The 560,271-nt window shown below is 41.7% G+C and overlaps 3 protein-coding genes and 2 long non-coding RNA genes across 16 annotated transcripts; 1 reads left to right on the top strand and 4 right to left on the bottom strand.

Annotated features, from left to right (window-relative positions):
• The first annotated feature begins 86,050 nt into the window (after positions 1-86,050).
• PDE1A (phosphodiesterase 1A) lies at positions 86,051-376,751 on the top strand. 5 transcript variants are annotated; one of them, XM_025183938.2, is made up of 16 exons: positions 86,051-86,169; positions 269,619-269,732; positions 297,741-297,923; positions 299,427-299,493; positions 300,609-300,725; positions 306,137-306,277; positions 313,161-313,261; positions 316,874-316,999; positions 329,586-329,687; positions 329,801-329,921; positions 335,931-336,012; positions 338,326-338,446; positions 339,883-340,070; positions 355,250-355,519; positions 357,072-357,359; positions 360,388-360,893. In XM_025183938.2, the coding sequence occupies exons 1-16, from the start codon at positions 86,066-86,068 to the stop codon at positions 360,783-360,785; spliced, it is 2,523 nt and encodes an 840-aa protein (XP_025039723.2). In that variant the 5' UTR covers positions 86,051-86,065; the 3' UTR covers positions 360,786-360,893. The 5 variants fall into 5 exon arrangements, with proteins under 5 accessions (XP_025039723.2, XP_075789870.1, XP_014428354.1 ...); XM_014572867.3 differs by lacking the exon at positions 86,051-86,169 and adding an exon at positions 151,775-152,212 and having other exon boundaries at positions 360,388-360,892; XM_075933755.1 differs by lacking the exons at positions 355,250-355,519; positions 357,072-357,359; positions 360,388-360,893 and adding exons at positions 370,808-370,927; positions 371,293-376,751.
• Positions 122,555-151,773, bottom strand: LOC142830203 (uncharacterized). Its single transcript, XR_012905242.1, has 3 exons — positions 151,235-151,773; positions 128,036-128,167; positions 122,555-122,899 (listed from the first exon to the last, which is right to left on the bottom strand). It is a non-coding gene; the product is annotated as an uncharacterized LOC142830203 (long non-coding RNA).
• On the bottom strand, positions 334,209-391,460 carry LOC112545553 (uncharacterized). The gene is made up of 3 exons (XR_003089059.2): positions 391,126-391,460; positions 361,464-361,614; positions 334,209-337,225 (listed from the first exon to the last, which is right to left on the bottom strand). It is a non-coding gene; the product is annotated as an uncharacterized LOC112545553 (long non-coding RNA).
• A 573-nt stretch (positions 391,461-392,033) lies between these two features.
• PPP1R1C (protein phosphatase 1 regulatory inhibitor subunit 1C) lies at positions 392,034-474,052 on the bottom strand. Of its 5 annotated transcripts, none has more exons than XM_014572862.2 (6): positions 473,712-474,051; positions 470,732-470,792; positions 435,885-435,922; positions 434,753-434,813; positions 396,908-397,028; positions 392,034-392,649 (listed from the first exon to the last, which is right to left on the bottom strand). In XM_014572862.2, exons 1-5 carry the CDS (start codon positions 473,790-473,792, stop codon positions 396,922-396,924), a joined length of 348 nt encoding a protein of 115 aa, XP_014428348.1. In that variant the 5' UTR covers positions 473,793-474,051; the 3' UTR covers positions 392,034-392,649; positions 396,908-396,921. The 5 variants fall into 5 exon arrangements, with proteins under 5 accessions (XP_014428348.1, XP_006121758.1, XP_075789868.1 ...); XM_006121696.4 differs by lacking the exon at positions 396,908-397,028 and adding an exon at positions 402,699-402,848 and having other exon boundaries at positions 392,040-392,649; positions 473,712-474,052; XM_075933753.1 differs by lacking the exon at positions 396,908-397,028 and adding an exon at positions 402,699-402,797 and having other exon boundaries at positions 392,042-392,649.
• Positions 474,053-491,064: 17,012 nt separating this feature from the next.
• Positions 491,065-543,414, bottom strand: ITPRID2 (ITPR interacting domain containing 2). 4 transcript variants are annotated; one of them, XM_075933749.1, is made up of 19 exons: positions 543,279-543,414; positions 542,397-542,642; positions 541,962-542,007; positions 537,029-537,078; positions 535,067-535,123; positions 532,443-532,482; positions 532,072-532,170; positions 531,009-531,217; positions 527,905-528,617; positions 521,025-521,097; positions 511,117-511,205; positions 506,041-507,222; positions 503,929-504,006; positions 502,158-502,285; positions 500,944-501,094; positions 499,523-499,588; positions 498,360-498,773; positions 492,891-493,015; positions 491,065-492,295 (listed from the first exon to the last, which is right to left on the bottom strand). In XM_075933749.1, exons 2-18 carry the CDS (start codon positions 542,581-542,583, stop codon positions 492,905-492,907), a joined length of 3,693 nt encoding a protein of 1,230 aa, XP_075789864.1. In that variant the 5' UTR covers positions 542,584-542,642; positions 543,279-543,414; the 3' UTR covers positions 491,065-492,295; positions 492,891-492,904. The 4 variants fall into 4 exon arrangements, with proteins under 4 accessions (XP_075789864.1, XP_075789866.1, XP_075789867.1 ...); XM_075933751.1 differs by having other exon boundaries at positions 542,397-542,645; positions 543,279-543,411; XM_075933752.1 differs by lacking the exon at positions 543,279-543,414 and adding an exon at positions 542,746-542,929 and having other exon boundaries at positions 542,397-542,645.
• Between the last annotated feature and the right edge of the window lie 16,857 nt (positions 543,415-560,271).

Genomic DNA, 560,271 nt, shown 5'->3' with positions numbered 1-560,271 from the left:
AACTTCTATTGGCTGCAGCACTGCAGACTCAAGCCCCAATTAGTACAAGTCCTGTTTTGCCTTGGGGCAGAGAAGATGAGGCTGTATGAGAAGGGGTATGATCACACATTTATAAAATGTGAGCAATATATATTGCAGCAAGAGCAATCCATTCCTAAGTTTAGATTCAAGTTGTGTACACTATAAAATCTTTCTGATTGTATTTGGCCTGTGTAAGTAGAATTGGTATAGAGTGTTAAGAGTTCCTTTATATAATCCACTCATAACTGCACATGTTCTTGTAACATTTGCGCTGCCATAATTTCAGCCTATGTTATGAGAGATGAAACGAGATGTAAGATGGGAGTTTAAAATAAGTGGTCTGTGCAATTTTTTCCATTTTGCAGTGTGTACCAGAGGCGAGACTCTAGAGGGAGCTCTTGTCTCATCATTTCTCAGTGAATGGAGAAATAATTTCGCAAGGAAAATTAATCTAGCTGTATGAGTGAACTTACTGTCAAATCTATTGTAGATGTATTCACAATACAGGAGATGTTAGGACACCACAGGAGAGTTATCTGCAAATATAACCTGATAGGTTTCTTCATTTGTACAAGCAAAACTTGGCTCCTCATTACCTGTAGGATGTGAATATGAAGGAAAGTGAACTCAGTGAAGGAAATTTCAGTGCGATGATGACAATGTAAAAGTCACATTGTGACCCCACACCTGTGTGGAGCTGTCAGGGCACAAGTTGAGGGGTACCACTCTGCAGTAGGTGAGGGTAGTCAGGCACTCTCCCTGCACAGAGTAGATGCAGACAGAACAGCTCAAAGCTTTAGGGCATGGGTGGGGAACCTTTTTTGGGTTGGGAGGCCTGCTGACTCTCAGAAAAATCAATTGGAAGCCACACACAAGTGAGAAGCTCCTGACCTGAGAAGGACAAAGACACTCCCCACATTCCTCTGGCACACCAGAGCCTTGGGGGAGGGAGAAGGCAAGGAGATTTTGTGTGCTCCAGCCTTGTGGGTAGGTGGAAGAGGGGCTGGAGCTCCAGCACAGGCTCCCCAATGCTGAGTCTCGGGGGCTGGATCCAGGCAAGTGGCCCTGAGGCCTGCGGTTCCCCTCCCCTGCTTGAAGGGAAGCTTCTGTGTCATGCTCTTTATCATATGTGGTTCCTTGAACAAGCATGTGTAGCTGGGGATCTGCCATGTGCCAGTGGGCACATCAAAGAATAATGGTGTAGTGATGATAATCTGACTGTGTCTTTTCAACTATCTGGCATATGTCTATCTGAGCAATGGAGTTCAGACCTCAAATTATGCTACAGCAGTGATTGAGCAGTGGCTGTAGTGCTTGGTTATTTCTACTCATTTACCTTTTGGTTGCGGAGAATACTTTCTTGGTATTTTTGGAATCTGGATGGATCCTTTTCTGGAGCAGACAGGTTAAGTGACACGTTTAAAGCTATTAGTGAGATTTGATGTTGGGTAATAGGGGAATTAAAGCTTCTAATCTGAGCCTTTGGGCTCAGTTCCTTAGACAAACTGCCTTCGACGGCACTGGGATAAGAAATGGCTTCAGACTGCAGTACAGACAAGTGGAGATTAGTAGAAAAATCTGTTGTTTTGACAAATTCAGATGCAATATTTGTTCTTGGGGGGACTGATGGTTTCCATATTTAATGTAGTAATTCACAAGAGATTTAGTGCTGAAGGAATTTGTCACTTCACTGTGTTGTATGTCTAGTCTCCAGATTTATAATCTGTAGAGCTAAATCTGTCAAACTTGTTTACAATTACTCAATAGTAATTGCTTTTCTCTACAATAGATCCATTTTATTGTCTCTACTACACCTACAGAAGTGTCTCCTATTAGCACATTAATTTAATATTGGCAAATACTAGTTATATAGCATAATTAAACATCATTGGTATAAAATATTTCAAGTTTGTTTGTTCCAAGAAATTCCAATAAATCTCAAGGATTTTACTCAGTCCTGTTATCTGAGCTACATTTAGGTTTGCTTTCTAGGTAACTTACAAGGAAATTCATATTAGAATTTATTTCCCTTTTATGAAATGATTTTGCAATAGTCTGAAGTACAGGTGAGAATGACCAGAACTAATAGTTTCTAATGTAAGTACCTGTACATTATTATTCAGAAGATAAAAACAAATACAATAAAATCAAACCTCAATCATAGAAGTCTTCACTTAATATAATCGTTCTTTCAAATGGAATAACTATTAGCAGTAGTAGGCTGCCATCTTCCGTATAGACCACTATTAGAGGAGAGACAATTTTGTCAGTGGGTTTTACCAAAACTTAATGACAGCTGAGGAATGATCAGATGCTGGAATCTTGGATTCCATTCCACACTCTGGAAGGTAATGTAGTCTTCTGCCTGTTGCTCCAAGATTGATACCTTCAGCAATATCTGCACCAACTTATACCTGTCCAAATCCTGTCAGGGCCTCACCCTTAATTCCTTGTTCTACTCCTATTCTTTTTGCCTTCCCAGGCTATGTCTAGACTACAGGGTTTTTTCGAAAAAAGTGGCCTTTTTTCGAAAAAACTTCACCTGCGTCTAGACTGCCGTTGTGTTCTTTAGAAATTAAATTGAAAGAATGTGGTGGTTTTTTCGACGGCGGTAAACCTGCTTTTACGAGGAAGAACACCTTTTTTTGGAAAGAGCTCTTATGAAAAAAGGAATTCTTGAACGCAAACAGGGCTTTTTTGAAAGAGAGCATCCAGATTGCCTGGGTGCTGTCTTTCAAAAAAGCGGATTGCTTTTTCGAAAGTCTTGTGTCTGTCTAGATGATCTCTTTCGAAAGAGCTCTTTCCAAAAAGACTCGTAGTCTAGATGTACCCTTAGTCTCCACTCCTTATTTCCAATCTTATCCCATTTCCAATCTCATGGGCCACATGATCTTACTCTTTCCCCTCCAGGCTCTGAGTCCCCAACTCTCTCTAACTTTACTTACCCCCCAGTCCCAGTCTTCTTCCCCAGGAAGTCCTAATTACTCCTCTTCCTTTGCCAGCCATTACCAGATCCCCTTCCTCTCTGGTTCCTCATCCCAGTCTCTTTGCTTGAGGAAGAACTGGGACTGGCTGGGCAATGTCCCTATGGGCACTCCACTTTAGCTATAATCATACCTGTTGGATCTCTAATCAGAGACTTCTGGCAGTAATGCCAGTTCACTTGGCACATGTACCCTACACTTCCTTGTGCCCCACTCCAAGCCTATATAGGGCTGTGTGGGCCACCAACAGGGTGAGGACAAATGGAGCAATTGCCCCGAGGCCAGTGATTCATAAGGGCCCAGAGCTCCTGGCTGCCTCCACTGCTACTGCACGGTGCATTCCAAACAGCTCTTGAGGGCTGGGGAAGGTATGGCCCTCTCTGGGTGGCACTTAAGGGCTACATATATTCAGCCCTGCCCCTTTTTCCCAAGTCCTTCTGGGAGCCCAGAGCAGCCCCCCTGCCTCGTCCAGGGACCCGGCGAGGCTATCGGCTCCACTGTTCCTTAACTGGCTCGACCTGATATGCCTAATTTTTGAAGTCTTAGCCTAGTTTATCTGTTTTACTTCATCTTTTCTATAGCTATTTTATTTACCTTTTTATTTAGGGGGCTTTGTTTCAATTCCTTTCCCCCTTAGGGTCAGGGACCTTCCCCTGCTACATACTATTGCCTGGCTTTTTGGATGTGAAGCAATGTTTTTTCTTGCCGGGAGGACATCAAGGACAGTGACAGGTTTTCCCATTGTAGTTGCTGTTTGGGAGGATCTCATACTCCACAAAAGGGCTTGACTTGTGTCACTTTTAGGGGTGGGCCAAAAAAAGATGGTGAGCTACACCTGAAACTTACTGATGGAATGTTCCCTGCAACCAGCCTGAAGTCCAAGTCAGGAGGCCCTAGATATCAGTCATTGAATGAACCTCTGTGCTCTTCAACTGGGGCTACCTGAGGTAAATTCGGGGAGAAGACACAAGAGCACTTCTAGGTGCTTTTCCCCAAACATCACTGACAAAGCCAGAATTATATTAATTGGCCCAGAGAGAGATGATATCCTTACCTGTTTTACCTAGCCATCTCTCATGTGATCTGCCTCCTATACATTCCTTCTCTTTCTCAGGATGCTGGCTATGCAGATATTTCATCTCAAAGCTTCAGTTCTTGAGGGTTCACAAGACTAGAATTGACTCACTGTGAGGAGGTTCAATGAGTATTACTGAAGAGTAGGAGAGTCCAAAAGGTACTTGCCTCTGCATGTGGAAAAGATACAGCCTTGGTGCATCTAGAGAGGTGTTCCTCCTCTTTAATTTCTTCTCTTGATCATCCTTTATGACTTCCTTGAGCTAAAAAGAGAGAGGATTACCTGTGAGTTTATATCAGGGTCCACCTGGTGGTTACAACAGCCTTTCATTCAATGGTTTGGGTATTCTCAATCTTCACCCTTCCTACAACTGTAAGGTTCCCCCAATCCTCTCAGTACCCTCTTTCTCATTCATCTATGTGGGATTTGAATTTAGTACTTAAACGCGTTGAGACCTCCTTTTGAGCCAATGGCTTCATCTTTATTCATTAATTTATCTCTGAAAACAGCCACCAAAAAGGTGATCTCTGCTCATAAGGAAGTATAATTTGTGCTCAGTATTTTTAAGGACAAAGTTACCGTGTTGTATGAGTTTCATATCAGCTAGGCTATTGACCTTCCATTTCCTCCCTCCCTCAGCCTGGACCTATCAGTCCAGAGAAAGAAGGCAGTTTTGCAAATGTTAGGATGGCATTGGCCTTTTATTTAGACAGTACTAAGTCACTTAAGAAATCACCCAGACTGTTCATCACTATTGTAGGTAGATTCAAAGATGCTGCAATTTCCACCCAGAGATTCTCCAGTGAGACCTCCAGATGATGTCCTATTATGCTATAAATCTTCAGATATACAGTTTCCTTCTAGCATATTGGTCTTTTCCATATGCTCTCTATCTGCTTCTATGGCATTACCCAAGAATGTTCCTATTTTGGACATTTGAAGGGCTGCTCTTGGTCTACCTTCACAAACCATTATTCATTTTTCCAGTCTTCTAGATCTGATGCTTCCATTGGAAATGCTGTGTTGTCTGCAGTCTTTGACTTGGCTCCAAAGCACACCCCTCCAGCTGCAGGTTCTATTCAGTAGTCACTTGGGTTGGACAACTCCTAGGGACTCTACTTGAAGGAGAGGGAAAGGAGTTTCACCTTGTGATATAACTGGAGTTCTTTAGAGATGTTTCCATGTGGGTAAATCCACTTCCTCTCTGTTTCAGAGTTTTCATCTGGAGACTTCACAGTAGAGGAGAAACTGAGCATGATTTACCTGCACCGTCCTACATAGCCTGAGAATGAGAGGGCAGGGTGTATACAAGGGCTAACAGGCACTAATACCACAAATCTTCAATTAAAGAGATAAGGGGTGTTGAGTACATCTGAAGTGGAGCACCCATAGGACACACATCTCTAATTCCAGGTACTGCACAAGGTGAGTAAACACTTTTTTCCTCCACACCCCTGCTCCTTATTAGATCTCTCTCCTTGCCTCCTTCCCCATTTATTCCTATATCCATTCTCCTTGTCTAGCTGGTCCCACTTTCCCACTCCCTGGGTTCACAACTGATTGCAGTGTTCCTGCTCCCCAGAAGCTCACAGACTTGCAGTCCTCACTCATTTCCTTCACTGACTAACCACTCTCAGTTCACCCCTTTCCACCAACAGCTCCTAGTCTCCCCATCCTATTTCCAGTCAATGGTTATTGCTCCTCATCCAGTCCCAGTTTCACCATATTCCTTGTCCTTTCCCTCTCCCATGTACTGGCTATTGTCCTTCTGCATTCAAATCAGATAGCTTCCTCCCCTATGCTGCTTGGATACCAGCCATGAGCATCATTGAGAGCACAGGAGAGACAAGCTCTCCACTCTCAGTTCTGGTGTTTGGCTCCACCTTGATCCAGAGCCAGGGCTGGATTAAGACCTTTAGAGGCCCTAAGTGCTGAAAAGATTATGGTGCCCCCCTCATATGTAATTCAAAATAAAAACAATACTATACCATAAAATCTCATTTTTTTTTGGTGCCCCTGCTTTGCTGGTGCCCTAAGCACGTGCTTAGTCTGCCTATTGGGAATTCAGCCCTGTCCAGAACTGCAGGAAGCAGCAAATGAAAAGTGAATCTTTCTGTTTTTTCTCTCCTCTCCCTTATATTCTGTGGCTGGAGCATTCTCAGTCCCTCTGTGAGGATGGCAAATGCACAACCTAGTCAGTAGTAGGAGCATTGGTATGATGAAGCATGCTCAGTTGCTCTGCGGGGATAATACATGCTCCATCTGCTCAGCATCAGGAATTGAGAGGCAAATGCATGTTCAGTAAGGATGGAATCTGAGACTTTAGTTGCTATAAAAGCAAATTCATGTCTTTTGAGCATGTGTGAATTGCAGTTTTACAAAGGCCTGTAATTTAGCCATTTGGAACAGCAAGAGGCAGTGACAAAGGTCCTTAATTTTCAAATCTCTGCTCCAAAGCCTGGGAAATGCTTGAACATTTCAAAGAAAAGGTATCAAGAATTGTTTTGCCCACCTTAAATGTCTTCTCTAGTCTTGGTCTCAAAATGGCTGAACTATTTTGACAGTTAAAGACCCCCTGCAATAAGGGGTGCTACCAGCCCTGCCTGTTGGCTTACAGTATTTTTGCTATTTCAAGTTAAAGGCCTTCCTACTGGCTGAGTTTAAAGAAATTTTCATTCCCTACCATACAACTGTACAGTGTTTAGTTGCACTCCTTCTGCAATGTAGTTTCAGAAACAGAAATTCTTTGGTATTTTGAATGACTGACAAACCCACCATTAACACCTTGCACAGTGTAACTGCTGACTTCCATTTGACATAACAAAGATGATTGAATTATAGCCTTGGGCTGAATCAATACCTTTACAAAAGAAATGCCAGCCAGACTACTATTTTTGTTTAGGTGCAGAAAGGTGTGAAAGGAAAAAATTTATCTATGATGAAAGGATGAAACTTCTTGAAACTGCAGGCATATGATATTGGAGACAGAATTTAAAAAAAACAACACGTTTCAACTAAAAATTCTTAAATATTTTAAGCTGAGAGCAATTGTTCGAGAACTTACAGAAGTGAGTAAGGTTTTTAAGTTATCACTCCAAATAAATGTCTAAATATTTGTTTACATAGCCTATTGTTCCAGAAACTTTGTACTATATACATTTGTAATCTAGTTATGTGTGTTACGTTAAAATAACAGTTTCCACTACAGCACATAGAAGGTGTTTGGTGCCTGATACTTGCTTAGTGTAAATGACCTGATGAATGTGTGTATGTGCACCTCTTGGGGTGTGTGTGTCTTGAGTCTCCAGCCAGAAGTATTTGATTGTCACTCCACAATCCTGGCAGCTTTGCTCAATGGCCATTCCCAGCAGTGTCTCCCCCTGGCAAGAGCCAGTAGCCAGGGGTAGGGGAACTTGGGCCCGCCCTTCTCCACCAAGCTTCAATCCAGCGTCTGTGGGGACAATAATTCAAAGTAGTATGTGAGGAAAATTTCAATTGAAAGCATCACGTAGTTGAATGTTTAAGAATCAATTGCACTTCTCTAGCTAAGACGAGAAAAGCAAATCCACTCTGCTACTACTGTTAAATCTCCAGAAAGAATAAGTTGAGAGAAACACAGGAGTGGTAGTAGTACAGCCAGACAACCAAAGGAAGCTGATTTCATGTTTTAAATAGGGAAGTACAAATTGAGCAGACCATATGCCAGAGTGAAATATAGTTCATCTCATAATATAGTGGTGAAATTCTTATAGACTAAATGGAATGAGAAAGGGATCATATGAATTTATCTGAAGATAGAATGCATCGCTCAGATATCTTAGTGCTACTTTTGATTTAGAGCAGCAGGATCACTGGCAACTTTGTAAGTAAGAACTGTGTTAAAAATTGTCTCAGAAGTGGAAAGAATTGTTCTGGTCCACATTCCACTTGTAAGTTTCCTTACAGCTCTTTAAAACTTGTCCTTAACTCAATTTTTTATTTTTCTTCATTTAAATCACTGTTCAGGGGTGGTGTTGGGGATGAGGGGTTTAGACTATAGGCTTCCCCGGGGAGAGAGGACTACCTCAGCCCTCACCATCGGGGGGAGGGATAGGTCCAGGTTCGTCAGCCCTCCTGTGCTCCTCAGGCAGAGTGAGGAATGCAGCGAAAGCCTCCCTGTACTCCCTAAAGGGCACTTGGAGTGAGAGGCTTGGGGATAGGGCAGTCCTGGATTGGGAGGAGGCACGGTTATGGGATGCCGAACTTGAGACCTTTTCAAGGAACCTAGCATGAAATTCTGGTCCCATTTGAAGTCATTTAGAGTTTTGTCGTTACTTTAGTGTAGGTTGGATTCCATCTCTGATTTACAGAAAGTACTGAACTTTCTGAAAGCTCACCCATTATAAGGCTCTCAAGTCACATCCTAAGATGGTGACCCAGGATCAATAGTTTTTGAAAATCTTGGCCATTGTTCCTAAATAAATGAACTCGAAAACTGCTGCCAATGAATAAAAATAATGTGGTGATATAACAAAACTGTAGCTTGGATTACATCAGTTTTTTTCTTATGCTGATCAAGTGTTGAACCGTAAAATGCTTCATCCCTGGGCTATCATATCTTTGTATCTCCTTATAATACCGGTTGTTCTTGTGTTCCTGCCAATGTTATTCATAAAATCTACCTGAACTTCCCATACTCTTGTTAGACCGCTTCATTTTTTCTGGAGCATCATTAAGATTATGTTAATTATTTATACAGTGTTAAGAAAAAAACTTGACAAAATTGCACATCACTCATCTAGTTGTTGAATTGATAATTCCCTACTATAAGGTCATGTGGGTTTTTTGAGTCTGACCTTGAAATAATTATTGGAAATATTGCATATCCCAAGATGGTTAGGAGAAATATCAAGTAATTATCTCTAACAGTTAATGCCATTGCTTCTTCACATAATTCTGTCAGACTTCAAGTCCATCAATTATATTGCAAAAAGAAATGGGAGTCCTGTACTTATAATGAATATTCTACAATACTGATTAACAGTATGAATTATAATTACTTGATTAAATGTTTTATGCATTTGTTTAGGAAGGACAAATACAAAATTACATTTGTAGCATAGTTAAATTTGCCAATGTTTCCACTGAGACCCAGGCTACTGTAGTTTTGATTTCTTGGTTGATGGTATATATTTTACTAATATAGCTTTCAAACACCTCTCTCTCAAATGAGATTAATGCAGGTGCATTTATACAGAAAGAACTTTCTACAGCTCCAAGAGCTGGCTCTGCATTATATTATTTCAATGCTATTGGATAAATGCAAACTATATCAGGGCTTCCTAAGCCTGGGAACCAGAACATACATTTCTGTCCTGTTGTATGACTTTGCTTCAGTCTTCATGGCTGAGGATGTTAGAGATTCCCAACACTGAGCCATTCTTTTTAGGTGACAAATTTGAGGAATTGTCCCAGATTGAGGTGTCATTAGAGCAGGTTTTGCAACAAATTGATAAATTTAACAGTAACAAGTCATTGGGACCAGATGGCATTCACCCAAGAGTTCTGAAAGAACACAAATATGAAATTGTGGATCTATTAACTGATTTGTAACCTAACCTTTAAATCATCTTCTGTATCTAATGACTGGAAGATAGCTAACGTGACACCAATATTTTAAGAGAGCTCCAGAGGTGGTCCTGGTAATTACAGGCCAGTAAGTCTAAAGTCAGTACTGGGTAAATTAGTTGAAACTATAGTAAAGAATAAAATAAGACATGTAGATTAACATAATTTGTTGGAGGGAAGTCAACATGGTTTCTGTAAAGGGAAATAATGCCTTACTAATCTAGAGTTCATTGAGGGGGTCAACAAACATGTGGACAAGGGGGATCCAGTGGCAATAGTATACTTAGATTTCCAGAAAGCCTTTGACAAGGTCCCTCACCAAAGGTTCCTAAATAAAGTAAGTTGTCATGGGATAAGAGGGAAGGTCCTTTCATGGATTGATAACTGGTCAGAATGGAGAGAGGTAACTAGTGTCCTCCAAGGGTCTGTCCTGGGACCAGTCCTATTCAACCTGTTTATAAATGATCTGGAAAAAGGGGTAAACAGTGAGAGTGCAAAATTCACAGATGTTACCAAACTGCTCAAGATAGTTAAGACCAAAGCAGACTGTGAAGAGTTTCAAAAAGATCTCACTAAACTAAGAGATTGGGCAACAAAATGGCAAATGAAATTTAATGTTGATAAATGTAAAGTAATGCACATTGGAAAAAATAATCCCAGCATACATACAATATGATGGGAACTCATTTAGCTAGAACTACTTAAGAGATATCTTGGCATCATTGTGGATAGTTCGCATCCACTTAGTGTGCAGTGGCAGTCAAAAAAAGCAAACAGAATGTTAGGAATCATAAAAAAGGAATAGAGAAGACAGAGAATATCTTATTGCCTCTGTATAAAACCATGACACATCCACATCTTGAATACTGGGTACAGATGTGGTTGTCTCATCTCAAAAAGGATATATTTGGCATTGGCAAAGGTTCAGAAAAAGGCAACAATAATGATTAGGGATTTGGAATGGATGCCAAATGAAGAAAGATTAAAAAGACTGGGTCTTTTCATCTTAGAAAAGAAGAGACTAAGGGGGGATATGATAGAGGTCTATAAAATCATGACTGGTGTGGAAAAAGTGAATAGGGAAAAGTTATTTGCTTGTTCCCATAATATAAAAACTGGGGGTCACCAAAAGAAATTAATAGGTAGCATGTTTAAAACAAACAAAAGGAAGTTTTTCTCTATGCAGCACATAGTTAACTTGTGGAACTCCTTGCCAGAAGATGTTGTGAAGACTAGGGCTTTCATAGGGTTCAAAAAAGAGCTAGATAAATTCATGAAGGTTAGGTTCATTAATGGTGATAGCCAGGATGAGTAGGAATGGTGTCCTTAGCCTCTGTTTGTCTGGAAATGGAAGACAGAAGAGGGACTTGTTGATGATTACAGAAGATGATTACCTGTTGTGTTCCCTCCTTCTGGGGCGTATGACACCGGCTACTACCAGCAGACGAGATACTGGGCTAGATGGACCTTTGCTCTGACCCAATATGGACGTGCTTATGTTTTAGGCAAATAATTTCTGTGATTCATTCCTGTTGGTCTTTTAAAACTGTATTCCTTATGCATATAGGTAAAGTGCTGTAAAATCTATTAATTAAAACCGTAATGAATCAAATTCTAGTCCCATTGAAATATATGGGACTATCCAAGGTGAAGAAGGGTGTTATAATCTGGAGTATTAAGTACTTAAGCAACAGATTGCCATGTACTCTGCATTTTCTAGGCTCATCCTGCATAAGTGCTGGAATGAGGGATGCAGCGGGTATTGTACCCCCTAATTTGAAGTGGTTTCCATTATCTACAGGGTTTAGAGTGTTTGAGTCACTGTCTCAACATCCCCACTATATGATTTTTTTCCCCCCAGTATCTCTGTCATCCTGATTTTGATGAGCTCCTGTGTCCTTTAATCACTGTTGGCATTTTGTGTCATGAGAAAGTAGGATTTTGACATGCTATAGTAATGTTGCCACAAACAAAATTTTAAGTGCATCAGGTGTACTAATCCATCTACTGGTGAACATTTTTCTACCAAAACTTTTCCCCAGTAAAAAATTCAGACCCAGGCCAACCAAACATTTTATTAATTGGTGTCAAATGCACCAAATCAATGTGAGTTTAAAAAAAGATTCTGAAACTTAGTTTTCTTTTGGTATTTTTGAAATGAGATTTTTGGTGTTTATTCAAAATGGCTTTGTATTGAAATTTTCTTCAGTTTTATTGAATTATTTAAAAAAGTTATAGGCTCAAATCAAGCAAAGTATTTATTTTTATTTTTGGGTTGGATGAAATGTTTAGCATGACTACACAGCAATTTTTTAAATCAACTTTTGGTTCTAAAATTCTTTCAAATTTTCATTTTTTGGCCTTTCTCTAATAAAGTTGGTACAGCCATTGAACCAAACATCAGTTATTTGCATCAGTTAAATGCACAACAATATGGAAATACCTCATAACTTTAGAACAGGGCTACTCAACTTTGGAAGCCCTGGGGGCCACGATGATACTCACAGCATATGCAAATATATGCAAATTGATTTCCCAGAAACTCCGACACCCTGTACCTATGTGTTTCAGCCAGCCTGTCTGCTTGTGTCTTTCGTTGCTCATTCTGCCTGGGAGATGCCTTGCCATTGTGGAGAGTGTTCCCTGTGGAGGCCATGTTTAAATGATCCCACCCATGGACCATGTGTTGAGCTCCGTGTAAACCCAAACCACCCCGTGAGCCACGAAAAAAGGGTCACGGGCCGCGTGTTGAGTAGCCCTGCTTTAGAACAAACTTGCAAGATCACTTTAGCTACGTTCCAAAAGATCAACACTAGATGTCCCTCCCCCCCATATGTATAGTCCCACTAAAGTGACAGAATTCCAGTGCGTTGCATTCTCTAAGCACTGAATGACTACTGTGGTGAAAAGCAGCAGTGCTTAAATTGACTAAGATATGTGTTTGAGTACTCGGCAAACAAGTGTGATAGAAGCATATTTAAGAATATTTTTACAACCATAAAATGCACTGTAATAAATGACAATCTATCCTCACCCATCAGAGTAAAAAAAAAAAATCTGATATAAGGGCATAGCATTATCTGGATTTATAAGTTTTAATGATGTTCCCATTGAGAGAGAAAATATTGCTGTCTCTTTCGGAAGTCCTTTGTTTTTGTTTACAAAGTAGAACAGTGTAATTTAAGAGGTGAAAGAGGCAACTGGCATCGCAAATATTCAGTGAACGATTTGTTGGAGTCATCACTTCATCAGTGTATATGGCATGCAAAACTTTTTCTAGACAACTGTGTTCGTATGATCTGGGTAAAAGCAAAATTAGATTATTTAGCTATTATCTGCTTTCATTTTGCCATCCAAACAGGCAGACTGGACCTGAGATTTAAATATAAGTGTATCTGCATTAATCTCATTCAGAAAAACAAAGGTTTTTTTTTACTTGAAAAATTTGCCATTATTGCTGAATATTGTATGAAGTGGAGGGTGTGTGTGTGTGTGTGTGTGTGTGTGTGTGTGTGTGAAGTGATGGGTTATTGTCCCTTAAGTCTGGAAGGAGAAAGAGCCTCCCTGCTCCTTTCCTTTCTGTTTGCCGTGGGAGAAATCAGAAGGGGCTTTCTGCATGGAAGGGATAAGAGAAGCAAGGAGGTGAGGTTCTATATGGTGGGGAGAATGTAAAGGAGCTGGAAAGTGTTTTAGCCCCAGCACTTGTCTTGAACACCAGCCAACTTCAGCTGTAAAAGTGGAAAATAAATGTGTGGTATTATGAGGCATTATGCTATTGGAGATACAGGCAGTCCCCGGGTTACGTACAAGATAGGGACTATAGGTTTGTTCTTAAGCTGAATTTGTATGTAAGTCGGAACTGGCTCCAGATTCAGCTGCTGCCACTGAAACTGACCGGGGGCTGACTACAGGAAAGCGGGAGGCAGAGTTGCTCTTTCCCCAGCTTCCTGGAATCAGCCTGATCAGTTTCAACAGCTGCTGAATCTGGAGCCTGGGACAGAACAGCTGGGGCGCTGCCTGGTCGGCTCCCACAGGACCAACCCGGCAGCACCCCAGCTGCTCTACCCGAGGCGTCCCGCAACAAAAGCCTGGTCTGCTGGGGGGGGGAGGGGGCCCACTAGCTGCGCCCCCTCCCCCCCCAGCACACCAGGGAGACCCGAGCAAAGCCACACAGGCGGAGGGACCCCGCCGCCCGTGTGGCTTTGCTCCTTTGCCCCCGAGCAAAGCCGCACAGGCGGCGGGATGCCGCTTGGGCGGCTTTGCTCCTGTCCCCCTGGTCTGCTGGGGGGGAGGAGGGGTCCAGCGGCTTTGCTGGACCCCCCCAGCAGACCAGGGAGACCGGGAGAAGCTTTTCTCGCCCTGGAGGACACGGGTGGCGACTCGCCGCCCGTGAGCTCCGGGGCGAGAAAAGCCCCGTTCGTAAGTGCGGATCCGACGTAAGTTGGGGACTGCCTGTATTTGCATTCTACCTAGCTAAAAGGGCTCTGCAGTTTCAAATGGATCAAAAATCTTGTATTCCTGTCTTAAAAGGTTACAGAGTAACACTGTGTGGTACTTCAGAACTGTCATGTTCCACTTAAAAGGACGTCTTTGAGTGTACATGCTGTAGAGGTGCAGTATGTGTATGTGATTTGGATTTCTTTCAAAGGCAGGATGTTATAGTCTTACATTTATAGAATAATAACAGTGATTCCCATTTTTATATTTTATAATAAACATGCAAAACAACCACCATAGAAAGGTTCAATGAATTGAAATATAATAAATTCTGGGATCAAAATCCACTGTTATGAATATCATGTCGTGTATTGGAAGGATTTAATTAAACTCTTATGCACAGTTGAATATCTCTGAAATTTCATTTAACTTTCTATAAAGCATTTGCATTTGGGAGCAGTATAATCACAAGTCTTGTGGCATTTGAGAAAAGATTTGTATTTGCACAAATGGGAAGCTACCTTAATTACACTACTAGTGAATATTTATTCTGGTTTATGCAGTACAATTTGTGCAGTGATAAATGATCAAAGCACTAGGAAAGGAGGGTACGTTTACTCTTCAATACTGGTAAAAAATGAGAATAAAAAATAAAATACTTCTGCATGTTTCTGTTTAAAAAATAAATTTCTAGAAATCAGACAATTTTACATTTTGTAGGGGAACTGTGAACTATGAAGTTCTCCCATCTTTCAAACAATCTATGTTTCTTCCCTGCCCTCGCCCCCACAGACACCAAAAAAAGGCAAAGCTGTCATAGGATTCACATGCTAAAGTAAACAGTGTTTTTTCCATATTAAAGTTGCTGTTTAAATGCATAAGCTCCTTCTCCCCCACCATCTGCCTATAGTAGTAGATATATTTCAGCTTGCCTCTTTCTGCATGATGATCGAACACATCATGCGTGCAAGTATGTGGAAAATGTGACTACTGAAGAGATAAAGAAACTAAAGTGTTCCTATGTGAACAATGATGAATTTTAAAAAAATCCCTATTGTAGTCATGTGCATGAAATTAGAGAACATCAGATGCAGTAGTCTCTCAGATGAATCCTCAGCCACAGTAGTGCTCTGGAGAGAGATTCAGGAGTGTTTCCAGTTTAGAAATGCAATGCCAAAAAGGCAATGTAATTAAAATATGTAAACTGCAGACTTTTCAGTTTCTGTGCTCTTACATGCTGAGCGGAGGTTTTACATAGATCAGTTTTATGCTGTTTAATACCTGTGATTCATTCCATAGTATATTCACCAATTGCTTTTACATTTTCAATATGTTATAGCACTGACTGTGTAGCTACTATTTCAGTCTTTAAAGCAAGCATTCAATTTAATTAAGGGTGCACTATTTATACGTTGCACCCCTTTACAATTAAAATAGTATGACTTTTTGATTCAAGCAGATTTATATATTTTGTTAGAGTCCAAGGTACATTATTGAGCCAACAATTTGTATTTCTAACTACAGATAAAACGTGAGCGTTTTCAGTCCATCTCAATTGATGACTAAGCAGATATTGGCTTGATCTTGCAGTTATTCCATAGGCAATCTCCCCTTTCAAGTTAGTGCCCTAAATGGTTCTGTGTCTGCCTGGTGTTCAGTATCAACACATAACGGGGATGTCAGTTATAAACAACAAAATCACAGCTGCTTGTGTACAGGATCCTCCAATGATTTATCCCCATCTCCTTCCCAACCTTATTCTCCAGTTTGCCACATTGGCTCAGTTGTGATTTAACAGCCGTTGGGCCAAATTCAGAGCCGTTGTGTAAATAAGATTTCCTTATTCTCAACTGGCTTCTTCAGACTTAATTACATCCACTGGTTAATGTGAAAGGGAGTCTCCTTGTGTGCACTGGGATTTTGCCCTGATGGTAACAACTGATGTGACTACCGTCATGAAAGACTCCATGAATAGACAAGGGAAGCTATGATTTGCACCAGTCGATCTTATCATGGTTTCAAGTAAGGGTAAGCTCCACTCTTACAAATTGGAGCTTTTGGAATTTACACTTAAGAGCTGCAACTTATGTCAGTGGCTCGTTATCAATTACTGGAATCAGAAAAAACAAAGTGCAGTATTGTTTTCAGCTCTGATTCATCTTTGCTGCTTAATGTTTACACAAACCCCTCCTTTTCTTGCCCCCAAACTGTCAGCCTTTTAATGTTCTCCATAACGATCATGTTTTGTCCTGGCTGCTGTCTTGCATGGGATTGGGGAAAGGGGAAGGACTTTAACAGTCTGCCTTAATTGCCTTTTAGCTTTATTTGTGTCAAATTTAGTGTTACACAAAATAGATTAAAATCTGTCACAAAGCTTTTCTTCACAGAAGCATTTTGTGATTCCTTTGATATGAAATACTGAGTGTATAGGAATCTGTGAGTTCTGTTGTGTAGATACAGTGAAAAGTGTACAGAGTATTCATTGTAAATCTTGACTTCTTTAAAATCATTCTTTCAAAGACTGCATTAGTAGTAACTCAAGTTTTGTGACATCTGCTATTTATCCACCTACCTCCCACATATAAGTACAGTCTTCTAATGAAAAAAAATGCCCTATAAACTGATGTTTAATAATTTCAGCCATTTGCACTGCAAAAAGGATGTGTAATAACAATTGCATAGTATCCTTTTCATTTGTCCACTATGCTTTTATTCTCTTTTTTATCAAGACCCTGTAATCAGCATGAATACAGTAATTGTGTTAGCAATATTTCACGGTGTATCAAACATGTATCATTCTAAATTCTTTAGCTTTTAATCCTACTTCTGAATGAGGAATAATGGCCATTGACTTCAGTAGTAAAAGTGAACTCAAAATTGAAATTAATTAGCATTTGACACTAGTAATGCTTATTAGGAAAGCTAGTTTGGACCAATGCAGTAAACATGTACTTAAGCAATAAGCAGACTTCTGTTTTGCCATGTTGCTGCACAAAATCCCTCATCCTGTTAGGTGTTCATTTATATTGATATCATCCATGTTACCTAGTTAAAAACTGATTTCTCCCCCCCCCCCCCCCAACAAGATCTTTGCAAGGAAGGCAACATTTAAATGAGAGTCTCAAAACTTCAGCATTGATTAGCATTCTGTAGTGGAGGCAGCAATAGGAACATCTGCAGCAGTACATGTGCAATTGGCATCCATTTAGATAATCAAATATAAATGTGTGCATAGTCTTCATCTTATGCAAAAAATCAGGCAGGTTTCTGTTTCTTTGGAACCGTGACTGAGGTTTTTCGGAAGTTTGTCAAACCACGTATGTTTCTGCAAAACATTGTGTTCAGGGAATCCGCCTTTTCCAGCAAAACTTTTTTGAGCTGGTTGAGAGTTTTTCAGTTACACTAAAAAGCTCTTGACCTTGTCTAGAGAGTATCAATCATGGCAAATTGTTATAGTAGACTTTTGGGTCAAATGCTATAGTCCTTAATCAGTGGAAAAATAAAATCAATGAGTGCTTTAGACAGACCTCTAGCACAATGAAAGATTTGGCTCAAAGATAGCAGGATGAAATGTATTTTCACTTGTAATTTCCCTCACACCATATTTACTGCTAGGTTACATTCGTAGTCTGCAGAGTCGAAGGCTAATAGTGGCAGTTTGCAGCTTCTTAGCTATTTTTAGTGCTAATGCTATGATGACACATTAGGGTAAAAGTCTCATAGCCTGAAACAGAAGAAGAAATTCAGTTCTTTAACATTGACTAACAAACAAATGGAAAAAAAAACCCTAAACATTTTCATAGCTATGTCTCCTTGTGATGGGGGTATACATAGCCTGTACTGAACTAGGTGGAGTTAAAACCCTATGGGCAGAAGTTCTGCCCCTGCACCCAGATGGGGCATGCTCCAAATGCTAGAGTAGCATAAAAGGGAGTAGCTCAGCTCAATCTGAGGTGGCCATTGGAGGAGAAGGACCTCCAGCAGGAGCTGTGGAGCCATGCCAGATGGAGATCTAGATGACAGGAGCCAGGAACCACTGTTAGGGTATGTCTACACTACCCTGCTAGTTCGAACTAGCGGGGTAATGTAGGCATACCGCACTTGCAAATGAAGCCCGGGATTTGAATTTCCCGGGCTTCATTTGCATAAGCGGGGAGCCGCCATTTTTAAAACCCCGCTGGTTCGAACCCCGTGCAGCGCGGCTACACGGGGCACGAACTAGGTAGTTCGAACTAGCCTTCCTAGTTTGAACTACTGTTACTCCTCATTTCACGAGGAGTAACGGTAGTTCGAACTAGGAAGCCTAGTTCGAACTACCTAGTTCGTGCCCCGTGTAGCCGCGCTGCACGGGGTTCGAACCAGCGGGGTTTTAAAAATGGCGGCTCCCCGCTTATGCAAATGAAGCCCGGGAAATTCAAATCCCGGGCTTCATTTGCAAGTGCGGTATGCCTACATTACCCTCCTAGTTTGAACTAGGAGGGTAGTGTAGACATACGCCTAGCTACTAGCACTAGAGGCACCCCAGGGAGAAGCAGCTGCAGGGGAACCAGAGAACCCAGAAACCACATGGGATGTCACCCCACCAACACTGGTAAGAAGTGATCCAGAGAAGGTGCTGGAGTGGCATCTTCAACCCGGGTGAGCTTGGCGTATTTCAGCCAGATTTTCCACTGAGCGAGTGGTAGAGTGCTCTACCACTCACAGGGCCTGGTAGAGTAGGGTGGTCCCTGGTTCCCCTACCAGGGCTGTTGCCCCAACTCATTGACTCTGGCAGTTAAGCCCCGAGTTAAGGGCTCCCCCTTTTACTGACTCTGGTCATTAGACTGTGTTGCCCTGAGTTAAAGGCTAAACCTTATTGACTCTGTCCGTTAATCTGTACTGCCCTGAGATAAAAGCTACCTATTAACTTTAGCCATTAGTCTGTACTACCCTAGACCAAGGGTTGTTTCTCACAGATTAAAAGGGATTGCTGATGACCCAGCAGCTGACTGGGCAGCGTCCACTCCCCTGAGTACCATCACCCCAAGGGATGGGATGTGCATATGCCGTGACATGTGATGGAGAATGTGGGCAGCACCCAGGACCTGCTGGGAGGTCCAGATAGAGTGGGAAAGAGGAGCAGTGTTCCCTCTAAGGTGTGCACCTGCATGGGCACACACCAAGAATTTTTCTCCCACCCACCACCTCATCAGAGCCATGCAGTGGCTGCTCATCTGCTCTGGGGTGGGGCTGCACCTGGCCCTGGCACTGGCCTTAGCTTCAGCCCTTCCCCAGGACTGGAGCTGCAGGCTGCATGGTGGGCAGCTGCTCCTCCAGTGGCTCTGGCCAGGACCAGAGTTGTAGCTGCATGCTGGGCCGTCTGGGACCATGTGGTGGGGGAATCCTCACAGAGTGCTGTACAGGTGAAATGTAGCTACTTTGAAGGCACCTCTAAGACTGGAATTGGGGCCCCAGTTCCAGCTATGGCAGAGTGCCACATGGCCTATACGAGAGCTGGAAGTGCAAACAGGTAACTGACTTTTTCTTTAAAACATTTGTGTGCTTGGGGAAATGGGCATGGTATTAGCATGTACAACTGGCCAAGTTGCACTTGCAGGTATGAATGTTTATTCTTAATGCTAGTTGAACAGTGCAGCAATACTAAGCATACTCATGAACGGGGGGGCAGGGCGGGGTTGGAAAATGCTTCAAGGGGATAAGGCAGGGGCTGGTGTGGGAAGTATAGAATAAATTGATGTAAAGCAGGGTTGGGAGGAGCACAGGATTAATTAATTGGCATCTGTGTTTTTTGAAACCACCCACCGCACCCTGGAAGAGAAGCTGGAAACCCTAGTGAAAGCAGATAACACTTTGTGCACATTTAAAATCAATCTGTTCTTTTGTTACAAGAATTTGGCATGTGTCAGACAGGGAAAGTGAGACACTTAGAAATACAGAAACTAAAATCTGTGTAAGATGCAAGTTCTAAACATCTCTGTTTCTGGGATAATTTATTCAGTCACCTGACTTTGAAAATTTGGGCCACCCAGCAGGACAGCCTACCTCAACAGATAGCTGCACTACATAGCCAAGGGCCCACCAAGCCCCATTGCCTTGGGGACAGAGAAAGGAGACAGTGGACTAGGATTGCCCATTCGGCTAACTAAGATGGGGTACAGGGATGACCCTGAGGCATTTTTAGTTACTTTCAAGTGGGAGGCTATGGCCACTGGCACTCATCTACCAATGTAGTCTTACCTAATAGGACCAGCACAGACCGCATATCACATTCTGGACTCTTGAGATACACTGGAGTATCCACGGGTGAAGGTGGCCATTTTAGATAGGACCAGTATCAACCCAGAGACTTGCTGGCAGAGGCTGCAGAAAGAAGGATACTCTGCTGAAGCACAGCCAAAGGCTGTTGCCCAAAGAATCAGGGACCACTGCTGGAAGTGGCTGAACCCAGAAGGCTTAACTGGAGCAAAAGTCACAGAGATAATGGTTCTAGAGCAATTCACACATATACTCCCTCCAGGAGCCAAGGAGTGGATGCAACAACATCGGCCAACCACATTGACAACTGCGGTTAGCCTAATGGAGGATTACCTAGCAGTGGAAGAAACTGGAGCCCATCCTTGGTTGTCAGAGAGCCCAAGGAGATGAGAGTGTCTGGGGAGAGGGAAACCATGGAGGACAGACCCGTCAGGATCCCATGCACATGCTATACTCAGCAGGCTGAGATCCCCCAGGACAGAACACCAAAGAGCAGTGACCCAGAACATCATGGAGAGAGAAGTCCACTCAAGGATGATCCCTGATCTACAGGCCTCTGGGCTGTTGTTGGGAGCTTAAAGAGGTCATGAGAGACTGTAATTATTGTCCTGAGAAAAAGTGGCAACTGAGGGCTCCAAGAGGGAGGATGCTGGGGCTTCCCATAGAGAAGATCCCCTAGAAGGTCCCTCTAACCATCCAAGACAACAGTAGACCCAGACGAAAGCCTGCCAGAGGAAGATGTCCGGTAGAACTGTAAAGGGTTGTAGACTTCCTGCAGGAACAAAGGGAAGATCAAACTGTGAGCTGAGCATCGGAGCAGGCCAAGGTCCATGACCCAGAGGAAACAAAGGAGGCAAGATGCCCACAGGGGCCACACTTTGAGATATGGAAAGACTGACTATATTGAGTGGTGGCGGACCCCCAGAGACGAGAGGAGATGTACCAGTTACTGGTCCACTGGTGGCTACACCGAAGCCTACTAGATTTGGCACATGCCACTCCCTGGGCAGGACACCTAGGTAGGGAAAAGACCCTCCAGCGAGTTGCAAGCTGCTTCTTTTGGCCTGGCATACACCAGGAAGTCCAAGACTATTCTGCTTCATGCCCAGAATGTCAATGAGCAGGCCCTAAGGGCATACCTAAGCCCCTCCTCATACCTCTGCTGGTAGTAGGTGTAAAGTTTGAATGTTTTGGCATGGACCTGGTTGGGCCATTAAAGAAAGCAAGATAGGGAACCAATTCATCCTGGTAATAGTAGATTACATGACCCAGTATCCGGAGGCTGTGCCACTTCTGGTAGCAACCATGATGAACGTTGCAAAAAAGTTGGTGAACGTATTTGCTAGGGTGAGGATACTCAAATAAATTGTAACAGATAAGAGTACCAATGTCTCATCCAAGCTGAAAACAAAGTTGTTGGCTCATGCACATTTGAACCCTCCGGACATCAGTATATCACCCCTAGATGGACAGACTCGTAGAACAATTTAATGGCACCCTCAAATACGATGCTACATAAGTTCATAGATGACCCACGACACGCTCCTACCAGCCCTACTTGTCGATATAAGGGAAGTCCCAAAAGTCTTGATGGGGTTTTCTCCTTTCAAGCTTTTCTACGGGAGACAGCCTCTGGTGATACTTGACTTAAGGGAGGACTGGGAGACTCAGGAAACGCAGTATACACCATGATATGCCTTCACATTACCATTACATATTTCAACATCCTGATTTTAGGATGCTCAAGGTAGTCAGTTTCTTGGAGTGATCTTTAGTACAATAAATCAGAAATTGACCCGTTTTGGGGAAAATAGTGGAAAGTGTTTTAAATTGATACAGCAAATGTGTATGCTCATTTATTCTTTCTGGTCACAAACCTGACAAAGATTCTAGAAAACATTTAAGTAGAATTAGTTTTAAATGTACCAGGAAACTAATCCTACCTGTGTTTGTCAAGGCTGGTGAAAAGAAACCTGGAAGGACTACAAAATGATGGCATTAGGGAATTGACTGGATGGCTCTGCTTGCATTATAAAAATTTAACATCAGTATTCTGGTATTGCACCAAATTAACATTGATCAATAATGGTCCCAAGTGACAGTGACAATAGTCATTCCGAAAACATAAATCCTATTGAAAATACAGGCTGCATCTCGCATGAAACAAGTGTGGGGTTTTGATACTAACTTTCATGCTTATTGAGCAAGCAATGCCCTAGATGCCTTTTTTGTCCCTCTCCATCACACCCTTTTAGGACCAGTTTTATGTCTGTCTGTGTGGGCGGTGAATGAGGGATGTGTGCTGTGGTGAAAGCCCGTGTGTGTGTGTTGGCTGTGTTGTCGGGTGGTTGTGTTAATGTATGTGTGGGGGCATTGATTTGTTCGGCTGCAAGGTTTTGCAATTAGGGGAGTTGAGTTGTATAGTGGTAACTCAGTCTCTGGGGAACAGTGGCAGTTGAGTCCATTAATCTATGTCCTCTCCCTCAGCCTTGGCTTGTTACAACCAATGAAATTGAGGTAAGAAAATTAGCTGTAGAATAAGATTGGTAATTATTTGAGTTACCGCTGATATCGTACTGGTCAAGGCATGCCATAAATATTATTGTATTGCTGCAATGCATAACTCCCTCATTCTTCACAAATGCTAAAGCTTTTTATCAAGAATGGATTACTGTTTAGTTATTTACTTTTCAGTCAGAGAGAAATGGCAGGCAAAAAAGATATATTGGCATTGGAAAAGATTCAGAGAAGGGTAACAAAAACGATTAGGGGTTTCGAAGGGCTGCTATCTGAAGAGAGATTAAAAAAAACTTGGACTTTTCATCTTAGAAAAGAAGAGACTAAGGGGGGATATGATAGAGGTCTATAAAATCATGACTGGTGTGGAAAAAGTGAATAGGGAAAAGTTATTTGCTTGTTCCCATAATATAAAAACTAGGGGTCACCAAAAGAAATTAATATGTAACATGTTTAAAACAAACAAAAGGAAGTTTTTCTTCATGCAGCACATAGTTAACTTGTGGAACTCCTTGCCAGAGGATGTTGTGAAGACTAGGGCTTTCATAGGGTTCAAAAAAGAGCTAGATAAATTCATGAAGGTTAGGTTCATTAATGGTGATAGCCAGGATGGGTAAGAATGGTGTCCTTAGCCTCTGTTTCTCTGGAAATGGATGACAGAAGAGGGATCATGAGATGATTACCTGTTGTGTTCCCTCCTTCTGGGCATATGACACTGGCTATTATCGGCAGACGGGATACTGGGCTAGATGGACCTTTGGTCTGACCCTGTATGGCCATTCTTATATTTTTATGTGGCCTGGTCTTTAGATGGGGTGGGAACTAGAGGAAGGCAAGTGTAATCAAAGTTTTTATTTTGTGGGCTTTTGCTAGTTAAAGAAATAAAAACCAGATTGTAAATAATGAAATAAAAGTATGAAGGTTAAGTAAAGGTCTGATGTTGGAGAATTGAGTACAGGGAGGAGTGAGGACACTGTCGCTGGAACTTCTTCCCTGTTTTTGCAGAAGTTCCTCTGTAGGTTCACTATAGGGTCAGGAACCTTTATTGGATGGTTAGGGATGGGTGTTTGTGATGTCACCAAGTGGCTGGTACTAAGGGACCTATTACTACTTCTCTGTAAAGAAGATTTCCTTTATCTCAAGTGTAGAAGCCTGTAGTTTTGGAGCTGAAGAATAAGTTTTCTTATCCTGCCTTTCCAGGTGCATGTATGATTTATGGAACTATAATCTTAGACATGAGGATTTAATACAAATTTCCTTCACTAAATGTGCAAATGGGATTATGCCTTTAGCTCATCAAAAATAAACTTTTTTTTAATAATATGAAAGTTTGTGTTTTGATTCTCTTTGTACTGTCTGTGCAGCAGATGTAAATCCATGGTTTCTGTGTGTATAAAATCAGGGATTGTGAGGCTATGTCAAATATCTCAAGTAAATAATAACTTCATCTAAACAGATTTTCTTAGAGAATAAAGTTAGCATCTCTGGAAGCAGAATTACTTAGTATGCACACTGCCTGACCCATGTCACATAGTTGTATGAGAATGCATCTGAAAAGATCTAGTACAGTCAATAGCTAATATGTAATTAGTATCCTCATGAGAACAAATTTCTACATGGGTAAACTGAATGATAATGAAGCATGACAAACCATTTAATAGGAGCTGTTCTGGCTCATAGTCTCATAGGCGCAAATAACTATATCCCCAGTAAAAAAGTTGAATGTTTTAGTTAGCATAATCTTTTAAATAATCTTTTCTTAAGCAAATAAACATATTTAAATTCCCCCTTAACATAGTAACAAAAGTTGATCTGACCAGAGCCAAATAAACTAGAAAAAAGGAATGAAAGTGAGGCTGGTCTGATTTTATATCATAAATCTGATGAAATGGATAGTCCTACCAGATTACAAGGGAAAAGATCACCTGACCATTGAGCTGGCTCATCCAGTCCAAATGATTCTCTACTAATCCATCCTACTGTGTCAGAAACAAAGGTAGTCATATTCCTCTTTCTTCCATGACTGGGAATACAATGAACAATGGTAAGAAGAAATGAGTTTGAAACCAAAAATATAATGTTTGTGACGTTTAACTCATTATTATTGTTGAGGGGCTCAAGCATTAGAAATGGCTCTGAATGCTATAGATTTGTCTAGAATTTCAGGTACCTCCAAGAAGTCATCTAGTCTAGTCCAGTCCCCTTCATTCAAGCCAGGACTAAGCACCATTTAGACCATCCCTGATAAGAACATAAGAACGGCCGTACTGGGTCAGACCAAAGGTCCTTCTAGCCCAGTATCCTGTCTGCCGATAGTGCAGCAGGTGCCCCAGAGAGGGTGGACCAAAGACAATGATCAAGTGATTTGTCTCCTGCCATCTCTCTCCAGCCTCTGACAAACAGAGGCCAAGGACACCATTTTATCCCCTGGCTAATAGCCTTTTATAGACTTAACCGACATGAAATTATCTAGCTTCTCTTTAAACTCTATTATAGTCCTAGCCTTCACAGCCTCCTCTGGCAAGGAGTTCCACAGGTTGACTACACGCTGTGTGAAGAAGAACTTTCTTTTATTAGTTTAAACCTGTTACCCATTAATTTCATTTGGTGTCCTCTAGTTCTTCTACTTAGGGAACTAATAAATAACTTTTCTTTATCAGCCCTCTCCACACCACTCATGATTTTATATACCTCTATCATATCCCCCTCCCCCCAGTCTCCTCTTTTCTAAACTGAAAAGTCCCAGTCGCTTTAACCTCTCCTCATATGGGACCTGTTCCAAACCCCTAATCATTTTAGTTGCCCTTTTCTGAACCCCTTCCTAGGCCAACATATCTTTTTTGAGGTGAGGAGACCACATCTGTACACAGTATTCAAGATGTGGGCGTACCATAGTTTGTCTAACCTGTTCTTACAAATCTTCAGTGATGGAGATTTCACAACCTCCCTAGGCAATTCCAGTCCCTGATAGGAAGTTCCCGCCCTAATGTCCAACCTACGTCTGCGTTGGTGCAGTTAAAAACCACTGCTTCTTGTCCTATTCTCAGAGATTAAAAACAACAATTTACCTTTTTCCTTTTTGTAACAACCTTTCATGTATTGAAAACTCTTATGCCCCCACAGTCTTCTCTTCTCCAGACTAAACAAAGTAAGTCTTTCAGTTTTCCTTCATGGTCACGTTGTCTAGTCTTTGAGTCATTTTTGTTTCTCTTTCCTGGACCTCCTGAAGTTTGTCCATATCTTCTTGAACTTGACACAGGCCTTTTTTATTGTGGAGAGAGGAAGAATTACTTTTTGGTGTTGCTTACACCACTCTTGTTAACACATCCCAAAATGATTGCTTTTTTGCAATGTTACTATTGATTCATATTTAGCTTGCAATCCACTATAACCTTCAGATATCTTTCTGCCATTCTCCTTCCTATGCAGCCATTTCCCATTTTATATGTGGGTAACTGATTGTTCCTTCCTAAGTGGGGTATTTTACATTTGTCTGTATTGAATTTCATCCTGTTTACTTCAGATCATTTCTCCAGTTTGATCAGATCCCTTTGCATTTTAATCATATCCTCCAAAGCACTGGCACCCTTTCCCAGTTTTCTATCCTCTATTAACTCTAAAGTGTATTCTTTTTACAACATTTTCTAAATATGCCCCACAGGCCAGATACAGCCCACCAAACATTTGGATCTGGCCTGCCAATGTCCTGAGGTCGAGCAAGATCCTCAGGCAAGCTCCATGCCTGCCTTGTCCCCACACGGTGCTCAAAGCGGGGGAAGGGTCGCGTATATATCACTGTGTGATGCAAGACTCTTGAATGGGGGTCTTCATGGTCTGACTCCAACCCCTGCATAATCCTTGCAGCTGCCATTGGCCAGAAACCAAATGAAATCTGGCATCTCATCCTCTTGCCTCCTGTCTCCCAACTCCCTGCCCTAAGTCACAACCCCTGGTGCCCCAGTCACAACCTAAACCCTCTCTACCCCTCTCCTGCATTCCTAGTCATGACTCCTTTCCATGCAGTACATCCTGCACCTCTCTTATGTAAGAAATCCATTCCTGCATCCCAAACCTCTCCCAGACTCCACACTCCCTCCTGCACCCCCAAGCTCTTTTCTCAACACAATCGTAATTGTCCATGCCCTTAAATCAGTCCTTTTTGGAGGATAAGAGTGGCTGTGTAAAGGGGACTTAGGGTAAATAAGAACAGGCCCAATATTTATAGTCCAATAGTTAGTATAACTTTTTATATGTTTTAAAAACCAGAAATCCTTAATTCTGTATATGCAGTGGTATGTGTATTAGCGATCTAATTGATCCTCCATCCATGTGAAACGTGCATGGTCTATTAACAGCTATCTTTATAAAGAGGGCATTTTTCTGTTTTTGAAATCTATTATAGCTAGACACAGTCAAGATTCCTTGATTTCAACAGATGTCCAGACTACAGTGTATTTTATGTCAAGATGTATTATTCCATATTTTTATCTTTATACACTCCAAGCCTTAAGATATTATCAGCTTGTTCAGATTCTAGGTTTTATGCAAGGCTCAGATGTTTCTGGAGATAAAACAAAGACATTAAATGATTAAGCTTTGAATAATTCTTATGAGAACTGCAGGATGCAATAATAGACAGGAACAACAAACAGTAAAATAATACAAGTATATAATAAAAGTGTCAAATATTTGAATTGATAGTTAATAGCCACTTAATGGATGGTCCAAACATTGATAAACTATAAATATTTCCTAGAAAATCTTGATTATCAGTATTTTTTATTTAAAAATGTAATTTGCATTGCCACGTACTGGACATGTGCTATATATTTTAGCTCTTGGTAAATAATCATAATCACTCATCTTGTATTAAAAGGGAATTCCTTAAATGCTCAAAATTTCTATCCACATACTGATCATTTCTAATGATGGAACTGTAACATCCTCTAAAAGAAAATGTTTCTGTACTTTACTTTTTACCTTAGAAATACCAGGTGTTTTCACTTGGGGGCTCCTTGGATATACTAGAGAATTGAAGTGGGGTATTGCCATTCCAATATTTGTATTAGATTTATTCTTTTTTTTATTAGTGGAGAATTTAGGTGCCTAACTATTTTTTAAAAAGTGCTAACTATATGAATCCTCCGACTAATGCTATTTCTACATTGCATTTTTTCACATCAAGAATCCCAACATATTTCACAAACCCAATATATAGGAAGACAATTGACTTAAAACAAATTGCTCGACAGTGGTGAAGATAGATATTTATAGAGTAATGGTCACAAGCTGAGTCACACACAGCTCAGGGCAAAAGGAACAGAATCTGGTACTAACTACATTGCCCTGCCCTACTGTGATTGTAGCAAGGATACTGCAGGGATACAAGCCCCTATATTGGTTGCACATGATGGTGGGGGGACATCTTTGGATGGGGGTGTCCCTCTCTGGAAAATTTGTTCAGCATTTGTTGCTGAACGCATGCAGCACAAGTACAGGTTGGACCTCCCTGGTCTGGCACTCTGGGGTCCTGAGTGGTCCCAAAGGAGGGATTTTGTTGGACCAGGGGCTTTCCTGAGACTCCCCTCCTGTCAGCCCATCTGGTCAATGTGTTGCCTCCAGCCGGTGGTGGGGGCTTCACTCCTGGCTGCCACATCACTCTGGTCAGTGGAGCTCCCTGCCCCCAGCCAGTGGAGGCTTCCCTGCCCCCCAGCCACTGGCAGCTCTGCGTCCTCAGCCGGTGGGGACTTCCTGGCCAGTGGTAACTCTGTATCTCCAGCTGCAGGAGCTCCCTGCTCTGGCCAGCAGGGCCTTTGTGTCCCCACCGACAGAGCTCAGTTTTTGGCTGGCAGGGCTCCCCCCCAGTTCTGCTCTGGCTGCCAGTTGCTGGCTGGGCTTCCTGCCACCAGGCCACTGGCCCTTCAGGGTGCCTGCCAGCTGAGTTCCCAGCTGCTGACAACCTCTGCGTCTGGGACTCTTTGGTCTAGCAACATCCGTGGTCCTGCTGGACCGTGAATGATGCTGGACCAGAGAATCCTGGACCACAGAAGTTCAACCTGTAGGAGCAATGCACCCTAGGATTTGACCCCATTGCACTATGAATTAAGTCTTCTATGAGGCAGTAAATGGAGGCTTTCAGTCTATTTAAGAGTATAAATTGCCCAAAATGTGCATAGAAAAAATTAAGATAATATCAAATGAATGACAGACAATAGAAATTACTAAATCACTTACTGCCATCAGAATAGAACCGTACCATGCTAATGATGAATTCTCAAACAAGTCAAGACAAACAAATTGTTTCAGTTTGATTGTTTGGCTTGCTTAAAAGAGGGAATCCCATAATATTTTGTGATTTAGTCTCTGACCATGCCACTGACATAAATATAGAGTGCAGCAGTGGCAGGAGTTACTACGTGTTAAAACATTAGTTAAGTTTCTGTGCCTAAGAAATTGGCTGCCTTAATAGCAAAGTGTGTGTGTATTTTTTAAGATTGTGGCCTAAATTTATTTCAGAGGAGTAAAGCAAGCAGATATGGCCCAGAATAGCTAGAAGCAGAAACAATGTTGACAATGAAGAAATAAAATATAGTTGTTGATAAGCTAATAAAGGGCTACTTGGAAAAGTTGAAATTATATATATATAAAATAAATTGGCAAGGCAGGATGTTATGCATCTGAGAGAATTAGCTAATTTAGTGGACCCACCAGCCTCTGAAATTGAGAGCAACAGAGATACGGATACAAATTTTGTATTCACACAGTCTTAGATCTCATTCCCTTAGTACTCAGGAGTATTTCTCCTATCAGCATAGCAGAAGAGAGTCAAGCCCGTGGCATTTCTCCAGGCCATTTTCAGAGGCTGTTTGGGATAGAAAGTCTTAAAGCAGTTTACAGGTCTAATAATTTGTTGAATGAGTAAAGTTTATCACCGTGATGGAGGATTGCATTTCTTAAAAGTGCAGACCTAGTATTTCAAATACATGAATATACAGTGAATTTATTTAGATTAGCAGACAACATTGCCCATAGTTGCATTTTGTAGTGGGGTTCCAAAGAGTATAAGACTCCAAAGACTAGATTTACACAGTCAATGAGAACTGAGCTACCTGGAAACCTTAGTCCTGACAGCTTACACATTCTCCCCAGTTTATACTAGTTCAACAGTGCTCAGAGGTCAGATTCATCCCTATAACTTGCCCTGCCTGTACTGGCATGGGAAGTATAAGAGCAGGCTGGAAGTAGGGACTGGCCAGGATGTTGGATGCAGGAGTAAAGTTGGGGAGGAGGGGCTGGGTGGGAGTTTGGGTGCAGGAGTAGGTTGGAGGTGCGGGATCAGGTGATAGGGTGTAGCAACCAGAGGATTTACATGGCTCCATACCCCCTATTGCTCTCAGGCACCATCCCCTGCTGTTCCTATTGGCCATGATTACAGCCAATTGTAGTGGTGGGGGAAAAGCCACCAGGCAGGGCTTTTGCTGTCTTGCTGTTTCCCCAGCCAGGAGAAGGGGAAGAGGGAACGGCAGTGCATGGAACCGCTTTCTCCCTCAGTTAGGCAGAGTCTGTGGGTTGCATCCAGTCCTGGGCTTTCCTGACACTAGCTATGAGGCTTGGGGCTCCCCTTAACTCTAGCTGGATTCAGGAAAATGGGCTTTAGGTTCCCCACACCTGCTTTAAGACATAAGGAGATACAAGTATTGGTCCTTTCTGCTTTGGATCGTTATTGAGCAAAATCCATCATCAGCATGGACGCATCCTCTGGAATGGTGGCTGAAGCACGAAGGGACACAAGAATCTTTAGCACGCCTGGCACGTAATTTTTTGTGAGTCCAGCTACAACAGTGCCATGCAAATGCTTGTTCTCACTTTCATGTGATGTAAACAAATGGGCAACATTGTCTCTTATAAATTGCAGCCAAATTTGTCTGAGTGATTGGCTGAACAAGAAGTAGGACTGAGTGTAGTTTAGGCTTTAGAGTTTTACATTGTTTTGTTTTTATGCATTTTGTATATAGTTCTGCATTTGTAAGATCAACTTTTATTGCACTATAGCACTTGCAATAGGTGAACTGAAAAATACTATTTTCTTTGTTTTTTTACTGTGAAAGTATTTGTAATGTCAAATAAAGTGAGCACTGTACACTTTGTATTCTGTTATAATTGAAATATATTTAACATCCCAAAATGGCATAGTTTAACATCATAATTAATTGTGATCCTGCGATTAATCATGATTAATTTTAATCTCTTGACAGCCCTAGTTTATGGATATCCCCTGAAGAGTATTTTATCTTATTTCTCCTAATTTCAGTGCTACCTATATGATCCCCTCTCAAAGTTATTAAGCTAATCAGTAACTGCTTCTGTTCTCTTGTGAAAGGTGTCTTATAATAGAATAATTTCAGGTCCCCTATTGGATTGTATTTATGTTGTCCATATCCTGACTTTGAGTGATCTCAGTATTTTCCCCAAACATACATTACCACCAAGGTACTTAATCACACCATTACATTCTGCCATTGATTTTATTTCAGCTTCCTGTTGACTGCACATGGAATGACAGTAGGATCTGAATCAGCATAGATCAGTCAGCATAGATCAGCATAGATCAGTCAGTACATGTGAGTCTCAGAATACCCAATTTCCTACATGAGTGCAACCTGACACTTACAATATGTACTGCTTGCTGATTTTGTAAAAGGACCATTGTACTTCTAAACCATTCCTGTGTAGCTGGGGGTCAAGTCTGAAATTAATTAGATTTGTGCACTTGGCAGCTCTGTTATACATGGAATGAAATATGAACAGGTCCTAACATCTGGAAACAATGAAAAACCATAGAACTGATTATTCTCTCTCTTGCATTGAAAACATTGCAGCACTTATCACCAGAAAATTGGTTTGTTCTCTTTCTAATGTCTTTCTAATGTTCTGCTAGCTGAGCCAGTTCACAATATGAAGACAGCAGCAGCTGGGGATTTATTTTTAAGCTTTTAAATTTTAGTATTTTTTAAATTTCTACTTAATATATTTCACAGGTACTGCCTATGGCCATAGAATAACAATTCCTGCATGGGGCTTTTAAAAATCAAGAGATAGTCTATATTATTTTATATTGGTTGTGTGCGCTCTTGCTCATCTGTGTTATTCGTATTTTGCTACATATCTAATGGAGTTCCCAAACTCCCAATCTGACACCCATATATTCAGTATAGCCTGTCACTTGCTTTTTCAAAACACTAATAATACTGTGTGTGTGTGTATAGGCAGAAGGTAGTTCCACTCACATTCCTGAGCCCCCTGCCCCTATTTGGGTTCCCCCTTATTTCCTTTCCCTTCTGTTTTCCCCAAATAAAAAGTCATGTTGTTTTAACAAAGGTCTCTTCATTGCTTGAACTGCAGGGGTGGGGGATTAAAAGGAAACACAGGGAATGCAGGGGCAACTTATGGAGAGCCACGGGGAAGTTTCTAAAAACTGGCCTTTCATAAAAACTGTCCTTCAAGATGTCTGATTCACGCTGGCCCTTGCTATGCTCTTCTTATGGCACTAGTGTCCAGCTGCTCAAGCCCTCTAGCAGGTGCTCTGCCTTAGCCCCTCACCCTTCCAGCTAAGATTCCCCTTTGTTCTTGCACAGGTTATGGAACACACTACACGCTGTCACCACAAAGGGAATGTTCCATTCATTGAAGTTCAGGTGAGTCAGGAGACTTCTGAACCTCCCTTTTAAATGTCCAGAGGCAGATTCCACCACCATTCTGCACTTCCTCAGCCTATACTCCTCCTTGCTGGGATCCTGACTGCCCATATAGGGCTTCATGAGCCACAGGAGTAAGGGTCACCGAAGATCACAATTGGCATTTCCGTATCTCCGATGGTAATTTTCCAATCTTGGAAAAAAGTTCCAACATGCATCTTTCTGAAGAGGCAGGAGTTCCAAAAGATGCATGCGTCATGCACCATTTCCGACCTTCCCTTGTTGATGTCAGTGAAATGGCCGTTGTGATCCATGAGCGCCTGCAGCACTATGGCCCCACCGGAGTTAGGGAACCCCATCATGGCAAGGTCATGCACTATGGTATCCACTTTTCCCAGAGTCACAGTCCTCCATAGCAAAATGTTGTTAGCTATTTTTATGACAACATCCCCTATGGTAGGTTTCCCCACTCCGAACTGATTCCCAATTGACTAGTAGCTGTCTGGTGTTACAAGTTTCCATAGGGCTATTGCCACGTGCTTCCCCATGGACAGAGCAGGTCTGAGTTGGGTATTCTGGTGCCTTAGGGCAGGGGAAAGCCACTCACACAGTTCCGAGAAATGGCCTTGCACATTCAGAAGTTCTGCAGCCACTTCAGATTGTCACATGTCCACATCACAATGTGGTCTCACCAGTCAGAGCTAAGGATGTTAAGAGGTGGGTAATTGACTAATCATGTAGTCAATACAATTTGTATCAATTACATGTAATTGATACAAAAGCTAGGCAACAGTTATTACATTTAAAATGCAGAGCCGTAGCAGTCCCAGACCAGTGTGAACTGGGACTGCTTGGTCCCAGCTTGCACCAGGTTGAGCAGTCCCTGTTTGTGGCAGCCTGGGCTGGTTGCAGGCAAAGCCTGCTCCAGCAGCAGTCCCTGTCCATGGGGGCCAGGGCTGGCTGTGGACAGGGGCTGCTGCTAGAGCAGCGTCTGTCCAAGCCTGGGCCGGTGCGAACAGGGGCTATTTCATGGCAGCAACCCCTGTCTGGGTGGAGTATAACTCCCCAATGGGACTCCTCCACAGACTGGGGCTGCTGCTGGAGCAGTGTCTGCCCACAGAGAGCCTCAGCCCACCACAGGTAGAGGCAGCTTCGTGGCAGACTCCACTATCCCCGCCCCTCTGCTGCCGCTAATAGAAGCAGCAGCATGGTGTGGGGGTGGCACTGGGGAGACAATGCTGTGGGGAACGGCTTTTAAGATAGCTTCCCCCAGCTCTGGCTCCTGTTTCCACTCCCCTCTGAAAGAGGGGCAGTAAGGTGGGGGGAAGCGAGTAGTTGAGTACTCCCTAGTCTGAGCATGTCTCAGCAGCAGAACTGGCATTCCACTGTGTCCATAGGATTGACTGGTATCTGCACTGGCAGATTGTTACAGCAGCACCTCCATGCCATGCCGAGCTCCATCCTCATCCTCTTCCTGGGAGAGTGATATGCGTATGCAGTCGACGTACAGTGCCATTAGATGTACCATGACACAGATGAGCAAGAAATTGGTTTCCTGCAAACTGGGCTCCATGCTCGTGCTGCAATGGCATCTGCATGGGCAAGCAGGCCCAAAAAGGTATAACCTCACTGCCTCCCACTGATGTCTCACAAGGGGGGGAGGGACTAGACAAATGCATTCTGGGATGCTGGCAACATGAGCTCCTAACCACCTGCTGCAGAATTTTAGTCCTAGTGGGCACCGTGATCATAGCCCAGAATGCAAAACTGCCCATGGTGCATCGCTCTCTGAGTTGAAAGTAGGCTCCCTAATCAGACATTCGATTCTTCTCCGCAGAAGGAATCAGGTGGTAAGAAATTGACCATCTTAGCTGCGACCTTATCTCGTAGAGTAGTCGTGCCCTCAGAGATAGCTCATGAGCGAGTGTTTGCCTGTTTTGTGATTACAGTATTTTTCTCTGATAATTTCTATGGTATGTTAGCCTGCCTCCTACATCAACTCCTGAAAGGCAACTGACAGCATTTTTCTTCAAAGAAAGGAAATTTTAATGGGCTCTAACATAAATAGCTGGAACTAGCCATCTTGTGTGAAAAAAAACAGGATGTGAGTCATTATCAACAGTAGGAGACTGTAGATCCTCTGTAGCTCTACCTATCTCTTAAGGCCACATCAACAGTCGTTTAATCTGAGCAGGACACATTCATCCTAAATAACTACAGAAGTGTAAAATTTTCCAGAAAATATCCACTATTGTTAGTGTCCTTTAGTCAAATCCACTCCATGTTGTTAATGAAATTCTTGTTTCCTTTTCACTCATTTAGCTCCTGCTACCCTAAAGTGAAAGGGAAGAAACAGTGGTAGCATCAGGTGATAATTAACTGACTTGAGAGAAATAAAGACTTGAAAAAGTAACTGAAACCTGGATCTTTGAGGTGATTTTCCAAAGGCAACACTTTTGTGACTTATGCAATGCCTCTTAAAATGTCACGGTGGTACATAAAAGCTGAAAAGGGGTAATATTAGAGACATGAGTGTTAATAGCAAAGAAAAACTAATAATTCCTGAGATAACATGAATCTTTAAAAACAACTATTCCTTCCACTACATTTTTAGAGTACTTGAACTTCACTAGTTTTAAACATTTATTATGAATAATTTTTGTTATGGAGAATCACAGAACACTAGAACTGGGAGGGACATGGAGACATCATCAAGTCCAGTCCCTTGCCTTCATGCCAGGACCAAGCACAGTCTAGACCATCCCTGATAGATGTGTCTCTAACCTGCTCTTAAATATCTCCAGTGATGGAGATTCCACAACCTCCCTAGGCAATTTATTCCAGTGTTTAACTACCCTGACAGTTAGGAAGTTTTTCCTCATGTCTAACCTAAACCTCCCTTCCTGCAATTTAAGCCCATTGCTTCTTGTTCTTCTTGGCCTCTGAGGATTGGACAATTTACCCCCCTCCTCCATGTGATCAGGCCTGGCCTGTGGGCAAGGTGGTTGCCTTGGGCCCTGTGCATTCAGGGCTCTGTACATTCAGATCCCCACATTGCCCAGCTTTTGGCCCCACCCATCTGGCTACTCATTCGCGGTCCTGACTGGGAGGCACCCACAAGAGACAGGTCTGTTTTTCCATCTGCATTTTTAAAGTGTGTGTGTTTGCTCTTCTGCCTTGGCCTGACCCGTGCTGTCTTTCTGCCCCAGGCCAGCCACAGGTAGGCTATTTAACCCGCTCCACGCCCCTCCCCCGACTCTTGGTTTTGGTGCCGTTCTCATTAGGGGAAGTGTCTTGGGTCAGCACTTCAGCCCCTCCCTAGTCATGCAGCTCACCTGTGGCCCACTCTGGCTGGACATTAAACACTGAACTGGGTTGCAGCAACCTCCCGGCATGCTGCCTTGAGCCCTGCAAGCGTGCTGCCTTGAGCCCTGCAAACTCTTTGACCGGGCCTGTGTGTAACACCCTTTTAGATACCTGAAAACCACTATCATGTCCCCTCAGTCTTCTCTTTTCCAAACTAAACAAGCCCAATTCTTTCAGTCTTCCCTTATAGGTCACGTTCTTTAGATCTTTAATCATTCTTGTTGCTCTTCTCTGGACCTTCTCCAATTTATCCACATATTTCTTGAAATGTGGTACCCAGGACTGGACATAATACTCCAACTGAGGCCTGATCAGCACAGAGTAGAGCGGAAGAATAACTTCTTGTGTCTTGCTCATAACACTCCTATTTATGCATCCCAGAATTATATCTGCCTTTTTGCAACAGTGTCATACTGTTGATTCATGTTTAACTTGTAGTCCACTATGACCCCTAGATTACTTTCTGCAATACTCCTTCCTAGACAATCACTTCCCATTCTGTATGTGTGAAACCAATGTTCCTTCCTACGTGGAGTACTTTGCATTTGTCCTTATTAAACATCATCCTATTTACCTCTGGCCATTTCTCCAGTGTGTCCAGATTATTTTGAATTGTGACCTTATCCTCCAAAGCCCTTGCAACCCCTCCCAGCTTGGTATCATCTGCAACCTTAATAAGCATACCCTCTGTGCCATCATCTAAATCATTGATGAAGATATTGAACAGAACTAGTCCGAAAACAGACCCCTTGCAGAACCCCACTTGTCATGCCCTTCCAGCATGACTGTGAGCCATTAAAAACTACTCTCTGGGAATGGTTATCCAGCCAGTAATGCACCCATCTTATATTAGCCCCATTTAAGTTTCATTTCCCTCTGGATTAGTTTTGAAAGTTTGGCTGAGCAATTTCAAACAGGATTTATTGCATGTGTCTTTTCAATCTGTTTTACAAATCCAATCTGGCAATGCCACTTTTTGTTGCGGGTCTAGTAAAGCTGGAGTTGCATACCTTATGTTGAAATTCCCCCTGCAGTGTAGATTTGGCTCACCTAATCTGGGTTTCTCCTTTAGTCCTGTAGGTTAAATGGACAGGCAATATGAGATCCAGAGGCTTGTTATGGTAGATTTTTCTCTTTCACTGAAATGAGTTGGTGTGGTTTGTTTCACAAGAGAAGAGAGGCCTCTGGAGAGACCCGAATGAGGATAAGATGGATGTTTGCCCTCCTGTGTGCTTATTCTTGATGTAGAACTTTGCCAAGGCTACAAAGGAACTAATTCATGCTACTGTCAGCCCCATCCTGCTTTCATGAAAGTCCATGTGAATTTTGTTATTGTCTTCAATAGGCAGAGGATATATCCTCAAAAATAAAATCTGGAATTCCTGATGCCTAGTCCCATGCTCAGATCACTGAAACAGCGTTTGTTACCTAGTAAATATGGAACTGTGTCAGCCAACTAACCCATGATTACACAGTTTATCCAAATGTTGGCATTTAGTAGTTTTATTGTGTATAATTAATTGTGAAGCATTGAAAACACATAAATTCCAACAATTTTGGAGCTAGGAATAATATTATCTCCCAAATAAGTGGGTGGAGGAAACTCCATTGAATTCTAAGTGCTTTCCTCCCTACCTGCTACAGCAAAAGTAGATGATTCACCTGTGATTCAGTTTATTTTTTCCTGAGAGTTGTGAAAAGCAGAGCTCCACTGTATTTTTCAAACATTTTTATGAACAGTCACACAGTGGTGAACATAAACAAGAAAAAGAATTGGAGTTGACCTATATGGAAGCATGTATTACAGGTTGAACCTCTCTGGTCCATCAACATCTGTGGCATGGCATGAATTTAGTTAGCCACATGTCCACTTATCATGGGTGTAGCCAAATTTCCTATGGTTCCATAATGTTTGTTTATAGCCACTAGTCCTGGCTTTGTGTTCTGTGCTGTGACTTAGCTCTAATTTACCCCTAAATGTCTTATAAGAGCCCAATAAACAGGGAAAGAGTTGGCAATACTGCTAGAAAATATTGATGTTCTGTGACTTGGCAAATTACCTGGTTTGGCACCAGGCGGGTCCCAAGGGTGCTGGATTAGAGAGGTTCAACCTGTAGGACACTTCCAATATATATTGTATGTAAATCTGTAGCTTGGCTTCATTCCTGTGAAATAAATCAAGAGAAGATTCTAGAAATGTAAACTGGACTTCTGATTGATATCTACATGTGGTTTTAGTCACTGAACATTTGTTAAACGTAAAGTACAAGCAAGGTTTGTACTTTAAGCATTTGATATCCAGGGTCTTTTCCAAGTGAGAGAATTTTATGACTGGCAATACTTGATTTCTTCTTTTAAATTCTCACAGAGAAATTTATTGTTCAATGTTGATTTTAGAGTGTTTGATGACAGCATGGTGCCCCTGGGGAGTTGTCTGCCTAGTTCTAGACCAGCCATTGCATTGGAGAGTGCAATGTCTGGAGTCTCATGCCAAGCTGTTCATGGAGTTTCAGTGTCCATGGAATTGCAGAGTCCATTCTCACATGTGCTACCTCAGCAAGTTGGAGTAATTATTAGTGAATCTGGACCTCTGTCTGACTCACCTTTGCAACACCTAATGTTTAGGCAGCTTGGGAATCCTTGTGACCCACAAAGACTGAGTAAGGGACCTAGATAGATGCCTTTGAATGCAATCCCCCAGACCAGCATGCTTAGCAGGGAGCTGCCTATCGTAGCCCATAGGCGATGTGTCCCAAGCACCAGTCCCTCTCTGAGTTTAGTGCTTATGACTGGGCTGTAGGGAGGTACCTCACGCCGCTTGCAATCCACAGCTGGGAGTCCCACTCTTGCAGTCAGGCAGCTTAGGTCCATGCTATTTCTCGCCAAAAAAGTTTAGGATCCTGCCTAGCTTCACGTAAAATGGCTGAGGAGGCAGAGGCTCTTTTGTAGCCTATGGCCCACTGGTTGGAATACTCACCTAGGAAGTGAGGAAACCTGGTTCAGTCACTCCCCAGCAGGATGAGGGGAAGGCATGTGAACAGGGGTCCCCCACCTCTTAAATTAGTGCCCTCATCACTAGACTATCCAATACACTGGCATGGGTCTCCCTCACCCTCTCTTCTTGGAGTTCTTCCATTTATTTAACTAACTAGACTAAATTGTAATTGGAACAGAGTCATTCTTATTCTACAGTCTGGTAATAAGGGTGCTTGCCAAAGAGGTGGGGAGTTCTCTTCATCTCATGGGGAGGGAAAATTGAACCAGGTTCTCACATATCTGGGTGAATACCCCATTCACTGGGCTAAAAATTCTGAGGGAGGCCACTAGCTATTTTGTATGGTGTTAGCAATGCTCTACGCGTATCTTCTGGACCAGGACCCCTGGGGAAAATGGCTGGAGAACAGTGTCTTCTGGTTTGAAGATTGTGCTGGGGCTCGAGCATGAGAGAGGTGTCTGGATGCCTGCCTAAGGTATCAGTGCACGTGCTCGGAGGCAGAAGCTGAGGCAATGAATGAGTTAGGAAGCTACAAGGTTGGGCTGCAGCTGAGCAGAGGATATGGGACTGGCAGTGGTGCCTCAATATAGAGTTTAGATGCTTAAATACCTTTGTGGATTTGGCTTGGAATGTCTCCAGGAACGTCTATTGCCACAAAGCACTTCCTCATCTTTCTTTTCCTCTCATCACCTGCCCTATAATGTGGGCTGTGATTTAGCTGCCACTGTAGATTCCTTAATCCTACTACAGCAGTTCTAAAAGCGCTGTTTTAAAATAAGCTATTTCTCTGACCAAGTCTGATCTCCAGCTTTGTCTAATGGTCATGCCACATGGTGAGCTGGCCCTTTAAGAGAATTGGGGCTCAAGTGTGGGAGCAGAGTCACACGACGGGGTTAGGTGGCTAGAAACAATACTATCAGGGGATGTAAGGGTAGTCTGTGTCAGCCCAAGAGTTTGTGGAGTGAACTTGTTGGAAAGAAAGTATATTACATATACAAGCCTGCCTTGTAAGAAGCTGAAGTTTGTTAAAGGGCTAAGATTCACCTGAGGAGCAAGATTCTGCTGGGTGAGAAGCTGTAAGTTGAAGGTCTACACTGGACTGTGAACCTGGAGGTAAGAATACAAGGAGAGGGAAGCCCTCAGAGAAGGGGAAGACTTTTGAGCCTAGAGGACTGGCTAGATGGATACTGACCTTAAAAGACTAACTGAACTGGGAGAAGAGGACTGGAGTGTTTGTTTTTGATAATTAGCCTTACCTGGAAGAGGAGATGTATTGTGAAAACAGCTGAGGGTGGCTGATTTGATGTGAGCTGAAAGAGGAACTGAAGCCAGGGCAAGGCCTGAAACCATACTGGGTAAGACTTTCTATGGGCATCGTAAGTGGGAAGAAACGATATCTGCATTTTCTTACCTCCTGCCACTTCCATTTTTCAGAAAAATCTTTGTTTGACCACGGCTACCAATGACAGTGTACCAGCCTAAGCCTTGAAGGAAAGATCTGTATGCATTTCATGGGTTTTTTCCAAACCTTTTTCACCCTAGAAATAAAAAAACATTGCCACTTGATTAAAATGTCACTGCTCTTGGAAAAAAATTGACATGGAAATACACTTTTGTTGCAGCATACAGAGATTTAACTGTGCTCACATGAGTGTCTTGGCCAATTTTCAGTGCAGTATGTATCTTGAATCATATGAATGTACGTTGGACATCATGTCAGTCAATGAAACTCACAAACAGAAATGTTGCCAATGAAATATAGGGTAGGGAAGGGGTTATGCATTCATTTTTACTGATTGGTGATTTATTTCTTTTATCCAGTACTACATGTTTGTTAGTCCTTTGTATGAGAAGAGTCTCTTATGTAATGACTGTGAATGAATATTGTTGAATTTTCGACCAATTTTTCAACAGCTTAATGAATGAAGCCTTCAAAAGAGGCTTTCTGAAATATTTCAGTGATTTTTACAGCCTTTACAAAGCTCTTTAGATGCAAAGTTTTGAAGGCTTACATGTAGGAATAGATTGGGGAAGATGGCTATTTACTCTTACTTTTCAACATCACGTTTTCCTATAAATGGAACAGAATTTATGCAGCCTGCACCGCTTGGCCTGTTACCAAGTCTGCTATTGATTCTTGGAATCCATACTCCCTCAGTGTTGATCCTGGCCAGGGAACTATGGACACATCGGAGGTTTTATCTGATTTGCTGCAGATGGGACTGTAATTTCTTGGAGCTTGCACATGATAGGATGAACGGCATTGTTTACTTTCATTCCCTTCCCTGGTATTTCCAAGAAGTTTTATTCACTAAGGGCCTTCACACTAATTTAAAATTGTACTTAATCTTCTCTAGAGAAGATTATATCTCTTTCATGCACGTTGGTTTCTATGGACATGACCCAACAAAGCACTTAAGCATATGTGTAACTAGTACCACTTACTTCCATGAGACTACTAAGGTACTTTAAGCACTCTTGTAACTCAAGGCCTATGAAGTATTAGAAGCTGAGAGCAGTGGGAATGAAAAAAGCCATAGCACTGAAAAGTGTATTTGAATCAGTGTTTTATTTTCAAAATGGCGCCATCTTTGTCAAAACATTATTAGAAATAGAACTATAGCGGGGAAAACAACAGACAATTTAGGCAACAAGAAGGAAAGAAATGCAGATGCTTCTGTTGTGATGCAAAAAACTTTACTTCCCAGGCTCCTCACCCAGTAGTGGGAAGGGTATATATCTATATACTTTGGTCATTATGCTTTATTGCAATTTTTCAGAAATATAGCATGTAAACTGACAAAACAAGCAGATGAAGAAAACAACACAACTGATAACTAAGCTTGGAAGCTCTCTTTAAAGAGAAAAGTGAGTGGGTTTTTTGGCACTTTCAGATGCTTAAGTGTACCAGCTCTCTTCTCCCCCCCCCCCCCCCCGAGAATCGGTGTCTGGAACACACAACTCTTCTGGCGGGCAGGTTTTTTCCTGCATTGGAATGCCCCTAGAGCAGTGGCTCTCAACTTTTCCGGACTGCAGGTTGAACCACTCTAACCCGGACCAAGGGTGTTCCAAGACCAGAGACTACATCTAGACTACACAGTTTTTCCAGGATACTGGAGGTACAGCTGCTCCCCAAGTTACAACCACCTCCACTTACAACCATCCGCACTTACGACCAAAGCGGTCATAAATGCAGATCCCAGTTATGAACGGCGATCCATGCTTACAAACAGCGCGGTCGCCATGTAATTCTATGGGATCCGAGTTATGAATACTTCGAGTTACAGACCAATTGTTGGTCTGTAACTTGTTTGTAACTCGGAGAGCAGCTGTATTTCTGAAAAATTGTTCCACGTCCAGGGATCGCGTTTGCTCTTCCGCTTTTTTTGCGGAAGAGCAAATGTGCTCTTTCAGAAGCCCCTGTATTCCTTGTTCCACGAGGAATAAGGAGGCTTCCAAAAGAGGGTTTTCCCCCAACATTTGGCCTAGTCTAGACAAAAGAATCAGAAAAAGCTACACAAAATGCAGAGCGTATTTTATGTAGCTTTTTCTGAAAAAAAGTGGCAGTGTAGACCTAGCCAGAGAATCCTGGTGGAGGTCTGGAAGCTGGGTACCCTGCAGGGGGGCTGGATCCCAGTAGTGGGGCTGCCCTGCAGTGGCAAAACTGGGTGCCCAACATCTGCCCGGTGGGACGAGGAGGCAGCGGCAGGGCTGGGAGCTTGACAGCACGGCTGTCCAGCAGTGGGGCTGAGGGTCCAGGAGTAGGGCTGCCACCCAACGGTGCAAACAGAAGCCCGGCAGTCCTCTGCCACCCAGAAGAGCTGCCTGGAGGCACTGGAGGCAGCGGGGCTGGAATCCAGCAATGTGGCTGCTACTTGTGGCACAACTGAAACCTGGCTGCAGGGCTGCCACCCAGTAGCACAACTATGTGGTGGGACGGAGAGGTAGTGGGACTGCCCCATATGGCTGGGAGCCCTGTGCACAGAGGGGCTGCTGGGGGGGGAGGGGCGGAGATGTCCAGGAGGCTGGGAGCCAGGCCATGGCTGTGGGGGTGGGGAGACAGTGGCAGAAGGGGGCAGAAATGATCTCCCCTGGTACAGCAAAATCCTTCATTTGGGGCCAGTCAGGTGTGGTGAGTGCCGGACCAGGGAGGTGCAACTTGTACTGTATCTGTTGCAGGAGTCTGATTTGTCTTATGTACCCAAAGTTCATCTCACTGAAACTACTTGCTTACAAAATCAGACATAAAAAATCAAAAGGGTCACAGCACACAGTTACTGAAAGGCTTGCTTTCTTATTTTTACCATATAATCATAAAATAAATAAATTGGAATGTTAATACTGCGTTTATATTTCAGTGTAAACTACATAGAGCAGTGATTGTATGACATTTTAGTTTGTACTGGCTTCACTACTGTTTTCCATGTAGTCTGTTGTAAAATGAGATAAATATCTAGATGAATGAATATACCTCCAAGAAGACATTGGTGTACCCCCACGAGTGCATGTACCCCTGTCTGAGAACCACTGCACTAGAGCATAGTGCCCCACTGAAACAAGGTCTGACAAGCCTTTGCTGATTAAGTCTGTGCTTATAACCATCCTATTTATAAACTAATCTGTTTCTTCTTCTCAGTCACTGTGTATTGCAGTCCAATACTTGTAACCCCCAACAGCTCAGAAAGGAGTTTTGTGTAGTAAGTGCAAAGTGCTACATAACTGAACTCTCTGGGTTAATTTCTTTTCATAATTAAGCTATTCACCAATTTGAGGTTACAAATATAAAACACACGGTTGTCATAGTAATGAGGAAAGCAGTTCTGATCAACAAGAGGAAACCTTTCTAGCCTTGCGGTCGAGTGTAAATCAGGCTATAAGGTACCTGTCACAAAATGTCTGCTCTAGCCATTAGCAGAGTAGAATAGAAACATGCCAAGGTTGATGTAATCAATAAAACAATGTGTATGTATATGTAACCATGGCAACATGCAGTTGATAGATGAGATACAAACAGGAGAAAATGGCACAATCTAAGGTTAGCATTAAGTCAGGGAAGATTACGATCATTGTTTTCACCTACAAAGAATGAGTAGGAAAGGCAGCATTAAAGCGTTCATCCACATTCCACTACTGGTGTCTGCAAAGAAGCAAGAAAAAGGCTCCAACTGTATTTTTGTAAGGGACTATGCCAACTACTGGATCTTAAATCACAAATCTCAGCAAAAGACAAAAGAAAAGTTTCTAGACACCTTTATGCTTCACATTTTCAGCTCAGCTTCTATGTAAATTATAGGAGCTATGGGCACTTCTAACTCAAGGACTGACTTTAATCTGCCCTAAGAGCCATTCTGTGGACTAAAAAGAGCTAGTAAGCTACAGTACTTCAGCTATTCTCTTCTAACCACATGCCTTTTCCCAGAATGGCATAAAAGCTCTTGGCATAAGAGAAATTCCATGCAGCTCCATAAATTGCCAGATGAATGAGTCTCCCAATTTGCAGCTTCCAGAATTTGCATGTATAGTTCCAAAACCATCACTTTCACATGCATGTTAGGGTCAACTGTATTCAAGAATTAGCTGGTGCCTCAAAGAATTATGGTCATGAAGTCAAAGCAAAACGTCATTACTGTTCATAAAATACAGGCTGTCTAATGCTAAGGCTCTTTGCTATAAATCTGCAGTAGCTCAGATCCCATATATGGTTCAACTCCTTCCAAAAATTTGCACACCATACCAAAGCCTTGCTTGGCAAAGATGAAATTATACATAAAATAGTTATAACTTTAAAATTTCACGTGCCACATGAGTTGTGTTCCCACTATTGTCACTAAAGGACCTTGAGATGTGTTGTAACTTCTGCTTACATGCTACCAGTCTTGGAAATTACAGCTGCAAGCATGGAATCTGTTCATATTTTTCAGGCAGTAATAGTGCCATAAAATTCAACACACTAAAATAATAAAATAGGCTGATGCAGCTGCCACTAAACTCAAGAGAAGATTTACTATTGACTTGAGATTGGGTGAAGGAATGGCCACATTGTCTTGGAGTCCTTTCTGGAGGTCTCCAGCATGAAAATGATGTGAAAACCAAATGCCACATATGATGCCGGGAAAGGAAAGATGAGGGAGTTTGAGACTAGCTCTCTTCCTCTTACGAAAAGTTTGTGAATGGGAAAAAGTCTGTGAACCGCTGACCTATGAACTTCAATAATTCATACTTGATTTCAATGGAGAAAAAACTCCCAGAGAAGCTGGGGAACTTCATCACTTGCACACTGGACACCATCCTTCATTTGTCACCTAGTTTTCTTTACAGCATCAGCTGCCAAGTTCAAATACAGATGTAAAAAGATAGCCTGGAGATTCTCCAGAAATAAACTACACAAGGGATCCTCCTGAACTCTCTTTGAACTCCAAACAAAATGCAACTCCGCTATATAGCCTAAACATCGGTTTGGTTTGAGGAGAGTCATTACATGAATTTTCCATCGTCTCATTTGCAGTGTTAGAAGAAATCCTGTAAAGGAGCAGAACCAGAATCTTCCCAATATTTTGCTTCCTGTGGATTGATAATCAAGATAACGTCGTTATTGCTAGTGAGCATGCATGTATTAACCTCTAATAGAAGATCAATAAACACTCTATCTAGAGTTGCTAAAGGTTGGGATATATACACTGCAAGGCCTCGTCTAGCGCAGTATGATTTGTCAGGGATGTTTGTTCTATTAAGTGGAAAATCAGCTAAAAGTCTTTCCCCAGGTCTTTGGGATGCGTTCACTTTCTAGAATAGAACCTAAGCTTGAAAACAGAGGGAAATGTTGGCCTTTATCTGTGCTTTATATGCACTTTTTAAAAAGAAGTGTGAAGGGGAGAATGTGCCTGTTTAGGAAAATTGAAGGAATGTCACTAAACCCCCATTCCTAATAGTCACATCTGAATTCTACAGCTAGGGCAGGTGGGATGAATGCTGAGTAATTTAATTGCATGCAGTGTTGTAGCTGTCTCAGTCCCAAGATAACAGAAGGACAAAGTGGTTGAGGTCACTGGCAGAAGTAGGGTGACCATACATTCCATTTTGCTCAGGACACTTCCTTTTTAAAGCCCTGTCCCACCCATCCTGATTTTTTCCCCAAAAGGGGGCATTTGTCCCGTTTTCTATTGTCAACTGCTCAAGGGGACAAATGGCCACTTTTGTCAAAGGGGAGTGTGGAAGAACACATGATGGGTGAGCATTGCTGCCTGCTCCCCGTGGAGGGAGGCAGGGCATAGGTGATAGGTTGGGCTTGGGTGAACAGTGATGCCAGCCCCAGCATTGCACAGGAGCAAGCAGTGATGCCAGCCTGTGTAGGGAGGAGGGGCAGAGCTCAGGAAAGGTGCTCAGCTCAGCCCCACATGCAGGGGGTAGTGGAGGGAGGCAGGCTCCGATGAGCAGCTCAGGTCAACTGTGTGTGGTGGATGGGGTGAGGAGGAAAGGAGTAGTGGAGTTGGGGTTAGCCCTCCAAGTCATATTTTCCATTGGGGGAAATACAATGATCATACGCAGTGGACATTAACCAATAGCTAGAAAGAAGCTAGATTCAAGATGTTGAGAAGTGTGCTTCTTGATTTGTAGCATGTCTGCAGTTTTGGTTGAGAGAAACCTTATTTATACTTTGGGATTTTCTGAAATCTTTCTGCTTTGGAATCAATCATGACTGTTGGGTTCTTCCATAATGTGAATACTTGTTGCATTGACTGCACATTAGCTGGTGGTGTCCTAGCATTGTGTTTTCAGCGATAACTTAGAGGTTTAGCCTTCCTCTTAAAAGCATGTTAGAGAGTGCAGACTTTATGGTTTGTCCCTTTCTCAGGGTAATCTAACCTGGCATATAGTTTTTGTGTTGGCTGGATATGCTTGGATCAGTCTCCTACTGCCAGCTGCTCTTTGATAGAAAGTGATAGAAAGTTGAAGTGGCTTTCCACCCACCATCCCCAAATGAGAAAAGGCGTCTTTCTAGCTTCTTTACTTCCCTGCCTTATAAATGTTTTGCTCTTGTGTTTGACCTTTGAAAATAGCAACAAACTTGAGATTTCCCATATCTTTCCTTCCCCTTAATGCTCTTATCGGCTAGGAATAGTTCTTCTTAAACAGCCTATAATGCTCATTTAAAAAAAAATCCTTGCTATTCAACATTGATTCACTTAGCATCCCATTTTTAGGGAGAAGTAGGTGACAAATCTGTCTCCTAGTTGGCTGTCAGGTATGTAGCTGAGATCAATGTGATTTGGCCCAAGGAAGAATATCTGCCCACTTATCACCTGCAGGGCTACATGTGCCGCTGAAGATGAGATCTTCTTTCAGTGTTGCAGATTGAAAGAGATTATCACTGTTTTGAATGCAGTCAGTAGGCTTATTAGGACAGGGACATTTTTAAAAGGAAACTGGTACAGGCTGAACTTCTGCAGTCCAGAACACTCTGGTCTGGCAAAATCTGTGGTCTGGAAAGAGCACTGATATTGCTAGACTGAAGAATCACAGCACAGAGATTACCAGTGGCTGGGAGCAGAGCTGGCTGTTTGCGGCAGCGGAGCCTGCAGCTAGCTGGGCTGGGAAGCTGGAGTCCATAGGGAGGGGAAGGAAGAGAAGAGCACACAGCTGGTGGGGCTGCTGGAGTCTGTGGGTAGGGATCTGCTAAGCGTGCAGCCAGCAGAATGAGGAAGGGGAGCGGGAGCTTCAGAGCTCACATCTGGCCGGGCTATGCGTGCCTGCAGGGCCACCGCCGGAGCTCCTGGGGATGGCAGGGTTGCGAGCACCCACAGGGCTGCCTTCAGAGCTCCCGGGGCAGACAGGGCTGCTGGTGTCACCGGAGCTTGCAGGGCCGTGGAACTTGCAGGGCTGCCACAGGCAAGGGGTCAGGGAAGCAATGGCAGGTAGCTGGGGAGAGGAGCCCAGTGGAGAGGCTGGCACCTCCACCCCCTCCAGACCTTACCTAGTCCGGAAAACTCCCTTGTCCAGGATGGGTCCGATCCCGAGGGAGCCAGACCGGGGAAGTCCAATCTGTACTGGGAAGCCTAGGCAATGAAAACAGTACACCAGGGAATTAACTTGGTGTGGACAGTTAGTGGGCAGTCAGTTACAACTGATAGCCACAGTCTTAGTCTCTCTAAGGCTACAATGCCACTTTACTGAACTGCAACTTTCTTGGTCAGGAGTGTAAATCAGTATAAACCAGTCTGCAGTGCTGCGAGACGCACTCCCAATGCAAATAGATCCTGCCCTTTTGGAGGTGGTTTACCTGGAGTGCTAGGAGAGCTGCCTCCCAAAGTGACTGCCAAGGCCACACTGTCTCATTTAAGTGCCATAGTAGCTGGACGTTACATTTTCAAGTGCTGACAAACACAGCCTGCAGTTTGGATGCGAACTAAAAGGTACCTTTTCTGCATTAGCTCATCCTATTTGAAAGTGGACTCCGGGAATACAAAATGAACATTTTTTTTTTCATTTGTGCAGCAATGTCCACACAGAGCAGTATACCAGTGCACCCTGCTATTTACACCTCCCCAAAGTCCAGACCACACTCATCGGCATATGCAAGATAAAACAGATAAATTAAATAAATATAGCTCACAAGTTGGCCTTAAGATAAACCAGAAGAAGTCAGAAGTCATGACTCTGAACACTATAACACAAACCCCCATCAAGATCAATAACAACGATCTTCCCTTTACTGATAGATTTGTATATTTGGGTAGTATCATCACCCCAGATGGTGGAAGTAAGCAAGACATTCAGAATAGACTGAGTAAAGCACGAAATGCCTTTATCAGTATGAATAACATCTGGAAATCCTCAAAGTACAGCGTGCGCACTAAGCTGAAACTATACAACAGCTGTGTTCTTCCAGTGCTTCTCTATGGAGCAGAATGTTGGCGCATGATACAACGAGACCTTACTAAATTGTCTACATTCCATACCAAGAATCTTAGAAGAATAATCAGGATATTTTGGCCAAATAAAATTTCCAACGAAGATCTACTGTCTCAGTGTAAACAAGAAGACATGGCCACTATAATTATGAAAAGATGCTGGCGATGGATAGGTCATGTGTTACGAAGAGAGGACGGATCTATTACGAAAATTGCACTCCACTGGAAACCAGATGGCAAGAGAAAGAGAGGAAGACCAAAAACAACCTGGCGCCGAACGGTAGAACAAGAATTAAAAGACCATCATCACACTTGGGGAACAATAGGTGCTTTGGCCTGTGACCGACAGAAGTGGAAGGACTTTGTTGCTGCCCTATGCGCCATTGGCGTAACGGGCAGTAAGTAAGTAAGTAAAGTCCAGACGGCGAAGCTGTGTAGACAGGTCCTAAATTTAGGACAAAAATTTCCAAATTGCTCTAGCTGTACTAATTTCCACTTCCCAGTTTCTGAGAACGGTGTTGAAAAACAGCAGCTCCTGTTGTCTCAACTTGATTCATGATTCCCACCAGGCCTGAATCGGTTCATCCTGCAAAAACAAGCACTCAAACTCAGAGGTGATCTCTGGAAAATTTTAGCCACAGTAGTCTGAGACATCCCGAATCTGGTGCACCCCATTACATTTGTAGAATGTCTTTAGTTTTGTAACCCCATGCTCCAGATGGGTCACTGGCTGCTCTCATCTTACATGCAAAGACCAATGATATAAAGAAGCTGTACTTTCTTTCTTGTTTCAGTTTTATTTTTAGCGGTAGAACTGTCCCAACAATCAGTGTGGTATTGGCTCCCAGCCATTTCCTCTCAACAACAGTCAATTATCGCTCACTTTCATAGTGCCTTTACGTGCTGAATGAATGGTGTTGATGTTGAAGATTATAAACTGACCGCTTCTTAAAAGGTGTTCTTACGGTCTCTTTCCTCCCCCAACACCCACAAGCATGAATTGGGTTCATAATGTGAAGGACAAATGCAAGGACACTTTATTAACTCTCATAGCTGGTTGGTTCAAGCTTTAAAACACTGGTTTGAATATAATGCGCAAAGTGCCAAAATGACAGGCTGTGGGAAATGCTTAATTTTTCCACAGACCAAGCACAGCACTGACAGCAGCAGTGCAAGCTTGTCCATGCTGTTCTGACAACATGCTACAGTCCCCCGCCTGGAGGGACCACCCTCAGGAATGGTATTGTGAAATGCCAGTGTACACCTCCTTTAAGATCTTGGTTTAAGTTCTCAGGCCACCAGATTTGTCAAAGTTAAAATTGAGACTGGCCTGGATCAAACAGGGGAACCTGATGGCTGAATCCAGACACAGTTTAAGATTCTGTAATGTGATCTTCTGTTCACATAGCTAGAGCATTACTGTTGATTTTCCTCACACTTGGCACCTTAGACACTGTCTCACTAAAACATTTTTTTTTTATTTTCAATTTCTTAAAGGGAAAAAAGCCACCTGTCTATTTTATTCAGTCTTGTTCATGCCTCACTGTCATTTTTTAAAAATATCTTTTCCCCCCAAAGACAGCCTGTCTCCAGCATAATTTTCCCAATCAAATGCTTTTTTGGGGAGTCTAATTAGATGACTGCAACTAGCATGAACTATACAATAGGCTTAAACAACATCAGCAGCTGATACCGTAGTGTTGCCTAACAACTTGCAGAGCAAGTCTTCCATTTGTGCTTAGTTACCATAGTAATGTCTGCCCACTGGTCGTGGACCCATTTAGAGAGAAATTTAAATGAAAACAACTGTGAGTATAACACTACGGTTGAGATTTTGACCACAGAAACATTAGGAAATTCAGCTATTCCCAAAGCCACAGTTGTGAGGCTCACTTTGTCATATGAAATATCTTGGTTTTGGATATGTTTATTTTTTGTGGAACAATTACTTGCTGTCTTGTTCCTGCATGGGGTGTAGAAATAGATGGAAAGGGCCACAGTGGCTTTAAGAGACTTTTATGGTTCAAAGCTGCCTTTCAACCACCTGGATTTTGGGGCCTTTCAAGAGCCTACTAGCTTCCAGTGTAAGTTAAGGCAGCTCTGACTGACAGGGTGCTTCCTAAGCCCCCTGATGAGTGGTGAGAAGCAGCATTCTGTCCCGGTGGGGGGGGGGGGGGGGTTTGAGGGGGGATAATGCTAGCACCAGCAGTAAGCCAACAGAATAGTCCCTTACAGTGCATATGGGGTGGTCCCCCAGGCTCTTTGTTTCTTTATGATATTGGCGCAAAGTCAGATGAAAACTGAGGTGAAGGAGCAGTGAGGGATTTCTGCTAAGCTTTTAAGACCTAACACAGCTAGGGAAAAATAATTAAAAATGGGAAGTGCCCACTTGGAGTAATTGTACATTACAAAATAATAAGGAAGGGACTCTTTTAAAGTAAACTATACCTGATGGAAAGGTGAGCCACCTGATTGTACCACTGACCAAACAGTTATGAAACATGGATCTGAGACTGAGCAAAGCTTGTGAGTCTCTCCGCTACTCCTGTTAACTGCGAGTGTTTCAGAGACATTTTTCCCCCTCTTTTCATGCTATGAGTTTGTAGAGAAAAGAACATCTGCTGCCTCCATTAAAGGTATTTATGCCATTCATAGAACTGTCACTCTCCACAGAATGTATTGATGGGTCCCAGAGTAGAGTTCTATCCTGTTGTGGCCGTAACTAGGGAGGAGTCAATGGGCACTGTATATGTCATAACCTGGTCCCATCCAGCTCTCTGGAGGGGCACCATGGGATTCAGCTACTGAGCGTCTAAGTCTCTTGAGTCTGGGTAATGATCCTTTTTTGTTCCTAGTTCTGAGTCTCTCATATATACTCCCAAGTGCAGATTCTATGTCTGACTCCTTTGGTGATCAGTGGGAGCCTGCAGTTGGGTCAGCTGAATCAATAGTTTGTGACAACAGTAGTGAATCCAAATAGTGAAATTGCCTAATTAATGAAAGCTTGGATTTTCAAAAGGGACCTAATTTCAACTGAAGTTGGGCACCTAGCTCTTTTAGACGTCTTTCAACATTTCAGGCAATGTCTATGCCCAGAATGATCAGTTGACACAAGTTACATCCGTGCACAGCTGCCAACTTTTGTATATCATTCAGGCACATGCATACTTGGGTGCATGCATTTGCACTGTGTTTCCAGCCATGAGAGTTACCATCAATGCAAAATGTGCTGCTGTCTGGCTAAACGCCTTGGGAGACATTTTCTCAGAGCTTAAGCTTTGCTCAGATTTCTGGAAGTAGGGGTCAAGTTCCAATCATCCTGTAATTTTCATGCCATTAAAAAAATCACTTGGTCCCATGCTTTTCAGTCTCTGCCATCTGTCTGGCAGAAGCACAGTTGCCACACAGTTCAGTTCTCATGCAGATTGACAATACACAATGTATTGTTCTCCTATAGTTGCAGGGTGTGAAAGAGTGCTACTGTAAATGAGACTGCAATGTTTAAGACATACCTATCTACCTCATAGAGCTGGAAGGGACCTTGAGAGGTCATTGAGTCCAGTCCCCTGCCCTCATAGCATCACCCAGTACCATCCCTGACAGATTTGCCCCAGATCCCTAAATTACCCCCTCAAGGATTGAGTTCACAGCCCTGGGTTTAGCAGGCTAATGCTCAAGCCACTGAGCTATTCCTCTCCCTCCAAAGCTGGGGGAGATGTTTAATGCAATAATTATATGACAATGGAAAGGCCACATTCCTGGATGTTTGTGCTGAGCTCACTCAAACCTCCAGCACAGGAACACCAACATGAGAGAAGGGAAAGGTGATCATGCTTGGGAAGCTTGCAGTATTGGATTGCTATTGGTCAATGGGCAATCATTTCAAAGTTGGAAAATGCACAGTGTGGGCTCATGTAGACTTAACTTTGCAGTTTATTCTAGGCCTCAGTCTAAATTTTAAGTGGATGAGGTATAGAAAGCTCAGTGCCACATGTCCAAAGATTTCAAATCCTTTAATGTATGCGAAACCAACTAGGGTCTGAGTATTCATAGGCTAGGATGCAGCTGTCGGGCCCATAAATTCTAAAGCAGACAGTTATTAGCTCCTTTATTTTCTTCATAAGAAGAGAGCCATGGGGATTCTTGAGTCTTTTAATTTGGATGCGTGCTTCCAAAGATGGTTCACTTAATTTGAGGATGGAATAATGGCTCTTCTTTTCTGAAATGTGGGCTATTTGGTTGGTTAGGTTTTCTGGATTAAAATTCAATTTAGTTTAATGCTCAGATAAAATGATGCTTTAATTCAATCTCCATACAAGCTTTCCCATCCTTAAGTAGTAATTGTTTGCTTTGCTCATTGCATTAAGCAGTAGTAATATTATTTGATATCTGACCTTCTAGGCTTTTGTCTTTGAACCATAGTGTGAAAATCTCCATTTAGAAGGCAATGTTTATTGACAATGTCTTAATTGCTCCATCCCAATCCATCCCCAGCCATCCACTGTTAAATAGAATGGAAGTGATTCTATTGTGTAAACAGGAATAGGATGGAATATTAATTGAGTACTGGTGATGTATTTTCTTTGTAATTTACAGGCTATCACTCTGGTTAATAGCAAGACTTACCGTATCTATGGAGACCGTAGGGGGAAAAACTACTTCTGCATTTAAGGAATGTTCAAGGAAAGAAAATGCCTTGGTTGTCTGAAAAATCAGTGCTGATGTCTTGATTGGTGTCCTTGTGATGTTCTTGGTTGCCAAGAGGAAAACAAGAAACTAAAAGCAGAATTTGAACAAATTAAGGGAGAAAAGTGACCCACTTGATGTATTTTACATATGCACTATTAATGATAAAGTAGATTTTAATGGCCAAATCAAATATAAGTGAGCAAGGTACCATTTTTTTTTGCTAGACACTCAACTCAGAGCTAGTTGAGTTTATCCAATTTCCTTGTGTCTTGCATCCACAGGTTGCTCCTTCTTGTGCTTTAGCAGATCTTACGCGAATATAAACTATAAAGCCACAACATTTAGATCATGGTCCAGATTTTGGAGATTTTCAGATCAAGGGTTTATTTGTGGGTTGATCTTTATTTTTAATGAGCTGCATACAAGGATCCTGTTATGAGCTGTGTGAAACCTTGTTATGCGTTGAGTTCAAATGCCCATTGAGATTGGTGGATGTGAACATACCTCTTCACCTAAAACAGAAGACTATGTGAATCCCCACAGGAGTTTTGGACTGTGTGACTGGAGGGATTTTGTTGAGTGGTGTAAGCAAAGTGTCACCCTGGAGAGGTTCTGGGTTTAGGATGCTGACTGAAAAGATATTTGGGTTTGAAAGGGAAGAAACTATCCCTTTTGCTTTTTGGTTCCTACTGTGTTCAGAGATGCAGGACTTTGTACATTCCTTGCAATTAAACAAAATGGTATCAAAGAAAATACCCGACTCCATTGTCAATTTCTGCTCCAACTGGAACATTCCAGGGCCAAGGGAAAAGACCACCCCCTTCCAGAAAAAGTTTCTTTATTTTAATACAAAGCAAGACCCTCTATGGAAAAACAGTATTGCTCCTAAAACTTATCTATGCTTCACTGTAAAATCTCTGCCTAGAAACTTATCTACTCCCTTCTGCATGGGTTCCTGATGGAGACTTAAAGGAACAGTACATACATCCTCACCTTTCCCCTCTCTTGCTTTCATTTTCTGTGTAAACAAGCTTTGACCAGAAAAATACGTAACAGATGACAGGTTTGACAAGTCACTGACTTTGCCACTTACCCTTAGCTAATCAAATTCTACTTGTCAGAAGAGTTTTGTCCTTGTGATTTACCTGGGTTATCAAATCTCAAAGATATAGGTCCTGTTCAGTAGATTTAAAATTGCTTAAAAGGGCTATTTCTTTTTGGAGTGGTTTCTCTTGTATTCCCCTGAGTGTTATGTGCATATGTCCAGCGCCCAGAGCCGGAGTTGATGAAAGTGGTGCTTTTTGGTAGTCCCTGTGTATGCCCTGTGCCACCTCATAGTTTTGCCTGGGATGATGAAGGGCATGGCAGCCGCCCAGTGTCTCTGGTTCCTTTTCACCAATGCATGGTCCAAGTCAGAACTTCTACTCTCCTGCCACCATTGTGATGCATTTTCCAAAACTTTAGAAAAATATCCTTAGTACTGTCCATCGATTTAGTATTTTCTATATTTTTTTCCTTCTTTGTATCAGATTTAAGATTTGGGATGCTGCTGTGATGGTGATTCCTGCTGAACTCCCCTTTTCTCCCTCCCTTCAGTTCTCAGGCTTGTTTGTACTAGTTGGGGGAAGTCCATGTTGCATTCAGGTGCAATATCTGCCTCTCTTCTTGACAGAACTGGGCTCAGTCCACCTCCAGAAACAACTTATGGGAATGGCATTCGATCCTGAGTGGGGACCCTCCCCCCTTGCAGTTTGGTGCACATAGCACTATCATCAATGTTATATGGCAGTGGCCCCCAATGCGGTGCCCATGGGCACCATGATGCCCTCCAGGGCATTTATGTGCACCCGCCGAACAATCTGGGCAGCCCCGCCCCCGGGCCCATGCCACATGCGTGGTGCCGGCCCCGGGCGCAAGAGTCATGGGCGGCCTCTGCCCCGGGCACGCGGCACCTACCGGTGCCAGCCCATGGCGCATGGGCAGCCCCGCAACTGGGCACGTGGCACGTGCGCAGTACCAGCTCCAGGTGCGTGGCATGTGTGCGGCAGCGCTGCCCTCGGGCGCCTGGCAGCCCCAAAAGGTTGGGGACCACTGTTATAAAGCAAGTCAATTGGCTTTGGAACATGTTAAAGATGCTGACTTTCTTCTTGACTGAGCACCTTGAGCGGTCTCAATTCTCTTAGGTCTCAGGGTACAATTCCCATCAATGACACTAGCTGGTATGTAATATTTTACCTTGTTCAGTTTTATCAGGATGGTGTCTCCTGGTTTAAATTTGGGAGCTTTGGGTTGCATTTAAAAGAAGAACAAAGAATATCTGAGATACCTTTTGTACCCCAGAGTCTGTATGCTTATCTAACCTTCCTGAATCCTAAAATTTGGTTTATTCTGGCCTACCCTTGGTCTATACTGAGTTGGTTGGTGAAGAAGAGGGCAGTGATACAGAAATAGAGGGGAAGGGGCCATCTGGGAGTAACACAAAAAACAAGACTGGCCAAAATATTTGCCTCAGATTTTGGTCATAACACTTGTTAAAGGCCCATGTAATGAGTAAAACAAAGGTATTTTAAACCTACATGAGAGAAGCTGTTATCATTGCATTGATAGACTATGAATAATGCATTTATTTAAAGAAAAAGAAGCCAAGGATTTCTAGCACAACTGTACTGCAATAGCTGAACATGTGAACGTAATTGGATAACATAGCAGTTCAATGTTTAGATGAGTTTTCCATTGGTATTTATTGGTGATGGGTTTAGAAAAATATTTTTGCTGCAGCTGTCCACAGTACAGGATGATATAAGGTAAAATATAATCTTGCAGGTAAAATAGAATATAATCAGACACACTATACGTGACTAAAACCCTTCTGTAAATGTTTCATCAGGTGTGAGTAGTGAAATGCTCCAGCCTTATTTTTCTCTGAGGAAGAAGGGAAATAATTTTTGTAAATAGTTCCAGGAACAGCTAGTGTTTACATGAGTTTCAAATGGAAAATTTCCAGATCCTCTCTGTAAACCTTTATATAAAACCAAGCATAATGTATAGTTTAAAATTTGGAGTCATCCAAAATATGTGATCATTTGCATGTTCTAGAAAATGTTGGATTTGTGTCACAGAAGAAGTCCCTTGGAGAGACACAGATGGCGTACAAAAGGTCTAGATAGGTGTTTGGAAAAGCTTGGCAAGCAATCTGAAGGTAAAGTATCTTTAATTGATATCAAGTGTACTTTCATTATCATTCATTGTCATAAATCTGATAATGAAAATGTGCAAAAGACTTCAACTATGAAATGACACTGTAGCTCTGTTAGAAAGGGTGTATCTTCAAGCCTCCTGCTCTCCAGTTTTCTCCTCAGAACTATTAATGAATGGATGATGGAAAATAATTAGCTTTGGAGGATTTTATACAAAACGCGTGGAACTGACAAGACACATTTCATTTTCATATTGTGGCAGACGAAAGGCAGTGGGCTGTAGGAGTTTGGTGGAGGGCAGGTACACTGGGGCTCCGTCTAGATTGGCATGATTTTCTGGAAATGCTTTTAACAGAAAAGTTTTCCGTTAAAAGCATTTTCAGAACAGAGCGTCTAGATTGGCACGGACGCTTTTCCGCAAAAGCACTTTTTGCGGAATATGCGTATAGATTGGCATGGACGCTTTTCTGCAAAAAAGCCCCGATCGCCATTTTTATGATTGGGGCTTTTTTGCAGAAAACAAATCTGAGCTGTCTACACTGGCCCTTTTGCGCAAAAGGTTTGCACAAAAGGGACTTTTGCCTGAATGGGAGCAGAATAGTATTTCCGCAAGAAGCACTGATTCTTTCTTACAGTAGGAAGTCAGTGCTTTTGCGGAAATTCAAGCGGCCAGTGTAGACAGCTGGCAAGTTTTTCCGGAAAAACAGCTGATTTTCTGGAAAAACTGGCCTGTCTAGACACAGCCTGGTAGCTGAGTGTGTGGGTTTATGTTCCCTGAATAGATTACCAGAGACTGCTACTTAGCCATCAGGTCAGGTAGGCACCTGAAACTCATTGGTAGCCAGCCTGCAGTGCAGCCTAATAGAACACCTGCCACCAGTTAAGTCCTGCTGCTCCACTATAAAAGGCTTCCCCTATGGTAAGGTAGGGGAAAGAGAAGAGGGATTGACTGGAAAAGAGGAAGCACAGAGCAGAGGCAAAAATTACAGGCTGCAAGCAGGAGGAGTTTTTCTCCAAGATGTCAGGGAGGGAGTATTGAGGGAGCAGTTGGGGAAATGGCCCAGAGAGGGGCTGCAATTCAGTAGGGCTAAGGGCAAGAGTCCCACTAATGGCTGCCATACAGGGCTGTGGGATGGGACCCGAAATAAGTGGGTGGGACTGGGTTTCTCTCTCCTCCTCCCTCCCCCTCCAATCATCCCCCTGGCCAGTGGGCCACTAACAGGGGAAAAGGATCTTTGGACTGTGGAGGAGTTTTTCCCTCCAAACTAGTCACTGGCCTATGATGAAAATGGTACAAGAAACTATTCCATAATCAATATTTTTTGATACCTAACAAATTGCATTTACTTAGGTCCTAGGAAGAAGTGCATCTTAAAGGTGGAGATGAAAGCAACAGTATATCAGACAGATGGATTAGTCAGTTTGTGTCTGGCAACCACTATGTCAAATTTGCTGTAGCATACATTTTTTTTTGGACGTTGTCCATTTCACAAGCCAGCCTCAGCAATATGATTTTTCAAATATGATCCCCTGGGAACTTTAAAATAGCAGAGTTAATTCAAATAAAATCAGAGAATTCATTCTCTAAATATCACAATTCTGATTGAATATATTATCTCACCAGTTTGTATTAAGAGTTATTGGAATTAGAATATATTTAATACTTACAAAAATACTAAATGTACTGAAAAAGTTCTGAAGTCAACATTTGCAGTGCCCATATTTCAAGAAACACACACACGTTTAAAAAATTCAGTTACCTTCTGTCACCTATGGCTTTACTTTTATTGGGAAGGAATCTTGACTGTAATGGCTTCTTTGAAAGCTACACTATTTTCTCTTTTATATTCAGTCACATAATCCAAAGCCAATTATTGTAATGAGCAAGAGCTACAAATGGGAGTTTTGTGAAGGTATGTGGAAGCCAGATACATCTAATAAACATTCTTTAAATTAAAGTTAGGCTGATAACCTAGCTACACCTGTTCTCTCCCCCATCCCCAACAACAGGGGGCCGAAATAATGCAGATAGAAGTCTAGCAGCAGTGCGGGCAATAACCAGTTTATTGCATTACATTCAGCATGTATAATTACTTGTCTTGGGGGCAGGTGGCATGTGGGTGCAAGCATCTCATGTCCCTTGACACCAGAGTGGTTGAACGGGAGGAACTAAGGGGGATAGGAAGCTATACAGTGAGGCTTTCTGGAACACAGCAGAGCAGTTCCAACCCTAGTCATGCATGCTGATAAGGAGGATAGAAATCTTGGGGAAAGAGAACATTCAGCCAGACTGGAAGGTAATTATCCCATTTTCGGTCACCTAAATAAGCCCTATCTGGAAGTACAGTGGTGTCTCAGGAGCAGTCTACACAACAAGAAAAACCAGTGGCTGGCTTGTACCACTCAACTTGAACCTATTGGGTTTCTGGCTAAAAGGCTATTTAATTGCCGTGAAAGCTTCCGGGTTCAGGCTGGAGCCCAAGTTCTGGGACCCTCCCATCCTGCTTCTATTCAAATAATGGAAAAACACCCATTAACTTTAATGGAGTTAAATCAAGCCTTAAAAGAGCAGACTCCTTTTAAATGACTGCTTTTAGAATCCAATTTATCATCTCCATTGTACATCTGTTCTTTGCATCCTTCATGGGAATAGTTTATAGTGAGAACTGTCATGATGTTTGCCTGGGATATTATTGTTGTATTCTACCCAAAGCTCCCAATCAGATTCTGTCCTGGGGCTAGACAAACACAAGCGATGATATAGTTCCTGCCTCAAAGACCCCATTTCTGCAAACCACACCTGTATTACTTTACTTGTGATTAAACTTCTATCTGTTTGCAGGTTTGGAGTCCGTTTGTCTTTTTGTTAATTTACCTATTGTTTAAAGAAAAAATTCCCTGTTGTCTGTTTAACTGCCCATGTCTCCAAAGTCTAGATAACAGCTTTGTTGGAAAGGAGGCTTCCTTTGAGTTAACTTAGCTGAAGTATTGTTGAATGTGGACTATGGCTCAAGTCTCATGCAGTATTATGTTCATGGAGAAACATATGTAATGATATAGATTGGGAGTGGCATAAAAGGGGATGAACTGAAGGCGATGGGAAATTTGAAGTTTCAGCTGTCAAATAAATAATAAACTTCCAGTATTTAGGAGATTGTTGAACATTATCTTCCAGTAAGGAAACTCTCTCTAAGGCTACGTCTACACTGCAGGCTTCTTGCGCAAGAACTGTGCTTTTGTGCAAGATATGTGCTTTTGCGCAAGAGTGTCCATGGCAGTGTAGATGCTCTCTTGCGCAAGAAAGTTCTGATGGCCATATTAGCCATAGGGGTTTCTCGAGCAATAAAATCATGTTGCCACTCTGTCCGAACACACTTAAAAATATAAGCAACAAAATTGCACTATTCTTTCTCTAGATTCAGCATTTTACTTCTCACCAACAATTTCATGTGTTTGTGTTTTGCTGGATCAGGGCCAGAGAAATCATCTTCCTGCAGGATCAAATACTATATATAGTCATATAAAAATGCAAGTCTCTCCTTATCACTTAATTTTGAGTGATGAGATTTAATTTCTCTTAAATAACCAGCAGTTCTAGAGATGTATTGGTATTATTCATACCTGACATCTGTCCAGGACAGTTGTTGACTGAAATGCATGGCTTTGCTCATTATGGGTGTGTCTAGACACAAGTGGACTTTTGTCGACAAACTATACCTGCATCTACACTACCACCGAGTTCAGTCGACATAATGCCGACAGAACTCAGCAGTTTTGTCGATGGCGGTAAACCTCATTGTATGAGGAATAACACCTTTTGTTGACAGAGTTCTGTTGACAGAAGGCATTATTGCATCTACACTGTCCTTTGCATCTACACTTTCATGTCGACATAGTGGCTTTCTTTGTCGACAGAACTGGATGTAGTCTAGACGCTCTTTGTCGACAGAAGCTTTGTCGACAGTATCTGTCAACAAAAGCCTGTAGTCTAGATGTACCCTATAAGACCACCAATTGCTTTGACTGGCTATTTGTCTTCAAACTGAAATATTGGACTCTGTGGTAGTTCTTGTATTTTGAATCCTGGATACAGGGGATTGACTATGAGAATAATACTGTGAAGAATTTTATAAGTGTTATTGCTCTCAGAATAAGTGTCTTGTTTACCTGTTTTATTGACCTATTTTTTTATGTGAGCTCTTCAGTATGTCTAGAAAGATTGTGCTGCTTAATTTGGGTTGACCTGGATGGATTTTTTTCTTTTGACTAGATCTTTTTTGTTTGCATGCTTAACATTCTTGTTGCACAAACATTTCAAGTCTTTTTGTTTTTTATTTATTGTCAAAGAGCTTTTTGGAGCTGCTCTTTTCATTATGATATCTGACATTTTATTGATCACACAAAGTGACTCTAGAGCTGGATGAAAACTGCCAATACCTTTTTTTTGGGGTAGGAAATCTTGAAGAAAATTGTTTCCTGTGAGGATTGTCTGTTTAAATCACGAACGTGTTTTGGTTTCAAACCCCCTTAAAATTAAAAATGTGTTGCATGTTCAATGAAAAACTAGAATATTCTGATCAAATGTAAAAGCTTTCATGAAAATTTAATTATTAGTTGACAAACCATTTTTCATTACTTTTTTTGATAAAATACTTTTCACCATTTCTAAGTGAAATTCACCCTTGAACAGCTTTAGTTAAGGGTTGAAGTGGAATGTAAGCAGTGAATAGTCCTGTTTCACCCACAGCAACATGTCAAAGGTACATGTGGTCAGTCATCATTAGTTCTATCTTCTGCAGTTTCCACACGTATCTACATGTATTATTTATATATAATAAATTATTATTATATTATAGAATACTAGCACTGGAAGGGTCCTCAAGAGATCCTCGAGTCCAGTCCCCTACCCTCATGGCGGGACCAAGCACTGTTTAGATCATCCCTGAAAGATGTCTGTGTAACCTGTTATTACTATCTCCAATGATGGAGATTCCACAATCTCCCTAGGCAATTTATTCCAGTGCTTAGACATTCTGACAGTTAGGAAGTATTTCCTAATGTCCAAACTAAACTTCCCCTGCTGCAGCTTAAGCCCATTGCTTCTTGTCCTAATAGCCGAGGTTAAGGTGACTAATTAGTCTCCCTCCTCCTTGTAACACCCTTTTAGGTATTTTAAAGTTGCTATCTTGTGCCCTCTCAGGGTACGTCTACACAGCCGGGCTAACACTGAATTAAGCTATGTAACTTCAGCTACATCAATTGCGTAGCTTAAGTCAAAATAGTTTAACTTGTCTTTAAGCGCTGTCTACACAGCAGGAAGTCGAAGGGAGAACACTCTTTCCTCGACTTCCCTTAATCGTCATAAAATGGATTACAGGAGTCAGAGTAAGAGGTCCTCCAGCTCGACGTTATTTCAAAATAAAGGCATATAGCATAGACGTGCTCTTTGTTATTTCAGAATAACATCAGTTATTCAGAAATAATGCTGCTGTGTAGATGTACCCTCAGTCCTCTTTCCTGATCTAAATGAACCCATTTGTTTCAGTCTTTCCTCATAGGTCATATTTTCTAGACTTTTAATCATTTTTGTTGCTGTTCTGGTATGGTATACTATAACAAACCCTATTGGCTTACAGGTAGTCAATAAGCAGATCATCAGATGCTTTTGAAAGGACCCCAAATCTTTATTTTAATAAATAATAATAATTAAATAAAATCTAGCATTATTGTTGCTGGGTTTTTATTATTTTCTTTGGAGCCTGGACCTTAACTATATCTTGATCAAGAAATGTAGATCTTGACAAAAAATTGCCTATTCCTGATGTAGATTGATCCCAAACATCACATTTATAAAGAGACAAGTTAGGGAAAAGTATGTTTTCTTTCAGAGAGACAGGTTGATAATATAAATAGCCACATTACAGAATGGGTTAAATAAGGCATAGTTTCCTAACTCGTGCCCTATACTAGGCCTAACAGATGAACAAGCATGAATTAAATTACAGATGGATGTGAAGTTAAGCACAACTGCCTTGTTTAACTTGTCCATTTATGGCCTACCATTCTGTCTCTCTGCCTCTGGCTTTCCTTATGTAACAACAGAACTGTTAAAAATCTTGGATCTGCCAGAAAAAAAAATGTTTCGCAAACTTTGAAAAGGTGGGTATTTTGTCATTTTTAAAAATCCGGAAAAGAGTAACTTTTTAAATCAAATCAGTTTAACATCTGACATGGCTGGGATCTGCAATCTGAAAAATAGCTTAGAAGAAGCCTTTCTCGTGTTTATTTGCCTTCAGCAAAGACTATAATCTAGTTAAAATAATTCTGAACAGGCAGCTCAGGATTGCTTTTGAAGTTCAATGCGAGTTAGAAAGTTATTGATGTTAACTTTCCCAATCTCTTTATGAGGAAATATAAAACATGTTTTGTTTTTTTTTGTTTTTTTTTTTTTTTTTTACAAAAACTCATTAGTGCTTCTAGCAGAGGTCATGACTGAAGAAAAGAGCCCCTTCCCACTTCCTTTTGGCTTAAATTCAGAGAGAAAGGCCCGCAATACGGATGGATGGATGGATTGCTGATGATGTTTTCATTTGATAAGTTTGAGGTACATTCATGACAGAGGATGTTTATTTTGCTGCAATAAGTAACTTGTTTGATTTCTCAGAGTTATATTTGTTCAAAACAAAAACCTAGAAGCTTTGAGAATAAAATAGTGTTCAGGTTTATTCATATCCTTTGGTGGGGAGGAGGCAGGTGAGGAATGCTGCTGGATATTTTTTTTATTCCTTTGCGGATTTTCTATAATATCCATTCTTGATTGGAAGCATATTTCAATTACTTAGATGTGTTTGCAAGGAGCAATATAAACAACCCATTAGATATTTAATCAACAAGGTATTGGTATTGTTCTCTTCTTATCTCAATCACTTGTCCAGAAGGTCCTGGCCAGTTTGTCTCCTACTTGCTGCCTGATTGTTATTGATGCAGTTGTGATCAGCTTCTGTGCTTGGCTCCAGATCCACAAGTGTACTTAGGAATCTAAGGCTTTGTCTGCACTACACTGGCCATGTCACTAAAAATCAGGTAGCGTAAATGCTGTTTGTTGCCACTTTCACTGACAAAATACTCCCACCCCCATTGAGCGTGATTTGCCTTGTCAATGGGAAAGCACTTTCCTTGACAATGAGCCATTTATACTGCTACTTGACATGGAAAAACCTTTGTCTTTTGCAGGGGAAGGGGTTTATGTGCTGTGAATGACAAAAGGTTTGTTGCTCAATTGGCAGTGTAGAGGAAGCATAAGTAAACTAATTTTAGGCATCATTGGGATCTTCAAAGCCCTTACTTGGCTGCTGACCAGCCATGTAGATGCCTAAACTCATTGAGCTTGTACATTTTCATTCTAAAAGTTTCTAGGGGCCTAAATTTCTACTTCTAGGTGCATGAAGTTGACGTGTGCCCTCTAGGAGCCTAGACATCTATCTCCCACATAAGTCCTGGCATTATCCACAAATGATGAAAAGATGCATCCCTCCCCCCCCCCCCCACGCTAACTCCCCGTGTTGCTAGCGGGGCCTGATCTGGAAGGCATGCACAGAGGCTGCCTACTAGCTTGTGTCCCATTGAAAATCAGGACAAAGGAGAACAAGGTAGTGCCCAATACCTCACATCTTATGGTCCAGTGATTAAAGAACTCATGAGATGGGGAGTTGTACACATTGCATAATGGGTATGTGTGGGGGATGTGAGCAGGAGCTGTCTTGCCTCTCTGCCCTAGTCTACACTAGGATCTTATTCCAAATGCCCCCTCCCCAACTTTGAATTTATAAGCAGTGCCCATTATTTGGAAACAATGGGCCACAGAATTCAAACTGTGTACTCCTGCTTTTCAGGAGGAGTAATGCTAATTCTGAAATAATAATTTCGAAATAACGTTAGTATGGACGCTCCGGAGCCATTCATTTGAACGTATTGGCCTCTAGGAGGTGTCTTGCAGCTCCCCAGAGTGCTTCCTGGGACGCTAAGTCTGAGATCACAGCCACATTAATGGAACTTGCCTTGGACTAATTTCAATGCTTCCCCATAGTGAGGACGCGCTGGTTCGAATTTGTTAAATCAGAAATTCTTAAGTTGAATTTAGTACAGGTTGAACCTCCCACGTCTAGGACTCTCTGATCCAGCAACATTCCTGGTCCAGGAGGGCCACGGATGTTGCTGGACCAAAGAGCCCCGGAGAAGGTGGGAGCAACTCAGGGGAACCCACGGCATTAGCAAGGCCAGGTGACTGGGGAGTCCCAGCTGCAGCTGGGGAGCTTTGGGATATTCTGTTATGGAGCGCTGATGTTCTGAGGGGAGAGCCAAAGGAAAGATTGGGCGGACTGGCATCTGGGCTGGGGTAAAGGGGAGAATTTTATTGGGGATTACTTCTTTTTTCTCTTATTGAAGTTATTTCTTTATACTGCATTTGGCTATGGAATGATAAATTGAAAGGCACATAGAGCCTCAGGTACTTTTTTATAGATGAAAATAAAAGTAAATATGAAATAACCTTGCATTCATCCACATAAATGGCCTTTGCATGCAGGCATCCATTTAAAAGTGCCTGACTGCCTGAGGGAAATATAAATTGTCCTTGCGAATAATGGATTTTGCAAATAAGCGAGCTTGCAATTTTGGTGGCACCTCTCAAAATCTTATCTAAACTTGAATCAAATCTATTTTGAGATTGAAAAATCCTGAACAAAGTGTGATTTCACTTCATCTTTCTGGACAGAAATCTTACAAGAAAGTCTGCACTCATGACACTTCCAGCCAAATTTTGCAAATTCAGGCACTTTAGATATGCTGTGGACTATTTATCTCTTCCAGTTTCTATTGATATATAACCAGCTCCCATCTAATAATCCTGGTAGCTTTGTCCCAAATTCAAAAAACTTGCCTCCTGCGTCTGTGGTGGTGGCCAAAATATAACTCGGATCTCCGGTTTCCTAGCCCTGTGCTTTACTCACTAGACCATGCACACTCCTTAAATTAAAAAAAGTTTTTATAATTTCTGTGTCAGGAATTGCCAATGGTGCATATGACATTCATATATTTAATAGAATAAATTCTATTACAAGGGAATTTCAAGTCTATTCTTGCACTCATACTGAAGGGAATAGAGTACATTAATATTAAATTACATGAAGTGTCCCGGAATGTTATAGCAAGCCTCTTTAACGTGCATATTTATGTACATTAAACTTGAATTGTTCACAGAAACCCTGTTTAGTTAAGTTCATTTTTTATTATCTTCAGTAGATGCGTGAGTCAAATGGCTCTGAATCCAGGGAAGGCATAACTTTTACTAGGGCTTTATTGAAATTAAATTTAGAGTTTGAATCAATGCCCAGGAATGATGTCAGACATAACGGATTCAATTTGTTAAAGTCTTTTCACTTTAAATGCGTTTTTAAAAACAGAGCAGATAATTCTTCTAAGCCTTCCAATTTCTAATGCTTTCAGCTTTTCTTCAGGCTGAGTGAGCTGATATACTTTGGGTTATTGCACATTAGCTCTACTTGTTGTGTGTTTATTTATACATAGACTTATGATTGTGCAGGAATATGATGTATAACCTGGATATAATTTGTAGGTAGAGCTTTATGTCCTCTGTTACTATCATAGCTGCCTTTTTTATATTTTGGAGGGCGGAGGGGAAAGGCAGGGGTGCTGGAATAATTTGTATTGTGTGGGTGCTTAGCCACTGAACCAAACTGTAAACCCTGCTTGTAATGGAAACCACTTTAAGCCAGGGGATGCTGCAGGACCCTAGTTCTGGCACTTCAATACGTTCCATGATTCTTTAAAAGGCCAAAGATGGTATAGGATTTTCTAAACATTGAAGTATAAAGATAGTGTTCCCCACAGCACAATAGACAGGCGTTCATCTAATTCAGTGTCTTGATTTCTGTAGTAGCCCATATCAGAGATACCCAGCCGGTTCTCTTTTGTTGTAACAAGGGATCTTTTTCCCTTGCTCCATCTAGTAATCAGTTTAAGCTCTAAAGCATTAAATTACTAACTCTTCTTACTTTTGCCATATCTAATATTATATAGGTTGAACCTTTCTAGTCCGGCACTCTCTGGTCCAGCCATATCCGTGGTCTGATATGATTTAGTGAGCTGGATGTTCACTTATCTTGGGTGTGGCCAAGTTTCCTGTGGTCCCATAAAGTTTCTTCATAGCCCTCAGTCCTGGTTCTCAGTGTTCTGTGCTGTTATTTAGCTCTATTTTACCCCTAAATATCTTCCATGAACCCAGTAAGCAGTGACCGTGACTTCCTGTGGTTCAGTAAATTCTTTGGTTTGGCACCAGTCAGGTCCCAACGGTGCTGGATGAGAGAGGTTCAACCTGTAGCAGATGCCGTTACTTATAATCTAATCTTCTGAAGATTTTACTAAGCTAATTACCTCCATTCTATGTTGCCGTAATGAATTCCACAAATTAATGAGTTTTATACACCCAGAGGATACAATTGGAGTCATGGGTGGTGGGTGAATATAGGGCTGGGGGAGGCAAGTCCCAGCCCCATCCCTTCTGCCCAAGATCCCGACTCCATGGAAGCCAAGACCACCCTCTGCTGGAGGGGCAAGTGCCTCCCCAGTCCTGAGCACAGGGAGGGCGCACTGCCCAAGCCTCTCCAGCTTCAACACGGCTGAAGCCTGGGAGCCATGCTGAATCTGGGGGCAGAGTGTGGGCAGGACCACGCCTCCCAGTTTGGGAAAGCATTGCCTTCTCCCATCTCTTTTACCCACTGCCCATGTCTGGCGATTATGTGAAGCTTCATTGAATTCAAGAACCAAGTCATTTTTTAAGGACCTTAAGTAGATGACATGGTAAATAGGAAGTCTGGACACACAGCGGGGGGGTTTTTTTTTTGCTTGCTTCAGGATTAATGATTTTAGAGAAGGAAATAATTATAATAGGCCAGATTCTTTAGTGTGGTGCAACAGCTTTGCACCAGTGTGAGAAGCATATGGACTGTCGCACCTCTCCCTACTAGTGTAGTGTGTGAGCACAGAGAAAGGGGAATGTGATCAGTATATTTTTGCACTATATTATCCCTTTGCTGTCCCCTTATGGATGTTAGTTCACAAGGGGGTAATGACAAACAAGGCCTCAGATCAGGAAGTGCAACATCATCATTACCTCATCTGTGCATTCTTCTTTTCCTGCTCTCCAATGCTCAAACCCCATGATCTGAGCCACTGTCTTTTTGTCCATTTGGTGGACCCATGTGCTACTTACTGGTGCTAAAAAAAGATATTAAAAGTTTCCAACTGAGATTAATCTTTTCTCATCTATGAAGTGACTCATAAAGACTGCTTTGCTTTCTTCTTCTTTAGAAAAATGAAAGTTGTGTTGATTTTGTTTTTGAAGCCAGGTACAATAGGCTTCCTTTCTGTCATGTTCCACGTGTTCTATTTCCTTTCGTTTCTCAATCTTGTGACTTTGTACAGCGCTAGGCAGCACAATGGGAGAAATTGTTTTTCTTCATGTTATTTGTTTGATTCTCTTTTCCTCCAAGGCTGGATTCTGTTTTCTGGGCTCTGGCAGAAGCCGCTTGCCAACTCCCAGAAAAACAAGTCAAACACTAAATCTTTCCTACAGTGTAAAGCATCTTTCTGAATGTTTACACAAATGGAGTACAGCCTAAAATGTAACAGAAATTTTAAAGTACCAGCCATTTATCCAGATTCTCGTTCTGGATTTGTCCAGAACATGGCAAATGTTTTCAATTCCTCTGTGAGCCTCTCTCCACAAGAGACTACAAGTTACCTTTGTTACTTTTAAAAACTTTTGTTTTTCATCCCATCTTGCTATAAAAGCTCCATCTCTCTTTAAAGTACTCTGATGGCAACATGAAAGGAAAGCTGCCGATGATATGAGAGTAGGCTGCATTAAAAAAGATGCTATTACAAGTTATCAACACCTTGGGCGAAACTCATTTTGTATAGGAAGCATGCACAAGGCCTATGCACTTTCAAACTACTTAAAACAGGTAGGATCCAGAGACAGATCAACAAAACATTTTGGTTAATAATGTCAAAAAGGCTGCTGAGAGACCCAATAGAATCAACATAGACACATGGGACTTTTATCATCTTATTGTGGGTATAAGCACACTATTTCTAAATTATTAAATTGTTTTAGATAATTTACAAATATGTTAAATAATATGGGCCATATTAATAACATTTTAAGGTGTCTACTATAATTTAGGTTTGGAGAAACAGGAACATTTTAAACAGGATAAAAATAGATGGATTCTATTTTCATTTAAGAGGGTAAAAGTCAGTCTTCAATGGAACTTGATTAATGCTCATCTGGACTGAGTTGAATCTTAGTGGAAAATTATTCTCTCAAAATAAAACCTAAGCAAATGTAAATAATGAATCTAACTCTTGCACCATCCCAAAAGTTTCAATAAAACCGCATACTGGTTTGATCACATTAGTTGGAATCTACAGTACATGCTGATCTAGTAGAAATATGACAACTATGAAATGTCACATTGTCCTCTGGGCATCTTTCCATCACAACATAGTAAATAATTTTCTATCAGTGTTATAAAGTGCATTTTTTAAAGGACAGGTTATATAATATGAGACACTGACAACTGTTTTTCATTATTAATAATAAGAACATTGCAATTCTGTTGGTACATATATTGGCAATAATTTGGTTGGCTCACAAATATGCTCCTAAAATCTTGTTGATATGATCAAAGGAACATGACAATGTTTATGGTGTATGCAAATGTGATTTCTTTACCAGAAAAAACCCCAAATGATTAAAAATGAGAGCCATTTCCAGTCTTTTCCCCCTAATTTTAGTATTTAGACATTTATTAGTTTGCAGTAAATTGAACCATATCAGCATCAAATAGTATACTGAAATGTTGTCTGTATGAAAACATTGATAGTTCTGAGCACAAAGGCAAGTCACCAGTTACTCACCACCAAGTTGCTTCTTGCAACCTAGTTCAGAATATTAGTTTGACATGCAGCTTGATTGTCCATCCCAGGCCTGCCAATGGTGTTGGGGTGGGGGGAAGGGCAGTTGCTCCTGGCTGCCGCCTCTGCTTCTATCCATTAATTAAGCATGTCAATTAAATTAAGCTTGCAAAATCCCTTATTCTAAGTCCTTTTTTAATATTTTAAAATAAAATTTGCTTTTCTTAGGTTTACATTGTTGACAAAATTTACTCATTTCTTTTTATTTCCTTTTTAATTTTCCTTTTAGGAAGTCAGTGAATCCACTTGTATTCAAATAATAAATTGTGGAGAGAACCTTTGACATGGGTTACATTTTATTAGTTTGTCTCTAAAACTTGCCTAAGTTTCACTCTTATACTTTAGGTGAATTTACAACATGGTCCAATGATATTAAACATCTAACCAGATCTACTGAATTTTGCTCTTTCGTCCTTAATCTTTGTGCACTATGAACTGTTGAACTTGTTTTTTAATATGCTGCCAGTTTTTAGTATTAGTTTTAATATGCTACACTACAGCTTTCTTCCGGAAAAGCTTATGAAAATGAAGCACGGCGTGGAATATCGCCATGCTTTATTTTCATAATTAATTAGCAGCTGCTTTTGTGCAATAGGCTTTTGTGCAAAAAGGAGCTGTGTAGATGGCTCCTTTTTGCGCAAAAACTCCCTCTTGCGCAAGAGCCGTTCTTCCTGAAAAAATGAGTAAGAATGGCTCTTGTGCAAGAGGGGCTTTTTTTGTGCAAAAAGGAGCCGTCTACACAGGTCCTTTTTGCATAAAAGCCTTGCACAAAAATCAGTCCCTAATTAATTATGCAAATGAAGCATGGTGATATTCCACACCATGCTTCATTTGCATAAGCTTTTCTGGAAGAAGACTACAGTGAAGCCGTAGCCTTTGTCATCTTTAAGATGTTTAAAAACCAGATGCCAGAGTCCATGTGAGAGGAATGAAGATTTTAATACAGAATGTATTATAGGAAGGGTCTCTTAAACCTCAGGATACATACAATGATTTTGAGTCACATTACATTTTTTCATACTCCAGTCTTGAGTCACATAATGTACTTTTTTGCTATTCCATAAAACCAAAGGGGGTAACAATAAAAATGTGTTGATGTACAAAGACAACCTGAATTCACTGCTTAGCCTGCAGTATTTATTGACACATGATATAATGTTCTTATAGTGGCACCTGTCACCACAGTGTCTTGAGTACTGCCAAGGGAGAAAACTCTGTTAAATCTCAGAAGTCCAGTTGTCTGTCTTCTTTCTTGTCTTCCTTTCTTTTTTCTTCCTCTTCTTTGATGTTCTGAGTTGTCTGTGAAACACAAGTCCAGGAAGTGAGTTTTCCACTTTGTTTTGAAGGCTGAGAGATTTGTGACCATTCTTATCTCATCTTGTAAAGGCTGAGTTCCAAACTCTTGGTGCAGATGCCAAGAATGACCTATCTCCCCAACTCTGACAAGCTTTGCCTTTGAAGCTGACCCACATCATAGTTCTTGAGGAAGTAGCTTTCGGGGGAGATGGTTGTTGTGGAAAGAGGTGCTCTGATATCTTGGGTTGATTCCATGAAGGGCCTTAAAGGTTAACAATGAGCTTTTGAATTAATCTATGGGGAACCAGGGTCAGGAGCAGAGCAAAGGGTAATGTGAAGGGGTCAATTGGCTTGTGCATATGGCTCCAGTCTGGGAAACTGTTATTTTATTATACTGCTGTGATGCTGTTGTACCAAATAAAAGCAAGCAGGATCTTATGAGGGGGATAAGGCAAAAAGCCACATTTATTGTAAAGATAATAATAAAAAATAAAGAAAAGATAGAAGCAAACAACGTTGTTTAACTACTTATTCCTAACACTACTTAACCCTTATACACTTGTGTGTGTATATATATATATATATATATATATATAACCATTCATTCATACATCCATTCATTCAAGTTCTGTGTATAGTTACCAGCCTGGAAGTTGCTTGTGACAGGATACTGGCCAGGTACTCTGTACACAAGTGATGGTAGTGGGGAGCGAAGTCCTGATCAGATGCGCATCTGAAGCTCCTGGTAGGCTGGCAGCAGAACCTTGGACTCTGATTCCATAGTTTTTTAGTTCAGTTCTTATAGGAATTTCTTCCTATGCCAGTCTATGGAAATTGCTGTATCATGCTGATGTCTCCAGGGTAGCTGCCAGGTGCTCATCAGTGATCTCATCGGGTGGACCTCCAGTTTCTCCACTTGACACCTTTTGGTTGCACTGGCACCTGACGCCTTCTTCAGCCCTTTGTTGCTGTATTCTCAGGCTGGCACCTCTTAGAACCATTCACTCATCATCCAAGCACTCTCTCTCTCTTACATACATTCCTCAATGTTTCCCATACAATGTTTTTGTATAATAATAACATTACATATATCAGAGTTGTAGTTACAAAAAGTTTCTGGGTGGTATTGCTTAAAACATTCTCTGACTGCTAAGTAAAGTTAACAATGCCCTTAGACAATTACAGGGCTTGGCTCCCATAGCAGAGTTAGTGGCTTGACAATGCATTGTTACAATGTATCTCTGCAATGTCAATTTCAAGCAGCCCCTTGCACAAGCTTGAGTATGCCCTGGAGCGCAGGGGGGGGGGGGGGGGGGCTGTTTCTGGCTACATAGGATTATATTCTTAACAGTTAGGATTATATTTTTAACAGTTCTAAGTTACATGACCTAATATATTATATTCTAAAGGGACAATAATAATAATAAATCTAAACATTTAACAATCTTAACAAATAATAATAAGAAGAAGAATTAATAATAAATCTAAACACTAAGTTGTGGGGAACAAATTATGGGGAGTCACTTCCATTTGGAGGAATCATTTTCAATACATTAATATGTTATCCCTACAATGCCAAAACATACATTCTGGAAAGAGTAGCTGGCCTTCAAGAGGCTATCTGCTCCAGAAGACGGAAGATGTTTTGTAGGAAGCAGCAAAGTTGTTGCTCACCCCATCTGCTAAAGGAGAGAGAGAAGGAAACTAGATTCCTCCCCACATGCCTCCCAGACTAGGCGCCTCTCTTAGCACTGATACACACAAGAGGAGGCAAGTGCCTCAGGCTGAGGGCCAGGTAGTCACCGCAGCTGCCTGGGGTGGAGGAAGACTCTAGCTAATGTGCAGTTACTCCACTGATGGGCCAGGGCTACCCTCCATAGTGGCCTGCTGCTGCTGGAAGAGGAGCACATGCAGGTGCCACTGCACTTCTGGCACCCAGGGAAGGGTGTGGGGTCCAGCCACTATCACCACCACTGTTGCTGCTTCTCCTGTGGAATAGTATTTCCCTTGCTGATCTCCTCCTTGTAGTGGTCTTCTAGCTACTGGTCCCCAAGCTGATGGGCAAGGAAGAAGGGTCTAGTCCATTACTGTGCCTCCTAGCATGTAACTTCTCTTTTACCCACTCTATCACCTCAACAACTCTCCAGCCCAATAAGGGGTTGAGAGTTGTCTGGTCTATTGTCACAATCACATCTCCATCTGGTGAGCTGGGACAGGAAGGGCATATCCACCATTTTGTGGGTGGAGAGGAAAAAAGTTCTATGATTCCATGTGACGGGGTGTACTAGCCCCACATGGGGGAAGCTAGGCCTAACTAGGCTCACCTGGCTGAAGGAGTCCTACCCCCACAGCCCTGCTGGGCATACTCAGGAATGAAGGCTTGGAGAGAGGCTCAGTCTATGCTGGCTGCTGAGGAGGAAGGAGGCACTTCCTGAGTTTCTGGAGGTGAACCGCCAGTGGGACCAGACCTAGGTACCAGCCAGCGAGACACCAGAGACACAGCCGAGGATCTGAAGGAAGGACCCCAGAAGGAGTGCGGTGGAGACTAGTAGAGCTTGTATCCTGAAGAGCTCAGTATGTTGCAGTGGGATTCCCCTCTGAGCCAGCAGTGGCCATGCCACAGTTCATAGGGCCCTAGGCTGGGACCCAATGGAGTAGGGAGGGCCTGGGTCCTTCTACCCTTCCTCAATCCCCAAACCCTTGGGGCATGTGCCTGCTACTAAAGACTCTGGCTGCTAGGCCACATGGCCCCAGCTGAAGGGGCTTTTAGTATAGACTTTGTCTACTAGTCCACACTGCCCAGTGAGAGGGCATTTGTTAAAGATTCTAGCTGCTAGGCTCCACTGCCTCAGCAGAAGGGCATGAGTACAGAACCGCAGTTGAGTTTCAGGGAACATGGGGTTGAGCGTGGGCCCAAGAACCCCAAGGTATGCAACAGCTTCCCCTGGGAGGGGGATGAGTACATCACCCTGTTACACTCCACCAAACCCGTATTCCCTTGCATGGAGCATGGTTCTTTTGTCCGCTTCCTGCAAATCTTAGACTGTAGAAAGCTTCTAAGGTTTGCTTTCTGAGCACTGCACAAAGCATGCAAGAGCCATCATTGAATACTCCCTTTTGACAATTATCTATCATGCCAACTGAAGTCAGTGGCGTAACTCTGGGTTTGTATCAGTCTGAGAGCAGCATCTGGTCTATAGGGAACCATTAAAAATCAGTTGCTGTAAGGCACCTTGTTTCTGACAGGAGGCTCTCACTTGTTGCATAAAAAATGTCCTGTAAAGATTAAGAAAGGACCAGACTACTGGTGATTCTAGAAAACTGATTTGGCTAGATCCATAAAATTATCTGGGGCTGTGTCCAGCCTCAGGGTTTTTTTCAAAAAAAGTAGCCTTTTTTCGAAAAAACGTCATCTGCGTCTAGACTGCAGCCACGTTCTTTCAAAATTAAATCGAAAGAACGTGGCTTTTCTTTCAACGGCGGTAAACCTAATTTCACGAGGAAGAACGCCTTTTTTCGAAAGTGCTCTTTCGAAAAAAGGCATTCTTAAATGCAAACAGGGGTATTTCGAAAGAGAGCATCCAGACTGCCTGGGTGCTCTCTTTCGAAAAAGCGGCTTGCTTTTTTGAAAGTTCCGCTGGCAGTCTAGATGCTCTTTTTCGAAAGAGGCTTTTTCGAAAGTATCTTTTGAAAAAGCCTCTTTCGAAAGAGGTTTGCAGTCTAGACATAGCCTGGATACAGAGCTCTTTTGAGAAGAAACTTTAAAGTCTGTGGGAATATTAATTTTGTTACTATGCTCATTCGTTCTAGTACAATGCAATAATTTTTATCTTTTAATTAAACAGTTGTCAAAAGAGAGAAACCCACAAAGCGAATATGTAAGTTTTTATAACCTAACTCATTTATCTTTTTTATTGGCTCTTACACTCCTGGCTTCCCTGATGGCTTTCCAGCCAGTCACTGCTGAATAAACCTCTATTCCATATGTTCCAATTAGAGAGACAGTGATGTTTGGCCTTGCATGGATCATGAACCGACCCATCCGTTGGCATTGGTTGGAGGGCAGTCGGGCACCTAGCTGCCTTCTCTTGAAGCCTTCAGTTCTGGCTACCCATTTGCTCTCTCCCTATGGTACATGTGAAGGAGCAGGAGGAAGAAAAGGTCTCATTTGTGCTCAGCTTTTTAACACTAGGGACAGAACAGATTTGTCTGAGCTAAAATTCAGACCCAGAAATTGAGGTTCAGCTCAGCTGCTCAGGATTTACATACATGTATATTTTGGTCTTTGTCAGATTTTGCAAATACACATTACAACATTGGTGGAAAAATACTAGAACTTGGAGCTTGTGAGCTCAAAGTACATGGCTATGGATATCTGATAGGATTGCAAGACTTTTCAATTTCTCTTTTCCCCCTAGCTTTTGTAATCCTAGAAGGACTGTACATATTAGGTATGTAAGTGACTAATAGACTATCCGATAAGCAAATGCTTGAATAGTCGATCTCCCCCCCCACCTTGCTGCCTCTATCAAAGAGAGGCGGCAAGGTGGGGTGCAGGAACCTGTGCTGGGGGGAACTAGTTTCTGTGGGGGGCAGAGCTCTGTACAGGGCCAAGCTGCCACAAATGGGCTGGTGCACTCAGCACAAGCCAGGACTCTGCATTTTAAATGTAGGAAGAGCCCAGCGTCTTTTCCTACATTTAAAATGCAGAGCTGCAGCACAGGTGGCTCGTTACAAGCCAGGACTGCTTAGTCCCGGCTCGCATCACCTCCTGGAGCTACACCCTCCCCCCCACCGCTCTGCAGAGGCACTTCTTGACTAATTGCATAGTAGATACAAATTGTATCAACTATACAATTAGCCAGATAATCGTATTTTAACATCCTTAGTACATATAATTGCAGATATAATTGTTATTCACTACTTCCACATTAACCTGAAATAATGTTTAGGGCCAGATTTGTAGTAGTCTATTAAATATGTATAAGCCAGCCACTGTGCATGTAACTGCCATTACATTCTGCCACAACCAGCCATTTGATGTTAGTTACATTACCTGTTTCCTCTCATAGAATCATAGAACACTAGAACTGGAAGAGACCTCAAGAGATCATCAGGTCCAGTCCCCTGCCCTCATGGCAGTACAAAGCATGGTCTAGACCATCCATGACAGGTGTCTGTCTAACCTGCTCTTAAATATCTCTAGTGATGGACATTCCACAACCTCCCTAAGGCAATTTATTCCAGTGTTTAACCACCCTGACAGTTAGGAAGTTTTTTCTAATGTCCATCCTAAACCTCCCTTGCTGCAATTTAAGCCCATTGCTTCTTGTCCTATTCTCAGAGGACAACAAGAACAATTCCTCTCCCCCCATAACACTCCTTTAGATACTTGAAAACTGCTATCATGTCCCCTCTCAGTTTGGAAAAGAGAAGACTAAACAAGTCTAATTCCTTCAGCCTTGTCTCAGAGCTCATGTTTTCTAGACCTTCAATTATGTTTGTTGCTCTTTTCTGGACCTTCTCTAGTTTCTCCACATCTTTCTTGAAATGTGATGCCCAGAACTGGACACAGTACTCCAATGAGGCCTAATCAGCGCGAGTGGAAGTAAGACTTCTTGGCTGTATCTAGACTGCATCCCTTTTCCGTAAAAGGGATGCAAATTAGACACATCACCATTGCAAATGAAGCAGGGATTTAAATCCCCCCACTTCATTTGCATAAAAATGGCTGCCGCTTTTTTCCGTCTCGGCGTTTTGCCGGAAAAAAGCACCAGTCTAGACGCGGCTCTTTCGGAAAATAAAGCCTTTTCCGAAAGATTCCTTATTCCTTATTTTAAGAGGAATAAGGGATCTTTTGGAAAAGGCTTTATTTTCCGAAAGATCCGCGTCTAGACTGGCGCTTTTTTCCGGCAAAGCTCTGAGCCGGAAAAAAGCGGCAGCCATTTTTATGCAAATGAAGCGGGGGGGATTTAAATCCCCACTTCACTTGCAATTGCGATGTGTCTAATTTGCATCCCTTTTACGGAAAAGGGATGCAGTCTAGACACAGCCCTTGTGTCTTGCTCACAAAACTCTTGTTAATGCATCCCAGAATCATGTTTGCTTTTTTGTGCAACAGTGTCACACTGTTGACTCATATTTAGCTTGTGGCCTACTACGACCCCTACATTCCTTTCTGCGGTACTCCTTCCTAAGCAGTCGCTTCCCATTCTATATGTGTGAAACGGATTGTTCCTTCCTAAGTGGACTCCTTTGCATTTGTCCTTATTAAACTTCATCCTATTTACCTCAGATAAGTTCATGTTTTGCAAACATGACATGTTGATCCTAATTGTAAATTTTGCCCCATGTATTTATAGTTCTTGGGTTAAAGAGGTTATGACCACTCTGTTTCTCCTAAAAAATGCAAAACAAACCAACACACTCCCCCAAAACACACAACACATGGATAAAGACCTTGACTGGGTATGGAAGCACTTTTTGTACATCATTTTCAGTGCACCCATGTGATACCTTACATCATGCACAGCTGTACAAAACATGCTGGAAATGCCTTGGAGGTATGATAGGGAAGTCCCTGTTAGTTTATTCATTATTTGGGCTTGCTTCCTTGCTGTGTGCCTGCTTGAAGATTATATTGTGGTCACTTTAGGGTGTTGTGTACTGAGCATAATAGCCCATTAAGTGATGCTGTGAGCTTCCTATGCTTTAATACCTTGAATATCCCTTCCTACATAAAAGATTGAAGTCCAGGTAACTGTCTCTGAAATTCTTCCAGTTCCACATACAGGGCCAGTCGCCCAGGCAGAACGGCAGGGCCACGTTGTGCAGATGAGACAATAGTATTCAGAAGAAGAATTTAGATTTATTAGGAACAGAGAACATGCCTGGAAAGGAGAAGCCTACACAGGAAGGATGGGTTACACCTAACCCAAAACAGAAATGGATTGATGGCATGTCAAATTAAAAATGATCATAGAGGGGTTTTTAAATTAAATGTTGGTGGAAAGCCAACTGGTGCAGAGGAATGTAACATTCAGACAGGTGCATCTCTTAGGGGAGGATTTATTAAAGGAAGAATTCTAAAACTTAGTAAAGAGTAAATGAGAACATTGATTTAACAGGCATCATGGAAAGTTGGTGAAATGATTCTAATCAATGGGACACAGCAACAGTGGGGTCCATAATAACAGGAGTGACAGAGTACATCATGCTGGTGGGGAGTGGCACTATGAAAGAAAGCATACACTCAGCCATGCAGGTTGAATCTGTCTCAGCTGGAACTCTCTGGTCTGGCAACATGTTACTGGACCAGGAGTCCAATGGTAGGAGGGCTGGAGGCTGGGAGCCCACTTGTGCTTGTGGCGGGGGGGGGGGGGGGGGGGGGGAGGAGGAGGACATTGCAGACACATTAAATGAATTCTTTGCATTAGTCTTCACTGCAGTGGATGTGAGGGCCAGCGATCCCATTCCCAAAGCATTTTTTTAGGTGACAAATCTGAGCAAATGTCCCATCTTGAGGAGTCAATAAAGGAGGTTTTGGAACAAATTGATAAATTAAACAGTCACCAGACCAGGTGGTTCTCCCTCAGCTTCTGAAGAAACTCAAATATGAAATTGCTGAACTACTAACTGTGGTATGTAACCTATTGCTTAAATATGACTCTGTACCATGACTGACAGATGCTGGGTAATGTAATGCCAATTTTTATAAAAGGGATCCAGAGGTGACACTTTCATTTACAGGTCAGTAAGTATAACTTCAGTACCAGGCAAGTTGGTTGAAACAATAGGAAAGAACAGAATTCTAAGACATACAGGGGAACATATGTTTACTCTTCCCCCAACATGGCTTTGTAAGGGAAAATCTCATTAATCTATGAGAATCCTTTGAGGGGGTCAACAAACATAGCGAAAGGTAATCCAGTGGATACAGTGTACTTGAACTTTCAGAAAGCTCTTGACAGGATCTTTTACAAAGGCTCAATGGGCCAGTAATTGGTTAAAAGATAGGAAGCAAAGGGCAGAAATAAACTGTTAGTTTCTACAGTGGAAGGGAGAAGTTATATTAAGGCTGCATTAGTGGACACATTTTCTAATTTAATTTCCCTGTGTGATGGTGAAGGGATTTTTTCCCCTCTCTCTCTAATGGCATCTGTTCTATTATAGCCCTTTATAAATATCAAGGAGCTTTTTCTTGTTGCCATGGCCCTTGTGGAAATACTGTACAGCTAGAGGGAATATTTTCTTGTTTCCTTTGAGCAGTTCAAAGTGAATGTTGAAATAGCTTCATTAGAGAATTGTTAGCTGGAACAAAATTGTGTGCTCTGTGTCCATGTTTCACAACAGTCAACTGGCTATATCCTTACTCTCTTTTTAGTTTAGTGGGAGAAGCTGGCAGCCACTCTGTCAAACCCAGATTTCTTTATTCCTTTCACATATTCCTCCTCTGCATTTTCCCTATGCCATTATAGACTGAGAGCAAATAACTTGGCAATTCATTTGTTCACAGGTCTTATTGAAATGTCAGTCGTGTCTCTGGAATATTTAGATTGATGTGTGTTAACATACTTTATTAGTCAGAAGGGTCAGATCAGAGCAGAGAGGCCAACAACTTCTGTACTCACCCCCAGGCAAGATGTGACGGGGAGTTCCAGCTCCATGTTCCTCGAAGGGATGGAGCCTCAGGCAGAAAGGGGACAGGACCAAAGCAGCCAGCTCTCAGCACTGATTGGACTGCACCTCAGCTCTCAGAGCCATGCAGAGTGGCACTCCAGTGGTGATTTAAAGGGTCTGGGTCTCTGAGAGCAATTTCCCTCTTAATCCCCGCACCCCCATCAATGGGCTTGAGTCAGAGTATCAAATCCATACTGGCTATATGAAAACACCTAAGACAGTGCACAGAAGAGACTTTTATCAATTGATGCAGCCAGTTTGCGGAAGCTCAAAAGAGGCACACTGAAACCTGTAACGTTTATCCTTTCCCTGTGTATCCTCTCACCGAACACTACATTGTTTATAACTTTCTGCTCTGCAAATACTCCAAAGTATTAAGTATTAGGAGTAGTAATTTTGTTGCCAAACCATTTTACTGATGATGTTGCGCAAAAGTAGTATTTGCTTCTTTCCCCTGTACTTCCACAGCTACTGTACTAAGCATACATGCTTTTTAACCCCCAAATCTTTCAGATATGTGACCTCCCTCATTTCTTCATGTCCTGCTTGTTCTTGTGAACAGCTTGTGGTATCTGAATTGCCTTGGCCAGTGATCTCCACATCTATTGCTATTACCTTTTAATTTTTCTTCCTTGTCATCTTCTGCTTGTTTTGACCAAAGATGTGCTATTTTCTTCAATTAAATGTCTCAAAGGCCTAGTGGCGATTTATTTTTGGAGAGGAGGGAGAGAGGCAGACTGTTGCCAAGCACCATTCAATCCTTTCTTTTTTTCATTCACTCTGTTCTCATTTATCTCTTCTATCTAAAATCTTCAATCTTTTTTTCTCAAACTCACATTTTTCCCCATTTTCAGCATGTAGAAATCAGCATATCACAATATTGCTGGCATTTCCTCTAGGCTTGGCTAGTGTAACCTATCCCCATGCCCTTCCCAAATGGTCTGTAAAGTGCCAGAATCACATCAGCAACTAATTTCCATTGATTACAACGAGTTAAATGCCTAACCTGCATAGAAGCTTTCATGAATCCCACTAGACTGTTGCCAGCATCCTTAGATTCCTAAATACCCTTGTAAATCTGGCTCCAAGTGAAACTGAGACTAGTGAATCCTCAACACAAGTAGTGCATGAACAGGAGGTTCTTTTTTTCAATATTATATTAATAGTGCATACGGGTACCAGCAGGAAATCTATCAAACAGCCCACTGCTGTGAAAGAAAAGAAAATGCAAAGGCTAATAATTATTTTTAAAAAGACCAAAAATATATTTCCTTTTGATTCCCTTTTTCTAGGTCATCTGGTCTACCAGTCTTCTTGACAGTCTATATGAGTCCCGACTCTTTAGCTACTTAATTTAAACAGTGCCAGTTTACTGAGTGGGCCATCTGTGTAAATCTCTCATGTGGCTCTACCTTAGTGATGTTGCCAGTGGCAAAAATCTATTCTGTGGACAGTTAGCACAAATCCCAGATTATTATAACGTGGTTGGTTTGCCAGCACCAGTTTTACAGTTTAAATTAGGTCTAGGAACTTCAATAAGACTAGAAGCTCTTTCTCTCATCTCAACCATTCCTTACATCACTTCAGAGGAAACACATGTGGACAAGCCATGGATCTTGTTTGATGAAAGGCAAATCTGTAATTACAAAAAACCGGATGCAGGCAGAAGGAGAGAAGACTGCCTGACAAAAAGTTCACTGGAAGCCACGTACACAGCCAAAGACAGGATTGGGCTGATGGGGTCTTTCCATGCTTTGAAAGGAGAGTAGATTACGGCATACTGCAGGACATCTAAAACATGGCAGTAGACTTCACATACACATTTAGGATATATTTCCACTATCTGAGCTGTGAGTCCCCTGCTCGTGCACATGTATTTTCATTAGCTTAGTTACAGCAAGCACGAGTATAGATAGCATAGGTAGTGACAGCAGGTCATGGCTTACCTGTTTCAACTAAACCATGTCAGCAGTGCCATGATCCATGCTGCTATGGCCATGCTACTGCTTATACTCTTTCTAGCTCAATAATACCTAGCTCAGGTATATGCACAAGAAAGAGGACTCCCCTGAGAGCTACTTATGTATGTCTACACTAAAAACATTGCTGTGCAGCAGCCCTCTGTAGTGTTCACATTTACTACAGCAATGGAAGGGTACTTCTGTTGCTGTAGTAAATCTACCTTTTTTGAGAGGCCATAGCTAGGTCAATGAAATAATTCTTCCATCAACCTAACATATCAACAATGGGGCTTAGATCAGTTTAATTGCATTGAATGGAGTATGAAATTTTTCACAGGCATGAAGGATGTAATAAAGCTGACCTAACTTCATAGTGTAGACCAGCCCTAAGTTTAGGCATTTGGTTGTGCAACTACGTACTGTAAAAAGAAACAGGCTGCATTCACACAGCAGTGTATAGCTACATGTATCCGGGAAAGTCTCTGGTAGAGGGAGGTAGCTTCCACAGTTTCCTCATTGCAGTGAGAGCCTCGCTTACTTCAGCGCCTTCAAATTCCTCAATTAGTTTCTGGCTCTCCTGTAGTTCTGATGAGGAAAGTTAGCATTGTAAGATTTGAAAAGATGAGTGATAATGAGAATATGAGTTCTTCAGATCTCTTGTTACTTTCTCTTTCTCCACTGCTTTTGATCTACAGCACGGAACAAAATAGTGAATAATGTGGCATGGTTTGTTTCCTTTCAGGAGTGAAGGATTTAGCAAAAATAAATCTCTAATCCTCCTCATCAAAACCTGTGTTAGCCCTTATCCTATACCAGTGGCAAACTCTCTAATCCATGTAGTTGCAGGCTGCTCCCTGTTTTTAAAGTGTAATTTTTTGTGTAATTTTAAACTTTGATGATGATTCAGTGTTCATAGTACAAGGGTACTATTTTAACTGTATAGTAAGACACAGTGTTTGTCTCTTCTAAAGCCATCTTTCTATTTTTTTTAAATGAAAGATGTACTTTGAATCAGAGTGTGGGATGGGGGAAGAAGGGCATTCCATGTTACATTTCAACATCTGATTTAAGTGTTTGTTTGAGGATTAAGTGGCACAGGCCTTAGGTAGGGGAATAGAGCAGGGTGCAAAATAAATTTTCAAATCTCCACACTGAATCATTAGGGCTTTTCCTAATACCCAGAGATTTGATTTGAATGAATGGCTATCAGATTAACCAAGGAGTATAAAGCTAAACTTTAAAAAGATGCAGGCCAGGATGAAAAGATTGTTTTATTTTCTCTCTTGTGTCATGCTTACAGCTTGCTAGGTTTTAAAGCTCATTCTCCTTTTAAAAAAACAATAAACACACACAAGTAATCCTGAACAAGAACATTGGGAGGCCAGAGAAAAACATTTTTTACTTTAAATAAAAGACAACAACACTCATTTGTTCAGCTGTCATCCTCTTATGTAAATGCCTGTTACTAAAACAATTGCCCACTGGTTAGTATTTGGAACTACATTAGGCTAGATTTTGCCTAGAACACAGTCCACAGCAATGGTAAAGTGTTGCTGTGGTGATGTTGCTGGGTCCCGATGGGGTGGGGGACAAAAGAGGCAAGCTGTCCCAGGCCAGGTGATTTAAAAGGGCCAGGTGGGCTCCCAAATGCTGTCCCTGCTCCTATGGCAGTGGCTGGAGCCCTGGGCCCTTTACATCACTGCTGGAGTACTGGGCACTGCCGTGCAACACTTCTGGAGGTGGGGGAGGGGGTTGCAGGAAAGGGTGTTGGACGGAGGCTGGAGCTGCCCCCTATGGGAAGACTTTTAAATTTCTTTCACCACTGCACCTCCACCAATCAATCTTCTAGCCCCTGTTTTTGCTGTATCACTTCAGTCCTCAGAGAACCCCTTTGGCCACATGATTTAACTTCTTCCCCAGCCTTGCCATGTGTCCATGCTCTGTGGGGTGCTCTGATTGCTTCAGCCATCTGATTTCACAAAGGAGCTCAATTGCTTTTTTTATGTGCATCCTGAATGAAAGGTAGCTGTATGTCCACCAGCTTCAATGCAGTTTCCCAGTGCCTTGGTAGCTCATAACTTCAGCCCTACCTGAAGGGAACATAATACCGGAAGAAGCAAAATTCCCTCCTCTTCAGAATATCAAAAGTGATATTTTCCACCACTCTTTCTGTTCCTTTGGTGCGGAGGGGCGGCAGGGAGGGGAGGAGAACATCATAAACATGGTGCTATTGCCACTAGGAGCTGGCATAGTTTTCTGTCATAGAATAGCACTACAGGAACAGAGAAAGCCTCATGAGAAAAATAGAGCCTTAAAATTTCCCTTTGTCCTTGGAGGGGGTGTATGAATACATAATTATTTTCTTTGCATCGCTTCAGGTGTGGGGGAGTGAGTGGTAGGGGGCAGGGAAGAACTCACATTAGTGCTAGTGATTCATATGTTACTCCCCATGAGGGTATGAGTGCTATTTCTTTAAAACTACCAGAACACCATGCAGAAAACAGGACCGGGAGGTTTCTAGGCAGAAGTTCCTCAGTGCAGCAGCAAAAGAACAGTGTTACAGCTCATACTGCCTTCATGTAATAAAGTATGCTGTACAGTGACTGCTTCTGTGGTTCTTTGGTTTAGTCACACAACACCCTTCATTGTAAGCAAAACTTAGGGGAGGTGTGGATTACCCTCTGATGTTTAAAAAACTATTGAAATCTATGGTCCTAATTCCATTTTTTCTTATGCCTGTGTGAATCAGGAATATTTGTATTGAAATCAGTGTAATGATGCCTGTTTGAAACCAGTACAAGTGAGAAGTGAAACCTTAGACAGAGATGACATGCATCAACTAATGATCTGTCTGAAAGAAGTAATTGAGAGAAGGATCCAATATAGAATAGAGATTAATAAAACATAAAGGAGATATTTAAATACGCATATTTGAATGAAGAGGAAAGCATCCTAAAATTAGGGAACTTAGGAAGAAATGAAGGGGAGTGGATAGAGGAACTTCCGTGATAATGAATTATTGTGATGGTTCTTTTTCTTTTTCCTGGGCATTTTCACCCATCTCTGATAGACTCTTCAGCTGGATAATCTCACATCTTAGTTACTTCTAAATATACAAATGCTCTATTGTTGAAACTGATGCACAGACAACGTAGTGGTAGCTGGGACTATTTGCATCTCCCTCCAGAGATGTAGATCTTCATTGCTTCACAAACCAAGAAAGAAGATGCTGATGAAGTAAAGATCAAATTTTTGGAAAGCTCTGCTAAGCGCAGGTGAGCAGGCACTGAAAATATACCGTGCAGCACTAACCCCAGTTTTATCCGAACAGCAGCTTTGGCTGTGCAACTAACTGAACGCATAGGTCTGCACTTCAGAGACAGACCTGGCAATCTGCTGCAAAGCTGGCAGGCCACTTAGTTCTCATTCCTCTTGCTCTTAATTTTTTTCTGTCATGCGGAAGCAGTTCAACATCAGATTTTGACACACGCAAGCTATTGTCCCAAAGGATTCATTGAGCAGGCTGTCTTGCAGCTGCAGCATTTTCCACCAGTTAAATTGACAGTTGCCTACTGTGTGGAGTTGCTAGGAGAAGGTGAATAGTCATGATTACAGCATATTCCCTTAATAACAACCTGTAGAGCTCTCTCATTTCTCTTTGGAAGGGATTTATACATGTCTTAGAGTCCTGGCTTAATGTTTGTTCAGTTATGTTGTTAAGAGGCTGGTAGATATTTATTCATTAAAGACCAATTCAGGATCATCTAAAGAGACACAGCTCTGGCATTTAAACAAGCATTCGTTTTTTACAGTGGTGCAGCTGATACTGGCTTCTACCATCTGCTTTCCTATTGCAACCTGCTTCTCCGACCTGCACAGCAAACAAACAAAAAAAATTTTTTTTTCAGGACTGCTAAAGTCATTCACATTTATCCTGCATGACAATAAATTTGAATACATTTTAAGGAAGCTTTTGTGCTTCTGTGCATATCTATACACCAAATGAAATGCCTGGGTAAAGAGCTTGAGCAGTCAGTCAGGGAGTAGTATAGTAGCTGGCTCACATGTATGGAGTAGACTTGTGAGGTCAGAAGAGCTGTTTATACTGCTGTATGCTTAGGGGGAGAAAGGGAGTGAATTTGCCTATCAAAGTGAATAGCGATTCAGCCAGAAGCTTTCCTTAGCTTTGTAATTCTGAAATGTTTTGATAGATGAGAGCTGCTGCTGTATAACGTGTGGATCCTCTGACGTTTGTAGTGGACTAAGGAATGCTTTTACTTGCTGCTGAGCCTGACTATAACTGTATTGCTGTAGGACAATTACCATGGGGTCTAGAGCCACTGAAACAACCCAGGAACTGGAAAGCACCTCTTTAAAGTACCAAATAGGAGGACACGCTGAGAAAATGTGGCAACGGCTCAAAGGAATGTGAGTAGATCCTCTCCTTGTTTTTGTACTGTTTCCTGGAACGGATTTGTTTCTTTTGAATGTGACTAATCAATACAGAGAGAATTATTTTATAAGCAGTAATTAGTATTTAATATCAGAATGACTTGCCTTTGAAAATATATAGTAGATATTAGATTCAGTCACGTTAAGAAATATATGGACAGTAAAATAACTGTTGCCCAAATCCAAATGCATGTAACCTCTTGAACCAGACAACTCACTGCACTGTGACATTATTTTTCCTGTACTATCTTTAGAATCAGCATTTCTAGAGCTATATCGTAATTGTTAGAAATGGTTCCCTTTGGAGCTGGTACTTGTTCCCCTGGAAATGGTGGTCCATTTAGGTAAGTGTATAATTTCAGTACCTTAGACAGCTAGCTGTAATTTGCACTGCTTGGTTGTACAGGTGGAGCAGCTTGTGTTGAGAGGGTCTTTGGTATTCATAGGGATGCTGTATGCTCCCTGTCTTGCATAGCTTTCCTTTTTAAACACTCACCGGCTCATACAGTCACTAACGTAACATCTATAAGACACAGGCAATTTAAATGCTGGAGAATAAATGCATTAGCCAGTGTGTTCCTAAAGCCACAAAACTTCAATAGTGCATTTAGAATGACTATTTCTGTAAAGCTAACGTTACACTCAGATATATATGTTACTTAAATAACAGTTTCTCTCTCCAGTGCTTTGGGAGCAAGGGGCCAGCATTAGCCTTTGGACTGAGAAATCTGAAAGGCTATGCAACAGATGCTATCTAGTGTGTAAATAGCAGAAAGAACATTATTGATTTTAATTTAAAACCTATGGAACATTACAGCATTTAGAGGCTTAGTTGCACTAGAGTCGGAACAGGAAGGTATAAATTAACAGGTTTCCTATGACAGCCTGGTTTTCCTGTGCCTGCTATGGGGATTCATTCTGAGTGGGGGGAGGCATTTTTTTTTTTTTTACCACCTGCTTGTGTTCCTTCAGTGGGAGACAGCTTGAAGTTGTGGTCAGGGTGCTTTAGGAAACCAATTGGCAAAGACACTTGGGTACATGCACTGAATTCTTTGACCACTTTGTCTAACTCTGCATACTTTTGTGAAAAGGCTGGGCCCTGTGAACTCCAGCGAATGCACCAGTGGCAGAGGTGTATCAGCCATGTTTCATGCTGTAACCTCACCTGATGGAGTTTCTATCATTGGAGACCTCCTCCAAGTTTTATAGAGACTTCCATTTGCATAGACTCTAAGTTGGCTTAGTATTTGTAATGTTCTCTGCAATTCAGCCTCCTAGATTAAAACTTTTTTTCAACCATCTCCAGTTAGTAAATTGGGTCCATTTTATTATAACTACTCATTAATAAAGAATATCTTCACTCCATGCCACATATATAGGAAATAGAATTAATTCCTTTGAGAGTATGTAAATCAATGTATGGAGTTCGAATCTGTAAATCACAATATGCCCATATTGTAAATAGCAGCTACTCCATGAACATTGTTCTTACGATAGGACTTGTAAAGCCAAACCACCTATTTATTTCTTTTTGAAACTAAAACTTTTGACAGAGCCAGCCAAACACTTTTCTCAGCCTTTCCTGTGATTTCACTGTCAGATGGGGACCTTACAAAGAATATTGAATAAAGCAAGTTGACAATGTTAATTGTTTCAGGGGAGATCTTTAGAGACAATATTTATGCAAAGTAGGTAATGGTGAGAAACAAGTCTGATCTCAATGTGGAATCCAGGGCTCTGAAGAGGAATTGATAAATTATTTACTAATCAGCTAAGGGAGTTGATTTCTCAACGGGGAAGTACAAGACGGTATCTGTTAAGGGAAAAGAATATAACTCCAAAAATCAAATCCTATCCTCGGTTATTCAGGCATGGTTCTCATTGAGGGCGATGGGAGCTATTCTTGTGAGTCCAGAACAGAACTGTACCGCTGGCAATCACTATCCACTTTCATCAGTTTAAAACTATTGTTTCAATAAGGCTTTTGTTGTCATTTGTGAGGAGAGAAAGAGGATTTCTCTGGCCTGCAAATTGGTTCAAATTCATCTTTGGTTTCCATATGAGCTTTTTTTGTTGTATTTAATGTGGCCAATAATTAGCTCAGTTAGGTTGAATAGCTGCATGCTGCAACTGTATCAATGGCTGGTTGGGTTTTTTTGGTCAACATTTCAAATATAAGCATTATATATGTAGTTCTGCAGATTATTCCAAGATGAAACACCTTAGTTCAGTACAAAACCATTTCCCTTTATCAGTGGGTAGTCTTCTGCAAAACAATATTTTGGTTGTATTAGCAATGCTACTGTTTGATGAAATATTTAAAATGCAAGTCATCAGCCCAGAATAATTGGTTTGGGCACTGGGAATGTGGTGGGATAAAAGGAGCTTTCCTTCCAGGGAACGGAAGAGCTTTGCAGACTGCAGTTACCCTGTTGCCCTAATACACCTGATGTATGATGAAGCCATGGAGACTTAACAAGTTTGAAACCTTTTGTCCTAGGCCCCATCTCCATATGGTCCATGTGGCCCTGGAGTTACCAGGGAGCCGATCAGCAGGCTATGCAGAAAGTGTGCACTTCTGCCTTCCACTCCAAATCTAATTTCATTGCTTGCACATGGAAACGACGGGCAAGGGGCTGGCTTTCTGTGACAGTGGAAAAGAGGCCTAGGTTTGCCCCAGATGAACAATTGCATAATACTTGATGCTCAGTTAATCAGTGATGGAGTGTTTGCAATATCACCTTACTGGAATAGCAGCGTCTTAAGCTGAGTAGCTGTTCTTTGCGTGGAGATGCTTTTTCAAAGTACGAATTCCAAATATGTTGGTAATTCAGGGAGAAGACAAATCAAGCTGGTATCTGTTAGTAAAACAAATAATAAATGATAGCCACATTACTCCTTAAATAATACACTCCTTACACACACTGCACTTATAGTCATCACATCAGAAGCCCCTCACACTGCTGCTAGAGATCAGACGCCCCATCTGGACCACAATTTTGTACAATCATCATATAAAAAGCCCCAAAGCATATATCTTAGTGTTAGGAGCAATTTCCATTGTAAGCTCATACAGGAGAAAGGAATTTATTTGCCTTTCGTGTATGTTTATTTGGCCTCATTGCATTGTGCTAGAACTGATCAATCTGAAAGATTTTTGGGTAGAATTGGATTCAGGTTAGGGTTCATATCTAGCAAAACACTGTAAGGTTATAAACAGAAGAAAGAAGATAATCTGGAAGGTGGATGGATGTGATAAAAATACCTAGGTAGAGAGAATCTCATTGAGTGGCTATCTACATTACTGACAAATGGGATACAAAATTTCAATGTCAATCTAAGTTGCAGCTTCTTTTCTAATGTTAAAAAAATCCCTTTAAATGAAAATAAAAAATCTCATTAGGTAGTCTCAAGGCTTCATTAGAACTAAAGCTTAATGGAATTGAAGTAAAATTAAAGCTGTTACTTGTCAAATGTATTGTGTGACCCGACCAGGAAAAATATAGAAACTTTATAATAATTTATCTAGAATGATATACATTCCATTAATTCCATACAGACACTTACAAAGAGAGATTTTTTTTCCATTTTAAATCATGAACTTGTTCTTTTGATTTCTGAAGGTTAAAGTAAAATGTTGCCGTGTCTGCTGTTAAGGAAGACTTTTTATGTGGACAGTTTTGTAACCCAGTGTTTCTGAAAGTGTTTCACGGAATCACTCTCAGAAACACATTAACTGGCCATCCTGGTTTGTTTATTTACGGGCGCCAAGACCCCGGACCTCGCGGCTCCCATTGACTCCGTTACGTCCTTTGCAGCCAAAGGGAGCAGCGGGAAGTGGTGGCCTGGCTCAGAAAACACAACCCTATTAACGTACCATTTATTGATGCTTAATTGTATTACTTTGTACCCAATAAGGTAACTATTTGACCTCAATTTAAGGATTTTTTTTTCTTTTGATGTCAATGCTCATGTGGAATCCGTGAATCTTTTTTTTTAACTAGTAATGAAGCAAAGAATCCTAGACTTGTACAAATGTTTTTTACTGTATATTTTTTGTCACAAATACAATGTTAAATGGGAAAACGTCCCTTACATAAGCTTATCCTATATTTTTCAAACATTAGTCGTTTACTTCCTTAAAATATATAAATGTATTGGTTCTGCTACATACCATCTAACTCAAGTTATACATTATATCTCCTTGTCTTTCATGGGCTGAATCCTATCTTTTTAATAGAGAAACCATGCAAATGTCTAGGATGGAAATAGGGAACTTTATTGGACCAGATTCTTGGCTCAGGTAGATTGATGTAACTCCACTGAAGTCAAACTGTCCAAAAGAGTTGAAGTCTCTGATTAATATTAATGAGCTCTGCAGCTATTTGGTAGATTGCAATAATCTAGGTTGCCACTGTATTTTTCTATAGGGGACATTGTGCTAGGAAATCTAGTTTGTTTGCTTGCTAGATATTTTTCATTTTTTTAATGAAGTGTGATATAGAGGATCATTTTCAGATGTTAGATGAGTATGAGGTAACCTGTTCACCTCCCTCCCCCCTAATTAGTGCTAAAGTAGAGGATGGTACAGTACTCTATAGCAATAATTCTTGCTTTACAGCTTCTTCTGAAACAATCCATTTATACAGATCAGATAGATTTAGAGAAATGCAAATGATTAAGTTCTTAAATGTTTTTGGCATCCAATTGATCTTATCAGTAAAACAGACTTTGAAATTATTTTTATGAAGGAGAGGGTGCTAGGGGGAATCAAGGCCTAAGTAGCCCATGTCAGCCATGTAAACAACACCTGTGAGCATGTAGGTGCTGCAGGTGGAGGCTCCTTAGCCAATTAGGAAGGCAGCCACTGACTTGTACGATTGGAAGTTGTTTAGATAGGAAGGGGGATCCCCGGATGATGAGAGCTGTCTTTGGTGGGGAATGCCGGATGTAAGCTATTTGGGAACTTCCAGGAAGAAGTTCAGGCTCTTGTATGGGAGGAGCCCTGAGTTGGCTTTGAGGAGACTGGGGGAACCCAGAAGAAAGACTGAGAGCCAGTGGAAGAGAGACAGTTAGGGACCTCTCATGGTTATCTCAGAGAAGAAATCTGCTGGCTGCCTGGTGAGAATCCCAGCTGTTTGGAGCTGGCTGTGGCTGTAGAGCTGAACCACAGAAATAGTGCTAATTCCTGTGAGTCCCTGGAGCTAAGAGCCAGGCATTTAGGGAGGAAGTTGTGGGCCTGGTGTTCAATAAGGGATCAGGGAGCAAAAGAGACCCACAGGGAACAATGTAGGCTCCGTTAGGGGAGCCCTGAGACAGGGGATTCAAGAAACAGGTACTGAAAGAAAAGCCCAATAAGAGGGAACACCAGTTGCTGTTGCATTTGGACTCTCAGTGGGAAAAAGCTTGAGGAGGCCTGTGCTTTGCTAAGAGTGAGAAATACCTGTGAGCTAAGCCTAGGAGAAATGAAAGATCTCTTGTTTACATCATCTGGAATTTTGAGCACTTCAGAGATTGAACTTTAGTGATTTGGCTGGAGAGTGATCCAAAAAGTCCTGGCAAGAGGCATTCAGTCTGCAGGAAGCGCTGTAGCTCAGGGTGCAGTGAAATTGTGCACTGACAAAAAGGGGTGCTCAAAAAGGTGAGTGTACTCCTTAGCAGAAGCCTGATTCAGAATTACCAAAAATGCATGTATAATGATAGACTGTACTATAATATTCAAACTAGGTTTTAAGAATGGACTGAGAGTTACCCCTGCTCCTGTTCCGACTTTCATCTAGCCCCACCTATTGGTAAGATTAGCTCAGGTAGGAAGAAGACTATAAAGCTGACTGCACTATTTCAATTGCTTCTGTTGTTGCCATTCAGTGACGATCACCCACTGTCTAGGTCTGTGTCCAGGATTTAGCATCTAACGACACCTTTAGGAATTTTGGCCTGTAAACCAAATTATATAGTGTGTAAATGAAGTGGTTTGTCATCTACACTGCTGTGTGGTTATTGTGGTTGCCATTACAATTTTCATTCTTCCTGAACATAACCCTGTACAGAATACTCACTGGTACTCTATTGCGTAAGCATCTGAGTACACCACCGGGAAGCCAGAAAATTCTGAGGTTTAATCTGTACCCAGATACTGTCTTGCTGTAAGTATACAGCCTGTGGTGGCTAGCTTCCCAACTGGGCCAACAGACTTGGATGAGCGGTGCCTGTGGTAATGCTCTAAAAATAGGTGCATAGACAGTGATTTAAAATTGTGGCTTCTGCTCTGAAGTTGACTCAATTCCCTAGGCATCAGAGACCAAGCTACAACTTGAAAGCTCTGTCTACACAGCTGTTTACCAAGGGTCACACTCTAAACCCTGAGTCTGTTTCCACAGACTATGAAGACATGCCCTCTTTGGTCTTGGGAAAGATGCTATAAATGATTCTGTTTCCACCTTTGTGAAACAGACTAATACTCGACTTTTAAAGTTATAGCGTAAACCAGTCAGCTGTGATAAAATTCCTGAAAACACAGCACAACTTCCAGGAATATTTATTGCATTAGCTGATATGACAGAAAAGGCAACTTTACCTGGACTGTAAATATCAGCAAGATCAGAATAACCCAGGGGCAGAATAGTTAGTGGTAAAAGAAAGTAGCTGAATGTTCCTGTTTGGAATCTAGACTAAAAAATGGTTAAGGGGACATTTATATTTCCAGTCTTTAAAGGGATTTTTTTTAAAAAAAAAGCCTATTGATAAGAGTTCTTTGTCTTAGTAGTTCTTACGAGAGTTTAAGACGCATAAAATCCTACATCCTGGCTGCTCAAAAAAATGAAACAGGCAGACCTAGCAAAGCAATGGCATAATGTGTACCTGAACCGGCAAATCACAGCAAGTTGGTCTAATTCCAGATCTTTCAACTTTGCCAATATATCTGTTAAAATATTTCATACTGGAGACCAGAAAAATCAGGCTTCTGCTTCTGAAGTAATTTTCTGATAGGACTAATAGCTCTATATAAATGTCCTCTCAAAACACAAATGTCTCAACAAATGACCATCACACCCGGCCAGGAAGTGATATAAATAAAGGAACCAAAGACTCAAATGGGCTTTATCTTTGGTCTTATGTATAGAGCTGATTATACTCATTGTATTGAAGTGTTCATAAACATAATATGCAGCAATTGGCTGGACTCTTCCCAGTAGCTTGTTAGTGCTATCCCTTAAAAGAGATCAGTAGCAGCACTGGTTGAATATCATCCATCACATACATTTTGTGGCAAATTTGGTTGGTTGTTGAATGATTGTTTTCAGCAGTGGAAGTTTTCTTATTTCTAGTGAGACCTGTTGAGACAAGATAGAGTTTCAGGTGAAGCTTAGTAGTGACCATGCATGTTGTCTTTAGTGCAATGATCTTTAACCGGCATAGATCTCAAGGAGGATTTTCTGCCATGTAAGAATGCCTAATCCATTTTCTGTTGTTTGACATTGACTGCAGTTTCTTTGACCCAACCTATTTGCAGAGTTTTGATGCCCCCGGGAAAACATGTAACCTCTATAAATATTATTTTAACATTTAATTAATATGAATTTACCTGATATATAGTGTGTTTGGAGGCAGCTACGTTTGAATAGTTTGCTGCTGGAGTGATTTATGTCAGAAGACACTAAGAAACAAACTGCAATGCAGTATTTATTTATTTTTTGTTCTTTGTTCATACACAGTATTGAAATACTTCATGGTATGTGAGAATTCAAAGGAGGTGACACCATTATGCGTCTCACTGTTTCTTTCTGCAGAGCTAATTGAGGAATCAATACCAAACGCAACTTTTCCAGCACTATTGTGTATTGTTTCAAGTCTTTGTTTTGAATGGTTTGTTTCCTTAGTGACATGTTCTGTCACCTCTCTGATATTTTAAAATTGTTTTTATAAAAAAAGATTGATGACTGAATGACTCTTCTTCCTTCCTATTGTCCATGTATGTGAATTGGTTGAATTTCCTCACCCAGAATATTCTCAGCTGAGACTGTTGAGAGGCAGCCACCCAGATCTCTCAGTCACTGATCTCAGATGGATTTGTTCCTCCCGTTTTGAGAGTTTTGAATTCTTACACCTGTTAGCGGCATCAGTTCAGGTCTTCGTGCACAAATGACAATAAGTGCCACCCCTCTGAACACCATTAGACCTGTGTGGAAAGAGACATTCCCTTTCCATTGGCAACTCTGAAATTTCAGACAAGAAAATCATTCTGACGTGAGATGAAAAATCCACATTTTTAAATTTCCAAAAGAAATATTTATTGAAAAAATTAAAAAGACACATTATTTTGACATATTTAATATGTTTTTCGGGCTCCCCAGTGTGTCTTGGGCTCCAGAAGCCCGCTGGGAAGGGAGGGCATGGGGCTTGGGACTTAAGGCTTCCTGACTACTGTGGGTTGGGAGCTCTGTTCAGGGCAATCCATCTTCTGAGCTCCCCCAAAGTCAGGTAGTCTTGTAGTCCTACTCTGGGGATGAGGATGCTGCAGAGGCGAGTTATTTTCCTATAGAAAAATTGCCCGTGCAACCTGAGTTTTCTGTTACCTTTTGTCAGTCTCAGCAAATAGGCCAAGGGCTGAATGCTTCTCTTTCTCTTCATCTTTTGTTGAGACATTCGTGCTCCCTGGTACAATGAGAGGCCAGTCTCCAGGGCTGTCGAGTTGACCCATGTCTTAACTCAACAATGGTTAACTCTCAGAGAGATGGCAGTTGAGGCGACAAAGGTCTTGATCCTACACACTGTGACCTTTGTCCCTGACTCCATTGTCAGTGAGAGCAGGACCTCTCTCTCTGCTAAGCTTGATTCCAAACACTGCCAAATGCTCCCCACCGCCCACAGTTCTGCAGATATGCACCTCTGTTCTGACTTTCTAGCATCCCCCTTTTCATTTCACTCCTAAGCCTCTTTAGCAGACGCTATTCATGTATGTATTTTGAGCAAATATGGACTAGAATGAGCCAATTAACCTCGTGTACATAAGTGATTATTTTAGGGGGGGCTGTGTGCCTTAAGAACAAGTATTCTTTTTTCTACATAGTCCCTGATTTGAATACAAGAACAGTTAGGAGGCAGGCCTTGGACATACGATCTGGAGCAAGAGCAGTTACATGTGCTGCTTTAGACTGTCCCCTATCATATTGTTTGTGTTGCACTGAAATATGCTGAAGTAAGATTATTTAACTGCTGTCTCTGAGACCTTCATAGAAATAAGCTGGTCCTTTTATGAGCCCATCTCAGGAGGTAAAACTGTAAATAAAGTATATGGCAGGAAATAAATGGGAAATGTAACCTGGAGGAGGCTACGGTGCAACAAAGCAAGAGGAGTACATTAGGTTGCTCTTAATCAAAATGAATAATTGTTACCTTCAAAAGCTGCTTTCTGACTTACGGGCATTTAAAACTGTTTGGAATGTTTCATACTTAACCTTTTGTGCAACTTAAGTACCTACTTTATGGGTAGATCAATTGTACTGTTTGTGAGGAACAGTATGCCTTTGAATTCCATGCCCTTTCTAATGAATTCTAAACAGATTGATTTTAATATTAATTGCTCTTTCTAAAAATACCCTTTTGAAAAAAATCAGTTGGTTACATGCCACAATAAGCCTCTTTTATAAAATGAGCATTTAAACAGATCAGTGATAGGTGCTATTGATTCCCCATCCTACATTAGAAATTAATAAATAGTATTAGTTAAAAACAATTTGTTTTGAAACATTGTGCAATTAATATGAATTGCACAGTGAGAAGTGACTCTGTGTTCATTTGAACTCTGGAACTTGTCTGTTGTTGGCACTGTAGACAAATGAAAGGGCTAATATTGCATGAAAGGGTTAATATTTTGGGGCTGCATATGCTTCTCAACTTAATAATTAGCTTCCTGGCTTTGTAACACCTGTGAGCATTTCATACAATTAATTTGTTGTTGGGTGAGTAATGTCAGACAATTGTTAGCATAATAGATAGCAAAAGATTGATGATAAACTTAAAAACAGTTAATCAGAATTTAAATGTTTATAATGTCAAACAGAGCAGGACCAATAACACTGGGTTTGTACACCAACCTCCTCTCTCTCTCTGCCAATACAGATACTGTCTACTAATGTGTTACTTCTAGCTTTTATTATATCCTTTGGTATGGGTAGGGTAGAGCCCTACCAAATTTGCAGTCCATTTTAGTCAATTTCATAGTCATGGGATTTTAAAAATTCTTAAATGTCATGATAGCTAGGGTCAGGTCTACTTTGGGTGAGGAGCTGGACTCAATGACTTCTTGAGGTCTCTTCCAACCCTATGATTCTACGATTTCAGCTATTTAAATATGAAATTTCACAATGTTGTAATTGTAGGGGTCCCGCCCCCCTCCCCAAAAAAAGAGTTGTAGGAGAGGGAGGGGAGTTGCACAATGTTTCCTTTAATTTTTTCCATTCATGTGCAGAATATATTTTATGTGCACCAAAGCATGTGTGGATGTCTACCACCAATAGAAACACTTGCTGTGGGTGCTCTACTAATCAGCTGTGCAGCACCTGAATCTTGCTGGGGTGCCTGTCCAAGCACACAGCTTGCAGGGAACACTGGATTTGTGATACTGCTACCCTTACTTCTGTGGTGCTGCTGGCTGTAGCGCTACCTTCAGAGCTAGATGGTTGGAGAGTGGCAGCTGCTAGCTGGGAGGCCAGCTCTGAAGGCAGAGCCACTGTGAGCAGCCACGTAGAAGGAAGGATGGCATGTACTGCTACTAGTGGGGAACTGCCTTCAGAACAGCAGCCACTCTTTGGCTGCCCAGCTCTGAAGGCATGCAGAAGTAAGGGTGACAACACAATGACCCTCCATAACCCTGTGACTCACCTACAACTCCCTTTTGTGTCAGGACCTACAATTTGAGAAACATGAAATCTGTATTGTATAGGTAAAAGCACATAAAAGGCCAGATTTCATAGTCTGTGACAATTTTTTTTGCCATGAATTGAAAGCCATGGGGCATGAATGGGGATGCCTCTCCCCAGCACTGTGTATGGATTTTCATCCTCATTGTTACTACTTGGACAAAATTACATAAGGTGCAAAGTGTGGGAAAGAAAACATTAGGATCTGTGTTCCAATATTCTGCTAAAGAAAATCTTCATTTCTGAAAGCCAAGGAATTACAAGTTCCATTCTCTGTTGTTGTTTATCATGCTGGAGTATTGTATTACTTGTATGTGTCCTCTTTAGGACAGTGTACAATCAATGTTACATGAGTGTAGGAACCACAATCCATACCACAGCGGTGGGCAACCTGTGGCCCACATGCAGTTCATTGGTTTCTAAGAGTGGCCCATGTACAGGGTTGCCAGATTCCACTGGCGTCTCTTGGCATCATTTTCTTTCTACTGTTATTACTAAAGTGACACGTGTGAAGTGAGGTGTGTGCTGTTTGCACACAATATAGACCGTGAGAGCCATGCACCTCCTCTGCATGCAATCAAAGTGCTGCTACGATTCAATTGGCACACCCTGCAAATTCTAGGTATGCAAGTGCAGTTATCAAAACTAATCTATTCCACGAGACCGTCCTTAGTTTCAAGAATCTTACAGCCTAGGTTGCCCATTGATGCCCTAGACGTATTGGAGTAGAATTGTTAAAGAAGCCTTTTGACAGCTTTAGTCTCTGTTGGTGTGTATTTGACATGCTTTAGTTGATAAACATTGCCTCCAAAGATCAAATCAACACATATGAGTTACATGACTGACTGATGACTGCATGCCACCTCCTAGAAATCTCTGCAGAAGCTTTCTGGCATGGAATGATAACTCAGAATGTCTTTATCAGTGCAACACGAGCACTTCCCCTTTTTCTGTGTTAAGATGAAGATTCAAGAAGTTGCAGAGTTCTTATATCATGTTGGGACCCATTGTTGCTTATGGAACTTGATGCTTTATGCATTTTATTTTTTTTACCAAGAGCAGAACTGTATTCTCAAGATTTGGAGGTTTTCTTTACCATAGAAAATTGAAAATCAAAAAGAAAAGAAATTTCTTCAATCTGAGACCCAGCTTCAGTGAAGGAAACCTGGAAGGAAAAAGTGAAGTTTTAAAGGCTTGGCATAATATGATAATCCCCCTTAATGAGATGCAACTTTCCATCATCACATGTAGCATCTTCATTGCTGAAATAGACTGGAAATATACAGAATATAGGCTTATAACAATAGTGTAACACCCACAAGTGACAACAGATGTGATCTTTTGTAATGAAACATGTTTCCATTATTTGATAATGTTCAGCATCAAGAGGATCCTCTTGGCACAATAGTGTAATTTTTCTACATTATGCAGGATATATTAACTCCATCTTCAGTGGGTACCTATGCCCTGCTGAACCTGGCAGACTACCATGTGTGGGGCTGCTGCCAGTTTTATAAGTGGGCACGAGTACAGAAACAGCCACATGATGCATCACTTTTGAGAATTAGTAGATGAATCCCTCAAGATGCTGCCTGTGTAGAGCAATTATGTGTATTACCAAAAATGCTTCATGGCCTGGCTGTGTGTTCTGCTCAGTGGTTTTGCCAACTGCATTAATTTAATCCATTCAGTTACCCCATTTGCATGCACTCTAATATCTTTGCTCTTACCTTATGATGCTGTATATAGAAGCTGATGATGTCAAACGTCATGAGTGTGCACTTGAGAGATTGGATGGATTACCACAGTCCTGTGTTCTATTTATTGCTTCAGTGAACCATTATCTCCAGATGATACCTTTGCCAACATGAGAAAAAGCTATTTTAAATGAGTGAAACTAAACTATAAGGGTATGTCTACACTACAAAGTTCGAATTAACTTTGATAGGCGCTACACATACAAACAGCTAGTTCGAACTTAATTCGAACTAGTGGAGCGCTTAATTCGAACTAGGTAAACCTCATTCTACAAGGACTAACGCCTAGTTAGAATTAAGTAGTTCGAATTAAGGGCTGTGTAGCCACTTAATTCGAACTAGTGGGAGGCTAGCCCTCCCCAGCTTTCCCTTGTGGCCACTCTGGGCACCACCAGGGAAACTTGTCTGCCCCCCTCTTGGCCCCAGAGCCCTTAAAGGGGCACGGTCTGGCTACCGTGCCAGGTGCAAGCCTGCCCGTGCCAGGTGCAAGCCTGCCAGCATCCAACCAGCAGACCCTGCACCTGGCACGGCACGAACCAGCCACCCGCTGCCACCCAGCCCTCTGTCTCTTCCCGGGACCAAGCTGGCGGCTCACAGGAGCTTGCCCTGGGCCGCAAGAGGCAGACGCCGGCCCGCCTGGTCTAGTGCGGAGATCGTGGACCTCATCCACGGCCTCTACACTAGGCACAGGAAAGTGGCCGTCTAAGGCAGGATAGCTGTCAGCCAGGCCACCCAGGAGCAGGTTTGCATGAAAATCAAGGTGGTCCAGTGAGACCCCTGACCCTGAGCTTAGAACGGCCGTACTGGGTCAGACCAAAGGTCCATCTAGCCCAGTAGCCTGTCTGCTGACAGCGGCCAACACCAGCTACCCCAGAGGGGATGGACCGAAGACAATGACCAAGCCATTTGTCTTGTGCCATCCATCTCCAGCCTTCCACAAACCTTGGGCAGGGACACCACTCCTACCCCCTGGCTAATACCACTCCATGGACCCAGCCTCCATGTTATAGTTCTAGCCTTCACAGCCTCCTGCAGCAAGGAGTTCCACAGGTTGACTATTTGCTTTGTGAAGAAGAACTTTCTGTTATTAGTTTGAAGCCTGCTACCCATTCCTTTCCTTTGGTGTCCTCCTATTATGGGAACTAATGAAGAACTTTTCTGTATGCACCCTCTCCACCCCACTCGTGCTTTTATAGACCTCTATCATATCCCCCCTCCGTCTCCTCTTTTCTAAGCTGAAAAGTCCCAGTCTCTTTAGCCTCTCTTCATATGGGACCTGTTCCAAACTCCTCATCATTGAAGTTGCCCTCCCCTCTCCCACCCTCTCTCTTCCCCTCTCCCACCTCCTTTTCCCAGTCTCCCCCAGTTTTGTTCAATAAAGACAGATTCTATTTTTGAACACAATTGTCCTTTATTTTGTACATCAGGAAGGGAGGCTAGGGAGGGGTAAGTGGAAGGAGGTGAGGGAGGAATGGTGTACAAGCCCCCGATGGGGAGGACTGGGCTGGCTCTGCGGGCTTCTGGGGTGGAAGCTCTCCTGCAGCCCCCCAATTTCCCCCACTCCCCAGATGGCAGCCTGCGGCAAGTGCAGCCAGTCTGATGGCCGAGTGTTGTGATGTGCCCAGTGTGGGTACTCCGGGCAATCCAAGCCAGGACTGCTTAGCAAGTGGGGCATCCCTGAGTACTGTCTTTCTGGGGTGGGGGTCGGGTCCCTTTAAGCACAGCCCTCGGCTAGGTTGAGACAGCAGCTCCACGCTCTAAGTCCTAATCTGATGCCCTGCCAGCACTGCTTCTGGCCATCCTTAACCTCGGTTCAGGGTCCACTCAATGTGGACATGCTAGTTCGAATTAGCAAAACGCTAATTTGAACTAGTTTTTAGGTCTAGATGCACTAGTTCGAATTAGCTTAGTTCGAATTAACTAATTCGAATTAAGTTAGTTCGAATTAGTGCTGTAGTGAAGACATACCCTAATAGAGTAAAGGTCTAAAGGCATCACTGTGGTTGTTTAGTTTTGCATAATATAGGCTATCAAGCCACAGTTAATAACGTCTACATCAAGTTCATAATTTAAAAGCACTGATGTGGATTTGTTCTTGCACATAACCAGTGTAATTGAAGGTTGCAACAGCATAAAAGTGAGATTAGAACCAGAATTTACAAGTTTACTGTATGATAATATTTTATGAAAGCGCCAGAATTTGGTTTCATTTTATTAGTTAGTGGCTGTTATGATCATTTGGCCACATGGATTACATTTTAATTTTCCAGTTTCTGATGATGTTGATTCCATTCTTACTGATCATTTGGCTGCTCAGCTGATAGAAGAAGAGTGCAAGTGATTTCTTAGAGACTATCTGTTTTCAAAGAAGGGAAATAATTTCACCTTTCTGAGTTTCATTTGGCTGCAGGTAGAAATAACGCGGGAGCTCTACTGGCCTCAGTAAGAGTTTTCTGTGCTCATGTGTCATTTGGGATTATTGCGATTCCTTGGATTTGCATTTTAGGCTCTAGACTTGCCAGTGGATGAGTTGATAGGGACCCAGGCCCACATGGGAGTAATGTTTGCACTGTTTGCCATTCATTTATTTTGAGTAATAATAATTTATATTGACCTCACACTTTTTAGAAACCATGTGGATGTCAAAAAGACAATGTACTATGGTTAGAGGAAAATGTGCCAGGTAGTTCTGAAGCCCTGAAGTGGTATAATTATACTGTTAGGATGATTATAGATATGTAGGGCTGAAGGAACCTTTACGTTTTCAGGTCCAGCTCAGTCTGCCAAGGTATGACCAATGGTTGGATGTTATTTGGAATACATGGGCATCTGGTATAATAGGTGGGGGAAGGCACAACCTTCCCAAACTGCCAGCCTGGCCCCTGCCCACACTCCACCCTCAGAACGCCTAGCGTTGGCGGAGTGTTGTTGCCCCCAGTGCTTGCTCTACCTGCGCCCATGGCTGGGGAGGCTGGGGATGCGTTCCCTCCTCCCTCTCTGTGCATCCAGGGCTGGGGATGCTGCAGCCACCCTCCTCTCCTCCCTGTGGTGGTGGCGGGGCACATGTGATGCACTGCTCTGTCTCCCCATGGTGGATGGGGCAAGGAGACCACTTGGGTCCCATGGGACAGGGCCTCAGCAGAAGGGGTGAGGCTAGGAGTGGAGCTGGGGGCTTGCCTCCTCCGACCCTACCTTCACCAACAGCCCATGTAGGAACACTTTAGTTTTTTCTTCTGTCCACCAAATGCAGTTGAAATAATGACTCATAGTCAAAGATCACTATCTTTACATTTGCTCAGTGCCATGCTAGCTTAATTCAGAACTGTCTTATCAGAAGTTTTTTCCCCATATAAATGGAACAAGGCATTCTGGTACCACTCCCAGATTGTGACTCAGAAGCAGAAAGCAGCAGCTCAAAGTGTTTTTCTCTTCTGTTTCTTTCATAAAAGCATTTACTTCATGTAAAGATTGTGAACAATCGGAGAGAGGGTCTTAATTTAATCTGAAAAGAATTAAATCACACATTCAATGTTTGGAGAAAACATCCTTTACAGGTAAGACATCACAAAAATGTAATGTAATGAGTCTGTCTTCCTCATCCTCCTTTTTTTCCTGTAATAAACATGTTGCATCTGCTGTTTGTTTAGTCACTTCAACATGTGGAAATGTATTCCTGGTACAATTACAAGCACCTTTGACTGACAGAGCAGTAAACTGCTCTGCTGAAGCCAACCATACTGATCCCAGTCACCAATCTTCACTATGCATTCATGAGTATAAGGACTGGGGAATGTCTTGACTGTCTTTCTTTGGTAGCTAACGTACTTCTCACTTAATATAAATCTAACATACTGTGTTGTCACTGCCCGATTTTTTCCCCACAAAGCTCTTAATATTCCAATCGTATTACTAAGTATTCCAAGTGATGGCGCTTGCTCTTGCTCTTGCTCAGACAGGATATTCATTAAAAATGCTGGCTAGTGGTAGCTGTCCTGCTCTTACAAAGCTGCAAATACAATTATCATTTCTACACTGTGTTGCAGGGTACTAGACTGACTCTGTGCTGCAATCCTACTTTGGTGTAACTTTGGCCATCATCCTGTTCTTTTTAGTCTGGCCTCCTGCTCTAGCGTAGTTCACTATGGCAACATTGCTGTGCTATCTGTGATTGTAGCAGAGCAAGCTGCTTCTGAAACATTTAAATAGCTCTTTGTGTTCAAGCAGCGTGAACACTGCAGTGTTTCTGCCACTAATATCCATTGTCCATAGAGAGCAAGAGAGCACACGCACAAGTATCTGACCAGGAACAAGTACTTAATTTTCAATATTTGCACTGATTTGCATCAGAGGTTCTCAACTTTTTTTATTTCTAAGCTTCTGCCCCCGCTTCGCCCCCAACATGCTGTAAAAACTCCACAGCCCACTTGTGCCACAACAGCTGGCCTTCTGCATATAAAAGCCAGGGCCGGAATTAGGGGGTAGTAAGCAGGGCAATTGCCTTTGGTTGCCACAAAGCTCCATTGCTCAGGCTTCAGCTTCAGCCCTGGATGGTGGAACTTCAGCTTTCTACCCTGGGCCACGGTGAGTATAATGCTGGCCCTGGTTGCCCTTCCCAATCCTCCCCCAGACCACCCTGGATGACTGGTTGGAAATCAGTGGTTTCCATGGCTTTTGTAGTGATATCGTATAGGCAAAGCTGTTTCTCTAAACAGTTGACCTCTCGAAATATGAATGGCCTAGTTTTTGCTGGTTTACACCAGTTCCTGGATATTATCATAGGTACGTCTATGGAACAGGAAAAAATAGGACTTATAGGAATTTGGAACACAATATAAATTTAATTTATAGAAATACGGCTGATCTTTGAGATGTGGAGCACATGCTAAAATGAAAATGGTGGCATTTGTTTTAAACAAATTTAGATCAGCTAATTGGGAAAGAAAGCATCAGGTTGACTGAATAGATCTGTCAGTAGAGGTTGATACCAGTAGACATATGTCCAGTGATTCTTAGTGTAGAAGAAGATTGTGAAGATTTAGGGAACTAGAAATGTCAGAGTTAACCTCAGTATTCATTTTTTCAAAAGCTAGTTTCTAGCTTCTTTCACTGAATTGAACCTGGAACATTTAAATTAGTTACTTGACTGTTCAGTTTCATAGATGTTATCTTCCAAATACTACTGATTTAGTTTACTCCCAACACATCTACCTAGTCAGTCATGCCTACACATTTTTCAGTTTTTACAAAGGACTACAGAAGCATCCAAGACATCTGGTGTTGCTTGCATGTACTGCAGGCAAATCATGCTGCAGGTCAGCAACACACTTGTGCAGCTGAGCTGGCTGACCACAGAGGAGGAGTAACTCTTCAACACAAGATGCAATATGGTCCTAGTGGTCTCAGCACAAAGTTGACAGAATGGGATTCATGTGTCCAAATTCTCACTCTTATTTTGACCTAGGGGCCAATCATTTAATCTCTGTGGGCCTCAGCTTTTCTGCTGGTAAAATAGAAATGATAATGTTCACCTCCTACATTTCAGATGTGTTAATACTTCAAAATGCTGGAAAAGTACCATTATGCACAGATTTGCATACATTTATCTTGGAATAGTTTTCTAAGCATTTGGCAATTGCAAATGAAGCACCTGGACTCTGAGGTCTTGATCCTATTTCCATTGTATTCAGTGGGAATCTTTCTTCTGACTAACATAGGCAGTGGATTCAGCCTCGAGTGAAAACTGGATGGAATATCGGATCTGCTAAACAGTGCATCTTATTTCTATCTAGCAGCTGATATGAAGAGGATATAGAATTACTGGTGATGCAGCACCTGTTATTTCAGAGCACTTTAATCACAATAATTGACTGGATATTCGAATGTGTGCAGGATATTGGATGTGTACAATACAGATTGTATTACAATATGATATGAGTAACTAGCAATAGTGACTTCAGGCACTGGGCCTCTTGACTATTGAGATTTATTCGGAAAAACACACAGTAGTATAATAAACAACAAGAAAAGATTGGTTTTGACACAAAGAGGTTATAATGTAGACGTCATATAAAAAAATGTACCTACCAAAACATTTAGGAAGTGAGTGGGGTGTAGTAGTACAGGGGTTATAATGTGACCCTACAGTTATCCAGTAACATGTCCATATCTTGATGACTTCATATGGATTTGTAGTGATAGTACTTCCAAAAACCTAGTTTGACAGGAAACTTAAGAAGATCTTGGTGGGAGCAGTTGTTAATAATTTGCTGGATTGCTTCTGATCTGCATAATAATAGAATCATTATTCCATTTATTAGTCGGCACCGAACGCAGGGGGAAAAAAGATAAGATTAAACTACGCTAAATGTCTTTATCTCAATAAGCTTTGTAAATCTTGATACTTAACAGGAATCTATGTGACTGAAATTCAAGCCTTAAAATCCTATCTTCTGTAAAATGGTTTGAAAAATCTCTGTATACACGAAAAAAGAATCTCTAGCATGGACTGAGCATAATTGAGCTACAATATGCAATTGATGTTAATGCTTATGTAGGGTTTTAACCTTGATGCTGTGCTGAACAGATGTGGAGCTCACTTGAAGCACTTATTACAGTCTCCTCTCTTGTTCTGTGTATTAAAATCCAATCAACTAGACATACTTTCAAAACGTAATAGCAACGGCTTTAAGTAGATCCAAATTAGAAGGAAAAAAAAAAAAACAAGTGAGAGTAAAAGAGTTTCTTGGGCTCATGCTGTGTAAACTCTGTGGGGGCAGGATTCAGCCTTTCGTTCTTTTTTGTAGAGCGCCCATCACAAAGGGGTAATGGTTCTTGACTGGGGCTTCTAAGGCTACAGTATCAACAATGTTTCATAATAATCATCATCCAGTTTCCTTTCATTTTGAATTTAGTGTCCCATGATCTCCACTTGCTAAAGCTTCCAAAGGACAAGACTTTGCAGGGTCAAATTCTGCCCTCAGTTGCCATCCATGTAGCCTAAAAGGGAGAAGATTTTCTCAGGGTCCTCAAGGTGTAGAACAGCTGTAGAATAAAAGTGGGATTGTACATGCGGGTAGGTTCCTTCCATCTGACTCCCTATGGATACTCTGCTGCCTACTGGCCAGACAGAGGGAAATGGGAGCAGATTTAGCTCTTTGCCCATCATGATTATTAATTTGAACCTTTCCCCCTGTTGCTCCATTTTAGCTGAAACCGCCTCCCCCCCCCCATAGCTATATGCTACAGGAACTGCAATATTAGGATGCTATAGATCTGATCGATGTCCTGTTTTAGCATCAGATGGATATTTTCATCATCAGTGAGGCCAAATTGGTTGAGGCCCATTACGATTTTTTTTTGCTTTCCTCATAACATCAGGGACTCTCAGGTTAAATAGGAATAGGACTTACAAATGTAACATTCGAGAGACAAAGTGGGTGGCTGTTGGATCAGTTTCTGCTGATAAAAGAGCCAAAGCTTTCAGGCTTACACAGAGCTCTCCTTCAGGTCTGGGAAATATACTCAGAGTGTCATAGCTAAATAAAAGGTGGAACATAAAGTTTAGCATAACTAGCTAATGCATGTTTCAAGGGACAATGGAAGGTGAAGTGAGCCATTAACATATCTCCAGTGAGGGGCATAAATGGGAGGGAGAGGGTTAGTGAGTTACAGATTTGCTGTAGTAAGGCATAAATCCAGTGTGTCTGTTCATTTTATGATTTTTTTTTAATGTCTAGCAAAGTTATGAATGTAAGTTCCCAAGCTCCTCTTTTGAAAAGTGTTGTGTAGGTTTTCTTTGAGGACAAAGACTGAGAGATCAATAGACGTATGAGGGCTTTCTGTTCCAACTTGCATTTAGCTGTGACACTGAATACATTGTCCAGAACTGAGGAATACGTTGGTCTAATAAGATTACCTCACCCAACTTGTCTCTCTCAAATCTTGGGACCAACTTGGCTGCAGGCGTACTGCATACAAATTTCATATTAGAAATTTAAATATTTTGTTAGTTGCAACCTATGTCCACTATGGAAAGGGCTGCTGATTTGGGAAGGAGGAGCAAAGGGGACAGCTGCCCTGGGCCAGGTGATCTAAAAGGGCCCGGGACTCCCAGCCACCGACACCAGTACCTCATCAGCTCGAGCCCTGGGCCCTTTATATTGCCACAGGAGCCCTGAGTGGTGCATGCCCTGCAACCCTGCTGTTGCTGAAGAGCTGGCTGGAAGAGGCTAAGCCTTCAGCCCCACTCTTCTGCCTGAGGCCTTGCCCCTTCCAAGGGCCCCGGTGCCAGCTCCCTTCAGGGCCCGGCAAAGACTTTTTGTCAGCCCTGAGTATGGGTAAAAGGCCAGCAGGTACTGCAATCAGAAATCAAATACAAGAGATTTACTAGAGGTTTTTGAGCCTACAAGTGAAGGAGAGACATGAAATTGTCAGACTGAAACCTCCTGTGAAGCAAACTGCAGGTACCAAAAAGAGAAGCCCCATAATCCACAAAGGACCCACGTAACTGCCTAGTGGGTGGAGATGGGGAAAATTGTGCCCCTTCCTTGATAGTAAGTAGAATAAAGATGTGGTCAGCCTCTTGTATCTGTCACCCAGTCTTGCCCTCGTTCATTTCGGTGTCAAGCTTGCAGAAGTCTAACAAAGGCAGAATTTCCTACTTTTCTGATGTGTCCATCCCTGAGGTGCTTAAGCACTCTAACCACACTGCCTGTGACTGGACTACAGATACTGTTCATGAAGGAAATAACACTTTTCAAGAGCCCACACTTTAATACGGTCCATTTGGCAGGATTTGGGCAAGTGTGAAATTCTAACCAAAAGAAAGCTGGAAATGGAGAAGACTGAACTGGCTTAGTGCATTGGTCCAGCACAGGGAGCCTTTTAAAAAATATATATATAAACAGAGCAGGAAACGGTAAATGAAATATGTTGGGGAACAGGAGTTATCCATTATTTATGATCAGTGTCCAGGTGGATGAAGTTCCATAGTTCAAACTACCTGGTGTGGTACCATAAAGGTCTTCCTTCAAGTTTCTGGGCAGATGTAGTGTGCTTGGTGACAAATTACTATGCTGCTAGGTTAAGAGGAGGGATTATTTCCTGAAAATGAGTGGGACTACAGGCCGATCATAGGAATAGTGAGATTGGAGGAGTATTAATCGTCCCCTTGGGAAATTCTGTGGGTGGCTGTTGGAGGCAGATGAAAAATAATTTTGCTGCAATCAACATTTTCTCTAGAGAAGATAGTAGGAGTGATGAGAGTATTGATGAACTTTTGAGTCACAGGTTTTAGAAGGCATCTTCAGAAGCTATGTTTCAAAGTATTTGGGAAATGGTTCTCATATGTCAGCAAGAGGGAATGAGTCTAAATTAGTTTAGGGAGGAAGAATGAAGAGGTGTAGGAACAGGAGAGGGAAGAAAAGTTAGTTGAAAGTTTAGGGAAAATGAAGTTTCAAATTTGATTGTAGTCTAACAGTAGGTTTGGATGCAAGTGAGCCAGTTTGGCAGTACAAGGTGAGCTGAGAGAAGTCTGAGCTAATAGCAGGTAAGACCAGGAGTCAGTAATAGGATCAGCTGCTTGTGACACTTTTTTCTAGTGAATGCTTAACCGCCAACTATTGTAAAACAGGCTTTTGCTCTGCTGTGCAGCTTCAGAAACTCACTAGAGCCAGGCAGCTGCCACAACCTTCATTGGAGCAAATCTAATTCCAGAGCAGTTAATGGGAGTTCTTATAATATCTACAGTGAGATAGTCATGAAATGAAAGTTATATGGTGCTGTTTTTAAATGTCCTAGGGAGTTATTTTGTGGCAGGAGATAATTTTTCAGCCAGGCACTGATTCAACTGAAACAAGTTGTGAACGCCATTTCAGTTGATAGAGTTCCAGTGACTGAGACATTCTTATATTGCTGAACGGAAGAGGAACTTTGATGGTGTCATCATCCAAATAGCATCCAGAACTAAATAATGATAGGAAACTTGTAATTTACAGTAATAAAGCTTAAAGGAATGTAATAAAACAATTACAGGCTAAGACATCTTAATGGTAATGTAAAGAGACTGCATTAGAGGCACAAGTGACTTCTGACAGTAAATAAAATTAGTATGTATTTTGTGAAATAAAGATTGGATCCCTATTTGCATCTGTACTTTGTCTTTTAATCAAACTAATCTTGCTTCCACTAAAATTGGATTCATATTCTTATCCTACCATTGTGCCCACAGTGGAAGCAGGCATCCTGCTTATTGCATCAAGGCAGATGGTATTGGTTCTCATACTGACTAACAAGTTGAACTCTTATCTTCTTGGTGTTTATGGTGCATGCTAGACTTTTGGGGACAAACTGACTCTCCTCAACCACCACCTGAATGCTGGCTTTAGGGAAGTGAGGTGCACGGTGATGTTGTGTGACCAATCAAGTCTCCTCTTCAAAGGGGAAGAAATTGAAAGGATGTTATAATGGGCACAGTCTCTCAAACAGACATTCATAAACAGTGCAGGAAAATTCTGAATAGGAAAGAGATGCTCTGAGCACACAGCTTGGCAGTGGTTCAGAAGAATTTTCTTACAGCTCTAATGAGTACACTACCTGCACAAAGAGATACACATTACACTGCCGTCCCCCGTGGGAGTGCCTGGCAGAGTTGTGGCTGAGGGAACATTGAGGAGTTGGAAAGATTAAGCATACACTTAATCAGTAAGCTCCTCTAGCTTTTGGCAAGGGCTTAATTACTCCTTCCCACCTGGTTAGGGAGGCTAATGTCACCGTGGGTACCAACTTTGCACAGTGTTTGTGATCTGGGATCTGGGACAGGGATTGTCACTAGCCTTGCAATGTGTTAAGCAAGTGCTTTTTTGTCTTTTTGCCTCCTTATATTTTGCCCAGTTAGCAGGTCCTGCCCAGGCACCCTGCAAGGAGCTGCATGTAAATTACTGTTGATTCATTGAGACAGTTGCGGCTTGTTAACCTGGTCAAGGAAACAAAGACTTAAATAAGTCAGGGGTTCTCAAACTGGGGGTTGTTACTTCTTAGGGGGGTTGTGAGGTTATTACATGGGATTGTAAGCTGTCACCCTCCATCCCCAAACCCTACTTCTCTTGAGGGGAGGAGAGGGGGGTGTCACACTCAGTGACTTGCTGTGTGAAAGGGGTCACCAGCACAAAAGTCTGAGAACCTCTGGTCAAAATCCTGCAGAAAGAAACCCTGCAGCAAACAGATGTTGGAGGAAGGCCCAAATTGGAGCTCATGTACTCCATGGGAATAATTTACTTTTACCTTTTTAATAAAGCCGGGCCTCACAAACAGAGCCATTTTATGCGGGAGCTAGGTGGGAGCTCAATAAGCTTGCACACCCACCTTTTGTGGACCTGTGTGGATGTGAGATCATTACAGTCTTGCTCTGAATATTAACTTCTGTGTCTCTGAACAGCAATGGTTGCATGTGATAAGCTGTCAGTATGACTCTCTTCCAGATGAACATTCAAGTAGGCGTAAATGCCATGATAAGCATGCTGTTTTCATGTATCTTCAGAAAGTTATCTCCTCTTTTGAGCCTTATATAACTACACTTTACTTTTGGCTGATGAAATGAGAGTATTTAAAGTGTTCTGTATCCAGCTGCATTCAACATATGTTCAAGATTGGAAAAGGTTTCCCTTGAGCATAGTAAGTATTTTTTTGTCTTTGAAATTATCTACTAAACGTGAGCCTGCTACCATTTTTCTCCATTACTAGTCAAGTGAATTCAGAGGCTGTTAAGCAACCATAGAAAACTGAGGTTAAATGCACCAACAGCTATTGAACCTGTGATACAGTGGAAGAAAAACAATTTATGAGTTCTTTCATGTTATACAAGAAAAACAAAAGACAAGAATCATCCATTGGATGCTGTGACATTGCTCACTCAGTCTACCCAGAGTACATCTCAATGGCTGAACATATCTTGATACATATACCTTAGGACAGATAAGGCTTATAAATACATAATATTTATATTCACTTTTGTCTTTTTTCACACAAATTAAACTGTATTGATGGCTCCTAGCAGTAAACATCAGGAAACCTGAAAATATAAAAGCATAGTATAGCTGAAAATTATATCTCAAAAGTTAATATGCTTTAACATTGTGCCTATGGCAACTGGGAGTTGCTTGATTAACCTAAGGTACCGCATGTGTCTTAGTTTCCAGTGCCTTAAATTGTAACTTACTGTTTTCTTTGTAAAAAATATTTTAGAAACATGTGTGCATGTTAATTGTACAATTACTGCACCTGATATGTGGTTAATGAGCCAACCATATCATCTAAACTTTGTGTTTAGATACTTCTATAAATGGTTAGTCAACTAGATGTTGCTTTTTTCCAGTGTCTTGATGGGCTCTTTCTGTCTGTGTTTCGTTCTTGATACTAGTAATGTATGTTATGCTTTATACTTCTCTGTTTTATACCATGTTTGTTTTCCTCTTATGCTTTTTCAGCTGTGTACAGGAATGGAACAAGGTATATTAGATATTTGGTACCGCAAGAAATATCCATGCTTAGGAATTTGAATATTTCGTGGCTCTAGAGCAGTGTTTCTCAAAGTGGTCCACGGACCCACTCTCAGAGAGCTGCTATGGAGCTGCTCCAGTTTGTTTACTTACTGGCTCTGCAGCCACAGAGCTTCGTGGTGCCCATAGGCTGCGGTTCACTGTTTGCAGCCAAGGGGAGCCACAGGAGGCTGAAATGCAATCAGTATTTAACAACACTATGTAACAGTTTCGGATGCAAATAGAACAATATAATATTGGTTGATATTAAGTCAGGAGCATATAATAATTAAGTAGCTTTGTACAATAATCTGTTAAGTATTGATAAATTCAGAAAATGTTTATATTCTAATAAATCCTACAGTCCATTCATAACACTGATTAGGTAGCTAAGAAACCTGAAGATATGTAGTTACCCGTGTTGGGTTAAATTAAAGAAAGGCTTGCTGCTAGACTGCTAGACAGAAAATCTGGTGCATGAAATGCAGCAAATACACTTATGCAAGCAAGTGGGACCAGACGAAAACCCCATCAAACTAAAAACCTCTTGGACCTAAATCCTTCTTTGGATTTAATTATTTTAAATCAAAGTCTCTAAATGTGGTTTTATTGGTTCACTTACCAACAGCAACATGATTGTATGAGAATCTGTACTTCGAAGGGACAGGATGTGTCTGTCTAAGCTTTAAGTGAAGCCCTATGTGAAACTCCAACATAAATGCTGAGATTTTTTTTATGGGTGCCCTTTTCTGTGTAGGCACTTTTCCCACATTGCATTAAGACAGTAGAACTTAGGTAAATAACTCTCAGGTGGTTTAGAAAATCCCAAATAAAACCAATAGTGGAGAAGAAAGATAGATTCCCATCATTACAAATAAAAATTAAATTATAGACTGTCTCTTCAGCTGCTGGTTTAGTGCAGCTGATTTTAAGGAAGTCCACATCTAAAAGAATAAATGCAGGCCTTTGCTCTCTATATCTTCCTGTAACAGTAGTGCACGTGTTCCTCCTTCCTTGGTTCCTGAACTCTTCTTTGAGTTCCTGCAGTTCCTTTAGTTTATCCAGCTGAGCAGTTCACTGTACCTTTTCCAATTCTAATCTATGTTGGACAGGCATTTAACTTCTTTCTCTGAGCTGTCTTCCACTTCTTGTGAAATAATGAGGAGTCCAGCAGCACCTTAAAGACTAACATTTATCTGGGCATAAACTTTCATGGGCAAAAACCCACTTTGTCCCATAGGACTTCTTGTTGTTTTTATGGATACAGACTAACAGGGCTACACCTCTGATTCTTGTGCAATGACACTGATACTGTTTTCTATTCAAGAGAGTTAATATAATTGTTGGCGACTCCTTTTGATCACAACCACTGGCCTAATAAAAATACACTATAAGGGGTTAGGTAATGTCCGAATAAGTTATGGATAGACTCCAGCCCATTAAAATAAGCTCTGCAGGAGAGTATAGAATGGCTCATCACTTCCTAGCAAGCCTAATTATCAGTGCAATCATCATTCATTATCTATCTGCTCCTTGAAATGTGCTAAATATGACTCTAAATGCAGGAAAAAACACACTGGAAAACTAACGAGCACAGGTGTGCAATTAACACAGGAAACAGGCATGATTGTTTAAGTCTAAGGACTGGGAAGGGAAAAAAAACCCACTATTCCATGGAAGCTGTGTACTGTAAGGATTGAAAGAAGTAAGGTGATGAGAAGTAAAATAGTTTACTTAGACTTTATTGTAACCTATGTCACAAAATTTCCGTCATTTCCAGTCCCCATCTGCTTGTAGGTTTTTTTTCCCACCACTTGGAATGGTATCTCTGGACTCTGCCAAAATAAGGATTATATTCTACAAACCAAGCTGCAGGGTCTTTTACCTTGTTTTAGTTAATTAATTAGTAATTGGCTATAAATAAATGCGAACAGGTGTACTCTTTTAACCAGCTATGTCTACATCCTTTCTGTATTGTGACCCTTACAGGTGAACAATTAGACAGGTCAAATTCAGAGTTGGTGAAATGTAAATATATCCATTTCTCTAAAGGTAATTTACCTATATAGAAAGCTCTGCCACACATCACCACAGCACACCATTTGCAGTGAGGACTAGTAAAGGTGTGATATTCTATGCTCTTAGGGTGTGTCTAGACTACATGGCTCTGTCGACGGAGCCACGTAAATTAGTTTATTCGGCATAGTCAAAGAAGTGGGGATTTAAATAATCCCCGCTTCATCAAAATAAACATGGCCTCCGCGCTGTGCTGATGATCAGCTGATCCGGCACAGCAGGGCAGTCTAGATGCGGTGCTGTCAACAAGGGAAGCTTTTGTCGACTGCTCTGGTATGCCTCGTGAAACGAGATTTACCGGAGTGGGCAACAAAGACTTCCTTTGTCAACCGCGCTGTGTCTAGACACACCCTTATTGTTCAACACTTTTACAAAACTATGATAACTCTTGCACAAGTATGCCTCGTGAGGCATCATTTAAAAACTCATAATTCACTGATCATTATTGTCCTGGTAAAATGTGTGGCAAGACTGTATATAAAGTTCTAAGATTTTACTGTATGTAATTGCTGAGACATGCTTCAATATCAGAAAAACAAGCATGAACCAGTTCCTCAGAGACAAAAGGCACATTGAAGTCTCAGACAAATGTCAACAAAATCAGATAGATTATTACTTGATTATGCAGCTATTCTTAGTCAGGAAAAAGGGTGTGAGCACAACATTTATGAAGTGGCACTGGAACAGCTGGGGATTCCCATGTAAACAGACTAGCAGTTGCCTGAACCCCAGCTGGACATGACTCTCAGGGTATGTCTACCCTGCCACCCTAGTTCGAACTAGGGTGGCTAATGTAGGCATTCGAACTTGCAAATGATGCCCAGATTTAAATATCCCGGGCTTTATTTGCATGTTCCCGGGCACCGCCATTTTTAAATGCCCCGTAGTTCGAACTCCCTGTCCATGGCTACTCGCGGCATGGACTAGGTAGTTCAAATTAAAGCTCCTAACTCGAACTACCATTATTCCTCCTGCAAGTGAGGACATTATAGAAGAACTAGTTGTAGAGAACAACCTTAGTTTGAGTGTTCATGAGATAATTCAGTTTAAACTAAATCAAATAAATGAATACAGATCTGCAACAAACATCCTTGATTTCAAAAGAGCTAACGTTAAAAAATTAAGAGAATTAGGGTAGTGGACTGGAGTGAAGAACTCAAGGAGAACCAAGCAAACAGAATTAAAATAAATGATAAAAGGTTCTATAGACATATAAATAAGGAAACCAAGAAATAAGTGGGACCACTAAGCATGGAGGAGAGGGTGGAGATGAAAGGTTATTTAGGCATGGCCCAACACCAGAACAAATACTTTGCTTCAGTTTTTTATGAGGACAATGAAGAGGTTAGGGCTCGTAGCAGGGTAACTACTGGCAATGAGGATAGAGAAATAGAAATGATTACATTTTAGGCAACAGTCAAACTCAAACAACTTAATGGAACTAAAACAGCAGAAGTCCAGATAATCTCCATGCAAGGAACTGGCTTATGAAATTGTAAGTCCAATAGCAAGGATTTTTAATGAATCGGTGAACTCTGGGGTTATACCATATGACTAGAGAATTGCCAATATAGTTCCTATTTTTAAGGGGGGGGGAGGGAGAAATGATTTGGAAAACTACAGGCCTGTTAGTTTGACCTCAATTGTAGGCAAAGTCGTGGAACAAATTTTGAAAGATAAAGTAGTTAAGGAAATGGATGTGAATGGTAATTGGGATAACATTCACCATGGTTTTACAGAAGACAGATTGTGCCAGATCAACCTGGTCTCTTTCTTTGAGGAGATAACTGATTTTTGAAGACAAAAGGAAACAAGTAGATCCAATATATCTGGATTTCAGTAAGGCTGGTAAATATAAGACACACTTTTTCCAGTGTGGGACTGGGGATTTCCTGATGTCACTCTGCTGTGCAATTCCAGGAGGTGCTGGCTGAAGTGTTGTTGCAATATTGTTGGGAGTAATTTCCGAGCTGGAGGCTGTGTGTGAGCAGGCTGGAAATGGATGTTCTCACAATGTAAGAGGCACTCCAGGTTGGAGAACTCAGGGGAAACAGCTGTTTGTTGGTCCAGATTGTGTGTGGGAGGGAGGGATGGATGAATGGGGGACATGTGAGCAGAGGTTCAGCCCTTCTTGGGATTGAGGGGACAGACCAGTGGCCTAGCCCCATTAACACCTTCCATCTAACTTTTCTATGCTGCTGCTTTGGTTTGTTTTCGGATAAAACAAAACAGCATTCCAATACAGCCTGGAGCTTTAGAATGAATATTATATTGTCTCTAATAGCCAGATGATTCTGAGCTTAGGAAAAGCTTTTCTTTGACTTGTAATAGTTTTACACAGGGAAATTAAATAAGTGGATATTCTGCACATTTGCTTTTCACGTTAGACTCCTGAGTGTTTGTCCTTTGTAAACTTCAAAAATGGCATGAAATGATAAAGAAAATAGCCTTTCTAAAATACATTAATTATGCATTAGAGTAAATATATGAGTGGGAAGACTTTTGAATAGTTGCTATGTGCCTACATAATTTTGCAGAATGAAAGAATAGTCATGTCTTTGACTATTACTCGTGGCAACCTGTGAAAGGGTGGCTTTTGAAATTACAGCATTATTTCCGTTCTCATGCTCCATGCTGTAGGGCAAAGAGTCTTTTATTTTCCTGCATAGGTGGCTGTAACAAAAAAGGTGTTTTTATGGTATCAATTTAGATTATAATGCTGCTTATCTTGAAATGTTGCACCATGCTAACAAGAGAGTGCAACCTGTTTTGTCCATTTTCTAACGTTTGAACATTTTGATTCTAAATCACATTTACTGGGCTCACATGCTACTTAAACAAGTATATGGGAAAGAAGCAGAGAGGGGGAGAGAGAAGAGCCCATTGCAATAATAGGAAGATATATGAATTGGGCCCCACCAAATTAATGGCTGCGATGTCACAGACCATGAAATCTGGTCTCTCCTGTGAAATCTGGGGTTTTGTGGGGGGGTTTATCCTACACGATACAGATTTCTCAGGGGAACCAGTGTTTCTCAAACTGGGGTCCTTATCCAAAAGGGGGTTGTGTAGTGATCATGAAATTATTGTAGGGGAAACACAATATCACCACCCTTAATTCTGCACTGCTGCTTTCAGAGATGGTCATCTGGAAACTGGAGGCTGCTGGCTGAAGGCAGCAGTGCAGAAGTAAGGGCAGCAATACCATACCATTCCATCCTTACTTCTGTGCTGCTATTGGCAGTGGCAGTGCCTTCACTGCTGATCCTCAGCCAAACAGTCACCACTCTCTGGCCACCCAGCTCTGAAGGCAGCACAAAAGTTGCAATATTGAAACCTTCCTACAATAACCTTGTGATTTCCTCCCATCCCCGCAAAACTCCCTTTTTGGTCAGGAGGCTAGCAGTTACATCGTGAAATCTTAGATTTAAATATCCGAAATCATGAAATGTACTATTTTAAAAATCCCATGACTGTGAAATTTACCAAAATGGACTATGATTTTGGTAGGGCCCTAAACGTGAGTAAAGAGTGGGCAGAGCATTTACCAAAAATGCAGACATACAGTCCCAAATCTATCAAGTACCCCAAAATCAGCTCGAAGGTGAAATCTTGATTGTCAGAACACAATGGCAAAACTCCCATTGACTTCATTGATTTCCCCCGGGGTAAGTAGACGCAACTTCATCAAAATTGGAGTTACACCAGGCCTGGATTTGTTCTGAGTTTTAGGAAAACATTTTCAGGTACTTTTTCATGAACTCAAGTTTGGAAACTGTGGCTTTGATTAGTCCAATTCTCAATGGTCAGAAAAATATGCTCTTTCAGATCAAAATATTATATCCCTCCCAAGCCTATGAACTGTAATCTATTATGTTTTCACTAAACTGATGCGAATCTGCTCACCAACGGCATGTTTGGGTGTTGAGTTGTTCATTTAGGACCCAATTTCAAGTCCATCGAAATAAAAATGTTCACTCCAGTTGGCATGTGATCAAGACCTTAGAACCAGATTTCCCTAAATTTTGCTGTAATTTTATCTTAGCATGAATCTGAGAAGACAGCATGCATCTTTATCCTCCAGTATTCTGTGTAGCATAGAATGCAAATCAAGCAGAATATTATCTGGTTCGTGATAACCAGACACTTGCATTATAAGCAGTTACCAACATGTGATGTTACCCTATCCACTACCTCAGCCATTCTCAAGGTACTTTTCTATTTCAAAATCGTATTGTTTATAAGGGCATGAAATATTCTGAAACTATAGTTCATTAAGCCAGTATGGTTAAATACAGTGCCCTCCTGCTGGAGCAAGATCTTTCAGTTTCTCTTGCTAGTCTGTATATGCATTACAGTCTCAGAATAAACAGCTGGGATATCACAGATGGAGGTCTGCCAGCATAGTGGCAGAACTAAAACTTTACTTTGCCTACATAGCTCATGTAATATTCATCAAGACGTATTATGCAGACTCAAAATCTGTCAATGACATGAGCAATAAAGTGATAGGAACCACCCGCATCACTCGTGATGTTCTAGGATCAAAGTACCAGTAGGATGTTGCAGCAGCATGCCAAAAGGTGTGGGTTTTGGAGCAGAGCCAAAACTTTGAGGATAAAATAATGTCCTCCTAATGCCTCTTGTCCCTTGAAATGAAGTTCTCAAAGGTTTTGTTGAAGGACACTGACATATTTATGAAAGTGGCCATTGAAAAATGATAAGAGGTGCAGATGATAAAATCAATATGAGGCAAGTGAAACTGATAGCTAAGCAGAAGGGAAAAGAGGAGTATTCCAAGAATTTCACTGCAGAAGCAAAAAGCAAGCTCATACTTAAAGGGCAGCAGTCATCTATTACCCAAAAGCAGCACTGAAATGAAAAGGGAAATAGGCTTTTGAAACAAAAGATGCAGTTAAAAATAAGACCATCCTACTCTTCTAAAGTACTTTTAATCAGTAGATCTTCAAACACCTTACGAAGGAGTTCAGTATCACTATCCCCATTTTAAGAGATGTGGAAACTCAGAGACAGAGGTGAAGTGACTTGACAACAGGCTAGCCTCCCATGTCTCAGTTCAGTGTGATGTCCAGTTGACACTATTTCCAGTTTGAGGTGAGAAAAGTCAGGATAGCTAATCCTGTTAGCTTCCTGGAAAAGCAGCTTGTATTTGGTAGCAAAAGTGGGAGAAGTATCTAACTTCCACCACTGGTGCAGCTCAGGCATCCAAGTTTGGGTGTAATGTTAATAATAAAAGGTGGAATCGTTGTGAAGCTAAAATACAAGCACTTTCACATTCGGGTGAGAAGTATGTGTGTTAGTTACATTCAGGATGTCATCACTGTTCTTACTTGACCAGTCTTTCCAGATTGTGAGGCGGATGGTTTCCAAACACAGTTTCTCTAATGATGGTGAAAATGACTGTCCCATTTACACCAGTAACCAAATTGTATTTAATGCTGGTTTAGCTGGAACTGAAGAATGACTCCCTGCTGCTGATTTCTGGTAATATGTATATAGCTTTTCATCTTCTAATATCAAAGACCTTTACCGAGGAAGTTCAGTTATTATTTTCCCCATTTTTGAGGGGGAGGGGAATTAAGGCACAGGGGAGATGTGACTAGCCCAGTGTCACCCAGAAGGTCACTCGTAAATCACAGTTATATTGGTCTAGACAGACTTTTAGATGTGAAGATTTTTCTTTTTTTTCCTGCCAAACTGCTTGAAATGAGAGGACTGGATAACTATGTTTGGGTATGTCTACACTACAGCACTAATTCGAACTAACTTAATTCGAATTAGTTAATTCGAACTAAGATAATTCGAACTAGTGCATCTAGACCTAAAAACTAGTTCAAATTAGCGTTTTGCTAATTCGAACTAGCATGTCCCACATTGAGTGGACCCTGAACCGAGGTTAAGGATGGCCGGAAGCAGTGCCGGCAGGGCATCAGATTAGGACTTAGAGCTGTCTCAGGCTAGCCGAGGGCTATGCTTAAAGGGTCCCGACCCCCACCCCGGACAGACAGTTCTCAGGGGTGCCCCGCTTGCAAAGCAGTCCTGGCTTGGAGTGCCCGGACTACCCACACTAGGCACATCACAACACTTGGCCATCAGCCCGGCTGCACTTGCCGCAGGCTGCCATCTGGGGAGAGGGGGCAATTGGGGGGCTGCAGGAGAGCTTCCACCCCCAGAAGCCCGCAGAGCCAGCCCAGTCCTCCCCATAGGGGGCTCGTACCCCATTCCTCCCTCACCTCCTTCCACTTACCCTTCCCTAGCCCCCCTTCCTGATGTACAAAATAAAGGACAATTGTGTTCAAAAATAGAATCTGTCTTTATTGAACAAAACTGGGGGAGACTGGGAAAAGGAGGTGGGAGAGGGGAAGAGAGAGGCTGGGAGAGGGGAGGGCAACTACAATGATGAGGGGTTGGGAACAGGTCCCATATGAAGAGAGGCTAAAGAGACTGGGACTTTTCAGCTTAGAAAAGAGGAGACGGAGGGGGGACAGGATAGAGGTCTCTAAAAGCAGGAGTTGGGTGGAGAGGGTGCATACAGAAAAGTTCTTCATTAGTTCCCATAAAGAAGGACTAGAGGACACCAAAGGAAAGGAATGGGTAGCAGGCTTCAAACTAGGAAGAGAAAGTTGTTCTTCACAAAGCAAAGAGTCAACCTGTGGAACTCCTTGCTGCAGGAGGCTGTGAATGCTAGAACTGGAACAGAGTTTAAAGGGAAGTGAGATCAAGTCATGGAGGTTGGGTCCATGGAGTGGTATTAGCCAGGGGGTAGGAGTGGTGTCCCTGCCCAAGGTTTGTGGAAGGCTGGAGAGGGATGGCACGAGACAAATGGCTTGGTCACTGTCTTTGGTCCATCCCCTCCAGGGTCCCTAGGGTTGGCCGCTGTCGGCAGAAAGGCTACTGGGCTAGATGGACCTTTGGTCTGACCCAGGACGGCCATTGTAAGCTCAGGGCTCAGGGTCGGGGGTCTCACTGGACCCCCTTGATTTTCATGCACACCTGCTCCTGGGTGTCCAGGTTGGCAGCTCTCCTGCCCTAGCCGGCCACTTTCCTGTGCCTAGTGCGGAGATCGTGGACAAGGTCCACGATGTCCGCACTAGCCCAGGCGGGTGCCTGCCTCTTGCGGTCCCGGGCAAGCTCCCGGGAGCCGCCAGCCTGGTCCCAGGAAGAGGGGGAGGGCTGGGGGGCATCAGGTGGGTTGCTCGATCCGTGCCAGGTGCAGGGTCTGCTGGCTGGGTGCTGGCAGGCTTGCACCTGTCACGGGCACCGTAGCCAGCCCATGCCCCTTTAAGGCGTCCGGGGCCGGGAGGGGAGCAGACGAGTTTCCCTGGTGTTGACCAGAGTGGCCACCAGGGAAAGCTGGGGAGGGCTAGCCTTCCACTAGTTCGAATTAAGGGGCTACACACCCCTTAATTCGAACTAGCTAGTTCGAACTAGGCTTAATCCTCGTGGAATGAGGATTACCTAGTTCAAACTAAGCGCTCCGTTAGTTCGAATTAAATTCGAACTAATGGAGCGCTAGTGTAGCGCCTATGAAAGTTAGTTCGAACTAACGTCCGTTAGTTCAAACTAACTTTGTAGTGTAGACATACCCTTTGTGAGGATACCGCATGTCAAGAGTTCTGAGGGCAGTGATACATCCTGCTCCATGGTTATGGAAAACAGTTGAATAATTCTGGGTCACTAGTGGTGCAACATTCCTGTGCTGTGATTGGCAGAGGCTTTTCCATTTCAGTATACTTGACACACAGTCATTCTCTCTTAGGGCTATGTGAGGAACCAGACTAAACACACATTTTCCCCATGAGAGCTAGAACATCTCTAAGTGTGATATTAGTTCCTTCCCCATCTTTAGAAAATAAAGCATTTTTTAGAAAGAAAATTAGAGTTTCTAAAGACTATGATTCCTGTTGTTTTTAAATCTCTGCCTTATTACCAGAAGTAAAGTGATTTTCACTAGAATGTTTCGTATTCCTAATTTTCTGTTTTTCATAATTCATCTTTATTATATTTCTGTTGGGCTTACACCTTTCTCCATGGCTACTCTTTTTTAACATGGTATTTTTAGGGGGAGAAAAAACAGCCATAGTCAAGACGAGCTTGTACCTCTTTTACTTCTCCTTAAGTGATACATTTATGTGGAATGCTACACAGAATCATACAGTTTCAGTGGTACATACAGTCTCATTCTTTAAAACACTTCCGGGGGTGGTAAAAGACTAATATGTGAGTTCACATATCTAATCTGGTCTTTAATTATCCATTTCTCCACTGCATTGCTCTAAGTGTGAAAAATTCTGTAGTTAAATGACACTTTACAGACAAGCAGTGTGGGCACAGGCATTTGCTTATACAGAGTTCTCACAAGTCAGTGAGAAACCCAGTTTCTTAAATGTCCCAACTGCTTTGTGAGAGAGGCTGATAAGTGAGCAATTATATTTTTAGTACCTGTCATGTAGTCATTAATTATAAAATGATTATTTCATTTTACCCACTATTCAAATGCCTAAAGTTCATGTGATGAAGAAAGAACTTGCAGAAGAAAGACTCACATTCCAGACCAAATCAAAATCAATGTACCCTTAATTTCCCAAGACAATCTTTAAAATCTTGCAGATTTCATCTGATATATATTGTGGTGTTAGCTGAGAATGTTTAGAGCTGCCACTAGGGGATATGAAACAAGGGCATAAAAGTGGGTGTAAACAGGATATTTAGCCAGTCTTGTGTTCACCCCAGTTATGGTGCACTTGACCTCTGTAATCTCTACAACATTAAGGGTTACTTCAAACATTATAACTTTACATTATAACTTGTGTCCAAGAGTTTTAAACATGTTGCCTGAGGAGCTCACTGAGCTGTTAATGGTGCCCCCAAGAAGTCTTGGAACACTGGGATAGCTTCAAAGATGGGAAGAAAGCTGATTGTATGCCAGTTTTTAAAAAGGGTAAATGGGATGATCCAGATAATTATAGGACTGTCAGTCTGACATCCATCCCAGGCAAGATAATGGGGTGGCTGATCCAGGACTGATTAATAAAGAATTAAAGGAAAATAATATATAATTAATTCCAATTGACATAGTTTTATGGAAAATAAATCCTGTCATATTAACTTGAGGTAATTTAAAAATGATATCACAAGTTTGGTTAATAAAGGTAATAGTATTGCTATAATATACTTCAACTTCTTTGAGGCACTTAGCTTGGTACTATATTCTATATTTTTATTTAAAAAATTAGGAAGATTAAAGTGACACATCTTAAATGGATTAAAAAAAGGCTAACTTCTAGATCACAATGCAGTTGTAAACAGGTAAACATTATTGAGCAGATGTGTTCCTAGTGAAGTCCTACAGGGATTCATTCTTGGCCTTGTGCTCCTTGGTATTTTCATTAATGACCTGGGAGAAAACAAACATAAAAGCATCACTGATAAAGTTTGGAGGTTACCACAAAAATCAGGGTAGTGGTAGATACTGAAGAATACATGTGATTGATAGATCTTTCTAGTCTCCTTAGTAAGCTGGGCTCAGGCAAACAATATACATTTTAGTATGTCTAAATGTAATTGTATTCCTCTGGGAACAAAGAATGTAGGCTGTACTTATAGGAAGGGGGAATCTATCTTGGGAAACTGATCTGAAAAAGTCCAGAGTCTTAATGGATAGTCAGCTGATCATGAGTGCCCAGTGTGTTCTGTGGCCAAAAGGGCAAATGTGATCCTTGGATGAATAAACTGGAATCTCAAGTAGGAGTTGAAAAGTTGTACCTCTGTACCTCTTGTATTTGTACCTCTGTATTTGGCAATTAGGACAGCTGCTGGACTGCTACATCCTCAACAGCTCAAGAAGGATGTTGATAAATTGGAGATAGTTCAGTGAAGAGCTATGAGACTCATGAAAGGATTAGAAAACCTGTGTTGTAGGGTACATCTAGACTACATGCTTATTTCTAAGGAAGCTTTTTTGAAAGACTCTTTCAAAAAAGCTTCTTTTGAAAGAGATCATCCAGACAGACACAACTTTTCGAAAGAGAGCACCTAGACAATCTAGATGCTGTCTTTCGAAAAAGCCCTGTTTGTGGTCCAGAATTCCTTTTTTCGAAAGAGCTATTTTGAAAAAAGGTATTCTTCCTCATAAATGAGGTTTACCGCTGTTGAAAAAACTGCCATGTTCTTTCGATTTAATTTCGAAAGACCGCAGCGGCAGTCTATATTTTGTAAAAACCATGTAGTCTAGACATAGCCATAGTGATAGATTCAGGGAACTTTGTCTGTTTAGCTTAGCAAAGAGAAGGTTAATGGGTGACTTAATTACAGTCTGTAAATACCTACATGAAGAACAAGTATTATTTGTTCTAGTATTTTAGTATTTAATAATGGCCCATCAGTCTAGCAGGCAGACACATAGCACAAAGGCTAAAGGTGAAGCTGGACCAATTCAGACTGAAATATGGAGGATGCTTTAAATAATGAGTGGAATTAACTATTGGAACAATTTACCAAGGATTGTGGTGGTTTCACAATCACTTATAATTTTAAAATCAAGATTGGATGCTTTTCAGAAAGGCATGCTCTAGGAATTATTTTGGGGGAAATTATTTGGCCTATAGTTACACTGGAAGTCAGACTAGATTGTCCCAGTAGTCTCTTCTCACCACGGAATCCAGGCATCTGTGAAACTGTCAGTCTAACAGATGGGTTAATTTACTTGAACTTTATTAAACTTACACAGTAAAGTTCCAGCACTAAGCTTCAGGGATTTTGGGAAAGGGATAAGAAATTAGAGCTCTGTCTGTCGGCCTCCATGCTTAATTAATTATGCAATCTGAATCATTTACATAATCTACCTGTTTCTCCTCTACATTGATCTAAATGAACCTCTACAAAAACACACTGTAACATTAAAAATGCCTCAGGTTCAGCCTGACCATTATGCATATGGGAAGTGCATAATAATTCCCTTGTGTGGTCCGTGTAAGGACCAGTGGAAGTCTAGTCCCTGCTCCCTTCCTACTGGCCCGGGGCCACAATGTGCACCAAAGAGAACAATGAGGGCTGGGACCATGGTCCTTTAAGCAGAAACAGTGCAGGAACAGGCTGTAGTCACAGGAGTGGCCCTAGACCAGCTGCCAGCAACTGGCACCCTAGGAGAAATGCACGATCAATGCGTGATCGGCACCCCTGCCTCCAAAGCCCTCAAGGGCCATTTTTCTTGGTGCCCTGTATTGACGGGCCGCCACTGGTCCAGGGAATGCACTTGCTGGGTGCATTCTCCCTATGCAGTGGGGAGTATCTTGTAATTGGCATGAGTGACTGCTGCTCATGGGATCCATGGCTGTGCATGACAAGTGCTATCAAGCCCATTATTTGTAGTTCAAACCAGAGGACTGCTAGAGTCTTAGATGTTATGAGTGATGTACTGTGCACCCTTCCTATTATCTTCCTGAAATAACAACAAAGAAAGCCCACATTATTTAGGCTTTTGAATGTCTTCTACTTTAGTTATATTTCTTTAAAAAAAATGTGAAATCTTACTATTTCTTTCAGCTTCATATTTATTTTCTTATGCAGCTGCTCAGCAATGTTAACATAATGCTGCTCTAATTGGGTAGCTATAATTGCCAAAGTATAGTTTTATGGAAAGTCTTGTTTTTTGTTTTTAGACTCAACATACCAAAACACACCACACACATACAATGACATTAAAAGGGATCAATCCAATTTACTCTTAATCTGATCTAACTGTAGAAGATTTTCATTTCCCCAGTAATATGGTTTATTTTATTTTAAAATATTTTCCTGAGTTAGCTGGCATATTATTTCATTTCATGAGCCAAGAATGCATATTCATGTGGGTATAGTCTTGCCTTTTGGCCCCTAGGCTAACAGAGTCTGGATGTGATGCAGCAGTAAAATGTCCAACCCTTGTTTCCACTCACGGAAAATTCTCTAGCTTGTTCCCATTCATGGATCATATGGTTAACGTTTTGCATCTTTGGTTCAGGCTGGTCGCCATGTGCTCCCACCACTACTTTATCTACTTTACACCAAACTCCAGATCATTCAACTTCATCTCATGGTTGAAATAATTGCTAAACAGAAGTATTGTTCCTATTACAAATGGACCTGAACCAAAGCTTTGGATCTGAATACCAACAGATTCTGGATATGAAATTCCCAAACTTTGCAGATGAACCCCAAAGCCCAGACTCAAACATCCCTGGAAATTCAGATGTGGATAAAAACTTGACATTTTGGACCCTCTCTAACTGCAACTTTATTTGTAAGGGAATCTGGGGCAGGAAGAAACACGGCTGAATGAGATAAAATAATATGAATCCTCTGACATGCACTAAGCTTTGCAGCCAATCAGTTTTCTACCACACAATGGCTAGAAACAAGTCTTTGGTTGAAAGTAATATTCAGAGCAGGAGCTGCTATCATGGTCATTATCTACATTGGCAGTTTTAGGGAAATTTCTAATTGTAGTATGAGTAATAATGTCATAATGGAAGCACTAATGTAGAAAGCTCTAACATCTCTTAACCATTGAATCAACTAACCATGCTTCAGAGATGTTGCCTAACACTGAGAGCAGATACCATGCTAAATAGTGTGCTAAATCACATTGTGATGAAAACAAGGATTGGCTTACACTAATTTTCTGATCTTTGAGCTACACTGGTACTAATGACTGGCTACATGGTCCTGGCTATCTAATTTCTCTGTGCCTCATGTTTTCTATCTGTAAAAGAGTATACTACCTGCCTCAAGAAACCTTTAGAGGAGTATTTAAACTCTTTAGCTCCTTAGCTAAATGGCACTATACAGGTGCACCTTATTTTGGTATCTCTAAGTGAAAGCAAAGAAAGCCTTATGCTGAAAGTTCTACTAAGATCACAGAACATGCATCTTCCAGTAACTTCCTTGCAAGACTCAATCAAATCCTTTCGTCTGAAAGAATGGGGAATGGGTCATGCCTAACCTGAGCCCATGGGTGTACCTTCTCTATAAAGATGTTCTAGTTAGTTAAGGAGAGTGAACAATTTGCTACAAATAACTAGTGATGTCATTAAAGCAGAGTGAACAATTTGCTACAAATGACTAGTGATGTTAGCTGCTTCATTTGTCTGTCTTAAGAGTCAGACTGTCATCCCTTTAATCACAAAATTACACCCAATGACTTCAATAGGACTGGTCAAATGAGTAAGGGGCTTGCTCTCTGGCCTTGAATATCCATGAGCTGAGTGTGATTTCTTCAGAATTATTGTCAATTTTGAGTTTATTCAGCAAATTGCTTTGTGAATTAGTATGTGCACAAGGTGTTAATGGAGAAGGGATTAAATGAAAAGCTGATCGCAAATATCTGATGCTCAGTATTCCAAATTGGTGCTGAATCGGTTGATTGTGACCCGGCATGTAAATCAGACAGTATTGTTTCTCTTGCCATAATGCATACACACAACTTGTTCCAAGCACTCTGCTCCAAATGCTCATGCATATAAGTAAGAAGGGATAAGTTCAGGGCCAGCACAAATTCCTTTTTATATCTCAGCTAATGCTTTTGTAAATGTGCTTGTGATCACCCAGTCTTAGTTGTCATGGAACCATTTAGAAATGGTGCTGTATCTGGTTGGTAATGTGTTCGTTTATTTCACTGCTATTGCAAATCAGATTTGTTAAATACTGTGTTGGCAAAAGTAGAAATAAAACAATCCAACTTGTATCATCCTGACAATCAGTCAGTAATAGGAGAGGCACAAAATGCTTGACATTTCCCAAGGAACCTTGAGCAAAAAGTATCAGTTTATCATATATTCATTAGTACTTGTTGTTCATTGTTTGACAGGACTGAATGGATCCTGGACATGTGTTAATTTCATTTGTGGTTTGTATCACCAGGATGATGGTAGAGTACTTATAATGAATGTACATATTTCTGTGTTTAATGATTTCAGATACAAGATCATTAAAAATTCATTTCTTGGTTATTTACATCATTATTTTCAAATTAACATTTGAAATCACCAGATCCTATCTGCTTGAATTAAAGAAACTTAAATGTATTGTACATGGCAGTGGGTTGTAGAAACTACTCAGACCTCTCTCTCTAATATTATATACATTCTATCTTAAAACATTTTTAGAGAAATGAATCTGGTGACTGTTAAAGTGAGATGTTTAATGGACCAATTGTTTGTGCCAAGTGTATTATAGATAGAAGTAGAAAAGAAAACTAGTAACTTAAAATACATCTACCAAAGCTGCAGCTGATGCCAAAGTAACTCATGTAGAGGGGAAATATTCAATGGCAATTTTTGGTTTTGTTACAGTTTTTTTTAAAGTAATTTCATAGTATTTTAAATCTGTCTGATGAGGATTTGGGAAACACATGAGAGTTGGCATTCTTTTATCTCCAGACTAATGGTTCACATCTGACCTATGTCAAAATGAGTTCAATGGTTTATACTGTATAAATGTGTATTGTCAATTCTAATCTGCTGTCCAAAAGTGTCTACATCTCCTAATACAGTACCATCACAAGTGATGCTATGTGGCATCTTTGTCAGCTACAGCAGAGAGAGTGGAATTAAATAGACATGAAGCCTGATCCACCATTCAGTCTCCAGAAGATTATTCCTTCCCAGCTGGATATGAGTAGAGTTCTCTGAAAAATAGGGATAAATTATATTAATACAATTTTTCAAACTTGTTTCCTGTAGAGTGAGGGCATAGGTACTACTTAAAATCTGGCTTTTTGTACTTAATGAACTCCAGGACTGGGAAGTTCCTCAGGGTATGTCTACACTACAACATTAATTCGAACTAAGATAATTCGAACTAACGGATCCAGACTAAAAAACTAGTTCGAATTAGCGTTTTGCTAATTCGAACTAGCATGTCCACACGGAGTGGATCCTGAACTGGGGTTAAGGATGGCCGGAAGCAGTGCCGGCAGGGCATCAGAGGAGGACTTAGAGCGTGGAGATGCTGTCTCAGGCTAGCCGAGGGCTGTGCTTAAAGGGTCCCGACCCCCACCCTGGACAGACAGTTCTCAGGGGTGCTCCGCTTGCAAAGCAGTCCTGGCTTGGAGTGCCCGGACTACCCACACTAGGCACATCACAGCACTTGGCCATCAGCCTGGCTGCACTTGCCCCAGGCTGCCATCTGGGGAGAGGGGGCAATTGGGGGGCTGCAGGAGAGCTTCCACCCCCAGAAGCCCGCAGAGCCAGCCGAGTCCTCCCCATCGGGGCCTCGTGCCCCATTCCTCCCTCACTTCCTTCCACTTACCCTTCCCTAGCCCCTCTTCTTGATGTACAAAATAAAGATAACGTGTCTTCCAAAATGGAATCTGTCTTTATTGAACAAAACTGGGGGAGACTGGGAAAAGGAGGTGGGACAGGGGAAGAGAGATGCTGGGAGAGGGGAGGGCAACTAAAATGATGAGGGGTTGGGAACAGGTCCCATATGAAGAGAGGCTAAAGAGACTGGGACTTTTCAGCTTAGAAAAGAGGAGACGGAGGGGGGACAGGATAGAGGTCTCTAAAAGCAGGAGTTGGGTGGAGAGGGTACATACAGAAAAGTTCTTCATTAGTTCCCATAAAGAAGGACTAGAGGGCACCAAAGGAAAGGAATGGGTAGCAGGCTTCAAACTAGTAACAGAAAATTGTTCTTCACAAAGCAAAGAGTCAACCTGTGGAACTCCTTGCTGCAGGAGGCTGTGAAGGCTAGAACTGGAACAGAGTTTAAAGGGAAGTGAGATCAAGTCATGGAGGTTGGGTCCATGGAGTGGTATTAGCCAGGGGGTAGGAGTGGTGTCCCTGCCCAAGGTTTGTGGAAGGCTGGAGAGGGATGGCACGAGACAAATGGCTTGGTCACTGTCTTTGGTCCATCCCCTCTAGGGTCCCTAGGGTTGGCCGCTGTCGGCAGAAAGGCTACTGGGCTAGATGGACCTTTGGTCTGACCCAGGACGGCCATTGTAAGCTCAGGGCTCAGGGTCGGGGGTCTCAGTGGACCCCCTTGATTCTCTTGCACACCTGCTCCTGGGTGGCCAGGCTGGTAGCTCTCCTGCCCTAGCCGGCCACTTTCCTGTGCCTAGTGCGGAGATTGTTGATGAGGTCCATGATGTCCTCTCTAGCCCAGGCGGGTGCCCGCCTCTTGCGGTCCCGGGCAAGCTCCCGGGAGCCGCCAGCCTGGTCCCGGGAAGAGGGGGAGAGCTGGGGGGCATCAGGTGGGTGGCTCGATCCGTGCCAGGTGCAGGGTCTGCTGGCTGGGTGCTGGCAGGCTTGCACCTGGCACAGGCACCGTAGCCAGCCCGTGCCCCTTTAAGGCGTCCGGGGCCGGGAGGGGAGCAGACGAGTTTCCCTGGTGTTGGCCAGAGTGGCCACCAGGGAAACCTGGGGAGGGCTAGCCTCCCACTAGATCGAATTAAGGGGCTACACACCCCTTAATTCGAACTAGCTAGTTCGAACTAGGCTTAATCCTCGTGGAATGAGGATTACCTAGTTTGAACTAAGCGCTCCGTTAGTTCGAATTAAATTCAAACTAACGGAACGCTAGTGTAGTGCCTATGAAAGTTAGTTTGAACTAACGTCTGTTAGTTCGAACTAACTTTGTAGTGTAGACATACCCTCATTTTATAAAGCTCTCCCTGCAACACATATTCTGGTCCTATCTAGTAACTGTGGAGACAATCCTATAATCATCCCACACTTCCCTTGGTTTTATTAGAAAGATTAAAACTTCTATGTATATGCATCATTTTAAATAGTTAAATGATAAACCAAACTTCAAATTCCTTATAAATACTTATACTGGTATGTTCTCTTTTCTATTTAAATAGTCCTGGGAAATATTCTAAATATAAGCTCTTAGGGTATGTCTCTTAGGGTATGCCTAATTCGAACTAGGGTGGCTAATGTAGGCATTCGAAGTTGCAAATGAAGCCCAGGATTTAAATATCCCGGGCTTCATTTGCATCTTGTCGGGTGCCACCATTTTTAAATCTCCCTTAGTGTGGACTCTGTGCCCGTGGCTACACGCAGCATGGAGTAGGTAGTTCGAATTAGGCTCTCTAATTCGAACTACCGGTACACCTCGTTCCACTTAGGAGCCTAAGAGAGCTTCATTTGCAACTTCGAAGGCCTATATTAGCTACCCTAGTTCGAACTAGGGTGGCAGTGTAGACATACCCTTAGAGAGTGTCTGATCAGTCTTCCAGACGTTGTTCTCTCTGCTTTTGAGTTTGTGCATGGAGTTTCCTGTGGGCGGGGCTTGCATACTGACAGAATACCTCCAGTGATGAGAAATAATGAAAATGAACCAGATTTCTTCAGAAATCTCCTTTTAGAGTTTCTGGTGGTTAGGATAGAGACATTTCTGATGAGTTCCATATAGTTCTGAATGTCTGGGAGCTTTTGAGTCAAACTTTGTTCCTTGGTCTCAGTTCAGATAGCGCTTTTTTCCTGTGCCGAATGTTGAAAGTTTTATTATTACAGAATTTTGATTTCAGCATCCTGTTTTCTAAATTCCATCATCGGATATGGGATCCTCAGGAACTCCAAGTCTTGCAAATATTTACTTTAGTTTCTGGATGACCTGTGCTGATGAGCATAGCCAAGTCCAAAATATCTGAAGAAGTGATTGGCAATACTAATATACAAGTGTCCTTTCCAGAAAAACAAATCTGTGGCTACCATCTGCCAAGGTCTGTCAGTAGCTTTGCTGAGAGTAGTGGTTTTGGTGACTTCTTATATTGTATTTACTTATTTTTGTTACATAGCATGCAGCTTTCTACTAAGGTTTGAATTTGCCTATTCACACTGTGCCACCATATAGATAATTGTTGTGTTCATGCTGTACATTTGTTTGTATATTGGTGTCCTTTGTGGATCTTAGAAAGCATTTTAAGGATAAAAATGTGCCAGCCTTCCAGAAACAGCCCATAAGCTATGTGATGGTCATTTTGATTGGCCCTGCTGATGTGGTGGTAGGTCTATTGGAAATTGACTGTTTCAACCCCACCTTCTTTAGCAGAGTGAAGTTAGTTTTCTGGTAAGTCTCATCCTTTAGTTCATCTTTAATTTGCAGAAGCCCTTTGGAAGATGCAAGATTTGCTGCCAAGACATGATCAATGTGAACTTAAATATCTTTCTTTAAAGTTGATCCTCTTCTGTTGGTGGCTGCTTAATCAGGGTTTAGATAGCACTCATAGTAGTAGACACTTTCCCTCGGGTGTTCAGTCTTGAAAGAAAATCACATCAGCTGTAGTTGAAATCTTTGAATCCTAGGTTGAAGGTCAGCCAGTGGTTTAAAACTTAGTGATGGCACTAAGGGCTTGTGATTTGTTTCTATGTTTAAAATCTAAGCTGAACAGATACGCACAGGGGTTTCTGGGTGCCCAAATGACTGCTAATGCTGTCTTTTCCACTTGATCATTCCACAGTTCAGTGCTGTGAGGCTTCTGGATGTGAATGCAACTGGTCTCTTTGGGTATGTCTACACTACAAAGTTAGTTCGAACTAAGGGACGTTAGTTCGAACTAACTTTCCTAGGCGCTACACTAGCGCTCCGTTAGTTCGAACTTAATTTGAACTAACGGAGCGCTTAGTTCGAACTAGGTAAACCTCATTTTACGTAGACCCTTAATTCGAACTAGTGGGAGGCTAAGGCTGCCCAGGTTTCCCTGGTGGCCACTCTGGCCAACACCAGGGAAACTCTATTGCCCCCCTCCCAGCCCCGGAGCCCTTAAAGGGCCACGGGCTGGCTACACAGTTTGTGCCAGTTGCAAGGCTGCAAGCACCTGTGCCAGCAGACCCTGCACCTGCCACAGGATGAGCCAGCCACCCGAGGGCTCCCAGCCCTCCAGTGATCCCCAGGACCAGCCTGGCGACTCCCAGGAGCCTGCCCGGGGGTGCAAAAGGTGCAGAGCATGGCTTTGCTCGGGTGTCCCTGGTCTGCTGGGGGGGCCCAGCGGCTTTGCTGGACCCCCCCCCCCCCAGCAGACTGGGGAGACCAGGAGAAACTTTTCTCACCCCGGAGGACACGGGTGGCGACCCGCCGCCCGTGAGCTCCGGGGCGAGAAAAGCCCCGTTCGTAAGTGCAGATCCGACATAAGTCGGATCCGCATAAGTCGGGGACTGCCTGTATTAAAATTGGTTTTAAATCATCAACATTTTTCATATTCAGGTTGGACCTCCCTGGTCCGGTACCTGGACTGGTCCCAGACAAAGGAGTTTTCTAGACTAGGGGAGGTCTGGGAGATTGGGTGCCAGCCTCCCCACTGGGCTCCTCTCACCAGCCTCCCACTCCCTCAAAATGCAGCACCCCTGCAGGAGCTCCTGGCCCCACAAGCTGCGGCTCCGCCGCCCTCTGAGCTCAACCCCCCTCGCTAGCTTTCCTGCCCCCCAGCTACAGGCTCTAGTACCTTGTAGGCTCTGTTGCCACACTGGCCAGTTCCACTCCAAGCTGAGAGCAACGTCTGCTGGACCAAGATGTTGCTGGACCAGAAAGTCCTGGACTACAGGCCTGTGTCTACAGTGCACCCCTTTTCCGGAAAAGGGATGCAGATTAGACAAGTCGCAATTGCAAATGCAGCGGGGGATTTAAATATCCCCCGCTTCATTTGTATAAACATGTCTGCCGCTTCTTTCCGGCTTGGGGCTTTGCTGGAGAAAAGCGCCAGTCTAGACGGGATATTTGGGAAAATAAAGCCTTTTCCGGAAGGTCCCTTATTCCTGATTTTAAGAGGAATAAGGGACCTTTCGGAAAAGGCTTTATTTTCCGAAAGATCCCATCTAGACTGGCGCTTTTCTCCGGCAAAGCCCTGAGCCGGAAAAAAGCGGCAGCCATGTTTATACAAATGAAGCGGGGGATATTTAAATCCCCCGCTGCATTTGCAATTCCGACGTGTCTAATCTGCATCCCTTTTCTGGAAAAGGGTTGCAGTGTAGACACAGCCCAGAGGTTCAACCTGTATCAAAACTTGTTTTCTTCCTGAAAAATAGGGTTTTGGTAAATGAAGAATTTCCACTGTGATTTCGATAAAAATATTAAAGATTTGATTAATTATTTTAGTGCATAGTTATTAATTTTATGAAAAGTTAATTGATAGAATAATTGCCCAGAAAAAAGGTTGACCTGCATTAGGGCAAAGCATGTTGACTGGCCATGAGAGGAAGTTTGCACTGCTACTGTTTGTGGGGTACCTGTTTGCTTTCTAAGCTGAAGTCTCCATTCTCTGAGACTGTCAGTCTAACAAATTTTATGAGCACTAAATTCATACAAAAAATACAAGTATGACTAATAAAGCCAATTATATTGTACCCACATTAAAAGCGACAGGAGAAGAGAACAAGCATAATTAGCTTGCTTTATAGAGGGGTGCGGGTACAGCATGCTCTCTTCCAGAAGCCGTGAGATCTGCTCATGTTAAGTAATCCCATTGCAGCATGTGGTTAAAACAATGCAGCCATTGATTTTCTGAAATGTGATTCTGAAAATATGAATGAACAAAGATTTCCAAGAGGGGAAAAACAAGAGCAAGAAATCCAAGTGGAGAGCATGCAGGAAACAATGACTCATTCATTGTTTATAAACTGAAACATGTTTGGTATGTTTAACTTTCTCTGCTCAGGTCTTTTTTATTTTTCATTGCTTGCAAATGTTCAAACTGTCTCAAAAAGGGGAGAGTTCTAGGCTGCTTTTTGTGCACTGGTGCACTAAAAATGATTCACTGCACCAGGGAAGTATTGACCCTGGACAAAGTTTAGGAACTTATTCTAGGAACTTATTAGTGGTGAATGCATGCATGGTGAGCTGGAACCCTTTCATGAAAGAGCTTCCCTAGGGTCTCTAGGAAGGAGAACTACCAGCCTTTATTTTAAGGAAGATTCTAGATCTTTTTCTTGTGAGTTTAGCCTAAAAATATCCCTTCTTTCAGACCTTTCAGACTGAAGAGAAAAAGCAGGTAGGCTCCATTTCTGCAGCAGGAGACTGGGTAATTCTGAAGATCTCCCCTCCCGCTTCATTCACACCCGTGGTTTTTTTTTTTTTTGTCAGTCTCAATTACGTTGGGGGTACATTCCAAAAAATTCTCTTGCACCTTCCCTCTTATCCTCAAGACAGCTTTGTTCATGATCTGTTATATGGGGGGGAGGGGGGGAAGAGATGCAAGCCATTGGGACATAACTCACCCCAAAATGCTTGTTCTGCTGGTTTAAATGATTGTTCCTTTCTGAGGCTTGATCTGAGCTGCTTACTCAGACCACTGCTGCGTTGTAGGCACTCCCACCATTGATAGAGAAATGGCAGCCAATACCTGAGGGACTTTTCTTCTGTCCCTAGCAGTGCTTTTTGGAGTGTATTACATAGTCCTCCCTCATCCAGAAGCTGCTCCAGCACATGGAAGATCTGGAAATGAACTTTCTTGCATTGAGTGGGAGTGCTGCAGACAATGCAGACTTCCTTTTTTCTCTTTTAGAGGACTACAAGTTCTTCTACGTTTCTGCTTGGAATCTGAAGAAATGGTAGGGTGCCTAGAAACCCATTGCCTGTCTAGGAACCCCTACACCAGCCAGGCAAAGCCATCTCATCTTAGCTTCCTTTTTCTTATATGCCAACGGATACTTGCTTCTCACAAAAGCAGGCAGGGTGACTTGGGGCATGGCTTCAATACATGCTGTATCGATGAGCAGCAATTGATCCAGTAGAGGGTTGATTTATCACTTCTAGTATAGACATGATAAATCAACTGCCAAACACTCTTCTGTCAGTGCCAGAAGTCCACCAAAATGGGAAGAGTAAGCAGAGTTGATGGGAGAACATCAGCAGTCAACATACTATAGTGAAGACACCATGATAAGCATACCTAAGTAAGTCGATTTCAGCTATGTTATCCAGGTAATTGAAGTTTCATAACTTAGGTTGACAGCATCAGTAGTGTAGATGAGGCTGTGTGCACTTTAAATTAAAGAGGAGCCCTTTCTAAAGGATCCCCAAACCTACACAAAATGAGCCTGCTACTCATTCAACCACTCAATAGCAAGAAGAGTCACCTGGCAACACCACTGTCATCAGATGTTGCACAGTGCCCATCTGTCATCAGTGCTGGTACTGTGAAGAAAAACTGCCAGATAGAGATGCATTGAGGAGCACAAACACTGTGTCACAAAGGAGGAACCTGGAAAGACTATTGAATTAGGGGAGTACTGTAGAACTGCTAAGGAATTAGTTAGGATAGGTTCAGAATTTGAATTTTCTTAATAGATGGTTTGGGAAGGAATGATGTTTGTTTTATGCAGCTGTGTCCCCAAATTAGAACCATAGAATCATAGAAAACTAGAACTGGAAGGGCCCTAGAGATATCTTCAAGTCCAGTCCCCTGCCTTCATGGCAGGATCAAGCATGGTTATATCATCTCTGATAGCTGTCTATCTAATCTGCTCTTAAATATCTCCAGTGATGGAGATTCCACAACCTCCCTAGGCAATTTATTCTAGTGTTTAACCACCCTGACAGTTCGGAAGTTTTTCCGAATGTCCAACCTAAACCTCCCTTGCTGAAATTGAAGCCCATTACCTCTTGTCCTCTCATCAGAGGCCAGGGAGAACAATCCCCCCCTCCCCCGTTACACTCTTTTAGATACCTGAAAACTGCTATCATGTCCCCTCTGTCTTCTCTTTTCAAAACTAAACGAGTCCAGTTCCTTCAGACTGCTTTCATAGCTCGTGTTTTCTAGACCTTTAATAATTTTTGTTGCTCTTCTCTGGACCTTCTCCAATTTCTCCACATGTTTCTTGAAATGTGGAGCCCAGAACTGGACACAGTACTCCAATGAGGCCTAATCGGCACAGAGTAGAGCAGAAGTAAGACTTCTTGTGTCTTGCTCACAACACTCTTGTTAATGTGTCCCAGAATCATGTTTGCTTTTTTTGCATTTGTTCTTATTAAACTTGATCCTGTTTACCTCAGACCATTTCACTAGTTTCTCCAGATCATTTTGAATTATGACCCCTAACCTCCAAAGCAGTTGCAATGCCCTCCTAGCTTCATATCATCCGCAGACTTAAGAAGCGTACTCTCTATGCCAATATCTGAATCGTTGATGAAGTCATTGAACAGAACCGGTCTCAAAACAGACCCTTGTGGAATCCCACTTTTTATGCCCTTCCAGCATGACTGTGAATCATTAATAACTACTCTCTGAGAATGGTTATCCATCTAGTAATGCACCTACCGTATACTAGCCCCATCTAACTTGTATTTGCCTAGTTTATTGATAAGAAGGTCATGGAGATCATGTCAAATGCCTTACTAAAGTCTAGGTTTACAACATCTACCACTTTTATCCACAAGACTTGTTGTCCTATCAAAGAAAGCTATCAGATTGGTTTGACATAATTTGTTCTTTACAAATCCATGTTGGCTGTTATCTCTCACCTTTTTTTCTTTCAGATGTTTCCAGGTGAATTCCTTAATTACTTGCTCCATTAACTTTCCTGCCACAGAAGTTAAACTGACTGGTCTGTAGTTTCCTGGCTTGTTCTTATTTTCCTTTTTATAGATGGGCACTATATTTGCCTTTTTCCAGTCTTTTGGAATCTCTCCGGAATTCCATGATGTTTCAAAGATGATAGCTAAAGGCTCAGATACCTCCTCTATTAGCTCCTTGAGTGTACTAGGATATATTTCCTCAGGCTCTGGTAATTTAAAGACCTCTAACTTTTCTAAGTACGTTTTTTTTATTTTAACTTCTAAACCTACCCCTTTCCACTAGCATCCCTTCATCAGCAAACTTCTTGGTGAAGACTGAAACAAAGAAGTCATTAGGTTTAGGTTTAACGGAGACCCTTGTGAAGAATTTGGCAAGTTGAATATATTAACTGCATGCACTCCCTAGGGTATGTCTACATAACAGGCAGTTATTTCAAAATAATGTTGAAATACTGCTAAGCTGGAAGACTTCCCAGTCTGACTCCTGTAACCCTCATTGTACAAGGAGTAAGGGAAGTCGGAGGAAGAGTGTTCTGTTTCAAAGTAAGTGCTGTCTAGATGCTCCTAATTTCAAAATAAGCTATTTTGAAATAAGCTACACAATTGACGTAGGTCAATTTGTGTAGCTTATTTCAAATTAAGCTCTGCTGTGTAGAACACCCCAAGAGATCACAAGTTTGAGAAAAGAGATTTGGAAAGGTAAGCACTAAGACAAAATCACCAGCATTGCTTTCCTGCATGAATCATGATATTTAAAAGCAATTTTCATAATAATGGAAGGCTGTCTGAACACACTACATAAATATCATTTGGATTTGGAAGTTGCTGGGCTGTCTATCCCAGTCAGTAGTGTGAAGGGTATCATAAGTGGGTATAAATACATGCTACCAGAATGACATAAAGGGCCCTTAGTGTAACTAAGACCTAGGCCCACTGAAATTAAGAACACTTACTCAAATTTAGCCGAACAAACTAATGATTGCCAAAGCCTTATTTAATGCTGACAAAAATAGATCCAGTCTCTGCCTTCAAGAGCTTACAGACTAAAAGCCCTGATCCTACAGATGGTTAAGTGGTCTGCCTACATTCAGTCATTTGCAAGATCAAAGCTTAAAGGGACAAAATAAATATATTTGGAAACCAAGAGAGAATACTAGTTGTCACCCACAATTATTCCAAGATCACTTCTTGTTGGCAACATGACAGAAGTGGGCTCTAATGAGATTTGTTTGAATAAGACGTAGGAGGTGACTTGTTATTACAACAAAAGTGATAAATTATTTCAGATATAAAATGAAAGATGTAAAATCTGGGAACTAACTATATAGCCCATGTAAGAACTAAGATAGAGAAATATTTTTAAAATGTTTAGTGTATCATTTGTAGTAAGAGTACTTTTGAATAGAAAGGTACTTGTGGTCAAAAGGTTATGACAGAAGTACAGATTTCATAGTCATGCACAGGATTTATGTTAATTTATGATATTACATATCTGAAGGAGGGGAGGACCCTCTGTGTCATTTTACCACTATTAATAGGGTTGCAAACAGCAGGAATGGAAGCTTTCAAGATGTCTACAGATCAAGTGTTCTAAAAATTAATAGAAAGGAGCAAGGAGACAGTGCTCTGATATTTGTTTTTAGTGATGCTATTCCAGAGAGTGAAGGTCACTAGAAGGCTCATTTACCTTTGGAGTTTCTGCTGTTTTTCTTTTTTGGATTGCCATTCCTTGGTAGTGGAAGTGGAACCCAAGAACAAAGAGTTGCGAGAAAAAAAAAATACTAGCAGAAACCTTCAGCTCATCATCTGTTCTCTGGTAAAATGTGTGTGTGTACTTTTCCAGCTATCTCCCATGTTTGTCAACTAGACTCTGGAAATTTTGTGATTAAAAGCAGAACTTTTTAGTATCTGGATAAAATTCTCTCCTTTGCACAATGAAATTCAGATTAGTCCCAGATGAGTCACAAATACTTTTTTTTTTTTTACTTTGAGGCAGTGATTATTGGCTCCAAATGTGTTAGTCGCAGAATCAAGCAGTGGAATAAGAGCCTATAGCAAGTTATCTGAAGAGAAATTGTTTAAAATCTTAGACATATTTTGTGTGCTTTGAATTTTTTGTGTACCTCTAAATAGAAAGGATTATGCAATTTTTACACATATGCCACTATGATATAACTGAATATTTGAGGCATAACTTCCCTCTCAACTCTAAACACAGGTTAAAGGATTCAGCACACCAGCAGTAATCTAGGAATTTGATAATACAAAATGAATTTTGCCTCTTGATTTAGGTGTCTCAGCTGGGAACTCCTGCCAAGTAAAGTGAGAACTGATGTAAAAGAGGACTTTCAACTTTGTTTAAAAGTGAGACCCAGTAATTTGGTTTGGTGGTAGCATCACAGATCTCTGAATCTGAATCCTTTCTGCTCCAACAAACATTGCTTATATTAAAAACAGGGCTCCTCCATAGTTGTTTTCTGGGCTGATTTTTACATGTGCTGTATGTGATTCAGTCCCCAGAGTGGTTTTCCTTTTTCAGTCCTGCTCAATAGAGGAATCCCCCCTTTTGCGTATTCTTCCAGATGCCATGGCACATGCTCTGGCTTTATTCTTAATGTGGTCCCAATATTTCCATCTTCAGTTCTGAAAAAATGTGGGGATAAGCGGCTATTAAACTTTCTGATGCATTTTGGCATTTATTATACATTCATTCCGCTCTGTGGGTTTGTCTACACTGCAAAGTTAATTCAAAATAACAGCCATTATTTTTAATTAACTTTAATAGCATCTATACATGCAAACCGCTATTTCAAAATTAATTCAAAATAGCGGCACACTTAATTCGAATTTGGTAAACCTCATTCCACGAGGAATAATGACAAATCAAAATAGCTATTTCGAATTAAGTGCTGTGTAGACACTTAATTCGAAATAGGGGGCCTCCAGCCTTTCCCAGGGAGCCCTGCTGGCCACTCTGGGCACAACCAGGAAAACTCCTCTCCTCTCCTCTCCCCCAGCCCAGGGGCCCTTAAAGGGGTAGAGTCTGGCTACTTGGCACGTGGCCCCATCATGAGCCAGGCAGCCAGTGCCAGCCCGGTGTCCCCTGCCCAGTCCCCCAGCTCCCAAGGGCCAGCCAGGGGCCATAGAAAGAGTGCGCCCACCTGGACTGGTGCGGAGATCATGGACCTCACTGAGGTTTGGGGGGAGGCCCCCAATGTCCATGATCTTCTCATCAGGCAGAGGAATGCAGCCTTCTATGGCCGCATAGTGGCCACCATGGCCAGAAAGGGCCACAGGTGCACACAGAGCAGGAGCGCCTCAAAATAAAGGAGCTGCAGCAGGCATACGCCAGGGCCACCAGGGGTGGCACCATAGCAGGGGCTGACACCTGCCCCTACTTCCCCGCCCTCGAACACATCCTGGGGGTCGGTGCGGGCCGCGCCACCCTGAGGGGCAGTGAGCCGGGAACAGAGGGCCATGACCTAAATGCCACAGAGGGGCCAGCACAGAGGGTGCCACACCAGCGGGAACCCTAAGCTGTCCCAGCACCGGAATCAGCAGGGTTGTCAGGAGAGGCCACACGAGGTAAGTACCATCACTGTCTCCTACCCGGCGGTGGAGGGGGAAGGAGACCAGGGGCCGTGCGCATGGGCCATGCCTCCCACGGATCATGTAGCCACCTGTGCACATTCAGGCACATGCCATGCCACCCTTGGGCAGGTGGCTCCAGCTGTGTGCCACACAGGGGCTGTGGCCTGATAGCTACACACGTGTGTGAAGAGACCTGACACGCTCCTGACCCTGGGACAGGACCCAGCAGGACACCCTTCCTTCACATGCCCCCGCTACACAGAGGCAGGGGACATCTCCCCTCCACCTCTGCTGCACTATATACAGCACAGGGGCATGGGTGCAGTCCTGGGGCAGCTCCCACTCCCGGGGAGAGCCAGACATCCCAACGATGGCCTCTCTGCAAGTACGTCAGCTCTCACGGTGCAGGGCACGGTTGTCCTCAACTCACAGGGGGTGCTGGGCATCATCCACTGTGCCCCCAGGGAGAACTGACAACTCCTCTTCTTTCTCCACAGCCCGTGCAGGGCGCACCACCCCGGCCGGAACAGCCTCCAGCACCCAAGGGCTCCTCCGGACCACCAGCACATGGCAGGGGTACCAGGACCAGCACCTGGGGGCCCTGCAAGCCTTGCCCTGCACCATCCAGGGCCGGGTACGGCTCCGCCCAGGACTGTGCCATGTGCTCACACCTCCAGGCCCTGGTGCAGAGCGTGCTGCCCCATGCCGCCCCAGTGCCCGCTGTACCCCCAGCTATTATTCCTCCTCCCACTCCTGCCCCCCCTCCTACCTCTCCCTCCTCAACCTTCACACCCTCCTCCTCAATCTCCTCACCCCCAACCTCAACCTCTGCACCCTCTGCCCCATCCCCTGGCGGATGCCGAAGCCCCCTCCCCCATAGTGCTGGGAGGCAGTTGGCCCGGCAAGACCCTTATCCCTATGCTGAGCTTCCCCTCCCCCTTCTTCCCCTTGCTTCCCCCTTCCAGCTCTCTCCTCCCAGTTTTCCCCTTCCCTCTCCTGCCACCCTTCCCTGGTCTCCTCAGAGGTTCATCCCTCCCCCCGTTTTGTTCAATAAACCCAGTTTATATTTTTGAACATACGTGTCTTTTATTTGACATCAGGAAGGGGAGAGGGTAGGGAGGGGTCAGTGGGAAGACGTGAGAGAGGAATGGGGCATGAGCCCCCGGTGGGGAGGACTGTGGAGGCTCTTAGTGTTCCTTGGGGTGGACGCTCTCCTGCAGGGCCTCCTGGATCCTGACAGCCCCCTCTGGACCCCCCAGATGGCAGCCTGCAGCGAGTGCAGCCAGGCTGATGGCAACGACCCTATGGGATGAACCGGCATGCCCAGGGGCAGCTCTGGCTCCATGTAGCCGAGTGCTTTGCAGTCCCTCATCAAGGTAGACAAGGTAGCAGAGAACCCTTAGAACTGTCTGTCCGGGGTGGGGGTAGGGTCTCTCTAAGCAGGGAGCTCAGTTAGCCTCAGGCAGCAGCTCCACACACTAAGTCCTAACCTGATTCCCTGTCAGCACTGGTTCCAGCCAGCCTTAAATTCAGTTCAGGGTCCACTCAGTGTAGATGTGCTATTTTGAAATAGCAATACACTATTTTGAAATAAGTTTTCTGTGTAGATGCATTAATTTGAATTAGCTTAATTCGAATTAACTATTTTGAATTAAGTTAACTCTAATTAACACTGTAGTGTACCCTTACCTAGTGCTTTCCTGAGGTATTTGCTTTTGAAAGCCTGTTGGTGTCTAGATTTTTAGTGGATTTCCAGCTTTCACACATGAAGATGGAAAAACTATTTAAGTGAGATTTGCATTTAGTCTTTAAGATACAGATTTTTCAGTAACCAAATCTTGTCTACTGCCTTGCTAATTTATGACATTATTTTCTTATGGACATCTCCATTGGCTTGCAAGTGACTACCAGTGTATGTGAACTGACTCTCAATCCTTTGTTTTCTAATGTAATACTTGAGCTGGGAGTTCTAGGCATTCTTTTTTTCCATAACAAACTTTGTTTTTTCATAACTGGTGATTAGCCCAGTCTTTTTTGCAATGTTGGACAATCTTTTGGTCTTTGTTAGTACGTCACACATCAGTTCTGATCTGATCTGATCTGTTTTACTGTGTTTTTGCCAAATGCACGGTAGAATGCTTTGTACTGTGGTTACTCTAAAATGTGTGTTAGTACTTGTAGTTACTAAAATGTTCTAATTTACTAAAGGGAATTGTGTACATACTGAGGTAGCTGTCTAGTTACCTATGAACCCAAATTGTACAAATACTTAGCTAGTATGGTGCATAGCATCTTGATTTGGTCCTTCAAAAAAGAGCTGGAACAGCTCACAGCAGTAAACACTATGCCTATTATTGTCAGTAATAACAACTGGCTAGTTTTAAAAATGGTGACCACTGTAAAATGGGCAGAAATGATGTAGCATGAGTGCAGGACATGTTACTATTCTGTATGGTACCAATTTCTCCTCTTTAATTTTGCTGCCTTCTCGGTAGATCTATTAGCACTTGGCTGTTACTGAAAACATTTCTGTGCAATGTGGTCATTTTTTCCTCTCTCTCATTATTTGTTTAGTATGTGTCAATATTACCTCAGAAGGTAATTACCTCTTAAATTCTTTGTTTTTTTCAAGGATATTTTCTGACCCCTTAACAAGAAGACATCATCTTTACTCAGAAGTTATAACATTCAGTACGTAGACATCATTGTATGTTTGCATTTAGAAAACACATGGCAAAATAATTATAATGTATTCCAGTAAAGACTGAAATTCTGTCCACCGTGGCCAATGATAATATCGCATTGACTCAGAGCCAGAAATGCCAAGTTTTGTCTTGTGTAACCCAAACTATTTTAGCATCCTAAATCCCAAAGGAATTTTCTCCTTCTAGCTTGCCCTCCCCTCACCCACTTCTTCCTCTCCCTTTTCTTCATAACTAAAAATTTATACAATCCCAATTAAAATTGATAACATTCTAAAAAATAAAATAGTGCAATGAAAATGTCCTTCAAAAAAGTTATTTACACTGACATGGAACTTATTTCAATAGCCAATAGTCCATCTTCACTAGCAGGAGCCTAAATGGTGCATATTTTAGTGTTTTGGCTTAGAAACTGGGCATATTTGCAACTAACTCTAACTGGCTTTTGGCACTCAACATACACCATCTTTCAATGGTCCTGATTTAGCTTCTGTCTTTTGCTATCCCATCGTCAGACAAGAATAAAAGTCCTACAGGAAGTTGCAGGTGGGTTCCAAGGAAATGAATAGACTTAACAATAATGGATAGTGATAAAGTCTGTAGTTAGTTTGAAGGCAGACCTATATTAATTGGAAAAAAGGCTTGTCTGGTTAAAGATATCAAAAGATTTTTAGTGAACTTCACGCAGTTGAAAGAATCTATAGTATATCATGATATGAACCGGCAAGAAACTGTTGGGAGAAATTCTTATTCTTGCCTTTTTCTGGGTGAATGGGTGTGTGGCAATGGTTGTAAAGCTTAGATGCAGTCCAGCTTTGAAGTGTGTTGATTTGTAGTATCTGCTCTAATCCATGGCCTACAACTTGGTATTTTTTCCCTTAAGGATAAAGTTCTCAAAAGTGCTTCTTTCCCACAGAAAGAAAGTTAGTTAATAGGATCTAGGTTCTCTTCCTTTTTGGCTAGCTGGTACTAGATACAATAGAACATGGTTGTTTCTCACTTGCATTCTCTGCCTGAATAATATGAAATTTAGACATGCACTGATGTCTTTTACCAAGTGCAATTGCAGTCCGTTGGAGTCCTGCTTCTCCCTACACGTTGCAGTGCCTGTTAACACCAAGGCTATGTCTAGACTGCAAGCCTCTTTCGAAAGAGGCTTTTTCGAATGATACTTTCGAAAAAGCCTCTTTCGAAAAAGAGCGTCTAGACTGCAACCAGTACTTTCAAAAAAGCAACCCGCTTTTTCAAAAGAGAGCACCCAGGCAGTCTGGATACTCTCTTTCGAAAAAGCAGTTTGCATTACATTGTGCAAGATCGACATAGGAGTACTAATGTCGAAAGAAAAGCCGCGTTCTTTCAATTTAATTTCGAAAGAACACGGCTGTAGTCTAGATGCAGGAGAAGTTTTTTTGAAAAAAGGCTACTTTTTTTGAAAAAGCCCTGCAGTCTAGACACACCCCAAGTGGTTTGACTTGAGAAACATACAATATAGGGGTCTGGGACATTTTCAGTGCTTTTTCACTGTTAATTCAACTTTCTGCTCCAGTAGCCCTATCCAAGAGAGGCAAAGGTGGCTCAAAACTTGAATCTTTCATTTTTGCTATGAAATGGCATATTATAGATTTTGATTTAGCTTTTGTGTAAGTGCAGTTATCAAACTGATATACCACTTGGGGTCTATTTACAGTATTAGTATTAAAATATATCTAGCTTCCTGTCGGACCCACATTTGCATTTAACTGCATTATTTCTCTTTATCTGTGGATTTAAGGGAACACTTTAAAAGGACTACTGCACATTCTCAGAATTTCTCCCATCCATCGGGAAGGGTCATCCTTTCCCAGTTCATCCCAGGTAACTGGAGACCATCAAACATCATAATCATTTTCTCAGGCTGCTTTTGGACTTACAGGCTTCCTGGTAGTATAGTAATGTGGTTTCCTTGTGGAGTAAATTCTTAGCAGCTGTACACCTATGAAGTGACCAAAGAAGGGTCAGGCTAAGGCAGTAAACAGACTTTGTGTATGCACCTTTTCTAAAAAGAAATGACCCCCCCCAAAAAAAAAAATTACAGGCATTTCTTTCTCTACGCAATCAGTTGAATATATCTATTAGGAAAGATTGTTTGTATAATCATCTGGTGACTCTGCTTTTGGGTTCCAGTCATGCTCCAGGTCCCAGTCTCCCCTTTCCACCCAAAGATTCTTGCTTTTGGCATTTGGGGATCCCAGAGAGATTTCTTGTTATTCCCCTCACCTCCACCGTATGGCAGATGATGTCTTGCTGTTCCCCAAACAGCTCCACTAAGGGCATGATGGGGCAGCCTTGCAGAACATCAGGTCCCTTCTATACAAGATGGCAGCAGGGAGCTCATGAGGATGTAAAGGCCAATTTCACAGGTTTCCTCACCAAATAGTTACACCAATTTCTGTGGAGCTTTGCTTTAAATATTTATGCTTTTGCAAATCTGAAACAAATGAAAGAGAGGAGGGTCGTGAAATCCCATAAATCAAAGCTGCTGTGCTCCTGAAAGAAAGTCCTAGAATTAAATTTCCTACATGATGATTTTGATGTAAGCCTCTGTTCTGCATGTGTGTGTCTGAGTGAGAATTATGTAATTTGTACAATGAAAACAGTGAAAGGTGAGAGAGACAGCCAGATCTTTACCATATATACTGCAATAGTAATTAGTTTGTAAACTTTTCTTGCTAGAGCCTGGATGAGTAACACATTAGTCCAATACGACCTAATTGTGCAAGATCGAGGAGGTCATTAGGTTAAGTTTTAGAATGTCTTTTTCCATTTGCTAACATCAACACAAAGAAATAAACTGAGAATGTCCTACACATGTATGTGCTTAAAGTATGATAAGCTTAATATAAACATAGTAGAGCTGTTGGATGATAAAACATTATGATCTGTGGTATGATGAATCCTGTTGATGAAGATGGATAGCTATAATTTAACTCTGAAAACATTTATGGGCAGTGGTGTGGTATAGCAAATGTCATGCTGAGTATGTTGTACTTTGAGTAAAGCTTACCCAGGGTGTCCAGGACTAGTACATAGTCCCTCATGTCACTTAAACCTTAGAGTAGTTGTCTACTCTATGCCAGAGGACAACCAGCTGCATAACTATGCAAGGCCAGTGAGTTACAGGCTGGGAGTTGTCTGGGAATAGGCTAGCGGAAAGGCTTTGGATCCTAATGTTGCTCAGTGAAGAGGGAGAAACAATAACAGGAAACAGAAATGGCAGAGCTACTTAATGGTGCCTTTGTTTTGGTTAATGTCAAAAGATGGATGATGATAAGATGCTTAACATAGTGAATGCTAGTAGAAATGGGGTAGGTTTGGAAGTTAAAATAAAAAGGAACAAGTTAAAAATTATTTAGAAAAGTTAGATGTCTGCAAGTCACACAAGCCTGAAGAAATGCATCTTAGAATACTCAAGGAGCTAATAGAGGAGGTATCTATGCTATCATCTTTGAAACATCATGGAATTCTGGAGTGACTCCAGAAGACTGGAAAAAGGCAAATATAGTGCCCATCTATAAAAAGGAAAATAAGAACAAGCCAGGAAACTACAGACCAGTCAGTTTAACTTTTGTACCAGGAAAGATAATGGAGCAAGTAATTAAGGAATTCATCTGCAAACATCTGGAAGAAAATAAGGTGAGAGATAACAGCCAACAAATCATGTCAAACCAATCTGATAGCTTTCTTTGATAGGACAACAAGTCTTGTGGATAAAGCGGTAGATGTTGTATACCTAGACATTAGTAAGGCATTTGACACGGTCTCCATGACCTTCTTTTCAATAAACTAGGCAAATACAAGTTAGATGGAGCTAATATAAGATAGGTGCATAACTAGCTGGATAACCATTCTCAGACAGTAGTTATTAATGGTTCACAGTCATGCTGGAAGGGCATAAAAATGTGGTTCTGCAGGAGTCTGTTTTGGGACTGGTTCTGTTCAATATCTTCATAAACGATTTAGATATTGGCATAGAGAAAACACTTATTAAGGGTATATCTAGACTACATGGCTCCGTCGACGGAGCCATGTAGATGAGTTTACTAGACATATAGGAAAATGAAGCAGCAATTAAAATAATTGCATCAAGATGGCTGCTGCGCTGTGCTGATCAGCTGTTTGGTGGCACAGTGGGGCAGTCTGGATGCGCCACAGTTAACAAGAGAAGCCTTTGTCGACTGCTCCAGTAAACCTCATTTCATGAGGCATAATGGAGGGGTCGACAAAGGCTTTCCAAATAGCTGATCAGCACAGCGCAGTGGCCATTTTGATGTAACTGAAGCGGTGATTATTTAAATCACTGCTTCATTTTCCTATGTCTAGTAAACTCATCTACATGGCTCCGTCAATGGAGCCATGTAGTCTAGACATACCCTAAGTTGGCAGATGATACCAAGGTGGGAGGGGTTGCAAGAGCTTTGAAGGATAGGGTCATAATTCAGAATGATCTGGACAGACTAGAGAAAAGGTCTGAGGTAAACAGGATGAAGTTTAATGAGGACAAATGCAAAGTACTCCACTTAGGAAGGAACAACTAGTTCCACAGATACAGGGAAATTATTGTCTAGGGAGGAGTACTGCAGAAAGACCTCCAGGAATTATAGTGGATCACAAGTTCAACATGAGTCAACAGTGTGACACTGTTTCAAAAAAAAAAAAAAAAGTAAACATGATTCTGGGATGCATTAACAGGAGTGTTGTGAGCAAGACACGATAAGTCATTCTTGCGCTCTACTCTGCGTTGATTAGTACTCAATTGGAGTATTGCTGGAGCATTTCAAGAAACATGGAGAAATTGGAGAAAGTCCAGAGAAGAGCAACAAAAATGATTAACAGTCTAGAAAACATGACCTATGAGGGAAGACTGAAAGAATTGGGCTTGTTTATTTTAGACAAGAGAAGACTGAGAAGAGACATTATAAAAGTTTTCAAGTATCTAAAAGGGTATTACAAGCAGGAGGGCCTCTGAGGATAGGACAAGAAGCAATGGTCTTAAATTGAAACATAGGAGGTTTAATTTAGACATTAGAAAAACTTCCTAACTGTCAGGGTAGTTAAACATTGGAATAAATTGCCCAGGGAGGTTATGGGATCGCCATCACTGGAGATATTTAAGAGCAGGTTGGATAGACATCTATCAGGGATGATTTAGGCAGTGTTCGGTCCTGCATTGAGGGCAGGGAACTGGACTCGATGACCTCTCGAGGTCCCTTCCAGTCCCTTCTAGGATTCTATTTCTCTATGATTTTATGTAGCCCAGGGCCCTAAGCCCAGTGGAACTAGTGAGGAAAAGTTATTTTGGTTCATACGAAGCATTGAAAGGCAGGCCCATACTGTGACCTTTAGTTGGAAAATTGCATTTCATCTCTCTCGCTCCTCCATATTTCTTCCCACATAGAACTTGAATACTCAGGCTTTATGCAGGTGGAGTGAATTTCACTCTCTATGCACACAGCATATCCACCTACACATTTTGTTATAGGTCTTGCAAGGTACCAATGACGGAGTATTCTAAAAATATTTGCATTTACGTATTAATGACTGACTTCCTGAATTCGTTGATTAAACAAACTGTGTTGCAAAGTACTGAAGTGAAGGATGAGATGACATTATTTTAATAAGACTCATATTAATATTTTCTATTTCACATATGGGCTTTTTAAAAAGTATAGGAATCTATTATTTTTAATTAGTCCAGAAAACAGACGTAAAAAATCTAACTCAAATTATATCTATTGTTCTTATTGAGCCATATGGGAAAGCTTTTATCACCTTTATATTCCTATGGATGCTAAACAAAAGCTATGACACTCAATGGATTAAAGCCCAAAATGTCTTATTCAAATGTTGATAATTAGGCAGCTAAATCCAAATTTTTGCATCTAATTAAGTGGAAGCAAGTAGGCACGGGAGTTTAAAATCTAATGCAGAGAGCTGGTCGGAAAATATTTGGTTTTTGTCCCTCTGTGGAAAACTTACAATTTTCAGTAAAAAATCAAAAACTGAACATTTTTGACCAAAAGCTTTCAAATGAATACTGAAATATGCTATTTACAAATGTTATCAAGATGTTTCATTCTCCCCTATGAGTTTGGTTTCCAAGCAGGATTACATCTCCCATGATATACTACAGTTTCCTCTCTTGGGGTAGGTCTACACTAAGGGATAAGTTTGAATTAAGATCCATAACTCCAGCTCCGTCAATTACATAGCTGGAGTTGAAGTATCTTAAATTGCATTTTGGCACTGTCCACACAGCGGGAGGTCGACAGGAGCACACTCTCCTTTCAACTTCCCTTACACCTTGTGAGGAGCAGGAATACCGGTGCTGACGGGCGCATCCTCTCAGTTTGAATTACTGTGTCTTCACTAGACTCACTAATTCAAACCCTGGAAGATCCATAGCAGCAGCTTCAATCTTTTCTGTAGTGTAGACAAGCCCTTGGTGTGGCACTGGATTGTACAAAGGTAATCCCTATCTATGATGAATCATAGGAGATGAGATTCAGAGGTGTAGAAGAGAATAGCAACACGAGGCAGGTTGAACTACAACTTCCAGGAGCATCAGAGAGGCATTTCCAAATTGAAACTTTATTGGGTGTTGGATGATGTTGTTGTTGTTGTTACACCTCAGAAAGATTACCCATGGAAAGCAGACAATTCTTATGTCAATTCTTCTTTGTTTCATTTAAAAATGGTTTATTAAATAGTCTTGACAAATTTCAGTCAAGCCAAACAGATGGATGCAGGTGGGAGTTTGTTGAGTTTAGAAAAGGACCCTCTCACTGTTGTGACATTCTGTCCCAGTTCTTATCTCATCAAATTTCCTGCATGTGCATGTTCACAACAATGGCAGGAGAATCGCAAAAAGTGCAAGTTAATAGGAAAAAATAACCACCTGGAAAAGCTTTTCAGGTAAATGGGAAGATTCCTATGTTATTACTTCAAAATAGTATCAGTGAAGAAAAATCTTCATGGTCCTTTTCCAAAATGATTTGCTAAAACTTTGGGAGTACACAAAGTGTAATCTTCATGATGAAGACATACTCTTCTTTTCTTCTGGATTTAGCTGTAGAAGAACTGCATTATGGTAATGCATTAACTGCATTATGGTAAATGACTGGAGAGAACCTTCTGTACCATGTTAGATGGCTGCAAGACTGACTAAGATCTGAGGAGATAATCTTCAGTTTTCTCCGTAGAAGAGAAATTGGCTTCTTAAATTATTGAGCTAATGCCGAAACAAAAATCTTCATAGCGAGGGCATCAATTTCTGTAGTGTTCCCTGGCCAATCCATCCCCACAGTACTGTTCTGCTTTATAAACAAGAAATATCCGGTCTAAGAGGGGGTTTTCAAAGGCCCTACCTGCCGAAGTGGAAAGGCAGTGGGAAATAGGCACTTACCTGCCATGTGCTTCTTGGAAAATCGCGCTGCAAGAGGCTATTGAAGAACTGATTGCCAGGAAGTGATAGATGAGATTTCAAGAGAGTGTTTGAGATTTTACTAGGAGGCCTGCACAAGAGGCTGGGGAAGAAGAGAAAGAGAGAGCCAGAACTGTATTGTTCTGATACCATTGTCATGGGGCAGTATAAATATTTGCATAATATTTCTTGCTGATTATATGTATTGTTCTTTTATGAATATTTTGCAGAATTTATAACTTTTAATGTGCAAAGTATTTTTTTAACCTGAACACTTTAAAATCTAGGACACATCTCACCATGCTTTATCCTACAGTAGGGTTCTGTTGCTATATTTATGGCACCTTCCAGATTTAATTTTTTTTTGGGGGGGAGGGTGAATAATTCAAGCATGCTTGATAGCAATCTCAGGTTTTAAAAAAAAGAAAACTACAAAGGCTTTCTTTGTGGCCTTTCTACTATATCATTTACTCCGGTTTAACTGCATTACCTCCAGTTGAGTTCTTCCTGATGTATTCTCGTTTGATGTCAGTCAGCTCCTAGAATCATTTCATGTTCTGGAATCCCCTGAAGCCTTTTGGTACGAACAGCAGTTGGGCGTTAGTGGCATTGACTGAACTCAGTTGTCTTTCTTTTCCTCGCTCACATAAGGAAGGTCAGGTTTTGTGTAGTAATGGCTCCACCAGCTGCAAACACCATGCCCAGCTTCAGCCAACTGTAGGTTATTAGGTCACGAGTGCCAAAAATTATGAGTAGTGCTGCAATTTGCATAGTTATTATCCACTCATCATCCGGAGTGAATAAAAGCCAGATTGTAAAATAATTACAATCTCTTGAAGTGGAGCCAGCCCTAAAACCAGATCCATCAGTCTTCATTAATTTGTATACAGTTCTTTTAGAAGAGCAAACTTTCTGAAGGTACTCACATGGGAATGCTGAGGCAGCTGCATAACTTTTATTTTGAAGAAAAAGTTGAGCCTTGGAACAGCGTGTTAGAGAGAGAGAGAGAGAGAGAGAGAGAGAGACTGCATTTAAGACTTTGACTAGCATGTGTAAGAAGTGTTCTCATGGCTGGAATAATCTAACACATTTTTACCTGGGTAACACTTGGCAAAGTTTCACATTTTCTTTCCACAGTTGAAAGGAATCCAGTACAATTCCCTGCCTCGATCAACTTGACTCCAGTGCTTTTTTGCACAGCCTGCATGGTTTGGTAGTGCACAGACGTGACTGTCTTATGTGGCCTCTATGGCCCTTTTTTGCTCAACTGTCAGAGAGAGGGAGGGAGGCTTCCCCCAGCTCCAAAAATTCATTCTGTGTGCTCTCTGCAGCACAGTAGCTAAGAACAAGTTTCTAGATTACTCCCTGGGTTTTTTGGAGTTGTTTGCAGAAGGAAGTCATCCCCCCCACTTTAAATGGATGATTGTGTTACAATCAAGAAAAAGCATCTCCAAAGACCTATTTTTAGGTAAGTGATGCTCTTGTTTCTTTGAACTGAAATGTTACAGGCTTTCTCCCTACATGCTTTTTTATTAACTTAATAAATATACAGAAACAAAGAAACTAGCTCAATAGAATGAACCTCAAGTGTATCTTGGTGTGTCCCACTAAAACATTTGATACTTTAGTAACTTGGAATTGTTCTTTCAGCTTCTATAGAAACTTTGTGGATTTTTTTTCCTTGAGTTTCTTGAGGGATTTGCCTTGTGAAAGAGGTATGGCACTTGAAAAACTTTTTTTATTTACTAAAGCTCTGCAGTCTCTGTATGTTTTCTGAATTATTAAGCTCTTTAAATGAAGAACATCGTTCTTGTTTCATTTGGCTGATTTTAATGCTGAAAATGACACACTGTTCAAAATAAAGTATCTTGCTCAAAGGGACTTAAAGCCGAGTTCTACAGGTGATTAAATTATGCATTTTATAGCTATCTCAAAGGAATAATTATACACAGAAAAGAAGGGATAAAGATTAATGAAGCATAATTTGTTTTGTCTTTGGGTAGTCTTTTTGTTTGGAGATTTTTATTTGATATTTTTGATTTCTAGGATATTTAATCGGTGTAGGTTTGTCTGCTATCATTTACTCCTAAACCTCACATCTCTTCTCTCTGCACTTATCTAGTTTGAAAGATAGTGAACATTTTTCTACTGATATGAACAAGTATTCAGGACTGTAAAAAAACAAATAAAGTTACAATAGCTCATACTTGTGTTTATAACTAGTGACATCCTAAACACAGCTCTCAATCCTACTGGATAAAACATTATGACATCGATGGAGTATTGTAGCCACAGTGTTGATATGATAGCTAAATATAAGATTATAGATGGCATCATAGTAGGCACAGAGTTGTAATTTAACAGAGGGTCACTATTGATATAATAAACCATGCAAATACAGTAATTAGTAACTGAGCTTCAGAGGAACGTCAGACAAATACTCATCCTACAATTTTCTATTGTTGCTGTTTGTTTAAACACTGGAGGGAAGGAAAGGGATACTCTTTTGACTATGATACCAGCAGAAAATCAACATTCTAAGGCACTGAGAAAAATTAAAGAGCTGGAATATCATCTTTAAGATTGAATATCTTAAATTTTGTGGAGTCGCCCCACAACATTTATGAAACTAAAACCGAATATGCTGCATTTATTTTATGACAGACAACTGTTTTAATGTTAAAAGGTGTTGACTGAAGATTAAACAATGTTTTCTTAATGTGGCACCTTTCCATTCAGATTAATAGTTTCTGGCAAGTATATGTCTGTTCACACATCAATAATTATTTTAAAGATGCTCAGTAATTATCCAATAAGCTTTGACAAATGTCTAAAACACACATTCTTCACCCATTTTTGAAGCAATTATAGTGAGGGGTGAATGAGTATATACTTCTTGTTATGATCAGAGCATTTCTGTGATGACTTTTATTGCTACCAGAGCTTGAAGGTGATGTAGCTAAGTCAGAGCCATATAGTGTACTGTAGCTACTTATGGAATTTTTCCCAAAGTGTCTTCTGGGAGTCAATATTAAAGTGACAGAGTAAGAGAAGGTTCAGCATATCTACTCAGAACTGTTCCCACAGCTTTATTCTAAATGATGAGCAGCTAATTTCTACTGTTGGCAACTTCAGCATAGAAATAGAAAACCCTGACATGGATGGTACCCTAACTTTTCAGTCACATGTCCTGTGTACATACAACACAGTTTTTTCATATTCTACAGAAATGTCAGATTTTTTTTTCTCAGTCCAAACCAAACAGGAACAAAATCTTCTTGCACATAAAAATCATCATGAGCAGTATATAAAAATGTTAGCATATGACGTATTGAAGCTGTCTTGGTCCCAGGATAATATTGGTTCCAGGAAAGACAGGGTAATATCTTTTTATTAGACCAGCTTCTGTAGGTGAGACAGAAAAGCCATAGAGATCTAGCTCTTCTTCATGTCTGGCAAAGGTACTAAGAATGTCACCACCAAAATCAAGATTGAAGTGATAGTTTACTATAAGTAGTCCACACATATTCCAAGAGAGCATTCCGGCTGAAGTGGCCATTAACATTCCTGTAATCATAGTACAGAAAAGGGGGTTACTGGATTATTCTTAGATTGTAATAAGACATAAATTCAGCACCTTTATTAATGATTTTTAGTGTCTAGCAAAATTATAAATTTATTAAACTGTGGCATTTATTTTTGTTGTGTTTACTTTCCTCAAAATTTGGAGAGCATTTGTCTTGTGAAACAAAGTACATACAGAAGATTTTAAAACAAGTTCTTCTGTAAGAACAGATTATAGGGCTTTGTTAGGTACAAACTACAAATTTGGTAGCCTAATCATTGATTTAAAAAAAAAGAGAGAAATTTCCTTCTCAAAACATAAAGGAAATATTGACCTACCATTAATACAAAAACAAATGTTATTGGACATTTTCAATAAACATACAAATCACTACTTTGTTGAAAGCTAGAGTTGATCTTAACAAGTGAACAAAAAATATTTTATTAACTCAAAGTTGTATTCACAATGGATGTATGATTACATTAATGTTGAATAAATAAGGCTGGGGAAACTAGTTCCAGTAAAAATAAGAATAAAATTGAGAATTCCCCCTCCCCCACAAACAACCTTGGTCACTAGTTCCTTATGACAAATAACACTCTAAAGAGAGCAAAGGAGGGGAATTGTATCTTCCAGACGTCTTGACGTATCTTAAAGCCTACAAATAAATAGTAAACAGAATTCCAAATTCCAAGTTCATTTTCCCACACCTGATACCAAAATGAGAGAGAGAGGCTGGTCTTGTGGTCCATTTCTAGAAATGGCAAGTACTAAAATTATTTTATACATGTGCATGTGTGAGAGATCTTTAAAAATTCTGTCCAGCTTTCTAAACCAAAGACGTTCGTATAAATCTTCAAAATTTTGCACTTATCAAAACCAAGCGTCTAAATATTTTGAGATTCACCTGACCCTTAATATTAAAACAGTTTGATGAACAGAGCAAGGAAGTTAAATAACTAACTACTCATAACTTGGGTATGATTCATTTTATATACTAATATTCATCATAAAACTGGATTCATGACAAGCTGGTTGTGTTAGGGAGCTAACACTCTGACACAAGCAAGGCTACCTCACAGTGATGACAGATGGAAACAGAGAGATTCACAATCTTGGGTCTGTAGTCCTCCTCAGAGGCAACACAGGAGAGGCATGCAGGGTTATGTGCCCCTCCTCCATTTTGCTGCTTGACTGGTACAGAGCACGCCTCACAGATTGAGCATGTTCAGTAAAACTGCTAAAGCAGGCTGCCCTCATTCTTCCCCCAAGCATGCTCATATGGACCGAGCATGCTCAGTAGCACTGCTGAAGCCAGCTGCCCTCACTCTGACTCTTACTCCAGTATTGGCAAGTACAGGTTGTTTCTGGTCCACCCCTCCAGACATGTTCTGACTGCCCTCCTCCCCCTCACTATTTCACTTAGACCCACTGTCATTCAGTTGGATTACAATTTTTGGTATCTCCATGCTGTCTGAAATAAATAATACCAAAATTCTTTCAGGGAAGCCATGATCTTGTGAGAACAAAGAAGGTTGGGTGATAAATATGAATTTGCACTTGATATATAACACGTTAGATCTAGATCCAGATGAGGAAATTGAAACACAGAGATGTTCAGTGGCTTGCCCATGATCACAGGGGAAGCTGTTCCAGAGCTGGGTCTAGATCCCATATTTGCTGATACCATTTTAATACTGTAACTATAAAACCTGCTTTTCTCCATAGAAAGGTATCAGTGCTGCTGGACATTTACTCTGAACTGAATGGCCTTTCCCTACAAACATTTAGAATTTCACCCACCAGTACATAGGTGATACATTTTCCTACCAATATATCTGACCAAAAGGCAAAAGTGGGAATGAACCTACACAGAAGGCGTAGAAGTACACTTTGGATCAGTGTCCCAAAATTTGGCTGCTTATCTGAAACTGATAATTTTTGAGACTTGCTCTTCTTTCCTATGCACAAGTCTACAAAAACTCCTAGCTACTCTTTCCTGTAAACTTTTTATTAGTACTCATCTTCATCTCTCCAAATCCAGAATCCCATCTAATTTTAAAGACGTCATTGCAGAGTAGCCTCTCCATTAGATCATATCTCCTGCTGACCTTAAAATTCTTGTGCTCTGGAGGCTGCCTAATGGTCTGGGGACTTGAATTTTAGATGGTCAGGACCCAGGAGACAAGCTACCTACCAGGCAGTGCAACTGGGCAGGGGTGGGAAGTCTGTTAGAAAGCATTTCTCTGCTCCAGTACACCTCTTTTAGATAGGGTATGTCTACACTACCCCGCTAGTTCGAACTAGGAGGGTAATGTAGGCATACCGCACTTGCAAATGAAGCCCGGGATTTGAATTTCCCGGGCTTCATTTGCATAAGCGGGGGGCCGCCATTTTTAAATCCCCGCTGGTTCGAACCCCGTGTAGTGCGGCTACACGGGGCTCGAACGAGGTGTACCAGACTAGGTGTACCGTGGAATGAGGTGTACCGGTAGTTCGGACTAGGAATCCTAGTCCGAACTACCTAGTTCGAGCCCCGTGTAGCCGCGCTACACGGGGTTCGAACCAGCGGGGATTTAAAAATGGTGGCTCCCCGCTTATGCAAATGAAGCCCGGGAAATTCAAATCCCGGGCTTCATTTGCAAGTGCGGTATGCCTATATTACCCTCCTAGTTCGAACTAGCGGGGTAGTGTAGACATACCCATACAGATGAGCCTCAAACTTTCCAAAATTCTGTATCTGAGTGTCATTTCAGGGGAGGATAGCTTCCTTAACCATTGATGTATACGGTCAGGAAAGACCGTTATTTCTATGTGAAATTGATGTGGCTCCATCACTACTGTATCAGAGCAGTTCACAATCTCCAGTGTAGTTTATCTTCACACTCCACCTGAGGTGTGGAAAGATCCTAGTCTTTACTTTGTCCATCTGTGCCTCAGTTCCCTAAATGACTGGCCCAGGGTCATACGAGAAGCCTGCCCTGGAGCAGGGACTTAAACTCAGATCTCCCAAGCCCCAGGCTGGTGCCCAAACTGCGGGACCATGCTTCATATGTGAAATCTGTCTTCTACCTCTGTACTTGAGACACCAGCAAGCATGTTAGCTGCCTGTTCTTCTCTGTCACAGTCAAAGACAGGCCAAAACTGAAACTGTTTATCTCTTCCCCACACAGCACACAAAGAAGATCCCACCCCCCAAGAGTTGGTATTTTGGATGAAAGGTTGCTGACTCCAAACCATTTCTGCCTTTGCAAAGAGAGAATCCCACCTGCCAAATATTTTTTTAAACTGAAGAATATAATAGTTTTTTCACATATTAGACACTTTCATACCAGGATGTCAAAACACCTTGCAAGTATAAATTCTCATGGCATGTTAGGGAAGTAGGAAAGTATATATGAGGAAACTGAGGCAGGGGGGCTAATGGATTTGCAAAGATAATGCAAAGAATTAGTGTTAGAACATAGATCTCTGGAGTGCCATGCTTTGCTAAACTGTGTTCTTTCTCCAAATCCAAATCACCCTGTTTGCTTGCTTTTATTACAGTGGTCTTCTATCCACTAACAAGACTCTTCCTTCATCATTCATGTATAAGACAGAGGAACAGTCATTGTGTTGAATGGAATGCCATTAATGAACTGTTGACACATCTGGCATCTTATATTTCATCACCTACGCTGATAATTTACTTCTGTGTTAGAGAAGACGAAAGGAAGTCAGTTCAATAATTTTCCAGCTACATCCAAAATATTGCCCATGAAAAGACAAAGATTTCAGGGAAAATGACACTGAGGGGGACACAAAACAAAAAAAGAACTGATGTAGCTGGTTTGCAACTTAAATTTTGTAATTGCATGAGATTGGACAACACTTCAACAAGTTAGATTAAGAGTGCGCAGTGTGTACTTTTTGTAAAATCCTTTGATTCCGCACTCTTTGGTTCTCCTTCAATAATCCTAATGGTGCAAGGAAAGTTCCAGGATAAAAATGAATCCATCCTTAGCTTCTAGCAGCTTTTTAGAAATTGGTTGCGATATAGATGGTTTATCTGCATACATGCACCAGTACCTTTTGACATATGTCAATCTATGTTTTGATTATGGAATTGGCGGCATAATTATGCATGCACTTCATACTTTATGCAGATTATGCATGCACAATTCTACATTAGCACTGCATCCTTCTTGTGCAAATGAGGGAGAAAAAATGAGTAAGAACGGCTCTTGCACAAGAGGGTGTTTTTGTGCAAAAGCCTCTTGTGCAAAACCGGTCCATAATTAATTATGCAAATGAAGAATGGCAGTATGCTAATCTGTGCTTCATTTGCATAGGCTTTTGCACAAGAGGGATGTAGTGTACATGTAGCCAAAGTGAATGAAATTTAGAAGTTAAAATGGTAATATTCCAAAATAGATGAGTTTTATGCAAATTTATTTTTCATTTGTAAATAGTGATTCCTCATTAGAGACACTAAGTGGCTTGCCTTAAACTCAAAGGCACAGCCACATGAAGTAAACTTTAAGAAGGCCACCCCTTTGAAATTTATTCATGGTAAACATTTCATTTAACAGAGGCAACAAAGCTTTTCTTAAAACTCCCCTTACGATTATTCTCATCAAAGCCATTTTCTGAGGTGTTTACATTTAAAATCAGATTATGTACAATTGTGTCCTTGATTACCTGCTTTGTCAGCGAGAGAACCCTATTCTGTTGTATAAGGCAACAATATATCGTGGAATTTGACTGGACAGATCTCAACATCACCCCTCAGCTATCGTTTTCAAAAACACAGCATGTTTCCTCAACCAATCTAGCAATGTATGAACAAGGAAACCATTTTTAAACAATGATATACTGCTCTTAATGGTGTTAATAAACAGTGTTAGGATACGTCTACACTAGACTCCTAGATCGATCTAGGGAGGCTAATGAGGGCAACCAAAATTGCAAATCAAGCCCGGGATTTAAATATCCCGCGCTTGATTTGCATGTTCCTGGCCGGTCGCCATTTTAGAAATTGACTAGCCCGAAGTAACTGCCTGCGTCTACACGTGGCAGTGAAATGGGATTCCGATTTAAAGCCCCTAATTCAAATTAGATGGTAAACCTCATTGCAGGAAGAATACCAGCTAATTTGAATTAGAGCTTTATTCCGGAATCCTGTTTCACTGCTGCGTGTAGACGCGGGCATTTACTTCGGGCTAGTCAATTTCTAAAATGGTGACTGCCTGGGAACATGCAAATCAAGCGCGGGATATTTAAATCCCGGGCTTGATTTGCAATTCTGGTCGCCCTCATTAGCCTCCTTAGATCGAGCTAGGGGGCTAGTGTAGACGTACCCTTAGAGGAAAAGGTGGCAATTACATGTTATAAATAAATGTATGTAAATATCAACATAGCTCATAAACTGGTGCAAACTATATAGCTCCATTGATTTCCATGAAGCTATGCTAATTTGCATTAGCAGAGTATCCGACTTGGAGAGTCTTGTCCAAAATATTCCACTAGAGATGGCTACAGTCCCATTGGCATTAAAGAGGAGATTTTCAGAAGCCCAGATGGGAGTGAGGTGCCTAACCTGGGAGGTTGGGTGCTTAGCTGCTCTTTGGGTGTGCCTTTCAAAATCTCCCCAGATGGCTACTAGGCTGGTCAAGCACATGCTTTCCCCGTGCCCCCTCCCCCTGCAATGGAAACCCACATAGAAGCCAGCTCAAGCCATTTGCCATGTTTGTTGCTTGTATCACGGTGATGCTTATAGCTTATCTGCAAGCCAGGGCCCTGTTGTGCTCATCATCTCTCTTTGGACAGAGGAATTTTTTGAGAGAGTACCATGGACAGACAGCACATTGAAAGCAGGGACAAGGTAAAGAGGATCAGGCAGGGAACTGATTTTCCAACTACAGGGTTGGGTACACTGCTGTCTTCTATGTGGTTTCTGCAGATGGGATTATTTGATTGTAGTCTTGCTGTTTCTGTCGCCTCTGCTCAGAGAAAATAGAAATTGTGTACATAGTATAAAGAAATTAAGTGGATTAGGAGGTAGCCAGAGTCTCTAACTCCACTTCTGAAAAAACTTAGTCCAAATTCCCCAAAGCTGCTGTTTCTTGCTGAAAGAACAAGGGGACTCAATATCTAACAGGCTCATTATTTGACAGAATCCTGTCTAGGTATTTTTATGGGTAGTTCAAATCAGCTTCAAAAATTGGGTATCAATCCTCGATGTTGTCCCTGCATAGAAGCCAATCAACAGGGATTTTTACACCAGCAATGTGTAGGTGGGCAATTCCGCTAAGCTGTGTACACAGAGGTGACCAGTTCAGTCATAGCTTCCAGATTTCTGTACAGTGTTTGGATTTTAGAAAATATTTAGTGTTGCAATTTATAAGCCAATAAAGTAGCTTTGCTTTATTTCACTGAAACACTGTGTAATAAGCTGTAGAGACTGCATGCTTTCTTCCAGACCTTGTTTGTTGGCAAAGTCTTTCCTTATTTCCTGAAACAATATACTAAAATGTATTTTCTAGCAAAAAATAAGTGCCCTTTCAAGCCAGTAATGTAATGCCCTTACATGGCTCTTTGCTGTTTCTTGAAGGTCAAAATACGTAGGCGTTTTCTACACGCAAGCACACCCACCCATGTGGGAAAGCATGAATGCTCAATCTTATTTATTAAAATTGTTCTATTTGTGAGTCAAGATCTCTAGTCCCCATTGCTGCGGTTCAGAACAATACGTAAGCATGTGCTAAATAGGAACACTTTCCTGAATCAGGGCCTATTGTTTGTTTATTGTTTGTTATATGTATACTCAGATCATACACCTCTTTACTCCAAGGTCCATGAAAATGATGCCAAATTAGAGTCATATGACATAGCTGACAATAATAAGGAAGCAATTCCTTTATATATAGTGTCCTTATGTCATGTGATGTTCCCCATAATTAGGCTATAATACTGAAGTGAGCTGATGTCCAAATACCTTTCCTGTAAATGTTTGTGTGTGTGTGTGTGTGTGTGTGTGTGTGTGTGTGTGTGTGAATATCTATCTATCGATCGATCGATCTATCTATAAAATATCCTTCTCATGAAACACCTCTTTAGCTAACTTTCTTTCATCTTAGGGTAAATACATCAGTATCCTTCTATCCACTTAGAACATCATTTAAAGAACAGAGACAATTAAAATGGAATCATTTGCTGTTTAGGTAAACAGCACAGAAAAGGAAAAGATTGCAGTGGAATTCAGAGAGTGCTTGTAACAAATGAGTTATTTTTCCCCTTTGTTTAAACAGTCATCTCCAAATGTTTAAAAACTGTTATCCTCCTTCTCCTCACAGACATGCTACAGGGTGAACAGGTTCATATGGAATTATGTATTGTGACTGATATGGATGTACATTGTCTACCATTATCGCTTGTGATCAATTAGTTGCTACTTGTCTGTGAATGTAGCCCATTGACTTAATGAAGTGACTATTTATTCATTGGGGTCTAGAACCATCTTTCACACTGAGCCCAGAGCAAAGGGCCAAGCCTACATATACTGCTTCCAAAGAACCCCTGAGAATCACAATTTGTGTCCCTTGATCTCATGGGGAACTGTTTTACTACAGCCTTTCCTGGGGCACATCTCTTTCCTCAACCTGAACTGCTTCAGCAGTGCTGAGCAGTGTGTTGGATGGGGTGGAGCTTGAGGCTCATCCTACTCCCCTTTTCCTAGTGGCCATGTTCTACCCACTGCTTGCTTATAATGGGGAGTAGTGATATGAAGAAGACTGTGCAGGGAATAAGGGGAGGGGGACCCGCTTTTGCTCCTGGGCAGGTACAATGGAGTCACTGATGTCTGAGTCCAATATTATTGTTCAGGGAAGTATATAATACTGATCATTTTTAAAATGACGTTTCATTAAATGTTGACTTGAGAAAGCAGGAAGGTGAGGAGACTGACCTGAGAAGTCAGATGAGGTTGGAGGCAGGAGGCAAAGGGTTCTATGCGCAGGAGCAGCATGAAAAAGAGTGTGAAGGTGGGACTAGAAGAAGAATGTGGCAGGAGCAAAACGAAAGTCTGAGAGCCATATAGAGAGCAAAATGGGGATTAGAAGGAAAGGAAAGTTGAGATGTTGGTGATGTTGAGTGTAAAAGGCGAGGCTGAGTATACTGGTTATGTGAGAGCTTAGTGGGGAGAGATGGAAAAAATGGGTTTGAAAACAACACTGAGGTTGGGAGAGGAAGGAGAAAAGTGGAGTCATTGGCTGAGTGAAGCAAGACCCTGCATTGCTCTATTTGTCTTCCTGACATGGAGAATTGAAAACTGCACCCCATTAATTTTAAAACCTGAGGGAATATTTTAAGCACCAATTGGCAGAGTTCTAGAGATCTGGGTGAAAATCAGAAAACTAGAAGGGAGATATAGAAGGCACACAGCGACTTCCAGTATAAGAACCCATTTCATCTCTACCAGTTGTCCCACTAGAGTTGAAAATTTAAATGTTAATGCCCCAAATGGCTTATCTCTCAGCCAGTAAGACAATACACACTTTAACAAGTTACAGATTACACAATTTTAACTGTTTACAGATTTATATAAGTCTCTAAAATAGAGGGGAATGGCAGGTGGCACACAGGGAATATGTATAGTATGCCTTAGCAGTTAAAAATATGCTGTGCTCTCCCGCTTGAGAGTTGCCTAACATTTGTGGGGGTGGGCTGTCAGCAAGCAGAGAGAACTACTAGCATCCTGCCTGCTTCCCCAAAACTTGCTAGATGCTGGAGTGGAGAGAAAGAGAGGGCATTAGCTTTCTGTCCACCAATCGTGGCAGGTGGGAGACAGGTGCTTTGAAGGGGAAGAAGAGGAGACACTGGTATGGGGGACGTGAAAATGGAGAACCCAGAGCTCTTGGCTTGAGAGATGAGAAATGGGGATCCTTGTAGGAAGGGCATGTATGGGGAGAGTGGTGGGGGCATTGTAGGGAGTTCCTAAACTGGAGCAGGTTGTGGAAAATGGCACACAAAATCGTGTGTGTGTGTGTGTGTGTGTGTGTGTGTGTGTGTGTGTGTGTGTGTGTGTGAGAGAGAGAGAGAGAGAGAGATGGAGGAAGTCAAGGAGTCAGAGTGGATTCAATAGTCCGTGGGCTCCTTGTGGCACACAAAATCTTGTGTGTGTGTGTGTGTGTGTGTGTGTGTGTGTGTGTGTGTGTGAGAGAGAGAGAGAGATGGAGGAAGTCAAGGAGTCAGAGTGGATTCAATAGTCCGTGGGCTCCTTGTAGCAGTGTATTACCGGAACTTCTAGATAATGATGATGGACGAGGAAGGAAAATAGCTCTTTTTTGGATAAACTGAACTTGAAATGCTGGTGGGATACAAGGAACGAGATGTCAGAGAGAGCTGGAGATGTGAGGTTGGTCAATAGACAGAGATACGGAGTTGAGAGGTTGATTTGGCAGTGAGTAGCCCATAAAAGCCGAGGAGATTGGAGGAAGGGGGAAGAAGGATGAGATGGAAGACAAGGACAGAATTTTTGGAGTGAGGGAGAAGAGAGGCTGAGAATTCTCTAAATGAGAGAGGGAGGTGAACTGGTGTTTTGGAGGGAATAGCTGCTGATCCATATAACAGGATTTAGTAAGCTATGTGTTGTATTTGGTCTGTGGGTTTTCTCTGAGTGCTGTGTGGCAGGGCTTTTGGATCACTGAGCAGGCCAAGAGGGAGATCTTCTTAGATTGTGCCTCTGTGGAGACCCTGTGGCTGTGATCAATGTAACTTCATTGATTTCAAGTCCCGATTCTCACAAGTGTGAGACCAGAATCCAATTTTATAAGAACAGAAATGTGTTTTGATGCAGTGAAGAGGACCTAGAAATGTAGTCAGGGCAGGTTTAGTGGAAGGCGGTCCATAGAAGATCACAGTGACAGGGGGCAGAGGAAGTCCAGATAGTGAGGCTAGATAGCAAGCACAAGTATTTTGTAGGCAAAGGAAAGGAGAGAGGGCAGTAATTGAAGCAGATGGGGACAAGATGGTGCTATTTAGAAAACAGGATATAAGAGTATGTTTATACTGTACAGAGATAAATGCAAGGGCGGCTAAAGACATGTGAGGGAGGGAACATCATAAATTGCTTTATATCTTAAAACTATTTAGATATATTTACATATATAATGTTGTCCAAAATGATCGCATACAACTTCTTCATCGTACTAGTGTAAAGTTAAAAATAGATGTTCAGATATTTTAGTGAGGAAAAACTGATTTAAATAAAATGGTGTCTAAAATAGATTAGTGTACCATTACAGCACAGTGCATCTCCACATATAGCATTCTTTAAAGGCAGTACATTAATCATACATTTATTTCTTTGGGTGAGTATTCTGGTGCATGTCTGCAGTTTAGCACCATTGTATGGACTTCAGTGTATAAGGGAATGCAATATAAAATATTCTATAGACAGGTATCTTCAAGCTTTATGTTAGGACCGGCCTTTATTGCCCTTCTTTTTATCTTTACCCACACCCAAGAACTGATCTGATTTTAGTGCAGAGAGTAGACAGTGGAAGAAAAGCTGCTAAGTGAGACCAGAAGGGCATCCAGTGATTCACACTAGATTTGTTCGCGTCTTTAAAGATCATTTAAAATTGGAATGTGAGTTTAAAATTTGAAATTTAAAGAGACTTTCTGGGATCAGTTTATGCTTACCTACAATTTAAAAATAGACTTAAAACATGCCATTTCCTCAAGCATAATTAATATTTGAATACACACAAAATCAGCTTTTCCTAGACAGTTTTGCCTGTCATATCTTATCTGGATCAAATCAAGTTGTCAGGACCCAGTGACGATAGTTAATTAAAATATGAACTAGGTCTAGCATTATGAAACACAGACAGGACAAGTCACAAACAAGGAAAGAAGCCAGCCCTGATGGGGGAGGCAGTGGTTCAGACTGTGAGGATTGCTTACAAGAAATCCAGTTTATGTCTCAGTAGTAGGCAAAAAGTAGGCAAAGTACCAACAGTGCTGCTCATCTTTTTCTACTTCCTGCTGATTAGGCCTCATCTGGAGTCTTGTGTCCTGTTCTGGGTTCAGGAAAGATGTGGAGAAACACATTGGAGAAAGCCCAAAGATAAGGTGATCATAGCTCCCTATGCTGAATATCGGACATGTGGTAAAATGACTCTTATTGAAGCAAGTTCAATGGCAACCAATCAGAATATGCAGTAGAAATGTTCAAATTATTATCACATTGACTGACACCCTGTTAAAAGTAGTTGGATTCTTTTTATTTACCTTCTTCTGTGTGAGGCTGTAGTGGGACAGGTGATGCACACACTCCCCTGAATCTGTCACAGACGGTGGAGTGACCGACCAACCTGATCCTCCCTGTCAGGGGCTTTCCAGCCTACATACTCTGCAGGGCCCCCAGGGTGGATTCACATCTCTTGATATGGTGCTGCACCTTCCTGAAGCAATACCTGGTGGGCACGCACAGTCATGTGTCCCTCCCTGGGTTTCTGCCAGGGCAAACACAGAATGTAGCCCGCAGCAGCCTTTTGGCACTATGCAGGAGGGAAGGGTTGGGAGCTATTTCCAATGCAGGGGAGAGAAAGGAATGACCTGGCCCATGCCTTTGCAGAGCTCTTACCTCTTCCTCCACCCCTGGCTCCTGTGGCTGGAAGCAGCTTATTCCCTCCTAGACCACACTGGGGGAAGGGAGATTGGGAGAAGAGGAGAAAAGGGGGCAAAGCAAGGGCAGGGGCTTGGAGCGAAGTGAGGATGGGGTGGGAAGATGCAGGGTCTGGAGCTGTGGAGGATGGGACCAGAGGTGGGAAGAGGTGGGGTTCGCCCCAGGCTAGGGGCGGCACAGACTCCCCCATATCCCTTCCCACCAGTAACCACTAGGAGCAAGGTGAAGAGAGTATAAGCTCTTGCCCAGGGGGCTGCTATATAGCCTGCAGAGTTGGGACACAAACAGGTTGGAAAACATTCCCCCTACCCAACCATTTCAGAGTTCAGCTGGGGATCAGAGAGGCTTGCCTTTGCCAGCATTATGTGGGGCTCTGGCACATGCAAGGCTCAGCTTCTCCTGGCCAGCACATCAGGCCAGAGAGTCTTGGTCTTTCCTAGGGCACCAGCCTAGCCAGAGGCAGCAGAGAAAAGAAGGCACCTGCCAACCAGAAGATGTCAGTGAGTTGAGAGCTCTGACCAGAGGGAGCAGGACATGTCCCACCAGGGGGGATATGGAGGAGTAGTGGGGTTGGGGTGGTGGTGCAGAGGCAAAGCAGAGAGATGAAAGTGAGAGAGGGAGCTCACAAAGGGTAAATGGGTGGGCAGCAGAGAACACAGCTAGCTGCTGCCTGGCACCTGTGCACCCTCACCAACCTCTGCAGGGCACAGCCAGCACCATCCAGAAATAAGACAAGGGCCCAGGTCTTTCTGGTCGAGAGCTGGCATACAGTAGGGGCTGTACTGATGAACCTGCAGGGGGAGCAGCCAGCCTTGCATGCTGCAGCTTTGCCCTGTCACCAGCCTTGCATGGCCACCCCCATCGTCAGCTTCTGGTCCCTTCCACTCATCACAGACCTGGTGGGCAGCTGGCCGGCAGGGATACCACCAGCAGTGGGACACTCCAATTCTGGACAGCGGAGATAGAAAATATGAGATAATTTGCTCATTTTTAAGAAAAAAGTTGAGACACTTGCAATTTATTTGTCAGCTTGCATATGGACCTGTCACTTTAAAAAGGGGCTATCTGCTAACCATAAGAAAAGAGTAACAAAGCGAGACAAGGTCTAGAAAACTTGATCTATGAGGGGAGACTGAAAGAAGTGGGTTTGTTTAGTCTGAGAGGGGATTTGATGACAATTTTCAAGTATCTTAAAAGGCCGTTATGAGGAGGAGGGAGAAAAAAATATTCTTCTTAACTTCCGATGATAGCACAAGAAGCAATGGGCTTACATCATTGCAGCAAGGGAAGTTTAGGTTGGACATTAGGAAAAAAATTGTAACTGTCAGGGTGGTTAAGTACTGGAATAAATTGCGTAGGAAGGCTGTGGAATCTCCATTAATGGAGACTTAAGAGATGATCTAACTGGTGCTTTGCCCTGGCATGAGGGCAGGGGACTGGACTATATGACCTCTCAAGATCCCTTCCAGTCCTGTTGTTCTATTACTCTGTGATTCTATGCTTAGTTGTTTTTCAGGTAGGAAGAAGTAAATGAGGGATTAGGAGGGACAGAGCTTGCAAGAGGGACTGTGTGGTAGCTGGAGGCTGTCCTACATGATGCAAGTTCCTTCTCTTGTATTTTTGAATGACAGTCAGGATTGTAGGTGTTTTAAATGATAGGGGTCCTCTTGGGACCAAGGATTTCACAAGTCCCAAATGATCTCTTCTGGATGGCATCTGTCTCCTTAAATTCCTTTGGCATGCAAGGAAGGCCCACAGATCTCCAATCACACTGGACCCATTGTGAGCTAGGTACTGTATCTCTCCTGAGTAGGTTGCAAGATTTGGTCTTAATACTTTTGGGAATTCTATAGTATGTATCTCAGCAGTATGCAAGCAGGATACGTCTAGAATCCAGAAGTCAACAGTATGGATGTGCTTCATCCTCATCACTGGATTTCAAACACTTGTTTCAGTTTTCTGCCCCAGACTCAATGTTTCAGTGTACATTGTGTATATAAAATGTTTGGCTGAACCTTAAAGAAATCATCAGATAAGGTCATTAAATTCATTTGCAGACCAGGAGGGAGTAATAAAGAGAGAGCAAGCCAATGTTCTCTTTAGCACTGAATGCTATGGAAATCCTGAGCCGTCTCCTGAAATGCAGTTTAATTTTCCATTAAAGCAGCTTATGCTCACAAATGTACATTTTCATTCTGAAATATTTCTCCTTTTATGTACATTATAAAAGCTAATAATGGAAAAAATGACACAAGCTGTCTAGTCACCTAAGAATGGGAATCATATTAAATTCACTTTTTAAAAGCAAATGAAGATAGAAATAGAAAACTGCTGTTTAAAAGGAATTTAAATGCTTCTAAGCATTTTAATATGGATATGGTGCCTGGGAAGAAATACTGATTGTTACCAAGAAAATTTGTAGAGTCAGTAAAGAGACAAAGAAACCGATTGCAGAAAGCTTTTACACTGTTGTAACAATATGAACATATTTACTAAGTTATGCTCTTGAGTATAGTTTCTAATTCATCCAAAAGCTGTGAATTGAAATAATTTGATCATGATTGACAACTGTATATGGTAGGGCAAACATTTAATACCAGCTCTAGCTGGTGTGACCATTGTTATAGAAAAATTAATGAATATTAAAGAGGCATCTTTCTTCTTTTTTGTGACTGGAAATCAACATAGGTCTATAATTTTCTAAGTTAAGTTGCTCAGATGCAAAAGAAGTATTAAAGGAATAGAATCTCTAATTCATCGTTATGCCATAAATTTGATATATAAGTACACTTGGAATATCACCATTTGATTTAGCGTCCTGCTGTGGTAATCTTACTGAATTCAGAGATGGAGATCCTGAATTCCAGCATTTGTAGGAAGAGGTGAAAATCAAAAACAACAGGTTTTGAAGTTCCAGCCACTTAAATGTATAGTTTTTAACAAGATGCAAATGTAGCACATAGAAAAATATTTTCCATTACTTCATCATATACTTTTGAAATTTAGTGGACTATTCCAAGTAGAAGAGAGGAATTATGGGATACATGAGTGCAAAAAGGAACCGCAGTAATGAAAAAAATGAGCTGCTGATTGTAAAAGTAACATTCCTTCTAGAATAATTCTTGCAAAACATTGCCATGTGACTTCCACAGAATGGCTACTGAATACATCATTTTAAAAGGCAATTAGTAAAGTTATTCATTTTGTAGCTTGTAATACTATAACAAAGAAGTGTCTGACATTTAGTGTTATGAATTATTTGTACTATGCTAGCATCTAGAGGCTTCAGTCAGGATTGAAGCCTTACTGTGCTAAGCATAGTACAAATACAGAATAAAAAAAATACCTGATTCATATATCTTGCAATCAAGAAATCTTGATTGAAGGAAAGAAACTCGAGGCAGTGGTTATAGACAGCCTTTTTGATGCATTTGGAAGTGAAGGGAGAGTTGCTGGAAATAGAGGTGTTTTTAGAATGGTGAAAGTAATAGTGAACTTGTATTGTTGGGGGGTGAGGGGAAGTTGCTGAATGTGAGAAGTTGTGACAGTGAAGAAGGCAATGAGTTGTGGCCAGGGTGATCACGAGGTTGGAGGGGTTAGGTGGTTGTAGCGAGTTTACAGGGTGGAAGAGGAAAGCAGGTGAGAAGTTGCAGTGAGAAGAAAGAGTGGTGACTTGTGGAGAGGAGAGTTGGGAAACATGCAAAATCCTGCTCCTGGGAGAGGATTTTTGGAGGCAGTAAAAAAGAGTGAATAGGGTGCTGGGACTGTGGGATTGTATACAAAGGGAACAGAGAAGTAGTGCTGCTTGATGAGGTGGACGGCAGAACTGCTGCAAGAGGAAATCTGATTTGGTCATGAGTCTCCTTTTTCTCCCCAAAGGTGCTCAGAATGCTTTGCAGGCACAGAGAAAATGGTTGCTAGGGAGTCACCTAAAATTGGAGGCTTTGGGGGTAGACTTTGCTGTGAGAGAGAGAGGGGTCTAAGAGTTCAGCATGATTAGGAGTGTGGAATGAGTAGAGAGCTGAATCAAGTGCAGAGAAAGAATGGAAGAGGAGGCTGAGAGTGGCAGAGAAGTCATAGACATGGATTGATCACAAAGTGCTAGGTGGAAAAGACAGGCAGGCAGTGCCGCAGGACTGAGGAAACTCAATTATTGGGAGAATTTGGAATATTCAGTGAAGGCTAAGCCAAGAAATTGATCATTTTAGTATGCTGGAAAGTGAACTCAGAGTTTTGATGGTGAAAGTGAGCAGATGATGAGAGTGAAGAAGCAGGGAACTAAGTGATCAGATGGAATGTCACTTGAAACTGAAGTTGATGAGGATGTTCAGGGAATACTAGGAGTCAAAATCAGATGAGAAAGTGGGTGGGGAGGATAAGGAGGGCAGAAATGGTGCTTACTTGGATCAAGAGAGTTTGGTGCACTGTTGTTCAGAGGGGAAAAGAGCTAGAAGAAGAAAGTAGTATGAGCTGGAGAGGACAGGTCCACAGGTGAGGAGGTGGTGACAAAGAAAGATGCAGGGGTGGAAAGGATATGTATGGAGGGAAACCCAGGCAGAGGGAGTTTGGGAAGCTGGGTGAGAGTTTATGGAACTGAGGATCGGAGGAGTGCAGGAAAGCAGAGATCATGAGAATTGACAAAAGCAGGATAAGATTGGATGGGGAGAAATGGAGGTGACAAAAGTAGGTGAAAAGGAGAGGAAGGATGAAGAAATGATGGAGAAGAGAGGTTGTGAGCATTGTGGAAGTGAGCCAAGTGTGTTGGGTAAATGGACAAATTCATTAGAAGATGTTAATGTTTCTATAAGAATCCTGATACTTGGAGTATGTCTACACTACAGAGTTTTGTCGGGAAAATGGCCATTTTTCCAACAAAACTTGAGGAACGTCCATACTAAAATTGTGTTCTTCCAAAAGTAAATTAAAAGAACAGAGGGGTCTTTCTGGCATTGGTGATCCTCATTCTACAAGGAAGAAGCCTTTTTGCGAAAGAGCTCTTTTGCAAAAAGACGTGTGTGGACGGGGAAGAGGGAGTTCTTTTGGAAGAAGAGGAAAAAGCACAGGTGCCCTAGTGGCCACTCGATACATAGCAATCACAGATTACATGCGAGAGAGCGTACATTCAGACTGGAAGCTCTCTTTCGAAAAAGCAGATCATTTTTTGATGCATTTTTGCAGTGTGGATGCTCTCTTTCGGAAGACTTTTTTCAGAAGATCTCTTGCGAAAAAAAGCCTCACATGAAACCAACATCTATTTCTGAATGTATAGAAAATTTACCCAGATCCCCAGGGCAGGAACCTGGTAGTGTGTGGGGTGCAGGAGTCAAGACAGGGCCTTGGGGATGGGTGGGAGAGGGAGGTTGGGCAAGAGGCTGGGGTTTTTGAGAGTGTTAAGGGCATAAGAATGAAGGTTGGGGGTAAAGAGGCGTTCAGGGTGGGGTGGTATCATCCAGCATGGGCTTTTTCTGTCCCCCCCCCCATCCCTTCTGGCTCCCAGGGGTCTTTTTTCTCCCTCAGCCCCCTGGCTGCCAGAGGCCTTTTTTTCTCCTTCCCCCTCTGGGGCTGTGGCCAAGGGCCGAGAGGGAGGATGCTGATTTGAGACAAGGGGAGCTACTTACCCAGCACTGGCAGGCAAGATGGCAGAGCCCCAGCCTTGCTGGCCTCTCCCGTGGTGGCACAGCTGCTCCCAGTGCACACTCTGTAGTTCTCCCCTTAACGTTAGCTGCCTTCAGTAGCCACTCTCATATTGTGTCCCTCCAAACAGCAGCCCCTCCCTTTGCATGTTCTGGAAACCAGTCCTTTCCCTTGGGCTTCTGGATACACAATCAAACCCCGACCATGCTTCAAGTTATGATAAGAGGAAACTGCATACCAGATTTCATGGTCCTAGCTCTTACCATTTAGGAGGAGTTCTTGAACAAATGGACTCACAGACAGACGCTCTAATATATAGTGATAGAGGTGTAGCCATGTTAGTCTGGTGTAGCTGAAAAAAAAGACAGAACTATGTAGCACTTCAAAGACTAACAAGATGGTTTATTAGATGATGAGCTTTCATGGGCCAGACCTGAGAAAGTGGATCTGGCCCACGAAAGCTCATCACCTAATAAACCATCTTGTTAGTTTTTAAAGTGCTACATAGTTCTGTCTTTTGTTTCATCTCTAATATATAAATATAGATTAATTGCTTTATGTTATCTATAGGTACAGTAAGTTGCATAGTGACAGTAGTGAAGTACGTTTTGTACTAGTCATAATTCTTGTGACCTATTGTATGTGTTGTTGCCATTCTGACATTATATTATGAGTGAACTTTACCTTGATGGGTTGCTATTAAAAAGAAACTAGATTAGTAGTTTAGTCACTCTCTCACTGACCTTTATGGGTTTGGTAATTCCTCTGCATGTTTTTTGTCATGAGCCTCTGACTCTAAATTTACTCCAGGATAAATTGTGGCAGCTATACAAAGAACCAGCTTTAGCTTTCTGTCAGTTCCCAAGCAATTTAAAAATAAAACATTTCCCCAATCACCTGAGATTTTGGTTTTGCTTCCAAATCTGCAACACTGCCAAGATATAAGGATGAATTCTACCTTTCCCTTTATTTGAATTTTAAGGTTCTAAATATCGATGTTCAGCCTCTGCCAAACTGATAGGTGGTTGGTTTTACATAAACACAGCAGAGAAAGTCATTTGTACTTTTTGAGCCATTAATTCTGGGTTCCTGGTCAGACTGAAGGTGAAAAATATTGTGCTAAATAGTTGTTTCTTGAATGATTAACCCCCATGCTTTGGAAAACCTTGCCCGAAGCTGTGAATGTGTCAGACCTATATACACTGATGACCTCTAAAATGAAAACAAACCACATGTTTTTTTCAGAGCTTTTCTGTAATTTGACTCGTAGACACATTTTTACCCAAAGCAGTTAGAATGTAATGGCATTAAAAGGTAGCATATTACAGTTAGCCTGTATAGTTGGTGGTAGCTAATTACTGGCACTTGTTTAACCATTATTATGAACCAGAATTAATGTGTTTTTCAATGTTCTGTAAAGTGAAATTAGTGGCATGGCTCAAAAAACAGAACAAAACCCGATAACTCTATTTGTATAACTAAGTTGACTTAGGCACTACACAGCACTCTAAACTTGAAATAAGATATGCAATTTGTGCTACACAAATAGTGTATCTTATTTCAAATCTATTTGAAATCTACACAGCATCAAATTTTGAAAAAACACACTATTTCAAGACATCCCTTAACCCTCATGCAATGGCATGGTGAAATAGCATGCCCGTTATTTCAAAAAATATTTTGAAATAATGGGTGGCTTGTGTATCCCGAAATAGCCGTGCAATGTAGACATGTCCGAAGTAGCTAGTATTTTTCACCAGTTGGGGAGGGAGGGGGAAATAATCTACAAATTGATATTAATAGGTGCATTCAGATTTTAAATAATTTTAACAATGGCTAATGTAGGTGGAGAGATTGCCCTTCAAGGGCCTAAAATAAAAAAAATGTTATTGAACTCCTTTCTCCTTCCATGGCAGATGAAGGAAATTCACTTCCCTATCTTCTTGCAGAATGTAAGAAGGGCTTTAATGAGTCCATTGTCGAATGTACAACTAAACCAAATCAACAATTAAAAGAATTTCTGAAGGGTCCATGTTACTTAATTATATAGAGAAGCTTGAAACAGAGAATTTTTATTCTGATCCAGATGTTTAACAGTGCAAATATATGTAGTGGTTCCTTCCAGGGTTTAATTTGTGCCTATCTCTGTTGAATTGGCTGACTTTTTGGTGGTATTTAAATATTATCTTGCAAACAGATTAATGCAGTAGTAATGTGTGAGAACAAGACATTTTCCAGAAATTGATTCTAAACAAGTCAGCTTAGTTTCTTTTTGAAGCACAGCGAAATCTAAATGAGTGAACACACACACAAAAAAAAAAATTAATGGAGATTTGCCTATTTCCTAGAACTGGAAGGGACCTTGAAAGGTCATTGATTCCAGTCCCCTGCCTTTGCAGCAGGACCAAGTACCATTCCTGACAAATTTTTGCCCCAGATCCCTGAATGGCCACCACAAGAACTGAACTCACAACCCTGGGTTTAGCAGGCCAATGCTCAAACCACTGAGCTATCCCTCCCCCTACACACAACATGAACAATTAAAAAAAAATTGCAAAAACTTTATTTAAATAACCTGAGGTGGTGGTAACTCATGCTGAGAAGTATTAAAAATACATTATTTCTATCTTGACAGTGTTCCTATAAAGCACAACTATTCTTTTCATGAAAATGTGCTTTCTTTATTAGCATTCCTCTAGTGAATATTCATAGAATAAAGAATAAGTAGATGAACTACAATTACTAATCTTCACTATCCTGAGACTTTGTTTGGATCCTGAACAAATCAACTAAACTTCAACACAGATGTTCAAGGCTGTCATATGAGGCCTCCTTAGGAAACTGCCAACTGTATATTTGTTTAGGCATGCAAATTTATTTTTCAAGAAAGACTTATTTCAACATAGCCAAGGTGTAATTCTTTTTTCCTAGGGAGGTACCATTTGTTAGATTCACTATGAAGTAAAGGAATGATTCTACACATCCTCATTCCCATGAGGAGTCTGAATTTGTAATGTCATTTAAGTCTCACTGAGGTCAATGGAACCACTGTGTGCGTGAGTGATTATTAGTAGAAGACTACTAAAGGGGAGTAAGAACTTAGGGGCATTAAGGGAAGATGATCAGTCTCTGGTAGGTGAATGGGTCTATCTACAACTGATTTAGCAAGAGCATTTTAGTATTTTTTTATCTTAAGTCTGCTTCCAATTAAAAATAAACTTAAAATGTGTCGACTGCTCTTGCACTTATTCAATGGGGTCACATATAATCTGTCATTCATCACAAAATTGTTCTGCATAGTTTAGTCGTATTTCCAAACAGATATAATGCAGAAAAAGTTTTCACAAAAACAGTTATGATTTTGAATTTTATTCTTTAATGACAAGTATCTGAAACTTCAGATTTGAGGCCAGATTAATTTTTGAGATTAATATTTTGTTTATATTATTTTATTTGAAAGGTCTGCTGCATAACTTTGCATCACTGAGGATAAAGGTTCCAGCAAAAGTGAATAAGCATTCATTTCTCATTATTACTGTCCTATAAGAAAATGGATTGAGGAATAACATCTGTATATTACTTACAACACATGATCTGTATTTATGTATGGTAGTGTTTCAATCTGCCAAATGGATTGCAAATGCAAACTAAATCTTACAATGACCTGGTATGCTGGAATTCTTTAAAATGGAAAATGGCTTTGGACATTGTCACACTGCAAGTACAATAAGCAATTTGTATGCCATGTATTACATTCCAATTTGTAAAAGTCACTAGAGATTAGGATAGGTTCAGAGGGGTAGCTGTGTTAGTCTGCTTCAGCAAAAACAACAGGGAGTCCAGTTAGTCTTTAAAGTGTCAACTCCCTTCTCAGTAGTGTCAACGTACCCCTCCTGACTAGCCTAGTCAGGTTATCCTCTACAAATTTCATTCTCTTTCAACTGAGATGGAGGCAATCCAAATTGTACAGCTCTCTCTACCTACAGAAGTTGCACCAGTGCTCTTCAAAATCAAAACCTTACACCATTTACCTGGATAATGGTTTGCTTCCAGAATCATTTGCATTTTGTCTTTCTTTGCTTGCAGGACAGGAAGCTTCTCCAAGAAGATCACTTGAACATGTGTCTCCTTCAGCACCCTTTCTAGTTGTTGGAAGCCTGCTATAATCTGTGCTGCATCATGTGAAACAGTTTCCTTAGTACCAATATATTCCATCAATTATGAAATCTTTCCTAACTAAGAAACTCATTCAATTTTGTAGTCAGACCTTGTGTTTTGGCTTGGGAATGAAAGCACACCATCCTGTAGTCCAGGAGTTCTCAACCTTTTTCTTTGACCCCCCACCCCCACCCCACCCTGCAACATGCTGTAAAAACTCCATGGTACACTTGGGCCAAAATAACTGCCTTCTGCATTTAAAAGCTAGGGCCAGGATTTAGATGTACTCTCCAAAATCTGCTTGTGGCCACACAGAGGGCCTTAGACTCCTGACTAAGAACCACTGCTGTAGTCTACCTGGCCTGGAAGAATGTTCTTTCCATTCTTCTATCCACAGAATACCTAACAGAGATCACTTATCTCTGGATGGTTAGAGAAATCTTCATGGGTATACTTGATGACTGTGTATATTGGGCTGAGGAGCCATCCTCAGAAATATTACATATAGGTCTGTTCCATTTGACCAGCTAGATCTTAAGCAATATTTTCTGCAGTTGTCATGCTGAGAACTTCATAAAGATTGAACTTTTCTAGTGCTGTGGAATTTTTCTGGTCCTCTTTAATTTGGTCACAGCACGCCCATCCATTTCTGCCCCCAGCGGCATAGGATGCAACTAGTCCTTTCTTTTGATGGTCACAACCTATCAATTCTTCTCTCCAGTTTGTACATTCTTTGGTCACTAATTCTGAACTAAACTTTTCTACTTAGCTCTACCCCCTCATTAAGAGGGAGGGACTAACCACCCAAACTTCAAAATCTGGGACTGATCACATACCAAAAGGGCCCAGCCATGTAGTCTCCACAGACACACACTTAGGCTGTGTCTAGACTACATGCCTCTGTCGAGGGAGGCATGTAGATTAGACAGATAGGCAAAGGGAAATGAAGCGGCGATTTAAATAATCGGCTCAGCGCGCTAGTCTGGACGCTCCCCTGCTGACATCAGAGCCCTTTGTCGGCAGCCCTGTTATTCCTCGTGGGATGAGGTTTACCGGGGCTGCCAACAAAGGGCTTTGATGTCGGCAGGGGAGCGTCCAGACTAGCGCGCTGAGCTGACAAACAGCTGATCAGCTGTTTGTCGGCTCAGCGCGGCAGCCATGTAAATTTAAATGAAGCCCGATTATTTTAATCACGGCTTCATTTCCCTTTTTCGAATACACAAATCTATATGCCTCCGTCGACGGAGGCATGTAGTTTAGACGTGCCCTTACAGACCTGTCTCACTTGGCCTGTTCAGGGGCTCCAAACCTCATCCACATGGCCTTTGTGGAAAACAAACAGACCAAACCAAATATGAAATTCACCAAGTCCCTTTATCTCCAACCCACTGCTGTACCCTACAAAACAGCCCTTTGCTCTTGCTCACTTTCCAGATTTAAAGGTGTAATTTTAACTCTTGCCATGGATAACTGGGTATTATTTCTATTTTTTCTCTCTTGAACAACTACCCATAAAGTTGCATAGGGGACAGGCACATTGATGCCCCATGGCCTAGTGTAGGTTGACAGCTGGGACAGCAGCCAATATATTGCCCAGCTCAGGTGAAGGTGACGTGATGGTTAAAACCTCTCCTGTTGGACTATGCAGGCACTGCCAGATTTAAAGGCAAAAAATCCCTGCTGTGCTCTGACTTTATTCTCTGGCTCTCTGTACTGGTTGTGCTACTCCTGACACAGGACAGGAGTGAGGTGAGGGGTGGCTACCTGTGTGGCGAGTGGTATGCTGCTATGTTCAGTGAACTGTTTCAAAACCAGACATTGTCTTATGTGTGTTAATGAAATAACTAGCTGTTTTAACTATTAGGTACTGAGTCATAAAATCCTAGGAGTTAGCAAGAGACCTATTAGATCATCTAGGCCAGCACCCTGCAAATACAGGATTTTTCCATTACACATTTTTCTAGTGGCTTGCCCAATTGAGTTTTGAATGGCCTAACCAATGTGATTGACACTGAATCCTTCCTCAGCTGAAAATGTTCATTTCATAATTTCATTGTTACTGTTAGATCCTTTAAAAGTTCTTCCTCCTTGATGTTTACACTCTTCAGGGATCTGTCTTCGTAGTGCTATCCTCTTTTGTCATGATTGAAACTGGGCGCATTTAATTGCTTTTTTCCTGAGCCCTCTTTTGTTGCTTTTCTGGGAATTCCCTCCCATTCAAGGCCCTCGCCAGAATTTGGATAGCACAAAAGGTGCTTACAGCCTCATTTGAGTCACCTCCCCTTGTGCTGCACATTCTGTGTCAGACCTTCCTGGGTGAATGGCACAAAATCCAAGCTAGCATTTAGATCAATTGCCTCATATTTTGTTAATCAAGATCTCCTTTTCCTCTCTTTCAGGGTATGTCTAGACTACAGAGCTTTTCTGGGATACTGGAGGTATCCCAGAAAAGCTCTGCTGCATCCAAGGAATACATCTGCTTTTCTGAAAAAAATATCAGAAAGGTGGACGCGTTATGTTGGCATTCCTGTAAACCTCAGTTCTACGAGGAAGAGGGGATGTTCTGAAAGAGGGTTTTTTTTCTGACATTTGGCCCCATGTAGACGGGTCAAATGTTGGAAAAGCGTCTTTCGGAAGAAAAGCAGAAAAAGATACGCACATTGTGAACTGCAATGTGCGTATCTTTTCCCAACTTTTCTTTGTAGTGTAGACACAGCCTTAATCAGTCTCAGGGCCTGAGCCTTTTAATACATGCAAAATGGATTTATTAGTATGCACTACAAGCTCATAAGGTGCTGAATCAGACAAACTAGACCACTGTACAGTTCTACTCTTCAGTACTACATAAGGATTGCTCCTTCTGTTTCACATACTCCATGCTCAGTCATCAGGGAAAGATTAGGAAGACACAGAGGAAAGATGCAATTTAGGTTTTTCATAGCTGCTGTATTTAAATCTTAGAAATCAGCTTTCCCTGTTGTCAGTGTTGTGTTTTGGATGCTTGCCAATGGGGCTGCTATAAATATTGTAAACAAAATAAGACAGGAAATACTTTCTCCCTTTTTTCCTGGCCCACATGCACACAGTAGTAGCTGTTTCCACACTGTTTATCAGAGTTCAAAGCTTCCTGTTCACAAATCAGTCACTTCCAGCTCCTGGCTTGCAGTCATTTCAAGTCATGGGTTCCATCATACCGCTATGTTCCGTTTGTATAAAAACTGTTCATGCAACTTGTCAACTTTCATTACAGAAAAGCAGCATTTTTGTATGTAACAGTGTAAAACAGGGTAGCTTATTTTGCCTTTGCAGCATAGGGTGGAATTTTCAAAAGAACAAGGAGCTTAGGAGCACAAGTCCCATTGATATTTCTCTTCTCCCACCCTGCATTTGCCTTCCTAGGTCACTGATGCTTCTGCATGTTCTTTTCCCTCCTTCTCCCACTTGCTACTTTGTCCTACAGAATTCCATTCTGACAAATACTTTGAGTAAATAACTTTTCCTTATTGAGTATAGTTTCTACATTCTAGCTCAATGGGAAATTTCCAGCTTATTTCTTTGAATTTTCTAGGTGCAGTCTGGAAGGTCTTTTTAACACCAGCACTGTATGGGCTCAATCTTAGTTCAGTCACATTTAATAGGTTAGCTAAGATTTTATAGCTATCTTTTGCCATGGTATAGTGCCAAGAAGTGCTTTGAACTCGACTCTGTCACAGGTCATGGCAAAGGATAGTCCCAAACAACAAAATATTAATAAACCTGACTAACACTTGCCAATAGGGATGTTCAGCTTCCCTCCTCCAGTTCTCCACCCTCTCTGCTTCTGCACTTGGTGGCCAGGGTCTGGTTGATGAGCTACTTCTAGGGATAAGAATACCACAATCACAAGATGGGCCCATTTTCCTTTCCTGATACCAGTCTACCAATCGGCTTTATGTGGGAGTCCAAAGGTTTCCTTTACTTGAAGATAGTGATTCTTACTGATTGGTATACAGTAGTATAGGGCCTTCACAGAACTTAGGGATCATACTGACAAGTAGCCAAATGCCATTGGACCCCAGCTGTTTAAGTGTCTTTCATGGTCTAATTAGAATCCTAGACTAATGGTATGTTAAGTTCTGTAAGTGCACACAGCACTTCACAGAACATGGTTTAAGGACATCAAGGCAAGGATTTTCCATAGAAAGTGTCATTTAGACATTGAATATATAAGGGTTGATGTAGCAAAGCACTTAAATGTGTATTTAAGCATATGAGCAGCCCCATTAAAGTTAAGCATGTGCGTTCATGCTTTGCTGAATTAGGGCTTAAGAGACTAATATACCTTCTCTCAAATCACGCTGTATATTTATCATGTGTTGCGTGACCACAAGGATTGTTCCTCACAGCATTATGGCATACAGTTGTTAGGCAACTGTAGGTTTGTGATTTGTTCAGATTCATAATAAAGGTCTTGGCATAAATACAGTATAAGTACTACCGAAGAGGCTTGCCTAAAAGGCAGCCCACTTACAAAATCTGGATCTGACATACTCAGTAAGCATCTGACATACTCCATATATTTCCTTCATGAAACCAGGGTGGAAACATTGTGCAGTAAGTCAGTCAGTTCTATGGCATCTGAGTTTGAGCCTCTGCTTCATTGGGTTGTGGCTTGAATGTTTTGGTCCCCTTGGAATTGTTGATCAGATGACATTTGAGTTTCTCGCTCTGTTTGACATAGTCACTCGTATTATTTGGACATTGGATAGCAAGTCGATAAACAGAAGAGATCATTCTGTAGAAGCTGTCAGTGAAAAACCTTGAGACGAAAGCTTTCATTTGCATAAGCTATAAACCAAGCCCCCCCCCCACTCCGTTTTCAAGTGTAGTTTTCCTATGTATTTGAAAATAGTTTGCCATTTATTGGAGTCATTTCTTGATTCAATCTCTAAGTCTAGAGCCATCACTTAGCCTTGCACAGAGATTTGAATAAAGACGCTAATTATCTTACCCATTACAAAGAGAGCTTCCCCAAATATCACCTCTAATATCATTAGCTCACAGACATTTACCTCGTCCCCTTCCCCCCCTCCTTCCTGCTTCTGTTCTGAAATTTGATTTGTCCTTTTCATATGTGTTCACTTTTTTTTTAAATTGTATCCTTTGGTATATATGGTTGTGACAATTTTCTTCCACTATTTGATCTGAGGAAGTGGGTCTGGCCCACGAAAGCTCATCACCTATTAAACCATCTTGTTAGTCTTTAAAGTGCTACACAGTCCTGTTTTTTGTTTCAGCTGCACCAGACTAACACGGCTACATTTCTACCACTATTGCACAGAGATATGAGCCTTCAAAAATTATGTGCAGAATAACCTTCTGTGAACTGTTATATGTGGCAAAGCCCCATTCCATACCTTCAGTTTATCTGGTACATATAGGAGATTTCTAGTCTCCTTATCCATGTAGCCTCCAAAAGTTGCTGGCCATACCTCTGAAGTTTAATGATAACAATTAAAGTTGCCTATTCTGATTCATGATTTAACAGAACTATCCTAAAAGTTTGGAGACTACTCTGTGATACACAGTCTGTCAGCCTTTGCAGTACTAGCTTTTATATATAGTTAAACACTTGCTCGGTCATTGTTTACTTGCACATGAAGAATATAATTTTCAACCCCCTCCAGCCTCTGGGTAAGCAGAGTCTGCAGAAATCCTTTTGAAATGGAGGTTAGACTATTGAAATATCTGATGTCATGGCATGATGTCAACTGAGAGAGTAAAACCATCATGCAGCATGCGGGATGCACGTGAACATTTTCATCTTTTTTCAAAACCAAAGGCAGATCCTCATTCCATAATCACAGATATTAGCAATGTAGGAACTACTGAGCAAGAAATGCTTTTGTCAAAAAGATTACAATGACTGTTCCTTGCATCCTAACACTAAGGAATAATTCTGTGCAGGCTCAAACTCTGAACTACTCAGACAGATCAATTCTCTTCCAAGAAATACCATCTGAGAAATCAAAACTAAGGTGTGACAGGCTGGTGTCACTGATGATCCCTTGGGGGTGATTTCTGGAGTGCCGACAAGGCCGCTGCCACCTTCCTTTTTGCTCTCTGGAGCTTCTTACCTCCCGATCCTGCTGGGCCAACTCCCCGGTCTCCCACAGCCAAGGCACAGAGCTAAGAATCATGCCCCCTCACCGCTGAGAAGCAGTACAGACACTGAATCTCTTCAGATCCAGAGGAAAATATAGTTTTGGGCCCAGCTTCCTGGGATACCACTCCCCAAATGGGATCAAAGCCCCCATCGAATTGTTTGGGTCAGCCCCGTTTACAATGAAAGGGGGAATGTAAACACTGATTGCTCCTCCAGGTAACACTTATTTATACTATGCTCGATAGAAATAAAAGTCATTTTATTAAGTACAAGCAGTAGGATTTAAGTGGTAATAGGTGAGAACAGGGAGAGCAAAGTAGATTACAATCTCAAAGTAGCAGAAAATGCTTAGTTACTTCTACACTAAAACTCCAGTACAAACTTACTACAAACTCACCCTAAAACTCTTTCTTTTCTCGCCAAGCCTTCCAAAGCAGGGCAGTTTCCTTTTTCCTGGGGTCTCTGGTTCCCTCCCTTGAGTATGCCCCACTAGCCAGCCCTAAGACCCAGACTCCTACTTTCCTATTGTTTTTACAGACTCCCTCCTTGTACAGGAAGTCACCAGGCCAGTTAGACTAAAAGGACTTGAAAAGAGATTATTTAACAGTTAGTCATGAAGACATTGGAGGTAACACCCGTGAGGGCTTTCACTCACACATTTAAAAACCCTAAAGCCTCAGTTCATTTACAGGATGTGCAGGCTGCTCTCTCCCTTCTGGTTTAGTGATGACTGCATGGTCTTCCATCAGAACATTTCACAATAAAAACTTCAGCCTGAAGATAAATTTGTTAGCCTGAATGCAGGGCTGAAATAACACAAAAAAGTAGTTAGGAGGAAATGATGCTCTAGAACTGAGGGGGAAAATATCTTAATTTTGAGCAAGTATGTTTCCTGTAGTTGAAGAGTTAGAGGAAGTAAATGACTTCAGGTATCTCGGCAGTTACATCTCGGCGGACAGCAACATCGACAAAGAGATCTCCACTAGAATTGCCTTGGCAGTGCAAGCCTTCCAAAAGCTTGACAACATTTGGAAGTCTTCACTGTTGCAGACCAGGACTAATCTGAAGATCTGTAGGTTGAATGTGCGCTCAGTCCTGCTGTATGCCGTAGAGACTTGGAGGACTAACAAGAAGATTGAGAGCAGACTCAGAGGCTTTGAAGGATGGTGCCTTCGTCGTATCCTCAGAGTCTGCTGGGAACAGCATGTTACCAACAAGGAGATAAGCCAACGCACTGGCATCAACAATGTTGTGGACAAGATCAAGCAGAGACGCTGGAGATGGCTGGGGCATGTCCTTCGGATGAGCACTCAGATGGACTCCACCTGAAAAGCGTAAAAGAGGGAGGCCGTTGGGCACCTGGAGAAGGACTGTGGAGGAGGACATGAAAAGGAAGGGCACGACCTGGGAAGAAGTCAGCCAGCTTTCTCATGACTGTGAAGGCTGGAGAAGATTCATTGGCACCTTATGCTCCATCAGGAGTGAAGAGGACTAATAACAAATAATAATGTTTCCTGTGGATCATAACTCTTGAATGTGAGGTCAGAACCCACTCAAAAAATGGTGCAAACCTGCTGCCATAGGGATACCCAAATATTATGAGTGTGCTCCATCTAATGCTAGTGTGGTGAGGAGAAGGAATTGTTACATACAGACTGAGCTTCATGGTAAAAATGTGAGCCAAGTCGAAAATCTGGACAAAATCCAGTCACTTTATAATCAAGGATTTCTGATTTTAGATGATAAAACACCCTTTTATCTTAGGGATAGAAAGAAAAATAAATTTGTTCATCCAATAGCCACTAGAAATGGTTACTCAATTTGTGTGTCTTTGCATCTTTCCCAGGGCAGTTTGTTTATACAAGTGATGTCCCTGCTCTCTGGCTTGTATTTACGGCCTTATTTATATGAAGCAGTAATGCAGAATATAGGGGTGTGATATTCGTAAACTGGACTAACATGGTGCATGTTAACTGGTCTGTGTAGTCCTTGGTGGTGGTGACTAGAGAGTCCCTAGTGTGCCTTATCCTGCTAGAGAATAAACACATCGATCGAACTAGGGGATCAATAATAAAAGTACAAAGCTTTAAAAATGATGTGTATACTAATTTTACAGAGAATAAAGCAGATCCTATTTAGAAAAAGAATTTGGGGAAGTATGTGGGGAAAAAAAATCTCATTACAGTATCTGAAAGCCACCAATCCCTCTAATTTTTTGGATGCCTACATAGAAATAAAAGATAGCTAAAGGGTTCCTTTCCCTTTCCCTTCCCCTTCCCCTTTCCCTTCCCCAAAAATGAAATTAGTAAACCCAGAAAGCCCTATAAATAGTGCAGATTGCAATACCTTTAGTTAAGATTTCATGGGACTCTTCAGTTGCAAATCACTTTAACTTAAAGTATTAAAATTTTCCATGCCAGTTGTCTGCTTCAGGGTGAATTTGTGCGGGGAAAGTTTCAGCCAAAACAGGGAAGCCATTTTTGCGAATGAGGCTAGGAGGAAGTGCTGTTTTTTAGTCACGTTAAAAAAAAATCTGGTGACCCTTTCTTCGAGAAGTACTAGCATCTGTAGGCTTAGTAGCAGGGGCTTGAGATTTGGTGGGTGGTCACTTTGTCAGAGGTTTCTTTTACCAACCTCATGAAGGTTCATCCAGATCTAGCAGTTCTAAACTCTGAATAACTTGACATCACGCATGTTCAATCCAGACATGCTAAGAGTAACCGCTTAATTCTCTGAGGAACCCACCTGCACTGAGTCTGTCCCCTCACCACTCCTGTGTGCTGATTGGGAACTTCACATGAGACCCCTCTCGCCCCCAGAGCAGTTCAGAATGTTTCTGGGGATGCAGATGGTGAGCAGTGCTTTCTCAACACAGAGACATCATACCAGCCCCATTGTGTTCTTTATTGATTTTGCTAGCAAATCTGTGTTGAGAGTTCCTATTCCTACAAATCTGAACTCAAGGCTAAATTCAGATCAAACTAAACTTAAATAGGACTTGTAATTTTTTTTTTGCTGAGAATTCTTAACATATTCTGGGATATATATTCATGTGCATGAAAAATTAAGGGCAAAAAAGGCTTTCTTTTTCTTTCTATATTTTCTTCTGAGGGCCGCACAATTTTATCAACTCTGCAGTTAAACAGGTTTTCTTCTGACAGTTACACATACAATATCCTGTAGTTAGTTAATGCTGAAACCTTAGCTGTGAAATTCTTTTTCTTGATACTTTAGAATGATCTACCGGCTTGTACAGCTGTAATAATCCAGCAGTTAAGCATGTACTAGTACAAATCTTCTCCATTGTTTTGGAATAAAAATCTTGTTGAATTCCTAGAAGGTGTGAAAGACAAACCAATACCATTACATGTTTCCTTAGTCTAGAAAGGGCATTGTAAAGTTTGCTGTCGAAGCTAGAAAAGGGAAATATGGAAAATGCATCCTGAAGTTGCTACTGCAAAGCAGAATTAGTAACAGCTAATTCACCAGCATTGAGAGAGAAAAATATTTTAAAATAGTTAATTTTCTCTGCAGAATTTTTTCCAGAAGCATTTGTACTAGCTTCCTCTTTCCTTCTCCAAGAGTAGTATAGAAGGCTACTAAAACCTGTATCAGTGTAAGAGTTCAGTACAGTCACCAGGGGAACAAGAATGTATAAACAGTATCATTGCTTGGCAAAGCTACAGACTATCCTTCCCCCACTTTACTGCGTAGCTTTTTTATGTGATGTGACCATCTGAATTTTCTCAGATGAGGAGGTTTATAGAATGCAGGGGAAAAGAAGCTCATGGGAAAATGCCTTTTATAACCTTTTCCCTGTTACTTTTCTTGACTTGTTTGGATTTTTATTCTTAACTGCATAAAGCATATCTGACATAGTATATGATTATTAATTACTCAGTTACTATCTTGATGCGTAAGTCCAGCAAAAATTACTTCAGAAAATGACATCACAACAGTTACTGATTGATTGGGGGGAGGGGGAGAAGAGCTCTAAAATAAAAAGGCTAATAATAGAAAAGAGATATAAACTTAGGCATGTGAGCCTTGGATGCTGAGAACTCATTTCTATCTGCCATAGTGCAGTTTACATAAATCATTGATGATCATCCCGGAGGTTTTTTTTTTTTTTTTTAAATCATCTTACTTTTTGTTTTATAAAAAAATATTTCTTAAATGTTTCTCCCTCCTCCCATAAAATAATTGCAAGACTGGTTTATTAGTTTAAAGGATAAGCTGAAATGAGGCCATTTATAGGAATTGTCTCAGACCTTTAGAAAACTGGATTACTGATTATCATTTATAGATGGCCCTTGTTAATTGTTTTAAGTTTCCAAGTCTGATTGTGCCAAGAAAGTGTAGGAGACTTAGCCTTTGTAGTAACTAAGACAGAGTGTAATTACTGGAACATTTTTTTCCTAACTTGCATACAGCTCAATAAATCATATAGTAGCATTAGCACTTCATTTAGTAGAGGCTAATGGACAGCACTCTAATGGTGCAGGCCAAGAGCCAAATGTTGGATTTTATTTTTGGGGGTGAGAGGGAATGTTATTTGGGCACTTTGCATGAGCTCTAAAGTCAGCTTAAAATAATAGTAATAATATGTTTGTTACTGAATTATTTGGCACAGAATTCAACATTAAACTACCCTGTACATTGTACTCTACAGAATACAAGCGTTGTGGCTTAAAATGTATTCTACAAATGCCTTTAGAGTGGCATCCTTCCATGCACATTATTAAGTTGTAACAGATACACATCTTTAAACCACTATTTATTTTAGAAAGTCACATCACAGTTTAAATATTATTCTCAAGTTGCTTGTAGTGCTGTGTAAGTCTCCTTAAACAAACCCAGGGCAGTGTCCCTGTGTGTGATCACTGGTGCATGCCCAGGTGAAAAACAGTCACATGGGAACTGGTATACAGAGAATGGTTTCCATGCTGGGTCTGTCAGCAGTTTTGAGTCTTTCCCAGGATGGAGCAGATAGATGCAATGAGGGAAACTTGTGAATTTACCCACACTCCAAAACACCTTTGGTGAAGGTCACAATATTGTCACTCAGCCATGCTACTGAATATTAATAGAAAAGATCTTAAGGAAAAAATAAATGTTGCCAATCTGTTTTTTTTAAAAGAAAGGAAGATAATTAAAAATTCAAACCAAAAGCTGACTTTTTTCCTAATGATTTTGTGAGTTACAGTAACCTTAAAAATTCCCCTTTAATCCCACTGAAGTTAATCAACTCTCTGTTTTGTTGTGCTTTATTCCTCACACCTCCAAATTTAACATCCTGATACTGCACAGTAGCTATTTTATATTTTTTCTTTAATGCTAGTTTTCATCTCTTATAAAGTTTATTTACTATATCTTTTTTTTGGTATTTCCAATCTTCCTTGTCTCTCCATTGTATTTGTTTGTGATGTTCTTATTTTCATTCAGAAATGCCTTTTTAGATAATCAGAGCATAGATTAATCCCAAACTAAGTTTTTATTTGGATGATTTTCACTTCTTCAGTGGTTGGTTAAAGTTACGATCCACAAATCTGAGGGTGGGATGGAAGGAGTGAGCCAAAATCACTATTAACACATTCCTTATCAAGTTGTGTTCTGCCCCTCTCTATAGAAAATCAGAGAGGTAGTTGTGTTGGTCTATATCTGCAAAAACAACGAGGAATCCCATGGCACCTTAGGGCACCTCTACACAGCTGGGCTTCACTTGAAATAAGCTGCGCAAATAGAGCTACGTCAATTGCATTGCTTATTTTGAAATAGCTTAATTCACGTTTTAATGCTGTCTACACAGCAGTTATTTTGAAATAAAGCACTCTTCTTCCAACTTCCCTTACTCTTCATAAAATGAGGGTTATAGGAGTCAGAGTAAGAAGTCCTCCAACTTGATAGTATTTTGACATGATGTCAAAATACCTGCCGGCTGTGTAGACATGGACTATGTTATTTCGAAATAATGCTAGTTATTTTGAAATAATGTTGCTGTGTAGACTTAGCCTTAGAGACTAACAGATTTATTAGGGCTTTCATGGGTAAAACCCACTTCATAGATGAATTGGAGTGGAAGTTACAGAAGTAGGAATATATATAAGGAAGAAGTTGATTGCGTTAATGAAGCTAATCAAAGCAGAGTGGAAGTGGGTCATTCACAGCATTTGGTCTAGAGCTGTGAATATTCAGAGTGGAGAAACTGCCTTTGTAATGTGTTGACCAGTTGAGAGCCTTATTCAGTCCTAAATTGATAGTGTTGAATCTGTAAATGAATTCCAGTTCAGATGTCTCCCTTTGAAACCAGTTACAAAAGGAGACATGTGAACTGAAATTCATTTACAAATTCAACACTTTCAACTTAGGACTGAATAAGGATCTCAACTGGTTAAGGCAGTTTCTCCTCTCTGAATAGTCACCTGTCCAGAGCAAATGCTATGAATTACCCATTTCCACCCTGATTTGATTAGCTTCATCAACACAAGCAACCTCTTCCTGATATATATACTTCTGCTTCTGTAACTTCCACTCCAATTCATCTGGTGGGTTTTACCCACAAAAGCTTATAAATCTGTTAGGGTACGTCTACACTACAGAGTTAATTCGAAATAACAGACATTATTTTGAATTAACGGTAATAGCTATCTACACATACAAACTGCTATTTCGAAATTAATTCGAAATAGAGGAGCCCTTATTTTGAATTAGGTAAACCTCATTCTACGAGGAATAACACCTAATTCGAAATAGCTAATTCGAAATAAGTGCTGTGTAGACACTTATTTCGAATTAGAGGGCCTCCAGCCATTCCCAGTTCCCCCTGGTGGCTATGCTGGGCCAAACCAGGAAAACTCCTCTCTTCTCCCCCAGCCCCGGGGCCCTTAAAGGGGGAGACTCTGGCCACTGGGCATGTGCAAGAGCCAGGCCTGCCAGTAGCAGCAGACCCTCAGGCAGTTGCCAGAGGATGGCAGCCAGTGGCAGCCAGCTCTCCAATGCCCAGTCCCCCAGCACCCAGGGGCCAGCCAGGGACTGTAGATGGCACGCACTCTCCTGGACTAGTGCGGAGGTCACTGACCTCATTGAGGTTTGGGGGCAGGCCCCCAACGTCCATGATCTCTGTACTAAGCAGAGGAACGTGGCTGTCTATGGCTGCATGGCTGCCACCATGGCCAGGAAAGGCCACAGGCGCACCCAGGAGTAGGTGCGCCTGAAGGTTAAAGAGCTGCGGCAGGCACACACCAGGGCCACCAACGGTGGTGCCGCAGCAGGGGCTGCCACCTGCCCCTACTTACCCGCCCTCAATTGACTCCTGGGGGGTGAGGTGGTCCGTGCCAGCCCGGGAGGCAGAGAGCCGGGACCGGAGGGTCCTGACCCGGGCACACCAGAGGGGCCACCACCAGCTGTTCCAGCATGTGACGCTGTCCACACTGCAGGAAGTCAAAGGGAGAACACTCTCCTTTTGACTTCCCTTACTCCTCTTGGAAGCAGGACTATCGGCATCGACCAGAGTGCCCCTCTCAGATCAAATTAGCGTGTCTTCACTAGGCCTGCCAATCTGAACTCTGGATATCGACAGCTGCAGTTTCAATCTTCTCCGTAGTGTAGACATACTCTAAGGTGCTACAGAACTCCTCATTGTTTCCTCTCTGTAGAATCATTCCCACAGATTATTCAAATAACATCAATATGTAAAAAGTACTCTTACATGCAATGCAACCCAATTGTATGCCTGTGGACTTTTCCCAGGATATCAGTGTTCTGTCTGCAGCTAACCATGTTGCCTTTTTCTTTCTGAACAACTGTGTAAAGAAGAACAGGCAGAGCTGAACAAAGCTGAACAAAGACTACAGTAATAGGCTGTTGCTGGAAGTAAACTGAAATCTGATCCCTCTGAGTGTATAGTGTATATGGGTGTGTCTAGACTACATGCCTCCGTCGACGGAGGCATGTAGATTAGCCAGATCGGCAGAGGGAAATGAAGCCGCGATTAAAATAATCGCAGCTTCATTTAAATTTAAATGGCTGCCCCGCTCTGCCGATCAGCTGTTTGTCGGCAGATCAGGGCAGTCTGGACGGGACGCGCCGACAAAGAAGCCTTTCTTGATCGGCACAGGTATGCCTCGTGAAACCAGGTTTACCTGTGCCGATCAAGAAAGGCTTCTTTGTCGGCGCGTCGCGTCCAGACTGCCCCGATCTGCCGACAAACAGCTGATCGGCAGAGCGGGGCAGCCATTTAAATTTAAATGAAGCCGCGATTATTTTAATTGCGGCTTCATTTCCCTCTGCCGATCTGGCTAATCTACATGCCTCTGTCGACGGAGGCATGTAGTCTAGACGTACCCTATGAGACTGTTGCTGGAAGGATGGGAAAGATTATGAAGGTCAGAGCAGATGAACCATCATAGAATCATAGAATCATAGGACTGGAAGGGACCTCGAGAGGTCATCAAGTCCAGCCCCCCGCCCTCAAGGCAGGACCAAGCTCCATCTACACCATCCCTGACAGATGTCTATCTAACCTGTTCTTAAATATCTTCAGAGAGGGAGATTCCACCACCTCCCTTGGCAATTTATTCCAATATTTGACCACCCTGACAGTTAGGAGTTTTTTCCTAATGTCCAATCTAAACCTCCCCTGCTGCACTTTAAGCCCATTACTCCTTGTCCTGTCCTCAGAAACCAAGAGGAACAAATTTTCGCCTTCCTCCTTGTGACACCCTTTTAGATATTTGAAAACCGCTATCATGTCCCCCCTTAATCTTCTTTTTTCCAAACTAAACAAGCCCAGTTCATGAAGCCTGGCTTCATAGGTCATGTTCTCTAAACCTTTAATCATTCTTGTCGCTCTTCTCTGTACCCTTTCCAATTTCTCCACATCTTTCTTGAAATGTGGCGCCCAGAACTGGACACAGTACTCCAGCTGAGGCCTAACTAGTGCAGGGTAGAGCGGCAGAATGACTTCACGAGTTTTGCTTACAACACACCTGTTGATACAACCTAGAATCATATTTGCTTTTTTTGCAACAGCATCACACTGTTGACTCATATTCAACTTGTGGTCCACTATGACCCCTAGATCCCTTTCTGCCATGCTCCTTCCTAGACAGTCGCTTCCCATCTTGTACGTATGGAACTGATTGTTCCTTCCTAAGTGGAGCACTTTGCATTTCTCTTTATTAAACCTCATCCTGTTTACCTCTGACCATTTCTCTAACTTGCTAAGGTCATTTTGAATTATGTCCCTATCCTCCAAAGAAGTCGCAACCCCACCCAGTTTGGTATCATCTGCAAACTTAATAAGCGTACTCTCTATCCCAATATCTACAACATTGATGAAGATATTGAATAGTACGGGTCCCAAAACAGACCCTTGAGGAACTCCACTTGTTATCCCTTTCCAGCAGGATTTAGAACCGTTAACAACCAGCCCAGAGCAATAACATTGCTACCCTTTGCATGAAATTGAACTGTCCCATAACTTTTACTCTAAAGTGTGCAATAATTCCCAGTGTGCCAAGAAAGGTATTTGTCTAACACATTAGTTAGATATTTGTGTTGTGGACACAAGAGTTGGGTGAAGACTAGTTCTATGCAGTTATGAATGCATGGTTTGGGTAAGAAATAGTCTCTAGTATTTTGCTGGGTTAGTAAGGACTACAACATGGCTAAAACAGAACAGCCTGTGAAGTGAAAGGAGCTTTGAGTGAGCAAGGACTGCAGGATTTGAATTCATAGACCTGAATTCATAGACCTATCTATCTGTGCAAGCATTCACCTACACACACAGTAGACCCAACAGTAGTGGCTACGGTATGTTTATCTCAACAATCATTTAAACTATGGATAGGCCTCATATTTGTGTTCAGCATGCTCTGTGAATATTGTTTCTCATTCCTGAATTCACAGATTTAATACTAGTGTATTTAATGATGTGTAATTGTATGCAGCACTCAGGGGCAAAATTCTCCCTGGAAAAGAGCACCCCTGAAATCCAATGTTAGCCCACAAAATAAAACTTAAGTTTATGCTGACCCTGTGCAAAGATTTTCCCTACAAAAGACAAGGGAGCTTAATACACGGAAATAGATCACTTGTTACATATCTCTTTAAGGACAAACCAGTGTCAGGATGTCTTTCAATCAATGATCATTCATATTCCTTTCTGGTTTTGATGCTGCATACAGCTTTAACTGAATAAAGGTGTGCTTGGTTTACTGGGAAATATAAGCCATAGAGCAGGAAAATCCATGATGCATCCTTAATAGCAGCACTAGCATCCTTCCCTTGCACAAATAAGCATCCTGTGCTACTTGGATTTATTAGCGCTTTCTCACTGTTTCTTTTTCCACAGCACCGTAAAGCTGTCTCTGCACCTCAGCATTCAATAGGGTGGTTTTAAAGTTATTACGCTCAAACTCCGACCTCTGGCTCTCCTTGGAACGTAGATGTCTTTATTATATGAATAAATATTTCTGTTATAGGGCTTGTTCTCTAGGCCATGTTGTTTCAAGATGGTTACTAAATTCCATTTAAGATATTCTGCCAAATCTGTTTAGTTTTTCAAGCCCACGTGAGATTGTTATGACTAAACCTGAATAAACAATCTAATTTCAGAAAGCACCATTTTCCACATTAGAAGGATTACTTAGTAAGTGATATTAACTTTTGTTTCTTTGTGATGTAAGCAGCAGGAAAACAACTTTGCTGCAGGCAGTTTGTTCTCATTTGGAGGACTTACAGTAGATTTTATTTGCTTACAAACAATCCAAACAGCAAGCCAGAATGAAGTGTAAGTATGAATTAGTTCACTTTGCAACTTTTATTAAGCAATTCTGAATTGACTAAAACTAACACAAGTACAATAATATGTTACATTAATATAATTTTCTGATTAATTAAAAGCCAAATGCTAATGTTCACATTCTGAGCACATTTACCCCTGCACACTTAGGCTACGTCTACAATGTGTAGACATCAAAAAATGAGGTTTACAGGTTCTTGCGGGAAAGGGATTTTCCCCCAACAAATGGCTCCTTCTACACAGGGCTTTTTATCGCAAAAACCTCTTCCACAAAAAGGATTGGAAGAAGATATGCAAATGAGAGTGAGAGATATGCAAATGAGTGCTCCATTTGAATTTCCTCTTCCACAAAAAACACACTCAGTGTAGATGTAGCCTCATTGACATTGGTGGGTTCTGAATGGGTGTTAACCAAGCACAGAGTTTGGCACTAGGCTTAAAATATTCTGTTTACAAAGGAAACAGTGTTTTCAGAAAAGAATGAGTAACATGATGCTTTTTAAAATTTCTGACATGTTGTTATGGAGAATATGTAAAGGGATACTACCAAATTTAAAATAAAAGATATTTTCCTATCTACTTTATTACAAGCATCTATTTGGATTTTAAACAGACACACACAAGTATGTAATCTCATAGTTAACATACAACTTGCTAACATCTACTCATAAATATATTAACTTACCCCCTACTAATTCAAGTCAGAAGAATATAGATTCTGCTGAAGAGGCACTGTAGTTACACCTTTTGCTGACCAGCCGTGACATTAGAAGTGGAGAAGCTGCATTTCTCAGAGTTGTGGCAGATGAGGAGGCATAGAAGGGACAGAGGGGACATCCAGGGCTGCTTGGAGAATCACAGACAAGGGTTCAGAAAGGCTAAAGGGGTGGGACACAGTGGGACATGGGCCCATGAGCAAGCAGCTGAATGAGAGTGGGAATTCAGGGTCACATGAAGACAGAGAAGGAGGGTGTCTGTAGATACACACAGAGACAAGGGAGTAGGAAGGTAGGAGGAGTGCAGGATCACATGAGGGCAGATGAGTGTGTATGTGGGGGGGGGGCCTGCAGGTCCACATTGAGACAAGGGGGGGAGGGGAGTGCAGAAACACATGGAGATGTAGGGAAGAGAGGTGTAAGGACACATAAGCCAAGGACAAATGTGCCTGAGACAGGCTGGGGAAGGTGCTCCAACTTTGTAACATTCCTGCCTTTCCCCAGAAAAATCTGTTCTATACTTTTCCCATCAACACACAACAACGCTCCAGTAGCACTAACAGGCTCCTTCCCACAATAGCATTTCTCTCCCTCAGTCTTCCATTACCTCCAACTCCAACCCCTCTCCCCAAGCCTTTACACTGCTTCAGAGGGGTGAGGGAAATATATATCTGTACTGAGTTTAAATGAATTATTACTCAAAGTTCTGTGTTGATACGCGTTGTAAGGGATCTATTTTATAACAAAAAATCCTGAATCTTTTTTATGTCTGTATTGTTATAGGCATACTTGCTGATGGATATTTTGAAATATATCAAAATAATTGAAATTGTCATGATTATATTGTGGTATTTACACAAAAAATATGCAGAATTTTAAAATACTTTTTCATTTTTTGGCTCACCATGATCTCCTAAGTGAAATCTTTTTTAGAATTTGGATGTTATCCAGTTGCACAACTATTTTTACGTTGCTAGCATTTGTGAAAATGCAGACAGGTGTCTGTATTGGTTCATTCACCCTATCAGAGTAGTTCAATAATTTTATATACTATACGGTCTGGAAGCTATGTATTCCTGTAATGCAGTTATAGACATTAGAGATGGAAAAGACCTTCTTGCATTAGGTCAGTCAGATATTTCCCAGGCTGGTGCAGGAATATTCTCCAAACTACATTTCAAGTATTGTCTAGTCTAGTTTTAAGCTATGTGGCTTCTGTCACTTTCCTTAGGATATTGTTCTGCTGCCTAATGCATTTCACTGCCAGGAAGTTTATCCTGATATTCATCTTAAATTTTTCTGTTCTTGATTTTATTCCTTTAATGTCAGAGTATTATACTAAATAATTATTCTTCTTTTGTGTTTATATCTTTCAAATATTTGTAGATCTATATCTCCACCAAACTGTGTATATTTCATTCAGTTTTTTCTCATAAATCATTCTTGTTGCTCCTCTCTGAACAATCTCTGCTTTGTCTCTTTTTCAGTATGGCTGGCTACATGGCGGCTAGTACTGAAAAGGGCGTTCCAGGTTTGGTTGCACTGATATCATTAAATGTGCTGCTCACTTTCTGCACTAAGACATGGTGCTTCTGTGTATTCTGCCAAAAATTGCCTTGACCTTTTTTAGCCATATCACATTATGAATTCCTTTCTTATTTGCTCTCTCTGACCCCCTACCTCAGGTGACTGATTCATTCTCACTGAGATCGAGTATATGGTAAATCATTTTTCTTGCACAGATACTAACTGCAATATTAAGAGAAATTTTACAACCACATTTTCAATACCTCTCTACACCTCTATTATTTTTTCTGTCCTGATTGGCATTTACAGCTCTTTGCAATGTGCAGATTTCATTCATGTGCTGTCTTCCACATTGTTAAGGAAAATGTTAAATAACAGGTTTGCATATTGTACAGCCAGCATAGAAGACACTTCTCCCCATTCTTGACATCACTTTGATTTGTCAATCAGTTCTGAGGCCACACAATTATCTTTCTATTGGAGTAAAATTTTCAAGTATGATTTAATGGGACAGTATCTAAAGCTTTTTTGAAATCCAGTTCTGTAACAGCTACTGTATTCCCTTTGTGCACTAATTGTATAATTCTGTCAAAAAGGCAATTAAAATGATTTGGCAGGCTTTATTCTTTATAAAACCATAAAGGTTGCCAATCCTCCAAGATTGGCCTGGAGTCTCCCAGAATCAGCATCAACCTCCTGGTGACCATTGAAAGATATCCTGGAGATTTTAATGGGCTATTTTAAGAAAATGACATTGTCATATTAGGGGAAATAAACCTCTCCTAGAATAGCTGCAGTCAAAGTTGGCAACCCTAAAAACCAAAGAACTTGTCCATGGTTCTATTATGCTCTAGAGTTAATGTTGTTTGTTTATTTTTAATACATGTCTTTCTTTAGTTGGGTTAGGAAACCATGATGAAGTTAACAACCATTCATTTTATTACCTTCTTTTATTTACAAAACAGTATTATGTTTACTTTCCTCAGGTCATTCATTACCTTCTCAGTTGTTCATGATTTTAAAAGGGTGTACATTTGTCAGTAGTATGGCAAGTTTGTTTGCTAATTCCATTCAGACTAGCTAATTTGGGACTGTCAGTGATACATTTGAGCTACTTCTGTAACTGCATATCCTTATCGTAATTACAGAGGGTCTAAACTTTAACAAGCAAGCAAAGCCTGAGGAAAAGGGCCTTGGCTATGTGAAATTCCAAAGGCGCTGGCCCCTATAGCGGGAACAAAGCCTTCCCACCGGCCCAGCTTCTAGGTCTGGTGAACATAAGCAGATATCACACTGCTCCTCTCTTACCTGTTTTTGTCCAGTGAAATTCATACTCTGCATGATCCTACTGGCTACACCCCTAACACTCCTACACTTGTCTCATTCCCACGCTATGTGGAAACCAGACTGAGGGGCTCTTCTGTCTGTGCATGGCGATGTGGCATTTACCTGCACTCATGCTGTGACAGCTTGTCTGCCTGAGCTCTGGGAATACATTGTTTCCATAGCTTTGGGGATCACCTACTCAAATTTATGGAACTTCCCGATTTCCTTATTGTAATGCTGTGTATTTTTACACACACTCACCATGTCCTCCTTGTCCATTAGCCAATCCTCTTCCATCCATCCTTACGCCTCTAGATCACCAGAATGTTCTCATTTCCTTCTGGATGGATGGAGGGTTGTGGTACTGGTTCCTGTTCTGCATAGCCAGGACAGCTGCAACCTGTTCTGATGCTGGCTCTGACATATACAAAGAGAGCTTTGGTTTACTTTAACTAAATTAGACTTATTAGTCCCCTTAGGGGAAGGAAAACTAGATGCTGGCAAGATCATGACCTGAATCTCATTACGGAATGCTTGGAATTGAAGGATTCCATAGGAGGGAAGCCTGCTGTAGCAGGCACCATGTGGCAGTGTGCCTAGTACAAGGAGTACCAAGGAGTTTATGTGAGGCAGGGGCAGCTAAGGACAGAATAACAAGGAAAACATTAAGAATAAAGAGCCCTGCCAATACCTAACCTGTGGCTGATGCAAAACAAGATCTCTTAGACTGATTAGAAGAAAAGGCAAACCCTGCATCAGCATCCAGGGCCCGATTGGGCCTGGTGAAGCAGAGGAATAAGTGGGAGTAACCATAACTCTGTGCAGCTGTGTAAACCCTCTCAAGCCTTAGATCAGAAGGCAGTTGAGAGTAGAAGTTGCATATCCTACATCCTCCCCCCCCTCCATCTCCTAGGACACAAGCGTGTAGAGGGGGCAAGGGTCGACAGCTTCCTTCTAACTAGGGGGGAGTGTGCAGAGGTGAAAATAAGCAGGTGTATCCTGGTGCACAGCGCTGGCAAGAGCTGGCTGATCTGCAGCAAAAGCCAGCAGGGAGCTATTTAAAGAGCTGCCAGGGACCCAGGTTGCAATAGGACAGTACCTGTAAGAAATTTTAAGTTACTTTCACTGCTGGGAGTGAGACTCTCCTATCTATGCTAGCCAATGGTGTGCTCTTAGTCCAAGGGAAGGAATATACTATGTCCAATAAAGGGTTATAGCAAATTATTGGTCCCCCAGCTCAGGAACAAGGGAATAAAGAGGTGAGCCTGCACTCTGATCAATGATATCCATCAACACCCCCAGAGAAAGCTGATTACCTAGTTACCTTTAGTTACCCCAATCAGGGTGGCAGGCTGGGTGAGCCAACTACCAAATAAGCCCATTCACTCAAGACTGATGAAGAGGCATAGGAAGGGCATTTTAGAGAACAGAGGAACAGGGCTCACTGAGTCCGGTCTCAGGCCTCTGGGAAGGGAGACCTCTGCTCCTCTCCAGAGGATATTGCAAGTTACTTCTGTTGCACAGGAATATGGAGATGTTGGTGGAGGACACTTAAATAAATGGCACAGTGTTACACTGCTGGTTTCGGAGGGTCTAGAAAGCAGAAATAAACCTCCACCTAGGGGCGGCCTGTACGTAAAGGCTGACTAGGCCGTCGCCTAGGGCGCCGCGTTAAACGGGGCGCCCAATGATGATGTCACGCCATTGAGGGCTATGGAGGTGGGGCGCTGATCACACATTGCTCCTGGGGCACCAGTGGCCGGCAGCCCGCCTAAGGCCGCCCCTACCTCCACCTAGTACAAAGTCCCATTTCCTTCTCTCCTTGACCGAGACATTTTCTTCCAAGGGCTCCTCTTGGGTGGTGATGATTCACTTTAGGTAAGTAGGAAATGGAACGAATGCTCAACATAATTATCAGTGTTTATTTCTTCTACATGTGACTTACTAGGTCTTTTTTAACAGAACATGAAATAAAATCAGTGTGTTTAGAACAACCAGAAGGAGAATATTAATCATCATGCTTAATGTGATAAACAGGTATAATGTGATCAATAAGGTGAACTTTAGGCCCCAATTATGAAAACATTTACACATGAGTAGTCCCACTGAAGTAGTAACACTTTATTCAAACACTCGTGTGTAATACTTAAGAACTGGAGTGTTTGTAGACCAGGGTTTTATTTTCTTTCTTTTTATGATACCCAGCTTAGCCTCATTTCAGGAAAAAACTTGAGTGTGCTTAAATCTGTCCTATTCAGGAAGGCATATAAGTATGCTGAACTTTAAACTCGTGCTTATGGTCTATTGAGAGGGACGTTTTTCTGAATTAGGGCCATGTTAGATACAGGAAAATGCAATGGATTATATCTCAACTTTTGTTAAGGCAATTTATACAATTTCACACAAAGTCTCACAGGGAAATTAGCAAGATTTTTATTTAATGGATGAACAATTAGCTAAAAATAACTAAGCATTGAATATTAATTGGTCTGTGTCTAGGATGTATTCTGTAAGATTCAACAGGGTACATTCTTCATCCTCTATGATTATGACTATATTGAATAGTACAGAAGTCAAAGGAAAAGTTAACCACATTCAGGTAATACTAAGAATACTTGTGAATTCTCTGAATAGTAACCTAGTTTTGGAGAAATGCCTTGACATTTTTAAAATCTGTGTGTAATTATTCTGATTTCAAATGGGCAACCTCACATCTTGCAAAGAGAATTGTTTTGTAAGTTATCTCAAGCCAGTACAGTGTTTTTATACTGAAATATCACACTGCAAAATTAATGTTTTACAACATATTTTGATGTAATTGTGAAGTAAAATAAGATGATTCATAATTGTGACATTATGAGACTCCTAGAGACTGTTTTTGATGCAAGCAAGAGAAATCTTGACGGATGCCATATTTTGTAGTTTGTCTTAAAAGGAAACAGCCTCAGAACCACAGCAAAAGTCATACCAGGCTAAACAATTGAATAAAATGAAGCTATCTCAGAAAGGATAACGAATGGTTGTTTGGGGAGCTACTTAAAAAAAGAAAAGACAAAGTTCAGGAGAGAACAACATAGCTTGTTTGAAAAATAGAATGCAAGGACAAAGGTTAAAATAAATGCTCAGCTAGAGGAAAGAAATTGAGATTTAACTCTCTACAAAAATGTTAGAAAAAGGACAATTTCTGATCCATCCAGTGAATGCACATTGCAACATGGATAATTAAATATGATGAAAATACATTAAAATAGTGAACTAGAAGGGATCTCGAGAGATCATCAAGTCCAGTCCCCTGCCCTTATGGCAGGACCAAGCACCATCTAGATCATCTCTTATAGATGTCTATCCAACGTGCTCTTAAATATCTCCAGTGTTGGAGATTCCACAACAGCTCTAGGCAATTTATTCCAGTGTTTAACTACCCTGACAATTAGGAAGTTTTTCATAATGTCCAACTTAAATCTATCTTGATGCAATGCAAACGATTGCTTCTTGTCCTATCATCAGAGGCCAAGGAAAACAATTTTTCCTCTTCCTCCTTATAACACGCTTTTAGTTACTTGAAAACTGCTATCATATCCCCTCTCAGTCTTCTCTTTTCTAAACTAAACAAACCCAGTTCTTAAAGACTTCCCTCATAGGTCATGTTTTCTAGACCTTGAATCATTTTTGTTGCTCTTCTCTGGACCTTTTCCAATTTCTCCACATCGTTCCTGAAATGTGGTACCCAGAACTGGATACACTACTCCAATTGAGGCCTAATCAATGCAGAGTAGAGCGGAAGAATGTCTTCTCATGTCTTGCTCGCAACACTCCTGTTAATGCATCCCAGAATTATGTTTGCTTTTCTGCAAGTGTCATGCTGTTGATTCATGTTTAACTTGTGCTCTATGGCCCCTAACTCCCTTTCTGCAATACTCCTTCCTAGAGAATCACTTCCCATTCTGTATGTGTGGAATTGATTGTTCCTTCCTAAGTGGAGTACTTTGCATTTGTTCTTATTAAACTTCATCCTATTTACCTCAGACCATTTCTCTAGTTTGTCCAGATTATTTTGAATTTTGACCCTATCCTCCAAAGCACTTGCAACCCCTCCCTAGGCAATTAAGAAAAGCTGCCATGGCAGATCATAGAATCCCCATAACTAGAACATAGCAATCAAGTATATTTATCATTTTATTAAGATGATTTAAAAGTAATGAGAGAACCTTTCAATTTAGGAACAAGTAGTTTTGTGAATGGAATAAAGGCATATTATTTCCCATACTCCCTCTTCCTTTTAAATTACATGAGCTACGTAATGAGGTTCAAAATATATGAGATGGAAAACCAATTATATGAAAGAAAAGATTTGTGGAAGCTCAAAAGCTTCTCTCTTACCCGCATAAATGTTTCTAGTAAAAAATATTACCCACCCACTTTGTGTCTCTAATATCTGAGACCAGCGCAGCTACAAATACATGGCATACAGGAAAACACGTTTTTTGTTTGTTTGCTTGTTTTAGGTGCAATGGGTTTAAATTAGATTAAACTTAATACCCAGTATTCTATTAATTTGCATCCGCTAGTTTTTAAAGTGCTAATATTAACCAGGTGTAACCTAATGCACCCTACAGTCATACCCTACATGCTGTCGTAATAATGTTTGTGAGGTCTCAATTGAAAACTAACTCACTGGTTAATAGTATCATAGGGTATGTCTACACTGCATGGCTATTTTGGGATCTGGAAGTATCCCAAAATAGCTACCTCACATCTTAACAGGCTGTTTGTTATTTTGAAATATTTTTTGAAATAACAGGGGTGCTATTTTGGCATCCCTGTAGCCCTTGTTCCACAAGAATTAAGGGCTGTCTCAAAATAGTGTATTATTTCAAAATTTGGCACTGTGTAGATGTGCCAAATTTCAAAATAAGCTGTTTTGAAAATAGAATAAAAATATTTCAAGTTTAGGGTGCTATGTAGACACAGCCAGAGTGAAATGTAGGTAGCAACGTTTTAGGTAAAGTTATAAATTCATGATGATGATAGCACATATTCAAATCCACATAGCCCTGACTAGACAAAAGTTGTTGAAGAGTTTGTCCTAAATAAACAGTTGTATTAAACTCCATTTCTATATAAGGAGTAAACAGGATCTTTGGAACAGCAAGAGGGGGTAAAAGACAAGGTGATGTATCTAGTCTGGTGTCAAAGTGGATTGACAAATGGCCAATCTTTGATAATAAAAAGGGGAGCAGGATCAGATCGATTTGCATTTTAGCAAACAATATGGAATCTCTTTCACAGAGAGATACCACGGGTCCATCCTCACAACTGGAAGGAATTTTATCTAGGAGTAGTCCTTGGGAAAACACATTTCAAAGGACAAACATAAAAAACAACAAATAGTCTGGTAGCACTTTATAGACAAACAAAAATCATAGAATCATAGGACTGGAAGGGACCTTGAGAGGTCATCGAGTCCAGCCCCCCGCCCTCAAAGCAGGACCAAGCTCCATCTACACCATCCCTGACAGATGTCTATCTAACCTGTTCTTAAATATCTTCAGAGAGGGAGATTCCACCACCTCCCTTGGCAATTTATTCCAATATTTGACCACCCTGACAGTTAGGAATTTTTTCCTAATGTCCAATCTAAACCTCCCCTGCTGCACTTTAAGCCCATTACTCCTTGTCCTGTCCTCAGAAACCAAGAGGAACAAATTTTCGCCTTCCTCCTTGTGACACCCTTTTAGATATTTGAAAACCGCTATCATGTCCCCCCTTAATCTTCTTTTTTCCAAACTAAATAAGCCCAGTTCATGAAGCCTGGCTTCATAGGTCATGTTCTCTAGACCTTTAATCATTCTTGTCGCTCTTCTCTGTACCCTTTCCAATTTCTCCACATCTTTCTTGAAATGTGGCCCCCAGAACTGGACACAGTACTCCAGCTGAGGCCTAACTAGTGCAGAGTAGAGCGGCAGAATGACTTCACGAGTTTTGCTTACAACACACCTGTTGATACAACCTAGAATCATATTTGCTTTTTTTGCAGCAGCATCACACTGTTGACTCATATTCAACTTGTGGTCCACTATGACCCCTAGATCCCTTTCCGCCATGCTCCTTCCTAGACAGTCGCTTCCCATCTTGTATGTATGGAACTGATTGTTCCTTCCTAAGTGGAGCACTTTGCATTTCTCTTTATTAAACTTCATCCTGTTTACCTCTGACCATTTCTCTAACTTGCTAAGGTCATTTTGAATTATGTCCCTATCCTCCAAAGAAGTTGCAACCCCACCCAGTTTGGTATCATCTGCAAACTTAATAAGCGTACTCTCTATCCCAATATCTACATCATTGATGAAGATATCGAACAGTACATGTCCCAAAACAGACCCTTGCGGAACTCCACTTGTTATCCCTTTCCAGCAGGATTTAGAACCGTTAACAACAACTCTCTGACTACGGTTATCCAGCTAATTATGCACCCACCTTATCGTGGCCCTATCTAAGTTATATTTGCCTCGTTTATCAATAAGAATATCATGCGAGACCGTATCAAATGCCTTACTAAAGTCTAGGTATATGACATCCACCGCTTCTCCCTTATCCATGTAGATGGTATCATGAGCTTTACTCTGGGTTATTTTTTTTACTCACTGTATCTTTTCTCACCTGATAAGACCAAAGGAATGAGTGTTTTGACTTTCAGAGGGATCCTGACATGACCATTTGGTCAGCAAAATTGAAGGGAACCTGTTGTGAGGATTTTTCCTTGAACCAAACCTAGCTTGTTAAGTTTGGCTAACATTTAATTGTTAATTCTTTTGTAATGGTTTTTGACTTTAATGCCTTATACCTGTATTCACTTAAAATCTCTCTCTGTAGCTAAATAAATTTGTTTGATTTTTACTTAATCCAAACTAATCCAGTGTTGTGTTTAAGCTGATCTCGGTAGCAGTTTCATTTAAAGTTGCAGGCTTTGGGGTTTAAATCCTTACTCAAAGGGCAATGAACCTACAATAGCTGAACTGTCTAGGAGAAGGCTGAGGAAAATTTGGAACTAGGAAAGTGATGGTGCTGAAAGTAGTAACCAAAACTGCTGGAAATCAGTGAGTGGCTGATGTTTTGCTGACAGGATGTGAGGGTCAGAGTTTCTGGATCTGGACTACAGCTATACCCAGATACTCAGGGTGTGATCTGCACACTGTTTGGCTTTTCTATCTTTCTGGTTCTTCTAGCTTTCTGTCACCCTCAGGTTCTTTGCACCCCCAGCATGGTGATGGATTGACCTGGCACCCTAGGGACAAAGGAAGGACAAGGGGGCGTAGAATGTAGGGAGATCCAACTGAAGAGGGGATCTGGACTGAGAGAATGGCCTAATCTGCAAACTTCTGGGCCCTACCTTGAAGCTGAGGCATGTATGGATCTGGGATATTAGTTTAGCCCTTGGACCAGCCCTGAAGTCTGGTTCTAGGTCCATAATTCTGGATATTAAATCCAACCCCAAACTCTGGATCCATCTTTTATATAGAATATTGCATAACATAAAAATCCCTAATAGTTGATTGTAATAAACATTGTGATATTGGTGTTAATATAAACCCAAGCATTTTGGCTAAGAGTTTTAAGTTACTGGGTGGTCACTCCATTTGATTAAAAGACTGTGAGTTGGGAGGTTCCTAACATGCTAATGATTCTTGTTCATGTGTAGATATGGAAAGTTAAAGCAAATAGGAGGTGTTCAGTTTGTTTTCCATCGGCCCTTATGATCAGTTACTCTGCAACAAACCTGCCATCAAATCTAATAGTCTGATTCTGAATACCAGTGCCACTGTGGGTAAGGTACATGATTAAATAGTATACAGCCACTCTACCTATTTGTTTATGTGCACCAAGAATTACACTTGCATCTGACGAAGTGGGTCTTTGCCCATGAAAGCTTATGCTCCTACACTTCAGTTAGTCTATAAGGTGCCTCGTCGCTTTTGCAAGAATTACATTGGTGCTATAGAAATAATGCAAATATGAACACAAATACAAATCAGATAAACTGATATGTCAGATTCTAATCAGTGAAATGCTTACAAATGCAATGCCCTTTTAGCTCTACAATACTATGATTCTTGGAAAGCCCAGTACCTCTATTTTTCTGGAGGTAAAGTTACCAAGATTCCGCCATATGATGTATGTACATAAAAATGCTATTAAACATCTTTAACCTTCCACAACTATGTCTTTGAAATCTTTGCAAAATGTTTAGCTTTTTTTGTGAAAAGTGACTGGAAGAACTAGACAACGATTTATACCCTGCAATTTATTCATCAGAGTGCTGTACAGTAGCAGAAATGGCACTGAAAAATTACATGTGGAACAAGGGAACATGGACAACCCATTATATTATTCCAACATTAAATTCAGAGCCAGCTAATAATTGTTACTCATACACATGTGTATTCCTCCCCCCAGATTATTAGCTGGTTTAGAAAAGTACATTTTATTCAAATGGCTGAGTTTAAGCATTCTATATTCCTAAGATTTCACTACTTCTTTTTTTATGGAGTATAAAGTGTTCTTGTTCAGTGTGCAGTTCCAATAACAACTTACTGGTAACTCACAGTAGTTGGTATCACTCAGGCAGATCAAGAGAGAGCTTTATGTCTTCAGAAAGACAGTAAAGAAGAGCCTTGTAAATAAATAGGGGCAAATTTTTAGGAACAGCCTCTTAACTTGCACCGACAAAAATATGTGTGTATTTGAAAGGGAAAAGGGAGTATTAGATTGAACTGTTGGATGGTTGTCTGCCTCATTTGGGCACACACAATTTGCATTCCAAATTTGAGTAGAGAGAAACTTGCTTGTTAATCATTTATTCTTTATTTGCTGGTGCAACATAATGACTTTGTTTGCAAAAGGTTGTTGAGAATGTTAAGTGCTTGTCATAAACTTAGTAGACTCGACAAAATCTTGTGAGTATTAAGGTCATGTATGCCCTTAGATTCATACAAGCAGCAACCAGTGACTTTAATGAAAGCTGCCCACGTGTGTTCAAGGTTAGAATTTTGCGGTAAGGTTGGCATTGTTGTGGCTTGCTGAGTAATGAAACAGGACCTAGAATGCTTGCAGCTCTCATCCATGTAAGAGTCGGGAGAATTCTTGTTGATTGAGAAGATAACATTATGTGCTGAGTTACTAATTTGCTCACAGTAGAACCTATAAACCATGAACTATGTTTTCCAATAGATTTTTAATTTTTCTTTTAAATCTACATGATCTGATATGAGGGAGCTACTGTAAAACTGCAGTATTCAAAGATGAGATTTTAAAAGCAGCTGAACGATTTAAAACAGATACTATTGACTTTCAGTGAGAAATCATCTGTTTTAGAGCCCTAATTTTAGCAATGTGCTTAAGCAAGTACATGACTTGACTTAGGGATGTGGTGGATTCTCCATTCCATGACCTCTTTAAATACATGTTAGATGTTTTTCTAACAGATATGTTTGTTATGCAGGAAGCTAGATGAGATAATCAGAGAAACCCCTTCTGAAATCTGTGAAGCTAAAGCACATGAGAAGGACCATTGATTTACATGAGACTGCTCATATGCATATAGCTAGGTACATGCATAAGTACCTTGCTGAATCAGGGGCTAAGTTAGCCATTTGACACTCAGCAATTTCTACCAGGCAATCATCACTGCAGATCAGTTGCTCAAGTGGATAAATGGATGTTGGAGCAGTGGAACTTGGTCAAACTGAGTTAGGCAGAGTAAAACCAGAGCACTTATGAACAGATCCTCCATTCCACCTTTGGGAAGTGGGGAACCACATATGAGCTTTTGGAAGCTACAGAATAACCTCAGAGTTCTGAACTGCCCAGTCAACCACTGGAAATACATAATTAGGCAGTAGAAGAGATTAAAAAATTAAAATCTAGCAAATATAGTATGGTATTGTGTTAAGCATAAACTACAGAAAACTTTCTTCAGAGAAACTTTTCAAAGCTGTCTTAAGTCATTGTTCAGTTGTAAACTTTTAAAGAACCGCCATAACATTTTATTCAGAGATGTGAAAAACCTCCATTCCAGAGGTATTTATAACTGTACTCACCTAGCAGTGGCTCCACAATCAATGTCAAAGGCTGGGGGAGAGAATTCCTTTATCTGCTCATAATTCGCTTAATGTTTGGGACAAGCACTCTGCTCAGGATTTGGTTTTAACTGAACTGGAAACATTGAATTGTTACGCTTCAGGTTCATCGATTTTTATGAACTAGTTTGTGCTTTAGCAAAGTAAAATATATATTTCTGTTATATAGAGTCAGCATTATAAGGAAAATCAGGCTTCAATACTTTGGGTTACCTTGAAAATACACAGCCCTAAGAAAAAGGGCAATTAAATTATTTAATCACTGTTTATTCATCACCTCCTTTGGTAAAATTTGAAGTTTCTGTGGCTAACATTCAAAACTCCAAAAGGAAAACAAAAGTTTTAAAATCACGTGTTTGTGAACTAATCTGAAAGAGGTAGTATATGACATAAAAGTACCTGGGAAATCTCATCCATTCATTTTTCTGATATAGTGCCACATATCTTTGACAGCAAACAGGCGCTCTTCTTCCCACAAATTTGATAGTACTGTATTAAATATGGCCAGTTTCCCAGCAACTTTCAAAATCATTTTATTTCTGCTTAACAAATTTGGTTTGTGCACTGTAGAAGCAAACCTTGGCAGAGAAAATGTCTTTGAACGTCTAGAAAGTTGCTCAAAATATGACAATCTATTTATGAGCTTAAAAAAATAAACTGAAAATGAACTGCACTAACACTGTTTATTAGGAAACAGTGGAATCGGCAATGGCAACTGCATCTCCTCACTGTGGAAACCAAACTAATTTTGAGGACCAGGCAGAACAAAATGGCACAGCTGGAATAGGGCGATACTGTTTGTCTGCTTCTAGGTAGATACTGGAGAAAAGTGAAATACTTTCCATTATTACTTTTTTTTTCAGTGGGTGAAAAGGTTTGCAGGCACTCTCCCAAATAGTCAACATCCCACCCCATGACCTTTCTTTCTTGGCCTCTTACCAGCATGGAAAGATGCTTTGGTTGGAAAAAATGAAAGTGCTTTAGAAACCTACAAGACTCGGTATCTTCTTCTAAACAAGAACTAATTAATTTTTTTAGTGCACACAGAAGTCAATGATAATTTTGCAAGGAAACAAATTATGTAAATCACTTGAGATCTGAAATGAAATATTATGAATATTTCAGAGTTGGCAGAACTCAAAGGCCATGTCTACACTAGGGAAATATTTCGAGATAACTAAATTCGACTTAACTCCTGATTTAACAAAATTGAACTAGCATGTCCATACTATGAGGAAGCCTCGAAGTTAGTCTGAGGCAGGCTCCGTTAATATGGACGAGCTACTTCAGACTTAGAGCCCCAGAAGCACTGGGGTGTAATTAGTTTGAATTACTGTGAGGAGTAATTATTTTGAAATAGTGGCACTGGAGCATCCACACTACTGTTATTTCAAAATAACTATTTTGGAATTACTTTTACTCCTGTTGAAAAGCAGGAGTACAGATTTCGAATTCTGTGGTTCGTTATTTTGAAATAATGGGCTCGGTAGTGTGCTTATAAATTTGACCTTCAAGGGGAGTTATTTCAAAATAAGGTCCTTGTGTAGAGCAGGGAAAATAGTTTTCCCCCTAACTCTACTTATTTGATATTCTAGTTTTGTCTGTCCGTCTAGAAATCTCAACCCTGACATTAAGGGTAATTGTCTTATTTGAATGAGATTCTTTGCTACATTTTAGTTAGCACATTACTAGATTTAGGGTCAGAAGGAATTGTGATTTATTAATCTGACACCCTGTATAATGCTGGCCATGACCAGAAAACGTATGCTCCAAATTCAATAGCTATGTTTGAACTACAGCATATCTTTTAGAAAAATATCTAGTCTTGATTTAACAATTTCTACTGAGAAAGAATCCACTATGACCCTGGGAGGTTGTTCTAGTGGTTAATTACACTCACCATATTTATACAAAAATGTTGCCAAATTTCTTTCTGACATGCTAGCTTCAACTTTCAGACATTGCATCTTATTGTATGTGTGTCTGCTAGATGGAAAAGCCTTTATCAAATTTTTGTTTCCCATACAGGCACTTACAATTTTGATTGAAACACCATGTCAGCTTTTCTTTAAGCTAAATACATTGAATTATTTGAGTCCCTCTCTAGGAGTTATGATAAAGCAAATTATAACTATTAATAAAAGGTATGCTTTTTCACCCTGTAAACATTTTGGGGGTATTTCTTTTAGCAATCCCTAATTTTTAAATGTCCTTCTTGAACATGGACATCAGAACTGGGCACAGTATTTCAGTAGCATTTGCCAAGTAGAGATACTCTATTTATAAATTCAAAGATCACATTAGCCCATATAAATGTTTTAACCATAGCACTGCACTGGGAGTACATGTTCAGCTCACTATCTTCATGACCCACAAATCTCTTTCAACCACAATTTCCCTAAATAGAGGCCCCAATCCTGTCAGTATGTCCTACATTATTTATTCCTACATGCATGATCTTGTATTTAGCCACACTAAAATGCATGTTTATTACATCCAGTTTGCTAAGCAATCCAGATCACTCTCTCTAAGGCTATGTCTAGACTGCAGGCTTCTTTCGAAAGAGCCTCTTTCGAAAGAGCGCGTCTAGACTACAATGCGCGGATCAAAAGATCGATCCGCTATTTCGAAAAAGAGCGTCCAGACTGCTGGACGCTCTTTCGAAATTCAAAGCCACCCAGAACTGCTTCTGCCAGGGCATGGGGGCAGCATTTCCTTCCGGGTGCTGCCTGCCTGCCCTTTGCAGAGACGCGTGGTGAGAGGGACACTCCTGAACACCCGTTGCTCTGCTCCTGCAGCTGCCTTTGCTGTCCCTTGAGGAATTTTGCAAGGCATTGCAGTGCTGCTTTGGAGTGCTCAGCTTCCTGGGACACCCCAGCAGCTTTTTTCTTTTGAGGTTTTTCTGCTTGCAGACCCTTATTTTTGGCATGGAGCCAGAGCTGCCCCTGGGCAGGCGATGGCCCCACACCACCATACTGCAGCTGTTGCTGCATCTTCATGACACAGTCATGAGGCTCCTTCCCGAGCTGCTCCCAGACCAGAGGGACGAGGGGTTCCTCCGTCAGGCAGCCGCACTGCCCTTGCCTCTGAACTTTTTCGTGGACAGGCGTGTTTGGAGGTTTGACACCAGCTCTGAATGGTGGGACCGGCTCGTGATGGAGATCTGGGATGACCAAGACTGGCTACGGACCTTCCGCATGAGAAAGACCACTTTCCAGGAGCTGTGTACCTGGCTCGCCCCTGCTCTGCAACGGCAAGACACCCACCTGCGGCCCGCCATCCCCCTGGAAAAGAGGGTCGCCATTGCCCTCTGGAAGCTGGCAACTCCCGACAGCTACCGCTCCGTGGGACACCAATTTGGCATGGGGAGATCTACTGTCGGGGCCGTCTTGATGGAGGTAAGTCATTGTCTGGGGACAGTCACAGTTTGGAGTGGGGGGAAGGGAGACTGTCAGGAAGGGCCAAGTGGAGTGGGAGTGGGAGGGAGCTCCTCCACTCACCCTGAATTGTGTGTGTGGGGGGGGTTCTGAGGAGGGGATTCCCGGGCTGTTTGAGAGGGAAGGTGGGCGGTGGGTTCTCCTCCTAAGAGATAAGGCACCCCTTCTAACACTTTGTTGTCTGTCTCGTTCTGCAGGTGGTGAGGGCCATCAATTCGGAGCTGCTCAACAGGCTCATCTGTCTATCGGATCTGGACAGCGTCATGGCCGGCTTTGCTGCCCTCGGCTTCCCCAATTGCGGAGGAGCGCTCGATGGGACACACATTGCCATCCGTGCACCGCCCCATCGAGCAGCCCAATTCATCAATCGAAAGGGCTACTTTTCTATGGTCCTCCAGGCCCTGGTCGACCATCGTGGACAGTTTTCGGACATTTGTGTTGGGTGGTCAGGGTGGGCACACGATGCCCGCATCTTCAGAAACTCGTACCTGTACCGGAGGCTTCAGGCAGGAACATTTTTCCCCCATCGCCAGTTTGCGGTTGGGGATGTGCACATGCTGGTGTGCATAGTGGCTGATGCCGCCTATCCCCTGATGCCGTGGCTGATGAAGCCCTACACCGGCCAGCTGGATGCGAGCAAGGAGCAGTTTAATGCTCGCCTTAACCGGGCTCGCAACCAGGTCGAATGTACGTTTGGCCGTTTAAAGGGCAGATTCCAGTGCTTGCTCACACGCCTCGACATGGGGGAGACCAGCATCCTTCTGCAAGGTGGTTTAACAGGTAGTTCGATTTAGGGGCTTTAATTCAAAATACCGGGTTCCTGCCGCATGTAGATGTGTACAGTTAGTCCGGACTTGTAAATTTCAAAAATGGCGAAGGGCCGGGAAGATGCAAATCAAGCACGGGATATTTAAATCCTGGGCTTGATTTGCAACTTCAAATGCCTACATTAGCCTCCCTAGTTCGAACTAGGGGGCTAGTGTAGACATACCCTAGATTACCTGAGTGATGTGTGTTAGATATATACATTACTATGTAAATTGAACGTTTGATTGCAATATGTACAGCGTGCTCTGTTTTGGTCAGTTACTTATGCCATCCAACCAAGAATTAAAAAAAAAAAAAGCCATGTGACTAGCCAACTCAGTACAATCCTTGAATTTTTTCAAACAAAATACAGTTTGAAATTTGCTTTTGGCAAATATTAGAAGACTTGCTAGGTTTACTTTAGGCTCTAGCTTTGTATATTTTTAGAAGGGTTTAGTGACATTTTGTAAAGCACTTTGGGATTCATAGAGATGAAAGGCTCTAAGCCAAATGTGCAAAGAAGTGAGCACTATAATGCAGTATGTTTATAACAGTATGTTATACATTGATACAGGCAGGGGGTGATTGCAAAGATGTTCTGAAAAAATATAATTTAAAATATTGATTCAAGGGAGAGAAACTATAACTTAAATTTCAGCGATGTTACTGCAGGATACTCCCATTTAAGCTGTCCTCATCTACCACAGTGAAATCTGGAACTAGGTTGGTGGTGACTTTGCTCTACAATAAAATTCTGAGCTTTGGTGATGCTATTGCTAAGGATATGCCAGTTTCAGGCCCACTCATTTAGTTGCTTGCAACCTCTACTGTGATACTTCCTGAGGCTATTCCTGGAAAGGATCTTCTAAGGACAGGTCTGCACTACAGACTTCTGAAGACATAGCTACATCAGGTGGGGGTGTAAAGAGGTGTGAACTCTGACCAACAAAGGTAGGCAGAACTCTGTAGTATAAGCACACGGCTGCAGATTTATTGGTCTCACTTACTTTGCTCTTGGGAGGGTGGTTTTGCTATACTGGTGTGCACCTTTTGCTGGTGCTTCATCATGCTCCCAGTGAAATAGTTTTTCATAGTATCCAACTTGGATCTCCTCCATTGCGGCTTGAGACCATTGCTCCTTATTCTATCATCTGTCACCATAGAGAACAGCCTCTTTCTATCCTGTTTGAAACCCTCTTTCAGGTTGTTGAAGGCTGCTATGAAATCCCCCCACTCCCTCTCTTCTCTTCTGTAGACTAACTAATCCCAAATCCCTCAGCCTCTTCTCATAAGTCATGTGCTCCAGCCCCCTAATCATTTTTGTTGCCTTCCTGTGGACTCTCTCCAATGCGTCCACATCCTTTCTGTAATGGGGGGCCCAGAACTGGATGCAATACTCCAGATATGGCCTCACCACTGCTGAATAAACGGCAATAATCACTTCTCTAGATCTGCTGGCAGTGCTCCCAGTAATGCAACCCAATATGCAATTAGCCTTCTTGGCTATACTGTTGACTCAAATCAAGCTTCTCATCCACTGTCATCCCCAAGCCCTTTTCAGCAGAGCTGCTGCTTTGTCAATCAGTCCCCATGCTGTAGCCGTGTTTGGGATTCTTCCATCCCAGCTGTAGGACTCTGCACTTGTTCTTGTTGAATCTCATCAGATTTTTTGGCTCTGTCCTTCAGTTTGTCTAGGTCACTCTGGGCCTTATCCCTACCCTCAAGTATATCTAACTCTCCCCAGAAGTGAAAGTAAGCAGGTGTGCCCAGGTGTGTAGCTGCAGTAAGAGCTTTCTGAGCTGCAAGAAAAGACAGCAAGGAGCTATTTAAAGATCTGGCAGGGACCCAGATTGAAATAGCTTAGTGTCATCTGCAAATTTGCTGAGGGTGCATTCCATCCCCTGGTCCAGGTCATTAATAAAGATGTTGAACAAAACTGGCCCCAGAACCAACCCCTGGGGCACTCTGCTTAGTACTGACCGCCAACCAGACATTGAACCGTTAATCACTCCCCATTGAGCCCAATGATCTGGCCAGCTTTCTATCCACCTTTGACTCAAGTATTCTTTATGAAATTATATTTGGAAGATTTCCAACAATGTGAAGAGAAATAGATTAGGAAAGTTTATATAAACTTTGCTATGTCCCCTTTGCAGTAACCACTTGCAAATTCTTCATCATCATAAAATAAAAACAGCTATTTATTATTGACACCAGTATGTTATTTTGGGGACAGAAATTAGTTATGAAAAAAAATTAAATGTCCTACATAATGTAATTTACAAATTTCAGAGAGAAGCTAGTAAAATCCATTTGCATTGACCATGAGTAAGGCTGTGGTTTTGTCTTGTTACATTTTGGGGACAAGTGAAGATAGGCGAGCATTTTAAAGTGCTTTTGGCATTTACAGTATGTTGATAGTGTATCAGGATTTTCTTATACAGGTTGGACGTCCCTGGTCCAGCTCCCTCGGGACCTGACCTGTCCCAGATGAGAGATTTTGCCAGACCAGGGGAGGTCATATCTGAACTCTGCTACTAGACTCCTAGGTCTGGACCCACCGCAGGGCCCACTGCCCTGCAAGTCCCCATCTCTCCTTATCTGTCATGCTGAGCAGACCCACTGGGGTGCATCTGGCAGCCCAGCTCTGGAGAGCCAGGCTTCTGGCCATGCTGGCAGCTCGCTGCCAGCAGCCTGCAGCCCTGCCAGCCTGCAGAGCTCGTAGGCACCAGCATTCCACTGGGACTCTCTGGTCCTGCAACATCTGTGGTCCTCCCGGAAAAGGTAGTACCAGTTTACAGAGGTTCAACCTGTATAGCACTGTTTGGCTGATATGGAACAAAAAGATATAAAGATTGTAAACTGAGATCAAATATTTATGTGATATGCCAGTAAAAAAAGGGCATGTTGTGTTGGTCACTCTGATGAGAAATATTAAAATTGCAAGGTAGAAGACTAATATTTTATTATGAAAACATTTGCAATGTTCCAAGCAATTTTTTGATCCAAACATTGTAATTTTCATGAGATTTCCACAAAATAGCTATAGTCACATAAGCTAAATGTAAAATTAAACATGAATGTTTTCAAAGCTAACATGTATGTGAGAGTTTGTCTTCACTGTTGCAGTACATTGATGTTACTGTGATTGAATCAGTGGCAGCAATTCAGCAAGTCTGGTGACGATACAGTAAGTCAATGGGAGAGCATCTCCCGCTGACATAGTATAGTGTAGTGTAGTATAGTATAGACATCATGTTAAGTCAGTGGCATTTACATCACTCAAGTGGATTATTTTTTTTGCACCCCTGCATGATATATCTTATGTTGACTTAAGAGGTAGTTTAGACAAGATCTAAGAAGTTTTGAAAATGTGTTTTTCTTATAAAAAAGATACTATTTTTCATCAAATCAGCTGGATTTTCAGTGAAATTAGACCATTAAAAATTCTAAATGATATAAAAGCTTTGATTTTTTTTCAGGTTTTTTATTTTCATTTTGAAATTTTCATATTCATCTAGGCAATTTGCAGATGCACTGATCTGATCTGAGCATAAAACCTGTTAGAAATATTCTATTTGTACGTGCCTCGGTTCTGCAAATCTAACGCACATGGGGAATTCTTATCCAAGAGAAAAAAAGTTGCAAAATTAAGTCCTTTATTAAAACGTCACTGTTGTGATCACAAATTCATATATGAATTCAGTCTTTGATTGAGCACCATAGTCTGCTACTTATCTCCCAAAGTAGACAGACAGTGTCCTGGGCAGAGGGAAGAAGAGGACTATTCTTGTCATTCCTCAAACATGTTTGCAGAATGGTCAATAGGGCCTTGAGGGGTACAAAATCTTTTGTATCTGCATCCACAAAAATGAAGCGTGGATATTTGCATTGACATCCACGGATGCAGATACCTAGGAATATAAAGGGGATCGATTCAAATTTGCAGGATTCTAGATACAAAGTTTGTATTTGCATCCTCTTCCATGTCCACAAAAGTGAGCTGCAGATATCTGCATCCATATCCGCGGATTAACAGGACTCTAGAGATCAGAGAATCTTGCAAAGGTGGATCCTTTGTCTCTTCTCTAGCACCCTCTTCTGCCTCTTCCCTGCCTGTTAAGAAAATCCTTCCCAGCTGGGAGCTCAGCATCATGCAAGGCAGATGCGTTCCCTGATCCAGCCCATCCCCATACATAAAGCAAATAAAGTATACTATTTCCAGCATTAGGCCTTAGGTGACTTCCTCAATTTGCAAAGGAGATGGCTAGATTTGCTCCATAGCACATTCAAACCTTTCTTGAAAACCTGGCATTTTCTGGTAACATTCTGAATTAAAATAATCAAAACAAAATCAGCTGATCCCCTCATTTGTGTATAATTTCTTTTAGCTCATTTAATTTTAGCCTATTATCCATCTCTCATACCCAACAACTATATTATGAGAAAATAAAGGGAACATAATAACTAACAGTACACCATTAGTTAAATAGAGGTTGCCACTTGTGTAGCGGGCCATAGCAGTATTAATTCATGACCTTTACAATGCTTTTTCTTTGGTGCAGAGAACATGGGGTCCTTGGAACCTTCCAGCTATCTAGCTTATTTTTTGTTTCGATTTTTTTCTTTTGTTTTACTCTTTCTTGAGTGCATGGTTTTAAGATTGAACATGTGTCAGTCTTAATAGTGCCAAATGAATAAACAAAGTTGAAATTGAAGACAGGATGCATTCTGATACAAAAAAGCAAAACTAAATGCTATGTAGAATGCATGAAGTTATAGGATGCTTTTTAGATTGAACAAAAAATCCCTCTTTGCTATTTGGTGCAATAGAATTATTTTTTGGGGGGCTAATGAATGATTTTCTAATCTCTGAACTGCAAATGCATTCTAAGAGGATTTTTCCTTCAGAGGTCACTTGACTTGCTAGAGATCCACTATGTAATTATTAGGAGTTTAACTTGGGTGCTGAAATAGGACATGATGAAGTGGGTTTATATTCGCTCTGTTTGCTTTATGTTGCATGTGATTTCTACTGTTTGTGGTAACTCTCTGTGGGTATGTCTACACTACAATGTTAGTTTGAACTAACGGACGTTAGTTCGAACTAACATTCATAGGCGCTACACTAGCGCTCCGCTAGTTCGAATTTGAATCGAACTAGCGGAGCGCTTAGTTCGAACTAGGAAAACCTCATTTTACGAGGATTAAGCCTAGTTCGAACTTACTAGTTCGAATTAAGGGGTGTGTAGCCCCTTAATTCGAACTAGTGGGAGGCTAGCCCTCCCCAGCTTTCCCTGGTGGCCACTCTGGCCAACACCAGGGAAACTCTATGCTCCCCTCCCGGCCCCGGACCCCTTAAAGGGGCACGGGCTGGCTACGGTGCCAGGTGCAAGCCTGCCAGCACCCAGCCAGCAGACCCTGCACCTGGCACGGCACAGAGCCACCCACCCGATGTCCCCCAGCCCACCCCCTCTTCCCGGGACCAGGCTGGCGGCTCCCGGGAGCTTGCCCTGGACCGCAAGAGGCGGGTGTCCGCCTGGGCTGGTGCGGACATCGTGGACCTCGTCCACGATCTCCGCACTAGGCACAGGAAAGTGGCTGGCTAGGGCAGGAGAGCTGCCAGCCTGGCCACCCAGGAGCAGGTGTGCATGAAAATCAAGGGGGTCCACTGAGACCCCCGACCCTGAGCCCTGAGCTTACAATGGCCGTCCTGGGTCAGACCAAAGGTCCATCTAGCCCAGTAGCCTGTCTGCTGACAGTGACCAACCCTAGGGACCCTGGAGGGGATGGACCGAAGACAGTGACCAAACCATTTGTCTCGTGCCATCCCTCTCCAGCCTTCCACAAACTTTGGGCAGGGACACCACTCCTACCCCCTGGCTAAGACTACTCCATGGGCCCAACCTCCATGACTTGATCTCACTTCCCTTTAAAGTCTGTTCTAGTTGTAGCCTTCACAGCCTCCTGCAGCAAGGAGTTCCACAGGTTAACTATTTGCTTTGTCAAGAACAACAACTTTCTCTTACTAGTTTGAAGCCTGATACCCATTCCTTTCCTTTGGTGTCCTCTAGTCCTTCTTTAGGGGAACTCATGAAGAACTTTTCTGAATGCACCCTCTCCACCCAACCCCTGCTTTTAGAGACCTCTATCCTGTCCCCGCTCCATCTCCTCTTTTCTAAGCTGAACAGTCCCAGTCTCTGTAGCTTCTCTTCATCTGGGACCTGTTCCCAACCCCGATCATGTTAGTTGCCCTCCCCTCTCCCAGCCTTTCTCTTCCCCTCTCCCACCTCCTTTTCCCAGTCTCCCCCAGTTTTGTTCAATAAAGAGAGATTCCATTTTTGAACACAATTGTCCTTTATTTTGTACATCAAGAAAAGGGGCTAGGGAAGGGTAAGTGGAAGGAGGTGAGGGAGGAATGGGGTACGAGCCCCCGATGGGGAGGACTGGGCTGGCTCTGCAGGCTTCTGGGGGTGGAAGCTCTCCTGCAGCCCCCCGATTGCCCCCTCTCCCCGGATGGCAGCCTGCGGCAAGTGCAGCCGGTCTGATGGCCGAGTGGTGTGATGTGCCCAGTGTGGGCACTCCGGGCAATCCAAGCCAGGACTGCTTTGCAAGCGGGGCACCCCTTAGAACTGTCTGTCCGGGGTGGGGGTCGGGACCCTTTAAGCGCAGCCCTCGGCTAGCCTGAGACAGCAGCTCCACGCTCTAAGTCCTCCTCTGATGCCCTGCCGGCACTGCTTCCGGCCATCCTTAAGCCCTGTTCAGGATCCACTCAATGTGGACTTGCTAGTTCGAATTAGCAAAACGCTAATTCGAACTAGTTTTTAGTTCTAGACGCGTTAGTTCGAATTAGCTTAGTTCGAATTAACTAATTCGAACTAAGTTAGTTCGAATTAACGTTGTAGTGTAGACGTACCCTGTGTGTGTGTGCCTTTGTTTCCCTGGGCATGGTACCAGTACCTAGATGTGGATGACAATTCCAGGTGTGACTCCTCCCGTGAGAAAGGCTGCCCCAGCCCAGCGTATACAATCACAGAAGCTCTCTGTAATCTGAGCCTGGGAAGAGTGTGTGACCAGGTGACACCTTTTGCACCAGAACCTGGACAAAGGCTGGAGGCAGGTCTGGCTGCAGGCAGACATGGGCTTCTGAGTGAGTCTCGTTGGCTTGGGTGCAGAGATGGGGGCGCAGGGCCCTAGGCTCTGAGCCTCCTGTCCCCAAGATGGATTGTACTGTCTTGTACTGGTTCCTGTGCTGACAAGTCTGTTCTCTGCTGTATCCTGTGCTGTATTCTGTTCTACCTGCTGGCTAAGAGTCACATCTGGCTGCAGATGGGGATTCAGGGCCTGCTGACTTCCCATACGTTGGTGACACAGACCATATCTGAAATCAATAATAGCCTAGTAACCCCTTGTTCCCCTCTTCTTTTCAACAGGCTGCCTGTAAAAGAAATCACAAGCTTTTGATCCTGCATGGTCTCTTGTGGCTATTCAAAGCACACAGCTAGCCTTTTTATAAAGCACTTGGGAAAGAGATACTGGTAAATATAATAGTATCCAAGTTCAGATAAAACTTCTGGAATCTTGTAAAATTAAGATTAAGAGACTTTTTAGATTGCTGGGAATGCTTTCCTCTTAGTGCAAACCCACTGTGCTGTCATGATGGGCTATATTAGTAATGACAACGTAGCTTGCTTTTTTAGAATAGTACCATATAGTTGGATTTTCCATTGCATCACAGGCTTTGTATCCTACTATAGCTCACAGCAATTTTTAATTTTTTTTAAATTTTTTTAGTTGCAGTTGGGACACTTACTAATAGTGTGATTAACCTTGCAGTTAAAATATGCTAAACCAGGAACCCATTTTAAAACATATTTAGCACTCCCAGGTGAAAAGGTACTTTGAAGCCTCCTGTCAAATTAAAAAAATATTTAGACACAAATTCTGTGTTCATCTCTCAGGCTTTTTGTTATGAGCCTAATTTTAATTTTACTCCTAATTGACACTGGCATGAGAGAAGACACAATCAGTCTTGATATCCCTTGCTTAAAGTTTGAAATGAATGTGCTATTTGAGCTGCTTTTGTCATGGCAAGCCCTGTACTGTTTAGGTTCAATGAGTTAAGTTGAATGAGGATTGTGGGCACTGGATTTTGAGAGTAGCAGATTTCTTGGTTTGCAGAGTTCAGTTATGATTTAATTACCCAACTCGTAAAACTTTTCGAGGGCTATTCATTTTGAAAAATCTCAGAATGAACCCAAAGTAGCAGGAAGAGAGCACAGCAGTGGTGTGAATTCTTATCTGGTGTGCCTTTTGATTCTGCTGGTGTGAAGCACTTACACTGCCTTGGCATTTGCCTGCTGTGCAATCTTTTCTCCATATATGGTAGAAGGATGTGTACTATTGCTGATGCTGTGGTTTGCTGTTCTGCCCCACTGAGGCTTCATTTATCCTGGTGGTGTCCTTGTGAGAAATAGCTCTAATATTTCCTATTAGTCTAGCTTGAGGGAGCTGTACGGTGAACTCAGTCACTCTTGGGGAAGTCAGAGACTGATTTGTTTATTTAAATTGCTTTTACTTCTCTTACATAGCTACTATAGTGTCATGAGTGGAAGAGCAGTCAAGTATTTTCTCACAGCTGAACATTTTCGCTACCAGCAGAAGCGAGCGGTTCTAGTTGTTACATGTGTTAGGGGAGGGACAATGGAAGAGTGGAAATACTATCACTGTAATGAGTTTCACTCCTCACTGGGACACCTCCATGGGGTCACATTTAGTGATTAGCTCCTATCAAGACTGATGCCTTCTCTTTCCTTCTGCCAGTTCGTGCTGTGTTCCCTACTCGCAGTTCTCCCCATTTGTGACTCAGCCCTCCAGCCATGTCACTGTATAGTCCTCCCCATCTCAGGTATCAGAGTCCCACTGTTTCAGGTCCTCTGCCACCTAGCAGCTGATAGGGGAACCTGACCTACCCACTACTCTGGGTTCTAATTAAGTCAATTAACCTTATATGTTACCCCTTCAGGAGAGCCTAGGGACCCTATAAATTAATGGATATTGCCTATCTCCTAGAACTGGAAGGGACCTTGAAAGGTCATTGAGTCCAGTCCCCTACCTTCACAGCAGGACCAAGAACCACCCCTGATGAATTTTTGCCCCAAATCCTTAAACAGCCTCCACAAGGATTGAACTTGCAACGCTGGGTTTAGCAAGCCAATGCTTAAACCACTGCGCTATCCCTCCCCCATGTCGATGAAATGTCAATTGCACATGGAGTTAGATATGTTCATTTGTATTTTAGTAACTCCTAAAGATCCTGATCCAGGCCCCATTATGCTAGGCATGATATACTATTGATATCCTGTCAGGTATGAACATGTCAGTTTTCACCTGCACCAAGTTTAAACTAACTCCTCTCAGGCTGGCTAGTGGGGAGCTTTCTTTTGCCTCATTTGGTAGAGCTACTTCCCATGGCTCTGTTGGATTCTTGGCTGAAGGAGGATGCAGGAAGCACATGCAGTGAATGGGCATTCTGCTAATAATCTCTCTAAAGCTGCTAATCATCAATTAACTATTGCTGGGTCCCTAGTTGCGAGCCACAAATGCCTCTCCTCTCTCAGAGTTTTAGTTAAACTTGAAAGTGTCTAGGTTACTTTATTTTTTCTCTCTCCATTGTAATTATGTGTTAAGCTATTTTTTTAAATGTTGCTTTAGACACAACCATCATGATAGAAAGGTCTGACTGTACATTCTATTTTAGACTTGAAGTTACCCTGGCAGGAAAGAGAGGCCTTAAAAAGGTCTTAGTGTAAGTAAGAGTGAAGCCCCCTCAGTTGTATCAGCATGATTCTCCACCCTTTTACTCTGGTTTCATATTGATATTCGTGGAGCCAATGTGATTTAAATCTGGTATAATGGAGTGGAAAGTCAGGCCCTGCTTATTGAAGGAGGGTTGCAAAGTATTATGAAAGAATGGTCAGTTATGTGCTCTACTGAATGAACCAAATGGAAATCTGTCTGTCATCTGAGAAGATTTTGCCTGCTTTTAAAAATGTTTTCCTATCTCTAGCCAGTGCATGTACCAGACTCTCCTTTTATTTTTCAAGCCATGCTGAGATAGCACCATTGCACAGTCTCTCTTATCCTAAAGGGAATCTAAAACCTTTCCTATTTATCTTGAAAGAGGGTTCATTGATGTGTGAATTGACTATGACCCAAAATGTCTGGCTGTGAAGCAAATGTCTGCTTTATTGCTGTTGGGGATGTAACTGATTTATATATATATATATTTGAGTGTGCATCATAGCACAGAAATGCAACTCTTGGTTTTGGGCCCTATTGTGCAGTCCATGCTTCTACCTATGAACACGTTTTACGCTCAGTATCTTGAAGCCAGTGGGACTACTCAATGTGCATAAATGCTCACTGATGTGGGCAAGGTTTGCACAATCAACCCTTTAATGCTCTTTAGTGTGAGGTGTGCAGCCGTTGTGCTTGTAAGTAAACCTTGCTGAAAGTTATACCGTTGAAACCCTGAGCTTGATGACCTCACACAATTTCTGCAGCTGTTATCTAGTGTTACAAAGAATCTCTCAAGTCTAACCTCCAATCTTGCAATGGTGACCTCAGCACCTCTGAGCTTTTGGTAAGATTTAATGGCTGTGGCATTGCCCTCTCACACTGAAAGTTTTTGAGAGCTTGTGGATTATTGGAATCTAGGAGAGATGTGTGAAGCGTAAATCCAAAAGCATCTACAATTGTCTTCATCTGTGTCACTTGCGGATAAGCTATAGGTCCAAAATTGGTGACTGGTCTCATTTCAGGATCCAACTGACTGTAGCTTATCAGATGAACTTGATGGGAGACTCCGTCATCTAGATGTGACCATGTAAATCCATGTAGGCAGAGTAACACGTGAAAAAACTGCAAGATCTTCTGCCAGATTTGAAAGTGCATAACTTGTGAAAGAAACAGTAAAGGACTAGACAATATAGCATCTCACACTGAGGCCAGATTTATATTTTGTGTGCCAGAATGACATTAAGCAAATCCACTTCTTCCTGCTAAGGAAGCATGCCAATTTGAAGCTTTCCAGCATTTTCTTGTTTAAGTGATAAACACTACTTCAAAAATATTTCTGTGCACCTGAGGACTGACCAAAGACAGCAAAAATCAGAACAGGAAACTATAATTCAAATGATCTTCTACATGGGAAGCTTTTCCAAGTTGCATTTGATTTTTAGCTGAGAATGACCTGATTGGCTTTATCTGTATTAACTAGCTTTTTTAAAGAAATCAATACAGGATTTTTGGTTGACAAATGGTAAATATGCCTCTTTTGATGCATATGTATATACAACTCTTTTCTTTTCTTTTCTTTTCTTTTCTTTTCTTTTCTTTTCTTTTCTTTTCTTTTCTTTTCTTTTCTTTTCTTTTCTTTTCTTTTCTTAGTTCACTTGTTGCCTGGATTGGTTTCACTGTTTCTCTAAGAGCAAACTATTAAAAGTTAGAGAGAAATACCACTTCAGATATCCCCATAGAGAAGCCTTCAGAATGCAAAAGTCTACTTGACCAATCCCATTGAATCATTTAAATTCTAAGGTCTTTTTCCTTCTCCCTGGAAAAAAAATTACTTAAAAAGTGGCCTTCTTGTTTAGTTATTATTACCTTAACATTTTGCTTACTCGAGACAAGCATCATGGCAGCTTCCATAACATATCAGGTTTTTTAAAACGTGTTTTTATTTGCTAAAGAACAATAAATCTCTTTCCTAAAACATCCAGAAATCATTTAATCACGTGCGTAGTTTTAAGCACATCAATCTCATTGATGACAACATGGGGCTACTCCCATGCTTGACACCAAGCACATGTTTAAGTGCTTTGTTGGATGGGGGCCTAAAATCATGTGCTTGCTCAGTTGATTTTAACAAAGAGTTTGAGTTAGGCAAATTCTCCTTCAGACATACATCATTTCTGCTAAAGTCAGCAGGATTTAAGCAGTTATCTCTGAAAGTTGAGTTTGGGATCAGGATTTACAGTCAATGGAGTTTTGGTTCAGGTAATATGTAGCACTATGGAAGGCTGATAATTATGGATCCAATTTTGTACACATTAATGTCAATGGGAGGTTTGTGCTGTTGATTCTAATAAGGCAAGAGTGATATGTGTGTGCATTACCCTTTGCATTAGCTCAGGGGTTCCCAACCTGGGGTAAGCGTACCCCCCCCTCCCCCCAGGAGGTATGAGAAGCTTGTCAAGAGGGTACGGGGAATATTTGGTAAATAACTAGATTATCCTAATTGAATTATTCCAAAAGTAGTAGTGTTAGTGAAAAAAGTTGTGGATTCTAGTGTCTAGAATTCATTTCCTTTCATATTGAATAGGGGGTACGGGAAGGTTTACTAAAAGCCAAGGGGGTACGGGTACCGAAAAAGGTTGGGAACCCCTGCTTTAGCTGATTGCAACTTAGAAAGGACATACAAATTATTAGCAACCTGTTGGACCTTAACAATTCATGAAGCACGTAGTAAGATCTCTATTAATTATTTATTAACTCTTTATAAGCTGTGTATGAATGCAGTCTTAGTCTAAAAAGGTGTCTTCAATGATATCTTGCTAAGTAGTTTTCTTTCTCCTCCATTCTAGACTTCTGTGTATGTAACCCTTACTGCTTCTTTTCCACCTTGAACTCTCATTCTCACACCTCCCCTTCCCTTTCCACCACAGATCTAGCCAAAATCTTCAAATAAAATATCAACAACAAAAATGAGGAAATAACTTGCTGCCAGTTATCTAAACAAGTAGTCCCACAATGTTGTTTTTTATATTCCCTTCTCCATCTCTTCACCTCCTTTAGCTTGTATAATCTGTTCCAATGGACTGGTCTGTAGACCTCCCGCTGTGTAGATGGCAATTTAAGCTACATCAATTCTAGCGATTTAATTAACGTAGCTGAAGTTGCATATCTTAGGTCGACCTTCCACTCCAGTGTAGACCAGGCCCGAGCCTATACTCACTACATACAGGACCATGCATACTTATGGCACTACATTTAAATGTTAATAATTATACTGTATCTCATCTAAATGTAAAAGGGACTAGGAGAACAAATGTGAGGTAGGAATGTGGTGCAGTCACTGAGAAGACAGTTAAACATATGGGCATTCTCATTTCTAGCTTTAGAATGGTCATTAAGGTTAACAGATAAACCCACCAGTGTGAACTCAATCTTCATTGAAATTTGAAGAAATTCCAATCAGTAGTAGGATCAAATCCTCTGATTCTGCAGAATAAAGCCTATGTAGATGTAATTTTATTAATAAAAATGGAAATATACTGAAAAAGACAAGTTACAAAGTACAACAGCAATCATACTTTAAACAATAAGCATTTGTTTATACACTGTGACTAATATATTAAATAGATTCTATAGGCTGTGTGGATAGGATAATCTTGATGTATTTACATAGGTTTTCTTTATTAAACTCAAAACCTCTGACACGTCTGGAAAACCTCTTAAATTACTTTTTCTGGAGTTCCTATAATCCTATTTATAACAGGAAAGTTTCCATATTCACTGACTGATGTAGGTCTGTAAAATAGTGTTTAAAGATTTTTCTGCTTAAATATGATGTCCGAGGCAATATATTTTGGACTAGTGCCAGAGTTTAAAGAAAGTGGGGTAAAGGAAATGCTGAGGAGACTCAAAAGCCAACTCAAAATCTTGAAAGTGATTATTTGCTGCAAGAAAATATTGAAGGGGGCAGGGGACTGAAACAAAATACCATGGTAATATTTAAAGAAGGTAGTCCTCCTTTCACATATAGATGTTAGTGTTGCAAAGGATATTAAAGAAGAACTCAATAGTTTTAAGATGCTATTTATTTCACCCCTTTAAGGAAAGGAATGTATGGGACTACTTTAATTACATATGCTTGGAAGCCTTTCAGGATCAATCAATCCCTTACTCCTTTAGTGAAAAATAACACGTTTTCCTATTGCCTTCATTTATGACATTGTGGTAATTCTGTAGCAAAATCAAGGCAGAAGCTCTATAAGTGTAGTTCCCCATATTTGGAGATTTACCCTGGAACATGAAATGTACAATATATAATTCCAGTCAGCCTATAAATGTATTAAACCAAGGTCTGTCTCCTCTTTAAAGCACCAGGCCTGAATTTATGTACAGGTGGGCCAAGAATATGCCTGCGTTATAGGGTTAGGGCCTAGAGTTTGCACCTTTAAACTGAGTAGTTAGAATCTATATTCTTTCATTTATATCTTCAACTGATTGCAGATGTAATAAGTAGGCTCTGTTCTGGAAAGGGGAGGCCCACTGGGATTTGAACTTTCGACCTCAGAACTGAAGCTTGGGGGTCGCTTGTTCTTGGTGATACTAGTGTGCTGACCTAGAGTTCAGAAGTCTATAGGTTACTGCAACAATATAACTCCACTGGAATAGGAACTGACCACCCAGAATGACCACCCTGGTTCTGCGGAATTAAGTGGAGGGAAGAGACATTGATGCATTGTCTTTGAAGATTGGAATTAACTCAGTTCATGGACAGAAAATATTGAGAAATTGTATAACAAAAATTCAGTTAATGTTTTATTTCAGTGGTGTTTACAAGCTCCTTATATTATTACTTTTACTCCTTCAGCTCAAGTACCAGAGGCCTGTGATTTGGGTACTCAAGTTCCAGGGTTCAGTCCTGCTGAAATGGGGCATGTTACATAGCTACTTATACAGCTGGTACTGGCAGGACAAAAGAGCTTGTTAAGGAACAGTTGTATTTACCCTACTAATATTTAGTACTTACAAATTTACGGCCATGATTTTTAAAGGGTTCCACCTTACCTCAACGTTTTGTGTCAGCAAAACTGCAGGTGCAAATAATGTTGGGGAACAGTGTGATGCAGTTGTAAAAAGGCTTATGTCATTCTGGGGTGCATTACGAGGGTTGCCATATGTAACATATGGAAGATAGTTGTCTTGTTGTACTTGACACTTGGGACCGTAGCTGTGTCCAGTTCTCGGCACCCCACTTTACGAAACATGCAGACAAACTGGAAATAGTCCACAGGTGAATGAAAGTGATAAAGGTTTAGAAAACCTGACCTATGAGGAAAAGGCTAAAAAAGCCCTTTGAACATGTTTAGTCTCAGGTAGGAAAAAGACTGAGAGGAGACCTGATAAGCCTTCAGATATATTAAGTGCTGTTATAAAAAGGACAATGATCAACTGCTCTCCAAGTCCACAGAAATTACGACAAAAAGTAAAAGGCTTAATTTGCAGCAAGAGATCATTTACAATATCTAGTTTGGCTTAGATATAGGGAAAACTTTCTAACTATAGGATCGTTAAGCACACCACTAGGCTTCCAGAGAGATTGTGGAATCTCCATCATTGGAGGTTTTTAAGAATTAAATAGATGAACACTTGTCAAGGATAGTCTGTTCATTTGGTTCTGTCTCAGCATAGGGAGCTGGACTTGATGACTTTTTTTGAATAATCGGTATTTTGGGAAGAGAAATGGTTTATTTAGAAAATTCCCAACCAGCTCTATTAGAAACCTAGTATCTCCTTTTGTAACTGACTTAATTTTCAAATGTCTCACAACTACTATGTGATCTTCCAGACAAACTTCTGGGTTTTAGTTTTGGTTAACCTTCCTACTGATTAACAATTTAACTGTCCAGAAAACAGCAACAACAAAAACTTTAGCTTGGGACCAAATGAGGTCTTTTATTATTTACAATGTCAATTTAATGGATTCATCATAATTGTTAATTCCCAAATTATGGCCTCAGGCAATTTAAAAAACTAGGGAACTTTCTATATCTGCAATATACAGCTGGTGTCTTCATGTTTCTGATGAGTTAAATCAAAGCACCAAATCAAACATTTGCACTTTTAAAGGTTTGAAATGCAGATTTGATTTTGCAACAAAGATCCATCTCTAATTATAATAATATTATGAAAGTGAATGTAGAGGTGGATTAGGTGTTTATGGGATTAGACTCATAGACTTTAAGGTCAGAAGGGACCATTATGATCATCTAGTCTGACCCCCTGCACCGTGCAGGCCACAGAATCTCGCCCACCCCTCTTAGAATAATCCTCTCACCTATGTCTCAGATATTGAAGCCTTCCAATACTTTGAAGGCCCCAACATGCAGAGAGTCCTTCAGCTGTGATCTGTGCCCAATGCTACAGAGGAAGGCGAAAAACCTCCAGGGCCTCTGCCTATCTACCCTGGAGGAAAATTCCTTCCTGACCCCAAATATGGCGATCAGCTAAACCCTGAGCATGTGGGCAAGACTCACCAGCCAGACACCCAGAAAGTTCCCTATAGCAACTCCTATCATCCCTCCATTGACCTATTTCCAACTGGAAATGAATGGTCAATTAGTTACCAAGATCATGTTATTTCATCCAACCATCCCCTTATCATAGAATCAGAACTGGAAGAGACCTCAGAAGGTCGTCAAGTCCAGCCCTCCGCTCTAGGCAGGACCAATCCCATCTAAATCAACCCGGCCAGGGCTTTGTCAAGCCGAGACTTAAACACCTCTAGGGATGGAGACTCCACTACTTCCCTAGGTAACCCATTCCAATGCTTCACTACCCTCCTAGTAAAATAGTTTTTCCTAATATCCAATCTGGACCTCTCCCACCACAACTTGAGACCATTGCTCCTTGTTCTGCCATCTGTCACTACTGAGAACAGCCTCTCTCCATCCTCTTTGGAACCTCCCTTCAGGAAGTTGAAGGCTGCTATCAAGTCCCCCCTCACTCTTCGCTTCTGCAGACTAAACAGACCCAAGTCCCTCAGCCTCTCCTCGTAGGTCATATGCTCCAGACCCCTAATCATTTTGGTTGCCCTCCGCTGGACCCTCTCCAATGCGTCCGCATCCTTTTTGTAGTGGGGGGCCCAGAACTGGACACAGTACTCCAGATGTGGCCTCACCAAAGCCGAATAAAGGGGAATAATGACATCTCTGGATCTGCTGGCAATGCTCCTCTTAATGCATCCTAATATGCCATTAGCCTTCTTGGCTACAAGGGCACACTGTTGACTCATATCTAGCTTCTCATCCACTGTAACCCCCAGGTCCTTTTCTGCAGAACTACTACTTAACTGGTTGGTCCCCAGCCTGTAACTATGCTTGGGATTCTTCCGTCCCAAGTGCAGGACTCTACACTTGTCTTTGTTGAATCTCATGAGATTTCTAGTGGCCCAATCCTCCAATTTGTCCAAGTCACTCTGGACCCTATCTCTGCCCTTAAGCGTATCTACCTCTCCCCCTAGCTTAGTGTCATCTGCAAACTTGCTGAGGGTGCAATCTATCCCCTCATCCAGGTCATTAATAAAGATATTGAACAAAACCGGTCCTAGAACCGAACCTTGGGGCACTCCACTAGAAACCGACCTCCATCCGGACATCGAACCGTTGATCACTACCCGCTGGGCCCGGCCTTCTAGCCATCTTTCTATCCATCTTACCGTCCATTTATCCAATCCGCATTCCCTTAACTTGCTGGCAAGAATATTGTGGGAGACCGTATCAAAAGCCTTGCTAAAGTCAAGGTATATAACATCCACTGACTTTCCCATGTCCACTGAGCCAGTTACCTCATCATAGAAGCTAATCAGATTGGTCAAGCACGACTTGCCCTTTGTGAATCCATGCTGACTATTCCTGATCACTTTCCTCTCATTCAAGTGTCTCAAAATGGACTCCTTTATGATCCCTTCCATGATTTTTCCAGGAACCGAGGTAAGACTGACCGGCCTATAGTTCCCTGGATCATCCTTCTTCCCTTTTTTGAAGATGGGCACTACATTTGCCTTTTTCCAATCATCCGGGATTTCGCCCGATCTCCACGACTTTTCAAAGATAATGGCCAAAGGCTCCTCAATGACATTTGCCAACTCCTTCAGTACCCTTGGGTGCATTAAGTCTGGACCCATGGATTTGTGTACGTTTAGTTTTTCTAAATAGTTCCTAACCTGTTCTTTACCCACCAAGGGCTGTCCATCTTCTTCCCATCTTGCGTCGCTTAGCACAAAAGTCCAGGAGCCGACCTTGTCCGTGAATACAGAGGCAAAGAAAGCATTGAGTACTTCAGCTTTCCCCACATCCTCTGTCACTAGGTTACCTCCTTCATCCATTAGGGACTGCACACCCTCTCTGATCACCTTCTTCTTGTTGACATGCCTGTAGAAACCTTTCTTGTTATCCTTCACATCCTTAGCCAGTCGCAACTCCATTTGCGCTTTCGCCTTCCTGATAACCCCCCGGCATTCTCGAACTATACATTTAAGCTCCTCCCTAGTCATTTGTCCAAGTTTCCACTTTCTGTAAGCTTCCTTTTTGTGCTTAAGTACACCAAGGATTTCCCCTGTAAGCCAATCCGGTCTCCTACCAGGTTTGCCTCTCTTGCTACGTGTCGGGATGGTTTCTTTCTGTGCCTTCAATAAGGCTTCTTTAAAATACTGCCAGCTGTCCTGGACTCCTTTCCCCTTCATGTTAACATCCCAGGGGATTCTTTCCATCAGATCTCTGAGGGAGTCAAAATCTGCTTTTTTGAAGTCCAAGGTGTGTATTTTACTATTCTCTTTCCTTCCTTTGGTCAGGATCCTGAAATCTACCATCTCATGATCACTGCTTCCCAGGTTGTCACCCACCTCTACGTCCCCTATTAGTTCCTCCCTGTTTGTGAGGAGAAGGTCAAGCTGTGCACGGCCCCTGGTCGGATCCTTCAGCACTTGTACCAAGAAGTTATCCCCAACATTCTCCAAAAACTTCCTGGATTGCCTGTGTACTGCCGTATTGGTTTCCCAACAGATGTCAGGGTGATTAAAGTCCCCCATGAGAACCAGGGCCTGCGATCTGGAAGCTTCGCTCAGTTGTTCTAAGAAAGCCTCATCTACCTCATCCACCTGGTTCGGTGGCCTGTAGCAGACACCAACCACAACATCACTGCTGTTTGCTCCTTTAAACCTGACCCATAGACTTTCAACAAGTTTTTCTCCCTCTTTATACGGAGTTCAGAGCAATCATAGTGCTCTCTTACATATAGTGCAACTCCTCCTCCTTTTCTCCCCTGCCTATTCTTCCTGAACAATCTATACCCTTCCATGACAGCGCTCCAGTCATGCGAGTCATCCCACCAAGTCTCTGTTATCCCAATTAAATCATATTTCTTGGCCTGGGCCAGGGCCTCCAGTTCTTCCTGCTTGTTGCCCAGGCTTCTCGCATTAGTGTACAAACACTTCAGGTAACCAGTTGATTGCACTATCTTCTCCATTCGAAACTGGGGTCCTCCTTTCTCGCTCCTTGCTCTATGCATTTCTTCCCGGTATCTGACTTTCCCACTCCCCTCAGGGTTTTGGTCACCGTCCCCCGACGAACCTAGTTTAAAGCCCTCCTCACTAGGTTCGCAAGCCTGCCCGCGAAGATGCTCCTTCCTCTCTTCGTTAGGTGGATCCCATCTCTTCCTAACAATCCTTCCGCCCGGAACAGAGTCCCATGGTCGAAGAAACCAAAGCCCTCTCTGCGACACCACCTGCGCAACCACGCATTTACGTCCTCAATTCGACGATCCCTGCCCAGTCCTTTCCCTTCAACAGGGAGGATGGACGAGAACACCACTTGCGCTCCAAAGTCTTGGATCCTTCTTCCCAGTGCTACATAATCCGCAGCAACCCGCTCAAGGTCATTCTTGGCCGTATCATTCGTTCCTACATGGAGAAGCAGGAAGGGGTAGCAATCTGAAGGTTTGATCAGCTTGCTAAGCCTGTCAGTGACATCCCGAATGCGAGCTTCCGGTAAGCAGCACACCTCTCGAGATTCCAGGTCCGGACGGCAGAGGGATGGCTCAGTCCCTCTTAGGAGGGAGTCCCCGTCCACCACCACCCATCGTTTCCTTTTGGGGGTGGTGGCCGTGGAACCCCCATCCCTAGGACTACGCATCCCATGCCTTTCAGTAGATGGTGCTCCCTTCTGGTTTCTACCTTGTGAGGTCCCTTCCAGAGCATTCAGCACTGCAGAGCCTGTGGAGAGAGCTTGAAAGCGATTGCTTACCTCTATAGCATCGGGGGAATCCCGTGCTGGCCTTTTTCCCCTTCTAGAAGTTACATGCTGCCAGTTCTCCTCTTGGTCGCGTACTGCCCTCACTGGCTCCTCTGCCTGCTGTGCTTGAAGGATCAATTGCTGCCTTCTATCGAGGAAGTCTTCATCCTCTCTGATCAAGCGTAAGGTCGACACTTGGGCCTCCAGTCCTCTAATTTTTTCTTCCAAAATCTTGACCAGCTTGCACTTGGTGCAGATGAAATCCGTTCTTTCTTCCGGGAGGAAGACAAACATGGCACACGCCGTGCAGGTAACAACAGCAGCAGACGCATCATCAACCATCGCTGCTGTCCTGGAGAATGGATTTAAAAAGATAGACAAGAGAACTTCCCGCCCTTCCCTCTCCCTCTCAAAACTCCCTGTTAGCAATCACCTGTTCGCAAGCTCCTTGGTCGCTTGCCCACTGCCTTATAAAGCCCCTCCCCCTACCAAGGCTCAGCCAATCAGCAGAGGCTTCTACAATTCAAACTTTAATTAGAAGCCAACAGTTTCCACCTGCCAATCACAGCCCCTACCAATCACAGCACAAACTCTATCAAGGGGAGGGGGGAAGGGGGAAAAAAAAAAAAAAAAAACCCCTCACTCTCAAACACAGGGGAAAATAAATAAATAAACAAACAAACAAACAAGAACACACACAACCCTCACTCACAACACAAGCTCAGCATACAGCAAGAAGCCCCAAGCACAACACCCACTTCTCCCAAACTCCTGTATCTACTTGTCCTCTACCTGGAGAACTCCCCCGCTAAAGCCTCACTCAAACAGGGGGGGAGGAGGGAAAGGGAAAAAAAAAAAAAAAAAAAAAAAAACACAAACCACCACACACCAAACAAACACAAGCTCTGCACACAGTGAGAAAGCCCCAATAACAAAACACACTTCCCTCAAGAGTCCTGTATCTGCTTCTCCTTCACCTGGAGAACTCCCTCTCAAAACTCCCTGTTAGCAATCACCTGTGTACTGTCAGATGAGATGCAGAAGCAGATGAGAGTAAATAACTGTAACAGAGAAAATATATAGCTGTTATGATGTTTTCTTATCCCCCAATGCACTGAATATTGGAGGAAAGAAGTCTCATCACATACTACTATAACAAAATCAGGGTAGTCCCCATTGTGTGAATAACTTACACTATTGATTTTTTTCCAGAGTTTAGTGACTATCAACAGCAAATTAATACACAAAAACAATGGAAAAAATAAAAACAAAGCAGCAATATAGTGTTGTCTTGCCTGCTAGATAAGTACTAAAAATCAAAGCATTTAATTATTAATTATTATTATTATTATTATTAAATAAGAAAATTATATCATGCCAAACTTCTGGAATGTTATGGTGCTTTACTATACTATTCTGCTAAATGATTAATGGATTGAAGACAAATCATTGTAGATGATGTTTATTGTTGTGGTAGTATCGCAGTTGCTCACATAGCTACATTCTGACATGCAGAGAAAAAGATTTTAGGGTGTCATCTAATTGGCAACCATTTTGATTGTAACTACAAAAATTTCATTAAAAGTTTACTATATTCCGATACATTTTGAAGATGTTTTTAAGGTTTAGAGCTTCCAGTAATCTGACTCTGATTTTAGTTATTTTCCACTACGGAATAAGCAACAATTGATCCCCACTTCAGTATCAGGAAACACTGAAAATCAAGTAGCATACTTGTTTGATCATAATTTGAGATGGGGCACAAAATCCTGACACCAAACAATGCCAAACTTTGGATTGTCTGAGGGTTTCAGAATCTGAACTCTTGTGTCTGAATTACATGGCTAACCCCAGGATTTGCGAAGGGCTGAATCAAAACTACAGATCAAACACCTCATGCTTTGGGGCTATGAGGTTCAAATCTGAGTTTTGTAGTTCTTATCCATCTTTAGTTATGATACTGTTAATTTGCATAAGGCTAGCTGCATCTTGTCTCACTTTTAGTTTCTCTCAAGTGCATCCTTTTGTGGACTGGTTTCCTAACTTTACTTCTCTCAAAATGGGAGAAAAGTGATCCTGCCACACAGGCTCACCAACGGGGGAGAGGGAGGCAAAGGGGGCAGTTGCCCTGGAACCTGTCAATTCAAAGGGGCCCAGGGCTTCCGGCTGCCAAAGTGCTGCAGTGCAACACTGTGCTTCCTGAGGCTGTGCCGGCTACAGGGAGGGGGCAGGTGCCATACTCAGGGCAGTACAGAAGGCTGGCTACCCCCAGCACTGTCCCCCAAGATCATGCCCTTTGGGAAGCATGTAGCTGCCCCACCCTTTTCCAGGAGCCCATGGAGACTGTCAGCATCCCTCCTGCCACATGTTGCCTGGGTGTGTGTGGGTCACTGTGTTTGGCACCTGCAAGCACTTTTCCTTGGAGAGCCTGGGAGAGCAGCTCGTTAAAATGACTCAGAAGCAGCTTTTTCAAAATAAAGCAGTTTGAGTTCATTCAAGCCAAAGGTACATAGCAATCAGAGCATAGGAGGTAAAACAATAAAGGGTTAAACACAGTGTTAGACCCACCAGAGAATAAGACCCACCAGTTTTTCTATGCATAACTTGCACTTCCCTTTATGCCACACCTAAATTTAGCCCGGTTCATATAAACAAATCACAAACACACTACAGTATCTTTAAAAGAATTCAGACACTTGCATAGTCCTGTAGTATACATTTACAGTGCAAACAGATTGTTAACTCTTCCACAATTGTAAGTAACACAGCTTACTAAAGCCAATGTTAAAGATTCAGTTTTGCAGTCCTCACTCAGGCAATAGTCCCACTGATTTAACAAAGAGTTTTGCCATAATAAGGATTGAGTGAATGGGATGTAAGTATGTAGGGGTCAATTGTGGAAGAACTGTGTACATGTGAAGTATAGGGGTGGTGAGGCCTGCATTCCCCTCTCCCCCCTCCCCACTTTCCCATTCCCCGCCTCCCCCTTCCCTACTACTGATGAGCCAGAAGTAAGCATCTAGGAACATACGCCATTGTTGCAAGAACAAATTGTAGATAAGGGCGGAAACATAACAATCTTGTTTACCTAAATGTACTGATCATGTAAACAAAGTCAAAGGACAAGCAGTACAACTGAGCCATACTGTAACAAGCAATGAGTAACCCCCACAAATTTCCAAACTGCCACAAACAAGGTAAAGACACAATATTTAAAGCTACACCAAAGCACAGCAATTTGGACCTCACCAATGGGCTTTGGGTACCGGCACCTCAGAAGCTGAGACAGTCTCCCACTTCATCCGCAGCCAAAATGGATTCCCCGGCTCGCAGAAAGGATGTAAAAAATGCTACTTTTCCTATCATGTTGTTCTTTTAGTTAAGGGGCACAGCTGATAGCTGTCAGGAAATAAACTGCTTGGCTGTGTCTACACTGGCCTCCCTTTCGGAAAAGGGTTGCTAATGTAGCACTTTGGAATAGGCAAATCCGCGGGGGATTTAAATATCCCCCGCGGTATTTGCATTAACATGGCTGCCACTTTTTTCCGGCTTGGAGATAAGCCAGAGAAAAGCGCCAGTCTAGACGTGATTCTCCGGAAAATAAAGCCTTTTCCGGAGGATCTCTTATTCCTACTTGAAAGTGCTTTATTTTCGGAGAATCACGTCTAGACTGGCGCTTTTCTCCGGCTTATCTCCAAGCCGGAAAAAAGCGGCAGCCATGTTAATGCAAATACCGCGGGGGATATTTAAATCCCCCACGGATTTGCCTATTCCAAAGTGCTACATTAGCATCCCTTTTCCGAAAGGGAGGCCAGTGTAGACACAGCCCTTGTGTTTGACAGATACCTATGTAGCATTTTTTTGTATTTTGAGGACCCAGTGTAGGATCTGAGGCTGACTCTTGCCGGCAATGAAGTGCTTTATATGGATTTAAGTACTGTTCCTACTTAGTAACAGTAGTACAGTGACACCACACCATTGACTTCAGTAGAATGACAATGACACCAGTTTACAAGTAGTCTAACAGAGTGAAGAACCAGTTTTAAACTAGCATCTGGTTTGTGTATGATTTTCCTTTGTACCTTTCTATGGCACTGGTTCAGGAAAGCTTTACTTTTACGTATATACTTAAGTGTTTTCCTGAATCAAGACTTGGATTACCCCAGTGTTAAAATTGTACACTGTATACAAATGAAAAGTAACATAACCAAGAGTGACTGGGTTAGTCAATGCAATGATATCTTGAGTCCTCTTCCTTATGATAACCTTAACATTTGCTTTCAGTGCTTGCAAGCAATTCAGGATATACTGTCATATCTTCTTTTAGCTGTATACCAAGTCTTTCCCTATTGTTTCATTTATTTGGGACTTTTCATCAGCTCATATTGTAGCATTTCAATGTTGCTAAGGAAATTTAATAGGGATGAGCCAGATCCTTGGTTGGCGTAAACTGGTGTTGCTCCATTAGAATTAATAGATCTTTACAAATGTATACTTGGTAAATGTCTGGCCCAACACTTTCAGTTTCTCGCAGATGTGATGACATAAAGAAGCAAAATGCAGTTCTTTCTAGGTCAAGTCTAATAATGCGCCATTAGGCTCTCTACCATATATAAAAAAGCTTTCACTACAAAGCATGTTGAACAGTATTTATTAAAGAGAGTTCTTTAGAAATGCATTGACATTTTTTACATATAGTGCAAGGTTACGGATTCGCAGTTTGGGAGAAGTGTTCCATTATTGCTACAGTTGAAACAACAGTTTTCTGAGTACCATTAGCATTTCTTGTCAGCGATCAAAATGAGTCCTATAGTTGTATGCGATTACAAATGATAGAGGTTTGACATGGAAAAGTTCTATTATATTTGGTACACCTTTCTCTTAGTCGAAAGCTGTCCACTGTCTTATAATTTCTAGGGTTTTCTCCAGTCTAGATTTTAAATGTCACAAGTCACAGCCCGTGCAATAATCTCCCAAGGAAAAATGATGGAAACGTTAATATGCTATTTGGCCTAAATTGTCCCCCTCTTAATTTTATCCCATTACTCCTAGTTTATATCTCCATAGATGCATATATGTTAAGGAGCTGGCCCTATATTTAAAAACGTGTAGTGCAGTATAATCATAGAATACTAGAACTGGAAGGGACCTCGAGAGATCATCAAGTCCAGTCCCCTGAATGAAATGCTAATGAAACTCTCCTTGTTAAAGTTATGCAGGTGACAGTAGGGAATGGGGAAAAGAGAAGGTCTAGCTGGAGAAAAAGGGTGAGCAAAAAATGGAATGGGGCAAAGGTAAGATAATAAATAGTGGCCATCGATCAGATTACAATCACACACTATACCAGGATCAAGAACAGATTTAGGTGGATGTAAAGGGGTGAACAAATAGCATTGGGTACTGCAGCTAAGCAGTGGTGTTGGGAGTAATGTAAGCAGATAGATAGCCAGGTACTATGATAGCAAAGGGTCAGTTTGTTTGTTTACTTATGTCACAAAAGCTGTAAAAGTGGGTAATGGCAGAGCACAGATTCACATCTGCTGTAATGTCATTTTCAGAATCTCATTCTAGAGCAAGGCTACTCAACTTTGGAAGCTCCAGGGGCCTCAAAGATACCCACAGCACATCCAAAGGGCTGCAACTTAAGTTTGGTTGCATATACATGCAAATATATATGCACATAGTTTCTTTCACATTGATAGGAATGAATACAAAGATTAAGGCAAAACTACACAGCACGCAAGCCCCATTTAAGTCAGTTCTGCTGATATTAATAAAATGCAATATTTACCTGATTTACACCCCATGACAGCATTTTTGATGAGCAATGACAGTTCAGGATTAAACTACTAAAATGCACATCAAGAGATGACCAATTATATTGACTACTTTTTTATTTTGACTCCCACCCGCAGGCCTCACGTTGAGCCCTGCGTAAAACCCAAATTTTACCGTGGTTCACTATAAATGTGGCTACTATCATACAATATTAAAGGTGGAATGTTAAGTCGGAGCTGTTTATCCCGATCGCAGTACAGCTAAGAATTTCAAACAGGTGCCTAACAAAAAGAACTCGAATAATGCCTTTAAAGTTAAGTGCATGCTAATGACTAGTGCTGGATCAGGACCCATAGGCAAAATCATATTCAATATTTTGCTCAGTTTCTTTCTCAGCCTCACAGTTTATCTAGTGAGGATTGCATATCATAGGCAGAGAGAAAAGAAGATTATAATTTAAATATTGATGTTGAAGATGAACATTATGAACCACTGATAATGCACTACTGAACACTTCCAAACTACTTTTTGTGCGGGGTTAAAAAATGCTGATTTGTTGCAAGTTTTAACTTAACACCTGATTTTGTATGTTTTTCCTTTGTACCTTTCTATGGTCCTGGTTCAGAAAAGCATTAATTTTAGTGATATACGTAAGCATTTTTCCTGAATCAAGACTTAAATTACCCCACTGTTAAAATTGTCTGTTATCTGCCTGTTTTTGTCTCAGATGGACTATTGCCTCTCTGCTCTCAGCTGTATTAATTTTTAGTAAAAAGTGAGCCATATAGCTGTGATGGCAGTACTCAGACAGGATGTCAAAAATGAAGGCTGCAATAATAAATGTCTGGTTTAAGGGATTTGAAAAGTAATGGGAAAGAAAAAATATTTATATGAGGAATGTTTAGCCTGTCACATTTTATCTAGTTATACTATTTTAGTCCCCCTTGAAAATCCTTTTTACTGATTATTTGGACTATATAGTCTTGTGTTTATTAAATGAACAAGGCTATTTCTAAATATACATACAATCCAAGATGTTAAAAGAAATATTTAAAAAGCAATTTCTTTGTGAGGAAGAATCACGTCCTTCATTAGTTTTCCTATTTTGCAATTCAAACCTAACATAGTTCCTACTTGAAATGTATTTGGTGGTTTTGCAGAGACTGAAGGATAACAATTTGTTCAGTTAAAAACATCACACCCACACAAAAAGCATAATTATTCAGGATACCTGTTAATCAAAGCTTTCCAGGGTTCGAGTTTCCAGTCAGATTTCAAGTCCATAGAAGGATGCACTTGTGGGAGCTGCACAAACATTAGGTTGAATATTTCAGACTCCCAGAGATGAACAGATATTCAGAATAATATTTAAGCTTAGTAAACGTTTTTGAAAATGCTTTGTATAGCCCTGAATGTCTAAAGGCCCATTCTGTTTTTTTCTTCTGAAAACTCTTTTTGTGCTTTTATCCATTTTGTGGGGGAAATGATAAATATTTACAGACAATTGCAAAAGTAATTTAAATAAAGGTGAATGCACTTGGTTATTAGGTTAATTTTTAAATCAATAAGGGTTTCTGCTTAGAAGGTAATGACACAGTATGTGATCTGTAGATTGTGGATGCATCATTTAGAGACAGAATGAGACAATCAATCTATCAGAGAAAATTAGAGAATTTTTGCCATAGTAACATGGTTGGGAACAACTAGTAAAATCTTGTTCAATAACTTATTTTATACATTATTTTTTTGACATGAAAAGAAATTTCATTGCATTCTACCTCATGCAGTTCAGCAGCATCTGTTTACATGAGTGGTGCTATTGAACTTCAGAGTTAGCTTTACTAATAGTAATGTAAACTAATGCAAAGCTGTTTTTTTTTCTTCCCAATATGTAAACTTGAAATCTAGGACTGTCTGTAAGTTAAAAGCCCTATGAATATTACAGCACGTCAGCTGGTGTAAAACAGTATGGCATATGGAGCTAAATTGACTCTAGTGGACTTACTCTAGAATAGATTTACACCAGTATAACAAAGAACAGAATCTGGCTTATGATGCCCATTAAAATAGTTAGAAAATGATTCACATCTTTAATGATCAACACACTACTAATTTTTCTGAATTCAGAGCTGCTTCTAAATTCCCAAAATGAGTTTATCAACTCTAGACTGATTCAAGTTATTTCTAATTTCTAAATTGCCTTTTTTGGATATGCTCATTTTGTTTTGGTGGGTTTGGATCTTTAAAGTGCAGTGGAATACACAGATGTCAATTATTCTGCAGTACATGTTGCCGTATATCTTCTCTGGGGTTCCACAGAGATCTGTTGTGTGTCCAGTTCTTTGCCATTATCCAGCTCATTACTGAATAGAGAGTTAACTGACAAAGATACCAAACTGGGAATATTTTCAAGTGTTTTGCAGGATAGGATTATTATTCAAAATGTTCTGGACAAACTCAAGAAATGGTCTGATGAGATTCATTAAGGACAAATAAAGTACTCTAGGTAGGAGGAACAGTTAGAACATAAGAACAGCCAGACTGGGTCATACCAAAGGTCCGTCTGGCCCAGTAACCTGTCTGCCGACAGTGGCCAATAACAGATGCCCCAGAGTGAGTGAACACAACAGATAATCATTACATGCTCCCTCTCCTGCCATCCATTTCCAGACAAACAGAAGCTAAAGACACCATTCCTACTCATCCTGGCTGCAAACATCTTGGTTGTACACATACAAAGTGGGAAATGACTATGTAGAAAGGAGTACTGCAAAAAGGAATCTAGGGATCATGGTGGATCACAAGCTATATATGAATCAACAGTGTAACACTGTTGCAAAAAAAAAAGCAAACATTATTCTGGGATGTATTAACATGATTGTTGTAATCAATATATGAGAAGTAATTCTTCTGCTCTACTCTATACTGATTTGCTCTCAGCTGGAATACTGTATATAGTGCCAGGCCCCACGTTTCAAGAAAGATGTGAACAAATTAGAGTAGGTTGAGAGAAAAACAACAAAAATGATTAAAGATCTGAAAAATATGATTTAAAAGAACTGGGTTTGCTAGTCTGAAAAAGAGAAGGCTGAGAGGTGACAAACATTTTGAGGTACCTAAAAAGTTGTTCCAAGATGGTGGGAGAAAAAAATACTCACCTTAACCTCTGAGGATAATACAAGATACAATGGGCTTGTAGGCAGGGAGGTTTAGATTGGACATTAGGAAAATCTCCCTATCAAGGTGGTTAAATAGCAGGATAAATTGCGTAGGAAAGCTGTGGAATCTCTATCATTGGAGATTTTTAAGAGCAGGTTAGACAAACACCTGTTAGGGATGATTTAGATCAGTGATTCCCAAACTATGATTATTAGAGGGGGGTCTTGGAAAAAATTGTATACTGGCAGAAGAAAATGTGTTTGCACACCAAACCAGAAACAAGGTCAATGTAGCCAGTGTAAGCGGTGGTAATGCCCCTCAGGTAGTCGATATTCGGTCATTCTCTGTGGCCTGCTGTTTTGCTCCTGTGAGGTATCAGTAAATCTTCTCATTTATAAGTTTGTTTGCTAGTATTCTCAGTGTGCTATTTTTATGTGAACTGCTATACAGTCAATAATGGACGAGTGCCTGAAAATTGAAAGTGTAAAGATGTCAGTTAGTGTTTCACCAAGTCCAAAGTATGGAAAATCTAAATCACATTATCTTAATGGTCCTGGAAAGTTGCCTATGAAGAAAAAGAAAATATTATAATGATTATACAAAATATGTCTTTACATGCATGCATTGGTAATCAAGAGTGTCAAGTGAAATTTTGGAAGAGTTGCTGTATTCGTAATGTAATCAAATAAATAATGTGACAATTAATAAAGTAATACAGTAAACTTCCAATAATCCGGCACCTTTAGGACCCAGAGGGTGCCGGATTATCAGATATGCCGGACTATCAGAAGGGGGGGCTATGAGGGGTCTGGGGTGGGGTGGGGGGAAGCTACCCCAGACCCCCTCATAGCCCTCCCTTCTGATAGTCCAGCTCTGCCCCAGGAGTCCCCGATTCATCCGATGCTGGTCAGTTTCAGCAGCAGCTGAATCGGGGACACCTGCAGCAGAACAGCTGGGGTGCTGCTGGGTTGGTCCGGTAGAGCCGACCCTTGGCGCCGCGAGACCAACCCGTCAGCACCCCAGCTGCTCTTGGGGACCCCTGGGGCAGAGCAGCTGTGGTGCTGACGGGTTGGTCCCGCAGTGCCGCTCCTCGGCGCTACTGGACCAACCCAGCAGCACCCCAGCTGCTCTGCCCCAGGTGTCCCCAAGTCAGCTGCTGCTGAAACTTATCAGCGGCTGTCTCCAGAAAACCAGAGGCAGAGCTGCTCTGCCCCGGGCTTCCTGGAGTCAGCCCTGGTCAGTTTCAGCAGCGGCTGAATCGGGACGCCTGGGACAGAGCAGCTGGGGCGCTGCTGGGTTGGTCTGGTAGCGCCAAACCTTGGCGCTGCGGGGACCAACCCAGCAGCACCCCAGCTGCTCTGTCCCAGGTGTACCCAAGTAAGCTGCTGCTGAAACTGACCAGCAGCTGATTCCAGGAAGCTGGGGCAGAGCAGCTCTGCCTCTGGTTTTCTGGAGACAGCCGCTGATAAGTTTCAGCAGCAGCTGAATCCGGGACAGCTGGGGTGCTGCTGGGTTAGTCCCGCAGCCCCAAGGGGCAGCGCTACTGGACCTACCTGGCAGCACTCCAGCTGTTCTGCCCCCTGCTTCCCGGATTCAGCGCTGGTCAGTTTTAGCAGCGGCTGAATCGGGGAAGCTGGGGGCAGAGCAGCTCCAATGGTCCGGCTGCCCGGAGCACTTCTGGGTTCCTGATGGTGCCGGACCATCAGGAGGGCCGAACCATCAGATGCGGGACCATCGGAGTGTTACTGTAATAAGTAGTGTGTAATAAGTTTATAATTAACACTAATTTTAAATTTCCAAAATGACTGTATTTATAACTTATACTCAGGTAAGAGAAAAAAATCTCTGGAAATGCTCATTTTTAGGAGTAGGTTCATGAGATTTGACAATGAAAAGGGTTCACAGGTCCAGATGGTGCTTATTCCTGCCTTGAGTGGAGGGGATTGGACTTGATCTCTTGAAGTTCCTTCCAGTTCTATGTTGCATGGCCTTTTGCCAGTAAATCATTGCTTTAAATTTGTTATGACATGGCCAGTATGGAATGTCTTATCAAGAAATTCTGAGTCTGTTCCTGTACTTGGTGATACCAATTGTGTGCTGGTGTAGTGCCACTGAAGTTAGTGGTGATCTAGCTGTGTGAATTCAGTGTACTGGAGTGGAGAATCAGGCCATCTCATAAGCATGCTCCCATCTTCTCTGAGGGTACATCTACACTGCATGGCTATTTTGGGATACTGGAGATATCCCAAAATAGCTACCTCGCATCTTACCAAGCCGTCTGCTATTTTGAAATATTTTTCAAAATAACGGGTGCGCTATTTCGGCATCCCTGTAACCCTTGTTCCACGAGGGTTAAGGGATGTCTCGAAATAGGGAGTTATTTTGAAATATGGTGCTGTATAGATGTGCTAAATTTCAAAATAAGCTTTCTTGGAATAGAATTGAAATAAGATACGCAATTTGCATAGCACAAATTGCGTATCTTATTTTGAGTTTAGGGTGCTGTGTAGATGCACTCTGAGAAGTATAGCACATTCCAGAAAATGCCAGAACTACACATTTCTGGTTTGTAGAAGTGAATCCTATTGTGCTGTGTGATCTAAAAAGTTAAGTAAAATGTTATCTGCTGTCACAAATACAAAAATGTCATTTATGAGTCAGTGTAATCTATGCATTGGTTGCTGAGCCTCAAGTCTTGCAGGCATTGTCATAAATCAGTTATGATGGTTTCATGAGGTTCTGAATTCTGACCTCCAATTTAGCTGAAATAGGTGTAAAACATAAGTAACCAGACAAATCCCAATTGACTACATATACAAGAAGATCAAGAGTTTAAGATTATCCTTTTAAATTGACTCAGTGAAGATCTTCCTGTTTCAGAGAGCAATACAAGACAAAATTATACTTTGTACTAAAAATGCAAGTTCTGAAACAAATCTCACCATATTTTAGAAATCCAACATCATAAACATGGAGCATATGCATAATTGGAACCCCCACAAAAAGTCATCAGCATATTTTAAATGAATAGGTTGAGAATCAAGTTGGTTTAACACCATGTGTGCAGATTAGCCAAGAAAATTTTAGCAGTATTTTGCAATTAGCAATTCTCAGGAGGGATTGGATTTAAAACCTTTTGCAGAAAGCATAAGGAAGAGACTCAAACTCATGTATGTCCAGAGTTCTATAGAAAAATATAAGCAATCATAAGAAATAGATTGAGAGGAGTATCCTCCCTCACAGAGTCATAGAAATGTAGGACAGGAAGGTCATGTCCTACACTAGGAAATTATTTTAAAATAACTTACTTCAAAATAATAATTCCCAAAATAGCTATTTTAAAATAGCATGCCCACACTACAGGGAAGCCTTGAAATTACTCTGAGGTAGGCTCCCTTAATGTGAATACCCTACCTCTACTGAGAGCCCTAGGAAATATTGGGGAGTAATTACTTTGAATGACTCTGGGGAGTAGACATCCTGCACTTTGGTCATCTGAAGAAGTGGGCTATGCCCATGAAAGCTCATGATACCATCTACATGTTTTGTTAGTTTATAAAGTGCTACCAGACTATTTGTTGTTTTTTCAGTTCACCTGTACAGACTAACTCGGCTACCCACTGAAGCTTCTGGGGAGTAGTTATTTTGAAATAGCAGCAGTGAAGTATCCACACTACCACTATTCAAAATAACTATTTTGATATAAATGTTATTCCTTGTGGAAAACAGGAGTTATTTAACCAGCCCCTTAATTTGAAATAATGGGCCTGGTAGTGTGGATGCTCCACTTGTTCTTTTCAAAATAATTCACTAGTGTAGACCGGGGTGAAGAGACCTGAACTGAGACAGAAATAAGTGTTATCTAGACTTTCCCTAATAGGTGTTTGCCTAATCTGTTCTTAGAAACCTCCAGAGATAGAGATTCCAAAACCTCCCTGGGTAATTTTGTTCCAATACTTAACTACTTTGACAATTAGGAAGTAATACCTAACCTAAAATTTCCCTTGCCACAATTTAAGCCCATTACTTCTTATCCTGCCCTCAGTGGATAAGGAAAACAATTTATCACCTTTCTCTTTATAACAAGCTTTTACACTTTGAAGGCTAATATTATGTCCTCTTTAGTGTTCTCCAGACGAAATAAACTCATTTTTTTTCAATCTCCCTTTGTAAGTCATGTTTTCTAGACCTTTATTCACTTTTGTTGCTCTCTACTGGACTTTTTCCAACTTGTCTGTAAATTTTCTGAAGTGTGGTGCCTAGAACTGGACATAGTTGAGACTTTACCAGTGCCAAGTAGAATACCTGAATACTGTTTGCTTTTATTGCAACAGTATTAGATTGTTGACTTGTATTTAATTTGTGATCCACTGTAGTCTCTTGATTCTTTCCTTCAGTACTTTTTCCTAAGAAATCATTTTCCATTTTGTATTTGTGCAATTGATTATACCTTCCTAAGTATAGTATTTTGCATTTGTATTTGTCCTTTCAGTCATTTCTCCTGTTTAAGATAATTTAGAATTCTAATCCTCCACGTGTTTGCAATTCCTCACAGCTTGATATCATTGACACATTTTATAAGTGTACTCCCTATACCATTGTCCAAATTATTTATGAACATATTAACTAAAACTGGACCTACGACAGATATCTGCAGGATCCTGCTCAATATACCATTCTAACTTGACAATGAACCACTGATATCTGTTTTCTGGGAATGGTTTTCCACCAGTTGTGCACCCAGGTTATAGTAAATTCTCTAGTTTATGAGATCATATAGACTCATAGACTTTAAGGTCAGAAGGGACCATTATGATCATCTAGTCTGACCCCCTGCACAGTGCAGGCAACAGAATCTCACCCACCCCTTCCAGAATAATCCTCTCACTTATATCTCAGATATTGAAGCCTTCAAATACTTCGAAGACCCCAAGATGCAGAGAATCCTCTAGCTGTGATCTGTACCCCATGCTACAGAGGAAGGCGAAAAACCTCCAGGGCCTCTGTCAATCTACCCTGGAGGAAAATTCCTTCCCGACCCCAAATATGGTGATCAGCTAAACCCTGAGCATGTGGGCAAGACTCATCAGCCAAACACCCAGAAAGTTCTCTATAGTAACTCCTATCATCCCTCCATTGACCTATTCCCACTGATAATGAATGGACAATTAGTTACCAAGATCATGTTATCTCATCAAACCATCCCCTTCCTAAACCCATCTAGTTTAATCTTGAAACCAGATAGATCTTTTGCCCCCGCTACTTCCCTTGGAAGGCCGTTCCAGAACCTCACTCCTCTAATGGTTAGAAACCTTCGTCTAATCTCAAGTCTAAACTTCCTACTAGCCAGCTTATATCCATTTGTTCTTGTGTCCACATTGGTATTAAGCTTAAATAATTCCTCTCCCTCCCTGGTACTTATCCCTCTAATATATTTAAAAAGTGCAATCATGTCCCCCCTCAGCCTTCTTTTGGTTAAGGTAAACAAGCCAAGCTCCTTGAGTCTCCTTTCATAAGACAGGTTTTCCATTCCTCGGATCATCCTAGTGGCCCTTCTTTGTACCTGTTCCAGTTTGAATTCATCCTTCTTAAACATGGGAGACCAGAACTGCACACAGTATTCCAAATGGGGTCTCACCAATGTCTTGTATAATGGCACTAACACCTTCTTATCCCTACTGGAAATACCTCGCCTAAGACATCCCAAGATCGTATTAGCCTTTTTCACGGCCATGTCACAATGGCAACTCATAGTCATTTTATAATCAACCAGGACTCCGAGGTCCTTCTCCTCCTCCGTTACTTCCAACTGATGTGTCCCCAGCTTATAACTAAAATTCTTGTTATTAATCCCTAAATGCATAACCTTACACTTCTCACTATTAAATTTCATCCTATTGCTATCATTCCAATTTACAAGATCATCCAGATCATCCTGTATGATATCCCGATCCTTTTCTGAATTGGCAATAGCTCCCAACTTTGTGTCATCTGCAAATTTTATTAGGACACTTCCACTTTTGGTGCCAAGATCAGCAATAAAAAGATTAAATAAAATTGGCCCCAAAACTTATCCCTGAGGAACTCTGCTAGTAACCTTCCTCCAACCCGACAGTTCACCTTTCAATATGACCCGCTGTAGTCTCCCCTTTAACCAGTTGCTTATCCAACTCTCAATTTTCATATTAATCCCTATCTTTTCCAATTTAACCAATAATTCCCCATGTGGTACTGTATCAAATGCCTTACTAAAGTTGAGGTAGATTAGATCCACTGCATTTCCTTTATCTAAAAAATCTGTTACCTTCTCAAAAAAGGAGATCAGATTGGTTTGGCACAATCTACCTTTTGTAAAACCATGTAATTTGTCCCAATTTCCATTAGCCTCAATGTCTCTAACTACTTTCTCCTTCAAAATTTTTTCAGGATTTTACATACTACAGATGTCAAACTAACAGGCCTATCGTTACCCGGGTCGCTTTTTTCCCCTTTCTTAAAAATCGGAACTATATTAGCAATTCTCCAGTCAAATGGTACAACCCCTGAGTTTAGAGATTTATTAAAAAATTTTGCTAATGGACTTGCAAGTTCATGTGCCAGTTCCTTCAATATTCTTGGATGAAGATTATCTGGGCCCCCCAATTTACTCCTATTAAGCTGTTCAAGTTTGGCTTTTACCTTGGATATGGTAATATCTACCTCCATATCTTTAGTCCCATTTGTTAAGTTACCATTATCCCTAAACTCTTCATTAGCCTCATTAAAGACTGAAGCAAAATATTTGTTCAAATATTGGGCCATTCCTAGATTATCCTTAACCTTCACTCCATCCTTAGTAATTAGCGGTCCTACTTCTTTTTTTGTTTTTTTTTCCTATTTATATGGCTATAAAACCTTTTACCATTGGTTTTAATTCCCTTTGCAAGGTCCAACTCTACCTGACTTTTAGCATCTCTCACTTTGTCCCTACATGCTCTAACCTCAATAACTTAGCTTTCTTTACTGATTCCTCCCATTTTCCACTCCTTATATGCTTTCTGCTTTTTCTTAATCACCTATCTGAGATGCTTGCTCATCCAACTTGGTCTAACACACCTGCCTATACATTTTTTTCCTTTTCTAGGGATACAGGCTTCTGACAGCTTCTGCAACTTTAACTTAAAATAATTCCAGGCCTCCTCCACTTTAAGATCCATAATTTCTTTAGTCCAATCAACTTCCCTAACTAATTTCCTTAATTTACTAAAGTTAGCCCTTTTGAAATAAAAAACCATAGTCTCAGATTTATTTTTGTTTATCCTTCCATTTAATTTGAACTGAATTAGCTCATGATCACTCGAGCCAAGGTTGTCTCCTACAACTATTTAATCTATGAGGTCCTCGCTACTCACCAAAACCAAATCTAAAATAGCATCCCCCCTTGTTGGTTCAGCAACTACTTGATGAAGGAATTCATCAGCTAACACATCTAGGAAAATCTGAGCCCTATTATTATTACTAGCACTTATTCTCCAGTCTATATCTGGAAAGTTGAAATCTCCCATGATTACACAGTTTCCATGAGTATTTACTTCATTAAAAACATTAAAGAGGTCTCTATCCATATCCAAATTGGATCCTGGTGGTCTATAACACACCCCAAGCACTATCCCAGGGGAGGATCTGATAGGTTTCCTCCCCAATGTGATTTTTGCCCAAACAGACTCTGTCTTCTCCATTCCATCACTTTTTATTTCTTTACAATCTACCTCATCTTTAATAAACAATGCGACTCCACCATCTTTACCCTTATTTCTGTCTTTCCTAAACAGCACATACCCTTCAATACCTGTACTCCAGTCATGCCTAGTATTCCACCATGTTTCTGTTATTCCTATAATATCTGGTTTCACTTCCTGGACCAATAGCTCTAGTTCCTCCTTTTTGTTACCTAGGCTCCTCACATCGGTGTACAAACATCTTAATTTTTGCTGTTTGGCCTCATTCACATTCTTTACCCAATTTGGCACAGACTTTATACCTCCAACATGACCTATTACACTAGTATCCATCCCACCCTTCCTCATGTTCATTCTCCTACCCCCAGCTATATCCTTTCTTACTTCGTTTTCCTCCCTCTCAGTGTTAAAATCTGGCGTAGAGATTACCTGGACATCTCCCAACCGTCTCCCCCAAATTCCTAGTTTAAAGCTCTCTTAATCAGTTGAGCCAGACTCCATCCTAGAAGTCTATTTCCCTCCCTACTTAGGTGAAGTCCATCCCTAGAGAACAGTCCTCTGTCCATAAATGCCTCCCAGTGACCATACATCCCAAAGCCCTCCTTATGGCACCACTGCCTAAGCCATCTATTGATCATCATAATCCTGTCACATCTTAGTTGCCCTTCTCTAGGAACAGGCAGAATCTCACTAAAGATCACCTGAGCTTCAATTTCCTTGAGCATCCTCCCCAGCCTAGCATAGTCTCCCTTAATTCGTTCCAGCGAGAATCTAGCCGCATGATTTGTTCCTACATGAAAGATGATAAATGCATTCCTTCCTGCTCCCTTAATAATACTCTTCAACCTCAGTTCCACATCTCGTATCTTAGCACCTGGCAGACAGCATACCCTTCTATTCTCTGGATCAGCTCTGGTAACAGGCCTATCTATTCTTCTCAATAAGAAGTCCCCAATCACATAGACCTGTCTTTTCCTAGTGACAGTGAAATTCTCTGGCCTATCTCTAGCTTCCTCTGGCTGCAAGTCCTTGCCATTCCTATTTTCCCTTGTAATCCTCTTTAACCCATCCTGTATCCTCCTAATGCTCATTATTGGTGTTGTCTCCATTAAATCTTCCCCTTTATCTATGGGACTAGCCACTCTTCTCTTCTTCCTCACCCTTCCATCTTCATGATCTACCTGCTGTTCCCCTTCTTCATTCTCCAGCTCCACATACCTGTTCTTGAGCTCTATTTTTCCTTCACTGACCCATCTTTTCCTCTGCCTGGTTCTCTGAGTTACATGCTTCCACTGTCCATTTTCTTCGCCCAGCAGTCCCCCCTCTGAGATCCTTGATCCTGCTTCCATCTGCATATCTAAACTTTCCCCTTCAGCCACGTCATGCCATTGCCCCATCATCTGCTCAAACCCCCTTCTAAACTCAACCAGAGTTTCCACCTGCATCTCCAGTCCTCGGATTTTTTCTTCCATCAGCTCAATCAGGCGGCACTTCATGCAAACAAAACTCCTTTCAGGTACCCCCTCCAGAATCATGTACATACCGCAGCTACCACATCCAATCATCCTCCTTGTGTTTTCTACTACTTGGGCCATGGCCACTAATGCCTCTATGTTTTATCTACTTTCTCACCAAAACAAAAACACAAAACACAAAAACAAACCAAAACACCCCCTCCACAGCAAAAACAAGTCCCACAATCCAAACTCCCTTTACAGACTCCCACTCAAACTCCCCTGTTTACAGCTCTATTTGCTGCTCCTGTGCCGCTGCAGCTATCTGTGCCGCTGCCTGACTAGGAGGCTACCTTTATAGGACCCCTAATCAGTGAAGCCCCGCCCCCTAATCAGGGCTCAGCTTCTCTCCCAGCACACTGCCCCTACAAACAATACAAATACAAAACCACTTACAAACTACTCCTCCAACAGAACTCCCACTCAAACTCCCCTGTTTACAGCTCTGTTTGCTGCTCCTGTGCCGCTGCAGCTATCTGTGCTGCTGCCTGACTAGAAGGCTACCTTGATAGGACCCCTAATCAGTGAAGCCCCGCCCCCTAATCAGGGCTCAGCTTCTCTCCCAGAACACTGCCCAGCTCTGTTTGCTGCTCCTGTGCCGCTGCAGCTATATGAGACGGTAGCTAAAGCCTTAAGGACAACAATATATATCATATCCCCCATTTTCTGCTCCTCTCAAAGAAGGATAAGAGGTTGAATTCACATGATTTATTCTTGACAAATATATATTGACTGTTACTCATTATTTGATTATCTTCTTACAAATTGATGATTATTTACTCTATCATCTTTCTTGGTACCAATATTAAGCTGACTGATGTATAATTTCTTGCGTTGTCTTTATTCCCTCTTTACAAATTCCCCTTGTTTGCCTTTTTCCACTCCTCCGAGATCTTTCTCATGCTCCATGAATTCTCAGAGGTAATTTCTAATGGCTCAGAGATCTTATCAGTCAGTTCCTAAAATATTCCATGAGGACCTGCTGACTTGAGGGCATCTGATTTACCTGACGTTTTAGAGGGGTAGCCATGTTAATCTGGAATAGAAATAACTTAAAAAACAATGAAAAGTTCTGCAGCACCGTTGAGACTAACAAAAAAATATAGATGGTATCATGAACCTTCATTGGCACAACCCATTTCTTCAGATGAATGGACATTAAGGGATCCAAATTCCAAATAAATAGCAGAGAAAGAGAGGCAATGGGGAAGGAAAAGAAAAGAGAAAAAATGGGACAAGAATAGTCAATTAGAGTTTCCATGCTAAATGAGCTGATAAAGTTGGTGTTTGCTCTTTTATGTCATTAGGATGTGGAATATAGTGGGTAATCCAGTTAAGGTCTTTGTTTAAACCTCTATTGTAGGTATCATACTTGTAAATGAAGTTAAGTTCAGCAGCTTCCTTTTCAAGCTGGTTTTTTAAATTGGCTTTATGGAAACGTTGAGATCCATTAATGGGTGTCCAGGTAAGTTAAAATGTTCCCCAACAGGTTTCTGTGTATTACCTTTTTGAGTATCTGATTTATGTCCATGAATCCTTTGTCATAGACACCGTCCAGTTTTGCCAATATACACGGTGGAGAGACATTGCTGGCACTTGATGGTATTGATCACATTGGTGGATGCAGTTATATGAGCCTCTGATGTGGTGGTTTATGTGGTTAGATTCTGTGATGATGTTGCTCGTATAGATGTGTGGTATCAGGATTGATTGCAGGGGTGGGTTCCTGGATGAGTATGATGGAAGACTTATCTGAATAATTCTTAACTTTTTTCTTCCCCTGTTTTAGCGTCAGATCCTTCCCCAATTCACTGTTCTTCATTAGTCAACTGATCATTGCTAACTTTTTTCTATTTCTTGAACACTGAAACAAGAAAGTCATTTAATGACTTTTCTGTTTCAGTTTTCCATTCATAATAAAAAGTATTTGTCTAGAGTCATGCTCCATTGGCTCTCCTCTAGATGATGCTCTCCCTAGTGGAATGGAAATTCCCATTGTTCAGTTTGTGGGTGTGTCTAAACTACATCTCTCTGTCGGCATGTAGATTAGGCACGTCGATATTGCAAATGAAGTCGGAATTTAAATATCTCACACTTCATTTGCATAATGGCAGCTGCCATTATTTTTAAACGGGGCTTTTTTGAAAAAAAAACAACCAAAACCCAAAATGGCAGTCTAGACGGAGATCTTTCGAAAATAAAACCCTTTTCCAAAAATGAGGTTTACAGGATCTTTTGAAAAGGGGTTTTAGTTTCGAAAGTCCCTGTCTAGACTGCCATTTAAAAAAAAATGCCCATAAAAAAAAACATGGCAGCTGCCACTATGCAAATGAAGCTCGGGATATTTAAATCCCAGCTTCATTTGCAATGTCAACGTGCCTAATCTACAACCCTCTGTGGACAGAGGCGTGTAGTTTAGACATACCCTCAGTGTATGAAGGAGGACTCAGCTGCTGAAAATGCGGAATGAGTTTGAGGAATCTCCAGTGGATGACTTGACTGCTGACTCACCCCGTCCGCATTTGTAAAGCCTGAACTGTTGGGTTCTGGGAATTCCATAGGGTGCAAGGGAAGGCAGGAACATAGCAGCTGTGCTATGACCCTCTTTTTATGCTCCCAACAGATTTTATTATTTCCACATTAGCAAGCGTTTTTCGGAATTAGGCCCTGCAGACATATACGTTCTCACTGAAATGCAGTTAGATCTAGTTTAAAAGGAAGCAATTGTGTAATAATAGAAGAAGGAAAATGATGCCCAGCAACACTGAGACAACTCTCTATTCTTACAAAAGCAGCCATGGGCTCTAATGTCCATGCAGATCAGTCAAAGCCTCTGTTCTTATGGATTTTTCCAAACAACTGATTCACCCAGTAGAATGTGTGGGTCTCACTTGACTTGTGTGGGACGACTCTGACAAGAGAACAGTATCTCTGGTTACAAACTATAGACAGTAAATGTTGGTATACTAAATCAGTTGTGCACATGATTTATAATGTTCATTTTACATTTTACTGTATTTGATGTTTCCTGAGATCATACTCTGGTTATACGGGGGAGGTCTTCATCTAATTGATTTTTTTCTTTTTTTACAGCATGTATACAGCTGCTGGATATGTTTAAATCCTTTTATTGGTTCTATTTCTCATTACCAAAGCACTGCTTTTTGGTTTGGCAGTTCTGCAGCAGAACATTTATTTTTAACAATTTAAAATGTCAGAAGCTAGATTTACACAAGCAGCCTATTGAAGTCTAGCATCTCCTCTTTTTTTCTTATTCATTTTAATTTCAGCATTTCAGTTTTAAATAACAGCCTATTCATGTGTTTAAGTTGCTATATACATTACATGCATTATATTCTTTCTACTGTCTCACTGTGATGGCAATGATTTTACTGCAAAATGGTACTGTAATTATTACTGCTATTGCAATGGTGTATTTGTGTCTTGAGACATTTGATGGGAAAAAGTCTCTTCTTTAGTGATAATAGATTTGCTTTAAGCTGCTTATTAATTTTTCAGTATAAAAAACACAGGAAAAATATTGATAATTTTTGGGGGGGTTCTACAGCAAGTTCTTGTTTTTAGTACTTTTTGCTGTAGTACATGATAGATTATAATGCAAATGTTTTTATTTCTTTAGATTTATACAAGTATCATTTCAAAAGGAGTCTGTCAGTAAAAATAGTAACCCATCCTTAGCCAATAGTTAACATTATACACTTTTACTTTCTATTACTGTGATAGCTATTTGAAATCATATTTTTTACTCATGGGGGAATTCTGCACACTGAACATGTGCAGAACGTGTGTCCTCTGCAGATTTCTTTGCTTCCCCACAGAAAAATGGCTTTCTGATGGGGAAGCAAAGGAAAGCCACAAGAAAAATTATATGACTCTTCCCAGAAGTATATTTCAGGTGTCCAGGACAAACAGCAGAGAGGTAGATCACCTTGGAGCAGAGGGTGGACCTGGGGAAGACCTGGTTGATGGCTCTTACCTTATGCCAGGCTCAGCTGCTACTTCTGGCTGTCCTGGGAAGGATGGAAGTTACTCTTCACCTGCACAGAATTTGTGGCTGAATCTGACCCATCCCCTGATTTCCCCCACAGCTGCAGGAAGCTCTGCAAACTCCTTCCTCCACTCCTGCTTCTGGCACCCATTACTTCTCAGGTTCATGGGGAGATATCCCTGTACAGTGAGCTGTTCCCCTATCTGCCTATGTATCCAGACTTTCTCAGATTCAAAGCCTCACACCCCTACACTCAGAACTCCCGCAAGGAGCCCTATTTTTTAGTGTTTGGACCACCCCCATTTTCCCACCCCCACTGAGTCCTACTATCCCAGCATCTGGACCTCCATGGAGCCCCCGCTCCCCAGACCCTTGGCAGAGCTTTATCCCATGGAACCCAGGCCCCATCCAGTCAGTCTGAACCACCTTCACCTGGACCCCCTGCTAAGTCCCAGTACTGTTGCACTGAGAGCCCCCCCCCCCCCAACAAACCACTGTGCATTGAGATGCCCTCCCTCCCCACCTGGATCCTCTGTTGAGTTGTCCACTCCCAGACTGCTCCACACAGAAGTCTCTCAACCCAAATCTGGATTCTTCAATGCTAAGCCTCTCTACACATGGATCCTGCCTTGCTGAGCCTGCCTGCCCATACCTGGTGCATCTGGCACAGAGGAGCAGAGCCCTGGGTTGTTTCTGGGGCAGGCCTGGTCCTTGCACTGTGCTGAGTTGGATGCAGCCTCACCACTGAATCTGGGGAGGGAGCTACACAGTGATCTCCCACCCCTGTACAGCCAGTGGCCTTTGCTCCCTACTGTCATGCTGGAACCTTCACATTTATTTAACAAAATCTGCAGAATTTTAAGATATCATATGCAGAATTTTTAATTTTTTGGAGCAGAATGTACTCAGGAGTAGTTTTTGAAAACCCGAGGCTCAATTTTAAATGAACATTTTCTAACCCAAAATATGACACAGAGCTCAGATGGATCATAATTATTTTTCTTTGCAATAAATATGTTAGCTAGCTAGTGAACATGGAAGTATTTGCCTCTTTATATATAGAGAGAGAGAGAGAGAGCGAGAGAGAGAGGTAGGTGTGTGTGTGTGTGTGTATGTGTTTTTGGGGCAGTGGGAGGGAGAAAAAAATTAATGGCTATCTCCTTAGATACCACTCATAGATATTAGTATCACACAGCTTCTCCGGGAATATCATTTAGACAAAAATATACCAACTCCAAATTGTTTCACTACGAGATCTAGGTATGGAATAGACACTACAACATGGAAAGGAGTGACTCGGTCATCCCCGTAAAAGGAAAAAGAAAATCAGTTGCCTGTATTGGGAGTGGGAAAGAGGGCAGGAGAGGGAATGAGCAAGTGAGAGAAATGTGTAGTCCATGGATGGGGAGGGCAACATATCATCCCTCCCCCCTTTCAGTGCCAAAAACCACAGTGTTAAAAAAACACAGCCCCAGGGTATATTGTGCTGTCAGTGAGTGCCAAGCATGGTGGTGGCAGGGAGCTGTTTCTGGCAGCACTGTAAGGGAGGCAGGCGATTAGGGACCAGAGCCAGTTGAAGAGCTGAACATTCTCTGTATTGTGTAGGTGGCTTCACACAGTTTCCTACAGATTCACCAAGTTTGGGGGATGAGTATCACCGCTTATTCCACAGGCCGCCTGGTGAATGCCTTTTGAGAAGGGTAAATCCTACCCTCTGATAAGGTGATTTGAGAAAGATTTCTGTGAGGGAATATATCTGGAGCTTTCCTTCTCCTGGGAACATGTTGTTCCAGGGGATGAGATGATCATTGCTATCATAGTATACGTTGCTATCATTGAGTTGTTGGGTCACAAGAGGTAATACTAATTGAGCTGTTCCAATGCCAGTGGTAGTCCATACTGGGTACAACACTGCTTCATTGTAATACTCCTTGGACTAACACACTACCCCTTTGATATATAGCACTCATTATTATTTAACACTCTGTTTATAGAAATGTGATCTGCTGGGATTAGTGTTATTTGGCTGTGTTACTGGCCCCTGCTGAAGGAAGGATAGCAGATGATGTGAGCTAATGGTATAATGCGGGTCAGCAGCTCACTGTACCATGAAGTTCTACAATACATCAACCCACATATAATTTTACAGTACTGGTGTTCTCAAAAATATGGTGGGTATGCAGGCCCCATACAATCCATTTTGCAGGAATCCTGACAGTCTATGCTCATTCCACAGAGTTGCCCTCCTGGATCTTGTTGATAAGAGGAAGCAATCCAAGTGGCCGTTTTAGAAGATGTAAAGGCTTCACTTTTACTTCAAATAACTTTTTTTGAACACAATGATCAAAAAATTGTTTGAAGCCAAAATGGAACTTTTAAAGCTGCTAAAGTGGCCATGGGGAATAAGGGATGCATGCAGTTTGGTGTGTTGATTAGATTAACTTTGGGATGATTCGAAACCTTCCTGAGAAGTTTTTCATCATCTTCAGGCATGATTTTTGACAGCTGCACATTTTACATGTAATTTTCAGCTTCTTTTTAATAGTGAAATTAGCTAAATTCTAATGAAAACAATAACTATTCTGCACATCATTGGCAACTTCCATCCATTTTAAAAAATCAATATCTTACCTCTGTAATGTTCAGTATGCATAAGGGAATGTTATGGGCCAAATTAAACACTGGTAATAACTTCAGAGATGTCAGTTGTATTGCACATGGGATGAATTTGCATTTATATCTCCAGTTTAAAAAAACAGTGAAAGTGAATAAAGAGATAATCTGCAAGTTATGAGTCAGCGTTACAGATTTCACTTTGCCTGTCTTTCATTTGCTTACATGGCTATTAGGCAGGCATATGGCAACTGAATGGGAGAAAGGGAATGGTCCTGGAGGATTGAATCCTAAGGTCCCTGTCATGATGAGCAGGGAGAGACTAGATACATAAAGACAAAGGGGAGAAATGTGAGACAAATGTACATTTAATTTCTATCTCATTGGTTCTGAATAGGCTATTTAGAGGGGTTTGGGATGATGTCTTTTTAAGGGTTTAAGCTTTTAGATTAATCTTGTTTAATTTAAGGAGGGTAACTTATCATCCATTGGTGCTGAGCAAGAATGGTTTTGTGTTCCATGAAAATCTGAAGTATCTGAAAATGTTCCTGTTCCAAATGAGGATGAAAATAGAAATCTCAAATTTCTCAAGCCAAAAATCTGAAGAAAAAAATAGCCTTAGTCAATTGAAACATTTGTTTTCGTGATTTTTAAATGTTTTGTTTTGATTCTGATCATTTTGATTTTTAAACTGTTTTACTATACTTCATTTAAAGATTGAAATGAAAAGTTGGTTTGTACCAGAAGCTTGGCATTTCATATTTAGAAAAGGTGAAAACAACATTTTGACCATTTCAAAACTTGTTCAAGTTGAAAAATTACTTGAAACTGACCCTTTCCTAAAAACAATGAACAATATTTCATCACAAAATTACTCACCCATTCTATCATCCATGATTTGATTCTGGATGAGACCCCTGACTTTCCATGTGTCAATGAATACTGGCTTGATAATGGTGAAAGACTCTTATTAACTAAGGTAGCATGAAAGCAATATTCTCTCAAAAAGATCAGGGTGTGCTGAAATGCTGATATGGCTAGGTTGTTAACATCTGATTTTTAATTCAGGAGGTCTCCCAGATCCACATTCATATTGTGTTCATTTGGCATGTGAGTACTGTCACAAGGTGGAGATAGGACTAATATTGGTGTATAAATCATCTCACATAGAATTCATGCTTCATCTAATAAAGCGGTTCTTTGTGGTTTGTTGAAATCATCTAGATTATTTGTGTTGATTTCTGTAGCAATTTGCATGGAATTTGGAGAGGGGAGGAACATAGGTTGCAGAAGGAAAGAGTTTTTGGAGGAGGCAGCAGGAAGTCAGTGTGTATTACTAGCTTCAGTTTGAGCATTTTGATAAATATTTATTCTAATAAAGAGCCAGTTCAATTGTACAAGCATAATGTCCTCACATGTTGTCACCAGCTGCTTAAATTTCCAGAGGGATGATAACTCTAATAGCTCAATCCAGCAATTCAAGGCAACTCTGAAAATGTGGATTTCTCAGCAGTTGTCTGGCTCACCCTATGTGCTCTGCATTGTATTCATACTATGGGCTTAGAGATCAGTAGGATGGGATTTATGTCCATGACCATGTCCTCCTCCATTCTGAAGCAAATGCACACCTTTGATGCCAGGGAGAGGGAGCTGTTTTCAGAGTTTGCCATCAGAATGTAATGAAACTCTTTGTGCTCTAGATTGTACTTGGCAAAAATCATGTTGTACTGATAGAGCATTCAGCTATTGGTTAATTGGAATACTATAATAATCTGGTGTCTTGCACACACTCTGCATTGATGATAGGAGTCTAGGAAGCTCTTTTCTTGTTGCTTTTTATGGATAAGTTGAGATGTTTCAACTTTTGTGTTTTAAATGTTTAATATACCCAGAGGACTGAATAGATGCAATTTAAATACAAACTAAACAATTTGATCTGTAGGGTCACTCAACTGGGCGTGGGCCTGGAAAGTCTATTTCCATGGAAGAATCAAATTAGCTTCTTGCATCATTAAATCAACAATCTTGAGCTGATTGTTCCTTATCAGAACTGTGAGAAACTTTTGTAACAAAACTTGAAACTTGGCAAAACTCACCTGGTTTTCATTACAAACACTTGGACCAGGTTAGTTCAGAATTTTGCCAAAGTTCACAAAAATGTAGGACATTGGCTAGTTCGTGGTCTCAGATGGAAACCATTTGAAATGTTGTGGGTTTGCATGGTTTCAGCCCAATATTAAAGAAATCTCAGAAGTTTTCACTGAGTATATGTTTGAAACCCAAATGCTCAGTAAGATTCGGGTGATGCTAAACCTTGATGCTATGGGATTAGGCACTGTGGAAACTCATATGACCAATGCATATGAAATGAAGCCACACAAAGAATTTTCACAATCACTCAGTGAAACAAAACTATTTAATTTCGTTCAACTTTACTCAATTTTCTTACACCCAGCATCAAAATCAGTCTTTGTTGTCTCTATCAAAATATAGATTTTGATATATATTATATATCTGGAGAAGCCAAAATTTGCATTTTAATCCCCCATCATGGGGTAGTTTCAGTAAACAGAACATCCGCTGAATTTACAGCATTTTGAATATATATCTCCTAATGACTGAATCATAATTACAGATCAATATGTACCACTAGTGGTGCTTAAAATAACCACGAAATAGATGTGATTCTTGAAATCCTTAGCAACCACAATGTTTCCTAAGCATATGTTCAGATACAGGAGAGCCTCAAAAATAATACCACAGAGCCCATTTGGTACCCTTAAAAATGTGGTATTTCTTACATGTTAAGAAATATCCTTCTTGCATGTCAGAGTTTCAGGAGGCAGTGGGAGATGCTGTCCCAAAACAGAAAGAAAATGTGAGATAACCAATGAGAAAAGAGTGTTTTTCAAGTTGGGCAGGGGAGTGAGAATTAAGGAGATCTCAGTTCTGTCTCTGTCTCTGCCATTGATGCTTTTCTTTCCTGTTTGCTTATCGTGACTAAAAAGCCGCGTTAAGATTCAGGCTAACATACCTGAAGCCTAGGGAGCTGTAAATGGTATTTTGAGGCAAACACTGACTGAAGAGACACATCTAGCTACTGTCTTACCATTTCCTTGGTTTGTCTTTGGTGTCTCTCATCCAGGCATGCTATCAGGGTTGGCCTTGTATAGTTTTATATGATACACTACATCTCTGGTTTTCATTTTTAACATGCAATATTTATTTTGCACTCAGCAAAAATATAAGGCCATTATGTTTTGTGTTCAAATACAAAAAAAGAAAAAGATTTCTAGCCACAATATTATTTTTAGCAATGGCGATTAGAGACCTTAGGCAATTGAGGGTTTGTGTGTATGTCCACTCTCTGGGTAGTTAGTATTATATGCTATACAGTTTCTCCCCCTGTTTGATATTTTGTGATTTATGGTGTTTCAGTCACAGGCACCATACTCTTATTCCTACTTGAAAGAGATCCTCCGGAAAAGGGCTTATTTTCCAGAGAATCACGTCTAGACTCGCGCTTTTCTCCGGCTTATCCCCAAGCTGGAAAAAAGCGGCAGCCATGTAAATGCAAATGCCGCGGGGGATATTTAAATCCCCCGCGGAATTTGCAATTCCGAAGTCTACATTAGCATCCCTTTTCCGGAAAGGGGTGCCAATGTAGACACAGCCCTGAAGTATTTTGTGCAGCTGTCTGGGAACTGATATGGATCCACCCATCTTGGCTTTATTTTGGGGGAGAATTGTTTGAAACAAACAAGTGAACAATCTTATTTTTAGTGAAGTGGGATGGTTTGTTCTTATAAGTGTTGGAACACTGGCCCCTTGTTCAAGGTGGTAATGTTTTGAATAATGATATAACTGCTGCTTTTGGAAGTTGGGGAACTATTGGGTGAGTCATGGGTTCTGTCATTTGTGAATGTTATTTAACAGGTTATTCCCAGTGTCGCCTACAGGTGGTAAAATTGGTTTCCAATTTGAGTGCTAGATAATTTGAGGAAAATTACAATCTTTCTAAAGTTAGTAGAGACTTATACAGAACAAATCATCATTGTTCACCTTATCAGAATAGCTACCCCCTGACTTTCAGTTCCAAGATATAGTTTATTCCCTTTTTACATCTTTAAAAGTTCCTCTGAAGGGATTAAATATACCCATAATTTCATAGTTATGAGTGACTTCTTTTCTTGACAGTAGCTCCATATTAAATTTTCTAAATAAGTATGCAATTATGCACTTAAATAAACATTAGGAAGTGCCCTTCCTCCATTAAACAAACAAGAATTTACCAGTTTTATTTTTCAAAGGATTTGACACACAAGGATTATCTCAACTATCTTATTGCAGTATAAGTGTTAAATAATAACAATGAAGCTCATTTTCCCTTTACTTCTGTAAATTGTCAATTAGTGCACTGAACTTGTTATCCAGCCACCATTCTCAGCCAACATCCAGCTTCAGTCTAATATAATCTGCTGCAAGAAGGGTCTCCGCCTATACAATTTACAAATTGCAGACATCCTGCTCCTTCAGAGTCATCCTTGCAGACCGCAATTGCTAGTTTTGGAAGGAGGTTGCTGATCCTCCTAAGACGATTATGCTTGGTTATTCAAAAAGCTAGCTAAGAGTTTCTTTTATATGATGCAGCATTCACTCTCCCTCTTATTTTGTGTGGACCTCATAATAATTCAGTTTTCTTCTTTCATTACTATGGTCTGCTTTAGTTTTTATTATCATTATTTTTATTTGTTAGCAATGCAGTTCACAGGCCATAAGTGTGAAAGTGGTAACTGTATTTTTGTCCACATTTGCCTAATGACTTGTCTTGTATTTCCTTTCCATTAATCACGATTAATTCTAAGGAAAACTAACACTATTAACAGACAATGAGTAGTCCTGTGGCACCTTATAGGAGGGCTGGATTATCCATTAGGAACAATAAACATAGTGCTTGCGGCCTACAAAAAAGTTTAGGGCCTACAAAAAATGTAGGCCGTAAAAAAAATCATAATTGACTTGAAAATATAAAAAGAGAGCTGCTAAATCAAACTGAATAATTTGCTATCTTTAATCAACAAGCAAAATACAGGTATAACATCCAATTAAGAATTAGGCATCTAGGCAGAGGGAATTTCTCCCGTATATATTTATATATAATTTAATTTAAAGGCCTACGATTATGAGAGTGCCTAGGGCCTACGAATACCTTGATCTGGTCCTTCCTTAGGGTATGTCTACACTACCCCGCTAGTTCGAACTAGAGGGGTAATGTAGGCATACCGCAATTGCAAATGAAGCCCGGGATTTGAATTTCCCAGGCTTCATTTGCATAAGCGGGGCGCCGCCATTTTTAAATCCCCGCTCGTTCGAACCCCGTGCAGCGCGGCTACACGCGGCACAAACTAGGTAGTTCGAACTAGGCTTCCTAGTTCGAACTACCATTACTCCTCATTCCACGAGGAGTAATGGTAGTTTGAACTAAGAAGCCTAGTTCGAACTACCTAGTTCGTGCCGCGTGTAGCCGCGTGGCACGGGGTTCGAACGAGCGGGTATTTAAAAATGGCGGTGCCCCGCTTATGCAAATGAAGCCCGGGACATTCAAATCCCGGGCTTCATTTGCAATTGCAGTATGCCTACATTACCCCGCTAGTTCGAACTAGCGGGGTAGTGTAGACATACCCTTAGAGACTAACCAAAATATATAGAATCATAAGCTTTCATGGAGAACAAAGTCCAGTACAACTAGAACAATAATTATTTTTGGAAATTTCCTGTTTGTTCTTATAGTTTCCTTTGTTTCTAGACACTTTGGGCCGGGTTTGTTCTAACTACTTGTTGTTAGTCTAATTAGTTGGCATATTTACTGTTTCCTCAAACATTTAGTCTCTGTTCTAAATTTGTCAGTTCTTATGCCATAAACTCTTAAATTCTTCTGTCTTAAACTGTGGGGCTGTGTCTACACTGCACCCCTTTTCCGGAAAAGGGATGCAGATGAGACAAGTCATAATTGCAAATGAAGCGGAGAATTAAATATCCCCCGCTCCATTTGCATGAACATGGCTGCCGCTTTTTTCCGGCTCGGGGCTTTGCCGGAAAAAAGTGCCAGTCTAGACGGGGATCTTTCGGAAAATAAAGCCTTTTCCGAAAGGTCCCTTATTCCTGATTTTAATAGGAATAAGGGACCTTTCGGAAAAGGCTTTATTTTCCGAATGATCCCGTCTAGGCTGGCGCTTTTTTCCGGCAAAGCCCCGAGCCGGAAAAAAGTGGCAGCCATGTTCATGCAAATGGAGGGGGGGATATTTAAATCCCCGCTTCATTTGCAATTCCGACTTGTCTCATCTGCATCCCTTTTCCGGAAAAGGGGTGCAGTGTAGACACAGCCTGGATGTTTTGCTTTTATGCAACACTGAGTAACTATCTACTGACAGTTCATATGCCATGTTCACCCATTTAATTAGTTTCACTGTTGAGGGAAATCATTCTTTAACCTTCACTATGTTCTGGTATTTATAAACATACAGATTTTCCCTATGGAGTATCCTGCTCTGCTTGCTCTGGATTAGCTCCCCATGCTTATTAATACAGGAGAAAAAAAAAGTGCCATCAATAGCCATTTGTTATTATTTAATTAAACATCCTTTGTGCTTTTGTGATTGCCTGGCCTGTTCTACATCTCTTAGACATTGCCTTGTGACACACCTTCAGCAGCCAGAGCTTCTGTCTAGCTCTACCTTCCTTATACAAATATGAGCCATGAGTCTAAATCACAGAAATATCGGCTAGATGGGACTTTAAGAGGCCATCTAGTCCAGCCCCCCTCAGTGTGATAGGACTATGCCTAGACCATCCCTGAAGAGTTGTTTGTCTAACTTGTACTTAAGAGCCTCCAACAATAGGGATTGCACTTCAGAAGCCTATTCCGGAACTTAATTTCCTTTATCGTTAGAAAAGATTCCTCTAATATCTAGCCTAAATCTCCCTTGCCATAGATAAAGTCTGGGCAATACATTTTGATGTGGGGCCACTCCAAAATTTTGACAAGTGGTCAAGAGCTGCACTTATCTATGGAAGGAGGGATGGGACAGACAGGCTCTTTGACGGGTGGGTGGGGAGAAGCAAAAGGGGCAATTGTCTGAGGGAAGAAAAGAGAATCCCAGCCATTACACCGTATGATTTTGGCATTAGGTAGATACTCTGTGACGGCCAAGGGGTGGGAGTGGAAAATGAGGATGCAGGCATCTCTAAATTACTGATTTTCTTTGTGAGAAACAGGCATCTGTTGGAGGGACATGGAGGAAAGATGTGTGTGTGAGCATCTCAATCCATCTCTTGTGAGATACAACTTTTAAGAAGTGAGTTGTATCTCACAAAAGCTAATACGTTTATTAGTCTTTCAGGTGCCACTGGACTTCTTTGCTGAAAAAAGACTAGCATGGCTTCCTATCTGAAACCTAAATCCAGCTTGGTCTCCATGGGGAAGGCCTCTCTCTGATAGCTGTAAGTGAATGATGGAACAGCAGCTTTTGTGAGGAGTGTGAAGAGTAGAATGCAGTATGGCTAGAGGGAGAGATTGAGGCACAGTGGTTACAAGGAGACTGAGATGTTTGGGAGAGAGAAACAGGATAGTTAGGAAAGAGTGAGAAGATGGAAGAAAAGGAAGAAGCAAGATGGTGGAGAAGAGGAAGAGAGTAGTAAGGAAGATTAATAAGAAGGAATGAGAAAATTAAAATAAAGGGGAAGGAGGGATAAAACAATACAGGGAAACAGCAGCACTGACTGCAGTGGGGCTCCAAGTGGATGCAGAGATCTGCCCACCTGTTTCACTTTTCAGGACTGTGGCCTAAATCAGATTCTGTGCTTTTAAACTAAATTTCCCTGGAGTTGCTAGCATTTATGTGAGGAATACACAAGGGGAAATCTTTAATAAGAGAGGATATGTGGTGCAGTCAGATTGACTATGTTTCTACAAGGGAGGAAGGGAGAACAAGAACTGTCTCTTTCCCCTTTATGCCTCTGTGCAGGGGCCAAAGACATTCCTAGTCCTAGGTGATTAGGCTGACAGTACAATCCACACCTTAGGTACTGTGGTAAAATGAGGGTTACAGAAGTCAGAGTAAGCAGTCCTCCAGCTCGACATTATTTTGAAATTATGTCAAAACAACTGCTTGTAGTGCAGATGTGGACTATGTTATTTCAGAATAAAGTCAGGTGTTCTGAAATAACACTGTTGTGTAAACGTACCCTAAGAGAATGTAGCAGCTGCCAGTTCTCCCACAAGAACCATGCCTAGGTCAGACATAATGTGTAGGGCAGCTCCCACTAAAGTGTACCTCCTCATGGTCTTCACTGCTTCTCTTCTTTCTTCCCACACACCATGCTTCTCTGGCTTAAAAGGCTTTACTCCTGAAGCTTCAATTGCTAGGTTATCTTCTCTGATGTGAAGTTCAGTGGGCAAATGAACAGTTAATTGAGATGACTAAAAAGGAACACTATCCCTATTATTTCCTTTGCTAATTCGAGTTGAAAGACTTTCCACCTTCTGGTCTGATAATTTTCATGTCTGCATTTGACTGTATCCTCTTTTAGTTATTCCCACAGTCAGAACATAGTCATTAATTATATTTGCCATTCTGTTGAACTCTTCGTGGTCATCTTCTCACTCCCCCACCTTCATGACCCCTGGCTGGCTACTATGTATTTTCTGCATTAGAGCCAAAAACCACAAAAATAATGTAAGTTCCAAATTAGACGTGTTGTCATTCTATACGTAAAGCATCTTGTTAAATTATAGGCATGCCTTTGGATTGAATTCCCTAATCTTAACTTTCAGAATAGACATTAGGATTTCATTTTTCAGAAAACCTTTGCCCCATTTTTATGAGGAAGAACTTGGCACCAGACAGAGTTCATTTGAAATGGGATGCTGATGTCTCAGTCCAACACTTCATGTCACTATAGCAGCATGCTGCTATAGCGGCAGGTATGATAGCTTAGTTATAATAATAATAAAGAGAAACGATGTCCCCTTTTTCTGTTTGTTCTATACAGGCTAACTCCTGCCCTGGTCAGGAACTGGCAGAGCAGAAGCAGTATTCAATGTATTTTCTCTGTGCTTTTTTTTTTTTTTTTTTTTTTTTTTTGCTAGAACAGGTTTCTTGCAGGGAAGGCTGGGGCCATGACTGGCAACAGACTTTGCCAGGGTCTGGGCAATGTTGGGGAGGCCCTGCTCCAGGACCCCTGGAAGGAGTGGGACTGTAGGTGGAAGGAGCAGATCTAGAGGCAGCCAGCCCAGCTCTCAGCACTGCCCAGACTGCACCATGCCTGACCCAGCCAACCCTCAGCACCACTCAGACCACTCCAGTGGGCCTCCAGCTGCGATTTAAAGGGCCCTTTTAAATTGCCAGGCACTAGGGTAACTACCCCCTTTGTGCCTCCTCCTGATGGCCAACCTTGTCTGGGGTGGCACCATGAAACACATTTTGAAGAGCACCTAAATTGAGTGATTTCCTTCCCTTTCCTTCCTAGAGTGAAGGATATACATGAGACTACACTTTCCCTCAGGTTGCATCCCCAACCTCACTTCTTGGCACAAAGTCCGATTTCTATCTGTATTTTACAATTCTTTTCCCAGAAGTTTTAAGTTTTCTATATCATAAGGGATTTTTTTCTATAGGGCTGGTTTGAGAGAAATACCACAAAAGGCGCTCAGGCCTGGTTCTCTCCCTCTGTGTATCTTTCTGCTTGTCTCTTTGGCAAGCAGCATTCAGGGTTGAGGTAAAGCCTTTTACCTTTCAAACTCTCCCATGAACTTGTTGAGAAGTCCTGTGAGGGAAGAACCATCACTCTCATTGTATCACGTAGGTCCCCATGAATTTTTCGCCCCTGGCTGAGATCCGGGGTGGAAACTCCCCAGGTTTCCATTTCTTCCTTGCTCTGTGGCGGAAAGAACCACTCTCTTTTGGTCCACCCAAAGTTAATTATTCCCCAGCCTTGATGTAGAGGATTTGCTGCCAATCAGGCTTTGCGTTCTCTCTGGTTGTATGCAAGATTCCAGTGTGTGAAGAAAGGGGACTATTCCAGCTCTTGTTATTCTCTACCTCCAAGGAGACTGTAAGGAAAGGAGACCTTTGGCTGCTCTTACTGGAGATCTGCTGCTGCTCTTACTGAAAAAGACCCTTCTGCTGAACCACAGTGAGCTGACCAGAGCTGCAGTCCATGAGAGTCACGTCACCATGTTAGTCTAGGTGACAAGTGCACCTTTGCATCAGAAAAACCTTGAAATTGACATTATGGAAAGTGCTGCCAAGTTCACAAAATACACAAAGTTAGGGAGGCCAGACAAAAGAACATTATTTGTTATTTGGTTTCGAATAGAGTAATTTTAAGGGTTCCTTGCAACTATAGTGATAAAAACAGGCAAATGTGATTTTTCATGTTCAAGTTCCCTATCTCAGAGTCTTTAATAAAACTCCATATTTATATCTGCACTGATGCTCTGTGGCCTCTGCTCTCATTAAAATACAGCAGGGAGCTCTTTAAAATGTTTGAGTAAACACGTACTGATGAACTACAAGTGCTTGGTGGTTTGGCATATGAAGATTCTCTCTCAGTATGTAAGAGCCCATTCAGTCAGTTTCTGAAGATTACTAACATCCATTTAAATAGATGAGTTTCTGCTGCTAGATATTTATTCTTTACTGGAACAAATAAGCAAGTCAATCTGCATATCCGTTATTTGACTCTTCTTTCTCTTCTTTATACAGGCGTTCAGATTAATCTCTTGTGTAGAGGGGCATAGTTCTATTAGCTTCTGAGGAGCTGCAGCTGCTTATAGCCAGGCAGAATCTGGTCTGCTGTGTGCCCTGATTATTACTAATTTATGCAAAGTCCCTTCATAGCTGTGAAGGTTAAAGTGGGCTCACTGCACATCATTCTGCTTAAAGTAGTTATGACTTCATGTCTTTTGGGAGAGCTTAATAGATCTCCTAGGGGTTTATTGCTTAAAGGTTTAATTTTTTGCTTTTCTACTCTAAATTAGAATCTGTACATGAGATGAAAAAAATTAAACCACCCACTCACTGAATGAAAATGCACATGTAAAAGAAGGCAGATTCCAATCAGGAACAGGTGGAAGGCATTGGGGCATTAAAATATGTATGTATTTCTATATAGCCCTGGACTGATCTACCCAGAGAGCTGTAGATGGAACTGAAATAATTTAAATCTAATCGAGCTATTAATTTTCTTGGAGTGTTGGTGAAGTCACATTTATTTTCATGGGAGTGAGGGGTAGGGATGTAAAAGGCTAGTTTGGTGCAACACAGTATTACGTTATGTATATATGCTGCAGTTTAATCTTGGGCTTGAGTCTGCTCTGATTTCCACAAGTGTAAGTCAGGAGTTAAAATCAAAGTGGTTACCCTGGTGTGAAATATTCAAAACTCAGATGTGTCATGAGCCTCAAAAATTCTGGTACCCGCACCTGATGTAAATCAACAGTTTATGCACGCCAAACGGTTTTTGCTGAAAAATCAACAACCCCTCAAGACAATCCTCACCTAACCTCAGAATACTGGTAAAGTAAGTTTTAAAAAAAATGCAGATGGCTCTTCTACTACCACTCTTTGCAGAATATTTGGTCTGTTTCTCCTGTTACTGACATCAGTGGCAAAACTGTTGACAATTTCAGAGGAACAGGATTTCTCCTTCGAAAACATTGCTTATCAACAATCTCCCCAAGGCCTGCTTTCTGTAAGGAAGTTGAGACTAGCACCTATTTGTGCTCATGTCAGAACAATATAGAGAAAAAAATGACTTGGTTTTTCTGGTTGATTACTTAAATTGTAAGCTCTTTGTTCTGTGTTTGTAGCACAGTGCAGTCCTGGGACATGATGATGACAATATGGTGCCTTTATACGTTAAATATATTGTAAGAGTTTTGCTACAAATAGCATTTTAATTTTAAGTCCATACATTTTAATCAAGGATGATCCATAGTATGGAGCACAGGTCTAATAAAAAATCAATGAATGGATATTGGCTCATTGGTGCATTTAATTAATTGACCTTTATCTTTCTATCTCATTAGAACCACAGGTATAGGATGTATAACTGTTTTTTCTCACAAAAGGGACACAAATATGAAATTATTTCTGAAAGGAGAGTCAGATATTAAGAAAACTGATTCTCAGTTTAAATGCCAATTCTTTGGCCAAAAACTTGCACTGTTACATTAGCTTGGAAAAAGTCAAAATAATGGATTTAATAAAATTATATTGAAGGAATGACCTGGCATATTTCATTTTAAAGATATGTTTTTGTAATGTCATATAATCCTATGGTTCATTTCAGCATTGAAAGAAGATAAATTGCCATATTCAAAAACAGGTCTTTTTGAAAGACCTGTAAATCCCAGGGTTGGATGGTTTTCAGGAGATTCATTTTTCCCCATCAGCCTCAAAGGTTTTACCTGGTCAAGTCAGAAGAAAAGGCTCCTTTAACAGTTCATCGCCCTTTCTTTTGAGCTATCAGGGGGACATCATCTGACCTGGGGGATGAGAAGAGGAGCTCAGCTAAGCTCTGTGAACCAGGTGGAGGGTACATATGGCCTATTCTGTCAGACAGAGCCCTCTCCCATATCAATTACTCTCATGCATGGGATTGCAATAAGCCAGGGTTTTGTGATTTCCTGTGGCCATTGCATTAGTAGCCTCTTTTGGGACTTATAAAGAATCCCCATCCCCTCATTTCCAGATTGTCTGGGGCAGGGTGTTTGTTTGTTTTCACATGGCTGGATGGAATGGTTTAAGCTGTCACAACTTGGCAGGTGCCCAGTGCAGGTACCCATTCCACAACAGGTCTTAGGGGAAGGCATTCCCTAAAGACTTAGGGGAAGGCATTCCCTAAAGAAACTGGGGAACAGAGATGTGGTCTCTGATAGCTGGTACTGTTAGGAGACAAGTCCCTTTGCCCTTTATATGAGGGGAGGATGGTGGAGTCCCAGCAACACGCTGGGTACAGGTATGTGTGAGGGAGAGGAAAAGAAGACAGCAGCATTCCTGAATAGGTGGACAGAATTAAGGAAGGAATCTGGGCCTGCACTGAACAAAATATTGCCAGATAGTGGTCAGAAAAGCTCAGTTAATAAAGTTATGGCCTAATTAAACCACAACCCTTGCATCTTGCCTATTTTCCTGTATGCCTGATGTAACAGTGAACGGTTATTGGTAGGAATTACATTTATTGCTCTACATGGTTAACTTAAGTAGGTTCAAAACTGTGTTTTCTTGACCAATGGGAGAGGGTGGAATGTGATGCTCAAATAGCTTAGTAGTACAGTATGATTGCCCTGGACACATAAATGGAAGCATTTATCTTTTGGGCGTGTCCACATTCATAATGCATTAGTATGTCCTCTAAATCAAAACAACAACAGCAGCAAAACCCCACCACACTGTGGAATATGTTTGGATTTTTCTAATGGTCTAGTTACCACCTTGTATTTGGCAAAAACAATGAATCCTCTCTAACAAATGGAAGCAACAGAGCTTAACTTTAGTTTAATAACAAAAGCAAACTCTGAGGCTAAAATGTATTTGAGGAGGAAATAAAAATGAAAGCAGGCAATGAAGCTAGGTATACATAAAGCTAACATTTCACTGCACCTTGTTGATAGCTGACTGCAGTTAAAGGGCAGAGCTTTTAGAAATAATACAATTTCTTGCTAATATCAATAGTTGTGTATAAATTAGACACACAACCCTCATAGGTATAATCACATTTTTTTTAAAAAAAAGTGCTAGTAATTAAAAAGGAGCGCCTCTGATTGTACTGAAAGTTATCTAAATGATTTCATCTTAATATGCTACAGATTCATAAAGTTGTAAAAAAGCCCTGCTAATAACTACTGTGTACTAGTATGCTTTTTAACAGTGACACAAAAAGTTTCTTGCTTGCACTGAAGACAACTGTATTCTTTCCTAAACTCCAAATAGAAAACAGCTACTAAAAAGTTGCTAGTGTTTTATGAATCAGAGAACATACAGTGATGTTTATATTTTGTTTTTTTTACAGATTAAGATGTCTGGTCAAGCAACTGGAGAAAGGTGATGTTAATGTCGTGGATTTAAAAAAGAATATTGAATATGCAGCATCTGTGTTGGAAGCAGTTTATATTGATGAAACCAGGTAAGTCCTCAGGAAGTGGAAATATTTTAAGATGAGGGCTCATTTTCTACCAATTGGTCTTTATTCTTAATTCCCATTAACATCAGCTGGTGCTCATTAAAAGACATAAGGACAGTCAGAGTATGACTCTTAGATCTTAAGAGAAAACTAAGGAATTTAAGATTCAAGCGATCAAATGTCACCTTCTTCTAGAGAGCTTGCTCAACTCCCATTTACTTTAATGAGCAAATGTGTGAAGCACAATCTTATGCCAGGAGATTTTATTGATGGGCGTAACTAAAAATCCAATGGCCAGATTCTGATACTCTTCATCTCCGAGAGGGGTACTTTACAGCACAAACATGCCTGTTGAAAAGACGGAAAGTTGCTGTTAGGTGAAATACTAATGGAGAAGAGAAGTCTGAGAATCACAATCTGCCCCATAATAAAGAAGCTAGGGTTTGTTTTATTCCATTATTTTACAAATATAAAAATTTGATTTTTATTAGAAATATTACTTTACATTGTTTTTAAATTGTTTTGCTTTAATAAGGCTGTAAAGTCTAAATATTCCTGTATTTGACTTCTTGAAATAATTCCAGGGCTTGCCGTGTAATTGAAGTTAAACTAACTCTAAGGCAACTTTCTGGTGTTTTCTTAGGTTTATATTTCAATGTGTTGACCTTTTAAATGTTTAAATAGAATCTGCTTCAAAGAATGTCTGTCAGAGCTTCTCCAATATTGTTTGGCTGTCCAATATGTGTCTAGTCCTGTTTCCTTATTCAATTTAAGCATGCCTGACCTTTTAATAATTATTTCAAGGATCTAGCTTAGCTCAATGTACTTAATGCACAGATACTATAGTGATGCATGCAGCATAAGAAACTTTATAGAATAGCTTCCACATTTAAAAAGATGGATGGAAATATTCATGTAATATTTCTCTTTCCTTCTCTTTAATGTGTTTCTTTCACACACCAAGCATTGCACATCTGTAATTTTGAAGGCTCTCCCTTTGGGGGTTGTGGGACTTGCCGCACCCTGAAAAATGAGAAAATGAAATAACTGCAAAAACAATTGATCTTCAGTCGCAGTCTGTGTGCCATCCACACCAGTTCATATTACAGCTGAGCTCTTGTAGCAGCAGGAGCCATGCAAAAGGCAGCTGATGCAGGCCCCTATTTGTGTCATTAGTATGTACAGATTCCTATAAAGGATGCAAAGCTGCACCACCAGGAGAACTTTACTGAGTGGCCTATCAGCCATTACACAATGTGGTGGAGCACTTTCACAAGTGCCGTGATTGTCCCTAGTTCTGCAACACGCTTAAGCATGGGGCTCAGTGTAAATCATATGAGGAGTCTCACTGTCTTCTGTCTATGTGCTCTAAGGAACATTTCACTTTTAAATTAGGCATGTGCTTAAATATTTAGCTGACTTGGAGGTGTAATGAGCATATACAGAGCTAAACAAGTCCCAGGACCCTGAAATGCTGACCTTAGAGCTACTACTGGCCATCAGCAAAGATGCTAATGTAGAGGGCTCGATCTCAGCTTCCAAATGGCTTAGATGTTGTCTGCATGAGAAAGTTACACCAGTTCAATCGAATTCATTTTACACTGGTTTAGTTAAACTGGTACAAATCCCATTGTGGATATTTACTTCAGTTTATCGGAAATCAGTCCCCAATCGACTAAAGCTAAACCAAAATAAACTTAACTTAAAATTAAAAAATGAATGGTCCTGCAGCACCTTAGAAACTAACAAAAATGTACATGGTATCATGAGCACAACCCACTTCTTCAGATGAAACTAGCTTGAAGTGAACTGAGTATCCACTTATGGCTTCTGGTTTAACAATGATTGTATAAAAATGACATTTTTTAATGTGCATGCATTCCTCAGGTCAGCAAATCTTCAGAAAACTATGCTGCACATCCTCTTTGGGCTATGCCTTTCCTAATTATAATAGATGCTATAACAAGTCAAGGCTGCTAATTTTCCCCAGCACAGATTAAAAAAAAAACCTCTCCAGTATACCATGCCCACTGCCTGTTAATATGTAATCATTCTTTTCTCATAATTGCCTGCACAGTTCACTTCCCTAAGAACTTTTAGAAAGTTCTTTACCATTTTATGACAAAAGACACCATGCAGTTCAATGAATGGTTCTTATGTGGCCACAGGGCCAATCAACGTTTATAATTCCCATTAAAAATAATGGGGAATGTGTTACATTGATTTCATCATAGACAGCTTTAAACTGCTGGTAAGGGAAAAGTATTCCCTCCATCCACTTCCCAAACACTCTGCTTTGAGGGATGTGCCATTCCTAACTCAGTTCTGAGTAGAAGTGCCATGCCTATGTACACAGTTTGATCTTTGGCACCACTCGAACATGGGATGAACTGTGCGGATATGAACAGAGCCATTATAATAAAGTATCCATGGTTTTATGGCTTGGTGCAGAAGGATATCACAGAGCAGGTTTAAGTGTACATGATGGAGGACCAGCAGGTAGAATTTCATGCAAACAACAGAATAACATGCCACACAAATATATTCTGTGGTGGGATCAGGTGTTACATTTAGTGTGAGCAAATCCTCAAATGAGTTGGTCTTGACTGCCCACATAAGAAGAAACATATGTAATTTCACATTGGTTTGGAAAATTCCCATCCCCTGCAGGCTACTTCCCTAACAAGACTAGTTTTATGTCCCACGACTATGAAAATATGCTCAAGAACTATAGCTAAATCTTTGAATAAAAGATCTTTCCCTCTTCTCTGATCTTATGCAAAACAACATTCATTCTTAAACCAATTCTCTGTGGGGTAACTTAATTTTTCAGAGCATTAAATTGAAAGAAACCTGAGATCTTTCTTTTTTTTAAATCTACTGATAATTTTTATTCTCAAAATTAGTGCTAGCCTCAGTTCACAAACCCACCATGTTCTGGCAACATTTTCTTTTAAATATGTATGCTCAGCTGTAAAGTGGTCCTGCCAGAATTTTATATTCTATACAAACACATACATATAACAGAGCTATTTAACTATGTTCCTAACGGTATGTTTAAATAATAATTTAAATAAATAATTTTTAAAAAAGAAATTTACTTTTCATGATTGGTTGTTTGTTTACTTATTGCATGTGATACGCTTTTATTTTTACTTTGACTATCGTGTTCAATTTCATTTTCTGTATCAAGGGGAGAGCAAAGGGCTTCCCAGAGAGAGAGAGAGAGAGAGACAGAGTGTGTGTGTCTGTGTGTGTGTGAATCAGTTCACATTTGTAAATGTATAAAATAGTTTCTCTGGTGCATTTTAAAGTCCTAATTTTGCACCACTCAAATCAGTTTTGAAATTAAAAGTGCTTTTGTTCAGCACAGGGAACTGATAGCTTCATTATAATGTATTCATAATAATATTAGCTCTTTCACATAGCTTTCTACCATGGGTAATGTAGAAAAGGTAATTGCATTTCAATCAGTCTTAGTGGTAAGTTCTGTTTCAAATCCTCACTATAAAGTTTTGGGAGATAATCTATAGACAGATTCTCTCCAGTCCCTGGGAGGAAGAAATCTGCCTTTTGGTAGGAATGATAAAATATTAAGATCCAGTGATGAAGAAGGAAGAAACTATTCTGTGTGGCCACAGTTATTACACATTCAAGAGGAAAGCGGGTGCTTTGTCCCACGTCGGGTTTCTCCAATGAGAATTTTCAGTTAATTAATTTGATCTATTAGTAGATTTGAAATAATAGCCTAGATCATAAAAGGATGGGTTAATGTCACTTTCTTGTAGCGCTCTAAAAGCATTTAGTCCCAGATATTTTAAGCCTGAATATCCCTTTCCTAATAATGCAGAACTCAAAATGACTTCAACAAAAGATTGGCTTACTTAAGGTCTTCAGCAGAGGGTTCTTTAATTAGCACTGATTTTCTTAGTAGCTATTTGTCAGCAGATACATTTATCAGCTTGTTCTCAGGCACACTGTGTTGAGTCCAAACTCTCTCCCTTCCTAGCTTTTGGTTTATTAACAGAAAACTTACAATGAAATAGTTTAGCCCCTGATCCTGCAAATATATATTGTGCAGCCAACCTGCAGCTCCTACACAGAGCACAACTGAAATCAGCAGAACTGTGCATGTCCAATATTCCTCCTGTGTGTTACACATTGCAAGATAAATCCCATAAGGTTCAATCCAAACTTTTGACCCAGGCTTCACTGTTCTCAGTGTCCCTTCCTCCAGACTGCTTATCCCACACCACCTCTGATGGAGCCACACTTTTTTCATATCCAAATAAGGTGATAAGATACCTGCTACACCTGCCAGCAAAACCCAGCCAACTCTTTCCAAGCAGAATCAACACGTGAAAACAAAATGGGGTATTTTGGATGAACACAGCCTGCTATGGCATGACTCAAGGAGCTATTGCTATTCATATTTGTTCATAATACTTCATTGAAGTCAGAGGAGCAGACTGGTACTGCATAGAAAAGTTGGAAGTATATTACTGTACGTTAAAATTGCCAGAACAATGTTGGTTTATTTATAGAATGCAACACATAATGAAACTGGGATTTAGAACAAAGCTATTTAATATAGTAAGAGGGAATCTTTCAAGTTCTCTTGTTTTCCTTCTGTCTGGTTCTATGTAGCTCTATGCTATGCTGTACCATTTGAGAATGTGGAAGACATTTTTTTCTTTTTTAAAAGATTTTTACTATTGTTTGCTGAGAAATACACTAACAGCTTCATTTAAGAAGTGCTGATAGTAGTCATTTTAAGTAATCTGGCAGCTGGGAAAGCTTTCCAGAGCTATGTGAAATTATGTTTTCCTTTTGGGCAGCAATTGTAAATGTCCCATTAAAAAAGCTGAAGCCTTCAATCTTCAAAGGAGGCTTTTGACAGTTCCTGAGTGAGGAAGAAATCTTAAAGCAAAAAGAAGTCTGAATATGTCAAGGATATGACTGTGATAGGAAAGCTTGTTTCTTTTGAATTTGGTAGTCTGTCACTCCATTTTAAATATTCCTATGTTGCTCTTTTAAAATGAGAAATTAAATGCAGAACAAATGAGAATAAGTCAACATCATCTTGTAATGATACCTGTTTAAGTTTGCTGATTTTTGCTGTTCTGGATCATTAGAAGTTGCTGCAAAAGTTCCGTTTTTAAGAAGAAATGAAAATGTCAGTAACTGGATGAAAGAGCTGAAGTCTTAATTGTCTACTGAGAATACAGATTCAACAGTGCTCCCATGAAAATGCCACTTTGTACTCTGTCAACACATTTCATGTGAATCAGGGTTAATCCAGGCCACTAGGTGCTGCAAGAAGTAGTAACCAGGAGAGCAAGGGGGGAGCATTAGAGATTTTTTTTTTTCAGGAAAGACATAAGAATTGATTCTTCTGCTGAAAAAACAGGTTTTTACTGGGATTCCACCTGCGGGCTTTCCACTTGACTTATCCAGAACAGTTCTAGGATTGAATGCTAGGATTTCATCCCGTTCTCTGGGATCTAAAACCTTAGTTTGAATCCAGGTTTTTGTCACTCAGCTTCTTTTATTTGGCATTCAACAAAGCTACTCTGAGGTGATCACACTAAACTACATGCCCAAAGTTAGACAGAAACCCCCTTGATAGATATTTACACATTACATTGAATTTACTATATACTGCATTGTACATTTTGGGATTGGCTTGACCACTTTGCTGGAATGAATCTATGCAGCATGTTCTGCCCATGCATTGTCCATGTGCAATCTGATCTTTCCAAGTTTGTTGTCCATTGTCTCTGGCATTAAGTAGTTTCTTCTTATATCAGGACAGACATCCTGAGCCCAGAGTTCTGCTTGTTAAGCCCCTATTTGCAACTTTCCATTCACCTTCCCAATCACATCCATTAAGGCTACATCTGCATTACAACCTTTACAGTGGTGCAGTTGCACTGCTTGTGGCAGAGATGCTCTAAGTCGGTGGGTAGAGCCCTGCAAGTCTGTGGGTATCCACTTTCTATCCTTCCACAGATATGGTTGTGGCTATCCATAGCTCATTTTTGCAGATATGGATATAAATTTTGCATGTAGACCGCGAAGATTTGCAGATATCCACTTTATATCCCTTTATATCCAAATCTATGGATGTGGATAGCTCATTTTTGTGGGTACAGATGTGGATGCAGACACAAATTTTGTATCAGTGTAGGGCTCTGTCCATGGAAGAGAGTTCTCTTGTCATCTCAATAACTCTTGCCTCCGTGAGCCGTGATAGCTATGTTGGTGGGAGAAGCTCCCACTGATATAGCGCTGTCTACTCCAACGCTTAGGTGGGTGTAATTTATGTTGTACAGGGTTGTAGATTATTCACACAATCAAGTGACATAAGTTACACCAAAATAACCCATGAAGTGAAGTGTAGATAATGTCTTAGAAATATGGCAAATTATTTATATCAGGCCAAACTTATAGTTCTACGTCACATTAACAGAGCTAATCCTGATTTACCCTATTGTAGGCCTTTTTTTCAAAATAACAAGTGAAGCATCCACACTGCCAAGTCTGTTATTATTTCAAAATAACCAGCCCCTTATTTCAAAATAACTCCTACTTTCCATGAGGAATAACGCTTATTTAAAAATAGTGGTAGTGTGGATGCGCCACTGCCACTATTTCAAAATGACTATTCCCCAAGGTCATTCAAGCTAATTACTCCTCAGTGCTTCCTGGGGCTCTAAGTTGAGCTAGTGCATCCACACTAAGAGAACCTGTCTCTGACTAATTTCAAGGCTACCCTATAGTAGGGACATCCTATTTTGAAATAGTTATTTTGGGAGTTATTATTCTGAAATAACTTATTTTGAAATAACCTGGTAGTGTAGACATAGTCCTAGTGTACACACCTCCTAGATGGGAAGAGAATCAGGTTAATGAAATTTCAGTCCTGACTAGAATGGAGTCAATTTTTTTGGCAAATAGCACATGATCTGGGTCAGGGGTGGCCAACCTGCGGCTCGTGAGCTGCATGCGGCTCTTCTTCCCCAAAAGTATGGCTCACGAAGCTGCTCCTGCAGCCCCCCAAATGGCCCCCTCTCCCTCTACCACTGGCTCTCTCCCGGCTCCCCAGTGCTCATCCGGGCAGTGATTCAAAATGGCACCCAAGATGGTAGCTGTCGACGGGAGCCTGATATGGCTAAAAAGCCTAAGCTTGTTTCTTAAAGGGGCAGCCTCCTTTGCTTGACAATTTTGGGGGGCTTTCCTTTTTATCTTTTTCTTTTTTGCTCTACAATTCTGGTGTGGCTTTTCACATTTTTTCCACCGCTGTTTTGCCTCACTTCGTTAAATGGTTTGGCCACCCCTGATCTGGGTCATCTGAGAATTTTCATGAGTGTGGGTGGAATTCAACAAATAGTTCAGGCCAAAAAAGGGTATGGGATTTTTTTAAAAAATGAAATATTTTGCTTTCATGGTTTCAATAACCTTTTTTGACTTTTTATTTCAAAATGACATTTTGAATTTTAGTTAGATTTAACTAAAAACAAAGCCAATAAAATACAAAGAGATATCAAAAAATTAAATGCAATGTTTAATTTCAGATCAAATGAAACATTTTTTCCAACCCCAACCTTTTTTTTTTTTTTTTTTTTTTTTTGCTTTAGTTTCTCGTTTTGGAGAGGGAACCCTCTTCCCCCCCCCCCCCCCCCCAAATGTCTTTTTGGGTCAACCCAAAACATTTTTTCCTTATTTTTTGGGTCAGCCTCCAAAATGAAAAATTGTTTTTCACTCACCTTTAATCCTTACTACTTGTGGCTAATAAAGATCCATAATATGTTTTGCTAATCTTGCAGTTCTAGCTGAATTCACTTTTTCAGAGAGCCACAGAAATTCTATTTTGCCTGCCTAACCCAATAGTTGCAGTTGGATAAAATATCCTTGCTTTTGTGTTGAACTATGGTCCAGTGTCCTTTTAAAGTATGTGGTTTCGGAGACCTTTTACCTCAGAAGTATCTGTGTTTCAGAGGTGGATGAAGTAGTAGGTTAGTTTGCACAGTTAGTAATTGTTTTGGATGCTGTTGGTTCCTTCTGTGAAATGAAGTACATAGATAAGTTTTTGTATTTTTGAAGGCAAGAGAACTGACAGTTGCTTGGTACAGTTATAATTAAAGATGGAATCACTATGAGCTTTAGAGTTCTTGAAATAATGCAGGATAACTCCACAATATACTAAATAATTTTGCACACATTCCCTTAGGAACAGAAGCTCGGTGTTGAAAAGAATAATGCAGATGATCCTGGAGAAATGAAGGGTGATAATGTCACACAGTTTGTAACTAGTGTTGTAACAACCACCCTGGGTCATAAATCTTCAATGTGTATTTCTGGTAACTGGACGCACTTACCACCCACTTTCAACCACCTGCACATTAGCAGACAAGATGCAAGTATCATCTGAATCATTTTTTAAAAATCTTAAAATTTGAAGATGAAGTAAAATAGGAGTTTGGGGTGTGATCACATTACTCACAGGCGGTGGAGTTACTGTATTCCATATCAGCCAGCTGTTCTTAAAATCTGCATACCACCACACAAGCATGCATTCTGAATGTGCCACATATATCACAGAAACACTATTTCAGAATATTTTCAGCTTGCATATACTTTTTGGGCCAGATCCTGCCCCCACACACAAGATTTTCTGGTATGACTCCAGCAGGGCAAATAGCGCACAACATCAGTTTAAACAGCCAGAATCAGGAGGATTCACAGACATCATACAGACAGTGTAGTTTACTCTAGGCTAACCACCCTAGTAGCTCTTAGCACTGGGGGAAAGGCGCAGTGGCTTAGAGCTGCCCTGGGCACCTATGGTGCCCTGCTACTATAACAGCCCCTTTGTGTCAATTGCACCTTGTCCAACTCAGAGCAGCTCTGATGCTGCTACAGATTGGGCTAGAAGTTGAATACTGCTACCTTTATCACCTATACCCCTAATGGAGCTCCACCACATTGGGAACTGTGCCTTTTATTGGTACTGTTTTCCACACCCCTCTGTAAAGCATGGCTCCCTTCATTTTTTTAGTATCTGAAGAATCTAAAGTTAGAGAGAAGAGGTGGATGTGGTAATAACTTTTATTGGATCGACTTCTGTGGGTAATAGTGACAAACTTTCAAACTGCACAGAGCTCTTCTGTGTAAGAAGAGCTGTATAGGTCTGAGAAAGGAAAAGCTAAAGAGAAGTTGTACATCCCCGATCCAGCACCCTCAGGACCTGACTGATTCTGAATCAGAGAATCTGCTGGACCAGGTTCAGTGAATACTTTCATTAACATTTGTATTTTATTTTAATTTCTTCCTAAGCTCCTATTGAAAGCATCTCAGGAGGAGTGCACCATAGCATGGAGTGAAATTTTTTGCCCAAAACTTTTTCTGATGAAAAATGCAGATTTGCAGACACTGAAACATTGTGTGAATTTGTTGGATTTACTAAATTTGTTCATTTTGAGAAAACAAAAATAAACTATTTTCTTTTGTCTTATTGAAAAGTCTACATTTCTTATATTTGTATTTAATCTTTTTAATTTTCAAAATTTCCCATTGTTCTTTTTAAAATCGGAAGTTTTAAAAATGTTCAAAATCTAAAGAAAACATTTTGGTTTTTTTTCTAAAGGAAATATGTTGTTCAATGTGAAATGAAATGTTTCAACTCTTATTTGCAGATAATTTTGTAAATTTTTGTTTTCAGACCAATTTGAAACAATTTTATGTAAAAAATTTCAAAACTGCTAATGAACTACAAAAAATGTACAGCTCTAGTTCATCACTTGACATTATGGAGTGTTTACAGTTTCTATATCCCAGAGCATAAAAACTGTGACATTCAGTTGACTCTCTAAGTTTGAACTAGGGAGGCAAATGAAGGCGACTGAAGTTGCTAATGAAGCGCGGGATTTAAATATCCCACACTTGATTAGCATAGTTGCGGCCGGTCGCCATTTTGGAAATTGACTAGCCCAATTTAACTTGCCACATAGACGCGGTACTCCGAAAAAAACCCTTAACTCGAATTAACCATGTACTCCTCATACAATGGGTTTTTAAGGGGTTTTTCTAGGAGTTCCATATCTATACTCGTCAAATTAAATCAGGATAGTCAATTTTCAAAATGGCGACCTTCATTTGCCTCCCTAGTTCAAAGTAGGGGGCAAGTGTAGACGTACCCATAACTATTAAATAACTGATTTTATCCTGAAAACAAAGTGATACATTTTCCTTGACTGTGAGGCCCTGATCATGTGAAAACAGATGTGGTAGTGCTGACCTCTCTATGGGCCATCAGCATAGGCATCTACATTACTACATCCATTTGCAGGATTGTAGCCGGTGTCAGTGAAATCTTAATATCTAAAATAGATTTAGATACTTGCTTAAATTTAGAAATCATACTGCCCCAATCCTCTGACCCCAAAAGGTTGACTAATAGAGTCATTCAATTATAAATGAAGAAATCAATGTATATTACATGGCGCAGTACTGATGAGTGAGTGCTCAAAAGGTGACACAATTCATTTTAGAGGAAATGGATAACATATTCAAGCAAATTGTGCTTCAAATTATGATTACTTAGAGAAATAATATCTGATATTTCAACAAGGATGAGCCAATATTTGAAACAGATGTTTAGTATGAGTCCACTGAGGGAACGATCCCTGGTCTGGCATTTATTGTCCAGATGGTAAAATATGGACTAGATTATTCCTCTTTGTACTTGGGCCTGACAGATGGGAAATAGAATGTGATGATTCCTTAAACAAAAAATAAAAATGTTGATCTAATTAAGTTTGATCATGTGAGTCGAAACTACAGTTCAGCTGAGTTTGCCACGACTGCATGTTACTTTTGTCAGGCTTCATCATGTGACATGGTTTAATGTATGCTACCTGAAGTAGCCTTGCCAGCTGTAAGTGCTACATTCAAAGAAAATAATTCTGTGCATCCATCAAGAGATTTCACAAACGATGCTTCTGTGAAAATTGCTATTATAGAAGCTTGTGTTGTCAAAAAGCTTTCAAGCCTTCTTAGCTTTACAAAAATAATATAAAAAACCCTTTAAAGATCTTTTGTAATAAGCTTCAAGTTTTTCTGAGAGGTAAGTTTAATACAGTTACTGAGGATATGAAACACCTCTAAGAAAACTGCAAATCTATGGGATTTGAGCTAAAATTCTGCAAATTTTTCCTCTCTCCTCCCAGTTAAGATGTTTAATCAATTAATCATACCATTTTCAAGTAATTAATGATTTTTACTAAATGAACATTTATTAAACATTTTTCAGTCTTGTCCTAATTAAAAATACCCTTAATTTCTTCTATGCTATCTTTAATCTGCCCCTTCACTTCCCACTAACCTTGCAAACTGTCCCCAAAGATCTTCCTTGTCTTCTCTTCGAAAATCTTGTGGTGGCCAACAAAAGGCAGGTTGATAGAACATTCAACCATTCGTTGTTTTTTTAAAAAGTCCAGCATTAACTTCTGTGAAATCAACTTTTGAATAAGCAGCAGCCCTGGGCCAGGCACCAGATATAATCCACTTGGGCTGTAGGACAAATTTGGGCTATAGATCTACACTTCTGTACAGCTGATAGAGGAAGGGAACATTTCAGACAAGTGAAAATTTTCACTAACTTCTGCAGGAAGGAAATAGAGAATTAGACATTTTGTGTCATAGAATCATAGAGCTGGAAGATACTTTAAAAGGCCATCATGTTCAGCGCCCTACCCAAGGCAGGACCAATCCCAATTAAATCAACCCAGCCAGGGCTTTGTCAAGCCGAGACTTAAACACCTCTAGGGATGGAGACTCCACTACTTCCCTAGGTAACCCATTCCAGTGCTTCACCACCCTCTTAGTGAAATAGTTTTTCCTAATATCCAACCTGGACCTCTCCCACCACAACTTGAGACCATTGTTCCTTGTTCTGCCAACCATCACTACTGTGAACAGCCTTCCTCCAGCCTCTTTGGAACCTCCCTTAAGGAAGTTGAAGGCTGCTATCAAATCCCCCCTCACTCTTCTCTTCTGCAGACTAAATAGACCCAACTCCTTCAGCCTCTTCTCATAGGTCATATGCTCCAGCCCCCTAATCATTTTGGTCACTCTCCGCTGGACCCCTGTAATTGGGGACCCAGAACTGGACACAATACTCCAGATGTGGCCTAACCAGAGCCAAGCAAAGAGGAATAATCACATCTCTGGATCGACTGGCAATGCTCCTCTTAATGCAACCTAATATGCCATTAGCCTTCTTGGCTACAAAGGCACACTGTTGACTCATGTCCAGCTTCTCATCCACTATAATCCCCAGGTCCTTTTCTACAGAACTGCTACTTAGCCTGTCGGTCCCCAGCCTGTAACAATTCTACTGATTCTCCTGTCCCAAGTGCAGGACTCTACACTTATTCTTGTTGAACGTCATCAGATTTCTTGTGGCCCAATCCTCCAATTTGTCTAAGTCACTCTGGACTCTATCCCTGCCCTCCAGCATATCTACTTCTCCCCCTAGCTTAGTGTCATCCGCAAACTTACTGAGAATACAATACATCCCCACATCCAGGTCATTAATAAAGATGTTGAATAAAACCGGTCCCAGAACCGAACCTTGGGCACGCTGCTAGAAACTGACCTCCATCCTGACATTGAGCCGTTGATCACTACCCACTGGGCCCAACCTTCCAGCCAGCTTTCTATCCATCTTACCGTCCATTTATCCAATCCACATTCCCTTAACTTGCTGGCAAGAATATTGTGGGAGACCGTATCAAAAGCCTTGCTAAGGTAAAGGTATATCACATCCACTGACTTCCCCATATCCATAGAGTCAGTTATCTCATCATAGAAGCTAATCAGATTGGTCAGGCACGACTTGCCCTTCATGAATCCATGCTGACTATTCTTGATCACCTTCCCCTCTTCCAAGTGCTTCAAAATGGATTCCTTGAGGCTCCCCTCCATGATTTTTCTTAAAGATGGACACTACATTTGCCTTTTTCCAATCATCTGGGATCTCACCTGATCTCCACGACTTTTCAAAGATAATGGCCAAAGGCTCCTCAATGACATTTGCCAACTCCCTCAGTATCCTCAGTTGTATTAAGTCTGGACCCATGGATTTATGTACGTTTAGATTTTCTAAATAGTTCCTGACCTGTTCTTTCCCCACCAAGGGCTGTCCACCTTCGTCCCATATTGCGTCACTTAGCGCATTAGTCTGGGAGTGCATTACTCTGGGTGCAAGACAGAGGCAAAGAAAGCATTAAGTACTTCAGATTTCCCCACATCATCTATCACTAGGTTACCACCCTCATCCAGTGGGGGCCCCACACCCTCTCTGACCACCTTCTTCTTGCTACCATGCCTGTAGAAACCTTTCTTGTTATCCTTCACATACCTTGCGAGTTGCAATTCCAACTGTGCTTTTGTCTTCCTGATAATTCCCCTGCATTCTCAAGCTATACATGTATATCCCTCCCTAGTCATCTGTCCAAGTTTCCACTTTTTGTAAGCTCCCTTTTTGTGCTTAAGTTCACTAAGGATTTCCCCAGTAAGCCAATCTGGTCTCCTACCATATTTGCTTCTCTTGCTATGCATTGGAATGCTTTCTTTCTGTGCCTTCAATAAGGCTTCTTTAAAATACTGCCAGTTCTCCTGGGCTCCTTTCCCCTTCATGATAGCATTCCGGGGGATTCTGTCCATCAGGTCTCTGAGGGAGTCGAAGTCTCTACTTCCCCTATTAGCTCCTCCCAGTTTGTGAACAGCACATCAAACTGCGCACAGCCTCTGGTCGGATCCTGCAGCACTTGTACCAAGAAGTTATCACCAACATTCTCCAAAAACGTCCTGGATTGTCTGTGTACTGCCGTATTGGTCTCCCAACAGATGTGAGGGTGATTAAAGACCCCCATAAAAACCAGGGCCTGTGATCTGGAAACTTCTCTCAGTTGTCTGAAGAAAGCCTCATGTACCTCATCCACCTGATTTGGCGGCCTGTAGCAGACACCAACCACAATATCACTGTTCTTGCTTACACCTCTAAACTTGACCCATAGACTCTCAAAAGGCTTTTCTCCCTCTATATTCTGGAGTTCTGAGCAATCATAGTGCTCTCTTACCTACAGTGCAACTCCTCCTCCTTTTCTCCCTTGCCTGTTCTTTCTGAACAGTGTCCCTCTACTATTACCACAGTGCCAGTAGTTGTCCATATCATCTTTGCCATTTATTGCAATTAAGTTACTGCCAGTAATGTCAGGAAAACTCTCCTAAGCTCGCTCCTTGATACCACTTGGGAGGCTAATACGAAGGTGGATTGTTCCTTATAAGTCTGATACATTTGTTGCTTGGGTGAGAGAGCTCTCCTTCTGCCCGTCTTCAACCACTGATCTAACTGATCCAGTTTCAATGGAAGTAAATTAGGATTTTTCAGTCAACTTGACTGGAAGCTCAATAAGGATGTAAAAGAAGCAGATATGAAGTATTCCAGAATTGGATACAGCAATGTAAGTTAATTTCGGGAGAGAACAGTCAAGCCAGTGAAATCCATAAAAGATTGTGGATGGTTGGTAAACTGAATGAACTGGCCTTTGGGATGATAAGTACTTTGTCTTCCCATAGGTTCTTCAGTTCTGTGTATGAAAAGGATTTTATTTTATAAACAGTTTTCAGGGGGTTGATTCCTGGCTTAATCAGGTAGCCGATTTAAATAGCCAATTTCCCCCCACTATGTATAATATTGGGTGCTCTGGGAGCCAAAAAATATATTTTACTGATTAGAACCTCAGTATCTTCACAGGCAATATGAGAGATCAGCAGCAAAACTTTATTTTTCACTATCAGATAATTTTAAGTCGTTTAAATTTGGACTCATTTTCTTATCTCTGCTCTCCTCCTCTCTTTTTATGGATTCCTAAGGGAGAAAAAATGTACTTCTGACTATTCCAGTATTATATTTAAAATTCTAATTAAATGAAAAGGTTGGAAATTCACAATACTTGGAGTTTGAAGAGTTACACTATGTATAAAGCACTCTACCATGACCAATAGATCAAGTTGTTAGTTATTCTAAGTACAATATTAATTTGTCTCTCATTTTTACAGCACATTTTAAGTGCTCTGGGCCATATTCTATACTCAGTTTTTGCACATCATTCCCACTACTGTCAATGGTATTACTGCCCAGGGAATGAATTGAATTAAATACAAAATCTCAACACACCCACATTCCACATATAGTATATGTTTAATATGAGATAAATATATATGCACTGCAAGAGATTTAATGTTACATAAATAAAATAAATCCTTAGATTTAGCATTTCCTGACTTTTTGTGTTTAGTTACTTCAATGTTTCATAATACAGGGGATTTTTATTAGTTTTTAAGTAGAGAATATTTTATCAGTCTACACCCTAAAAAGTAAATAATTTCAACAGGTCTTTGAAATTCCCAGATATTACTAGGCAGAGGGGTGAACATATTGAGGTGAATAGGCTGTAAGGGATCAGAGTTATTTGGCTGGATATGTTTTTCTGCAAGGCAAAGTTTCAAGGCAGTTGCAAAACTAAAAAAGTAAGAGCCACTTGATCCCCTATTCTGCAAATGCTTAAGCATGTGAGTATTTCCACTAAGCAAAATTAAGCTCGAGAGTACATCTGGGAAAAATTTCTAGACAAATTTTTTTTTCAATAAAAAATGCAGATTGCTCAGCAATGTAATATTTTGAGAATTCATTTTGATGTTACTAGTTTGGTTATTTAGGGAGTCAAAAATGTCTCATTTGACATATTAAAATTACGATATTTTGTATGGAACAACTTTTCATTTAAAATGTCCTTTTAATGAGCTGTTTTAAAATCAGAAACTTTTAAGTGGTTGAAATTAAAACAAATTATTTCAGTTTGTCAAAATTAAATGTTTTGTTTGACCCACAATTTATTTATTTATTAATTCATTTATTTGACTTTTTGATTGGCTCAACATTTAAAACATTGTTTTCTTGTCTGACCTGAAAATGTATTTCATTTCAACTTTTAAAATTGCCAAGTCTCATTCATCTGGTTCTTCTCAAGGTACTTCTCACCTATCTCTTTAAGTACGTGTGATCCTTAATTTTGAGGTTGGTGATGCATGTTTTATGGTCTCTATCCTGCAGATTATCCCTGCCTCAGTCTCTGGCTCTCTGACACCAGGAAATAACATGCACATGTGTATTCACACACAAACATGCACAAACCCCCCTAAAGCTTTAATTAAGATTGGCTAATTTTAAAAATGATTTTAAATGAACCTGAAATGAACATTTTAAATAAACACGCTCAAAAATTATTTTCAAATTTGGTCAAACTTTCCCATATGTATTTTTTTTCTTTGTGTAAGTAATAAAGAACTTGGTCCTCAACTACTTGTTCCAAACAAAATTTTGAGTTTTTTTTCTGAGGAAGTTTGAGTTACTGATGAGTGAAAACGTCTAAAAACAAATTTTGTAGTAGTAGTGCTTTCCCCTTTTACTTTCCAATAACTCAAAAACAGCTGCAAGGATTTTCCTCAAATTAAAACAAATGGAAGTCATCATCTCTAGTCTCTGAGTGAACCTGGAAAGTTTCAGCCCCAAAGGAGAGGAGTTTTTTTCAGCAAATTAGAAGCAGCTGCACAAAGTCCTGCCAAATTTTAACTCACAAAACATATGAAGTTCTGTTTTAATCTTTTCATGTAATATTCATTACTTCTCTTTGTCTCCACTTAGTAAATACTCTTTTTGCACACCCATAGATAAGCTATGTGCTTTCAGTCTTGTCTTCTAGAATTTATTCTGAATCAATTATATTCTCCGGTGATTGCAGGGTGTTGGAAATAAAGTTAACAATTCTAAAGATTAATGTTGGTTCTGTTGTTCCCTAGTCATTTATATAATCTCTTAACTCCTCCAGAATTTCACCATAAAAATATTTTGCAGTAAACCCTTTGATCTGAACAATCCTATTACAACCGAGGTTTCCTACTCCCTGCTTTCGTTGGTCTTGCATGGTTCTGTTCCTTAGTGTTGCCCAGTTCTTCATGTTTTCTTCAACTTTAAGCACTCTTGTACATGATGATAGTACACTACTTGGATGTTGTCTTTTCAAGGAATTGTACTTCAAGCTTAGTTGAAATATCTTTCGCCTCCAGCATATACAATGTCTTTTAAGTAGTGTTTGTGTATAAAGTTCTATCTGGCAATTCTGAATTTTGTTACCCTGAGAGCCTCCTGCTAAGCAGCATGTAGAGAAAAAATCATAGGCACAGTTGAATTGATGCTAAACACAGTTTAACTGCAAGTGTAAACCAGGGCAAACTGTGTTCAGCATCACTTAAGGCAGGTCTGGCTGGCATGCTCCCTTCACCTACAGTGTTTAACCATAGTTGCTGTGAAGGTGTTGAATACTATATCATTATAATCTTGTGTGTGTGTGTGCAGCTTCTGAGTATTAATCTCTCTGGGTATGCCTAGACTACAGGCTTTTATCGACAGAAGTTTTGTCAACAGATACTATCAACAAAGCTTCTGTCAACAAAGAGTGTCTAGACTACATCCAGTTCTGACAGTGTAGACGCAAAGGACAGTGTACTTGCAATAACACCTTCTGTTGACAGAACTCTGTCGACAAAAGACTTTATTCCTCGTAGAATGAAGTTTACAGTCGTCGACAAAACTGCTGAGTTCTGTTGATGTTAGGTCGACAGAACTCAGTGGCAGTGTAGACACAGGTATAGTTTTGTCGACAAAAGTTAAATTTTGTCGACAAAACCCTGTAGTCTAGACACACCCTCAATGAGTTACTGGAATACCATTTTACAGCTGGGAAATGAAGGCACAGAGAGACACTGACTTGTTTACAGTAACATAGGAAGTCTATGTTGGAGCAGACACTCAAACCCAGAACTCCAAAGTGTCGTAGTCCCCTAATCACTTCCTCTTGCAATTAAACCTTGTTCAGTACCAGTTCTGCTGCACCCCAATCTCCTAACAGTGTGCAAATTCCCTAGAATAATCCAGGCCTATGTGTCAAATGTAGTGCATGCCTGTGTGTTAAATGTGTAGGAATATCAGGTAGGGGGAATAATATGAGTGTTAGTGACGCTATAGCCAATCTTAGTCTTAATTAAGAGGAGTTCCACTTATCTGGACAATACTAACTTTCATTGGTTGGAAAAAAGTCAAATTCCTTGTTAATTCTTTTACTGAAGTTTTGTAAGTGTATGGAGATTTGGAATGTATGGGTTATCAGAGAATACAATAAAAATGTTCTTTATTATGACATTTCTGTATGTTAGATGATGCCATCCACATGGGCATACCATAGAGATTACATAGTTCAGTGATTATATTTCAGTGATCAGAATTTACATCAGAATGACCTCATAATACATCTGCTCTAGAACTGAACTGTTGTTGCTCCTATGCTCAGAGCAACAGTAGTAGTAGTAAGAATGACATGCACTTAGGAGAAGGGGCTGTACCATTTACTTATCATAGTTAATGTAGGGATTTGCTGCAGTGGGTAGGACATAAAAAGCACCTGCAAAATGACCCATGATAAAAAGGACAAAATGGGTGTCAAAACAAATACCAGCTCGGCCAAATCAAAAACTGATGGTCATAGGATCAAGAGGAAAATCTCATCCACTGCTATGTAAGTATTGTGTTACTATTTCTAGTTGATGCACACTTGCATTAACTTGATCCTTTTATGCTATTCAATCACATTTGTACTAAAGTGCATTTTATGAATAATAATTAAAGATGTTTATAATATACTGTAATTAGATTTTTACAATTTGGAGACTGTGTTTTAATTTGGCCCATTTTCCATGTTCCTAAATGTCCGTACAGTGAAAGGGAAGGAAAATGTTTACTTTAGTGCATATTCACAAGTTATAAGATATGTATGCTATAGCATATACATTTCCAGAGTCCTAGAGCTCGCTAATGCAAGGGTATTTTACTGGTGGCCTAGCTATTCACCAATATAAAATAATTAGATAGAATTAATTAGCATGATCAAACATGGTCAATACTGCTGTATTTAGAGCTCTATGAATAAACATGAGCGGTGAGTGAATGTAGGGCTGGGGAAGGCAAGCTCCCAGTCCTACCCAGTCTGTCTGAGGCCCTGCCCTCAGGGGCCAAGCCACTGCCCATTACAAAGGTGAGCATCCCCAGCTGCAGAGTACAGGGAGGGTTCATTGACCCAGCATCCCCAGCCTCTCTGGTCACCATGTGGAGGGCACGCTGCCCTAGCATCTCCAGCCTCAGTGTGGCTGAAGCCTGGGAGCATGCAGAAGCAGGGGGAGTGCTGGGAGCAGAGTGGGCGGGGCCATGACTGGAAGTCTGGGAAGGCCTTCCCCTGCCTCTTATACATGACACCCATGTGAATAATCCTATTTTTGCTTTGGTGGGTGAACTGAAGTGGGGTGAGGAAGGTTAGGGCTGACTTAAAACAAAAACAATCATTCTGTCACCTGAAATAGAAACGAAAAATATTTCAGATCAAGCAAAATATTTTGTCCAATGCAAAATGAAATGTTTCATTTTATTGGTGAGATTTTTAAAAAAAGATCTTTTAAACCCGAAAATAAAACTTCATTTTGAAAATGCTAAACAAATCATATTGATTTTTTCAGAAAATTTCCTGCTTTGGGTTTTTTTCCAAAGGAAGCAATTTGACAAATTAGGAACAAATTCACAAACTATTTTGTTTGACCAGAATCTGCATTTGTGGGGTGACAAATTTAATATTGTTTGCTTGTGCCACGTCTAGTTCTATGACTTATTTCCTCAGAGCATGGCCACACTCATACATACATACAAAGTCTGAGAGAAGAAGAGTGTTTTGTAAACAAAGACAAACACTGTCAGACATAACAGAGTCCAGATATATTAGCATTTAGTATTTGTGTTTTAGGAAATGGTGTTGATGTATCTGTAGCTCCATCAGTTCTCAGGAAATCTTTTTATGAAAGTTGAGATCTAAAATAAAATTGTATTGTCAGTATTGAGCAAAATACCTCAGCATGGTAATAGATCGTACAACTTTGCTAGAGATTACATATTTAAGATAAGGTTTAAAATTAAGACTCTTGTTGACTACAACCTAACCATTTGTGGCTATTCAAGATCCCTCAAAACTTGATTAGTGTTGCTGTGCACAGTATTAGCAGTGTTATCTTCATCCTGTAGGCAGCAGCTTTTTAGTTGTAGGAGAGCAATCCTTTTATAAACAGCTTGAAAAGTACTTTGGGGACCTTTGGGGTGAAGCATGTGTGGTATTAATTATTATTATTGCATTAAAATGGATATGCGTGAAGAAAGGACAGTCTTAGCCTCAAAGTTTTATACTGCTGAGGACCTTTTAAGTTTGTTTTTGCTTTTCTTTTAACTTTTAAAAAAAATGTCTGGGCTAGAATACAAGTAAAATAAGCAGTAAGAAAAATAAGGATATTCATTTATGTGAACAGAAATATGAATGAAAGGACTTGCTATTATCATTGCACATGATATAGAAGGACGCACTCTGAGATGAGGACCCCACTATATTAGGCGGTATACAAACAAGGAACAAAAATATCTCAGCCCCAAAGAGCTTACAATCTAAGTCAAAACACAACAGATGGATACAGATTGATGGAAGTACAAGAAACAGAGACCATATGGCTTAGCAAGATAGGCAGTGGTATCAAATGCACCAGTGACGTAAACATTGTTCAAGACTGTGTATGGTTTTGTAGACATGAGAGAATTTTTAAGGAAAATTTGAAGACAGATAATGAAGTAGCTTTGCAGATGTTTACAAGGAGTTCCTCCCCGAATGAGAAGAGCAGCGCAGGTGCATGTTTAAAAATGTAACAAGTACATAATGAAGGCTGTTGCGTGGCCCAATTAAAGGCAGGAACTAACATCTCAATAGTAAATGAGAGGCAATGTGAGCGAAGTTTTGAGAAGGAAACTAAGCAGCTTATGTTTGCTATCTTGTTGCCATTATCACAAAAGGCTGCTGAGAACATGAATAGGCATGGCCACTCATGGAGAAGAAAGGCCAGTCTAAGAGAAGAATGGAATGTGATCAGTGCAATCTATATGAATGGTGAATCAATCAAGGTGATGTTTGATATGATAAAGAGGGGAAATCAATGAAAGGATTCAGAACAAGGGGTGACATACTCATAGTGATGAGCTAGGGAAAGGATATTTGCAGCAGCTTTCTGAATGACTATGAGTAGTGCAAGATTGTCAGGGTTAAAGAAAAACATGTTGATATAACTGAGGTGCAAGATGACGACAGCTTGGATAAGTTTGAGCTGTGTGGTTCCATAGGAAAGGCCATATCTTTAAGATATTATGCGGGAAGAATATGTAAGATTTAGGCAAAAGACTGGATCTTTCAAACAATCTGCTGAAGCAACAATTAGGACATGTCTACTCTCTATGGGGATCAATCTTCTAGCATTTGATTTAGCGGGTATAGGGTAGACCCCCCCCACAAAATCAAACACTGAGGGCAGACCCCACTGGCGTCTTGTACTCCTTATTCTGTGAAAAGTAAGGGAAGCGGACAGGAGCATATTCTCACGCAGTGGAGACACTGTGGCAACTTGGCTTAAGGTAAGCCGAATCCAGCTATGCATTTTGCGTAGCTCTATGGCTTACCTTAAGCTGACCTGTCTGGTCTAGAGATATAGGAGGAGAACTAGAAAAGGACAGAGCCATATAAGCTAAGGGAGCACAAGATTTCAAAAAAAGGACATAGTGAGTGGTGTCAGTGACAGGGCAAAGTACTGTTCTGAACTTTAGCAAAAGTAATTTAATTTGAGTAAGTAATTACATTTCTTTAGCTGTGTAAACAGGCAGGCACAGTATGGGTGAACAGTGTGTGTGAACAGTATGTACTCATGTACATACCTACATCCTTCAGGTGTGTCTTTATTCCTCTTACCTAAGCCGTACCTCATTGGTTACACTGCTATTTTTATCCATGCTGGGGGTGGGTATGTACTCTCAATGACTCTGAAACAGGCATGTAGTGTAGGTGTACCATCAAACTGTCTCTTTCATGTAAATTACCATCCAGCTATCTCTCATAAGAAATATGGGGTCCTAAGAGAATTCCTGGAATATAACTTGAAATGATAAGGGGAAATTATACAGCAAAAAGAAACAATTTGGTTAAAAAGGCAACTTTCTCCTGTTCCTATCTTCCCCTGCTCTGTGTTCACATAGAAATGGTTACCATCCACCCACAGCCAAGCTGAGCCCATACCTTAGCAAGTGAATAGTAAAAAGGGCCAGAGAAAATTAAATTTACAACCAGTTTCTAGTTTTTAATCTCCTTTCAGATGAAATATATCAGTATTCCAATCCCACACACAATCTCAGAGATTGGGTTTTTACCAAATTTCCCCCCAAAATTACCAAGTTTTAAAAATACAAATAGTCATGTTTTACCCAGTTTTTTAACCCAATTTTTGAAAATACTTGCACTTTCCAGACCTGGCTCCCCCTTCAGGTATTTTCCATTTGGTAGCTGATGCTGCAAAGTTGGGCAAAGAGTTAATTTCTATCAGCAGAGATCACATAAGAATGGCCATAGTGGGTCAGATCAAAGGTCCATCTACCTCAGTATGCTGTCTGCTGACAGTGGCCAATGCCAGATGCCCCAGAGGAAGTGACCACAATAGGTAAATATCATGTGATCTTTCTCCTGTCATTTATTTCCAGAAAAAAAGAGGCTAAGGACACCATTCTTACCCATCCTGGCTAATAGCTATTGATAGACCTAACCTCCATGAACTTATCTAGCTCTTTTTTTAACCTTGGAAAGTCCTAGTCTTCACAACCTCCTCTGGCAAGGAGTTCCACGGGTTGACTGTGCACTACGTGAAGAAAAACTTCCTTTTATTTGTTTTAAAACTGCTACCTATTAATTTCATTTGGTGATCCCTGGTTCTCATGTTATGGAAACAAGTAAACAACTTTTCCTTATTCACTTTTTTCCATACTAGTCATGATTTTAGAGACCTCTATCATATCCCCCTTTAATCTCTTTTTTTTCTAAACTGAAAAGTCCAAGTCTTTTTAATCTTTCTTTATATGGGACCCTTCCAAACCCCTAATCATTTTTGTTGCCCTTCTCTGAACCTTTTCCAATATCAATATATCTTTTTTAAGATGCGATTACCACATCTGTATGCAGTATTCAAGATGTGGGCATGCCATGGTTTTATATAGAGGCAATAAGACATTTTCTGTCTTATTCTCTATTCCTTTTCAAATGATTCTTAACATTCTGTTTGTTTTTTTGACTGCCGCTGCACACTGAGTGGATGTTTTCAGAGAACTATCCACAATGACTCCAAGATCTCTCTCTTGAGTAGTTGTAGCTAAATAGTCCCCATAATATTGTATGTATAGTTGGGATCATTTTTTCCGATGTTCATTACTTTTCATTTATCAACATTATATTTCATTTGCCATTTTGTTGCCCAATCACTTAGTTTGGTGAAATCATTTTGAAGCTCTTCACAGTCTACTTTGGTCTTAACTATCTTGAGCAGTTTGGTATCATCTGCAAATTTTGCCACCTCACTGTTTACCCCTTTCTCCACACCATTTATCAATAAATTTAATAGGATTGGTCCCAGGATAGACACTGGTTACCTCTCTCTACTCTGAAAACTTACCATTTATTCCTACCCTTTGTTTCCTGTCATTTAACCAGTTATCAGTCCATGAGAGGACCTCCCCTCTTATCTCATGACAACTTACTTTACTTAAGGAGCCTTTGGTGAGGGACCTTTTCAAAGGCTTTCTGGAAATCTAAGTATATTATATCCACTGGATGCCCCTGATTCACATGTTTATTGACCCCCCTTAAAGAACTCTAGTAGATTAGTAAGTCATGATTTCTCTTTACAGAAACCATGTTCACTTTTCCCCAACAAATTATGTTCATCTGACAATTTTATTCTTTACTAAAGTTTCAACTAATTTGCCTGATACTGACATTAGACTTACCTCCAGTGCCTTTTAAAATATTAGCATCACGTTAGCTATTTTCCAGTCATTAGGTACGGAAGCTAATTTAAAGGATGGCTTACAAACCACAGTTAATAGTTCTGCAATTTCATTTTTGATTTCTTTCAGAACTCTTGGGTGAGTGCCATCTGGTCTCTGTGATTTTTGTTACTGTTAAATTTATTTATTTGTTCCAAAATCTCCTTTTATGACACCTCAATCTGCGACAATTCCTCAGATTTGTCACCTAAAAAGAATGAACTGCTATGACAAGGATGCAAAGAACAGAAAGCTCACTCTACCTCAATTTCGCCACCACCTTATGTGCATACCAGATAGCTCTTGTTGCTAAGGCTGCTGGTCCTTTGTTTTTCATTTTTATTGTTTTTTTTCCCCACAGCTTTTCAATTTTTTAAAAATAAATGCAGATAAATTCCTGGTAAATTTTAAACAAATGCAAACCAAAACAAAAGGATTTACTGTACCATACATAGGTGTGTGCTTGTTTTGTAGCAGCTTAAGTCCCATGCAATTTGAGGTTCATGTTGTGTTATACCGAAGAGCTTTCTATAGCTGTTTCATTGCAGGAGAATTTCAACCCGCTGGAGAAAGTATTTGATCACTTATAAAATGGTTGAGGGATTATATTTTTTTATCTTGGTTATACAATACATATATTACATTCCAAATTGTCAAGACTGGAAACATCATAATCTCCCCAAAGATGTTTTATAACAAAGTTAAACAAATGCAGAGTTCAGTGGATTACATTACAGATTAAAACTGGGGAACAAGATCAATTTCTGCCATCACCCCAAAGCCAGTCTTGGTATTTTTTTACTCCCACCCTACTCCCATATCTGTTGTATTCTCCCAATAAATGACTGCCCCATGTTCCACCCTCTTATGCAAACTTCCTTCCCCTCCATTGATTTTTGTCGCGTGGTCTGAAAAGCTACATTGAAATTCATGAATAACTCAGCCTGTGCTATTAAAAGTTAACATGGTGGCCAGGTAAATCCAGTGATGGCTTCACAGAAAGCAAAGTTGTGTTCTGAGTTTTTGCAAAGTCCAGAACACTAGCCTCCTGAAGAAGCCACAAGACAGATGAACTGGTGAAACTGTACTTGTGCACCTCAAGAACCACACTCGAGCATGTCAGATAATAATGGTGACATCATGCCTCCACATAAATCTCTCACTGAGCAGCCTCTCCAAACCCTCCCCTTCCAGAGAATTAGATCCCTTTGGAAACTGAGTGCACTGCTGCGCAAAGTAGCTCATCTGCCCTTCTGTTATATGTCTGGGAGTCACACCTGCTTGTCCATGCCTCTGCTCACTTGCTCTCCTCCATAGCATCGCATCCCAGAAGGCAAGGTCTTGGAAGGGAAGTCAAAGAATTAAGAGAGGATCTGACAGACATGAAAAAGAAGGAAAAGATTACTGAAAGGAGAGGGAAAAAATGAGACCAAACAAAAAAGAAAAAAATGGGAATGGTAAATGGGGGGATAGCCAATCTTTTTTTTCCTTCCTGTGCTCTCCAAATGCCAAAGCTCTTGTGTACTTCATCCTGTAAAACCATAGCTCAGGAATCCTCCTCTTCCAGAATGATACCCCCTCAAGTTTTCACCTTGTCAGAATGAACGCTGTAGGAATTGAGCATCTTTAATTGTTAAAACACTCTCTGGCTAGTAAACTAATGTAAACATTCACAGGAGCTCAAATTCAAACAGCTCCGTGTTTCAGAAAGATTTTTTGGTAGAAAGCATTGTTATTAGAACAAACAATGTGTGCAACCACAGTGGCAAGATTTAACTACATTATTTTTCTAATAAGATGATAAAGTGAAATGTGGGGCTGAGGGACCTTTAGATCCCATCCCCTTCACTCCCCCCCTTACTATGCACCTCTCTACAATGTAGAAAAGTTAGGCAAGGGATTGTTGTCCAAGATTGGAGGGTAGAGAATTTAATTCCAGGAAGTGTTCCAGTAATTTGAGCGTGTGTGGACATTATGGTGAATTGCAGGATTTACACAGCACATTGCAAATTTCATCTACTTAATCATCAGGTAAGCAAGTGTTATCATCTCCATTTTACAGATATGGCACAGAAAGTTAGGGCCTAAATATACATACGTGTGTTTATAGCAAAATCCATATTTAGGCATCTGTTACTTTCAGAAATACTGAGTTGGATTTGAATTCCTAGCAGGAAGCAGTGTGAAGCTGGGATAATCCCTGGTTCTTAATCACTGGCTTCCCCTAAAAACACAAGCCAAGGAAACTTTCTGCTTCCAGCCCAACACTGCTCTCCCACTGCAGCTCCTTCTCAACATCCTTTTTTGCAAAGAACACAGGCTTAGCTTTTCTAACTTTTCTGATTAACTGAGAGCCTTTAGTGCCTGAGTTATTTGTATCCTTTGTGGTATACCTTTGCCACCACAACTGTTTTTCCCTTGTTATAGGTTGTCCATATATTTGCACTGCAAATATCCCAAATACAGCCTCAGATCAGTCGCTCACATAATTCTGAAGTAATTTGTTAATAATGGATGTGAATATTTTTGCTGTTACTAACTGATACCCCACACAGAGCTGGGGTACTCTAAAATTGTTCAGATGCTCTGAGAATAAATGTTGACTTTCTGGAGGCATACTATTATATCTACAGTTTACAGAAGGCAAACCTTATTTTTTACATTGACCCAGAAATGATGACTCACAGGCTATGTCTAGACTGCAGAATTAAATTGGAAAAAGATACGCAATTTGCGGTGTGCAAATTGCGTATCTTTTTCCGATGTTCTTTCAAAAGAGGCTTTTCCGAAATTTGGCACGTCTACACGGCACCAAATTTTAAAAGTACCTGCTCTTTCGACACATTCCTTCTGCCTCGTAGAACGAGGTTTACAGGAATGGCAAAAGAGCGTGTCTGCTTTTCTGAAAACTTTTTGGGAAAGCAGATGTGTTCCTTGGATGCAGCATTGCTTTTCCAGGATACCTTTGGTATCCCAAAAAAGCGCTGCAATCTAGACGTAGCCACAGGCACTATAATATGGTCACAAGCGGAGACACCATTTTATGTCAGTCTTAAAAGCCTTCCTTCCTCCATGCTTGGTGAGAGAGATCAAATAAGGAGGGCCACAAGTTGCTCTAAACATAGAAGCAAATGCTCACCATTCTTGGGATTGATGGTTCTAAAAATCTACAGAAAAATTTGTGTTTGCAATCAAATTCTGTAGGACTTTTCTGTAAAGGCTGGGAACTGCAAACTCTGCACACACGCACATCAGGATGATATAGCTAATGTATTCAAGTTATTGTGCATCCAGCCACCTCACTCCTGGTGTCCCCTCAAATTCCTTTTTTTACTGGCCTACATAGTCTAATGTTGAAGCAGGCAATTGAGTTGTAGGGACCTTAGTCAGATCCTATCTAACCCACTAGCCACACTGGAATCTCCCACATTTGCAAGAATTGTAATTTAAACACCAAAACCCAGATGTGGTGGGTTGGGCAGGTCCCAGGCCCAGATGGAACATGGGATCTTCTCACACCCTACAGCATAGAAGTGAAGGGGGCAGGAGGTAGAAGGCAGAGGTAAGACTAGAAGCAGTCCCACACACCAATGGCAGAAGTGAGCAGAAGTAAGGAATAGGAGGCATGCAGAATGCAGTCACAAGTGCCCCCAGTTGAGCTTCTACCCCTGAAACGGTGCTCCCAGCTCTACTCAAGTGCTTCCCCAGTGAGCAAGCTAAGCATTTAGCGACACAGAGACAATGCTGCAAACTAACTAACTGCCATTAAAACTGGAAGAACTTAAATAACAAATAGTCTTGCAGCACCTTAGAGACTGTTCGTTATTAGTTGGTCCCTAATTCCTACTTTTTGGCTTCAGCTTGCCTAGTTTTGTTGTTCATATCCTTTGTAGAAGGCTCTTGGATACTGAAGATGAACTCTCTGACATCCAATCCGATTCAGTCCCACTGGAAGTACGGGACTGGCTGGCTTCTACCTTCACAAGGAAAATGGGGATGACAAAAAGGAGACCTGAAGAAAAGCCAAAATTCCGAAGCATTGTGCATGCTGTGCAGGCTGGGATATTTGTAGAAAGGTGAGTGTGGATTTTAGCATTATAGCAGATAACATGTTTAACCACCGTGGCACTATCTGAGCCAAATTCTAAGCAACGTGTGGCACCAAAGCTTTGGGAAAGTTCAGATCTGCATCTGAACTGCCTCCTAGCCTCATCTCTATCATGGTCTGCACTGCACTGATCTGAATGAACTCCCTAGATACGAATCCTTTTGAACACTGGAAATGTCTGGACCCAAACTACATGGCATAGACCCATCTACACCAAAATGTGACCAAGACTCAACATTTACATTTTTATTGATAATTTTGTGTTATGCTTTTCAAGTACAACAAATATACCAAAATACCAGACTGATCCTAATACACAAATCAAACAAAGAGAATTTGGATGAAGGGGAAGAAAGAGTGGTAGTGTGACATAATGATCTTCAGTGTCTACGTGGATCAGAGACCTCTAAAACATTAGCCCAAATTGCTTTGAATTTTTTGGGCTTTCTCTTTCTGTGAAATGCCAGTTGTTCATTGGGTGCAATGTCAGCCATATCCCTGAGCCCGGCATCAATATTTGGTAGGAATAGACTGTTCCATTTTGCAGGATTAATTTTTGCAGCCTAACCTGCACATTGGAGCCATGTTATCTTCTAATCGGGTAATTTTCAGGTATCAGGGATATTTTCAACAATGAAACTTGAGGAGGGCTTCAGCTTAGCATCCAATATCCAATTGGTCTTTTGACCCCTAGTCCTACCAGAAATTCTTGATTATAGGAGCAATCCCAAAACATATGAGCTAAAGAAGCATAACAGGAGTTATATTTCTAACAATGTTTATGTGGACCATTGCCTATGTGTGGACCAGAATATTTGGAAAAAAAAATCTTTTAGTTAATAGCCATAGGCCCCAGGCCATAGTTGTTGCTATTGTTGGGGTTTTTTTTACGTTAGATATAGTTGTAGTACAGTGGGTTGGACATAGATGTGTATCCAAATCTCTTTTCCAAACAACTCTTAAATTACCAACTCAATGTTTACTTAAAACAATAACACAATTAACTTAGTTATACATGATAGTCATGTTTTTGGACTGAAACCAATTGAACAGCACCGTCTTGTATTAGTGGAGTATCTGTGCCTGGATGTTTAAATACCAGAAACCCACAGTTAGACTATTCTTTTGTTAGGTGATAAAAGCAGGTGAATCTGTGGTAATGATACTGATGACAATACTAAATTTAAATAGTTTATTTCCTTTATTCACATTAAGTGAATGTGAATAGCTACAATGATTAATTAAAGGAAGTATTCCTAGCAGTGTATTATTAGACCAAAAAGTAATACTTCATAGGACCACGAGATCATTCCTGAAAGCCCATTAAGTTAACAGAAAGACTCCCACTGAGCTGAATGGGCTTTGGATTAGGCCCTTAATTCAAAAATTATAAAATTGAGAAACTGAAAAGAAGAAATTTTTAAAAGGTTGAATTAGTACCAACTAATTAATAATGTGTTTGTTCTTTTAGAATGTACCGAAGGACTTCTAACATGGTTGGTTTGGCTTACCCAGCAGAAGTGATAGTAACATTTAAGGTGAAAACAGTTTAGTTGTGTCATTTGAATATATTTGTATGTGTGTTGAATGACTTTTATGGATGCCTTTTCTGAAAGTATTATGAACATCTATGAGACTGCAGAAAGCGCTACATATAAGAGAAAAATTCACAAGTAGCATATGATTATATTTATTTTATCTCTATTTCATTAAGATATAATTAGAGCAATAGACAAATTTGAATAGAAAATTGCTTAATAAAAATTGAACTGTTGTGATTTTATCAACCCCAAATTATACTAGAAATCAGAGTCTCAGAGAGCAGTGCCTCTTTCCTTTTTTGGAGAGTAATCATATTGCATATAAATACAATATATACCTAAAAATAGCATATCTTAAGCAAGAAGATACAGGTTTAACCCCTCTAGTCTGACAACCTCTGTTCTGGCAACATCCATGGTCCGGTATGATTGTAGTTAGCTGAATGTCACTTATCGTGGGGGTGGCCAAGTTACCTGCAGTTTCATTAAGACTGTTTACAACCACCAGTCCTGTCAGTGTTCTGTGCTGTTATTTAGCTCTTATTTACTCCTAAATGTCTTCTAAGAGCCTGGTAAGCAGGGGAAGTGTTGGTAATGCTGCTACACAATATTGACCTCCCATGGTTCAGCACCAGTCAGGTCCTAAAGGTGCCAGAGTAGAGAGGCTCAACCTGTAGTATGTAACCTGTAACCCTATCAGACAAATGTTGTAATGTTCACCCTGATTTTTTAGATGTATGTATGACTTAGTCGATGCAAAAAAAAAAAAAAAACCCCACCACTGAACTTGGTGTGCAACAATGTATATGTGTAAAGATACTCATTGTGTAGTTGCTTGAAAGATCAGGACCTTAGTTTGTAAGCATGCAAAACACCTAGCAGTTGATGCCCCCAATTATATAGCTCAAGATACAAGTATTTTTACTAATAATTTTCCCAGTTAGGTTTGCTGTTAGTATTAGAATAGCTATTCATGAGAGTAACATGGAGAAAAAGAAGCCGGTGACTTTGGAGAAATAGATACTGCTTCAAATGCTTCCATTTATTAACTGGGACCTATTTAAATATATGAATGTGATTCTTCTCCTCCCCCCTCCCCCCGCATTCTGCAGGATGTTGATAAATGGTCATTTGATGTGTTTGCCCTAAATGAAGCAAGTGGAGAGCACAGTCTGAAATTCATGATGTATGAGCTGTTCACCCGATACGAACTTATCAGCCGTTTCAAGGTGAGAAGCATACCACAAAACTCAAATATAGAAATAAGAAATACAATAAATATTAAAAAAAAAACAGGCTATGGTTGAAATTATATTTTATTGAACAAATGAAAGGATGGAATTGCAACATTTAAAAGATATCACATATAGGACTTCTGATCATATACATTGTAATAACCATAAAGTTCCACCTCATGCTGACTACAGCCATTCTGCTGCTATTGGGATCTCGACAAAGACTGAAAGCTAAGCCGTTCTTTAGCTTTAGGATGGGAGGTCCTTAGTGCACAGCCGAGTACTGAAAAAAATGCATGGGTAGCTTGTGTCTTTATGAGTTAGAATCCTAACCTATGTCCGAGGCTTGAGAAGGAGACACTGTGCTGGTTGGGAGACAGTGGTCCTGAGCATTTGGGACACCCCTTAAAGATCACAATCTGTGGCCCTAAACCCTCACTCTGGTTTCCAACCAAATATTTTAGTTTTCACTTCCTCTTCTTGTTCTAAATTGTTTTGAAGCTATATTTTAAACACTAAAGGAGGCTGTGTTTCAGTGCTGCATGCGGGATGTTGCATGGCTTCACTCTTTCATATTTAGAAAGCACTTTGAGATGCTCCCCTGATGAGTGCTATCAAAGTGCACACTACTTTTTTTTAAAAAATATCATCATCATGACATTGAACTCTACTCTCACTGTCATTACGGAATCCCAGTTTTCAGTTTAATCACACAAAACTGCTATCAGTCTTGTCTTAGGAAAAATTGTAGTTAATTTCTGAAAAAAAAAGAGAGCTAGAATGCACCTGTATTTCACAACCCTTATTTTATGCACAGTGTGAGGCCTGATTGTGAGAGCAGGAAGCTACTGAGGTAAGAAACACCCTTTGTAAACCTGGTGTCATGGTCAGGTAACTGGGACTAAGATCTAGTCCAGTGGTCCCCAACCTTTAGAGGCTCCCAGGCACCCGGGGGGTGGGGCCACACATGTGCCAGGTGCCCAGGGGAAGGGCCGCGCATCCTGGGGCATGCCAGGGGTGGGGATGCCCTTACACCCGGCGCCGGCACGTGCCCCAGGGCCGGGGCCGCCCGAGCACCTTGTGCCGTGGGCCTGGGGCCGGCGCCGCTGCCCGAGCCGTGCGCCTGGGGCCAGCACCGGTGCTGCGCGCCCACTTGTGCCCCGGGGCTGGGGCCGCCCGAGCGCCGCGCACCAGGCGCCGGTGCATTTCGCGCGCCTGGGACCGGTGCCTCCAGTGCGCAGCGCACCGGGGGCGGGGCCAGCCCAGGTGGTCGGCAGGCGCACACAAATGCCCCGGCGGGTGCCATGGCGCCTGTGGGCACTGCGTTGGGGACCACTGATCTAGTCCTATACTAGTACTCTCCTATGTCATACTTTTGCTATGTGATTGACTTATGAGTTCCCACACACACACAGGGGGTACGTCTACACTACAGCGCTAATTCGAACTAACTTAGTTTGAATTAGTTAATTCGAACTAAGCTAATTCGAACTAGCACATCTAGAACTAAAAACTAGTTCGAATTAGCGTTTTGCTAATTCGAACTAGCGCGTCCACACTGATTGGACGCAGGGGGGCATTTAAGGGCGGCTGAAACCGGTTCTGGCAGGGCATCAGGTCAGTAGTTGCTTTGTGTGGCTGCTGTCTGAGGCTATCTGAGGCTCAAGCTTAAAGGGACCCCCCCGGACAGCCGGTTCTCAGCTTTTCCTGCTTGCTTGCCAACCTCGCCGAGGGACAGCAAAGCATTGGTCTCTGTGCCCGTCTGTGTCAGTGCTTCCCTTCAGGGGGGCCGCCGCAGGTGGCAACATGGAGCCACGGCTCACCCTGCACCTTCTGGTGCACGTTCTGGACTTGCTGCTGTAAGCCTGTCAGCAATGGCTCGAGGCTGCCTGGCACCACCTGGTGAACGTCAGCCCCCTGCCTCTCTGCCTGGCCGCCCTGGGGGCCGTGGAGGAGCCATGGCAGCGCCCCAGAACCAGCGTGCCCCGCCGCGTCTGGCGTCTGGACACCAGCACCGACTGGTGGGACCGCATCGTCCTGGTGCGCTGGGAGGACCGACAGTGGACCCAGAACTTCAGGATGAGGAGGGACACCTTCCTGGAGCTCTGCAAGTGGCTCGCCCCTGCCCTGCGCAGAAGGGACACTCGCATGAGGCCCGCCATCCCCCTCCAGAAGCGGGTGGCCATCGCCCTCTGGAAGCTCTCCACGCCGGACAGCTACCGATCCGTCGGGAACCAGTTCGGCGTGGGGAGATCCACCGTCGGAGCGGTGCTCATGCAGGTATGGCGCTCGTCGGCCACCAAGCCAGGGGAGAGGGGGGCTGCAAAGAGGGGATGGCCTGCCCCAGGGACAAAGGGAGGGCAGGAGGAGGCAAAAGCGCCCCGCACCGGAGGGGTCAGGCTGTCCCGGCCGTACTAAACGCTGCCAGGGGGGTTGCTTCCGGGAGTGGGGCGCGGGGCACTGCCAGGGCACGAATGCTCCCAGCCACCCGGGTGCCCCACTGAATGGCGCTTTGCTGTGTCTCTCTCCGCAGGTGGTCAAGGCCATCAACCGGGTGCTGCTCCACAGGGTGGTCCGCCTCGCCGACCCGGAAGCCATCATCCGGGGATTCGGCGCCCTCGGCTTCCCCAAGTGCAGGGGGGCCATCGACAGGACGCACATCCCCATCCGTGCCCCGGAACACCAAGCGTCCCGGTACGTCAACCGCAAGGGGTACTTCTCCGTGATCCTGCAGGCCGTGTGTGACCACCGGGGACAGTTCACGGACATTAATGTGGGCTGGTCCAGCAAAGCACACGACACCCGGGTGTACCGCAACTCCTTCATGTGCCAGCGGCTGCAGGACGGGACCTTCTTCCCCGACCGCCACATCAGGGTCGGGGACGTGGACATGCCCGTGTGCCTGGTGGGGGATGCCGCCTACCCACTGCAGCCCTGGCTCATGAAGCCCTACACGGGGCACCTCCATCCCTCCCACCAGGCCTTCAATGCCAGGCTGACCAGAGCCCGCATCGTGGTGGAGGGGGCCTTCGGACGACTGAAAGCCCGCTTTCGATGCCTCCTCACCCGTCTGGACCTGGCCGAGCACAACATCCCTTCCGTGGTGGCAGCATGTTGTGTGCTCCACAATTTATGTGAGCGGAAGGGGGAGGCTTTCCTGCCAGCCTGGATGGCTGAGGCTGACCGCATGGCTGGACACTATGGTCAGCTCCGCACCGCCGCCATCCGGGAAGCCCAGCGGGGGGCCGTCCGGATCCGGGAAGCCCTGCGGGAGAGCTTCCTGGTGGAGGAGGAGGACTGACCTCTCCCTTGCATGCCCCACTGGGGCCTTCTTCCACCCTACCCCCCTTCCCCTTTCCCCTCCCTACCTACTGTACAATAAAGACACCTGTTTTTCAAACAAAAATGTCTGTTTATTTCACAGAACTGGGTGGGGGAAGGGAGGAATGAGGGTGGGAGAGGGGAGGGGGAAACCTGGGACGAGGGAGCTGGAAGGGGAGGGCAGGGAGGAAGGGAAAGGAAAGCTCAGGGGTGGGAGTCCGGCTGCCTCTCCCGTCTCACCACACTGCGGGTCCGGGGGCGTCGGTGGGAAATGGTTGTGGAGGGGGGGGGGGGGCAGGAGGGACAGTGGGTGTGGAGGAAGCAGGAGCGGAAGCAGGAGCGGGAGCAGGAGGGGGAGCAGGGGGAGCAGGAGGAGCAGGGGGAGCAGTGGGAGCAGGGGGAGGAGGAAATGGGAAGCGGTCGAGCAGGCTCTGGAGGTGGCCTCGCAGGGCACGGCCCTGCTCCTCCAGGGCCTCCAGACTCTTCCGGCGCAGCCTCAGGTCCTCCTGGACCCAGTGGTCCTGGGTGCGGAGCTGGTGGTCCATGAACCGGAGGTGCCGCCGCTGATACTCCTCCTCGTTCCTGGCTCTCCTGCTTGCCCGGGTACGGGCAGCTGCTGCAGGCGGTGTGGTGCGCCCTGCAGGCCCAGGTGCTGCAGCTGTGGTGCAACAAGACCAGCGGTCAATTACCCCAGGGGCCCAGGTGTGTGAAACCCAGCTCCCCTCTGCAAGGCCAGGGCCCCTGCAGAATCCCCAGCTGCTGCTCCTTGTTGGGCAAGGCCCAGGCGCACGGTCCCGGGGCTCTCTCTCGCCCCAGCCCCCCATACACATAAGGAGAACACGATGGTACTCACAGGTGGACGCCTCCCCGGCCTCAGATGACGCAGGCGAGCTGCTCTGTGGGGTGCCTCGGGGGTCCCGGGTCCCGGGCAGGCTGGCGGCAGGCTCCTGGCTCTCAGAGCCCTCCTCCTCCTCCTCCGTCTCCAGGAGCGGGCCCTCTGCTCCGGGGTCAATCATGTCCCGGGGGGCAGAGACAGCATGAGCCCCCAGGAGGCGGTCCAGGGCATGGAAGTGGGGGCAGGCCTCTGGGTCGGCCCCTAGCTGGCAGGCCCAGGAGTAGCACTGCCGCAGGTCTTTCACCTTGCAGCGGACCTGCTCCCGGCTGCGCTGGTGGCCCCTGGCGGCCAGGCTGGCAGCCATGCGGCCGTAGACAGCCGCGTTTCTGTGGCTAATGCGGAGATCGTGGACATTGGAGGCTTCCCCCCAAACCTCGATGAGGTCCACGATCTCCGCACTTGACCAAGCGGGCGCCCGCCTTTTGCGCCCCCGGGCAGGCTCCTGGGAGCCGCCAGGCTGGTCCTGGGGAGCAGTGGAGGGCTGGGAGCCCTCGGGTGGCTGGCTCATCCTGTGGCAGGTGCAGGGTCTGCTGGCATGTGTGCTTGCAGCCTTGCAACTGGCACAAACTGTGTAGCCAGCCCGTGGCCCTTTAAGGGCTCTGGGGCCGGGAGGGGGGCAACAGAGTTTCCCTGGTGTTGGCCAGAGTGGCCACCAGGGAAACCTGGGAAGCCTTAGCCTCCCACTAGTTCGAATTAAGGGTCTACACAGCCCTTAATTCGAACTAGCTAGTTCGAACTAGGCTTAATCCTCGTAAAATGAGGTTTACCTAGTTCGAACTAAGCACTCCATTAGTTCGAACTTAATTCGAACTAACGGAGCGCTAGTGTAGCGCCTAGGAAAGTTAGTTCGAACTAACGTCCGTTAGTTCGAACTATGTAGTGTAGACATACCCAGGGTGTATTTCCCTACTGCACCTTTTTGGGTATAGCTTACTCCGTTTTATATGCTGGTCTTACATTGTACATAGTGTAACTGGGGAATGAGTCATAGAGGGACCAGGTGCAGAGCAGTTGTATAGCTATATGAGCAGGCTATAGTCATTTTAAACTTTACCAATTTGCCCCCTCACTTTGTCTTTGTGCACTGGTGTACCCTGTGTGTTAATTTGTGTTGTATTTATGATACCATTGCTTTTGGAACTGTTGCAAGAGCAACATAGTTTATTATTCTGATGTTTGTTTCTCACAGATCCCTGTCCCCAGTCTTATTTCATTTGCAGAGGCTCTGGAGGTTGGTTATAGCAAGTACAAAAATCCATACCACAATCTGATCCATGCAGCTGATGTTACCCAAACTGTGCATTACATAATGCTTCATACTGGCATCATGGTAAGAACTACTTCAGAATGAGAAAAGTTTCTCAAACTCACTGTTGTATTGGTATCTAAATAGGTGTTGATATGTAGGCTTAATGTCCTACATATGTCAATGATTTTAAAGGGAGCTTTCTCTGGAGATGGCCTCAAACTTGGGAACTGGTTCTGAACCTCATGTCTTTATAGAGGTTACATGAAAATCACAGGTATAGTTGCAATCGAAATTGGGGACTCAAAATCTAAGGATATGTCTACACTTGCAGCCTATTTCGGAATAGGGTTGCAAATGTCAGCATTCAGAATTGCAAATCCAGCCCGGGATTTAAATATCCCGTGCTTGATTTGCATCTTCCCGGCCGGGCACCATTTTTGAAATTTACAAGCCCGAAATAACTGCCTTCATCTACACGCGGCAGTGAAATGGGCATTCGAAATAAAGCCCTATTTCGAACTACCTGTTATGCCTCTTGCAATGAGGTTTAACAGGTAGTTCGAAATAGGGCTTTATTTCAAATGCCCATTTCACTGCCGCGTGTAGATGAGGGCAGTTATTCCGGGTTTGTAAATTTCAAAAATGGCGCCTGGCCAGGAAGATGCAAATCAATCACAGGATATTTAAATCCCAGGCTTGATTTGCAATTCTGAATGCCTACATTTGCAGCCCTATTCTGAAATAGGCTGCAAGTGTAGACATACATAACGTAAATGAGAATTTTGACAAATTTCTAATACTTGGTTTTGTTGTGTGGGCCATTCTGCAGAAAGATTTAAGCTGCATACCATAATGCGAATCTCAATCAGAATCTGAGGTTTTGGTGTGGGGCCATTTCTAGGCACTGGGAGAAGGATCAAGCCCAATGACAAAGCAAAGTTTGGTCTTAAGAGTGTAGGCAAACTTGATTTACTTTCAGAAGTATCTAAAGTATCAAGTATTTATTTCCAATACTGTAAAGTTTAACAGTAGTGCATCTTACAAAGTGCGGGTCACATTCTGCTGTCTTTTCTCAGGTAGAATTCCCACTGGTGTCACCGAGAGCGGTGACTTCAATTCTCACCCTGAGTGATTATTTACTGCATGCATGTAATTAATGAAAGACATTATTGACACTGTATACATACGAAAACTAGAAGTGCTGCAGCCTGCCAAGCAAAATTATCTTTTCTGTGTCATCAGAAAATAAAATTTCCTATTGTTGCCATTGTCCTACAATGTTTTAATGTCAGGAGTTCTGTTCATGTATTGATGACATGCACTAAGAGGCTGAATCAGGAGACTGTCCCATGGTTAGGACTCTAGCCTGGAACTCAGCATACCCAAAGCTGGCCCACAACATTTTGGCACCTGAGGCGGGGAGCTCAAATGATGCCCTCATGCCCCTTCACTGCACCAGCAGCAGACACCATTTTCTACACTCTGGGTCCTAGTGGCACCCTCCCGCCCCCAGTCTGGGACCTGAGGTGGCGGCCTCAGTTTGCCTCATGGTAAGGCCAGGCCTGAGCATACCCAGCTTCAGTTCCTTGTTCCACTTAACACTTCCTGTCAGACCTTGCACCAGTCACTTTGTCCTTCTACAGTTCAGTTCCCCATCCGTAAAATGGGAATAATATTAGTACTTCCCTTCCTTACAGGTGTGAGGAGAATAAATACATTTAGAAGATAGTGAGGTGATGAAGGCCACAAAAGTACCTTGTGTAGCTAGCTAGTGCCACGTCAGTTTGGGGAGCTTGACAGCACAATGCACAAATGTTATGTTTATCTTCTTGTGCTTCTGTCACTTCATTAACTTGTAGCCTTATTTACCTGATGAGAATGACACACTATACTGCTCCCAAGCTAATTGCTTTCACAGCATGCATCCCTTCTAGTGCCTTTTTCTACCCCACGCTTCTCTCTGATGTGTGCCTAGAATATTTTACCCACCTTTGATGTATTTCTATAACGGATGCCCACAGCAGTGGATTTATCAGTCGAGGCATGTCATTTGTAGTCTTTCTGTGTTTTCTCTAGCTTGTGGGACTGATACATAGAATGCCAAACCTTACAGAGCACTGATCATATTTTGTCCCTGTACACCTCTCTGGGCCATGGATTAAACAAGATAGAATAAAGCTAGGTTTTAGAAACCCCTGAACTTTGAATGCTTTTAACTGAAGGCATACATTTGAGCAGTGTTAGTTTTACAAATCTCCAGAGAATTGCTGTTTTCCAGTTTGCCAAAAGCCTAAGCAGTAAAAATTCTCTTTTCCCAACTGTAGTATTTATTAAATGCCTCCCCACCCCACCAAAAGAGAGAGAGAAGAAAAAAAACCCACTTATGCTATTGGACCACTAGAGTTACGGAATTAAAGAAATAAAAAATAAATCATACTAATTAGTGGAAATGAGGTAGGTTTAGAAGCTAAAATAGGAAAAGAACAACTTAAAAATTACTTAGAAAAGTTAGATGTCTTCAAATCGCCAAGGCCTGATGAAATGCAGCCTATTGGTCAACTTTAAAAAGTAATGGAATTCAGGAGAGATTCCAGAAGACTGGAAAAGGGCAAATATAGTATCCATCTAGAAAGAAAGGATATAAGAACAACCCAGGAAACTACAGATAGGTTAGCTTAACTTCTGTGCCAAGAAAGATAATGGAGCAAATAATTAAGCAATTCATCTGCAAACATCTAGAAGATAATAAGGTAATAGCATGTATTTGTAGAGAACAAATCTGGTCAAATCAATCTGATAGCTTTCTTTGATAGGGTAACAAATCTTGTAGATAAGGGGGAAGAGGTGGGTGTGGCATACCTAGACTTTAGTAAAGCGTTTGATACAGTCTCACAAAACCTTCTTATCAACAAACTAAGAAAATACAACTTAGATGGAGCTACTACAAGGTGGTTGCATAACTGTTTGGATAACTGTTCTCAGAGAGTAGTTATTACGAGTTCACAATCATGCTGGAAGGGCATAAAAGGTGGGGTTCCGCAGGGGTCTGGTTTGGGACTGGTTCTCTTCAATATCTTAGATAGTGACGTAGACATTATATTTACTGAGTTTGCAGATAATACCAAGCTGGGAGGGGTTGCAAGTGCTTTGGAGGATAGGGTCATAAATCAAAATGATCTGGACAAACTGGAGAAATAGACTGAGGTAAATAGAATAAAGTTTAATAGGAACAAATGCAATGGACTCCACTTAGGAAGGAACAATCAATTTCACACATACAGAATGGGAAGTGGTTGTCTAGGAAGGAGTACTGCAGAAAGGAATCTAGGGCTCATAGTGGACCACAAGCTAAATATGAGTCAACAGTGTGACACTTGCAAAAAAAAGCAAACATGATTCTGGGATGCATTGATAAGGATGTTGTGAACAAGACACGAGAAGTCATTTTTCAGCTCTACTCTGCACTGATTTGGCCTTCGTGTTGTGTATTAGTCTCTGAGTATTGAGTATTGTGTCCATTTCTGGGCACCACATTTCAAGGTTGATGTGAAGAAATTGGAGAAGGTCAAGAGAAGAGCAACAAAAATGATTAACGGTCTAGAAAACATGACCTATGAGGTAAGACTGAAAGAAATGGGCTTGTTTAGTTTAGAAAAGAGGTGATAGAGAGGGGACATAATAGCAGTTTTCAAGTATCTAAAAGGGTGTTACAAAGAGGAGGAAGAAAAAATTGTTCTCCTAGGCCTCTGATGATAGAACAAGAAGCAATGGGCTTAAACTGCAGCAAGGGAGGTTTAGGATGGACATTAGGAAAAACTCCCTAATTGTGAGTGTGTTTAAACAGTGGAATAAATTACCTAGGGAGGTTATAAAATCTCCATCACTGGAGATAAGTAAGTGCAATTTGGATAGACATCTATCAGGTATGATCTAGATGGTACCTGGTACTGCCCTAAAGACAGATGACTGGACTTGATGTTCTCTTGAGATACCTTCCAGTTCTAGTGTTCTATGATTCTAAGATTAATTCACCCAGAGTAAACATACAATGGAATCTGTTATCCAAAACTTTCAGATAATAAGAGAAGCTGCTATCTTAATCCAGTCCTTGGACTCATAGGGTATGTCTACACTTGCACTTTTTTTTTGAGAAAGGGATGCAAATGAAGACATTCAAAATTGCAAATGAAGACGTGATTTAAATATCTCACGCTTCATTTGCATAATTGCATTATGGTGCTATTTTGAAATAGTGCTATTTTTAAAAAAAATGCAGAGTAGATGCAGTTATTTCGGGAGAAGGCCCTTCCCTCGAAATAACTCTTTAACAGTTATTTTGAGGGAAGGGTGTTCTCCCGAAATAACCGTATCCGCACGATGTTTGTTATTTCGAAATAGCGCCATAACGCAATTATGCAAATGAAGCACGGGATATTTAAATCCTGGCTTCATTTGCAATTTTGAATGTCTTCATTTGCATCCCTCTCTCGAAAGAGGGTGCAAGTGTAGACATACCCTCACTGAAGATCATGGCATGGGGTAATTCTAATATCTGAAATCAGAGTCAAATAACAGATAAAAATCTCTCCCAAGCCATAATATAGCTCAAATAGCTGAATACCCATCAGAGGAAGTAAACGCTAACAAGGTCAATGTGTCACACCCAGCCAGGTGCCTATTATATATACAAAGTCAAGGATCATGGATAATGGAGAATTAGTCTCTGATCTTGTATTAAACCACCTGAACTGAAGGGTAGGCTCAATATTATCTGAAGTCTTCTGTGACTCAACTCCTGATGAGATAAGTGGGATTACAATTAGGAACCAATTAATCTGATCTCCGCCCCCCGAAACACATTCTTGTGGAATGCAGAAAATTGGATGGGAACTCTAAAGTCATACTGTGTTTTTCTTTTTAATCTTATGAACAGTGATCAAAGTGGAGAACAAATATTCTGAATCTTCTCCCACCATTAAAAGTGTAGTGACACTCAAACTTTCTTACATTTCCCACCACAACATTTTTTTAATTTTTTTGTCCCACTCCAAGCAAAGAAAAGAGAATGACTGATATAACCATCTTTCCTGTACTAATCATCACCTATCTTGTCCCATCTAGCTCATGTCTTATATTAAAACAAATGTTTGGAAGCTTTATGCTTTGTATTTCAGTCTGCTGAAGGGATCATGTATATATTATCTGAATATTTGACTGAATAACATGTGTTTAATAGCTACGATATTTGTCAGCATACAGTTCCACACAAAATTTGTCTGCAGTCCAGAGACACCTTTGCAAGAAATTCTCTACTAATTATAGAAGGATTTTCCAGAAACTATTTTGGTTTCTAAAAATTATTTGGAGAAAAGAAGCTTAAAGACGGTTTTCTTTTTAGCTTCAGTTGCTAATAATTTATTAGTTTCTATTTAGATATTCTGTTGAAAACGTTGTGGAAGTCATTCCCAGCTTTCACTCTAATTTTTAAAATACAAAATACTGTGGAGGTTTCTGCTTATAATACAGTAAAACCTGTGTTATCTGGCACACTCAGGGATTAGAGTGTTTCGGTTATCTAAAAATTCCGGTTATCTGAGGGTCCCATCAACCTAGGAAAAACCAATGGACAATAATAGTAAAACTCACATTTTTAATATTGGTAGTTTTGTAGTGTCAGGCAGTTGGTCTCACATTTCTATTTTGAATTAAAGATGATTAGTACTTCTTAAATAAAAAATTGTTAAGACAATCATGGTAAACCAATTCAGACCTGTGCCCCTGAAGATGTGACAGTATTGTGGCTACGGGCAATGCCGGTTAACAAAGTTTTCTGGTTAACAAAGTGCCGGATAACAAAGGTTACACTGTACTTTCTGTTATTCCTTAAATGTAAATCTACATAGTTTCACTGGGAGTCTCAACATTCAAATAGTCTTACTTTGTCTAAGTATATCCTCCTTTGCTGTTCTTACAAAACTAGTGAACTTTGATTGGCTGTTTTCATCCTTATGAAACAATCTGTAATACTCATACTCAGGCATCTTATGAAACAGTACTTGTATCTTCTATGACACAAACCTTGTGTGCCATAATAATAAGAGTGGGTGAGCAGGTATGTTATGTGTCAAATCCAAAGTGACCTTCAATTGAGTGCAAAATACAACATTGGTGTAATAAATTTTACATTGTATTTTGCCAAATCAGACACATGACTTTGTGAGGTTTATTTGTGGTTGTTAGTAGATTTATATTGAGATGGAATACATTTCGTGTAGACTGAGTAAATGTGTTATGCAAGACAACAGAATATATCCTGTGTCTTTAGAAAGGCATTGCTCAGAAGAGTAGCAGATAGTAAGTAAAAATATATAAAAAGTTGATAAGTATACCAAGCAGATCTCAGTTTTATACAATACTACCATTCTAATATGGCAGTATATTAACTATAGGAAGAAAAAAATACCAGTTTCAAAATTTCAGGATTGGTAAAGCCTGTGTTTAATGTTGATGTTGTACATGGAAAACCACTGTGCATTGTTAGTTTGAGAGTCAGACCTTACACTAAGTGGGAAAATACAACTGTAACTTAATACCATGTTTTATGTATAGTTTATTTCACAGGAGACAAACATTGGCAGGCTGACAAAAGACCTCATGTTCCAACCCTCTGCCAGATTTATCACACAGGCTTTTATCAAATAATAAATAATTTACTTAATTTTCTGAACATACAAGTTTTACTTTGCTGTTGTACATAAAGGGCTCACGTTGCTCCCAATGAAGTCAACAGAAGCTGAAGGATACTCTCAAAGTGTACAATGCTTTGTGATTTTCAAGATTTTATGACTCGGTAGGAAAAAAAGAGTAAGGTTTAATTAAGCTACATGTAGAAACTTTTCAATGATGTAATATCACAGTTAAGCTATTTTACAAAATGTGACTGAATTTTGCTTCTATTCACTAGCACTGGCTCACAGAACTGGAAATCTTAGCTATGATCTTTGCAGCTGCAGTCCATGATTATGAGCATACTGGGACCACAAACAATTTCCATATTCAGACAAGGTAAGCACCCTTCATCTTGTGATATCCTGTCTGAATGCAGCTGTTGCAGCATGATCTAGAATAAAGGGAGGAAAAGGAAGGCAATTTAGTGGCTTAGCTGTTTAGTGCCATTGGCTGGGGTCAAGATAATACCTTGGTACATGAAAGAGGAAAGTGAGGAATTCTTGGCATTCATTCAGCAAGAAATGCTTCACCTGACCAGCAATTTCTCAACATTAAAGTTCTGCTTCCTAAAATGTTTTGCTTCTTTGGATACTGGTGGTAGTCAGCTTTGCAACCCTTACTTACCCACGTCATCCCTGATCATGTGAGTGGCCTCTTTGGCTTCGACACAGTTAATGAAATTACTCATGTGAGCAAAGAGTGCATATGAGAATAAGGATCCCAGGATCTGGTTGCATAGCTTTGAAGTGAAATCTTCACGTTTGGCTGCTCATTGATATGCAAGGGGTCATTGCAAAATACTTGGAACATGACAAGGATGCCAGCTGTACAGAATATTTCTGATTCTTCTTCTTCTCACTATGCTTCGTACCCACTCCCTTTCTTTTTGTTATTTTGGCCTTAGTAGCTTCCTTTTAATATCCCATTTGGGTATATGTTTGAAGTAGGTCTCCCCATTCCCGCCACCCTCCTCCATATAGCTCCTTAAATGCTACTTCCCCTGCAATAGTATCACCATATCCATCTAAACTGTTACTTCAGTGTGTCATATTTGTTGTTGATATTAAGTTGCAAGATCCTTGTGACAGAGGAGGACATTTTCAAAAGCAAATGGCAATTAGGCTTCTGAAAATGGGTGATTTTTAAGGTGCCTTCCTCAGCCTATTTTGGAGAATCCCTACTGTGTTCACTAGAGTCCACTGGCAAGAGCACTGGATTGAGAGTCAGCAGCCCTGCGTTCTAGTCCATGCTCTGCTTTGCTATAGGATTTTGAAAGTCTCAAGCTTCCTCCATGTGAAATGGGGTTTATCTTACAAAAATATTTTCAGATCTACAAATGAATAGCACTGTAAGTGAAAATGTAATGCTAATGCACTAGGGAACAGGTATAAAAGGCATGCCCTGTCTTCCTTAATTTCGAAATAGGGGATGCAGGTGATGTTGAGCCTCTCATAAAAGGGCATATGAAGAAATATAATATTATGATGATTAATAATGATGATGATAATAAAAGTAATAATTTAATTGACTGAAATATATTGTTGCCAAAAGGCCTATAGAATTTAAAAGCATGTTGGGCTGCACTGAACAACTAAATTATTTCCATCACTGTATTTTTCACAATGAACAGAAGTGGTCTTCTACTCACCTCAGGCTATGCTGCCTGCCAATGGTAGGCTTTAAACTGCATAGGGGCTGCATACAGAGTAGTCAGCTGATGAATGGTTTGATAAATTAGGTGAGGAATAAATTCCATGTGGGTAGCTAAATTATTAGTGAAAGCCCCTTTCCTCTTCAACATACTGCTGCATTCACACAGTCCAGCTAAAAATAAGTTGTATCACTTCAATCAGTTGTTCTAAGTTTAAGCTGCTTTTCTATTTTAGTCTTTTGTATTTTTTTGAAGTACTGCAAAAATGGAAAATAAATTAAGCTGTGAGTTTTACAGTTAAATGCTTACTATTACATATTTGTTTTCTGATATGGCACTATCTTCCATTGTAATTGAATCTGACCCTAAAAAAGACATCTATTTGCTTATCCTCCTGTTTCTCTTGCTTCAAAGAGGCAGAAAAAATATTCTTACAGTCATGTCAAATTTCCACACTGGTTAAAACAATCATGATTAGCTATGTGGATCAAAAAGTGTGCTTCACAAAAATGCCTGATTAGCCAATCATAGCTTTTTCCCATTGTGTCATTAAAAGACTGGACATAAACATTGTTATTTAGGTAGCTTATGATTTGTTACTTAATGAACAAACTTTCCAATCCTGCTTTACTTCTGTGGTTTCCCTGATGCCATGCTATGCACAAGTGGTTAGCTTGGATTTTTTTTAATAGTACTCATTGTTTCAAAGAGTACATTCCCACCTTGTTACCCTTGGAGCTAGTAGAAGAGCTAAATCATGATAGCTACAGCACTTCAGAATAGTAGGTCACCTGTCTTCTATTATAGAGTTCTAAGTATCATGGAGGGTCTTAATAATTGACTTTTGGGGGATAATTTTGATGCCAGGTGGGCTATAAGGAACATGTCTTCCCAGCATGCCTGCCACCTCATCTACTGGGACCCAAGGAGGACACTGTTGAGATTTTATCATCCCAGTCCTGAAGGATGTTCTGACCAGGCCAGAGAGATTAACACTGTCAATTCCACAGGCTGAGGGTGTGATGTAGTGGGGGTACCTGGCTGGTTTCTATGCTGCTGGCCCTGGGGTAACCCCCACTGGCTGCCGTGGGTACCACGACCCAGCAAAACAGGATGAGTCACTATGCCAACCGGTATGGCCAGACACCCCCCATGAGGAGGAACAAAGGAAGGTGGAATGCTGCCCTGGCTGGGGGGCAGGGCTGGAAGAGAGTGGGTTAGTGGCTGGCTGGGAGCATGAAGGAGACAGCCTAGGGAAAGGGGCTGGAGTTTAGGGGCCCAGTCTCCCCCATCTCAAGGTGGCCTGAGGCATCCTAGCCCAGCCCTGTGACCAGACTACATCTGTGCTGTGCTGTAACCTGGAGTGGCAATAAACTTCCTCTATTCCACCGGCTGGTGCAGTCTGTTTGTGCCATTTCGGGGTGCAGGAGACGGGGGACCCCCAACGCACCGTCACAGAGGGTAAATCCTGAATGTCACCTGAAATGTGAGACGTAGGTTCCTGCTGTCACTTCCTCCCTCAAGTGTCATTTTTCCTTATCCCTTATTTCTTATCTTTCCTCTCTCTCTCTCTCTTTTCCTTTCTGTTTAATAATTGTTGGGCTTAGAAGGCCAAGGCTGCATGGCTGCCCTACACTCCTTTCAACTTCAGTAACAATAGGGCAGAATCAAACATACAGCAGCGTCATTAACCAGACCGCCCGACTACGCACCTCAATTCTGACATTTTCTAACTCTTGTGTGCTTAATATTCTGTGTGTGTGTGAGAGAGAGGGAGCGAGCGAGAGAGAGATTTTTCTAGTTTTGTTTTTCCATGAGTTGGAACCATGCAGGGCATGGGTTCTGAGCAGGGTGAGACTTTAGATTCACAACACAGGCTTCTGCCACTTGAGTTTACAGAGTAATTAACAGCAGCTAAAGGTTGCCATTCTCTGTGTGAGCTGGCCATTAGAGGGAGATGAGGCATGTATTTTTTCCAGAAGGTTTCAAAACTATTTGCAGACAGCAAAGGAATTCTGGGCCATATCACATTAATTACATATTACAAAGAGAAAATGATGACACATCCAAAATCTGGTCCTTGCTCTATGTAGTAGATAATATGGTGAGTATGTTTAATAGCACATTGTTTTTATTATGAGGAATTATCTGTGAGGTTTTATTTTCAGACCCCTACCCACTAAGAAGACATAAATATTACGTTAAACTAAAGAAAAAGACCCATTAGTGACAACATAACCTTTTTCTCTCTATTTTCTAACATCGGTGTCTTCTTCCCATACCTCTTTTACACCTAGGTCAGATGTGGCAATTTTGTACAATGATCGCTCTGTGCTTGAAAACCATCATGTAAGTGCTGCTTACAGACTTATGCAAGAGGAAGACATGAACATCCTGGCAAACTTAAGCAAAGATGACTGGAGGTAAGAGTTATTGGGACATTAAGATGACTACAATAAATAAAATGGGCAGGTATTCTCCTGTGCACTTCATTTTGGGTACATCTACACATTGACTTGGGGCTGGCATTTCCAGCTTGAGGACACATGCTCATGCTAACTTTCTTTGAGGTCCACTTTTGTTCCTCCATTCTAGCTCATCTCATCTGAGTATGTACCCATTCAAGACCCATACTACATACTCAGGGCAGCTAATCTGTCCTGCTGTCATGGCTTCATTCTGTTTTTAGCAAGGTGCTAACTCTGAGAGCTAGGGCAAGTATGTCTCCTCAAGTTCATACCACCAGCCTGAGGTTTAGAAATGCCTTTTGAGTTCTAGCTGAAACTGAAGAAGCCTTGGAAATGGAAGCATTTATGTGCATTGGAACTTAGTATTTAAAAAGATTATCAGAATTGGAACTGACATTTCACAATAACTTGAACCACAATATCATAAATGATAATTTTCAGGACTGCCTTGAGGTCTTCCATTATTAAGAAGATTGCAGTGGTGTGCAACAGTGCTTGCAGAGCAGACAAAACACAAGCCTCCCGTGTTTCTGTTGATATAGCTAGAAGTATCCCTAAAATGTCTAATCGGTAGCTGTGTTGTGGTATCACTGGCAGATGTGCTGCACCTGGAGAATGTTGCTTCTGTGAGTGGGGTCACTAAAGAGAGAGAGCCAAATTTTGCTCACCATTATATCTGAACAATCTATTTGTCTCATTGGACTTGCATGATGTGAGAACAGAGCTTGGCCCAGCATGCACAAAAAGCTTCAGTACTGGCCCAGACTGGAACCTTTCTGTGTAACACTTTCTTATTTGCATGTATTCTTTTATTTCCTTTTTGGCAATTGCTAGACAATTCAATTGCATGTTGCTTATTTCAGAGATGGAATATGTAAAACTGGCTTATAGACACTCAAGGTTTTAATATTTAACAATATAAGGAATTAAAACCTATTGATTTATAATCAATTAATTATCCTTAATTGTTGCAGGCCCCTTTGTACATACAGTATTTTTTTTGCTCTCTGTAACTAAGGCAGACTGCTAAATGTTTTTGATTTTTTTTCTCTCAGAGCATACAGCACTCATTCGTTATTCTTAAATTCTTTAAATGAATTCAGTTCTTGCCAAAGATCAGTAGCTCTAGAAGCTGATTTTAAACATGTGGAATGAGAGTATTATCTTACCCATGCTCCCTTTCCCAGTGTGACTTAACCTTGTTCTGGAAGCTTCTACCGTCTCTCAGATTGAAAGGATATTTCAGCCTCTGTGATCTCTCCACTTAGACTGACGCTGAATATGAAGTCTCAGAGGGGTAGTCATGTTAGTCTGTAACTTAAAAAAAATTCCTCAGAGACAAACAAATATCTATATCTATATCTATATATCATGAGCTTTCATGGGCACAACCTACTTCTTCGGATGAGTGAAGCAAAAGGGTCAGAACCTCCAAATTTAAAGAAAGGAGGAGTGGAGGAAAAAACCCCTGTCAATTGTAATGCTCGGGCTAAATGAGATGAATAGAGTGGGCTGTAAGTGTCCCATACTTAGCTTTTGATGTCATTTGGGTGTTTATTATAATGGTCCATCCAGTTCATGTCTTTGTTCAGTCCCTGGGAGGTGGTGTCAAATTTGCATATGAAAGCCAGTTCTGCAGTCTCTCTCTGTAGTTGGTTCCTGAAATTACTTTGTAAAAGAATGCCTACTTTTAAATCCATTAATGAGTGCCTGGGCAGGTTAAAATGTTGCCCCCAACAGATTCTGTGTGTTGCCATTTCGAATATCTGAGTTGTGTCCATTAATCCTTTGTCATAAAGACTGTTCAATTTAACCAAAATACATGGCAGAAGGGCATTGCTAGCACTTGATGGCTTAGATCACATTAGGGGATGTGCGGTTGAATATGAAGAAAGTGATAGTTTTTTAGGGATGTAGACTAGCTAGCAAATAACTTTCAGATACTGATGCTTTTCAGCCCCCATCAATATGGGTCATGTAGAATCTTTATGCCATTTACCTGAATACATGGAGTAAGTAACTAAACCTTTTATTTTTATTTTTTTTATATTTGAAAAAAATATTATTTTAATTTTTTTCCGGAGGGATTTTATCCTAGATAGAGGTTTGTCACGTTCATTAATATGCTATTTACATACCTATAGAGACATAGGACTAGAAATTGGTTTAGCTGTACTGTGGTCAATAAAGGACAAGGGCAAAGATGCCTCTGTGCTTCCCTTTTCCTTGGGGTCACCAAGGACTATGTAAGTCCCCAACCTAAATCAGTGCAATTTAAATACTGCCTGAATTTACACCCAGTTGCCCCCATCTGAGGCCACTCTAGCAGTCTAGGATCAATAGGGCTCAGTGCATCCCAACCACTCTTCTTTCCTTAGGTGGCTGGAGTGGGGAGATGGCAATAAAGCAGGGTCAGAGTCCCTATAACAGCAGAAGATTCCCCAGTGCTGTGACTAGTCTACAGAACCCATATCTGCACTGGCAGACTGGAGCAGAGCAGGTCTCAGGACCTGGGCTATAGCTGTGAAGATTTGGTAGCATATATATGTATTTCTAAAATGTTCATGTCTACCAAGACTGATCTATCTTCATAGTGACTTTCCTTGCTTTTCATGCTGCACTGTACTAAATGTATCTCCTTTATGCGCTCTCTCTCTCTCTCTATGGCATGCTTTAGTGCTAATTTAGTGTGCTCTTTTATAAGTTGTTCCGCTACTCTCCAATTGTGCTTGCATTTGCTTTTGAAATTCCTTTAATTGTGACTTATTCTGTATTTCGTGAATGAATTTATTTTGGTGGTGCTATAGCATAGATATTTGTACCAGAAATTCTTTATATGGACAGTTGCACAGTGCTCAGATTCTGCCCGTTGTGATGCTTGTGCAACCCATTTAAAGCCAGCTACGTTGCATGGAAGCTGTAGGGGGCAGAAATTTGTCCCTTTTAATGTGAGTATAATATATTTTATTTAATAGAGGCAGGAACCCTAATGATTACATTTAAGTAGGCATCATCAACTGTGAAGGCTTCTGAAAATTCTGCTAAGATATCACCAATATCCAGACATAAATAAATGGATTTCCCGACTTTAGCTAAAGTAGGGTCCCTAACTCTCTATTTGGTCACATAAATCAGCATTTAATATTGGTCCCTCTAATGAATCTGTGCGTGCTTCAGTGCTGATATGAATACCCATGCAATTTGCAGAACTAGTTGACCTGATTTTGAGGGTCAGGTTGGAAAATTATGATTGCCTGGTATTCATTTTGTGAGTTCAAAAATATTCTTGTTTCCCTGTTATTGTTTACAGTGGTTCAATAGCACAGTGGAACATCCATTTAGCCCCTTGAAAGAAGCACTTCAGTTTTTTAAATTATTAATAGAATGAACTTTTTTATTCTCTTTATTAAAATTCATGCCATTAAAATAGCAGCTTTGAAGCTTACAATAAAGCAAATTACCAGTAAATTGAAATGATAATTTGTTCAGTTTTTTCAACACACTTCCTGTCTCTGATTCATTTCTTAAATACTGTCAGAACTGTTTTCTTCAGTTGTACTGTTTTTTTTAAATGCCCATTCCTGGTTAAACTATGGCTTTGCTAATTATTTCAGCAAGAGGGTAGGGGTATTTTGTTTTTGTTTTCTTGTGGGGTTTTTTGCATTACCATTTTTTCTACCTGTTACCATCAGGGAGGGAAATGTGCTAATAAACTGTCATCCTCAATTAAGTTTAAAACACAAGGTTTGGGTCTGAATCAGTGAACTGCTGCCAACATTGTAACAAAGGCTCTGTCAGCATGTGACATTCCCCAAATAATATAGTCTTTCTTCACTCCTTCTCTTATTCAACCCACTCTAAAACATCCTTTCCGTACTCTTCTTCCTCCCGAAAAATCCATTCATTCTTTCACCCCCAGTCTCTCTTTCCACCACATCCATTTTCTTTGATTGGACATGCTTCCCTCTTCCTGGAGTACAGTGATTCCTGTTGCAAGTGGCCCCTACTATGGCCTTACCACCTATTCTTTCTCTTCTACCTGAGGCCCTGCCCACTCCTCTTTTATTGAGCTCCCCAACCCCAGTCCTCTTCTTTCTCACAAGCCCTACCCCCAGTCCTGGCTGGAAATCAGAGCCAGGCTATGGTAAGAACCATCCAGATAGCCTGGGACCTGGGACCCTCTACCACTCCTGTGCAAGGGTTTGGGATGCCCTCTAGCCTCTGTCCTGACCCCTTTGGCTATGCTGTCCAAGACACAGGGAGGATCTGGGGCTCCCTGGATGGCTCTTATACCATCTCATAGAGCTGGAAGGGACCTTGAGGAGTCATTGAGTCCAGTCCCCTACCTTCACAGCAGGACCAAGTACCATTCCTAAATGCCCCCCCTCAAGGATTGAGCTCACAATGCTGGGTTTAGCAGGTCAATGCTCAAACCACTGAGCTATCCCTCCCCCCTTGCCTGACTCTGGCTTCTGGCCTGGCCAGGAGTGAGGCCTCGGGAGGAGGGTGGGGAGAGGAGCAGGGCATGGAGTCTCATGGCAAGCAGAAGCTAAAGCCAATCTGAGCCCCTTCTTCCCACCAGGAAGAGGCTTGTGCTGCCCCTGAGCCTTGGTTGAACTCAGAGCAGCATTGCAGAGAATCCAGGACAAATGCTGTCTGCAGTCAGTCAGCTCAGGACTGAGACTTGAACTTGGCATTTTGGAACTGTCCTACCCAATTTGGTGGTTACCTGAGTGTCAGGTACTTGATGAAGTGGGCAGCAGGTCCCTTCTAATGATTCACTTGGGAGATCTCTGATGGGGCTGGATGTGACCAGAACTTTCTTACTTGAGGTGAGTGGCAGAAGGGAGTGAGTGTGAAATCTCCTGGCAGAAGGCAGTGGATGAAGGTGGCATGATTCTCCTGATGATGGTGAATCAGGGTGAGCTCCAGTTTTCCTTCAACTGTGAACTCTTCCAGTTCTGACCTGGGGCTGGCAGGCAGGCTCCAATATATAAACATGGCAGCAGATTAGTCCCATTTTCTCCTCCTGGGGCACAGCTGATGAGGGTTTAGTGAGGTCAGTGGAGGGTGTAGGGAGGTCAGTGGAGTTATTGCAGTTTTACACATGCAACTAGAGTCAGAATTAGACCCACTGATTTCTGTGAGAGCTTGACATTTCTATGAGTAAAATTTTGCTTCTGTGTACAGTACAGGGAACAGTAAGTAGAGGCCCCAATGTTTCTTTTTGGATTACTCTTAAAAGTGAACTCAAGAAATGAAAGTTCAAAGGACAATAATGTTTAGAAACAGGGTGCAGAATGGTTTTTTTTTCAAGTTTGTGTTTTTCCAATTTCCCCCCTCTTCCCAAAAAATGAGACTGTATCTATTATAAACCCCTTGATTTCCATGCCATATCTGCCTATTTCTCACAAAAACTGATTTGCTTCATATGAAGGATACAAGTTCAAAGCAGCATGCAGAGAAACAGTTGGGATGCAAGTTAATTAATGTCCTATCATGAGGTCACCCAAGGTTGCCATGGCTGCACATCATCTGAATAGCAAAGAAAGGCCTGAGTCTCCACTCGATTACACCAGTGCGAACCCAGAGTAAATTCACTGAAGTCAATGAGTTACATCAGTTGAAAACTACTGTTAAGGGAGCTCAGCCTCAAAACTTGTAATAAACAATCACTTCTCCTGTAAACCAAATTGTAATGAACTCCAATGTTTAAAGCATAAACACAGAATTGCACACTAATGTTTAGCAAGGTTTGTTTCAGAGCCTCCCGCATACCACATTTAACTTGGACTATTAAATGGGACAATACCCATCATCTGGTCTGACCACCTGCACATTGCAGGCCAGAAAAGCCATCCATCCACCCCCATAGAGATGCCTAACTTGTGGCTGAGCTATGGAAGTCCTCAAATCCTGGTTAAAAGTGGGGGTGGGAAACCTAGCATCTCTGGGCCAGACCCAATGCCATAGTCCAGAAGCCCCCCCTCAAACCTTGCCAAAGCCTGGAGCTGCAAGCGCCAGCTTGCCTGACTGCAAGGGGGAAGATAGGGTTAAAAATCTGGTTGGCTCCATGCTGTTCTCAGAAGCACCTGGCATGTCCCTTCAGCCCCTAGACATAGGAGCGATCAGGGAGGCCCCCAGTACCAGCTTTGCAGCTCGCATTCTCTGGGAAGAGCAGTCACTGAGAGATGTGGGAGTGGCGTCTGTGGTCACAGGCTGTGCCTCCACCTAGTGACCACACATACAAGCCCTTATGAGAGCAGCACAGAGCCAGGGCAGGCAGGAAGACTGCCTTAGCTTTGCTGCAATGCCTGCTGAGAGCTGAGGGTGGTAAGAGCTGCCCAGCACACTGAACTCCTTGCCCTAGCCCTGAGCCTGATCCCACACTTCAACCCCCTTGCCCTCCAGCCTGGACTCTTGCTCATCCTCATCCTCAGCCCTGTTGTGTATTGGGTTTTGTAGATATAGATCTCGTTGTTGTTGTTATAGTAACTGAGTTAGGTCATTAGGGGTGAGCCCAGCTGGTTTGGGCTGGTGCTAGTTAGTTATGTGTTATGGAATGAAATGGATACTTGCAGCCACTACAGCTTTCTGTGTTTCAAGCAATTTATTTCTAAACTCTGTAACTCCAAATGATATAACAAAGTGTCAATGCGGCAGGGACACCTGTGCTGTCTCCAGCAACAGAAGAAGTAGAAGTCAATGTAAGGAAACATTTTTGCTGTTCTGCAAGGTGGGGGTGAGAACTGAGTGTTAGACTGGAACTAAAACCAGGGTCTGCTTTGTTCTGATGCAGTGAAGCCCAGAGGCTGGGAGATTTTAAAGGGGGGGGGGGGGAGGAAGGAAGGTGCAACAGCCATGCCTACAACAGCCATGCCTACACTTACAGGGCCACTGGGACTTTTTGAGGAGACTATAGAGCAATGGCATGTATATACTGAGCATTTCAAGCTTTTTTTTATTGCAGTAAGGAAGAGAAGAAGGTGCCAATTTTTTAAAGTGTTGCAGGAGCTAAGACCTACTCTTTGCTACATGGTTTGCTGCACCCTGTTAAGCCAGAGAACAAATCTTACAGTGATATTGTGGAAATCCTGGGGTCACATTATGCTCCAAAATCAATGGTAATTGCTGAAAGATATAGGTTCCACAAAAGAGACCAAAAAGAAAGTGAAACAGTTGTACAATTTGTAGCGAATTTGAAAAAACTTGCAGTATACTGTGAATTCTAGGAGATGTTAAATAATGTCATATGTGACAGGCAGGCTCAGATTAAGACCTTTAGAGGCCCTAAGAACTGAAAAGATTATGGTGCCCCCTCATATGTAATTCAAAATAAAAACAATACTATGCCGTAAAATTTCTCTTTTGTGTGTGTGTGTGTGTGTGTGTGTGTGTGTGTGTGTGTGTCCCTGCTGTGCTGGTGCCCTAAGCACGTGCTTAGTTTGCCTATTGGGTAATCCAGCCCTGATGACAGGTTAGTGTGTGGCCTGCACAATGAAGCTATACAGAAGAGGCCCAGCTCACCCCACAGAAGGCTATTAGTATTGCAGTCTCCATGGAACTGGCCACACAGGAGGCGCAATACCTCACTGCACCCCTTAGGGAGCATGAAGTGTCCTAAGAACCTGCGCACAAAACAGTGGGGAGCCAGGAATGTTACCACTGTGGTAAGCCGGGTCACCATGCATCAAAATGTTGTCACCCTCTCAAAATGTTAGTCAACTTCGCTCATTTCTCAGACTATTGCACTATTACAGATAATTTATTTCACAGTTAGCCACACTGTTAAAACCACTTCATGAACTCCTTGGCCAAAACAAGGCCTGGAAGGAGATGGAAATGTGATGTTGCATTTAAAAAAGCTAAATGTGCATTGCTAAACTTAGAGGTCCTGACACATTTTGATCCATCCTTACCTTTACAATTGGCTTGCAATGCCTCCCTCTATGGAATTGGAGTGGTCTTGTTACACATTTGCCTCCAGGAGAAGAGAAACCAACTGCTTTTGCTTCACGCACCTTAAGCAAGGCTCAATTCAAGCATGAAACATTGGGAATAATTTTCGGGCTACAGAAATTTCATCAGACCCTCTTTGGACAGAAGTTTACACTTCTCACTGACCACTGACTGCTGACTGCAATTTTTAGTTCACACACAGGCATTCCACCACTGGCCCCTAGTTGTATGCAACAATGGGCTTTGTGGCTTTCTGGACACACACATGAGATCAGACATTGGAAATCCACTCTGCATTGCAATGCAGATGGTCTCTCAAGGCTGCCTTTGCTAGTCAAACATCAAAATATTGGCCAGAAAGAAATCTTCTATGAACAGTTTGAACATGCCTATCACTGCTGTGCAAGTTAAGAGAGCAACTCATGTTGACCCAGTACTATCCCAAGTTATGGACCTAGTGATGCATGGAACATCTCTATGGGATTCTTAGGTCTCACATGACCTTGTTCTCTACATGTCCAGGAGGATAGAGTTATCAATCCATTCTGGGTGCTTGTTGTGGGGAATGTGTCTTTACTCTAACGCTACTGAGACAACAGATATTAGAACAGCTACATTCAGGTCACTGTGGAATGATGTGCATGAAAGAAATTGTACAAAGCTATTTTGGTGGCCTGGCTTGGAGTGTGCCATTCAGGAGAAGGTAAGAGCTTGTATTTCATGCTAGGATGTGAAGAATGCACCTCTACACCCATGGGACTCGGCTGAAAAAACATGGCAACTAGTTCACTTTGATTTTCCTGGCCCATTTGAAGGTAACATGTTCTTGGTGGCCAGAAGTCTCTATAATGATGTCCACTATTGCTGAGAGTTCTATCCAAAAACTATGTGGATACTTTAGTTATATTGGTCTTTAAAATATAAGTGAATGACAATGGTCCGCAGTTCATCTCTCAGGAGTTTGGAAATTTTATGAAAGCAAATGGGATTCATTACATCTCTTCAGCACCGTATCATCCCTCCACCAATGGATTTCTGAAAGGTTTGTGCAGACAATGAAACAAACTCTGAAATTGGCTAGAGGACATTCACTGATGCAAAAGCATCTGAACACCTTACTATCCTACAGAAACACACCTCATGCTACAACCAAAATGTCCCCAGACTTACTAACGATGGACTGCTGAAACCTTCTGAACAACAACAAATTGTGCAACGTCAACCACAAGGTCAAGTCATCAGGCATGCATCCAGAGCAAAAGTCTGAACCTTTAGTCTTGGAAAGCTGGTTTTGGCTCAGAACTATGCTTCTGGAGCTAAATGGGTCCCTGCCACTGTCATCACTCAAACCGGACATGTTCCCTATACTGTCTGGACTGCAGAGGATCTCATCTGGCAACGGTATGTAGATAAGTTGTTGCCAGATTATGCCTGCCTCCAGGACACATCTCCGGTTGAGTTGCCTGACCTCACCACTACCAATGAGCTGCCAAATCATGAATCACCTGTTCCTGACTCTCCTCCTCCATCACTCCCTGCGGCGAACACAAATCCCCTCCTTGAGCAGGCTGATCCAACAGTGTCACTTGTTTGTGCTTCAAGTCCCGAGCCCATTCTCAGGCCCACACCCATAACACCTTCAAGTGCAAGAACACCAGACATCTACCATTATCCACCTAGACAAAGAAGGCCTCCTCCATGGCTGGACCTTTAGTTAAGGTTAACCCAAGGTTACAGAGCAAAATAATCCCAGGGATTAGCGAGGAATTGAGGCAGTCTACCCTCATTCCCTAGTTTAGTGTTTGTTTTATTTAAGGGATGTTCTTATTAGGAGTGGAGGAATATGTTGTGTATTGGGTTGCTGTAGATATAGATCTCGTTGTTGTTATAGTAACTGAGTTAGGTCATTAGGGGTCAGCCCAGCCAGTTTGGGCTAGTGCTATTTAGTTCTGTGTTATGGAATAAAATGGCACCTTGCAGCCACCACAGCTCTCTGTGTTTCAAGTGATTTCTTCCTAAACCCTGTAACTCCAAACAATATAATGAGCCCCACCCCAGACTCTGCACCCCAACTCCTTGTGCCAGTCTCCACCTGAACATCTCATTTTTGGCCCTACCCCAGGTCCTAGGAAAAGCACTTAGCTTCTGCACCCCCCACAGAGCTATGTTTGGTCCGCAACTGATTTTTCTCTAAGGGTCAATGACCCCTGTTAGAAAACGAGTTGCCATGTTAAAGACTTAGTTACAGAGAATCTAACATTACAGAGAATCTAACAATCAAAATGACCCATGCTCCATGCTGCAGTGGAAAGCAGAAAAACAGTGAGTCTCTGTCAATCTGATTTGAGGGAGATTTTCTTTCCAATCACACACATGGTGATGAGTTAGACCCTAAGCGTGTGGTCAAGATCAGCCAGGCAGATACCTGGTGGATCTTGACCAGAGAAAGAATTCTCTGTAGTATCTCAAGATATGTCTACACTAGAGAGGTTTTTTTTGAAAAATTCCCATTTTTCAAAAAAATCTTCAATTATGTCCACACTGCAATCACATTCTTCTGAAAGAAAATTGAAAGAACTGAGGGGTTTTTCTGACATTGGTAAACTTCTTTCTACAAGGAGAAGCTTTTTTCTGAAAGAGTTCTTTCAGAAAAAGGTGTGTGTGGACGGGAAGAGGGAGTTCTTTCAAAAGAAGAGGAAAGAGAAAAAAGCACCGGTTCCCTGGTGGCCACTCCATCTATAGTAATCAAAGCTTAAATGTGAGATAGCGTCCATTCAGTCTGGATGCTCTCTTTCGAACAAGCAGATCACTTTTTCAATGTGCTTTGGCGGTGTGGACACTCTCTTTTGGAAGAAGTTTTTTCAGAAGATTTCTTCCAGACAAGCTTCTTCCGAAAGAAGCCTGCAGTCTAGACATAGCCTCAGAGTCCTCCCCATCTGGTGTCACCAGGAGTTGGAGATATTTTCTGCTAGCAGTTGCTGATTGGCTACATGCCATTCTAGGTAGTCTCATCATACTATCCTCTGTGTCTTTGATCTAACTGACATTGCTATTTTGCAGCCATGAGTTCCCACTGAAAGGTCTGATACCAGGACACTCCATAAGTTACAATATCAATGATTAGCAGTAGAGTCCAAGTTCTTAGTATTACAGGGAAATGAATCTGAAAATCAGAGAAGTATGCGGAAGTGTGCATGGTCCATAAACTTACATTTAAGGTTAGGTATTTCTCCTACCTACATGTAGCTCCCCAGTGCTTTCCCTAGCAGGGTGCAGGGCCCAGGACGATCATCTCATCCATCTCAGGCCCTGCCCCCACCCTGCCCCAACTCTTCCTGACTCTACTCTACCCCTGCTCCACCCCTGCCCTCACTTTTCCTGCCCCTGCTCCATCTTCACCCCGCCCCCACTCCACCTCTTCCTCTAAACCCCCTCCTCAGAGTGACATGGCCAGGAGGGTTAGCAGGGAGCCTGGTGATGGCAGCTGGGGTCCCTTCTTCCCCTGCCTTCACACTCACTGGTGGCAGTGGGAAGCAGAGTGCCCCAATGAGTTGGGGTGGCAGTCCCATCCCTTCTGCAAAGCCCCCTTCCTGCATGTCCAGCTGGGTGCTGGGGGAGCAGAGCAGGCAGGAGCCTAGTTGCTCTGCTTCTCCCTGCTGTTGACAATGAGTATGGAGGGGGGCCCAACCCCTGCTGTGGCTGCTAAGCCCCCTATTAGTTCCCCAGGACACCCTGCATGAGGCCCGGGGCAGCTGTCCCAAACCCTATGGATGGGATGGCTCTGTAGCTCCCTTTGATCCTAATGGGATATGCTTATAGCAGGTTATAAAAAGTTAGTGAATGAGGATGCCATTGTTTCCAAATCAGTGGTTACAAGTGGTAGGAATGAATGATTTCTGTTGCATACGTATGTATTTGTGTGCTTATTTCATAGCTGTAGCTAAAATGTACTGCTAGAGCTGTGGTAACTTATCCCAGTGTGTAATAGCTCACAGTGGGAAGGTGGTGGGGGGAGGGGATTTGGACATGGGTGCTGTTGTGACTACTCTTGAAATGCAGAAAAGGAGTAAAAAGTGACTTTAAATAGACTGAATTGCTAACATTCCAAATTTGACACTTCTTGGTTTCCTAAATGACCCCTCAGCCTTCTATCTAATTGTTGTATCTGTTCTACACTAATTTGGAAGCTTATATTCACCAGTTGTTGTAGTGGGCCCAATGGTCAAATTGATCTCCTTTCTCTTCCAGTGAGATGGTCCTACTACTAGGATGAAATAAGCAGAAGTGTTATAGCCACTATCACACTTCATTGCAGGTTATGCACTAGAAAAGAGGGATCACAAAACAGCAGGACACTGAAATAATAATTGCAGAGTTGATTTTGTGAAGTGTGCTGCTGCCACAGAATCCCCTTAGGGACATAAGGTTCCAGTTGTTAATCATATCTTGACGTGCTTTTTTAATTAAAAAAGGTATTCATTTTTGTTTAGAAAAATATGAATTAACCAGAGCTGCTTAAGCCAATGTTCCATGAACAGAATAACTGAATGATAATTGGTAACTTTGCTTTGCTTGCTTTCAGGGAATTGCGTAGCCTGGTCATTGAGATGGTCTTGTCAACAGATATGTCAGGACATTTCCAGCAAATTAAAACAATGCGACATACTTTGCAACAGACAGAGGGGTACGTTATTTTCTATTCTGTTCTTCAGCAGTTTTTAAATGAGCTCGTGCACAAAAGACTTCAAATAGTTGTTTTTGTTCTGTGATAACTGGAGCATATCCTTGATTTGACAGGATAGACAAAGCCAAAGCCATGTCTTTGATACTACACGCAGCCGACATAAGCCATCCAGCAAAATCTTGGGACCTGCACTACCGGTGGACAACAGCATTGATGGAAGAATTTTTTCGACAGGTGCCATTTTCAAAATATGTTAACGTAGTTAAAGTATAACTTACGCTGTTAGATATCTTATCATTCCACCTGTGAGAATGCTGTGAGTTATAATTCAATAGTGTGATCAGAATTGTGCTTGCCTTACTCTCACAAGTAGTCCCACTGGCTTCAATACAACTACTCATGTGAGTAAGATGTTGGTTAATATCTATTTCAGGTAATTGTAGGCTCCAAAGCATTCATTTTTTTCTTCCCTCTACAGTATTATAATTTGTCAAGTTGATTTCACTCTTTAGATAGAGATCTGTACACACTCTGAACTAAAAAGAGGCATTGGGTAGGAGGGAGTACCTGGATATGTGAAGGATGTGTGTTCAGCAAAGAAGGCAGATGAATGTTATATCCATGTCATATTACATAAGTCTTCCCTTTTCCTGTTATTATGATCTAGTGCTGTGAATGTCTCATATAGATATGATGGAATTTTTCTTTCAGGCTCTATGAGGCTACTCAGGCCAATGGGAATCTTTCTATTGATAACGTGGCTATAACTTTGGGCTCACACAAGTAACACAGCAGTGGAGCAGTGTTTTTTGTTGTTGTACAAAAGATAAAATACTTCTTTTTAAATGTGTGCTTGTGTACTATTGCCAGTGTCTAATTTAATAGCAACATATGTTTATTTCACGGAGTTATTTTTTCTAGTAACAAATAATGAGTTTATCTTGAATCAGTGAGGAAGCGCAATTAATGTTATTTTTTAGTAAAGAGGAAGGGCTTTGATCATGTTTACATTCATTCTTTCTGTTAACTCCAAACACTATAGGCTCGTAAAAACAGAACATATTCTACTGTCTAACAATGATGAGGGCGGGCAACCATTTCAAGTAGTGAAACTTAAAAACAGGACATTTCAGGTGCCTTGCTAGAATTGTTTTGGATCCTAAGATGACATGTGAAAAACTGGATTTGTTTTGATAAAATGACCATCTGTGGTCACTTTACATATTAACTACAAGTGAGGGATATTTTTTTTCTTTCTGTTGAGAAAAATATATTTTAGACTCCTCCTTTTTCTTCATCTCAATATTTAACATCATTTTGATTTGGGTTATCAGTGTGGTGACATGGTATCCAGCCAAAAGAAGCAATGGTGGAATGGGGAAAAATCAGCAATTTAATAGTGGCGGCATTTTAGAAAACTACATTTTGCTGGCTCCCATGTTTTCCTAATGTTCAGTTTATTTTATGCAGCTAGGTTATGTCCTCAAAAGCACTATGGGAGAAATAGCACTTGATAGAATATGCTAGACAATTCTTAGGAAGAGATTGACATTTCAAATTTAACTTGCATTTAAATGGGAAGCTTTTAATAAGGTAGGCATAAGCTGATAACCAAAAGGATAAAGGCAATCCCCACTGTTTTGTACAACATTTGAATAGTTCATTTTAGAGCACCATAATTATTTTGAATAAGAACATAACGTACGAAGATAAGAATGGCCATACTTAGTCAGACCAAAGGTCCAGCTATCTTCCTATACTGGCCAATGCTAGGTACCCCCAGAGAGAATGAACAGAACAAGTAATCTTCAAGTGATCTCACCCCGTCACCCTTTCAGTCTCTGGGGCTAGGGACATCATTCCTACCCATCCTGGCTAATAGTCATTGATGGACCTAACCTCCATTAATTTATCTAGCTCTTTTTTGCACCTTATTAAAGTACTGGCTTTCACAGCATCTTCTGGCAAGGAGTTCCACAGGTTGACTGTGTTGTGTGAAGAAGTAGCTGTTTTAAACTTGCTACCTATTAATTTCATTTGTTTGATGGGAAGAAGAAGGCCTGGCCTCAAGGCAAGGAGAGCAAGGAGGTTGCCCTGGGTACTGCACAGGCAAGGCCCTACTCTGCCCGGCATTCACCCTCCCAGCTGCTCTTTCACTGCCCTGGCTGGGAGCCGCCCAGCCACGCAGCACAGCCACTGTCAGTGTGCCACCTTGGGCCCCACAATTTTTGGTCAGGCCAGGGATTACCAAATGAAATTAATAGGTAGATATTTTAATAAAAATATATCCATCCAAAAGGAAAAGAAAGAAGAATACATAGATCTTTCAGAGTCTTCTTGAGTTACAAGTGTAATCAAAACACTCTCCCCCATATGTGGGAGATAGGATCCACCATGCCTGGGCCCTGCATGCTGTTTAAAACAACAACAATTCAATTAAAATTGGACCTAGTGTCCCAGCAGCAGGAAAGCTGTTACAGGAAGAACCATCAAAAAATGCATAAAACCTAATTTAGACACATCATAGCACCGCTACTGACTACATCTTTGACAAAGCAGATAAGGAAAGGCAGATACTAGCTTCTTGGCCTTTTTCTATGTTATATTTTCAAACAGAATTAGTCATACATTAAACTGGAATGGGGTCAGGGCAATGAATCGGTCAGGAAGTTACATCATCTGCCCAGGAGAGTTCTCCCTTAGTTCCTAAAGATGCTCAGTATTGATTTTGAAAGTAAACTTGGCAGAATCTTATTGATTCTTTGATTTGCCTTTGAGAGTGACAACTGGTGCCTTTAATCTAAATAATGAACAGACCCAGTTTTGGGGAAATGTTGAGCAGCAGCAGATCATTAATTAAGTTCAATATCAGTTCCTGAAATGTGGAGTCACCAGTTGGTGTCTCTTACCGTAAATGGAAATGATGATGATATAGAATGCTGGAGGAAAGGGGAGAGGTCATCAACCCAGAAGAAAAGGTCAGAAACAAGTCACTGCAAAAGCATTTTAGATATAGGGAGGCAGGGAGCATAGGGAGACAATATAATTTAGCCCGGGGCAGTATCATTAACAACATACAGTTCTGTACTGCTATGGTATGGAGAGCATAGCCTCAGGTAAAACTCTAGATACTACTTTATTATTTCAATGTAAAATGGCACAAGCTCATAAATAAACTGCGCAGAGACTTGAGTTTTATAAAGGCAATTTTTGTCATTGAAATGTATTTAAACATTTTGTAATTATAAACATGTGAAACTCAGAGCATCTTCATTTCAAATGTAGACAACAGAAACTGGGATAATATACACTCAGCCGGGACAGGATTTAGGCTGCACATATCTCTAATATGAACAGTTCTGGTTGATGTTAACGTAGATGAACCTCCACAGCCTCTAAAATATGTTGCAAACAAGCACAGTCTGGGGGGCAGGGGAGAGGGGAAGGGAGGGAGAGGAGAGAATAAGAGAAGAGTCTAGTCTTGCAGTCTGTAATAGTCAAAATTCCCACCCATCGAGGTCAGTGCCTTTACTGTAAGAACAGCAGGATCTGGTCATAACATTTAGGTGAACTCGGAGCCCATGGAAAGTAGAAAATGTGCTGGAATTTCATTTCCTTTTTCCATCCAAATGGGGAATTAAATGATAATAACTATTTCATATTAGTTTGGTGTGTCTTTTTTCTGTCTCAGCCAAAGCCAAAAGGTGCACATCCACACATAAAGAAAAGTAATAATATAAACTGACAAGCTTACAGTGTCTGAAAATGATTGAGTTTAAGTTTTATGTGACAACTTAATACTTTGTTTTAATTGAAACTGGTTTGTACATACCTAGATGCTAATTAAATAGATGTAATTAAAGCAGCACTTGAAATATAATATCAAGCACTTGAACTCTGACATCCAGCTTGATGTCTGTTAACCAGCCTGTAAATGTGATAATAATTAGGACTGACAGGGAACTGGAAACTTTTTTTCTAAGATTGTTGCCTTCTATACTACATTAGTCAGTCAAAAAGGTTAAATTTTGAATAGTAAAACACTGTTCATGTTAGAAGACACAAGTTTGATAAAGAAATTTCAAGACTTCTGAACTTACGTATTTTTTTAAATGTCATTCGCCTGCTCTCTCAGCAGCACTGATAAAACCACCAGAATCTGAGAGTTTATAAAAACATGAATTTTTAATATGTAGGCTAGGTCTAGACTGTACTCTTTTATCGGAAAAAGCAATTTGTGTAGCTTTTCCCGATTGCTTTTCCAGAAGAGGTTTTTCACCGTTTGGCCCCGTCTAGATGGGGCCAAATAGCAGAAAAGCCTCCTCTTTTGGCAAAGCCCTTATTCCTCATAGACCGAGGCATACAGGGCTCCCCGAAAGAGCATGTTTGCTCTTCTGCAAAAGAAGCGAAAGAGCAAACATGTTTCCTGGACGCAATGAAGTCTAGATTTACCTGTAGTTTTAAAAGTGGGCACAGATGGAAAACGAAGATTTTCCTAGACTGAAAACTTTATTCAACTGTTACTAAGATTTAAAATATGTATCAGTAATAATTTAAAGGGCAGAGCTTTAGAACATAACTGTAAAAAAGTTATTTTCACTTTAAAAATATGCTCAAATCACATCTACTCATCTCAAATGCATTATAATAAAGAAACATACATCTGAGGTCACTCAAATAACCATCTCAGCTCTGATAATGTTCTTCTCTAGATTTGAATTTAGTTAAAAACAAAAAACTTTCAAATAATGATTTTAAATTATATAACTGATTTTCTTCAAACTTAGCTTATTTAATTTTTATATCTTGTAAAAATTAAAGATAAAATCAAATTTTAAAGCTGTGCCCTGTGCCACAATTTTCAATGTATGAATTTGTATAAGAAATTCCAGAATTCACTGTATATTATATGAACTGTCAAAATATGTATGGCAGTAAAGAGAGTTAAGGTTTTAGATTTTTAGTTTTGATATTTTAACTATAGTATGGAATTTCTTGACTTTTGCTTTCTCAAACACAATGTTACATTAACATTGGGGTTTTTGCCAGAGATAAAGTAATAACACACTCCCAATGTTAGATAATCAGGCCACAGTTCCAGTGAGGCATTCTGGAGGCATCTTAAGCCGAATGGGTTGGTTTAATTTTTTAAAATAAAACCGTTAGTGTAGCAGAAGCCTGTGGAACCAGATCCTTACTTAATTGAAATCAATGGAGCTACACCAATTAACACCAGTCTGAGAACCAGCTCCTTCATTATATATTCATGTGGTTCACTTTTGGGGACCACTAGCTCCTCGCTGCTGCTCTCTTCTGTTCCATGGAGTCAAATTATGGGTATTTCCTATGTGGACAGCGTGAGGGCAAGGCTGTCTGGGCACGCTTCTCATTTCAGACATAAAGCACAAAGTCAGTTGTAATTTAGTCCATTGTCTCTTTTCTTTCCCTCTCAACCCATTCTATGTATATATGGCCACCAATGGGGTTTTGGTATCTTCCCTCTGCTCTTTCTCCAGCTCTAGATATCTCTCCATCTCTTAACTCAGATTATGGAATTCAGTTGGATTTTAAGGGGAAGAAGTGGTGAAATCATCCATGTCTATTTGAAGCGTGTTCTTCTACCTCTAAGGCTATTGTTAAGTAGTTGTACTGGAATTATTTTTCTGTTCTTTCCTCACGTGCATTCCATATCATCTTTCAGTGCTAAGTGATAAAAATATTCAAGGTCTATATTTTAAATGCAAATTGACATCATTCTACAATTACAAGATTATCGATAAATTTCCAGGCAAATGTGTAGCCCCCACCATTTTAAAATGCCATCCTATAATTAGGAAAATCTCAGAGTGGTAAGTGTCCACTTCTCTTGTCCACAATCTCTTCAAGAGAAGTTAAATTGATGGGTGTCTGGATGCTCCAACTCCAAGTATTGAGGCTGCAAAGGCTCCTTATAAAACTTGCTTTTTATTTGCCTTCCCTGACAAATGCTTTGGTCCTGACAAGATCTTTGCTTTCAACATGTTCTTTTAAATACGAATTATTAAAATTGAGTTATAATGTTGACTTTTCCTTTTCTTCTCTCTCTCATTTAAAAAAACAATATTAGATTAGTGTTACCCACAGCTTGTTTTAATTTAGGAAAAGAAGTGAATTGTAGAAGTAATTGGTCAGATACATTCTAGGAATGTGCAGGCTTTCTCTGTTGTATGTGTGTTCTTATAATATGAAACATTGCTTTTCCAGGGAGACAAGGAGGCTGCTTTAGGGCTTCCATTTTCCCCACTCTGTGATCGCAAGTCTACCATGGTGGCTCAGTCCCAAATAGGTAATGATCAATGTGATTTTCTTTTTCGCACAACACTTTTCAAAAGCCATAGAACGAGACATTTCTTTCTACACGCTTACTCCCAGAAATCAGAGCACATCACACTAGTAACATGCTTTTGTCAAAAGGGACATTAGGCTCTTTCAGCATGACTTAGGAAGCATGCGGGGCAGTATGTTTTGTTGTTAGATCAGGGAACTGGAAATCTGCCTTTTTGTGATCCAACTATTGCTACAGACATTTTAGAATTTAGTCAAACAAAGCATGGAGAAGTTGTCACCTACACACAGTCACATAGGTCTTATTGCAGTGGAGACATACCCTGTGGCTGGCCTGGGTCAGCTGACTTGGGCTTAAAGGGCTTAGCTGCCAGACTATAAAATTGCAGTGTAGCTGTTCAGGATCAGGTTGGATCCCAGGCTCTGACACCATTCCTCTTGAAGCACAAATATACCCCTAGAGTCAATCTGGCCAGACACAAGTAATTCATTGTTTTCAAAAGGCCCTTCAGACAAACTCCTGGCATCTGTCTCCAGCACTTACACAAGGGAATTCCTATATCACTTTATCTAGCTATAAAATGGGTATAATATTTACGTTCCCCCTAGTGAATAAGCCTCGTGAAAAGCCATTTCAATGACCTTTAAAGTCTTATTGTCTTCACCGTTTAATACTGAATTGAAAAGCCATTTAAAGGGCCTAGTCCAAATTATGAACCAATAAGGTTCCAAATTTACGTTGAGAAGTATAACAAACCTATTAAAGACTCTTTACTCTTCTTAGAAAGAGACAGACTAGTTTTTTTCTTTCAAAACGCAGTATCTAAAGCAGTGCGGTATAGTTCATCAAGTGGACTGAAAGTTAATAAAACTCTTGAATGCTAATACCAACTCTGCTACTGATTGGGTCCCTAATTCTGAAAATATTTATACATGAATGTGAAAAGACACAGTGAATTCAATTGGACTGCTCAAGTTGTCTGGCTAGGTCAAGACCTCTTTTGATTAGATAATAATCTCTTGTATTTTGGTACCATTTAGGCACCTCTATCAAAGACTGTGGTCTCATTGTGGTAGGTGCTGTATAAACGTCTAAAGAAAAAGACAGTATATTCCCTGCAGAGCTTACATTCAAAGTAAAGAGCCTTAACATGTAGAGAATTAGGACGTGATTTCTCAGTGATGAAATGCATGCCCTTATCTTCATCCGTCATCTGTAAAATAGAGATAAAAATAATTTAAAGCTTTAAAGTTTTATGGGGCCAAAAACAGATAGGAATTTTAAGAGTTTGCTGAGGAAAACATGTCTTGAAAAGTGCCTTTCACAAATATCAACATGCCCCCCAAATAATCTCGGGGAGATCCCATTTTTTAAGATGTCATATCTTTGAACTGAACAATATCCTCCAATACTATATTGTAATTTAATATGGTATCCCATTCCACTTCCAGCCAGACTCAAGTGGCAGCGTACTTGAGTTTATGCCCGTTGCTCACCTTTGTGCTGGGGCACCTTAGTTAGCATGTGAAGAGAGCCTGAAATCTGTGGCTCTGTCATGTTCTACCTAAATGTTGTCTAAGTGCTCAGCAGAGGATAATGCCTCATTCTCTCTAGCTATGTCATTCTCTACCTTGATAAGCACTTTAAAATGTAAAATACATTGTTCAGCACTGACATCTTAAAGCTGTGGGATGAATGCTGTCTCCTAGGGATATTACTTGTTCTCTTAACTGATTTGACAGAACACTCCTACACACTGTGAAATAACACTTTACTTCCACAGAATAATAAACAGCAATTTGCAATATTGACTCATTGGCATGAGGCTCTGAATGGTAAGAGAGGTACTTTGACTTCTTGCCCATTGACTCCATCATGACATCCCTTTTATTCAGTAATTAATTGCAGTTTCCAATGAAAATCTTATTGTGAAATGTGCTGGGTTCAGTGGAGACAGGAGTGAAAAGCTGTAAATATTAGCACTTATGTATTTCTCCTGGCGGTGTGGGTTTGTTTTCCTCAGCAGACTAATAACAATGGAAATTACAGCAGAGAAAACAAAAAATTCCAAGTATATTGAATCTGTATTGCATTTGTCTTCAGACTATTATCCTGATATTAAAACATAGAAGTCCAACATTTTTCCAACTTAATCGATATTATGAATGTCATTAGATGACAATTCTCTTTAGAGTTTTACTAATCTATGGTTTCTGAAGATGGAGCCAGTTTGAGAATAAAGACAGAGATTAGTCATTGGCTCTGAGACCTGGGATACTGTATCACCTGAATTAATCTCTTTCTGTTTTTCAGGTTTCATAGATTTCATAGTAGAGCCCACATTTTCTCTTCTAACAGACTCAATGGAGAAAATTATTATTCCTCTTATAGAGGAAGCTTCAAAGTCTGAAAGTTCTGCCTTTGGGACATCTAGGTTTGAACACTTTCTCCTTTTACTTTGTGATTCTGTGTAACTAACATTAGCAACACTGGCATAATTATTTTATAATCTGTTCATATATGCAAATGTCTGATGTGAATAGTTATACTGTGTTGCCACCTAGTGGCAATGTCTTGCTATTGCAGCTGTTTACTCTTACTTGGACTAGGAAAAACGTTGTTCTTGGAAGGGCAAAAAACACAATAAAGATCAAAGTACCTATCTCTAAAGACATGAAGATGAATTTTCCTCAGGACATACAATAAGAAAATGTTTGCTGGTTCCCTTCCATCATAAAATATATTGGGTCTTTTCTCTTTAAAGAAAACTAAGTATTTTGCCATATTCTCTTTTTAAAATGTGGCTTTAACATTCACTGTAGTTTACCACTGTAAACATACTGCAATAAATAGTTCCTTAGGTTTGGTGGTATCAGAAGGATGTGGCTATAACTTTGCTTTGTTAGGATTAACGTACCCTTCATGCATTTCTCTTGTGGGCAGTGTTCCCAACCCCTTTCTGCAACTCTGCTAGACTAAGTCATCAGTGGTGCCACATACTCTTTACTCACTTTTATTGATTGGCGATCAGGCAACTTTAATCCCCAGTTTTACATGCGGGTGCATAAGTGAATGAGAGGTGAGCAGAAGCATTGCACTGGGGGGCTTACACAGAGATTCATCATTAGGTGTCTAATCCTGCAGGCCACATTTTGTACAAAATTCCCGTTAGCTGCAAAGGGAGATTTGCCACAAAATAGGATCTATCGTTTGGTGTTCAGAGATTTCATTTGTACTATTGTATATCAATGTTTCTCAGGTGCACATGCATACATTCTCTAAACTGATGCACTTCCTGTTGCTTAGTGGATAATGCCAAACATTATGGTTAATATTTTAACATATTTCTTAATACTTAGTCCTGCTTTGCTGGTATATTTTGAAGCACTGGGGTTTAATTGAACTAAATACTGACTTCAGATAACAGGCACAGAGCTCCTCTGGTATGCTCCCAACTGGAGCCTACCACATGCCTATGAAAACAAAGTTTGCTCTGTCATGTATTGCCTTTCCAGCCCAGATTAGCAGCAGATGCCTCTCCAACTTGTCCAGAACAATCCCACTCATTTCAAAGAGTTGCACAGAAAGGTGTTGCCAAACTTGGTGTGTTAAAATTCTTCCAACTATTTAGCCAGGAAGTTGCACACTGCCACATTTTTGTAGTAATTCTCTGGAAATATGGCACTAAGTATTGTTCACAGGAAGCAATTCATTTAATAAGGAAATGTGTCTTATACTTTCCTTGACTAAGGCCAATTTTCTAGCTAGTGATATACATATAAATCTGAAAAATATCAACATAAATTAATTGTTTTTATGTATGCATATCCCCAATTCTATTCATAATGTGGAGTTTTCTTATTTCTCTAGCCACCATAGCTTGGGAGCAGTATGCAATGCTGATGCACAAAGGCGACCCAGTGTAAAAAGTACTTCAAGTGATGGAGGGACTTCCACAGACAACTCTTTAGCAACGGTTGACCTATCCAGCTTTAAGGACAACTTGGTGCAGATCATTCAACAAAACAAAGAAAGATGGAAAGAATTAGCGGTGCAAGGTATGAAAAACCCATGGGGAATGTCCTCCAAGTCATTCCCCAAACCCTCCTCTGTTCATTTTACCCTTAAAGCCCCTCTAGATCTATAAAAATGTGTCTAGCTGTCTTATATGCATATTGCCAATGTTTTTACAGCGGTAACTTCACTTTTCAGCTTGCATATGTTTGCAATCTTTACATGCAATACTAGTCCTGTTTGTGCTTGTGTTTTGTCCGGTGAAACACAAACAGATTTGTGTGAGTGGGCGAGGAGAAGAAATACTACATAGCAAAGTATGGTGCTTTGCCAGATACTACATAGCAAAGCACGGTGCTTCTCAAGAGCAATGTCTTCAGAAAGTGCCATTTAGAAAAAGGCAGCTGGGGGATGGCAGGAGTAGGGGGAGGATTATGAAGTTTCCTACATGTAATTATAATTTGTATTGCTGTTCACTTTAAATGCTTCCTATTAGTCAAAACTCACAGGTTCAATGTATTCTATGCATGCCATGGCAAGATTGCATGTGAATTGGGAAGACTTTAATAAGCTGCATAATTGGAAATGAGCTGTACACCTTAGGGTAAGTCTAGACTACACCTCTCTGTCGACAGAGAGATGTAGATTAGGCAAGTTGAAATTGCTAATGAAGCAGGGACTTAAATATCCCGTGCTTTATTAGCATAAACATGGCCACCGCTTTTTTTGGAAATGGAGCTTTTTCAGAAAAAAAATCCTGGCAGTCTAGACATGGATCTGTCGAAAATAAATCCTTTTTCGAAAGATCCTGTATTCCTCAAAAAAATCGATTTACAGGATCTTTTGAAAAAGGGTTTATTTTCGACAGATCTGCGTCTAGACTGCCATTTTTTTCAAAAAAGCTCTGTTTCGAAAAAAAAGTGGTGGCCATGTTTATGCTAATGACGTGTGGTATATTTAAATCCCTGCTTCATTAGCAATTTCGACGTGCCTAATCTATATGTCTCTGTCTACAGAGAGATGTAGTCCAAACACAGCCTTATTGTATACCATCATCCAACATTTTTATTGCAAATTGTTACAACAATGCAGTTATAGTCAACAGGGCCAAAATGTCAATAGAAGTTTTGTGATCAAAATAATGAAGGATCAGGCTATACATCTTAAGAAACTTAAACATTAAGATGCAGGATTAAAAATGGCTTTGTTTGTCATGGGAAGCAAAATGTAGTATATCAATTTACTTGGGATAACACTCTTAAAAATCATTCAATGGATCTTAACATCTTGGCAGTTGCAGAATGCACCATACTCCAACAAGGCAGAAACATGACCTATAGCTGTCGCTAGAAGTGTAAGAAAGAGACACGTTATAAACTAACTCAATTATAGAATTAGCCAACAGTTCTTCAGTTTGGATCAGTTGTCTTCTTTAGAATATGTTCTGTTTTGACAGATGTGCTCAGGGTGAAACTTGAATCAGACACAATGTACTCGGTACTTACTTACACAATGTACCTTTCTAGTACCCCTTGTCCTTATAGTAAACTATAGCTTCTTATAGCCACTCTGCTGCAAGGTTAATGATCATGGTGAAAAAAAAAGCCTCTTTGTTATAAATCACCAGAGTAATAGTTCATTAAAAATAGCTAGAGACAAGATGCAAAAGTCATATGTAAAATGCTAAACAAATGTATGAATAGATTTGGCTTCTTTCAGTTCAGCTGTATGTAGAATCCTCACTACAGTCTTTGGGGTCATCATTTCCTACTCAGTTTTATGATGAGGTGGTTAAGATTGTCTTTTTGATAAACTGATGTTGACTCTATGGCACGGTCTCCCCAATTTATAAGGTATTGTATCCTGTTTTGTGTGCTCATTCATCCTGAGTGCGGGAAGTTTGGTTTTTGCTTGGTTTTACTAAGCATATTCAGAATTAGATTGCTTTACAGTGCTATTGAATCGGCTATTACTGTGTTTGAATGCTGCAGTCATTGACTCTGCTTACCATTAAAAGTTAGAATATTGCAAACCATGATGGAATGATTCATGCTAAGTAAACACTACATATGGGTTTAGATTTAACATATTTTGGAGTCCACCTATTACTGTTTTCAGCTTAAATTCCTCTCTGCAGAATGATAGAACCAGGCATTTTTAAAGGCTTGAAATGCTTAAATAGTTTAAGTGGAAATTGAATGGTCTATATGTCTTATGCTGACCCTCAGTGCAGTGGTGCATTTCACTATCTAAGAATTATAGCAGATAAATATTAAAGGTGCCCTATATGGAAAGAACGCCTCATTGGAACAGTTTGAGTGTCACAATACTGAAGTCATAAAAGCCCTTAGTATTTCTAACTAAGCCAATGAATGCTCTTTTTGTGGCTTCTGCCTCTGTTTTGACCAATTACATGCTTACATTTCACTATTTCTCTTGGATGGGCTGAAATCAAAATTTCACAGGTAAACACAGTCTCTAGTGTTATGCGCTTGAATCCTTTTGAACACAAAGTGAAAGTTTAACATTCATGGTCTTTAAGTCAAGTTTACAGGGAATTTCAGTAAACTGAAATGTCTTATAATATTTACGAACTACTACTATCAATAAACACCCCGCAAATGTCATCTAAGTAGAGCGTTTAGTTTATTGAAATGTGTACTGGGATTTTGCTACAAAATTTGCAAGTAACATAAAGGTCTGATGAATCTCGTGTTATATATTGGCAGGCAGAAAATGGATACATTGGATGGTTGAACATCTTATACATGATTTCATTGTGAGGACTGGTAGCTATTGTGACAGACTATGGAATCCATTTGCCTTTTGGAAAGGGCAAGAGAATATCTAGGGGTATGTCTACACTACAAAGTTAATTCGAACTAACTAACTGTTAGTTCGAATTAACTTTTCTAGGCGCTACACTAGCGCTCCGTTAGTTCGAACTTAATTCAAACTAGCGGAGCGCTTAGTTCGAACTAGGTAAACCTCATTCTACGAGGACTAAGCCTAGTTCGAACTTACTAGTTCGAATTAAGGGGTGTGTAGCAAAGTTAATTCGAACTAGTGGGAGGCTAGCCCTCCCCAGCTTTCCCTGGTGGCCACTCTGGCCAACACCAGGGAAACTCTATTGCCCCCCTCCTGGCCCCGGACCCCTTAAAGGGGCACGGGCTGGCTACGATGCCCGTGCCAGGTGCAAGACTGCCAGCACCCAGCCAGCAGACCCTGCACCTGACACGGCTCCAGCCAGCCACCCGATGCCCCCCAGCCCTTCCCCTCTTCCCGGGACCAGGCTGGCGGCTCCTGGGAGCTTGCCCGGGACCTCAAGAGGCGGGCACCCGCCTGGGCTAGTGCGGACATCGTGGACCTTGTCCACGACCTCCGCACTAGGCACAGGAAAGTGGCCGTCTAGGGCAGGAGAGCTGCAGCCTGGCCACCCAGGAGCAGGTGTGCATGAAAATCAAGGGGGTCCACTGAGACCCCCGACCCTGAGCCCTGAGCTTACAATGGCCGTACTGGGTCAGACCAAAGGTCCATCTAGCCCAGTAGCCTGTCTGCCGACAGCAGCCAACCCTAGGGACCCTGGAGGGGATGGACCAACGACAGTGACCAAGCCATTAGTCTCGTGCCATCCCTCTCCAGCCTTCCACAAACCTTGGGCAGGGACACCACTCCTACTCCCTGGCTAATACCACTCCATGGACCCAACCACCATCACTTTATCTCACTTCTCTTTAAACTCTGTTCTAGTTCTAGCCTTCACAGCCTCCTGCAGCAAGGAGTTCCACAGGTTGACTCTTTGCTTTGTGAAGAACAACTTTCTGTTACTAGTTTGAAGCCTGCTACTCATTCCTTTCCTTTGGTGTCCTCTAGTCCTTCTATTATGGGAACTAATTAAGAACTTTTCTGTATGCACCCTCTCCACCCCACTCGTGCTTTTATAGACCTCTATCCTATCCCCCCTCAGTCTCCTCTTTTCTAAACTGAAAAGTCCCAGTCCCTTTAGCATCTCTTCATATGGGACCTGTTCCAAACCTCTGATCATTTTAGTTGCCCTCCCTTCTCCCAGCCTCTCTCTTCTCCTCTCCCATCTCCTTTTCCCAGACTCCCCGAGTTTTGTTCAATAAAGACAGATTCCATTTTTGACCACACGTTTTCTTTATTTTGTACATCAGGAAGGGGGGCTAGGGAAGGGTAAGTGGAAGGAGGTGAGGGAAGAATGGGGTATGAGCCCCTGATGGGGAGGACTGGGCTGGCTCTGCGGGCTTCTGGGGGTGGAAGCTCTCCTGCAGCCCCCCAATGGCCTCCTCTCTCCAGATGGCAGCCTGCGGCAAATGCAGCCGGTCTGATGGCCGAGTGCTGTGATGTGCCCAGTGTGGGCACTCAGGGCACTCCAAGACAGGACTGAGAACTGTCTGTCCGGGGTGGGGGTCGGGTCCCTTTAAGCACAGCCCTCGGCTAGCCTGAGGCAGCAGCTCCACGCTCTAAGGCGTCATCTGATGCCCTGCTGGCACTGCTTCCAGCCTCCTTAACCCCGGTTCAGGATCCACTTAATGTGGACATGCTAGTTCGAATTAGCAAAATGCTAATTCGAACTAGTTTTTAGTTCTAGATGCGTTAGTTCGAATTAGCTTAGTTCGAATTAACTAATTCGAACTAAGTTAGTTCGAATTAGCGCTGTAGTGTAGACATACCCTAGGTTAGATAATCTTGGGGTTCTACACAGAGAGAGGTAAGGGTTACCCAGCAGAACCACTAAACAGCTGTTGTCTGTTAGTCTCCCAGGATACCAGCCTGGAGCAATATAAAAAGGAAGTGCAGGCTAGTAGCAAGGAAAGTAAATGAACAGTGTAATGACTTTATTGAAGAAGTTTTGCTCCTCACAGGGTCTTTCTGCACTGCACCCTTATCTCATAATAAGTAATTTGAGCTACGCAAATTGCATAGCTTATATTGAGTTACTTTCAAAATAGTTTATTTCAAAATTTGGTGCTGTCTATTCAGCACCAAATTTTGAAATAGAGTGCTATTCCGAAACATCCCTTAATCCTTGTGGAACGAGCTTTACAGGGACATTAGAATAGCGCGCCCATTCTTTTGAACGCTATTTCAAAATAACGGGTGCACTGTCAAGATGCAGAATTGCTATTTCGGGATACCAGAAGTATCCCAAAATAGCACACTGTCTAGATGTACCCATAGAGGCCATGTTAATATCTTCCGCATAAATCTTTGTTTCTTTTGGAGCTGTTTAGTTTGGAGATAGTTTAAAGGTTCGATTTTCTCTCTTCAGAAGCAAACAAAACAAAACAAAACAAAAAAAGGTGTTTAAAGACCATCAACAGGATTTGGCATTACAGTTTAAACTCTTTGCACTGCTCAGGGTTATCTTCACAGCCATAAGGGCAGGAGACTTCATACTTTTATAATGGAAGCTCAGTTTCTGGCCGATGAGTTAAAGGCACTGCAATGGGGTTGTCAGTTACCGTTAGTGCTTCTCCTTGCATTTAGGTTTGAGAATGTACCATTGTGAGTGCAGCCCCCCCCCCCCCCCCCCCCCCGCTACTTATTGCTTGCTCTTTGAAGATCTTTCTTCTGGTGACTTGGTCCTCTGGCCAGGTCACTATTTAGTCCACTCCTTCTGGGATTATTAAGTCCAACAGAACCACTGTCCAGATGCCTTTTCTGGACATTATTCAGACCCTCCTTGGGCTAATCCAGGAGAATATCCCAGGATTTACTCTTCCCCTGGACTTCCTCCATGTTCCTGGAGGCTTCCCTGTAATCTTCCCTGCAACCCCATTCTGCTTTCATTTTCATGATTCTGTAGTACTTCCCCAACTCTTTCCTCATTATCAACTAACCCTGCCCCAACCTTCTCTCAGGTGATGTCAGGTGACCTAACTATCTTCTCAAACCCTCATTTACTTTATCAAGAGCCAAACGAACTCACAGCCCCTCAGCTGTGTCTGGAAGTACTTAGCAGTGTAGGCCTCTAAAATCAGACTTAAAAATATCTTGCAAGAACTAGCTTTCTTGTGAGACTTCTGCTCTGCACTGGTTATTATATTGCCTTCATCACTGTTGTATCTAAGCATCTTCTAGTAGCCCACTAAGGCTATATCTACGTGACTAGGTTATTTGAAATGAGTTATTTCAAAATAATAACTTTTGAAATAAGCTTATTCCTCTTCACAAGCAGAAGTTATTATTTCAAAATAACAAGCCCATTATTTCGAAATAACAGTCTTGGTAGAGTGGACACACACCCTGTTATTTTGAAAAATGAGGAGTTATTTTGAAATAACTCCCCAGTGTAGACATGCCCTAAGAGATGTAACCAAGAGCTGCCACATGACATTCTGTCTTCCAGTTCTTTCAGCTTCTGATTGGGCTGCAAATGTCACAAGAATTGATTAAAATAACATCTCGATACTTCTCATTTAGAGCACAGTCCAGCCCCATTGTAGTAAATATAAGTTTGTCTGTTGACTTCAGCATGTCTTGGGTTGAACCTATTGTCCTCGTCTGGAATCCAGAAAGACAGTTGTGTACAAAATAGGAAAAAAGTTAACTACATTCCTTTCAGACCCCACACAAGATTGACTTGAGCTTTTCTTATTCTTATTTTACCTCAACTTGTATTCACCTCAACTTGTATTCAAGTTGGAGGTCTCCCTGTATTCTTTGCTCTTCTGGTGATTATGTTGTGTTTTATGGCATTTTTAGGTTGTATTCAATTATCCCTATCTCTGTTGCTTTCTGTAAAATTCTGAAGTTGCTCTGAGTTTACAACTGAAATTGCATGTTACCCATATATTAAATTTAGCACTAAGGGTATGACTAGACTGTGGGAGGTTTTTGAGATACTGGAGGTATCCTGAAAAAGCTTCGCCACGTCCAGGGAACGTGTTTGTTCTTCTGCTTTTTTTTTTTTGTAATAAGAGCAAATGCGCTCTTTCAGAAGCCCCTCATTCCACAAGGAAGAAGGGGGCTTTCAAAAGAGAGGTTTTTTCCAAAATTTGGCCCAGTCTAGATGAGCCAAATTTCGGAAAAGCGTCTTCTGACAAAAGTATTGGAAAAAATCTACGGGATTTTTCCGATAGATCCTTGCAGTCTAGACATACCCGTAGTGAAAGAGGAAATGCTGACAATAAATCATTAGCTGGCATCATGGGTGCTCCATGGTCACTGTTCTTCTCAGCTGAATAATCTCTTTCTCTGTAAAATGTTTTTCCTGAGGGATGACAGAATGACGTCATCACATCATCAGTATTAACAGCCACCTCCCCCACCAACTAATCTTGTCCCTGCTGTGGCAGGGAACGTTTGAAAGAGTTTGGGGAGGCAGGAAGCTTCAGCAGGATGAGGAGCTCACAAATGGGGAGGAGAGCTGGAGATGGGGGGAAGGAGCAAGGGAGGGGATTGTTTTCCCACGAGAGTGCAGTGGCTGCAGAGCCAGAGTCGCTGTGTGCAGTGTGGGGCTGAAGCTGCCACCGAGCACAGTCACAGCCCTGGAATGCCAGGAAAGCAGAGCGGCAGCTGCTCCTGTGGGGCCCGGAGACGTTGGGGACTTGACATGGGCTTTTTTGTTTGTTTTGATTTTTCTTTGCCCAAGAGGAAGAATGAAGCCCCTACCAGGGAGGGGCAGGCTCCTGCCAATTCCTCCTGCTGCCAAAGTAGAGGCAGCAAGGCCACAGGATGGGATTTTTGCGGATTTTCCCTTGGAGCGCCCCCTGCCTACAGTCCCATCACGCCCCTTTGGCTGCGCAACTTCCTCAGTGTGGACGGTCCTGGAGTATGGTGGCAGAGAGCGAGAGACAGCTGGGGGGTGAAGAGGTAGGGCAGGGCCGATATGGTGGGCGACAGAATGATGTCATCATACCATCCGCGTCAACAGGCTTTCTCAGCAAAGCAAAAGCAGCCGGGGAGGGAGGGGGGAGAGTTGGCATGCGGAGCGGCCAGTCAGAGGGAGGGCGTTGGTGCACATAGTGGCCAGAGGAGGTGGTGGCATGCGTAATGAGCAGGGGGCACAGCCCCATAGTTTATTATAAATCACACAGAGCTGGATGTATTATTAAGGTGGGTATCTCTGTTATCATGGACGTTCTGTTCTAGCAACCATTTCTGCTGTTAGCAGGGTTCTCCATACGTGCTTTGCAAGCTCACTGTGGCAGTAACACTTCTGCTGCTAAAAAGGGCCATCTGCACTCCTGCCTATAGACTTTGCACACACAAGACACTGCTTTCCAAACACAGGCTTGGGAGGAATGGCCTCTTAAAAATAATAATAAACAGGCGCAAATGGAATTCGATTTTTAAAAAGGAAGGAAATTAAAAACTCCTGAGTAAGATTTGAAGTCACTGTCTCTTGTCCCCTACCAGGCTGCGACGTTATCTGGAAGCTACAGCACTGGCTAGAAGGCAACTCTGTCTAGGTCTCGGGGCTAACAGTGTGAGCTGAATACCTGGGTGAGGCAAAACGGAGCAGGGAATCCAGGCCCAGCTGGTGGCAGTGTTGCCCTGGGCAGCTTGCATGAAGCTCTATCAGCAGTCAGGGCTGCTTGTGCTGCCCCATTGTGAAAAGATAGTTACTAACTCACTAGACTACTGATTCATAGTAAACAGCTTGTGTGGGGAGAAAGTGCTTTATCTTGCAAAGGACCCCTGTTGGTAAGGAAAGTGTTTACACACAACCTACTTAGACAGCTGTTCAAAAGCTTCTTGAACAGAAGGCCCACTAAATGAATGACTCTATTTTGCTAAAAAGGCCATGTCTTCTATAACTGATGGCATAGGAGCACAGTGCTCTATAGCCTAAGGGTCTTCAACCTTTCACCACTGAAGGATTAGTGGAATGTTTCTGAGGCCTTTAAGGGGATGCAGTTAACAGTGGATTATCATAATGATCAAACATCTGGGATTCTAATTTGAAAGCCTTGATGTTTAATTAATATTCCAAACCCCTAATCACTATATAATGTGTCTTTGTTCACTTCAGCACTTTTATAATAGAGACTATTCAATCTTGTGCATACGTCAAGAGCTAGCAGGGATGGCAGCTAATAATTGCATTAATGATACTTGATAACAATTTGACTGTAAAGACACCCAGACAAGTTGTATAGGTTGTTCCATTAGAGTAAATGAACTCTAAATTGATCTTAGGGACTGAGAATTATTGATCTATTGAGAAAGCAAGAAATAACACAAATGTCACGATAAAAGGTTAAAAATACTACATAAGATCACCTATATAGTCTAGCTATTCTAAGAACAAAGACATTGAAGCACAGATTTTCACATAAAAATTAAATTGCAAATCAACATTTTTCTTTGGTTTTGGATTTAGGGTTTATTAGCTAATATGTCAGTAAATGGAGGAATCAGTTATCAACTGAATATACAGTTCCACAAAAACAATCAGTCATATCAAGCATGTGCATTGTTCTCTTCACATCCATAGACCAAAAAGCACAAAGATGAGTAACTACAATTGTCTGCATTTGAGCAAAATGGTAGGTCAGAAGATATTTTTAATGGACTAAGTTCTGTTAATGAAAGATACAGTTTTGAGCTATGCTGACCGTGTCTCTTTCGCAAGTAGAAGCTGATCCGATGAAAGGTATTACCTCACCCACCATCCCTCATTACTCTCTTGAGATCGTCACTGAAAACAATTATCTGCATTTGGCAGATGGGAAATGGAAGCACAGTTGGAGGTTAAGTTGGAGTCAGTTCTAGAGACTGACTGACAGTTCAATGTCCCCTCTACTGCAGCAGACTGCTGTTTCTCACCTTCTGACTGAACTGAGAAGAATAAGGCACATGAGTGGGGCAGTATGGGGAACTTTACATAGCTGCTGGCCTTAGCATTGTTCATTTGCGGTGGAGGACAGAAGACTTCATTCTCCAAGCAATTCAATCTGGCATCTCTTATGTACACTAAATTCACACACTGGGCCAAATTCCCTCATGGTGTAACTCAGCAGAGCTGACAGCCTCCACAGACCCCTGGGCAACGTGGGGGAGGGACCCTGGAAGTGGCAGGGCCAAGGGCAGAAAGGATGGGGCCAAAGGTATCTAGCACTCAGTGCTGCCCAGAGCACGCAGCCCAACACTTTGGCCTGGCACTCCAGCTTGGGGCCGGAGTCCCAGGTTCCTTTGAATTGCCACACCCTAGGGAAATTGTCCGATTTCCACCCTTCATCTCCTTTGATGGGCCTGGTATAACTCCACTGAACTTAATTAGTCCATTCTGATTTCTTTGAAGAAACAATGCTCTGCCTGGATGATGCTGGACTCTTGGGCTACATCTACATTGGCAAGATTTTGCGCAAAAGCAGTTGCTTTTGCGCAAAATCTTGTCACCCGTCTATACTGCCTGTGAGTATTTGCTCAAGAACACTGACGTTGTAATGAATGAAATCAGTGCTCCTTGCACAAATACTCTGATGCTCCCGCTCAGGGATAAGCCCTCTTGAGCAACTGTTCTTGCGCAAGAGGCCAGTGTAGACAGGCAATATCAATTTCTTGCGCAAGAAAGCCCGATATTTAAAATGGCCATCGGAGCTTTCTTGCACAAGACAGCATCTACACTGGCATGAATGCTCTTGAGCAAAAGCACATCTTTTGTGCAAAGGCACATGCCACTGCAGACGCTTTCTTACTCGAATACTCTAACGCAAAAACTCTTGCGTTAAAGAGTATTTGCACAAAATCTTGCCAATATAGATGTAGCCTTGCAGATTTAAGTTAATGCTCCACAGTGTGTACATCCAATGAAGTAGTGCCTTATTTCCCACACCGTGACTGTTTTTTACTTAGTGAATATTATAAAACATGGTTATATAGATTACAGTACTATAAGATGTCTTATTTAAAAGAATGGCAATGGAAGCATCAAGGCCAGATCATTGTTCACAAAAGATGACTTATAATAACTAGAGCTGGTCAGAAAATCCCTTTTTCCCCATTGCAGTTGGCTTTTCAGCAAAAGAATCAAAAACTGAAATATTTTGATTTTGAAACAATGACATGCTGCCTCTTAGGAGTTATAACATGGGTGCTCCACACTCCCCTCATTCTCCAAAGAGTACACAATGCAACATGGTATCCTCTCTGGGTGAGGGAAAGTGGTGCTTCATGGGAGTTCCATAGTCATGCTGTACCCTGGGAGATAAAGTCTGGTTGGGAAGCTGTGAAAGAGTCCCCAGAGAAAAACCCGCACTGTGAGACTGAGCTCTCTCCCACCAACCTACATTGGTCATCACACTGCAGAGCTGATGTCAAGTTATATACATCTCTTGCAGGCACTGCACTTCCATAGCCATCCACTGGCAAGGATGCACCTAACTGAGGTACATGAATGCTCTTCCAGCCACTCATGAACTAAACAATAACAAGGCTCCAGTCAGTCCCCACCTAGTTCCTCTGTCTCTCACCCCAAAACTCTCTAGTCTTGCACTGGTCAGAGGCCTGGCTGGTATAAATTTATTCTCCAGTTCATCATTCCCTCACTGTGGAGTGGACACACACTACCCTTTATAAAGTAAGCTGAGATATCCCAAGCACTTCAGCTAAAGCACGGTTTTAGATAAAGTATAAAACATGTTTATTAATGACAGAAAGATAGACTGTAAGTGACAAGTGTCAAAACAAAAGTTGGTTACTTATGAAATAAAAATAATTGTGCAGCCTAAATTCTTCAAACTAAATAGAATTTGAATCAAGTAGTGTCTCCATCTGACAGATGGCACACGCAGGTCTCAGATGTTCAGTACCCAAACTGGGACCACCTTCCAGTTCAAAATCTTTGTCTTCCAGATTTCCCTCCAGGGATTGGGGAAGAACAAGAGAGATGGGAAGGAGAGAGGCCAAGTGATGCCACTGACTTTCATATTTTCTTATGAGAAAGATTTGGAAAGATCTTTGCTATGATGTGGGGGTTTGTGGCCCTCATTGGTCAGGCAGATTCCATTGCCTGCCTGGTCTTTCTGAGAAGGCTCTAGGACAGTGGATCATATGTTGGAGTCATTAATGCCATCAGGCTATTAATGGATACTTCTTTGTTGTATCTGAAAGAATGGTTATGGATGTTCCCAACTTCTCAGTATATTTCAGTAACACTTCATAACTTCACATACCGTGATAATACATAAAATCCAACAAAGATTAGGACTTTAAAAATGATACCTTGCAAGGCTTGCTTTGTACCAAACGTACCATAGTAATAGTACCATGGTTAATATTGGGGTTCCAGTGTATTATTTTGAAGTATAGAGTCTTACAGAAGCCCAGCCTCATCAGACTCAACTACCAGGAGGCACTGTTGCCATGTAACCAAAGAGAAAATTTCCAGTTGAAAGATTTTGGTTTTCAGCTTTTACATTTTTGGCAATCATGTTGTTAAACAAAAAAACCAAAATTTTCTGCACAAAACAGACCTTATATGTGAAAAAATGTAGTCAGTTAAAAACCCAATTTTCATGGACATTTTTTGAAGCAGCCCTAATAATAATTTCCCCAAAATGATTCATCTGTTAATGATTCTTATTTAACCACCTTGTTAGCTTGATTATTAAAAGTGGTTTTTCAACATCTGTTTGCCATCTTAGAGGAAACCTGTCGTGTGCTATTTGCTGACAGGTTATAGACATGTCCATTGTCCTTCTAAGTGTTCCATACCATAATTTATCGATAATTATTGTGAAACTAAAAGCTATACCATTCCAAATGGATAATTATTTAGCCATGAACAACTCTTTCCAAAATATGCTTCTTATTAAATATTTCTTCTGCTTTTTAAATTATTATGAATTGCCTGGGCTTTTTAATTAACTGCCACTTTAAAACTCTCAAAGCAAAAATAAAAGCAGAATTAAGCCCCACTTTCTGTTCACTTTCTGAATGCCTCCATTAATCAAGCAGCTCCTTATGCATGGGAGAAACTTCCTGTAAACATCCTCAAAACAAAGTAATTATTCTCCTCCAAAACCCTCCTTTGAACTCATCTTTGTCATGAGGCCTACAAAAAACTTGACAACAGTTAGGTTGCTGGCGTTCTGAGACCACTGCATGTCTTACAGACCAAAATGTCACATTGTTTCCTTATACTCATTTGTGGGGTGAGTTTATATCCATCTGTTATCTTTTGTCTATACTCAGATTGTAAATTCTTTAGCACTGGAACTGGCTTTTTGTTCCATGTTTGTGCAGCATCTAGTGCAATAGGATCCCTGATTGGGATCCTAAGTGCAACAGTAATAAATAATAGCTACAATAGAAGGGCATTCAATGCACAAATAAGTTTAAACTAACCTTTAAAAATACTTTGTCTATGAAATCCTCAGAACTGAAGTAGCCCAAAATGTATAATGTTAGGCTGTGACATTGAAAGCACCATGGATTACGCAGGTTGCAGTGGAATTTATGGCCTTTGTAATGTCACATACTGTGATTAAACTTGTTTCATAACCTGGACGTGGGAAGGTATAAATAGCTATGAGATACTGACATTTATTGCTAGCATTGAAAGTGGTGAAAGACAGTCAGAATGACTTAGACACAATGATAAACTTTCCATAAAATAAGTTTGTTAGTTTAAATTTCACTGGAGCTTACTTTGTGTCTTATGGGACGTTTATCCCTTTAATTTCATTTTAAGTTCCTATGAATATACAGCATATAGAATTACTTTGTGGTCAGCCTACATAAATAACATATTATGTTATTGCAATGTTATTTCACTGATTTCGATGGTAAAGAATAATTGTCGATAGTTTTCTCATCTTTCTTCATGTTTGACAGTAGTGCAATTCAAGACTATGCCAGTTTCCATCATAATTGCTTTGATTCTGGAGTGATAGCATTAGAATCGCAGTGGCTGATTTTTTTTGAAAAAAATAAATTGTATTGCTAAAATATTTTGGCTATGTATTTTTTAAATTCCCAGTATATTACAATAATAAATCACTCATATGCAGAAATGCCACTTGGCTTCTTTTTAAAAAAAGTATTACTAGGGAATATCCTAGAAACTTCCTTTTGTTTTGTCCAATATTATTTAATTAACGTGCACCAGATTATTAAAATATACCATGGACAATAATGTCTGTCTGTCTGTATCTATCTATCATCTGTAAAATGTGCTCTTATCCATGCCAAGTTAAGAAGTTTTCAGAAAGTATTCACTGATAGTTGGTAGACTTGAAGTTGTAGTTAATCATTAACACAGGACACAATTCAATGTGGACCATTGTCAGGTATGCTCAGGTTTCAGACTGGTAGACGTGCTTGTCTGTCTCAGCAAAAACTGCAAGGAGTTTGTGGCATTCTAAAGTGTAACGAATTAGTCAGGGTATTAGGGCATAAGCTTTTATGAGCTACAATTCACAGGACTTCTAACCACCAGTTTCCATGGAGTTTGTGCAGACAATGGCAAGTTTTTGTGTGTGCTAAAGATAGGACTGCGTGGAGAAGAGGAATATGAAGGCCCTAGAATAGAGTTGAGATTTCCTTAAAAAAAAAAAATTATTTTGCTTGGCCATGAGCTTTGTGTAATTTTTCATAGGGAAGATGAGTGGAGGTGATTCACTGTGATGTAGTTTCATGAAAAACATGTTCATAAATATGTCACTAATGCAAAAATCTATAGCTTTGTTCTAGTAAGACATTTGTTATACTCACAATATTGATTCTAGATCACAAATTTTTGACATACAAGTGTTTAGAAGCCTATAAAAATATGAACTAGATGATGAAGATGATATCACGCATATCCAAGGTTTTATAGAGGCTGTAAACCCAATTGCATTCCCGTTGACAGAGATCAGGAGTGACATTAATAGGTATTTGGTAAACTATTAGGTTTAATTTGCTTCAGTGCCACTGGTGATATTAAGTAAACAAATTTAGTTATTTTAGCTATCTTCTACAATATGTAAAGGAACAATCATTTGATTAATCAAAAATTGTACTTATTGGAGTTTTTCAGTATAAAAATTAATTATTGTTAACTAGTTGCAGTATAGGCTGAATCTAGATGTACTGCTTTACTGCAATTTACATTTTTGTTTTCTCCACATGCACTCAGGCACATTTGTTCATAGACATTTTAATGGTGCAATAACATTAACCAGAATGCATCTTATAAATGTAAGATCATTATTCTACAAATGAGTGGTTGCAAGTTTACATCTCTCTTTCATTCACCTTCCTACAGACATATCAGGAAAAGAAAGTAAAAGACGCAAAGACCAAGACAGTAAAAAAACAGATGTAGGAATGCAGGAGACAGCATCAAGTCATAGAGAAGGTTCTGTGCAGTCTAGTAAACCTTGTCCTTTCTCAGCTCCACCAACAAATCCTATACCACAGTCTCCTGATAGTCATGCAGATGAGCCAATGGAAATCAACTTGTTAGTTTATAATATAGACCCAGAGCTTCTACGGCAACAGGACAGTGATATTATGGAGACCACAGAATCATATGGTAATCCTTAGTCATTAACCACTTTTCCACATGGATCAATTGCTAATAAATCTAGCAATAGATATTGTGTTTATGCATAACTGCAAGTGGGTATTAGTTCCTGAAGGGATCTAGCTCTTGAACAGAGTTCATATTTTCCTGTAGTCTTGTTTTAAGGGCTGAGTAAGATGTCAGATGACCTGTAATACTAGTTGATTCCTTTGATTCACTGCAAACAACAATTCAATGAAGTTTCAAGATTTCAGTGAAATAGTCAAGTTACCACCTATTTCACCACTGGGATTCATGACCTTCCATTAAGGATTGGGCTAAGGGTTTCTACAGAAATAGGTTCGGACACAGCCAACTTCATTTAAAAGAAGCTCCATAAGAAATCACTATGCAGTTTACCTGAAAACAGGTTGGGATGTTTTAATATCTTATTTTCAAAACAACCCATTTCAGAGACTGCAGTATTCTCCCTGAAAAATAGATCATTTCTCAAATGCTCTGTAGTGATCCAAGCCCTTTTTTTGTTCAGTTGTACCTCCACTAATCTAGGGAGTGACCGCATTCTAAAGAAGCCCACGAGAGAGCTGGGTATGATTTCAAGGTGTCTATGTGGGACCTTTACTAGAGTTCTGGCTGTCAATGGGAGGGGGAGCCGTTACAGGGGAAGAATCTCACACTGCACAAAGCTGTGCTGCAGGGTGACTGGTGTCGTTTGCCAGCCCATCCACCGAGATGAGGCTAATGCCAGGGGCTCTGCTATGAAATCAGAACACTTGTTGGTCACTGGTCTGACCAACATATCAGGCTAGTCTAATTCTCTTGTCCTATCAAGCATAGGTGCCGATATTCTAATATGCAGGGAGATACTCCCGCACCCAGCTCCACCCCAGGCTCTGCCCTCACTCCATCCCTTAGCCCAAGGCCCTATTGCACCCTGCTTCTTCCTACCCTCCACGTTGCCCTCTCTCCTCTTCCAGCCCCACTTTCTCCCACCTCTTCCCACCCTATTCCACCCTCTCCCCTGAGTGTGCCCTCCTTGTGCCACCTCCATTTCTCCCAGGACCTTCTGCACACCACAGAACAGCAGATTTGCAGAGGGCAGGAGGCACTGAGGAAGGAGGTGCTGATCAGCAGTATCACCAGCAGGCAGGAGATGCTGTTAGGGTGTTGCACCCACCATTTTCTCCCATGGATGCTCCATTCCTAGAGCACCCAGGCAATTGGTGCCCATGTTGCCACTGCTACCTTTGTCTCGTCTGGGTTAAATCACCAAATAGCCCCAATCCGAACCCCATTCTCATTTAGAAACTAATGGATCTGTCCCAGCAGTGGGATCGGATAAGGCGGAGTCAGTGAGCTGGATACCAAGCAGCAGACACTACAGATCATGGGTTTTTGTTAGACCTCCCATATAATATAGAGCTCCTAATTAACCCAGGAATATGTTTAATAATTATGGAAAGGAACAGTCTATATTTTCTCACTAGCATACAAATAGCTGAGGCATGCTATTAACTAAGGATTCCTAGTTTTTTCTTCTCTTTCTATTCCTGTTTTGCAGTGGATTTCATAGGGAATGAGCCTGCATGGAATAAGGAGGGTCGGGACATAGAGTCAGATATGCAAGAGATGAGAGACATGATACCAAGAACAAGGAGTCTGGGTCCAAATGAGAGCGATGATATCATCATTGAGGAATTTATACCTGACTATCCTGAACCTGAATCCCAACCATTAGCCCAGCTCCGTGATTACCCTGACAAAACTTTTGAAGAACAGACTGCTAACTTTTCTTTTTTTCAGGCAGATTTAACTAAGAGTGACATGGAGATTTTATCACTGTGGAATGGTAATCACTAGTCAGATTTCAGGACTGATTTTAAGCAAAAGTTGTAGCATAAATCTTGGTGGAGCTCTGGCTCCTTCCTCTAACGGTGGAAAAAATATATGTAGCACACACAGGCTTTGCAGGGTGAATATGCTATCAGCCTATCTTAGGTGTCACTGTAGCCAATGGGAGTTTTATCATTAATAGGGTACAGTCCCATTCCTATCAAATATACTGTATGAATTAAGTTAGCAAATTAGCTAATGGGTGACCAAAGATAATAATATAATCAGACCCTAATCAATTTGTGATAATATTCAAATAATTGTGTGCTTGTTAAGGTAAGAATACCAGATTTGTTTTAGTTATCAGGCTGAGCAGACATATAGATGTTGTCATTGAAAATCCAACATTTGCCAACAGTTTTCACTCAACAGTACCCAAAATTCCACTGAAAATTCAGGTTCTTATTTTCAGTTCTAAGGAGCTGAACATACAGTGGAATTTTGGGTTCTGTTGAGTGAAAACTGTCAGCAAATGCTGGACTTTTGATGGCAACCTCTAAGATGCTCAGTTTTTTAATGGACAGGATGAGATGTGTGAGAGTATTGAAGGTGAAAATATTTCAAAAGATCAAGTTCTGATATGAACTTGAGCAGTATAGGCATCAGTAGTGACATCATGAACTACTCTTCCAGTCTGTATTTTTCCTGAAATACTATCTCAGGTGTGAAAAAACTATTTTTTCATCTTTTTCCTAGGCAGAAAACATTCTGAACCCTGAGTTGAATTACTGTTCCTTCTTTAAAGTAGTAGAAATTTAAATGTGAAACATCTTAAAATAATATGGAATATAACATCCTCAAAGTTAGAAATCATAGATTAACATGAATTTAAAAAATGGAAAGTACTGAAATGACTTTTAAAGAACATTTAACCTTAACTTTGCTCCCATACTGTGTTATAAGAAGAGGATTATTTTCAGTTTGTTTACAATCAGGACAGGTTAAGATTATTTGAATGATGTTAATGGCACATACCTCCTCTCTTCTAGTAATGTATAATGCCCATTCTTTCTGTTTTCTGATTTATTTTATAGTTCAATATTCTTTTACGGGTTTTCCTCAGTTTATTGATACAACTTAAATATCGTTATTTGTCTTGGAATTTCCTTGGCTTTCTGATAAAAATCAAGGAAAATGCTTGTAGCTCTGCCATATGGAAGCATTCATTCATCAGCAAGTATGATATGTAAATTAGTTTGTTTGAGACAAAAGCCTTAGGTAGATTATGCCATGAATGACAGCTGCTTTAATTAATATAACTTGGTATACCTACATGAAAATTGCTACCAAACTGCACATACAGATTTTGTATTTTTTTTAATGCAACCAGTTCTGTCTAGCAGTTCTGCAGCAATCCCTTGAAGAAGCAACAATTATTCAGAGATCAAAATTCCCTTCAGATACAGAATCCAGGAAAAATTTCCTGGTTCTCTAATGTTTGGATTGATAAACCAAACGTGAATCTCCTCCCTTTTTAAAATCTATAATCGGCTTAAAAAAATCATAACAACTGACAAAGAAGGGGAAGCACTTACTTGTTCAAACTTCCAACCTATTTGTTCAAATTTCCATATATAAGAAACACGTAGTGAACCAGTCTCAGATTTGGAGAGAGCATTTTTCTACTTCCCATGTCCTGGGCCATATTGCACTCCAAAGGAATGTGCTCGGAGGATTGGTATGAAGGTGATGAAGTCCACTTATAATGGTAATGTGATTACAGTATATGCTGCACAGATACTTCTTCTTGCTTTCCATAATACTATGTGATCAGTTTGGGCCTCAGTTTAGGTTTGAACACTCACACAGCTAAGTTGTGTTCTCTGTCAGGCTAGCAATATTGTGCTAAGAGAAATTGAACAACATTGCTGGGAATGGGTCTTGCTTTCCTCCTTCAATAATAGTGACAACTTTGGGCTTGGGAAATCACACAGTAATCTGTAGAGAGTTCATAGAGTTACAGTTCAAATTCTGTTGCTCATCAGTTTAGAGAACTGGGGATACTTTACATCTGTCATAGGAATATCAAAGGATCTGAAAACGGAACCCAAGGACAGGAAACGGCAGGTGTTCTCATAATAGGGAAAACAGCCCTCATCTGACATTTGGCCCTCTTCTTTTCAGTCCTTCCATCCCCACTACTAAAGTGTACTTTGCCCCCTCCCATATAATTTTCTCTACCCCCTGCTGTCTCTCTCCTCCAGTTCCTGCTACCAAACTCTCTTTTTCACACCTAAGAGCTGTCCTCCTGAACTTCCCTTTTCTCAGTTCTGTGCCATTCCCCAATCTTGCTTTCCCTATCTCCAGATCACTTCTTGCAACTGTGCTTTGGCCTCCTGAATCAGTCTCTCCCTTTTCTTCCTGTCTATCCCCTGAGGCACTATTCCCTTGAGATTTGTCTCCTCTCCCTACTGTTGCTGTTGTTACTGTCATAGCACAAATGTGTATTAACACCCTAAAACTCTCTCCATCTTGGGTTCTCTTTCTTTGTCTCATTCCCTGCTGCCTTCTTCCTCCTTCCACGGTTCATTCCTTCTCCTCCAGAGCTTCCACATCTCTCTTCCCTCCCTTTTTTCTGCAAGGCCCTTCCTGTTCTACCTGTCTCAGGAGCTGCTGAGCTCTGCTCCCTCCAGCGTCGCTGCCATAAACAGCTTTGCTAAGTGGCACTGCCCTCAACAGTCATCTCATCCTGTTTCCATCCTTTCCCACTCGAAGTGTGCCCTGCTTTTCCCAGAAAACTGCAGATGGGAGTACTTATTAAAGATCAATCCTGCCTCCACCCCTTCTGCTGCATCTGTGTAACCGAGATCAGAATTTGAACCCCTCCAAACAAACTAGTGCACATGCCTTCATGCTAAAAGTGAGAGTTCCCCTGGGAACAGTGTTTCCAAGTCCAATTCTAGAACAGAGCCATTGCTTAGAAATCAAAGCAACTGGAGCATATATCCCATATCTAATTATCATATTTTGTTTCTTTTCTGTAGAAGAACTTGTGAGAAATGTTGGTGAACAGAAAAAAGACCAAAGCAGAAAACCTGCAGATGCACAATTACAGGAGGAAACAACAAGGACACAAAATGAGAGTAGTCAGGGAAGCGATGACATGCCTTTATCAACAAACTCCACTCCCAGTACCTTCGTCCTACAAGTTATAACTTTCGACTGTCCACCTAGTGCTTCCAGCTCAGAGCAATTCACTAATTCTGATCCAAACCAGAAAGATCTCACCGAGGCACAGCAAGAAACACAGCCCACTGATCCGCTGAATGGTAATATCACTTCACAAAACACAGATCAGTCTATCGAAGTGCCAGAGGGTGGAGCTGCCGCCGTGTCTGTTACATCTCTATTAAGTTTTGACATTCATAAAATATCCAATTAAGTAGTTGTCCAAGCCTGCAGTTTAGGAATGCCCCTTCCTCAGGCATGTGTAGAAATTGAAATGTCATCAAATAAAAAACATTTGACATGAATAAATTTAACTTTTTTTTATATTAAGTATTTGATATTTAATAGTAAATTATTTGGCCAAAATACCAAAATTATGAAGATCTGTATATGCAGGTACAGAAGTTTTAGTAACTAGGAAATTATATAAACTCTGTAGAAACTGCTTGCCATTTTCTTTTTGAAGAGGTAATTCTGCTTTGGCTATTACAGAGCTTCTCACATATTATAAACACTTCTGATCATAACTCCATGAACCACATTATTTGTACTAAAAATGAATACAACTTCAACTATTTGTTGTAACCACTTTAAAGCAGATGTAGTCTGGTAATGAAAATAGGGATGAAAAGTTGCCATTTTGTTAGCAAGGAAGATCAAAATGTGGAATGTTGAGGGGGAAAGGGAATGGAATAGCTAAAGGAGATACATGATGAGCAATATGATAAAAACAAAAAGGGTTTGTGGCCTGCACTCTGATGATCATATGATCACCAATTTCAAGGTGTCCAAGCAACAGTGGATTTGATCTAAGTGGAAGGAAGGTATTGTGAGATATTTCAGTTTAACTTACAAAGCTTTAAAAGAATGGCATTACCAAGAAGAAAGTTACCTCTAACTATTCCTTCTGGGCTCAGGGTCCTTCACGTCTTTGCATGTACATGGGTCTCCAACTCTCTCCCCTGGAGTATTGTACATGATTCCCCACATCTAAACCTCCACACACAGGGCTTATGATGGGCTCGACTATGTTCTCAACCTGTCTGGAGTAAAAGGTAACATGTGACTCTATTGCCCCAGGAAAGACTAGAGAATGAATTGGGGCTCTGAGAATCGCAGTGCATCCCCTATTTTTCCTTGTTCGGAGGAAGGAATATGGTACCCCACTCCATTTCATGGATCAGCTTGCTCCCCTTTCCCTTTGCCCCTCCTTCCTCCTGTAGGCCCAGCCACTTGTCATGTCCACAGAGCTGGAATTCTTCCCAATCCATGCCCCTCACCAATTTATGTGATTGCAGCGAGGAGTAGTGGGTGAGTAGCCCTTCTTTTCCATGGTTCCGCCAGGGTCGTAATCTGTTCAGAGCTGAACGAGTCAGTAAGGGTCAGGGTCTTATTCTAGTTCCGGTGAAGAAAAATAAGGGGACTTAGAAGCAAACAAAGGCGCTGCTTAATTTTTCCCTGTGTCTTTTACTGTACGGGGTTTGAGGCAGCAGCATCCTCTGTTTCCAGCTCAGATGTTGGGCTGAGTTATGCCTTCTCTAAGGCTGAGCCTTGTGAGGATGGGAGCTGGGCTGGCACTGTCTGAGCAGCAGTGCAAGGGAGTGTACCTTAGCATACCTCCTCTTCTTGAGAGATCCCCCTAGCGTGACACATACACTTGACCCTCCTGTCACTTTGACTGTAAAAGATTGTTCGTCAGAGGTGCAGGATCACAAATCTGAGGTTTTAGAATGGATTACTTATACAAACATAATGAATCCCCCAGTACTTTGTTCTGGTTCCTTGTCGCACATTGCATCCTACATTTGGTCCTTACCAGGTTGAAAATGAAGCACCTTTAATATAACATCTGCTATGCACTAGAGGAAGAGTCCAAGGAGAAGTACTATTTATTGTGCCCATATAAGAAGTATAACTTGTACTTCCCTTCACCTTGTACTCAGCGTCACCACTGCACCACCAGTGCTACTTCTGAGCACCAAGATGTTCCTTGGAGTTCTTCCATCCAACTCAAGTCAGATTCTGGATAGCTTGAGAAAGCTGATGAGGCCAGGGAATAAACCAGCAAAGCCTGGTTGTACATCTACAGCTCTTGCATCATAAATTTCATGTGCAGTGAGCATATCATTATTTACAAGAACTCAGTTTAATTGGGAATTCATTCAGCATGGCAGAAAATCTCCTATAGGACAGGCAGGTTTTGGAGACTTTCAGACTATAGTTTATGAAATTGGTAAGAGCCTACTTTTGATTTACACCCTATTGGAGTTATTTACTCTCTAAAGGTAAAAATGGCTTAGAAAGAATTTGTTTTGCTGGGAAAGTGCAGAAAAAAGAGGGTGTATACAACTGCAATAGATAAGAGAGGTGTTTCAGGTTTATGTGCTTGTTTTAGAGAGAAATAAATAAAGGTTAAAAAGGAATGGAGTGAGAGAGAAATGTTATCTGGAAAATGTCCTTACTGGAAAATATGTTTTCATCAAAGTCTATATCTTCTTAAGAAAATGTCAGTTTTACCAAAACATTTTAATTTTCTCTTCAGATAGTGAAAACAAAACCATTTCTTTTATGCTGACATTCCACACAAAATGAAATGGTTTGATTACCTAAAAATACCTTTTTAATTCATGTTAATTCAAAATACCAATTCAAAACCTTTTTTTTCGTTTAAAATATTTTAGTCAAAAATATGCAAATATCTTGCTTTTACATTTCTGAACTGCATTTTTAAAATGTCTTGTTCTGTGATCATTTTTGATATTCTGACTTTTCCACCCAATTCAGAATGAAAACAAAAGTCAAAATATCTGAATTTTCCATGGGATGGAAATTCTGTTTTCTAATCAATCATAATCATATCCAATTTACTGGTATTAGTGTAAGTATAGCAAGATATAAGTTGCAGCAGTACAGAATACTAAGTGATCAGAGTCTATTGCAGTCTGGTGTATTATGCTGACTTTTGTACACTCTTTGGTAGGTGACAAAAGTGTAAGAGACAATGTTTGAATAAAGAATGGAATTAAGGAGTATACTAAGGAGAAAAAGAGAGACCGTTGCATTGTTTCCTTTTCTACATCATGTAAACTCCCTAGTCCCACTGGACAAATGTGATGCCAGGCCATCAGAATAATCAATATTTGCTTCCTGCTAAAACTACTTTTGCCTTGGGTGGAAAGGGGGGCTTGCGGAAAAAGCAAATCAATGTGTTAATTAAGAGTCAGATGTGAAAGAGGACAATGGGACCTCTGTGAGTTGGAACAGATGACCATAGAATTGAACACTGAGGTAGTTGAGAAAAGCCACCTGTTCAGGGCTCCAGGGAGTCATAAACGAATGAAGTATGCCAGCAGCAAAAGTGAAATATAGTTTCAATCTTCTCAGGTGTATCTGAGGTTACCATTGGACATAGTATCCATCCAGCCTCCCCTTGAAGCATCGAATACTTTTTCATTTAACTTAACAATGTACAATTTGCAAACTTGCCATGTTCTTCATTGTCTTTATTATATAAATGTCAATGAGAAGGAACACCTGATTAGTTATTATTTTGATTATCACCATTGACAGGAAACCACACTTACTCTACTGGGGTATGTCTACACTACCCCGCTAGTTCGAACTAGGAGGGTAATTTACAGGACAAATGTGTATGTAAGGGTATTCCAGACACTCTTTTCCTTTACCACAGGCTTCATTTTTGTCATGTTTAGTTTTACATTGTCTATATTCTCCTCTCTTGGGGTATGTCTACACTACCCTCCTAGTTCGAACTAGGAGGGTAATGTATGCATACCGCACTTGCTAATGAAGCCCGGGATTTGAATTTCCCGGGCTTCATTAGCATAAGCGGGGAGCCGCCATTTTTAAATCCCCGCTGCTTCGAACCCCGTGCAGCGCGGCTACACGGGGCTCGAACTAGGTAGTTCGGACTAGGTTCCTATTCCGAACTACCGTTACTCCTCGTGAAATGAGGTGTACCGGTAGTTCGGAATAGGCACCCTAGTCCGAACTACCTAGTTCGAGCCCCGTGTAGCCGCGCTGCACGGGGTTCGAAGCAGCGGGGATTTAAAAATGGCGGCTCCCCGCTTATGCTAATGAAGCCCAGGAAATTCAAATCCCGGGCTTCATTAGCAAGTGCGGTATGCATACATTACCCTCCTAGTTCGAACTAGGAGGGTAGTGTAGACATACCCCAAGAGAGGAGAATATAGACAATGTAAAACTAAACATGACAAAAATGAAGCCTGTGGTAAAGGAAAAGAGTGTCTGGAATACCCTTACATACACATTTGTCCTGTAAATCAGCTCAAGGTTCTTTGTCTGTAGAAGAACTGCTATTTTAAATTTACAGATTTTTATGAAAATATTTCTTTAAAATGGGGTTTCTTCATTTAAAAGAAAGAAAAAGTGCAAGATGCAAAGGAACATATGAAAAGAGATGAGTTTTATACTAACGTTTAGCATCCTTCAGGCATTTCCTCTCTCTCATTCTATGGGTACAAAAAGTCTGAAGCTGTTATGCCATTTCCATGGAATAAGAAATTGCTCATTGCCCTATCTGATGCAGTCAATCTGTAGAATGTCAACGGCTTTAGGCAGCTGAAAGCATTAATCAACAGGTAATCCCTAACTTGCTATGTGAATAACCAAAAGGGAAAATGGTTATCATGCAGATAGTCACCTACTTTAAAAAATTGCCCTCACAGTCTTTAATTAGCATGTATCCTTCAGGTTAAAGGACATCAACTAGTATAGAGAAAGCAAACCAAAATATGCTAAGAAGATGACTAGAATACTGTAAAAGACCTTGTACTCTGTGAAAAACAAACTCTCTAAATCAAGCTGATTGTGGAATAATAACATTCCCTGTAAATGTTAGAATGATCAGTATTTTGGTATAAATCATGGAATGGTCGCTGAACATCACTATGTCTTGTTCACACATTTTGTCTGTCATTTTCAAGAAAGCAAACAGTATTTCACTCTTGAGCTGAGGTTTCCAGTGAATGAGTAGCACTCAAATCCCTTTATAGTAAAAGTCCATGGAACTGTGCAGTTTGTTTGTGATACCCAAAGGGTTGGGTCTTCAATTCAGTGAAAGCAACTGTCTTGCACAGTAGTGACATAGTCAGCCCCACCGATGGGGGGAAAGGGGACAGTTGCCCCAGAAATTGGCAATTCAGAAAAGCCTGAGGCTCCTAGTTGCCACTACTGCTACTGAGACAGTGGTGGTGGCCAGAGCCTGGGCCTTTTAAATCTCCACTGGAGTGCCCCTCCACATGGCTCTGAGGGCTGGGATGGGGGAGGGAGAGGGGCATGTCACACCACCTGGGCATAGTAGCACTTAACAAACAAAAGAACCGTCATCACACGGCACTATCACTATCTTCACTCTGAACTGGGAAGGGAGTGTTCATTCCATCTGGAATTCCAGTGCACTTCCAGAGTACCCGTGACTATCTCTCATACAAGCAAAAGTAATTTGGGAAATACTACTTACATATAGTACAGTTGTTCATTTAAAGTCAAGCACTACTGCACAGATTCAGTTGTACCGTTGTACTTCAGCCTATTACGCTTCAGAGCAAAGTTAAGAAAAAAAAATTAAGCTCTGCCTGAATACTTGGGCATGGGTTTCATCTGACTACACTGCCACAAATTGTGCAAAGACATCTCGCCTCTGTAAAGTGAATAATGTAATGTATTTTAGATATTAGGGATCTTTTATGTTGGGGGACAGGATTAAATAAAAGCTTGTGTTCTGGTGTAAACTGGCCTATTTTGGGTTGGCTAGCTAGCTTCTGTTTATTCGAGCAAAGAGTGTCTCATATATGTAGCCTTGGTGTCCTAGAATATGGGGTAAGTGTTGGCTCTTAAAATCAGTGGTGTGTTATGGAGAGGAGAAGGTAGAGAATACAGTAGACTGGTGATCGCCAGGTACCTTGTTATACTTGTTTATCAAAAGAAGATGTAATGCCTCCAGAAAGCTGAAGGGGGCAAACTCCACAATGGCTCTTGGGACCCCTATATAAAAGGAATATCCCTTCTCTACTGTGATGGGCTTTAAGCCACTATCTGAGAAGCGTGACCCTGGCTATGCCCCAACCCACACAGATATACTCGGGTTGGATGGATGTGCACCACTCTAGTGCTCCCTTTGCACTTTTGGGATCACAAGAAGTTGCATTACCATTATCGTGTGTGTGTGTGTGTGTGCTAGCAGGAAGGACCTATCTCCCCTGTGTGATTACAGCTCTTTCCCTTTCTGGCATGTGCAAACAGGCTTGTGATCCAACCCAGAGTTAGTTGCTCAAAAAAACATCTCTCAATATCTCAGACATTTTTGCACATACTTGAACATCTATCTGTCTGCATGTTGAATGTGTTGCCCATCACCGTGGTATCTAGCCACCAAATCCCAGTTCCCTTGCCAGTGGTTTCCAAACAGTGGTCTATAGAATACTTGCTGGTGCTCTGTGGAGAGATGACTTGTCATGAGGTATTAGCTGCTGCTTCTTGTTTTAGCCTCAGAAGAACAGCACAGATGTGAGGGGAGAGTAAATGAAGAGCAAAGGGAGACAGTATGGCTGTGTCTACACTGGCGCAATCTTGCGCCAAAGCAGCTGCTCTTGCGCATAAACTTGCTGCCTGTCTACACTGGCTGTGTGTTCTTGCGCAAGTAAACTGACGTTCTACTGTATGAAATCAGGGCTTCTTGCACAAGAACTATGATGCTCCTGCTCAGGAATAAGCCCTTTTGCGCAACTGTTCTTGTACAAGAGGCCAGTGTAGACAGGCAACATGAATTTCTTGCACAAGAAAGCCCTATAGTTAAAATGGCCATCAGAGCTTTCTTGCACAAGAGAGCATCTACACTGCCATGGATGCTCTTGCACAAAAGCACATCTCTGTGCAAAAGCACAGTGTAGATGCTCTCTTGCACAACTACTTTAACGCAAGAATTCTTGTGCTAAAGAGTTTTTGCACAAGATCATGCCAGTGTAGACATAGCCTATGAAAAGACAACTAAAAGTACATAATTCCCTAATGGTAATGAGTAAGCAACCACTGTACTTGCTGCAAAGATGTGAAAGGATTATAAACGCAAGGCAAGGTGGTCAACATGCTTGCAAATAGAGAGGGGGAATGGTCCTTGAAACATATATCTGCTAAGAGGAATCCAAACTTGGGAACTGCTGTTCTGGCACCAATTCTTAGATTTAACTCTTGCAGGTACTCCTAATTCATTAACAAAACCTGATTCTTGGGTAGGCTGGCATTCATGCAGACCTGACCATCAAACCTTTCCAAGAAAACTCCCCCTGAGAAACAACATACTCTCAATGTGGCAAGAAATACCAACGTTTGAGAAACCAAATGATTGTAGCATCAATCTCCGTGACAATAGAGGTCTAATCAGTAACTACCTGTAATAGAAATCATGCACAGGCAATGCCAACTGATTGCTCAAAGCATCCTGTAACACAAATATATAATAGCATATTAGGAAAATCAACATTAGCAATGTGGGAAAGTAATTTACATTGGCTCAGCTGACATCAATTGATCACTCTTTGCTGTATTAGTTTCAAAGGAGACATGGCAGATTCCTGGATCCCATGTCAGACTTGCCCTGCATCAAGTGTTCATTATTTACATCAGTGCAAAGGGGTATAAAATACTAATGGTCTTGATTTGGTAGTATTTTAATCCACTTTGATGCTGATGTGAGTGGTTAGACAAGGTGCAAGACAATGCTAAATCCAGGCCCTGGCCCTTAAATGGCAGTTAGAAAACATATACCGCTATAGATCAGTGATCCCTAACCTTTATAAGCACTAGTTCACTTTTTTGAATTTAAGTGCAATCCAGGATCTACCTCAAACCCAAATACCCTTACCCCACTTCCTTTGTGCCCCTTCTTTGAGGCTCCACCCCTGCTCACTCCAGCCTCCCTCACTCCCCCAGCCTTCCACCCTTTTACTAGTATGGGGCAGAGGGTTGGGGTGCAGGCTCTGGTCTTGGGTTAAGGGATTGGGAGTGTGAAGAGGCTCTGAGCTGAGCCTGGGGCAGGGAGTTGGGGGCAGGAGGGGGTTCAGGGTACAGGTTCTGTAAGGGAGTTTGGATTGGGGGGGCCTCAGGGCTAGAGCAGGGGCTTGTGGTTCAGGAGGGGGTTTATGACTGGGGCTGGGGTTCAGGAAGAAGCTGGACATTGCTTACCACAGGTGGTGCAGTGGGGCTAAGGAGGGATCATCCCTGCCCAGGCCCCGCACCACCCCCAAAAGTAGCCGGCAAGCTCCCTCCCAAGTCCTGTTGTAGAGATAGAATACATGATGGGAGAGGGGTACCCTGACATTAGCAACCCCTTCTCTTCCTTCCCTGCCCCACCCAGCAAGCAGGGGACAGGGGATGGGGGGGAAGGAAGGGCAGCTCCAAGGCAAAGGGCAGGAGGCGTACAGCAGTGGGGGGAAGGGCAGCTGAAGTGCCAGCATTTGATAGCCTCTTGGCCAAACCAGTCAAGATCACCTATCAGAGGCTCCAAGATCTACCAGTAGATCACGATCTACTGGTTGGTGACCACTGCTATAGATAAAGAATAAAGTAAGATCAAAGCAACTGAGTGATTGATCAAAATACTGCTCAGGGAAATCTCGACTCGATTCTTTTGGAATATGCAGTTCCATCAAAAACAAAAAACTTCATAAAACCAGGCCAACTTTGCTGGAATTTAACTTTGAAGGGAAAATGGAGGGGGAAAAAAAGGCCCAACAATGTCTGAATAGCCTATTCAGAGATTGTGGAAACAAACATTTCAATTTTTGTTCCAAAATGTATTTGGTTTTGAAAATTTTCATTACAAAATATAAAAAGTTGAAATCAACGAGGAAATAGTGTGACCCAAAATGAACATTTCTTTTCAGAATTTTACATCATATTGAAATTCTCAGTTTAAAAGAGACACAGATGTGGAAATCTTGAAATTGTTTGCAAAATGGAATTTTCATCTTCCAGAGACACGTTTAGAAAAGAAGACAGACAAAGAGCAACTTGAGACAGGGGCTGACTTAACTTTCCAAACAATAGAGCATGGTATTCAGATATATCCAAAAAACTGCAAGGGTCTGAAAGCGGGGGTGAAATCCTGGCCCCACTGATGTACATTGCAAAATTCCCACTGTCTCAGTGGTACTAAGTATTTGCCCCTAGTGAATATAATGCTTTTCTTCCTCTTCTGTCTCCTCCTCCTCCTTCCCTCTTTGCTGCACTCATCCTTTGACTCTTCTCTACTAACCAGTCTGTTTTCAAGCTAAATTCCTCTTCCTTTTCTTTCTTCCCACTTCTAAGCTATTCTCTTTCAAACACCTTCCTCTGTCTTTCTTCAGTTCTCCATCTTTTTTTCCTCTACTTCCCTGCCCTTCTAGGTTTTTCCTTGCTGTTCTCCCTCCACAATCTGCAAACTATCTGTAGGTTTTATTGGTGCAAATCACTGATCACAATATGCTTTTAATTGCTTAGAACTGAGCAGCTAATTTATATTAAATGTATTTGGCATATTTCACCTCCCTCTGGAGTTTCAAACAGGCCACAGTTTATAATTTTCTATATTCAAAAATATTCACAAATAAATTCTGTAATCTAAATATGTCAATTTTGACTATTCGTCAGCTGAAATTCAAGCTGTGCTGCTTGGTTTTGAATGAATACATAAGTCACATGGTATTGTTTCAGTTAGCAGATTGACCAAATGGAAGTCTTATTTGGCTTTGAATGCAATATTGTTTCTTCTCCAGGTGAAACTCACTCCTAAAAAGGATTTAAGTACTCATCTTCACAGGGGTGAATTCTCTCTAAGGAGCAGTTGAAATTTGTACAAAGAATATATTTAAAATTATTATAAGATTTCATTAATAACAGTCTCATTAAAATTGCTTTGTAGTTTTAATTAATATTCTGATGAGCCAATGCTTTCATTCTGTGTCTTTTCACATTAGTAAATGCAAATTATTAAACTCAATCCCATATATTCACTCTGAAAAGGAAGTTGTGTTTGAAGTGTGAGTGAGTATAAGATAGGCAACTTGGAAAAAGAAGGAAAAAAGTCCTAATCAGATGTCATACTGCAATATGTTTTCCACAAGACAGGTTCATATTATGAATGACAATTCAAGCAGATTCTGTTGGTTTGATTAATATTTTAAGGCACATTCCCATTTGCATTTGTGTGTTTTTCAGGTGAGCCTAAACTCTGTCAAAAATCAGAAGATATAGTAAAAGTCACTGAACAAAAACATGCTGTGATACGCAACTAGACTTGCTACTACTTAGAAGCTTCTGACATTTTAATTGTGAGAGGTAATTTTACCATTTTTACCATGTCAGTTTTGGTTGTAAGCATTGCAGGGGGAAATCAGTTTATTTGTAGCATTAGAAAAATTATGTCCACTGAATTTTTAAAAAGCCTTAGAAATAGTTCTGTTGCTTGTGGGGGGATAAATAAATTTGGGGGACAGTTGGCTCTACATTGGCTTCCTAATAAGTGGGACAGTGCAAGAAGAGGGAGGGAATGATTAAAACAGTATCTTAAGTTTCTTTGAATTATTCTCTCTTCCAGGCTAAATAATCTTACCTAAAATATATCATTGTCACAATTTTAAATACTTGAAATTTCACGGTATAGCGCATGTCACATCGTGTATTTTCATTTTAATTGTTAACAGGAAAAACAGAACAGCACTACGAGTTCCTAATTCAGCTTTTTCCGAGGCTGTTATCTCTATCTACCTGGTCTAGGACCATGCCGTTTTTATGGACAACCATTGGGCAAAATAATGATAGTAAAATCATGAAACCCTGAGCTGGTAACTCAAGGCACTTAGTTCTCAAGGTTTTGGATGTATTTGCAACTGTTTTATTTCCTCTTCTATTTTGCCTTCTTAAACCTAGCCAGAGTACTTTTTCAGACAAAACTTGGACTTCATTTTATTTGCATCACTGAAACCAGATGTTTCCAAATGAGCATGAGATATATGTATAAATACGAGGCACGTATCATTTGCACTGGTTTGCTATAAAATTGCTGGCAATCTTGATCTACGTCTGACGGCAATGGAAAGCCAAAATGAAGCTGTCACAGGGAATTGTTTATGCATCTACACTGCATAATGACATTTAAGTCCCACTTGTCAGATTTCTTAAGATGTCTGGAAACAAATTAGAATGTGGACTGTACAGAGAAATATTAGTATTGTCCCATGCTGCCCAGATCGACAATCAATGTACCCTGAGGCTGTGGCTGCAATTTGGAGAAAACCTGGTGTTTCCTGAACATGACCTTTGAAATATTTGTTAAACACTTGTAAAATAACTGTCAATATTAAGATCACAATGGCCTATGGCATTCAGTATGACCTTGACAATGGAGTCTCACCTGCATTGGAATTAGGTGTATATGGTTCAACATCAGAGCAGAGGAAACAGATACAAGAATGTTCGCATGACAAATTAGCTTCATTTAAGCAAAATCATGTATAAATAGTTTGCAGATGGAATTGTTGCCCTTTTGCTGGAAGGCGAAATTTGGGGCCTTGTGGGGTGGTTCTGTGCACATGAAAACTCATCGATATAGAGTCAGGATAATCCATGCTGCAATCTGTTTAGTTACAGAAATATTCACATAATCCCAAACCTCAGTAGGAACCTACAGCAATCAAGCAGTTAGTTTCCATGTTCAGAAACTCCCAGATGAGCCTTTCCAGCCAGTACAGTCCCCAAGGCGAGGAACCTTTCCTGTCTCAGCTTCCTTCCAAAGTCACTCATGATTTCTTCTGGCTCGCTCGCTCAGACTCACACAGCCTGCAACTAACCACTCGCCCCGGCATATGGAATCTAAAGGGAAACCCTGTAGCTCTCCATTGCCCTCTGGGTTGCATTATACTCTAACCAGGCGGCATAGGCCACTAAACTTACAATATTCTGTTAACATGCCTTTGGATGATGACCTCAAAACAAACAACCATTCACAGGCAGCCACTAGCCCCTTTCACAATAGTATTCAGTGGGTATGAAATTCACACCATTCTAGATGTGCAGAATAAGACCTGTTTGGTATCTATTTTGGGGCAGTAGGTAGGACTAAAGTGGAGAACAGGCCTCATATTGGACCTTGGCATGAGTGAATTTCACACCAGTTGAATAAGGACTAACGTAATAGCCACATTTATGTTGATTCACACTTACATGTCTGTATTTGTTGACTTTGCCTCTTTTCTGGCCTGTACACAACTGAGCAACCGTAATTGAACTGGGTATAATGCAAGAACTTTGCACTGGGACTAAAGGACTACCAAAAAGTGGAACTCATGTCATTCAACATATAAGCCATATATTCAATATGCATATTTAGTATGCATAGATCTAATTTAAGAAGTATTTGTGCATAGAAGGTGTAAAAAGTGCATTTAAAATGTTTTGTGAATCTGGTCCAGAGCTTGTATTTAGCATGGATTTTCTGTACAGTGCAGATAACAAATGAAAATGTTCAAATGAAATTGTATCATGTGCATCATAACCTGATACTTTTTTTCCTGAGCTAAGGATTTATATCTGCTAGTGTTTGGGCAAATCATTAGTTACTTGGTCGCTCAACTGTCCCTTTTTATTCTTTTATTGAATGGTCTTTGCCCCCCTTCTATAAATAATCTGATGGTTCCTTAGAGCCATTATGCCAGCAGAAAACACAGTTTCGTCAGTTTGCAAACTCTCAGCCAGCTAGGTTGCAAAGCTTCCTTCAAAATCAGTGGATGATTGGAGTAAGAATTTCAGGATGGTGCCCTCTGGAAAAACATGGGGTCAGATTTCTCAGATGTGCCTAGCATCTGCAGCTCACACTGAAATTGATAGGAACTGCTAGTGCTTGGCATCTTTGCAAATGAAGGCAATGAAATCTTTGTGCTATGAGCAACTGTTTACCAAACATGTTGTTCACGAAGGCTAAAAGCTTGCACAAATGCTCACAAATCTTAACACCCTCCCCACATTTCAACTTTTGCCTTTTTTCAGAATTGAACTTGACTTCTGGGCCATATCTATTTCCAGTAGTGTTTTACACACAGCATTCTTTTCTTCCTGAACATGTAGAATTCACTCCAGCTACTAAAACTATATGCCTTATGTGAGGTGTTCAGCACACTCCACTCATACTGTGCACACTCTGCTTGCTGGCTGGGAGTTAGGGAAGCTACACACCTCAAAGGAGGTACCCGGCACTTTTCAGGATTGATCGTTAATGTGCAAATATATCTTGGGTGTAATGACTTGACTTGTCATTTTGTATTACATATTTGAGCACTGTGATGGACTTCATTGAAATAGTGAAGGAGGCTACTCCATTTTCTCAAGAATGCCTTCTATTTAATTTTCTTTTTTTTTTTCAGTAAAATTGTATTTTTGTTTCATATTGAGTTCTCTATAGAGGGTAAAATTTATCTCAGTGGGAAGAATCAACCTGAGATGTGTGCACCACTTATTTGAGTCTTCAAAATATAACATAATATGGATCTCAATGGTATATATACTTTGCGATGAGGTCTCTGTAAGAAGATGAATTTTCCTCTTACATATTCGAGGGCACACTAAACACAATATTGCATAGGGCCATAAAAAATGGGGATTGAGTATGCATCTGCCTCAGCTGGTGTGCTGTAAGGCCTGAACAGGTCTGCCACAGAATTATTCTCCATGTAAGAATTAAAATAAACCACCTTTCCCTTTTATTTTAATTAATGTCAGAGCTGAATCTCATGCTGTATTTTTGCTCTCTGGAATGAGGCCTCTCTAAATATTATAATAGTAAATTTGACTCCTGCAGAGTGGCTATGGAAAGAAAGTGAAAGAGGCATCATCTGATTGGCCTTTTGCCTCACAGCCCTGCCACCTCCAGAGGCAGAGGAACCAATCAAAACTGAATCTCCCTCCCCTTCTGTGAGCAATGGATTGGCTCCTCTGTCTACCCCCTCACTCCCAAAGCTGCTGGCCAGGGATGGGGGCAGAGACCCTGGAGTCACCATCCCTAGTCTGTAAGTGGAGTGGGAATGCTGCTCCAGGTTTGGAAGAGGGAACAATCCCAGGATAAACAGGTGGGGTGTGGAGGCTGAATTAGGGTGTGCAGGTGCTGGGGGAAGAAATGTTGTGATGGGGAAGATAAAATAAAGGGGACAGCATTGATGGGCTCTGGGTGGGAATGGAGCAGAACTGAGGTCTTGTGGGCTGAATATGAGTCAGCTGAAATTACTTATCACAGTCTGTGCAATGTACTTAATTATGTTAAATTTTAACATTGTTAACCTTATTGTACATTCTGTGAGTGGCAAGGGTGGTACACTGCTTAAACTGAGGTGATAAGAGGGTGAGTCCATTTGAAAACAATATGGTGATATGTCTCAAAATAAATAAAGATATGAAGGTGTGCTTCAGCAGAGAAAAGGTTGGGGACCACTGTCTTATAAAAATTCCTGATAAAGTACAGTGAGAAGCCATAGGCAAGGACCTCAAAAGTTTCATTTTGCATTTTATTAATCTTGAGTTATCTGATAAGTATATTCTGTAATATAGTTATGGATTATGATTTAGACAGTATTTTTATTTAATTCTCAACCTACAAAACTTGTGTTTTAATTCTGCTGTTTGTGTCCATATTTCCTATGATAATATTGCTAAATAAATCATATTTGAGGGCAAAGATTGTGAAACATTTGAGTGTCAATACAAGTTTTTTTTATTGAAGCATGTTTGATCATTTGCATATGGATTGTCTCTGGAAAAAATGACTCCGCATAAATGGTTTTTACCAAATCCTTCTCCCTTTTGTGAATCTGATCTTTTTTTCATGCCACCTCCGGCTTGACAAACAATGTTGCTTTCCTTCTCAAGTCTATATTGAATTTAACCCTTTTTAAAGCTGGCCTGCCACTGTTAACCTTTATGCTTAGATTGGCTTGTCCTCCTAAAATCTTACATTAAGGAAAAAAATAACCAGCAAACATGGGATCTTGCAAACTGTGGTATGTGTGATTGGTCCCATCGGAGTCAATTAGGCTTTTTGAGTTCCTAAGATTGGACCCACATCTGGAACAAAGGGCTTAATTCAAAGCATACTGAAGTCAGTTCATAGTGACTGCAACAGACTATAGATCAAGGATATCTGGTTCTGATCCAACACCCAGGCTATGTCTACACTACGGAGATTTTTTCCAGGATACTGGATGTATCCTGGAAAAACTCCACTGCGTCCAGAGAACATCTGCTCTTCCAAATTTTTTTTTGGAAAAGCAGACGCACTTTTTTGGAAGCCCTGAATTCCTCATTTTATGAGGAATAAGGGCTCTCCCAAAAGAGGAGGTTTTTCCAACATTTGGCCCAGTGTAGACGGGTCAAATGTCGGAAAAGCCTCTTCTGAAAAATGAATCCGGAAAAGGTACGCAGAAAACCCAGCAGTGTAGACATAGCCCCATTGAAATCAATGGACAGTCTTATATTGAAATTTACACGCAAAGGTAAATAAAATCATTCGATTTTTTTCTGTTGCGTCACATTCCTCATTCTTTGTCTGGACTATGCCTATGTTAGATTGTGAGCTCCACAGGGCAGGATTTATGTCTTTTCGTAAGTCTGTACATTCCATGCAATTCACTGTAGAAATATTAACAATGGTATTCAAGATCTCAGTGGTAAGGGTATAACAACAGATTTTTAATCATGTATTTTATACTGATGTATGTTGATAACCAGTGACAGCAAGAGAGAATTAAAGCAAAACACATGTTCTTTCATTGCAAGTTTCAGGTAATATTGCAGTACACAAGTGTCCTATCTTTTTCTGCAAATCCTTAGAGGTTACATGCCATTTATTATTTAAATAATATTAATAGATTGAACCTATGAACATGTGTAAATCCAAAAACTGTTTTCACTTTTATGAGTGTAAATCCTGTGAAATTCCAGTGGTATCAAAAGGGTAAGTCAAGATTTGGATTTGCAATGATTTAGCTCAGGGCAAAAATCAATTTGTCGTGTTTTACAAAGGCACTGAAAGGATTTAAGCACCCAACCCCCACTGACGTTGAACTCTCCTTGGCATTTGAAAATCAGATCCTGGAAAATAAAGATAATCCAAATATTGGCCTCTGATGGAGTTTAGTTCTTTTAAATTTTTTTTTAATTGAAAACATTTTAAAAACACATAAATGCTTTGTCCAAACTGTATTATGGAAAAATATTTGAGACATTTCATTTCTCTAGGATTTGATTAACTTTCCTGCTCATTATTTAACAGGGCTCCAAACAACACTTTTTCCCCATACCCAAATGTGATGAGTCTGGTATGAATGAAGAGCTGGAATAACTTAGCCTCTGATACTTTAAAAATCTTACACTTTTCAGTAGTCCTACTGAGGTCAATCAAACTAGTTATGTTCATAAATATGTATGTCAATCATTGCAGGTCCAGCATCTTAGTCATTTTAAGCTGAACATCCCTGCAAAAAGTTCTGTTTTTTATCATGCAGCTACTTTGGTTATAGTAACTTTATTCCAATGTGGAGGCCAATGAAACTGAAGAGGTTGGCCAACATTACAGCCCTCCAACAGAACTCAAATGGCTCATATTTTAGTTCATAACAACCTGTCATTTCCTCAAGTGATGTAATTAACTAGTTAATTATTAAAGTGATGCATAAAGGCTGGCAAAATTGAAAAAAACCATGAAGATGCTAGAAAACATGAGGTGAAGATGAAGCTATTATTGTCTTTTAAATACCACTTGTGCTCTTGATGCCCATTATACTGCTTTGTGACAGCTTATTTTTTGGTAAACAAGGGTATGTCTACACTACAAAGTTAGTTCGAACTAACTTTCATAGATGCTACACTAGCGCTCCGTTAGTTCGAACTTAATTCGAACTAACGGAGCGCTTAGTTCGAACTAGGTAATCCTCATTCCATGAGGATTAAGCCTAGTTCGAACTTACTAGTTCGAATTAAGGGCTGTGTAGCCCCTTAATTCGAACTAGTGGAAGGCTAGCCCTCCCCAGCTTTCCCTGGTGGCCACTCTGGCCAACACCAGGGAAACTTGTCTGCCCCCCTCCCGGCCCCGGAGCCCTTAAAGGGGCACGGGCTGGGTACGGTGCCCGTGCCAGGTGCAAGCCTGCCAGCACCCAGCCAGCAGACCCTGCACCTGGCACGGATCGAGCCACCCACCCGATGCCCCCCAGCCCTCCCCCTCTTCCCGGGACCAGGCTGGCGGCTCCCGGGAGCTTGCCCAGGACCGCAAGAGGTGGGCACCCGCCTGGGCTAGTGCGGACATCGTGGACCTTGTCCACGGTCTCCGCACTAGGCACAGGAAAGTGGCCAGCTAGGGCAGGAGAGCTGCCAGCCTGGCCACCCAGGAGCAGGTGTGCATGAAAATCAAGGTGGTCCACTGAGACCCCCGACCCTGAGCCCTGAGCTTACAATGGCCGTACTGGGTCAGACCAAAGGTCCATCTAGCCCAGTAGCCTGTCTGCCGACAGTGGCCAACCCTAGGGACCCTGGAGGGGATGGACCGAAGACAGTGACCAAGCCATTTGTCTCGTGCCATCCCTCTCCAGCCTTCCACAAACCTTGGGCAGGGACACCACTCCTACCCCCTGGCTAATACCACTCCATGGACCCAACCTCCATCACATGATCTCACGTCCCTTTAAACTCTGTTCTAGTTGTAGCCTTCACAGCCTCCTGCAGCAAGGAGTTCCACAGGTTGACTCTTTGCTTTGTGAAGAACAACTTTCTGGTACTAGTTTGAAGCCTGCTACCCATTCCTTTCCTTTGGTGTCCTCTAGTCCTTCTATTATGGGAACTAATGAAGAACTTTTCTGTATGCACCCTCTCCACCCAACTCCTGCTTTTAGAAACCTCTATCCTGTCCCCCCTCCGTCTCCTCTTTTCTAAGCTGAAAAGTCCCAGTCTCTTTAGCCTCTCTTCATATGGGACCTGTTCCCAACCCCTGATCATTGTAGTTGCCCTCCCCTCTCCCAGCCTCTCTCTTCCCCTCTCCCACCTCCTTTTCCCAGTCTCCCCCAGTTTTGTTCAATAAAGAGAGATTCCATTTTTGAACACAATTGTCCTTTATTTTGTACATCAAGAAAAGGGGCTAGGGAAGGGTAAGTGGAAGGAGGTGAGGGAGGAATGGGGTACGAGCCCCCGATGGGGAGGACTGGGCTGGCTCTGCAGGCTTCTGGGGGTGGAAGCTCTCCTGCAGCCCCCCAATTGCCCCCTCTCCCCAGATGGCAGCCTGCGGCAAGTGCAGCCAGGCTGATGGCCAAGTGCTGTGATGTGCCCAGTGTGGGTACTCCGGGCACTCCAAGCCAGGACTGCTTTGCAAGCGGGGCACCCCTGAGAACTGTCTGTCCGGGGTGGGGGTTGGGACCCTTTAAGCGCAGCCCTCGGCTAGCCTGAGACAGCATCTCCACGCTCTAAGTCCTCCTCTGATGCCCTGCCGGCACTGCTTCCGGCCATCCTTAACCCCGGTTCAGGGTCCACTTAATGTGGACATGCTAGTTCGAATTAGCAAAACGCTAATTCGAACTAGTTTTTAGGTCTAGACGCGTTAGTTCAAATTAGCTTAGTTCGAATTAACTAATTCGAACTAAGTTAGTTCGAATTAGCGCTGTAGTGTAGACGTACCCCAATTTCTTAAAATTGTTTTGGAATTCTACATATTATTTAAATATTTGTATAAAGGATGTAATTTTATTCCTTTAAACCCCATGGTGCCAATCATTGTTAAGAACAAATCCAATGTCAAATTGCATCTGAAATTAGATATTCAGATACCACAGTGATGGGTGCAGCACAAGCACTAACCAGAATCATAGAATCAAAGAAAACTAGAACTGGAAGGGACCTTGAGAGATCATCAAGTCCAGTCCCCTGCCCTCACGGCAGGACCAAGCACTGGTCTAGATCATCCCTGATAGGTGTCTGTCTAACCTGCTCTTAAATATCTCCATTGACTGAGATTCCACAACCCCCCTAGGCAGAATTGAATTCAACCTATGATTCGCTGGGAGTAAAAGAACAGAAACTTTTAATTTTTGTTTGGACTATAATTGTAAAGTGAATTTATCATCATCTAGGGCCTTATTCTGAAATCCTTACATAGGCCACATGCTTATTGACTGCAACAGGACTGTGAAGATGATGTGAAGCCCAAAATTACAATTGATTAAAAAAAATCAGAACATACTGGGTCAGACCAAAGGTCCATCTAGCCCAGTATCCTGTCCTCCAACAGTAGCCATTGCCAATGCCCCCAGAGGGAGTGAAAAGAACAGGGAATCATCAAGTGATCCCTCGCCTTTAATCCATTTCCAGCCCCTGACGAACTAAGACTAGGGACATCATTCCTATCCATTCTGACTAATAAGTATTGATGGACCTTGCCTCCATGAATGTATCCAGTTCTTTTTGGAACCCTGTTAAAGTCCTGGTCTTCACAACATCCTCTGGCAAGGAGTTCCACAGGTTGAATTAGATACATTAAATGAAAGTAGCACCATGGGTGAGTATTAAACAAGATGCAGCCCTATACTCTGGGTGCCCCCAAGCCTCTGGCTGCTGGATGCTGTGACTTATAGTTTAACAAAATGTTTTGCTTTTTTGTTTGTTTGTTTTAAAATAATGGTTTTTGACAAAAATTAGCTAAATGTATGCAAAACAAAAAGTGTACAAAAAAACCTAAATAAAACAAAAAAAACTATAACCCCAAAAGTCAGTTTCAGGTCCAACATAATTTTTTGTTCAACCCTAATTGATTTTTTTTTTCAGTTTTATTTCAGCAAGAAAAAGTTTAAAATTTCCATTTTGGGTCAACCCTAAATGTCTTTTTTTTCCTGATTTTTTTTTTAAGTTCAGCTTTGCTCAGAATGTCAAGAGTAATCATTTCTAACCCTCCCAAATTTGGCCAAATTCAACAACACAAGGGGTCAAATTCAACCATGCCTAACAGTGTTGCAGCTAGTGGTATTATATGAGGGATATGTTCCGCTTATTGACGTCTTCTGTTATTCAATTATATTATTGGTTATTTTTTATACTAGTAGAGTGCAGTGCAGTGAAGTACTAATGTCTACCAGAGAGGCATATCAAGTCACATTCAACTACCCTATTTGTGTAATCTGCACCTCATGGGATTGGGATGTTAATTGGGAAACCTAAAGAGTTACATCAGCGGTAGGCAAAAGTGGCCCATGGGACGGACATTGTTCACCAGGGTTAGCCCATGGTGGTTTCCCAGATGCTTTATTTTCCTGAGCATCCGGAAGTATGGCCACTTGCAGCTCCTGTTGGCTGTGGATTGCTGCTCTTGGCCAATGGGAGCTGCAGGAAGCTGTGTTGCAATTCATGGCCCATAGGAGCTGTGCAGATGTGCAGGTAAATAAAGCACCCAGTGGCCCACCAGCAGCTAATGCTGGTGAATTGAGACCAACTTGCAGACCGCTTATTGCCCATTTTTGAGCTTTTCAAGTGAGCTTTATCATCTTCGGATATTAGTGAGTTACTGCAGTTTTCAATTTTATTAAACTAGAAAATATCTGCATTTTGGGTATTTTAATATCATGCAACATGTATCTGTATTACAGTATCACTATCTGAGCACTTTAGCTTTTATAAGGTAGCATTTGTTAGAGCAGAAACATGGGGAGTTAAACTGAGGTTGGTATTAGAGAGAGAGAGAGAGATTTGGTCCTAATAAATACATTTCATTTCTTTGTTTATTTTCTGGCATAGTTCTTGTCGAGAAAAATGACTGATGGGAGACTTGATAGTCATTGTCAGTATGTTAGAGGCTGTACAAAGAGGGTGGTGATCAATAGTTTTCCATGTCCACTGAAGATAGGACCAGAAGTAATTGGCTTAGTTTGCAGCAAGGGAGATTTTAGGAAATACAATATTAGGGAAAGCTTTCTAACTATAAGGCTATTTAAATGCTAGAAAAGTTACCTATGTAGATTGTGGAATAACTGTAACTAATAGTTATTTAGAATAGGGTGGACAAAAATGAGTTAGGGATTTCCTAGGCATAATGGTCCTGCCTCAGTGCTGGGAGATGAACTAGAAAACCTCTCACATCCCTTTCCAGTCCCACATTTCTATGACTGATAGTGTGTGTGTGAGTATGATGTAAATAATTCCTATAAACTTGATACTTCTACTAAATTAGAAATGTACAGAAAAAAAACCAAACCCCACAGATGCAATTCAAATAATATTTATAATTGACCCTTATGTTAATTTTTAATTTTCAGTCTGCTGAGTGTTTAAAAAACCCATTAAAAAACTCAGATAATGTTAAAACCACTGATACATGTAATAAAACAATGACATATTCAAAAGAGGGAGCCTATGTTCCATTAGGACAGAAAAAAAGATGAGAGCAACATACGGCAGCATAATTAGCATGATTAGGGAAGTACATCAACTGAATTAATGCTGTAGGGGAAAACACAATACGAAACCAACATGCCTACCTCTGCCTTAAAAACTGCAAGCGGGTCTGTTTAAAAAAGGCCGAAAGTCTCTGGCATTTGAAGCTGATGTGTTCCTCTGTCATTATTAAAGATGCATACAGCTGTCTGCAATCGATTTTTTTCCCCTAGAATTCACATTGTCCCATGGCCTTCTTCACATGTAATAATTATTTTGTTAGCACTGCTATAATTCATACTTCTGACAGTTGCAGGGGCTATTTGCATGTATGTTTATACATATATACTAACCCTGTCTAAGTAATTAGACCATGGAAAAGCACCATTTTGAAATTTTCACTGTGGTCATATTTCTAGTTTATCACTAAGAGTCAGTGGGGGGGGGGGGGGGGCAATCAAAGAATTTGGAAAGGGGTTGAGGGCCACACTCTTCCATGATATTAATGGACGAGGTGCGGGGGGGTTGGGATGGAGGTTGGGTGCAGAAGGGAGGTTGGGGTAAGAGAGGGATTTTGTGAGAAGGAGGGAGTTGTGACCTGGGACACTGGACTGGTGTGAAGGGGGTTGGATTGTGACCTATGGCAGGGAATTGGGGTACAGGAGGTAGTGCAGGAATTTGTGTTGTGAGCTAGAGTAAGAGGGGAATGTGATCTGGGGCAGTGGATTGGGGGGATCAGATCAGGGGGGAATCTGGGTGCAGGAGGGGACAGAGGACTTGGGTATGTGGAGTAGGGAGCAGAGGATTGGGGAAGGGAGGGGCTAGGAGACCTACCAGCCAGCAGCCCATTCCCGAAACCCCCTCCCTGCCAGCCAGTGTTCCGTCTAAGCTGCCCAGCAGCACAGCTGCTTAATCAGCCCCACCCAGTCAGTCAGCTCCATGCACAGAGCACTGAGCATATGACTGGGCAGGGCTGATTAATCACCTGTGAAGAAGTTGTGCTGCCACATAGCTTAGAGGGAACACTGCTACCCTGCCACCACACAGGCTGCAGCCAAGTGCTCTGGAGCTCCTTGTGCTTCTTGGCTGCCTGTTATAGAAACAGGAAGTTCCCATTGGCCAGTTTCTGGCTAGCCAATGGCATTGAGCTGGGGGCAGGAGCAGCTCCTAAAACTTCCTCCCTCCCCTCCAGACTCACAGTTTTTAAATAAAAACCTCACCACAGTGGCATTTCCGAGCGGCATGTGGGTGGGGTGAGGCAAGCAGGAAGCCTGCCCTTGGGCTCTCTATAGCATCTGTGGGGTAGATCCCATGGCTTGGCAGGCTGAATTTTGCCCAAGCCTGTTCTAGGGGGACAAACGTGCACTAAGAACACAGTTTTTTGGAAAATGGAAATGACACTTCCTCACTCCACATGCTCAACAGCTGTTTTGTTGTGGGATGCCTAAGGGTATGTCTACACTAGCCACCCTAGTCCGAACTAGGGTGGCTAATGTAGTCATTCGAACTTGCAAATGAAGCCTGGGATTAAAATATCCTGGGCTTTGTTTGCATGTTCCCGGGCGCCGCCATTTTTAAATGCCCAGTAGTTCGAACTCCTCCTTGCAGGAAGAGTAACGGTAGTTAGGGGCTTTAGTTCGAACTTCCTAGCCCGTGCCACTAGGGTTCCTGTGCTTTTTCCTCTTTCCTCTTCTTTTGAATGAACTCCCTCTTCCCCTTCCACACACGCCTTTTTCTGAAAGAGCTGTTTTAGAAAAAGGCTTCTTCTTCGTAGAAAGACGATTCCCAACGCCGGAAAAACCCCTCTAGATTTACTTTTGGAAGAACGTGATTGCAGTGTTGACGTAACTCAGGTTTTGTTGGAAAAAACAGCTGTGTAGACATACCCTGAATCAGTTGGCCCATCAGGACTCCTTACTGTCCAATGGCACCAGAAGGGAGCGGAACAAGCTCCAATATCTGGATGCTGTATGAAAGAGCCACCTTTTGCCTGAGAAGAAGGGGGAAGGAAATAAGATGTAGCATTCTCTCCAGCTCACATGTGTGCATGCTACCAGCCAGCAGGAGGGAGAAAGGCTACTACACAGTGCCAGTCACGCCTGCATGGGATCCCCTTTTCTTCCAGCTCATTGCTCCTGGACTCATCAAATACATACCATGGCTAGTGAAATGGGCGATTGGCCCAGTGTAGCTGGTCCCCAACAAATTAGTGATGCTCTTCTGTGGTGTGCTAGTGAAATCAAGAATATTTTCACTTACAGTAATAGAGGCTAATATTGACATAAAATATTGTGGAAAGATGGTGGGTAGGGGTGTGCCTCTTTAAACTTCCTTTGGATTTTCTCTAGCACTTGGTATAGGGCAAATAGGATATTGCTAGAGAATAGCCTTCCACTGGAATGCATACATTGATAACAGCACTGCAGAAAGTGTTCCATCACAGCTTACATTGTAAGTCTGGTTTTCCTAAGAGAAAGTACATCTGGGGCCAAATCTTTTCTCAAGCTAAGTTTCATTGCCTTCAGTGGGAATTATGTCTTAAAAAGAACTCTAGGCCTTGGCCTTTATTGTACACATCTTTAGGCTTTAGCTATATTTAAAATAGTATCTGGTTTTGTACCTGGAGAATAACCAGCACATACCAGGCTGTAATCCAAGTAGTGGAATTTTCCTAAAGAATTTGTTTGCCTCAGTAAATCTCTCTCTAAAGTGCGGAGGGGAGAGGGAGTGTTATAGATTAATAAACCTTACATAACTAGGGATCTGGACTGGATAATGTAACAATAGCAAAGCCTGTAAGCTGTATTGTGAATGAATCAGTTCAGGGATACAGGAATGTATGGAAAGGAAATCGGTTTATTTTCTTTTTGCTTTCTGTCTAAATACAGATGAGCAAATTCAGGCTTCCAACTTTACACAGCAGCAGGCTCAACAATGAGAGGGGCACTGGGGGCAGCAAAAGTTCTAGCTCATCCAAAGCCTATAAGGAGCTCCAAGGATGAATGTTAGCGGTTGGAAGGAAGGTATTCTTTGGTGGGGGACATGCCACAACAAATTCTCTACCTGACTCTTTGCTGTCTGGTGTACTGGTCACTTAAGACCCTCATACTTTGCGCAGCTGTTTACTCAGTCCCCCTTCCACTCACTCATCCACTCATTGTGGAAAGCAGGGTGGGGAACCTAAGGCCCAGGGGCTGGCTGTGGCCCCTGGCTTCTTGGATCCAGCCCCTGAGGCTCAGGGCTCCCCCTCCCCACCATTGAGAAGCCTATGCCAGTGCTCCAACCTCTCCTGCTACCCCACCACAGGGCTGGAGCACACACAATCTACTAGCCTCGGCCCCCCACTATGCTCTGGTGTGCAAGGGAAATGTGGGCAGTTGGGAGCCATGTCAATGAGGGTTGTGTGGGGTTAGTTTTTGTTTTGTTTTTTTGCTTCTCACTTGTGAGCAGCCCCTTACTGTTTTTTCTGTGGGTAGGTGATCCCTGACCCCAAAAAGGTTCCCCACCCCTGTGTAAAGCCATGGATTTTGTTTAATTCATGCTTTTCATGTTCACTATGAAACAGATGCTCCTTTCCGTCTTCACTGGCTTCAGCCACTTAATCAAACTTTCAAACTATACTCTGACAATAGATGAAAATAGGCCCTTCAGACATTTTTATGACCAGACTAACACTGTCTCTCACCCCGCTTCTACAATAAAATATCTGCTTGATATTACCACCTCAGTCTGGAGTATGCATGCAGAAGACGGAGTTGGCACCTGTTGCTCTTTGAGCCCTGATCCGTCTGGACAGTCTGCTGTACATGTATTTTTCTGTAGTATCATCTGTGCCAGTAGGCTGCAGCATCGGGCTTTCCTCTGCAATGAAATCAGAGACTGCTGTCGGGGAGCTTCTCAGATGAAAAAGACTATACTAAGAATAACGAGTGCTTAGAATAATGATTAATATTTTCAAGGCCATAGGAAGAAATGACCTTCTATGTCCTCCCACATTTATTCCTTGGTCCAACCATGCCTGTGTCCTGTCTCCAACATCTGATACATCAGAAGAATTAAAAAAAAAATCTCTGTGTCCAGCCCTGTGTATAATTCTGGACATGGTGTGTGTCTGTGTGGCAGGATGATGCCCTAAAGTGGACCATTCTATGCTTTGAAGCATGATGTTTAATTATTTGTAATGTTACTGCAAAATGCAGTGTTACAAAGTGGCATTAATGGTGGTAAAATTGCCCAGTTTTTTTAAAATGTTCAGCACTAAAAGCAGGGCACTGGCGCTAAACTGCTATAGGCCCACTGAAGCCAATGAAGATGAATCTGTTTATAATAGCTGAAGCTCTGCACCCATCTCCCACACCGGTCTTTTTCCTCACAAGTGTCACCTCAGCTTACAGTGATGTTTCCCACTTTGACTCTTGATTAGCTGCTCTATGATTTCTTTTTCTAGGGTTTGATCTCTACAAAAAGGATGCGGACGCATTGGAGAGGGTCCAGCGGAGGGCAACCAAAATGATTAGGGGTCTGGAGCATATGACCTACGAGGAGAGGCTGAGGGACTTGGGTCTGTTTAGTCTGCAGAAGCGAAGAGTGATAGCAGCCTTCAACTTCCTGAAGGGAGGTTCCAAAGAGGATGGAGAGAGGCTGTTCTCAGTAGTGACAGATGGCAGAACAAGGAGCAATGGTCTCAAGTTGTGGTGGGAGAGGTCCAGATTGGATATTAGGAAAAACTATTTTACTAGGAGGGTAGTGAAGCATTGGAATGGGTTACCTAGGGAAGTAGTGGAGTCTCCATCCCTAGAGGTGTTTAAGTCTCGGCTTGACAAAGCCCTGGCCGGGTTGATTTAGATGGGATTGGTCCTGCCTAGAGCGGAGGGCTGGACTTGACGACCTTCTGAGGTCTCTTCCAGTTCTGATTCTATGATAAGGGGATGGTTGGATGAAATAACATGATCTTGGTAACTAATTGACCATTCATTACCAGTTGGAAATAGGTCAATGGAGGGATGATAGGAGTTGCTATAGGGAACTTTCTGGGTGTCTGGCTGGTGAGTCTTGCCCCCATGCTCAGGGTTTAGCTGATCGCCATATTTGGGGTCAGGAAGGAATTTTCCTCCAGGGTAGATTGGCAGAGGCCCTGGAGGTTTTTCGCCTTCCTCTGTAGCATTGGGCACAGATCACAGCTGAAGGACTCTCTGCATGTTGGGGCCTTCAAAGTATTTGAAGGCTTCAATATCTGAGACATAGGTGAGAGGATTATTCTAAGAGGGGTGGGCGAGATTCTGTGGCCTGCACTGTGCAGGGGGTCAGACTAGATGATCATAATGGTCCCTTCTGACCTTAAAGTCTATGAGTCTATGAGTCTACATAGGCTATGTGGCATAAGGGAGGACACAGAATGACTGGGCTTGGCTTAACTTTCCTAATTTGCCCTGATCCATAGCTGAAAACCTGTGTGTGGCTCTTTCACTGGGTCTGTCCCAGCTGCCAGTGATGTTTGTGGGGATTTTTGTGTGACAACCACTGGCAAGATGTGACCTATCACAGGAGAAGCCAGCCTGTTGCTGGTTCAGTAAAGACTTTTGAAAATGATAAATCACAGTTGCAATGTTTAGAGATGGGTGGACCAATCAGGGCTTTGCCCAGCAACATACATACCAGAAAGCATGGTATGTAGCCAAAGATCATATCCTACTGTGCAGCTTCACCCAAGTTGCTCCTGTCTTTCTCCTCACAATTTAGCCTCTGGGCTACTCACCTCATACAAATTCCTCTCTTCCTTAACAGTCTCTGCCTGTGAGAGAACTTGCTGCCCTGTTCTGCATACTGAAAGAGAATGTGTTGCCCTGGTCAGCAAGGGTTTCACAACTAATAAATTGGACATTAACATTGTCTGTCAGTCCAGTTTTGAGAGAGGCATAAAGCAAATCTGTCCCACTCAAAGAAAAAAAGCTTCATAGCTACCATTGGTAGAGGCTAAAGAAGCAACCAACCCTGAACTTGCCACCAGCAAAATGTTAAAATGCTTAAACATGCTGCCTTGCACTTCAGTTGTGTTTATTTTCTAGTGTTCCTCTGCTTGCAGCTTCACCAGTGTCAGCAAAAACCCCTGGGTTACTTGCTATCTGGTATCTCCTGGAAGCAGCTCCAATACATTCCAGAAAGGTTTCCTCCCAGCAATTATACTGAAACTCAACTGAGCACTTTCCAGAGTGTTCCAGGAATTAGCCTCATCTGACTGATCACATCACAGAAAAGAAACTAAAGGGGATTATTTTTATTTTAACGTTAGTAGTTCCCAGCATATGTTGCAGTAACTACTCCTCTAAAACCCCAGAACAAAGATCATGCAGTCCTACACCCCACATAGGCCTTGTAGTCTAAGATGATGATCGGACTGGGAAGCAACTCTACTTGGTGAGAGAGAGGACTTGATAAATCAAGACATAATTACATGTGGTGAGGAGTGGACAAGGGCACTGTGTGAGCAAAGACATTGGGCAACTGTTAGCACTGGTTGGAACACTTGTTAAAACATTCTGGTTTGTCAAAGTGTAATGTGAAGATTGGGGAACATGAGACAGAGACCTATGTGCTATTGCCTGATTTTTCACGCTACTGGCCCAGGATGTGAGTGCTCCAGATTCAAGTCCTTGCTCTTTCAAATTTAGAGTGATCTGGGATGAAAAATGCTGCTCTGACTCAGGAAGTAGAAACTTCCTTCCCCCGCCTGGCATCCCCTCCTGAATCCAGACTCCTTCCTGGATCCCCCTTCTTAAGCCTGAACCCCCTCATTCCCAGCTGCACTCCCCAGCTGGAGCCTTCACCCCCCTATCCTGTGCCTCAACTCCCTGCCTTAGCCTGGTGCAAGTGAGTGAGAGTGGGGAAGAGTGAGGGAGATGGAGTTGGGGGGAGGCTTGCAGAAGGTGTGAGGCAGAGGTGTTTGGGTTTTGTGTGATTAGAAAGTTAGCAACTTTATCCTCACGCCAGCTCCATTCCCCATTCCAGCCTCAGACGTCCCTTCAGTTGCAATCCTAGCCTTGACTCACTTACCGCTCTCCATGCCCCATCTGACCCCCGGAACCTCAGCTCCACTCCTGGCCTTGGTTCCCATGAAGAGGTGTGGACATAGCTTAAGGCTGAGCATGCTCCTGAAAAGGTTGGGGACCACTGTTCTAAAGGTTTTGAAACTTTGAGAGTTGCCACAGAACTGTCTGCCTGTGGTCAGCTTTAGTGACAATACTCACCTGCACTACTTCTGCTGTGCTCTTATCAGCTGTTTATAAAAGTGTAGCATGTACAGGCAGTCCCCGAGTTATGCGGATCCAACTTAAGTCGGATCCACACTTACAAACGGGGCTTTCTCGGCCCGGAGCTCACAGGCAGCGGGACCACCCAGAGCGCAGCGGTCCCGCCACCTTGACCTCCAGGGAGAGAAAAGCTGCTCCGGGTGACCCTGGTCTGCTGGGGACCGTCTCCAGCAGACTAGGGACACCTGGAGCAAAGCCGGGGAGGCGGAGGGGTCCCGTGCCTCTGAGGCTTTGCTGTGGCAAAGCCTCAGAGGCACGGCACCCTGCCGCCACTGCCGCTTTGCTCCCGGTGCCTCAGGTCTGCTGGAGACCATCTCCAGCAGACCAGGGACACCGGGAGCAAAGCTGCAGCGGTGGCGGAGTCCCGCGCCTCTGAGGCTTTGCTCCAGGTGCCTCTGGTCTGCTGGGGACCGTCTCCAGCAGACCAGGGACACCTGGAGCAAAGCCAGGGAGGTGGAGGGGTCCCGCGCCTCTGAGGCTTTGCTCCCCGTGTCCCTGGTCTGCTGGGGGGGGCGCAGCTAGTGCACCCCCTCTCCCCCGTAGTCCAGGCTTTTGTTTTGGACCCTGGGGTAGAGCAGCTGGGGTGCTGCCGGGTTGGTCCTGCAGGGACCTACCTGGCAGCCCAGCTGTTCTGTCCCAGGCTCGAGATTCAGCCGCTGTTGAAACTGATCAGTGGCTGATTCCAGGAAGCTGGGGGCAGAGCAATTCTGCCTCCAGCTTCCTGTAGTCAGCCCATGGTCAGTTTCAGCAGCAGCGGCTGAATCTGGAGCCAGTTCCGACTTACATACCTTAAGAACAAACCTATAGTCCCTATCTTGTACGTAACCCGGGGACTGCCTGTATATTAAGTCTTATGTATGTAAGGGTATGTCTACACTGCCACCTTAATTCGAACTAGGGTGGCTAATGTAGGCATTCGAAGTTGCAAATGAAGCCCAGGATTTAAATATCCCAGGCATCATTTCCATCTTGCCGAGCCCCGCCATTTTTAAATCCCCCTTAGTGCAGACTCCGTGCCCACGGCTACACGCGGCACGGAGTAGGTAGTTCAAATTAGGCTCTCTAATTCGAACTACCGGTACACCTTGTACCACAAGGAGTAATGGTAGTTCGAATTAGAGAGCCTAATATGAACTACCTACTCCGTGCCGCGTGTAGCCGCGGGCACGGAGTCTGCACTAAGGGGGATTTAAAAATGGCGGCGCCTGGCAAGATGCAAATGCAGCCCAGGATATTTAAATCCCGGGATTCATTTGCAACTTCAAATGCCTACATTAGCCACCCTAGTTCAAACTAGGGTGGCAGTGTAGACATACTCCATTTGTGTTACAGAAGCATGGTTCTGTATTTCTCAGGTAAATTTAGCATCCTAATGTGCCCTTATGCTGGAATGTATTTCCAAAATGCTTCATGATGTTATTAATGATCTGTATTACAGATGCACCTAGATACAGAGTTGACACTGCCTCCCCCCATTGTTCTAGATCTAGGAATAATTGGGAGAAAGGGGTGCAGCAGTACCCAAGTGGTTTCTGTCACATACAGAGCTTGCAGATTATTTCAATGGCACTCAGCTTCCACCACTATAAACATTGTTCCAGCACACCTAATTCTACATGCGGTATATGTGCAGTGAGAGCCAGTCCATACAAGCTTAAACATCTAAAGCAACAAGATAAATAAGCAGTGAGAGAAAGAAAGTAATATTAATTCCATTTCACAGATGGCAAAGTAGGGCACTGAATTTAAGTGAGTCACGCAGGGTCTCACAGAAAATGAACTCACCTTTTCTTGGTTCCAAGCTTCTGCCTCAACTTTTTTTCCTTTCCCGTATTTTATGAAGGGAGGCTTCCCCTTTTGCATTAGAAAGACACCTCAGTTCAGTACTGAGTCTACAGCATAACTGAAGGTTTCTTCTATTAGTCAGCTTTTCATTAAATTATAGCCATAAATATCACTTTGAATGTCTGTGACTGGAGCTGTGATAAAGAACTCATATACAAATGTAGAGAAAGATATGGCTGGCAAACATAAAGCAACACTTGTTACAGATTGTGTAACTGGTAAGTCTTTTCTGAACAGTGTCAGCTTAAATGTGAGCCAAATGAGCACGCAAGGCAGTTACAAAAGACTCTGTATTTTCTTATCCGTCATCTCTTATTTTCAGTAGCTTGTCTCATCAGTGGGGACTCAACGGGTTGAATGGATACATTCAAAATGAATCTTTATACAGAGGCCAACCTCAGCTAACACAATTCTATAGATTGTGACTGGTTGCCCTCTGTTTAGAGATGGAGTATTAAAACTAGGGAATTCAACTTTAAAGAGGTATGGTTGTCCACCCCAGCTCATTGTCTGCTTCTTCTTAAGCTTTCAGCACTCACAGAACTTAACATGGGCTGTGAAATGGGAACTGCACTATTGAACCAGGCCAAAATTGAACCATTTTAGAGATGAAAGGTTCTGGAGCCTATTACCAATATTTTAGGCAGCCAGTGTGCTCCGAATCAAAGTTTTTTCCTAATGTCCTTATGTGATTGTGTTCAGTAGTAAAAAGGATAAACTAGCTAATATGTTACAATGACTGAGCAGCATCAGATACATACCTTTATGGAAAGCAAGAAGCAGTGAACCATTATAAGCAGTACATGCACTGAATGCAACAAAAACTAATGAAGTGCAGAATTAAGCAGGCATCTCTGGTTTGTCTTAGGTTTGAAGTATGTTACTATGTGTAACCCTGGTATGATAAAAGCTGCCCTGGGTCTATAGACCCACCTTATCTAAAAATTTCTCTTCACAGTCAACAGAAACAATGCACAACATAAAATCTTGTCTAAATGAATTTAGTATTTATTTGTAGCTTTTAAATTGGTACTATTTACAATAAGTCTTGAAGTACAGCTCACATTCGGTAATTAAGCTCTGGCAGTACTGAAGTTAGACCACTAACGTTTGCAAATTACATTTCTAAGTCATAAAAAAGGAAAGGAAGTGACTAAAATAAATGTTTCTCTTCCATTACAAGTATCACAGGACATGTTTGCAGAGTGCTATAAAATCCAGTCAAGGAATGCTCCCCAAAAAGCATCCTGCTATGTGTGCGTTGAGTGGTGAGATGAAGAATGTTTCAGAAACACAAGCAAAGGAATTCCATGTTTAGTATGGAAAATTTAGCAGTTCAGTTATTCACAATAGCCTTACACAAGCCCGATGCTAATTAATGGTCCCATTCTTCTTCTCTTTCATTGACACCCTCTTCTTCCTCTGGGAATGCTGAGTCATTCTGACTTTTCAGATGCTTAACCCCTGCAAATATAAAGATCGTATTTAAAGTCACATTCAATTGGACTAACTGCTGCCCTAAAGAAAGAAAAAAGCCACAAAACAATGGAAAGTTTTTATAAGTGACCTCATCGGTGCTGCCTTTCATAGCCTTTCAGTTCATGCACGTTACACCAACGGTATGTCTTTCCATTCCAGGATTCCTGACAGCACTCTTGGATCGGAATAACAATGTCCCACTCAATCAAGTTAAGCCTCTGAAAAGCTAAAATAATGGCAGATGTCTGTGGGTTCTTGGCCAAGAAGAATTTACAACTTCTGTTCAGTTGTGAGCCCTGAAATGTGTCTCTTGGAGAATAGATGCAGTGCAGACTCCTGGCCCAAATCCTTGACTGCTTGGACTCACCTGTTCTTGACCCCTCACCTAAGCAATTTCACATTATGTGTAAATCAACTGGATGATTTTTACAGGTTACTCATCCCTTGCGGCATCCATAAAAGTAGAACTTAACTACATTGGGAACTGCAACTTGCCATTAATACAAATGTCTTCCTTCCAGGCATGTCAACAGGAGTTTTGCAATGGGCTGTTGGTGTGCTATGGTCCTAGCAATGTGCTTTATCATTATTCATATATGAATACAACCCAAAGCATGCTTTGGGAAACAAATAACTAACTGGCTAAATCACATTCAGATCAATGTCATGTCTTTTAAATAGCACCTTTCGTCCTAAATAATCATTGAGTACTTCTACACTATAAGCACAGTGCACGATGCCCAGTTAAAATACTATGAGGGTGAATACAAAGGCAAACATAAAGTAGGCAGCATTCTGCTTAGCCACAAAACAACAAGAAGCTGGTTGACCCTAGGACACTTGGTAGGCTCACACACACCCTCCAAAAATGTTAATGTACTGGCCCCTGGCTCTTCCTTGTATCTATGGGTACCTCTGTGCTAGAAAGGTTTGACACTAGGAGATCTCAGCTCAAAGAATTAAAGCACCATGCTAAAAGTGAGAAGTGCACACAATGTGCAGTTTTTCCTTCTTTTTCCCCTACCACTAGTTATTATATTATAGTGTTATCTCTAGTTTTGCAGTATTCAGCATCTAGCCAACACCAGTAGCTGCCTGAGAGTGAACTTATTAAGCCACCCATCAAACCTCCAGGCCATCCTTCATTTACCAGCTCACTTGCCTGCTTCACTGACTTCTTAGGAAGAATTTTAGAAGCAGCAGGCAGCTGCTACAACTAGTCAGAAGTTTCTGAAACAGCTCAGGCTTGAACAAACAGAAGATACTATAGGAGCAAAGATAGGTAGGTGTGTGTGTGTGTGTGTGTGTGTGTGTGTGTGTGTGTGTGTGTGTGTAATGATGCATTTGCCTTGCCTTGCCTTGTGGAGAATAAATTGAGTGGACTGCAGATTGGAGTCCACACAGAGTAAAAACATTGAAGTTTATTAGGTCTCTGTGTATCAGGTAGGGCTGGGATAAGAAGAGACAACAGTCCTCTTAGCACTGAGATTTAGTTTTGAAGTTTGGCTTGAAAACCCAGCCTTTCTGTTGTTTTAGCCATAGATGAAAAATGTGATCCCAAATTTCATGCCTATTATTCATGTCTGAAATTACCCCTGGCCCCGCTCCAAAAACAAACATAAAAGGCCTGCAGGAACAGATCTAAGCACCAACTCCACAACCCACAATGCATAGTCACTCTGAGGCTGGGACTGTGATTAGTTTCTGACTGGGTCTAGCTCACTTGGCAGACAGGCATCTCATCACTAATCAGAGATGACGTGATCGGCAGCAATGCAAAGAATATAATGTTTGCTTAAAACACAACTTCTTCAGCCCTTTCTCCAAGAGCACAAATGTGTTTCTCTGTACGAATCAGGCATACTTCCATTGGCCACCTTCTAATGTCAAAATGCTTCTTCATTCTTAAATAGGTTCTTATATTCTCAAGCAAAGCAATGCAACTCAGCATCCCAATATAAATAACCATGTCTTATTTGTAGCTATCCTATGGTTATAAGCATAAGGCCATGTCTACACTTGCAGCAGCATGTAGGGTATGGATAGCTACATACTGGACTCTGTAACGTCACACAGCAGTGAAAGGAGCTACCAGGGACAAGATAGCCACCTGTTAAATTGTCAACAAGAGCACTGCAGCTGTGAGAGGCACTGCTTGGACATCTAGGTTATTACCCACAGGTGCTGTTGTGGCTGTACACTACTTGGCTAAGCAATGCTGCCCTCTACAATGCCATTATACCCATGTAAGCAGGCTGTTCAGTGTCTGTACTCTACACATGGTTGTAAGTGCAGATATAGCCTAAGCGGTCAAGATTTTCTGAAGAGCTCACAAGATTTTCTTCAATTTTTAGGCAGCCAAGCTGGAAACACCTGAAAGGGACCAGTTTTCACAAAGTGTTAGGGCCCTGCTCTCTGAAAAATCAGTGGTTGATGCTGGACACCCAAAAACAGAAGCATCTCCTCCTACTCCATCCAACTTCCTCTCCCTCCATCCTTCCCCTCCCCCCCGAAAAAAACCCAGACTCGAAAAATTTAGCTATTGTCATAGCTAAAACTTGATGGAATATCATGAACTTTAAAGGGAGGTACTGAGTCTATATGAGGCTTAGATCAATGTTTGAGACACAGTGGAAAAGCTTCATACTGAGACCATTTGCTATATGAGGCACAGAAATGCTAGTTCTAGCGCTTTACCCTAAATCTAGTACGGCTGCTCTTTCACAAGCTCTGCCTTTTTCAACTTAGGAGTTGATTCCCCTTTCATAGCATGTAGAAAGCTGAGGTGTGCACCGTCACACGTGCCACCAATATAAAAGTGAAAGAGGGCAGCTCACAGAAGTCTAGTAGTATTGCCAGGGGCAGCCATAGACTATATTGGAAAGTTTCTGATGGCATGTTTTTCCCAATGGAAAATTCAGATTTGTCAATAGCAAAATATTTTGCAGAAATGTGGCAATTTCAACGAAAGTTTTGTTTCAAAGGAAAACTAAAAAAGGAGCAGGGATTGGATCAGATCAGAATGGAACAATTATATTTTTCTTTTGGAAAAAGAAATTGACATTGTGGTAATCCCTAAGGCATGAAAAATCCAGTTCTTGCCATCTACAATGGCAGGCAATATTATGGTAATTCTCTTTCCATTTGGTACTGTATGAAACCAACCATTTCTAGTCTATTACTATACTGGGAGTTGCTGTTTTTCTGAAGGTGCTGCATCATGCATAGACAATTACAGTCCATGACATTTACTCAGTTTCAATAACTCAATGTGTTTGTTGTATGAGGAAAACAGGTAAGATAATTTGTCATCTTAAAAACATGGGGCCAGATACCTGTCAGTCACATTTACTTTAGCAAAAATCGGAAGTAAATTTGTTTATTTATCTGACTGGCATACCTGAGATCAGAATCTAGCCTGTGGCTCTTAACTTATTAGCCATGTGCACTTAATCCTGCGTCAGTAAAATATTCAGGTTTCACAGGCAATAATGATTCTGGAATTTTCTAATTTTTTTTAGTAGTTGACATTGCATTTTTCATATTTTAATGTATTTTAAGGTAATAGCCTATGTTTTAACAAAACCTGAGCAAATACCATGTGGTATCAAATTGACTTCCTATGTTCATCAGCAGAGTTGGAAAAAGATGTACCACATCCATCTCTGTCACTTGAGCTCATATAGGAACTGATAGATATAATAGGTTGTCATCCTTTATCTGGACCAGCACTACAGGCAAATGGGACACACAATTTGGCAGTGAAATTCACAAATATTTTCTTTCAACTAAGGAAGGGTAAGACTGAGAAAACTTCACTCCAGTTGCACATTCTGGCATGGGGTGTTCTCTAATGTTCTCTGCCTGTTTTTTCCAAGTTTGGTCCCTTCTGCTTCATCCACTTCAACTTGTCCCTGTCCTGCTTCTTCCCTGCCTTGACACCTTGACCCAGCCCTATTCTCCTTGTCTAACTAGTCCCAGTCTCCACTCCTTAGACTTCTCATCCCAGTCTCCTTGCACAGTCAATCCTAATTTCCCCATCTGAGTTCCAATCTTTGTGTTAGGATTTGTAAGGGTTAAATAAGGGGTCTTGGTAGTTGCAACCATGGCAATGGGGCATAGCCCAGGTAGACACTGCTTCTATTGATTTATAGACTTGTTTTGATTCCTCCTTTCCTGCTTGCTCAGGATAGATGCAATGTTTATTGAATGCTCTATGTGTTAACAATGCCATCTTCCTTACCCCATTATCCGTTCTCATTTGCTCTGAAGTCTACAGTCAGGGTCACATCTCCTTTCTCCCTTGTAAGTTGCTGATTTAGGGAGTTTTGTGATGTGAGAACTGCTTGCATCAACTAAAAAAGCTGTAAATAGTAAACAGGGGCAGGTATAATTATATTTATCACATGGTTATGATTATGCATTATATGGATGCTCACATTACTAAATTAGGGTTTAAAGAGTGATATAATTGATAAGTTTATTTACATACTAACTAAGATAAAAAGATGCACCTGTGGTTAATTTGTTGCTCACTCAGCTCCCAAGGTGGGGGAGGTTCAGGATGGAATGAGTATCTGCAATGAAAGTGCCCTTCTACTCCATCCGCCTCTGGGTAACCTGTTCTTTTTTTAAACACTTTCCCCTGTCCCAGTCTCCATGTCCAGGCAGTTCCAATCTTTCCTTTGCTCCCAGTCCCCTAGGCCCAGCCTCCCTTCCTGGTTTCCTTTCCTCCCCTCCTGCCACTAATTTCCCACCACAGTTTCTCTCTTGCCCCACACCAGTCTTATATTCACCAGAACCTTCTTTTATAATACATAGGAACCATGGGGCAATAATACATGCCCAGTGAGTGTGGAATCTTTAAAAAATCTTTTTGCACATGCTCAGAGATGTTTTACAGTTTAGTAGCTAATATTTTCAATGGAGTTATAAATTGACAAGTGTGCTCTCACAGGAAAAACAAAAGGCATATCCCTGGCACAAGGATCACCCCCTGGCCAAATTCCAAGCCCCTCCTCCAATACATGTATTCAAACAGCTGCCCAAACAGAAGACCACCAATTTTTTTAGCATTGCGAAACAATGTATTTTCCCCAAACATCATTCTCAGAAACAGCTGGACATTTTTGGTTGAAACTTTTCCAAAATGATCACCTTGAGGCACATATTGGATATGATAAAATTTAGCCCCAAAAGTTAAAGTTTGGCAAATGTATTAACAAGCTAAAACAGCATCTTGTAAGGGGCCTTCATAGACAGTGCTACAGTCCTGCCTCTATTATTGTTAATCAGTGTTCCATGCTTGTTTCCATCATTCCTATTGCTATCCAGAATCACATCATCCAAATCATTAGCAAACAGTCAGATTTAAATCAAGCAGGCAAATTTTGGGCCTCTTCACTGGCTTAGCAGCATCACAGCATTTCTAAAAGTGTCCACAATTTATCCAGCTATTTCAATGTATTTCTGCTTTATTTAGTATGTTTTAAACCACACACATAAAACTGCATAACTGTGAGAAGTTAAAAAAATGGTTTGGGTACCCTTGTATGACAGGGACTAGTGCTTTAAAAATGTCTTTAAAGAAGAGAAATGTTTATGTTCTAATTTCCCACAAATGTAGGTTTCTGACCATCCAACTCAAAACACTGTTACAGATCCACACATTCACCCCCTGTTGTTTCCCTCTAGAGAAGCTACATTTTACACATTTGCTGTGCCCTGAACACTAAGAAAAAAAGGTAAGGAATTCCTAGGAACCAGAATAGCAAATTTTTTGGATTATTTTTAAGAAGAAACAATAGCAGCTATGGACAAAAGTGAGAACACAAGACTAGTAACTCCGCTATGGACTCAGTTGTGATCAGACTGTGATTGTATCTAAAGTTACAAATCTACCTAATACCATTTATCCTGATGGATTATTCAAAATCAAAGAGTACTAGGTACAAGTATGAGTACAACTCAGAGATTGGCCCAACTAGTTCAGAAAACTTAAAGTGCATTATTTCTCTCAATGGAAAGGCTATTATTTTATTATCTTTTTATCACTGGGCTGAGTCAGTTATTTCAAACCACACAACTAGAAAGTGTATTTGGAGAAGCTTTGTAAAGGCCTCTTCATCACTGTCCCTCAAATTATCTCTTTGGCCTTGTCAGAACATTTTGTACCATTGCTTCTGCTCCAGGGAACAGCGTGAAATGTTGGAGGCCTAGTGTAGGCACAGCTCTGTGACTTCCTGCATTATTTGCAGTCATAGTTGTTCACTGTAGATTAAGTGAAAAGCTCATATTTTGTCCTGGTGCCTTAAGAGGCTCCATCACATGGTGCTTTAGAAGCCTAAGACAGTAAGGAAGTCAGATAACCTTCGTCAAGGCTGAAGAACAACAACAAAAGCCTTAACTTTGAAGAATACACAACATGAAAGCAAAAAGTCCCCATTAAGTGACTGTTTCTTTCAAGTTATTTCTAAATATTTTGGGATTTTTGCACCACCATAACCTTCCCCAATAATATCTGGCTGATTCATGTAAGTTAATACAGTACTGACATCAATAGGACTTCAGCCTGCTTACTGACTGCCCAGCGTCAGAATATTGTAAAGCTAGCAGTGAGCTAGTTAGCAGCTGGGCACTGGTATTTTCTGTGTTGCAGCAAGAAAACACACCCAGGGAAGAGTATAACTTGGAGCATGGGAGAACGAAGCAGGTGTTTATTAAATATGGTTCAGTGTTATCGGGAGTTTTGTTATCTAAGCATCACTGCACTCTGGGTTGTTTTATTGTGTAGGCATGTGACCCATTGGGGCTTTCTTTCATCAAGGAAAACTGCAGTGCAATATTCTGGTTCTTATTGTGCAATACAGTGAGTTGGGGAAATCAGAAATTAGCACCAATTGTTTCCTTGAATGAAAAGCACCGAGTTACTTAAGAAACAAAAAGTTCAGTGTGCAATGCTCACTCCATAGCATACCTCCCACTTTGTAATTACACCCTAAAGAATAAACTTCACTCTTGACGAAAAAGTCATTCCATGATACTGCATCATACTAATGAAGTAGAAACAAACTGGAAAGACAAAATTAAACTCTTCTTATCCTCGTTCATTCTTCTCCTGATGCATGTTACATTAGCAATGTATGCCATACCCACTGTCTTTTCTTAATAGCAAGAAAGTACCACCAAATCAGGTGCTGTTCAGGGTTTAATCTGTATCCATTAATACAATAGTGCACCGAGATCAAACCACAAATACAGACCCTGAAATAGCACGCCAAAATAATGAATATTAATGTAATACCAAAATTCCAGGGAGCAGATGTTCCTTTGTACATGTGACAGCACTAAGCTGAACATATACTGTTATAGATTTATTATTAATAATAAATAATGAAATAATAATAATTAATATTAAATAATTTATACTAGTAAAGGATAGGTCTCAATGCTAATCCACAAATGAGTCTCCCTTGGTCTTAAATATCTGTTTTTTTTCAGCCTGCAAATAATCTGTGTGCATCATTACAATCATGCCCTCAATCAGTTCGGTTTACATTCTGGCTAAGGTTATTTTGTTTTCACAGTATGCTCTGCCCTGAGCCACTTCTTAGTTTGCTTCACCCTCTCACGCTTTGCCGACACTTTGCCCCGAGGTTGCTTGCTCAGAGAATGTTCTGTTCTGCTTCTACTAGCTCTACCCTAAGGTCACTCTGTTCGCACTTGTCTTGCTCCATTACATTTGCTCTGTTCGTTTGCTGCTCTGCAGTCCCAGTGCTCAGGTTTTAAATTCTGCTCTGAAACCGCACTGCTTGTAGGTGGTTTTGCTCTTCTACCGTCAGTCCTACAGCACTGTTTCTCAGTTCCACTCATAATGCCATTCGGATTTCCGTTGCCCCTTCTTTCCTGCTTCCCCTACCCAACAATCAGTTGGTGCCTTTAAGCTGCTTTAAAATTATTTTGCTCAAATTCATTCTCTAGCCCACATTAAAACAAAGACTGCATGAGCATTGCTTTTTTATTTTACTTTGGGAATCCCTTTTTCTTGCCATGATTTCTTTACCCCATCGGGGTAAGATTAGTGTTTTATCAAAAGGCTCAGATTTCACTGCAGATAATTTAATCCAATTAACACTGAGGAAAAAAGCCTGAATGCCAAACCATTTTCAGCAAACATGCACTAATACACTTTGAACTGGTAAATGCATTTTACATTAAAACACTGCCTCAAAGCATAATTCCTGATAAATTACAAGCACAAATGAAGCAACTTTCTGACATTTTCATGGTCACATCATAAAATCTGTGACGGTTAATCAACCGCTTGCTTTTATCCACCTAACCAATGCACCAGTTTAGAAGATTAGTCAGTATCACAAGATGTGAAATAACCAAATGTTACTGTAATTACAGCTGCTCTAAAATTTGGAGAAAAATTCTGGAACTTATGTAATGGTGTGAGCCTGATATAACATTGTGTGCCCTGCGTCCATCTCAACCACCAACCTCAAACATGTTCAGCTTATGCTGTGGCACATTAAAAATATAGTGGCTATTTGCAAAATTCATATTTAGACCTGAGTTCCTGTTTCAAACTCAATGTTTAGGTCAGTGTTTGGCTAGAAAGATTTGGGTTTGGGCCCCTCGCTATTAAAAACACACTGGACAAGATTTTCTGTACAACTGGGGATGTGAGTACCCAACATAAAACATTCTGAAGTGCCAAAATTTGCAGAGGGCAGACACTCAGCCCTTTCTGAAAAACCAGGTTTTTATAAAATTGTCTCTCATTGGATATTCAATAGTGGGGGCACCCCAAAATCACTTTAACCATTGTTTTTTTCCCCAAAATAAAGGATCTATTTGAGGCATATGGAGCATAAACATTACAACTGATTAATGCTTTTCAAAGATGTGGAATTTATTTTCTTCTTTTGCTTTGCTTTAAAAATGGCCCCATATCTCCATCACAGTGTACAGCTGAGATTTGCTATGACCCCTGAAGTCTAATAACTTACAATTAAGGCAGGCCTCTCTGTACAGCACAGTGAACAAAGCACACAAAAAAACTGAAGCACATACAGGTTAAATGACTTGGTCCAATGTCACATAGGGCCAGATGGAGCCTTTAAGCTCAGCTCTGAGCAGGTTTTGTAGCTGTGCGATGCCAAGAGGAACATGGAGAGTTGCAACTTCTCCTTTACCTCCCTTCTTGAGTGTAACTCTTCCTCCAGTGAAAGCAATGTGCTTCTTTCACCATGGCGTGCTACCCAACCACTTTTCTTTCCGACTGTCTGTGCCTGAGCTTGCAATCCAAGGCAATCCTCCATGAAGACCCAACAGCTGTTGGGATTACATCTCTTTATTCCACTACATGACTACCCAGGACACAAATAAGGCTAGTGTTACAAAAGAAGTCCCTTATTAGAAATGCATCTTTATATTGGCTGGAGTGTGCTCATTCACATGGTGCACCTTCATGCCTCAAAGGTGGGGTGACTGTGTGTGTGTTTTATTAAAATAGGTACCCCATAGGCAAAGAATGAGTCTTGGGATCACAGTGGACACCAAGTGCCTCATAATGGTGATGTACTTGATTGCTGGATTTATTCCATCCCAATGAACAGCCTTCTAGAAAAAAAAGGGGTCATGTCTTCATAAACTGGCATCACTCTACTGACTTCAGTGAAACTAAGCTGATTTGATCCAGCTAAGGATCTGGCCCCTCAAACCTTACCAAAGAGATATATCCCACTCCACTTCCTCCAAGTATCAGACAGTATCCACAAAGGAGAATACAAATGGCTCACATTGGGGGAGGATGGACAGGACCTTAGCCATACCTGAATATGGCATATCCCTCACTCATCTGAGAAAGGCCCATCAACAAAAAAAATCCCACTACATAGTTGTCATCATTTTGTAGGGCCTAGTCCATCTCCATAAAAGCTAAAAGAAAGCCAATTTCTCATTGACATTAATGAGCGTAAGGCTTAGCTACCTAAAGGTCTATCGTGCATCTTGAACCGCCCTACCTGGAACAAATGGTGCCTGGTGCTGAAAAGGTGTGTCTTTCCGCCTTGGTTTCATTAGCTGATCATCTGCCTCAGTTATTCTCTGCTCCTGGGTAGTGCCTGAGGAGTGGTGGTTATCATTACATTTAATAGACTCTGCCTGTTCTCTGCCTGCAGATGTAACAAATTTTAAAACATAGTAATAAAACCAAAACCTACACAAGCCTGTTATGAAAGAAATTGATTTCTGCTCTGTTACGTGTATATGCACAATATAAGTGACAAACCTTCAGGACTTGACAAAATGTCTGATGGTGTTTGCTGCCCTCCCTGAGACCTTTTATAGGCCTGATTTCAGAAGGTCACCGTGCTGCATTTTCTGAAAATTCAGGCCCCTGTGCAGGGTTTGAGGTAGAACATTCAAAAATGGAGAGTCCCAAAATCACTCGTGCCTCTCAAAAATGTTTACATCTCTACACAAATACCTGTTTTGACTTACAAGGATATTTTAAACAAAACTATATGGGCAAATGGAAAATACCCAAAATAGCGGTTTTTGAAGTCTGCAGAACCTGACTTAGGGTTTGATCTACTAAAAGCCCCACACACCCACAACACCCTCCTGCTTCAGTGAGGGAACTGCACTGGGACTTGTAATATCAGACCACTATGTCCCTTATGAGTATTTAACTGTTTTCTGTTCATGAGATGACACTTTAAATAGCGTTTCAGGCTGGCAACATGCACTCACAGAGCTCAGCTTTCAGACACAAGCATATAGTAACCCAGTAGCAAACACAGTCTCTTAGGCCTCTGTGTGGTATGGGGTTCAGATGAGGGCTGAGAAAGAACAATGCTGAGGGCTGCTACGAATGGTGATCTTAAAGCTGTGAACCAGCAAGGTGAGAGGAGCAGGTACTGTAGACTGGGGGGCCTGCAGGAATTGTACCCCACCTATGGCAACAGACACTGGGCCTCCCACTAACAGAGATAATGTTTTCTTACAATCATTAAGTCCATTTCTTGGATATGGCCAGGTCTAAGCCTCTCACAGCTGCCCTTGCTTTCACGCTCTACTACGTGCATCTTTTGAGCACACAAATGAGCCTTGACCCTGGACCGGCAGGGGGAGTGACTAAAACTCCTAACAATGGTGACTAGGCACAGCAGCTCTGTCCCTGGACTGTGCTCAAGCATCTTTGCCCTTAGGCCCACTGCACAGCCTGCTGTGCATTTCCATCCATCAGACCCGGTTGTACAAGGTATAAAACATCTTCCTCTATTGAAGTTGATGGTGCTCAGCGTCTTACAGGTGCTATGCATGCAGCAACATCCTCCCTCTTCACACCTTTCATCGGCTCAGCAGCCTGTTGGCTCCAGCGCTTGCTTAACTGGCTTCTATTCTCCCTGCCCCAGTAAAAATTCAGGACATGATAGCGTATGGATTACTGCCTTTGGATAGTTGGTGATAAAGTTCATATCCACTACTCCTGTAAAGGTCAGAAAGCACATAGGGACAGATGCTCAGCAGGAGTACATTTGGCACTCAGTTTCAATTAAATCAATGGACTTGCAACAGTGACACTAGCCGAAATGCTGGCCCCTAAAGTTAATGCTACTGTCCCAACAATTGGCACTGTTTATTTTAAACTAAGTGAGTAGAAGTATTTTCAGCATGAAGAATCAAAATATACATGTGCAAAAAGATTTCCCAATCTGACATTCAAATAAAAACATGAAGCCATTTTAATTCCACATACACAGACTATCTCCATATACTTTTCTACACTTCCAAATATTTTACATACATAACATCAGGTTATTTTATACTGCATGTTGGATGGGTTCTATAGAATAAATGCAACATGTGATAGGTCTTAGTGTACTTAACCAAATATATTAAGCACATTTTTTTCATATGACAAAGATTAAAGAAGCACAATTCTCATTTCATTATGGCTCATGGAAAACATTTAGCTAATTTCCCACACACCACAGTGGAAAAATATACCCTAAACCCTTTAACCTTATTAATCAAAAGTCCCCTAACTAAACATTTTCATGTTTTATCCCAACTATATTAAGTACATAAATAGTTTAAGACGTGCTGAAGAAAGAGACCCTGACTGCTGTAAAGCAGTTAATCAGGCAGTAAGAAGGGAAGTTATAGGGTTTCCCAAGAATCTATTTTGGGATTTCTTGATTTCTGTTTACAGAAGTGACCTGCCATCTGTATCGAGGGATTGTTTATTCAGTTTGGGTTCAAATCACCAGATTCAGGGAAACAGCTATTGCAGTCTGCGCTCAGCTGAGGGTAGCAGAGTCAACAGTGTTGAGTGCTAAGTTATAACTGGGTAACTCTGCAAGTGTGTCGGGAGGGCACTAAAGGAACTTTCTCCTGTGCCCTCCCCTGAGTACAAGTCCAACTTAAGGCTAGTGCCACTACCAGCATTTTATTCCCCCATGGGTTGCTTGCTTATGCCCCTATACACATTCTGTGCCAGTGGGAGGCTAGCCCTCCCCAGGTTTCCCTGGTGGCCACTCTGGCCAACACCAGGGAAACTCTATGCCCCCCTCCCGGCCCCAGACCCCTTAAAGGGGCACGGGCTGGCTACGGTGCCCGTGCCAGGTGCAAGCCTGCCAGCACCCAGCCAGCAGACCCTGCACCTGGCACGGCACAGAGCCACCCATCCGATGTCCCCCAGCCCACCCCCTCTTCCCGGGACCAGGCTGGAGGCTCCCGGGAGCTTGCCCTGGACCGCAAGAGGCGGGCACCTTCCTGGGCTAGTGCGGACATCGTGGACCTCGTCCACGATCTCCGCACTAGGCACAGGAAAGTGGCCGGCTAGGGCAGGAGAGCTGCCAGCCTGGCCACCTAGGAGCAGGTGTGCATGAAAATCAAGGGGGTCCACTGAGACCCCCGACACTGAGCCCTGAGCTTACAATGGCTGTCCTGGGTCAGACCAAAGGTCCATCTAGCCCAGTAACCTGTCTGCCGACCCCGGCCAACCCTAGGGACCCTGGAGGGCATGGACCGAAGACAGTGACCAAGCCATTTATCTCGTGCCATCCCTCTCCAGCCTTCCACAAACCTTGGGCAGGGACACCACTCCTACCCCCTGGCTAAGACTACTCCATGGACCCAACCTCCATGACTTGATCTCACTTCCCTTTAAAGTCTGTTCTAGTTGTAGCCTTCACAGCCTCCTGCAGCAAGGAGTTCCACAGGTTAACTATTTGCTTTGTGAAGAACAACTTTCTCTTACTAGTTTGAAGAGCTTACAGCAGTGGAGAAGAAAAGTGAGACAGCGTAACCCACACACCTAGGCTATGTCTATATTACGATCCTCTTCCACAGGGGTTCCCAAACTTTTTGACATAGGGACCAGTAAATCCATTCATGAACTTTTGGAGGACCAGTAATGTTCACTTGCATATTCATTAATCAAATGATGAATATTCAAATAAGTTGTTTCTGGTCCTCCCAAATCTCCCAGTGTCAGCTTTAGCAAAGCTTTTGACATGGTCACCCACAATATTCTTGCCAGCAAGTTAAGGAATATGGATTGGATACATGGGCTGTAAGACAGACAGAAAGCTGGTTAGACCAGGGTTTCCCAAACTTTTTACTTTAATTGAAACCCCCTTTTTTCAGTTCTGCTTTTTGCAGCCCAAAAATATAAACACATGAAAAACAAACTGAGAAAATACCAGACATATAATATGTCTGGTATTTTCTCAGTAGGTAAGTTGTATTCTAGAAGTATCATTTTGTAGTTTCGAACTGCCTGGCTGGTAAATGTGCTCAGGCTGCATGAGTGTGTCTACCAGCCAGATAGTTCGCAACTACTCGAGGGGGGTGTGTGTGGGGGGGGGGGGGGAAGGGGAAGACAGCAGAATCCCTGTGCCGGACTAACTCGTGCTTTGCGGGGGGGAGGGGGGAGAAGAGGGGAACGGGGTCGGGTCAGTCCCACTCCCTGCAGGCTGATTCATTCCTCCCCTCTGCTCCCCTTGTTGTGCCTCTGACCAGCCCCACTTCCCCCAACCCCCTCTTGGGCAGCCAGTTCTCCCCCCCTCCTCCTCCCAATCTGCTCCCCTTCTTCTCCCTTGGCCAGTCCCGCTGCCTGCATCCAGCCCTCCTTCCAGCAGTCGCTTCTCCCACCCCACCCACATCTTCCCCAGCCAGCTCCCTGCTGCCAATCTCACACCCCCCGGCAGCCCTGCTTCCACCAGCCCCCCAATCTCCCCAGCCTGCCCTGATTCCCCCATCCAGTGCTGCTCCCAGTGGCCAGTTCTCCCCTCCTCCTCACCCCAGAATCCCCTGGCACCTGCACCTTCCCTTAGCCCTGCACCCTCCTGGTGCCTCCCTTTGCCCTCTTTTTCCCTGATACCCACCCCCTCACCAGTCTCTGCCCCATTCCCCACCTGCCCCTCTGTGCCCTCACACACGATTTGCTCCATCCTGACCTTCCTCATGCCCCCCTTCTTTCAAGCCTTCTCCCAGCACCTCTTCCTCCAGCCCCCAGCGCCCTTCCCCTCTCCCAGCATCACCCTGTCCCCCCTCCCACTGACACCGCCCCTCCTGCCCCTTCCCTCATGGTCTGCACTTGGCCCCCTGGCATTTGTCTTTCTCTCCTGCACCCTGTCCCTTGGTGCCTCCCCCGCCCCCGCCCCTTCTCCTCTCCTCGCCGCGGCCGCCGCACGAGCCGGTTCCCACCTTCTCCTTCCCCGTTGCGGGGCCGGGGTCCGCGCTCAGGCCCCGGAGTCCGAACCCGGAGCCAGCCAGGCCCCGCCACGTGCCTCCCGCGGGTTTCAAAACCCCGAGCCGTGACGTCACAGGCCCCAGCTCTTAACTCGCCGGCACTTCCGGGTGCAGGGGCGTGGGGCCCGATTCGACCGAATGGGTCAAATCGGCCTAAGGGCCGGCAGCCACCAGGCACGCTGAGCCCCGGCATTTCGGGCCGTGGACCATAGTTTGGGAAGCGCTGCTCTTCCACAATAGGAAATGCAAATGGAGTGCTCATTTGCATATGTTGCACTCATTTGCATTTCTGCCTCTAATCCCTTTTGCGCAAGAGCTTTTTGCACAAAAAAGCACTGTGTAGACGGCTCCTTTTCGTGAAAAAAACCCCTTTTGCACAAGAGCCGTTCTTCCTCCTTTTTTGAGGAACAATGGCTCTTGTGTAAAAGGGGGTTTTGCTCAAAAAGGAGCCATTTACACTGCACAAAAACCTCTTGCTCAAAAGGGATCCAAGGAGGAAATGCAAATGAGAGCACAACACATGCAAATAAGCACTCTATTTGCATTTCCTCTTGCAGAAGAGGATCGTAGTATAGACGTAGCCCTAGAGTGGTTCGCTGTCCCATGTCATGGCACTTCGACTACCTACAGTGAGAGATCAGAACAAGGGAGCTCTACAGCCTAAGTTGAGAGCCAGTTGGCTTTGTAGAGACTCGTATACTAAGATCCAGCGGTCCCAGGTTCAACTGTACCCAGTGGCAGTTACAACAACTTTAAGCATGTAAATGTTTTAGTGCACTGTAACTCAGGGTATGTCTACACTACCACCCTAGTTCGAACTAGGGTGGTTAATGTAGGCAACCGGAGTTGCAAATGAAGCCCGGGATTTGAATTTCCCGGGCTTCATTTGCATATTGCCGGGCGCCGCCATTTTTTAATGTCCGCTAGTTCGGACTCCGTGCCCGCGGCTACATGCGGCACGAACTAGGTAGTTCGGATTAGGCTTCCTATTCCGAACTACCGGTACACCTCGTTCCATGAACTAGTTCGAACTAGGGTGGTAGTGTAGACATACCCTCAGTGATTTAAAAAAAAAATCTAGGGTTAGTGGAACGTGGGGTGGTTGTTCCCTGTCTGCCCATAGGATCATGAGGAAGAAATTACGACATTTGTTTGAAAAATTATTCAGTAACACAATCTAAGCACCCCTCCCTGCGCCATCTAAGTGATGATAAATAAAGAATACAAACTACTGGCAAACATGACAGTTTTATGTGGGTGACAGCTGGAGTTGCATCGCTAGAATAGTGTCACCATATCCAGCAGTGCACCATAACTCCATAAACAATCAAAAACTGGCATCCAGCAATCATGCAAAAGGAATGAACTCATTTTCTAAATGCCTGTTAAGTGTCACCAAACTGCCTACTTAGCTCCAGTTAAGTCTTAAATTACAAAAATCAGACTTAATCTGCCTCTCACTAAAATCAATATGCCCATCATCACTGCTGCCACAACCAGCACTTTAAGCAACCAGGAAATGCACATTACAATTATTTAGCTGTTTTCCATTTTATTCTCTCAAGTTTTACTTTCCAGTCCCCTTTCCCCTTCCTGCATTTATGTATTTCTTTAAGCAGCCCTAGCTTGATATAATTATTACAAAGCATCAGCCTCAACACAAAAATGCTGTTGTAAATCCACCACAGATTGAATAAAGCATGTACAAAAGATTGGGGTCAGTTTATCTTGTTACTGACTAGTATGTTTCTCTCACTGACAGCCAGCACCAAGCAACTCTTACCAGTATGTAAACATCTCATTTTGCTGGTTTCCTTACACCCACACTAGCTTTCCTGCTGCACAAGTCAGTCAGCCTTTAGAATTTAGATAAGAAGCAGAAGCCCCAGCCGTCAGCTAAATAGATGTTTTGTTTTTTAATAGTTTCCACTTGTCTTTAGTTTAACCTGCTGAAAGCCAGATATATTCTTCAACTGATTGTTATGTAAGAAGCCTCTTGGTCCAATATTTCTAACAACTTCAGCTAGATCTTGCACATGTGTGATAGATTCTCATACGTGGGCAACACTTCTCTCTTTACATAGGCACTTGCCCGAGGGATCAGAAAAAGAGGTAGACTGTCTGGATTTTTCAGCTGACGTTTTGTCATCTCAGTTACCCAGAATCTCATAATAGCCTATAGCTAGTGTCCTTAAATTAAATCAACAGAGACAACTTCTCAAAGGTGCTGTGCCCAAAGGGACTCTGAAAATCAGTCTATGTGTATAATCGGAATTGCACCTATGAGCCAAGATATGTTGAGACCAACCCATTTACTTTGTGAAGTGTTCATTTTTAAGAATAAGAAAATCAAGGGACTAAGTCCACAGATGGCATGTAGGGCTTGTCCACACAGATACACTGGGGTGTGACTGGACAGAGGCCAGCCTATGGCACACGACCTGGACAGATGGATTCTGTTATGGAACTTTTAGTGCAGGCCAACAGGAGACACATGGCAAGTTAGTACATGGCAGGCCAAGGTGCTATAGATTTACACCCTGATTACCCCACACTATCTGACCATGTAAACAAGCCTTTTGGTTGAGTATTTCAATGTCTAAATTTATGTGCCCTGTTGCCCAGTGAAAATCTTCTGCCCACGCTCCCTAGGCAATGTCTGGCACTGAAATGGGACTGAAAAAAAGCCAGTGCACTGAGCAGGGAGCACCTACACTAGCCAGCAGGAAATGCTAAGGACAGGGGTAGAGGCCTAAGCTCCTCCCATCAAAGGAATGTCGGTGCCTGACGCCAGGCCAAAGGGAGGTATCTATCTCCAATTGGGAGTGACAGCTGGGAAACCTCTCCTGGTGTTCAAGTTTTGGACTTAATGCACCTGAAGTGTCACGTAAGCCCCTAAATTCACTTTGTCTCACAAACTCACTCTTCTCAGCAGGCACTCCCACAGCATCACTGTTGGGAGCCGCTATGCCGCTATGGGACTCTGAAAATCAGGTTCTCTGGATTCTCTGAGGCCCAGTTCTCTGACAAAGAGATGATAGATGGTAAGACCCTCCTCGGCTATGCATTCTTTAGCCTCCTCTTGGCTTCAGCTCTCCACTATAAAGCCCCCAGAAATCTCCCTCTGGCTTCGGGTTGGGGCCAGCAAACTCCTCTTGCTGCTCTCCTGACTTTAGACTTCTCCCAGGAACAACATTTCTCTGGCTGCATGAATCGCCCACTCCGCCTGACTGACCCAGTCTGTTCTGATTCATTTATAGCCTCCCAGATCTGATGACTCAGTTTTCTGCAGCTGCACAGAACTCCACTTTCCCACTTCATATCACGTGCATAATGGTGGCCCATAGAGTTGTGTGTCATCCTCAATTCTAGAGCTGGTCAGGAACTGGAATTTCCATTTTATGGGATAGTCAGAAAAAAAATTGCCATAAAATCAAAATTCCAAAAGATTGTATTCAGGACCACTGAAGTGTTTGGTGTTGATAGTGTCAAAACATTCATTTCAATGTTACGTTGATTAATTGCATTGAGACTTCTAGAAAATGTATGGTATACATTACATATAACCTATTAAAATTAAGACTTTCATATAAGTGTCAAAATGAAATTAACTGAAGGGTTTTGACCTTTTCCTGCTAAAACTGTCACAGGTCCATAAAACATTATACTTTCTGTGTACCTTGCATGTTTAATGGTAAACTGTTTCACTGGAAAAAAATTGAGGAGCTTACTTCAATCCCCCTTGGATGGGCCAATCCAATTCTAGTGTCTGCGGTTGCTGGTGCAAATGGAATTCCCCAGCTGTTGTCCTCTGTTTGGAAAGTTGCACTGTGATTCTACTTCTCCCTTTCTGTGAAATCTCAAATGGGGGAGGAAAGGAATTCTGACTTCAGAAGCTATTTGACAGGAAGACATGAGGCAGCTTTGGAGAGGGATGGAGTGAGAGATACATACAGGCAGAATAATGGAAGATGAGACATCTCTTTTCCCAAGCATGTCTTTTCGAGGAAAACAGTTACTATTCTAACTCCTCTTTCAGCTTCCCCAAGTCTCAATATGGCATTCCTTCTGCTTGGCTTTCTTTATTGTATCTTCATTTTCTTTTTTGCTGTTCTTTTCATGGGCATTATCCTTTCCCCTTTTCTTCCCTTGAACTAGGTCTTTTCATTCTTCTTCTTTCCTCTTATTTCCTCTTATTTCTTCAGCTTCTAGCACAGGTTCACCGCAGGGTTTCATGCAAAGTGACCAGACAGATTTCTCTCTCTTTTTTTTCCTGTATATGAAGTACATCACAAAATTCATTAATGGGAGCTCTAAAGCTATCATTTCTGCCCTGGCCATACATCATCTGAGGTTAATGTCTTTTGGAAAATAAACTAATTCTTCCTGAATTCAGCAAGCGTAGTCAGAAAGCACTCTGGTAAGGTGGACTTTTTAGCCCCAAACTGGCACCAAAATCTTCAGCAGAATATTGCAGTATGTGTTCAGCCAAGAACTGAATTCTGCTTCAATCTTCTGCAAATCCCATGCAAATCTGAGTGTTTCAGATTAATTGATCCAATTTACTTGTTTTATGTGAAAGATCTGACTTTTATGTGCTTATCTGTTAAACTTGCTGTTCAGTCCTTCATTGAGTGATGACTGTAATCTTCATTATGATGCTCTTCTCAAGGATGACGTAAGAGAAATGTCATTTTCAGTACTCTCACAGACACTGATAACACAGTGAAAATGGGGAAGAGCTCCTTTGTACACACCTAACCAATGAGGCATTCAGTGTGCCAATGGGAAACAAACTTGATGGGCCAGTTTGCAAACAGATCTGCAATCAAATTATTCACATTACACCTGTAGTTTAGGTGGTATTCAAGGGTACAACTACACTGTGGGGTTTTTTTTTTAAGAAGGTATTCAAATCACACACTTGCATGCCTTCTTCCATTTTTTTTCTGGAAGATTTTCCAATATTTAGCCCATCTACATGGGGTGAAATGTTGGAAAAAAACCCTCCTCTTTCGAAAGCCCCTGTAATCCTTGTTTTACGAGGAATAAGGAGGCTTTAGAAAGAGGTTTTTTTCCCCCAACATTTGGCTCTGTGTAGATGGGACAAATATCAGAAAATCCTCTTTTGGAAAAAAAACGGAAGAAAGTATGCAAATGTGAGTGCAATTTGCATACCTTTTTTGGAAAAAAAAACTCACAGTGTAGCTGTACCTCAAGTAGCAGACTAATGCCATTTTCTTTCCAAAATATCACCATAGTTGTACTTTTTGTGGCTCAGCAAAAATCTTCAAGGAAAAGCAAGTCTTTTCATGTTCACCACTTTGTTTTCTGGGGATTGCCGAGATCATCTAAACAGCTGGAATCCATTTCAGAAGAGTTTGACTCCAACTGAACATGTGCTTGAATATTTCTCCTCTATGTAACTGACTTTCTACCTATCTAAAGCCCAGTTTACTATCTGAGTTATAAACAAGGTCTACTGAACTATTCGAGGTACTTTCAGTTATCTTTATGAGGGCAAAGCCAGCCATCATAGGTCCGTTAACCCCCTCTCTCCCCGCCAATACTGGAGATAAGGATTTCTTTGTGTTAAGTGCTAATACATTAGGGATTTGCAGTTTCCACTAGAGAAATCCTAATCACTGATGTAATCTAAGGATGCTGCACATGCAGCTACTGTCTGAGACATGTCCCAATGCAAAAAAAAAAAAAAAAAAAAAAAGTATTTTCTTAACGTGGCTTTACAACCCACACTAGCTAACTTGGGTTAAAACAGTAACGAAGACATGGTTCAAGTTAGCAGCTTGAGCTCATGCAGCAGCCTTGGGTTGAACTCAAGTGGCCAACCAGAGTTCCTGCATCTTCACTACTATTTTAACGTATGTTATCTAGCAGCGTTCCCTCTGTCAGGATCCTGGGCAAAGGAAGGCTGAACTAGTGGCAGGACCTGAACCCAGATGTCAGGGACAAGAGTCAATGTCAGGGACAAGAGTCAATCTGAATGTCAAGCTGGAGTCAAAGTCAGGAATAAAGCTGAAGGTCAGTAACAGGTACCTGGATCTGTGTTGGGCCCTGAGAGTCCTCGGAGAGTTAGAATACCAGTCGGAGTTTCTGAATCATTTTCAGAACCAGGGCAGTCATGGTAGCTAAGTAGGAATCCTCATTGTTGCCTGTCCATTTTCTGTCACACCCTATGAGTATATTTAGGATCAAGGAGCCAATCAGGAATCACTCAGGCAACTGTCAGATCTCTTGAAGTGGCATTTCCCATGGCCTCTGCTGTTATTTAGCTCTTATTACCACTAAATGTCTTCTAAGAGCCCAGTAAGCAGTGGAATGTTGGTAATGCTGCTGGACAATATCGAACTCCTGTGGTTTGGCAAATTCTCTGCTTCGGCACTGCCCAGGTCCCAACAGGGCCAGAATAGAGAGTTCAACCAGTAGTACCTTTCACCATCACCAGTAACAAAGGTTCTACAGTCCAAATTAAACCCTTCCTGACACCTGTGCAATCCTATTGCCTTCAGATGAGTCAGCGATATCTCTGCTGCAACATCCTTGTTTTCAAATTCTGCCCTCATTCCAAACAGGTACAGTCTTGTTGCTTAACAGACTCTCATGTGAATGATCATTGGGTATACTAATCCTGTTCAGTAACCACATAAACCTTAGAAACAGCACTAAGAGGCTAAGCATTGTACACATCAGGTTAGATTTATCCTGACTGCCTGCAAGCATGGATTCAAATCTCAGAGAGTCGAACTGTCAGCCATGTGACACGGATACATTTGACATTGTAGCGGTTATTAGTGGATTGGGGTGGGATGATGTAAGCAAGCAATATTCTGCTTTCCATCAACATTGAAAATCTCATGATACTTTTTCTTTTTTTAAAACAGTAGCAGTTAGCCACAACATCCTAGACCAAAATTTTCCCTCCCTGTGGGCCTTGTGCCCCCATTTGTGTGCCCAATGCCTGCTGCTCTCCATTAGGAGGGTAAGATTTATTTACATACCCAGTTTATGAAGAGCTTTGGCATCTTTCCCAGTCAGGTGGTATTATGATTCATTATGAAGATGATTATGTCACAAAAGGAAGATCTAATTGTGAGTTCAAAAAGGGAAAGAGGCTACAAGGCTCCTGCTCCCTATTCACTGCAGGGAGGCAGGCCACCGTCTGAGACTTAGAACGCCCAGAGATAGGAATGAGGCAGACCAGTGGCTGGCTGGCCACCTAGAGAGCTCACACTAGCAAAATGGTAAAACGTGAAGCTTGGACGATTTTTGGATGAGCTTCTGCCCAGAAAATGCTTCAGTCTATCTGCATGGCTTCCTGTTCCAGATTTAAAGAAACAGTACGGATTATCCTCACATGCTGAATCCTCTGCTGTAAGAGCACTTCTCAAAGGATACTGCTTCCCAAAATTTCCCTGGGGCTGGTGTGGTTCTGCACCAGGGATTTGTGTTAATGTCACGGTCTAGGGGAAAGTATTTTTGAGTCTTGAAGTATATATCAGCAAAAGAAACAAGCCTCCTGACTTCTGTGTAAAAATGATGATTTCCATGATGATTCCTCTGCCCAGTGAAAACTGGGTTTAAGTTCTCCTCTAGAGCTCTACACAGGCCAGGTAGCCTAGATAACCAGCCAGGTGGGGAGCTGAGCAGCCAAGGAAGCTGCCAAGCCAACCAGTCAAAGAATCAGCTGCTAGGAGCTGGGCAGTTTGGGTAGCTGGGAATCCCAGGGAACTGGAAAGCAAGATAGGACAAACTGGGCAGTTGTTCTGTGTGAGAGCCCACAAAGCCAAGGAGTTGGGCATCCCTGATGGCTGGCAGGTAGATAGTTGTGTTCCCGCCTGCTTTCTCTCAAGAGTTTTGATAGGAGAGGTCTAGCTTGGATATTAGGGAAAGCTATTTCCCCAGGAGGGTGGTGAAGTACTGGAATGGGTTACCTAGGGAGGTGGCAGAATCTCCATCCCTAGAGTAAGTCTTGGCTTGTCAAAGCCCTGGCTAGGATGATTTAGTTCGGATTGGTCCTGCCTTGGGCAGGGGGCTGGACTTGATGACCTCCTGAGGTCTCTTCCAGCTCTATCATTCTAATGCTTAATTTTGTCAAATCAGCATTTTTGACCATCCCTATTTTCTTCCTACTGTATTTACAGGGCTATCAATTAAAGTGCTGACCTAAATTTAGCTAGAGCACAAAACCACTTTGCTAAAAGATACAGTTTCTCCAGAATGTACTACAAGTAAAATTAATGCCAATTTCAATAACATGAAAATACATCAAACAAAAACATGCTGTGTTGGGGCTATTATTTTCATATCAGTGGTTTCAGTTACTTGAAACAGACATCCAAGTCAACTTTTCTTAGCATATCACTGGGTCATTCAATCATCAGAAAATATAATAGCTACCAAGCATTTTAACTGCCCTGGATACAACCAGTTCCCATCTTGCTGTAGAGATTGAGCAGGCAAGTTGCCAAGGGCAGCAAAACATTAAGGGCAGCAAAATCTTTAATGACTTGTCACAGTGTGGGTGACTGAATGCTGTGAAAGGCATACATTTTCCAGTTGGTCTAAGGTAGAAAAATATCCTACAGCACACAAAACAACCAGAATATAATTGCGGAAACACATTATCTGGCACTTACGTTAATAGCCAAGCCTAAAAGAAACCCCTGTGCATTATGCTGAATTTTCCAGGTAAAAATAAATAACCTGTGAGAGCAAATATCAGTTTACCAGCTTGCTCTGCAAAGCACAAAGACAAAAACTCAGTACACCTGAAAACTGACCCAAATTATTCAGGCCCTGAGCAGACTGGCATGAGAACTTTACTATCTACAGCTGGGTTTGAACTCTGTTATTCTTAATAAGGTTCTAAACTAGGAATGAGCTTGACCCAAAACCCAGGACTCAAATATCCCTAAAACTTAGGGAAGTAATTTTGTGTTATTTTAATCATCAATAATCTCGTGGATTTTAGTAGGAATAGAAAATACTGTAAAAGCAGATGAGATAATTTTGAGACAGCAGACAAAACAATTCTCTAGTCTTTAAAAATCACACCTCTCTTTTCTGATATACTCCTTTTTTCTATTTTTTTTTTAAATTCTTACTATTATTCCTTTGTTATTTGTATAGGTTGAGCCTTTCTGGTCCGACACCATCCATGGTCTGGCATGATTTCAGTTAGACAGATGTCCACTTATTGTTTCTCGCAATCCCATCAAGTTTGTTTAGAGACATCAGTCTTGACTCTCAGAGATCTGTGCTGCTATTTAGCTCTAATTTCCCCCTAAATGTCTTCTATGAGTCCAGTAAGCAGTGGAAGTGTTGGTAATGCTGCTTGACAATATTGATCTCCCATAGTTTAATAAACTCTGGTTTGGCACTGGTAAGGTCCCCAAGTGCTGGATTAGAGAGGATCAACCTGTATTTAGTGACAAGAAATAATAAATAAAAACCACTTCAGGGCCACTAGGGGGAGCTCTGGTTTTTTTTTGTATCTTGAAAAACTACATGTTTATTGTTCAGCTTTTCATATTGATAGCAATCAGTCAGAGCCCCCTCTTTTCCCATAGGCAGAATGGAATCTAGCTGGCTTCAGACATGGTGTTAGAGAGAGAATGATGTAATGGTTAGGGTGCTGACCTGGCATCTGTGAAACCCGGATTCAAGTTGTAGCTGTACTACAGACTTCCTGTATGAGGCTGAACAAGTCACAAAGGGCAGACCTACACAGACACTTACGTTGATCTAACTTATGCTACTCAGGGGTATGAAAAAGACACACATCCCTGAATGACACAAGTTACAGTGACCTGAGCACTGTCCACACTATGTTCCCCCGCACTGACATAGCTGCCATGTCTTGTGGAGGAGGAGTAATTATGTTGACAGGAAAGTGCTCTCCCGTCAGCATCAAGCATCTTCAGCAGATGCAGTGCAGCCTTGCAACTGCCCCGATGTAGCACTTGTAGTGTAGACCAGCCCAGAATTCTTCCGTGAATCAGTTCTCCATTTGTAAAGTAGGCATGATGCTGCCCTTTTTTTCAGGAATACTGTGATGATAAATACTAGAACTGGCTGGAAAACAATAATTCTGTTTTACAAAAAATATACACGTTTCAAAATTTGGTTTCATTCCAGAGCAGAAGGAAAGTGAGGCTATTCAGAAAAGTTCCAAAACAGAGAAACCCTCTAGAACAGCATGATGACATGGGCCAGGATCTAGAGACAAAGGTTCAAGTCTCTGGTCTGCCTGGTTCAGAGCAGCAACTTAAACCTAGCTCTGCCCCATCCCTGATGAATGCCCTAATCACAAAGCTATTGGTTAATCTGAGAGATGTCTGAATTCCATTTGAGACTACTGAAATCAATACATTTCCATGGGCCATTTAGGTTTCCACTAAACTGCATTCTTCTTCTGAAAGAGTTTTTTTTTTAAGTTCTCAACCAACTCTAATATAGTACAATGATGATGAGCTGCTCAGATCCAAGTACTTTAGACAAACAGGTGTCTTATATCATCAAAAAGTTGCTATTCCTGTCAGTTGGAATAGCCATAGTGAAACCTTCTTGTTTTGATTGCACAGGATCCTATATCTTGGCTCTGAGCTAGATTTCACCTCAGCTTAGGATTCCATTTGCAGAGACTTCTTCCTATGCCCACAGAAGACTAGCTGTGACTATTAGAGGTGAGTGACATTCACAGCAAACAATCTGGGCTCTTTTTCTGCTTCTGGATAGCCATGACTTCACAACTTACTTGAAATTAGTCACTACCCAACTTCCTGAAAAAATATTTACTCTGAAGAGTGATCACCAACAGGTTACTGTCAATATTCATAGTCAAGCTGCAGTGGTTCATTGTAACCGGCCATATAATTTAGATGGCATTCTGAGTGTTCACTTCCTGGTTGAGAGCTGGGAAAAACCACAAAGCCTTTGAATTTCTAAAGGAGAAAAGTGCAGGTCAGGGAATAGTAGCTGAGAAATAGCTTTAGGGAATTTTAGAAGAATTTAAACTTTGTTATGGGTCATACTGGCTTTGATCTATGTGTCACTACTGGAAAAATTAAGCTACTGCAGGTTTTTCAGTTGGCTGCTGCATTTATATTTATTTTTCTCCAGACATATTTGCACAAGTAACTGCACTTAAGTTCACAGCCCTAGCTGTCCCAGGAGGTTCAGGCTGGATCCTCAGCCTGATCCTTTTCCTATCTCACTGCCAAAACTCTGACAAAGGGCTTTGGAAACATTGTGCAAGGCAGTGTTCCATCACAGGGCGTAAAGCAAACGGGAAGGGGGAGGGGAGTGCACTGTGATATCGTTAGAAAATGTTCCTCCTTCAAGTTGTCCAAATTAATGGTTAGTGACCTTACTTCAAAAGAGAACAAACACACAGTCCAATTAACAGATAACATCCTTCCCACCGAGAGCACAACACATATGTATGTCTACTAGGAGCTGGATTGGAAACAGATTTTCCTTTAATCTGCATTGTTCTAAACCAAGATATGAGGCCCATATAGTCTCCATACCAAGGGTACATCTACAGTGCACATTTTCTTCACTGGCATGTGGAGTACATACCTGCATAGTCCCCTAGCATGGGTATAAACAGCAGCGTAGTCACAGAGACGTGGCTTAGGCAAGTGACACAGCATTTATATTTACTTTTGTATTTTACTGAAGGATATGGATACTTTTGGGAGTATATGCCATACACACTCTCTATATAAATCCAGGTTATGAGCGTTTGCCAGAAGCTGGGAACAGGCAACAGAAGATGGATCATGATGATTGCCTCTTCTGTTCATTCCTTCTGAAGCACCTGGCATTGGCCACTGATGGAAGAGAGGATACTGGGCTAGATGGACCATTGCTCTGACCCAGTATGGTCACGCTCATGTTCTTATATAGAACCTATATGTATCTGCTCCCTGTTGTAACCCACTAAACCCCACTCCCCTCCCAGAGCTGAGATAGAGCTCAGGAATCCTGACTGTGTTTATGTTTCTCTCTTTCCACTGAGTTAGTAATGAAGTAAGAATATATATTAAAATTTTAAGCCTAACCATTGTCCCTTAAACAACTGCCACAAAAATGAGGAGGTTAGTTAAATCATAATTAAAAGGTACAGTGCCAAAGGTAAAATCCCTGCAAGATGCTCCATAATAGAGGCGCGACTTAAATGTTACCCCTGTAAGCCGGCTGGCTTGGTCCTGGGCCCCTGACCTGTATTCAGGCCTGTAAATAAAGGTCCAGTGGCTCCTTACAAACCATTGTACCTGACGGCAAGGCAGACAGCAAACAAACACAATCCCCAAGTCAGTATGGCCTGGGCCCTGGTTCATGGTAGAGCAGCCAAACAAACGCAGTTCCCCAGGCACGCAGAGGGAGGGGGAGACTGCCACCCAGTATGTGTGGTGACATGGGGGGATGCGGGCCCTGCCTACTCCATTGAGTTCTGGTCCAGGTCCCTAACAGTGGCAGCCCTGAGGTCAGCGGGGATCACATGAATAATAACATTGAATTATGTTTCATGAAACACACTTTTTCAAAGCCCTGCTTCAAATCACTAGGGACCTAATCCTAATCCCAAATGAAGTTTATGAGAGATGCCTCATTGACATTAAACATTGAAGGATGGGGCTTAAATGTATGTCTTCTTAATAGAAAAAGAGAGTGGGAGAATATTTAAAAGCAGGTGTCTCAAATGCATAGCCTGTGGCCATCTATGGACTGGAGTATATTCACAATCCTGCACCAACCCTATCCCCTCCTAATCCTTTAGGCTGCAATCCCTCAGCGGACAGGGTACAATGGGGGGTAGAGGGGAAATCATGGGAAGAGGTGGGGTTTGAGGGATGAGGATGGGCACACCCTCCTGAGCCATTGGGTCTCCCAGGCCAGATTGCAATTCTGCTCTAGCCTGTAGAGGACCTGCAGGCTGTGAGTTTGAGACCCCTGTTTAAAAGCTTTTCTAAAATTATACTCTTAACTGGGCAATTTTGCTGTTGGTCACTGCATATATATATATATATATATATATATACACACACACACACACATATACATATATATATATACACACACACACACACACACACACACACACACACACACACACACACCAGAAGTCAGTGGGAGCCACTGGGAGCATACAAAGCTCAAAATGGACAACACTCACAAATTTTCAAGTTGCTTTTACATAGCTATACTTTTGGAAACTGGAGATTTTCACAATTAAAATAAAACTATAGATATGGAAATATCTGTAGATACTCACTGCTGTTCTTGATACAGATAGGGTGGGGGAGATTTTCAAAATCCCCTAAGGGATTAGGAGTGACCTTGAACCCCCATATTTTTATGGAAATAAGCTTCTGATTATGAATATGCCTAACTCTACTATACTTTGTGTAAAATATTGCATATAACCTAGTATTTTAAAAAGTTATAATCTGCTGAATGCAGACTATTAAGTAGCACCTTAGTGACTAACAAAATGTATATAAATAGCTAATATCATGAGCTTTTCTGGGCAAAACTCACTCCCTCAGATGAGTGGTAAAAGCGGGTTTTGCCTACGAAAGCTCATAATACTACATATATATTTTGTGTTAGTTTTTAAGGTGCTACAGGCCTACTCATTGTTATTCCCATAAAGATAGAAGATTATAGCGCTTCAGGATTTATATATGTAGCACACACTGGTGTCACTGAAAGTTACACACATGTAACAAAGCCCACTGATGGTGCAGCAGCACAGCACAGTAGTACTAAAACGAGTGATGCACGTGAATCCCAGCACACTGCGGCAAATCCTTCCTCACTTTTCTGTTGCCATGGAGGGCCCTATAGTTGAGCCGGGGTAATGGCATTGCAGGGAGGGAGGGGACTGGGTGTGGAAGGCAATGCAAGTAGTGCAGCAGCAACATGCAAGAATTGAGGGATCCGAACACTAAGAGCAGGATGCTGCTACAGTAATATGGCTCTTCCCCAGGAGCAACCCGTGGATGTAGGCAACCTCAACAGTTGCCTAGTGCGCCGCGTTTAACGCAGAGCCCAATGATGACATCATGCCTTTGAGGGCTATGGAGGTGGGGGCGCCGATCGCACATTCCACCTAGGGTGCCAGTTGCCAGCAGCTCTCCTTGAGCTGCTCCTGCTCTTCCCATTTGCCACCTGCCTCACAAGAGGGTTAAAGGCCAGTGGACACTACTTAGGCCATGGAAGCCTTTGCAGAGCAATCCCAACTATCTAGCTAGTATGCATACTGTTCCTAAAGTCATGGTTCCTTTGAAAAGAGTGAGGATGAATGTGGGCCACACTGAACTTCATTAAACCACTACTCCATCCATGGGGCTGAATTGCTTCTAGTCTCACCATCTACATTTCCTGCCCCTCATGTCCTGTCCACAGTAGATCCTCCCAGGAACATGGGCCCTCAGCTTCAGGTCATTGCTCTTCAAAGCCACGCACTGCCCATTGAAAAGTGGAGATCAGTATGTGTGCATTTAAAAGTGTTGCATGGTCTGCCCTTGACCTGTCCTCCTGCCTCACACTGGGCTACATTCACAACATCAATACTAATTATGGGTCATTCTTTTTCATTCGTCGATTGTTTCCATTTCAGAGACTGGGGGAGAGAGGCTCTGCACACACAGCACCAAACTAGATTTTTGATGGCTTGATGGATCCTCGCTCAGCTTCAGGAACAGCCCAGAATTCAGCCCAAGTGCAGATGAGCTCTTTTTGAAATCATTTCCCCTACCCTCTCAGGCTTATCAATGACTGGAATGTCATCTTCTCTGCAAACTCATCATCATCCTTGCTACTAATTAGCCTTATTGTAGAATATAATGAAGAAATTTTCCCTCCAGAGAATTACAGGCTGAGATGACCTGGAAATTGGCCTACATAAAATTTATGAATTTATTTTGCTATTATGAACTCTGTGTTAAATCCCTTGTGATGATTTTTACTGTATTCTTGCCTCATATTTTTCATGCTATGGAGCAAAGAATGGTGCTAGTGCATCTACCTTTGGAAAAATAGTTGTTAAGGGTTAGTGACAATGACTAGACCTGGCCCATGCAGAAAAATGGGATGGCTGAAGTTTGGGGGAAAGTCAGTTTTCTCCAAAGTCTCAAAATGAGGTTGGAGCTGTGGAATTTCTAAGAAGAGAAACAATGAAATCAGGTGCTGGTACAACACAAATGCTGAGAAGTTGGTGAGGGAACTCACAGACATGGAGAAAGTATAAGCAGGGAGAGGAACAGAGGGTCAGGCTTTCACAGCTGAGGGTGTGATATAGAGGACCAGCTAAGGAAGAAGGAAACTGGCTGCACCGGAAGGAAGGACTTCATGATTTAGAGGACCAGCTATGTGCAAGAGGGAGTAATACTATACTCCTTAGCAAACTCTGATCTAAGCACAGAGCATGTTCATAAGGTAGTGAAGAAACTGGGGCAGGGTAATGCATATAGGTGTTCTCTTGTTTTGTCTATATCTATTCATTACTTACGCTAATAAAGAGAAAGTGGGATTTATTTTGGAGCCTTTATGAAGTGTAAGTATCTGTTATCACTATCTTGCATCGCTGAAGAGGTCAGTGTACACCTGAGTATACACAACGTTGATGTTCTGGGAAAGGGAGTGCTTAAGCTGCAAGGAAGTCTGAGGGGTTCAGTACTGGGCCTGGGGACCTGGCAGCTGGAGCACAGAACCTCATTTCCATCAAGAGGTGGCACATAGGGGCCCTGGGCCCAGGAAACATGCATGAGAGCCCCAGGAAAGAACCAATGTTGCAGCTGGTGTAGGCAAGGGAAGCTTCAGGGCAAACAGACGCAGGATGGTAGATGTGGGACCCAAGTGCAGTAGCTTTCTTAGTGTGCACCTTGGAAAACCTCTACTACAGTTGTGTGACATTAGCAGAGGCATCGTATATTACTTTGTAATATAGTGCAATGCTGTTGGACTAAGGGATTTAATTAGGCTTGGAACCCGGTGTAATTAGGAGAGTTTGTTAGCATATGAAAATTGCACTTAAATATTATGCAGAGTTCTATGGATATTGGCTGCTCCCTATCTCCTGAGGCATGTTTCATGCTGCTGACAATCTGTCTAAATTTAATCTGAGATGTATGTGATTGGAGCTGTAGGGAACTCGGAGTCATGGCAATCCTGGAGGGCCTCTCAGCTCAGTATGCACCATGCTTACACTAAGTATCAAAAATCGCCAGCCCACATCCATGTAACTTGCTAACCTGCAGTCACAAAGTAAAGAGATGCATCAGACACCTTCCAATTGGCCTAAGGAGCTACAGATTTTGCTTGTGGTCACATATTGTACCAATTGCTTCTAATAAATAATATATATCAGGAAGGACATCATGCTTTTTAATCATTAATTCTACATATCTTTTTCCTTTAGAGGAAAAAAGCAAGCAGGGACTTCACAAGCTTGGCACCTAAAATTCATCAAAAAAGCTAGAATGAGCTCAATCAGCTATTACTATAAATATCAGAGCCATACATTAATCACATTCCTATATCTGAACATTAGAACAGGATGGAAAACAGCTTTTCTATCCTCTGAAAATTTTCAATATTTAAAAAAAAAAATCCTGAATTGGGAAAAAAGCCAAAGTTTTGAAAACTTTTGCAGAGAAATTCAAAAGGGCAAAATTGTTTCTACTGAGCAAATTCAAAATTCTGTGATTTGATTTCAACTATTTTAGATTTTTATATATACAGGTTGAACCTCCCAAATCTGGGGCCCTGGTCTGGCAACATCCGTGGTCCAGAAGGAGGGACCATGGATGTTACTGGACAAGAGAGCCCCGGGGCAAGGAGCATGAGCCAGTTGGGAGTCCCATGGGTGCCTGAAAGCCCTGGCTGAGCTGGCAGGGGCTGGTCCTGTGATGGGTGTGGAGTCCAGCCCTAGAGAGCCCCAGACCAGAGAGCCCCACCAGCAGCCAAGAGGAATCCCCTGCTCCAGCTGGGAACCCAGGAAGCAGCTGAGGAGGTGGCAGCTGGGGGAATCCCCAGCCATGAACCCTGGCATCAGCTAGGGGAGGATCCTCATTGGGATCAGGGCCAGTGGTGACTGGGGGGAATCCCCAGTGAGAGTGCAGCCAGTGGCAACCAAAGGAGAGTCCTGGTCCTGGCCTGGAACCCCAGTGGCATCAGGACCAGTAGTGGCTGGGGGAATACTCCCTGGTTCAGGACCAGTCAGGTTCCAAGGATGCTGGGACAAGGAGGTCCTACCAGTATATAAAATACATTTTTAAATAAAATCATTTTGAAATGGAGCAGTTTCAATATCCAGCATGTTGTGCTTTGACATGTTTAAGAATTGTTTTTTTTCAAAATGAGATTTTTGTCCAAAATCAGTACAATTGCACAGGTAATAATGGTTTAATCAAAACTGAATTTTCTTAAGGAAATTGGTTTTGACTAAAAGTGTTCAACCAGCTTTGCTGAACACTACTTGAACTGGAAGAGTTCTAATACGGCTCTGAATCCAGACATCACAAAGGGATCCTAGTTCAATAATGGACTAAACTCAAATCCTATCTCTAAACGTCCCATGGCTTGGGGAAAGTTCAGCATCAATCCAGTTCCAAACTTAGTAGCTTGGGTCCATCTCTAGAACATACTTTTATTCTTAAGCAGAACAAAATTCATTACAAGAATGGGGTTTTTAAATGAAACCATGAAACCCTGTCACACTAACTACTGCTCTGTATAGAGGAATAAAACCTGAGCTTCCATAAAACTTGCAGAGGGACAGGAGGCAAAAACATCTTGACTGAGTAACAAGATGAATTTTGGAGTGTTGCTGGCTAATTGGCAATACTGACTCAGCAAACACAAAGAACACCATTAGAGGTTTGATTCAAAGCCCACTGGAGTCAATGGATCAGATCCTATGGTCGTTTGCTGGGCAGAAGTGCCAGAGCAAATGAAGGAATCATACTGCCTTGCTCCTCTAACATATCCACACAGGATAGCCATAATTTGACCCATTGTTGGTGAAGTCTGTAAGGGTATGTCTACACTACCACCCTAGTTCGAACTAGGGTGGTAATGTAGGCATACCGCACTTGCAAATGAAGCCCGGGATTTGAATTTCCCGGGCTTCATTTGCATAAGCCGGCCGGCGCCATTTTTAAATGCCGGCTTGTTCGAACCCCGTGCCGCGCGGCTACACGTGGCACGGGCTAGATAGTTCGGAATGGCTTGCTAGTTCGAACTATCTGTGCGCCTCGTTCCACGTTCCTCGAGGCGTACAGATAGTTCGAACTAGCAAACCATTCCGAACTATCTAGCCTGTGCCGCGTGTAGCCGCGCAGCACGGGGTTCGAACAAGCCGGCATTTAAAAATGGCGCCGGCCGGCTTATGCAAATGAAGCCCGGGAAATTCAAATCCCGGGCTTCATTTGCAAGTGCGGTATGCCTACATTACCCTGCTAGTTCGAACTAGTGGTATAGTGTAGACATACCCTAAATGCTTTGGGATTTTGCAGAATGGAAGGGCTTTTTGGTGTTTAAACTGTTAGTCCTGAAAGGATAAAATGTAGATAATGTACAGATAGATGAACCCTGGTGAGTTTGGTTATTGTGGGATGTGTACACAAAGTTTCCTGTCATTTAAACCCTGTCATTTCCTTTCAGAGCTGACACTAACAAAACCACACTTGTTTAAGGGAAGTCTGGCTGGGCACAAAGGCAGGTGTGGTGATGAGCAATCATGTGTAGCAGCCCTAAGCCTGTATCTGTGCTCTTCACTGTAAATTGGTAAGTCACACTGAGGGAGCATTACTGCATGGATATGTGTACCCTGCCATCAGCACTGGCAGCTTAAATTCACTTCCCACAGAAGTGCCTTCATTTATGGGAGCACCATTATTACCTATGACTTCTCTGTGGGTTCAAGAGGAGGAGGATGAAGGTGCCATGTGGTTCCCAATGGCTCCCTTTCCTCTCCCCAGTGGCAGTAGCCTAAAGATACTCTAAAGACTCACATTTCCCTTTCCTGGGAAGGGCAAATTTAGATCCCCCAATATGCTGGGTCACTTTAGCTCCCCTGATTTGGATTTAGAGAGACAGAGAAAGGTGGAGAACAAAACTTTCCCTCTCCCTTTGGCTCCTTGAAAATCCTGGGCCCATGACAAAGGGAAATAGAGATCCCTCCTTGCTTTGCTATGCTGTGAGATCCTACAAGGAGAAGGGTGCATAGGTACATGTGGGGAGTAGGACCCAAGCGGTATTGGATCATTTCAGTGGAACCAACAAGACCCAAATAGGGATATTTCAATAGGAGCTAGGCACCTAAATACCATTACAAATCTGGCACAGGGTTACCTGTAGTACGGTTGCCATCTCCAGAGCACCTTGCATAGCATGAGGTAGTCTTGTAGGCAACCCATCCTCAGCTCCCTTGTGGGTCTATCAGAGACTTTCCACAATCCAAAGTATTTAAAACAAGATACCTGGGGGTCTAATGTATTGAGTGATTACATGCAGTTTCTGGTGGCAGACATAATCCCTTCCCTCTTGGCTTAGTTTCACCCTGATCCCTCCTCCAGTTCCAGCCAGGTTGGCAACATGATCTTTAAGAAACAGAAGACAAAAAAACCTTCATAATAAAGTCCTTTGCTCAAGGGCTTCTAAGTTGGGGTACGATCTTCCAGCTTTCCTCCACAGCATCTCAGTCCTTCTTCCTCTAATGTGTCCCCTGCCTTTCTACTTCCTGCAACTCCTCCAGCTCTGGCCTTTGATTCACCCAAAGAGTCTCCCAGATGTCTCCTTTATCTACCCCAGAGGTCTGATTGGGTCACATGACCGTTTTCATTTTCCCACCTGCTAAAGAAAGTTGGTGACGTCACAGGTGGGGCTGAGACCTATCTCTTCTTAAAAGACCAGCCACCTTCTGACATTGCCATATTGGGTCAAACCTATGGTCCATTTAGCCCATAATCCTATCTTGTTCATCACAGGTAGGTGCAAATCTGCAGACATGAGGATCAGGGCTCAGGAAAGAAGGGGAGAGATGGATGGGGGAAAATCAGCGCTGGTGCATATATGCTTGTAGAGCGAGGGGGCATGCAGAGATGGGAGACGGAGGCCCAAGGCTGAGTGAGGTGGCTGCTGTGTGGTGGAGGGTACTGGTGGGGGGGACAGGCAGAAGTGCAAGTAGAATTAGACAAGCACGTTTCCTAAATAAATAGGTAAATAATAATAATTAATAAAATATCAGTGGCCTTTTGAACACAGAGGACCAGATCCTTATCAGGTGTAAATCAGTACAGGTCTTCTGAAGTCTGGGGAGCTATATTGGCTTACATCAGCTGAGGATTTGGCTCATGCTAAATGGCAGGTTTGAAATCAGGCAAAACAATTTCACCTTTCCCTGTTTGCCGTACACTATTCATTATTAGTAGCATTATGAGTTAGGAAGGGATGGGTATATAAAATATTATATGATGAGATAAAGCAAATCTGTGTCATGCTGAAAATATTCAGCTAAGACATAATTTTGTGCAAAAGGAATAATGTCTTCAGATTCTGATTTTGCTAAATATTTATACTATGGTATTAGCACTGAATTAGCAACCATCGGGGGGGGGGGGGGGGGGAAGAAACACATTTTCGACAGCAAAATGGAAAATGTCTCTTGCTGTCCATTAAGCATGGTAATATAATACTAACAAGGATAGTGTACGGAACTGTTATCTGGTCTGCTGTCTGCTTCACTCTGTAGATATCTTCTTAAATCAATAACACTCACATTGATTTTTCCAGCATACTGCATTCCAGTAAAAAACAAAGCCACACAACCTAGGATGAGAGGATGAGTCAGCTATTTCCTACCCTACTGGTTCTGTGATGGCCTTTCATTTAGGAAAAAATATCCAGAAGGAGCTAAAGTATACACAAATGTTTGCAAATATTGAAACTGTGAGTTGTAACAGCATATGATTTTGGATTTTGTTGCAACTCACAAACCAGCATGTTGAAATGTATAGACTGCAGTGAGTGCACAAAAGTCAACAGCTGGATAGAGTCAAAATCCATGGAAGCCATACTGGAAAAGATGCCTACGTGAAATCTAGGTGCTTGCTGCAGAAGTCATATGAGTCTACGTTTAACAGTCATGAGCTGGGGACAATCCATGATGATCCCAACAGATCAGTCCCATGGGATCCTGCAACTTTTGCTATAGTTTAACCATGGTGCTACATAGCACAATTTACAGCAAGTTGCTGCTGCCCAGGGTAGCTTTTACTTACCATCTTTTTAACCTATTAAGTTAACAATATGTTTTAATTTGGTATCTTTGGTATCTCAAAGAATAATTTAATTTCCTGCATGGAGTATAGTTATAGCTGAAACATTCCCAGGTGGGTGAAGTAATGTCTTTTGTTAGAGCAACTTCTCTTGGTCTTTTTACAAAGCAATCTCTCAGAATCTGACCTATCAGTCCTCCTTCTTTCAAAAGGAGAGCCTAGAAGCTTAAATTCATAATTCTGCTTGACACTAAAAATCATGGGCTGATCAGAGACACTAGGTTTATGGCTCTTTACAACAATCAATAAATCACTAACCCCTCCTCCCTTTTTGTCCTATGATGGCAGAGTTATGTGATGTGCTAATTTTTTGCACTAAGCAATCTTTTCCATCTTGCATTTAGCTGTGACACACAGAGTGCTTTCCCAGACCAGTGGCAGGAAGTGGCGTGGACTGGGACACCTCTTCCCGTAATTCCCATTATCCAGGAAAGGGGACCAATGGCCAATAAGAGCTGCTAGTCCCCACACCTGCAGAGATGTAGATAAATACAAGGGCTAATGCTGTCAAACCACGTACAGCCCATGGGCCAGTTATTGCCCACCACTGCTTTGAGTGGTTGATTGAAGTTAAAACCAGGTGAGGTTTTGAGCCAGGGCAACTATGTTGAGCCAGCAGCCTTATATAGCCCATTGCAAACCCAGTGAAAAGCGGACAGAGGAGAAACAAACAGAAGTTGTTTGCATGAGAGGTCACCTAAGAAGGGAACCCACACTGTTTTCCCCTTCCAGACTTCTGGGAATAGTAAATGCATCATCTGATCAGTCTCTACATACATTACGAGGAAGAAAATATGGAAAGTGAGAGATTGGCTGTTGTGACTTTCACAGGATGTGCCATGTTTATCTTTCTCCTGGAGGACAGAAGTGACTTGGTCTGTACATAGTACAAAATGGCCTCTGTACTGGAAAAAAGGTCAAAGACCTATAGATCCAAGTTGAGGACTCCCTGCTAATGAGGACAGAGGCATTCATCTGTTGTCTGGTCCAGGAATGCTGAAAAGCGTGCTACTTGCTTAAGCTGGAATTCAGAATAGGATGGAGAGCATGCCAAGACTCACCAAGCTCTCTGGCTACTACCACTTGCTGCTTACCCACAGGCGCACCAACAGTACAACCAAGAATGACCTTGAGCATATCACTACAGATTCCATGGTTCTGAGAAGAAGGATAAAACAGAAGGATAACAGAATTTGGGACACAAGTGGTGTTCTCATCTGTCCTCCCTGTTGAAAGAAAAGGCCTGGGCAGGGACTACTGTGAAAGTAAAAGCATGACTACACAGGTGGTATTGGTGAGAGGGCTTTGGCTTCTTCAATGAGACAATGTTCCAGGAAAGAGGATTAGTGTGCTCGGATGGGCTCCATCTATCAAATCTTGGGAAGGGCATCTCTGGACATCATGTGGCTAGGAGCAGCCAGCCTTCAATGTCACCCAGTCCCCATGTCACCTTGCCCAGCTAGCCCTCAATGCCACCCAGGCCATGCCATGTGGGGCTCCAGCAGCAATATAAAAGGCCGAGGACTTCAGCCAACACTGCTGCCCCAATAGCCCCAGCTGCCCCCTTTGCCCTTCCCCCTAGGCAGCCCTGACTTAATATGACTTCTTCCAAAATTGAAGTACCAACCCTGGGGAATCCAGGGGTGAAAGTAGCTTAAATTTCTTTGGAACTTTTGTATTGCAGGGCAGGTAGTTGGGGAAGGATTGCAATACAACAGTACCTGTAAGAAATTTTGGGATGGAGTGTGGGGGGGGGGCAGGTTTGGAGCAGGGGGTGCAACAGTCAAGGCAGGAGGTTGGGTGTCAGGGGCAGGGCTAAGGGTAGGGGACTGTGGTGGTGGAGGGCTCAGGGCAGACAGTGTGGGGGCTCTGGGTGGGGAGTATGGCCACCATGCTGCCTGGCCACAAGATCTCTGGGACTGGCCAGGGTAGCAGCGACTGCACCGCCTTGCTGCTGGATCCCCAGGGCTGAAGGCTGGGTGCACTGTGGCTGTACTGACCAGGTGCTGTGGATGCTGGCTCAGGCCCAGGCTCCTGTAGGGCCAGAAGGGGAAAGGTGGGATACCCATGCTAGTGCCAGCATGGGAACCTCACCTGCATACAGTGGCCAGTAGCATCCCAAACCCTCCCCCCGTCAGCCACTTTCTTACTGGTGCACCACACCGGAGTACACCAGCTTACTTTCTTCTTTGGATATAGCTTGTTCCAGGATAGGTATGGGAATAAAGGAAGAGGCATCTCTCTGTATGTCAAGAATGTTTTCACTTGTTCTGAGGTCTAAAAGGAAGTCAGTGGCAGATCTCCTGCGAGTTTAGGGTGAGGATAAAAAGAGAAAAGAGTAATAGTGATGTTAGGCTGGGCCTCTATTTTAGACCACCAGATCAAGAGGAAATTTATGGTGCATTCTAACTAACACACATGAGCAAAAGCTGAAGAACTGTGTATATTTAGTTTGGAAAAGGAAGATTAGGGAGGGACATGATAGCAGGATTCTAATATTTGACAGGCTGCCATTAAAAAAAAAGATGGAGAAAATTTATTTTTTCTTGCCACAGAGGACAGGACAAGAGGCAACGGGTTCAAAGTACAGCACAGCAGATTTAGATTAAATTTCAGGGGGAAAAAATCCTAACTGTAAGAATCATAGGCCAGAGGAAAAGACTGCCTAAAGAGGTTGTGGAAGCTCCTTCACTGGAGGTTTTCAAAAGGAGGCTAGATAGCCATCTGTCTTGAATGTTTAGATATACCAAATCCTACATTTTGGTGTAATGCCGAGAGGCAGAACTGAAGATGGAAGGGACCTCCAGAGTTTAGTGCATGGGTCTCTACTGCTTGAGCTAAAAACCAGCTGGCTCTCAGGTAAGTCTATACAGCAAACTCAGTCTCTCTCTCTCTCTGTAGGTGATCTAAGTGCCATTAGATGGGACAGTGAACCACACTCAGAAGGTATGTGGGTTACATTGGCAGTGGGTTACACTAGATGACCCTGACAGTCAGTCCCTTCTAATCTTATGGCTCTAGGATTATATACTGTCCTACACTTTGGACTATATGGGTGTGAATAGCAGTGCATACCAAAGTGCTGCACTGTAACTCCCCTGTGTAGACATCATGTGGGTGAACTAAAAGGTTACTAGTTCACATTAATGCATTCCATTTACAGGAGAAGTTGTTGAGGTTCATAATGATGTGAGAGGGAGCAGAATCTGGCCTATGGTGTGTAGGGATACTTTGGGGGAGTGTGGTGTTTTGCTTTGTTTTATTTACAAACCATTTCAACCCAGCTGTGATCTCTTCAGCCTCTGAGAAAATGGTGTGATTTTTAACTAGAAAGCCTGTCACTCTGCAGTGAGGCTCTCAATAGAAAGTAACCATGCTTACATCTAATCTAAAGAATTATAAGCAACACTAGAGCCTAAACATTACCTGATATTCTAAGAGGAGAGTAAAGCTTGTGGGCCCATGAAAAAACATCATCATCAAGAGGAAACACAGAAACTTAAATTTTGTATATATCCAGTATTTTTTTCATGATATTTAATTTGAACTTGGTCTATAGCCAAACAATATGTAAGTTATTATCCACTGTTGCTTCCCATACCAAAGCTGTGTGATTTAGATCAATATAACTGGATAGAGCAATATATTTCTAAGATCCAGTAATAAATGAAATTTTACCCAGGAGTAGTAAATAATTAGTCCAGTGTGGTACACAATTCCCATACATCTGGGTGAGATCATTATAATGGATACTGTCAGCAGAGCTGGAGGTTTCAAATTATGGGACAAAGTATGTGTACCTGTGTTAGGGTCTGTCTACACTAGCCATGCTAGTTCGAACTAGGGTGGTTAATGTAGTCATTCAAACTTGCAAATGAAGCCCGGTATTAAAATATCCCAGGCTTTATTTGCATGTTCGAGGGCGCCGCCATTTTTAAATGCCCGGTAGTTTGAACTCCCTGCCAACGGCTACAGGTGTCATGGACTAGGTAGTTCGAATTAAAGCTCCTAATTCGAACTACCGTTACTCCTCCTGCAATGAGCCGTGGGCAGGGAGTTCAAACTACCGGGCATTTAAAAATGGCGGCGCTCGGGAACACGCAAATAAAGCCCGGGATATTTTAATCCCAGGCTTCATTTTCAAGTTTGAATGACTACATTAGCCACCCTAGTTCAAACTAGGGTGGCAGGGTAGACATACCCATATAGACTAAACTATCATGGGATAACATAGGGCATTTTGTAATCATATATATAGTAGTCCAATGTCTGTGACTCTAACACTGAAATGCTGGCTGTTCCCTCTGGGCAGGGCTGTTGCCTCCCTGGCTGTTCCCTCTGGGTGGCGCTGTTGCGTGAGTCACGTCCTTCGCCTCCCACCATGGTGCTCAGATGACTTCTACGCCGCTCAGCTGGGTCGCCGCGGGGGACCAAGCAGCGCAAGCGGCCATTTGGGTGCTGCGGTTCCCATGCATCACAGGGGTGCTGCTTGCTCCCCCGCGGCGACCCAGCTGAGTGGCACAGAAGTCAGCTGAGTGCCACGGCGGGAGGCGAAGGGGGGCAGTGTGGTGATGTACATGGCCAGGGGGCAGGGCCTGGCCATGTACATCACCGTCCCACCCCCTTTCGCATCCCCCTTCACCTCCTGCTGTGGTGCTCAGCTGTCTTCTGCGCTGCCCAGCCAGGCTGCCATGGGGGACCCCAAATGGCTGCTTGCACTGCTTGCTCCCCCGCGGCGGCCCGGCTGAGCGGCGCAGAAGTCAGCCGAGCACCACAGTGGGAGGTGAAGGGGGGCAGGACGGTGAGAGAGAGAGAGAGAGAGAGAGAGAGAAAGAGAGAGAGACGGAGCAAGAGACCGGTAGGCTCAGGAGAGAAGACCGACGTGGAGGGGAGACCTGAAAATCCCGTCTTATGACGGGCTAATTGGCTGGTTATATATAGTAGCTTAACTGGAAATAGTGCTAACTTTACACTAATTCTGCTTCTTTACTACATGATCATTTATGTTTATTAGAAGCAATCGAGAATTGAGGACACTCAACACCTGGCAGGAGACACTTTCCAGCTTGCAAGAATGGACTCTCGCCTGCACTATGAAAATTGTCCAGTGCTGACAATAAGTGTCAATGGTGCAAGTGAACCAGTTTTGCACACACTTAGCTGAAAATGTGACCAACAACAAGCACTGTTCAGCCCATTTCAGAAACATGGCTAAAGTCCCGATCACCACTTCCACTCCTCTTGCTTATATTCAGCTCCAAATTCTGAAAAGGCTCAGAGCCACAAAGTTATTTAGGCATTTAACTCCAGTGGAAATCAATTAGAGGTAGGCACCTAAATACATTAGAGGATCTTGGCCAAAGCCTTCCTGGGAAATGCTGAGAATTCTCAGCATTTATTGTTATCAGCCTAAGAGTTCTAGACATTATGGGAGCAGATGCTCAGTGTTCAGATTTGAGCTTTCCTCTTTTTTGTAGCTGCCCAAAAGGCAAGAAACGACACAAAGAAATGCTTTAAAAAAAGGAATGAACTGTATGGGCCACATCCTGCTAACATTCATGCAAGTAGTTGTATTCAAAGCAATAGGACTAATTGCATAAAGACTGAGCTGCACAATTGGCTACCTGTGTGTTACCATAGGCTAGTGATAGCATCTAGAAGCTGAGAAGTAATGACTGTTTTATAACAGTTCTGCTAGGCTACTTCCTTCAAGAGAAAAAATGTAGAGGGAAATTAATTCACAGTATGAAAATGTGTTGATAAGATGCACAGGTAGATAGGAATTAAAGCAACCAACCATTGCTAGTTTGAGTTATCCTTGGGCAAATGTGCTCATTGTTTATCTAGTTGTTGAGTTTTATTCTAGGGAGATGGTGGAAAACTCGTGGGCAGAAACAAAACAAGCATTAGCATAACGAGAAACAGTACCTGAACAGTACCTTTGATGGCAGGAGGAGTGTACACGCTCTGCTTCCTCTGCTTAGGGGAGGCGTTCTGTGACTAGAAATAAGAGAAAGAAGTTTAATAGACATAGAAGGAAACAGTCAAACCATGGCAGACCATTTCCTGGCCCCCGGGACGGGGGACGGAATCAAGTCTGCTATTTATCAAGCTATTCAGTTTTTCTACATTGCTTCTTTTCCCAGCATGGCTTGTATTGCTCACATAGCCTTAATTTCCCTCTGGGTCCCTATTAACTCTGCTCCAGTCAGTGGTAGACAATCCAGACAATTATTATCTAATATGGTGGCATGGTTATCTTGGATATGATTCATATGTGTTACAGCACACTGTCTCAGAGAAGGCTTTTGCATAGGTAACATCAGTGTAATTTGGAAAATGAAGCAGGGATATTTGCAGTTCTGGGAACACATTTCTTGCCTTGTGGAATGTATATGCCATTACTATTATCCTACTGTATCATAATGGATGGAAAGATGTTGTTTATGAATAAAATATTTGTTGTATTAAAAGAGAGCTATTTACATTCAATGTGTGACGTGATGCTGATCCTCACCACAGTCAAGCTTCAGACATCTGTATATAGATCTTAGAAGCAATCAATGCTGCCCTTTGCTATTTAAAGCAGTGCTCGCTTTTTTAAAACCCCAGCACAAGAGAAAGAGATCCAGGGGAGCCAGAAGGGTTGGTGGGAAGCAGGGGGGTGGATTGAAAGAACTCACCTTAGACTTCACTGCAAACTTAATACTTGAGCTAATACCCACTGAAGTCAATGGAAAAAACTAATTGATTTCAATGGGCACTAGCTATGGCTCTAATACAGAATTAGAAAGGAAACTTGCAAACCCTGATCTCCCCTGCACTGCTAAATAGCATTTGCTGTGCTCATTAACCTGACTAAAGACTAATGGAGAAGATAACGAAAAGTAGAGGAGTAACAGGTATTTGTACAAAGTAATTTATCTAGAAGCTTTATCCACGAAAAGCTGTGTCAGTTAAGGAAGCCTGATAGTATAAACAATCGTATAAACCAGCAAAACAAGAATGAATACATTTTCAAAATGGCTGTTAAACAATAGCCCACTATTTAAAAAAATGTAACTAACTTACGTCTCCTTGTGAGTTGTTCTTTCTCTTCTCATCTATTTCTATAAAGGGGGAAAAATCAGTTAGAGAAAAGGAAATATCAAAAGCTTTTTTCCAGGGTAAATATTGTGGAACATATTCTGATCTCAGCATTATTTCCACTATAAATAAGGAGTTATACCACTGATTTACAAGTTTCCCCCAGCCTTTGTCTGCCCTCTAGACCAAAAAGATCCATACCCTTAAACAAATAAGTGCTTTAGCCAGATTTCCAAAAGCACGTCGCACTCATCAGTTCTTGTTGAGAACAATAGATGATGAACTCTTTAGGAAATCTGTCCCTTAGACCGTAAGTCTTTGGGGCAGGGACTTCACCTTCTTTTATGTTTGCAGAAAACCTAGCCATTTATAGGCACAGCTAGAAATTAAGTGGTAATCATTCATAACAACTACAAGCTGCTAAATTATTAATATAACAGCAAAATGTCACTGATAGAGCATCTTAACATTATATATAAAATAGCAATTCTAAATATAATTATTTGAAGTTTAAAAGATTCATGATAGAGCACTAGTTTGGAGTCAGAAGTGACCATGGAGTGGTTCTTGTTATTACAGATTGCAGTTGATTGCCTCTGTCAATTACCCACATTTAGCACTTTGAAAGAAAGTAAATACCTCTTAAAATTTATCGAGTACACTGTCTGATGCTGTACATGGAACAGGAGGTCAACTGCTTCCTAGCATGTAGTCACCATCAGTTTACGCCCTGTTGCATGAAATTATTACTTTTCTATTGTTGTCACACCTTGCATGTTGTTAATAGTCAAAAAGTAAGTTGTCAGTTCTCAAGAATGATTTGCCAATTACTACACTATCTAGTAAGCAAGACCTCAGATACAGTGTAATTATAGAGTGACACTAAACATATAGTGTGACACTAAAATATAGTGTGACATCTGTCACCATCAAGATACATGGGCCCCACCCTAAGAAGTCCCATCCTAAAATTCCCCTGTTCACTGCTCACTAAAGTCTGGTGAATTTGTGCATGTGTATCTGAAGAATGAGACCCACTACAAAATACTTCAACCCAACTTTGTCTTTACAGATAAACTCTCTCTGTGTGTGAGAGTGTATGTGAGAGAGATTATTCTATCAGAGCCAGAAAGAATTTATTTATTTATTCATGCTGTTTTCTATGGTGCTCATTTCTATAGTATTTGAGAACCATACAAACATTAACTGATTCAATTCATGACTTTAAAAGACACACATTAAAATTACTGACATTCCACTGTGTACAATGAAATAAAAGAGGCCCTGAATTAAAAATTAGAGCCCATTTCTAAAGAAGGGGGTAGCCTGGGTCAGCACACAGAGTGCAGGGCTTAAAGTCACAGGGCCTGTTCCTGACATTGGCTTGTTGTGTGACATTGTAGAAGTCATTTTTCAGTTACCTATCTACACAATAGGGATAGTGAGACTGACCCTTCTTCCTAAAGGGATCTAAAGACTGAAAGCACTAACAAAGAGATTGTTAATGCTTTGTGTGGTCAAGAGAAGCATTTGATTTGAATGGGAATTGAGTGAGTCAGGGATTTTCATGATCAGGACCCTGTGTTTCATTTTTGAACAAAGGTCAATGAAAGTGGAGTTTGGTGACATTCCATCTTAAATCTACTCAGGATAGCGAATGTCACAACAAAACTTGAGCAGGATCTTGGGCTGGGAACAAAACCCTGCCTCCAGTCAAATTTTGTCTGGTATCAAGTTTCCCTATTTAGGGTTTGCACAGCTTTAGTTAACAGAACGTGCACTTTTGCAATTCTTTTCAGAGGGCTCACATTACACTTATCAGCAATGAAGATTGCTGCTAAACTAGCCTGGTCAACTGATTCCCAGCAGCACTTACACTGCAGCCAGTAATGTGAACAGTGTTTGACCCTGTGTGGGCTTAGAAAAAAAAATCACTTAGTGTGTGTTTACACTTGCACCCTATTTTGAAATAGGTATGCAAATGAAGACATTCGAAATTGCAGATGAAGCTGGGATTTAAATGTCCCGCACTTCATTTGCATATTCACGTTATGGCGCTATTTCAAAATAGTGCTATTTAGAAATAAAATGCACTGTGTAAACGCTTTATTTTGAGAGAAAATCCTTCTCTCGAAATAACCCTTATTCCTCACAAAATGAGGTTTAACAGTTATTTTGAGAGAAGGGTTTTCTCTCGAAATAAAGCATCTACACAGTATGTTTTATTTCGAAATAGCGTCATAATGCAAATATGCAAATGAAGCACAGGATATTTAAATCCCGGCTTCATTTGCAATTTCAAATGTCTTCATTTGCATCCCTATTTCAAAATAGGGTGCAAGTGTAGACATACCCTTAAGTGACTCTAATGCAACTAGCACAAAATACCCAGCCTAGCACCTCTATGAAAATCCGAGAAGGAACAAAATCCATTTAATGATTTTAAATTAAGTCACTGAAATCATATGAACTGACGGTGTTTGCAATTTCAGTAGCGTGTGGGGAGACCTGAAAACGGACCAGAAAGGATCCAGTGTAGAGCTAAAGCAGCCAGGCTTCGGGCAGCAGGTGCAAGCAGTGCAGTCTATGAGCTGAGAGGTGAAGGGAAGAAAGGAGAAGAAGTGGTGGTCAGAGAGGCAGTGGTGATGGAAATTAGTTGCCAGGAGGAGTGTAGCTCAACGAAGCAGATACAGTTCAGGGGAAGAGAGTAAACCAACATACACTGTAGCTTTTGTGAGAGAGAGAGAGAAAGAAAGAAAGAAAGAAAGAAAGAAAGAAAGAAGGAGGGAGGAAGGCGAGAAGAGACCTTACAATGGATCTGGACAGTCTCAGTCAGTGAATTCTTACTCAAGAGGCAGGGTGGGGTGAAACGGATGGGGATTCCAAAGGTATGGTAAAGAGGCTGGAGTTGTGGGTGCAAGACTCAATGCAGCTGGAGAAATGGAGCTGTTTGGCAAGGAATTTAGATGAACAGAACACAAGGGAAACAACTGAGTTGTAGTGATAGTAGAGTGATAAGTGGGTAGGACCCAATCAACACCCACATTGCCCCAGGATTTCCCCACAGATGTATTCAGTGGCATGCATGGGTAACTGGTGCTTGAAGGGGCAGGAGGTGCAGGAGAACCACAAAGAGGGGCATAGAGAGGACATGAGGGTGGACCCTATTTAGCAATTACAATTTTGGCAACAGCATGGATGGGGTGGTGCACCTCCTGAGTGCCACAAGTCACTTCTGGCAGCATGACACTAGCGGGGAGCAGAGGTGAAAGGATGAATTATTTTGATGAGAAAGAAGGGCATAAGAGTGGAGAGTAACATGGAGTGAATGAACAACTGAGGATTAATCTACATGAGGGGATTTACTAGCACAGGGGTGGCCAACCCATGGATTGCGAGCCACATGCAGCTCTTCAAAGGAAAAATTGTGGCTCCCATACCCACGGCAGTTCTGCATTCCCCAATTCTGACCATTTTCCCTTGACTGGTCAGGGCACTGCTTGGGGCAGCAATATCTGATGCTGTGGCCGACAAAAGCCTGCTTAGACCACACGCAGCTCTTAAAGGGGCAGCTATTTTTTTGTTTGTTTTTGTTTTTGTGCTCAACAACTTCTTTCCCTCAGCTCTTTGCGCTGTATCCACCACTATTTTGGCTTTTTATCTGTAATGGGTTGGCCACCCCTGTACTAGCAGAAGTATACCAGTGTAAGTATAGTGCTATAGTTATACCTACATGTAACCCTCTGGGTGGACTATTCTATTTGAGCATGACTGCCTTTTTCTGAGCTAGCTTGAGTTACTTTGAAAGCAGTATAAGTTATTAAGGGAAAAGACAATGATATCCCAAATAAAAGTGTCTACATGGTAAGTTGTACAGATATAACTATAATGGTATAATTATACTGGTATAGTTCTATCAGGAAATTCTCCCAATGTAGAAAGACCTGAGTCATCAGTGAGATGGCAGAAAAGGCAGAGGAAAGAGTATTATCTTTGCGAACCAAACTGAACCAGTGATCTCTGAATCAGAGTGCCATGTGAATGACGGAATTCAGTACACTGTGGGTTGTTATGTTAACTTGGTATTCATTGCTAAATCCCCATGGATTTGGTTAAGAGTAGGCAGCATGGTGTCATTGCTAAATCACTCTTTGTTTGCTAACCCTCCTTGAGAGAGTTTGAGGAATGACTTAAAACAAGCCATAAATATTGGAGTTGATTGATAATTAAAAGTGAAATCCTGGCTCCACTGAGGTTAATGATAAAACTACAGTCCTGCATGTGAGGAAAAGCTGCAAGATTTGTCCCAGTGATATTTCTCCAAAGTGGAGGGAGAGACACTGGGAAAATGTTTCACTGAAAATCCCTCACAGCATATCAATCTCTAAAGCTGTGCATAGCCATCCTTAGCATAGCCATATCCTCATACATACTTCATTTTGCAGTTAGTTGAGTTATGCCACATTCCCCCTGTTATAAAAGAGGTCAGAAGCAGGCCATGCTCTGGGTGGGAGTCAGAACGACCACTGCTGCATTTGATTATCAGTTTTCCCGCAAATCTCGATTAGTTTTTCCAAGAAACATGACCATACTGTGGGGAGAACCATGTGGTCTCTTTGGAATGAGAATGGAGACAGGAAACATGAGCGTTCACATCTGCTGCCCTTCCCTCTGCTCCCATCGGATAGACTTAATGCACTTACAGAGACTGTGCAGGGCACAAGGTGACATATTCTAAATGACTTGGCCTCTGATCTCACCAGTGGCTCCCCTATGGAGTCATCCTGCAAAATCGTATCTTGTCAGACTAAGTAATCTGCTTTCTATTCCAGTGGTAAGAACAAATAAAAGCCTCTGCTCCAGTTTTCAGTCAGGGACTGGGAAGGCAGAGTAGGTTGCAAAGAGCGGCTGTCAGCACCAAAAGAACTCAGTGAGTGGCAGGTGTAATTACTGAGAAATGTGCATAAGCCCACAGGAAAATTCTGCATTTTACTCTACTCCACTAGGAGGCAAAATTGGGTCACACAAGGCTATTCAGCAACCTTGCCCTTGTAATATTTCTGTACAACAAAGGATCCATTTCTGACTGAGGTTCAGCCTGTGAAGCCCAGCAATTTATAAAATAACATCAAGGAAGAACAAATTTGGCAGTATGGCACTGAATTGTGACTCAGGAGTTGAGCTCATTGAAACCATTATTTTTTTCCATGTGAAAATTTTTCATAATTAATTTTTTTTCATTTAATTTTACTTTGGAAGTAAAAATCTTACTCTTACTTTTTTAATTTCAACACCCTTTTCCTCTTAGAAAAAGGAGGGGGAAATGAAAAAGTGAGGTGAAATGGAAAATAAAGCATTTATGCTCACATTTTAATTCCTCCCACATACATACAGGAAAAAAGTCTGTATCGCTTTATGCTTCTCTCTTGCATATAAAGAGATAGACCATTACAAATAAGAGAAAGTGTTATTTTGAAAAGGGAAAATGCTACTTCCACTCGTGTTTACCTTTTTAAAATTTCCTCCAATTTTCTAGTGCAAACAGAAAGGAAAATAGAGGATCTGAGAGAAGAACCCTGAATATGCCCAATTCATGTGGCATTCAGAGGCAAGCATTAATATTAAAGGACAATGGAGCTTAATTTGTAATGAAAAAGCAATCATTTTAAACTTCTAACAGGCTAAGAATATATTCATCCCATTCATCAGCGTTCAACTTGATATTAATGGCAGTCAGAAACTTAATTATCATAGGCAATATTATTTCATTGGTTTAATTAGTCGGACTTTGTTGAAAAAGTTCAGTTGAAGCTGATTTTTGATGGACAGTTGGATTTTGACATCCTTGCAAAAAAAGTTCATTAAAAGTTTCTGTTTCATGTAGAAAAGTCAAGAGTTCTTATCGAAAAAACATAAATTGACAAGTAGTTTTAGGCTGAAAAACAAAACCTTTCAGCTTTTTGGCTGAAAATTTGGGAAGGAGGAGGTTTGTGTTTTGTTTTGTTTTGTTTTGTTTTGAATGAAATGTTATCATACGGAAAAAATACCATTTTCTGAACACCTCCAATTATCTGTCACTTTGCTTTCTGAAGCAGCTGCATCCCTACTGCACTACTCCATTTTGGTCTTGGCTTTGTCCTTATCACTGGCTGTGCAGTAAGAATTGCCTGTCTCCACTGCTACTGCAAGAGATAACACAGTAGTGCTAAGCAAGAGTAATGAAACCCCAGGAAAATGGGTCTTGATGTCTGGTTTCGGTGCAGAATGGATATGGTGCCATTGGTCTAGAACATCCCCAAATCCTCTTTGCACACACATCCCTCTCCTGCCATATGGGCAAGAGGTTTAGTCATCTCTGTGGTGCTGTCTTTTGATCCTCCTCCAGATATGGCCCCATTCCAATATGGCAGAGGAATCGTGAGCTGGAGAAATCTGCTGGGTTTCTGGTTTCTTTGTCGTGCTGTTGCCAGCCTTTTGAAGGTCCTAAGCAGGAATATTGCCTGCTCAGAAAATATTAATAATGGAGGCCCTCTTTAGCTGCAGGGAGCCCTAACCAGCTGGACTGCTTATGCCTATTTTGGGCTCTTTGTGACACTGAAGCTGGAGCAAGCAAAGCAGGTGGAATCTGGCTTGTTGTGTGAAACAGGACATTGGTAGGGACTTTAAATCTCAAGTTAGAGAAAAATCAAAGGTCACCACAATTGGTAACAAGTTCAACCAGTTTTTGTTACATTCGTGTTGACTTGTCAAAATTTCCCTGTAGCAAGATAATGCCATGTTTAACAGCAAAATAAGAACTGGCTATTTTTTATGTGAAACAAATGAACCAAATACTGATGTCTATGAATTTGACTCGTGCTGAAATTCTTCATTTTCTTAGATGGAAAAACAAAGTTATTAGTTCTTTATGGCAGGATGACCATCTAGGTGTGAATGAGACAAAGGAAGGCTTTCTCATGAGGGTACATGGGAGGCCTTGATTCAGATACTCCAGAGACCACCCTACAGAGTACTTTTGCTGGGGATTTTCTGTGTAACCTTATGAAAGTCACGTAAGCCCAGATTTTCCAAAAATTGCATCTGCAATTGTGCACCGAAACTATACAGGAAATACCTGCAGTTAAGCATGCAATCTCAAGTAACTAGTCATATGCAAATGACTAGTTTGTGATATATAGGGTGATTTCTTATGCTACCTATGGGAGCAGATGAATGTGCAATTTTCTGAAAATGTTGGCTTTAATAATTGTGTGCCTCAGTTTCCTTCTCAATAAAATGAGTGATACCTACCTACCTGTCTCATGGGGATGTTATCAGCTATATGAGTGGGATTGAGGAAACATTTCAGATGGAATGTAACAGAGAAATTCAATGCCTGGGTATTATTTATTTTCTGCCACCAAAACTGCTTTTATTGCCACCAAAACACACACACACACAAACCATTATAAAAAATATTACATTCTTCTGCTTTTAACCAGTAGTGAGGATTTTCCATAATGGTCTAACCACTTCACAAGCTATCTTGTTGAATTAGTAAGCTAAGAAATTGAAAAATATCTAATCAGGCAAACATGGGGTCACACTTTGACAAAGTGAATTGTCTGGTTTTCTTTTGTCTATGTCTCCCAAGCAAAAATCTGCTGCTGATGCGTATGTAATTACATTTAATTACTAAGAAATATGGCAAATCCTGCTGAGCATTAGTGTGTGCCTCTGTAAATCTCTGCACTGAAAAAGTACCTCATTAAACTACAATATTCCAGCTGCCAGGGTAAGTGTAGCTGGAGGCAGTTTTCCCCTCCCTTATTCTAGTGCTGACAAGAGGGTAAGTACTTTACCATTCCACTGCATTTCATACTCAAATCAGCATCTAAATTATTGCTTGGTCCTTCAAGGAATCCTAACAACAAGATCTGCACAGGAAACACAGCATTAATAAAAACACAGGAGAGAAGCACTCTCTCAAGCTATTCTTCCCTTTCTTCTTTTACAATGTTCCTTTGTTAGGATTAGTAGCATACGAAACCTACCGTATTGTTGATTCAAGGCACCTTCACCAAAGGAACTCCTTGAGTTCAGGTTAAGATAGACTGCATGGATCTATGTCTTACTTTCACAAGATTAATAATGTTAATTTGAGAGCACCGAATAGGTAACCTGGTATCATAGTTGGCTGATCCTGTAGGAGTCAGTCACCATTTTGACAGTCATTTTATCCTGCAAAGAGCTTGACATGTATCAACATTTATGCTTGTATTGAGCCTTATAGAACCAATGAGATTCTGCAAGGATTTATCACTTTCTGGAATCGGGACCTTAATCAGTATTCCCTTAATACATAGAATAAAGTATATCATAGTGTGTGGTCTTTTAAAAAATCATGACACTAGAATCTTGTACTAAGTTACATGCTACGGATTTTTTAAGTTAGTGACGAGGCTGCCTTTTTTAAAATAATTATTAATAAATTATTCTATATATGTCAGGTACCAATGCTATTGAATGTCTTACTTAAAATAAAAATAGTTAAAGCATCCTTAATAACTCAGATTAAATCCAGTCACTGCAAGTCCTGTGTTTAATCTAGACCCTTACTCATGAACCCATAGATTTCTACCCGTGTTTTACCAAATTTACTACTTGTAGGAGAGAAGATGCCAAACTCTGTGTCAATGTAACTTCAATGGGATTGATTTCAGCCTAAAACTGAAGTACTGAATTTACTGACTCACAAAGATTCATAGAGAATTATACCCTTTCTACACAGTTTTTAACATATTACATAATTCCATGCCAAGGACAGAAGTCTCTCTTAAATTCTTTAGGATGGTCCAAAAGCCCATTGGAAAAAGGTACAATTTTCTATCAAATTCTATCAGACTCTTCTGTAAGGCAAAGCCTTCTGTGTCCTGCAATGTAATGGTGCCCGTGCACTCCTTGAACACTGAGGAAGGGGCCTCCATTGAAAGTCTGACAAAAAATGACTCAGGAAGGCTGTGTATGGATGGATCTGAGTTTAGCACACACCAGGTTGCATGGAGGGGCTCTGCATTGCAATCTCATGCCCTAATCCCAGGTGGAAGGCTAGATTACCTCTCACTAGCATACCTGCACTTCTCAGCAGAGAGCCTGACGACTAAGATGTAAACACTAGTTTAGGAGCAGGAGCAGCCATGCTCTTTCATTAGTATAAATCCTGCCCCATAGAAATTTTAAAAATTAACTTTAAAACAAAGAAAATACCAGTCATTTCCTCTAGACATGCTAGTGTCTGCTACAAAGACAGACCCATCTGAACGAAAAAAAAACAGGACTGTGTAGCACTTTAAAGACTAACAAGATGGTTTATTAGGTGATGAGCTTTCATGGGCCAGACCCACTTCCTCAGATCAAATAGTGGAAGAAAATTGTCACAACCATATATACCAAAGGATACAAATTAAAAAAATGAACACATATGAAAAGGACAAATCACATTTCAGAACAGAAGGGGGATGGAGTCTCTCTACAAAATCTGGTAGGAGTACTGGCTGCATAAGAGGGGGCAGCAATACCTAGCAACCCAGTGATGACTGAAGAATTATTCAGGACATGAAACAAAACCCTCTTTCATAATTTACAAAGATAAAAATTCCCCTAAAACATACATACAGAGCCTGTCATTTTTTATCAAGAGAATATGGAGCCATCTTAAATCTCAAAAGCAAATCTCAATGCATTTGTCTATAACATGAGATCCTGAGAAAAAAGCCATAGTATGCAGTTCACTGCTGTGTTAGATCAGCTTTATTCCAGCATAACTCATGGAAATCAATGGAATTAGATTGGCATAAAACTGGAATATCATGGTGGTGAATAAGGCCAGATGAATTATTATTATAGGCATAAAAATGTCATCTAATTTTTATCTGGGAGGCCAAACTTTGATCTATTACACTGGAGCAAATCCAGAGTAGTTCCCATAATCAGTGGCATTACCCTAAATTTCCACTTGTCTAACTAAAATGAGCATTTGCTGCTGGGGTTCTTCACTCTCCTCTCTACTTCTTCATGGTTTGCCATCTACTTAATACCACCACATGAGTCCACCTGCAATATTGGATTCTCTAGCTTGTACTCTACACCATAGACACAACCTGGCTACATCTACACTGGCCCCTTCTTCGGAAGAGGCATGCTAATTTCTAACTTTGGAATAGGGAAATCCGCGGGGGATTTAAATATCCCCTGCGGGATTTAAATAAACATGGCCACCACTTTTTTTCCGGCTTGGGGAAAAGCCGGAAAAGAGCGTCCAGACTGGCGCGATCCTCCAGAATAAAGCCCTTTTCCAGAGGATCTCTTATTCCTACTTGGGCCAGTGTAGACATAGCCCCTCTGTGTTTCATCCATTTTATCAATCACTTTGTAAATAAAGGGTTTTTTACAAAAATGGAGTCCAGGAAGCATGCAAACATATATGCATGGGTACAGGAAAGACCTTGTTGTCACATTGTATCTATTTTGCTACCTCACACGCTGAACTAAACTAAGGAGCATTTACTCCCACAAGTAGCCCTAGTGATACACCTCATGCACTGTCCCTTTAGATGTGGGAGACTCGAAGACCCACATATGGAAAGAAATGGTGATATAATTATTAGAATCTTCTGGTGATTTCTTTTGCCCAGTTTTCTACTCCCTCTGCGGTTATCCATCTCTTCCCTTGTTAATCTCTTTAAACTATGAGAGACCTTTGTAAAAATGCTGACCTATTCAGTAGGATTAGGGTTTCATTCCCCTCTATCTGCTCATTATTTTAAATCTGTATCTTTTAATTTACTTTAATCAGATTAATAAAGTTTGCAGATGATACCTAGTTGGGAGAGGTTGCAACTGCTTTGGAGGATAGGGTCATAATTCAAAATGATCTGGATAAACTGGAGAAATGCCTGAGGTAAATAGGACAAAGTTTAATAAGGACAAATGCAAAGTGCTCCACTTAGGAAGGACCAAACAGTTTCACATACACACACAGAATGGGACGTGACTGTCAAGGAAGAAGTACTGCAGAAAGGGATCTAGAGGTCATAGTGGAGCACTGATTAGGCCTCAATTGGAGTATTGTGTCCAGTTCTGGGCATCACATTTCAAGAAAGATGTGGATGAAATTGGAGTGGGTCCAGGGAAGAGCAACAAAAATGATTAAAGATTTAGGAAACGTGAGCTATGAGGGAAAACTGAAAGAACTGGATTTGTTTAGTTTGAAAAAGAAAAGACCTAGAGGGGACACGATAGCAGTTTTCAAGTATGTTAAAGGATGTTACAAGAAGGAGGAAGAAAAATTGTTCTCCTTAAGGTTCTGGAATCACCTTTTTTGGAGATATTTAAGAGCAGGTTAGATAAACATCTATCAGGCATCAATTTGATGGTGCTTGGTCCTCCTATGAGGGCAAAGGACTAGACCTGATGACCTTTCAGGGTCCCTTCCAGTTCTAGTATTCTATGATACTATGAAAGGGCTAGATTTTGACTCTGAAGTAAAGGCAAACAAGGAGCAACATTTTTAGGCTTTGCCCAAGGCAGAAGAAAGTTTGTGTTAAAGATTATGAAGATTGTCAACACCAGGGTCATTGTGTCTTCTAGGATGATTAGCAGATGTTCATCAGAATTGGAGCTGGTCAAAAAAAAATTGAAATGGCAATAGAAATGTTAATCATCATTTTGACAAAAAATGTCAAAAACTTTGGGATGTGTTCAATTTTATTTTTTGCCATTTTTTTGGTCAGCTCTAACTACAATAGAATGAGCATCATTCAGAAGACTGTTGGAAAAACTGGTATCTGTAGAAGCTGGTTTCAAAAATGAGAGCAGTTTCCTGAATCACTCATCAGTCAAAAAACAGCAATTACAGGCGTGGTAATTCTTACAAGAGAAGATGATCCGATGGATGGGGGGCATGATTTTAAAATAAATCTCCTGATTTAATAATTGATGTAGAAATTGGCTTTAAATCATACTGTAAACATGGCTAATTTTAACTTAAAGCCTCTACACCCCACAATCTCCTTTGTGTGAAATAAAGGGAATTGCCTCTCAGTTAGCGACTGAGTAAATGAGTGGAAGCGGAATAAATGAAAGTATTTTTCTTTTCACATCTCTAACATGTCATACACTGTGTGCGGGATGCAGCTTAAAATGTCTTACTAGTAGAGATAAATTATTAAGGATAAATAATTCATTGAAACGTCAGGCATAATTTAGAGAGAAACTTCCTCCCACTGAATTTGCAATTGGTCCTGTGCAGAGGGTTCTTCAGATTTTCCATAAGGGAAAAGTCTATGAGAAAACCACCAGGTGTCACTGTGTACAGACGGTGCATTATAATGTCTAACAGAGAGTTGCTTTATAGTAACATCTAAATCTTTCATGCTGAAAGAATATCAACTTGGAGACAGCAATATTTTTCTTGTTTTCAACAGAAAAGAAGTTTAACCATGAACTCTCATAAAGTTTCACATACACTGACATCATACCAATGTCTGCTGTAACTAGAAAACTTAGAAAAACTTAAGAAAATATTTCAGAGACTGGCTTGAAACTATATTTTATGAAAACTGCACTCTGCTTCCTATAAAAATGAAAATAGCCCCAACAATGTAAGTTATCTAGCAAACTTAAGGCCTGTATCAGCAAAACAGAACCAACCACCCAATAATTTTCTGCTCCCAGCCCATGAAAAGGGAACAAGAAATATAAACATATAAATATAAATGAAATCTTGACTTTCACAAAGTCAGTGGAAGCTTTGACTCCTATAATCAGGACTTCATCCAGTGTAAGAAAATGTTTTGTGTCCCATGTGCAGGACTTAATGCTTGTAAAATGAAGCTGGCTCGTTATTAAGAGAGCTATATACAGGAATGCTTCGATTTCTATCATCATGCTAGCTATATGCTCACAGATTGACTTCCTCTTGCTTTCTCTAGGCTCTTCCATTCTGCAGCCAAAGCTACTCCCTCCAAATTCCATGCAGGTTGCTACAGAAAGATCCCTAAACCTAGAGAAGGATAAGGATTCCATTTCCCTAGCGTAATCCGTATGAGTTTTATATTTTTGATATTTAAAATATTTCTCTAAGGGGATTGTAGCATTTGGTTAATCAAGTTAGCTCACTGACAAACCATCTCCCAGCTGTATAATGGTCCTGAGGTTTTTTTACATTTATTTTTTGCACCCCTTTGATTAAATCACTGTTTTGTAAGAAGTTCTGCCCAACTCTTCCTTTAAGATATTAAGGTGCAGCGCTTGTTAAAACCATTGTGCATGTTATAACATTCATATCTGAAGATGGAATATAGCCAGTAAATGCTATTGTTCATTTCTTTCTAACTTTGTGTCTGCCTGAAAATCTCTTTGATGTTTTAATGTTTTTTTACAGAGTTCTGAACTCTCCACCATGGACATACTGTTCCAGAGTCTGAACGCTAGATAACCTTACAAGGTTCCTACACTTTGCACTAAATTAATGGATTAGCAGATATATGGACTTGTCATCTCAAGTCTTTCCTCTGGGATATATTTATCATGTGGTTTTGTACATGCCTTTTTAGAGGGATTTACTTCTAATCTTTTATTCATGTATTATTTCCATTCATTGAATCATTTCATCACTGATTTTTGTAAAGCATAATGTATGTGGTACTAAACATACAGTATAATATATTAGAGCTATAGTTCCATAAATAATGTTATGTTTCTTATTAGCAATATCTAATCTAAACATTTAGGACCAGATTTTCCACCCTTACTGACACTGAGGCTATGGCTGTGTCCAGACTCCATGCCTCCGTCGACGGAGGCATGTAGATTAGCCAGCTCGGAAGAGGGAAATGAAGCCGCGATTAAAATAATCGCGGCTTCATTTAAATTTAAATGGCTGCCCCGATCTGCCGATCAGCTGTTTGTCGGCAGATCGGGAGAGTCTGGACGCGATGCCCCGACAAAGAAGCCTTTCTTCATCGACACAGGTAAACCTGGTTTCACGAGGCTTACCTGTGTCGATGAAGAAAGGCTTCTTTGTCGGGGCATCGCGTCCAGACTCTCCCGATCTGCCGACAAACAGCTGATCGGCAGATCGGGGCAGCCATTTAAATTTAAATGAAGCCGCGATTATTTTAATCGCGGCTTCATTTCCCTCTTCCGAGCTGGCTAATCTACATGCCTCCGTCGACGGAGGCATGGAGTCTGGACACAGCCTTAGTCTGGACTGCAGGCTTCTTTCGGAAGAAGCTTTTCCAGAAGAGATTTTCCGAAAAAACTTTTTCTGAAAGATAGCATGCACATAGCAAAAGAGCATCGAAAAAGCGAGCTGCTTTTTCGAAAGATAGCATCAACACTGATTGGACGCTATCTCGCATGCAAGCTGTGATTACTATGTATGGAGCGACCACCAGGGCACTTATGCTTTTTCCTCTTTCCCTCTTCCCCGTCCACACGAGCCTTTTTCCAAAAGAGCTAGTAGAAAGAGATTTACCAATGTCAGAAAATCCCCTCTGTTCTTTCGATTTTTTTTTTAAAGAACACGATTGCAGTGTGAACATAAGTGAAGTTTTTTCGGAAAAACGTCTATTTTTCCGAAAAACTGCAGTGTAGACATACCCTGATTAGTGCTTTAGTTCACAACTTGTCCTACTGATTTCATTGCTTGAGCTTGATGCAGCAATTACTAAATGATATATTAAAGCTAATCACAGTGACCATAAAAATCTCAGACTCTGCAACTCAGTGAGAGTAAAATTGTCATGGTCTGGCCTTTGGATGGTATTTTACTTGTTAAAGTGAGTGTATTCTAATGAGAGCAAATATGGGAAAGAATCCTGATTCTGGAAAGCGATTGCACATATGCTTAAATTTAAGTATGTGCTTAAGTGCTTTAGCAAATTGAGGACATGCATTCTACTGAATTTTCAGTGTGGAAGCTAAATTGAAGAGCGCAAAATTCAGCTTTCTTTAGCAATCTTTACTGTGAAAGCCATGTTTTCAGAACACTGTTTAAGTGTTCCTGGTGACAGATTTGTCTTGTAGTTTTGACTTATCATCTGAAGAATGGATTTCTTCACTAGCAAACTACTCTACAGAAAGCCACCAAGAAACTTGACTTTAGTATCAGAAGAGTGTGCTGGCAGTTTTCACCAAAAAAAGCATTTTGTGAAAAATGTCCCAGCTCTGTCTCCAGGCAGTCTTCTTCTTCCGGTGATGTCTCCAGTGAGGAGGTAGTCAGCTACCACCATTCATCTTTCATAGTCTTCAGAGTTATAAAACTTATATTCTCTTGTGGCTACCAGTTCATCAGATGATGTTTGTGACATAACTGGCTATCCTACTCCCTCTTCCTTGTTTTCCTGTAATCTTGCTTGTTAACATGAGTTTTGAAAGTGAGCTGCTCTGCGATTGATGAGCAATGTTTGCACCAGACTATGTTATTCTTTTCCTTGCTTCTTTGTTCGTAGTTTTGGTTGTCCAGTTATTATTTAACTTTCTCTAATGCCAAAACGCAAATGCCCTGAAACTTCTCCCAGTATCCTTGTGAAGTATCCAGCTCTCATATCTGTACAGGAGAGCTGAACACATGTAGTACTTCTGAAATCTACTGCAGATGTGCTGTTTGAACGTATGACAACACAGAAGTATTTGGAAGTTGTTGAATATGGATTAAAGCAAGTTAGATTCATCTCTTGATTTCTTCATCCCATCTTCTTTCTATTGTTAGACATTCAAATAGAGGAACTTATTCACTTGTTCCACCACTCCAGCATCAAGCTATAGGTGATAGGTTGCCTACCATGTACATCACTAAATGATACTTTTGTCTTCTTAACATTGATCATCATTCCATATTGCTTGCTGACAGCAAGCAGTTGTTCACAACAATCAGCATGTCCTGCAGTTCTTCCATAGTCAAAGCAACGTGAACTAGGTCATAAGCATATCTTAATCCATGTATATTGCCACTGACTTTCTAGCTGTGCAGGGCAAGACTCTAGTTTGGGGATAGTATCAGAAGTGAGATGACTAGTGTACTGTAGTTAAGTGTTCCAGGCAACACTAAATAGCCAAGGAGGAACAAGAGACAACTTTGGAGTAGTGGAACATGGAGACTAGGCAATGTGTTAAGGGCAGATGCAAGGAGAACAAGCCAAGCCAGAGTGTGGTATCTGAAAGTGAATCTATGTAGGGACCATGAGGACAAGTTAGTGAGGCATAATAGTTATATTGTATAGAGCTCAGTTTGGCTCTGGAGTGTGCAGGAGCAGCAGCTGCAACCATGCATTGCTTTCAGTTAGAAAACAAGTGCACTCACAACCCGGCTGCATAATTTCACCAGCATATGCACAGGTGCTCTATCTGAGGGAAATGGGGTGGGTGGGTGGAGCTGTATGGTGATCATCAAGGCTAATATTCCATAATCTGTGCTGGGACACCTGCCAGTTCAAGTGTTTGTCTTCACTGTAATGGAAAGCCCATGGATGACCCATGCCAGTTGACTCACATTTGTGGGGCTTGAGCTGCAGAGCTGTTTCACTGCAGTGTTGACTTCCTTGCTGGGACCCTGCATGGTGGGTGGGGTCCCAGAGGATGGGCTGCAACATGACCTGGGATGTCTACACCACAACGAAATAAGCCTGAGTCAGCCGATACGGGTAAGCCACAGGTTTTCAACTGCACTGCAGATGCACCCTGAGTGACTACTAGACTCACAGAAACAGATTTTAAACTTTAAAAAACCACTAGTAATTACAGGGAATTCCCTATTTGAAGTGTTCCGTTCAGGGACTAGAAACACCCACGTGATCTTCAAATGTTGCTTTTTAAACATTTGCAGCTAGTGGCCCATGAACCACGAAATAATGGTAAATGAATGAATCCATTGCATCAAGTAAGTTTGACTGCTGTACCTCTTTGGAAACATTGTAATATGTTTATTGATAATTTTAAAAAAATGTTTTCAACAGATTTTCAACAGAAAATGAGGCAGAACTGTCAATTTGTTCCCTTAGAATTACGTGCTCAGATGTAACAATAGTTAATCCTTCTCACACTACTTACTTTAAAGGAAAACACCTTCTGTTGGCTCTACTTTTAAATGTCTTATAGGCAGTTTGAAAATATAAATACCACTGAGGCAACAAAAGAAAAATGAATTGCTAAGATAAATACTATACCAGCTGGACCCCACAGTGTGCATTTTGAACAATTTCCTAGCCACATAGTATACAAGAGTCAGTTGTGGTGAAAAATAACTTGCAATTGGCACTGAGATGACAGTTTTTGTGTTGGAGTTGCAGCTGTTATAGCCATCATTTTGAGCTATTTCATTCTTTACTTTGAACTGGAGGAGTATTCCAAGCTCGAGACTAAAAAAACAAAAAATGTTCACATCAAACTATGGCTGATTGAACCATAGAAATATACAGAATCTGAATAGAAGCTCATTGGATATTTTGGAGAAAGCTGGCAATTTGCTGTGGAAGAGGAAAACAAAGACATGTCATAACAGTAGCCAATGGTTTGAGCTTTGATAATTATTGGAACCTTTGTTCCATCTTTCTTCCTTCTTAAATAATACCTCCACTGTTCCAGTAACAACTCGTTTTAAACCTAGCCCTTGCCAGCTACTCTCTCACTTCTTGTGATCATAGATTTTGCACATCATGAAGCTCCTCAAATGCCTGTATCAACAATGAATCAAGCAAGTTCTTAGTAATAAAACTCTTTGGCTTTGAGGTCCCTGCTAGACAAAGGGAAGGGAACCATACATTAAATAAATTAATTTCTCATTTCTGTACATTAGTGTGTTCAAACAGTCAACAAGTTGAGGCTCCATTATTCCATATGCAATAGGGACATGACTAAGCTGGATGGATTTAGGAAATGACAAATGATGTGTTAACTTGCACTAAAATATTCTCTCATTTCCTAAAGCTGAATCATGACTAATCTCACTAATACCAGAGATTGGAAGGGCTGTACTTCCGAAATAACCCTGTACTTCTTCTTCTTTTTATGACAGCACTTGTAACAACATGTCTCTGTGATTCACATGGAATGATTTGTCCCACCTCCCCCCACTAACATGATATGCTATATTTATTAATCTCTAAATCACGCACTGACATTGACATTTCTGGATGCTTTATAGTGGGTTATCTAAGTAGATCTGTCTCTACTACTGACTGTTTGTTATGTGAAGATGATAAAAATTAATGTTCAGGATGCTTGGGTCAAGATTTTAAAGATTTGGCTTGAGAACGGTTGAGGGTGATTTTTTCCCCTAGGTCATTTTGTAGATCAAGAGGTGGCGCCCAGCAGCCCAGTAATGCATAGGTTTAAAAATACTTAGTGACATCAAAAGGTGGCTCCAGGACAAACCATATGGAAACTGCACAATATATATATATTACAAGATATAACCAGCAAAAGAGTCTAGGACTCCTGTGGTGGGGTTTAAAGACCCCATATTAAGGCTGAGATGGGAAGGGTTGGAGCAGTCCTGAGCAAGGAAAGTTCCTCCCCTCTGACACTGCCAAGCATGCTACTGGGGAAAAGGCCAATACAAAAGAAACTCCAGTGGTCCTGGCAAGATGAGGAGAGAGAAGCCAATCCCTTGAGTAATGCTGCTGTGCTGTAAGAGAGGAAGAAGAATCCAGGAGGTCCAAAAGTGAGTGTCCCCCGGATCCTTTTGACCTTACCATAGAGGAAAGGAGAATATGTGAGGAGCATCAAAGGGTCACTTTCATGAGGCCCTAGATTGTGGGAATATGAAATAAAGGATTTCACCTAATGGCAGGCATGGCCCAAATGGAGCCATTGTGTATGATAGGAAGTGGTCCCGGGGAAGATGAGCAGGAGACGGGCTGAACCAAGGCCATCCATGCTGTTTCATTTTCAGGACCCTGGGCTGTGACCAGGCAGATTAGCAGGGCCTGACCCTCCTACCCACCTCAGATTCCCCTACTCCTAGTCCTGGAACAGGCAGAACTATAAGTTACTGGCAAGGAAGACAACCCAGACAGGACCCCGTCCAGTATATCCAGAACACATTGAACTGAAAGAGAGGCCTAGACAACTACATAGGCATAAGCATAGGCATGTTTCCATAAAGAATATGGCATGAACTGTCACAGATGGGATCTCAGCAACGTTCACAAGCAGTGCTTGCTTCACGCAGAAACAAGCTTTCCTGATCTCTGCCACTGCACCACTTTTGCACTCGTGTCTTCTTACCTCCTGAGTTGCACTCCACATTCCTCAGTCACAACGAAGAATGCTCTGCTATAGCTAATGGCAAGTTTTATCATCGGGCACTTTTGTCCAGAATCTCTGAATTTAATTCAGCTTCATTAAATACCTATTCTTCATGCATTTCAGCGCCTAGCTACAATTACAGTGAATGTATGTGAAAGTACAAGCTTTCTGTTAGGAAGCTCAACAAATGGATCAGTCCTGTCTGATGCCTAAAATGCAAAAATAGGAAAAGTCTGAACAAAACAAGGTTAATGCTAAAAGCTGGTCATGGTTCTCCCTCATCTGTTTATATTATCTACCAACTGTGGTTTTATTCTGCACTTGTCACCATGGTATCTGTGAGTGCCTAGTTACAGACTAAATATAATACAAATACTTTGATTAGAAGATTAGTTACAGCTAGACCATATTATATCATCCCCCCTTTCATAGTAGAAGTTCCCTTTGAAATCAATTAGGAGTCCAAACTAGAAACTGATGACACAGTCAGGCTGAATATATATCTCCTAAAATCTTGGGACAAAATATTAAACTTTGTCAGGGTAATGAAGTGAATGGTTATCAAAGCAACTTTCGCACCCTTGCCGGTGTTCTGTAACTGTGCATGCTACTGTTAGCTCTTTGAAATGACACTATTTGTCATATTAATAATGCACCCAGATGATAAGAGAAATAAATAGTCAAATATCATCAGTCCCTGACTCTAAATAATAAAGCAGCAGAGGAGTTGTAATATGAAGCCATATCTATAAAAAATGGTGTGCAAATAATCCCTGGGATTGAAGAAGGCTGTTTCTATGGTGCTGTTGTATAAGATTGAGGAAAACAAATGAAGGGTACAAGGTTCAGTTCTAAAATTATTTCCTTACTTTCCAATAGCTGCATTTATGTCGCAGCCTTTCACATGCAAAACTAATTAAAATGCAAACAGATAGTGTCATGGCACTTTCCAGAAACAAAAATTTCAGATCTGGCTGTAAGCACCTAAACACGTGGGTTGTATCTGAGGGGCTGGTTCGGCCTTTTATGTAATTTGCAGTCAGCTGCAAAATTTGGATTCAGATATAAGTTTGGATTCCAAATTTCCTGTCCCCACAGACTTCATCAGAGCTGGGAGTTGGTTTGAGATCATATCTACTTTTGTAATAGTTTTTGAGGTTTTTTTGGTTTGCTTTGATTTTTTTGCAGGGGGCAGGAGGACTGCATAGTTAAGGACTACATCCCTGTCACAAGCAAAAATCAGGTTAAAAGCTATTATGTGTCATGCAAACCCTTCTTATGACAAAATTTTGATTGCTAGTATAAGTTTTAGTTAATCATGAGAGTTGAGCAAATAGTGATACAAATGTCCATGAAGGCTCATCGAGATTCAGAAGTGATTCTGATTGTCCTGTGCTTACCACCTGTTTCTGTTCACTCACAAGCAGCCCCGCTTCAACATCAGAAATATTTTCAAAAAGTCTTTGAGCTCAAATATTCACTGGAAGTAAATTGTGCATTGTATATTTCACAGCAAAATTTCACAATTTACAAATTCAGCGATGACAGTGTAGGCATGCCAAATTTCAAAATAGCCTATTTTGAAATTCAATCAAAATAAGAAATGCCATTTGCGTAGCACAAATGGTGTATCTTATTTCGAGTTTAGGGTGCTGTGTAGACACCCTGAGAAGCATTACACTGGCTCTATTGCATTCGAGGATCCCTCTACACAGGGCTCCTCTCTGGGCAAGTTAAGTTGCCAGTAGTAGTGCTGGAAATGTGCAAAAGGGCTGTGTTGCAGCCGGGAACTTGGTCTCCTTTTCATCTTCAACACAAACAGTTGACTTTGGGTCCTATATAATTAATGAACCCAACGATGTGTGTTCCATAAAGGCTAAAAAAAAACCCATGTTTCTAGTGCATGTTTACATTCCAGACTCATCCATTAATGATGTATTGGTGTTTACATCACCTAATTGCTAAGAAAAATAAGTAAATGACAGGATGCAAATTAAATTTCAGGGTAGGTCAGTAAGAGACACTAAAACTTCTTAGTCAGTCTGTGCATCAGCCAGCCAGCCATTGGGTAATTACATTTGACAAAACTATATAAATAAACTCAAGGACCCACTGCCTTTTGATTTCAGAGAATTAGCCCTGCTGAGATGTGAAACCTCAATTCTACAGAAGTCATCAATGGAGCATCAGTAGCCTCTGTCTTCATTTCCACTTGTCATTGCATGTCCTTCCTGGCAAACACCCAAGCAATGCATTGGGGGTCAGATTCAGATTCCACTGAGTTCAGTAGGAATTGGGTCAGACCCTGTGGCTGCAAACAAGAGTTTAATGCAATATTCTTGAAAGTTAAACCACTCTTGAGCTCAACAAAGGGTCTCCTTTAAAATATCTTCTGGGCATTCTTATTTAGTTTGCAGCTACTAACACTGCTCCCAACCCCATGCTCTTCTGAAGTCCCTCTGTGATGGCCACTCATCCCAAATGGAAAACCTGGTAGTTCACCTCCTCCCTGTGTTTGCCATGGAGCATAGAGTCTATAACAGCTCTTTTGCCAGGAAATGAGCATGAATTATAAAAGACTGGATATATTTCCTGCGCGTGCAACTCTGGGAGTGTCTGCTTTTGCTAAAGTACTGTGCAAAGAGAAAGCTTTTTATGGCTGTGCTTTGTTGCAAATGTTTGGAACCTGTTGGCTGTTTAGAAATATTTCCTTTCTGGGCTCAAATGTAGTGTTCCTGTATTTGCTGGAATGCATTGCTGAGCTGTTTTGTAAGAGCTAGATTCCGCCACCCATATTTACACTGAGCTGGATCTTCCTCTATGAGTTGTCCCACTGATTTCTTGCTTAGCAAAGCCTTAAACAGCATAAGGGTCAAGTAAGTAATTTGAACATAACCTGTCAGCTAGTGCATATATGGGGGAAAGGGCCATTTTGCTACTGTGAACGTTTCAATCATGAAAAGTATCTAAGGGCATGATATATTCAACTGTAGGGTTTAAAGCCTCGATTCTGAAAATCTTTTTGTCATACATTTGATTGTCTCTTGTTTTCGCTCATATCACCAGCCCTGCTAAAGCAGGTCTTCACAGCATGGTTGCAAAAACAGGAGTTTGTGTACAGGTGCTCCTACTATTACTATACATGATTAGAGCTGTACTGCTATTTGCAATGTGGTGGGAGGGAACTGTTCCTTTTCATTGCTCTTTTCATCTGTTGCTAAGGTCATTGAGTTAAACTGAAAGCATAGCCAACTTAAATGGCATTTACATATAGCATGTAGCAAAGCCAATGGCTATGACTTAAAAAAATAACCAGTAGTTGTTAATGGCAGCTTTTAGAGATTTACTGCATTTCTGAGTGTTTTATAACCAAGTTAGAAGCTCAGAGTTGCAATTGAAAACAGCTGTTATTGGCTTACTGGCTTTCAGCTTCCTGCACAACAGTGAGCAATTAGAACCTATGTAGCCAAAAGTCTAATGGTAGGTAAGGTGCTGACATGACATACTACTAAATAGTCCATCATTTCAAGCACCAAGTGGTATTCACATGCAGGATTAAAAAGCCCAGAAGTGCAACAAAGTCAAAAACAGAATTAAAAACAGGAAATAAAAACAGAGTTTAGAGAGGGAGATTTTTACTTGAATGTATAATGTTATGCTGAAGATGTTAAAACCCAGCAGGAATCCCAATTCCCGGCATGGCTTCAAACTCACAACACACTTTTGACATAAACCGGGAATGTTGTGCCAGCAGAACATGTGACGTTACAGTGACTCCGAGACAAGGTTAGTTCATATAAAAAAGTAGGCATCATATTCTGATCAAAGTGAACCTCAATTAATTTAAATCTGAGCTGTGATCTAAAATGTTTTTGCCCTGAAATATCACTCTCCCACCCCTAGTTGTTAGCGTGTCCCTGAGCCATTGCAACAAGACACTAAGCTCGTATGCAGCATAGGTATATTTTCATTTCAAATGGCAAGTGATTTATTCTTCATTTGTAGTAGCTCCTGCATCACAAGGCAAAAATAGGCTCGTGATTATACCATGGTTGTGAAAACAGGTTGTATGGGGAGGTTCTGGTTTCTGTTCCTTTCAACAACATTGTCCCAAGACACACAAAGAAGGATCAAGAGAACTACCGTATTTTCCGGAGTATAAGGCAACTTTTTATACTAAAAAACATCCCCCAAAAATCGGGGTTCGTCTTATTCGCCGGGTATAAGCATACAGGCAGTCCCCGACTTCCTGGTATGAACGGGGCTTTTCTCGCCCCGAAGGACACGGACTGCGGGACCTCGTGGTCCCGCCGCCCGTGTACTCCAGGGCGAGAAAAGCTGTTCCGCGTCTCCCTGGACTGCAGACCAGGAAGACGCGGAGCAAAGCCGCGGAGGGGCTCCGGCAGCAGGACAGCCCAGACATGCCGCGGCTGTCCCGCTGCCGGCGTCCTCAGAAGCTTTGCTCCCGGTGTCCCTGGTCTGCTGGAGACGGTCCCCAGCAGACCAGGGGCACCGGGAGCAAAGCCGCAGCCGCGGCGGGGTCCCACGCCTCTGAGGCTTTGCCAGAGCAAAGCCTCAGAGGCGCGGCACCCTGCTGCCGCTGCAGCTTTGCTCCCCGTGTCCCTGGTCTGCTGGGGGGGGGCGCAGCTAGTGTGCCCCCCCCAGCAGACCAGGCTTTTGTTGTGGACCCTGGGGCAGAGCAGCTGGGGCGCTGCCGGTTGGCCTCTTAAGGGGGGGTAGTCTTATACAGCGAGTATAGGAGAAAACCTATGTTTTAACTAGAAAATTAGGGGGTCGTCTTATACGCCCAGTTGCCTTATACGCCGGAAAATACGGTATGCTTAATCTCAACTGAGGCTCAAAGTTAGCAAAGTATTTGAATGTGTATTTAACAGTAAGCACAGCTAAAATCCCTCTCTTTTCAGTGCAGCACTTAAGCACATCCATAAATCATTTTGTTTTTACTATGACACACTCCACACCTTCCTTTTTCTCTTTTAATTAATGTCATGCTAAAATTTTATTTCAAAGCAAGAATAAGCTGTTTAGCAAACTACTATATATTTGAGAGAGTTTGACTGTTAGTTCAAGAACTCCTCCTAAACAGTAGGAGCTAGGGACGCCAAATTCGGTAGGCAGCTTCCTCTAATCATAGCTTAAAACAAGGTATGGGGTTGGTTGTGCCAGGAAAATGGGATGTGCCTGGAATAGGGTGGCTGCTCGTAAAACCAAACAGAAATGAAACAATCACCAGGCCGGTGAAAGGAGCTGGCTGGAGGCATGGAATGCCCCTTCATCTGGTACTGCCCCAGACCCAAGCCTTCCACCCCCCAGTTGCCCTTTAAGGAAGAGGAGATGAAACTCCCTCCTTCCCCCCCCCCCCCCGCCTTGGGGTATGAATCTTGGGGGGGGAGGTGGGCTTTGGCCTCTCTGCCTACCCCTGTACACACGCACAAGCACGTGCACACGCGCGCGCGCACACACACATACACATACACACACACTCCCCTGCCCAGAGCCCCTCCTCATCCCTCAACCCTGACTCCTGCAACCCCCCTTGACCTCCTGATCCCTGCCTTGAGCACCTCCTTAGAGACCTGAGCAATGCTGGGTAAATATGCTAGTACAATAAAAGGTGCATAATTAAGAATAAGAATAACAGATTGTCAGGCTGGACTCTTATATGTGTATTGAACCTGAGGTGTTCATAGCCATTCAGCCTCCTTCCAGGTACCCTTCACTAGTAAGGCAAGAGCAGGATGGAGGGCAAACACTGATGGGTAAAGCTTGCCAAGCTGTCCCCACAGGCACTCCCCTAAAGCAGGGGAGGGAGAGGAGGAAGTGGATCGAAGGACAGAGTCTCTCATGGGAGAGTGGTTTATTTCCTGTAAAGACCCCGTCCTATGAAGATTGTAGAACACCTAAATAATTTTGAAATTATGGAGAGAGGCAACTAAAAGGAAAATAATAATAATAGTCACAGTCAATTGTGCAGCAAAAATCCCCTTTGTTAGCTGTGGCAAACATCTAATTACAACCATACAACATAAACAATGTCAACTACATACAACAAAGGAGAAAATGTTGGAGGCTGAAATTCTGATTGCCGCAAAAGGAGTTTAGCGCTGAAGGGAACTTTGCATAGGACTAGCCTTTATTATATACAGCTCTCTCCAGTTGCATTAGTCCCTGACTTTCATAAACATCAAGTGGATCCCAAAATTAAAAATAAAAATACATGAAAATGCATAACGAATAAAATAATGTGCCAGATCCTCAGCTGAGGTCAATGAAAACCATTACTTCTTTGACGCCATTGGTCAATTTTGGTTTATTATTGCTAACTTCCCACTACAGTCAAAATATTGGCAGAATGCCATCTCAAGCTTGGATATAGATGATGCTGAATGGAGGGAGGGGTTTGCTTTATTTTGTTTCCTAGTTATGTTTTGTCCTCTACAGAAAGTTCTATAGCTGTTGAGAATTTAAATCTTCTCCTTTTCAAATTATTGGTGCAGTTATATGTTGCCATATGATGGTTCCTGGTTCCAACAGTGTGCGCACAGGAAAATACACAAATCAATGTTCTCTAATGCTGTATGTATCTCTTGAAGCCAGATACACAAACAGCTCTTGCATCATTTAGTGGGGTATACCGTTCTCTTAGAACTTGAAGGTAATCAAGTCCAGTCCCCTGCCTTCACAGCAGGACCAAGTACCATCCATCCCTTACAGATTTTCCCCAGATCCCTAAATGGCCCCCTAAAGGATTGAACTCACAACCCTGGGAAATGCTCAAAGCACTAAGCGATCCCTTCCTCCCCTTATTGGGGGCTGGTGTTCAGTCTCCTTGGATGTAAATGATGAGGCAGCCACACAAACTTGCCTTATAGTTTCTGAGAAACTGCCATTAGTTCACACACATTTATCCTGAATTATCATTCCATCTTCACTTTAGTGTTAAAGCAGGATGGCCTCTCCTTACATCAGTTCAGATAGATTCCTGGTTTTGCATTAGACATAGGGGATGGATGCAATGGCTTGTGGGGGGGGAAGAGGAGGACACTGACCTTGAACTATTTCTCTAGCCCAACTCAGATTGAATTTATTATAAAGTTTTGAAAGGTTCAAATAAGTTTTGTTTCCTTCTAGTTTCTGGAAGGGGCTGCAACTAGATATGCCAAAATACTCCAGAAACCGTGTTGTGATCAACTGCCTCTGGGGAGAGCCTGTTGTGCAAGATTTTCTCATGAGTTTTTCAAGGCATTGAAAGTCTGAGTAACCTTGGGTATGTCTAGACTACAGGGTTTTGTCGACAAAAGTGGACTTTTGTCGACAAAACTAAACCTGCGTCTACACGACCGCTGAGTTCTGTCGACATAATGTCGACAGAACTCAGCAGTTTTGTCGACGCTGGTAAACCTAATTTTACGAGAAATAACGCCTTTTGTCGACAGAGTTCTGTCAACATAAGGCATTATTGCATCTAAACTGTCCTTTGCGTCCACACTGTTATGTCAACAAAGAAGCTTGCTTTGTCGACAGAACTGAATGTGTCTAGACGCTCTTTGTCGACAGAAGCTTTGTTGACAGTATCTGTTGACAAAACTTCTGTCGACAAAACCCTGTAGTCTAGATGTACCCCTTGAGTGAGGCATCCCAACCTTTAAAAGCACATCAGATCTGAAGTCCAAACCCTCAGAAGCATGTTTGATCTTCATTAGAGTACTGCATAAGACAGGATCAGGTGACCTAGGTCACTCTCAGCCATGCACTGACTTGCTGTAGGACTTTGAGTAACTCACCTAATCTCTCTGCACCCATCTGTGAAACTGATAATAATGCTTTGCAATGCACTCTATGTTTAATATTAAGTCTGTCTTTATTAATTTATTAACTCTAAAGATATGCACTGATTAATTAGTCATTACTGGAGGGGAATTAATTTAACAATTCACAAGAGATTCATCTATTTCTGTACAAAAGGCATTTCTGGTCCAGGCATTTGGGGCTTGATTCAGCAAGGTGCTGGTTAATGCCTAGACATACTGAATGCCTCTTAACTCTCACTGAGAGAGTCAGATTTGCTCAGTGACTTCAGCAGCTGCTCAGCATCTTGCAAGATCAAGCCCACAGAGCAACTTGCACAAGGAGCCTTCCAGTAAATAAAGTAACAGTTATTTCTACCAGATCAAAACAAAAAAGGCAATGGAAATGGTGAGCCACAATTACACCAATCACCTTTCCCTCAAAGCAGATGGTGAGGCTTCTGTTTGCAAGCAGGCGGTGTAGGGGTGTATGTACACATGCACGTATACACACTCAAGTCTCTATACATGCACACGCACACAAATCATATACATGTGCACACATACCACCATACAAATGTACAGATCAAGCATTTACATGTGAACAAACACACACAATCATACCAAGACACACCATTTCTTGTAAAGACTTCAAATTTTGAAAATAATAATAACTTTGCAAAAAAATCAGAAATAAATAAAGTACATGCCTTCTTTAACCAATGAAAGAGCCAAGTGCTATGATCACCCATACAAATTATTGGAGAGGGTTAAGATTCTTTCCATCTCATGGTTAAAATGTCACTGATACTTGCTGCAGTGCTAACTGGTAGCAAAAATGATGTATCTGGTTTCACACTGTACCCATTGTGTGAAAAGAGATAACGGGTATGCACTAATTTGTCTATAAATCAGAGAGGTGTCTTTAGTCTCTGTTTGGTTTTCATTTAGTGCTACAACAGGGCTCTGTTTACAAAAGGAAATAAGAGTCTACTTAGAAAGGACTGCACTATGGAACAGCAGTCAAGGAGTTTGTTTTAAATTAAGGCCTGGCAACCCTGATGTGGTATATGCCACTGAGTTAGGCTATATCTACACTGCAGGATATGTCTACAATTCGCGTACCTTTTTCTGCTTGTTTTTACGAAAGAGGCTTTTCCGACATTTGGCCTGTCTACACTGGGCCAAATGTTGGAAAAGCCTCCTCTTTTGGAACATAGCTTATTCTTCATAAAATGAAGAAGTCAGTGATGTTGAAAGAACACGCCCGCTTTTTCAGAAACTGTTCCGAAAAATTGGATGCATTCCCTGAACGTGGCAGAGCTCTGGTATCCCGGAAAAAATCTGCAGTTTAGACATAGCCTTAGAGACCAAGGGCCAGGTCCTTCAGAGTAGTGTGGCTGCTTTTAGCTGCACAGCCAATGTATTCTGGCTTTAATACCTAGGTGTGCAGTTCTGGAAGGATCACCCCTCAACCACCACTGAAGTGAATAGGAACTGAAGGTGTTCAGAACAATGAAAGATTGGATGCTAACAAGGACTGAAATGGAATTTCTTTACAATTAGAGATTAGTGATAAGTATAGAACCCAAACAACCCATTAGGGCAATGAGAACAAATATTAATTATTTTTAAAACATGTTCAAGGTGATTTTCCTTCATTTAAAGAGGGAAATTACATTAAAGGGGATCGTTAAAACAAAAAGCAAAAATAGATCCAGCTTATTTTTCTCTAGATACCTATGATTCCATGTTTACTAAAGCCTCTAGAAATTTACCTAACAAACTCTTTCTGTGAGTTTCCAGAGAGGTGAATACATTGATCTTTGGGGTAGGTTCTTATTTGCTTCTCTACCCAGTGCCCAGGACTATGGCCTTTATGACCCCCAGGTGGCATACAGGAACTATTATTAGTATCCTTATTTATATTGTGACTAATTTGCTGCTTGCTCAAAAGTGTTATCTCCAGAAATGTCGTTCCAGTGGATAAAGTGTACTTAGATTTGCAGAAAGCCTTTGACAAGGTCCCTCATCAAAGGCTCTTAAATAAAGTTGTCATGGGATGAGAGGAAAAGTCCTCTGATGGATTGATAACTGGTTACAAGATAGGAAACAAAGGGTAGGAATAAATGGTCATGTCTCAGAATGGAGAGAAGTAACTAGTGGTGTCCAACAGGGTTCCATACTGGGATCAGTCCTATTCAACATATTCATAAATGATCTGGAGAAAGTGGTAAGCAGTGAGGTGGCAAACTTTGCAGATACTAAACTGCTCAAGATAGTTAAGACCAAAGTAGGTTATGAAGAACTTAAAAAAGATCTCACAAAGCTAGGAGATTGAGCAACAAAAAAGCAAATTAATTTTAATGTTGATAAATGAAAAGTAATGCATATTGGAAAACATAATCCCACCTAATTTAGCTACAACTACTCAATACGGGGCCCATATCCGAGATGTTACGGAGGCATTGTCGAGGATTATCCGGCCCTCTGACTACTACTCCATGCTTCTCATCTATGTGGGCACAAATGATACTGCGAGGTGTGACACTGAGCGGATCAAGAGTGACTACAGGGCTTTGGGAGTACGGGTGAAGGAATTTGGAGCGCAGGTGGTATTCTCTTCAATCCTTCCTGTCGAGGGTAGGGGCCCGGGCAGAGACAGCTGCATCCTGGAGGTGAATGCCTGGCTGCGAGGATGGTGTCACCAGGAGGGCTTTGGCTTCCTCAACCACGGGATGCTATTCCAGGAAGGACTGCTGGGCAGAGATGGCGTTCATCTTTCGAGGAGGGGGAAGTCCCTATTTGAACACAGACTGGCTAACTTTAAACTAGGTTAGACAGGGACAGGTAAGCAAAGCCCATAGGTAAGTGGAGAACATGGAGACCTGGTAGATGGGTTGGAAATGGGAGGAATCGTGGGCTATAATGGCAGAGAGAAAGGAGGGTCAGGGCAAAACTGGGAGGCAAGGTCAAATCAGTATCTTAGATGCCTATATACAAATGTGAGAAGTATGGGTAATAAGCAGAAAGAGCTAATAAATAAGTACAATTATGACAGGAAGGATTGATGGGGGGAAGGGAGGAGGTGTTTCCTTATATATTAAAAATGAACACACTTGGAGTGAATTGAAGATAATACAGGGAAACAAGAAGACTTTTTATAAATACATTAGAAGCAAGAGGAAGACCAAGGATAGGGTAGGCTCACTGGTCAGTGAGGAGTGAGAAACAGTAACAGGAAACTTGGAAATGGCAGAGATGCTTAATGACTTCTTTGTTTCGGTCTTCACCGAGAAGTCTGAAGGAATGCCTAACATAGTGAATGCTAGTGGGAAGGAGGGAGGTTTAGAAGATAAAATAAAAAAGAACAAGTTAATAATCACCTAGAAAAGCTAGATGACTGCAAGTCAGCAGGGCCTGATGAAATGGATCCGAGAATACTCAAGGAAATGATAGAGGAGGTATCTGAGCCTCTAGCTATCATCTTTAGAAAATCATGGGAGACAGTAGAGATTCCAGAAGACTGGAAAAGGGCAAATATAGTGCCCATTTATCAAAAGGTAAATAAGAACAACCCAGGAAACTACAGACCAGTTAGTTTAACTTCTGTGCCAGGGAAGATAATGGAGCAAGTAATTAAGGAAATCATCTGTAAATACTTGGAAGGTGGCAAGGTGATAGGGAAAAGCCAGTATGGATTTGTAAAGAATAAATCTTGTCAAACCAATCTGATAGCTTTCTTTGATAGGATAACGAGTCTTGTAGATAAGGGAGAAGCGGTGGATGTGGTATACCTAGACTTTAGTGAGGCGTTTGATACCGTCTCGCATGATATTCTTATCAATAAACTAGGCAAATACAACTTAGATGGGGCTACTATAAGGTGGGTGCATAACTGGCTGGATAACCATACTCAGAGAGTAGTTATTAATGGTTCATAATCCTGCTGGAAAGGTATAACTAGTGGGGTTCCGCAGAGGTCTGTTTTGGGACCGTCTCTCTTCAATATCTTCATCAACGATTTAGATATTGGCATAGAAAGTATGTTTATTAAGTTTGCAGATGATACCAAGCTGGGAGGGGTTGCGACTGCTCTGGAGGATAAGGTCATAATTCAAAATGATCTGGACAAATTGGAGAAATGGTCTGAGGTAAACAGGATGAAGTTTAATAAAGACAAATGTAAAGTGCTCCACTTAGGAAGGAACAATCAGTTTCATACATACAGAATGGGAAGCGACTGTCTAGTAAGGAGTACGGCAGAAAGGGATCATAGTGGACCACAAGCTGAATATGAGTCAGCAGTGTGAAGCTGTTGCAAAAAAAGCAAACATGATTCTGGGATGCATTAACAGGTGTGTTGTGAGCAAGACACGAGAAGTCATTCTTCTGCTCTACTCTGCACTAGTTAGGCCTCAGTTGGAGTATGTGTCCAGTTCTGGGCACTGCATTTCAAGAAAGATGTGGAGAAATTGAGGAGGGTCCAGAGAAAAGCAACAAGAATGATTAAATGATTAAAAGCAACAAGGTATCTAAAAGGGTGTCATAAGGAAGAGGGAGAAAACTTGCTCATCTTGGCCTCTGAGGATAGAACAAGAAGCAATGGGCTTAAACTGGATCAAGGGAGGTTTAGGATGGACATTAGGAAAAAGTTACTAACTGTCAGGGTAGTCAAACACTGGAATACATTGCCCAGGGAGGTTGTGGAATCCCAATCTCTGGAGATATCTAAGAGTAGGTTAGATAAATGTCTAACAGGGATGGCCTAGACAGTATTTCGTCCTGCCAGGGGGGCAGGGGACTGAACTCGATGACCTCTCGAGGTCCCTTTCAGTCCTAGTATTCTATGATAAGAGAGAGATCTTGGAGTCATCGTGGATAGTTTTCTGAAAACATCCACTCTGTGAGCAGTGGCAGTCAAAAAAGCCAAAAGAATGTTGGGAATCATTAAAAAAGGGATAGAGAATAAGGCGGAAAATATCTTATTGCTCTATATAAATCCATGGTACAACCACATCTTGAATAATACATACAGATGTGGTTACCTCATCTCAAAAAAGATATCTTATCATTAAAAAAAGTTCAGAAAAGGGCAAGAAAACTTATCAGGGGTTTTGGAACAGTTTTTATATGAAGAGAGATTAAAAAGACTGGGATTTTTCATTTTAGAAAAGAGGAGACTAAGGGGGGATATGATAGAGGTCTATAAAATCATGAATGGTATGGAGAAAGTAAATAAGGAAAAGTTATGTACTTGTTCCTATCACATAAAAAGTAGGGATCACCAAATGAAATAACAGGTAGTAGTTTAAACAAACAAAAGGAAGTACTTTCTTCATGCGATGCATAGTCAACCTGTGGAACTCCTTGCCAGCAGATGTTGTGAAGGCCAAAACTTTAACAGAGTTCAAAAAAGAGCTAGATAAATTAATGGAGGATAGATACATCAATGACTATTAGCCAGGATGGGTAGAAATGGTATCCCTAGCCTCTGTCAGAGGCTGGAAATGGGAACAGAGGAGGGATCACTTCATGATTACCTATTCTGTTCATTCCCTCTGGGAGCACCTAGCATTGGAAGACAGGATACTGGTGTGACATAGTAGGGGGGAGGTACCTTGCTGGTTGCTATGCTGGGGCTGTGGGTGACCCCCACTGGCTGCTGTCTGTAGCACGGCCCAGCAGGACAGGGGATGAGTCACTAGGCAAGGGTCTCTCAATCTGTCCGACCAGCTATCCCCCAGGGAGAGAAACAAAGGAAGGTGGAATGCCACCCCTGGCTGGGGGGCAGGGCTGCAAGAGAGTTAGTTTCGGTCTGGGAAGCAGGGGAGAAGGAGCTAGGGAGGGGGCTGGGATTGTAGGGCCCAGCCACCCCCCATCTCAAGGGGGGCACTTAGGCCTCCTAGCCCCAGTTCCTGTAACCAGATTACATCTGTGCTGTGCTGTATCCTGGAGAAGCAATAAACTCCCTCTATTCTACTGGCTGGTGGAGTCTGTTCGTGCCACTACGGGAGTGCAAGAGGCGGGGGACCACGACGCGCTGCCACAACTGGGTTAGATGGATCTTAGATCAGATCCAGTATGGTCATTCTTATGTTCTTTTTGAGCTCAGTGGGATTTCTCAGAGATAAAGAACTACTCATTGTCAGCAAAGACATCTCTGTTATTACATGGAAAATGAAACATGCTCCTGTATCAAAACTAATGTGTAAGTTACAGGATAAAATTTGTCAGCAGGAATAATGTAATGTCACATTTAGAGAAAAGCAGAAATGAACTCTTGTAAGTGGATAGGAGTCTTTTGAAAAAGCTTTTAAAAGGGCAGCAGTGAAAACTGATTGGGAAATTTGTCAACTGCATTACATTAATGGCACAGTAACAGTACACTGAGCAAATCTTTGATCACCCATTCTATTGATGGGCCTTTATTATGGAGAGGTGCTAGTCTCTCTCCCTTAGCTATCCTTTGTAAGCTGGATTTTCAACTTGCACTTCAGAGGAAAAAAGATACTGATTATCCTGAAACTATGCATGCTGCTTCTCGTTCCAAGGCCATTTTTCAGGGAAATTTATTTTTTTTAAAGCATATAAAGAACACATAAATATTTATTTGATATAAATGATGATATTTTGAAAAACTTGCTGTGATTTACCCTTTGAAAACTATTGAAGTGCTTTCTTTGGCTCATCAAGTCTTGGCTTGGTTTAGAACAGTGATCTCCAACCTTTTTAAGCACAGGATCACTTTTTGAGTTTAAGTCAGTCCAAGATCTGCCTAAAACCCAAATATCCCTGCCCAACCCCTTCACCGAGGCCCCGCCCACCTCACTCTGTGAAGATGGGGTACAGCGGAGGGGGACAGAATGACAATAGTGCCCCTCTGACTCTGCTCCCTCACCCTGAACAACAAGCAGGAGGCTCTTAGGGGGCAGCTCTGAGACTCTGGAAAGGATCAGCAGGGCAGTGGGGGGAGGGGAAATTGAAGTGCCTCCCAGCCAAACCAGTCAGGATCACCTGTCAGAGGCTCCAAGATCTATCGGTAGATCCTGATCTACTCTTTGGTGACCACTGGTTTAGAAACTACAGATTTGCTTTAGCAGCCATGTGGAGGCATGAGTGTGAGACTCAGTATGCCCTCCTAGCTCCAAATTATCTCATCTCTCAGGAAAACTTCTCAGAGGCATCACTGTGGGAGGAGAAGTTCCACAAAGATTTTATTGGCAGAGCAGAGAGAGAACAGACACTTCAGAGAATGACCCTTCTCCTTGGAAGTCCTGAGTTTTGTTAAGTTCTGCAATGCAACCGACCTGGTTCCCTCTAGGAAGTGGAGGGCCAAGGACTCTATTAGTTAAACTTAACTCACAGATTCCCCCCCCACTACATTCCATTGGTGAAGGAGAAGGTGTGTGGATGAAGCAGCTGAGACCATCCCCAAGCACAGAGGTAACTGAGCCTTCACTCCATTTATACTAAGGACATTCACATGAAGGCTGGATTCCTGGGGAATCAATGGGAGTTACGCTAGTGACTCCCATGAGGCCAGGAACTGTACAGATCCATAATCCTTGTCTGAGAACAGTGTATGGCTCATACCCTGGCATTTACTGCTACGAGCTTAATGCCAATATCCTTTTCTTTGAATGAATTTATTTACTAACATCATCTTGCAAGAGACAGGCCTTTCATTTCTGTTCATCTGTTTTGTGGTTTAGAAGATACATTGTTACTTACCTGGGGTTGATTGTTCATTCATAATAACCAGTGATGCTGGTGTGGGCCTTCTTTTCCTGATCTGTGAAAAACAGAGACCCAAGTAGAGTCATTAAAGATGCCCACTACCCTACAGCCATAATAAAGTGCAAGTCTTCTGGAGTCTTCTTGAACGGTGTGAGTGGCAAAAGCAAGTACTGTACACAGAAAACAGCTTTGAAAACATTGTCTTAACTGAGCATAATAATGATCAGGATCAACTCAGCAGCAACATACAGCAGAATCAGTGTCATTGGGTGGGCTTTCCAAAAATCCCTTCGTGATTTAGGAGTACGAGCCCCAGTGAAAGACCAGGTCATCTGAGTCACTTAAGGTATGTTTATGCATATTTTACATGTACAGGTATAAGTTGCTGTATTGATGGTGAGGCACTGCTTAGGCAAATAGAGCCAAGATATGCCTGCACTCTACATAACTCTCTACTCACCAGACAATACCTCTCTCACCTACACAGCTATTTTACCAGCATAGTGTCCTGATGCATCCCTTCTGCAGAAGGTTTTGCATGCCACAAGGAAATACTTATGCCACTGGGAAAGGCTTTAGCATGGGGGAGGCAGTGGAGAAAAGTTCTGATGGAACCGCTCTGCTAGAACTTTCCCCTGCCATAGGGATAGGATCCAGCTGTGGAGAAAAGGCTCTGGAAGCTCTCAGCTTCCAAGCCTTTCCCCACCACTCTTCCCCCTGGCAGAGTCATGCTGCAGTGTGGACTAACCCTGATTCTTAGCTAAATGTGCCCTACCTACCTCCACAAGCAGCGTGCAATATGGAAGTAGTCTAAGGTGCTTTTGAAAATATAACCCCTTACCTCTAGTTTTGTAAGAATTTAAAGTTGCTAGGTGAGCATGGATTTCTAACATTACCATAGTTATCACCAATTATGACTAACAAATATCTTTTTAAACCACTTCTGTTGTCAATGTTGCACTGCCTGTGAAGCATATAAGCAGAGCAAAGAAATAATAACCAGATCAATAATCTAAAGATGTAGGTTTTACTCACAAAAGCTCACAATACAATCTACCTGTTTTGTTAGTCTTTAAGGTGCTGCTAAACTATTAATTGTTTTTAAAGTTTTTCCAGAATAATAATGTCAGTGACTATAGAGACCTTAAAAATTCCTATCAATCTATTTCCAAGGCATTTTAAAAATATCTAATATTAGTATTTTCAAAGGGAAATTTTGTAAGTGCATTATATTGCAGATGCTTATATAGTAAATCTGAATTTTCCTTGTATGGAGTGAAGGGAGTGGGGGTTTTACAGGTTCTCTTGTGGTTTTATGGTTCTAGTAACATCCAGTAGGAATGTTAGACAATTAACAATATGATGTTGGAATAGTCTCCAATCATGGACGTATTTATTTGTGAATAAAGCTTTTCTATTCTTTATATCACAGCCCCCCAGGATATTGGCGCTTATTTAGCAATAAGTGTTTTTAAGAATATTTAACCTAGATATTATTTTGAGACAAACTTCATGTCAATGTGTTTGTCATTTTTTTTAATTGCTTAAGCAACATCAGTAGATAGCTAGGACCCAATTCTAATCTCAATGTGGGAAATCCACAGTAACTCAATAAATTACTCCAGATTTTATTGATGTAATTTCTTCACGCATCTAAAATAAAAACTATAGGACAGCTATCCCATACATTAAAATTGCAACATAATCAAAGGGCTTCCCATAATGTAGGGCAGAACTTGGTTCATAATCTTTTATAGCCCATTTCAATTTCATTGAGAGCCTAATTCTGCAGTCCTTGAAAATAATCACTTTTATTGGTTTCAAAAGGTGGTGGACCAGGTCTTGCTCAAGCTACCAGAAGTCGCATTCTCAAAGTTAAAAATACATTTTAGGAAAACCATCTCTAGGCAGGCTGAAGGCCTGAGGAAGTTCTTTTCTTTTACCCTCCCCCACTTCCTCTCCCTCTGTGACCGCCAGCAATAATTCATCTCTTCCCGGCAAAGCCCGCCTCCTCTTAGGAGACATTACATCATAAGATTAAAGAAACAAGATGTCTGTCCTCTAGATGTAAATGATTACACTGCCATCATTCTACAGTGGAATTGTCAAAGCCCTGGTATCGTTGAAATCTAGACTTATCAAAACAATATTAAATGTACAACTGGAGACAATGACATAGTAATGGAAATGGGCGAGACAACCTAACAAACATTATCCACGTCTGTTGTTTAAGAGTTCATAGTTATCATTGCTTATATATAGAAGTAGATCTACACATCTTTATCTATATGTATAACTAATGAGAGGTTTACCTATAAGAAATGCAGGCTTGAACAGATACAGATTGGTCAGATTTGACTGTCAGATATATATTTTTTCAAGTATAGATATGTATATATATATATTCACACATATACCCACATCCACATGCACGAAATACTTAGTAAACAGTAGTGATGTAAAGAATTTCCCATTAAAAGTCTTAAGGTGGGGGAATAACTCAATGAGTTACTATCTTGCAGTATTCAAATGTGTTGTTCCCACATGAAAATAAATTGCAAGCAGGTTATCTCCGAACCAGATTATGCAATATTTCCCTTTCACACAAATTATCAAGTGTATATTTTAGTGTAAGTGAAACAACACATTTCAGCTAATTTTCCATTATTGATTCCACTTGAAAGTGTGTATTCATATAGTGTGCTTAGCTCTTGTGCAAAACATGTTACAAGAATAAAGCCAAACAGCTAATATATGTGTAGGAAAAACTTGTGCGAGTTAAAATGTATATTCCCACAATAGGAAAAATCCTGCCCTTTGTTATATTAGCTATCCCAGCACAAACTACATGGATTTCCATGGATTAATATAAATTTACACCAATGTAAACTGGAGAAGAATTTGGGCCATGAATGTTCCCTAGTATTATCCCGCACCCTGTTACCAGGTAGTGAAAGATACCTGTCTTCCTTACCTGTTCAGCTGCTTCAGGATCTATTTGACTCTGAAATAATGGCACAGCAAATTGGATCTTTTTAGGACTGTTTGGCTCCATAATAATGAGGAGGAGACTCAGAAGAGAAAAGAGCCCAGACTACAAGAAATGAGAGCGTCGTTTCAGTGATTATTCCCTGGCGCTCTCCCTAAAGCCACACTGAATGCTTCCTAATAACAGCTGTGACTCCCGAGTTAGCAAGTGAATCTGCAGGAGCTGAGCTTATTCCATATCCACAGTGATGCCTCTGTCTTGGCTCTTCCCCCACCACTCTCCAATCCTTCAGATCCTCTCTGCACAAAGCTGAAAGGAACAATAAGCGAATTGTGTACCAGGTCACTTCTACATATGCCAAGCATTCACTCAGAAGCTAATTGAAAATGCAATACTAGCCTTGCATGGCCTGGTGCCCTGGGATTTGGGGGGGCGGGGGAGGGGATATCTATCCACTGTACATTACTAACTGGCTGCTCAAAAGTGCAACATAAGCTTCCTCTGAGTGTTGCTGATGGGCCTTTAATTATTGATGAATGCAAACCAGGAAGTTTTGTGATTTTGAGGTGGAAGGAGCAGTACGGCTGGGTGGGATGTAACAATTCCATTTCTTCTTTAGTATTTACAGACTTCCTCCCTCTTCTTGCACATCACACAGCTCCCTTTGCTTCTTTGAAATCCGCCTCCAAAACATGCCGCTTTTCCAGGGAGCTTTTCAGTGATCATTCTATGTAAACAGCTCCACTTGTTTGATCCTGACCCATTACCTGGTGTATTATGCGGGCCAGCCCCCTACCATCAGTCTCAGCTTCTGAACTGTGGGGCCTTTGGGGGTAAGGATTGTGCTTTCCTCTAAGCTTACAGAGCATCTAGCATGAGCTTGATAAATAATAGTAATAATCATACCTTGTGAATCTAATTAACCCTACATTCTGTTGACATACAAAAACAGTAGTGGAGGAGGATATTCAGAAATCAGTGACCCAAGTGCTCCCTTTGCTTGGATTATGTGGCCGTTAATTGTTATTGTAACAACACACCATGGGCTAAAATCTGCAGCTATGACCAGAGACTCCCATTGACAGTTCACGGAGCAAATGAGTGGGTGTGTGCCTGCAACTGAAAATGATGCGGTCGTCCCCTATGGCATGTAGCCACCAACTAGGGGAAAAGGGAGGGTGAGATGAGGAACAAACAAGAGTTTAAAGAAGACACAGACAGGCACAGAAATACATTAAAAAACTTCATCTACAATGCAGATTAATGTAAACTAGGGCTTGAGAATGATTGAAGGACAGAGATTAGGTACATGGAGCTATTGTGAATTATTTGAATAAGGCAGGAGCATGACTGCAAGATGAAGTGAGGAAATAATTTAGTACAAGCCAAGAACTGAAAGAATTTAACTTTTAACCAAAGGTAGGTGTGTCTTGCAAAGTTCAGAGCTGAACTTTCACATCTGAGGTAGTGGAATGAAATAGAGATGGGGGAGCTGTAGAGTGCAGCTATATTTGAATATCACCAACATTCAGAGGTGCTTGCAGCTGTAACCACAGCTGGGATTTTCTTCACGAGCCTAACTTTCTTCCCATGTAAATAAATGGGCATGTTATTATTAATTTCAGTGGAACAGAGCTAGAACATACAGAAAATACAAACAGAACTAGGAATGAAAATATATGTGGTTGGTGTCTGGGTTGACTGGTAGGTTAATGAAACTGAGGCAATTTGCAATGACAGCAGAAATTACACTTTATAACATGGAGATATTACATGTATTTCTAAGCATGGCTTTGTGTACAATGTGAAAGTGTTAGAAAACATGGTTACTAGCCCATTTTAATTAGAACCCTGCTAGATTCCAATCAGCACCTAGTGTACACAGGGAAAAGTCATGTTTAACAACATATTAGTTGGTCATGGTTTACAATAGGTGTTGGCAAAAAGCCATTGAGGAATCATGATTATCATATGCCCAAGAAAGCTATGTTTTACCACCTACCTGGAAGAAACCTGCTTTTCTCTTTGGTTGGTGACAGACAGAACTTATATTCAGCTGATTAAATATATCACTAGACACATCATGCAACAGTTATGAGGATCAGTATGACAGAGACCTCACATGACCCTTTCTTTTGTGAACTAGAATAGGCATGCCAGAGTAAAACTATTCTTATAACCCCCTCTATCTGTTGGCATTGAGGAGTTCTGAGAGTCACACACTACCAATCAGACCTGGGAGATAATTCCTTCCGGACCCCATATATGGTGTTCAGTTCCACACAGTTATTTAGACTCCTAACTTCCATTGATTGCAAACCTAGATACTTTTGTGGATCTGGGCCGTAAACCCATAGGTCAACATGAATTAGCCACCTGGGAGACAGAGTGCTCAGTGCCACCTCTGAGCCCCGGCCCTCCTCATCCAGTGTCTCCTATCCAACTGTGGCCATCACTAGATGCTTCAGAAGGAGACAAAAACCCCGGAATATACTGGGGAAAAAAGCTCCTTTGCTGACCCCTGCAGGCGAACAGCTGAAGCCCTAAGTCATAAGATTTTAGGAGAATCCTACATAAACAAGAAGGGACCCACCTCTAGCTGCCCGGACCTGCCCTCATCATTACAAGCAATCCCATCAAAGAATCCCACTCATAAATGTGTCCATCTCTTCCTTAAAACTAAGTAAGTTTGTCCCCGGCCCCACAACTCCAACTGGGAGACTTCAGTTTTGGGAAGTTCTGTGACATGTGCTACCCATGAGGCCAGACCAAATGATCACAGTGATTCCTTTTGGCCTTGGAATTTATGAATCCTCACTCTCCTAATGGTTAGAAGCCTTCTTCTAATTTCCAGCATGAATTTATTGATGACCAGTTTGTACCTATGTGTTTTTGTGCCAACATCACCCTTTAACTTAGTTTTAACTTTAACTTAGGCTCCCGCATTCAACAGATCAACCTAATAGCTCTTTTCTGTACCTGTTTCATTTGAATTCATCTTTTTGGAACATGTACACACAAACGCACACAGTATTCCAAATTAGGTCATGCCAAAGCCTTGTATTAAGACATTAATACTTCCCTGTCTCTACTGGGAATGCTTTGCCTGATCATGCTAGGATTGCATTTGCATTTTTTTGCAGCTGCATCACACAGGTAGTTCACGGTCATTCTGTGATTACCCAACAGACCCTGATATCTGATAAACCACAATTTCATTTTGAAAACTCCAGCATTCAGGAAGACACTAAAACCGTATTTAAGAAAGACTTGATGTTTTCTAGTATCTGATAGTGGCCACTACTGGAGATTCCGTATGGTGGTTTCTATCTTCACTTAAAAAAAAAGCCAATTAGTCAAATGTGTGGCACTGACGTCTATGTTCATCTCTCCTGGGGAAGTCAATTTGTCCAGTATATGCTGGCTATTTGATCACATCTCAAAATTAGTAGCATCTAAATGACTCAAACCTCTCTCCTAGATCTGACATTCCTATATTCCCTATCAAACCCTGTCAGTAATTTTCCAGTGTTCTGCTTCCTCTCTCTGAGGCTATTCTTAGCATCTAGGTTTATCGCCTGCGGTGGCATAAGGCGTCTGTTATAAATTAGGCGTTTAAATTGACCTCAGAGGAGTTTTCAAAAAGAGGCACATAAACTCTGTTGACTGCGTATATTGTATCAAAAGGAAACATTCCTACCAACATTCAAAAGATTAGGGGGACCTGACTCTGAAGCTACATTTAGTCTACAAGCTTCTTTCGAAAGAAGCTTTTCCAGAAGAGATCTTCCGGAAAAACTTTTTTTGAAAGAGAGCGTCTACACCGCAAAAGCACAACAAAAAAGGTCGCCTTTTTTGAAAGATAGCATTTACACTGATTGGATGCATATAAAGCCACCTGGAACCAGTTCAGACAGGGCATTAGGTCAGCAGTTGCTTCCAAGCACTATTACCTAAGTCTAGCTGAGAGACACGCTTAAAGGGAACCTCCTGGACAGCTGTCTCTCTGTTTCTGCTGCGTGCTTGCCTACCTCTCAGAGGGGCTGCAAAGCTCTTGCAGTGCATGCTCTGATTGCCCAGCTTTTGGATGCCACAGCATTCTGCTTGACATTGAGCCAAAGTTCCTGTTGGGCATGTGATGACCCCACACGGCCATGCTGCACTTTGTGCAGACAGCCTTCCTGGCCCTGCTTATGGAGGTGAGGTACTCTAGGGCTGCAGTCCCTGCTGGGAGGAGGGAGGGCGAATTCCTGGAAAGGGAAACACTAGGAAAAGGGGAGCGGGAGAAGGGGAATCCCTGTCCCTGGGGGGGTTGTGCCATCCCACCCTCACACAGCCCTGCTGGGGAGCAGCCTCATAGGGGGTGGCTCCTGGGGTGTTTGAGGAGGGAGGAGAGGGAGAGGCCATCTCCCAAGGGCTCAGACACGCCCTCTCATTCTCTATTTTGTGTGTTTGTTTGTCTCCTGCAGACTGTGAGGGCCATCAACTCGGTCCTGCTGTGCAGGGTCATCCGCCTGGAAGACCTGGACCCAATTGTCACAGGATTTGCTGCCCTGGGGTTCCCAAACTGCGGGGAGAGGGGAGGGTGATTGATGGAACCCACATCCCAATCTGTGCACCAACTCATTGAGCAGCCCAACACATAAACTGCAAAGGCTACTTCTCGATGGTGCTGCAGACCCTGCTTGACCACTGTGGACAGTTTACAGACATTTTTGTCAGGTGGTGAGGCAGGGCACACGACACCTGCGTATTTAGAAACTCCAGCCTCTACGGCAGTGGTCCCCAACCTTTAGAGGCTCCTGGGCACCCGGCCACTCATGCACCGGGCGCCCGGGGGGTGGAGCTACTCATGTGCCGGGTGCCCGGGGGTGGGGCCGCGTGTCCTGGGGCACGCCAGGGGCGGGGATGCCCTTGCACCTGGCGCCGGCATGTGCCCCAGGGCCGGGGCCAGGGCTGCCCGAGCACCTTGTGCCATGGGCCCAGGGCCGGTGCCGTCGCCTGAGCCGCGCGCCTGGGGCCGGCGCCTCCAGTGCACCATGCGCCAGGGGCGGGGCCGGCCCAGGTTGTCGGTGGGCTTGCACAAATGCCCCAGCGGGTGCCATGGCGCCCGCGGGCACTGCGTTGGGGACCACTTCTCTACGGGAAGCTGGAGGCAGGCACATTCTTCCCCTGGCATGACTTTAGAGTCGGGGATGCACAGATGCCACTGCGCACCAGGGGGAATGTGGCCTGCCCCCTCACGCCGTGACTTATGAAGCTATATACTGGACACCTGGGCCCCAGCAGAGACCAATTCAATGCCCACCCCACTCCCCCGGGATTGGGCAGCTACCTCAGCGATCACCCCTCAGTGATGGCTGGTCCAGCTCTGGAGAACACACAGAGGGAGAGGTGGTCAGCCATCTATGCAGACATTGTCCCTGAGGCTGTGCCCTCCTCTGTGAGCAGTGACCAACAGTCCTTGGGCCGGAGGAGGGGGATGTCCTGGGGGCAAGGCCATGTGTGGCCTGCACAGCAGGCCCTGCCTCACAGGAGCCCCGAGGTGCCCAGGTGACCATGCTTCCTTCAGACAAACAGGCAAGGGAAGTGTCCAGCCCTACTGGGATCCCCTAGGTGGGAGAAGAGCCGGGAGCAGCTTGGCCCTTCATAGGGCCCTCACACACAAACACACACACTTGTCAGCGTTGTCCGTTGGAGCGGGTGTCAGCCGATGGTCAGGGCAGTGTGTGTGTGTGTCTCACCCAAGTCTTTAACTGCTAAGACACGAGGTCTCATCGCAGCAGGCAGCCAGAAGGCTGAAGGGATCCCCGGAAGTTTAATGTCTGTGTCTTTACTGCTAGGACCAGGGTCCCTTCGCAGAGGGTAGCCAACAGGCCAACAGATGCCTCTGTTTATAGGAAGAGCTTATTACACCTCAGATTTTAGCTGCTAGAACACAGAGTTCCTTTGCAGCGGGCAGCCTAGGGAAGGCTGAGAAGTGCCCCAGCGGACCTGTCACCTGGGAGTGACACAGATCCAAACGCCCAAGCTCTTCCTATACCTGTCCCTTATGACCGGCTGAAGTTCTTTTAAATTGTGCTTGGTTCTGTTACAGCAACTGAAGGAGTCAGGTTAAAGCTTAAACAGTTACAGGTTTATTAAAGAAGCTTATAAATCATATGGTTACAATGGCTGTTGCTCTATTTCTTAAATGCTAGCAAATATATATAGGTCTTAAAAATGGTTACAGGAAAAAAAGGTAAAGATAGAAAATAGAAATAATGGTACCAAGTGACAGCTTAATCGTTAAAGAGCTCTAACACTATGTATATATATACTTAAATAAAGGACCACATCCAGGTACAATTTTTACCCCCTTCTGTGCCTCTCGACTCCAGCGTGTCAGGCCAGGGTTGGTCCCTCAATTCCTTGGAAAGACGAATACGAGGTGGGCGTCCCCTCTGGAACCTCAGGAGGTCAAACACCAAACCCGACCAGCAGATAGGTGGTAGATTGACGCTCAGAGTCAGTGTGCTGCTAGACTCACCTTTATACCCCTGGGGGCCCATATTCTCTTTCTTAAAATGCCAAATTGTACTGGTCCGTTTTGTGGTGCCAGTTCTTACAAGCAAGTTTCAAGTTAATTTACACTTGTAAGAGAGGAAGATAGCTAAATTAGGACTGCCGGATGTTCTTGCTGGGCGGGAGATTCCTCCTCCCCGCGGACGGCTGTGTGTTCATATCAATATGGGTTAAGTCAAGGGCACTTCTGTGCAGCCTCTTGGTCAGCGATTAGTTTGACCACCTTCTTATCTCTGCTTACAGTTGTCCATGGTCACTGAGCCAGCATATCTAAACCTCCTGCTCCAAGGTTTTCAAAGATCATGCTGTTTTTCACTGCTCTGTGTGCCCTGCGTGCTTTCAAGCAGACAAAGATGGATGTTAAAATGGGGGTTCATGTCTGGCTACAGCGGGTGGTGCCTCGCGTGGCTAGACATGCTCATGTGCTGTGTGTGGCACTCCTCGGTCTGCATGGAGTTGTGTCTGCGCCCTTTTCCTTAGTCTGCTTCCAGTGGTGGCTGGTGGTGGGAGGGAGTGCCCCCCCCAGAGGTCAGATATGTGTGTGGCCTGCCCTGAGCCTGAGAGCAGGAGCCCAGGGGTACTCTGGGGCTTCCTCCTGAGGCTGCGTGATGCAGACTGGCATTGCACGTGCTTCCACATGCACCAACTGCAGCATGATGTCCAGTCTGAAAGGCCGGGCAACGATCACACCCCATCCCCTCTGCACCCGCCTTCCCCGCCCTGTGTGTGTGGAAAACTGAGAGCACTCACCTGATGATCTCTCCCCGCTGTCAGACAATGCCTGCCTATGACACGTCTAGGCCCTGGAGTACCAGCTTAAGGGTCAGAGTCATGGTGCTGGCAGTGTCCTCCTTCTCCTGCCCCTGTTGTCCCTCCTCCTCCTCTGCCTCCTCCACAGCACACTCTGGACAGACGACAATGGGCGTCTCGAGCCCCGAGTCCACCACCATGGGTGGGGAAATGGCTTCCCCACCCCACAGGATCTGGTGGCGCTCCTGGTAATAGGGGCAGGAGCGTGGTCCTGCCCCAGAAAGAAAGCTGCTCTCCCTGGCCATGGCGTAGCCCTGGCAGAGCTCTTTGGCCTTACTCCAGAACTGTTCTAAGGTCCGGGGGAGGGGGATCCCCCTCCGCCAGGGCCTCGGCCATGCGCCCATAGATGTCTGCGTTTCTGCGCGGGGAGCAGAGATCCTGCAGGGTCTCCTCCTCCCCCCACAGCTCAAGGAGGGACAGGATCTCCACTCTGCATCAGGAGGGCGCATGCCACGTGCTGCCTCTGGCAGGGTCCTGGGATCTCTGATGTTGCTCCCTGTGAGAGCCAGGGGAGTTTTGGGGGGCTTGTGGCTGAGCCATGGTTGGCAATGCCTGTAGCAGGGAGAGCCACGTGGTCAGGTGCTGCTTCCAGGGCCGGCTTCCTGCCACAAGGCTTGTCCAGGGTGCCTGCAGCTTTAAGAGCTGGCAGGAGACAGGAACCATAGAGTTCTGATTAGTTTGGACAGAGTATCCACCAGGGCACCTGTGTTATTTACTGGAGGTCTCTTCTTTTGAAAAAAAAAAAAAAACCCTCTTCCACATCCACACATGCCTTTTTCCAAAAGAGCGTTTTCGGAAAAAGGCTTCTTCCTCATAGAAAGATGTTTACCACTGTCAGAAAAAAGCCTCCATTCTTTCGACCTTCTGTAGAAAGAATGCAATAGCAGTGTGGACGTAAGTGTAGTTTTTCCGGAAAAACTCTGCAGTGTAGACATATCCTGAGCTCATATAGACCTGTGTATCCCCTTAGCATCCTCAGTGTTACATGTAATTTATAACACTGTCTGTGAAATCAGAGGCAAGGCCTTAGTCTCCAGACAAAGACGACTTGCGTTTTCTGTGGCCTGCATGGTATCCTGGATTATAGCTGACAGTATACAGAAGCATTGCCAAATATTTTAGCACATCTGCTGACTACTGTTTTTAATACTCTAGCTGTACTTTCCTGTTTTAGTTTCCTTCATGATTCAGCTAAAATTGCCAGGAAAAGAAAATAATTAATTTATCATAAAAAATCACTGTTTAGTTTAAGGATATTTCTCTGTCTGTGCCATCTCTTATTCTGAAAACTTGCGTACTGTATGTGACTCCTTGGTGCCCCTTACTGTAATTACCAGCTATCTAAGTATGGATCTACATGATATTCAAATGATATATTTTCTTTATTCTTTTAGAAGATGCATTTGCATTAGTCATAGGTGGCTACTGCACATTGTTAAAAGTGAAACTCAGCAAAAAATAATTGTATACACCACAGAGGTTTGCCCTTTGTTCTCTTTCCAGACCCCTGCCTCTGGCCTTCATGCTAGCTTCTCAGACTGGGCCTTCTCTGACTTGAGATTTTTAGGCATCAGATTGGTAAAGTGGAAGAGCAAGAACCACTTTGAAAATTACAGTACTCGAGGCGTTACCACCAGGGTGCATAATCCAATTTTTCTGAAATTGACGCAGGGAAGTGTACGTTACACTTCTGGGAACCTCCAAGGCCATTTATACGAGGATTCAACTTGAGAGAGGGCAGGTGGTGTTTGCATTTTACCTTCTCTCAGGCAGGGCTGGCTCTAGGCACCAGCAAAGGAAGTATGTGCTTGGTACGGCACATTACCAGGGGCGGCATTCCTGCTCGAGGAGGAGCAGGTGGGGAGCCCCGCGGAGGCTGCCCCGAGCTGGGAGCCCCACGCCCGGCTGCTCGGAGCCTGCGCCTGGCCCTGGGGCACTGGGAGCTCTGTGTGGGCAGTCCCGAGGCACAGCCCCTACTGGGGCGCTTCCTGGAAGGAGGGTGGGGCAGCCGCGGCTGCTGCTGGTGACGCTGAGCCCAGCGGGGCAGGCCGCAGCCATGGTGGCTGCTCCTGGCAGCCAGCTCCCGGCTCCCTGGAGTGGAGTTCAGGGGCTCGGCGGGTGCTGGGGCTCAGCTGCGGTGGGGCCCCATCCCTCGAGCTCCAGGGACAAGTGAGTCCCTCCTCCAGCGGCAGCAGGCTGTGCCGAGTCCTGGAGGAAGTCCACCTCCTCCAGAGCCGGTCTGCCTGGATCCCCCTCCGTGCCTCCTGCCCGTCCCTTCTCCCTCCGTCGGGGAGGGGAAGCTCCTCGGCTGGGAGGACGAGGGAGCACTCTGTGCCGGGGCCAGTGTCTCAGGCGCTGGGCGAGCGGTGGCTCCTTCCAGGAGGGTGGGAAGCTCCTCAGGGCTGGGCCGGCTGCTGTGCCCTAGAGCACTCCGAGTGCTACCGTCTCCCCACCCCTCCATCTGCAGCCACCCCAGCCCTACGCTCCGGTGACCCGCCAGCCTGGCAGAGGGGCAGGTGCCACCTCCGCCACTCCCCGGAGGCAGATCCCTGGGGCATGCATGGCCGGCTGAGCCCAAGGGGGCCCCCGGGAGCAGCTGCCAGCGCCCGCAGCCACGAACCTCCCAGCCAGGCTGCGCCTTGGGGCTGCCTGCGCTGAGCTCCCAGCACCCTGGGGCCAGGCACAGGCTCCGAGCAGCCGGGTGCGGCTCCCAGCTCAGGGCGGCCTCCACAGAACCTGAGAACAAGAGTGAGTGTGGAGTGCTGCTTCCTCCTGCCCCCAGTCTCGCTCCACTCATGCCTCTGTGAAAAAAAGAGGGGGGGGGCAAAACATTTTTTGCTTGGGGCATCAAAAAACCTAGACCCGGCCCTACTCTCAGGGTTCCTTTCAGCAAACAGCTTCGTAACTGCTGTTAGTCGGAGCTCTTGGAAAGAGGTGGTGAATCAGTGTCCCTGACAGGTATTCTGGCCACACACCCGTCATACCTTGAACTATCCACTTTGGGTCCATGATACACACCTAATGCAGCTCCCTAGAGCATGGAAAACTAGCCATTTTGTACAGATGCACACTCCCATGATAGTTGTGGGTGTATTTGGCTAGGGCCTATGCTAGCTTTCTAAAGCTTTACACTTTCTCTCCCTTTGCGTCCTATTCTAATGACCTACACAAACGTATTAAATAAAGGAATGTTCTTTGACAGGAGTCTAGGGTCTCACTTTAATGCCCAGTGAATGGATCTCCACAGCACAACCCCCTCCCTTGTTGGCTGTGGACATGGAAAATAAATTACATACTCACACCTACAGGTGATTCCTCTAGGCACAGGATACGTTGGCAGCATGGTGCAGGGAAGCCTGTGCTGCTACCTGTGTTGTACCTGCTTGGTGAATAAACAGATTTCATTATCCAGAGCTTTCAGTCTGGCGTTTTCACAAGCCCTACACAGGCACAAGTATATTTTAAAAAAATAACCAAGCAGTCAGGCTTGTTACCAATCACACTGTGGAAACACAGTGGAAAAAAAACAAAGGCTTTAAACTCTGAAGAATGTTGACCAGATGGTGTCTGTTTTGTCAGCAATAAATGCTGCAGCAGGCCGACAAAGTTGAGGACAGAAATCTGTACTGAGCATACACAGAGGCCTTCGTTACGTGCCAAAGAGACTTTTGTTTGTCTAGTAGCAGCTTGGCAAGGTGTCTCCTGAAACATGCCTTTCCTTCTTCAGTATTTCTCCATTATACCGCAGTCTTCATGGATACTTACATGCCACACGGGTACAAGAATTTATGTGCTAGCCTAATAGAAATTACATTTCATTAACTGCCTTTGCTACTTATTAAATGACTTGGGGTGAAAGTGAATAATACCTAGGAGAGTGGAAATAATAATCAACTCTACAGTTATGTTAATTTGAGAGCAAAGAATTGATAGTCAGTCTTTAAACTAAAGGCATTTTACTGGGATTAACAGCTCTCCAGACTGTCAGGTAATTTACACACATTTACTATTAGGTGCTTTCTGCTGTTGTCTGTAGAATCGGCTCGACTAGGTTATAGGAAATGAGCTAGATAAATGAGACGCAGACTCATTCGGCAGCAAAAAGCTCCATGTCTACTATGGACTATATTTCCTTATTGCAGATATTGGTAACTTAGTTTTGTATATTTATTTCAGTGGCAAATTGTGATAGATTTTGGTCCATTACTTAGACAATAATAAAGCTAATGTATTTTCCAATCAACAGATCCCATGTTGGCAGTCAACAAAGACTTAAAAGGAAGTCATATTACTTCCTGTCCATAGTAAATCATTAATACAAAATTTTATATCGTTATATTTTTTTTTTAAACAATGAAGATATAAAACTTAGCTCCCATTGGTTTTTTCCCAATATTTTTTGGAGGATATTAAGGTCAAAATACAACAGGCAAATAAATATGACAAGGAACAAACAACCACAAATTTCAGTTTAATCTGGGATACACAGTTCACAAATGTATGCTTTCAATTTATGAATTGAAACTAATAGCAAAGGTGTCAAATTCTGAACCAATTTAAAAATCATTAGCACTTTTGAGATCTCACTTCCATTTGACTCTGACAAGCCACCACTTCCAGACTGATGTATAGGGGTTTTAAATATAGATATATATTAATGCTCTTCACATATAATGTGCATCATGCTCCACACCTATAATATGCAGGATCAAGCCCCAAGCTGAGGACCAGTATGATTAGAAGAATGGAGGCCAAAATCTCAAACTCTTGGCAAAATTAATTGCCTGCTTTGAATAGCATCTAGTCTCATTAACTACAATGAAAAGCATGTACTACTATCAACCCAGTTCTTCTGGCCAGTAAGTTCAAATTCAAGAGTTTTATGAGTTTTAAGAATTGCTATGAAAATCACATAGCCGTTCCCTACTTTTCATGTTACCAACCTTTGTAAAATGCTACCTATTCATAATCAAATACTTGCTATATGCTCTAAGAATAAATACGCTACATTGTATTTTGTCATGACCATAGAATCGGAACATGAAGCCACACTTGTGAATGTATGAATTTTATCACTTCAAAGAAAAAGGTGGTCATTTTGTTAATTACTCATATTTAAAACATGTTTCGCTTAACCTAGAATTAACCTAGTCACTGTCTAATCTCCCACACAAGATATTTCCCTCCCAAAGCATTTTCCATTCTCTACTATGTCTGATAAAAGCATGGAAATGTCTGTGTGTATTTTCATAGAAAAATAAATAACATAAAACCAAATAACTACAGACTACACAAATAAGCCATAGCTAGCCACTTTAGGATTGCAGCAACATTTTGAAAAATAAACTTGTTTTTCGGAAAAGCAGCAAATAATTATTTAACCTTCACTGTTTCAGAAATAACAATAGGCTATCATTCCACTAAACACTTCATACTCAGCAAAGCAGCTACTCCCAGGCCCAAACAATGCTTAGCTTTCAAAATGCATCCTTTTTCTACAGCAATTCAATTACTACCCACTGAACTACGTATAGATACATTCACTGAGCTGGCAGAGAAAAATATCTGTAAAACAGATATCTTCCCCCTGGAAACCTCAGAGGTATGCTGTGTACACATTACTTTTCACACTGGCAATCCCTTGTTCCTCTTTTTTAAATGACACCACGGTGCTCCCCATTCAGTTACACTGTGTCTGGGAGTTAATTTATGCTATTAGCTATATTGAGTTACATGCTAAGGACTTGATTCATAAGAACATAAACATGACCATACTGGATCAGATCAAAGGTCCATCTAGCCCAGTATCCTGTCTTCTGACTGTGGCCAATGCCAGATGCCCCAGAGGGAGTGAACAGAAGAGGTAATCATCAGGTGATCCCTCTCCTGTCACCCATTTCCAGCCTCTGACAAACAGAGGCTAGGAACACCATTCCTACCCATTCTGGCTGATAGCCATTGATGGACCTAAGCTCCATTAATTGATCTAGTTCTTTTTGGAACCCTGTTAAAGTCCTGGTCTTCACAACATCCGGTGGCAAGGAGTTCCACAGGTTGACTGTGCATGGCCTGAAGAAAAACTTCCTTATGTTTGTTTTAAACCTGTTACCTATTAATTTTGTTTGTTGATCCCTAGTTTTTATGTTATGAGAAGAAGTAAATAACTTTTCCTTATTCACTTTCTTCATACCTGTCATGATTTTATAGACTATCATATCCCCCATTGATCTCCTCTTTTCTAAGCTGAAAAGTTCCATTATACCCATGTCAGTCTGGAACAAAACCTGGCGGTGGGCTTTGACTGGGCACCAAGTATTATGGCATTATTTCAGTTATGGTTGCTTAGGGTGTACACAGCAGGGCTTAACTCGAAATAAGCTACACAAATTGAGCTACCTCAATTGCATAGTTTATTTTGAAATTGGGAGTGTCTACAGAGCACTTATTTTGAAATAGAGCATTTTTCCTCAGACTTCCCTTACTCCTTGTACAACAAGAGTTAGAGGAGTCGGAGTAACAAGTCCTCTAGCTTGACAGTATTATTTTGAAATAACTGCCTGCTATGTAGACGCAGACTACATTATTTTGAAATAACAATAGTTATTTTGAAACAATGTTGCTGTGTAGACATACCCTTAGAGTGCTGAAGACAATATGGCTACATCTACACGGCAAGGTTTTTGTGCCAAAACCTTTTTCCACTGTAGGTAAACCTCCTTTTACGAGGCATAACTCCCTTTTGCGCAAGAGTTCTTGCACAAAAAAGCAAGCGTGGATGCTCCAGAAGCAAGAAACCCATTTGGGAAAAAGCACAGGTGCTCTCATGACCATTATGTGAATGGCTATCAGAGCTTTCTTGCATAAGAGCATCCATACAGTATGGATGCTCTCTTGCGCAAAAGCTCATCGCTTTTGTGATGTGCTTTGAGGTATGGACGTGCTCTTGCGCAAAAGGCTTCTTGCACAAGAAGCAAGTAGTATAGACATAGCCTATGTGTATAGTTTTGTCTATTGTATGGTAGATGGCTGGGTGCCATTTTAAAATCTGTTATTTCATACTGGAATGAAACAAAAGCTTTCAAAAGTTTTCTCCAGATGGAATTGTGTTAAATGGATGCTTTCAGCCTCAAAAGTCTATGGGTTTTTTTATTGGCATTGGCCAGGAGTGCACAAAGTCCTGAATCTCCAACACCATCCCAACAGAAATGCCATTAGGTTTCTATGAAACAGCACATTTCAATTAAATTTCATCAATCAGAAATGTTCTGACCAGCTCTAGATTTTGAGCAGTAACCATTTGACTGGCAGCTTACAAAAATCATTGAAAGACAAAGACCCGATCTTCTAAAGGTGGATTGATTTGTGCCTGTCAGTGGCTGAATTTTATCACTGAGGAGCTCAATTAATTTCTCGTCAGAAGAGATACCAACCAGGATTGGATTATGGTAACTCTGGCATCTAGGCACATCATGACATGAGGCACCTCCTTTGGCCCTGCCTGTATACAACTCCTTAGTGTTAAAAGCCAACCCATAAAAAGGCCTACTCCTTGGCTGGTGAGGAGCCTGCCACCACACATCTTTGGGCATGGTGGGTGGAACAGGGTGGCACAATTTTCCCTCTATGAGCAATGGCAGTAACAGCAGCAGGGACACCACCTCTGCCTCAACAGAAAAGCAGCAGCAATGTCTATACAGAGCTCTCCACAGTATTTACCTCAATTCTATGGGCTTGGGTGGGTGGGCTAGTTTCAGCTCTCTTCCTCCTCTGGCTGTATCCAGAGTCCTCTACTGGGTTGGCGTTGGCAGTGCTCCTTGGAGCACTGGGTCTTGATGTTAACATCCCAGAGAAGACAAGTCCAGGGCAGTTCATATCTTTTGGAGCTATTGCCCTTGGCTGTTTGAATACTCCCAAGAGCCAAAGCGGGGGCTTAATCTGTAATGGGTATGCCTTAAAATAGTCTTTTCACCAGCAGTTGCCAGTCTGTAGAAGTTGCTATACTCTAAAGTTCTTGCTCAAAAGTTGCTTAAACTCCTGAGAAATTCAATTACCAAAATCTCATCCAAATCCCTACGGGGGCTTTGCAAACACAAGCCGTTGTTTTTAATTCTTTGCTACCTAGTAGGCATCACTCCACTATCATCAGGAAGCTTTGGAAATAATCTCTGATAGCTGTAACATTTATTCACAGTGAATTTAACTGATGAAAATTCACTAACCATTAATACAATTGTGTCAATCAGCATATGATTCATATCAGGTTGTGAGACTGGCAGGAAAAGACAACATTGATTTGTAATGAATGGGAGCTATTTCAATCATTTAGACAAAATAAAATGCATCCTCTCTCAAAGGCTTTTTCATTACATTTGAAATGGGTAGGGCAACAAAGAACAACATTCCCTGTGATAAATGACAGCTGTTTAAGTCTTAAGCGGAAGTTGTCAGTAAAAGTTGATACACAAGTTAGGATTAATTTGCATGCCAGCAGTGATGAGTTTTATGAGTATTTAAAAACTTATTCTTAAAAATGAATAACCCTAAAAAGGATGATGTTCATATAATCATAAGAAGGGACCTCAAAAGGTCTTCTAGTCCAGTCCTTTGCACTCAAGACAGTACCCATTATTATAGCCACTCTCCGAGTTATGGACCAACACTTGGTCCGTAACTCGAACTGTTGGTAACTTGGATCCCATAGAGTTACACGGCGACCATGCTGTTCGTAAGCGCGGATCACCATTTGTAACTCGGATCCGCATTTACAACCACTTTGGTTGTAAGTGCGGATGGTCCTAAGTGGAGGTGGCCGTAAGTCGGAGAGCGGCTGTATAGGCAGTAGTGCAGATTACTTGTCCGTTAGTTTCTGTGTAGCTAATAGTACAGTATATTTTTAATTGCACCAGAACCCCACTAATCTGCCTTCTGGTAACAGAATGATCTCTACCTTACAGCAAATATTAAATGCACATTCTGTAATAAGCAAGATCCCACATTTGTATAGGTTCTGACCTACAAATGCCAAGCAGACTGGATTCTTCCTAGCTGAAGCACTAGCTCTCTCTCTGACCTGCTCGCACAGCAAATATCACATTGTCCCACCCAGAGCAAGGGCTGCTGGCAGAACGGTCTATCTGCCCCTTTTCTTTAGAGCGCTCTCCTCCATCATGGTCTGAAATACCTCAAACTTGTTGACATTCCAGGCATGCTGCCACTTAAGCAGCATTGGAAAGAGACGGATGCGGATGAGGTCTGGAAATTGGTTGCGGGAGGAGTGTGATGTAGGAATTTGAATTTATATGGGGTTTACTGAAAAGCTAGATATAATGGGGAGTGACATGGGAAGGGGAAGACGACAGTCCTCTGCTGCTCCAATTGCTTGAATAATTTTCTTTCTTGTGCTTTTAAAGGGACATCGAGGGTACATAAAGCTGTGTCTGGACATTCTTTGGTGTGGATATTTGAAATGTAAATAAAGTATCTGTGCATGTAGGTTATGAATTAAAGCAGAGCCCCTTTACTGTAAGTTATATCCGTACTCTAACTCCCTCGGGCAGCATTTATGTGCTACAATTTATATTTCAATATAAACACCTAGGGTGGCTTTTCAAGAATGCTCTGCCTCCATAAGTGGGGCCAAACTGCAAAAGAGTTTCACCTCCAGCAGTATCCATTGAGAGCAAATGGGATTTGCAGGATAAGGAACGTCTTTAAAAATCTGATCCTTGGTGCCCTTCGATTTACCTCACACATTCCTTAAGTATTTGGTAAATTCGGCACGAGGCCTTCTGCAGTCCCTGGATTTAAATTATCGGTTGTTATGCTAGACTTTTGCTCCTTGTGTCCTCATTTTCTAAGGAAGACTGTCTTTTGATCTAAAAATTGATGTTTTTAAGCAAAACACTTAAATGCACAAAAAATGTACCCGACTGCATTCATGTAAAAAAAACTGACAAAGACCATATGTAGGCAAAATAAATATTTTATTGGTTTAATATTCCTGTTTTTGGAAATTAGCCCTTAGGTGCGTCTTCCAAACACATTTATAAATCTTTCAGACAAGCCTTGTTATAGAATATTATTATACTTAACTATTCTTTGATTGACACGTTGACAAAATATAAACATTTTTAATAGCTAGAAATGACAAAGGCACAAAGGAGAATCTTGGCAAACGTTACACATCCATTAAGTGTCTGTTTGACCATACAAAAACCCCACATATGAAACCCATTCTCTTCCATTTTGAACCATCTGAACAAACACATTTTCACTGGCCTACGTTACAATACAACCAGTTGTATGTGGGTGGGGTGGACGGAAGAAGAGGATAATTTACTTTAATCTCCCCCAATACAGCCATAGCCACCCACCCTCTCCAAGTCATAAAAAAACCCATTACTTTTCCCAAAGAGCAGTATTTTTATTGTCTTTTGGTTAATAAAAGTCAGAAAAGAACTCATCTTGATATAACAGAGAAGTCTTCAACACATACACGTACAGTGTTTAAAATAAGGCACATTTTCAAAGAAAGGAGGAGGAATAGGAAGAAAGCAAAATAAAATTAAAGTTATCTTCTGCATACGGAGAAAGCTTTCAGTGTAAGAACTTTAAGTAGTTTTAGGTAACCTCATATCGTTCTACCACTCTGCTAATAGTAACCTCCCCAAGAATTAACAGAAATTTTTACAACAGAAATTTTTTCTTCTTTTGAAGTGGCACTAAGTAACAGCAGTGGAAACAATTATTGGTTGTTTCAAGCTCTCAAAGTGAATCAGTTATTGCACAGTAATTACCTCACAGAGGTCAGTGTTTTTTACATATACATATAAAAAAAGCTAGGTTTAAGATATTTGTTATTTATAAATTGGTTAGATCAAGTTTCATGACACACCTCTCCATAAAGAAATCAGCTACACACAAATTAACAACAGGGACATACAAATAAATATTGGGTATTTCAAATGACCATAGTTTTCTTGATAGTTTATGGATAATAGTAAACTAAGCAAAATGTCTAAATCATTATATGTCAACTTAAGAAGAAGATAAGGAATGCATCATAGAACTAAGCATTGTATGCAGTAGCCTCTCTCAGCAGCTGTAGTGAAGCCAAAGTACATAATTTTACACCGTCACCAGCGTACGTGATCCAAGAGCAGAATTCCACAGCTTTGCTGGTCCATATGCCAATCCTTTGGGGAAAGAAAAGGCAATGAAATATTTATCATTTATGAGACAACTAGATGCATGAAGAAGTGACACAATGGTGTCCCTTTAAACTTGCTATTTTTATTTTGATAGCCTTCATATCTGCACTAGTCAAGATATGCTCTGCACTTAATACACAGATATATAAAGGGTGCATTGTGGACACAGAAATAAGGAGGTTACCTGTTAGGTAAAAATGGCAAGGTTAAGGGCCATTGCTGACAGACGGCTAGAATTTTCAAAGTCATCTAACAGAGTTAGCATACATCATTCATTAATTTTAATTAAACTTCAACTGAGCTGGTATGAAGTGGATTATTCCCATGAAAGCTTATGCCCTAATAAATCTGTTAGTCTCCAAGGTGCCATAGGACTCCTGATTGTTTCTGCAGATACAGACTGACCGGCTACCCCTCTGAGCTAGTATAATTTAGGGTCAGGGGAAAAGACGACTTGGCTTTCTTGTAAGTAATTGTGCAAGTATTCTTAAAAACACATCTATCACAAATATTCTGTATCATGAAAAATTCTTGTGCAGTTTCAGTAAGTTAAATCGAACAATCAATTCACAACAATTACCTGTAGTACCGGTTTCACGGCTGTGTATCTTGCTTTGCATTAGCAGATCTAATTGGGGATGATACAGCTGCTAGCAGTCCACTTACTATTTCCCGTCTGATTTCACCAACAATAGATTCTTTGATCTAAAAAAAGATTAAATGGAGTTTTAAGGTCATCAAGTTATACACAGCTCTGCACTCAAGAAGGTAAAATTACACAGTACAGTAGAACTAACTGCATGCCCTAGGAGCCATAGTAGCAATGAATGCTTTAAAAAACTACAGATAGAAAAGACTGAAAATTAGGGTGCTATAAACTAAGTACCTTTCCAGACTGGAGAACTTGGCTTCAGCTTCCACTATTTATTCCCTTCACTGCATGTCAATATATTCCCTTTGTATTCTCCTCTAACCCCTTCTATACACCTTCTCTCAGGCTGCCAGAGGTGCCATTTCAATCCCCTAGGAATATGTCTACTCTGCACACCAAGCCCAAGCCCTGATTTAGGTTTGAGCTACAGTCTCTTTCCATCCATAAAGCAATCTGATTCAGATCAGCCAGCAATCAGGACCTCTGTATCCGTGGACCCTGCAAGTGAGGTGGATCACTTATAAAGCATTAAATCCCCCTCACTCTTAACAAGCAACCACCACCATGCAGGTATTTCCTGGTGGTGTGAAAAGTGCCAGAGTGACAACACCAGAGATTAAAGTCGTTCAGTTATCTACAGAAGATGAATAGAAGCTTCTTCCCATGGTCGTGTAACCCTGTCCTAGAAGAACATCTTTTAAAAGCAAGAAAGGCTTATTTTTTACCATGCCAGTTAAATCTCTTGGGCTGTGTCTAGACTACATGCCTCTGTCGTCAGAGGCATGTAGATTAGACACATAGGCAAAGGCAAATGAAGCCGCGATTTAAATGATCGCGGCTTCATTTAAATTTACATGGCTGCCGCGCTGAGCTGACAAACAGCTGATCAACTGTTTGTCCGCTCAGTGCGCTAGTCTGGACACTCCCCTGCCAACATCAAAGCCCTTTGTCGGCAGCCCCGTTATTCCTCGTGGGATGAGGTTTACCAGGGCTGCCGATAAAGGGCTTTGATGTCGGCAGGGGAGCGTCCAGACTAGCGCGCTGAGCGGACAAACAGCTGATCAGCTGTTTGTCGGCTCAGCACGGCAGCCCTGTAAATTTAAATGAAGCCGCGATCATTTAAATCGCGGCTTCATTTGCCTTTGCCAAAACAACAAATCTACATGGCTCCGTCAACGGAGCCATGTAGTTTAGACATACCCTTGGTGTCTCTACTGAGACTAGTGCCAATAGTACTGGTGATTTTATATTATATAATGGACAAGCATGTAGTGACAGAATCAGACAGGCTACTGCACAAAATTAACTACATGTGTTATGAGGAGCATAAGAGACAAGACTAGGTTCTATACATCAGGAACAAAAGATGAAGGAAAGGGCACGTTCCTTTCAGCCTTATATTTGTATGGCAACCATATTTCTCTCACCTAGGCTATCGAACTGAGCTGGATTTGAACAGGAGACACACAAGGGAAAGAATCTATATCACATCACTAGTCAATTCCTTGAGCTATCTAATAAACTAATATTCCATTCATTCAAGCAGGGTACTTATAGGGTATTATAAGCTTCGTTTAAGTACAATATCATAAAGATTCTCCCCCCCCCCCCCCCCGGAACACAGTTAAATAATCATCGGCCTAAAAACAGCTTCTTTCATTTTGTTAAACAACATTCAGGGTAATACAATAAAGGACCCAGTTGCACTTCTTGCAATGCTGTGATCTGAGTCTAGCAGTAAGCACTGTATGGTGATATTTCAATAGAGGCGAGACTGTACTTCTATCAAACAAGACAACCAGTGTTCACTACACTGACATTTAACAGTGCTGAATTCCATTCTGTGGAAGTGCGTTCATTTACTCTGAGAGCGAGTAATTTAGGTTTTGTTTGGGGGTTTCTTTAGTCAGTAAACTGTTATAGGGCAAAGCTCCCATACACTCAAGTACATTCTGAAACACTACATACCTTCTCCTTGCCCAATATGAGATCATGTGGCTATACAGAAGGAGAGGCATTATTTAATAAGTAATGGGGGTTAGTATTTGTGAAGGCATATACCAAGAATGCTTACGATTTCCTTTCCTTCTCCAATAAAAAAGAATTTCAGTGCTAACAATGGAGTTACACAAGCATGACACATTTCAATTTGTGGTAATTTTAATGCGTATGAAATGGAAAGATTCTCAAAAATAGCATGCAGGAGCATTTGCAGACACTGCAAAAATCTTCCCATACCCCTATTCCAAACCACCTAAATCCTGACTTTCAAAACAGTTCCTATTCTGGGACTGAATCTCTCCTGGGTAGGTTGCTAATAAAGTCAAATTGTGTGACAACGTTGTTATATGTTCAAACATCCCCTGTGAAGTGAGTCCAGGTCAACTAAGTCAACATATTTGAATCCCACTCTGCTCAGTTAAAAAACTGTTGTGCTGAATTTACAGAGGCCTCAGAAAACAGACAAATACCATGAATCTCTCTTCAGAGACAATATTTTTTTTTATTTGCTATCACCTAAGATTTAAAGAGGAACTTTCCACACTGGTATAAATTTGAAAAAGAACATTTCCTGAAATATCATACTTTGTCACCATTTTTCTTTGTTTCCTGGGCTACGCTTACATACAGTTTGAATTACAACTTTCTCCTTCCTCTCCTAGCTTCCTCTTCTACAACATCTGGCAATGATATCAGCATCTCACATATGTGTCGGTCGCAGAAAGAACAATAGAGATGTCACAAATGCAACATTAAGGTTCCTTTGGAAGACCACTACAGAAAGATAAAGTGGGCTTCAGGGAGGATCTCCAGTGTAACTCATCAAATGGCCTCAGCAGTACAAGAGACACCTTTAAAAGGATTAAAAGAAATGGATCAGAGAATAAGAGAATTTGGGATGTCTTGTTGTACCTGGTCCTGTCTCCTGAATCAAGTAAGCAGTTTCCAGAACTCCTCTCACCTTTCCTTGAGCTACTCTACTGGATGGATGCCATTAAAAACAAACAAAGGCCTTTACCACAGTCACTTCAGCTACTTTCTATTCTGCGTATAGAGGTAAATGGTGGTAATCTCAAACCCTTTACTCCTGATACAATGACACGTACAGCATGTTGTCATCTTAATGCTATCACAGAAAACATGATGTGATCATTCTAGGTATCTCGCACAAATAGCCAGATTGGGATCCCCTTACTCCACAAATTCTCCAGTTACTTTAATAGGTCTACTTATGGTGTAAAGTACTATTCAGATGAACAAGGATATTGAAACCTTTGTTTGACCATAATACCAAGCTGTTTTCTAATAGCCAAGCCAGATGCATCCTATGGAAACATTAGTATTTTGCTGTTTTAACATTGGTATCCAGTCATTGTACTGCAGTTTTCTGTCTTTATTTTGGCTAGTTAGGCAGGAAACAGATTAAATTCCTTCAATCTCTTTTCATATTCTTCTCATGCTCTGAAGATCTCTAATATTATTTACTATTCTATGCTACCTGATTTTGGGAGGGATCGGAGAGGATAGAGGATCATGAGGCACTCCTTACTACGCATTGTGAGTGGCAATACAGAGGAAGGAGGATGGTGGAGGGAAATCTTCCTAGGGCTTAGGTACTTCTCCTTCTGCACAGATAGGCGGCACTGAACTGGCCTGCCCAAGGCAATAATTTGTACATCTTTACTATGTATAAAGTTGGATGAGACTACTCCCCCAACTCCCAGCATCCTGGAGCAACTGGGAACCAGATATTAGACTGAAGCTCAGAGATCCACACTTCAGTAGTGGTGTTCTCCTGGAACAGCACAAGCACATTCTTCCTCTCTCTCAGGGTTCACAGCAAAGCTACAATTGAGCCTTAAGTGACCCACTCAGAGCTCAGACTACAACTTGCAGGCTCCTAATCCTAAACGCTGTGTACAGAGCAAAAAGGCCACATTACCACAGAACCAGTTTTAAGAGAGAAAAAAAAAAATCTTGATTTCTTTTTCCTTTGTAGGTTGGGTGTCATGAAGTTTAATTATCATGGCCAGATACATACAATTAAAAACAAAACAAAAAAGTGTCCCTGACCTCCTTTAAAGCCAAACCAGCAGAAAAATAATGCGACAACTAGGGATGTAAGCGAGTAGTTGAGTACCTGATAAACCTAGGCTTATCTGGCAGTAAAGTCGACTACTCACATTCCCCCACCCCCTGCTGCCTTTGTATAGAGGCAGCAAGGGTGGCGAAGCAGGAGCCAATGCGGGGGGGGGGGGGGGGGGGAAAGCTGGCTTAAAAGCCAGTTCCCCCAACACCGTCTCCATGGTGCTGCCTACCACCCCTGCACGCTGCTGCCTCAGCCCATTCCCAGCAGCCTGCACTGGACGCGGGAAGAGGCTGTTCCAGCAGCAGCCCCTGTCCACAAGAAGTCCCAACTCCCCAGGTGGACCCCTCATGGACAGGGCCTGCTGGACCTGGCGCCATCTGGGACCTACCTCTGCTACCCATTTAAATGCAGTAAAAAGCCGGGTTGGCAGGCAGTCCAGCTCTTACTACATTTAAACTGCAGAGCCACAGTGGCAGTAGGTCCCAGACCCAGTGTGAGCCAGGACCGAGCGCCTTCCATTATTGACTAATCGTGTAGTCGATAATAGTTTTAGTGACTACACGATTATTGAAATACCTGCTTATCCTAGTGGCAACCTCTCACCCCCTTTCTTTCACAGACAGTGGATAACTGGTACAATAGTTTTAGTGACTACACGATTATTGAAATACCTGCTTATCCTAGTGGCAACCTCTCACCCCCTTTCTTTCACAGACAGTGGATAACTGGTACAAAGACATACATACAAATAGGGAGCACTATGATAGTTCGGAAGAGCTGGAATCCCTGCTGTTTGGACAACAGCTCATTGCAGTCACATGTCTAGAACCAGAAATGTTCTGGGTGGTGGGGCAGGGAAAGACGTAGAGAACAATCTCTAAAATTTACTGTGAAGTTTCATCAATAAACTAATCTAATTTTCATTAATAAAATTAGAACCCTTATTGCCAGATGAACTTCGGAGAGAAACACCCTCCAGTGGAATTTTACTTTGCAGCCTGACACGCTTTCATGTTACCAAGCAGAGGCACTGGAGCACTCTTTCCTACCATTCTCATGGTACTAGTCACTTATCTGTTATGTGCTCTCAACCGTGCTGTTAACGGTTTTGCTCAAGTATAAGAATTATTGCTCAAACCTCTGGGACTGACAGCAGGCCCACTGCAGCAGACTCCAGCAAGTTTGTAGGGAGGATCAAGCGTCCCAGTGTCAATGAGTTAAGTTCAGGACATCTACAACTGCAATTAACCAATACTTGGGGAAAAAAACAAACCCAGGATCCTAGTAGACTGGCCATCTTCTCTCACCTCCCGTATGACTTGCTGCAGCTCCTCATTCTCTACGTTTCTGTGAATTTCGTCAGCTGAAGGCACGATAGGGACTTTTTCAAGTTTTTCTTCTACCCGTGATTTGAAGTCTCCCGACTCCACATAGCACTCAGCTTGCTGCTCAGTGCCTGCTCTTGCAGGTGGAATGGGTGTTAAGGCCACAGATGCTCGGTATAACTTCTTGCTTTGGGTCTTGGATTTTCCAGTCAGCTCAGAGGAGTGTATAGCAGCTTTTCGACTTGTATGACTGGAGCACACTGAAGAAGAATCCGAGTTTCCATGAGAGAACAGCGACTCTGATCCCTCAGCTGGTAGAGTTTCCAAACCAAGTTCTCCTAGTCCCAATCCCAACTCTGACTTCAGAAATGACTGTTCTCGAATAAGCTCAGAGACCTAGAAGTGCAGAGAAACCAGTTTGTCGTATTCCTCCTTGTATTTTCTATTGTGGACTTAAGACAACAAACACTAGAAAAATATTACTCACTGGTGTTTTGCCTGTTCAACTCAACTCACAAGCAGCAACTCACAAGCAAAGCCCATTCACACTGTTCTGCAGAACTATACGAAACATGTGCAGACACGACTCCTCGTTTTTCTTATTTATTCAGTCACTTAGCTATTCCATGACTGTGTATGCTTTGCTTTTGTGATTGCAGCCAAGGATCATAAGGAAGAATCTTTTATTTAAAGCCAAATTAAATCAAAAGTCCTGCAAGCCACTGACTTTTGTAACAAGGCATGCACCCTGTCAAAGCTGATGAAAAATATCCATTCATTTTAAATTGTTTCTTCCCTTAGCAAAGCACCAGAAAGATGGCTGTTTCTGCAAATTATGGACAGCTCTTTTTAGGATGCCTGTTATTTTTCTAAATTGAAATAAATTAATGACTATAGCATAAAGTAGAAGTACTGCAGTAACTTCAGCTCATATTAATAGTAGCTAACTAATACCAAGCAACACCTGCCCTGAACACATTTCTCCTAAGTAAACACTTATATAACATGGGTTTCTATGACCATGTGAGCAATGCAACACTTTTCAACAGGACTATTCATTGGATAAGTGCTTGCAGGATCATGGCTCTAATAAATAGTAACCCAGTCCCACCTTTCCTAACAATGTTTGAGACAAAATTACTTACTGGTTCCATTACATTCAGTGGAGAAGGGCATGACAGATTATCAGTGCTTCTGCTGCCATATATGCCCTGGAAAATTAAGCAAAATTAGTGTACTGAGATTTGTTTTTTTGTAAGCTGTCAAATGTTAATAAATAATGAATTGTGTACCAGGAAACATTCTGACTTAAAAAAACAAAATGAAACATGGAAATCAGGACACAAAGCTGGTCAAAGAGTGTCTATTTTCAATCATTGTAAAACTAGGCTCTTTTCCTATAGAGGTTTTAGAATATATGTATGTATAATGTTCCAAGACTTTAAATTTAGCTTTGAATCATAGTAATCTTAGTTTTCCTGTCCTTCCTGTGCTTCAAAAGTTTCTCCATGACCTGTCTGTCATGCCTGCTCTGTGTTTCTGTTGCCGTGTCACACAGAAATTCTATAACAGCATAGGCAGGGCAAATTAAGAGTAACTGTCATTCTCATCAGTGCCATGAACCGAGAGGGAGCTGCCAAAGGAAACACACAAGAGCAATGCTTTCTTGCAAGGGTGGGGGAAATTGGGGGGAATCTGGGGAAAGGAGAGAGAAAAAAAATAAAAGATATGAACAGTGTATCCCCTACCCCACTGATATACACACATAGGTCTCTTTTCTTTCCTAGGGAAATGTTTGTATTGCCAGTGCTTTCTTATTTAGTAGAGGCACATGAACAATTTGTCAGAGGATAGGATAAGAGGAGCAATCAAGGAAAGCAAAACAGAAACGGAAGGGCAAGGCAACCCAGAGAAAGATGGCACAATGAAAAGCAGAAACAAATTTGGATCTATGCCCAGTCCTTCACCCACTGGATGGGCAACACTGGAGGTAGCACGCTCAACCTCTTCAAAGCATATGGCCCTACCTCATTTTGCTTTCTATAATGGCCTTTGGCTAGCAAGAGGAGCAGTGTACATGAACTCCTGAACACTACCAGGCCCTATGGCTGTGGTGATTCATGAGGGATAAGTTTGTGGGAATCTGAGGATTGAAGAAAACTGGAGAAAGCGAAGAAGATTAGCATAAGTCAAATCCTCATGTGGTAGACCAAGTTCTGCACAGTGAGGTATTAATAGTGTAGCCTCAAAGGGGAGAACATTGTATGTTAAGTTGTTCTCTCTGCACTTGGACTTCCTTTTCACATCTGAAAGGACTCCCTGCCCGCAACAGATAACAGTGATGTGTCACATCTGTACTAAACTAAAACCACATCTCCAACACTCAACATATTATTTTCCCAATTAGTCAAGGAAAATGTTCAAGGCTTTGGTTGGAGACTACTTTGATTTCAGTCGGTGTCTTCTGCACTGCAAGGGAGAGCATATGGTTTACTTCAGCATTGCAATTAACGTAAACATGCTGCTAAGATATTTGAATATTTATAGCTTGCCGAGCAACACGCACCGTGAATGTCTGAGGTCTGTAAGGTGAAGACACATGTAAAGCTCTAAGCTGTTCCTCCAGAGCAAGTAGACGTTCCTCTAACTGCATTTCTAGCTCCTGTAGCTCCATGCGCACCGATTTTCTCAAACTCTGGAGTTGATCAGCTTCATATCTATATGCAAGTAAATGATAAAAACAACAGCAGCAGCATTCTGTTAGCTAAGAGCCATAATCCATCACATCCTCTGAAGCACCATAGCAGCCAGGACAATAGAATCTATGGTGCTCTTTCACAAGAAACCTGCTGTCACCTGAGCAGTAGTGAAGGGGAAGGGAGCAAAAGGTCAACTGCATTTCTTATTAAGGAGCTGGGGCAAGCTGGAGGGGATCAATTCCGAAAAAAAAAATGTATACCAGTAGCTGTCTGGGAAAAGAGAAAAAAGGCTGGTTTCTACATTCCTTTTCTGCACAACAGGAAGCATGTTCCACAAATTACAATTCAATATAGTCAAATAGATGGAGTTTAGACATTTAAATACATTTTAAAATGGATTCATTAGCAAATAAAAACAACAACAGCGACATTATGATAAACATTTATTTCTCCTGCCTGGGTCTCTTTTCACATGCAATGGTAGCAAGAGGGTGAAGAGGCCATTATCAGCAAGCAAGCTGCTTGTGAATTAATTTTGAATTAGGCAAGTCAAGAGCTGCTTTAAAATATGTGAAGATGAGCAATATTTAAAATTGTTCCAGATCAGCTGGATGAAGCTCTTACTGGAAACCACGTTCAGGACAGTTAATGATAGCCAGCATGAGTGGGGGATGAAAGAACATCTGAATATTTTGCAATGTATTTATTTTTGTATAATGGTGGGAAAGAAAAAGATCCAAGCCAAAACATTTAATCTAAAAATATTACAAGTGGCCTTAGATAAAAGCTCATTAAAACCCTCAACTATCAAAAACATTCAGGCGACCAAGACCAGGCTCTGCTGGATGACACTAAAAAAGACAGACCAGAAGAGAAGAATTACAGGCATGGGAGATAGTAACCAAAAACGGAGACAAAACTCAGGCTTCATGCTGTTAAATGGGAATTCAATGATCAAACTGTCTTTAACTTCAATGGGAACAAGAGCAGGCTCCTTATATAATCATTTTTGCTGGACCAAATAAGTTTAAATACGTGCTTATTTTCTCTTTTAAAAAACTACATGCACAATGATATTCACCTTTCCTCTTCGGTCATGTGCTGATAAACCGTTGTTTGCTGACGTAACATTGTCAATTCCAAATCCATCATTTGTGTTCTAAACAAGTTTAGACTCCGCCTCACTACCTGTAGTTCCTGGAAAGTATTCTAGAAAGATATGAAGAAGAAGAAGAAGAAGAAGAAGAAGAAGGTGTCACACAGACCTTTGAAAAGAAACCGCAGTCAAGATGGGGATCGTTTGACAGAAATGCCCCGTTTCAAAAGATCCTGTAACCCTCATTGAGGATCTTTCGAAACGGGGCATTTCTGTTGAATGACCCATGTCTGGACCATGGGGTTCTCTCAAAAAGCTGCTTTTCGAAGAAAAAAAAAAAAAGTAGCTGCCATTATGTAAATGAAGCACAGGAATTTTAAATCCCAGCTTCATTTACAATTTGATACGTCTAATTTACATCCCTTTATCAAAAAAGGGATGTAGTTTAGATGTACCCCTAATGTCCAAACTAAACTGTCCTTACTGCAATTTAATCCCATTGCCTCTTGTCCTATCCTCAGAGGATTAACAATATTTTTTCCTCTCTCCTCCTTGTAACAGCCTTTTATGTAATGAAAATTGTTATGTCCCCTCTCAGTCTTCTCCAGACTAAACAAACCTGGTTTTTTCAATCTTTCCTCACAGGACATGTTTACTAGACTTTTAATAATTTTGTTGCTCTTCTCTAGATCCTCTCCAATTTGTCCACATCTTTCCTGAAATGTGATGCCCAGAACTGGATACAATACTCCAGCTGAGACCTCTTCAGAGTGGCGCAGAAGGGAAAAATTACTTCTTGTATCTTTCTTACAACACTCCCACTAATACATCTTAGAGTGATGTTTTTCTTGTTTTGCAACAGTGTTGCGCTGCAGACTCATATTTAGCTTGTGGTCCACTATGACCAAAATCCCTTTTTGCAGTACTCCTTCCTAGTCAGTCATTTTTCCCCATTTTGCATATGTGCAACTAATTGTTCCTTCCCATTTTTGCATTTATCGTTATTGAATTTCATACCATTTACTTCAGACCATTTCTCCAGTTTGCCCAGGTCATTTTAACCTTATAATCCAAAGCACTTATAATCCCCCCAAAAATACTATTATCCACAAACTTTCTAGTGTTATCTAAATCATTGACAAAGACATTGAACAGAACCGAGACCAGGACTGATCCCTGCAGGACCCCATTCGATAGCCCCTTCCAGCTTGACTGTGAACCACTGTTAACTACCCTCTCAGAATGATTCTAACCAGCTTATAGTAGCTCCATCTAGGTTGTAGCGTCTAGTTTGTTAAGAAGGCCACACAACACAGTATCAAGCGCCTTACTAAAGTCAAGATATACTGCCTCTACTGCTTCCCTGCTATCCAAAAGGCTTGTTATCCTGTCAAAGAAAGCTATTAGATTGATCGGGCACAATTTGTCCTTGACAAATCAGTGCAAACTATTAACTTCTAGGTGTTTCCAAATTTATTACTTAATTGTTTGCTCCATTTTCTTTCCAGGTACTGAAGTTAAGCTGACTAGTCTGTAATTCCCTGGATTGTTCTTTTTACAGATTGGCACTAACTGTCCTTTTCCAGTCCCCTGGATTCTTATCCATTTTCCATTACTTTTAAAGATAAATCACTAACAGCTCAGATATCTCCTCAGTTGGCTTCTTGAGGTTTCTAGAATGTACAGAATATGGCACATTGATGGTACTACTGAAATATTACTAGTTATTAATAAAAATAAATGTATTGTCCCTTACTTCATACAGAGGTAGAATGGATGATCTTGGAGTACTGTACGAGCCAACAGCAAGATCATGTCCTCTCATCACAGGGTACTTTAAAAAACAAACAAACCACTGAAGTGAAAATGCCAATACAAATCAATCCTCATGCACTCAGGTGATAGGCAGCAATACAAAACCGTAAAAGAGAAGATCAGCTGCACTGTGAAAGAGAAGGAAACCAAAAGATGCAGCACCAGTAAACAATAATGCCCTTTGTGGCAATATGTGCTCTACAATTGATAAGATGAAAGAGGGTTTTGATGTGAGGAGGGGCATGCAGAACAGCCTTAGAAAAAAGGAGAAAAGCAGGACATTATGAAAGCATGCTTTCCTGTCAACTCACTACCATCAAAGTGCTGAATTCAAACATGACAAAAAAATATCATGTTGGCTTCAGAAAACTGGAAGGATATGTTTGGGCGTATACCATTTGTTTACCTTTGATATTTCAGTAATTCTGACTACGTTGCTAGTGCCCCATTTCAGTGAAATAAAGGCAACTATTTCCACTAGGGCTGCCAAGACAATTTATCCAAACAAAAAACAGGGCACATTTTCACACCATACCACCTAACATCTTCACTGTGCAGATTTGCCCTTTTGGTGTTTTATGTCAAGGTCCCTTAACTTAATAGTTTTTCAGAAAACTATTTCTTTCTTTGCTGCATCCCAGGAGTTGAACAGTTAGGCAGAGTCGGCAAAATGTACACGCACACTGTAGTGGAAAACAACTGCACATAGGTGAAATATCTCAGAAAATGTCGTTTGTCCAATGTAATTCTGAGTTCAAAGGGCAACTGACATGCCATAGAAAATTTGAAAAACATTTTAAGAGGAGGTTTGCTTAAACATAAGCATTATAAGGTTTTTGTCCCTCTCTTCCCCACACTCCAGAAATTGATCTGTTCTTCTTTATCCCTGACTTGAAGTTGAAGTCTAGCATTTGGGACTTTTCAGTCATCTATTCAGCAATTGGTTGTCATGTGACAGAAGACAACTTTATACAAAGAATAAGAGAGAAGCAGGCAAATTTCTACAAAACAAAGATGTTCTCATGCAAACCTCTCCAGTAGTACTGATGGAGTGAAATACAATCAACAGAACAGAGCTTCGGGCCGGCTGAGATATGCTCAGTACAGGACTGCACTGAACATATCCTGGTCCGGTCTAGTTATGGATATTTTACAAAAATTATTCCAACCGATGCTAATGTCTATCAACTGATTTGGAGTAGGGATTTTAGCGCATAGTCATTTACAGGGCTCGCCAGTCGCACAGTTCTGCGCTCTGCACTGGCTCTTCCGGGGTGTAATCTACTCGCCATGGGCGAGTAGATTACATTGTTTGTTGAGCCCTGGTCATTTAAACGATTAACCAATGAACCTAAATTTATCGGTTAATCCAAATGACTACATGCAACCCTTCCTCTTCCCCCCCGCTACCTCTGAGGTTGGGGCAGGTGGGAGGGCAGGCGACTCTTAAGACAGTTCCCTGTGTGTTCCCAGTTCCCTGCTGGTTTCCGCGGAGCCATCTCCCCACCTCACCCTCGCTGCCACCCACAGACGCAGCAGTGGAGGGGGAGTAGGTGGGAGCCAGCTTAATAGCCAGCTCCCCATGAGCACTGGATCCCACAGAGCTGTCTGCCCCCCGACCCAAGCCCTGTACAGCAGCTCAGGCTCTCTGCAGGCAGGGCCCGCTGCCACAAAGCACTCCTGTCTGCGCTGGCCTGGGATCGCGGCAGATAAAGGCTGCTCCGCGGGATGCTGATTTTTAAACTGGCTCCCCTCGCAAACTGGCTTCGCCTGCCATCCTGAGCTGTTGCCTCCGGGAGCAGGGCAACAGGGAGGGGAGGGGGGAGAGGGTATTGATTAGTCAAAATACTATCCCATGAGCTAATGCTTATCAGATAGTCGACTAGTCTTTTACATCCTTAATTTTTTATTCATCTGACAAAACACATATGGAACAGATGCAGGGCATATTTAAGACTCAATTAACATTTTGCATTGAATTCAACAACCACCATCACAAAAAATTTAAAAAAATCCCTTTTTAACCACAGCTCTAAGTGTGCTTTCCTCTTACCTGAGAGAGATTCTGCAGAGAATTGCGGATATCATGCAGGACTCTGCGCAACTGCATTTCAACAGTAGAGGGTGGGTTAACGGGATGAGGCCGATGAGGATATCCAACATGCCTTGGGGAATAGGGGTATCCAAAAGCAGAAGCTAGTGGACTGCAGGAAGAACCTGAGATGCTTGGGATGCTATGAGTGCTCAGCGTTCTCATATGTTCACACAAAGGCCTGTCTTGCCAATCAGAAGGAAGAGAGTGGAGAGAACATGTTGACTGAGATATGTGTGCTGGGATGGACAATGGGCTGCTTTGTAGTTTATTGTGACTGGATTCATCCACCAGCCTGCTCTGGGGAGTTTCTTTTTTCATGGTTGATGGGGCAATGAACAGAGTGGATTTACACGTAGCTGGACTGTTGTTGGTCTTGGTCACTGACTTCTCCTCATCTACCAGTTTCTCTTCCCCCTCAGGTGTGTACTTGTAGGTGAAAGAAGGGGGACTGCACAAAGTCTCTTTTCCTGGAGATAACCGGACATTTACTGAAGACACCACTCTCACAGGATTCAGTAATGAAGTAGGGAGGGATTGGGCCCGCCTCAGAGGATAACCTGATCCAACAAAGCGGTGCCTCTGCTTTTTGAGGAGATCTTTTGACGTGAGTAGAGTGCGCCCTGTTCTGGAGTCAGGAGAGCTGCTGATCTTCATCTGGGCTCTTTGCAGAGCAACATTAACTCTGTCCACAGCAGAAGGGGATGAACTGCTGCTTTCAATGGATACCGTTGATCTGAGAATATGGTGTGTTTGGTACTGAGGAAACTCACACTCACTGCTTTTGTCCAGATCACTCTCATCACTGCCTTCCTGTAGTAATTCAGATTCCTTCAGCCCAGAGGAAAACTCTTCACCTTTGGTACTGAAATCCCCTTGATCTATATCAGATGTCTGAATCTGCTTGCTTTTACTATCTTGGGTCTCACCAGGTCCATGTGCCATGATTTTCTCAACATCTCCGGTTCTGTTCTTAGGTGTTTCCATGTCTGTGTGGAGAAATTCCTCCTCATCCTCAAATTCATTGAAATACACCTGCCCCTTGGCTACTGGCATCTTAATCTCTTCACCAAGTGACTTCACTGTTGTTTCACTGTCACAGCTGTCAGCACTGCTTCCCATGGCCTGCAAAGACTCATGAACCTGTGAAAGGCAAAACAGATGGGAGAAATGCCAAAGAAAGCAACAGAACACTAGGGATATAGCTTCTACCTTAACAAAAATTCAGGCTAGCAACTGAGAAAGTTCATACTTCGGAAAAAATAAACCTAAATGTGGGTATTCAATGGCAGGGAGAAATCTAGGAATCAGTAAGGCTGAAAGACTATCAGAGGGGAAGTTAAATAGGAGTATGTAATGAGATATGACACTGACACAGGTCAAGGAAAATATAAGAGCCACGTGTTACACAGCATGTGAGCAAGAATCCTTTCTATATAACTTTATAATATTAGGTTCCATTCTAGATATTTCTGCTAGAAGGATAAAATGGAGGTAGATCAGAGAGAAAGAGCAAAATAATTTCAGGTCATCCGGGACTTTAAGAAAATTATTAACATAGCAAACATATATTTTAGGTAAATGATGACTAAGAGAGAGCCAGGTGTCCATATATGATGCTACTACTCTCTGAAGGTTCTCTACTCCAAGCTAATAATTGTTTTGGAAATAGCTAGGAATATGGAAGGGGTGGGCACTCAGAGTGATCGGAATTATTAGATTAGTGCACTTGGTGTCAAGTAGGGTATCAGGAATAAAATTAAGAATGGAAAAATTTAGGCTGAGTATATTTCATTTACACACACACACACACACACACACACACACACACACACACACACACACACACACACAATATCTCAGAACTGTTACAGGACTTGGAACCATCAAGCCCCACATGTTGCTAGCCTACTTAACACTTTAGAATTTACCATCCTTACCCTCATTCTCCTTTCTCCCCTCCTACTCCTACTGTTCAATCATGCTTACTTGTGAGTCCTTTCTTAAATGACAATGTAAGCTTTTCTCGGCAGGAACTGCGTCTGCCTTAGGGATGTTAGATATAGCGTAATCGAATAGTTGTGTAACCGCATGAAACCCTAGTGGGGAGATGACTATTCAATAGTCCCTGGGGTCGGGGCCAGTAGCCAGTGTGCTCCCAGCCCCACTCACAGGAAGCCACCTGCCACCCACGGTGCTGCCTCTGTATTTAAAAACCAGCTCCTTGTGCAGACTGGCTGCCTGCCGCCCCACACTGCCACCTCAGATACAGAGGCATCAGCCCCGGGTGGCAGCAGCCCCATCGATGGGGGGGTCCAAGCTCCCCACAGATAGAGGCTACTCTGTGGCATGCAGAGTAGCCTCTGTCTGTGGGGAACTCAGACCTCCTGTAGACAGGGGCTGCTGCAGTGAAACAGCCTTTACCTGCGTCAGTCTCAGGCTTGCCATGGAGAGAAGCTGCTCCATGTGATGCATGGGATGTTGAATAGCCTCTGTTTGTGGGGCTCTCAGGCCAACCGCAGACAGCGGCTGCTTTGTGGCAGCCTCACCTGCCTCCCTCGCTGCAAGGAAGTGGCACCGGGCGGGGGGGGGGGGGGGAGGAAGACTGAGGGAGGGCAAGAGGAGACAGCAGTGCTGGGGGAAACTGGCTTTTAAGATGGCTCCCCCCCCCCCCTTGAGGCAGCAAGAGGGGAGAAATATGGGTAGTTGACAAAATTAACTGATAAACCTAGGCTTATCGATACGTTGACATCCCTAGTCTGCATATGATTGTGAACAGATTATAGGTTCAGTGGGGGCTCACAATCTTAAGTGGAACTTCTGGACACGACGAATATGAAAAATAATAATAAAAAGGAATAGCAGGAAAAGCTTCCTGAGGGAAAGTTCTATTACACTGGAATGGCTCCCCCAAAGAAGTCATACCAGACAATAGGGCTTAATCATTTAAAAGCCACGTTGAACACAACACTAGGACTAATGTGTATAGAGTACTCTATAAGACCCAATGAGTTCCCCCGTCCTCTTCCCCCATCTGTAATTTCTTTTGCTCTGTTCCACAGTAAAGAGAATCTGTCACAATTAGTTTACTATTAGTATTAGCCAGCTAAGAGGATAACATTTATGGAGTATATCAGGCAATAATCTCCATCTCCCCTTTTCCCTGAACAGAATTTTCAACCATGAGTTTTATACTCATTGGTATTAATCTCTTTGTTGCTTAATCTCTTTGGTTAACACTGCAAAGCCATAACAAATATATTTCGAAGGCTGAAATAATATGGAATGCCAAAAAAATTTAGCACATACAAGGTTTTCCTACCTCCAACAGATATTGATTTTAGTGAAATGCTTCATGTAAACCAATGTAACTTCCAAAGTCTGCATAACTATGTACTATTATACCTTATTCATTCACAAGTTATCTCCACAATCTTAAAATTGTTGGAGGGGGAATTCCTTGATAGATAAAGTCCCTGATAAACCCCTGCATAATAACCTAAGGGAACAGCTGCCTCAAAAATCTTTGTTAGAATTTGGAGGAGTGGGAGAATTATTGGCAGTTTCAATTATTTCAGTTTGCTGTTTAAAGTTAGTTACAGAACAGTAGATGGCACTAACATGCCATTATTTTAGAAAACAATCTCTACTATTTTTATTCCTTGAGGCTTTTTTCAAGTCCTCTCACCTAGCTACCAAGCTCTCACTTTCTTTTTATATTAGCTTAGCCACTCACCTATATTTTCTTACTTAACCATATACTTTGTTGAAACAAAATGAAGGCAACAGGTTAAAAATTCCATAGCAGAAACCAATATTGTCTCATTCACCATAATTTCTCTATGTATGTATTCATTACAACAAGTAAAACAGAAAGCAAAACAGTGCATTTTTTCTAATGAACAGACAATCATCACTATTGGGGCACGTCTAGACTTGCTTTCACTTTCGAAAGATATGCAAATTTATGCTAAATTTGCATATTTTCTTCCGATCACTTTTTCAAAAGAGGTTCTTTTCAAAAAGAAAGTCTAGACGTGTTCTTTAGACAAAAAACCCTTTTTCAAAAGAACTGTATACAATTTTATTTTTTTTTAATTTTTTTAGGAAGAACGGTTCTTTTGAAAAAGGGTTTTTTCCATGAAAGAACTGCGTCTAGACTACTTTCTTTTTCGATAGAACCTCTTTCGAAAAAGTGATTGGAAGAAGATATGCACTTTCGAAAGTAAGTCTATCTAGGCCTCTCAAAACTTAGTTACAAAGTTTTATTTAGCAGAGTACATGGTACCTTAGACAGGTTTTCTAACTAGCTTGCCAGCCAGCACAGATCTCTTAATCCAACATAAAGCATCAATTTACTCTTGATTTACCCCAGTCAGGTGGGACATAAAACATGAAAATTGAATGATTAGCAGAAAAAAATATTTTCCTCTTTATCTTTACCCACTTGATATTAGGAAAGAAGGAAAAGCAGTTTTAAAGGCTCAGTCAGTGAGCAAAGGCTTACCAAACAAAACAAAAAAAAACAAAGAAACAGGAAATATACAGAACTTAAAGCTTATCCCAGGCCCCAAATAATTCAGATCAGAACATACATCTAGAAGACTTTTAAAAAGTTAACGCAAAGCTAAAGAAGACCAGAAATGGAAAATCCTGTCAGGATCCAAGGCTGGTCAGAAAGATTAGAACAAAACCAATCAGTATCACAATCATCATCATCCACTTCTCCAATCTCAAAGTTATCATCATTATTTAGTATTCATATTACTGTGGCCTCTAGGGGTACAGTTACATAGCTCATAGCACTGAGCTTCCTAGCCTGAATCAATAGACTTGGGCTTGCACTACAGCATTCAAAATAGCTACACAGAAACCCCTTCCTGAGGCTTCAGAGGCCAAAGCAAAATGTCTACACAGCTCTCTTTGGCAAGCACCACAAGCGTAAGTCTGCGGATCCCATCTTGGAGGCTCACTGTCTGGGACTGCGTAGCGACATGGATGAGAAACTCAACGTGCTAGAATCTACGAGCAGCTTACCTGAAGGTGACTAAGTGAGCAATCTGTAGAAGAATCTTCGGCAAAGCCACTGCTATCAGAATGCTGACTAGCAGTTCGCAACAGATGATCTGTAAAGGAAAACAACAAGAGATAATAAGTTTGAGACAGATTTGGCAATTTCCAGCAATACCCTTGGGAGATTTTATTCAATTCATTTTATCTTTTGGGGTCCATTGTATTAAATGAATGGTAGACTGGGATTGTATTTAACCTCTAGGAGGGAGACGGGGTGTCAACTCTGAAAATGGTATAAATGTCAAAGGATATTGAACAATATGCCAGACAATAATGGATTTTTTGGACAAAGAGGGTCAAGAGATTTTCTTGGTAATTTCTAGAGGGAAGTGACTGCAAATTGCCAACAATCCTCCAGCTACGCAAAAACCCAACCTTTGGAAACTGTGCCCTGAGGAGAGGATTATTGTCTACTGATTATGGAGTTTCAAGATCAAAGGCCCAAACAGCATTGAGGAAAGACTAACCTATTCATGGGTGTGCATGTTCTAAGCTCAAGTGGTTTTGAGCTGGTAAGATACTGAAAAAACCCTTTGTGGGGACTAAGCCCTTGGTAGAGGAGTTTGGGGTAATTTCTAATGAGCTTATTACCATGCCTGCAATTTCCACTATTGTTTTTAATAGGTTTTCTCTGCATTCGTCCACCTTAAGAATAAATGTGCTTGCTTAGAAAGAGACGTGTGGTAACTTGTAACTTTGGGCAATCACTGCTGTTCATAGCCTTCCAAGAGAGAGTGAAGTACAGATGCTGCCCTGTCTATGCAGTCTGGTATATTGAGAATATCACAGTGTAACTAGAGAACTGTGGACCGTTCACACCCCGCCTGCAGGAAGAAAGATGTGGGTTTTTGCCCAAGAGAGGGGATGACTGAGGAGCCAAGAGTGAGTGCCCTTGCTGGACCAAGAGATGGGAACTGTAACAACATTTTAAATCAAAACACATTATCGCTATGCTATGCTGAGATACCAAGGCGATAGGTGCCTTAAAGTCAGAAATAGAATGATCATTTCCAAATGGTATCTCACAGAGAGCAACATTTGGGGACAGCATGTGGGTTTTTTGATTTGTGGTTTGTTTGGGATTTTTGCTTTGACTCATGAAAAAGTACAAAAGCCTCTCAAAAAATGTGCTCCTCGGGAAATGCTGACTAGCCCTGAGATACTGCCCATCTTTTACACCTATGGAGATGATGAGAAAAATGCACTATGCTGCTGATATTTACCCTTTACTTTTTCCAAGGTTCTTTCCCCAAAGCTGAGCCATTGACCACTCAGATACACATGCAGTCCATAGGTTTGCTGCACGTCCCCCTTTCCACCCAACAGCTGCAGCAGATGGCTGGTCTATTCCCTCCTCCAGTGACAGGGGAAGGGAGACAATACTGGAGATCACTACCCTCCTCCAGTCTCTCTCACTCTAGACCAGACTTCAGGGAGCTGAGGGCAATAAAACAGTCATAAAACTGCACATTTCGGCAAGGATCAGCAAAGGTCAAACACACTAGGCCCTTTGCAGGTGGTCATCAGGCCTCTGAAAAAAAGCTAGACCCTAGATCTGGTTTTATCCACAACAGGCTCAAAGTGCACATACACAAAATGTAGTCTGGGAAAAAGGCCCTGCCAATCGGGGGGATCAGTCTATGCACAAAAGGCAAGATCCTCATTCATGTTCCTTTGCCTCATCCCTGTTCTCTTTACTCCAGGTAGCTGAGCTGGAGTAACAACAGAGGCTAAGAGACTGAAAGATTCCCCTGGTGCAAGAACAACAAAGGCAGTTTTGGGGGCAGTGAGGACGGTGGGCTTGCAACATGAGACACTGCAGAGATTTCAGACAGCACCAGTGCCCAGAGGGCATTGTAAAGAGACCACTATACACAAGCTTGTAGGCTTCCTCAACCCTTGGAAAACTCACAGGCTGAGAACCCTGTACAATGCTCCTTCGGGTATTTCTACATAGCAATAAAACACCCGTGACTTGCCCAAATCAACTGCCTCTGGCTCTCAGGTCTCAGGCTGTGGAGCTGTAAAACTGCTCTGTAAACACTTGGATGTGAGCTCTCAGCCCCAATGAGAGGGACAGATTCCAGAGCTTGGGCTCCAGCCCAAGCCCAAAACATCCATACAGCACTTTTTAGCCCCACGTTCAAGCCCCAGTCAGCTGACCTGAGCCAGCCATGACCATGCCATGAGTTATTCCAGAACAGATGTATGCTTTGAGGTAGGGAACAGAATCTCATTTTGTGACTTCCAGTCATCCAACTGCTATCACAGAACAAATTCTAGTTCAAAACTCAACGCCGAAACATATAACAAAAGCAGCTTCAGAAGTGCTAGATACCCTGACAAGCACAATGCTTTATTAATTTTAATGAAAATAAATTTAATGCAAAAATAAATTGCTAAACAACACTGCATGTTCACAGAAACTCCATGAACTAGAAAATAGGCAAAGTGCCTTTTTAAATTTTTGCATCAATTGTTTCACTCAGTTCTGTACAACCTCAGCACAACCCAAAGACACTCCCTGTTATCTTGGTAACTACCATGCCCTGGAATGACTGTCTTTTACTGTTGCATGAAATCATGCTATCTAATCTTAAAATGTAAGATTACAATGAAGTCTTCCTGGTTCAGATAAGATGCATACAAAGAAATGGGTAGTAACTTTGAACTCTGCAAGTTTTGTGGCAGACACCCACTGTACATTTCATAACAGTTCTACAGTATTGAACTTTATACATCTACTAGAAGATTTACCTGATGCTGTTTGGCTTCTTAACTCAATGTTTGTTTTTCTTCATTTGAATCACTGCTCTGGGGAGGGGCTGGACATGAGGGGGCCAGTATGCAGGCTGCCCAAAGGAGAGGGAACTACCACAGCTTTCTCTCACTGCAGCAGCTTATGGCTAGGTAAGAAGCGTCTCTTCCTGGCCTCTGCAGCTTTAGCAGACATGGCCAGGCTGGGGCGGGTCCAGGGTCCATCCATCCCCTGCACTCCCCAGCAAGACTGAAAAATGGAGCAAACTGTGCACTTTCCCCTCACACTCTAAATGGGAACAGTCAGCAATGTTCCCATATGAATAGGGGTAGGGGAAGAGGCAGCCCCTTCATGCCCTCCGTAAAGGACTCCTAGGGGGTGGAGGCTCGGGGCTACTGCAGTCCCAGATGGGGGGAGAGGGAGGATTGTGTACTCCAAGTTTGCCCCTTTCACCTGCATGTTAATTCTCTCTTTTATTGTATGGTTTTATACATCCCCGTACACATGCGGGAGGGGGAGCCTCAGTCCCATGTCTTCCCACACCAAACCCTTTCCTTGCTCTAAGTTATGATAAGAAGGAGCTGTACACCAAATTTGGTGATCCTAGCTCTTACCATTTAGGAGGAGTTCTTGAACAAATGGACAGACTCATTTGTTCATGGACAAACTCTCAAATATATAGATAAGAGTCATGCTACATAAGATGCAATCGTGCCAAAGCACCAGCACAATTTCTACCCCTACCCCTTCGTAAACTTGAGCATTGATTTTCAATACATGCAGGCAAATGTCAACGCTGCACCTGGCAAAACCTGCAAACATTTTCTAGTGATTTTTAAATGTCAAATATATACTCCTGCAACTTTCAACTGGCAGGAGCAAACACACAAAACACACCACACACACCCACTAGCATTACTAGAAGTGTTGACTTGTGGTTGACCCATCTCGAAAAAGATGCATTGAAACTAGAAAAGGTACAGAGAAGGGCTAAAATAATTATTAGAGGTATAAAATAACTTCCATAAGAGACGACATTAGTAAGACTGGTAATTTTCATCTTGGAAAAGAGATGACTAAGCGAGGATATGACAGAGATCTATAAAATCATGACTCATGTGGAGAAAGTAAATAAGGAAGTATTCTTTACTTCATCTCATTACACAAGAACTAGGGGGTCACAAATGAAATTAATAAGCAGTAGGTTTAAAACGAACAAAAAAGTATTTCTTTATACAATGCTCAGTCTACCTGTGGAATTATTTGCCAGAGGGTGTTGTGAAGGCCAAGACAAGAAGTTGCAAAAACAAACTAGATAAAAAATTTATGGAGATCCATTAATGGCTATTGGTCAGGAGGAAAGGGCTGCAAAACCATGCTCTGACGTGTCCTTAGCCTCTGAAATGGAGAATGGGCAACACAGAATGGATCACTCGATTATATTTTCTGTTCAGTCCCTTTGAAGCCCCTGGCATTCATAACTTTCAGAAGATAGGATATTGGGCTAAATGGACCATTTGTCTAAACTAGTATGGTTGTTCTTTTATAAAGCTGCTTATGAACATCAGAGCTATTAAGGATGTTAAAATGCAGTTATCATGCTAATTGTATAGTTGACAATTGTTCTTGAGATGTACAAGAGCCCCTGCCTCAATACCCACTTGCCCCTGCTCCCTGCAATGCGTCTACTTTTGAAATGTACAAGAGCCTCGTGGGGCTCTTGTACCTTTCAAAGGCTGAAGCAGCCACAGCGGGAACCAGAGCAAGCGGGGACTACTTTAGTCCCCGCTCATGCCATTTCCCCACTGTGCCCTTGCTGATAGAGGCAACAAGGAGGCAGGGGGGCAACTAGTTGAGTCACTACTCGACTATCCAATAAGCTTATGCTAGTCACTTACATCCCTAAGAGCTAGAATAGATTCCCAATATTTCAGACAAAGGCATTCATTAATGTGTCCTTGTTTCATTAAGTTTTATTGCCTCTTGAGAAAAATATTCACCTGGCCCTTTGCCTCAGTTTTTACTTCTCAGGACACTAAATCTTTACGACCCTGTGTGGCGGAGTGGGGGGGCTGTCTGCTTTGTGACCCGGGGTCCCCCTGAGCTGTGATGGGAGATTCTCACTGACTCTCCCAAATGTGTATTAACCCAGACACCCAGGCTCAGCCTCCCAGGGAGAGAGACAAAGGAAGGAGAGTGGAGACCAACACCTGGCGGGGGGGGCAGAGCTGGAAGAGATTTGGGGAGTTTCTGTCTGGAATCACAGAGGAGGCAGCCTAAGCAAGGGGGCTGGGATTTAAGGGCCCATTCTCCCTCATCTCAAGGGGGGGTCTGGCATCCTAGGCCTGCCCTGTAGCCAGATTACATCTATGCTGTGTTGTATCCTGGAGAAGTAATAAACTCCCTCTATTCTACCGACTGGTGGAGTCTGTTCGTGCCACTACGGGGGTGCAGGAGGCGGGGAAACCCCAACGCAACGTCACACCCTGAAAGCCTATTTCTGCTTTTTAAGAGAGGCACATTGTTAAAGTCAGTTAGTACTTTTATCACCTTCTCTGTTATGTTGCATTTCTCAACATTCCGCAGCAACTACTTGGTGAGTAAAAACACCTCTCTCTCATTTCACTGGTGCTGACAATTTCACAGATGTACTTCATTCTGGGGGGAACATTTTTATATTAATGAGGAAAGGCATTTTTAACAGACAGGATAACTCCTCACAATTGCAGATGGGTTTCTGATACAAATTCAGAGATTCTCCTCCCTTTCTACCATTCTGGAGCACGTATTGGGCTCATGCAGGTTAGAGAAAGGTGCAAAGGCCATAGTGAACTGAACAGATCATGAATAAACTGTCACAGATCCGCAGCACTGGTGAGTTTTTCTGGAAGAGACAAACATACCAGGTGTTTGCAATTTACATTCCAGAATCAGAACTGAAGGTCAACAAATCAGCCCCCAAAAGGGCAGTGCTGGCTCATGAAGAGAATGACTAGATGTGGAAAAGATGCATTGCCTCTGTTGGAAAGCTTAAAGATACCTTCCTTCACAGAACATCAGGGAGCATGGCAGTTCACCTGCCCTTCACTGGGGTTAATCACTTCTAAGTTAAGTGGCCTTTCGCACGCTTAGATGAGTGTCATTTGTAATAAGTAGAGGATGTCAGTCAAGCTCATTCAACCGCCACTGTTTGCTTTGTACCATAGGCACTTTCTCTTCAGAAAGTCTGACAAGGACCTCTGCCCCAACAGATTGCAAGAGGCCATAAGGAGATTACGAAAGTGAAATTGGGAAGAGCAGCAGCCAGTCATGATGAACAGGTAAATTTGACCAGTTCACACACATTCTAACTAAACTAGGAAAGGACTGCACTGCACGCCTGGTATGACACTAACAAAACAAAATCACCTAAACTATTAAAATATTCAAAATATTCCAGTGCAATTTATGCATTCAAAAACATTTAGGTTGACAAAACTCTGAAGAAAAGAGAATACAGGTGTCCCTGATATACAGGAGGCCCCCACTTTATGACAGCCCAATTTGCAACTCCCTGCACTTATGACCTTTTCCGTAAGTGCGGAAGGGGCCAAAATCCCCTGACTTACGTCCTTGGCTCCACATTTATGCCGGCATATGATGCTTGTCGTAAATGCGGGCTCAAGTTATGACACCCTCAACTTGCGACGCTATCCCCGGAGCTGATATCTTCACAAGTCAGGGGCAGCCTGTATAACCATGTCTATATTTGATGTATGTATTGCACAGTAATTAATAAATCATTAAATTAATTATATGCTCCCCTACTCTACTCGGCTCTCAACAAAAAAGGATTCTCGTTATTTCAACAGTTTAGTCAACTGAAGGCAGATTACCTAAACATCACAATAATGTTTCTGCTATCGTCTGCCTGAGTTTGTTCTTCTGGTAGAGAAAAGAGGAAGAAATGCATTGAATCTGTTCGTTAACATTAGCAATATTTGGGTTACTTGCTGCAATGCTTTGCATGGTGGATGCTGCAATGCTTTGCATGGTGGATGCTACAGAACCCAAATGCAACAAACTTGTATATCAATATTCCAGATATGCACAGAAAGTGCCCTAGTTAGATGTAAGAGTGGTGCCTTTTTCCCCCATGTGGCACTCTACGGACTTTGCCTGGGAGACGAGCTCAGTTCATGGTCCATAATGCTCACTAAGTAGCGTCAGTAGGACACACTGCTACAATAACCACTGATAAGCCTTCCCTCAAGGAAAGTGAAGGGCTATCACAGCATGTGGAGGGCATGAACATCAACTGCCCCAAATATCTAGCCACATTTGAGGCCTCTTTTTCTATAATGTGTGTACACATCCAGACACCCCTACCTGGAGCAGTAAACACCAAAAGGATTTAACTATGGAGCTGCTGTTAATGTGTACTACTAGTCTACTAATCCATTACGTATTTAGCCTTCATTTCCAAGAGCAACTTAAGATTTTGCCTACCAAACTTGAGACATCTTGAAAGGGTCTGATATTTGACAGCTGGCTACTCAACTTCTGAAAGCTAGGAACCGAAAGCTGGGTATTCAAAAATCACTTGACACTGAAAACACAGTGTTATATCTTTTACACCCCAAATGTAGAACTTGTATTTGTGAAGCTCTATTTAGGAGGTGCTGAAAAGAAGTCACTGTTGCATAAACGCAAGTCATCATTAAATGAAAAATTTTGTTTTCCAACTAACAAGTTTCCTTCCCACTAACTTTGCAATAGCTTTTTATGCTGGACAGTTAACAGCACTTCATGTTTACAGCACAAAAGTAACTAAAGATCTTCCTTTCTCTCAACAATCAACAAAAAACCCACAAGCAAAGCATTTGGAGTTAAGTAATAAATGCTAGTTGTGAGCCTACTGGATAAACTAGGTCAACATATGACCTTAAAAGTACAAAAAACTGGTCTTACCACATTTTAGAGATATGATGTAGTGTTTGACAAACTAAGAAACTAATAGCAAAACAATATTTTGCAAGCCACTTAACAATAAGCTTGCCATTTATTATAAACAACATTATTTAAAAATGAAAAATGCATGCTAGTGGAAGACAATGGTTGCAGTAGAATTCAGCATTGTTTAGGAATGTTTTAATTATCTTCAGACTTTCAATGGAGAGAAAAGAGAACCACCCATTTTTTATTTGAATACTGTACATTCTACTGTAGACGCTCTTTAAAATGCCTTGCAAACTGCAATTAAAGTCAGCAAAAGCAGGCCCTCCTTTTGGAAGGACAGTGTCATTATAAATACCTTATTTTATACCTCAAATTCATAACATTCTATACCAAGCAGCACCACCCTGGTACATGGACAGAGAAATAGCCTTCCAGAAAAAAATATACAGGCCACATCTTTAAAGACTACATGTGAAATATATATTTATGTTTGGGTTCATGCACAATCAAACCATGCGACTGAAACAGATTAGTGTATATTAACATACTTAACAGCAAATACATTGTAACAAAGGACTAGGGTTTCCACTCAGAGCTGAACTGAGCTAAGGGATCCCTAGCAAGACCAAGATGCTAATTTAGAGACTGGCCAATATTTTTTCCAAAGCAACTAGTAATTTTCAGTGTCTCCATATATGTTGAGTGCTTAAATCCCACTCTGAAATCAGGCCCCTTGTCTCATCTGAGCACCCAATAATCACTAGTCACATAAATGCTTTCTCTCTTGGAGCTTCACTTCAATTGATATGGACTTGTAAGATTCTTACACAAAGAGAATAATGTTTGAGAACAGTCTCAATTTTTATGATTAAGGTGACAGTTTTGCCATCATTGTAAAAGAGGAAACAAATGGAACTGACTCAAAATATGGGTAAATGTTTAACAAAACAGGGAAGTAGCTGGCTTGTAGTATGATAATGAAGCAAAGTGTCTTTCACTTCTGGCTCATTGGACTGAATTTTGCTGAGGTTTGGCAGATATTTTGTGCCCTATAGGAAATAAATGTTTACCCTCAGACTACTTTCTAGTAGGTAGTAGCTCTTCCCATCACAATCAGTACCTTTTTGGCAGACTAAGCCAAGAACATGAAAAGGCATGGAAAATTAACTATTCTTTCACTGCTATGCATGGTATTCCCAGACATGAGTTGAAGCACACTAGAAGGGGCAATATGAGACTGTTGCCAATGATGCCTGTCTAGCCACAGGACTGGTATTTTCCATAGACAGGGCTGCCAGGCACCTTTCCTGAGCACTAAGTTTATACAGGGCTTTGGGCACATTTTTTCCTCGGGTAAGTGGAGATCAATAGGGCACCTCTTCTCTTAGAAGACATTGTTTTTGGGCGGGAAAAATGCAGCTACTAAGGCTTTGAACTTCCTTCAATGTTGAGTAAGACCTGACAAACAGTGAACCTTTCCCTCCCGCACCCCCCAAAAATCAGATCTCTGCCATACAAATTGTACAGCACTTTTTACCTGAAGATTGTAGTAAAATATCATATGTACTTATAGACAGGTACATCATGTGTACAATACCGAGGAAAGAAATTACGATGGGGATATTGTGAAAAAGGTTGGTAACTGACAAATTCTGTTACTTCTCTCTTCCTGTTCTACCTTCCACAACAGAGAAGGAATAGGCAGTGCACTTGTACCTGCATGATGGAGAATATTACAGCACCTATACAGGAAACCATTCTTATTACGCAGTGCATTGATCCTTCGTGTAGTCAAAAAGCAAATGCATCATAGCAAAAATCTGGATACACCATACAATTTAGTTTTAAAACAATATAATTTCAGTTTAAATGGGAATCTTAAGTTACAAGATCTGGATGGGGGAAAAAAGCATACAACCTCAACCATCATCTCAATTTTTCTACACCATCATCAATGGTACAAAAGTCAAACCATAATTGAGGTTATAGGGGTGCCTCGTGTCCTGTAATTTGGGGAACCACTTTTCAATAACTTTCTGTGATTTTAAACATAAAAGCAGGGCCTCTTCCCCCCTTCGGAAGATTATTGCGCAAATAATTGCTTAAATACCCGAGTCAGCACTTCCAGACACACTCTTAGGATTGCGCTGGCTCCAAGGACTAGAAGTCTACTCACCTCTTCTTGATTTGGTCAAAGGTAACTGGTGAGAAGTTGGAACATGTGGTGCTTCTCCCTCTGTGCTCTGAATCTAGAGGAGAGGAAAGATTTTTATATTTAGTTATGCCAGTGGAATGTGTTCCTGCACCTCAGATTTGTAGAGTTTACACATTCTCAGGCACTTTTTTTTAAATCCATCAGGTCTGCAATGACAGATACCAACAGTTACTCTAACACATCTTACATTGCAAATTAAAATAATTCTTAATTTAGAATTGAAAAACCACAGTAAAAGAATCCTGATGCCTGCAACAATGCTACCAGTTTTGCAAAATAATACCTCTGCCTCAGCTTATATTAATTTTCCACAAACATCAGGAGGTCACCATATCCTGTGACAATATTCTGTTAACACTGAGAATCCTATTACTTTTTGACATAAAAACTAACTAGTAATGCAATTCTATTTTTACCATGGTACACTGCTCTTTCAAATCATTATTTCATATCCTTTGGGAAATATAGCTATGTTTAGCACTCCTTGCTTGAATAAGAAATATGCTGTGTGAAAAAAATACATTTAACAGTTAATCAAGGGGCCATCTTGAAGCAAACTACATAGTGTCATCTTGTAAAGTGCAGATTATTTCACTGAAACATAAGTTTAATGAGTTCTTAGGAGGAGCTCAGGAGCTGACAGGATTGCATCCATACTTAGCTACATTATTATTTGTAGAAATGCTCGTCTTTCCCAGGAAGAGAGCATGTTGTAAACCATAAAGATTCCAAATGGGAAACTTCAAATTAAATACCATAGAAAATTAATCCTACTGTTTAGTCTTTTGCAAAACAGTAAAGCTTTTTGTTAAGTAAGCAGTTCTCAGATGACCATTCAAAAAATGAAAAGAATATGTTTTAAAATCTCAACAGAAAGGCCTTTGTTTTGTTTGAAAGCCCTGATACAAAAAAGAAAATGTATGCAACAAAAGATCCATTAGTTCACATGCAAGGCTAGACTGTAAAAATAAAAACCCACACTAATGAAATAGTTTAACTTTAAAATTCACAAGGAGAATTTGCACATATAGCTAGATACAGCTAACTGTTTTTTTTAAAGTACTGATATTTCACACAAAATTGGTATTTTGCTAATTTTTTAAACATTTGCCAAAACCATAACATATATTTACACTGATAAGGACTTTGCTGCATGAATAAATGTGCTAAACACTATTTTCTTGATTATAGGAAATTCAGGAAGTAGTCAGCAGTCTATGGGTCTGCTCTTGACTTTCACAGGGAAGAGCTGGTAGTTTCTATTGCCTTCAAATGGGATTAAGCTCTACATTAAGAATAGCATCAGATCTGGTCCTGACTATAAAGACTGTCCAGAGAAGTAAAATCATCATCATCTCAAAATGCACGGTATTGAAAAAGAGGTTCAGGCTATAACTACATAAGAACGGCCAAACTGGATCAGACCAAAGGTCCATCTAGTCCTGTCTCCTGACAGTGGCCAATACCAGATGCCCCTGAGGTAGGGAACACAACAGGCAAGCCTCATGTGATCCCTCTCTTTTGTTACCCGTTTCCAGACAGAGGCCAGGGACACCATTCCTGCTCAGCCTGGATAATAACCATTAATGTACTTTTAAAACACTGGTACTTGCACATATATTCGTATTCATTTTTATATTGCCATACAAACTATGCCACAAAAATTAGTTAGAATCAAAGCAGCAATTCCAAAGAAACTCACTGTTGGGAGGAATTTTAAAATCCTTTAGCTGTCCTTAAATGAGGAACTGGAATCTCATTTTCCTGTTAATAATCAATTCCTCAAACAACAACTTTCCCCCCCATTTGTTAATTAATTTGGTTGGCTAGAATCCATGACCACATCGTTACTAGAATTTATGGCTGTCTAAAGTACAGCTAGCTGCAATGTCACGAGGGAAAAAAATTTATATTAGAATGAAAAACATGGCAATATGATCACAGAAACTAGGATATATTCTTCAGTAACTAAAATAGTTACATTTTAATGTTTTCAAGCTATAATCTCTGCTATTATTGTTGCAGCATGTTGGAATCACCATGACAGAAATAAGAGTGCCGAGAAGGTAATTTTTTTTTAAAGAGCATTTGATTCCTTTACCATTTCAGAAATTAATTTAACTCATGATATTCTACACTGAAATATTTTATTAAAGGAAAAATAGATCTTTGTTCACATTTGACCTGTGTTCACCCACTTCTCAACTCTCACAATTTAATGCCAAGACATAAAATGTTAAGAACTGATAAAATTGTCTCGTTTGTTTTCTCAGAAGACATGCCTGATTTTAATAAACTTCTATTTATTCAAATGGAAACTTCCAGGATTAAAAGAAATTCTTACAAGACATACATGGAGGGGGGTTTTCAAAAGGGAGAAGGGAGGGGGCAGGAATTGTCTCTGTTTAATTTGCAATCTACCAGGAATATTCTAAGCTTTACTTATGAGTAAACAAACTGATAAATATATCAAAGACATAATGTGTTTAGAGGTAAAAAAAGATTCTACAGCACTTGCTCCTACCTTTGGGTACGTCTACACTACAGAGAAAGATCAAAGCTGCTGCTGTCAATCTTCCAAGGTTTGAATTAGCAGTCTGAGACAGCTAATTCAAAGTGAGAGGGGGACTCCAGTTGATGCTAGTAACCCTGCTTTCATGAGGAATAAGAAAAGTTGAAGGAAGAGTGTTCTTTCTTCTACTTCCTACAGTGTAGACAGCACCAAAAGCAGAGTTAAGCTACTCAACTTCAGCTACACAATTAACATCAAAATCTTAATTTGACTTTGTCCTGTAGCGTAGACATTACCCTTTGTCAAAGATCTTAGGGGCCTGAAGACTGTTGAGAATCTTCAATTCCTCAACATGGGACCTAAAATGCTTTGTTCAGCTCATAAAGTGACTTCTTGACTGAGGGTGCATTTAATATTTCTGCTCAACAAAAGTTTAGGCCAATTCAACCCCAACATAAGCAAGCGCAACTCCATCTGCCTTAACCAGAGCAATGCCATCACTAACATTTAGATATGAAGTATTTTCAATAGCCCCCCTATTAAAAAAAGTACTGCAACTCGACTTACACAATAGCTGATGTTTTCAACTGGTGGAAAGGCAGTGTGTACGATTCCATTTATAAAATCAGAAGAGACACAAAAAGAGCTATTTCTTCAAAATTCATCAGGCTCACTTAGCTCACAATCAGCTGTTAATTATTAGTAACTGGTCATTTGTAGTCTCTTTCTTGGCAGCTTTCACAATTAGAAGTGATTCACTGAACCAGAGATCACCAATCCCTTTGAACATTCTAACCTCTATGGGAGCTAACATCCAGAAAGCTCAGCGTGAAGGGCATAGTAGTAATGCATGTAAGGCAAGACTGGTGTTTACTTGCATGGATCAGAACCAACCTCACGCTTACTCGACTTAGTTTTATCCACCTATTATCTTTCCTTTTATACTTGGAATAGTGATAATCTATACTTAGATAATAAGTTCTTTGAGGAAAGGACTGTGTTGCATATACACAGTAGAGGTCTAATTCTAGGATAAGGGGCCCCTGATTCAACCCTCTCAATGAAAGAGTAAGATGGATTCAACACAATTCTCGGTAATTTGCAAAATACAGTTACTTGTTTAAGAAAACGTTACATAGCAGGAAATAGTAAACCTGTTTAATTAGAATACCTATTTTGAAAAGAGAGAAAAAAAGTCAGTCTTACAGGCCCTTTGATTACACTTGTCTTCTAGGAAAGTCACCTTGGTTCTCACCCTCTCTCTGTTTGATGGCTAGGTTCTGCCTTTCAACTGCCAATACTCTTTTCATCTTAAATACCTTCTACCTACTGACCTTGGTTGAGCTATTGAATCAGTGTTGTGCTTCCTCGCAACACAGCCCATTACTCGTCCCCATCTCTTTAGCCAATATTAAAGCTTGAGACAGACTCTAGTGACTCTAATTGGCTAACTGAAGAGAGCGAGCTTAAAGGAAATCCTGTTCTGACTCACTCCCACACTGTCTATCTTTACAGCAACAGCCTTCCTAATAGAGCTCAAACCAACTAGACATTAGAAAGCCTGGGAAGAGCTTCCTTAATATATTTGTCATCATTCCTATGTGTAAAAATACATTCCAAACAAAGCTTAGGAAGGAGAGGGTGAAGAGTTATTTTCATCGCTTTTGCTACTGTTTATTGTTCATTGTACCCTCTTTAAAATGCAAGAAACTAAAATTAGACTTGCCAGATGATGATCTTATTTTAATTCAGCAAAACTGAATCCCTTCTGGGATTAGTAAGCAGTTGAAATGTAGATGGTCTTATTATATAAACAAAAATTCACCACAACCCCATCATACATTTCATCATCCAAAACAGCTGTGTTTATGCACCAATAATACTGCAAACTATGTCAACTTGAGCTGCACAAACAAATCAGTTTTGGGCTGCAGAGGTTTCAGCAGCCCCTTTTTTAGTTTTGCTTCATGTTTTCTTTCAAAAGTCCAACTCAAAGGAAAATTCAGTGAAATATCATGTTTTGTACCGCTTCAACCTATCCTCCTATATTGGCACAGCATTGTGAAAGAAAATGAAAAAAAATCTCAGATTTCTGAACCTGATCAAATCAGATATGTGCATAAAACCAAACTTGATAAATTTTCCTTGATTGTGTTACAAAAGCTTCACACTTTTTTAGTGCCAACATAAATTCTATGTCTGCTGCTAAGTCCTATTTGAAAAGGAGACACACTATCCTTGTTATCTGCTAGGATCCAGATAAGTTTGTGTTTCTCATTCAAGAGGGTTTGGTTTCTTTGTTGAGGTGATTTTAAAAGAATAGATTACATTTGAATTCTGAAGATTTTCATCATCACTGAAAATGATCATTTAAATAAAAATAGGTCAAATTTGGAGACTAAACTACTAGAAAGTGTCTATTTAAAAACTCTCAAACATCTGTTTATCCTTAACTCGTTAGGAACATCTCATAATTACTACTATGAGGAGGAGTCCAGGCAATACTGTCATGTCCAGTTTGAGATCACTAGTTTCAGCACTCAGATTAGAATACAAACCTCAAAAGTCTAACAGACCACCTACAGGGAACTGGGACAAAATACCAGTTCAGGACAACACCAGAATATTCAGCCACAGTTTTTATGGCGGTAAAAGAGGGAGTGGCCTACAGCTATTCAGTTATACTGCATCCTTTCTAGACCATACTATATGAAGATTTACTAATCAAGCAATTTTCTTGAATTTGCTAGACGAAACTTTGGGGACCTGCCCACTCAGAGAATAAATCATCCAGGATCTAACTCTTTCGGGCAGCAAGGAACTGTTTGAAATGCAGGAGTGGTAAGCTTTGCCAAGGGTTGCAAGCTGCCTAAACGCAAATAAATTAAAAAAAAATGTATATTGATTACCAAAAAGTCACTTCCCAACACTGAGATCCACTAGAATAGCTTCCTGAGGAAAATGATGAGGTGAGAACCCCACTGTTCCAGGGAATTTAACATGGTAGACTATACTGAAGGGAAAAATTGTGCACTGGTGGAGATCAGTGATTCTCAACTTGTGGTGCACAGACCCCAGAGGGTCCACAGACAATATCTAAGATTTCCAAAGGGGTCTGCACCACAATTCCAAAATTTTAGGGATCTAGAAACGAAAAAGGTTGAGAACCATTAACGTGACTCTGTAACCTCTAATTACTATGAGCAGTTTTTGCTTTCTGAAACGTAAAGAAGATCATTTCATTAACATGGAAGTGAAAAGTTTTATTATCCTTTAAGATGGAATCTAATGTTTCTAACTCTCCTACTACAAGTGATATCACTAATATTCAGCAAAGCGGGAAGCTACACCACTGACACCACAAGAACCACCAAGGATGTCATCAGTCACTGTAGGGAAAAATCAGAACCACTAACTTAGATCACTGCAGGCAAACAAATGGAGGCCCTAGGCTAAAACCAGGTCTGTTATAAGTCAGTCTCGTTTCATTGACATCAATAGAGCTTTATCAGCTTTTACTAGGGGTGGGCAAGATACGGCTTGGGGGCTGGATCTGGTCCACCAAGCCTTTCAATCCAGCCTGCCAAGCCTTTCAATCCAGCCCAACCCACTGACTCCACAGGCAGGGAGCAACAGCTGGTTGCTACATCTGCCTCTCTGCAATGGGGATGAGGGGAAGCTTTGTGTACTTCGCCCAAACTCCCTCTCAGACCCCACATCCTCTCCTGAATCCTTATCCCCTTTCCTCAGCTTCCTTCTGCACCCAACGTCCATCCAAGACCCTACACCCCCGCCACAGAAAAATGAGGCCCTTCACCACTTACCAAAAATTTGGAGTGATCACCATAAAAAAAAAAAATATTGCTCACCCTGGCTTATACAGTACCAGCTCAGGTTTTTGCCCTACTGTTTTCCAACCTATGTATTCCATTAAAAGGTATAGTACCTAAAAGGTTTTAGATGTGGGTTTTTTCTCTTTATTTCAACTCAGATTTCAACTGGTGACACTACTCAATTATAAGTGGTTATTAAAAAGAAAGAAAACTAGATTTTGTTAAAGAAGTTAACCTCCTCAAAAGAAAAAAAGTAATTAAAGGGATAAGGGTCAAAAACTAGAGGCTTAACTAAAAACACATACAAAAACACTGCGTGGTACTGCATGTCGAACAACTTCTATTTGTTCCGTCAATTGTGAAACTTCTATTTTACCAGCCCTTGAGGTTTGCTTTGGCTTAAGGACTGTCTTGATTCTACATTTCCTGTGTCAACGCAGGGAACAACAGAGGCTATGTCAACTCTGTGCAAAGTAAAGTAATTTTTTCCACCTACCTCTTCCATCTCAAATGAGTCCTTTTGTGGTAACTTTAGAATAGTTATGGATGGAGACGCTATGGGAGCACAAGATTCTTTATCTGGTGTAGACGGATTTTTCTGCTCAGTGATATTTTCAAGCTCGTTATTTGCAGGCATATTAGCATCGCTGGTGAGATTGGAGGAGTCCACAATACCAGATTCTTCAGACAACCCATTCTGGTGACTTGGTGAGTGATCATTTTGCTCATCTACGTGAGGCACAGTATCATCCTGAGTTCCTTTGTTGTCACTAATTCCAGGAGGAAAAGTTGTGGCATTAAGTGTGTCTCCAAGATTGAGCTGATTAATAGAGATCTCCTCTTTTACTGTAGCCAGAGATCGAGAATCTTTCTTTTTTAAGAGTTTTGGTAATTTTGATTCATTTTTTATATCATTTTCTTCAGTCCCTTGGCCAGGAGGCGTATTCCCTTTTTCAACAGTTGGGGGAGTCATGGAACTGCTACTTTCTCCTGCCTGCTGGTTTGCACACAGATTGAGTTTTGATAAGGTCTTCATTAAACGACTTGCAGTATTGCTTCGATTTAAAGGAGGAGGATTTGGGGTCTCTTTGTTGGAAGACACTGAATTCATGCTGCCAATTTTCTGCAAAGGAGTCCCAGAAACTTGGGAATACAAGGAAGAAAAAGCATTGGCTACAGTAGTAAGCACTTCAATCTGACGAAAACGACCTGGAGCATAAAACAAAGCACAAGTTAATTTTTAAGAGAACAATTGGTGGAATTGTGTCTAATATTTGTACACCCTAGCTAAGAACATCTTAGGACTTGCAATTAATTCTTCTCACTGGAATGAGTAAGCAAAATAACCACAACTTACAGGGCACAGGTAAAGCCAGATTTTCCAAACCCAAATACCTGCATTATCCAAAGAACATCCTTTTCCTTTATAAAACACAGAATTTTAGATATGTATTCTATTGAAGGGTACAGTCTCTAACAGGCTTTTTTTATGGCTATTTCAGTTCATATTTAAACTGACACTACTCAGTTGTAAGTGGTGACTCAAAAGAAAACTAGATTTTGCTAAAGAAATTAGCCTCTTTTAAAGGAAAGCAGTAATTAAAATGATAGAGTCAAGATATTGTGAACCCTCATCTTTATAATCATCCATTTTTATCCAGGTCAATGTTCTGAGACCTCTGTAAGAGTGAGATAGCCTTAGACAGGATTTCAGCAACACGTTAAGAGTGTATTGTAACAGATACATAGATCCATGCTGATTTCTAAGGTCAAAATTTTAAGAAGGGTATGGATTAGGGATGTGAAATGGATCTGACTAATGATGTAGTCAATACAGTTTGTATTGAGTACACGATTAATCAAAGACCGAAAGACCGTTCCACAGAGCAGCAGTGTGAATAGCTCCAGGAGCCAGTTCAAACCCGGACTAAATCAGCCCTGGTTCGTGCTAGCTCCGGGAGCCACCGATACTGTAGCTCTGCATTTTAAATGCAGTGCTACAGTAAGAGCTGCCAGCCTTTTACTACATTTAAAATGCAGAGGCACAGCACCCTGGACCAGCGCAGTCCTGGCTCGCACTGAGTTCAGCAGACCCTGTTCATGGTGGCCAGCCCCATGACTCACTTGGTGTGAGTTTATTTCGCTCATCCACATGAGGCACAGTATCATCCCGAGTTCCCTTTTTGGCACTAATTCTAGGAGGAAGAGCTGTGGCATAAAGTGTATCCACAACACTCATGGACAGGGGCTGCCACCAGAGCAGCCTCTGCCCACGGTGAGCCTCACTCTGCAGCAGTCTCCCCTATTCTCCTCCCCCGCCCCGCCATGGCCTCAGATAAAGGCTGTAGCGCCATCCCCTCCTGGAGCCAGGGCTGGGGAGAACTGGCTTTAAAGCTGGCTCCCCCAGTACCAGCTCCTGCTCCCCCCCGGGGAAGCAAATACAGCTGCTCCCTGACTTACGGCCACCTCCACTTACAACCATTCGCACTTACGACCAAAGCGGTTGTAAACGCAGATCCGAGTTACGAACAGCGTGGTTGCCATGTAACTCTATGGGATCCGAGTTACAAACAGTTCGAATTATGGACCAAGTGTTGGTCCGTAACTCGTTCATAACTCAGAGAGTGGCTGTAGTCAGTACTCCAGTTTTACTAATCACTAACATCCCTAATATGGATTTTTTTATTTATGTGTTTAGGTTATACTACAATTTACAATTGTGATATAAACAGACATTGATTCTGTTTGACACAGTATGTAAATACTAGTTTAATAAGATTAAGAGTTACCTAGAAATATAGGCTTTCATGGTACTTAAAAAGGGCCACCCCAGATGCCTCTTTCTGAAATTATCAAGGGCTCTCAAGAGTGGTTAGAAGGTTACCTAATACAGAAAACCACAAGTGATCCCTTGATCCTTAACATTCAGAAGAACAGATTGTAAGAGCACTTTAACAGCAGAAAGAGAAAGGTCGGGAGAAACTTTATAAATACATTAAGTACAAAAACAGAGACCAAGTAAAATTGTGAGCACTGGCCACAATTAGTCAGCTTATCCTTCTCCAGGTTCTATTGTAGTGAAATGCCTCAATTTTTTGTTATTTCATATTTTGATGTTCTGCACTCCAATGGTGGAGTTCTCAGAAGTGCTCAGCTTTGGTCTAACTGTGATTCCAGTGAAGTGAATAAGAATTTTACCACTATCTTCAATGGGAACAGAATTAAGTTAATAATGAGCACTTTCAAATTTAATCTTCAGTTTCCACAGTACACGAAAAGGCTTTTAGACTGTATTTTTTGACTTTTTTCAGTACTTTAAAAAAGAAAGATGGTTTAGCAGAAACTCAAAGAGACCAATATACAACTCAGAAGGTGAAGGATAATGATGGAGATCCCATCTTTTCTACCCCAAAAACCTGCTCAAACAAATTCACGTCATATTTTGGAGCAATTAGACGGGAGTTTACTGTTAATACTTCATAGGAGCAGAATTTGGCCCTGAAACTGCAAAAACTTTCCACAGTACTGGCCTACAGATTTCCTTTGCTGGTTATTTACACAATTTTAAAAACTTAACCTTGGCTCTAAAAGTAAACTTACTTGTTAAAGCAAAGTTTGGATTTTCCACTTCCATGCGCTGCATTTGGGCACTCAAAAACACTTTAATATCAATCCCTCTTGCAAACGAGGATGAATTAAAAAATCTTGATGGAATTTTAGAAGCAATATCCGGTTCATCTCTTCCAAATCCAAGGTTATAGAGTACTTCTTCAGGGTCTTCCTCATAAAGCTCCAGTAATTCAGAAACACTAAACAAGTGAAAAACAAGAGAGTTTTCTACATGGGGACTAAGACATGATCCCTTCAGTCTGATTACTAGTTCAGCTCTTTTGTCTGTGCCCTATTGAAGTTTTGTCTCCTACAACTCAGTGCACATTAGGAAATAGGCCCAAGTTACAAGCTTTGCAGGGATTTATAAATGGCATTTAAATTCAAGCCACTAGAGAAATGAACCCAGTCAATGTTCAGATCTAAACTTTATTTATACCCAATCCCTATACAAAGGTCTTGAAATCTGAGATGCTTTTAAACTTCAGGCATTTCCATGGGTCAGGCCCACTTGCTTTCTGAGAGCCACAACTGAAAAAAGTCAAGTTCTTTCACATAATCTCTTCTTTGTTAGTAAGCCCAATAACGCAGCAAAATAAAAATAAAAATAAAAATCAAGCCAAGTTTCTCTCTTAAGGTGTGTCTAAACTACAGGGGTTTTTTTCGAAAAAAAGTGGCCTTTTTTTTTTTTTTTTTTTTTTAAAAACACACTTCCACCGCATCTAGACCGCCACCGTGTTTTTTCAAAATTAAATCAAAAGAACGTGTCTTTTTTGACCACAGTAAACCTCATTTTATGAGAAAGAATGCCATTTTTCAAAAGTGCTCTTTCGAAAAAGGCTTTCTTGAATGCAAAGAGGGCTTTTTCGAAAGAGAACATCCAGAATGCCTGGGGGCTTGCTTTCTCAAAAGAAGTGGTTGCAGTCTAGATGCTCTCTTTCAAAAGAGGCTTGTAGACTAGACGTAGTCTTAGGGACAGAAATACTAAATACTGGGAAAAAAGAATGATAAAGCCCACAGAACTGTGCCAAACTCCCTAACACAATTCTTTTACCTTGAAACAGTCCCACTACTTCTTCCGGAACCAGTGGAATTCATACTTCTCCCCTTCTGGTGGAACTGATGTCTCCTCTCCTTCGCCAACATACCATTGCTGTCACAAAAATGGACAAAGCCAATATGATAAACCGGTTCCTTGCAGAACTGTTGTTTTGTGTTCTGAGATTTCCCCCCCCCCTCGTTATAGAACACTTTTTTTTAAGAGTATTGAAGTGGGGGTGGGGATGTATTATTGGTGTGGTCATCTTTGTAGGAGTAAAATCTTCTACATGGAATGGTGCTAGTACTGGGACTGCCTAGTTCACCTTTACATCATCTCTCATCATTTTATTTCAACATTTTTTTAACAAAAAATGAGACACTTACCATGTCTCCATTTTGTCATTGATTTGATGTAGATGATTAGCTGCAGGAAAATAAAGAAATGAGTTGTGCGTAAAGTTCTTTGGCAAAACACCATTTATAATAGCTGATAAGAAATGGTATCCAGTAACATTTGTTCGCATATGCCACCCTACCTCCCAGAGTCTATTCTTTACACATAAGTATGTGATCTGTATGTATACATGCTTGGGATAATGGGCATTAGTGGAGTATTTTTTAATAGTCAAATTTTAACCTATAGTATTCTTGGTGTAGAAGAAAAGTCACACACAGATCACCATATCTACTTTTTTAGAGCTGGTTAACATGAGTTTTTTAAAATATATTTTTTCCTTTTTCTCTGCCCCCTTCCCCCACCTTCAGATAATTGGATATTTGAATTTTCCGGCAGCTTCTGGGGGGGAAAGAGGGGCAGTAATCAGGGGCAGGGACTCAGACAGACGAGGCAGGAGTAGAGGCAGCCAGCCCTCAATGCTGCCCAGAACATGCTGCACCTGCCCCAGCTAGCTCTCAGCACAGCCTGGACTACACCATAGTGATTTAAAGGGCCTGGGGCTCTGGCTGCTGCTGCCACAGTAGCAGCCCAGAGCCTTGGGTTTTTTTATATGGACAAGTTCCAGGGCAACTTCCCCCCTACCCCTTCGGCAGCCCTGGCTTTGTCCTTTCTCTTTCAGTCTAATGACCAGAGCTTGGATTGTTACTTAAAACAAGGAAAAACAGTCTAACAAATGAAAAGTCTGTGAGGAGGAATCCTTTTAATCTCACATACTCTAATTCAATACGTGATATTGACTAAATTAATCACATCAAGTCAACTGTCAAATTGCTTTCCTTGTTATTTTTAAGAGATTCCAAAATAAAGCATGGATTTCCTCCCCAACGGTCCTCCCTCCCTTCCACAGCATTGCCAGCAAGACTTCCATTGACTCCAATAAGAATGGAATTGAGCTTTTTATACCAAAAGAAACCTGACACTTTTCAAACACATTTTAGAATTGCAAAAATTCTTTTCAGCTGCAGGGTTGTTTGGGTTAAAAAAAAAAAAAAAAAAAAAAAGGACACATTTGAACAAATACTAAGAAAAACCTTATACTCCTTATCCTGCATGTATGCACAGGATAGATGGACAAACAGAACCTAAGCTGTGAGGTGCTGATTGGCCTCTGCAGTCTAATGGGCCTGAGTACGTCTGGCCACTCTCAGCACTGCACCCTCAAAGCAGATCAGCTCCTGAGCTGGGGATCTCTCTCAGCGGAGGCAATTTAAAGCATTTAAGCCACCAAAAGGCTGTTCTGGCCACACTTTTGGAGGTCAATATATATATATATATATATATATATATATATATATATATATATATATATATAAAAATAAAAAGCCCGCTCTGAGAGGCCACCTCTCCTCTCTTCCTCCTCCAGCAGAAAGAGGAGAAAAGAAGAACTAGTGAGAACAAGCAGAGACAGAAACAGAACAAAGAGTAAAGCTACAACTGGCGATCCAAAGAGAAAAAATGGCATAACTGACAATCTAAATGTCTTTCCCTTTGTTTCATTGTGGGTGGTGGGTTGGTGGTTTTAAACACGCATCTACTCGCTTTTATTGCCAGGTTTTATTCCTTCTTCCATTTTTCAGCCTCTCTTCTCTTACTTCCTCTTTAAATATGAGCAATTATTGGCTGAACACTTGAGACCAACTTTGACACTCAGAAAATCCTCACATGCCACCCTCAGCAGCTTCAATGGCACTGGTGCACATGTGTCGGACTTCCAGATCTGTCCAAAGAGAGAGCACAAGCATTCACAGTCATTTTTTCCTCACTGCTTGCACTCCTTCCACCAGTGCTTTTGACTGTTTGCACCAAAAACACATAGGCTACATCTAGACTGGCATGATTTTCCGCAAATGCTTTTAACGGAAAAGTTTTCCATTAAAAGCACTTGCGGAAAAGAGCGTCTAGATTGGCACAGATGCTTTTCCGCAAAAGCACTTTTTGCAGAAAAGCGTCCATGCCAATCTAGTCGCGTTTTTGCGCAAAAAAGCCCGATCGCCATTTTCGTGATCGGGGCTTTTTTTGCACAAAACAAATCTGAGCTGTCTACACTGTGCCTTTTGCGTAAAAGCTTTTGCCCGAATGGGAGCAGCATAGCATTTCCGCAAGAAGCACTGATTTCAGACAGTAGGAAGTCAGTGTTCTTGCGGAAATTCAAGTGGCCAGTGTAGACAGCTGGCAAGTTTTTCCGCAAAAGCAATTGCTTTTGCGGAAAAACTTGCCAGTCTAGACGCAGCCATAAAATAGTAGCAGAGAGCGGTTTCCTTTATTATGCAAGCTCCTTTCAAGGCTGGCTCTGGCTGCCGGAAGGCTAGCTCACAACAAGCTGACAAAAATAAAGTTTTGATGAAAGAAAATAATTTGTTTGGGGTTGGGTTTTTTTTTTTTTCCCCTTTTTTAAATTTCTCATCTTCCCTCTTGCTTTCCAGGAAGGTTTACCATCAGGTGACACGACTGGAAATAATGACTTCAAAATAAATTCACACTCTTGAGCGTTACTTAAATAACAATAAAAAAATTTCTTGCTTTAATAGCCATGTGTCTCTGCCACACCCACCTTCCGCTCCCAAGGATAAGTCATCTTCAAAACTTCCTCCATTTCTCACCAGCATGCCTGAAAATGTACATTTGGCAGTTCAATGCCAATATAGTTCTGTAATGTTTCTTTCCAAAAGTTTGTACAATATTTTTAGTTAAAACACTTAGAGTTAATGCTGATTTACTCAGCACATCGTTGCAGATCTTTTATTATTTATACCCGGATAATATACAGACAAAGCCTATGGTATTTTGAAATTACTACAGGCAGTCCCCGGGTTACGTACAAGATAGGGACTGTAGGTTTGTTCTTAAGTTCAATCTGTATGTAAGTCGGAACTGGCGTCCAGATTCAGCCGCTGCTCAAATTGATCAGTTTCAACAGCGGCTGAATCTGGACGCCAGTTCTGACTTACATACAGATTCAACTTAAGAACCCCAGGCATCCCCAAGTCAGCTGCTGCTGAAACTGATCAGAGGCTGATTCCAGGAAGCCCGGGGCAGGGGCTTCCTGTAGTCAGCCACTGGTCAGTTTCAGCAGCGGCTGACTTGGGGATGCCTGGGGCAGAGCAGCTGGGGTGCTGCTAGGTTGGTCCAGTAGCGCCGCCGCTCCTCGGCGCTACTGGACCAACCCAGCAGCACCCAAGCTGCTCTGCCCCAGGCGTCCTGATTCAGCCACTGCTGAAACTGACCAGCAGTGGCTGAATCAGGATGCCTGGGGCAGGGCAGCTGGGGTGCTGCTGGGTTGGTCCAGTAGTGCCCAGAGCGGCACTACGGGACCAACCGGCAGCGCCCCCGCTGCTGTACCACAGGCGTCCAGAGCAAAGCCGCGGAGCACGGGGGCAGCGGGACAGTCCAGACGCGCCGAGGCTGTCCTGCTGCCCTCGGGTTCTGTGGCTTTGCTCTGCTTTGCTCCCCGTCCCCCTGGTCTACAGACCAGGGGGACGGGGAGCAAAGCAGAGCAAAGCCGCGGAGTACGCGGGCAGCGGACAGCCCAGACGCATCTGGGCTGTCCGCTGCCCATGTGTTCCCCCGCTTTGCTCCCCGTCCCCCTGGTCTGCAGACCAGAGGGACAGGGAGCAAAGCAGAACAAAGCTGCAGAGCACGCGGGCAACGGACAGCCCAGATGCCTCTGGGCTGCCCGCGTGTTCCACCGCTTTGCTTCCTCTCCCTGGTCTGCTGGAGACCAGGGAGAGGGAGGGCCCCGTTCGTAACTGCGGATCCGACGTAAGTCGGATCTGCGTAACTCGGGGACTGCCTGTATTCACATCCCAGAAAAGCTTTTTTTTTTTTTTTTTTTTAATAAAAGAGTGAGAGTTGACTCTAAAGCTACTCCAGCAGCCAACAGAAGAACACCTCTGTGTCAACTTGGGAGCTAATTACTCATTATTATCTGCCCTCAGGCACTATAAGTACCCTGCACTGGATGTTAAATTACACTCCAGACACCTTACCACAGACTTCAGTGTTAAGATATTAGTCCAATCATTCCTTTTCTTCCCCGGGTATAAAAGTAGCTAGAACTCCAGATACTGTGAGAACTTTATGTGCTCTGCCACTACCTGCAGATTCTTGCTGAACTTTGAACTTTTGAATTTTGTCCTGCTCAGATACTAAACTTTTCAGGTGTGGCAATTTCAGTTAGTGCTAGAAAGAAACTGCACAAAAGTTGACCTAGTTCTAAGACTGCATGAGCAAGCTTCCCTCCTCCCCTCCCCCCAAAACACACTCAGATCTTGCACAGATTTTGCATTTATATAAAAGCTGAAGCACAGGAGTAGAACTTTTTTTCCCTCAGAAATGTTTAAAAAGACTTCTGACTCTTTTCCCCCTCCACTGCATACAAACATATCCTAGCTAGATCAAGATAGCCATCACATATGCATTTGGGTAACAGTGTATGATTTTGAAGTCAATGTATAAGAAAACAGAAAAGTTCATAATAAAAGTAGCTATCCAAGAGGACAGAGCCTTTTCTTACCCTTCAATGTAGGATTGCTTTGTTCATCCAGGGAGGCTCCCAGAGGTGTTCTGAAACCACAGAACAGATGCTAGTTTAAAACGATGCCTCTTCATGGCCTTCCTTAAGTGCTGTAACAAGCTTGTGGTAGCAGCAGTTGTGCCTCCTTTTGCCTTCCTCCCTGAGAAAGTCTGCACAAATGCCTAGAATATGTCAAGTCCTTTGCTAGCTCAGTTGCTTGATCAAATTCTTTAGCTTTTGTTTTAATACAGATGTAATCATTATTTCAAGAATAGAAGGAGGCTTGTTAAAGGGGCCAATCCTGCAGTAGTATAAGTCACAAGCAAAACGTCCACTGACAACAGGATTGGGCCTTAATGGAGTTACTCTTCTTGTATAAACTAATTCACTGCATAAGCTCTTTAAACATAGCAAATATTAATTAACAGCTTCCACCAATGTAGACTAAATGATAGTTAACAATAACCTGTGATGTGGTAAAGTAGCTTGGTACAAACCCAAGACACAAATTAAAATATAATTAAGGGACAAATCAGATGAATAAAGTGTTTACATCATAAATACTTCATAATGGGCATCTGAAGATTTTCATTAGACAAACAAGAGAAAATTGACTGAAGTTACCCTGACAAACAGAGACATGAGAGTATTTGTTTGGATTCCAAAATTAAATTCTGGAATGAAAAGCTTGTATGTTTCCTTTCAGACCCTTTATTTTACAGTGCAAATTGTTGCTCTGGAACAGTTTACCATTGCTACACATTACCCTTTGATATGGAATCATCCACGAACTTTTGACAATTACTCTTTAGAAATAACTTGTTACACTGACATACCAATTAAAATAGTGACTCTGAGTAATATTCACTCAGGTAGGTGATCAAACAAGCTTTTAGTAACTCAAATCTCCTGGAATTTTGAGTCTCTCATGGGAGCAAATAAGGTTTTTAGGGGCAAGGGTTTTTTTTTTTAAATCTATTCAAGTTACAGTAAGTCTTATGTTCTGAATTAACAACCATGCCTATTGTTTATATCCCAGTTTTAATGGCTACATTTCTATTCTTCTCCCTCTCTCCCCCTGGCAGCCACTTCAGCATGTCTTGCTTTTTAGCTAGACAAAGTTGCTGGCAGCAACTTCCTTAGCTGACGCCAGTAGTGCATGCACTGGCTGGCAAAAAATGGTAAAAAGCAAGCAGTGAAACTGGCATTCTCCCTCAAAAGCTAAGCTTGTCACCTCTGCAGCTTGCTAACAGCTACTAGAAAAGAAGCTTTGGCAAGCAATCTGTCTGCTTCCCTGCTTGCTTCCCTTCCCTACACACGCCCAACAACTTTATAACCCATTCCACTGAAAAAAAATGTACATTTAAAAAGCAAAGAGCGTAAAAAGAACAATAGAAGTCCTTTGGGCAATAGCAAAGCAACATGAATATGTTTTTAAATAAATCTTTACAGTAGCAAGGCCCATAAGTCAGCTGATTCAAGTTTGCTTTCAAGTGCATTATGCAGCTAAACAGAAGGTTTTAGAGATCTTTACATATCTTCTCATGCACAACAAACTTTTTTTTGAGTATCTAGGAAGGATACTATAATAATATGGCAAACTCCAGAGAAGCTGTTCGCTTTCACAGCCCTCAGTGAAGTGGCATGAGGGCAAGGACAAATGGGGAACCAAGGACAATCAAATGCAGAACTGCGTAAAAATCCTGATTTGCACAGGGATCAAGGAAGTGTGAATTAGATCCCTCACAGTATGACATTTCCCAGACATTCTAGGTGCAGTTAGGAAGAGCAGGGGGCATGCCATACTGACTTCTGAGATCTTCTCAATACCTCACCTCAAATATTTATTCCTCTTTCCATCCACAGTGCCCATCACTGTGGTAGCTATGCACTGATCAACAGATAAGATTCAACATGGCTGTGCCTATAGTGGACTTCAGTGAGGATTCTGCTTTTCACCCTCTCATGTTGTAGAAAATTTCTGTTTGAGTCAGTATTGGTTATTGTAGGAAATCTTTAACAATTAATAAAGAAATTGTGTTGTGCTTTAGAAGCAGTTAAAACTTTGGCTGTTAGAATCATAGTTTGGCCACTAGACTTCAATTAAATTGTGTGTCCATTCTGCCATCAGAAACTCAATACACAACACTGTCTTGGACACAGTTCAAAACCTACTCTTTTCTAAATACTCTACATGAGAAAGTCTATCCTGTTGGAAAAGAACTATGTTATCATTATAGAAGACATTTTTGGCCAAACAAAACACTCAAGTTCAAAACATAAAAACCATCCTGGAGTTCAGATGGAGGACTTCCTCCTTTCTGTTTCAGTGTAAGATGAGCACACAGCAGATCTAAATTTCTAATGTTTACCTTAAGTAGCCTTAGTAAATGCACTAATGTCTTTTAAATGATTTCAGAACACTGGCAAATTTGAGATAAATGAAGAAAGTCCCTCATACAGGGATGACAATACTCCCACTTCTGCTCTATTTTAGGGAAGTGTCACCTCTATACGATAATATATAAGTGGAAATTGGAGTGATATGGAGAGAGTGCTGGATAACCATGAACTAAGACACATGAGAAATTTCAATGTGGAATGATTACAATCCCAAACTGCTAGTGCATACTTCACAAATGGCCAGCTAGTAAGTCCATTTTCCTCACAAGTACAGTACAACGTTGTGGATGGTATTTTGAAACAAAACAGACCATTACCAAGAATGTTGATGCTACTTCACTTGAACTAATACTACTGAAAAACTCAAAGTAAGACTGGCCAAATTTGAACCTAAATGTACATTTTCTAACAGCTCATATAAACCTAGAAATGATAGACATGTATTCATTCACTCATTCCTATGAGGAAATATTTTTGGTGTTTTTATACACCAAACAGGGCATTTTGCTAGCTCCTGAGAGCCAGGACATGCAATTGACTAGAAACAGAAATAAAAATCAGTCATTTTTGTTATCCAAATTTGGAGAACTCCAAATTATGAAACAGTATTAGATTATAACTGGATTTCTTGTAACAATCTCGGGACACAGTATCTGCATTTTAGGTGTTCCTTTTAGCAATGCAATGTAAATATGTTCAAGATTTTAGAACTGATATTGTCTTTAACCAGCAACATGGACAGAAAAAGAGGAAAACTACAAGGTTCAAGAACCAGCCCAGCCCATTCCCTTTGATTACATATGCACATATGCAGAGAGAGCATAATGGATGCCTAGTAAAATTATTCTCTCGCTCAACACTTTTAACAAACAAAAACATGCATTTTACACACAAATTTAACTGTGCTAGCTACAGTCTTGAGAGTAGAATCCTGTGAGGAACTGCAAACTTCTCCAGGGTGCTAAGAATTCCCAGCTCTTACAGACATTACTGATAGCTGAGGGAACACAGAATCAGACCCTAATTGCCTAGGATCCTGTCCAACTGAAGTCAGTAGGAGTGTTTCCATTAACTTCAATGGATACAGGATGTACTGAATTGACATATCAGGGAATTACTGACATTCACACATCACTTGAGCTTTGCAAAAGCCCATCATAAGAGCAAAGCTTAAATAGTTTGTGGGTACCACTAAGCCCCAGGGTGGAATGTCAATGAATTTAAGACTACAGAATGTGCAAACATTTTTTTTTAAGACATAGAAACTAAAGAAAGTTGTCAAAATAGGATTTGCTAGCTCTATATCTGAGGCAAATTTAAGGTTTTAGTATAAAGTATAGAACTGGTCAGCAGCAACACTGACAACTGTAGTTACACTTGTATAGGATCTTTTATAAAAAGATCAGAGGGCTTTACACACATTAATTAAACCTTGCAACATCCCTCTTAATCAACTTTTTAGTGCTTTGAAAATAAGGAAAACACCTCTTAAAATGGCTTGCTCAAGATCACAAAGTCAGTCAGCAGCAACCGTGGGAATGAAAACCAGAAGTTCCATCTCCCATTGCTCTGATCTAATCAACAGACATTACAAATACATAATGGAATTAAACTGTATTATAATAATATAGGTTTGTGACTTGAGTTATTAAGCATGCAAATCATCAACTTGTACAAGAAACCAAGACAGGAAACGTTTCTGGACATTTTTTGAGGCGTAACCTTAGCTCGAACCTAGGGGTTTGGTTCGAACTAATGCGTCCCGGCGCGCACTTTCACTTTCGAAACAGCTGTTGATCGGAGTAACGCGCCGGCGAGATCATGCTAATGAAGTGCGGGATATTTAAATCCCCGCTTCATTGACTATTTCGAATGCCTACATTTGCATCCCTAGTTCGAACTAGGGTGCAAGTGTAGACATACCCTAAGTCTCAAACAGACAAAAACGATCCTCATGGCAGAAGATGTGGGTGAATGCTAAAACAGATGACTCAACAATCTGTTGCTAAACACTTAGCAATAAAGGGGAGGAGGAAAGGGGATGTGCCCTGTTTCCTTAGATGTGTAACAGGAAGCCAAACAACATGAAGTTAGGGAAAGTTTTAAGAGGAGCTGGGGGGAGATACTGTTTTCCTTAACCTTTGCTCAGAATTAGAGGAAAGTGACTCTGTAATGCTTTACCATTGGCACATAACAGAGAGAAACAGGGTGGGAAAAGAAAAGTCAACCATTTGCCATACAGCCACACTTCTAGTCTAGCAACATACTAATGGAACCTTTTTATTCTCAATGAAGAACTTCAATTGTTCCCTAACAAGAGAAAGCATCTTATAGAGAGAGGGATAAAAGTAATGATGAGAACTATTTTTTCCCAACTCCAACATGCTTTGAAGGCCCAGTCCTTCAATTCACATCCAAATAAGTAAAGGCTGGAAGTTCGGTTCCTGTAAGGAATAGTTGTGGACATGGCTACTCATACAGGTGACCATTTAGAGCAGTGCTAGAATGTTTGGTGGGCAGCAGCACTTACCTGCAATCTTTGAGCCATATGGCGATCTTTTCATTTGGAATATTACCTTTGGGAGGAAAGAAAGGGAGAGAGGGGGAAAAAAAGCAGCTGTAATTGGTGCTCTGTGCATTCCCAAGTCTCATGAAGAAAGGGTGCCTTTCAAACACTGCTTGTATGACTGTGCCACCAACAAGAGGGCTAACAAGTGCAATACCCCCCCCCCACACACACACACACACGCTAATAAATACAAGAAATTAGAACCAAGGCAGGACAAGCATGAGAGAATTAAGAATACTTTTACATTTACACACACACACACACACACACTCTGCCACCCATATGCTGCAACCTCCTAACGCTGCCATCAGGGACGGTCAAGGACTCGGTGACTCCAGCCACTGATTCCCCCTCCCCCCCCAGCCAGGGGAGGCAGGCGGACAGGACAGGACAAACCTGCTTCTGCAGCCAGGAGCAGTTTCCCACCGGCGAGCTCGTCCTCTTGCCCGGCCCGCTCAGCTGCTTCTGCCGAGAGCTCCTCCGCCTCCGACGCCTGCCAGGAGTCTCTGCTCTTGGCCCAGGCCTTTCTCTTCTGGCTAGCCCCTTGCCACTCCTCCGCCACCGCCACCGCCGGCTCCTCCATCGGGACCGCAGCGCCGGCTGCTTCACTTCACGCGGCGAGCGCAGCAGCAGCCCCGCAGCCTGCTGGGCAGAGCGAGCCGGGCTCAGCCTCGCGGGGGAGGGAGGCGGCAGCGCGTTTCCCAGGCGAGGGGCGGACTCCCGCCGGCGGCAGCGCCGGACTCACCTAATATCCGCCCCAGGGCACCAGCCCGGCGCGCAGCATCGCCCCGGCCCCGCGCGCGCAGGCGGCTCTCGCCTCGCTCCCCGTTGCAACACTGGAGCAGCCGCCAGGTCCGCCCTGAAAACTATTCTGCGTCGGCCGCCCCCGGCCGCGTGGGGATCGCCAAAGCTCGCGCCCTCCCCCGCCCTTACCACGCCTCGCCCCAGCTGGCGACGGTCACCTCCGCCCACCCACCCTCTTCAAAGGCGGCGTCCTGCGGCGAGCGCAGCTGGAGCGGGCTCCGTACAAAGTGACAAACAACCCGGGAGGCGCCCGCCCGAGCCGTGACAGTCGAACGGCAACCCGAGAATTTAACCAATCGGGGTGGTCCTCGCTTCCCCAGGGAGCAGGCAGCAGGATCGGGCCCATGCCCCCAGCCTGGTCCCGTGGGCCTCCAGAGGGGTGCGCCCGGCCCCAAAGCAAGCCCGGAGCCCCGCGGCCCCCCTACGCGCGGGCGGGGGGAGGGGCCGCTTGCGGCGGGGCTGAGCCATACTCACATAGCGGGCCCGGGGGAGGAGGATTCACCCCGCCTGGGCTGGGGATTGCAGCAGCGCCCCTCTGACTTCCTCATACCGCGGCCGGGAGAAGTTTGCAGCCCACGTGATGGGACCCAAGCGGAGTCGCGCGCTCTCCGCCTGCCCAGGCACAGCTGGCTGCGCGCTGCAGGGACCGGTGTAACGCCCTGCTCCAGTGCCCGGCCGCTAGTGGGACTCCGCGGGGCAGGTAAAAGACAAGAGGGGGCGATTGTTGGCGGGCTGCTTGGGACACGCAGAAACCCCCCTCCCCTCTCAGTGTCAAAGGCTCCGGCTGCGGTCGGCAACGGAGCAGAAAATGGGGAGACTGGAAAATCGACGGGGTTTTGCAGGGGAGCAGAAGTTTGCTGCGCCCATTAAAAGACTCGTGACAGCCCATCCACCCTCGCCCCACTGCCCTCATCTACCTACGCTCGTCTCTTTCTCTCTCTCTCTCTCTCTCTCACACACACACACCCCAAAAATCATGAAGGGTTCAAATAAAGAGGGAGACAGGGGACAGACCAGGAAATAAATCCACCTAGAGCTAGCGAGAGAGGAGCGACCCACGGAGAGCCGGCAGAAAAAATGAGTGTGGAAAATAAACATGCAGTGGAAGGATTAAGGGAAAGGAAGGGTGGGGATGGAAGAAAAAGAAAAGGAAAAGAAAGATGAGAACATTCGACATTCTGAAGGTATTACAATTAATGTCTGTTTTGACAGCACCTCCCAGCTCCAGTCCCATTGTGCTAGACCTACAACCAGAACAAAAAAACCCTGTCCCAAAGAGCCAACGATGTTGATGATATTAAATTATAAAGTAGTTCAAATCAGTTTTAACAGTTGTGTCTGCTGAAATCAGAGAAAACGGTGCTGATTTTAGATGAAGGGGATTGACACCATGAAAACATAAGAATGGCCATACTGTGTCAGACCAAAGGTCCATCTAGCTCAGTATCCTGTCCTCTGACAGTGGCCAATGCCAGATATCCTAAAGTGAATGAACAGAGCAGGTAATCAAGAGATCCCTCCTCTGTTACTCATTTCCATTCTCTGACAAACAGAGGGTTCACCATTCCTACCCCTCCTGGCTAATAGCCATTGATGGACCTATCCATGAATGTATCTAATTATTTTTTAACCCTTTTATAGTCTTCGCAAGGAGTTCCACAGGTTGACTGTGCATTGTGTGAAGAAGTACTTTGTTTGTTTGTTCTACACCTGCTACCTATTCGTTTCATTTGATGACCCTTAGTCCTTTTGTTATCATCTTCTCATATTTAACAGCATGGAGGCTAGAGAGCACTCATTTTCTTCCTAGAGAGGTGATAGGTGATTAGACCGCTAATGTTTCCTTCGTCACATTCTTTCCATCTAAATGCACAATGTAGATGGAGATCGGAAAGCACAACAGAGATGGGGCAATGAGTTTCACGTTAAAAGCTTTGTGATTTTTCATGGGTAAATTTAACCCTGGAGCAATAGTGGTCATGCTGACCCCACCAAGCTCAGAACTTTAAGAGCCTAAACTTCAATATAATCCTCTTTCTGACTTAGCACAGGAATACTGGCAAGAGCAAGGGGGGCCTTTTAAAACCTTATTTAAATTTACTTGAAGTCTTTTTAATCTTTAAAGCTTGCTTCTAGGAAGACTAATCATCCAGTGTTCCTGAAAATCCAACAAACAATGTAACCCAGGAAGAATGGAGGCTCAATGTCCAGGAACAAACCAATGCCCAAAGAGAATGTGAAGGCTGGGCTGGTTCCTAAGGATTTTAGGGGTAAAATCCTGGCTCCGCTGAAGTTAATGGTAAAACTTCTGTGGACTATTCTGGCATATCATTATCCAGCAACTGGATCCCTGTGGGCAAACTAATGCACCTGTGCAAAGCCTCAGTGGGTTTTATAGTGATTCACCTTTGCAGAACTCATGGTAGAATCAGAGCCTAACTGTTCTAAAGAGTCATATTTTAGAGCTATGCTAGCTCCTGTTATCCATGTTTCACTGGGGAACGTGGAGAATTTCCTTCCCCAGTGCACAGCTTAGGGTTGGCTCCTGTGTGTCTAACAAAAGGCACAGGACCAGTAAATTGGAAGTTTAACTACTTAGAAAGGTCCCAAAATCCACCCCTTATTAAAACAAGGTCAGACTATAAAAGCAGCAGCAGCAGCCAGGAGAAGTGATAAAAACTTTTTAAATAACAGGGCTGTCCCCTGGATAGCTTCAGAAAGAGGAGCTAGACTTCTAGGTATTGATCGCAATGAGCTCCTGAGGCCAGGGACTTATGTAACTACAAGTTTGGCAGGCCTGACATTAACCTTGGTTTTATTTCTTGTAGACCAGGGTCCTCAAAACTGGGAGTCAGGTCCTCTCAGGGGAGCCACACAAGGTTATTACATGAGGAATGTGGGCTGTCAGCCGCCACCCAAAAACTCATTTTGCACACCCAGCATTTATAATGATGTTAAATACAGAGGTGAAAATAAGACAGTGTGCCCCAGTGCATTTCTCTGGTATGAGCTGTCTGGGGCATTCTACTGCAGGTGGAGGTGCTCAGTGTGGCTTGCAGTACACTCTCCCAACTGGGCTCCTCCTAGCTCCCCGCAGGCTTCTGCTGCAGGCTGATGTTAGACACCCATTGCACAATGAACATGTTTTTGTTTCTCATTTTTAGAGCCCACACACATTTCTAGAAGTTTCTGTGTTTTTTATGGATAAAATGTATTTTTTCATGAATAAAACAAGTTTCAATCCCCATTGCATCTACACTGTATGCATGTCTTTCTAAGATTACTTTCCCCTTATGCTAGAAGACATTGGAGAGGAGGGGAAGAAGGGTAAATCTTCATTTTTCAGTGCATTGTGATTTTAAAAAATGGAGTGTTTTAATCTAATTTTAAGAAAATATTTCATCACTTGATCTATTTATGTTTTGAGACTAGACAATTTATTATAAAGACATAAAAAAGCAGCCCGGCACAGCCAAACATGCATTTAGAACTTTTCTTTTAATAATCAAAACACAGATAACTGTAGCTACATCTTACTACTTCAGTCATCTGTTTTGCTCAGATTCTATAGCCATCATTCATTGTTCTGTGACCTAAGCAGACAAAGAAAAAAGTTACTGGATAAAGGCTATGGCTCTGATTCTGCAAACACACATGTGCATAACATTACACCAGAATCATCCCACTATTTTCAGTAACACTATATGCTTGAGTAAAGTTGCGCAAAACAAATCTCTGCTGTCTACACTGGCCCTTTTGCACAAAAGCTTTTGCACAAAAGGACTTTTGCCCGAACGGGAGCAGCATAGTATTTCCGCAAGACGCACTGATTTCTTACATGAGATCGTCAGTGTTCTTGCGGAAATTCAAGCGGCCAGTGTAGACAGCTGGCAAGTTTTTCCGCAAAAGCATTAGCTTTTGCGGAAAACCTTGCCAGTCTAGACACAGCCCAGTAGTATTTGGAGGATCAGGCCCTTAAATCAGATTTTCCTTGATTTTGTCAGTAGGGACAAGCATAACATTACATCAATGTAATTTGGATATACACTTTGTTTCAAAAATGAATCCTTGCCATTACAATGTCATCTTAAATGTTACGAAATCACTGGGGAATGTGGTAATGTGTTACACTTTCCTTGGAAAGACAATAGCTTCCATGACATAACAATTTCATTGGCATACATCCGAGTTTGTAACAGATCAACAGCATGAAAACTCTAACAGTCCATCATGTCAATACACACTTAGTCCATAACCAGGAGATTACTGTCTTGATTATTTATAATGACTTGTCTGTTGTGTCAACACATACTTAGACAGTATTTGAACTGTAGCTCAAACAATAGCTCAATGGAGTAAAAAATCTTATGGCAACCAGCACTATTTATGGGCCCAGTTTATAGACACAGTCTTGCATACATTGACTTCAACTGTTTAACAATTGCACGATCACTTCCTTTATGCAGTAGATATTTTCCAAAGGCAAATAGCTAGGTGGCTTGTTTGTCTGCATTTTAAGTAATTATCTATATTTTGGATTGAACCACATTTTTCATTGAAAATAAACAAGTGATTTTCAATTATAAGTTAGAAAGCATCTTTTTTAACAGGTTCCCCCATCAGTTATATGGATTTTTTAAAAATCAGACATGCTTTTTTTCAAAATTGTTTTTAAGTATTCAAGGCATAATTTAACAGTCAATATTCAGCAGGCAGCAAATTTTAGCAGCCTATTATAAACCTATAAAACAAGATTTATAATAGAAATACCAATATCTTGAATTATTATAGTGCTATCAGGAACCACTGGTGTGTTTTTTTTAATTATAGATTCAGAAGAAAAACATTACCAATTTAGTCCCTGATCTTGTAAACACTCACACAAGTATATTTGTTCCTGGGAGTAATCCCACTGAGTTACATTATAGGGTCAAATATATCCCTTTGTAGGCAAAAGTAACTCCATTGAAGTCCAAGATGCACATAGTTAAACAAAGGATGAATTAATTTTAAAACAAGTTCTCACATATCTTACTGGTCTTGTAATCAGAACTCAGAGAAAGAGAATACCTATTAAATCATAGGCACCTAGATACCATGGACATGGGCTCAGTTAATAAAACAGACAGAACAGAATTTCATTAGGAGCATTTCATACAGAGTACTCTGAACAAAACAGGGCAAGAACAAAACTGTTGCACATACTTCAAAGTGACCCAAAGCAATACAGCTTCCACAACTTCCCGTAGGAGATTATTCCAAAGTTGGACCTTATGGCTGGGAAATATTTCCTGATATACCGAGGCTAATATTTTCCTAAGTATTCCTATGCTGTGACAGAAATAACATTTCTCATGGCTCACCTGGCTCCCTCCTTCCCCCCACCACTAGATCTGCAAATGGAGGGTCTCACTCCATGTACAAAAAGAAATCAGCTATTTTCCCAAGCACCACACACACATTACTGCCCCCACTAGTTCCTAGTCTCAGGGTTTAGAGACTGAGCAGGTGTACATAGGCCCACTTCGACTCCATGAAGAATCTCCAGACAAGATAACAATCTGAATCTTTTTTTTCCTGATGAGTCTTCCCTGTGGTGGTCCTCTGTGAAGCCTCAATAGAAGAGATAAGACTAGTAGGAACCAGAACTGCTGTAGAAGTGGAGAGCTCTCCCCTGATCTGAAGGGGAGGCCCTATATTTTCGATAATGGGGTTTTCCCCACTCCATATGAGACAATATGGTTGGGCGGGACCTCCATGAGGAGTGCCATGTGGAAGTTCTTCTTCTCGCCCTTGTAATTACACTATACTGGTCATGGATGTCCACTGCCAATTAACAGTGTAATAAAAACATACTATTACTGTGCAGTTATTTTCACTCACTGGAATAAAAGAAAAGATGTGGATGAAAAACTATGAAGCAGTAGGGCCAAATTTTCCTTGTGGTTACACCTTCATAATTCTCATTGTCTTCCATAAAAGAACACGGGGATGGGAACGAGGGCAGCATTAGTTTAAAAGGGCATACTCTGGCCATTTTTGTATAGTTCTCTGTAAAGTGCCTTTATGATAGAAAAATGAAACTAATTTAAAACATTTTGCCCCAGGAAAAGCGTGACTACTCTGATAGACTAAGAAAAAGAGCTTCCTGCCTGAGTTAGAAATCACAATAGGAATTCATAGCTGTCAAAAGAGGAATAACGTTCATGCTGCATTCTTACGTAACTATGGCAGATCCGCTTTTTGGACAAACACTTTCAGACCAACATTTCATGATTACAATAGGATTCCACATTCTTCCAAACAGAAAAGAACCAGGACTATACAAATGCTTCATATAAGCAGATCACACCACACACCAACCAAAAGAAAAATAGTTCTTACATAGCAACAAAACTATGATACATATTGTTCAGTTGTTTGCTTTGGCATGGCTTTCTTTAACAGTAGAGAGAATGCATGAAGAAACACACAACCCTGTGTCATGTATATCTTTATAGTCTCCATAGTTCCATTTTAGCAAATGCATTTTGTTAAATTAAGAAATTACTTCCTGGGCCAAGATATAATAAAAAATTCCACTGGGCCCCTGTTCAACTGTAAATGGAAATGACAGCCCTGGCAAGACACCAGAACAGTCAGTTCTACGTAGTTTTAAAAAATAAGAGAAAGAGAACCCACTGCTTCTGTTTTTAAACTATATTTCCATTTAAATGACCTACCATAAGGTCAGGCAATTAGATTTCCTGATTTTCCCCAACACACATCCTGGGTCTACTGGTGATGGCCGAAGAGTGCAGACTGACATTGACAGAACTACTGTGAGATAATGGGATCATCACCTGATTATAGTGTTGCCGACGCTAATGAATCTCATGAGTTGGGGGGATGTCTTAAAGTCTGAGCTTCAAAAACAAGAATTTCAGCTATCCGTTTAAAAAGTAACTTTCCATCCCTCATGCTTGTCATGAAGACAAGTTTGAAAATGTTTCCCCCAGTGAACCCTGAAGATTCTAAAACCAAAATGCAAATTAGAGGCTCCCAACACGTATTATTATTTAAAATAATGATTTTAAGCCAATGTTGTGATTTCGGAGTTTGACTCATGAGGTTTGAATTCTCAGCATTGGCAATACTGTGCCTATTTTGTACTTTTATATTTTGAAGTAGTCTTCAGCTTAAAATGCATGTTTCTAAAAAAAAAGGGGGGGAGGGGTAGAACTTTTAAAATAAACTGTGCTCAGGCCGTATTAATACATTGGCTAAAATAAACAAGTTTAGATTACCTTATGCAACGTACTCGCAAGGTATATCTTTATCTTCCTCTGGGGCTAATCCGCATAGGATGGCTGTTCACTATTTTGTGCTTGAATTCCAGTAACAGAGGTTTGTGCTTTGGGGCTAAAATAAATCAGTTTTAACTCCTCACCAATGACCCAACAAAGACCTTCTCCTTACCCTTGTAACAATAATCCCCTCAGCTTATAACTGATGGCTCAGACCCTCGACCCTTAATGTTGTTGATTTATTTCTTGAAGTTTCTGTATCTTCCACTCTTTCTGGGCTTATGTGTCAAGAGATGTGTCTCTTTTTGGCATCCCAGTTACTCACAATGCCATACTCCAGTCCATGCAAGTATGGCTACAGGTTGGACCTTGCTGGTCCAACACCTTCGGGACCTGACTGAACGGTCCCTCCCTGCCTGGCCTGTGCTGCTCCCAGATTAGAGCTCCAGGCTGCCCCTGCTGCTGTCCCTGTCCCCCAGGGCTCTCTGGACTCTGCCAGCCCTTCTGCTGCTGGGGCAGAGCACCACAGCTGGAGCTCCACAGCCTCCTGGCTCTGTGGCTGGGGCTGGAGCTATGCAGCTAGGGCTGGGGTGAGGGGTCAGGGACGGAGCTACCTGGCTGTTGCTAGGGCTGGAGCTCCATGGCCACTGCTGCAGCCAGAACTCCCTGCTGTGTTCCCTGTTCCCCCCCCCCCCCCCACACACACACCCTCCCCAGAGACACTGGGTTGCCAGTGCCTCCTAACACACTCCTGCCCCTCTGCCAGACCTCCCTGTTACTGGGCTATATGGTCCAGGCACATCAGTGATCCATGCTGGACCACAGATATTGGTGGACCAAGGAGTCCCAGTTAAGGAAGGTACAACCTGTACTAAAATAACCACTCTAACCTGTCACTCAGACAACTTCTGTCACATGACCCCTTCTTTAATCATTCCTTTTGCCTCCTTTTCTCTGTCAAGCCAAAATTTAGGACATCTTGCTCTGATTCTCATACTCATACGTAATGGATCCTCCCAATTTCTTCAGCCCTATCACTTGTCAAATTGCCCTGATTTCTCCAGTCTGACCAAGACATATGAGAGCTTGGCATCTGTCTCCCACAAGCATCTCCATATTTCTCCCTATGCTTGGAGAAACCCTCACGCACTTTGGACTACCAGCCCACCACTGAGCTTCTAAAGCCCTCGTGAAAGTTCACTCCTTTCAGAATATCCACAATTAGCAAGTCAAGGGTATCCACCATTTTATATTGTCTTATATTTTGGGGGGAATATTAGTTTTTAAGAAACCAGCTTCACTGAGTCGTCATAATCAGCAACAGCCTACACTGAGTAACCGGATAATTGTATGGTTGAAACACACACTGCATCTTTCTTTCCATGATATGAAATACCAACCACATCTTTAGACATTATAATACAAACATATATGTTAATTTCTTCTAGCTATTGAAGTTAATTTTTAAGATAAAAACTGAAAGCAAAAGGATAATCACATTCAGAGTAAACCTATTACCTACCTCTTCCTCTACCCACAGGAGAGCAGCATGCCTGAGCTAGATCTCTCAGTATTATAAGACAGATGTTCTCTCTCAGATATATGGAGTAGAATGGATGGGAAATAATCTGCCAATTTTGCTCTAATAAATTAAAGTGTTAGGGGGACAGTCTCTATGGCTTTTTCTGCAAATGGTTTCAGTGAATTAATAACAGGAGTTATCTCTTTTATAAGCTAAGAAAACAATGCATTAACATTCGTGCAAAATGCATTTCAGCAGAACAGTAAGGATATTTTCTCATCCAAATGTTCTCTGTTTTAATGATTTATATTTCTAGTACCTCTGGCTGGAGGAGGGAGGAAAAAACCCACTTCCGCCAGGGCGTTTGCAAGAAATATAGTATTGCCCGTTTGAAAAGGAAGTTTCTAAAGGAAGAACCGGATATCTGTATTCAAGTGGATTACAGCTGCACCACCAGATCAGACAGAAAAAACTAAGACCAGCACACAGAAATGTAATAAAACAAATACCATAAAGAAAGAGAGAGTAAGAGATGCTTTCAGTCTCCGTAAATGCAAATATACTCATGTAAGCAGATTGTGACAATGGATAGCTATAATTTCTGCTAAGAAAACTGGATAAGAAAGAATCTGCAGGCAGAAGGAAAATGAGCCAATTTGATTTATTTCAATATTAAGTCAGATCCCAAATTATCCCTTTTACTTTTCTTCATTTTCTGAAAATTGTTTTTCTTAAACTTTTCTTTTTTCTTATTTGTCATGTTTCTAGCTTCACTTGACTGTCTTTCTTCTTAGCCTAAAGTTCTGTTTTTGTCTCAGCTCCCAATCTCAAATATGACTTCTAAGTGCAATGGTTATCGGAATACCTGTACTTATGAGGCTTCCTGGCTAATACAATACCTTGTAAGTGCAACCAGAGTATTCTTATGAGTTCTATAATCCATATGTTACAGAGGAAGAGCTACTAAAGAAAGGCAAGTCATTTGCTTGGTAGGTGTACTGCAAAACCCCTTGTTTTTAAACCTACTATACGTAATTGATTTTTAATAAAGATGTAGGATTGTAAAGCACTTTGATTTGTAGGCTTAATTACAAAATTTTTAGGTTTTAAGGATTAACTAATCCTTTTACAAATAAAGACTATTACTGTTCCGATTCATTAATTTCTGTTATTGCTCCAAATGAGGAATAAAGAACCTTCTTGAAACTATGTACGGAAGATAAAGAGAAATCAAAATAATTATTTGCTCTAGGAAGACATTGTCATTTTATTGCACCTTTCACAGGAGCATTTCAGAGCAATATGATGAGTCCCGCTTCTGCAACTCGTGAAATCAATGGCAAAAATGACAGACTTCAATTAAGACTCAACGAAAGTTCATGATTCTATATATTTTTGTTTGTTAGTCTCTAAGGTGTCACAGGACTACTCACTGTTTTAAAGTTACAGACTAATACGGCTATCCCTCTGAGACTTTTTAACAATAAGCCTGTGAGGCAGATATCAGTAGCTTCGGTTTATATATTTCACTGTGGCTGAGTTGTCTCAGTGGCGGAGGCAGGAACAGAATCAGGAAATCCAGGGCTATGTTCTAACCAGGATACAACCCTGTATTTCCTGAGATTTCTTTTTAAAAACCTGTTTGCTGGATATCCTGCCATGGGCAGATCTTTAAAAACATTCCTGAGACTTGCTGACCACTTACAGTCCCAAGTGAAGTCAACCTGATTTGTAAGCCTTCATCACCTCCTCAAATCAGTCCCTTGGTCATCATCTGAATCTGCCTTGCTGCACAGGCTCAATGTTGGCTATAAGAAGGTGTATCAGTTATATTTACCTTTCCATTCTATGTCAACTCCAACTCATCTCTAAAATTAAAATAAATGCTTTTACTTCAGGGGAACTATAGGAAATTCCAGATGTGAGGACAGAGTTGATTTAATGGTATCAACAGAGGTATCAGATGATCATATGTAAAATCTCGAGTTGGGGGAAGTGGAATCACCACGCTGAATGTAACTCTCCAAGTAAACAAGAGAGACATGTATCATATAATATATGTTCAACAGCCAAGATGTATGCAACAGTCTTATGCAAGTCATATCTATTCTACAATTTTAAAAAATAATAAAGTGCTGACATTTGAGCTACAGTGGATCAAAGTTAAGCTGAAAAATTTTGCATATTAAGAATGAGCCCCTGGCACAGTAAGGGTACGTCTACACTATACTGTTATTTTGAAATAAGCTATTCCGGAATAGTTATTCCAAAATCGCTTATTTTGAAATAGCACGTCTACACTGCAGGGAAGCCTCAAAATTAATCCCAGAAAGGCTTCCCTAATGTACAGGGCTCGCCGAACCACGGCAAGCCCCACTCCCCAGCCATGCTGTCCTGCGATCTGCGCATGCGCAGATCGCCGGAACCCGGCTCTTCCGGGTTGTAGATTGCATTATTTGTCGAGCCCTGCTAATGTGGACTTGCTATCTCGATTTGGAGCCCCAGGAGGCACTGGGGAAGAATAACTTAGCCCCTCACCAGGGCCATTCTATTTTGAAATAGCAGCAGTAGAGCATCTACACTCGCCTTATTTCAAAATAGCTATTTGGGAATAGGTGTTATTCCTCGTAAAATGAAGTTTACAGATTTTGGAATAAGCCATCCATTATTTCAAAATTATTTTGAAATAACAGAATGGCTGTGTAGACACTCACATTGTTATTTCAAAATAACTCTAGTTATCTCGAAATAACGGTGCAGTGTAGATACACCCATATATGGCTCAATGTTGCGTGATGAAAAGCTAACGGGAAGACTTTGTTATGGGTGGGAAGACTTAGATTTGCCATCTCAGTCTCTCGCATTTTTCTGTCCAATATTTTGCCAGCAGGCAGATGGAATGTGCAAAATGTGAGAAACGGGGGATGGAAGAAAATTGTATCACCATTTATGTTGCATTCTCAATTAAAGAGAATAAAATCATTTTAACCCTCTCCTATTAGACACATGGTAACTGTTTTAAAATTCAACCATATAAATACTTGCATCACTGAGTTTTTTTAACTACAAAGAAATAAAAGCTCTCTCTTCTGCACTGATTAGTACTTGCTAAAGAAGTTTTTATTTACACAATAGCCCGCATATGCACACCTTTATGAGTCACTGTGCCTTTCAAACGTATTTTTTAATAATAGGTACTTACTGGTCAGACTGGTAGCTCCAACACAGACATTCTGGTCTAACAGGTACATATCATAGTTTAAAATGTTTACAAATGTAGAACTGATAGTTCATCATGCAGTCTATTTCTCTAATGGAGAGGTTACAATCTAGTTGGATCCAGCACTGACCAAGAATCTTGATTTACAGATCTTTGTACTAAATAGGAATCTTGTTGTAGTCTCAGGGCCCTATCTGGCAAGACCTCTGTGCACTGGAATCTCATTATTTTTTTATTTTTTTTGAAGTTCAGTGGTTCAGTGCATGGTATATATAGTACTGGGCTCTTAGATATTGGCAAAAAAGATGTCAAAAACTGAATGCAAATGGAGACCAAGGGCTGTTCTACACTAACATTGTAAGTTGACTTAAATCATGCTACTTCTTTTATGTAAGTTACATAGCTAAAGTTGACGTAACTTAGGCCGACTTACAGCAATATCATAAGTGAGAAATTACAGGTTGTAGCCATGGCAGGACAGAAAAAGGCTGATTTATTAGAGACAAAGGAACTATTTTCTCATGTAAACATGCTGTATATTTAGATTTGGTTTAGAAAAAAATCCCCTCAGGTTCTTAAGTCCAACAACCCAAAAGTCCTTCTCATATGGCTGACCCTTCTCTGCACCCCACTAACAATTACTGTCCTTGGTCAGTGCAGACTCAAAGTTCAGAGGTGCACCTGTAGAATTCACCTCCCACTCTGTGAAGAGGCTTATGTGGTGCCTTACTCACTTTGCTGCTTGCTCAGCACCCCTCTCTGCCAGCCATCACACTGGCTACCCCTGCCAGCCACCTACTAACCACTCTCCACCCGTCACTCATTGGACCTCTCCAACTCACCAGCCACGCATTCACCAGCTGACTGTTCCCATCTGCCTCTGATGTGACCTCTGCACATCAGTTTCTTAGTAATGTTTAGGTCTTTTCAGGCTGGGCAGAAGCATGGCTCCATCTCAAGTGATTTCAGCTCTCAATGAATTTTAGTTCTGAGCAGGTAGGGCAGAAACACAATCCTACCACAACCTATTTAATCTCTGATTGAGCATTTAACATACCATATAGATGCCTATTTAGCTGTTGCTTTGAACAGTGGAGGGGATAGGTTAATCCGGTCCAGAGAGGACTCGTGGGGGTGGGTCTACACCTTCTAGCTGGGATAGCTGTCCCCACCAACATTCCCTCTAATTTTTTCCATCCATATGTGGATTTTTTCCATCCATGTACAGAATAAATTTTTATGTGCACTGAGACAGGTGCAAATGTGCATCACCAGTGGAAACATAAACCAACCTAATCAGCAGCATTTGAATTTCTCCCAAGCAGCCTCACAAGCACACAGCTTACAGGGAACACTGATCCTCACCCCTCTTACTTGCATTCAAGTCAAAGTCCTTTCTGCTGTGGCTGAAACAAAAAACAGGACTATGTAGCACTTTAAAGACTAACAAGATGGTTTATTAGGTGATGAGCTTTCATGGGCCAGACCCACTTCCTCAGATCAAAAAGTGGAAGAAAATTGTCACAACCATATATACCAAAGGATACAATTAAAAAAAATGAACACATATGAAAAGGACAAATCAAATTTCAGAACAGAAGGGGGATGGTGGGGGGAGGTAAATGTCTGTGAGCTAATGATATTAGAGGTGATAATTGGGGAAGCTATCTTTGTAATGGGTAAGATAATTAGCGTCTTTATTCAAACAGGTGTACAGTGTCAAATTTAAGCATGAATGACAGTTCAGAGGATTCTTTTTCAAGTGTAGTCTTAAAAGGCTTTTGAAGTAGGATGCAGGTAATCAAGTCATTGAGACAATGTCCTTTCTGGTTGAAATGGCAAGAAACTGATTTTTTTTTTGTGATCCTGTCTAATATCTGTTTTGTGGGCATTGATCCTTTGGCGAAGTGTCTGGACAAACTCAAAGCAAGAGCAAAAGCAGAGCAAGAGCAAACTGTATTTACATATACACAAGGAAGAATTCATTCAGATACTTCTTACAAAGGTAACACATTCATTGGCTGACCCTTCTCATCATCTCCCACACTCTCAAAAGTGCCTCTCTAGAAAATAAATGCTTTAAGAATTCTCCCCGCAAAACTGGACTTTCAAAAAATTAAGCTGGATGAACGTTCAAATTTCATGTTGTATAAAAGATGTGTCATTGAGAAAGGGAAATCAAACTAATCTATCCAGTTGGGTTTATACAAGAATGGTTTCCATGTGAGGTACCCCTGGAAAAATCTACCATTTGTAGGAGAACATTTATAGTCCCCAAATCTAGATATATCCCAGTTGATGCCTTGTTTCCATATGGAATACAAATAAAGCAGTAAATTCAAATTTTCTCATGCTCCCCTACAAGCTTTTATTCTGTCCTCTGTTCCCTCTTGCCTTTATGGAAATGAGAAGCAGTTAACAGCTGACTGACGATTATACCCACAGCTCTGCCCATTAGGTAAATTGTGTATTTTCTACACAAAGGCCATAAAGGTCTTATCAACACAGGAAAAATGCATCAGGTTAAGAAATGCATTAACAACCCCATGTAGCATAATGTAATAATGTGATTTTGCCCATTGTATGTATAAAGACAGTTGTCTTTAAAAATATGCTTGCTAGTGGTGGCTGTTAACCTTACATTTGTTTTTCCCACCCCCTCAGGAATACATAGCACTGGCTTAATCACCAACATGAAAATGCTCTTATTGCCTTTGCTACCTTTTCATTATCGAACATGGACATTGTGCAGGTCAGTTCCATAGTGACTGCTGCCTCACTGCTGCTTCACCTCCCTCGCAGTTTAAGTGGGTCCCTACTGATCAGATACATTTCATACTTTCAGTGCCAAGTCCCTCAATCCCAACCTACAACATTCTTGCAAATCCAGTCCTGAACAGAAACTGGCAAACAAGGAGCAAACCCTGTGATTTTGTGAAATATACAAATATTTGCTAACAGCTATGCTGTCACAACCAGATTCCTTCCTTAAGACTGTCTTAATGTATCAGTGATGGAACCTAAAGTTCTTTACAAACAGAAACATACACAAAGTATCCCCATGGATAACTTCCTTTGCCACTGAATATGGCAGCTGTTTAATACCACACTACAATTCAAGGTCAGAAATAGTGAAGAATACCTTATCTCTTTGCAGCTGCAGAGGAGTTTAAGTCCCATTTACAGTGCAGTTTGAAACCACAGTGGCACCTTTGTAGAGAATGGTGTTTAAAGAAAGTCAAGTTTCTTCACTGTTCTAGGCATGTCTTCACTAGTTGCCAGATCGACGGGCAGTGATTGATGCAATGGGAGTCCATTTATCATATCTGGTAGAGATGTGATAATACGACTCCAAGCATTTTCCTGCCAACTCCGGCACTCCACCAGAACGAAAAGAGTAACGGGAGTTGATGGGAGAATGTCAGCTGTTGACTTACTATAGTGAAAATACCACGGTAAATAGAACCATGTATGTTATTCACATAGCTGAAAGTTGCGTAACTTAGATGGATGGCCTGAGGTAGTATTGACTAGGCCTAGAGCACTGCTCTAAGCAGACCCTCTGTTTAAACTTAGTTCTCTAGAAAGGTTGTAATTGCCGTTGTTGTCTTAAGTAGAAGACTGTAATTGCTCAAGTTACATTTGGACAGTTTATGCTCTTAAAGTTGTGAAAATGAACCTATTTAAGTGGTCTGTTTTAAAGTCTCACCCATAGGATGGTACCTCCAGCACCACCAGGGCTGGCCCACAACATTTTGGCACCTGAGGCGGGGAGCTCAAACGACGCCCCCATGTCCCCTCGCTGGACCAGCAGCAGACACATTTTCAACACTCTGGGTCCTAGGGGCACCACCCCACAGTCTGGCACCTGAGGCGGCTGCCTCAGTTCGCCTTATGATAAGATCAGCCCTGAGCATCACATATCCATAGCACCTGCTTAATCACCCACATGAAAATGCTTTACTTAGCCTTTGTTACCTTTTTATTATCAAACATAAGCAATGCATGTGTGAATGCACACACACCAGACAAATTAATACTGCTATTACGGCAATAATACTATTTTTTAAAACAGTGGAGAAGAATCTCATGAAGAAATGACATTAAAGGAAACTTCCTCTCTTGACAAGGGAAGTCCTTTCTTTTGTGGAGACAAGCAATGAAGAATGAACTTTTTAGGAATGGCAGAGGACAAGCTGCTGCCTAAAACCAATGTGCATATATTTTCAAAATCAGAAGAAATGTATAATATATACAAGCATTGCTAACTTAAAATAACACCACCACCACCTAACTGTGACACTACACTTTTCACCCATGGATCGCAAAATCTTTTACAAAGAATCTTAGTCTCATTACCATCTTACACACAGGGAAACTGAGGCCCAGGGAAAGGATGGGACTTGCCTTAGGTCACCCAGTAGGCTAGTGACAAAGCCAATAATAGAATCCAGAAATCACCTCAGTCCCATTCTCTCTCTACCAAGCTACATGGCTCCCTTAAAACCAAGGCGCAGAACTGCAGAGAGACTTTGAAATCATGTCTGTATTTTAAACTCTTATCCTATATGCACTCTGCTACTTATACTTCCCATCAAAAACAAACGAGGACAATATAACACAACATTATGCTGTAAAATTGTGCTAAAACCAAGAGGCAGGACATGCTGCAGTTTGTTTTAATATATTCATATGCACAACGGTTGGCCTGGCATAATTGTACACACAACAAGTTAGAATTTTTTTGTTTGCCAGTTATTGTTTGTAATAGAAGAACTAAGTCAAATGACGCAAGTGCCCTTTTTGTTGTCATATTGTTTGCTTTAGCTGTACCTGGCTCCAATCCAGTGGTACCTTTACGTAGGCTCCTGTATAATTAAGATAGCATGTACAGCCACTGAAAGGACAACATGATGATATTTTTGTGGGGAATGCAGTGATTTTCATCTTCATGCACTTTTAGTGGGGATGGTCCACACTGTAAAGATAACCCCACAGCAGTTATTGTCACTTCTTCAGAGTGCAGGACTATTTTAAATACTAATCCCACTTTAGACTTCTGTTGGACTTTTTGAGCCAGAGAACTCATAGCACGTTGGAGATATTAATTCATTTGCTGCAAGCATTTGAAATTATACCCAGTCCTATAACATTTCTCTATAATGCAATCCTTGAAAAGGGATCTCAGCAGAAACACATTGTGCATGTTTATATCACCCAGTTTGGACAGAAAGAAGCACACCCCTTTGTAGTACCTGGCAGAAGATGTGGTTCTGAACACCTATATCAGAGAACAAAAGGCTTGTTTACACTGGGAGTTAAGATGAAATAACTAAAGCATTTGGTTAAAGTGCATTAAATCAGTGTGAATGTTCTTATTCAGACATAAAGAGACCTTAGCTCACTGTAGCTAAACTCACAAAGGGTATGTCCACACTA

The sequence above is a fragment of the Pelodiscus sinensis genome, chromosome 7 (genome assembly GCF_049634645.1).
Source record: "Pelodiscus sinensis isolate JC-2024 chromosome 7, ASM4963464v1, whole genome shotgun sequence".
NCBI lineage: Eukaryota > Metazoa > Chordata > Testudines > Trionychidae > Pelodiscus > Pelodiscus sinensis.
This window is presented reverse-complemented; position numbering and strand designations above follow the sequence as displayed.

Bases quoted from the DNA above. Each gene is read 5' to 3' on its own strand.
- PDE1A (XM_025183938.2), top strand. From the start codon at position 86,066: ATGGGGTCTAGAGCCACTGAAACAACCCAGGAACTGGAAAGCACCTCT. The intron at 317,000-329,585 runs GTAAGAGTTATT...GCTTGCTTTCAG, and splicing joins TTAAGCAAAGATGACTGGAG to GGAATTGCGTAGCCTGGTCA. The intron at 329,688-329,800 runs GTACGTTATTTT...TTGATTTGACAG, and splicing joins ACTTTGCAACAGACAGAGGG to GATAGACAAAGCCAAAGCCA.
- PPP1R1C (XM_006121696.4), bottom strand. From the start codon at position 473,792: ATGGAGCCAAACAGTCCTAAAAAGATCCAATTTGCTGTGCCATTATTT. The intron at 470,793-473,711 runs GTAAGGAAGACA...TGTTTTTCACAG, and splicing joins ATCCTGAAGCAGCTGAACAG to ATCAGGAAAAGAAGGCCCAC. The intron at 392,650-402,698 runs GTAGGGCGGTTC...TTATATTTGCAG, and splicing joins CCAGGCACCATTTGTTCCAG to GGGTTAAGCATCTGAAAAGT.
- ITPRID2 (XM_075933749.1), bottom strand. From the start codon at position 542,583: ATGGAGGAGCCGGCGGTGGCGGTGGCGGAGGAGTGGCAAGGGGCTAGC. The intron at 504,007-506,040 runs GTAAGAGGAAAG...TGTTTTTTAAAG, and splicing joins CTCTGCAGAATCTCTCTCAG to TACCCTGTGATGAGAGGACA. The intron at 498,774-499,522 runs GTAAGTAATTTT...CTGCACTTCTAG, and splicing joins CACTGAATGTAATGGAACCA to GTCTCTGAGCTTATTCGAGA.